Source organism: Ranitomeya variabilis, chromosome 5 (genome assembly GCF_051348905.1).
Source record: "Ranitomeya variabilis isolate aRanVar5 chromosome 5, aRanVar5.hap1, whole genome shotgun sequence".
In the NCBI taxonomy this organism is placed as follows: domain Eukaryota; kingdom Metazoa; phylum Chordata; class Amphibia; order Anura; family Dendrobatidae; genus Ranitomeya; species Ranitomeya variabilis.
Window position 1 is genome coordinate 267358884 of NC_135236.1, and position 576716 is coordinate 267935599.

The 576716-nt window shown below is 43.6% G+C and overlaps 2 protein-coding genes across 6 annotated transcripts; one reads left to right on the forward strand and one right to left on the reverse strand.

Moving 5' to 3' along the window:
- Positions 1-7447: 7447 nt before the first annotated feature.
- Positions 7448-377043, forward strand: SCAPER (S-phase cyclin A associated protein in the ER). Of its 4 annotated transcripts, none has more exons than XM_077264248.1 (31): positions 7448-7591; positions 32192-32309; positions 52503-52570; positions 65820-66005; positions 84485-84585; positions 94230-94346; positions 96626-96783; positions 98407-98672; positions 120490-120684; positions 125376-125537; positions 126296-126371; positions 127379-127496; positions 130099-130210; positions 132539-132679; positions 134191-134346; positions 134450-134592; positions 151223-151304; positions 158468-158620; positions 161205-161312; positions 193565-193701; positions 226119-226184; positions 227702-227828; positions 269932-270047; positions 278311-278434; positions 306116-306345; positions 308666-308821; positions 311405-311639; positions 312278-312427; positions 363986-364177; positions 366991-367042; positions 376595-377043. In XM_077264248.1, the coding sequence occupies exons 1-31, from the start codon at positions 7589-7591 to the stop codon at positions 376681-376683; spliced, it is 4137 nt and encodes a 1378-aa protein (XP_077120363.1). In that variant the 5' UTR covers positions 7448-7588; the 3' UTR covers positions 376684-377043. The 4 variants fall into 4 exon arrangements, with proteins under 4 accessions (XP_077120363.1, XP_077120362.1, XP_077120364.1 ...); XM_077264247.1 differs by having other exon boundaries at positions 7462-7591; positions 120490-120702; XM_077264250.1 differs by having other exon boundaries at positions 7585-7602; positions 120490-120702.
- A 150712-nt stretch (positions 377044-527755) lies between these two features.
- Positions 527756-543116, reverse strand: ISL2 (ISL LIM homeobox 2). 2 transcript variants are annotated; one of them, XM_077264252.1, is made up of 6 exons: positions 542920-543116; positions 541181-541424; positions 537198-537388; positions 532555-532832; positions 530456-530623; positions 527756-528356 (listed from the first exon to the last, which is right to left on the reverse strand). In XM_077264252.1, the coding sequence occupies exons 2-6, from the start codon at positions 541381-541383 to the stop codon at positions 528240-528242; spliced, it is 957 nt and encodes a 318-aa protein (XP_077120367.1). In that variant the 5' UTR covers positions 541384-541424; positions 542920-543116; the 3' UTR covers positions 527756-528239. The 2 variants fall into 2 exon arrangements, with proteins under 2 accessions (XP_077120367.1, XP_077120366.1); XM_077264251.1 differs by having other exon boundaries at positions 541181-541370; positions 542920-543110.
- Between the last annotated feature and the right edge of the window lie 33600 nt (positions 543117-576716).

The window sequence follows — 576716 nt, forward strand, 5'->3', positions numbered from 1 at the left end:
TATGGAATTACTTGCTGATCGCTGGGGGTCTGGCCATTATAGAATAAGTTACTTTTTTGGGGAATAACTTTATGAAGTTATTGCATATAAACCATTATGAAGATACACCATCTAAAAAATGTTAACGTGCCATTACTCCTTTCAAGCTTGTTTAAAATTTCCAATCCATTTATGTATTTTTGTTCTTAACTAAAAACATGCAGAAAAAAATTATTTTTACATTTATTTAAAGATGAGGAAGAAGTGGGGACAGAAGTTCTGTAAAACACTAAATACCCGTTACTCTCCAGTCTGATCTGACATCAGTCGTAGAGACAGGAAACAGCATGTCAGCGGTAAAGTTGTGAACCAGTGGTACGCCTGGTGGTGAGTAAATTGGACAAATCATATTTAAATGAATAAAACAGGCACGTGGTACTGCGCATTCATCTAAGGGGGCCTCTGGAACTATACCCCCAACTTCATTTTTTTGTTCCCAATGTCAGATCAGGCCGAAGAGTATACCTATAGATATTCTTTACCGGGAGGCTGACAGCTCCAAAACCTGAATCAAAGTAAGCTGAAAATATAAAATAATTATCACACAAATTGGTGTGGTACTAATCCCGGAGGAAGAATGAGATCAGGGTCTCTCCAGATCACATATTCTGGAGTCCCTAACAATGCTCCAATAGCAACCATAGACTCCAAAAGCCAGACAATGCACGTACTGTCTACACCTCTGACTACAATAGCAGGATCCAGACATCTTTTACTTTTTAGACTTTCTTCTTTACAATTAAAGTTACACATATCTGTATCCAACTTACCTTTTGTTCTGTATTGGGCCCAATTAAAAAATCTTGATTCGTGATGTTTAGGGTTAAAGGAGAGGACTGGTCCTACAGACCCAACTACTATTCAGTAAGTATTACAATCTAAAAGATACTGCAATGCTCTCTGCTCTCTTCTCTAGGGCTCTATACATTGACCAAATACTGGGCATTTTTTTTCTAATTTAGTTTTATTTTATACTAAAACTCATTATTGCTTATTGCCCCATGTATGACCAGCCTATAATGCGCCTGAAATACAACATTGAAATTGAATCACCAAGAAGGAAAAACAATGGAATTATGGAGATGACAAGAGCGATAGACATGTTAATGATGAAAAAATGGAAACAAAATTTTCCAAATATTTATCCAGTTATGAGCACCAGATGCAAAAATACTTTTACACGACTTGTCATGTCATCACTGAGGCTATTAATGGCTGTCAGAGAAATGTTCCCCCATGCTGAATGCACTTGGGTACGGAAATCACCAAGATCTGCTGCTGGCAGTTCCCTTTGCAATTGCTTAATGGAAACATGTCCGGTGATGCTGCAGGCGATGTAGCATGTTTAGGTCACACAGACTACTCACTGTAGCATGAGCAACATGGAGTCTGATGTCGTTGTGTTGAAAAACGGCTCCTGGCACACTTGGCAGAAATGACCGTACTACTTGTTCCATCACGAAATCAGTGTAACGCCGAGTGTATTTGGAATGAAAATTATCAACAACACCAAGCCACATAATGCTTGTGCTACTGTGAGCAGCCAATGTGGTCTAAATACGTGACCATAGGCTGCAGCATCTCAGGACTTGTCTCCCATCAAGAACATCTGGGATGTCATTGGTCGTCAATTGCAATGGAAGCTGCCAGCAGCAGATCTTGATGATTTGTATACAAATTAGAAAGGGAGGGCACCACCCAATAGCTGGGATCAACCTGTAGTATGTACACAACAGTGTAATGAACAAAGAAAAAGAAAAGAAACATGCTACAAACAAAGGGATCACCATAAAGAAATACATTTTAAATGAAACATACAGCAAACTTTTTTAAAACATTAAAAAATCAAACAATGAAATAGATGGACTGATGATTTGGGGGAATCATCAGTCCATCTAGTTGTTGGATAAGTTATGCTGAATCCTTGATGAAGGAACCTAGAGAAGAGACCAATGGTTGGAGGAAATTATCCAAACAGATACATGGCCGTTTGAAGAGTCCACCAATACCCAGGACGATTAGCCTACCTGAAGACCTAAGTTGGAACTATGGGGTGATGTGTTGTCAAAAAGCAGCTTCCTTCTTATTGAGAATGTTGTGCCGTACAACCATGCATATCAGTTTGTCCAGTTTACCCTTGAAGACAGAAGTGAGATCAGAAGGTAAGATATAGTAGCACCTAGTTGTTATCAGAGCATTGTAGTGTTTACTGGAGTAAAGGTACCTTCACACGAAGCGACGCTGCAGCGATAGCGACAACGATGTCGATCGCTGCAGCGTCGCTGTTTGATCGCTGGAGAGCTGTCACACAGACCGCTCTCCAGCGACCAACGATGCCGAGGTCCCCGGGTAACCAGGGTAAACATCGGGTTGCTAAGCGCAGGGCCGCGCTTAGTAACCCGATGTTTACCCTGGTTACCAGCGTAAAAGTAAAAAAAACAAACACTACATGCTCACCTGCGCGTCCCCCAGCGTCCGCTTCCTGACACTGACTGAGCTCCGGCCCTAACAGCACAGCGGTGACGTCACCGCTGTGCTTTCACTTTCACTTTAGGGCCGGATCTCAGTCAGAGCAGGAAGCAGAGGCTAGGGGACGCGCAGGTGAGCATGTACTGTTTGTTTTTTTTACTTTTACGCTGGTAACCAGGGTAAACATCGGGTTACTAAGCGCGGCCCTGCGCTTGGTAACCCGATGTTTACCCTGGTTACCAGTGTAAAACATCGCTGGTATCGTTGCTTTTGCTTTCAAACACAACGATACACAGCGATCGGACGACCAAATAAAGTTCTGGACTTTATTCAGCGACCAGCGACATCACAGCAGGATCCTGATCGCTGCTGCGTGTGAAACGAAACGATATCGCTAGCGAGGACGCTGCAACGTCACGGATCGCTAGCGATGTCGTTTCGTGTGAAGGTACCTTTACTCTTCTGTCACAAATTCACTGGAGTTCCACTCCATCACTCACTTACCTTTGTTGGGGCTTCCATAGACATAGTCCTCTTACTTTATTTTTGCACTTATATGTAGTGTTGTTTTTGTTAGTCGTTTTTGTTATGTACTCACACATAGTTTTTCTATAAATATTTTTAGTTATTTATTAATTATTCTTGCATGTATGGTCAACTATAGATTTGTTTGAATAAATTACTTACCATCATGTTTTTTTATGCACAATAATATTTCACACATTTTTTTTTACATGGTGTATATTATATTTCTGAAAAAGAGAGTGGACAGCACCACCAAAATTCATACATTCATCTACACTGTGTTCCAAATTATTATGCACAAAGAGTTTAGGAGTGATAAGGTTAGAATTTTTTTGTTTGTCATTTAAACTCATTGATGGTGATGTGTGTCAGGGCTCTTTATATCACTGAAAGCAATTGCAGATACCTGTGCAAATTAGTTTGGCAGGTGTGTCCAAATAAAGGCAAGACTACTTAAGAAGGCTGTTCCACATTATTAAGCAGCCTACATTTTTTGCCAAAATGGGAAAGAAAAAGGATGTGTCGGCTGCTGAGAAGCAACAAATTGTGGAGTATTTAGGTCAAGGCATGACTACAATCAACATTGCCAAGACACTTCATCGTGATCATCGCACAATCAAGAAGTATGTAGCCGATTCCCAGCACAAACATGTGCGTGCTGATAAGGAAAAATTGGGGACTCTTTCCAACAGGCAATTGCATAAGGTTAAAAGAGTAGCTGCAAAAATGCCTTGTCATAGCAGCAGACAAGTTTTTGAAGCTGCTGGTGCCTCCAACGTCCCCAGAACAACAAGATGCAGGGTCCTTCAGAGGTTTGCAGCTGTGCGTAAGCCATCCTGTCGACCACCTCTATCCACTGCACACAAGCAGAAACGGCTCCAGTGGGCCAAACGATACATGAAGACTGACTTCCAAACTGTTTTGTTCACCGATGAGTGCCGTGCAACGCTTGATGGTCCAGATGGATGGAGTGGAGGATGGATACCCCATGAAAACACGGCTAAGGCGCCAACAAGGAGGAGGTGGAGTAATGTTTTGGGCTGGAATCATGGGGAGAGAGATTGTTGGCCCCTTTATGATCCCTGAAGGGGTAAAGATGAACTCCATAATCTATGTGGAGTTTCTAAAACAACAGTTCCTGCCATGGTTCAAGAGGAAGAACCGTGCTTTCCGCAGCAAGATTATTTTCATGCATGATAATGCACCGTCTCATGCTGCAAAAAACACATCTGCATCTCTGGCTGCTATGGGCATAAAAGAGGACAAACTTATGGTGTGACCACCATCTTCCCCTGAACTCAGGCATTCATGCAGAGGAACAATTACACTGTTCTGGAATGGCCATCCCAGTCCCCAGACCTGAATATCATTGAACATCTGTGGGATCATTTGAAGAGGGCTGTCCATGCTCGGCGACCATCAAACTTAACTGAACTGGAACTGTTTTGTAAAGAGGAATGGTCAAAAATACCTTCATCCAGGAACTCATTAAAAGCTACAGGAAGCGACTAGAGGCTGTTATTTTTGCAAAATGAGGATCTAGTAAATATTAATGTCACTTTTCTGGTGAGGTGCCCATACTTATGCACCTGTCAAATTTTGTTTGAATGCAGATTGAACATTTTCTGTTAGTACAATAAACCTCATTTCAAGGCAGAAACATTAGTGTCCAACAGTTATTAGATATATGAAACTGAAATAGCTGTTGCAAAAAAAACAATTTTTATAAAACATTAAGCTTAAGATTAATAGGGGTGCCCAAACTTTTTCATATAACTGTACATAAGACTTTTGTGGTCCTGGAATTGTTGTTACCGGTATATTATATTGCATTACAATTTGTTATTCATTTGTTCGCTTGGTAGATGGGGGTTCAGACTTATTTTTGGCATTGTTTATTTATTTATGTGTTTATAGCATATTGATTTTCTTCTTTGTTCATTACAAAGCTTGATTTGCATTCATTGCTGCATAACATTCCTCAGACAACCATTATTAAACCCATTATTAACCTAAAACGTGTAAGATCAGGTATTCCTATATGTGGCGCTCATACTCATTAAATCGAAAGGGTTTGAAAAGTTCATTTTTTCATCATTTTCTATATCATCAACATGAAGACTGCAGATGTGATCGGTCTGCATCACCATGTGCTGTAAAAGTGCTATACTGCGCCTGGAAGAAAATCTGCCTATCGGATGTTATTTTATTCCTTGAAAACATTTTCAATTCTTAGGAGGTTGGATTACTTGGCTTGGATGCAATTACTAGCAATTATGTAAGATCTAGTTTTCATTCACAAAGTTGTTGCATGGCAACAGTTTATGTGACTTTGATCCAGAAAATGGGAGCAAAAAAGATAGAAAACTTAAAAAGTGGCATCAAACACGCAGAGAATAAGGCGAAAATACTAAAACTACTAATAAAAAGCAAATTACTTTAGAAAACTGGAGAAACAGCAATGATGAATCTGGGTCATTGTCTAAGTCTCTGACCTATCTATATCTCTGCATCGTCTGTCTCTGAGCCATCCATGTCATTATGCTATGTCTCTGCATTGTCTGTCTCTGATCAGTTTGTTTCTGCAATGTCTAGGTCTCTGTGCTCTCTAAGTCTCTGACTTGTATCTCTGCATTGCCTATGTCTCTGTGTGCTGTCTGTTTTATTTTACTAAACAAATTAAAACACTAACAACTGAGCCACCACACTGTCTACATCTCTGCATTATGTATTTGCGCCAAATGTGAGGTGTTGGTCTCTCCCGTGTCTGTGTCCCTCCCCAGTGTCCGTGTGTCCCTCCCCAGTGTCTGTGTGTCTCTCTAGTGTCCGTGTGCCCCTCCCTAATGTCCGTGGCCCTCTCCCCAGTGTCCGTGTGTCCCTCCCCAGTGTCTGTGTGTCTCTCTAGTGTCCGTGTGCCCCTCCCTAATGTCCGTGGCCCTCTCCCCAGTGTCCGGGTGCCCATCCCCAGTGTCCGTGCGGCTCTCTAGTGTCCATGTGTCCCTCTCCAGTGTCTGTGTGGCTCTCCAGTGTCTTTGTGTCCCTCTCTCCAGTGTTCGTGTGTCACTCTCCAGTGTCTCCGTTTGTCCCTTTCCAGTGTCCGTGTGTCCCTGTCCAGTGTCCGTGTGTCCCTGTCCAGTGTCCGTGTGTCCCTCTCCAGTGTCCGTGTGTCCTGCTCCAGTGTCTCCATGTGTTCCTCTCCAGTGTCTTCGTGTGTCCCTCTCTACATTGTCAGTGTGTCCCTCTCTAGTGTCCGTGTCTCTCTTTACAGTGTCAATGTGTCCCTCTCTACAGTGTCCGTGTGTCGCTCTCCAGTGTCCGTGTGTCCCTCTCCAGTGTCTTCGTGTGTCCCTCTCTACAGTGTCAATGTGTCCCTCTCTACAGTGTCCGTGTGTCTCTCTCTACAGTGTCTGTGTGTTGCTCTCCAGTGTCCGTGTGTCCCTTTCCAGTGTCCGTGTGTCCCTCTCCAGTGTCTCCATGTCGCTCTCCAGTGTCCGTGTGTCCCTCTCCAGTGTCTTCGTGTGTCCCTCTCTACAGTGTCCGTGTCTCTCTCTACAGTGTCAATGTGTCCCTCTCTACAGTGTCCGTGTGTCGCTCTCCAGTGTCCCTCTCCAGTGTCCGTGTGTCCCTTTCCAGTGTCCGTGTGTCCCTCTCCAGTGTCTCCATGTGTCCCTGTCTAGTGTCCATGTGTCCCTCTCTACAGTGTCCGTGTGTCCCTCTCTACAGTGTCCGTGTGTCTCTCCAGTGTCTCCGTGTGTCCCTCCCCAGTGTCTGTCTCTCTAGTGTCCGTGTGCCCCTCCCTAATGTCCGTGGCCCTCTCCCCAGTGTCCATGTGTCCCTCTCCAGCGTCTGTGCATCTCTCCAGAGTCCATGTGTCCCTCTCTCCAGTATTCGTGTGTCGCTCTCCAGTGTCTCCGTTTGTCCCTGTCCAGTGTCCGTGCGTCCCGCTCCAGTGCCCGTGTCCCTCTCCAGTGTCCGTGTGTCCCTCTCCAGTGTCTGTGTGTCCCTCTCCAGTGTCCGTGTGTCGCTCTCTAGTGTCCGTGTGTCTCTCTCCAGTGTCCGTGCCCCTCCCCAGTGTCCGTGTGTCCCTCTCCGGTGTCTCCGTGTGTCCCTCTTCAGTATCCGTGTGTCCCTCTCCGGTGTCCGTGTGTCCCTCTTCAGCGTCCGTGTGTCTCTGCATTGTCTCTCTCGCGTTTCTGCTCCGTCTGCGTCTCTCCATGAGAGAACAATGGCCGTGACCCAGAGGAATCAGCTGTGTGTCTGACGCTGTCACTTCCCAAGTCACGTGCTAGGCACTTCCGGCAGCGAACACGGTTTCCATGGCGCTCAGAGCTTACAAACAACTCACGAGTAAAGATTTCTAGAATGTGATTGGCTAAAAGCGGTCTCATATCAACGTAGTCTTGCACGGTTCGGCCAATCACATAGCGACTTCCGCCAATCAGCCCAGGCTTTGGGGTCGGAACACCACGCCCCTTGAGCACGGCGCCTGCGCTTCCCGCCTTTCCGGTCAGTTGCCGGTGACACCGGAGGGCGGAGGGAACGGTACGGCGGCCGGATGGTAAGAGCTGTGTATGTGACGGTCTCTTCCTCGGATTCTTCCACCTGTCACGTGGGGTCTCCGGATATGTGCTGGCCGGCGGTGCTGCCTGTGCTGTAGCCTCCTGTCCCCTCCAGTATTCTGCATTGCAGCCTGTGGTGGGCGCTGCCGGGGCTATGGGCTGTATTACAGGTCCTCCTGTGACAGAGCACCTGTGGGGAGGGGGCATACAAGCGGGTACCCCTGAGCAATATTAAGGGGGTCCCACAAGGTAACAATAGTGCCTGGCCCCTGTGTTAGAGTGGGGGTCTGTGCATCGCTAGCAGTGTTATGGGGTCACTGCCGCACAGTCCCGGTGCCAATGACCCAAGCTGGGGCCTGAGCGGCAGGGCCAGACAAGCTGCAAGCAGCGGGGGCTTCATTCTGCCCCTTACTGGGGGTCGGACCCTCACTCGTCTAATATTAGCGGCTTATAGGGTGTAGAAAGTCTCTGTGCCCGGCGCTGCCCGCAGATGGTAAACGGGGCCTCTCCTCATAGAGAACACCTGAAGGGTCAGTGTAATAGGGGGTCCTTCCCCGAACAGAGGGGAGATGTCACAGCCCCCTCCCAGCTGGGTAGGGGTTATAAGGAGAGACAAGTCACCGGTTTAGGCTGCGCTGCCGAAATGAAGATTCCGCATCCAATGATATCACTGGCGGGTTTTTTCCGCAACGTGTTTGACACCGGCCTGGTAATGTAACTTCATATCATTGGATGAAGAATCTTCGTGTTGGTAGCGCAGCTTCAGTCTGTGAATTGTCTCTTCTTGTCAGTCATCCTGGTGGAACGTATCCCCAGCCACGGGCAGCAGCTGCTGCTGGTGAGGCTTTTTGTACAGGTGCGGCCCTGCGGTCCGGTGCGGCCCTGCGGCCTGGTGCGGTCCTGCGGTCCGGTGCAGCCCTGCGGTCTGGTGCTCTGTTTCCCTACAGATTTTATCTGTCTTGAGACATTAACAGTTATATATACTGACACCACTACTAGAACATGTGCAGCGCCTGCATGCACTTTTCTATGGAGCTTGTAAGCAAACTTTCCAGGGTCACCGGAGCGCTGTGTTACCTCCTAATTAGGGATGAGCGAATAGCTTCATCGGATACCCGGAGCGCTCCCGATAATCAGCTGTATGTGCCGCGGCTGTGTGACAGTCATAATACATGCATGGAGAGTCTGTGTGCTGTAAGGCTACGTTCACATTTGCGTTGTGCGCCGCAGCGTCGGCGCCGCAACGCACAACGCAAATAAAAACGCAGCAAAACGCATGCACAATGCTGCGTTTTGCGCCGCATGCGTCGTTTTTTTCATTGAATTTGGACGCAGCAAAAATGCAACTTGCTGCGTCCTCTGCGCACCGACGCGGGCGCCGCAGCGACGCATGCGGCGCAAAACGCAAGTGCGCCGCATGTCCATGCGCCCCCATGTTAAATATAGGGGCGCATGACGCATGCGGCGCCCGACGCTGCGGCGAGGACCGCAAATGTGAACGTAGCCTAACTGTCACACAGCCGTGACACATGCAGCTGATTATCGGGAGCGCTCCGGGTATCCGGGTTACCGCTGCAGCCATTCAGGAGGAGCTATAGCTATTCACTCATCCCTACTCCTAATCCCAATTGGCTTCATTGCAGGGATTATATACTAGGCAGCAGCGGTGGTCGGTCTCCTAGACAATCAGCTGAAAGGAAAAGTACAATTTTTAATAAATCGTAAATTGCAAAAGTACCGGTACTTTTTTTTCGCAAGCACTCCAACAATACCCATCTATGAAGATGGGAATAACCTTTTCAGGGAGATACACAATGTAAGTGTATCAGCGCTGATATCTCATCCCTGAGATCTTGGTGCCGTGCCTCCCCCAGCAGCCATTTTCCCGGAGTTCACTGCATAGTAAACCATGTAAGGGTATGTGCACACGTTGCGGATTTCCTGCAGATCCGCAGCGTTTTTTACCGTGCAGAAAAGCTGCAGATCCGCAAGTGATTTACAGTACAATGTAAATCAATGAAAAAAAAAAAATGCTGTGCTAATGGTGCGGAAAATTCCATGCGGAAACGCGTTTTTGTACCCATTCCATTATAGAAATCCGCAGGGGTAAAAACGCAAGAAATCTGCAGCAAATCCGCACAAAAACCGCACCTGCGTTTTCCACCAAGAGATGCAGAATCCGCACAAAAAATTCCAGAGGCAAATCCGCGACGCGTGCACATAGCCTAAGTGTGGGGGCTCTGGGCTTTCACTAAATGTCGGCAGAGCCCCCTCTCCACCGAACACCGGCAGCGGCCATCGAAACACCCCCCTCATCCCAGCCTGCAGCATCGCTCCACTCCTGTCTCCTCCAGTAGCGACCCTGGGACCCTGCTCCACCGCAGCCACCACCCCGTAAGCAATAAGACTAAAGGATTATAAAAAGCACCATCATTTTATTAAAAACGTTTTTTTTTCCTGTTTTTCTCCTCAAAATTTGGGGTGCGTTTTATAATCTGCTGCGTCTTATAATCCACAAAATACGGTAAATTATTTCCTTTACCATTCATAATCTCCGATTAGATTTTGAGCCGAGTGTGATCCAATTCTCACACATGCAAAAATCTGAGCACACATACAGAGATGGAGAACTGAATTTCTTCACCTTTTCCATTGTCTGAGATCGTGGATGTCTGACTGCACTCAGATGACATCTAAGTGCAGTCCAATGTTTCACACGCACCCATTAACTTGTATGGGTGTTCATGATCTGAATTCTGGGGCTACTCGCTGCATGCAGCAGGTCTGCACTGCTCTGTAGTACAACATTAGTCCGAGTGTTATGTGATAAAACATTAGATAGCACCGGTCCGAGTTATACGCTCATGTGAGCGAGCCCTCAGGAGAGATCCTGTCCTCTTCCTCTCGGAAAAGGCTATTTGCATATTTAAATTCCCAGGAAAGAATTGCATGTCTCCCCAGGTCTGCTTGGTGTTCTCCACAAGTTGCAGTGTTAACCCTTAGGCTTTGTTCACACTGAGTTTTTAAAAACCATGCATTTTTCAAGCAGAAAAACTCAGCAAAAAACTCTTGTAGAGTTTTTGGGGAAGTCTTTGGGTATCTGCACACGGCATCTTTGAGATGTCGGAGTAACCGCATCTTTTTTGAAGCAGAAGACATGCAAGTGTTTTTTCTGAAGCTTTTACTTTGTTGTCTTTCCTCTCTTTTTGCGCTGGCTTTGCTGCTAACTTTTTTATTTTATATTTAACACAATGGCAGCTTTTAGGCGTAAGCCGCCCGAAGGACGATCCGGTCACTTCTTTTAGCGTCTTCACATTTTTGAAAGCCTGAAGTGGTTAAAAGAAGTTGCAGAAGATGGAAAATATGAACAGTAAGTGGCTTTGACAGTGCTGTGCATATGTTCATTATTTCTAACATTTATTAAGCGCTGTTTCATTCGGAATCCACCTAAAAATGACACGTACACAAAGCATTTCAGAAGAGATTTTGGAGGTATTTTCCTTGAATTGTTTTTTATTTGCAGCCTTTTGATCGGATAGTGTCTAATTTGGAGAGGCTTCCTTCAGACTCCACTTTAAAGAAGTGACGTGCTCTTTCTTTTTTTTTTCACCAGGCGTAATTGAAAACTTCAGGAAAAAAAAAGTATTTCTATAGCGCCAACATATTCCGCAGCACTTTACATTTTAGAGGGGACTTATTCCGACAAAAGACATTACAGCATAACAATAATCACATAAATCACAGATACCAGGAGGAGTGAGGGCCCTGGTAACAAGCTACAATCTATGGGGAAATAGGAGAGACACGAAAGGTGGATGGTAACAATTGCTTTCATTGTTCGGACCAGCCATAGTGTAAGGCACGGGTGTTCATGTAATGCTGCATGATCCGGTTATCAGCCAGGATATGTAACAGTACAGACACAGAGGACTATTAAATATATAAAGGGTGTGAGAACATGATACGAGGAACCTGGTTATGGTAAAAATTTTGAATGGGCCACACAGGGATAATTAGATAAGTATGGCGAGGCGGTAGGCCAGTCTGAAGAAATGCGTTTTTAGGGCACGCTTAAAACTTTGGGGATTACTTGGATTGTCCTGGGTAGTGCATTCCAAAGAATTGGTGCACCACGCGAGAAGTCTTGGAGACGGGAGTGGGAGGTTCTGATTATAGAGGATGTTAACCTCAGGTCATTAGCAGAGCGGAGGGCACAGGTTGGGTGGTAGACTGAGACCAGGGAGGAGATGTAGGGTGGTGCTGAGCCATGGACTGCTTTGTGGGTGAGGGTAATAAGTTTGGAGTGGATGGGTAACCAGTGTAATGACTGGCACAAGGTAGAGGCATCGGTGTAACGGCTGGTGAGGAATATGATCCTGGCAGCAGCATTCAGGACAGATTGGAGCGGGGAGAGTTTGGTAAGAGGGAGGCCGATTAGTAGAGAGTTACAATAGTCCAGACGAGAATGAATAAGAGAAACAGTAAGAGTTTTTGCAGAGTCAAATTCTACAAATGTTTTTGAAGTGTAGATGACAAGAGCGAGCCAGTGATCGGATGTGGGGGGTGAATGAAAGATCTGAATCAAGTATGACCCACAAGGCAGCAGGCATGTTGCTAGGGAGTAATGGTGGAACCACATTCGGAAATGGCAATGTTGGGCATAAGCAGGTTTGGGGTGGGAGGAAACGCAAGGAGTTCAGTTGAAAAAGCTTTAAACAACTCCTTTCATGAACAGCAAAGTGGATTTCGCATAGAAATGAATTGCATTTGTTGAGTTTCTGCTAAATAAAAAAACTCCTGAAAACAAACTCAGTATGAACATAACCTTAGATTTGCTATAAAATTATAGGCACACAAAAGTACAGTATAGGCCCCCATCAGGCCACCGATACCCATAAGAAGCCACTCCAGGAGATAATTTGCCATTTTTAAACAATATTAACTTTTATAAGGCCTTTAAGTATTTTGATTATAGAAATTTCAGACTGCAGCTAAGCTCACTCAACAGATAGTGGGATCGGGGCAGCACTGTGTCAGGTTCTGGCTATGCGGATATAACCATTGGGAACCCAGGAGTTAGCCAACATGTAAGCAGGGCAGCACACACTTGAATAGATGCCAAGACCCTGCAAATTCTACTTGCTAACAGCAACATTCCACTTTAACTTTTGGCTTGATAAAGAGCCAATATGTTGTGGGACCAGAGTGCTGGTGGGAGTGCTCCCCTTTTTTCCTCCTCACAGCAGCGCTCCGGCCACCTGCTGTGCAGCACAGCTCCAAGTGAGTGGGACCAGCTGTAGTCTCCAGCATCACTGCTGTGTAGGGAAAAGGCTGACGGGGACGCAGCACTAAGGCTACTTTCACACTAGCGTTTTTTTGCAATCCGTCGCAATGCGTCGTTTGGCCGAAAAAACGCATCCTGCAAAAGTGCTTGCAGGATGCGTTTTTTCCCCATAGACTAACATTAACCCCTTTCTGACATCTGACGTACTATCCCGTCGAGGTGGGGTGGGCCCGTATGACCACCGACGGGATAGTACGTCATACGCGATCGGCCGCGCTCACGGGGGGAGCGCGGCCGGGTGTCAGCTGCATATCGCAGCTGACATCCGGCACTATGTGTCAGGAGCGGTCACGGACCGCCCCCGGCACATTAACCCCCGGCACACCGCGATCAAACATGATCGCGGTGTACCGGCGGTATAGGGAAGCATCGCGCAGGGAGGGGGATCCCTGCGGGCTTCCCTGAGACCCCCGCAGCAACGCGATGTGATCGCGTTGCTCCGAGGGTCTCCTACCTCCCTCCTCGCCGCAGGTCCCGGATCCAAGATGGCCGCGGCATCCGGGTCCTGCAGGGAGGGAGGTGGCTTACCGAGTGCCTGCTCAGAGCAGGCGCTGGTAAGCCTGCAGCCCTGCACAGCAGATCGCCGATCTGACAGAGTGCTGTGCACACTGTCAGATCACCGATCTGTAATGTCCCCCCCTGGGACAAAGTAAAAAAGTTAAAAAAAAATTGTTTCCACATGTGTAAAAAAATAAATAAAAAATAAATTCCTAAATAAAAAAAAAAATATTCCCATAAATACATTTCTTTATCTAAATAAAAAAAAACAAACAATAAAAGTACACATATTTAGTATCGCCGCGTCCGTAACGACCCAACCTATAAAACTGTCCCACTAGTTAACCCCTTCAGTAAACACCGTGAGAAAAAAAAAAAACGAGGCAAAAAACAACGCTTTATTACCATACCGCCGAACAAAAAGTGGAATAACACGCGATCAAAAAGACAGATATAAATAACCATGGTACCGCTGAAAACGTCATCTTGTCCCGCAAAAAACGAGCCGCCATACAGCATCATCAGCAAAAAAAATAAAAATGTTATAGTCCTGAGAATAAAGCGATACCAAAATAATTATTTTTTCTATAAAATAGCTTTTATCGTATAAAAGCGCCAAAACATAAAAAAATGAGGTATCGCTGTAATCGTACTGACCCGAAGAATAAAACTGCTTTATCAATTTTACCAAACGCGGAACGGTATAAACGCCTCCCCCAAAAGAAATTCATGAATAGCTGGTTTTTGATCATTCTGCCTCACAAAAATCGGAATAAAAAGCGATCAAAAAATGTCATGTGCCCGAAAATGTTACCAATAAAAACGTCAAGTCGTCCCGCAAAAAACAAGACCTCACATGACTCTGTGGACTCAAATATGGAAAAATTATAGCTTTCAAAATGTGGTAACGCAAAAAATATTTTTTGCAATAAAAAGAGTCTTTCAGTGTGTGACGGCTGCCAATCATAAACATCCGCTAAATAACCCGCTATAAAAGTAAATCAAACCCCCCTTCATCACCCCCTTAGTTAGGGAAAAATAAAAAAATAAAAAAAATGTATTTATTTCCATTTTCCCATTAGGGTTAGGGCTAGGGTTAGGGCTAGGGTTAGGGCTAGGGTTAGGGCTAGGGTTAGGGCTAGGGTTAGGGCTAGGGTTAGGGCTAGGGTTATTGCTAGGGTTAGGGCTAGGGTTAGGGCTAGGGTTATTGCTAGGGTTAGGGTTAGGGCTAGGGTTATTGCTAGGGTTAGGGCTAGGGTTAGGGCTAGGGTTAGGGCTAGGGTTAGGGCTAGGGTTAGGGCTAGGGTTAGGGCTAGGGTTAGGGCTAGGGTTAAGGCTACAGTTAGGGTTGGGGCTAAAGTTAGGGTTAGGGTTTGGATTACATTTACGGTTGGGAATAGGGTTGGGATTAGGGTTAGGGGTGTGTCAGGGTTAGGGGTGTGGTTAGGGTTACCGTTTGGATTAGGGTAAGGGGTGTGTTTGGATTAGGGTTTCAGTTATAATTGGGGGGTTTCCACTGTTTAGGCACATCAGGGGCTCTCCAAACGGGACATGGCATCCGATCTCAATTCCAGACAATTCTGCGTTGAAAAAGTAAAACAGTGCTCCTTCCCTTCAGAGCTCTCCCGTGTACCCAAACAGGGGTTTACCCCAACATATGGGGTATCGGCGTACTCAGGACAAATTGGGCAACATCTTTTGGGGTCCAATTTCTCCTGTTACCCTTGGGAAAATACAAAACTGGGGGCTAAAAAATAAGTTTTGTGGGAAAAAAAAGATTTTTTATTTTCACGGCTCTGCGTTATAAACTGTAGTGAAACACTTGGGGGTTCAAAGTTTTCACAACACATCTAGATAAGTTCCTTGGGGGGTCTAATTTCCAATATGGGGTCACTTGTGGGGGGTTTCTACTGTTTAGGTACATCAGGGGCTCTGCAAATGCAACGTGACGCCTGCAGACCAATCCATCTAAGTCTGCATTCCAAACGGCGCTCCTTCCCTTCCGAGCCCTGCCATGCGCCCAAACAGTGGTTTACCCCCACATATGGGGTATCAGCGTACACAGGACAAATTGGACAACAACTTTTGGGGTCCAATTTATCCTGTTACCCTTGTGAAAATACAAAACTGGGGGCTAAAAAATCATTTTTGTGAAAAAAATAATAATTTTTATTTTCACGGCTCTGCGTTATAAACTGTAGTGAAACACTTGGGGGTTCAAAGCTCTCAAAACACATCTAGATAAGTTCCTTAGGGGGTCTACTTTCCAAAATGGTGTCACTTGTGGGGGGTTTTAATGTTTAGGCACATCAGGGGCTCTCCAAACGCAACATGGCGTCCCATCTTAATTCCAGTCAATTTTGCATTGAAAAGTCAAATGGCGCTCCTTCCCTTCCGAGCTCTGCCCTGCGCCCAAACAATGGTTTACACCCACATATGGGGTATCGTTGTACTCAGGACAAATTGCACAACAACTTTTGTGGTCTAATTTCTTCTCTTACCCTTGGGAAAATAAAAAAATGGGGGCGAAAAGATCATTTTTGTGAAAAAAATATGATTTTTTATTTTTACGGCTCTGCATTATAAACTTCTGTGAAGCACTTGTTGGGTCAAAGTGCTCACCACACATCTAGATAAGTTCCTTAGGGGGTCTACTTTCCAAAATGGTGTCAGTTGTGGGGGGTTTCAATGTTTAGGCACATCAGGGGCTCTCCAAACGCAACATGGCGTCCCATGTCAATTTTGCATTGAAAAGTCAAATGGCGCTCCTTTCCTTCCGAGCTCTGCCATGCGCCCAAACAGTGGTTTACCCCCACATATGGGGTATTAGCGTACTCAGGACAAATTGTACAACAACTTTTGGGGTCCATTTTCTCCTGTTACCCTTGGTAAAATAAAACAAATTGGAGCTGAAATAAATTTTGTGTAAATAAAAATGAACATTTAACTTTTTTTCAAACATTCCTGTGAAACACCTGAAGGGTTAATAAATTTCTTGAATGTGGTTTTGAGCACCTTGAGGGGTGCAGTTTTTAGAATGGTGTCACACTTGGGTATTTTCTGTCATATAGACCCCTCAAAATGACTTCAAATGAGATGTGGTCCCTGAAAAAAAATGGTGTTGTAAAAATGAGAAATTGCTGTTCAATTTTTAACCCTTATAACTCAATAACAAAAAAAAAATTTGGTTCCATAATTGTGCTGATGTAAAGTAGACATGTGGGAAATGTTACTTATTAAGTATTTTCCGTGACATACGTATGTCTGTGATTTAAGGGCATAAAAATTCAAAGTTGGAAAATTGCGAAATTTTCTAAATTTTCGCCAAATATCCATTTTTTTAACAAATAAACGCAAGTTATATAGAATAAATTTTACCACTATCATGAAGTACAATATGTCACGAGAAAACAGTGTCAGAATCGCCAAGATCCGTTGAAGCGTTCCTGAGTTATAACCTCATAAAGGGACAGTGGTCAGAATTGTAAAAATTGGCCTGGTCATTAACGTGCAAACCACCCTTGGGGGTGAAGGGGTTAAGCGACGTATTGCGACGGATTGACACACGTCGCAACCGTCGTGCGACGGTTGCGCCGTGTTGTGACAGACCGTCGGCACAAAAAAACGCTACATGTAACGTTTTTGCCGCCGACGGTCCGCTTTTTCCGACCGCGCATGCGCGGCCGGAACTCCGCCCCCACCTCTCCGCACCTCACAATGGGGCGGCGGATGCGCTGGAAAAATGCATCCACTGCCCCCGTTGTGCGGCGCAGAGAACGCTAGCGTCGGTAACCTCAGCCCGACGCACTGCGACGGGCCGAGCCCGACGCTAGTGTGAAAGTAGCCTAAGACTGATAGAAGCAGTTTTTTTTCCATATCGAGGAAAAACGGTCCTATTATTCTGATCATAGCAGCATTAGTTTATTCGGACTCCCATGACAGCACTACGAGAGAGGGGATCCGCCCTTCAGGAACAGGAAACCTACAGAGATACAAAAGGGCGGCACCTCTCCCTATGCATCAGTTGGTTTCCTGTTCCTGGAGGGACAGGATCCTACAGATGAAAATCTCCGTAGTGGATCCCAGGCCGGCCGGCCGAATCTGGTAGCGGGGGGGTCTCCTACCTCGGCCGGTGCGGATGTCCCTGGAGGCGCCACGGTGGTCCTGGCTGGACTGCACGTCGGTGGCGTATGGCAGCAGGGAGCAGGGTCCGGAGGATTGCCTGATCTCCATTCTATGCCGGCGTTGGTAAGTATATCCCCCCCTTGGTTCTTGCAGCGATGCGGTGCGGCGGTGGAGTGGGGTAGCGGTGACGGGAGAGCGGCGCCGACCGGAGCGCTGTCGCACATCTCCGGCGTCCTGCACCGCTCTCAGGAGCGTTTCCGGAGTGCTGTGACGCCGGGGGCGGAGTCGGCAGGCGCTTCCGGGTTACTGGATGGCTGCGCATGCGCAGTCTATCCAAGATGGCGGCGCCCATCGATCCTGGACACCGGATTCCCCACTAACTACCGCTGACCTCCCAGCTGCGGTCTGGTAAGCAGAAACCAATGGGATGACGCCAGGCAGCCTGCTGACCGGAACCCAGGGAGATTTAAGCAGGTGTCGGACTTAGAGCCCTGCTTTTGGTCACACTTCCATCATGGAGAGTGATGGTGAGCAGCCTCAGCTACTGGAGGTGCGACAGAAGCCCTTGGAGAAGGAGCATGTCAGGAGTGACCAGTCCAGCCGCAAAAGCTCGTCCAAGCAGGGATCGAGAGCGTCGACTGGGAAAGAACCCCCTCGTGTTCCGGTACCTTTCTTGGCGTACGCTGGTAAGTGATCTACGTGAATGTTCACTCAGTGACGCGGGCCCCCTTATACTTTGTCATTCTAGGGGAAGAAAAGTGCAAAGACGAAACATAAGGAGTGCGCCCTATGTGGAATCCCCTTACCAGATTCTTATCCCAAAAAGTTATGTGCCCCCTGTATACAGCAGACGGTGAGGTCTACAGGTGTGGTAGGGGTTAAGGGACATCAGGTCGGATAGATGGTATCACCTTATTGTCCTCCCCTAGGTAGCGGAAGAATCTGCAACTACGGCTAACTTAAAAGAGATGATCCGTCTGGAAGTAAGGGAATCCCTGCGGTCTCTATCCCAGGCGGGAAGTTCAAAACCTAGAACTCCCTTAATCTCTGAGTCTTCGGAGGAAGAAAGAGAGGAAGGTTCCTATGGCTCTATTCCCTCTTCCTCGTCATCGGAAGAGGACTCTGGCCGTTTTTGTCTGCCGCTGGACCGAGTTGATAAACTAGTTAAATCGGTCAGGGGTACGATGGGCCTGGAAGAGCCAAAAACTCAACCTTCCAGGCAGGAATTAATGTTCAGCGGATTAGACCATAAGAAACGCAGATCTTTTCCGGTGATAAATAAAGATGTTGTTCAAACACTGCTTTATGGTAGTTGTAGATCTTAAGGACGCATACTATCATGTTCCTATCCATGAGAACTTCCAGAGGTTCCTGAGGGTGGCGGTGTCTATAGAGGGAATTGTTCGTCATTTTCAATATCGAGCCCTTCCCTTCGGCATTTCTGCAGCTCCTAGGGTATTTACCAAGGTAGTCGCTGAGGTTATGGCATATTTGCGAGAATCCGATATCCTCATAATACCTTATCTGGATGATTTCCTTATTGTGGGGAATTCAGCAGATCATTGCCTTTCGCAAGCAATGACAGCCATAGCCAAACTAGAACATCTGGGCTGGATTATAAATTATGACAAATCCCGTTTACAGCCCCTAAAAATTCAGAGATTCCTCGGACTGTTATTAAATTCAGAGACCCAACAATGCTGTTTGCCGCCTGATAAATTACTCCACATTCAACAACAGGTGTTGAAGGCGATTAATAAACCATCCATGACCCTTAGACAGGCTATGTCACTGTTAGGATCCCTAACTTCGTGCATTCCTGCCGTCCGTTGGGCCCAATTCCATACCAGACCTTTACAGTTTGAGGTTCTGGACAATGATAGAGCCTTACAGGGGTCCTTGCAGGGTCAGGTGACGTTAAGTCCAGTAGTACTTACATCTCTCAGATGGTGGCTAGTAGAAGGCAATCTGTCGGCAGGAGTTCCCTGGGTGACACATGTGACTCGTGTAATAACAACTGACGCCAGCCCTACGGGATGGGGGGCGCACATGGGTGACATCGTAGTTCAAGGGCTATGGGACCCTCAAACATCAGCTTCCTCCAATCAGAGAGAGTTAATGGCTATTGAGCTAGCAGTTAAAAAACTCCTCGTGTATCTACAGGGTCACCATGTCAAGATCCTCTCCGACAACCAGGTGGCAGTAGCCTACGTAGACCACCAGGGTGGAACACACTCCGAATCTCTGATGGAAGTAGCAGACCGCCTTCTCCAGACAGCAGAGAGCAATTTACTATCTTTAACTGCTCTACATTTAAAAGGGAAAGAAAACATAAAAGCGGACTTTCTAAGCTGCAACACGTTAAAACAAGGGGAATGGTCCCTGAACAGAGACATCTTCGGTCAGATTGTCCACATGTCGGGTCATCCAGACGTGGACCTGTTTGCCACCAGGGACAACAGAAAAACAAAAAAATTCTGTTCTCTGACTCCCAGGGAGAATCCGTTGGCAGTGGACGCCTTCCTGATCAAATGGGACTTCCGTTTGGCTTATGCGTTTCCCCCGCTGGGCCTATTACCTCTTGTGGTCAGGAAAATAAGGGAGGACCGAGCAAGGGTCATACTGGTCGCCCCTTTCTGGCCCAAGAGAGCTTGGTTCGCGTGGCTCAGGACCATGTCGGTGGAAGACCCCTGGGTACTTCCGGACATTCCCAATTTACTCCATCAAGGTCCGATCACCCATCCGCAGGTGAAGGGGCTCCATTTGACGGCATGGTGTTTGAGAGGTCATTATTAAAAAACAGAGGTTTTTCCCCAAACTTAATTGATACCCTTATGAAGAGTAGAAAAAATATAACAACAAAGATCTACTCTAGAACCTGGAGGAAGTTCTTGGCCTCTTCAGATTTCAGAATTGAAGAAGGGTTACCAATTAACCAAATTTTAGAATTCCTGCAGAAAGGGTTAGAGTTAAACCTATCCACGAGTACACTAAAAGTACAAGTCTCAGCCCTGGGGGCCCTGTTTTCTTGTAACGTTGCTAATAACTATTGGGTATCAAGGTTTATAAAAGCTTCTAGTAGAGCTAGACCTATACACAAGAACAGGTCGGTACCTTGGGATCTCAACCTAGTCCTGTCAGCCTTGACTAGAGAACCGTTTGAGCCCTTACATTCTGCTTCAATTAAATTATTGTCCCTCAAGACAGCGTTCTTGGTAGCGATAACATCTGCTCGTAGAGTAGGGGACATTCAAGCACTCTCTAGACTCTCCCCATATACAGAGTTTTTACAGGACAGAGTAGTCCTAAAACCGGACCCCGCCTATTTGCCAAAAGTCGCCTCACATTTTCACAGATCACAGGAGATAGTGTTACCATCATTTCTCCCTAACCCCTCTAACGCCAAAGAAGAACTACTCCATACATTAGATGTTAGGAGATGCCTGTTAGAATACATCACAGTCACTAACGCTTGGAAGAGAGAGGATGCGTTATTTTTATCCTTCCAAGGTCCTAGGAAAGGGCTTAGAGTTTCGAAGTTCACACTAGCGAAGTGGATTAGGGAGGCTATCTCTCTGGCTTATACTGCAGGTGGAGGTCCGGCTCCGCAGAATCTGAGGGCGCATTCCACCAGGGCCATGGCTACATCCTGGGCGGAAAGATCTGGAGTATCAATCGACCAGATATGTAAGGCAGCTACGTGGTCGTCCCCTTCCACCTTTTTCAAGCACTATCGGTTGGACTTGGGGTGCTCCTCTGATCTCACCTTCGGGTTAAGGGTGCTGCAGGCTATAGTCCCTCCCTAAGGTAGTTTTACATCTCTGTAATTCTCTCGTAGTGCTGTCATGGGAGTCCGAATAAAGCATTAAGCTACTTACGGGTAGCTGCGTTTTTCGGAGGCCCATGACAGCACCCTTAGTTCCCTCCCTATTCACGGGGGGTTGCACTTCCTATAATGTATATAATGAGATATATATAGATCTCACGTGTGGTATTTGTATTGGATTAGTTTTGTATATAAACTGTATATAATATTTGTGTGCTACTAACCGCGGTAGTCCTCTCAGGCTCTAATATACAACTGATGCATAGGGAGAGGTGCCGCCCTTTTGTATCTCTGTAGGTTTCCTGTTCCTGAAGGGCGGATCCCCTCTCTCGTAGTGCTGTCATGGGCCTCCGAAAAACGCAGCTACCCGTAAGTAGCTTAATGCTTTTTCTCGGATGTAGAGAGAGGTAAAAAAAAAAGGTTCTCCAAAATTGGACATTTGAGGGGGGTCTGATTTTTTATTTTTTTAATTTATTTTCATGGACCCATATACTTACATTGCCAACTTAGATCTAGCACTTGGATCAAATTCAGACATTCCGCTGATTTTTTTCCTGGACCACTTGGTATGATATGACGGTTAGGCCGGGGTCACACTAGACCGTAATACGGACGAGTTGTATGCGATAAAAAATCGCATAGCACTCGGCCCAATGTTAATCTATGGTGCAGCTCCCATCATCCGATATTTTCTCCGCCGTATTCAGGATACGAGTGAAATCGCAGCATGCTGCGATTGTCAGCGTATCTCGGCCGAGACTCGCCAATGCAAGTCTATGGGTGCGAGAAAAAATCGGATTACACACGGACCATGCGTGTGCATTGCGAGAAATACGCACCGGTGTTAGAGAAGAGCCGGTAATTCAATTGCTGGCTTTTCATTTCTCCTTCACAAACCCGACATGATATGAGACATGGTTTACATACAGTAAACCATCTCATATCCCTTTTTTTTTTGCATATTCCACACTACTAATGTTAGTAGTGTGTATGTGCAAAATGTGGGCGCTGTAGCGTGTAAAATAAAGGGTTAAATGGCGGAAAAAATTGGCGTGGGCTCCCGCGCAATTTTCTCCACCAGAGTGGTAAAGCCAGTGACTGAGGGCAGATATTAATAGCCTAGAGAGGGTCCATGGTTATTGGCCCCCCTGGCTAAAAACATCTGCCCCCAGCCACCCCAGAAAAGGCACATCTGGAAGATGCGCCTATTCTGGCACTTGGCCACTCTCTTCCCGCTCCCGTGTAGCGGTGGGATATGGGGTAATGAAGGGTTAATGTCACCTTGCTATTGTAAGGTGACATTAAGCCAGATTAATAATGGAGAGGCGTCAATTATGTCACCTATCCATTAGTAATCCAATAGTACGAAATGGTTAAAAAAAAACACACACACAATATTGCAAAGTATTTTAATGAAATAAACACACAGGTTGTTGTAATAATTTATTGCTCTCTCAATCCACCTGAAGACCATCGATCTGTAACAAATTAAAAATAATAAACCAACAATATACATACCTTCTGTAGATCTGTGACGTCCCACGATGTAAATCCATCTGAAGGGGTTAAAATATTTTACAGGCAGGAGCTCTGCTATAATGCAGCTGTGCTCGTGCCTGTAAACCCCGGCGAATGAAGGTAATGTAGGTCAATAACCTATAGTTACCTTCAGTCGCGGTGATGCGCCCTCTGCTGGATGTCCTCATGAACTGCAGCCTGGGAACTTTTTCCCACGCTCGACGTCATATGAGGACATCCAGCAGAGAGCGCATCACCACGACTGAAGGTAACTATAGGTCATTGACCTACATTACCTTCATTCCCCGGGGTTTACAGGCACGAGCACAGCTGCATTATAGCAGAGCTCCTGCCTGTAAAATATTTTAACCCCTTCAGATGGATTTACATCGTGGGACGTCACAGATCTACAGAAGATATGTATATTGTTGGTTTATTATTTTTAATTTGTTACAGATCGATGGTCTTCAGGTGGATTGAGAGAGCAATAAAATATTACAACAACCTGTGTGTTTATTTCATTAAAATACTTTGCAATATTGTGTGTGTGTTTTTTTTTTAACCATTTCGTACTATTGGATTACTAATGGATAGGTGACATAATTGACGCCTCTCCATTATTAATCTGGCTTAATGTCACCTTACAATAGCAAGGTGACATTAACCCTTCATTACCCCATATCCCACCGCTACACGGGAGTGGGAAGAGAGTGGCCAAGTGCCAGAATAGGCGCATCTTCCAGATGTGCCTTTTCTGGGGTGGCTGGGGGCAGATGTTTGTAGCCAGGGGGGGCCAATAACCATGGACCCTCTCTAGGCTATTAATATCTGCCCTCAGTCACTGGCTTTACCACTCTGGCGGAGAAAATTGCGCGGGAGCCCACACCAATTTTTTCAGCCATTTAACCCTTTCTTTTAGCAGCTACAGCGCCCACATTTTGCACATACACACTACTAACAGTAGTGTGGAATATGCAAAAAAAAAAAAAGGGATATGAGATGGTTTACTGTATGTAAACTATGTCTCATATCCTGTCGGGTTTGCGAAGGAGAAATGAAAAGCCGGCAATTGAATTACCGGCTTTTCACATATCTCGTGCTGACTTAAATATAAATACAGAATATATATATATATATATATATATATATATATATATATATATATATATATATATATATATATATATATATATATATATATATATATATATATATATTGTAACGAACATTTGAGCACATAAATCCATTAGATGTCGGTTTTGCAAGCCTGCGAGAAAATCTCGGCATACGGATGTCACACGGATGTCAAAAGGATCATTTGATGCGAGGAAATCGCATCCTCGCACTGCACACGGATCACTGTTTTGGAAACATTTGTGCGATTCTCGACCTTGAAAAACGGACCTTTTTTATACGTTGTGTGTGTCCCCGGCCTTAGTGTTAAGCGCAAGTGCTCGCTACTCAAGTTTGCATTGGGTGCTCTGGTATCCACGGAGTATTGCGGATCCTCACATGTTTTTTATTTTGGGTGTCTAACATCCGTGAAACATGCGGGGCAGGGACTCAATCATGTCACTCGAGCACTCAACACTAATGAAGACACAGTCAATATGACAACCTGATGTTATCATATTCATTTAGAATGAATTCTGCAATTTTTGTGCACATGATGCGTTTTTTTCACGGTAAAAAAACACAGCATGTTCATTAATTTTGCGTTATTTTTGCGGATTTCTCACTATAAAATGCATTGGGAAATGTCCGGAAAAAAACGCACCAAAAACGCGACAAAACCGCGGCAAAAACGCATGCAGATTTCTTGCAGAAAATGTCAGGTTTTTCTCAGGAATTTTCTGCAAGAAATCCTGACGTGTGCACATAGCCTTAAGGGTATGTGTCCACGTTCAGGATTGCATCAGGATTTGGTCAGGATTTTTCATCAGTATTTGTAAGCCAAAACCAGGAGTGGAACAATTAGAGGAAAAGTATAATAGAAACATATGCTCCACTTCTGCATTTATCACCCACTCCTAGTTTTGGCTTACAAATACTGATGAAAAATCCTGACCAAATCCTGATGCAATCCTGAACGTGGACACATACCCTATAAGTCAAACGGTTCTTCTTCCCTTCCAAGTCCTACCGTGCACCAAAACAGTAGATTTCCCCTGAAGTAAGGTATCGGCATACTTAGGAGAAATTGCACAACACATTTTGGGGTCCATTTTCTCTTGTTACCCTTGGGAAAATATAAAGAAGTTTAGGTCTAAAGGAAATTTTTTGTGAAAAAGTTAAATGTTCATTTTTTCTTTCCACATTGCTTCAGTTCTCGTGAAGCACCTGAAGGGTTAATAAACTCCTTGAATGTGGTTTTGAGCCTCTGTCACCTCAAATGTGAGGTTGTCCTTATAAAATGGTTTTGTAAATTTTGTTTGACAAATGAGAAATCGATGGTCAACTATTAACCCTTCTAACTTCCTAACAAAAAAAAAATTGTTTCCAAATTTGTGCTGATGTGAAGTAGACATGTGGGAAATGTTAGTTATTAACTATTTTGTGTGACATACTCTCTAATTTAAAGGTACAAAAATTAAACATTTGAAAATTGCTAAATTTTCAAAATTTTTGCCAAATTTCCATTTTTTTCTTTTCATTCTTATTGAATAACTTTTACACCCATCATGAAGTACAATATGTCACAAAAAACAGTCTCAGAATTACTGGGATCCTGAAGCGTTCCCGAGTTATTACCACATAAAGTGACAGTGGTCAAAATTGTAAACTTTGCCTCGGTCATTAAGGTTAAAATTGGCTCGGTCACTAAGGAGTTAAAGGGATTGCCCAGTTGCAAAATATTGATGACCTATCCAGCAACTCAATCAGCTGTTAAAATCTTCGGCACCGATCAGATGTAAACATTGAATGGAGCTGCAGTGCTACGCTCAGTGTGTAGTGGCCACTGCCATGTGCTGCAGAACTAAGAAAAATAATTAAATCAATGAAGAACTGAAAATATAAAAATTAAAATCATCTCCTTTTTCCAAGAGCGTAAAAAACAAAATCTTAAAAAAAGAAAAACATATTTGGTATTTCCGCATGTGGAACTGTCATGATTAATTGTACATCGTAATATATATCTCATACTTGAGCACAAAAAACAGTGGTGGAATTACAGGTATTTTTTTAACATACAATTTTTGGTGCAGTTTCTCCTGATACCCTTTGTGAAAATAAAAAAAAAATGGGGTTAAAATAACATTTTTGTGGGGAATATATATATACACTCACCGGCCACTTTATTAGGTACACCATGCTAGTAACGGGTTGGACCCCCTTTTGCCTTCAGAACTGCCTCAATTCTTCATGGCATAGATTCAACAAGGTGCTGGAAGCATTCCTCAGAGATTTTGGTCCATATTGACATGATGGCATCACACAGTTGCCGCAGATTTGTCGGCTGCACATCCCAAAGATGCTCCATACAAGGCAGGATGGATCCATGCTTTCATGTTGTTTACGCCAAATTCTGACCCTACCATCCGAATGTCGCAGCAGAAATCGAGACTCATCAGACCAAGCAACGTTTTTCCAATCTTCTACTGTCCAATTTCGATGAGCTTGTACAAATTGTAGCCTCAGTTTCCTGTTCTTAGCTGAAAGGAGTGGTACCCGGTGTGGTCTTCTGCTGCTGTAGCCCATCTGCCTCAAAGTTCGACGCACTGTGCATTCAGAGATGCTCTTAGGCCTACCTTGGTTGTAACGGGTGGCGATTTGAGTCACTGTTGCCTTTCTATCAGCTCGAACCAGTCTGCCCATTCTCCTCTGACCTCTGGCATCAACAAGGCATTTCCGCCCACAGAACTGCCGCTCACTGGATTTTTTTTCTTTTTCGGACCATTCTCTGTAAACCCTAGAGATGGTTGTGCGTGAAAATCCCAGTAGATCAGCAGTTTCTGAAATACTCAGACCAGCCCTTCTGGCACCAACAACCATGCCACGTTCAAAGGCACTCAAATCACCTTTCTTCCCCATACTGATGCTCGGTTTGAACTGCAGGAGATTGTCTTGACCATGTCTACATGCCTAAATGCACTGAGTTGCCGCCATGTGATTGGCTGATTAGAAATTAAGTGTTAACAAGAAGTTGGACAGGTGTACCTAATAAAGTGGCCAGTGAGTGTGTGTGTGTATATATATATATATATATATATATATATATATATATATATATATATATATATATATATTTTTTTTTTTTAAATTTCCATAGCTCAGCATTATAAACTTTTGTGAAGCACCTGGGGGTTAAAGGTGCCCACCACACATCTACATAGATTAATTGAGGTGTCTAGTTTCCAAAATGGGCTCACTTATGTTTTTTTTTATGTTTAGGCACATCAGGGTCTCTCCAAAATTGTTCCAGCAAATCTTGCATTCAAAAAGTCAAATGGTGCTCCTTCCTTTCCCTTTGATATGTGCCCAAACAGAGGTTTTCCGACACATATGGGGTATCTGTATACAAAAAAAGGTTGCACTCTATCATGCTGAAGCATGTCAATGTGAAATATATGAAATATGAATAGCAATATGGCTTTTGCGTATTAGGAAGAAATGAATGAGACGCTTTGCACAAAATTTGGCCAAATAATGTCTGCCCATCAACCAACGTCAGGGTGGTCTCATAAGACTCGCACAACGATCCGCACTGCTGTCTCACCTATGACACAGTGTCCAATGTGCAAAAAACAAAAGCGCTGTAGGCATGTACACCTGGACTCTCGGGTGCCCACCCAGAAGAAATAACACTAAGGCCGGGATCACATATGCGAGAAATACGGCCGAGTCTTACATGTTAATACCCGGCACTGCCGCCGTCACTCAAGAGTGGAGCGTGCGGCTGCATGTATTGCTATGCGGCCGCACGCTCTGCTCCTGAGTGACGGCGGCAATGTCGGGTATTAGCATGCGAGACTCAGCCTTTTTTCTCGCATGTGTGATCCCGGCCTAATAGTCCATGAGTGAGAGAAAAGAAGGGTGGCACTCCACCTTCCACTTCCCTGCCGAAGATGTTTTAAGGATTTGCAATAAAGTTTGGATTTTACAGACCGGTGAGTGCCACCCTTCTTTTTTCTCACTCATGGTCTCATAGGACTGATGGGTCCCTATCCAATGTGAATACCTCTCTTAGGCTGGTGTATTGGCATACTCAGGAGAAATTGCACAACAAATTTTGGGGTCCATTTTTTCCAGTTACCCTTGCGAAAAAAAAAAAAGTGGATCTAAAGTAAAATTTTTGTGAAAAAAGTTAAATGTTCATTTTTTTCCCCCCAAAATTCCTATGAAGCATTGGAAGGGTAAATAAACTTCTTGTATGTGGTTTTGAGCACCTTGATTCATGCAGTTTTTAGAATAGTGTCACTTTTGGGTATTTTCTGTCATATTGACCCATCCCCCCCAAACTCACTTCAAATGTGATGTGGTCCCTAAAAAATGTTTATTTTGTAGGAAAAATGAGAAATCGCTGGTCAACTTTTAGGCTATGTGCACACATTGTGGATTTCCTGCGGATCCGCAGCGTTTTTTTACCATGCAGAAACGCTGCAGATCCACAAGTGATGTACAGTACAATGTAAATCAATGAAAAAAAAATGCTGTGCTAATGGTGCGGAAAATTCCACGCTGAAATGCTGCGGATGGACAGAAGTAGCATGTCACTTCTTTTGTGCGGATCTGTAGAGCTTCTGCACCCATTCCATAATAGAAATCCGCAGGGGTAAAAAACGCACGAAATCCACATAAAAAAGCGCATCAAATCCACACCTGCGTTTTCTGCCAAGAGATGCAGAATCCAGACAAAAAATTCCAGAGGCAAATCCGCAATGTGTGCACATAGCCTTTCCCCCTTAGTGACGGAGCCAAATATTTGAAATCTGACCAGTGTCACTTTTAACTCTGGAACGCTTCAACAAATCCCAGTGATTTTGAGAATGTTTTTTCGTGACACATTATACTTTATGATAATGGTAAATTTAGGTCGATATGTTTTGTGTTTATTTATAAAAAATATCAGAAATTTGAGAAAAATTTTAAAAAATTAGCAATATTCACACTTTGAATGATTATCCCTTTAACCCAGATGGTCATACCATAGCAAACCATTAATAAATAACATTTCCCACATGTCTGCTTTACATCAGCACCATTTGTAAAATGTTCTTTTATTTTGTTAGTATTTTAGGAGTTTTAAAAATGTAGCAGTAGTTTTTCATTTTTTCAAGGAAATTTGCAAAATTTACTTTCTTAGGGACGTATCCATGCTTGAAGTGACTTTAGGGGTCCCATATATTGGGAAACCCCAAAAGTTATACCATTTTAAAAACAGCACCTTCTGACATATTGAAAACTGCAGTCTTGTAGTTTATTAACCCTACAGATGCTTTACAGGAATTAATGCAAAGTGGCATGACAGAAATGAAAATATGTATTTTTACCACCTTAACGCCTCTAACTTCTGAACAAGTTACAACAGCCATCAGACTCTAAGGCTATGTGCACATGTAGGAAATGTGGTGCAGAATTTTCTGCACTAAATCTGCATCTCCTGGCAGAATCTGCAGGTGCAGATTTTGTGCAGTTTTTGTTGCAGATTTTGTGCAGTTTTTGTACAGATTTTACCACTGCAGATTTTTATCATGAAACGCTGCAGAACTGCACAAAAGAAGTGACATGCACTTCTTTGAAATCTGCAGCGTTTCTGCCCGGATTTTTCTGCACCATGTGCACAGCTTTTTTTTTTCACATTGATTTACATTGTACTGTAAATCACAGTGCAGTTCTGCAGCAGAAAAATCCGCTGCAGATCTGCATTAATTCTGCACTAAATCTGCATCGTGTGCACAGGCCCTAAGGCTACTTTCACAGTAGCGTTTTTGGCTGCAAGTCGCAATGCGTCGTTTAGGAGAAAAAACGCATACTGCAAAGTTGTCTGCAGGATGCGTTTTTTCCCCATAGACTAACATTACCGACGCATTGCGACGTATTGCCACACGTGCGACGGTTGCGTCGTGTTTTGGCGGACCGCCGCCACAAAAAAACATTACATGTAACGTTTTTTTGTGCGTCGAGTCCGCCATTTTCGACTGCGCATGCGTGGCTGAAACTCCGCCCCCTCCTCCCCGGACCTTGCAATGGGGCAGCGGAAGCGTCGTAAGACTGCATTTTTTTCACAGTATGCGTCGGGCCGACGCTAGTGTGAAAGCAGCCGCTATTTGTTCGTGAATTGCCATGGCAAACATCAGGACCACAAAATCATGATCTGAGGTCACCAATTTGGATAAAGAGGAAGCCCCCACGCTCTGTTAACCATTTATAATGATGTCACTATTGACAGAAGCATCTAAGGGGTTAAACAGATATGGATGGTGCAAACACTGATCATGGCTGATACAGCAAGTTGTCAGCTATAGTGTACAGCCGACAGCTACTGGATTGTCACCTGTATGGGGAGGCTATTCTCTTATATCTCAGGTCAGTTAAAAGACGTATTGGCGGTCATTAAGGGGTTAATCCATCTAGCTTCTGAACAAAAAAAAATTTCAAAAATTGTGCTGATGTAAAGTAGACATGTGGAACATGTTATTTATTAAGTATTTTGTGTGACATATCTCTGATTTAAGGGCATAAGAACTGAAAGTTTGAAAATTGCCAAATTTTCGCCAAATTTCCATTTTTTTCCCCACAAGTAAATGCAAGTCATTCCGAACAAATTGTACCACTATCATGAAGTGCAACATGTCACAAAAAAGCAGTCTCATAATCAGTGGGATTCGTTGAAGCGTTCCAGAGTTATTGCCTCGTAAAGTGACAATGGTGAGAATTGTAAAAATTGGTTTGGTCATTAACGTAAAAAAACACTTTGGGGGTTAAAGGGGTTAATCGTGATCCACCATGACCTCTATCTGAAATAACTTTTTTACTGATCACCTTGCTACCTGAAAGACGATAAATATAACATCTAAGTGTATATAGGAACAGGCGTCCAGATGTGGTGTGATGGACGCATGGACCTTTGTTCCTCTCATAGGTAATGTGTGATATGTTATTTGTAAGTGTTGAACGTGTTCACTTATTATTAAGTATGGTTCTTGAGCATACTCTATTGTAGGCGCTACTCTTGTCTGATATATTGCTGTTTGGGACTTTAATTTATTCACTTGCTCTATTGACCTTTATATGATTCCTCAAGCAGCGATATATCTAATAAATGTGCTGCCTAATGTGTATCTGTTTTGATTTATTTCTTGAACCATATCTTGATCAGTACTTTATGCAAATCTATTGGGAATATATCTACTAACATTTCATATCCATTGCCTGAGTACACTTGTATTTTTGCACAATTTGTTACCAGTCCAGGCTGTACCACCATTTTTTCTGTTATTTGTGCTGTTCTCATCAGTTTTTATAATACTGTTACCTTTTTGATGATTTTAATACATTTAATAAAAAATGTTTTTTATTATGAGTTGCCTTTAAATGGAGCTTTTGTCGCTTAGGTGTTTTTGTGAAAGTTGATAAATGTAGGATTGCTGGAGGTGATCACAAAAATGGTGTTTCCATGACCCCCAACACTGGACCCACCTTATTGTGATCAGTGGGACCCCCCCCGAGACCATACATTTATCTTCCATTCTGTTATCCGTCAACCACACCGGTTAAGCTGGCCATATATTTTCCGATCACTGTTGGAGTAGTGTCCCTCTGGTTGACATCTATTCTTTTCATCCCAGCTTACACACATGCATCTTTGGCTTTGCTGAGCATACGTATGTTGTTCTCCAACTCATATTGTTCTCCCTTGAGAATGAAATCATCTGGCATGTTGAAATTCCACAGTTTGATCCTTCTTTTGCCCTACATCAGTCATTGGGGCAAGATGAGACAGTCTCCCAACACATTAGGCGGTCAGTGGATTGGACCAACATTAATCTAATAAATATGTTGGCACTTACTCCTTACTGATAACAAACCTGTATGTGCATTGATAGCAGCAGAGATCTCTGTGTAATCAGTACATAGACCTTTGCTCCTGATTTCCTGACTGTTGGGCCTGCAGAATGAATTTGTCTTATCAGCCCAGTCTAAAGTTTGATATGCAAGAGCCAATAGTACCCGATGTGTACTGGCTATATATCTGTATCACAGGTAAAACACAAGTTGTGTTTTCAGCCTAGTTCTTGCTGTATCAACTTGTTATAAGCTTACTGTTTTTTGTTCACTCATTTTCAGGCTTCGTTTCAAAGGTCTAACAGCCATGACAAGGTTCGGAAGATTGTGGCTGAAGAAGGGCGGACCGCAAGAAACTTGATAGCCTGGAGTGTCCCTCTGGAGAGCAAAGAAAATGAAGGTGCTTACAAAATTGTACACATTGTTTTCTAGGGCGGCTGCTATCTTTATGGAAGTTTTTAGAATTTTAATAAATGGCCAAGCTTGCTTTCTTTATAGCAGGGAGGTCAAACTGAAATACACAGAGGGCCAAAATTAAAAGCTTGGACAAAGTTGCGGGCCAAGCTTGATATTTATTTAAAAAAAAATGTCTACAATTGAAGAAGTTTTTCCTTCTCATCAAATATAACGGTAAACTTTTTCATATGGAAACAAACTTAAAGGGGTTGTCCCACTAACAAAATACATTTCAATTATTATATCTTAGAATAAAATATTTGAAAACTATAATATGTTATGTAAGAGCAGTAAATAGCATATGGCCCAGTGGCCTAATTTAAGTATGAAATATCAAAGGGTAAAACACTTTGAATAATACAGATAATAAAGTATGATGCCAACAAATGTGCCCTCAAACACAGTATGATTCCACTACAGTGAATTCCTTCACATTACCCTGCACACGCATGGTATGATGACCATACTTTAGTGGGGTTCCTCAATCCGCCTATGAGAGAATGGGGACCCCCATCACAATATGATTCTCCAACTGTAATACCCACATAGCCCCCATACAGTATAAAGGCCACAAAAAGTGCACCATACAGTATAATGGGCACCCTATAGTCCTCTATACAGTATAACGGGGCACTGCATCCCCTTTAATACAGTATAATGGCCCCACATAGTGCTCCATACAGTATATTGGCCCCACATAGTGCTCCATGCAGTATACTGGCCCCACATAGTACTCCTTACAGTATAATGGCTACAAAAAGTGCTCCATACAATAAAATGGCCCACATAGTGCTCCATACAGTATAGTGGCCCCACATTATGCTCCATGCAGTATAATAGACTCACATAGTGCTCCATACAGTATAATGGCCCCACAGTGCTCCATACAGTATAATGTGCCCTATATAGTGTTCCATACAGTATAATGTACCCCACATAGTTCACCATACAGTATAATGTGCCCCACATAGTGTTCCATACAGTATAATGTGCTCCACTTAGTTCACCATACAGTATAATGTGCCCCACTTAGTTCACCATACAGTATAATGTGCCCCACATAGTACACCATACACTTTAATAGGCTCCACATAGTTTATCATATAGTGTAATGGCCCCACATAGTGCTCTATACAGTATAATGCGGCCTACATAGTGCTTCAATTAGTATAATGGCCCAACATAGTTCACCATACAGTATAATGTGCCCCACATAATGCATCATGCAGTATAATTCACCCTACATAGTGAACCATATAGTATAATCTGCTCGTTATAGTTCTCTATACAGTATAATAGCCCCACATACTTTAGTGATCCATGCAGTATACTGGCCCCATATAGTACTCCTTACAGTACAATGGTCACAAAAAGTGCTCCAAACAATTAAATGGCCCACATAGTGCTCCTTACAGTATAATTTGCCCCACATTATGCTCCATGCAGTATAATAGACTCACATAGTGCTCCATACAGTATAATAGACTCACATAGTGCTCCATACAGTATAATAGCCCCACAGTGCTCCATACAGTATAATGAGCCCTATATAATGTTCCATACAGTATAATGTGCCCCACTTAGTTCACCATACAGTATAATGTGCCCCACATAGTACTCCATACAGTGTAATGTGCACCTTATAATAGTGCTCCATTCAGTATAATGCACCCCACATAGTGCTCCATACAGTATAATGTGCCCCACATAGTTGTTCACCATACAGTATAATGTGCCCCACATAGTTGTTCACCATACAGTATAATGTGCCCCACATAGTTCACCATACAGTATAATGTGCCCCACATAGTGTTCCATACAGTATAATGTCCCCCACATCGTGTTCTATACAGTATAATGTGCCCCACTTAGTTCACCATACAGTATAATGTGCCCCACTTAGTTCACCATGCAGTATAATGTGCCCCACATAGTGTTCCAAACAATATAATGTGCTCTATACAGTGTAATGGGCACCTTATAATAGTGCTCCATTCAGTATAATGCACTCCACATTGTGCTCCATACAGTATAATGGGCACCACTTATTGCTACATACAGTGTAATGGGCCCAATATTGTGCTCCATACAATATAATGGCCTCTCGATGTGCTCCATGCAGTGTAATGCACCCCAAATAGTGCACCATCTAGTATAATGCATTCCACCTTAGTGCACCATACACTATAAAAGGCACCACATAGTGCACCATACAGTATAATGTGCCCCACATAGTACACCATACACTTTAATAGGCTCTAAATAGTTCATCATATAATGTAATGGCCCCACATAGTGCTCTATACAGTATAATGCGTCCTACATAGTGCTTCAATTAGTATAATGGCCCAACATAGTTCACCATACAGTATAATGTGCCCCACATAGTGCATCATGCAGTTTAATTCACCCTACATAGTGAACCATATAGTATAATAGGCTCGTTATAGTTCTCCATACAGTATAATGGGCCCCACATAGTGCTCCATACAGTTTATTGGGCCCCACATAGTGCTCCATACAGTATAATGACCCCACATAGTGCTCCATACAGTATAATGACCCCACATAGTGCTCCATACAGTATAATGGGCCCACATAGTGCTCCACACAGTATAGTGGCCCCACATAGTGCTCCACACAGCATAGTGGACCCCACATAGTTCTCCACACAGTATAGTGGGCCCCACATAGTGCTCCATACAGTATAATAAACCCCACATTAAAAACTTACCTCTGCCCGTTCCCTCGCTGCTCTGGTCTGTTCAGATCCTCTGCACACCTCGGTACAGCCGGAGCGTTGTAATGACGTCATCGCGTCCACTGCGCTGAGACGTCAGACGCAGTGGGGGAATGATGGGAGAGTGAGCATCAGCTTACGCTCCCTCCTCCATCATTGCTTTTAACTGAATCAACAGTTGAAAGTACAATGCGGCGTCATGGGCCAAGTATACTCGGGACTACGGTGGAGGGATCTGTTGTTTTTATTTAAGGAACTTTCTTAAGGACTGTCGCTGCTGGGTACATGGGCTTCGGTTGTGTTATTTGTCGTCTGGAGGAGCGTAGACTGAATGCAGACAATACTGGCGGGAGATGCGAAATCTGTGGGCCAACCCAAAATTGGGAGACAGTGAGTTTCACCTTGGATGGAGGGTAGTGGGGCTACCGACCCTGGGGAGGGGATCTTGCAGACTGTGGGCAATGTATTTTGGACAGCTCCCCGAGTTGTTGTAAAACCATGGATGTAAGGAATACAAAAATTGTAGTATCGTTAACCTGCCTAGGTGATTATTACAAACCACAACCTCAGATCTTCACACACATCTTTTATTTTCCCATGCAATTAGTATCATGTGTCGAGTTCTACATGAAAAATTTTATGAACGGTCCTCATTTAATCTTAAACTCAAAAGTACGAATATAAGATGTGGTTTGATTAATGCGTCTTACAACATTGCTCAACTTCAGAGGCATTTGGCTTGCTTGTCACAGGACATTTACTGTACTTTTGGCCTACAAGACCCAATTTTTAACAAGAAAAACTATTGTTAAAACGTGTGCGTCTAATTGACCAGAGGCAGGTTCCTCTGATGGAGGAGACCTCTGACGACACTTTGTCCTTCCCGATCACAGAGAGCGCTTCCCTCCCTCCTCCTGCACTGCATTGATCTATGTAATTGGTGCAGAGCAGGAGAGGAACCTTACCAGGACCTGAATGGAGGCTGCAGGAGCTGAAGAACCTTCCACAAGATTAATTCAAAGACCTTTCAGGTCATGTGACTGATCCAACTGACCTGAAAGGTCCTTGAGTTAATTGTGTGGAAGGTCCTACTGATGCTCAGCTTATGTAACCTCCGTTCAGGTCCCGATCCAGAACTGCTAGATGTGGTAATGTACAGTGTGTGTGTGTGTGTGTGTGTGTGTGTGTGTGTGTGTGTGTGTGTGTGTGTGTGTGTATACTTGGAAATACTAGGATTTAATCAGCTCACCCAACCAGACGTGTTTGAATCCAATTCTCAGTAGACATGTGCAGAGCACGGATCACCACCAAGTTCCTGCCGGCCGACTCCCAGGTGAAAATGCAAATCACTCACTTATGCAGCTCATGCAAATATTGAATGGAGGAGATGAAGATAGAATAAAAATCTTGTCCTTTATTAGTGCATCATAAAAACAAGCTGACGCGTTTCAGGCAGTACTGCCCTTAGTCATAGCATAATAAAAATACATTACAACACAATATATAGAGGCACATAACAAAAGGCTACAGCCAATCACAATATATGTCAATTAACCATATATCACACACCTGAGTGCCCATTAGACGAAGTCACACACCCTGCCCAACCTGAGTGTTAGGCTAGCTTCACACTAGCGTTCGGCAGCGCTGCGGATGGCAGCCTTCTTCCTACGTGTAGCCCCGCCCACTGCCGCACCTCTTCCTTCAGCTCCGCCTACGTCGGCATGTGTCCTGCGTACCCTATCTTTAACACTGGGTACGCAGGCCATGCAGATGCCTCCGCATGCAGCGTCTTGATGCTGCGCAACATGTTACATTTTGTTGCGGTCGGTGCAGCTTCAAAACGACGCATGCGGAGGCATCCGCATACATCCGCATGGCCTGCGTACCTAATGTTAAAGATAGGGTACGCAGGACGCATGCCGACGTAGGCAGAGCTGAAGGAAGAGACGCGGCAATGGGCAGGGCTTCACGGAGGAAGAAGGCTGCCATCCACAGCCCCGCCGAATGCTAGTGTGACACTAGCCTTAAACAGATGTTTTAACCACTAAATCTATATACAATATTGCAAATACAAATTGCAAAAATACAACAATACTCTTTATCCATCTATGTAAATACATTTAAATACCCCACATATATATACACTAACCACATATCTTTATTGCATTTATGCATGAAAGCATCACTTAATATAAATACATCAGATTTTTTTTATAATTCATTCCTTTGGGGAAACAAGTATCTACCGTATATACTCGAGTATAAGCCAAGACCCCCTAATTTTGCCACAAAAAACTGGGAAAACTTAATGACTCGAGTATAAGCCTAGGGTGGAAAATGCAGCAGCTACCGGTAAATGTCAAAAATAAAAATAGATACCAATAAAAGTAAAATTAATTGAGACATCAGTAGGTTGTGTTTTTGAATATCCATATTGAATCAGGAGCCCCATATAATGTTCCATACAGTTTATGATGGCCTCCATAAGATGCTCCATATTAAAATATGCCCCATATAATGCTGCACAAAAGTTGGTTATGACCCCATAAGATGCTCCATACAGACATTTGCCCCATATAATGCTGCACAAATGCTGATTATGGCCCTATAAGATGCTCCATACAGACATTTGCCCCATATAATGCTGCACAAATGCTGATTATGGCGCCTTAAGATGCTCCATAGAGACATTTGCCCCGTATAATGCTCCACAAATGCTGATTATGGCCCCATAAGATGCTCCATAGACTATTATGCCCCATATACTGTTGCTGCGATACAAAAAAAAATGACACTCACCTCTCGTTGCTCAGGCCCCCGGCACTTGCTATAGTCACCTTTCCCCGTTCCACCCCCGGGCTGTGTCTTCCCCGTCCTCCGCACTGACGCTCAGGCAGAGGGCGTGCACTAACCACGTCATCGCGATCTCTGACCTGAGCGTCACAGGCAGATGACGCGGAAGACGGCGCCCGGCGGTGGAACGAGGAGAGGTGAATATCTCCGTGCTCCCCCTCCCCATTATACTCACCTGCTTCCGGCGCGGTCCCTGGCAGCTTCCCTGATGGACTCTCTGGGCGCGGCAGCTCTTCCAGCGGTTGTGACGTGTGGCAATGCGTCGCTAATAAAAGTCAATGGAGAAAAAACGCATCCTGCAAGCACTTTTGCAGGATACGTTTTTTCTTCAAAACGACGCATAGCGACGTGCAGTGCATGACTCTAGTGTGAAAGTAGCCTAAGAGATGTAAAAAAGTGGGAATAGGAATATGCAAAAAAAAGCAAACCACCACAGCGGTAATAAATTGCAATGTTGTCAAATATGCAAAAATTAAACAGTAGATACCTATGGTAAGTATATATCATGCGCTGAATGTTTTATACTATAGAAAAAATGTACCGTATATACTCGAGTATAAGCCGAGATTTTCAGCCCATTTTTTTGGGCTGAAAGTCCCCCTCTCGGCTTATACTCGAGTCATACCCGGGGGTCGGCAGGTGAGGGGGGGGCGGGGGCTGTGTAATTATACTTACCTGCTCCCAGCGTGGTCCCTGGACGTCCCTGCTTCTTCCAGCGCTGCAGCTTCTTCCTGTACTGAGTGGTCACATGGTCCCGCTCATTACAGAAATGAATATGCGGCTCCACCACCCACAGAGGTGGAGCCGCTTATTCATTAATGTATGAGCGGTAACGGTGACCGCTCAATACAGGAAGAAGATGCAGCGCCGGGGAAGAAGCAGGGACACAGCGCCAGGAGCAGGTAAGTATACGGGGAGGGGGAGCGCAGCGCAGCGCGATATTTATCCCTCCTCGTTCCAGTGCGGCTCTGTCTTCATCGTCCTCTGGCAGTGACGCTCAGGTCAGAGGGCGCGGTGACATAGTCAGTGCGCGCCCTCTGCTGAACGTCAGTGCCGAAGACGGAGCCGCACGAGGAGCAGGTTAAAGTGCCGGGGTCCTGAGCGACGGAGAGGTGAGTATGTGATTTTTTTTTTTATGGCAGCAAAAGCAAATGGGACAAGTGGCTGTGCGGAGCATCTGTATGGGGCCATAACACTTGTGCAGCACTATAAGGAGCAAGTGGCTGTGCGGAGCATCTGTATGGGGCCATAACGCTTGTGCAGCACTATAAGGGGCAAGTGGCTGTATGGAGCATCTGTATGGGGCCATAACACTTGTGCAGCACTATAAGGGGCAAGTGGCTGTATGGAGCATCTGTATGGGGCCATAACACTTGTGCAGCACTATAAGGGGCAAGTGGCTGTGCGGAGCATCTGTATGGGGCCATAACACTTGTGCAGCACTATAAGGGGCAAGTGGCTGTGCGGAGCATCTGTATGGGGCCATAACACTTGTGCAGCACTATATGGGGCAAGTGACTGTACGGAGCATCTGTATGGGGCCATAACGCTTGTGCAGCACTATATAGGGCAAATATCTCTGGAGCATCTTATGGGGCCCTTATTACCCTTTATGCAGGATTATATGGGGCATATTTTAATATGGAGCATCTAATGGGGCCCATCAAACTTTATGGAGCATTATATGGGGCTCCTGATTCAATATGGATATTCAAAAACACTAACTACTGATGTCTCAATTAATTTTACTTTTATTGGTATCTATTTTTAGTTTTGAAATTTACCGGTAGCTGCTGCATTTTTCACCCTAGGCTTATACTCGAGTCATTAAGTTTTCCCAGTTTTTTGTGGCAAAATTAGGGGGGTCGGCTTACACTCTGGTCAGCTTATACTCGAGTATATACGGTAATTAGAAGAACCCAAAAAAGGGGCTTCTTTCTATATAGTCAGTGCCAAAAAGTGACAGGAAAAAATGAATAACAAAAAATTGATGTACGCATGAAAAATATCCCAGATATTCACCAGAAAATGCATATGTCCTTGAATAAATAGTACCCATGTAAAAAAATGCACAGTAAAGAGGCTTTTCAAATAATTATACAGGGATGGAAAAAAGTAATTCTTTATATTAAATAAACAAAACCCAGTGGCTCAAAGAAATATACCCTAAATAGTTGACAGCCTAAGTGTGAGATGGTGCACATATGGAAGTTGTTTTGGACAACATTAAAAGGGGAACATACTGCGTTATTACCTGCGGGCGGTAGCTGCAACCCGACGCGCGTTTCGCATGTAGCTTCGTCTGCGGGGATATAAAGAATTACTTTTTTCCATCCCTGTTTAATTGAAAAGCCTCTTTACTGTGCATTTTTTTTTTTTACATGGGTACTATTTATGGGTACTATTTATTCAAGGACATATGCATTTTCTGGTGAACATCTGGGATATTTTTCATGCGTACATCAATTTTTTGTTATTCATTTTTTTCCTGCCACTTTTTGGCACTGACTATATAGAAAGAAGCCCCTTTTTTGGGTTCTTCTAATTACATTTTTTCTATAGTATAAAACATTCAGCCCATGATATATACTTACCATAGGTATCTACTGTTTAATTTTTGCATATTTGACAGCATTGCAATTTATTACCTCTGTGGTGGTTTGCTTTTTTTGCATATTCCTGTCCCCACTTTTTTACATCTCTTACTGTATTTACTGTTTTTTTTTAAATGTTTCAATAAAATTTTGTAATTTTATGGCCATCTGCTTCTATGTTCTCTTTTTGATATAAGTATTGTTTTGAAGCTTTGCCATTAGTCTAGACTACATATTTGTTTTTTTGATGCAAATATATTACAGATCTGGAATAGCAATTAGCAAAAAATGTGATAATATAATAATGCTGTGCGTCTTTTGCTCTGAATTTGGTGTTTTTTTTTTGCATATATTGACACAATCCACATCTACTCATGCCGCATTTGTAGTTACCCGTACTTTCTAACCAGGAATAAGCTCTTTTTTTTTCTGAATTATTTGATCCGACATATAAACAGAACATGTTGGCTAAAGTCTACATACCTACTACCTGTAGCAGAGCTGTGTGTATGTAAATGTCCATGTAGCAGAGCTGTGTGTGTCTTTTTAGGGCAGCGGTGTTAACACTGTTCGGCAATGAGGCAGTGACCCAGTAAAGTTCAAAGCAAAATGTCTTTAATGTCCAAAAACGTACAAATGAAAAGCAAACAGTTGCTGTGGGCGACTGCACCACCATGTCACGCTAAGGAGGCACCAGGTGTTCGCTTCCCTTGGCTCTGTGTTGACTTCACACAGGCCGGATGCTGCAGAGACACCTGCTCTGCAGCTTACAAACCAACACTGACACACCCAAACCTTTGCTGCGGGGTTTTTAAATGGAAACTGTGGCCATGGGCCACTTGTAAGACCTGGCTGGAGGCAGTGAACTGCCCCACTACCATCCTGTAGTCCACTCTAAAAATAAAAGCCCTTAACGGGTTTTCCTAAACATTGCCTTGGCCAAATAATTTGACCAGGTCCACACTTACTTTTGTTTTGCACTGCAACCACAGCTATGCCTGTGACTGCAATGTACTCCAGCGGCCTCAGTGTGCATCCTGGGGGATACATATAGACCCTCGCATATGATCCTCCTCACTGCCTCACAGCATGTAGCAAAGCTGTGTGTTTCTATATGTGCATGTAACAGAGCTATGGGTTTCTCTATGTGCGTATATAGCTGAGCTGTGTGTGTCCATAAGTCCATACAGTGGGGAAAATAAGTAATTGATACACTGACCACTTTGCATGTTTTCCCACCTACAAAGAATGGAGAGGTCTGTAATTTTTATCGTAGGTACACTTCAACTGTGAGATACACAATCTACTGTAAATATAAAAAACAGAAAATCACGTTGTATTATTTTTACATAATTAGTTTGCATTTTATTGCATGAAATAAGTATTTGATACAATAGAAAAACAGAACAATTTGGTACAGAAACCTTTGTTTTGAAATTACAGAGGTCAGACGTTTCCTGTAGTTCTTGACCAAGTTTGCACACACTGCAGCAGGGATTTGACCCACTCCTTCATACAGATCTTCTCCAGTTCTTTCTGGTTTTGGAGCTGTTGCTGGGCAACATTGAGTTTCGGCTCCCTCCAAAGATTTTCTATTTGGTTCAGTTCTGGAGGCTGGCTAGACCACTCCAGGATCTTGAAATGCTTCTCACGGAGCCACTCCTTAGTTGCCCTGGCTGTATGTTTCGGGTCATTATCATGCTGGAAGACCAAGCCACGATCCATCTTCAATGGTCTTACTGAGGGAAGGAGTTTTTTGGTCAAAATCTCACGATACATGACACCTTCCATACTCCAAGACGGTGCAGTCGTGCTGTCCCCTTTGCAGAAAAGCACCCCAAAAGTATCATGTTTCCCTCACCATGCTTGACGATTGAGCTGGTGTTCTTAGGGTTGTACTCATCCTTCTTCTTCCTTGCGTGCCCTGCAGGATTTTAATCCATGACAGCGTAGTGTGTAACAAGCGGTAATGTTTGAGACTGTGGTCCCCGCTCACTTAAGGTCATTGGCCAGGTCCTCTTGTGTAGTTCTGGGCTGATTCCAGACATTTCTCAGAATCATCCTTATCCCTCGAGGCGAGATCTTGAATGGAGCCCAGACCAAGAAAAATTGACAGTCATCTTGTGTTTCTTCCATTTTGTAATAATTGTGCCAATAATTGTTGCCTTCTCACCAAGCTGCTTGCCTATTGTCCTGTAACCCATCCCAGCCATGTGCAGGTCTAGGTCTACAATTTTGAAGAGGTTGGGGTGTGATTGAGTGTGCGGACAGGTGTCTTATATACAGGTAACGAGTTCAAACAGGTGCAATTAATGCAGGTAATGAGTACAGAGCAGGAGAGTTTCTTAGGCTATGTGCACACGTTGCGGATTTTGCTGCGCATCCGCAGCGGATTGGCAGCAGTTTTCCATGAGTTTACAGTACCATGTAAACCTTTGGAAAACAAAATCCGCAGTGCACATGCCAATGTCAATTCTTTGTGCGGATTCTGCAGTGGTTTACACCTGCTCCATAGTAGGAATCCGCAGGTGTAAAACCGCAGGTGGAATCCGCACAAAAACCGCGGTAATTCCGCAGTGCGGATTTCCTGCGGATTTACCAAAATCAGTGCAGAAAAATCCGCACACCTTTCCGCAATGTGCGCACATACCCTTAAAGAAAAATAAACAGGACTGAAAGCCAAGTTCTTGCTGTTTCGTAGGTGATCAAATACTTATTTCACTCAATAAAATCAAATATAGACAAACGAATGGCACTCACCAGGCTAATTTTTCAGACTTCATTGCAGCATCTTCTACGGGAGAATTGGAACAGGGGTGCATGAATGACGACGAATGTTTTGCGCAAGTGCGCTTCAACGGGTTACACAATAAAATGCAATTTAATTATTTAAAAATCATACAAGGTGATTTTTTTTTTTTTAATTCTGTTTCTCACAGGTGAAGTGTACCTACGATAAAAATTACACCTCTCCATTTTATGTAGGTGGGAAAACTTGCAAAATCGCAGGGTATCAAATATTTATTTTCCTCACTGTATATAGCAGAGCTATGTGTCTATATGTGCTGTAGCAAAGCCAGGAAGGCAAGGGTTAAATCCTAGCTCTGCAGACTTTGTTTAGTACACCTAACTAGCTCTGCATATAAACAGGCTTGGTGTTCATATAAGATAGTCAGCTCAGGGTTGCTGATCAGACTGGATGAGTCTTGGAGCTGAAGGGAGCGACACAGGACAGAACCCCAGCTGAGAAGAGTCTGCACAGGCCGTGTGTAGAGAACCACAAGTATCAGTGACTGTCAGTGGACAGTAGTTGTTTTATTTGACCGAGCTGGGGTTAGCTCAGCCGTGTACGAGTAGCCAGGGTCAGTTCTGTTTAGTTAGCGCCTGGACAAGGTCAGGGACTAATGTTTGTTTTGGTTCTGTGCAATCTGTGGAAAGCAATAAAAACTGCATGTGTTTGGACCAAAACCGCATTTTCTGTGTGAACGCTACCTAATGCCTACCAGAGAAGATGAATCCCTACAGTACATATATAACAGAGTTGTGTGTTTTATATGTGAATGTAGCAGAGCTGTGTGTGTACAATATACACTGCAAAGAGACACTAACAATAGATTTCTTACCTCCCTTTTCTACCCTAGTACATTAAGATTAGTGATAATCACCCCTCCACTTTACCCTGCCAGGGAAATTTAACCCCTTCCTGACATCAGACGTACTATCCCGTCGAGGTGGGGTGGGCCCGTATGACCACCGACGGGATAGTACGTCATACGCGTTCGGCCGCGCTCACGGGGGGAGCGCGGCCGATCGCGGCTGGGTGTCAGCTGCATATCGCAGCTGACATCCGGCACTATGTGCCAGGAGCGGTCACGGACCGCCCCCGGCACATTAACCCCCGGCACACCGCGATCAAACATGATCGCGGTGTACCGGCGGTATAGGGAAGCATCGCGCATCGAGGGGGCTCCCTGCGGGCTTCCCTGAGACCCCCGGAGCAACGCGATGTGATCGCGTTGCTCCGAGGGTCTCCTACCTCCCTCCTCGCCGCAGGTCCCGGATCCAAGATGGCCGCGGCATCCGGGTCCTGCAGGGAGGGAGGTGGCTTACCGAGTGCCTGCTCAGAGCAGACACTTGGTAAGCCTGCAGCCCTGCACAGCAGATCGTCGATCTGACAGAGTGCTGTGCACACTGTCAGATCAATGATCTGTAATGTCCCCCCCTGGGACAAAGTAAAAAAGTAAAAAAAAAATTCCCCACATGTGTGTAAAAAAACAAAAAACAAAAATATCCTAAATAAAGAAAAAAAAAAAATGATTCCCATAAATACATTTCTTTAGCTAAATAAAATAAAAAAAACAATAAAAGTACACATATTTAGTATCGCCGCGTCCGTAACGACCCAACCTATAATACTGCCCCACTAGTTAACCCCTTCAGTAAACACCGTAAGGAAAAAAAAAAAAAAGAGGCAAAAAACAACGCTTTATTATCATACCGCCGAACAAAAAGTGGAATAACACGCGATCAAAAAGACGCATATAAATAACCATGGTACCGCTGAAACGTCATCTTGTCCCGCAAAAAACGAGCCGCAATACAGCATCATCAGCAAAAAAATAAAAAAGTTATAGTCCTGAGAATAAAGCGATACCAAAATAATTATTTTTTCTATAAAATAGTTTTTATCGTATAAAAGCGCCAAAACATAAAAATAATGATATAAATGAGATATCGCTGTAATCGTACTGACTTGACGAATAAAACTGCTTTATCAATTTTACCAAACGCGGAACGGTATAAACGCCTCCCCCAAAAGAAATTCATGAATAGCTGGTTTTTGATCACTGCCTCACAAAAATCGAAATAAAAAGCGATCAAAAAATGCCACGTGTCCAAAAATGTTACCAATAAAAACGTCAACTCGTCCCGCAAAAAACAAGATCTCACATGACTCTGTGGACTCAAATATGGAAAAATTACAGCTCTCAAAATGTGGTAACGCAAAAAATATTTTTTGCAATGAAAAGCGTCTTTCAGTGTGTGACGGCTGCCAATCATAAAAATCCGCTAAAAAAACTGCTATAAAAGTAAATCAAACCCCCCTTCATCACCCCCTTAGTTTGGGAAAAATAAAAAAATTAAAAAATGTATTTATTTCCATTTTCCCATTAGGGTTAGGGTTAGGGCTAGAGTTAGGACTAGAGTTAGGACTAGAGTTAGGGTTAGGGCAAGGGTTAGGGCTAGGGTTAGGGCTAGGGTTAGGGCTAGGGTTGGGGCTAGGGTTGGGGCTAGGGTTGGGGCTAGGGTTGGGGCTAGGGTTGGGGCTAGGGTTGGGGCTAGGGTTGGGGCTAGGGTTGGGGCTAGGGTTAGGGTTAGGGCTAGGGCTAGAGTTGGGGTTAGGGCTAGGGTTAGGGCTAGGGCTAGGGCTAGGGTTAGGGTTAGGGCTAGGGTTGGGGCTAGGGTTAGGGTTAGGGCTAGAGTTGGGGCTAGAGTTGGGGCTAGGGTTAGGGCTAGGGTTAGGGCTAGGGTTAGGGCTAGGGTTAGGGCTAGGGTTAGGGCTAGGGTTAGGGCTAGGGTTAGGGCTAGGGTTAGGGCTAGGGTTAGGGCTAGGGTTAGGGCTAGGGTTAGGGCTAGTGTTACGGCTAGTGTTAGGGCTAGTGATAGGGCTAGGGTTATTGCTAGGGTTAGGGTTGGGGCTAGGGTTGGGGCTACAGTTAGGGTTGGGGCTAAAGATAGGGTTAGGGTTTGGATTACATTTACGGTTGGGAATAGGGTTGGGTGTGTCTGGGTTAGAGGAGTGGTTAGGGTTACTGTTGGGATTAGGGTAAGGGGTGTGTTTGGATTAGGGTTTCAGTTATAATTGGGGGGTTTCCACTGTTTAGGCACATCAGGGGCTCTCCAAACGGGACATGGCATCCGATCTGAATTCCAGCCAATTCTGCGTTGAAAAAGGAAAACTGCTCCTTCCCTTCAGAGCTCTCCCGTGTGCCCAAACAGGGGTTTACCCCAACATATGGGGTATCGGCGTACTCAGGACAAATTGGACATCATCTTTTGGGGTCCAATTTCTCCTGCTACCCTTGGGAAAATACAAAACTGGGGGCCAAAAAATAAGTTTTGTGGGAAAAAAAAGATTTTTTATTTTCACGGCTCTGCGTTGTAAACTGTAGTGAAACACTTGGGGGTTCAAAGTTCTCACAACACATCTAGATAAGTTCCTTGGGGGGTCTAGTTTCCGATATGGGGTCACTTGTGGGGGGTTTGTACTGTTTGGGTACATCAGGGGCTCTGCAAATGCAACGTGACGCCTGCAGACCAATCCATTTAAGTCTGCATTCCAAATGGCGCTCCTTCCCTTCCGAGCTCTGTCATGCGTCCAAACAGTGGTTCCCCCCCACATATGGGGTATCAGCGTACTCAGGACAAATTGGACAACAACGTTTGGGGTCCAATTTATCCTGATACCCTTGTGAAAATACAAAACTGGGGGCTAAAAAATCATTTTTGTGGAAAAAAAAAAAAAAAAAAAAAAAAAAGAATTTTTATTTTCACGGCTCTGCGTTATAAACTGTAGTGAAACACTTGGGGGTTCAAAGCTCTCAAAACACATCTAGATAAGTTCCTTAGGGGGTCTACTTTCCAAAATGGTGTCACTTGTGGGGTTTTTTAATGTTTAGGCACATCAGGGGCTCTCCAAACGCAACATGGCATCCCATCTTAATTCCAGTCAATTTTGCATTGAAAAGTAAAATAGCACTCCTTCCCTTCCGAGCTCTGCTATGCGCCCAAACAGTGGTTTACCCCCACATATGGGGTATCGTCGTACTCAGGACAAATTGCACAACAACTTTTGTGGTCTAATTTCTTCTCTTACCCTTGGGGAAATAAAAAAATGGGGGCGAAAAGATCATTTTTGTGAAAAAATATGATTTTTTATTTTTACGGCTCTGCATTATAAACTTCTGTGAAGCACTTGTTGGGTCAAAGTGCTCAACACACATCTAGATAAGTTCCTTAAGGGGTCTACTTTCCAAAATGGTGTCACTTGTGGGGGGTTTCAATGTTTAGGCACATCAGGGGCTCTCCAAACGCAACATGGCGTCCCATCTCAATTCCAGTCAATTTTGCATTGAAAAGTCAAATGGCGCTCCTTCCCTTCCGAGCTCTGCCCTGCGCCCAAACAATGGTTTACACCCACATATGGGGTATCAGCGTACTCATGACAAATTGCACAACAATTTTTGGGGTCCAATTTCTTCTCTTACCCTTGGGAAAATAAAAAATTGGGGGCGAAAAGATCATTTTTGTGAAAAAATATGATTTTTTATTTTTACGGCTCTGCATTATAAACTTCTGTGAAGCACTTGTTGGGTCAAAGTGCTCACCACACATCTAGATAAGATCCTTAGGGGGTCTACTTTCCAAAATGGTGTCACTTGTGGGGGATTTCAATGTTTAGGCACATCAGGGGCTCTCCAAATGCAACATGGCGTCCCATGTCAATTCCAGTCAATTTTGCATTGAAAAGTCAAATGGCGCTCCTTTCCTTACGAGCTCTGCCATGCGCCCAAACAGTGGTTTACCCCCACATATGGAGTATCAGCGTACTCAGGACAAATTGTACAACAAATTTTGGGGTCTATTTTCTCCTGTTACCCTTGGTAAAATAAAACAAATTGGAGCTGAAATAAATTTTGTGTGAAAAAAAGTTAAATGTTCATTTTTATTTAAACATTCCAAAAATTCCTGTGAAACACCTAAAGGGTTAATCAACTTCTTGAAAGTGGTTTTGAGTACCTTGAGGGGTGCAGTTTTTAGAATGGTGTCACACTTGGGTATTTTCTATCATATAGACCCCTCAAAATGACTTCAAATGAGATGTGGTCTCTAAAAAAAAATGTTGTTGTAAAAATGAGAAATTGCTGGTCAACTTTTAACCCTTATAACTCAGTCACAAAAAAAAATTTTGGTTCCAAAATTGTGCTGATGTAAAGTAGACATGTGGGAAATGTTACTTATTAAGTATTTTGTGTGACATATGTCTGTGATTTAAGGGCATAAAAATTCAAAGTTGGAAAATTGCGAAATTTTCAAAATTTTCGCCAAATATTCATTTTTTTCCAAAATAAACGCAAGTTATATCGAAGAAATTTTACCACTATCATGAAGTACAATATGTCACGAGAAAACAATGTAAGAATCGCCAAGATCCGTTGAAGCGTTCCAGAGTTATAACCTCATAAAGGGACAGTGGTCAGAATTGTAAAAATTGGCCCGGTCATTAACGTGCAAACCACCCTTGGGGGTGAAGGGGTTAAATTAATAGGAAAAATGTTTTTCCTATTTTCTTCTGCCTTAACCTAGGGTCCATTTTATAGTTCGAAAAATATGTTTGTTTTTTGTTTTTTTCCGGTATGGAGCATGCTCAGTGATTACAATACATTTTTGGGAACCATCATTATGTTGCCTGCCCATATTATAAATGTAAAAGAAATATGATGGAGAGAAATAGTTTATAATAAAGCAACATAAGAAGGCAGTAAGGAGTCCTCTTCTATTTTGTGCTGTTACCTCAGCACTGGAAGTGCCCAAGATGTGGGTCACATATTGATTATGGGAAACACATCTCCTTCCAGGGGGCTGTCAGTGGTCAGGTTACACGGAAAGAGAATCCAAAATCAATGCACAAAATGGAATACATCTCTGGGCAATCGATATGCTTTGTACTGTACAGCCATGAATAAACCATCACAGGGGCTCTGCCTGCAGCTCCGCGCGCTTACCAGGGGACGGGAGGATGTAGAGCGCTGGAACCTGTTGTCATTGTACACGATTGTGTATTATGAGCAGATCAGTGTTTTGGTTTTTTTTCCGCTTCTCCATTTGGAACAGTAGAGCAATTTCATCCACAAAATGTGCCAAAACCAAGAGGTTAATGGAAATTATTATTATTATTATACATTTTTATAGCGCCATTTATTCCATGGCGCTTTACATGTGAATATGGGGCAAATACAGGGAATGTATGATCATATAATGACCTATTGTTCTAAGGCCAGCGTCACACTCAGCGTAAGACAATACGGTCTGTTTTTTACGGCCGTAATACGGCCGTAATATGGAGAAATGTTCCCAAAATAGTGGTCCGTATGTCATCCGTAGGCAGGGTGTCTCAGCGTATTTTGCGCATGGCATCCTCCGTATGTAATCCGTATGGCATCCGTACTGCGATATTTTCTCGCAGGCTTGCAAAACCGACATCTAATGGATTTATGTGCTCAAATGTTCGGTAAAACATATATACAGTGTATGTATATATATATATATATATATATATATATATATATATATATATATATATATATATATATATATATATATATATTCTGTATTTATATTTAATTCAGCGCGATATATGTGAAAAGCCAGTAAATCAATTGCCGGCTTCTCATTTCTCCTTCACAAACCCGACATGATATGAGACATGGTTTACATACAGTAAACCATCTCATATCCCCTTTTTTTTTGCATATTCCACACTACTAATGTTAGTAGTGTGTATGTGCAAAATTTGGGTGCTGTAGCTGCTAAAATAAAGGGTTAAATCGCGGAAAAAATTGGCGTGGGCTCCCGCGCAATTTTCTCCGCCAGAGTGGTAAAGCCAGTGACTGAGGGCAGATATTAATAGCCTAGAGAGGGTCCATGGTTATTGGCCCCCCCTGGCTACAAACATCTGCCCCCAGCCACCCCAGAAAAGGCACATCTGGAAGATGCGCCTATTCTGGCACTTGGCCACTCTCTTCCCACTCCCGTGTAGTGGTGGAATATGGGGTAATGAAGGGTTAATGTCACCTTGCTATTGTAAGGTGACATTAAGCCAGATTAATAATGGAGAGGTGTCAATTATGTCACCTATCCATTATTAATCCAATTGTCTGAAAGGTTTAAAAAAACACACACACACGTTATTAAAAAGTATTTTAATGAAATAAACAAACATGTTGTTTTAGTATTTTATTGCTCTCTCAATCCATCCGGAAGACCCTCGCTTGGCAAAATAATAAACCAACAATATACATACCTTCGGATAAACTGTCAGGTCCCACGAAGTAAATCCATCTGAAGGGGTTAAATCATTTTACAGCCAGGAGCTGCGCTAAAGCACTGCTCGTGGTTGTAAAAACCCCGGGTGCTGAAAGGAAAGCTGGGTGATCTGTACTTACATTGAGTCGTGGTGAGGCGCCCTCTGCTGGATGAACTCATATGAACTCGAGCGTGGGAACTTTTCCAAGGCTGCAGTTCATGAGAACATCCACCAGAGGGCGCCTCACCGCAACTCAATGTAAGTACAGATCACCCAGCTTTCCTTTCAGCACCCGGGGTTTACAGGCACGAGCGAGTGCTTTAGCGCAGCTCCTGGCTGTAAAATGATTTAACCCCTTCAGATGGATTTACTTCGTGGGACCTGACAGTTCATCCGAAGGTATGTATATTGTTGGTTTATTATTTTGCCAAGCGAGGGTCTTACGGATGGATTGAGAGAGCAATAAAATACTAAAACAACATGTTTGTTTATTTCATTAAAATACTTTTTAATAACGTGTGTGTGTTTTTTAACCCTTTCATACAATTGGATTAATACTGGATAGGTGTCATAATTGACGCCTCTCCATTATTAATCTGGCTTAATGTCACCTTACAATAGCAAGGTGACATTAACCCTTCATTACCCCATATCCCACTGCTACACGGGAGTGGGAAGAGAGTGGCCAAGTGCCAGAATAGGCGCATCTTCCAGATGTGCCTTTTCTGGGGTGGCTGGGGGCAGATGTTTGTAGCCAGGGGGGGCCAATAACCATGGACCCTCTCTAGGCTATTAATATCTGCCCTCAGTCACTGGCTTTACCGCTCTGGCGGAGAAAATTGCGCGGGAGCCCACCCCTATTTTTTCCGCCATTTAACCCTTTATTTTACAAGCTACAGCGCCCAAATTTTGCACATACACACTACTAACATTAGTTGTGTGGAATATGCAAAAAAAAAGGGGATATGAGATGGTTTACTGTATGTAAACCATGTCTCATATCCTGTCGGGTTTGGGAAGGAGAAATGAAAAGCCGGCAATTGAATTACCGGCTTTTCACTAACACCGCTGCGTATTTCTCGCAAGTCACACTGCTGGTCCGTGTGGAATCCGTATTTTTCTCGCCCCCAAAGACTTTCATTGGCGTATTATTTGCGCAATACGCTGACAAACGCAGCATGCTGCGATTTTGTACGGCCGTAGAAAGCCGTATAATACGGATCCGTAATATACGGCTGATAGGACCAGACCCATTGAGAATAATTGTGCCGTTTGTTTGGCGAGTTTTACGGACGTATTTTCTGCGCTCTTACGTCCGTAAAACTCGCTAGTGTGATGCCGGCCTAATACATTTTTATGTTAAAGATCTTTTTTTAAATGTTTTTGTTACACTTTCATCTCATCTTTATTTGAAAAGAATCCTGACGTCTTTAAATGTTCACCCTGACACCACCTCACAATACGCAGACACGTCCTGTTCTGTAGAGATCACTTCTCAACTCATCTCATTATCATCACAGGCAGGATTACAGTGAAAACAAGCACCTTTACATAGATAGCACAGGTCAGGTATCTGTACACTTGATGTGAGAAGTGAGTGGATCTGGATTACCCCTTTAAGTTACCAAAATGACGCTTACATTGCACAGGCTGGCACGGCTATATGGCCAAGTCCGTCTACGCTGAGAATTGACAGATCACAGAAACATTTTTCACTTGAAAGGTGACAAATTAGTTTTGATATAGAATATTAGGTATCTGAGGGTTCAAATGTGAGAAGTCTTCAAGGGCCGTTCTATATAATCCGTACTACGCTAAGTCAGATGTGAAAACGACTCACATGCTTTGTCTTCTTCACAGGGAAAGCCAAGTGGCCATGTGGAAAACCTAAGCGAGGAATCCATGGAGCGCATAAACCTCCAAAACCGGTAATTTTCGTATTGTATTTTATGCACGTCAGCTCAGGGGTGACATGGGATCTCCAGTGCTCAGCCTGTTCCCTTCACTGTTCAATATATAGTATTTCTGTAATAGAAAGAGGGCACGTGTGGATAACCACCATCTATTGGAGCCAAGGGCCACATCAGGGGCCCCTATTATATGGCAACTTTTTATATCAGTATGGAAAATATTATATGTTCACATTATACGTGTATGACCAGCTTTAGAGACATGCATAACTGCAATTACATTTCTTGTTAAATTTCCATCCAAATTGGGTCAACATCTGCACACATTAGTAACCGATACAAGCTGGGTAGAAATCATCCAGTGCCTCCTTTCACTTGTAGACAGATTTATTATCTCAGGATGGATCTACATACTCCTTATTGTATTACCACTGACAAATCCACCTTAAAAGCTGCTTTTGTTCCATATGGATTTTGTTGCTGATTCAGATGTGCATATTATATAGAAATGCTGCCGAATTGCAGCAAATTTCCCATTTTTTTTTTCTTGCAAAGAGTGAAAAATGAAGTACCGTATACTCTCGAGTATAAGCCGAGATTTTCAGCCCAAAAAAATTGGCTGAAAGTGCCCCTCTCAGCTTATACTCGAATCATGGAAGGCGGGTGAGGGGGAGCGATGACTGTCACATACTCACCTGCTCCTGACGTGGTCTCCGGTGCCGACACCTTCTTCCTCTGTTCAGCGGTCACATGGTACCGCTCATTAAAGTAATGAATATGGACTCCACTCCCATAGGGGTGGAGCCGCATATTCATTACTGTAATGAGCGGTACCAGTGACCGCTCAATACAGGAAGAAGCTGCGGGCGCTGGAGACCATCTGTCCGGGAGAAGCTGCCATGGACCGCGCCGGGAGCAGGTGAGTATTTCATATTCACCTTTCCTCATTCCACCACCGCCCCGTCTTCCGCGTCCTCTGCAGTGACTGTTCAGGTCAGAGGGCACAATGACGTATTAGTGTGCGCGCCGCACTCTGCCTAAACAGTCAGTGCGGAGAGACGGGACGCTGAGGAGCAGCGACGAGAGGTGAGTATGTCATTTTTTTTTTTTATTGCAGCAGCATTATATGTGGCACATTGTTATATGGAGCATCTATGGGGCCATACTGAACTGTATGGAGCATTATGTGGGGCATATTTGTATATGGAGCATCTATGGGGCCATAATGAACTGTATGGAGCATTATATGGAGCATATTGTATATGGAGCATCTTATGGGGCCATAATGAACTGTATGGAGCATTATATGGGGCATATTTGTATATGGAGCATCTTATGGGGCCATAATGAACTGTATGGAGCATTATATGTGGCACATTGTTATATGGAGCGTCTATGGGGCCATAATGAACTGTATGGAGCATTATATGTGGCACATTGTTATATGGAGCGTCTATGGGGCCATAATGAACTGCATGGAGCATTATATGTGGCACATTTGTATATGGAGCATTATGTGGGGCGTATTTTAATATGGAGCATCTTATGGGGCCCATCATGAACTGTATTGAGCATTATATAAGGCTCTTGATTCAATATGGATATTCAAAAACACTTAACCTACTGATGTCTCAATTAATTTTACTTTTATTGTTATCTATTTTTATTTTTGAAATTTATCAGTAGCTGCTGCATTTTCCACCCTAGGCTTATACTCGAGTCATTAAGTTTTCCCAGTTTTTTGTGGCAAAATTAGGGGGGTTGGCTTATACTCGAGTATATACGGTAATTCCATCAGAAATCTGCCTATGTCTGTGGGGCATATTTTTGAGTAACCAGTCTAAGGCTAGGTTCACATTGCGTTAATGTGTGCACGCTAACGGACAGCGTTGCACGGCGAAAATGTCGCAATTAACGCCGTGCAACGGGTCCGTTAGCGCACACATTGACATTTCCCTGTAGCGCATCGCTAGCGCGTGCCTTTTTCGGCTCGCGCTAGCGATGTGCCGTTCTTCTGTGGTGCGCCTCGGACGCTGCTTGCAGCGTCCGCGGCGCGCCCGAGGTCCGTTCCTCACTCTCGCAGATCGGGGATCTGCGAGAGCGGGGACGTTAACGCGACCCCTAACGTGGCCCCTAAAAGACCATTGCGTTAGCGCATCCGCTAGCGCTAAACGGATTGCCCTAACGCAATGTGAACCTAGCCTTAAACAGCCGGTGTGTGTCTAACAATATTGCTCAAATTTAGAGTTTCTGCTCATGCATCATTGGTAGTCCTGACTGATTACTGCTGGCTTCCTGCAGTTAGGCTACGGTGAGCCGGCTGTCAATCAGCATGATGTCGCCAGTCACTCGTCATCTACAGAGCAGGGTGGAAGAGAAGCTGCTGCTCTGTGGAAGTGATGTCTGCGGAAGCAGGGGTATCGCCGGCAGTGGCCGCTCTGTGTCGGCAGAGATCTGTGCTGGGCACAACAACAACTTCTTAGACCCGTAGTAAAAAATGTACTTAGTCCTGGATATCTCCTTTAATGAAAGAATTTGGGTTCCCACGATGAGTATTTGGTGCGTTTTTTTTCCTCTGCGTATATTTGTGCACAAAAAAAGCCAGTGTATTACAGTTCCAGTAATGTGTATTGGGTTTGTAATCTGTAACATGTTAATGGTTCTTGCGGTAAAATGCGTTTTATTTGCAGATTTTTCCCATAGACTTGAATGAGATGCGGAAAATAAGCCGGTACAAGTCATTTGCTTTATTAGTGCCTTTCTACAGTGGAGAAACCGTAAAAATACATGACTTTATTAATAACTAGATGGCAGCCCGATTCTAAAGAATCGGGAGTCTAGAATCCATATATACTTTATTTATTCAAATGTAAGAATAATACAATTAATAAATAATAGTAAGAAAGAACAAAAAATGGCTGCACTCACCAGCTCTTGACAATTCTTGACAGTACGGCACATTTCTGATTGGTCGCTCGCGGCAGGCGGCAACCAATCAGAAAAGTGCCGCGCACCACGAAGGCATATATCTTTGTCCACCCTGAGCGGGTGTAGGACGCTGGTGACGTCACTTATCTCCGGACATTATCTCCGGACAAAGCCACGGAAGTTGGCACAAATTGCCGGAAGTAGTATTCTAGGCAATTATATATTAGATTTTAATGTTATCAGTGTTTACCTTTGAACGTTTATATTGTATTGTCCTGTCACCAGCCATGTGTACGATTATCGGCCGAAAGCCTCTCTGGAACCAATAATCACCCCATGTAAAGCTATCTTTATAAGTTAAAGATTCAGAATACTATGACTTTTATCATATCCTGAACAGTCAAGTTTTTTATGAACCGTTAAGGTTTTCTGGTTGAAGTAAAAAAAACTCTGAGTGTTTACAGTTTGAAACCATAAAATGTTGAAAAATTATGTCATTCTTGAGTATATCACTCAATGGTGCTCATAAACGTGTCAAATTTGATCTATAATATACTTTAATATACGTTACTTTAATCTTTAATATACTTAAGAACAGGGCCCCAGACATCACACAGGGGGTCTGAAACACCGCACAGTGGTCCAAAATATCGCTGTGCTCTGCCTGGGGCCCCTGTGCTCTGCCTGGGGCCCCATATGCTGCCTGGGGCCCCTGTGCTCTGCCTGGGGCCCCTGTGCTCTGCCTGGGGCCCCATGTTCTGCCTGGGGCCCCTGTGCTCTGCCTGGGGCCACTGTGCTCTGCCTGGGGCCCCATATGCTGCCTGGGGCCCCTGTGCTCTGCCTGGGGCCCCATATGCTGCCTGGGGCCCCTGTGCTCTGCCTGGGGCCCCATATGCTGCCTGGGGCCCCTGTGCTCTGCCTGGGGCCCCATAGGCTGCCTGGGGCCCCTGTGCTCTACCTGGGACCCCATATGCTGCCTGGGGCCCCTGTGCTCTGCCTGTGGCCCCTGTGCTCTGCCTGGGGCCCCATGTTCTGCCTGGGGCCACGTGCTCTGCCTGGGGCCCCATAGGCTGCCTGGGGCCCCTGTGCTCTGCCTGGGACCACTGTGCTCTGCCTGGGGCCCCATATGCTGCCTGGGGCCACTGTGCTCTGCCTGGGGCCCCATATGCTGCCTGGGGCCCCTGTGCTCTGCCTGGGGCCCCATATGCTGCCTGGGGCCCCTGTGCTCTGCCTGGGGCCCCTGTGCTCTGCCTGGGGCCCCTGTGCTCTGCCTGGGGCCCCTGTGCTCTGCCTGGGGCCCCATGTTCTGCCTGGGGCCCCTGTGCTCTGCCTGGGGCCCCATGTTCTGCCTGGGGCCACTGTGCTCTGCCTGGGGCCCCATAAGCTGCCTGGGGCCCCTGTGCTCTGCCTGGGACCACTGTGCTCTGCCTGGGACCACTGTGCTCTGCCTGGGGCCCCATATGCTGCCTGGGGCCCCATATGCTGCCTGGGGCCCCTGTGCTCTGCCTGGGGCCACTGTGCTCTGCCTGGGGCCCCATATGCTGCCTGGGGCCACTGTGCTCTGCCTGGGGCCCCATATGCTGCCTGGGGCCCCTGTGCTCTGCCTGGGGCCCCATATGCTGCCTGGGGCCCCTGTGCTCTGCCTGGGGCCCCTGTGCTCTGCCTGGGGCCCCATGTTCTGCCTGGGGCCCCTGTGCTCTGCCTGGGGCCACTGTGCTCTGCCTGGGGCCCCATATGCTGCCTGGGGCCCCTGTGCTCTGCCTGGGGCCCCTGTGCTCTGCCTGGGGCCCCATATGCTGCCTGGGGCCCCTGTGCTCTGCCTGGGGCCCCTGTGCTCTGCCTGGGGCCCCTGTGCTCTGCCTGGGGCCCCTGTGCTCTGCCTGGGGCCCCATGTTCTGCCTGGGGCCCCTGTGCTCTGCCTGGGGCCCCTGTGCTCTGCCTGGGGCCCCTGTGCTCTGCCTGGGGCCCCTGTGCTCTGCCTGGGGCCACTGTGCTCTGCCTGGGGCCCCATATGCTGCCTGGGGCCCCTGTGCTCTGCCTGGGGCCCCATAGGCTGCCTGGGGCCCCTGTGCTCTGCCTGGGGCCCCATAGGCTGCCTGGGGCCCCTGTGCTCTACCTGGGACCACTGTGCTCTGCCTGGGGCCCCATATGCTGCCTGGGGTCCCTGTGCTCTGCCTGGGGCCCCATGTTCTGCCTGGGGCCACTGTGCTCTGCCTGGGGCCCCATAGGCTGCCTGGGGCGCCTGTGCTCTGCCTGGGACCACTGTGCTCTGCCTGGGGCCCCATATGCTGCCTGGGGCCACTGTGCTCTGCCTGGGGCCCCATATGCTGCCTGGGGCCCCTGTGCTCTGCCTGGGGCCCCATATGCTGCCTGGGGCCCCATATGCTGCCTGGGGCCCCTGTGCTCTGCCTGGGGCCCCTGTGCTCTGCCTGGGGCCCCATGTTCTGCCTGGGGCCCCTGTGCTCTGCCTGGGGCCACTGTGCTCTGCCTGGGGCCACTGTGCTCTGCCTGGGGCCCCATGTTCTGCCTGGGGCCACTGTGCTCTGCCTGGGGCCCCATAAGCTGCCTGAAGCCCCTGTGCTCTGCCTGGGGCCCCATATGCTGCCTGGGGCCCCTGTGCTCTGCCTGGGGCCACTGTGCTCTGCCTGGGGCCCCATATGCTGCCTGGGGCCACTGTGCTCTGCCTGGGGCCCCATATGCTGCCTGGGGCCCCTGTGCTCTGCCTGGGGCCACTGTGCTCTGCCTGGGGCCCCATATACTGCCTGGGGCCCCATGTTCTGCCTGGGGCCCCTGTGCTCTGCCTGGGGCCCCATATGCTGCCTGGGGCCCCTGTGCTCTGCCTGGGGCCCCATATGCTGCCTGGGGCCCCTGTGCTCTGCCTGGGGCCCCTGTGCTCTGCCTGGGGCACCATATGCTGCCTGGGGCCCCTGTGCTCTGCCTGGGGCCCCTGTGCTCTGCCTGGGACCCCATGCTCTGCCTGGGGCCCCTGTGCTCTGCCTGGGGCCCCTGTGCTCTGCCTGGGGCCACTGTGCTCTGCCTGGGGCCCCATAGGCTGCCTGGGGCCCCTGTGCTCTGCCTGGGGCCCCATAGGCTGCCTGGGGCCCCTGTGCTCTGCCTGGGGCCCCATAGGCTGCCTGGGGCCCCTGTGCTCTGCCTGGGACCACTGTGCTCTGCCTGGGGCCCAATATGCTGCCTGGGGCCCCTGTGCTCTGCCTGGGGCCCCTGTGCTCTGCCTGGGGCCACTGTGCTCTGCCTGGGTGTAGGACACTGGTGACGTCACTTATCTCCGGACATTAGCTCCGGACATTATCTCCGGAAATTAGCTCCGGACATTAGCTCCGGACAAAGCCACAGAAGTTGGCACAAATTGCAGGAAGTAGTATTCTAGGCAATTATATATTAGATGGGCATTTCCTGAAGGAAATACATGGTGCTTGAACAGCGCTACCAGCTTTACAGCAGCACTTTTCACACACGGGACTGGGGGGCGCGCTTACTTTTGCACCCGGTGCCGGGGGCGCGCTTACTTTTGTACCCAGGGGCGCACTTACTTTTGCACCCGGAGGCGCACTTACTTTTGCACCTGGGGGCGCACTTACTTTTGCACCCGGGGGCGCACTTACTTTTGCACCCGGGGGCGCACTTACTTTTGCACCCGGGGGCGCACTTACTTTTGCACCCGGGGGCGCACTTACTTTTGCACCCGGGGGCGCACTTACTTTTGCACCCGGGGGCGCACTTACTTTTGCACCCGGGGGCGCACTTACTTTTGCACCCGGGGGCGCACTTACTTTTGCACCCGGGGGCGCACTTACTTTTGCACCCGGGGGCGCACTTACTTTTGCACCCGGGGGCGCACTTACTTTTGCACCCGGGGGCGCACTTACTTTTGCACCCGGGGGCGCACTTACTTTTGCACCCGGTGGCGCACTTACTTTTGGGGCCGCACTTACTTTTGGTGGGCGGGGCTCCTCGGCCTCCGATTTGGTTGGTGGGGCCCCTCGTCCTCCGATTTGGTGGGTGGGGACCCTCGGCCTCCGATTTGGTGGGCGGGGACCGGCCTCCGATTTGGTGGGCGGGGTCCCTCTGCCTCCGATTTGGTGGGCGGGGACCCTCGGCCTCCGCTTTGGTTGGCGGAGCCCCACGGCCTCCGATTTGGTGGGCGGGGTCCCTCTGCCTCCGATGTGGTGGGCGGGGCCCCTCGGCCTCCGATGTGGTGGTCGGGGCCCCTCGGCCTCCGCTTTGGTGGGCGGGGCCGGGCCCCTCGGCCTCCGCTTTGGTGGGCGGGGCCGCTCGGCCTTCGATTTGTTGGGCAGGGCCGCTCGGCCTTCGATTTGTTGGGCGGGGCTCCTCGGCCTTCGATTTGGTTGGCGGGGCCCCTCAGCCTCCGATTTGGTTGGCGGGGCCCCTTATCCTCCGATTTGGTGGGCGGGGACTCTCGGCCTCCGATTTGGTGGGCGGGGACCCTCGGCCTCCGATTTGGTGGGCGGGGCCCCTCGGCCTCCGATTTGGTTGGCGGGGCCCCTCGGCCTCCGATTTGGTGGGCGGGGACCCTCGGCCTCCGATTTGGTGGGCGGGGCCCCTCGGCCTCCGATTTGGTGGGCGGGGCCCCTCGGCCTCCGATGTGGTGGTCGGGGCCCCTCGGCCTCCGCTTTGGTGGGCGGGGCCGGGCCCCTTCGGCCTCCGCTTTGGTGGGCGGGGCCGCTCGGCCTTCGATTTGGTGGGCGGGGCTCCTCGGCCTCCGATTTGGTTGGCGGGGCCCCTCGGCCTCCGATTTGGTGTGAGCTCTGCCTGGGGCCCCTGTGCTCTGCCTGGGGCCCCATATGCTGCCTGGGGCCCCTGTGCTCTGCCTGGGGCCCCTGTGCTCTGCCTGGGGCCCCTGTGCTCTGCCTGGGGCCCCTGTGCTCTGCCTGGGGCCCCTGTGCTCTGCCTGGGGCCCCTGTGCTCTGCCTGGGGCCCCTGTGCTCTGCCTGGGGCCCCTGTGCTCTGCCTGGGGCCCCTGTGCTCTGCCTGGGGCCCCTGTGCTCTGCCTGGGGCCCCTGTGCTCTGCCTGGGGCCCCATGTTCTGCCTGGGGCCCCTGTGCTCTGCCTGGGGCCACTGTGCTCTGCCTGGGTGTAGGACACTGGTGACGTCACTTATCTCCGGACATTAGCTCCGGACATTAGCTCCGGACATTAGCTCCGGACATTAGCTCCGGACATTAGCTCCGGACATTAGCTCCGGACATTAGCTCCGGACATTAGCTCCGGACATTAGCTCCGGACATTAGCTCCGGACATTAGCTCCGGACATTAGCTCCGGACATTGCCACGGAAGTTGGCACAAATTGCAGGAAGTAGTATTCTAGGCAATTATATATTAGAAGTGCTATAGATGCTAAGTAATGTGAAGTTTTCAAAATAAAGCAGCTTTGTTTAAGGACCAGGGGTATTTCCGTTTTTGCATCTCCATTTTTTGCTCCCCTTCTTTCCAGAGCCATAATTTTTTTTTATATTTCTGTCAATATGGCCATGTGAAAGCTTTTTTTTTTGCGGGACGAGATGGACTTTAGAACAACACCATTGGTTTTACCAAACAAATTCAGAGTGCGGTGAAATTGCAAAAAAGTGAAATTCTACAATGTTTTTTTGGGTTGGTTTTTTTTTTACCATGGTCACTAAATGCTAAAGCTGACCTGCCATTATAATTCTCCAGGTCATTCCGAATTCATAGACACCAAACTTGTTGTCTAGGTTCTTTTTTATTTAAATGGTGAAAAAAAATCCAAAGATTGTAAAAAATAATTTTTTTTTTGCCATTTTCCGAGACCTGTAGCGTCTTTATTTTTTGTGATTTGGGGTCAGGTGAGGGCCTATTTTTTGCGCGCAGAGCTGACGTTTTTATTGATGCCATTTGGGGGTAGATACAATATTTTCATCGCCCGTTATTGCATTTTAATGCAATGTTGCGACTACACCAAAAAAACGTAATTCTGGTGGTTTGATTTTTTTTTTTTTCCACGAACGCGGTGATGCCAGATGTGTATTTTATTTTTTTTTTATGGGGCAAATGGGGGTGATTTGAACTTTTATGTTTTTAAAAGCATATTTTTTTTCCACTTTTTACTGGCTTCAATAGTCTCCGTGGGAGACGAGAAGCTGCGATCATCCGATCGCTTGTGCTACATAGAGCAGGGCCGACGACACTCACAGCAGTCCTACTAGACGACCACAGATTAGCTGTCATTTGCCCAATAAACAGGGAGGTACCCAAAGACGGACACTGCACGTCATTGGGTGTTAAGGGGTTAAAACCCAAAAAAACGCATGTAAGTAAAAAAAGCGCACCTAAAAACGCAAGGAACCTAATTTTGCTAGTTGGTGCAGAAATTTGCAGCATCAAAACTCAGCAAAAACTCATTGTGGGAACTTGGCCTATCTGTTCCAATCTGCATTAAGCAAGTGGTGCTAGTGACCTTTTCTCCCTTCCATGCTGCTCGCGGAGGGTTAAATGGAGTCTCTAGTGCAGTAAACAGAAGGCAGCATTGCAGGCAGCAGTTATTTGCTGCGCCGGCATAACATGGCCCCGGCCTTACTTAGCGGTGCATTAGTGAGCTCATCACTCATTCTTCCAGCAGGAAGCCGACGCTGGGAGTTCTCGAGGTTGTTGATAGACCCATAATCTCCGGCAACGAAGATTAATTGAAATGAGAGAACTGTTTATGATATTTCATGGCTGCCCACGATAAGCAAGTTTATTTTACATTCATTAATCCAAAGGGGATAAATCATCACAACAGAAGTTTATTCCTCAATCTCTTTAGGAAATGTTGACTCTGTGGGACCGAGGGGGGGTTTTATGATAATTCTTCCCCTAAAGACAATTTTCTATTTCTGGAGGAATTGAAGTGTTAATAAAAAAAACAGAGCCTGACCGCCACCATATTTTAGCTTCTCCTGTGTAGTTTATGTGATTATAACAAATTATTATCATCCTGAATTTGGGGAAATTTAGTTGTATAGTTTTTCATTTTTTTAAGTTATAAATATTAGAGAACTTTGTGTGAAAATGTGTTTAATATTAACTTAAATAAGCACTCTTATCTATTTTTTGTTTATTAAATGTGTATATGTAGTGTGAGTGTATTAATGTGCTCTCCTACGGCCGCTTTCTCCGGGATCTAGCGCTGTTCTGCTCCTCTTCTCAGTGACATAATGGCCGGCTCACCCTATGCTCTATACGGGAGCTGGAAGTCTCTTTTTAAGGGTATGTGCACACATTCCGGATTATTCAAGGATTTTTCGCGTTTTTTGCGCGTTTTTCCGGCGGCTTTCGGCAGCAAAAACACATAAAAAAGCATACATTAAGCATCCCATCATTTTTAATGGTTTCCGCAAAAAACGCATGCGGAAAAATGCGCAGCATGTTCATTAATTTTGCGGATTTTAAGCGGTTTTCCCACTATATTATTGCATTGGGAACCTCCGGAAAAAAATTTCTGCATACTTTCCGGACGTGTGCACATACCCTCTGGAGCTTCCCAATGCATTAAATAGCGGGAAAAACGCGAAAAATCAGCAAAATTAATGGACATGCTGCGTTTTTTTACCGTGATGCGTTTTTTTCGCGGAAAAAAAAACCCACATCATGTGCACAAAAATTGCAGAATGCATTAAAAATGATGGGGTTCTTATGTATGCCTTTTTTGTAAGCGTTTTTCCAGCGGAAAACGGCCGAAAAAACGCAAACAAAAAGCTCGAAAAATCCTGAACGTGTGCACATAGCCTTACAATAAAAGCCTCTGGTTCCTTGTTCTCACTCTCCATAGGCTTACATTGTAAAAGCCATTTCCGGGTCACAGAGAGATCAACATGAGCCAGAGAGTCACTGAGAAGAGGAGCAGAGCAGCGGTAGGTGAGTATATTAATACACCTACACTAAATATAGTAATACACCTACACTAAATTACATGCACATATGCAAACATTTAATCAAAAATATATAGATGGGAGTACTTCACTAAGTTAATGTTCAAGCCAGATGTCCTGTTACATACATGAATATACGTGTGTGTGTGTATCAGCATGTGTCACATACAGTGGGAAAAATAAGTATTTGTTACACTGCCGATTTTGCAAGTTTTCCCATCTACAAAGAATGGAGAGGTGTGTTATTTTTATCGTAGGTACTCATGCATTTTATTGCATGAAATAAGTATTTGATACAATAGAAAAACAGAACTTAATATTTGGTGCGGAAACCTTTGTTTACAATTACAGAGGTCAGATGTTTCCTGTAGTTCTTGACCAAGTTTGCAGACACTGCAGCAGGGATTTTGGCCTACTCCTCCATACAGATCTTCCCCAGATCTTTCAGGTTTTGGGGCTGTCGATGGGCAACATTGAGTTTCGGCTCCCTCCAAAGATTTTCTATTGGGTTCATGTATGGAGACTGGCTCGGACACTCCAGGACCTTGAAATCCTTCTTATGGAGCCATTCCTTAGTTGCCCTGGCTGTGTGTTTCGGATCACTGTCCTTCTGGAAGACCCAACCACGACCCATCTTCAATGCTCTTACTGAAGGAAGGAGGTTGTTGGCTAAAATCTCACAATAGATGACCCCGTCCATCCTCCCTTCAATACGGTGCAGTGGTCCTGTCCCCTCTGCAGAAGTGCACTCCCAAAGTATGATGTTTCCCCCACTATGCTTCACGGTTGCGACTGTGTTCTTTAGCTGGTACTCATTCTTTTTCTTCCTCCAAACATGGCTAGAGCAGTTAGTACCAAAAAGTTCTCTTTTGGTCTCATCTGACCACATGACCTTCTCCCATGCCTCCACTGGATCATTCAGATGGTGATGGGTGAACTTCAAACGGGCCTGGACATGTGCTGGCGTGAGCAGGGGGACCTTGTGTGCCCTGTAGGATTTTAATCCATGACGTCTTAGGGTAAGTTCACACAGTGCATTTTTGTTGCTTTTTTTTGCTGCAGCAAAGCCTGATCTTCTTAGCAGGAAAGAAGCTGCGTAAAAAACGCAGGTTTAGGTGCATTTTTGTTGCGTTTTTTTTTTTCTCTTTGTCCATGCTAATGTCCTTGGATTTTCAGCAGCAAAAACGCAGCAAATGATACCTGCGTTTTTGCTGCGTTTTTTTCAACACCCATTCAAGTCAATGGGTAAAAAAAGCCGCAAAAACGCTGGAAGAAGTGACATGCTCTATGTCCAAAAAAACGCAGCAAAGCACAAAATACTGATCACACAAAAAACCAATGTGTGTGCATGAGATTTCTGAAATCTCATAGGCTTTGCTGGTACTGGAAAAAGCAGCTGAAAATTAGCATAAAAAAACGCAGCAAAAACGCCCTGTGTGAACTTACCCTTAGTGTGTTTCTAACAGTAATGTTTGAGACTGTGGTCCCATCTCTCTCTTCAGGTCATTGTCCAGGTCCTCCCGTGTAGTTCTGGGCTGATTTCTGACCTTTCTCAGAATCCTCCTTACCCCACAAGGTGAGTCCTTGCAATGAGACTCAGACCAAGGAAGATTTGACAGTCATCTAGTGTTTCTTCCATTTTCTAATAATTGGGCCAACAGTTGTTGCCTTCTCACCAATCTGCTTACCTGTTGTAGCCCGTCCTAGCCTTGTGCAGGTCTACAGTTTTGTCCCTGGCGTCCTTAGACAGCTCTTTGGTCTTGGCCATGGTGGAGGGTTGGAGTGTGATTGAGTGTGTGGCCAGGAGTCTTTTATACAGGTAACAAGTTCAAGCAGGTGCAATAATACAGGTAATGAGTGCAGAGTAGGAGGGCTTCTTAAAGAAAAACTAACAGGACTGTGAGAGCCAGAATTCTTGCTGGTTGGTAGGTGATCAAATACTTATTTCATACAATGAAATGCAATTTACATGTTTAAAAATCCACCAATGTGATTTTCTGGTTTTTTAGATTCTGTCTCTCACAGTTGAAGTGTACCTACTATAAAAATTACAGACCTCTCCATTCTTTGTAGGTGGGAAAGCTTGCAAAATCAGCAGTGTATCAAACACTTATTTTCCCCACTGTGTGTGTGTGTGTGTGTGTATGTATGTATGTATGTATGTATGTATATGTGTATATGTGTGTGTGTGATATATATATATATATATATCACACACAAATATAATATAGTGTGTGTCACTTACATATAATGTTATACAGTATATATCAAAATTTATGTTGCACTCAATGGCGGTTAATGTTTATTATGGGCTCTAGTTTTAGTTTCCCTAAAGAGGAACACAAAGGAAAGACTAGTAATGTAAAAGACAACTGATTAAAATTAAATACATATTTGCTCAACTGCACAACGATGTGTCTTTATTTCACAGAATATCTCCTTGCATTGCAAATTAAATATTAACTCTGCAAATGACAAAAATCCATGCAAGACCAGGCTGCCTCGGAAAGTGGATCTTCGGGCTCGATACTGGGCATTTCTCTTTGACAACCTCCGGAGAGCTGTGGATGAAATCTATGTAACTTGTGAATCCGACCAGAGTGTGGTGGAGTGCAAGGTAACCTCTAATTCTTAATGTGTCCTCACAGAACTGCAGGCAGGGTTGTGGTCCCGGGTTGGATTCACCTTCTCAAAGATATTTAGATGGAGACTGTAATTCTTTGTTGGTTTCATTAAAGGGGCTTCTGGGAATCGACACTTGTCACCAATCTGCAGGACTGGCTAAAGGCCCCGTCTCACATAGCGATTTACCAACGATCACGACCAGCGATACGACCTGGCCGTGATCGTTGGTAAGTCGCTGTGTGGTCGCTGGGGAGCTGTCACACAGACAGCTCTCTCCAGCGACCAACGATCAGGGGAACGACTTCGGCATCGTTGAAACTGTCTTCAACTATGCCGAAGTCCCCCTGCAGCACCCGGGTAACCAGGGTAAACATCAGGTTACTAAGCGCAGGGCCGCGCGTAGTAACCCGATGTTTACCCTGGTTACCAAAAAAAACAAACAGTACATACTCGCCTTTCGGTGTCCGTCAGGTCCCTTGCCGTCTGCTTCCTGCTCTGACTGAGCCGCCGTACAGTGAGAGCAGAGCGCAGCGGTGACGTCACTGCCGTGCTGTGCTCTCACTTTCCGGCCGGCAGTCAGAGCAGGAAGCAGACGGCAAGGGACCTGACGGACACCGAAAGGCGAGTATGTACTGTTTGTTTTTTTTGGTAACCAGGGTAAACATCGGGTTACTAAGCGCGGCCCTGCGCTTAGTAACCCGATGTTTACCCTGGTTACCAGTGAAGACATCGCTGAATCGGTGTCACACACACCGATTCAGCGATGTCAGCGGGACCTCAACGACCAAAAAAAGGTCCAGGCCATTCTGACACGACTAGCGATCTCACAGCAGGGGCCTGGTCGCTGCTACGTGTCACACATAGCGAGATCGCTACTGAGGTCGCTGTTGCATCACAAAACTAGTGACTCAGCAGCGATCTCGCTAGCGATCTCGCTATGTGTGACGGGGCCCTAAGGCCTTTTTCTGGCTGTGATTAAAGGGATTGTCCCCCTATCTCTATTTTAACAGATATATTGGGGCATGATGCTGGGGCACTTATTATTACTGGTGTACCTGCTCCTCACAGACGTCACAGCATTCCTGTTGATGGAGAAACATGCTACCAGATCTCTCCATCAGTCTCTAGTTATCAGCTATATTTCCCATGTGCAGTGTTTTCCAAATGACTTTTAGCTGACTCCTATTCCTCCCGCCTGGCATAGGTGTGCCATCATACATGACAGCTATATACATTTTTAGCAGCTCGGCCGATCTTTATTATGTATGGCTACACTTTATATGAACCTCCATGACATTGAGTGGGGCCTAAATCTTTACCCAGTGGACTTTATCCGCTTTAACCCCGTGCTTCCTTAATAAACTGGATAAAGAGCAAGCTCCTAGTTTCCTTAACCTCTGACGACCGGATCAGCGCGGCATACAGAATTATTCTTCCTGTAAAACAGAAGGGGCCCTGGTGGCCCCCACATACAGGCATAGTGGTGGGGTTTCTTTTATAAATGATGGCCACTGTGTGATGTGAACACAAAAGCATCATCTAAACATTAATTAGGGCATAACATTTAACCCTCTATTTGCTCATTTTCAGATAATCTCACATCCCGTTCATCCATGAAGCAGTCCGGGTATTTTGGACTGTTGGCAGGGTTCGTACATCGGAGAGAAACCTGTCAGTCAGCGTATCACCAGTGTGCGGGGTTATGGCAGTCAGACTGTATGCCCAGTACGTGATTCCTCTGCTCGTCTGTAGGTGGCACTGTTGTAGTTCGGGTGCCCCGTCTCCCTATTCCCTGGCTAGACAGCATCTTGGCGGTATCACTTACCTGAATCCTTTTTTAATTTGTCATTCGTGCTGTGAAATGTCCTATTTTGTGCCGGCCACTGTAGTAATACATATTTTCAGGATTCCTTTTCGCGGTTTGTGTGTGGAAGATCTGAAAGTGGCCTCGTCTTCTAATATATCTGATTTCACTGATTAGTTACCTTATGGGCACATTTTACATTGGATCACTGTTATCTTACAGTAAATGTTAGCATAGGACATTTTGCTCCTTGTCTCATTGCATCTTTATTACTCGTCTTTGTATCAGTCTGACAGATACAGTTTGACCTTCGGAGACACTTGGACCCTTGTCTGCTTCCTCTCCGGTCCCCGCTCTAGTGTATCCTATAGATAGAGCAGTTTCCACTGCTTCAGCACCAGCGTTTCATCCGCAGCGAGAAGCATTGTAGGTGAATAAGAGAGCTGTATTGATGTGCAGGGCCCTGGGGTCCTGGCGTCTTGGTATAGAGTGTCATCAGGACAAAGAGATGGCGCCAACCATCCTGCCGGGCGCGCCAGTGACTAGAATTAATTACAAACCAATCGAATCCGTTGCAGCCAATTGGTAAACTAATTGGTAACTTAATCTGGGTATCTAGCTGTGGTGATCCGGGATGGGGGAGGCCGAGTCCTGAGAGACACTTTTGTCCAGCTGCGGGGCGAGATGTCCGGAGAGAGATACGCCTGAGTGACGGACGGAGACCCTGCTGCTGCTTGTCCTGTTTGTATTCCCTTGTTCGGAAAACATGGCTTGTGTTACCGCTCTCCGGGCATGAAGCCTGATAGCCTGATAAGGGGAACAGAGCAAGTCCTTCAGTCAGGTATCTGCATGGGAGATGATCTCTCATTTACAAGCAGATGGGGCTATGCTACCGCAAATTAGGACTAATTGCAGGTCGGTGACAACCATGATAGGAGGCAGTGCATTTTAATATATCTCACTTGTGCCCGCTGAATTGGCATCTCTTTGCCCCTTTCTATATCTTGATTGTTAGCGCCCATTTGCCTATAGCACACTATACCTCAGCAGAATTATTCTGCAGAGATGTGCTTGCAAACCGAGCAGTAACCGTGCCTGCGCTAGTCTTTGGGTATATCTGCATAATGAGTGGCTGTAACAGAAAGGTCTAGGTGTGTTTGCATTGGCCTCTGCACTGTCAATGTACACGCACCGACCCCTGCACTGACAATGTACACGCAGTGGCTCCTGAATTATCAATGTGCACACACCAGCCCCTGCACTGACCATGTACACGCAGCAGCCCCTGCACTGACCATGTACACGCAGCAGCCCCTGCACTGACCATGTACACACACCAGCCCCTGCACTGACCATGTACACACAGCATCCTGTGCACTGGCAATGTACACGCAGCATCCCGTGCACTGACAATGTACACGCAGCATCCCGTGCACTGGCAATGTACACACATCAGCCCCTGCACTGACCATGTGCACACACCAGCCCCTGCACTGACCATGTGCACACATCAGCCCCTGCACTGACCATGTGCACACACCAGCCCCTGCACTGACCATGTGCACACACCAGCCCCTGCACTGACCATGTGCACACACCAGCCCCTGCACTGACCATGTGCACACACCAGCCCCTGCACTGACAATGTGCACACACCAGCCCCTGCACTGACCATGTGCACACACCAGCCCCTGCACTGACCATGTGCACACACCAGCCCCTGCACTGACCATGTGCACACACCAGCCCCTGCACTGACCATGTGCACACACCAGCCCCTGCACTGACCATGTGCACATGGCAATGTACATGGAGTAGCCCCTGCGCTGACAATGTACACGGAGTAGCCCCTGCGCTGACAATGTACACGGAGTAGCCCCTGCGCTGATAGTGTACACGGAGTAGCCCCTGCGCTGATAGTGTACACGGAGTAGCCCCTGCGCTGATAGTGTACACGGAGTAGCCCCTGCGCTGATAGTGTACACGGAGTAGCCCCTGCGCTGATAGTGTACACGGAGTAGCCCCTGCGCTGATAGTGTACACGGAGTAGCCCCTGCGCTGATAGTGTACACGGAGTAGCCCCTGCGCTGATAGTGTACACGGAGTAGCCCCTGCGCTGATAGTGTACACGGAGTAGCCCCTGCGCTGATAGTGTACACGGAGTAGCCCCTGCGCTGATAGTGTACACGGAGTAGCCCCTGCGCTGATAGTGTACACGGAGTAGCCCCTGCGCTGATAGTGTACACGGAGTAGCCCCTGCGCTGATAGTATACACGGAGTAGCCCCTGCGCTGACAGTGTACACGCAGCAGCCCATGCCCTGACAATGTACATGCAGCGGCTCCTGAACTATCAATGTGCACGCAGCAGCACCTGCACTGACAATGTACACGCAGCATCCCGTGCACTGACAATGTAAATGCAGCATCCCGTGCACTGACAATGTACCCACAGTAGCCCCTGTACTGACAATGTACGTGCAGCATCCGGTGCACTGGCAATGTACATGCAGCATCCCGTGCACTGACAATGTATACGCAGCAGCCTCTGCACTGACAAAGTTCAGGAGCCGCTGCGTGCACATTTTCAGTGCAGGGGCTGACTGGTGCACGCACATTGATTGTTCAGGAGTCATCTGTGTGACAGCGTGGAAAACACCGGCACAGAGATTCTTATCAGTGGTAACGCGACCGCCGGTCAGAACGCTGCGGGGTCATGCTGTCAGATGTCAGCGTACCCCCGCAGCTGCGACTGTGAGCCGCGGTAACGCTACCGCAGACTGTCGGTCAGAACGCTGCGGGGTCATGCTGTCAGATGTCAGCGTACCCCCGCAGCTGCGACTGTGAGCCGCGGTAACGCTACCGCAGACTGTCGGTCAGAACGCTGCGGGGTCATGCTGTCAGATGTCAGCATGACCCCGCATCTAGGACTGTCACCCGCAGCGGATACAGCTGATTACAGTGACAGCAGGTGCCGCTGATGGGAGACATAGTCTAATCAGCCGGCGCCTGTGCTCAGTTAACAAAAAAAAAAAGTAAAATAATTACATACATATTCACCACCAAATCCCTGATGCTCTCATATCCTAGAAAAAAATGTAAAATAATAAAACACCATATACTCACCTGTCCGCCATAGTCCACATAATCCCGAGTGTCCCATGGCGATCTTGCTTGTAGAACAGTCACATCGGTACATGTGACCGCTCTACCTGGCTGCCGGCGATATACTGACAGGAGGTACTCGCTCCTGCAATGTATCACTGAGCTGCCGTGAGAGAGTTCACCGGAGTTCATCAGCTGATCAGCTCCGGTGCTGTCACTTTCGGCACCGTTGTGTGAGAACTTTCTCACGGCATCTCAGTGATACACTGCAGAAACGATTACCTCCTGTCAGTGTATCGCCGGCTGTCTTTGAGATCAGTCACATCAGTGACTGCTCTCCAAGTCATCAGGATCGTCGTGGGACATTATGGATTATCTTCTTTGCTGAAAGGTGAGGAATATTGTGGTTTATTTTATTTTTGTGCCAAGAGACGTTGGCTTTGGTGGATTAGGCGTTCGGTGAGTATGGTGTAATTAAGATTATAAAAGGAGTCTGTCATTATTTCAATTAAAGGACTTTATTCTGGGTGTGTGTGTGTGTTTATGCAATGTGATTATGGGGTTACTAATGGATAGGTGTCTTATAGATGCCTCTCTATTACTAACCTGTGGACTTGATGTCTCCTGACAATACAAAGGTGACATCAACACCTCAAATATGAACCCCACTTGCCACCACTGCAGGGCAAGTGGGAAGAGTGAGGCCGGCGTCACACTCGGCGTAAGACAATACGGTCCGTATTTTACGGCCGTACTACGGCCGAAATACGGTGAGATGTTCCCAAAATAGTGATCCGTAGTCAGGGTGTGTCAGCGTATTTTGCGCATGGCATCCTCCGTATGTAATCCGTATGGCATCCGTACTGCGAGATTTTCGCGCAGGCTTGCAAAACCGACATCTAATGGATTTATGTGCTCAAATGTTCATTAAAACATATATACAGTATGTATATATATATATGTCATTGAGACACATATATATATATATATATATATATATATATTCTGTATTTATATTTCATTCAGCGCGATATCTGTGAACAGCCGGTAATTCAATTGCCAGCTTTTCATTTCTCCTGCACAAACCCGACAGGATATGAGACATGATTACATACAGTAAACCATCTCATATCCCCTTTTTTTTTGCATATTCCACACTACTAATGTTAGTAGTGTGTATGTGCAAAATTTCAGCGCTGTAGCTGCTAAAATAAAGGGTTAAATCGCGGAAAAAATTGGCGTGGGCTCCCGCGCAATTTTCTCCGCCAGAATGGTAAAGCCAGTGACTGAGGGCAGATATTAATAGCCAGGAGAGGGTCCATGGTTATTGGCCCCCCCGTGGCTAAAAACATCTGCCCCCAGCCACCCCAGAAAAGGCACATCTGGAAGATGCGCCTATTCTGGCACTTGGCCACTCTCTTCCCACTCCCTGTAGCGGTGGGATATGGGGTAATGAAGGGTTAATGCCACCTTGCTATTGTAAGGTGACATTAAGCCAGATTAATAATGGAGAGGCGTCAATTATGTCACCTATCCATTATTAATCCAATTGTAGGAAAGGGTTAAAAAACACACACACACGATTAAAAAGGATTTTAATGAAATAAACACAGCGGTTGTTGTAATAATTTATTGTTCTCGCAATCCATTTGCAGGCCCTCACTTGGCAAAATAATTAACGCACAATATACATACCTTCTGATGTCAGATCACGTCCCACGAAGTAATCCATCTGAAGGGGTTAACTAATATTACAGGCAGAGCTGCGATAAACCACTCGCTCGTGCCTGTAATCCCCGGGTGCTGAAAGGAAAGCAGTGATCTATACTTACATTGAGTCGCGGTGATGCGCCCCTGCTGGATGTTCTCATGAACTGCAGCCTGGGAACTTTTTCCCACACTCCAGGTCATATGAGGACATCCACCAGGGGGCGCATCACCGCGACTGAAGGAAATGTAGGTCAATGACCTACATTTCATTCATTCGCCGGGGATTACAGGCACGGAGCACCGCTGCATTTGCAGGGCTCCTGCCTGTAATATTAGTTAACCCCTTCAGATGGATTACCTCGTGGGACGAGACGGTTCACCAGAAGGTATGTATCTTGTGCGTTTATTATTTTTCCAAGCGAGGGTCTGCAAATGGATTGCGAGAACAATAAATTATTACAACAACCGCTGTGTTTATTTCATTAAAATCCTTTTTAATCATGTGTGTGTGTGTTTTTTAACCCTTTCCTACAATTGGATTAATAATGGATAGGTGACATAATTGACGCCTCTCCATTATTAATCTGGCTTAATGTCACCTTACAATAGCAAGGTGGCATTAACCCTTCATTACCCCATATCCCACCGCTACAGGGAGTGGGAAGAGAGAGGCCAAGTGCCAGAATTGGTGCATCTTCCAGATGTGCCTTTTCCGGGGTGGCTGGGGGCAGATGTTTTTAGCCACGGGGGGGCCAATAACCATGGACCCTCTCCTGGCTATTAATATCTGCCCTCAGTCACTGGCTTTACCACTCTGGCGGAGAAAATTGCGCGGGAGCCCACGCCAATTTTTTCCGCCATTTAACCCTTTATTTTAGCAGCTACAGCGCCCAAATTTTGCATACACACACTACTAACATTAGTAGTGTGGAATATGCAAAAAAAATGGGGATATGAGATGGTTTACTGTATGTAAACCATGTCTCATATCATGTCGGGTTTGTGAAGGAGAAGGAAAAAGCCGGCAATTGAATTCCCGACTTTTCACTAACACCGCTGCGTATTTCTCGCAAGTCACACTGCAGGTCCGTGTGGAATCCCTATTTTTCTCGCCCCCATAGACTTTCATTGGCGTATTATTTGCGCAATACGCTGACAAACGCAGCATGCTGCGATTTTGTACGGCCGTAGAAAGCCGTATAATACTGAACCGTAATATACGGCTAATAGGAGCAGCCCCATTGAGAATAATTGTGCCGTATGTAATGCGAGTTTTACGGACGTAGTTTCTGCGCTCTTACGTCCGTAAAACTCGCCAGTGTGACGCCGGCCTGAGGCTAAGCGCCAGATTTGATGCATCTTATGGATGCTCCTTTTCTGAGGAGGCTGAGAGCTGATATTTTTAATCTGGGAGGGGCCAATATACATGGCCCCTTCCTAGGCTATTAATATCAGCCTGCAGCTGTCTGCCTAGCCTTTGCTGGTTAGATTTTATAAAGTGACCCTTTGTCAATTTTTTTCTTACGTCCCTCTGTAAACTAGCCAGTAAAGGCTAAGCAAACAGCTGAGAGCTGACATTAATAGCCTGGGAAACTTTATGGCTATTGGCTCCTTTCCAGAATATTAACATCAGCCTTCAGCCATTTGCTTTCCCTCTGGTGGTTATTAAAATTATGCGGGAGCGTACGCAATTTTTTTTTTCCATTTTTTTTCTTTTCCCTTTAAAATTAACAGTTGCTGTTTGGTTACAGCCCATGTACGCTCGTTTAATTTACGCTCCTACATAGACTGATGACAACGTTTTGTAATGAGGGTGTCTGGCTGACACCTTTTGATTACTAAACCTAGGGCTAGGTATCAATGACCACTGCTGACCCGAAGCCCTAATCCCATTACCCTGATGCCACTGCATCAGCATGAAAAAGGTGGTGTTGAACCAAGAAATTACATCACAAAACTTTTTTTTAATATCTTGATTTAGCTCAAAAAAGCCTGCATTGCTGTACAAAAATGCATGCAAAAACCCAACAAAAACTTCAGTTTTTGCCGCAGCGTTTTTCCTGCCAAGAGATGTGGAAACCTTGCAGAAATTTCTGCAAAGCAAATACTCAACATGCTCACATAGCCTCAATGTGTATGATTGCACACAGGAGGGTTATGTTTAGGTAGCTCTTGCTCAAATAAGCGAGTGCTGTCACTTGAGATACATGATGGTGTTTGGGAGATGCTAATTCAGGGGCAAAACAGTGTGCTTTTTGTGGGTTTTCCCTTGTGTATAGTTCTGTAGGCTTTGAGGAAATTTCCTCTTATAGGGTATGTTCACACAGCATTTTTTCCTGGCAGATTCGATCCAGAATTCACCTGAAAACCGTAGCCAAAGTGCATATGTTGTGTCTTATGTCTATTCTTTTAACCATTCCAGAGTTTGAAAACCCTGAAGTGGTTAAAAGGAGTGACATGCTCATACAGAAGCCTCCTCTCCTTTTATACTTAACAGTATAGAGTAAAGTCACGGCAAGAATGACAGCAAAGCCGCCACAGGAAAGCGACCACCAGCGTTTTCCATAAGTGTACATACCATTTCAGGTCTTTGAAAGCTAAACCCATTCACACCTTTATATCTATCATCTGTTATTGCATCCCAGAGAAATCAGTGTGTCAATTTATGTGCAAAGTTCTCAGTTACACAGGCAATGAGCTATCAATCAAGCTAAAGAGTTATGCTGGATAGGGAGACCACCTCGAGAGGTAGTGACTCGAAAAGTGCTCTGTCACACCCAGAGCACTTAAAAAAAAAAAAAAAAGAAAAAAAAAGACGTGTGTTGTAAGTACGTTTACACCTCGCAAACACACCCAAAAAAAGCCATCTAAACAAACCTCATAAATTAAAAAAGAAACAACGTGTGGACCCCCATATTTGACAACCTGCAAAGGTAAAGCAGACAGCTGGGTGGCTCATATTATCAGGCTGGGAAGGTCCCTGGTTATTACCAGCCCGCTGCTGTCCCAGAATTGGCATGTCACTTGAGATCTGCCATTTCTGGTGTTTTGTCCGGCTCTTCCTGATTGATCTGGTGTGGTGGCAATAGGGGTAATGGTTGTTGTGGTTGAGTTGATGAAGGCTGTTATTGTCAAAACTCAGAGCTGCCATCAACCCCTAGACACCCCAATTACTAACTTGGTAATCGGAAATAAAAACACAGAAAAACCCCCACTTCATTTGAATATAGACTCCCTCGCACTATTCTTCGATCACCAATTTATTGAAAAAAATGTAAAAAAAAACAAAAAAAAACCCCTATGCAGCTCCAAAGTAATACACCAAATCCGAAGTAGTCCAGAAAAGGATACCTGAAAAGCATAAAAAGACAGAAATAGAAACAGTAGACACACTCTCGTTCACCAATTTATTATCCAAAATGTTCCCACGAAGCACAGTCGCAATCCACTTTCCTCGACTCTGGCAACTATGAATAGCAAAAGTGACTGCTATTCACAGGCTCCAGTTATTGACAACAGCACTCATATCATTGCCAGGTTTAGCTGAGTGTAGCGAGACCTGGCGGCTGTGATGAGAGTTGTACTCGGCGCCTTGGAATAGAGGTCACTTTACTGCAATTCACAGTCGCTGGAGCCAGAGTCACGGAATGTGGATTACGTCGGAGCTTCGTGTTAACATTTTTTCAATTAACTGGTGAACAAAGGATAGTGTGAGGGGGAGTCTTTATGCAAATAAAGTGTTGTTTTCTGTGTGTTTTTTTTATTTTTTTTATTGCCAGGTTAATAATGGGGATGTCTGATGGACACCTCTTAATTATTTACCCCAGGTCTTGATGCTAGCTGTGATTTTTGACAAATTACAGCTGCCATCAACCCCAACTGCCAATACCTCGATTGCATCTGTACCAGGGCAATTGGGAAGAGCCAAGGCAAAGCGCCACAACCGGCTCATCTAATGTATCATTACTAGGAGAACTTAGAGTCAAAAAACGTTGCCAATCGTATAAAATAATACCAATTTTTATTAAAGATACAATCAATGAGCATAAAATATTACCATTTACAATAAAGTGACAGTGACTGATCCATGAATACAGTAGTGACCTAGGAAAGTCGATACAAGACCCAAAAAATGCATGTAATATGTATATACAAAAAATCATATGTACACACTAACGAGTGTGTGAAGCAGCTTACTGCCAAAAACCGGCAGTCCATATAAGGTGCTATACGTGCCGTAAAAACCTGAAAGCTGCAATACACATAAATTAAGTAAAAAGTGTTATTTACCCATGTGGGATGATGTAGAGGTCCCGTCCGACACCCAGTCACAAACCCCAACGCGCGTTTCGCGTTTGAACGTTGCCGCTTCCTCAGGCCCCCTGAGGAAGCGGCAACGTTCAAACGCGAAACGCGCGTTGGGGTTTGTGACTGGGTGTCGGACGGGACCTCTACATCATCCCACATGGGTAAATAACACTTTTTACTTAATTTATGTGTATTGCAGCTTTCAGGTTTTTACGGCACGTATAGCACCTTATATGGACTGCCGGTTTTTGGCAGTAAGCTGCTTCACACACTCGTTAGTGTGTACATATGATTTTTTGTATATACATATTACATGCATTTTTTGGGTCTTGTATCGACTTTCCTAGGTCACTACTGTATTCATGGATCAGTCACTGTCACTTTATTGTAAATGGTAATATTTTATGCTCATTGATTGTATCTTTAATAAAAATTGGTATTATTTTTATACGATTGGCAACGTTTTTTGACTCTAAGTTCTCCTAGTAATGTTATAGTCATGATAGAGTCGCCTATCTTTTCGATTCAGTAACCTATGGCTGATGTTCCTATGCATAGGCTCATCTAATGTGTTGCACCACTTCTAGGGCAGTTGTGGGCTGCTATTTTTTTGGTTTGGGAAGGGCCCAATTATCAGGGACCTTCCCAGCCTGGTAATATCAGCCCGCAGCTGTCTGCTTAACCTTGGCTGGTTACCAAAAATAGGGGTGACCCACGTCATTTTTTTTTTTTTAAGTATTTATTAGGTTAATACAAGTACAGTAAACTGCACACTCAAAACACTAATCTCATGGATATCTATCTATATCTGGCTACCCTATATCTATCTATACTTTACAAAAATGCATGAAAAACCCCGCAAGTGAGCTAAGGTGTGGAAATTCAGCTGCTTGAAAACCTGAGCAAGCACTGATTGTGGGAACGTACCCTAAGGGAATGTCCACACATTCAGTATCAGGCAGCGCTTTGGACGCAGCACATGTCCGCTGCATTCAAAGCGCTGCCTGCTTTTGAACGCAGGTGATTCCGCATGTGTTCATTGAGCCGTGCAGAATCACCTCATCCTGTACATGGGACTGATGATATTTATCTTGTAGAGACTCGAGTCTTCGCAAGATAGACATGCTGCAGTCTGGAAAGATGTTCCTCATGTCCATCTCCGCAGGTAGGCTGTGGGCACCGGTGCACGCATAGTGGGCATGGGATTTCCTGAAATCTCATCCACTGTGCTGTAAAAGCTGGACGCTGCAGATGGACGCAGCTTTTACTGACCGTGGGAACATACCCTAACATTCCCTGTTTTCTGCAGCTCTCTTTTTAGCTTCAGGGTCATGATAATTAGAGAATAGAAATTGTAAAGTATTTCCAGCTCAGCTATTTATGTCATCCTCGAGATATGCCATAAATATCTGATCCATCTCCCACCTTTGGGAAAACTATGCAGTGTCTGCTCTGCCAGCACTTTCTATCCACACTTAGTTTTTCAAGATGGATCTACGGTACTTACTGTCTATCGCCTCGGTGCAGTCCTTTTGGATGAAAAGTTCAATGGATGGATTTTTGCTAGTCCCTGATAAAAAAAAAAGCAATATATCTAAAAGTTGTGATGAGGCACTATGGCTAAAAAAAAATCTCATAGGGGCAATGTGGCCGCAAAATATGTGGGGCATTCTGGCTGTCTTACATTTCTGTGTCTTGATTATTTATTATAGAAAATGTAGCAGTAAAAAAATCATTTTTTTTCCTCTTTTCTACTTGCAGCTATTGCTGAGTGTCTTAGCCTTGTGTTTTCTATTATAAGATAATTATAGGTTATTAATTGTTACAAACCAGCGATGTCAAGCCTAGGAGTATGCCACAACATATACCAACTGGGTAGTCTTTCCAGGAAAATATATTAATAAGGATTAAAGATGAAGGAAGTTGCATTGTGGCTGCAAGTGGATCATTTTAAAGCTGTTAATCCTGCTCACTAAATTAAGAAGAGAGGACCTGGAGGGTAGTCAGGACTCCATTGTGAAAACTAAGATATCTGGGTTTACGGATCAGTATGATGAAGAAACAATATCTAGGGCCTGTTTCACACCACATTATTGTAACTCTTGAAAATGACACGTTTTATATTGTAAATAAAAAAAAAAAAACCCTGATCATTTGTGAAACTGGTGCAGTGGGATGCTTTTATAACAAGCATCTTTTTTTATTTCTGTTTAGCATATGCGTTGCATTAGTTTCTATCCCTTTTTTTGTGACATTGGATATGGATCACGTGACGTTTTCTGGGGGAAAAAAACATGAATAAATGGATGCAAACATACAACAATGCATTTGCTTTTGTCATCCATAGATTGCAATATTATAAAAAATGGAAAGGTTTTTTATTTGTAAAAGATGAAAAAACGCAATACATTATGTTCTTTGCATCCTGTAATGAAGTGGTTGAAAACAGATATGTGCACAATCCGATGTCTAACAGATCCCCATTTCACATGTTTGTAACCTTTTACTACATTCTATGTAAATATAAACGTATTATTTTAGAGTGGGGAAATAAGTATTTGATCCCTTGCTGATTTTGTAAGTTTGCCCACTGACAAAGACATGAACAGTCTCTCATTTTAAGGGTATGTGTCCACGTTCAGGATTGCATCAGGATTTGGTCAGGATTTTTCATCAGTATTTGTAAGCCAAAACCAGGAGTGGAACAATTAGAGGAAAAGTATAATAGAAACATATGCACCACTTCTGCATTTATCACCCACTCCTGGTTTTGGCTTACAAATACTGATGAAAAATCCTGACCAAATCCTGATGCAATCCTGAACGTGGACACATACCCTTAAGGGTAGGTTAATTTTAACATTGAGAGACAGAATATCACAAATAAAATTCAGAAAGTCACATTGTTTTGGGTCGCCGCGACATTGCATTAAATGCAATAATGGGTGATCAAAAGATTGTATCCACACCAATATGGTATCAATAAAAACGTCAGCTCGGCACGCAAAAAATAAGCCCTCACCCAACCCCAGATCACGAAAAATGGAGACACTACTGGTCTCGGAAAATTACACCATTTTTTTTTTTTTTTTTTAACAAACTTTGGATTTTTGTTTCACCATTTGAATAAAAAATGCAATCTATACATGTTTGGTATCTATGAACTCATAATCCCTGGAGAATCATCATGGCAGGTCAGTTTTAGAATTTAGTGAACCTAGCAAAAAAGCCAAACAAAAAAACAAGTGTGGGATTGCACTTTTTTTGCAATTTCACTGCACTTGGAATTTTTTTCCTGTTTTCTAGTACACAACATGGTAAAACCAATGGTGTCGTTCATAAGTACAACTCGTCCTGCAAAAAACAAGCCCTCACATGGCCATATTGACGGAAAAATAAAAATGTTATGGCTCTGGGAAGAAACGCAAAAATGAAAAAAGAGCTGTGGTGTGAAGGGGTTAACATTTTGTCTCAATTTATATGTAGCTGTTGTATGTTATCCTGATCTTTTATGAACAGTTACTACACCTATTATAATCTGATATGTGCTAACCCCCAACTTACTCTGTGATATTTATGACCTTGTTTACTTAGTCTTGATTGTATGCATCTGGTCGACCCTTAATTCTCTGACCAAGATGAGCAGAGACCACTCCTCTCTGCTCCACACCTGAACGCACTTAGTTTTCCATATATTGCCTAGCACAAGTCTGCATGACTTCAGTCTGCAGTGTGATTTCTAGAAGTGTGTTCTAAAAGTGTGGATTACATTAGAATTAAAACCTGAATTGAACCTGAAGGGAACTGAAGGTAACTGGCCAGTCACTGCAAACAATGTTTCTGTTTGTTGTCACTTTTACCCCTATAATCTTTCACTTTCTGCAACCTCCCCCAATCCCCACACCAAGTAAGGAACTGTTCATCTCCTCTTCAATCCTCCCCATCCATCTCACCTCCTCCTCTGAACTGTTCCTCAACATACAATCCTCTGTCTCAAAGCACAGGCAGCCCCCTCACGCTCTCTCCTGCTCCCACCTGCTAACACTATCTCTGCTCCTTCTCACTGCTGGTGATATCTCTCCAAATCCTGGTCCTCCTCACCATATTCCCACAGTCATTTCTACCTCCCACCCACGCTCCATCACAAACTTCCGTAACCTCTCTAACCTTATACCCATTCGCCCAGCCCCCGCTTCCCCAGTCCCACTAACAGGAGCTCTGTGGAACGCTCGCTCTGTCTGTAACAAGCTTTCCTACATCCATGATCTTTTTGTTACTACCAAACTTTCCTTCCTCGCCATCACCGAAACCTGGCTCACCCCTTCTGACACGGCCTCCCCTGCTGCACTCTCTTACGGTGGCTTCCACCTTTCTCACACACCCCGCCCCAGCAGCAAGCATGGTGGAGGAGTTGGTTTTCTCCTGTCAGATAACTGCTCCTTCACCCCAATCCCACTGCCACCCTCTGTTACCCTCCCTTCCTTTGAGGTGCACTCTGTGCGCATCTACTCCCCCTCCAACCTCCAACTGGCTGTCATTTACCGCCCCCCAGGGCCAGCCACCACCTTCTTTGACCACTTCACCACCTGGCTACTTCATTTCCTTTCTGCGGACATCCCCACTATCATCATGGGCGATTTCAACATACCCATTGACACTTCCCTCTCAGCTGCCACTAAACTTCTATCTCTCTCTTCCTCCTTCGGCCTCACTCAATGGTCTTCTGCAGCCACTCACAAAGATGGTAACACACTGGACCTCATCTTCACCCGCCTCTGCTCCCTATCTAACCTCTCTAACTCGCCTCTTCCTCTCTCTGACCACAACCTTCTCACATTCTCATCTCTCCCCACTCCATGTCTAGAGTCCCCACCCCACAAACTTTCACACCCTCGCAGAAATCTTAAACATCTTGACCTACATTCATTCTCTGAATCCCTCCTCCCTCTCACAGACATAAGTTCCATACACAATGCGGATGACGCTGCCGCTCTATATAACACCACAATAGCTGTAGCTTTGGAATCTGCTGCCCCACTTACACATACCAAAGCTCGCAAAATCAACAGACAGCCCTGGCACACCAGCCTGACCAAAGAACTGAGGCAAGCTTCCAGGGCTGCTGAGCGCAGATGGAAAAGATCCCACTCCAACGACCACTTAATTGCATTCAAACAGTCCCTCACTACTTTCAAGACCGCACTCGCCACAGCTAAACAAACCTACTTCTCATCTCTCATATCCTCCCTGTCTCACAACCCTAAACAGTTATTCAACACCTTCAATTCTCTCCTCCGTCCCCCAGCACCTCCTCCCTCCTCACTTATCTCTGCTGAAGACTTTGCCTCATTCTTCAAGCAGAAGATTGATAACATCAGAGACAGTTTTGGTCAACAAGCCCCAGAGCCCTTCCTCCCAACTACCCAGCCCTCCACCTCCAAAACCAACTTCTCCACCATTACAGAAGATCAACTCTCCACTCTACTCTCAAGATCGCATCTCACCACCTGTGCACTTGACCCGCTCCCAACCCACCTCATCCCAAACCTCACCACAATCTTCATCCCAACCCTAACCCATCTCTTCAACCTATCACTAACAAATGGTGTTTTCCCCTCAAGCTTTAAACATGCCTCCATCACACCTATCCTCAAAAAGCCCTCTCTTGACCCATCCTCTGTATCTAGCTATCGCCCTATATCACTTCTCCCCTATGCCTCAAAACTACTGGAACAACACGTCTACCTCGAACTGTCCTCCCATCTCTCTTCTTGCTCCCTCTTTGACCGCTTACAATCTGGCTTCCGGTCACACCATTCCACTGAAACTGCCCTAACTAAGGTCACCACTGACCTTTTAACCGCCAAGAGCAAGCGACACTACTCTGTTCTCCTCCTCCTCGACCTGTCGGCTGCCTTTGACACAGTGGACCATTCCCTATTATTACAGACCCTCTCATCCCTTGGCATCACAGACTTGGCCCTATCCTGGATCTCATCATACCTAACAGACCGGACATTCAGCGTCTCCCACTCACACACCACCTCCTCACCTCGCCCCCTCTCTGTCGGAGTCCCACAAGGTTCAGTCCTTGGGCCCCTGCTCTTCTCCATTTACACCTTTGGCCTGGGACAGCTCATAGAATCTCATGGCTTTCAGTATCACCTCTATGCTGATGACACACAGATCTACATCTCTGGACCAGATATCACCTCCCTACTAACCAGAATCCCTCAATGTCTGTCCACTATTTCATCCTTCTTCTCCGCTAAATTTCTGAAACTTAACATGGACAAAACAGAATTCATCATCTTTCCCCCATCTCACGTGACCCCCTCAACGAACCTATCCATTACAGTAAATGGCTGCCCACTCTCCCCAGTCCCACAAGCTCGCTGCCTCGGGGTTATCCTTGACGCTGATCTCTCCTTCAAACCACATATCCATGCCCTTTCCACTTCCTGCCGACTTCAACTCAAAAATATTGCACGAATCCGTTCATTCCTCAACCAAGAATCTGCAAAAACCCTAGTCCATGCCCTCATCATCTCTCGTCTTGACTACTGCAACCTCCTGCTCTGTGGCCTCCCCTCAAACACTCTCGCACCCCTCCAATCTATTCTAAACTCTGCTGCCCGACTAATCCACCTGTCCCCCCGCTATTCTCCGGCCTCTCCCCTCTGTCAATCCCTTCACTGGCTCCCCATTGCCCAGAGACTCCAGTACAAAACCCTAACCATGACGTACAAAGCCATCCACAACCTGTCTCCTCCTTACATCTGTGACCTCATCTCCCGGTACTTTCCTACACGCAACCTCCGATCCTCACAAGATCTCCTTCTCTGCTCCCCTCTTATCTCCTCTTCCCACAATCGCATACAAGATTTCTCTCGCGTATCACCCCTACTCTGGAACCCTCTACCACAACATATCAGACTCTCGCCCACCATCGAAACCTTCAAAAAGAATCTGAAGACCCACCTCTTCCGACAAGCCTACAACCTGCAGTAACCACCGATCAACCAACCGCTGCACGATCAGCTCTATCCTCACCTACTGTATTCTCACCCATCCCTTGTAGATTGTGAGCCCTCGCGGGCAGGGTCCTCTCTCCTACTGTACCAGTTATGACTTGTATTGTTCAAGATTATTGTACTTGTTTTTATTATGTATACCCCTCCTCACTTGTAAAGCGCCATGGAATAAATGGCGCTATAACAATAAATAATAATAATAATAATAATATAGTGATAAGCGAACGTGCTCGGATAAGGTGTTATCTGAGCATGCTTGTATGCTAGCAGAGTGACTTCGGCGTGCTCCGATATATGTTCGAGTCCCCGCGGCTGCATGCAGGGACTGCCTAACAGACAGGCAGTGAGCAGATAACACCTTATCCGAGCACGTTCGCTCATCACTAGTGCTAAAATGTAGAATTATTTGTAATAAAGCATTTTTGCATCTCTTGTGTTTCCAGTTTTTATGTCACTCGTATTATTAGGCTGTGAGCTCACTAATCTGTTCTCTTATTCTATTCCTTACACAGGAAGTGCTAATGATGCTTGACAACTACGTGCGAGATTTTAAGGCTCTGATTGACTGGATCCAGCTACAGGAAAAGCTGGAGAAAACAGATGCACAAAGCCGGTAATACAAGTAGTTGTATGCATTCTATCTCTATAATCTACATTCCCTACCATTAAACATTAAAATGGTATTAAAAAGGCATTCTCAAGTTTGGTTAGGGCATAACCTCCTGAATGTTAGGGGTATGACCCCCATGGATCCCCGGAACTGATCCTAAGAACCAGGGTTCTGTGTGAATAGAACAGTGGTTGATCATGTGCACTTCTGCTCCATTCATTCTCTATGGGACCACCGGACGTAGTCAACTGCAGTGTTCGGCTGGGTTTCGGCACTCCCATTACGAATAAATGAGGTGTTGGAGGTGCACATGATCGACCACCGCTCTCTACACACAGTCCCTGAGCAGTCCGAAAGTAAGCCCCTGTCCTATAGATAGGGGATAGCTTCCAAACTTGAGAATCACACTTTAAGATGGAAATGCTTTTCCATAGTTTGAGTATATCTTCACACCTTCTGGACAGTTAGTAACATATGTCAAGCTCACTCGTGTCAGAAATCAGTCCTTGCTACCCCTTTATTGGACTTGTCCTATATCTGCGGTGTCCTACATAAGGGAAATGCAGCTGCACAAGTTTTGATAATGTCTTGGACTCCAGTGTGAGCTCTTTTCTCCAGTGTGCGATCCCAGCAGCTGTAAGAAAAGCTGTGTCTGTGCTCTGAAAGCTTGTGCAGCTCTTGAAACCTGTACGGTTGTGAAGCACAAAATATATTAGAAATAAATTAGGAATTAGAACTGCGACAAAATCAATATGTGACACATGCAGATTCACTGTGGATTTCTTACAATTTGGCTAAAAAAAAAAACAGCAGAAATTATCTGCCATGCCTGAAGTTCTCCTTAGCTTACAGTAATGAACTAGATGGGTATTTCCTGAAGGAACTACAGATAGTGCTTTGGAATGGTGCCCGGGCTGCCCCTGCAAGACTTTCACACTTGGGTGCCCCTCAGGCGGTCCGATTTGGTGGGTTGGGTCAATCTGGGTCTGATTTTGTGGGCGGGGTAAATCTAGGTCCGATTCGGTGGGCGGGGTCACTTTTGGTCCGATTCTGTGGGCGCGGCCACTCTGGGTCCAATTCGGTGGGCGGAGCCACTCTGGGTCCGATTTGGTGGGCGGGGCACCTTAGGGACCAATTTGGTGGGTGGGGTCACTCGGTCCGATTTGGTGGGCTGGGCACCTCAGGGTCTGATTTGGTGGGCTGGGCACCTCAGGGTCCGATTTGGTGGGTGGGGTCACTCTGGGTCCGATTTGGTGGGCGGGGTCACTCTGGGCCCGATTTGGTGGAAGGGGTCACTCTGGGTCCGATTTGGTGGAAGGGGTCACTCTGGGTCTGATTTGGTGGAAGGGGTCACTCTGGGTCCGATTTGGTGGGCGGAGCCACTCTGGGTCCGATTTGGTGGGCGGGGTCACTCTGGGTCTGATTTAGGGGGCGGGGTCACTCTGGGTCCGATTTGGTGGGCCGGGCCCCTCGGGGTCCGATTTGGTGGGCCGGGCCTCTCGGGTTCCGAATTGGTGAGCGGGGTAATCTACTATCTAATTATCTAAGGGCACTTCCGTCTTTCTGTCTCACAACACCGCTACGTCATCATCTCGTGAGACCGCAATGCACTCTTGGGACCGGAGCGCGCAACAAGCATCGGGTACCGGCCACTCCAGGTGCAACAAGCATCGTGTACCGGCCGCTCTAGGAGGTGCAACAACCATCAGATACCGGCCGCTCCAGGAGGTGAGTATGTAACTTTTTTATTTTAATTCTTTTTTTTTTTTAACAGGGATATGCAGTATACTATGTGACTGGACAATATACTACGTGACTGGGCAGTATAACTACGTGGCTCTGCGCTGTATACTGCGTGGCTCTGTGCTGTATACTGCGTGGCTCTGCGCTGTATACTACGCGGCTCTGCGCTGTATACTACGCGGCTCTGCGCTGTATACTGCGTGGCTCTGCGCTGTGTACTGCGCGGCTCTGCGCTGTGTACTGCACGGCTCTGCGCTGTGTACTGCGCGGCTCTGCACTGTGTACTGCGCGTTCTGCGCTGTATACTGCGCGGCTCTGCGCTGTATACTGCGCAGCTCTGCGCAGCTCTGCGCTTTGTACTGCGCGGCTCTGCGCTATATACTGCGTGGCTCTTCGCTGTATACTACGCGGCTCTGCGCTGTGTACTGCGCGGCTCTGCGCTGTGTACTGCGCGTGTCCGTGCTGTGTACTGCGCGTGTCTGCGCTGTATACTGCGGGGCTCTGCACTGTATACTGCGGGGCTCTGCGCTGTATACTACGCGGCTCAGCGCTGTATACTGCGCGGCTCTGCGCTGCGTACTGCGCGGCTCTGCGCTGTATACTGGGTGGCTCTGCGCTGTGTACTGCGCGGCTCTGTGCTTTGTACTGTGCGGCTCTGCACTGTGTACTGCGCGGCTCTGCGCTGTGTACTGCGCGGCTCTGCGCTGTGTACTGCGCGGCTCTGCGCTTTATACTGTGCGGCTCTGCGCTCTGTACTGCGCGGCTCTGCGCTGTGTACTGCGCAGCTCTGCGCTGTATACTGCGCGGCTCTGCGCTGTGTACTGCACGGCTCTGCGCTGTGTACTGCGCGGCTCTGCGCTGTGTACTGCTCGGCTCTGCGCTGTGTACTGCGTGGCTCTGCGCTGTGTACTGCGCGGCTCTGCGCTGTGTACTGCGCGGCTCTGCGCTGTGTACTGCGCGGCTCTGCGCTGTGTACTGCACGGCTCTGCGCGGTATACTGCGCGGCTCTGCGCTTTATACTGTGCGGCTCTGCGCTCTGTACTGCCCGGCTCTGCGCTGTCTACTGCGCGGCTCTGCGCTGTGTACTGCTCGGCTCTGCGCTGTGTACTGCGCGGCTCTCCGCTTTATACTGCGCGGCTCTGCGCTTTATACTGCGCGGCTTTGCGCTGTGTACTGCATGGCTCTGCGCTGTGTACTGCGCGGCTCTGCGCTGTGTACTGCACGGCTCTGCGCTGTGTACTGCACGGCTCTGCGCTTTATACTGCGCGGCTCTGCGCTGTGTACTGCACGGCTCTGCGCTGTGTACTGCGCGGCTCTGCGCTGTGTACTGCACGGCTTTGCGCTTTATACTGCTCGGCTCTGCGCTGTGTACTGCACGGCTCTGCGCTGTGTACTGCGCGGCTCTGCGCTGTGTACTGCGCGGCTCTGCGCTTTATACTGCGCGGCTCTGCGCTTTATACTGCGCGGCTCTGCGCTGTGTACTGCGCGGCTCTGCGCTGTGTACTGCGCGGCTCTGCGCTGTGTACTGCACGGCTCTGCGCTTTATACTGCGCGGCTCTGCGCTGTGTACTGCACGGCTCTGCGCTGTGTACTGCGCGGCTCTGCGCTGTGTACTGCACGGCTCTGCGCTTTAAACTGCGCGGCTCTGCGCTGTGTACTGCACGGCTCTGCGCTGTGTACTGCGCGGCTCTGCGCTGTGTACTGCGCGGCTCTGCGCTTTATACTGCGCGGCTCTGCGCTGTGTACTGCGCGGCTCTGCGCTGTGTACTGCGCGGCTCTGCGCTGTGTACTGCACGGCTCTGCGCTTTATACTGCGCGGCTCTGCGCTGTGTACTGCACGGCTCTGCGCTGTGTACTGCGCGGCTCTGCGCTGTGTACTGCACGGCTCTGCGCTTTATACTGCGCGGCTCTGCGCTGTGTACTGCACGGCTCTGCGCTGTGTACTGCACGGCTCTGCGCTGTGTACTGCGCGGCTCTGCGCTGTGTACTGCGCGGCTCTGCGCTTTATACTGCGCGGCTCTGCGCTGTGTACTGCGCGGCTCTGCGCTGTGTACTGCGCGGCTCTGCGCTGTGTACTGCACGGCTCTGCGCCTTATACTGCGCGGCTCTGCGCTGTGTACTGCACGGCTCTGCGCTGTGTACTGCGCGGCTCTGCGCTGTGTACTGCACGGCTCTGCGCTTTATACTGCGCGGCTCTGCGCTGTGTACTGCACGGCTCTGCGCTATGTACTGCGCGGCTCTGCGCTGTGTACTGCGCGGCTCTGCGCTTTATACTGCGCGGCTCTGCGCTGTGTACTGCGCGGCTCTGCGCTGTGTACTGCGCGGCTCTGCGCTGTGTACTGCACGGCTCTGCACTGTATACTGCGTGGCTGTGCAATATACTACGTGGACATGCATATTCTAGAATACCCGATGAGTTAGAATCGGGCCACAGTCTAATAATCATAAGACTACGGATAGTGGTTTGGAATTGTGCTGTACTGTCACTTTAAGAGCTGATATTATCTGACAAAACTTGTGACCTGGTGAGCTGATGTAGATTTCATAGGAGTTGGCATAGTAACTGTGTCTGACTGCGCATATCAATGAGCTAATCAGCCAGGTGGCAGTTATTTTTAGAAATTGCCTCAGAAACCAGCCCATTATAAACGTATGGGAAAATTTCTCCATTGAAACGCATTGAAAGACTTTTTTCAAACACAAATTGCGCAAAAACTACAAATCCAATCGACACGAAAAATACTTAGCACACCTCTCAGGAACGCTGGCTTCGAAATGACACCTCACTGGAGTCTGTGAGTTTAGCGGTTCGGGCCGCATTACGTGCGGACTGAATAATAAGAATAAGAAGAAGTTTACCACGGTGGAATAACAGTATAGTGCTTTGTTCCAAAGCACTATAATTATTACTTACTAGATGGTGGCCCGATTCTAACGCATCGGGTATTCTAGAATATGTATGCGTAGTGTATAGCACAGCCCACGTAGTATATTGCACAGCCACGCAGTACATTGCGCAGCCCACGCAGTACATTGCGCAGCCCACGCAGTACATTGCGCAGCCCACGCAGTACATTGCGCAGCCCACGCAGTACATTGCGCAGCCCACGCAGTACATTGCGCAGCCCACGCAGTACATTGCGCAGCCCACGCAGTACATTGCGCAGCCCACGCAGTACATTGCGCAGCCCACGCAGTACATTGCGCAGCCCACGCAGTACATTGCGCAGCCCACGCAGTACATTGCGCAGCCCACGCAGTACATTGCGCAGCCCACGCAGTACATTGCGCAGCCCACGCAGTACATTGCGCAGCCCACGCAGTACATTGCGCAGCTCACGCAGTACATTGCGCAGCCCACGCAGTACATTGCGCAGCCCACGCAGTACATTGCGCAGCCCACGCAGTACATTGCGCAGCCCACGTAGTACATTGCGCAGGCCACGTAGTACATTGCGCAGGCCACGTAGTACATTGCGCAGGCCACGTAGTACATTGCACAGGCCACATAGTACATTGCGCAGCCCACGTAGTACATTGCGCAGCCCACGTTGTACATTGCGCAGCCCATGTAGTATATTGCGCAACCCACGTTGCATATTGCGCAGCCCACGTTGCATATTGCGCAGCCCACGTTGCATATTGCGCAGCCCACGTTGCATATTGCGCAGCCCACGTAGTATATTGCGCAGCCCACGTAGTGTATTGCGCAACCCACGTTGCGTATTGCGCAGCCCACGTTGCATATTGCGCAGCCCACGTTGCATATTGCGCAGCGCCCACGTTGTATATTGCGCAGCCCACGTAGTATATTGCGCAGCCCACGTAGTATATTGCGCAGCCCACGTAGTATATTGCGCAGCCCACGTAGTATATTGCGCAGCGCCCACGTTGTATATTGTGCAGCCCACGTAGTATATTGCGCAGCCCACGTAGTATATTGAGCAGCCCACGTAGTATATTGCGCAGCCCACGTTGTATATTGCGCAGCCCACATTGTATATTGCGCAGCCCACGTAGTATATTGCGCAGCCCACGTAGTATATTGCGCAGCCCACGTTGTATAGTCACGTAGTATAAAGCACAGCCCATGTAGTATATTGCCCAGCCACGTAGTATATAGCACAGCCCATGTAGTATATTGCCCAGTCACGTAGTATATAGCACAGCCCATGTAGTATATTGCCCAGCCACGTAGTATATTGCACAGCCCATGTAGTATATTGCCCAGCCCACGCAGTATATAGCAATGTGGGCATCATATCCCTGTTAAAAAAAAAATAAATAAAAATAAAATAAAAAATGGTTATATACTCACCTTCCGGAGCCCCCGGATCCAAGCGAAGCGGTTACCGACGCTGCTCGTGCGCTCCGGTCTCAAGAGTGCATTGCGGTCTCGCGAGATGATGACGTAGCGGTCTCGCGAGACCACTACGTCATCATCTCGCGAGATCGCAGCATGGATCGGTTAACGGAGCGTCGCGAGCGGGAAAGGCCTGTTGTCGATCCGGGGGCCGACGGACGGTGAGTATATAACGATTTTTTATTTTTTTTAATTATTTTTAACATTAGATCGTTTTACTATTCATGAATAGTAAAAAGTTAGTCACACAGGGTTAAAAGCAGCGGTAACGGAGTGCATTACACCGCGGCATAACGCGGTCCGTTACCGCTGACATTAACCCTGTGTGAGGGCAGACTGTAGGGGAGTACGGAGCGGGCACTGACTGCGGGGAGGAAGGAGCGGCCATTTTTCCGCCGGACTGTGGCCGTCGCTGATTGGTCGTGGCTGTTTTGCCACGACCAATCAGCGACTTGGATTCCATGACAGACAGAGGCCGCGACCAATGAATATCCGTGACAGACAGAAAGACAGACAGACAGAAGGACAGACAGAAAGACGGAAGTGACCCTTAGACAATTATAGTAGATGTAAGACTATGGATACCTGATAAGGAGTTGTATAGTTAAGGAAAGAGGAAAGAAAAAAACTGCAAACTTTTTCAGTAAGGTTATACAACATCTTTAAATAGCTATGGATTAAAAAAAGTTAATAATATCCCCAGAACTAGAGACTTTTTATAAGTTCTAGAACAGTATTTCTTAACATTTCCAGGTCAAATACTTTAAATGTTATGATCTGAATTGCATATAACACAGTGTGCAGAATAATTAGGCAAGTGAGTATTTTTTTTTGAGCAGTGTATGTATAAAATGATGGTATGGTCAAAATAAAGGAAACACTTAAACAACAGAATATAACTTCAAGTAAATCAAACGTCTGTGAAATCAAACTGTTCACTTAGGAAGCAACACTGTTTGACAATCAATTTCACATTCTGTTGTGCAAATGGAATAGACAACAGATGGAAATTATTGGCAATTATCAAGACACACTCAATAAAGGAGTGGTTCTGCAGGTGGGGACCACATCTCTGTACCAATGCTTTCTGGCTGATGTTTTGGTCACTTTTGAATGTTGGTTGTGCTTCACACTCGCACACTCGTGGTAGCATGAGACGGACTCTACAACCCACACAAGTGGCTCAGGTAATGCAGCTCATCCAGCTTGGCACATCAATGCGAGCTGTGGCAAGAAGGTTTACTGTTTGTCAGTGTAGTGTCCAGAGGCTGGAGGTGCTACAGGAGATAGGCCAGTACACCAGGAGATGTGGAGGGGGCTGTAGGAGGGCAACAACCCAGCCAGCAGGACCACTACCTCAGCCTTTGTGCAAGGAGGAACAGGAGGAGCAATGCCAGAATCCTGCAAAATGACCTCCAGCAGGCCACAAATGTGCATGTGTCTGCACAAACTGTTAGACACCGACTTCATGAAGATGGTCTGAGTGCCCGACGTCCACAAATGGGGGTTTTGCTCACAGCCCAACACCGTGCAGGACACTTGGCATTTGTCACAGAACACCAGGATTGGCAAATTCGCCACTGACGCCCTGTGCTCTTCACATATTAAAGCAGGTTCACACTGAGCACATGTGACAGAGTCTGGAGACGCAGTGGAGATCGATCTGCCTGCAGCATCCTTCAGCATGACCGGTTTGGCAGTGGGTCAGTAATGGTGGGGGATGGTATTTCTTTGGAGGGCCGCACAGCCCTCCATGTGCTCGCGAGAGGTAGCCTGACTGCCATTAGGTACCGAGATGAGATCCTGAGACCCCTTGTGAGACCATATGCTGGTGCGGTTGGCCCTGGGTTCCTTCTAATGCAGGACAATGCTGGACCTTATGTGGCTGGAGTGTGTCAGCAGTTCCTGCAAGATGAAGGCATTGAAGCTATGGACTGGCCCACCCGTTCCCCAGACCTGAATCGGATTGAACACATCTGGGACATCATGTCTCGAACCATCCACCAACGTCACGTTGCACCACAGACTGTCCAGGTCTGGGAGGAGATCCCTCAAGAGACCATCCGCCGCCTCATCAGGAGCATGCCCAGGTGTTTTAGGGAGATCATACAGGCACGTTGAGGCCACACACTACTGAGCATCATTTCCTTGTCTTGAGGCATTTCCACTGAAGTTGGATCAGCCTGTAACTTCATTTTCCACTTTGATTTTGAGCATCATTCCAACTCCAGACCTCCGTGGGATATTAGTTGTGATTTACGTTGATCATTTTTAGGTTTTATTGTTCTCAACACATTCCACTATGTAATGAGTAAAGATTTACAACTGGAATATTTAATTCAGTGATATCTAGGATGTGGGATTTTAGTGTTCCCTTTATTTTTTTGAGCAGTGTATTTTCTAGATCCAAGCTGTGGGGGCAGCACTCTGGGTATTTTTCTTACAATGCACACTGACAATGCACTTTCTTGCTATGTTGTTACTTATGGTGAGAGCTGGTGAAAGAGCACACTGTCACTGTGCATATTGCACAGTGACAAGAATCTACTGAACACGGAATTGATAGGTTTATTAACCCTTTGGATTGTCAGACAGCACTGTTCCACCTGCAAATTCCATCCAACTTTGTCCAGGAATTTTTGGCTGCCAGATGGGGGGCAAGCTTCCCTTTATGCCCCTTAGGGTGGCATTCATATCAGCCTCCCAATCACTGTCACCACTGCTGCACTCTACTAAGCAAAAATAACTGATGAGCTTTATTGGCTGAAACCTCGCTAATAGTTCAGTATAGAAAAAATTTAGTACCTTCCAGACGAATCAAAATTTACCCAGAACCCCTCAGGACTTTTGTCTCGGAGATTGTGCTAATAAGTGGCTCCCACCACCACATTTAATGGACCTGTCTTATGCTCCATAGATTGTGGAGTCACATTGGCCGACTAATCTCCGCACTTATAGGCATTTCTGTCCGTGACTGACAGCTCTGATCCCTCACAGAGAGCAAGACTGAAATACTAAGTATGGCCTATTCATTACATAAGCTTTTTTTTCCATTGTGTTGTACATATTGTGCTATATTTTGTGTGCTCTGTACCCGTAATGTCAGTAGAAGAGGTTGACTATGTCTCTGAGGGACTTCATGTGCTCACCCTGACTAGAGATGGCACGCCCGTGTGACAGTATTAATGAATGACCACATGTATGACTTTCCACACCACGCTTGCCTCTGGGGTATAGTAATTTTCCTTCTGTCTGCTTACAAGGCCAATACAATAGTTCCTGGATTATTTATCATACAGCAATCAAAGGATGCAAGGCTTTATTATCTGAAGCGAAGAATGGCTAGATAATGCCAGTAATTAGCGAGGAATTACACCAATTAACATTTCACAATGCAATTGATTTCTGTTGGTCTTTGTTGTGGTTTCTATCATATTTGCCAAGTCTGCATGTGATCGGAGCCTTATTAATTACTGTATGTAAGTTGTTATTATCGTTCACTTGGGCCTTGCTTGTTACAATTCTAATCTTTATTCTATAGACCTACCTCTTTGGCATGGGAAGTGAAGAAAATGTCTCCTGGCCGTCATGTCTTGCCCAGTCCGTCATCTGATAGAGTGAGCTCCACCTCAAGTGCAAGGAGGGCTCTTAACTTTGGGTATGATCCGTGATATAACCGTGATAGAAGTGTTAACAAAGCAGTGACTAGTTTGTATGATTCACTAATGTCTGTGCTGGACTTTCTGATCAGTAAAGCGTCTCACTAGATCAGATATTTGGTGTAAAACATATATGTATAGCAAAGGTTTTAATGCATTTTAAGGGGTCAGTTTAACGGCTTCACGACACGGCCAGTTTATTATCTTGTCTTTTTCCCCTCCTTCTTCTCCGAGCCATAACTTTTTTACTGCACTGTGCATATGAAATATGAGGGCTTGTTTTTTTTGGGGGGGACAAGTTGTAATTTAGATTTTTTTTTACCAAATGGGAAATAAATCCATGTGGGGAGAAATTGTGAAAAAGAAAAAAAAACACCTCCAATTCTAACATTGTTTTTTGGGAATTGTTTTTATGGTGTACATTATGTGGTAAAAAATGACCCCACAATGTGATTCTGCTCGTCAGTACAATCACGGCGATACTAAACTTGTACAGGTTTTTTATTAATTTTGTGGTGAAAAAAAATCAGCAGTTTTCCACCAAAATTTTTTGGGATGAGTCGCCATTTTCTGAGACCCAAAATGTTTTCATTTTTCGGTCGATGGAGCTATGTGACAACTCATGTTTTGTGGGCAAGACTACACTTTTATTAATACCATTTTGGGATTGATATGATGTTTTGATCACTTGTTACATCATTTTTTGTGGTTTTGCAGCAGCCAAAAAAAACCCAAATATTGGCGTTCTTGAATTTTTTCAGCTTGAGGTTTACCAATCTTTTTAATTATTTTTATATTTTCATAGATCAGGCTTTTCTGAACTCTGTGATACCACATGTGTGTTTTTTTTATTTTCATTGTTTTTCATTTTTAATGGAGGGTAAAGAGGGGGGGGGGTTGAACTTTAAAAAAAAAAAAAAAAAACCTTTTTTTTTTAATTTATACTTTTCACTATTCTTATTAGTCCCTATAGCGGACTTGAAGCTGTGATTATATGAATGCTTGTGCAATATACAGAGATGCCATAGCGCCCGATAGCACCCTGGCATGCTCAGATAACATCTTATCCGAGCACATTCTCTCATCACTACGGGTTAACAATCATGGGTGGTCCTAGCTGTAACATACAGCCATCACCTGCTGAGTACGAGGCAGGCTCACCCCGTGAGCCTGATCCATACACCCGCTTCCAACTTGCGACATACATGTACAGCGGATGTCGTGAAGGGGTTAAAGGACCTTATTTGTCAAAGTGTTTATAAGGAGTAAGGGGGAACGTTTCTCCTTGAGTAGAGTGCCAAGCTGGCGTAAGAAGACTTAGAGTCCTGTAAATTTGACTTTTTTTTTTTTTTTTTTTTTGAGGAAGAGGTCTATAACTCTGGTGCCATCTATTGGGGTAGTAATCCTATAAGTCATTATTGAATTATCGACCCTTTAACGAGTCTCATCACGTGACTTAATATAATATTGTCAAACCAGAAACTTAATTTGCAGATACATTGTGGGGTATTTGCCTTTTATCAGTGGAAAGCTGGAGATCTGATTTGTCTAGGTGAGGGACCTCTGAGAGAGTGGCTAAAGGAGAACTTTTCTCCATGTGGAGAGTACCAAGTTCACATTAGCACACATATAGGCCGTGCAATGGTCGTTTGAAAATTTAAATATGCAAATTTCTTCTTCAGAGAGGAAGAAGGCTTGAACTCTAGTGCCACCTATGGGGTAACATTCCTAAAGGTTAATATCGACCTGTTAACCTTTTTAATGCTTTGCACTGATGAGGGGCAAGCACTCTGAAACACATGGTTACAAATACAATGTCTGGTGGCAAGGCTCGTTAAAGGGACGATGTTGACCTTGAGGATTACTACCCCTATAGGGGGTCCTAGTCTCTAGTCGTCTTCCTCTTTAGAGGATATTTGCATAAGTTATTATAAGGACATTTGAAACATCTTAGATTTGGATGTCTATGCAGCCCAGTTACCATATAACATTATAAAGAATAGCTGTAATATCATATTTGGCCGCGTTTACATGATGCCTTTTTTTTTTCCGGAAACTTTCCGAAAACATTGTAAAATAGTAGCAATTTTATTGCTTTTTCAGGAAATTGCTGCAAAAAAAGCACCCCTGCATTGCAGACCCATGGTGTGAACATGATCTTAGTTTGTAAGCGTGTATTTGGGTACCTAGTGCAGTAATTACTATTCTTGTAATGTATGCATAGTGTACACTGTGTGCATTTAGCATCGTTTCTTTCTCGTGCGATGTGCTTTTACAGAGGACCTACACTCGCTTTAGCTCCTGGACGTTTGACTTGTGGTGTTAGCTGGGCTGATAAAGTGAAAGCACATCATAGATCTTCTCCAAGGAGTCCAGCCACAGAGACTGTCCATTCCTGCACGTCAGCTCCCAAGCCGAGGCCTCTGCAGGAGAACGGTGAGCAACGGTTATTTGTCATTGCCGGTGGTGGCTGCGCTTATAGATCACCAGTAGATAAAAAGTAGAATAGATTTACTCATTTTCTGTTTATCTCTATTGTATACAATGATTTTGACTATATTTACATTGTAGGTACCCTAATGAAGCTCCATTACTTTGTGTGTGGGTGGTGGGTTTGTGAATGTAGCGGTTATGTTTTGCGTTACTGTTTCCACCGGTGTTGAGCAGTTATTACAGAGCACCTCCCTTTCTGCCTCTTAAACCTTCCACTTTATCCTAGTCATAAATCTATCAGCGAGGATCAGGAAGTGAAGTGGACAGGCTCCAGCAGGAAACACTAGTCCTGTGTCTTTGTTTTCCTACCAAATTGCTTTATGAATAGAAATGACAGGATATTCTGCAAAGTTAAGGAGAACAAGATTCAGAAGACCCAAAAGCGCTTTAATGCAGCGAAATACTACAAGACCGTCCTAAGAATCTGTTTAGAAACCTCAAACCCATTAAATCTCCAAACCGAAAGGCAGTTAACCCTTATTAAATCACGGGGTTGGCAGAAATTGTGAAAGTATGCGTGTATGGTAAATGCATCTAGCACGGCTGATCAAGAATACTGACCTGTCACCAGGTCAAAAGTCACTACTTTTTGCTTGTATTTTATTCTCTCTGCTCTCCCGAGTATTTTTTTTGTAAAGCCGTTATTCCGTTCCAGAGATACCGGACTTTTTCATTTACCGCTAATATTTATGATAATTTCCAAGTGGGCGTGGCTCACAGGATAATGCTGCAAAGCTGCCTAAAGACACACCCCTCAGAGAATTTTGTAAGCCACACCCAATTTTAAAGATCATAAAAAATTTGCACCAGATTTAAAAATAATAAAAATTAAAAATAGAATACTCATGGGAGCAATGGGAATAAAATAAAAACAAGAACTGGCCACTTTTGACAGTGACAGATCGTCTTTAAAGGGGTATTCCCATCACCTGGAAGTTATCCCAATATGTAGAAGGTGTAATATTATTAGCAAATACCTCCAATTAGAATTGTAGTCTAGTTCTTCTCATTCACTATGTCGCTTACACCATGGGCAGTGCATTGTAGTAGCTTGAGTGTCCATGGTTACGACCACTCATATATAGTGACAGTTAGTTACTGGTCGTATCCATGGACATGGATACCGAAGCGACTGCAATGCCCTGCACATGGGGAAAGCAACATAGCATATCCAAAGAACTATATCACATTTCTAATAAGGGATATTTGCTAATATTATTACGACTACTACATATTGATATGGGAATATTTCTTTAAGTTTTCCATTTAGTTATTTATTGCAACTTTTATTTAGAATTTTTATTAGATATGAATTGTGAAGTCTTACTAAACCAAATACTCATTTAGAAGCTGTTTACAGGGTAAACGGGGATTTATTCTGATGGCTGATTTTTTTTTTTTGTGTGTCCTACCTGCTACATTACTGTGAAGTGCATTTATACATGGACAGCAATTTTCCAAATATTCGTTCCTGATCCTCCTGTAAACATGGCAGCGATCAGCCTTTGTATGATGAATGATGAAGCTTCCTTTTACCCTATACACATTACCTTGTCGTGGCTGCAGATCAGATTGATGCTGAAGGATGGGAGACTGTACAGCGTGGCAGGCCTGTTCGGTCCAGATCCTCGGCTATGACTATCAAGTCTGATTCTCCATCGGTGACTGAGCATAAGCTGAGAGATGACAGCGACAAGGAAAATAACTGCACTAAAGCTCCAATTGAGGCTCCAGAAGAGACTGCAAAGTCCGAACTCCCTCCTGTACTTGTTGAACCACCCCCTAAGGAATTGCTTTGTCCATGTGAAATCCCTCTGACGGAAATCACCCAGGTAAATTGTGTGCCCATGTCCTTTGTGGTGGTTATTTCTGTAATCTTAGATGCCTCATTATACCTTGTGTAACTGCTCTATTTGGGTTTTGTGAAATGGAAAGTTATCTACATACACCACAATTTTTGCAAAATTGTATCAATGGATTTAACCCCTCATTGACATCCACCACATATGTACTTTGCTTGTCGGGTGCGGGTCTATGGAGCAAGTTCAGGCGCTGATCCCAAACCATACCCTGCAGATCCTGGCTGAGATACACAGCCAGCATCTACCTGTAATGGCAGCAAGCTCCATTCATTGCTGTAAACCCCTTAAATGCTGTTAACAATCTTTGACTGTTACACCCAAGGCGTGTGTAGTCAGGCGCCTTTTGACCCCTCTTTGTGTGGTATTTTTGAAAAATATGAAAATTCCAGCCCCCCCCCCAAGAATAGACATTTACAAAAAAATACAGTATCCACCTCCGTAAAAGTCTACTCAATCAAAATATAAAATGATCTAAGAAATAATCAAAATGACAGAATTGCTGTTTTTCAGTTTCCTCACATCCCACAAGAAATGCAATAAGAAGCACTCAAAACCTCTTATGGACCCTAAAATGTTACCAAGAAAAACTACAGCTTGATACACAAAACAAGCCATCACTTAGTTCCATCAACGAAAAAATAACACATTTAGGGGTTTCAGAAAATGGCAACACAAACATTTTTTATTTTTTTTAACTTTTTTTTTTTTTTCATGTCCAAATTTCTGAGTTTCATCATGCTAAAACTGTCCGAGTTTTAAAAATTGTCTGTGGTCGAAACGGATTAATTGACATCTATCGTATTTTTCAGATTATAAAATGCACTTCCCCCCCAAATTTGGGGGGATATGGAGGGTGTGTCTTATAGTCAGATTGTAGCTTACCAGGTGGGTTGTGGCGGTGGTGGAGTGGGATCACGGCAGGCAGGGTCCCTGCCTCAGGAAGCTGGCGGAGGCAGAAGCTTTGCGATGCTGTGGGCCCAGTGTCGTAGGTGAGGCAGAGCGGAGTATATTGCTTTCCTGGCGGCCATTTTCCTGAAGCCGTGGTCCGCCTATGGTGGCGCGTGTGCAGACTGGGATCTCGACCCGGCCGAGATCTCAAGTCTGATTAGGCTGCTTTCACACATCAGGTTTTTCGCCGCATGCCGGTTCCGGCGTCGTGCCGCAGCGTCGGATCCGGCGTATTTTGCAAAAACCTGATGGAACGGATCTGGTTTGTAGCCGGATCAGGCGTCCGGATCCGGCAAGAAACCGGATCCGTTCCATCAGGTTGTCATCCATTTCGTCCGGTTTTCCATCCGGTTTTTGACGGATCCGGTTTCTAGAAACTCCCCCTGAAAGGCTAAAAAGGTGATTGGCCCGCTGAAAACTATATATATAGTGTTCCTACAGCCCATCTGTGACAGGTTTGAGAGGAGCAAAATACAGAGCAAGATGGACGGCATTATTGCGAAGATTCTGCAGAACAACTTGGATTTCATCGTAGAGGCGAATCGATTGAAAGCGATTGTTATTGAGAAGGAGCGAGAGAGACAGCGTGTCATGCGTCTGCGCCGCCGCCGTTTGTGGATCCACCCCATCACGGCACAGAGAATGACGCGGGGAGTCTTTTCTACTTTATACATGGAGCTACGAGGAGACCCTGACAAGTTTTTCAGCTATGTGCGGATGAAAGCTGAGAACTTTGATGTATTGGTGGAGCGGGTTGAACATCTAATAAGAAGGAGTGATGCCTATTGCATATTCTCCATTACACCGGCTGAGCGTCTGATGGTCACTCTTCGGTAAGCATTCTTTTTGGATCTACTCTTGTAGCGCACTTTCATTGATTGATATTTTGAATTTGCAGTAATTTCTGCCTTGCTTTTGTTCACAGATTCCTAGCAACTGGTGAATCCCTGTCTTCACTACATTTTCAGTTCAGACTGGGCATTTCAACCATATCTGGAATAGTGAGGCACACTTGCCGTGTGCTGTGTGGGACTCTGCACGACGAGTTCATTCCACATCCCACAATGCAGACTTGGTTGGAAGTTGCTGACAGATTCCAGGAAGTGTGTCAGTTTCCCAATTGCTTGGGCACTGTGGATGGGAAACACATCCGTATCGTGAAACTGGCTGGTTCTGGATCTCAGTTTATAAACTACAAAAAGTACTTTTCCATCGTGCTGATGGCCATCGCCGATGCGGATTACAAATTTGAAGCGGTGGATATTGGGGCGTATGGCCGCTCTAATGATTCTCAAGTTTTCAAACTGTCTTCTATGGGATGGCATTTGTATGGACAAACCTTTCAATTCCCCCCCCCCCCCCAGACCACTGCCTCAAACCTCTGAGCCACCAATGCCTTTTGTTTGTGTTGGAGATGAAGCTTTTCAGCTTTCAGAACATCTTTTGAAACCCTACTCAGCCGTGGTTTAAACAATACTAAAAGAATTTTCAACTACAGACTCACACGTGCACGTAGAATGGTGGAGTGTGCGTTTGGGATCTTAACCGCCAAATGGAGAGTTCTCCTGACATCCATTAACTTGAAGACAGACACTGTGGATGAGGTAGTGAAAGCGTGTGTTGTCCTTCACAATTATGTTATATCCAAGGAACAGCTTTCCATTGAGGAACATTCTTCCGAAACCACCTTGGCTGATTATAGCAACCAGACATACAGAAGTTCTGCCACTGTTTCCAGAATACGGGATCACTTTGCAGAATATTTTATTTCACCCGAAGGAAGAATACACTGGCAGGATGAGAGAGTTTAAACAATTTGTCTTGAACCTAGTAACTTTTTCACCTTTTACCCATGTCGTGTACCTGTTTGGTTTTACCTTTTACCCAAGCTGTGTACCTGTTTGGTTTTACCTTTTACCCAAGTTGTGTACCCGTTTGGTTTTACCTTTTACCCAAGATGTGTACCTGTTTGGTTTTACCTTTTACCCAAGTTGTGTACCCGTTTGGTTTTACATTTTACCCAAGATGTGTACCTGTTTGGTTTTACCTTTTACACAAGTTGTGCATCAGTTTGGGTTGTACCCAAAGTATTTTACCTCTGACCAATAAACCTTGTTTATCCAAAGTGTGTTAATCTATACCTTATGAAGAATAAATACAAGATAGCTGTAAACAACAAACTTTTATTAAAAACATTTTTTTTCCAATATCCAAACCCAACTTTTATTTGGAAACAAAAATAAATAAATAAATTTCGCAGCGTACAAAACAAACTAAAGATTGGAATAAGGTGGAGATAGTGCTGGAGGGGCTGTCGGATAGGGACACTTCGACAGTGGGAGTGTGGAGAGAAGAATGTGTTGGTGGTGGGGAAGGATCAATAGGTAGTGGTGAAGGAGTGGAGAAGGCAATTGACCGGGTGGGCAAGAAAGTGGGATTGGGGTTAGGAATTTGGTAGGATGGAGGGGTGTAGGTGATGTTTTGGGAGGATTGGGAGGCAGAAGCAGTGATGGGTGGAGAAGAGGGTTGGGAAGGAGGTGAAACAGGCTGGTGGTAGTGGCCAGGGAGAGGAGGCGTGGATGAGAAGTGGTATGGGTCGGGATCATCATATTGGTGGGAAGGGGCACGGGCGGGACACTGGTAGTGTGGCTGGTGGGAAGGGGCACGGGAACGCTGGAAGTGTTATGGCTGGTGGAACGGGGCACGGGCACGATGTGGGTGATGGTGAGGTTGGTGGGATGGGGCACGGGCAGGTTGGTCGTACGGGTCAGGAGGATGGTAGTGGCTGTAGTGATGGACAGTGGAGGAAGGGGGGCAGTTGCAGCATGGGTGGCAAGAGTCTCAGCTCTTGATGCAATGAGCGCTAGAGTAGACTGGCAGGATTCTGCTGAGAAGCAGATAGCGTCTCCATTTGCTCAAGCACCGACTGGAAAAAAGTATTGTTCGGTGACTGTCTTGCCTCTGAACGCGTCGTTACCAGAAGTGTATGCATCTCGAGTATACTTTTATTTATAAAATTAAAACCTGCAGCCAATTGCTCGGACACAACTTTCAGACCGTTCTGGAATGATGCGTTCAGGTGTAAGAACTCGGGCGCATAACTCTGTACCTGACCCCTCTGCCGAAGGCGTCCCGATGCTACAGGTGTACTAGAGGTGGCTGCAGCAGAGGGGTGGGGTACAGGAAACGATATATCCTCACCAGCAGATTCATGCAATGGAACCGGCCAGGATGCTCCAGCGCTCGTGGATGGGACAGAGGGATCCGATGAGTGGGAAGGTGCAGAGGGTTCCTCACTGTCAAAGTGTCCCTCGGTGGCGGCCTCCTGAGGGATTGCCGCAGAAGGGTTCAACTGTGCTGCAGGCTCCCGAGTGCTCCCGACGGTGCTGTGGAACAAAAGAGAAAAACAAACAATTAATATACTGTCATACCATGGCCCTGGCTTAAAGAGCAAAAGAGGTTTAGACATTTGTTAGTGCACGTGGTGGGTAATATTTACCTTCGTGTCACCATCGTTGACCTGAGGAACGACAGGGCTCGGGCATACTTGTATTTGCTCCTGCGTCCTCCAGATCCACTCAGGGCCCGCATCTCTTTGTTGAACTCCTTCTTAAAGCGATCCCTGATCGACCGCCACCTTTTCACAATCCTCTCACCTGTTAAAAAAGGAGAAACACAACGTGGTTAGAAACAATACTTAGAATGCATCAACAAAACTGAACTGTGGATACTTACGTTCTTGATTCTGGGCCACAACATCAAGGTTCTCCCATCTCGATATAAGTTCTTTGCAGATTTGCTCCCAGAGTCGACAGGTCACTGTGATATCAGCATGGCGGCGATCACCCATATTCCACAGCGGCTCCCTGTCTCGGACAAGATTGATGAGGTCAATATCAAGGCCGACCTCCTCACCGTCAGAATCAGGAGCACGCTGTGAAACCTGTTATAAGAAAGGGAAAAATAAATTAACACAAAATTGTAAACATAGAAAACCTCCCCCCCAAAAAGTAAAATAAAATAAAATCTTACACGACGACGGCTGCCACGACTCTCACACCGACGACCCTGGGAGCCACTGGAAGGACCTCTCGATTGAGCACCAGAATCCGAACTCTAGAAGAAAAATAACAAAAATGTTGTGCTTGTAGGTAGGTAGCCTTTCTATGTGTTGTGTACCATGTGATATCTATAATAAGTTTTTTATGTGTTGTGTGATGTCTGAATGTATCAGTTTGTATGTGTTGTGTTCTATCTGTAAGTATCTAGTGTTATGTGTTGTGTGTAGTGTTAGGTTGTGGTTCCGCAATACATGAAAGAAACATACCAATTGTGAGCCCTCTCCATGTCTTTCTCCACCCCTTCCCTCTTCTTCGGGGAGCACCTCTTGGACTATGGCAGCAGCTTCAGCAGCTTCCTACAAAGATGCAAAATGACAAAATACATTAATATACACACACAGACACACGACAGCGAGGGAGCAAGAGAGAAAAATCATGTAACATATAACATATTTACCTCAGTGCGCTGCCGACGGGGAGGAGGGCTCCCAGAAGAAGACATGTCTGCTCTGGTACGGCTAGCTGGCAGGCCTCTGTGGCAGGAGAGCTGGCTGGGCTCTGGCAGGTAGCTGGCAGGCCTCTGTGGCAGGAGAGCTGGCTGGGCTCTGTGGCAGGTAGCTGGCAGGCCTCTGTGGCAGGTAGCTGGCAGGCCTCTGTGGCAGGTAGCTGGCAGGCCTCTGTGGCAGGAGAGCTGGCTGAGCTCTGTGGCAGGTAGCTGGCAGGCCTCTGTGGCAGGTAGCTGGCAGGCCTCTGTGGCAGGAGAGCTGGCTGGGCTCTGTGGCAGGTAGCTGGCAGGCCTCTGTGGCAGGTAGCTGGCAGGTCTCTGTGGCAGGAGAGCTGGCAGGCCTCTGTAGCAGGAGAGCTGGCTGGGCTCTGTGGCAGGTAGCTGGCAGGCCTCTGTGGCAGGTAGCTGGCAGGCCTCTGTGGCAGGTAGCTGGCAGGCCTCTGTGGCAGGAGAGCTGGCTGGGCTCTGTGGCAGGAGAGCTGGCAGGCCTCTGTGGCAGGAGAGCTGGCTGGGCTCTGTGGCAGGTAGCTGGCAGGCCTCTGTGGCAGGTAGCTGGCAGGCCTCTGTGGCAGGTAGCTGGCAGGCCTCTGTGGCAGGTAGCTGGCAGGCATCTGTGGCAGGTAGCTGGCAGGTCTTTGTGGCAGGAGAGCTGGCAGGCCTCTGTGGCAGGAGAGCTGGCAGGCCTCTGTGGCAGGAGAGCTGGCTGGGCTCTGTGGCAGGAGAGCTGGCTGGGCTCTGTGGCAGGTAGCTGGCAGGCCTCTGTGGCAGGAGAGCTGGCTGGGCTCTGTGGCAGGAGAGCTGGCTGGGCTCTGTGGCAGAAGAGCTGGCTGGGCTCTGTGGCAGGAGAGCTGGCTGGGCTCTGTGGCAGGAGAGCTGGCAGGCCTCTGTGGCAGGAGAGCTGGCTGGGCTCTGTGGCAGGAGAGCTGGCTGGGCTCTGTGGCAGGAGAGCTGGCTGGGCTCTGTGGCAGGAGAGCTGGCTAGGCTCTGTGGCAGGAGAGCTGGCTGGGCTCTGTGGCAGGAGAGCTGGCTGGGCTCTGTGGCAGGAGAGCTGGCTGGGCTCTGTGGCAGGAGAGCTGGCTGGGCTCTGTGGCAGGAGAGCTGGCTGGGCTCTGTGGCAGGAGAGCTGGCTGGGCTCTGTGGCAGGAGAGCTGGCTGGGCTCTGTGGCAGGAGAGCTGGCTGGGCTCTGTGGCAGGAGAGCTGGCTGGGCTCTGTGGCAGGAGAGCTGGCTGGGCTCTGTGGCAGGAGAGCTGGCTGGGCTCTGTGGCAGGAGAGCTGGCTGGGCTCTGTGGCAGGAGAGCTGGCTGGGCTCTGTGGCAGGAGAGCTGGCTGGGCTCTGTGGCAGGAGAGCTGGCTGGGCTCTGTGGCAGGAGAGCTGGCTGGGCTCTGTGGCAGGAGAGCTGGCTGGGCTCTGTGGCAGGAGAGCTGGCTGGGCTCTGTGGCAGGAGAGCTGGCTGGGCTCTGTGGCAGGAGAGCTGGCTGGGCTCTGTGGCAGGAGACCTGGCTGGGCTCTGTGGCAGGAGACCTGGCAGGCCTCTGTGGCAGGAGACCTGGCAGGCCTCTGTGGCAGGAGACCTGGCAGGCCTCTGTGGCAGGAGACCTGGCAGGCCTCTGTGGCAGGAGACCTGGCAGGCCTCTGTGGCAGGAGACCTGGCAGGCCTCTGTGGCAGGAGACCTGGCAGGCCTCTGTGGCAGGTTTATAGCTGGCTCCGCTCTCTCTGGCTGGCAGTATGGCTGGAAATGAGTGAAGGCCTCAATGGCATTGTTTTATATATAGTTCTGGGGGCAGGCCCATAGTTTCTGAGCATGCTCAGTGTAAAAAGCCGGATCAGGCCGCCGGATCCGCCATTTTCTGGATCCGGCGCTATCCGGCGTCCATAGACATGCATTGGCGAAAAAAGCCGGAAAGGCCGGATCCGGCCCTTCCGGCTTTTTCGCCGCAGACAAAAAACGCTACAGTAGACGTTTTTTTCAGACGCCGGAATCGATTGTCTGCCAGATCCGGCATCTAACCGGAAGGAACGCTGGGCCATCCAGCGCAATCCGGCGCTAATACAAGTCAGTGGGGGAAAAGCTGGATCCGGTTTTACACTATTCCGATTCCAGTTTTTCTCGGAAGAGCCGGAATTAGCCTGAAACAAAAAACCTGATGTGTGAAAGCAGCCTTAAACGCCTCCGAAAGTGGCCATTTTCCTTAAGTCATGGGCTTCAGGGAAATGGACGCCTCTGGTGATTACTGCGCAGATTGAGATCTTGGCTGGGCCGAAATCCCAGTCTGCGCATGCGCCACCTCAGGCGGCCCACGGCTTTAGGAAGATGGCTGCCGGGAAAGCAGTGCACTCTGTTCTGCCTCACTGCCGACACTGGTCCCGCAGTATCGCACTGATGGGTCACCCACTTCTACCACCCAAGGCCTGCAGCATCGCAGACTGCCTGACAGGTATGGAAGAGGAGAGGAACCTGCCCTCATGGGTTTACAATCTACAGGGAATTGGTTCATGAGGTTGTAGTGGGGTTATCACAGGCTGTAGTTGGTTTTGAGTAGATGAGGTTTCAGGTTACATCTGAAGGGCCCAAATGTGGGAGATAATTGGACGTGTTGAGGCACCAGAGGATGACAGATGCCTGGGAGAAATCTTGAAGGCGATTGGGTGCAGAACGTTAAAGAGAAGAAGACAGCAAGATGTCTTGGGAGGATCAGATATTACTTATGGGGAGGTATCGGGAAATTCGTTTGGAGATGTATCGGAGAGATAAATTATGGACATTCTTGTAAGTCATTGTTAGTAGTTTAAACTGGATTCGGTAGGGGATTGTAAACCAGTGAAGGGTTGGGCAGAGGAGTAGCAAGGGGGAGGTGGATTAATCGAGCAGTGGGGTTAAGGACGAACTGGAGATGTGTGAAAGGTGGGAGATGATGAAGGCATGAACTAACATTTTAGTAGATTCCGTGTTGAGGAAAGGATTAATTCTGGATGTAAATCCTTGGCCATCTTTATATCTTCTGTCTGTTGCTGTATTACGGAGAAAGCAGAAATGTAATTCATATGCAAATCCCAATCAGCGCTGGCGTCCCTGTCCCCGCCTTCGGATGTTTTGAACATCAACAGGAAGCCAGGGCTGTGGCTGGTCTTGGACTTTCTCTTGATGTTCGATTTGTCTGAAGGCAGTGACACCAGCAGGGATTGGGTGCCATGCTCATGTGTCATAGCAACTGCACGAGAGCCCAGGGAACACGAGTACCAGCACCGCTGAAAGGGAGTGTTTATTTTGACAAGGCCAAACATGAGGAATGACAAGGGGTTGTCCTAGTAGTGGACAACTGCTCTAAGTGCTCTGGACATGATAGAGCACTTCCTGAGCCTCTGCCTCCCGAGCTTGTTTCCCCACCCAGCACCAGTCTCTTTAGCTTCATTGAGTGTGACTGCAGGCGCCAGGTAGGGAGAGACAATGAGCTATCACACTAGAAAGGCTGGTTCTGGGATGGGAAACTACCTCTGCAGATGCTGATTTTATTCCCAATAATGCAGCAACAGATATAGGATAAAGGTGGCCATGGATTTAGCTTTCAAGAACCTGGATATCCATATATGTGGGATATCTAACAGATAAGAAAGCTCCTCAAAAATAAGTGTCAGATGCTGTTTTATAAAGAATTTATACTTTTACCATTCAGTATCCTCTATTTGGTGTACCATAGTTTAATGAATACTGGGTAAAAACAGTGAGAGATGGTTTATTTCTTATTTTCTACATTCATAAGAATAACTTTCAGCTCATGGAAAGCCATTCAGTGTTAAAAGAGTGAGTGGATATTAAAGGGTTAAGGATATTCTTGTCATTAGATGAGTGTGCTGCTGTGGTGGTCCAGGGATTAATTACTAAGAAATGCAGTTACTTTGGCCCAGTGTTGAGCCAAGCTTGTCATTTGCTCCACACAATGAAGCTTGCACTAGTCCGTGGCTGGAATGTCTGGGCCTGGCAAACACAAGATATTTGTGCAGAAGAGCTCCCAGCTGGAGGACAACAGCAGTGGAAATTTCGGGTATGAATGATGGACTATCAGTGCTCGGCCAAAATTTTGTTTTAATTTGGCAGCAAATTGCTAAAGAATAAACTGATAGGGAGCAAGCAATAAATTTTCCTGTAGCCGGCCTCTGACAGAGATTAAAGGGATACAGCATGCATTGTGTGGCAGTAACCTGGTAATGCATGGCGATACAGAGGGTTATGCAGGAGAATGAGTTGTGCGCCAGATCAGTGGCATAACGGCCATTCTGCAGGTTTAAAGTTCATGTGATGCTCTCATGTCAGCAGTGTTAAAATATCTTCCAAAAAGTGTCACTGATGCCCATTGCATCTAAGTTTTTTGCCTCTATTTCATGACCGCGTTGAAAATGAGACATGATATGATTGTCTGCTGCAAACATCACTGACCACGATTCTTGGAGCAGTTCTCTGTATGAAGACCACGTTGTTTCATAGATGACAGAGCTAATGATATGTCCCCAGAACACCATTGAACAGTACCTAGATTGTAAAGCAAATCCGTCACTACATTCGACTTATCTTAGCTATTGATATGGGCATACAGGCTATAGAATGCTGAAAACAGTCCTCCCTGTGTCTCCTATCAGATGTGTTGTTGCTGAGAAATCATCTTTCATCACTTTCTATAAGTGACCTCTCCCAGGCTCTGGGGAGGATGGTGCCTGGAGGATAACGCTGCTGTTTTTAGCATGCTATCGCCTGTATGCCCATATTGATAGTTTATATAGGTCAAACATGGTGACAGATTTCCTTTTTTTTTTTTTTTTAGGAGGTCACTTATTCGACCACAGCATTTAACTTGTGATGTTGGTACAGTCTGGTGTGAATGTGAATTAAATGGTTTGCCCAACTGGTTAAAATGTCTGCCAAACGTTTAGTATGTAAAACAATAACAGGCTAGTTATAGGTTAGCGATTCCATCTCTCATGTCCCGGTGATTTGCACCTTCTCCCTTGCGCCTGACATTACTGAGGTTATTACTGCAGCATACACTTGACTATATTGAAATGACTTAATAGGAGGCCAGGATAGAAAAAGTATTGGCATGCGAGGGATGGAGATGTAAAGCTTTGGATAATAATTAACCTACAATTTTATTCTCACAATCAAATATTTTTTCACAAAGCACAGTTAATGCATATTTATTGTTAATCCACAGACTAAGAACATAAAGATTCTTTATTGTACCTTTTGTGTCTTTTTTTCCATCTCTGTCTGTCCCTCTTTCTCAAAACAAAATGGGCTTTCCTTATCTCCTAAAACTACAGTTCCTAGCAGCACCTTGCTTTTCCACAGAAATGCAAACCCCTGTCCGGTGTGCTCCTAACTAGCCCCACAAATCTAAGCGTCACATTCACCGTATCCTTCTGTGCACTCTGCTCTTGTACAATACCCTGACTGATTATGTCTTCTGCCATCTATGTCCGTAGCTGCACAGAAGTTTTGCATCATTAGCTGTTTATAGCAGAGCTCATCTCCCTTCTGCAACAGCACTGCAGAGCTATGTATCTCCTAACTGATGAGGTTTGTGAAACTGCAAATCTTGGTTTGTTTATGCATATCACAAAAGATAATTCTTTGCAATATGCATCAATTGAGCATCATTTGCAGTTTCATATCACTGGTCTCGGCAGCAAGCAACAAACACAGCTCAGCTAATATCAGCCACTGTACATAGTCCCATTTTGCAGTATATCATCTCAGACCCTCTATATAAAGCCCAATCTTGCAGTGCATTATCTTTCCTAACAGCCCAATTTATAGAGCCCTGCTCCTGGAGTGTGTCCTCTGTACAGAGCACATCTTGCAGTACATCGCTCATTTCTGCCCCTTCTTGTACTCTCTCTCTGCTATTATCCCTCTACATAGAACCCCATCCTGCAGTATATCCTCTCAGTCATCTGTACAGAGCCCCATCCTGCAGCACATTGCTTCTTTCAGTCTCCTCTTGCAGTATATCTCTCCTCTGAGCCCTCTAAACAGAGACACATTTTGCAGTTTATCCTCTCACCCACTCTATACAGAGCCCCACTTGCAGTACATCACTTTTTAGTTAGCAGCACACCATTGCTTCCTAAAATGAACTCCTGCGCTATAATAAAGGAGGTTCTGCCCGTTTCAGTTACGTCATCCTTCACAGGACACACTCTATTCTAGACGGAGCACAGTTATGCTGGCATGATGCCAGCTGAGAGAGCCTGCACTGCACATAGTCCATCGACCATGAGCTGGAGCTACAGGACTGTTCCAGTGGCAACTGGAGGGTAGATAGATCTTGGAAGGATATCTTTAGGTGGGGAACATGTGTAGAATGGGGCAGACTTAAAAATGGGTTATATTGGCACATGTGAATAAATATATGTGTACGTTATTCTAAAACCACATTGAGTAGTTGGAGAGTTTTGATGTTGCAGATTTTCTGCAGCATTTCTACATCTATTATGCATATTAGGTTACTTGCATTATTTTTCACTGTTTTGAGTGTGTTTATATCACATTTTGGTACTACGGTATTTTGCCTCTCTATGATTTGTCATGCTTTAACAGACATTAAAGATTCCATAAATCTGATGCACCAGAGAGTATATTAGGGATAATACGTAGCTTTTATTCCATCCTTAAAATCACATAGCCAGGATGCCAAAATGGGATAGACGATGCAACATTTCGGCCATAATATTATTTATGGATTGATAAAAGGCCTATTATGGCCAAAACGTTGCATCGTCTACCTAATTTTTGATGAGAATTTGACAAAATTGATGACAAATGGAAGAGAAGGATAATACGAGTTGTAACCAAAGAGCGCAGAATAACTTGCAAAGAGATTAGAGGTGAAGTCCCAGGTACATCAGTGTCAAATCGCAACCTCTCTCGATATCTTGGCCAAAGTGGGCTTCATGGAAGACGACTGAGGAGGAAACCGCGTAGAAAGGAGGAGGGGAGGGGAAGTGTAGAAAGCTTACCATGTTGTCAATTTCAAGTCTATGTATCAGCCGGAGTCCATCCTGAGGGTGCCGCACCCATTGGTGATGACAAGCAAATGAAAAAGAAAAAGGGAAATCCACCGGCACGTCCAACAGGAAATAACTAAAATGACTTTTTATTAGAAAAACTTTAAAACATGCTAAAAGTGAAACCTCAGAAACCTGACGCGTTTCTGGCGTATACAATACCCTTATTCATAGGACGTAGTTCTTACATACAGTATGATTGCTCTTTGATGAGGCTGTCACAGTAGCTACAGGAAAATGATACTACTTGTCCTGTACTCTGTCCATGGTACTGACATGGATGATTTTAGAACAGAGGAAATGACCTCAGTTAATATATATTGCTATTTTATAAAAAAAAAAATTGTGGTAAAAATACAAATGTCATTATGATATAACACATGACACACCAGCTATGAATGTGCGTCAACTGTGTAGGGGTCCTAAGGGATAACATCTATATGTGGAGAGCACAAAGCGGCGTAGTGAGACTTATAGGCCATGCAATGCTTCCCTGGGAATTTAAGTAAATAGCCTCCGAGAAATAGAACAGAAAATCTAGTGTCACCTATTGGAAATAGCAGTCCGAATAGTCAGTATCGATTCTTTAAAGGGCTTTGCCACATGACTTAGGATAAGAAGGGGACGAAGGAACAGTGCGTCCGAAACACGCGTGAGCATAAACTCCATTTGCAGACATATGTTGGGGTATTTGCCCCTTATCAGTCTCTCACTGGGGGATACATTTTCTTTTTGAAAAGAATCACCAAGTTGGCTTAGGGAGACTTATAGGCCATGTCATTCTCCCCTTGGGAATTTAAATGTGTAAATAACATTCTTAGAAAGAAAAAGGACAGGAACTCTAGTGCCACCTAAATAGAAACTCCCCTGGATGAAGCTAATGAATGCTCCTACATAGTTCTGGTTTTGATTAGGTTCATTGATGGTGTTTTTGAAGTCAAAACCAGAAGTGGCTTAAAAAAAAATAAAATAAAAGAAAAAAAATAATGTAGCTTCTTTTTTTTTTCTTTTTTTTTAAATTATATTTCCCTTTTTTTGTTGGCTTCAAAATCTGCATCTAAAACCTGTGTGTGTTAGGCCTTATTCAAAAGTCAGAGTCTGTTGTGCGTGTGCTGTGTTTTTTTTAATGGACAGCACACGATATTCTAAGGCAGTGTTCCCCGACTCCAGTCCTTAAGATCCACCAGCAGCTCATGTTTTCAGGATTTCCTTAGTAGTTCCCAGGGAATATTTATTTGCATCACATACGCAGGCAATAGCTCCTTCACCTGTGCAATACTAAGGAGTTCCTGAAAACATGATCTATCGGTGGCCCTTGAGGACTGGAGGATGTCCTATGGCATTATTCACATGTCTGTGTTTTGTTTTGCTTTTTTTTCCTGAAAAACTCCAATTCAGTTTAATGGGGCACTGAAAAAAACTAACAGCACAAGTTTGCATCTGTGTACTGTCATTATTAACTGGCTGCTCTGAGAAGCCCCAATTTGATTTTTTTTCTTGTCGTATACGCAAACACGTAAGACGCACAGATGACAATTCAGACACATGAAAAATTGATCATATTATGGATGAAAACAATATATATATATATATTTTATGCAGACAAAGATGTGTGAATTGGACCTTGGGCTGCATTGACATATTCTGATGGTTGTATCTAGTATTTACATTAAATTGAATACAGCTGATCTGCAATACCACACACAGCCTGTAGACAGGTGTGGCGCTATTCCTGCCAGAAAGCAGCCATATTTTTCTATTCTTACTGTCTAAAATGAAAATGAAAAATGACTAAACCACTCCGGTGTTTTTGTTGTTTGTTTTAATTTCAGCACTGAAGTGGTATCACTATCGTCTGTTCTATATGTGTAGTAAAATACTTACCGGTGGTCATCTTTTGCTGATCCCTTCACTGCTTCAGTCCTTTTCTGCACCACATGACCGGAATTGGGACTGGCCGGATCGCTCAAGTGTTTGCTCAGTGAACCAGAAGTCACTTTTCAATGTGAGTCAACAAGAGCCATATCGAGGCCAGAACAGGGCTCTCATAGACTAATATTGAGTGCTAGTAACCGTTAGCCGGTCAGTCATAATGTGATTACAAGATGGCGGAGAGGGATCGAAGGGCTGCCGGCATCAGCTGAAGACGCCAATTGGTAAGTATTTTATTACACACAGGGAACAGACGTTGGTGGTACCACTGCAGTAATGAAAGGAAAAAAACAAAACAAAATATTACAATAGAACTTAAAGGGGTGTTCCAGTCTTAAACTACAAGCTTGCAGTCACTCTACTCGTATGTGAACGGGGCCGGCACATTTTTGAACATCCACCGTTTTTCACTGTAGGTACTGTGTTCTTTTCTTTGTAGGCCTCATTCTGTTTTCGGTAAACAGTAGAATGATGTGCTTTACCTAAAAGCTCTATCTTGGTCTCCTGTGTCCCCAAGACACTTTCCCAGAAGGATTTTGGCTTCTCCCCTACATTTTGGCAAATTAAATTCTAGCTTTTTTATGTCTGTGTGTCAGCAGTGAGGTCGTCATGGGTCTCCTGCCGTAGCGTTACATTTCATTCAAATATCGACGGATACTTTGCGCTGTCACCGATGCATCCTGTGTCTGCAGGCTGCTTGGGAACTTTATTTGGGGCTTCTTATCCACCATCCAGACTATCCTGCGTTGCAACCTTTCATTAATTTTTCTCTGCTGACCACATCCAGGGAGATTAGCTACAGGGATATGGGTCGTAAACCTCTTGATTACATTGCTCACCGTGGACAAAAGAACATCAAGATCTTTGAAGATGGACTTGTAACCTTGAGATCGTTGCTATTTTTCAACAACTTTGGTTCTCACATCCTCAGACAGTTCTCTTCTCCTCTTTCTGTTCTCCATGCTTAGTGTGGCACACACAGACAACGCGATGCAAGAATTGAGTCAACTTCTCCCCATTTTATCTGGTTTTATGTGTGATTTTCATATTGATCACACCTGTTACTTGCTACAGCTGAGTTTGAACGAGCATCACATGCTTGAAACAAAGATGTTTACCCACAATGTTGGAAAGGTGCCAATAATTAGGGGCAGCACGGTGGCTCAGTGGATAGCACTACAGCCTTGCAGCGCTGGGGTCCTGGGTTTACTGTTATATACAGTAAATATTCTACATTCGTAAACTACTTCTGAACAACTAAACCATTTTTATTGCCTAGTGTGCATGTGAAAATGCCTGTGTGTGTACATACCTATACGTAGGACTGAAGAATGAGGATTGATGCTTGATTTGCTGCTCCTGTAGGATTGAGAGCTGTTGTATGAGTCCATTCTAGGTGCATGGATGATCCTCTGGGGAGCACGTCCAGGAGATTATTCTGCAGAGATTAGCGTGACTCATATACGTGTCTAAGCTCTTTGACAGCCTGCCTTCTGGGATTTGCTCTCCATAGACTGCTTGTATAAATATTTCTTATTTGCTTACAAATCTTTTTTCTTTAGTCTGTCTTGATGACGAAATTGATAGATGATTTTTCCGCAATTTTCAGGATTTTTTTTATTTTTTGCCAGCGTTTTGATCTTGTTATCTCCGTGTTTGCTGTTCATTGAGTTACAAATGATGCGCTTCCTAGCACACAAACCGGTAGATAATTTATTTTCTCCAGACTAAACACTTGTATTGTGCCTCGCTCTGGTTTCCATCACTGGGGAAAGACCTATTTAATCTTATCTTACTGTTTACATGTTTATGCTCTTGTATATTCAGACTAAAGTGTCTTGCCAAGACTTTCAGCACAGGGAAAAAAAGGATGTAAATGCTGGTTTAACGAATGAATCTTCCTAGACAAGGGCAGAATTGTTGGCGCTCTTTCCTTTTGATGGTTTGTCAGAGATTTGCTTGCGCTGCTGGTGAGTTATGATGCATTTAATAGCGATGGTAAATAGTGAGACGGAGATGAATCTGGGGTGTCTTGCCAACTAAGAAAGAATGGTATACTAGGCTCTGAAAGGCTGCTGGCTGTTTCAGGCACGTTAGTAAGTGATGACAGATCGCCCGGACAGGTCTCATTACTCAGCACTAAGAGCTGGTGACTCGTTTGTATCAACATCCAAACAACTCCATATAATAGGTATTGATCTGTCAGAGAACTGGCAGTGATGCGATCTTCCCGAGAAGGCTGCCCCCTCCGCCCCCGTCATTAGTACGGCCAGTAACATTAATAACTATAATGGTGAATAATCACCTCTGATTTTCTTATTTGTTTGTATCAGCAAGACTGGGGTAGGGCAATCGTGTCCATTTAGAAAGACAACATCTGCATCTTCTAGGTAGACCGCTAAAATATTTTATCTGTGAGGTAGTGTATGCCATTTTTCCTTTTTAAAGAGAACATATCGCCTATTTTTTTCATTAACTGTAGCCTGTTGTTATTTTCTGATCAGTAAAATGTATTCTAGGAATACCCTATGACCTGTACTGGGAGGTGAGCTTGGACCATCAACTATTGCAAATGGTTTGATTCTTTATCGGTAGTTACTGTAAGTGTTGCCTTTCTTCTCCAACCTGTCAATGACGACGATGATGATGACACATGACTACTGTAAAGCACAGTTGTCATTTCTTTTAATCCCACTCATGACTTGACATACATGTACATCATTTGCTAGGTGTAAGTGTATGGAAGAGGTTCAGGAGATGATCTGAGCCTACTGTATAGCTGGGAGGGAGAACTTTTTCCTCCAATGGCCAGCTGGATATTTATTCCATCCTTCAAGTCCGTCCAAAATTATCAACTTGAAAATTACTCTGCTACGTTTGGTCAAACATTTAGTTAACTCGCCCCTAAGGTGATGGCTGGAACTGTTTTTTGGTGTGGCTGTGATGTTAGGTGGTATGGATGACACTCGTAACTTTTTCCTAGATTTGCGTCGGTCTGGAGCGCAGGTAATTATTTGTGATAAGTTTTGTAAAGCACTCAAAGCAGTAAGTTGTACCAAACACAAATGTATATTGTACTCCGGATCTCATCACAGTGGGAAATTCATCACTGCTCACATAATATTTTTTAAAACTCAAGCAGTGGGTGATCTGCAGAATACATCACATACGAGACACCAAGACTGCTGTATATACATCACATAGGAGAGACTGAGACTGCTGTATATGAATTATATGGGACATATCCATACTGTTATAAACATCAAATAGGAAATTCAGGGTGTGCTGAATACATCACATAGTAGACACCAAGACTGCTGTAATGCATCACAGGAGATATGGGACTGGGGCAGATACATCAAAGGAGACATGGGACTGTGGCATATCCATCACAAGAGACGCAAGACTGCTGCGTAAACATCACAGGAGATGCAGCGCCGTGGTATAGTCATCACAGAAGACATTGGGAGTTTGGCATAGTCATCACAGGAGACGCTGCGGCACAGTCATCACAGGAAATACTAGGGCTGTGGAGAATCATCACGGGACATATTGGTTTCAGAATAGTCATCACAGGACACGCTGGGGTTGCAGAATAGTCACCACCGGACACGCTGGGGTTGCAGAATAGTCATCACAGGACACGCTGGGGTTGCAGAATAGTCATCACAGGACACGCTGGGATTGCAGAATAGTCATCACAGGACACGCTGGGATTGCAGAATAGTCATCACAGGACACGCTGGGGTTGCAGAATAGTCATCACAGGACACGCTGGGGTTGCAGAATAGTCATCACAGGACACGCTGGGGTTGCAGAATAGTCATCACAGGACACGCTGGGGTTGCAGAATAGTCATCACAGGACACGCTGGGATTGCAGAATAGTCATCACAGGACACGCTGGGGTTGCAGAATAGTCATCACAGGACACGCTGGGGTTGCAGAATAGTCATCACAGGACACGCTGGGGTTGCAGAATAGTCATCACAGGACACGCTGGGGTTGCAGAATAGTCATCACAGGACACGCTGGTGCTGTGGTACAGTGAACACAGGAGACTCTGGGACTGTGGTATGGTCATCACAGGAGATATGGGGCTGTGGTATACACATCACAGGAGACAAGGGACTGCAATATATACATTACAGGAGACACGGGGTATGTGGTATAAGCCTCACAGGAAACATGGGGCTGCGGTATAGATGTCCAAAGGTGTGGTTGCCGCTTCTGTTTTCTCCTGCGGGACAGGAGTGTTTTGCCTGATCTCTCCACCCACAAAGTGTGTCCTGGCACTGCCCAGCATGAGGACGTGATCCTTCATGGCAGGCGATTCAGTAGTGAACACTGCATGTGCATGCTTACAGAGTAAGAAGAAATTAAAGGGCCTGCAGCCATGAAAACTCAGCTGCTGGCTCAAGCTCTGCGTTCCCCGGGAATCTGTTTGGGGACGGAGAAAACGTCATTGTGGGCCGTGGAAGAGAAATTGTTAAGGATCCGGCATGTCCAATTTCGTACTGCTGATCCATTTGATTGGCCGAACTAGTGTTCCTGTATATGAGAATTCTGGCTAAGATGGCTTCTAGCTGACGATCAGTCAGCCGTCTAATGTGTGTGGCACACTTACCAATCCATAGCCCGCCATAGCATGATCGTGTGCTGCCAATATTAAGGCATGCCTGTTTTGGGCCCAGTGAAGACCCTTATATGTTGGCTATTTTGGATTAATACATCAATTTGGACTAGGAATTCATCAGTTTTGTCATTTTTATTTACATGAGCTGTTATCATGTTATTTTTATGTTTAAGGTCAGAGGAAAATCAGGATACAGTGTTGTATGCGTTGAAATAGTTTTTTTCTTAAGCCTTTACGAAGCATGCTGCAAAAAACGAAAAAAATCACAGATGTAAACCCAGTCTTTAAAAAGGCCATATGTGCTTTTCACATAAATGCGTGAACCTTGTGTGTGTTATTTCTCCTGTGGGTCAGAAATTAGGCCTGTACTGGCAAGAGTCTGTGACCCAGTGTGACAGTGAATAAAAGAATTCAGGTGAATGATATCATTGTATAAAACATGTTTTTCAAGGAAGTCTTCACCAGCAGAGGCACAGAAGCAGAGAACATCCTAGGGATTACAGGGCACAATCTCTGGCAGAGTCTCAATGAGTAATAGGATTGAAAATCCTTCATGTCATTCCAAGGTTTGCTCCGGAAAACTTCCCAAACCGCTGAAGATATTTGTTGTAAGCAGGTTAAACCTTCAGTGAAGAAATAGGATTTGGCATAGGAACTGTTTTTTAAGGGTTATGTGCACTGTTCATTGTTTGCAGACATACAAAAAAGGAAATCCAAAATCTTTGTGGTTTTCTGATTTAATACTTCATCTACAGTATATAAGTCAGGACTAGCTGGATATACAATCAGTGCAGCATTTCACTGACTAGTAAGAAAAATGGCTGCAAAGATTTCAGTGTTATTGGCTCTGTTCACATCATGTTAGCGGCCTCGGTCTTTAGTAGTCTATGAACATGAGTGTTAAGAATGACACCAAGGACATCACACAGATCCCACTGCTGCCACCAGTTGTCATATGTATATTATATTATGCCAGGTTTGCTTTCCTCAGTATCAACTGGGCTGCTTAATATAGTTTTGATAACATTACTGTTTTATTAGCAGGAGATTATCACTTGAGGACTAGTATACCTGCTGCCATTAAGTCACCCATATTCTTGAGCTCTGTATAACCTCACCCCCGCCACTGATTGGCAGCTTTCTGTGTACACTGTTCATAGGCAGAAAGCTGTCATTCTGTGGTGTGGGCTCAGCTCAGCATTCTGAAGCTAGATCTGCAGCAAATAAAACAGTGATTTTATAAAAACCGCAGCAAGCAGTCCAGTAAGTGATATATCACTGGAATCAGTGTCTCAGTCCCTACATTATGCAGCTTTCAGACTACATAGCAAAATCCTGGTTTCAGATTCCCTTTAAGAGTTAGATTTCATGTGTTTGTCATGAGAAATCTAGTGCAGAAGCCATAGAGAAATCAGGCTGGAAATGCACTGGGGACGTCACTGCACTTGGACTCCTCCTTCCCAGTGCACTTCAAACCTGATTTCTTCCAGCCTGATTTGCATATGACTTGTACACTAGATCTCTGATGACTGGCACATCAAATCTACAAAAACGGTATCATTGTCACTGGAGGACAAGGCCTTGTACAGTCATACTTCTACTCCCAAACATAAACAACGGTTCTGACAGGTTCCCTTTAAAATAAATGTTACCAGTAGGATTGTGCCTCCTTTATTAAAAGTTTGATCATTAAACTTTTTTTATTAAGAATTTTGTAGTGAGCCATTTTTTTCCAGGTCTAGCTGCAAAACTGGTCTTTAGTTTCTGAGCTATTGAGGACCACAATTCCCTATCTGCCATTTGTTACAGAACATGATGTTCCCAATGTGTAAAATACATAACCGCATATTTCTGCCTCCTGTCTGGATCACAAAAGAAGCCACCAATGTCGTGTGTGTACAGGATGTCCCCTAAATGTCTGATAGATGGGGGCACACCTCGGGGGCTCCACCAGCCAGGAGAATGAAGGTCTGGTCCCCGCTCTTCCTGCCCATTTTTGGGGCTTTGTGTGACGCTCTGTCCAATTTGCTTTTTTTTCTCTTTTTCTTTGGTGTTGCTTCAATACACACAAAGGAAATAAACATGTATATAATAAAACGTGTGTAATTGCAATAATTTTCTGGGATAAATACTTCATTTTCTGGGACAATTTCAAGGGGGCCAACACTTTTGGGCCTGCCTGTATGTATGTTAGGCTACGTTCACATTTGCGTTGTGCGCCGCAGCATCGGGCGCCGCAGAGTCGCCGCATGCGTCATGCGCCCCTATATTTAACATGGGGGCGCATGGACATGCGTTGCACTTGCGTTTTGCGCCGCATGCGTCACTGCGGCGCACGCGTCCGTGGGCAGAGGACGCAGCAAGTTGCATTTTTGCTGCGTCCAAAATCAATGAAAAAAAGGACGCATGCGGCGCAAAACGCAGCGTTGTGCATGCGTTTTGCTGCGTTTTTGTTTGCGTTGTGCGTTGCGGCGCCGACGCTGCGGCGCACAACGCAAATGTGAACGTAGCCTAATTGAACCTAAATAATAAATGTATTATATGCAAAATGGAAAAAAATAAAAAATGCCAACAGTCTGCCATAAGAAAATAAGATGGGACTCCCGTAGCATTTGTGACTTGACACTGTTGCTTTTCCTTGCAGTTTACGGTCCACAGGGCCTTGGAGGAGTTGAAGAGCACAGGAACCTTTCCGCCACAGGCGACCCCGCCGCTGCCCTGCCTGGACATCCCTGTGGTGTTTCTGGACCCTTTGTCAAAGAGGCGAAAGGCTGAGGTCACTTGCACTGTAAACCCTGTGGGGGGCGCTAGGAGCAGCAGTGATCTGGACCTTTCAAACGTGAGTGCTGGAAAATTGGTAAGGACATTTCATCTTTTTCTTTTTTTTCTTTAAGGCAGTTGTAGCCGTGTGTGGGATCCGTCCATAAAACGTGATGTACTGAATGAAGGGCTGCTTGGGAAGAAGAGCTGCGATGTTAGAAAGTGCTGAGTGCACGGCGAGTGTCACCGATTCACGGCCTTTCTACAGAGCCGGCAGAAGTGTTATACTTTTTATGGAACTACAGTCGAGCGACTTTCAGAAATTGAGGGGAGCAATATTTTATATCCCTAGAGGGATAAGTCTCTGGCAGACATGACTGATGTGATTGTGTGGTCAGCTTTAGCCTCCAGGGACCCATCAGGGTGTCCAAGTAGTGGCCGGCTGGTCCCCGATTCCCTAGGGGTATTCTAAGCAGCAATTCTAAGCTGCATTTTTCCTGCGAACACTTTCAGTTTTGGTGCAGAAGACCCCCCGCTGTAGTTACGTAAGGTGTGAAGACCCCCTAAGCACCCTTCTACAATAGTAATGCCACTGGACTGTGGCTGATGTGTGAGTGCCTTGTGTAGGGGGAGTGTATGAGACTGGGGATTTCTGACTTCTGTCGCCTAACCTTGTCTTCTTCTTATGTTTCTTCTCGTGGTGTTCTTGTTCAGAGCAGGTAACGTCTTCTCCTCATTGTAGTTACAGATGTATAAAAGAGAGGCTAGCGACAAACTTAAAAACCTTCCTTGTTTTCGGTACATTGTGTCATCGTGTGTACATTTTTTGGTATATATATATATATATATATATATATATATATATATATATATATATATATATATATATATATATATATATATATATATACAGTACCTTATGCATTCCCAGGACTCTGGTCCAGGAGCCGCACTGGTGTCCTGTGGAACAAAGTATCCCAAACTTCCCACTACCTGCCGGACTTCAGGGCGCCTCTTCTGATCAGAACATTGTGCCAGGCCTACTAGTCAGAAACGGCACCCAGGAAGCCGGCAGGTAGTAGGAAGTTCGCAGTGCTCTGGCGTGACAGCCTTTGGCTACCGTCGTGGCAATTGTCTGGGATCCTGCAAATTGTTTTCTTCAACTCTGAATCATACAACTGAATCTGTTATTAGTTATCTAGTTTTGAGTCCTCATGACCAATTTTTTTTCATGCCGGTCTTGATGGGTTGTGCTGGAGTTGGACATTCCGGGTTGATGAACGAGTGGCGGGTGTCTCCATGCGCTACGCTAGATATCCCACTCCAGTCTTTGACTGCAGGGAGCCTTCACGCCATTCATCTGATGCTCCAGATTCATGAATCGGGAACGTCTGACTCCAGCACATCCCATCATCAAGACTGGAGTGTTATTTCTGGCCTATGGAACGCCACCGTTTGTCAGGCTTAGACGAGCAGAGATGTCACGCACACCCCTGACTTGTCCCAGCTACATTTTTGTGGAACTGGGAGAAACTGGCTTGAAGACACAAAAAGTTGAAAAATGTTGACGCAACTCCAAGTTGCTTTTACATTTTGTGAAGTTTCAAAGCTTTTCCGCAGAATTGTGGCGTGAGAGATGAATCGGGCCCACGGTATTTAGTAGGTGATCATTCTTCATTCCACATGATCACGGCCATATCTATCATTAGATAGCGCTGTGTGTCCTGTTACGTGCAGCCAGTATAAATTATGGCTGTGCCATCGAGACGCACTTTATTTTTTGTTATGAAGCTGGAAAGCATGGCTGTGGAGTTTGTAGCCAAACGTCCGACGACTCTATTTTTTAACACACTGGCTTCTTCTTAAGGCAAATCTGTCTTTAGATTTCACTATACACGCTTAGACCAGATGACTCTGGTGGTCTTACACTGAAAAATCTATGTAACAATGGCTTTATACTCCTGATATTGACTTGATTGATTTTATAGTAAAATCTGAAATCACAAAATTCTCATTTTAATATTAAGCAGGGTAACTTTCACAAAGTTACACCGCCATTCTTACATGGATTTCCAGAGTGAGTACACTATTCTCATCAGGTCTAAGAGGTATATTTATTAATGTATGCTGTTCCTGTTGGTAAATCTGGTGACAGGTCCACTTTGTAAAGCTCATGTATAATTGGTAATAATTTACTGTAGTCAGGCTTTTCTTTACCTTCATGGAAATATGTAACATGCCATACATTTAACAAAATAGTCATATACCAATAAATATTCCAAATTAACATATTAATTATATCTCTGTCGACTTGGACTCCACATCCCTGGTGGAAAAAAAAGAAATCTCCAGATTACATGTTTTAAACTGACGAGTAAAGTTAATTGTGAAATCTCTGGCATGTTTATAAAGAGAATCTGTCGCTAGGTTTTTGCTATACCCTCTGAGAGCAGTGATTTAGGGGCATAGACCCTTATTCCAGTGATGTATCACTTACTGGGCTTTTTACTGTAGTTTTGATAAAATCACAATTTTTTCTGCTGCAGATCTGAGTGCTGAGATCTGTATAACCCCATCCAAACCACTGATTAGCGACTTTGTGAGTACACTGTGCATAGGCAGAAAGCTACCAATCAGTGGTGGGGCTATACAGAGCCCAGTAATCTGGATGACTATATGGCAGCAGGTTTACTAGTTTTCTAATAATAATCTGCTGATAAAACAGTGATTTTAGTGAATCTTCAACAAACAGCACAATGCAGTGGTAAATTGCTGGAATCCAGGTCTCTGTCCCTACATTATGCTGCTCTCAGAATAGATGATAGATTGCCTTTAATAATTCTACCAAAATGTTTTTAAAAATAGAGGCGTTGTAAGGCATCATAAACTACGGTATGACCATGTTGTCTTCCTTTGTGTGTCCTAATAGGACAGTCCCTTACTGTATGGCACAGCATGGCGTCCATGTGGCATGTGTGGCTGCATCATTCTGCCCCTGCATGTGCTGTCGGGTGTTGCTTGTAGGTCATATGATATATATATGATATATATGATATGTCAGTAATATACCACTTTCATGGCGTCGTCGCAGTTTATCTGTGATTGTGTAATGGCTCTTGTACTATGTGCATACAGTGCAGGTGCCATTGTGATGATGTGACTTCTCTATAGGGAAGATGATGTGACTTCTCTATACGGGGGATGATGTGACTTCTCTATAGGGAAGATTATGTGACTTCTCTATACGGAAGATGATGTGACTTCTCTATACGGAAGATGATGTGACTTCTCTATACGGGGGATGATGTGACTTCTCTATAGGGAAGATTATGTGACTTCTCTATACGGAAGATGATGTGACTTCTCTATACGGAAGATGATGTGACTTCTCTATACGGAAGATGATGTGACTTCTCTATACGGAAGATGATGTGACTTCTCTATAGGGAAGATGATGTGACTTCTCTATAGGGAAGATGATGTGACTTCTCTATAGGGAAGATGATGTGACTTCTCTATAGGGAAGATGATGTGACTTCTCTATACGGAAGATGATGTGACTTCTCTATACGGAAGATGATGTGACTTCTCTATACGGAAGATGATGTGACTTCTCTATACGGAAGATGATGTGACTTCTCTATAGGGTAGATGATGTGACTTCTCTATAGGGAAGATGATGTGACTTCTCTATACGGAAGATGATGTGACTTCTCTATACGGAAGATGATGTGACTTCTCTATACGGAAGATGATGTGACTTCTCTATACGGAAGATGATGTGACTTCTCTATACGGAAGATGATGTGACTTCTCTATAGGGAAGATGATGTGACTTCTCTATAGGGAAGATGATGTGACTTCTCTATACGGAAGATGATGTGACTTCTCTATACGGAAGATGATGTGACTTCTCTATACGGAAGATGATGTGACTTCTCTATAGGGAAGATGATGTGACTTCTCTATAGGGAAGATGATGTGACTTCTCTATACGGAAGATGATGTGACTTCTCTATACGGAAGATGATGTGACTTCTCTATACGGAAGATGATGTGACTTCTCTATACGGAAGATGATGTGACTTCTCTATAGGGAAGATGATGTGACTTCTCTATAGGGAAGATGATGTGACCTCTCTATAGGGAAGATGATGTGACTTCTCTATGCGGAAGATGATGTGACTTCTCTATGCGGAAGATGATGTGACTTCTCTATAGGGAAGATGATGTGACTTCTCTATAGGGAAGATGATGTGACTTCTCTATACGGAAGATGATGTGACTTCTCTATAGGGAAGATGATGTGACTTCTCTATAGGGAAGATGATGTGACCTCTCTATAGGGAAGATGATGTGACTTCTCTATGCGGAAGATGATGTGACTTCTCTATAGGGTAGATGATGTGACTTCTCTATACGGAAGATGATGTGACTTCTCTATACGGAAGATGATGTGACTTCTCTATACGGAAGATGATGTGACTTCTCTATACGGAACGTGATGTGACTTCTATATAGGCGGCACATCACCAAAGCAGAATTGAATAGGAAAGGATGGTGGTAACCATTGTGCTCATTGATGGTAGGGAGGAAATCCAAGTCCTGGCACTGCCTTACTGCTGGAAGAGAGGATGCAACCCATAGCTTGTACATGTCTCCTTCCAATCAGAAAAGCTGTTTTTCTTACTTGCAGACGTGTACATTTCTTCCTTTCTTCTTTTTGACAGTTTTTATTTATTTCACTGTTTGTGCTATTTTTTTTCTCAGTCTATGGCAGAGGTTCTTGCTAAAAAAGAAGAGCTTGCTGACCGTCTGGAGAAAGCCAACGAGGAGGCCATAGCCAGTGCTATAGCAGAAGAGGAGCAATTAACCAGAGAGATTGCGGCAGAAGAGAATGACATTGAGATGGACAATGAGAGCGATTTCTCGGTGCGTGCTACTTTATCCTCCATCCATCGTATACTCCACCTTTGGGACCTCGTATCCTACTCGGCCGTGGGATCTCACTCATAAGTACAAGTGATGTGATTGATTAAATAAAATCCATTTGTGTTGCTAGTAGATGATCTTTGTGAGGGCATACTTCAGCCCGTACAAGCCGAATACAGGCTGTCCTACACATCTGCTCCCTGGATTAGATACATTCTGCTTGTAAAAGAAATACACTTATTGCCACCTGGCGCCAATATTTATTAAAGGTTGTCTGGTTTCACAAATGTAAAAACAAACACTACGCACCCCTTGTATACCCCCAATTGAACCTTGCTGCTCCAGTTGTCCATGCCAGTCTTTGTTGACAAGCCGCCAGCATGTGACCACTGCAGGCAGTCAGTGGCCAGGACTGACAGGTGCTGTACCGGATCAGCGGAATATTGTAGTATTTGCGGCTTATTTTATTTTGTTTTTCGCCTTTACTTCTGGAAAACCCTTTACGTTGTGTTCATTTGTCACATAGGAGATGGAGGCGGCTGGTAACTGTAATCCTGTATGACTTCCTTGCGAATGATAACCGTGACTCTATGGTGTGAACAGCGCTTTAATTACAAGGATTGAATGTTCTGTTTTAGTTGCATTTTGGGCACATGAACCATAACACAGAAGCCATTGCAGATAGTAATCCATTCATAAAAGACTATGTTTAGTGATGAAGCTGATTACATTCCTGTACATTTCTTCCTATGTTTTAGGCTAGTATGGGCAGTGGAAGCATGTCCTTCAGCGGTATGTCCATGGACTGGAATGAGGTTTTAGCAGATTATGAAGGTATGAAAAGAGTAAAACAGGGTAATGTGTGAATTGTGCTTGCTTTTTAGAGTCGGATTTTGTAGTTTTGAATTGTGGTGGATCAATGTGAAATTCATGCTCACGGCAAACGAAATAGTGGCCATCAGTCTGTATGGTTAAGGGTTCAAAAAGGGTTTCCTGCGAAAAGAAGACATTTAATAGTCAGCATAGGGGATTTGCTCTCATAGTCAGTTCCTATATGATGTAGGTATATATAAATGGGTATAGCTGATGGGGCCGGCGCTCCAAAGCATCCACAGGATCAGCGCAGAGGAAGACTAGGAAATCTGTGACCCTGTCAATCATTGAAAGGTAACTTCGCTCCCTTTAGTGATGTACTCGTTTCATTTTGTCCCAGTCCAATGCCTCGGTCAGAAATAACAGACAAGAAGCAGTGCCTGCACGACAACAAACGGTTACGTGACCCACGACAAGCTGCACTCTTAGAAGCAGCGCAGATGATGAAAGTATACTAGAAAAGCGACTTTGAAGAATAGTTAGTACAACTGACCAAGGGGACCAAATAGTAGTAGAAGGACAAGGCGTCCTGAAAGTGCTGATATGGCCCCAACAGAGCCCCGATCTCAACCTCACGAGTCTGTCAGGGAGTACATGAAGAGATAGAAACCTAAATCCATAGAAGATCTGTGGTTAGTACTCCAAGATGTTTGCAATAACCTCCCTGTCGAGCGTTCCTTCAAAGCTGTGTGCACGTGTACCTGGAAGAATTGATTTTTGATGCTGTTTTGAAGACAGTGGGCGGTCACAGCAAATATTGTTTTGTTTTAGGTTTCTGTTTTGTTTGTTCACTTTTTTGTTGATAAAAATAAACTTTTAAGATGTTTTTATGCATTTTTACTTTGATTTTGAGCATTTTTTCATATTTAAATCCCTTTGTTTGTTTTTTCATTTTGGGGGGAGGGTATTATTCAGATTTTGACATAAATGGGATGCAAATGTACTAATTAAATGGGATTATCTTGTAGCACGTGAGTCTTGGAGACAGAACACGTCTTGGGGTGACATAGTAGAGGAAGAACCCTCTAGGCCACCTGGCCATGGGATCCATATGCATGAAAAACTGTCTTCACCTTCCAGAAAAAGGTTAGCTTGCTATACAGTACCCCAGATGCGCTGAATTTGTTCTCTCGTTTGGGGTTACAAAATAAATAACATTGTAACCCCTTACTGGCATGCTGTATACATGTACACATGCCAGGTGCAGGACCTGGGGGCTGACCCCACGCCATATGCGGCATGTAAGAGCAGTGATCGGAGCCAAGTGATGCTCTGATCACTGCAGTTAACTCCTTTATACTATTTCTGGGGCGTTCCATGCCCCCATAGACTCCCCAATGGCTTGTCTGCGGGATGCCATTGGTTTGCCATGGCAGTTAGTGGCTTCCTGAAGGCCCACTTGACTGCCATATCAGTACTTCTCTGAAGGCCAGCCACTGAAAGGCAAAAGTCCTCATATTTGACTATTTGTTAGCGTGTGTGTGTGTGTGTGTGTGTGTATATATATATATATATATATATATATATATATATATATATATATATATACACGTGTATATACACACATATTGGGGATTCTGTCAGGTAGGCAACATTTTTAGTTCAGGAGGCAGGGTTTATTAGCTCCATAAGCCCCGATGGGTCTTTTACACAAAGCAGCCATGCTCGGGACAAAGGAAAACACCGCAGGAAAGTACAGCTCATATGGCAAGTCAGTACTCAGCCAGGTATACCTCCAATACCCCAGCAGGTACCATACACCCACACACAGGTCAGCACCAAACCTCTCCAGCCCCCACACTCTGGCAGACTGTCCACCTTTCAATTCTCCTTTTCCTCTCTAGGAGTACAGCTGACCCCCCAGTCACGCCATTCAGAGAGAGGCCCCCAGTTTTCAGCTATGTTTCACATCTTGGTTGGTCGCTCACAAGCCTTAACACACTCGCCTCTTCTTCAATGTCCAGCAGACTCGCTAGCTCACAAGCAGCACGCTGAACCCCTTTCTGGGTTCTCAGCAAAACGATTTGGTTGATTTGTATCTTCTTGGTCGGTTTTTCTTGCGAAGCCAGTAGGTTCCTTTGTTTTTTTTACTGGACATGCTATGCAGGCTCCAGGAGACCCCATCTTGCGTCACTGTAAAGAGAGAAATGGGACTTGCAATCTATTAGACATTTATAACATATTCCTTGGAAATGCTATAAATGTCTAAGATGGGAATACATCTTTCACCTCTTCACACCATGGCCAGTATTCGTTTTTACTTTTGCGGCAATTACGACTGCTAGTCACTTTGGATAAGTCTCTAAGTTTTCCACATCTTGCCACTCACATTTTTGCCCATTCCTCAAAGGAAAATTGCTGCAGCTCATTCAAGTTAGATGTTTCCTCTGGTGAACAGTAATCTTCTAGTCTGACCACAGATTCTCAGTTGGATTAAGGTCTGGGTTTTGACTAGGCCACTCCAAAACATTTACACGTTTCCCCTTAAACCACTCAAGTGTTGCTGTAGCAGTCGCTTTAGGTCATTGTCTTGTTGGAAGTGAACGTCTGTCCCAGTCTCATATCACTGATAGACTGAAACAGGTTTTGCACCTGTATTTTGCACCGTCCATCTTCCCCTCGACTCGGACCATTTTTCCTGTCCCTGCTACCACAAATGGTGTTATTGAGGTGATGATCTGTGTTGGTTTGGCACCAGACATAGCATTTACCTTGGTGACCAAAAACTTGGTCTCAACTGACCACAGCACTTTCCTCAATGCATTTGGGGGGTCTCCCACATGTTTTTTGGGAAACTCAAAACAAGCCTTACAATTTTTGTGTGTAAGTAAAGTTTTTTTTTCTTCTGCCAACTCTTCCATAAAGGCCACCTCTATGGAGTGTACGCCTTATTGTGGTCATATGTACAGATACTCCAGTCTCTGCTTGGAAATCTGCAGTTTCTTCAGGGTTACCTTTGGTCTCTGTGCTGCCTCTCTGATTAATGCCCTCCTTGCCCGGGCTGAAAGTTTTGTTGTGTTGGCCTCTCTTGGCTGGTTTGTTGTGGTACCATGTTCTTTCCATTTGATGATAATGCATGTGATAGTGCTCTGGGGAATTAGCAGAGATTAGGATATTTTTTATAACCCAACTCTGCCTTGTTCTTCTCAACAACTTTGTCCCTGACTTGTTTGGAGATCTCCTCGGTCTTCATGGTGGTATTTGGTTAGTGGGTGCCTCTTGCTTAATGGTGTTGCAGCCTCTGTGGCCTTTCAGAAAAGGTGTATATATACTGACAGACCATGGGACACTTAGATTGTACACAGGGGACTTCCTATCACTAACCATGTGATTTATGGAGGTAATTGCTGTCCCAGAAATTTTTAGGGGTTCATCGCAAAAGAGGTGAATACATGCTAATTTTTAGTTATGTGATTCCCATGCATTTAATTTATCCCTATATTTTTCTCACTTCACCAACTTAGACTATTTAGGGCTGATTTTGTTACAAATCAGATTATAAAAATATTAAAACTTGTAGTATAATAAAATAGGTAAAATGCCAAGGGGGTGAATACTTTCGCAACCGTGTGTGTATCTACCTGTCAGTGGTGGTTGTGCATTCTAGATGGGAATTTATTCTTTGTAGGGGGGCTTTTCGTCAGTCCGCTCCCAGGCTATAGATCACAATTGTCTTTACCTTTTGTAGGACAATTGCTGAATCCAAAAAGAAGCATGAAGAGAAACAACGAAAAGCACAACAGCTGAGAGAGAAGCTGCAGGAAGAGAAAGCTCTTAAGGTTCAGAAACTTCTGGAAAGGGTGAGTATAGATTTATTTTCCAGGTAAAAAAAAAGATAACTTTTTTTTTCAGAAGTGTGGCCCAGGGTGTAGACTAGAGTACAGTCTTTGTTTTGTGCAATCTGTCCTTTTGATGCCCTTTTTGCATGTGGACTAGAGGACCAAAGGTTTTATTACACTTGTCACTCCATCTGACCGCACCACCTATGCCGCAAATCATGTACCGTTTTGCCTCGTTTGTCCTTTTCCGGGGAGAAACACATGAGGTCCTTGAATCAAGAACTGTGTTTTGCTGTCACTTCCATAACACTTACCCATCATAAAACTAGCCATTCAGCAAGCAGACATTTGAGTTAGGCCAAACTGGTTTGCTTACATTGCTACCACAGTTTCACGGAATCATAACTTGGCATTTTGATTGCTTTCTCCATAGCTACATACTGTATTTTTTAAAAATATAAGACGCGCTTTTTAGTAAGAAAAAACCTTGGTAAAAGTGTCTGCATCTTTTAGTTCAGAGGCAGGTTCTTATGATGTACACACTGACACAGCGTCCTTCCCGATCACTCAGGGAACTATGCATCACTGATGAGTCTATCAGGTCACATGCCTGGAAGGAGCTGTAACCCCTTAATGACCGCCAATACGTCTATTTACTGACCTGAGATATAAGAGCATAGCCTCCCCCGACAGGTGACAATCCAGCAGCTGTCGGCTGGACACTATAGCTGACAACTTGCTGCATCAGCCACGGTCAGTGTCGGCACCGTCCATGTCTCTTTAACACCTTGATGCTGTTAATCATATAAGTGGTTAACAGAGTGTGGGGGCTTCCCATCGGCTCCCTGAGATCATGATTGTGTGGTCCTGATGTTCACCATGGCAATTCACGGCCAAATAACGGCCTTAGAGTCTTCCGGCTATAGCGGCCTACTCAGAACGACATTTAGCGACATTTAGGTGGTAAAAGTAAACTTTTTCATTCCTGGTAATGTCACTTTGCATTAATTCCTGAAAGGCACCTTTGGGTTTTTTCTAATGTCTAGGACCCCCAAAGTCACTTTAAATCTGGATAGGTCCCTAAAAAATAAATTTTATAAAATTGCTTTGAAAAAGTGAAAAATTACTACTCTATTTTTAAACCTCTTAAATGCTAACAAAATAAACAATTATTTTACAAATGGTGCTGATGTATAGCAGACATGAGGGAAATGTTATTTGCTATTGTTTTTGAATGATATAACTATGTGGATTAAAGGGATAATCATTCAAAGTTTGAAAATTGCTAATTTTTTAACATTTTTCTCAAATTTCTGATATTTTTTTTATAAATAAGCTTTGTGTTCATCTACCTAAATTTACCACTATCATGCATTTATAATGAGCCACGGACAAAACAATCTCCGAATCGGTAGAAATTGTTGAATCGTTCCAGAGTTATTACCACATATAGTGACACAGGTCAGATTTCTAAAATTTGGCGTGGTCATTAAGGGGTTAAATGAGGTAGTGTGTGTGCAGCCGAGGTGTGTCTGTATATGTTTTTGGATGTAGTTGAGCTTTGTGTGTTGATGTAGCTGTGCTGCATGAATGTGCGCATGTAGCATTCTTGTGTGTGTGCGCAATACTGTACAGCTATATGTATATAATACACATGCTAGAGAGAAACACTATCAGGAGAACTACAACCTCCCTATTCTACCCTGCTGCATTAAATTGGTGATACTGACTTCTTTACGGCAAGGAAGTTTTAATCGGTAGAAAAAATTATTTTCCTATTTTCTGCTGTCTAAACCTGGGTGCTGCTCATAGAAACAGGTTTCTTAGAGTCTAATAAATACAGTATTTAAAAATGATTTACCTCTTTGGATCTGTTATGTTATCAGTGATCATTTCTGCTTTCAATTCTTCGGGCGTAGGCAGAAGACGTTAGATCTTGTTCCGATCATGGAGCGCCATGCACGGACTGGCCGCTGGTCTCATGACCCGAGGTTGGCAGCCTCATAACAATACATGAAGCTGTCATATTCTGGTTGGGAGACCCCCCTGGCCAGTCAGTGCATTGTGGTCCGTGATCAGACCGAGATCCATGGACGTCTACATGAGCTTTCTCCTTATCTGCAGGAGACTTCTCCCCGGGCTTACCTGTATCAGTTCGGTAAATGATTTTGGTCCCAATACTCCCTCCTTTTTCTCTGGATATTCTCATTTTTCTGTATATTATTAAGTTTCCTTTTTCATCATTATTAACTACTTCCTGTGTAATTGTATCTGCTTTTTTTTTCCTAATTGAATATCAATTTTTGCATTTTTTTAAATTTTTTTCTGATGGAGATTTTTGTGTTCTAGGAAAAGGATGTGCGAAAGTGGAAGGAGGAATTACTGGAGCAGAGGCGCAAAATGATGGACGAGAAGCTGCTTCATGCAGAATTTAAGCGGGAAGTCCAGTTACAAGCCATAGTGAAGAAGGCTCAGGAGGAGGAGGCCAAGGTACACTTTTTGGACAGGATAGTAACGTGTCACAAAAAATAACTTGATAAACAGCCAAATGTAGCTTCCACTCTCCAAAAATAACAATCTCCACTACATAAGAGGCGTGGATAGTGACTGGTGTGCATGTTCATGCGGGGACCTAATGCCTCTACATCCGACATAAAACCACAAGATTCTGATGAGATCATTTAAAGCTGCTTTCGAACGCCTTTAGCCTCAAATCTGAACAGAGTATTCTCAATTTTAGCATGTCGACCATCCTAGCTACAGAGATCTGGGAGATCAGCTTTATTTAAACTTTATAAACAACCATAGGAATGGGAGGAGTTGATCAATCCTCTGAATGAATTTGGCAAACCTTAGGCTGCCTGGTTGCAAGCGTGAAAAAAAGCACTTTACTCATATAGTGTAAATTAAAGTAAATCTGTCGGACTGCACAAGGCCACACCTTTTTTTTGCTAAGCTCCACCCACTTAAACACCAAAAAATGGGCAGAAAAATGCTTATTGAATCTGCCGCTACGTTGTTTGAGCCTCCTCTATTTTAGTGGTTTAATTGCTTTCTTACCATCTATTCTGTAAAGTAATACATTGACTTCATTGTGATCTTATGGGTCAGTCGGTCTGAACAAGCAAGACTGCAGTGTAAAGCATGGGCGAGTGTAAAGCAATGGCAATATCGTGGCTGTATGGTGAAACATGAGATTGATTTCAGAATGCAGCTAAAAGGTTACTGATCACAGCTTATTGTAATAGTTAGTGAGCAGCCGTAACTGCCGAAAATGCAGAGCAGATCAGTCCTATCCATAAAGGAGCGCTTGTGTAGCAATTAAAGGGAACCTGTCACCCCCAAAATCGAAGGTGAGCGAAGGCCACCGGCATCAGGAGCTTATCTACAGCATTCTGTAATGCTGTAGATAAGCCCCCGATGTATCCTGAAAGATGAGAAAAAGAGGATAGATTATACTCACCCAGGGGCGGTCCCGCTGCGGTCCAGTCCGATAGGCGTCGCGGTCCGGGGCCTCCCATCTTCTTACGATGACATCCTCTTCTTGTCTTCACGTTGCGGCTCCGGCGCAGGCGTACTTTGTGTGCTCTGTTGAGGGTAGAGCAAAGTACTGCAGTGCGCAGGCGCCGAGAAAGGTCAGAGAGGCCCGGCGCCTGCGCACTGCAGTACTTTGCTCTGCCCTCAACAGGGAGATAAAGTATGCGGGAGCCTGAAGACAAGAAGAGGACGTCATCGTAAGAAGATGGGAGGCGCCGGACCGCAGCGGGAATGCCCCTGGGTGAGTATAACCTAATCTCTTTTTCTCATCTTCCAGAATGCTGTAGATAAGCCCCTGATGCTGGTGGGCTTAGCTCACCTTCGATTTTGGGGGTGACAGGTTCCCTTTAAAGACATTGAATATTTTCTTATAAGTCAAGATACCGTTAATTTATAGGGTTTTTTTGTGCTTTTTAGGCTGTTTAGAGGTTAAGTATCACTTCTGAATTTGCTTAAATTTACAGGTAAATGAAATTGCCTTCATCAATACATTAGAAGCTCAAAACAAGCGCCATGATGTCCTAGCTAAGCTGAAGGAGTATGAGCAGAGACTCAATGAGCTGCAGGAAGAACGGCAGCGTCGACAGGAGGAGAAGCAAGCTCGTGATGAAGCTGTGCAGGTAAAAATGGTCTTAACATCAGAAAACTCCGATCCTTAGATTACAGTTGGCCAGGTTTGCCGTGGTTGATTTTTGGCACAAAATTCCTGCCTTTTATGCTCAGGAACGTAAACGAGTGCTAGAAGCTGAACGCCAGGCTCGTGTTGAGGAGCTGTTGATGAAGAGGAAAGAGCAAGAAGCTCGAATAGAGATGCAAAGGCAAGAAAAGGAGCGAGCACGAGAGGATGCAGCCAGAGAAAGAGCCAGGTAGGTTCAATGGAGCTGTGTGTTCTTACCCTAAACATTGCTCTTCATCTTCATTCCCTGGAGAAAGCTTATAAATCACCACTGCACATTCTCTGACATACAGTTTTTATAATTCATGATTATTTTATATCTTTAGGTTTTATTTTACATAAGTAGTAACTATTGTTTTTATATGGATGCATTTAAATATGCTGCTCATACTGTGCAGTAGATTAGTCCAGTGACCTAACTAAATAGATCTAAACTTTAGGATCCACTCTTAAGTATTACGAAGCATCTCAAGTGTAGTCGTGTGTCATTAGTACAGACAGACTGGGGTGCCATAGTGTCCACAGCTAGAAATTACTTTAGGGGCCCACACTGCAACTAGAAACAAATATTTTTTCAGCATTATTCCCCTTAGAGCGGAGTGTTGACGGGTAAAGTACAGATGGCTTCCGCACATCCTTGGTGCCCACACCATAACTGTGGTGTACAATTACGGTAGTTGTATTAAAGGGTTTCACGGGTGAAAACATGTTATTGTTTGATGGGTGTCTGACCACATGGACACACCAGTTGGAAAAATGGGGAACTTTTATCCCCTGACATGTTGGATCCCTGACTGCAGCACCACTCATTCTCTATGGGGCTGTCGAAAAAAGCCTAGCGAGGTGCTCAGCAACGTCATAGGGAATAAATGGAGTGGTGGTCATACAGTAATATCACATACAAGGGACAAGTACTATCTGAACATGACAGGACCGCATATTAGCGTCACTGCATTACCAATGCTGATCATTAACTAAAGCCACAGTTCTAACACTAATATTACTACCAGTGACAGTTATACATAGGAGCTCTGTAGACAATATATAAGGCACAGTGTAAGTGTTCATGTAAATTCAGTGATCACCATTGACAGTCATACATAGGAGCTCTCTAGACAATTTATAAGGCATAGTGTAAGTGTTCATGTAAATCCAGTGATCACCAGTGGCAGTTATACATAGGAGCTCTGTTGACAGTATATAAGGCATAGTGTAAGTGTTCATGTAAATCCAGTGATCACCAGTGACTGTTGTACATAGGAGCTCTGTAGACCATTTATAACGCATAGTATAAGTGTTCATGTAAATCCAGTGATCAGCAGTGACAGTTATACATAGGAGCTCTGTAGACAGTATATAAGCCAATATTGTAGGTGTTCATGTAAATCCAGTGATCACCAGTGACAGTTATACATAGGACAGTATATAGTGAAAGTGTTTTGCTAAATCCAGTGACTCATCTATGAGGTCTCTAATTGAAGTAATTAATTTTTGCCTTTTTTTAACATCCAGTGCAGATTGCTATCACTTCTTGCAGGCATTACTTGTCTCTACAGAATGTAGTGCATACACATCTATGGCTATTCGCTTCTAGGGCACCCTCCCAATTATTTTTTTCCCACTTCTACACTGCGCCAGGTGAAGAAGGAAAGTGCCACAGTGCTGCCCTGTACAATAAGCGTACCTCTTTTGTTTTCCCCACAGTAACAATATCCACAAAAATAAAATACTTTACATTAGTGATGTTCCTCTTTGTGATCCCCTCACGGTATCAATGTTCTTTTCTGTGGCCCCTTACAATAGTAAAATTCCTCTTTGTGCCCCCATACAGTAATAATGTTTGTCTTTTTGCTCTAACACATCAGTAGTCCCGTTCCTAAGTAGCACCCAAACAGTAGTAATGTACAGCTTTTGGCCCCATATATTTATTAATTAATGTATGAGGAAACAAGGTTGGCATTGTTAATGAATAGGGCCACAATGGTGACATTATAAATGTTCCCGTTGTAGCACCATGCATTAATAAAGTCCTCCCTTGTGGCCCTGTACAGTAATAATGTTCCCCAATAGTCACCATACAGTAATAATGTCCCTCATTCTGGCCTCCATACAGAATAATGTCCCCCATTCTGTTCCCAGTATAGTGATATGTTCCTCAATCTATCCCCAATATAATAATAATGTCACCCTCTGTGGCCCCCATACAATAATAATATCCCTCAATTTGATCCCAATATAGTAATGATGTCCCTCATAAACTATAATGTCTCCCTGTGTGGCCCTCATACAGTATATTGTTCCCCTCTGTGGCCCCCATAAAGTATGATTTTCCCCTTCTGTGTCTTTGCTCTCTGTAGTATAATGTCCCTTTTTGTGGCTTCTATACATTATAATGTGCCCCATTCTAACCCCTTACTGTATATACAGTGATATGTCGTCCTCTGTGGTAACCATGCAGTATAATACCCCCATTTTGGACCTTATTCAGTATAATATACCCCTTTGTGGCTTCCTTACATTATAATGTCCCACTCTGTGGCACACTTTACATGGCAAAAAACAAAACCATTTCTCTCACCTGTTCCCATGTGTCGGCCCCTGTTGCTGGTCTCTGATAGGCTAATGGCATGTACAGGTATTGCGGCACATTGAGCTGTTTGTTTTCTGCTATAGTTTTCAGATTAAAATAGAGCTGACACCAGCAGGTTGCCCGATACTCTGGCTTAGGAGACCATCAGGTCCCCCAGTGAGCCCATCTGAACCCTTAGATTAGTGATATTTGCACTATATCAACTTCCATCAACTTCCCTTTAATTGTAGTGATGCATATCTCATTGGGTGAGTTTCAGTAAGCGAGATTATACTCCCTATAAAGTTTCCTGTTGTAAGGGGGACATGACTTCAACATAAAGGACCAGTGGGTTAATGCTCAATTGGTAGTGAGTAGTGATGAGCGAGTATACTCGTTGCTTGAGATTTTCCGAGCATGCTCGGGGGGTCTCCCGAGTATTTGTAAGTGCTTGGAGATTTTGTTTTTGTTGATGCAGCTGCATGATTTACAGCTGCTAGCCAGGCTGAGTACATGTGGGGGTTGCCTGGTTGCTAGGGAATCCCCACATGTAACTAAATCTCCGAGCACTAAAAAATACTCGGAGGACACCTGAGCGTGCTCAGGAAATCTCGAGTAACGAGTATACTCTCTCATCACTAGTAGTGAGATGAGGGAGGGAGGAAGAGGCCCATAAGTAAAGAAAGAAGCAGGTTTTTCTGATAAGACGTATTACAAAGATTTTTTTGACTTTGTAATATATCTTGATTATGTACTGTTGATTTATGCAAAGTTTCATGAAAGTGCAGGGCCCCAATTCATCAAAGTGAAAGTCAAATTTCTGGTATAACATGCTTTGAAAAGTTGCAAAGGACAGACAAGCTGCTTTTTAGTTCAAACAGGCAACCATTGGGCACTGGCAGTCAGGCACCCATTGGACACTGGGAGGCAGGCAACCATTGGACACTGGGAGGCAGGCAACCATTGGACACTGGGAGGCAGGCAACCATTGGACACTGGGAGGCAGGCAACCATTGGACACTGGCAGGCAGGCAGCCATTGGACACTGGCAGGCAGCCATTGGACACAGGCAGGTAGCCATTGGACACTGGCAGGCAGGCAGCCATTGGACACTGGCAGGCAGGCAGCCATTGGACACTGGCAGGCAGGCAGCCATTGGACACTGGCAGGCAGGCAGCCATTGGACACTGGCAGGCAGGCAGCCATTGGACACTGGCAGGCAGGCAGCCATTGGACACTGGCAGGCAGGCAGCCATTGGACACTGGCAGGCAACCATTGAACACTGGCAGGCAACCATTGAACACTGGCAGGCAACCATTGAACACTGGCAGGCAACCATTGAACACTGGCAGGCAACCATTGAACACTGGCAGGCAACCATTGAACACTGGCAGGCAACCATTGAACACTGGCAGGCAACCATTGAACACTGGCAGGCAACCATTGAACACTGGCAGGCAACCATTGAACACTGGCAGGCAACCATTGAACACTGGCAGGCAACCATTGAACACTGGCAGGCAACCATTGAACACTGGCAGGCAACCATTGAACACTGGCAGGCAACCATTGAACACTGGCAGGCAACCATTGAACACTGGCAGGCAACCATTGAACACTGGCAGGCAACCATTGAACACTGGCAGGCAACCATTGAACACTGGCAGGCAACCATTGGACACTGGCAGGCAACCATTGGACACTGGCAGGCAGGCAGCCATTGGACACTGGTAGGCAGGCAACCATTGGACACTGGCAGGCAGGCAACCATTGGACACTGGCAGGCAGGCAGCCATTGGACACTGGCAGGCAGGTAGCCATTGGACACTGGCAGGAAGGCAGCCATTGGACACTGGCAGGCAGGCAACCATTGGACACTGGCAGGCAGGCAACCATTGGACACTGGCAGGCAAGCAACCATTGGACACTGGCAGGCAGGTAGCCATTGGACACTGGCAGGCAGGCAGCCATTGGACACAGGCAGGCAGCCATTGGACACTGGCAGGCAGGCACCCATTGGACACTGGCAGGCAGGCACCCATTGGACACTGGCAGGCAGGCAACCATTGGACACTGGTAGGCAGGCAATCATTGGACACTGGCAGGCAAGCAACCATTGGACACTGGCAGGCAGGTAGCCATTGGACACTGGCAGGCAGGCAACCATTGGACACTGGCAGGCAGGCAGCCATTGGACACTAGCAGGCAGGCATCCATTGGACAATAGCAAGTGCAATGTACACTGAAAAGTGAGGGAGAGGTAGTTCCAGCTCCTGTAGTACTAACAGAATGCTGATGAGGACCCAACCACTCAAAAAAGTGGATGATGAGTTACAAAGTATGAAAATCTGGACAGCTGCTTGATTTACTACATTAATATGTACTCTAGAAGTAGATTTAACTTGTGAGACATAAAAGCCACAGAACCATGCTTTTACATAGGTTTTGTGTAAAAAGGACAACTATGCTATAAGTGCTTGCATGGCTCCCAATGTATGTCTGCTGGCAATGAAGTGTCACTACAAGGTGACAGCGCACTGAAGTATTGTGTGGAGCGCTTTGGTATCCAGATTACTACTAGGACTCAGACCTTCAGAGCGATGTTTGGATTGTGTGGAAAATGTGACGTCTTCTAGCAATAAATATAATATTAGATCACTGATTTACAAGCTCATAAATCATTTTGCAGGCAGTGTAGATAATTTATAAATTGTAGAATAATTGTTGAACTGTTTCTGATGACTGCGATATTGATTTATTACATTAGCAGCATTTTTAGTGGTTTTCCATGTGCACAGTTTAACTTTAGTGTATATTTTTGTTTGGCGAAGTCAAGATGAAAAGTGCTTCATTGGAGATTTAGGTATAAGAGCTTTAGAGTTATGGATTAATAACTTACCCATCACTCAATAGACACATGATGCAATCTGTTTGCTCGCAGTGTACTCGCCAGGGAATTTCTACTGCTAAGGATTTGCCTGTTTTCTCTACAAGAAACATGGCTTCTTTGCTTAGAAGAGCACACAATTAGTTCTGTCAAGCGTGTATTAGCATAAAACAATACATCATATCTAATATGGCACCATGGGAGGTACCTGACCCATGCCCGTCTTTGTATTATAATGTCATGTGCCTGAACCATTCATATTGTGAAAATCCAAGGTTTTGTGTGATAAAGCCTCACCTTTAATATAATCTACTAGCTGAAGAGCCCAGCGTTGCCTGGGTATAGTAAGTATCTGGTTAGTTATAGCACCTCATTTCTCTTATTTTCCCATCACGCCTCTCATTTTCCCCCTCACATCTCTCATTTTCTCTCTCACATCTCTCATTATCTTCCTCACACCTCTCATTTTGCCAATCACTCCTCTTTGTTTCCCCCTCACTCCTCTCATTCCCCCCTCACTCCTCTTATTCCCCCCTAACACTTGTCATTTCGACCTCACATCTGTCATTTTCCGATCACTACACTATTTTCCCTCACTCCTCTCATTTTACACTCACACCTTTTCATTTTCTCCTCACACCTTTAATTTTCACCTCACACCTTTCATTTTCGCCTCACACCTCTCATTTTCATCTCACACCTCTCATTTTCCCCTCAGTATATACATGTTTGTCATCTCTCTTATATATAGTATACACCTGTATGTCATCTCCTGTATATACCTGTATGTCATCTCCCCTGTATATAGTATATACCTGTATGTCATCTCCCCTGTAAATAGTATATACCTGCTGTATGTCATCTCCTCCTGTATATTGTATATACCTATGTGTCATCTCCTCCTGTATATAGTATATACCTGTATGTCATCTCTTCTGTATATAGTATATACCTGTATGTCATCTCCTCCTATATATAGTATATACCTGTATGTCATCTCCTGTATATAGTATATACCTGTATGTCATCTCCCCTGTATATAGTATATACCTGCTGTATATCATCTCCTCTTTATACCTATGTGTCATCTCCTCTTTTATATAGTATATACCTGTATGTCATCTCCTGTATATAGTATATACCTGTATGTCATCTCCCCTGTATATAGTATATACCTGCTGTATATCATCTCCTCCTCTTTATACCTATGTGTCATCTCTTTTATATAGTATATACCTGTATGTCATCTCCTCCTTTATATAGTATATACATGTGTCATCTCCTCCTGTATATAGTATATACCTGTATGTCATCTCCTATATATAGTATATACCTGTATGTCATCTCCTCCTGTATATAGTATATACCTGTAAGTCATCTCCTCCTGTATATAGTATATTCATGTGTGTCATCTGCTCCTGTATATAGTATATACCTGTGTGTCATCTCCTCCTATATATAGTATATACCTGTATGTCATCTCCTGTATACAGTATATATCTGTAAGTCATCTCCTCCTGTATATAGTATATTCCTGTGTCATCTGCTCCTGTATATAGTATATACCTGTATGTCATTTCCTCCTGTATATAGTATATATCAAAAAAACACCAAAGAACAAAGAGGCAGCAAGCAGTCCAATCATTGTAAATGTACAAACATACTTTATTAGCTAAAAAGACCAGGAACGAACATGACAGGGGGATTCGTCCCCATACAATCAACACCATGTATCCATATGGACAGGGTAAAGGTGACTATAGTGCATACAAAAAATCATCATTTACTATCCGATATCAATAATATACACAACAAATCATTATGCCAGACTATTAATATAGAGATGCTGTGGACCCTAGTCCTATATTAATGAAAGAAAAAGTCTGACATATAAAGAATCTAAAGTATACATACCGAGTAGATATATCAAGACAGGTTAGCACCTCACCCTAGTCCGCCCCGACGTACGTTTCGGCGGGTGCCTTTATCAAGGGGTACCCCTTGATAAAGGCACCCGCCGAAACGTACGTCGGGGCGGACTAGGGTGAGGTGCTAACCTGTCTTGATATATCTACTCGGTATGTATACTTTAGATTCTTTATATGTCAGACTTTTTCTTTCATTAATATAGGACTAGGGTCCACAGCATCTCTATATTAATAGTCTGGCATAATGATTTGTTGTGTATATTATTGATATCGGATAGTAAATGATGATTTTTTGTATGCACTATAGTCACCTTTACCCTGTCCATATGGATACATGGTGTTGATTGTATGGGGACGAATCCCCCTGTCATGTTCGTTCCTGGTCTTTTTAGCTAATAAAGTATGTTTGTACATTTACAATGATTGGACTGCTTGCTGCCTCTTTGTTCTTTGGTGTTTTTTTGATGTATTGCCTGGCAGTTGGTCCAGTATGATCCTATTTCTTTGGTCCCAGTATATAAGTAGATATACAAACCTAATCTAGGTAGATAATTAATATGGTGGTGACTTCATATTATTCCACGCTTTTGTTCTGTTTGTATATAGTATATACCGTAAGTCATCTCCTATATATAGTATATACCTGTGTGTCATCTCCCCTGTATATAGTATATACCCGTGTGTCATCTCCTCTGTATATAGTATGTACCTGTGTGTCATCTCCTGTATTAGACCTCGTTCACACGTTATTTGGTCAGTATTTTTACCTCCGTATTTGTAAGCTAAATTGGCAGCCTGATAAATCACCAGCCAACAGGAAGCCCTCCCCCCTGGCAGTATACATTAGCTCACACATACACATAATAGACAGGTCATGTGACTGACAGCTGCCGTATTTCCTATATGGTACATTTGTTGCTCTTGTAGTTTGTCCGCTTATTAATCAGATTTTTATTTTTGAAGGGTAATACCAGACTTGTGTGTGTGTTAGGGCGAGTTTCATGTGTCAAGTTGTGTGTGTTGAGTTGCGTGTGACGACATGCGTGTAGCGACTTTTGTGAGATGAGTTTTGTGTGGTGACATGCGTGTAGCAACTTTTTGTGTGTCGAGTTGCATGTGACAGGTTAGTGTAGCAAGTTGTGTGCAGCAAGTTTTGCACATGGCGAGTTTTGCGCGTGGCGAGTTTTATGTGTGGTGCGTTTTGAGTAGGTGCAAGTTTTGTGTGAGGCAACTTTTGCATATGTTGCAACTTTTGTGCATGTGGCAATTTTTCCACTTGTGCAAGTTTTGCGTGTGGTGCGTTTTCCATGAGGTGAGTTTTGCATTGTGAACATCAATTTTCAAGTCAAGGGGATTTAGGTCTGGACTTTGACTGAGCCATTCAAGTACATGAATATGCCTTGATCTAAACCATTCCATTGTAGCTCTGGCAGTATGTTTAGAGTTGATGTCCTGCTGAAAGATGACCTTACGTCCCAGTCTCAAGTCTTTGGCAGCCTCTAACAAGTTTTCCTCCAAGGTTGCCCTATATTTAGCTCCACCCATCTTCCCATCAACTCTCACCAGCTGTTCTGTCTGTGCTGAAGAAAAATATCCCCACAGCATGATGCTGCCACCACCATGTTTGATGATGGGGATGGTGTTTTCAGGGTGATGTGCAGTGTTCGTTTTCTGCTACACATGGTATTTTGCATTTAGCTTAAAAAGTTCTCCTTTGATCTCATTTGACCAGAACAAATTCCTCCACATGTTAACTGTGTCCCTTACATGGCTTTTTTCAAACTGCAAATGGGACTTTTTGTGACGTGCTTTCAAAAATGTCTTTCTTCTTACCACTCTTCCATAAAGTCCAGAACTGTGGAGCATACAAGTAGTTGTCCTGTGGACAGGGTCTCCCACCTGATCTGTGGATTTCTGCAGCTCCTCCAGAGTGACTATGGGCCTCTTTTCTGCTCTTCTAATTCGTCCTCTCCTTGCTTTGGATGTCGGTTTACAGTAGGTGGACGTCCATGTCTTGGTAGATTTGTAGTTGTGCCAAACTCCTATTTTTGGCTGCTTGATTGAACAGTGCTCCCTGAAATGTTCAGAAGTTTAGCTGTCTTTTTTTTTTTTTTTTTAAATCTAACCCTGCTTTACTCTTCTCGGCTTTATCCCTGACCTGTCTTGTGTGTTCCTTGGTTTTCATGATGCTGTTTGATCCCTAATGTTCTCAAACCTCTGAGGCCTTTACAGAACAGCTGTAGTTATACTGAAAATAAATTACACACAGGTAGATTCAATTTACTAATTATGTGACTTCTGGAGGCAACTCTGGATTTTATTTAGTGGTATCACACTACAAGGAGGCCGAATACAAATGCAAGTCACAATTTTCAGATTTGTATTTTTAAAATATTTAGAAAACCATGTATCATTTCCTTTATACTTCATAAATACTTGTTACTTAGTGTTGGTATATAACATAAAATCACAATAAAATACACTTAAGTTTTAGTGTAACGTGCAAAAATGTGGAAAAGTTCACGGGGTATGGAGACTTTTTTAAGGCACTGTATGTTTTTTGCAAGAAAATATCACTTTCAGCAGAAACACTCTGTAATTCTTTAGAGTAGGTTTTATTCACTATCTGTTATATTCATTGTCTCATTGTAGCAACTTTCATAAAGTCCATGTGGATATTTTGACAGCATGGCGCCAAGGTAATCCGCATTACTGCTTTGTGGTCTGTTCACATCGCGCTTTTTGTTTGCACACGAAGGAAGCTCCTGAAATACTTTGTGCATAGAGCTCCATTAGTCAGAGACCAAATTAGTGTCCTGGTAGATTGCAGAAATGGTATATCAGAGTAGTTATACTATTCCGTCCCATGAGTCCAGTAAAAACGCACAGTGTACTTTTTCTTTTAGCATGGCAACCTATAGGTTTTGGATGTCACAATATGGAATCCATCACAGGCATTTGTTACATGACATGAGTCTGTGTGTAACATATACACTAAGAGCTTTTCCCTGTATGGAATAGAAAAAAGAACATCACGTTCGGGCAGATTTATCAAAACTGTCTCACTCTTGGTGCAAGCATAGACTAGATACTATTAATTGTGCCACCATTAAAAAGTGTCTCATGTTTGATTAACTAATTTAAAGCTGTATAGTCTGATTATACCGCCTATTACTTGGCTTACTTTGTGCCAGAGACATGCGCAACAATTTTGGCATACTGTGTTGCATATATGGCCACACCCCATCAGAAAAGTCATGAAAAGTCTCTAAAACACATAGTAAATATTGCACAAGTCATGAAATACATTTTTGGGGATAAATTACACCAGTATTCTGACATGTCTGGCTTGGTAAATGTCCAATTAGCAACTCTGATAGCAGTCCTCATGGAATTGTATGTTCTCACCCATGTTGGACACACAATGATGGGCAAATTGCTGTAGAAATCTCTGTACATTTGTAAGATTTTTTTTATTATTTTGTAGCCAGGAAATTAAAACTTTTATAAATATTGAAGGGAGTATGTCACTGCACAAAATGCTATGTAGGGGACTAAACCCCTTTAAAGATCATACTTGGGGCTCTCGTGCTGGACATGGGGAGGCTATGGGCCTCTACTGTTGGACATGGGGAGGCTTGTGGGGGTCTCATGCTGGACGTGGGGAGGCTATGGGGTTTTCATGCTAGACATGGGGTGTCATGCTGGTTGAGAAGATATGGGGCTCTCATTCTGGACATGGGGAGGCTTACAGGTGATCTCATGCTGGACATTGAGAGACTTTGTGGCTCTCATCCTAGACATTGAGAGGCATGGAGCTCTCATGCTGGACATGGGAAGGCTGTGGGGCCTCATGCTGGACGAGAGGAGGCTATAGGGTTCTTTTGCTGGACATGGGGAGGCTATGAGGCTCTCATGCTGGACATTGGGAGGCTGTGGGTTCTAATGCTGGATGAAAGGAGGCTATGGGGGTCTCATGCTAGACATGGGGTCTCATGCCTGACATGGAGAGGCTATGGGGTGCTCATGCTCCATGAGAGGAGGCTGTAGGGTTCTCATGCTGCACATGGGAGGATATGGAGGGTCTCATGCTGGTGTGAGTGAGCCCTCACTGTGCGCTCTTATCTCCGGCTCATGACTGCAATGCAGTACCAAGCAGTGGGCACACACAGAAGCCAGCGATGAAAGCACACGCACAACGAGCACGGCTGAGCTGCGGTGGCGTCACTGAGGAGGAGCAGAGCCGCTCATTGAGTTCAGGCAGTGATCGATTGAGTGCGGTCAGTCAAGATATGACAGTGTTCAAAATGCAAATTGATGAGGAATAATGGTGCACCGAAGGCCCCTCATTTGCATTCAAAATAAACCTGGGTTGTTTTTCTGGCAATTAAACAAATAAAATATATGCAACAGGTATAATTTTTATAGGGGCTTGTACTTGTGTAAGTTGTTTAACCCCTTAACGACCGCCAATACGCATTAAAACCGGCAGCTGCTAAGGGTACTTATTCTCTCATTGCTGGCTGTAGCACCCCCAGAGTCTGAAAATCTCCAGGGTTTCGGCTACCGTGAGTAGCGGAAGACCCTGGAGAACATGATCAAAGCCGAATTTTCTGGTCCCTGATCACAAAAAAAAGTGAGCCCGCCGTTACAATGATTTCAACCTCTTCCGACATGTTCACATTGCATTAAAGCAGCCCTTTCAACACATGCATTAAACGGGCTGCGTTATTGCAAGTGACGACATGCCATCACGCTAGCGCAGATAGAGGTAGCAGATGCTCTATCTGCGCTAGCGGTGGCGGACCCGTAAACGCTGCAGCCCGTGTCCCATTGTGGGCGTGCGCTAGCGATGCATTTGACATAGGGCTTAATGGCGGCGTTAACGACTGCGTTACACCGCGTTATGCAGACTGCTAAAACGTAATGTGAACCCAGCCTTATGCATGTAAGAGGATAGAGAAATGATGCCCCCTGATATCTTCGCCATCCTTGGGCCCTCCTGATCTGTCCCCTGGCCCTCCGCGTCCTCTTCCTTAAAAAAAATAAAAAAATGGCGGGCAAATGCACAGTACACCCACCAAGATCTGCCTGGCGGTACCCGGCAACAATAGGGAATTTTTCCTATTGGTTCTTTTTGATCACTGATAGACACTATCACAGTGATCAAAAGCAAAAAAAAATAGTAAATCAAATCCCCCTCTTTTTTACCCCTTAGTTAGATAAAAATGAAAAAATTAAAAACAAACAAACATGTTTTTCCATTCTGTGTGGTTGAGGTTGTTAGGTTTGGGGTTAGGGTTGTTGTTGTTTTTTTCTTTTCAAAAGTAAAAGAAAGAAAATTACGATATGATGGCTAGTGTTTAGCGCAAGTGCTCGCCATGTGAGTTTGCATCGTGGATCCCCGCATTTTTTTGGGGGGTGTTTTAGCAGCAGCAGAACATGCAGTGCCTTGAGCATGTCACTCGAGCGCTCGCGATATTTGGTGCATATCCGAGCACCCGATACAAGCTGAAGTAGCAAGCACTCATGCTCAACACTAAAATCCTTAAGGGGTGTGGTTTCCAAAATGGGGTCACTTGTTGGGGGTTTCCACTGTTTAAGGCACATCAGGAGCTCTCCAAATGCGACATGGCAACCGCTAATTATTCCGCCAAATTTTACATTCAAAAAGTCAAACGCTGCACTTTCTCTTCCGAGCCCTGCCGTGCACCCAAACAGTAGATTTCCCCCACAAATAAGGTATCGGTGTACAGGAGAAATTGCACAACAAATTTTGGGGTCCATTTTCTCCTGTTACCATTATGAAAATGACGTCGTTCAAAAGTACAACTTGTCCCACGAAAAATAAGCCCTCACATGGCAATATTGACGGAAAAATAAAAAAGTTATGGCTCTGGGAAGGAGGGGAGCGAAAAACAGAAACACAAATCCAAAAAAAGCTGGGGTCATGAAGGGATTAAAGAAAATTACCAAAGTGCCTAAGAGCCCCCAGAAAGTTCCTAGTCACAAGAGCTACCTAACTTGTATTTGCCCAGCTATGCAGTAGTATACCATTGTGTTTTGGGGAATAAATACAGTTGTAGGGTTACATGACTGTTAAAAGAAATGTCTTTAATATTTTCATCTATGTTCCTAGTTCTGATGCCACCTGTTGCTCCAATTTGCTTGCTGTTTCCCCCTTGTATTATGGGCCCCATATATTACTGAGATCCTCAGTCTTATGCTTGCTCGCATGGCAATCCGTCCCATGAGGATCCTTACAGCAGTATTGATGCTGATGTTTCACAAAGACATAGTATTGAGGTGAACGTGACCAGTCCAGCTGTAGCGGTGCAGCCATGTGAGATATATAGTTTGCTACATTGTGACTGATCCCTGTGCATAGTATCGTGATACAGCCGTGAACACCACTTCCAATAAATGCTTAGATATTACATGCAGACAATATTGTCTTCCAGAGTTCATTCATTATCTGTCAGTACCGTGCGCTGATGGTTTGTATTGTGGGAAGTACGGTCTTTATATAAAACGCTGCAGTAACCTGACTTGGAAAGATGAACCCTCCAATGGACCGAGCTATGATACATGCTTTATATGCAAACATTGGGTAATGGCTGGTAGTTCCTAAGCTAGTTAAGCATAAAGCCTACAAACATCCTTGCATTTTTTGTTTGTTTGCTTGCACCGTGCAAACTGATGCAGCTTTGTAATGTCTTCCTTTAAGGGAACCTGTTATGAGATTCATGCTGAGTGAGCCCCAGGCAGCATGAATAGGAGCCCAGCGGTGCGATTGTAGCCACATATCCCGTCCCCAGCCCATTTAGCCTATGTACACACAGAGACCTGTCCATCAACTGGATCGGTGCAAGAGAAGCCAGCTGGGGACCACATCAGTCAGGTCAACCCCTTGGAGTAATCGTTGGCTTTTTAAAATATGTTTTCAGTGCAACTCAATCACACCTCCGTGTTTAAACCCATATGTGAAAAAATGGTGATCAGTGTTTTGGATCAGTGTGTGGTCCGTGCGCACATTGTTACGATCAGTGTCATCAGTGTTTTTCATGGATTAATATATTACAAAGTTTCTATCCACCGCAATGTGGTTGCTACTGCACCCCCGGCCTACTGTCTCCTTCCCCACCATCCTGTAGAATGTAAGCCCACAAGGGCAGGGTCCTTACCCCTCTGTACCAGTCTGTCATTGTTAGTTTTGTCTACTGTAAGTGATATTTTGATGTAATCCCGCCATGTACAGCACCATGGAATCAATGGTGCTATATAAATAAATAATAATAATAATAATAAATATGGACAGCACATGGATGATACAGTGTGTGCTGTAGACTTGTATTGGCACTTTTCATCCCTGATACCAGAGAAAAACTGGCATCTCCGTGAAAAATCACAAACGTGAAGAGCACCCTAGCTTACAATGCAATGCGTACATGTTCTATCCGTGACAAAAACTCGTATGTGCAACACAGACGTCTGAATGAGGTCCAACTTGTAGTTTCTTCATTGAGATCCCTGGTATTTATATACATATCCAGCTATGTCTACAGGCTCAGTCGTACAGGGCAGACTGTCAGTCACTGAGTAGGACCGCCCACTGGACCCATGCACACATACACCAGGGATTTCAGTGAATAAAATGCAAGTTTTACTGAACCTTTTCCCACAGATCTGCTCCGCTTCTGCTCCATAGCATCCTGTCTGCAGGTCCGATACCATTTACAACCTATCGCTCTGTGATTCCGTTAGGCAAAACATGCGTCGGCGTTTCACAGCCTTAGTGTCTATATAAATATTCTATTATTTTGCAGCTTTGATTTTTTTTCCGGCACGGTCCGGACTGTCTCCAGTATTGGGTGTCTGGTAGAGCCCGCTTCTTAGGGTGCTTTGCAGAGCATTAGGCCAGTTGCTTGTGTATGTCAGTCTTTCCCTCCAGGATTCATACTCTCCTTCTTTAGTGCTGATACATGCATTGTGTTGTCATTTAGTTTTCTGTACATGGAATCCTACACAACTTTTTAGTGGCTTCGTTTTGTGATTCTCCCAAATTTTATAGAATAGTTTTATTCTTATTATCCGGCAATATAGGATCCCGAGGAATTACTCTTTGTCTTATTTGCATATATGGAAATTGCATCCTATGGTATAGGAAGATACTCTTTAGGCTATGTTCACACGATCCTTTTTTTGATCCTTTTTTTTTCAGGTCCTTTTTCCATGCAGGGTACAGTCCAATGTTACTCTATGGAAAACAAAAACCGCTGTGCCCACTATCCTTTTTTTCTCAGGCAAATCCGCGAGGATTTGCCTGCAGAAAAAAAGAAGTACCATGTCACTCCTTTCTGCGGATTCAGCTCCTGTTTTCAACAGGCACCAATAGGAAAGTGCTGTTGAAAACCCGCAGAGGAATCTGCAGAAGAAACTGCAGGAAAATCAGCAGTGCAGTTTTGCACTGCGGGTTTTCCAAATCAGGACCTGAAAAAAAAAGGATCAAAAAAAGGATCGTGTGAACATGGCCTTAATCTTCCTGTATAAAAAACAGTCCCAGGACTTGTGTTTTAGAAGGGGGGTGTTGGCACCTTTTCTGTTTTTGTATGTGATATATTAGGGGAGATGTTCCACGTGTTTCTAATTATTTGAAAAAATGTTTAATAAAAAGAATCTGATTTAAAAATATATAAATACAGAAAGATAGGATCAATTTTGCATACGTTCCGTTTTCCGGATTTTTTTTTTTTTAAGTAAAGAATAATAGTCTTGAGTTAGCCATTGACTGTCTCCCCTATAGGGGCTTAGATATGTCTGGGGGGTCACGTTTGAAACTAGGAACAGGCTGCAAACTGCACATCCGGGGGTCTGAGAATGAATGAAATGACAGAAATAACAACCTGAACTACTTTTCAACTTTTTTATTTCCCCACTCCAGGTGACCATTGACATATGTAAAAAAAAAAAAAAAAGTAATTTTTTGTCGTTGGACATGAATCTGTGTTGTGACCCCATTGCCCTACGTCATTTCATATAGGATTTTTGGGTTACTCTTAGTAACTATAGAAATATGATATACTGCTATATACATATGATAATTAATAATGCCCCATTCCCTTGTCTGTGTAGGGACCATGTACATATACAAGCCATTAGTACACATTGCAGAGAGGCATTTTGTTCCACCCCATCATACTGGAGAGCCATTATGTCTCATTTCTAATACTATTTTGCCAATCAGTGTAATTACTGACATGACCCATCTTTAGAACATCATAACTCACATTGAAAGCTCATAATTCATAGACCAGAATGCAAATCCAGTGTTTGCTCCTCATCACGTCCTGTCCCACCCTTTGCTGTATCACCTTTTATTCAGTGCTGTCGTTTTGCGTTCATTAATCACTTATCAGTGTCCTATCTTAATTAAAGGGACAGGGAAGAACGGTTGGCCGCTCTGACCGCAGCGCAGCAAGAGGCTATGGAGGAGCTACAAAAGAAGATCCAGCTCAAGGTCGGTAATAAGAATCTAAGGACCTGCTAGAACGCCATAATGATAGCCCGTGTGGCGGGGTAGTTGGAATTAAATTAGGCTACCTATGTTTTCGATTTAGTCAGAAATTAAGGCCTGGGGTTCTTTCTTTTTTTTGTATATGTTGTGGCAGGATGGACCATTCAAAGCATTCCCTTACCTAATTTCGGAGCTTTAAAAGCTAGATATTGGGAGCAGATAAGCTGCCTGTAGCCCACCTAGTTTGTGCAGGGAGGAGAGGACATGTCATTTAGTGTATGGGAGTAAACCACCCCCGAGACGTGAAGCTTTCAGGCAGCACCCCGTGCCCTGCGGCCAGTCTCCCCCTCTAGATGTTATCTGTGTGTGTCTGTGAGCAGAGCGCTCTCCAGCAGACTCCTGTGTTACTGCTTCACCGCATCCTGGCTTTGGAGCCAATTAGCATTGTTAGGCTGCAGATTAGCGCGTGACCTCTCTAATATCCTCACTCCTGTGAGCCACAAGCCCTCTTTATGCCATCAGAAGAGCATTCTGGATGTGATTAGCGGCAGCGGGATGGTATGGAGGCAGCCTGTCTGTTGGGAAGCTCATTCCTACTGCTCCTGGGTTTTCTGGCAGAGCTCGTATATCTCCCTGCTACAAGATAGTGATAGCGATGATTTCCATTGTATCTAGGTTATTACAACAGAATCCTAATTGGTAAATGTGTCATCACCAGGTGTACGCTCATGTAGTTGCTGGAAACAGCTGTATGATCCAATTATTAAAGGGTTGGCTCCTGTTCATCAAAGGAGTTTTGTAACAGACCTCACCCTTATGCAGTTTGTAAAAAAAAAAAACTCTTTGGGTCCAGCAGTCTGTGACGCTGCTCCTGGGTGTTTGTTATTGTCTGCGGTGCTGATTGCATGTCAGCAGCGCTGCAGCTAATCAATATCGATAAGCTGAATTATCAGCCGCAGCGCTGCACACAATAACAGACAAGGACTCAGTGCTGGACCAGGCGAAGGTGAGAAAGCAGAATAAAAAAAAAAAACTTTCTGAAACCTGAAAATCCCTTTGTGTTTGTAAAACTATCAACTTTGCTATTTACTTCCTGTTAAAAATCCACTCTTGTCTCAAGAACAGAGGGATGTTTCTCTAGTTTACTGCTCATTGCCAAGGTTACCAGCCACCTAGAGCTGGCTTCCAAGCGCCGCTCTGAAGCTAGCCGGATGACTGAGTGCTGCCAGTCTCCGTTCCCCTTCATTTCTCCCAAGCTGAAGAGGCAAAGCTGCCTTCACTAGCGGCATGAGAGACCGCTCAGTTCATACCGGTGGCGTGAGCATGCCGCCCATCTGAGCCGTCACTCTTCAGGAGTGCACTGGGAGCGGGAAACCTGAAGACAGAGGAGCACGCCCCTTTAAGGAACAAAACGCAACAAATTGAATGGGAAAAATAAAGGCTAACTTTTGAATCTGCAACAGAAAAGTCTTGCTATAGGGCAGCAATCTTCATACTGCACATTCAACTCAAGTAATGTAAATAATAATACATTGTAAAAGCAAAATATGTAAGAAAAAGGGAGAAGGAAAAACAACTAAGGCTATGTGCACACGTTACGGATTAGGCTTAGGAATTTCATGTGCAGATTCTGCAACTCTTGGCATAAAATGCAGGTGCGAATTTGACGCGTTTTTTGTGCGGATTGGACCCTTTTTTGTGTGGCTTTGCTGCAGACTTACTGCGTTTTTTACCCCTGCGGATTTCTATAATGGAATGGGTACAAAAACGCTGCAGATCCGCAAAAAAGAAGTGACATGCACTTCATTTAATCCGCAGGGTTTCCGCATGGAATTTTCCACACCATTAGCACAGCATTTTTTTTTACCATTGATTTACATTGTACTGTAAATCACTTGCGGATCTGCAGCGTTTCTGCACCGCAAAAAACGCTGCGGATCCGCAGGAAATCCGCAACGTGTGCACGTAGCCTTAATCTGACACGTGACACAAATGTCTCTGGTGTGAATTGGCTGCTAACAGGACACTTACCTGGGAGCTGGATTTCCACACTCCGATTCCTGGGCGCTCAGCCTGATTGTGCAGATGATGATATTGGCCCCAGATGATTGTTCAGATCCACAGATAATTAGCGAGGCCTCGTTCTCCGCTTCTGCATAGTCATCACCATCATTGTGATTGGCGGACAGATCTGTGAGCATGAGCAATAGTTTGTGGCAGATGTGTTAGATTTCCATCAGATCAGTTCCCTATTTACGCACAAGTTGACACATTACAGTGGTCAGAGCCCATCTGCCATGTGTGGGCTCCCAAGTGTTCCCCAATAACCGATGTCCTTATGTCCTCCCAGGAGGTAGACTGCCAGCAGAGGTGTTTAATAAAAGCTCTTCTCTCTTCATGTAAAAAAGATAAATGCTGGTCCAAACATTTGTGTATGCCGAGAGACAGGAAAGATACCTTATCTGTCAGCTGACAGCCATCAACTGTGCTTGAGTAACGGAAATTAGGTTTACACGCAGATTTCTGATCAGACTGTTCTTATAGATTCTGTAGTTGGTCTGAGTTGTCTATTTAGACCAATTCTCATCTTATGATCATCCTAAAATACCTTCCGGATATCTTTCAGATGCCGTTTACACAATACAATCGTTGAGATTGGCAGACAGATTTCTAAGCGCTTCCAAACAGTTTTCTAGTTAGTGAGATAGATCTTAATCAAATCAGTTCACTACTCGCACCAATTTAGATTATTATTAATCTGATTGGAAAGAGATTGGTCAGCTATTTGTATGTGTAAATGCAGTTTTGGGGTCCTTGTATATTGGCAGATTTCCTCCCATAACAAATACAGAAGAGCGATAGAACAAGTTACTCAGCACTTAAAGACCCTTATACGTGGGCCATTCCAAACTACATAGGAGTGATCATTCAGTCCGCATTTAGATTGTATTTTGTCGGCAGCACTCCCCCAGTTTACACAGAGAGATATATTACTGACAGTGAATACATTATTAGGCTTCATAACAAAACGAGCATTTGCCCGTCTGTCACCTGACTGCTGCCATGTGCACAGAGCAGTGTTGGTAATTGAGCGCTCTTATGACCCAGTTATCTCTCGGTGTTATAAGGCCTTTATTTATAAGCTGGCATAACTGAAACATTGTGAAATAGTTTAAGAACCTACTGTATGCAAATTGGCTACTTAAACATCTATATAAGCGACTTGGCCCCCATAGAAATCATACTAGTAGCATAGATTTTTGTGGTGTAGGAGGAGATGAAGCCTAGCATTCCCGATTCCAGACTATAAAAACTTGCATGAAGTAAAACAGCAATCCCCAGCCTTCCAATGTATTAATAATAGCAATATATATTATATTACACAAAAAAGACCTTTCTACGTACTATACGCACCCCACACTGGCATGAGACACTTAGTGAAAATGGCACACATTAGAACATTCGTATATTCAGCATCAACACAAAGAATGCAAACATTGCAAAGACATACCAAAGGAAGGAATATATAACTATATGGACATAATTTATAAAATGATAATCAATTAACGATGATATACCAGATTATGAACAGCTGCTTTCTGTCTCCACCTCTGCTGCACCACATAGTGCTCCATACAGTATAATGAGCCCCATATATTGTTCCATACAGTATAATGAGCCCCATATGTTGCTCCATACAGTATTATGGGCACCACATAGTGCTCTATACAGAATAATGAGCCCCATATATTGCTCCATACAGAATAATGGATCCCATATAATGCTCCATACAGTATAATGAGCCACCTTTATTGCTCCATAGAGAATAATGAGCCCCATATAATGCTCCATACAGTATAATGATCCCCATATATTGCTCCTTGCAGTATAGTGAACCCCATATATTTCTCCATACAGTATAATGAGCCCCATATATTGCTCCATACAGTATAATGAGCTCCATATAATGCTCCATACAGTATAATGGGCCCCATATAATGCTCCATAATGTAATGAGCCCCATATATTGCTACATACAATATATTGAACCCCATATATTGCTCCATACAGTATAATGAGCCCCATATATTGCTCCATACAGTATAATGCGCCCCATATATTGCTCCATACAGTATAATGCGCCCCATATATTGCTCCATACAGTATGAGCCCGAATTAATTCTACATACGGTATAATGGCCCCCATACAATGCTCCATAAAGAATGAGCCCCATATATTGCTACATACAATATATTGAGCCCCATATATTGCTCCATACTGTATAATGAGCCCATATAATGTTCCATACTGTATAATGAGCCCCAATTACTGCTACATACAGTATAATGGGCCCCATATAATGCTCCATAACGAATGAGCCCCATATATTGCTACATACAATATAATGAGCCCCATATATTGCTCCATACATAATGGGTCCCATATAATGTTCCATACACTATATAATGGGCCCCATATAATGCTCCATAAAGAATGGGCTCCATATAATGCTCCAGTATATGATGGGCCCCATATATTGCCTCATATAATGCTTAATACAGTATAGGATGGGTCCTATACAGTATATTGAGCCCCATATATTGTTCCATATAGAATAGGCCCCATATAATGCTCCATATATAATGGGCTCCATATATAATGGACCCCATATATGATGTTCCGGTGTATAATGGGCCCAATATATTGCTCCAAACATTAAAAAAAATGAAATCCTCACCTCTCCTCGCTGGCCGCTGCTCTGCTTCGGACTCCTCAGGATCTGCGTCTTCTGACTCTCTGCACTGACTGTTCATGGTGAGGAATCGGAAGACACCCCAGCGGTGGAGCCGGGAGAGGTAAGTATTGCACAGGCACTGGGTCCCCATAATGCACCTGTGTCCTCGACAGCGAGTGAGCCCCTCCGCCTGCTCAGGGCCTGGGTACACCGGGTGCTGATGCCGGCCCTGCGGACATCAGAGCGTTTCCACACCCGCACTTAGGCTGTGAGCTCGCACCTGGGCTCCTCCAGTGTCAGTCCTGTAGCGTGGACACTGGCATTTGATTTTAGGGAGCGCTGTGAGAAAGCAATCACTGTCAATCAAGCTCAAAAATGGTAAGAGATGTGCAAATCCGAGTGTGTGACTGGGCATCAAAACACTGGCCGTGCTAAGGGTGCACCAAAGTGCCTTCATTTGCATATCAATTAAAAGTGAATTTTTCTGCAGCTATGCCACTAAAAGGTATTTTTGGGTATAATTTATATTGGGCTCAGACCCCTATATAGATGTTTAATTAGCTGAATTTGCACTTTGGTGATGAGACTTCCTTTAAAATCATTTACATGTAGATATAGTAAGTTTTTATCTTGGGGTAATAAATCTGGAAGCTGTAGCATTGGGCTAGCCATTCTCTCTGTGTGTCCATAGTTGTGGAGGGTATTGGATGTTTGGAATCCTTTCTTACCATAATGATAACAAATATTATGAATTGGAAAAGTTTAGCTGTTGGTGAAGGTCATCGGGGGGGGGGGGGGGGGGGGTTCTGGTTCTTAAAGAGGAGTTACTGCTTTAATTCAGTGGTTAGAGATGGCAGGAGAAGTGTTGTATGATTGACCCCCATAGCTTGTAGTGTTCTCCAGTGCAATTCCTGCTGTAGGAAAACATGTATACCTATGATGTTGGCCCAAATCTTCAGAACCATTTGGTCCCGATTCAGCATAGAGGCTATTGTTGTCAGATAGTGGACTGGCCGATCGGCAGGGATTAGGCTATCCGTAGAGATTCAGAACTGTTTGTACAGTATATAGAATTGTGGCCAAATGTTTTGAGACTTAAAGGAAACCTGTCACCCCCAAAATCGATGGTGAAGTAAGCTCACCGTCATCAGGGGCTTATCTACAGCATTCTGTAATGCTGTAGATAAGCCCCCGATGTTACCTGAAAGATGAGAAAAAGAGGTTAGATTATACTCACCTGGGCGGTCCCGCTGCGGTCCGCGGTCAAATGGGTGTCTCAGGTCCGGTCCGGCGCCTCCTATCTTTATTCCATGACGTCCTCTTCTGGTCTTCACGCCGCGGCTCCGGCGCAGGCGTACTTTCTGTCCTATTGAGGGCAGAGCAAAGTACTGCAGTGCGTAGGTGCCGGGCCTCTCTGACCTTACCGGCACCTGCACACTGCAGTACTTTGCTCTGCCCTCAACAGGGCAGACAAAGTACGTCTGCGCCTGAGCCGCAGCGTGAAGACAAGAAGAGGACGTCATGGAATAAAGATAGGAGGCCCCGGACCGGACCACGACGCCCATCGGATCGGACCGCCCCTGGGTGAGTACAATCTAACCTCTTTTTCTCCTCTTTCAGGTAACATCGGCGGCTTATCTACAGCATTACAGAATGCTGTAGATAAGCCCCTGATGACTGTGAGCTTACCTCACCATCGATTTTGAGGGTGACAGGTTCCCTTTAAACAAATTTTGGTTTTCACAAAGTTTGCTGCTTCAGTTCCTATAGTGTCAGTTTGCAATAGCTGCAGATTATTATGAAGAGTGATCAGATACATTGCAAAAAATTACAAAGTCAATCCTTGCCATGAAAAGTATCTTAAAGGGGTTGTCCGGTCTGAAATGAAAAGACGGCAGTCACTCCGTATGACTGCAGACTTGTGAATTCTCCCAGTGTACACTGCAAGGATTCGCCGTTATCTGCCCCGGGAGCGGCGGTCAGGTATGTAATATGTGGGCATACCAGCGTCTAGAGGGCTCAATATTGGATATGTGATAACTTGTTGATTGGTGGGTGTCTGACCGCTGATCTGTAGAACCTTTGGAATGGAGCAGCAGTGAGCACGTTCAACCGCTAATCTATTCATTCCTAATATGGCTGCTGAGCGCTGCGCCGGCATTTCTCTGGCAGCCCCATAGACAAGAAATGGAATGGTGTTAGGTCACCTGACTCTCTGCCCCATTTTGTTTTGATGGTAAAATTGGCCTATCATGGATAAAAATGAATTGCCCTGCGGAGCGGTGCAGGCTCCTGCCATCGGGCACTCCCTGATCAGTAAGTTATCGCCTATCCTGTGGAGAGCGGATATAACCTTTTTCACCGGACAACCCTTTAATTCCCCGAGCTCTGTAATGTTGTGTCATAAGCTCTTGTTTGTGTGACATTCAGCATGATGAGGGAGTCCGGAGACACCTGGAACAGATTGAGCAACGCAAAGAAAAAGCCGCAGAGTTGAGCAGTGGAAGACATGCAAACACTGACGATGCCCCGAAGCTCACCCCGTTTGAGCGGAAGAAGCAGTGCACGCTCTGTGGAATAATGGTAAGTCTTGTCGGGCTCGCTCTGTACCCAGTATTTCTGATAACCGGGTACCTTCTTCCTTTTTTGCTTAGATATATTACCATAAAGACATAATTTTCCCACTCTACTGCAGATTTTAATTCAGCTTTGGAGACAAAACCAAACATAATCCCAAAAGAAATATTTTTTTTTTTACAAAAACTTGTATGTGAAGCCCCTTAGACCTCTCTTATTTTCCCTTTTCCTATATTTCGTTCTGAACAATAGCGATTTTCTGTTTTCTCTTTAAATGTCCTTTTTAAAGGGATAATACCAATTGAAAATTGGCTTTGTGTTTCACATCAAAATCCAGTTTAATGTTAAGAATTTATTTTTAAGATTTTGTTTTCCCTTTTCATTTTCCATGTCCGTATTAGTATTAAAAACATGAATTCATGTGATTTCCACACTGGCCACTAAGGCCCCTTTCACGCATCAGTTTTTTGCCGTCAGTTGCAATCCGTCAAATTTTGAGGAAAAAAAAACGGATCCGGCGTCTGATGCCACTGGATCTGTTTTTTTCTCTTAGATTTGTATTGGTGATGGATGGTCTCACGTTTCATCCGTCGTTCACCGGATCCGTCGAAAATTGTCAGGCGGCCGAGACAACGGACAAAGTAACTTTTTTTGTGTACGTCGAAAAAATGGACAGATCCATCGCCGTCCGTCGTTTTCTAGAATGGAAGGCTATGGCGCCGGATCCATCAAATGACGGAATCCGGCAACTGATTCCGTTTTTTTTAACTGAGCATGCTCTGATTTATTTTGGATCCAATTAGCCTGATCCGCTAGTCGGATCCGTAGAAAAAACAAATCTGTCGCATCAGTTTTTCACTATCTGCGATGGATCCGTCAAGCCAACGGATTGTGACTGATGGTAAAAAACTGATGTGTGAAAGGGGCCTTAGCCAAACATTAGGCTGACACTTCCTGTTCTCTAGAGATCACCTCTCGCCAACTATAGGCAGGATTGTGAGGAAAGATAACTCCTACGTACAGATAAAACAGGCTCACACCATTCACAGCGGTCCATTTACAGAAACTGACCGGTGGCACTAAACAACTACCGTTTGGTAAATATTTGCCAATCTGTGGTTGTTTAGTAGCCTATTAACAGGCAAACCACTCTAAACAATACACACGGAACAATCAGTAATCGATTGTTCAGATCGTATCAGCTGTCCTTTTTTCTCAGCAGCGCAAGTCCTATTTACAAAGGGCAATATGCTGTCGAGAATAATGATTTTAAAGCTAGCTTAAAAGTCATTTCACTCAACAAACGAGCATGTTTCTTGTTCACCAGGTGGTCAGCCACCTGTTTGCACTGACTGATTATTGTAAAATGAGTGTTCCTAGAAACGCTTATTCTCAGTAATCTTTCAGTATAAATGCATCTTATGTGACGGTCACAGTCCACTGCACGATTCCTTAGAGCACTCCTCCGTAAAACTGAATGAATCATCTTGATGATTGCTTGTTTCCAATGGTGTAGCTAGATTCTGACGGGCTGTTCCCTATCCTGGGCCCCATCCTGGTATATATATTCCCTGTTCTGCCGCTGTTCTTTAATATACAGAAAAAAAGAAACCATGTTACTCACCAGGGACGTACATACAAGTCATGGGGCCCCAATTGCAGAAGTATAATGCACTCCTCTTAGTCCTCCATATAGTATAATGCAAAGCCTATAGTCCTTCATATGGTGTAATGTACCCCCTTAGTCCTCCATATGGTATAATGCACCTCATAATCCTCAAACTAATATTGTGTACCCTCCATTGACCTCCATATAGTATAATTAACAGCCTACAGTCCTCCATATAGTATAATGCACAGCCCACAGTCTTCCACATGGTATAATGCACCCTCCATAGTCCTCCATATAGTATAATGCACAGCCCACAGTCCTTCATATGGTATAATGCACCCCATAGTCCTCCATATTGTATAATGCACCCTCCGTAGTCCTCCATATAGTATAATGCACAGCTCAGTCCTCCATATAGTATAATGCACTCCCCATAGTCCTCCATATAGTATAATGCACCTCATTAATAATAATATATAATGAGTCATTATATAATGCACAGCCATTAGTCCTCCATATTAGTATAACTCACAACCAATATCCTTCATATAATATAATGCACAGTCCATATTCCATCATGTAGTATAATGCACATCCAGCTGAAGTATTTGCTGGTGTCAACGGACCCCTACCCGAGGTAGTTACACCCTTGCTGGTTGCCATGATCCATGTTTTGCTATAAAGCACATCTCTGAGTACTCTTAATAGCTGCTTAGACAGGATAGCTACCCTAATTATGTATAGAGAAAATAATCTACACTCATAAAAATAGATGAGAAAAATATGTATATGTTTCAGTGGTTTTATTTTATTTATTTTTTTTTTTACATATAGGCTCTACATTGACAAATTCCCGTTAACATTCCGCATCCTCTAGTCACCCTTTCTTCTGTGTGCTAATTTACATAAATGGGTGTATAATGGACTCTAACATTCTGATGGCATGTTATATTCATGTTGTCTTCACTTCTTTTCCAGATTTCTTCTGAGGTTTATCTCTTCAGTCATATTAAAGGAAAGAAACATCAGTTAACTGTGCGAGAAAACAGCAGCATCCAGGGCCGGGAATTATCAGATGAAGAAGTGGTAAGTAGGAAACTTAGCCCGTCACTGCATACATGTCAATTTGTAAGTGTAAAAACAAGATGAGGTACATTACTCAAGGCATTGTAGTGATTGCAATTGTGTATCATTGAAAACACAACTGTAAGGAAATTTATCACCAGAGTTCATCTGAGAGCAGAATGATGTAGGGCAGAGGTGTCAAACTGCATTCCTCGAGGGCCGCCAACAGGTCATGTTTTCAGGATTTCTTTAGCATTCCACAAGGTGCTGGAATCATTCTGTGCAGGTGATTAAATTATCACCTGTGCAATACAAGGAAATCCTGAAAACATGACCTTTTGGCGGCCCTCGAGAAATGCAGTTTGACACCTCTGATGTAGGGGAAGAGACCCTGATTCCAGCGATGTGTCACTTACTGGGCTACATTCTGTCATTTTGATCCATCGCTGGAATCAGGGTGCTTTACAATATGCTGCTCTCAGACTAGGTGACAGATTCTCTAACTTTTTCATGACCAATGGTGTTTTGGGCCTCTGTGCCCTGAGCAAGATTTCAACATTTGGAATGCTGCATTGTAAAGGGGAACTGTTATGAGCGAGGGCGCAAAAACAGATAGGACAGGAGTAGAATCCGCAAACATTGGTGGCAAGGGGGATGGTTAAAGGGAATCTGTCACCAGGTTTGTTCCTCCCAATCTGAGGGCAGAATAAAATAACTAGAGAAACTATGATCCCAGTGGGGTGTCACTTACTGGTCTCCTCAATGTTTTAGCTGCTGCAAATCTGCTAGTCCTCTCAATGAAGAGCTCAGTATAACCCTGCCCCCACCATTTTTGACCGCTTTCTGTCTAACCTGTGCATAGGCTGAAAGTTGACAGTCAGTGGTGGGGGCAGGAAAAGCTCATGAATGCTACACATACAATATATAATGAACGGGAGTGCACCTCTCACATTTTTTGTAAATATTTTATTCTATCTTTTCATGGAACAACACTGCAGATATGACACTTTGATACAATGTAAGTAGTCGGTGTACAGCTTGTATAACAGTGTAAATTCGGTGTGCTCTCTAAATAACTTAACACAGCTATTAATGTCTAAACCGCTGACAACAAAAGTGAGCACACCCCTAAATGAAAATGGCCAAATTGTGACCAAAGTGTCAATATTTGTGTGGCCACCATTATTTTCAAGCACTGCCTTAACTTTCTTGGGCATGGAGTTCACTAGAGCTTCACAGGTTGCCACTAGAATCCTCTTCCACTCCTACATGATGGCATCAGCTGGTGGATGTTAGAGACCTTGCGCTCCTCCACCTTCCGTTTGAGGATGCCCCAATGATCCCCAATAGGGTTTAGGTCTGGAGACATGCTTGGCCAGTCCAGCACCTTTACCATCACTTTATTTAGCAAGGCAGTTGTTGTCTTGGAGGTGTGTTTTTAGTCGTTATCATGTGGGCCTACTGCACTGCAGCCCAGTTTCCAAAAGGGATGGGATCATGCTCTGCTTCAGTTCATCACAGGAGATGATGGCATTCATGGTTCACTCAATTAACTGCAATTTCCCATAGTCGGCAACAGTCGTGCAGCCTCAAACCATGACACTCCCACCACCATGCTTTACTGTAGGCTAGACATACTTAACTTTGTACTCCTCACCTGGTTGTCGTCACACACTCTTGACACCATCTGAACCAAATATGTTTATCTTGGTTTCATCAGCCCTCAGGGCTTGGTTCCTGTAAGCCAGGCTCTTAGGCTGCTTGTCTTCAGCAAACTGCAGGTTTTCTTGTGCATAATCTTTAGAAAGGGCTTCTTTCTGGGATGACAGCCATGCTCACAAATTTGATGCAGCGTGTGGCGTATGGTCTGATCACTGACAGGCCGCCCCCACCCCTTTAAACCAATGGTGGCAGTACTCACGTCTATTCTGACAAGACAACCTCTGGACATGATGCTGATCACGTGCACTCACTTCTTTGGTAGACCATGGCGAGGCCAGCTCTGAATGGAACCTGTCTTGTTAAACTGCTGTATGGTCTTGACCACCGGGCTGCGGATCAGTGTCAGGGTGTTGGCAATCTTCTTATAGCCTCGGCCATCTTTATGTAGAACAACGATTCTATTTTCCAGATTCTCAGAGTGTTCTTTGCCATGAGGTGCCATGCTGAACGTCCAGTGACCAATATGAGGGAGTGTGAGAGCGAGAACACCATATTTAACACACCTGCTCCACATTCACACCTGAGACCTGGTAACACTAATAAGTCACATGACACTGGGGAGGGAAAATAGCGAATTTGGGATTAATTTGACCATTTTTACTTAGGGGTGTAACTCACTTTTGTTGCCAACGGTCTAGACAAGAATGGTTGTGTTGAGTAATTTAGAGGGCACACCGAATTTACACTGTTAAGCTGTACACTGACTACTTACATTGTATCAGTGTCAAATCTTCAGTGTTGTCCCATGAAAAGATAGAATAAAATATTTACAAAAATGAGGGGTGTACTCACTTTTGTGATACACTGTTGCAAGAGCTTATCACTGAGAGGACTCGCAGAACTGCAGGAGAGGAGTCATGTATCAGGACTATTGCAAGCAGTAAAGGTTAATTTACATGATCCAACCCGTGACATTGAATGATCAGCGATCAGGAAATATTTATTATTTTCAGTCTTTTTTTTTAACTATGTGCAGTGAACCGTCTGTCCTAGATCTCTCAGGGCACACTGGCTGCCTGTCCTTGTTCTCACCGGATGATGTGCTGGAGAGAGCGGTGATCTTCGTGCAGTACTAAAGATAATTTCATCCTATGAACGATCCTTTTGCTCGTTCGTCAAGTGATCGGCAGCCTGTTTACACTGCAAGAATCTTGTGAAAGAGCGTTCCTGTTCCCAAACTCCTTTTAGTTTAATTTGCAGACAGTGCACTAGTTTAGGGCTCGGGCTTCCCTGCACAGTGTCCATGCAGTCAGCGAGACTGATACCAGCCATGTTACTCCGCAGCGTGCCAGCCAGTCTATGGATACGTCTGGAACTGTGTTAGTGGATAAATAAGAGTTCATGAACTAAATGTGAATAATAAGGCCGCAGTTCATCTGATGTCCTTGTTCGCGTGTAGGTGAAGCTTCCGTCTGACTTGCTGTCATTGTAGTATGCCTTCCCACCAGCATACAAATAACCTCAGCCAATTGCCATATAAACATTTAAGATGTCAGTAGGGGTTTAAACTTCATTTATGATTCTAAGATTAAACAGCAGCGCATGCTATAAAAGATAATTGGAAAATAGAAAAAATGGGAGTCTTTTCCAAATGAGCTTAAAAATATGCTGAAACATGCAGAGCGCTGAAGACGACTGCCCTGCAGGTAGAAGAGCTAATGCAGACACTGATGAAGCCTCCAGCCCTGCGATCAGCCCCTCCAAGCATTAAATAAACAATTCTCTTCTTCAGAGCTGTCTGTTACCTCTTCTGGTTAATCTGTATTTGACATCTGACATATGCTGTGTTTACTTTTTCAATTTTTTCAGGTTACAATATTTTTGATTTACAATTGTTGTTCCTGTCTCATCATAACTCAACACCACATTCAAACTGCAATGCCGCAGGCATTGCAAGTCTGTAAGGAAAATGCAATTTACTGAAAGATTAAAGGGAATCTGTCACCAGGTTTTTGCTACCCCATTGGAGAGCAGCATAGTGTAGGGGCGGAGACCCTGATTCCAGTGACATATTACTTACTCTGCTTGTTACAGCTTTGATAAAATCATTGTTTTATCTGCTGCAGATCTCTGAATACTAAGCTCGGTATAACCCCGTCCACGTCACTGATTGTCTACTTTCTGTTTAAGCGGAAAAAGCTGCCTATCAGTGGCGGGGGCAGGGTTTAAAAAAAGTTCCTGAATATGGAGAACTACATGGCAGCAGATTTACTAATGTTCTAATGATAGTCTTCTGGTGATAACATTTGATTATATCAAAACTACAGCAAGAAGCTCAGTAAGTGATACATCGCTGGATTCAGGGTTTCTGACTGTACATTATGCTGCTTTCGGATTAGGCCACAAAAACCTGGTGACCGATTCCCTTCGCGTCAATCAGTTTTTACATCTCACTGGTAAAGTGCCCATGAGTTAGCTTATTCCAAGTACAGTACTACTAGTAAGCGGGAGCTGTTACTTTACATCGTCCGATGACAATATTAACCTGTAGATATAGGATTGATATACAGCTTAATAGCGTTACGAAGATGCTTGGCCACCATACTGAAAGTGTGGCATGTGGGATGAAATTAATTTTACTCCTCCTGGGAGCCACCGTTTTTCAGTCATAGCTGTGTGCCAGTGCGGCTGTAAGCACACACCAGCGCTGTGACTGACAGCCAGCTCTGCCCTGATGCAATGCAGACTGTAGCTGCTCCGACACGAATGTATGACTGAAAGCCGGCTGCTCACAGTAGCATCAGCAACATGTGATCTGGCATTGTGCCATGGCCATTATTCTGTACAACAATCGAGCAAATGGTCATACCACTAGTGCCACTACAACATCAATGCAACGCCGAGCTGCTAATGTACCTGGAATGAAACAAAGGCTATGTTCACAAGCAACATTTTTTATGTCAATAAGAATCTACATTTTACAGCCACAGCTATTAGCTGTCAGAATTCTCATGCACACACTTGTTTTGTTTCCTGACTCAATTTGAGCACTTGCAGCATTTTTTAAAATCTGCAGCAGCATTTTTCACCTGCAGAAAGCAACTGGAGAGTACAAAAACACTGCAAAAAACAGGTTTTGCATTTTTTTTTTTTTTGCAACGTTTTTGGTGAATAAAAGTTTATTAAGCGTGTACTGTAAAATAATTACACATGGAATCCGCATAAAAAAACGCACATTAAAACCTGCCAAGAGAGCAAGTTTTCACTGCAAAAATGCTGCATGTGAACATAGTCTACCATTCATTATGCTACCCTAAATGATAATTCCAGGAGTAGTACCGGTTTTTCAGTCACTCATGAAGGCATCTTCATGGCATTGTTCACATGTTGTTATCAGATTAAAACAATGGTATGATGTTGTTTGGCTGGAACACCTCCCCCTCTCCGACATCCCTTCCTATTATCACTGTAACACTGAGCAATATGAGCAAGGCAGGTCACTGAATTTCTGAATTTACGTCTCTGATGGTCAATGAAGCCGTTCTGTTTTTTTTCCATCTGTGGCCGTGGTCCCCTAAGCTGACATCCTGTAGAGTCTCTTGGAACAGAGGAAAAAGTATACTTATATATTTCACAACTGTCCTTCAAGCTAGCATCCATAGGTCAAGAGAAAGATGTGAATGAGGTTAACTTACATTGGCTTCATTGTTTATTATAGTTTATCATTCAATGTTTGCAAGTCAGTTAACTGTATGGCAATGTGTAATCAACATATCAGCAAGCATCATTTGTCATTGTCCTTGCATCCGTGTTTTGCAAAGATAACAGTACAATAAACTGTAGGAGCTGAAATAGGAAATAAATAACCATTCATCCATTTGCAAATATCAATTCAACCTAGTTAATACTTCAGACAACAGTTTATGATTATGTGCCTACTGAATTTACATGAGGCATAATTAAGAAGAAATGCTGTGTTGTCACAGTGTTGCATTACGGTGATATATATAAAACGCAAAAACATTCAAAAACATTTTTGGATGCAATTAGTCATCCATACAGTTTAATGTGGTTAGTATTAGATTATGGTAGTATTAAAAACTCCCCCAAAAAAAGTTAACTTTTTTTTTATGGATTCAATTAGTCATCCATAGAGTTTAACGTGCTCTGTGTAAAATTACGGTGATTTTAAATTAAAAAAAAACCGCTTGGCCTGCTACAGCTGACCAAATTTTTGGGTTCATTAAAAAATTTAGTTTCAATTACTGAATGAAACTTGGTTCCAGTGACATAGCAATTAGAAAATGCGTAAGGGACGGGGAAGTGTAAATGCTGGTGATGATGGTGCATGCAGACACCGAGGACGTGGGGCAGGTGCGACTATACCTGTTGCTGGAGCACGCCCATCCACGACACATAGCTTTCTGTCCCACTTTGCAGGGAGGCATGGAGCACCACGTCTGAAGCCACACCAGTGCAAACTGGTGGTCTGTTGGATAGCAGAATATGCTTCCAGCATGCCTGCGTGCACCACCACACAGTCCAGTCCCACCAGCCAACAGTCTAGATCACTTAATCCTCACCCTGATCATCCTACGTCCCACCACGTTGAGTCCAAGGAGACCAGTGATCCCACACTAGGACACTCAAAGCGCTCTTTACAACATGATTTCTTGATTGTGGCCTCCCTGCATGTTCCAAGAGGGACAGGTGGAGATGCTGTGTACTGATGTACAAAACTTTGAGCAGATACAATCACAAGAAGATGACTGTGGGGAAAGACCAATTTTGTCTAATGATGACACACAGTTGCTGATATGTCAGGTTGTTGCTAAGTGACCAAGTCAGGAGGACTAGGGTGCAGATGTGGAAGACAAGGTAGTGGATGACGAACCCACCGACCCAACCTGGGAAGCTGGCATATAGAGCGAGGCCAGCAGCGCTGAGGGAGTGGGATCAGCAGCACCGAAACAGGCAGGAAGAGGTGGAGCTTAGCAAGCCCACACACGTACCATGCTTGGCCCGTTGCTAGACTTGGTGGTTCAGCGGTTTCTGAAAACCTACCCAGATTTGCCATTTTCGCTAGTCTGCTACAGCTGGCAGTGCTGCATCAGCACATGCAAGTGCCAGCACCGAATGGTGTGCAACAACACCACGCCCTGGAACGCCACACTGCACATGCTGGCTTGTGAGCAGTAGTGGCCAGTTGTCGAATACCAGCTCCAACATACCCGTCAGCTTTCTGGGCAACGTCCGCACATAGTAACTGAGGAGTGGGCATGGATGTCTGACATTTGTGCGGTTCTTCCAAGATTTTGAAGATTGCACAAAGATGGCGAGAGACGATGATGCCATAATCAGCACAACAATCCTTCTTCTGTGCCTACTTGGCATCTGTTTTGATCTATGTGTTTATTGTTATGCTGTAATGTCCTTTGTCTGTACAAGCCCCCTCTAAAATGTAAAGTGCTGTGGAATATGTTGGCGCTATAGAAATAAAATTATTATTACCTATACAGTCTCTGCTCACTATTAAAGCTAAAGCTTTGCATGCGTGCCAGGTGGAGATTAGGAAGACAGGAGACAGGGAGATACTACCCTGCCCGGCCTCATCTCATCTTTCTGTGCCTCCAAATTCCCTAGATCTTGATACAATTGCGCTTTGGTGGGATATAGTTTTAAAGAAAAAGGCTGATCCTTGTAGGCCCCTCTTAGCAATTTACCAGACTTAAAAGATCTGATGCTGCTAATACTGCGGTTCCAGATACCATAGGGCGCCTACGCATGTCTTCTTGACTGATTGTTGCACATGGTTTATCCAGTCCTTCAGTTTACCTTCTCTTCCTGTGTGCATGATGGCAGTCAACATTTTCCAGGCTTTTTTTTTGTTTTGTTCTGCTGTGAACAACATTTAGTTGGCAAGAACGGCTATGTCATCTCCTAAAGTAATCTAATTTATCTTTGTTTAATAATGAAACTGTAACAGCTGATTTCATTATATACTTTGATGTTAAATTCCTTTTTTTCATACTGTATTAAAGAACTTAAAATGTGATATATGTAGAGAGATTAAAATGTGGCATTATTAGAATTCTTACACTTTAGGGAAATCTGATAAGGCTATTGCATTTTGGAATCTTAACATGCAGCTTTTTACCCCTCAGAGGTACAATGTAAAACTCCTATTCTTGCATGCGCTAGAACAAGATTGTGATGAAATAGTGGAATTATGTGATAAATATGTTGCAAAGGTTAACAATGCTAAACTTCTGCACAGTGTAGTGTGTGGATGGAAACAGCTTTTATGACTATTATTATTAAATAAATGTAATAAAAGGGCAAATATATTAGGTAAACTAATCTAGATGAGTTCATGGAGGCCTTTTTGGTGCTATTTTTTCATGCATTTTTAAATAATGAAGGTCAGGAGTGCTATCCTGTTTCCCACCTCTCCTGGATCCAGTGCAAGGCTCTCCGAAATCAGGTAGTTGGCATCCACCCCACTATTTAGGAATATAACCTTCACTTTATGTTCAGTGCCCCCTTACATACCCAGCAGCAATTCTGTCCCACTGAGTTTTTGTAAATTGCTACAAGAGGCTTTCTTGACATATCCACCTCTGCTTTTCCTCTGTGATTTGCGGCATCGCTATAAGAGAGTCAATTGACACATTCAGCTCTGCTATTCCACTGGACTCTGCTACATTGCTACAAGAGAGTCGCTTGACATATTCTGTTCTGCTATATCACAACAAGATAGGCTTCCAACATATCCAGCTCTGCTACCTTACTTCAAAATAATCTCCTGAAATACCCAGGTTCTGGGATTTGGTACTTCGCTAAGTCTCTTAACGTACCCTGCTCTACTATTCCACTGGACTCTGCTATTCTACTGTACTCTGCTGGGATTTGGTACATCGCTAAGTCTCTTAACGTACCCAGCTCTGCTATTCCACTGGCCTCTGATACATCATTCAACTCTGCTTTTTCACTGGGCTTTGCTTCATATACAAGTCTTCTTTACTTTGCTGTTTTGACTCTGATTTTTTGAGTATTCGACTTCCCGATGGTGCACTACAACCTCCGGTCACTACAGCTCCCGTTTTCCAGTTGCCGTTCAGCCTCTAAGACCTCTTGATCTTTTACCGGTTCACCTTGCTGCACTAATGTCATCTTTTTGTGCAGCATTATGACTTTTCTTCTGGAGTAAAAGCTTTGAGAGTCGACCTTGCCAGGTGAGATATGACTTATGTAGGTTTCCATAAAATTGTGAGTTACCATTGATACACTGCAGATTGGCAGATTGAGTGTATGCCAAAAGCCATTTGACCGTATGCTGATAGGACTGTGTCTTATTCAAAACCTACTTCCACCTCTGCAGCTCGGAATATGCTGAGGTTCCTGACAGAGAGTAAATGCACAACCACAGTATTTTAAGTCTGCCAGGCAAAAATGCTAGATGGATCATTGTTGATCACTGAAAGTACCTTTCCACGTACACTAAATGGCCACTGAATAAAGGTTTTATAGTTATGGATTGGATCTAGGAACATGACTGTGACTTTTATTTCCTGCTCTTGTATTCAGTCACTGAGTCTTAATCCTATATCTGGTAATATCTCTTGGATGAGAGAGAACATTCTGATTACATCATGCTAGTGCTGTAATTATGAGAAGTTTAAATGTCTGCATAGGCCACTATTTCTGTAGAACAGTTTTAAAATCTAGTGGAAGCTATGCCACAACACATTGCTGCACTTCTGAAGGCCAAAGGAGGTCCAACTGGATGGGCAACATTATGGATGCCTCTAATAAAGTGGCTCTACAGACCAAACTTTGATTGCTTTGTAAAATAAAGCACCAAGCCAATCATGATGAATATTTGTCAGAAGTACTAGGAAGCTGACACTGCTGAGGCCTATACAAATCTCAGTTTTGGCTACAGAATCTGAGTGCTGCAAAAAAGAGAGCTGTTCCTTGAAATTAAAATATGTCCAGCGCTGATGTCCGCTTTGGAGCAAGGTCAAATCTCTAGACCCGAGAAGTCATGTCAGAAGTTGATGCAAAAAAAGTGCCACAAATTGAACAGGAAAGGCAAAAGGCTCTGTTGCACCAAAATAACATAAAGATTAGATAACCAAGCACTGTTTTCAAGTGTTTTTTGTTTCCTAAAGTGTGGAGCATTTAGGCAAGGGTTACAGTGAGTTTGACCCTGACAAGGGTTCTGCGGTCAAAGATCGCAGCGTACTGCAGGTGAATGAGATAACATTGTGACCCCATTCATCTGCAATGTGGCAGCTCCACCAAGCAGTATTTTGCCCCATGTCTGGTGTCACAGCCTACAGCACCGTCTAGCCTCATCCTTAATGTTTTGCCTCCAACCACAAAGGCTCTCTGCCCATCGAAGATCTGGAAAGTGCACTTTATGGAAATGCTGGCATACAACAGTGAAACACAGTGGAGGTTTCCTGCAGGTTTGGACAAACAGACTTGGTGATTTGGTTAATATTAATAGAATTCTCAACACTGAAGAGTACAAATTCGAAGCCACCAGCCAATGCCATATGGACACATCATCAGTAGCAACTGTTTTATGTATGATACCCAAAGAATGAAAATGGAAGGAGATGTGACTTCACATAAATATATAATCGTTAATCTTTATTGAAGAAATTATTATTCATAAAATCATTCAAAGACGTTTTTTGTATGGAAAAAGTTCCACACCACTCCAGAGAGCATATGAAATACAGAATAGATATAACAGTCCAATGGGATAAATTACATTCAGAATTGCACAGAAAAACTAATATCTGGGGCCCATTAGTGGGTATAAAGTGTCGTGTGTGGAATCAACATGTACAGTACAGCCATAGTAAAGTCTCAAAAACATCACATGTAGAATCACAAAGAAGCTGTAAGAACAGCGGTCCAATAAGATGAAATGGCGTTATAAACTACTTAAAAATGATGTTCCACATTATTAAGCAGGCCACAGTGTTCAAGTAACATGGGAAAGAAAAAGGATCTCTCTGCTGCCGAAAAGCATCAAATAGTGCAATGCCTTGGTCAAGGGATGAAAACATGAGATATTTCCCGAAAACTTAAGCGTGATCATCGTACTGTTAAGAGATATGTGGCTGAATCTGAGCACAGACGTGTTCATGCTGATAAAGGCATAATGAGGAAGGTTTCTGCAAGGCAAGTTCATCGGATTAAGAGAGCGGCTGCTAAAAAGCCATTACAAAGCAGCAAACAGATATTTGAAGCTGCTGGTGCCTCTGGACTCCCTCGAACCTCATGGTGTAGGTGTAGGATCCCTCAAAGGCTTGCTTTGGTTCATAAACCTACTATTCAGCCACCCCTAAACAGTGTTGCAGAAACGGTTGCAGTGGGCCCAGACATACATGAAGACTAATTTTCAAACTTGTTTACTGATGAGTGTCGAGCAACCCTGGATGGTCCAGATGGATGGAGTAGTGGATGGTTGGTGGATGGCCACCATGTCCCAACAAGGCTGCGACGTCAGCAAGGAGGTGGAGGAGTCATGTTTTGGGCCGAAATCATGGGGAAACAGTTGGTAGGGCCCTTTAAGGTTCTTGAAGGTGTGAAAATGACCTCTGCAAAGAATGTAGAGTTTCTGACTGTCATCTTTCTTCCATGGTATAAAAAGCAGAAATGTGCCTTCAGGAGCAAAATCATCTTCATGCATGACAATGCACCATCTCATGCTACAAAGAATACCTCTTAGTGATTGGCTGCTGTGGGCATAAAAGGAGATAAACTCATGGTGTGGCCACCATCTTCCCCTGACCTCAACCCTATAGAGAACCTTTGGAGTATCATCAAGCAAAAGATCTATGAGGGTGGGAGGCAGTTCACATCAAAACGGCAGCCTCTGGGAGGCTATTCTGACTTCATGCAAAGAAATACAAGCAGAAACTCTCCAAAAACTCACAAGCTCAATGGATGCAAGAATTGTGAAGGTGATATCAAAGAAGGGGTCCTATGTTAACATGTAACTTGGCCTGTTAGGATGTTTTGGAGTTAAATAGCTTTTTTGTTCAGTGAATGTGACCTCCTAATGATGCAAATTCCACAAATGAGCATTTTCAGTTCTTTAAAACATATCAAATGTTTAGAAATTCTACTGTGCCTAATAATTTGGAACAGTGCATTTTGAGGTTTTATTCATTTTGGAGATTATACTGTTATCATTGGGAGGTTTCTTCAATAAAATTCGATGTATACTCTAACGGGTGATGACTTTTATTACACTGGCTGTCATTTGCACCGACCATTTAGGAAAATCTGAGAAAAATGTCATTTGCATAATAATTTGGAACATTGTGTATTTATCCGTGCAGTTCTGAATGTAATTTATCCTATTGCGCTGTTATATCTGTTCTGTATTTCTTATGCTCTCTGGAGTGGTGTGACACACTTTGTCAGTTTTTCTATATAAAAATAGTTATTTCTTCAATAGAGATTACCCTAACTCTCATATATTTACGTGAAATCTCATCTGCTTCCGTTTTCTTTCTTTGGGTATTATATCTACATGGAAGTGAGTATATTATTGAACCGTTTTTTTCTTGGGTACCTGTTTTCTGTATGATGGCTATGACATCAAAGCTTATAAAGAAAAACAAAATATTCAGCAAAAAGAAGTATGAGAAGTTCTGCTGAAGCCTGTACTCACCGTCATCAAGGCTGTCCGGGATTACCTACAAAAACCTTATCAAGTGAAACAGCCAGTGTTTTTAGAAAACGGCAAAGAAAGTTTTAGTGCCTGTATATGAAACCATATATTTTACTAATATTGCAATTATTGTGTTTTGTTCATTCAGTTATTATTCAATTAATTACTATAGGTTATGGTTCATGTAGTCCAGTTAATGGGCCCAAATCATCAAAGCTTTTATGCTAGAATTCTGCAAAAAAGGCTGCTTAAAGTTTGTAATTTTTGGCGTTCTCACGCCGTTTTCACTCAGCTCTGACAAAGCTATCTCCCCATCAAGACCGACATCAACAACACCTTTTTTTGATAAATCGGGCCCTTAGAATTTGATATTTTCAATGATCAGAACGTGACGATTTTCTGTGCTGCTGAATCATACTTCTATTCTGTCAGGTAAGTATTAGTAATCTAATCATAGCCGAGAATAGTGATCACTAGAGTTGTTCTAAATCGATTCCTACTACCTGGTCCATCAGCCACGTCCGTAATCTGTGACCCCTGGAGGAAGGCTTTAGCACTGCCTCTTACTTAACAGCATCTGCTGCTCTTTTTTTGATTGCCGGCATAGCAGCACGTCATGAGTACATCAAGCCTCAATAATAACATCATGAAAGGTCAGCTTATTAAAAGAGGAACCACGGATACTGTCAGGTAAGAGGCCGTTCTGAGGCCTCCCATCCAGTGACCATAGATTACTGATATGGCCGATGAGCCAGGTCTGGCTAATTGATTTACACCACCTCCACTGCTCGCATATGTACCGGTAATTATTGTGTTACTAGGATTGATGAACCATACTATTACCACTATGGAATGTCATCCTTGTTTTAGTCAAGAGTAAGTTCAACACTAATAGAGATGGTCCAACTTTTGTAAGCAATCACTATATAATACATAATTACATTTACGGCAATCCCTTAATATGTATGTTTTGGCTGTGTGACTAATGGTTGAGAATGTTGGGCAACAGGTATAGGGAATTTCATTTATCCATGCCAGCTCTTTCTTCTTCACTGTTGGCCAAATAACCTTCCAGCTAGGTTACATTCCTCTTGACAGCTCTTCCTCGGCCGTGACTGTGGACACAGATGACTTCATTGTCCCTGTGGACTGACTACAGGCTCATCTGTAAGGTATATAGGTATTGTACTTTTTCTTGGGCTGTAGAAGTTTGGGAAACACTGTCCCAAATTTAGAAATTAAACCACCACCATAATTTATTTTAACTTTAAGTTTAACTCTAGGACGACTTTTGGGCTCCTTCGGCACCTTGACCTTGCTGCCACCTTCATTCTATGCAGACATTACTTTCTACTGTAAGAACCTGTTGCTTTCCTTCTCGCTATTACTTTTGTTATCTTTATATTCTCGTTGCTGAATAATTGTTCAGCTCATACAACTACATCACAATAGGTAAAAATCACACTCATATAAATGAGAAAAATAATTGATGATCGAGGCAACAATGGCAAATGTAGATGTAAGAAGTAGACACCACCGTTGTGTAGTCCGCCATAGTGTGGATTTACTAGTTATAGTCGGAACGTAACCAGCAGTGTTGCCTGTTATTTGTTCCAGTCTCAATCAGTGAATGCAAGTACTCAGGGTTATTAGATGCCAGGCGGCATGTGGCATGTGTAATATATCCGTCTCTGGTGGCCTCACACGTTCGTTGCCTCCTCGATAATAAACACCTCTCCTGTGAGCTCCCCACAGCTGCCTCTCTGACCTCACTCACTTGACTTATATATTGCATTGACCCCACACATTTGACATATTTTGTATTGATGCCTAAACGGTAAGGCTGGTCACATGAGCGGGCGCGCTTTTCTGCTGTTTAACCCCTGGGCTCCCACTGTAAGTAATCTGGATGGTTGCTGTATGAGAAGCTATGGGAGATACGTCTAGCATAGTAAGTCTGCAGCTAGCTTGCACTTTTATGTAGACCAGGGGTCTCAAACTGGAGCAGGTAAATGGGCCACTCAAAACTTTTTAAGTTGACGGACTTAATTTCTTGATGATGTTTTCAGCGATAACATTTTTTTTTCTATACAACTTATTGATCACTTTTTATTCATTTTTTTTGTGTCTCAGTATAATGAGGTTGCTATATTTTTTGCATGTTTTTTTTGTCAATCGTTTTCATCGTATGTGTTATGGTATAGTTTTATAGCTTGGGTCGTTCCTGATTCCAAACGTGTACTTTTTTTTGTTTATTTTCATGTATGCATATCTTTACTTTAGTTTTTAAGTTTTTTTTTTTAAATTGTACAATTTTTTTTTCTACTTAGTTCCCTATATGGAACTTTAACTTTTTCTTGCTTTATCGTTGATCTAATATTTTTCAGTACTTCTGTACTGTAGGATTATTAGATCTGTCAGTTTTCACTGGCATTTTGCCTGGTGGACCATGCTTATTGCACAGCCTTACAGGCCACTGTAGCTTTCTGACCTGTAGGCCAGTTTCGTGGTACCAGAAGGCTTAATGAGGAAATTTCCAACCTCAAATAACCATCTAAATACTGCTGTCAACATTGACAAGTGGTATTTAAGACATTAAACGGCTGTGCTAATACTGATAGTGGTCATTGTAGCAAGGTGTCAGCTAAGATCTACATCTGACACTCGCTGATGATGGTGCCAGCTCTACTTGTGATTCAGCGCCACTATTGCGCTGTACATGTATGGCGGTTTACAGATGCCTTCACTCTGACTTAGTGTCATTAAGGTGCCCCAGTGCTTTCCTCCTTTAGCCTGCTGTCCCAGTGATGCCTCGTGAGCTCTAGTGCCCCACGGGCTGCAAATGACAGCTCTAAGGACTAAATGCGGCCCCCAGGCCGTGTGTTTGAGACCCCTAATATAAAATAAAGAGGTACAGTTAGGTCCATATATATTTGGACAGAGACAACATTTTTCTGATTTTGATTATAGATATTACCACAATGAATTTTAGACAAAACAATTCAGATGCAGTTGAAGTTCAGACTTTCATCTTTCATTTGAGGGTATCCACATTAAAATTGGATGAAGGGTTTAGGAGTTTCAGCTCCTTAACATGTGCCACCCTGTTTTTAAAGGGACCAAAAGTAATTGGACAGATTAAATAATTTTAAATAAAATGCCCATTTTTAGTACTTGGTTGAAAACCCTTTGTTGGCAATGACTGCCTGAAGTCTTGAACTCATGGACATCACCAGACGCTGTGTTACCTCCTTTTTGATGCTCTGCCAGGCCTTCACTGCGGTGGTTTTCAGTTGCTGTTTGTTTGTGGGCCTTTCTGTCTGAAGTTTAGTCTTTTAACAAGTGAAATGCATGCTCAATTGGGTTGAGATCAGGTAACTGTCTTGGCCATTCAAGAATATTCCACTTCTTTGCTTTAATAAACTCCTGGGTTGCTTTGGCTTTATGTTTTGGGTCATTGTCCATCTGTAGTATGAAACGACGACCAATCAGTTTGGCTGCATTTGGCTGGATCTGAGCACACAGTATGGCTCTGAATACCTCAGAATTCATTCGGCTGCTTCTGTCCTGTGTCACATCATCAATAAACACTAGTGACCCAGTACCACTGGCAGCCATGCATGCCCAAGCCATCACACTGCCTCCGCCGTGTTTTACAGATGAGGTGGTATGCTTTGGATCATGAGCTGTACCACGCCTTCGCCATACTTTTCTCTTTCCATCATTCTGGTAGAAGTTGATCTTGGTTTCATCTGTCCAAAGAATGTTCTTCCAGAACTGTGCTGGCTTTTTTAGATGTTTTTTAGCAAAGTCCAGTATAGCCTTTTTATTCTTGATGCTTATGAGTGGCTTGCACCGTGCAGTGAACCCTCTGTATTTACTTTCATGCAGTCTTCTCTTTATGGTAGATTTGGATATTGATACGCCGACCTCCTGGAGAGTGTTGTTCACTTGGTTGGCTGTTGTGAAGGGGTTTCTCTTCACCATGGAGATTATTCTGCGATCATCCACCACTGTTGTCTTCCGTGGGCGCCCAGGTCTTTTTGCATTGATGAGTTCACCAGTGCTTTCTTTCTTTCTCAGGATGTACCAAACTGTAGATTTTGCCACTCCTAATATTGTAGCAATTTCTCGGATGGGTTTTTTCTGTTTTCGCAGCTTAAGGATGGCTTGTTTCACCTGCATGGAGAGCTCCTTTAAACTAATGTTTACTTCAGAGCAAAACCTTCCAAATGCAAGCACCACACCTCAAATCAACTCCAGGCCTTTTATCTACTTAAAGGGCCACTGTCACCACCCCCCAGGCGTTATAAACTAAAAGAGCCACCTTGTGCAGCAGTAATGCTGCAGTCTAACAAGGTGGCTCTTTTAGTTTTTGATTAAGTTATTACCGCAATAAAACGTTTTAAAAATTGGCCAAACGTACCAGCGATTGTACCGGGAGGCGGTCCGAAGCGTCCTCTATGAATCTTCAAACTGCCGTCACTCTTCTCTTCAGGGCCGATGGTACCCGCCCCCTTCGCGTTGTTGCTTCAAATCCGGCGCCTGCGCTGTGCGTGCCTGCCTGGGGCCTGCGCAGTCTTCTTTGGCCGTCATCACTCACACGCAGGGTGCCTGACTGCGTCTGTGCGGGCAGTGCGGCCGCCCTGTTACTGAATCCCCGCCCCGCACTGTGTTATTCATTATGCACACTGCGGGGCTGGCATTCCTGGGCATGCGCACTGCACTGCGCTGTTCAGGCCCTCCCCCAGCTTGGACGTTCTCCCTTGTCTGACGTTGCCCCTGCTCCCCCGCCTTCCGGCATTATTTTCGGCTGCCAGATTCCAAAATCTGGTGAGGATTAGTGTATATTGCGGCAAGCTGCTGTGTGCTTTGTCTCTCTCTATGTGTTTGTATGTTTTAATGCAAATGCATATTTACACCAGCAGCAATGTAAATTAGGTACTTGTGTGGGTGGCCATAAATTACAAAGCACTGATGATCAATACTGTTTTTTTGGGGAGCATTATAGGTTTACATTGCGTTCGGGCAATACGTTTTGCGAATATAGCTAGCGTATTGCACCAGCGCAATGTCTTTAGCGGGATTGCTTTTGCCGATCCCGCTATCGCAGATCCACAATCTGCGCTAGCGAGGAACGGAGCTGGGACGCTGAAAGCAGCATCTGAGGTCCGACTGAAAATAACGGCACATCGCAAGGGCGTGCCTAAAAAATGGCATGCGCTAGCGATGCGATCCAGATCCTAAACACATTGCCGTCAATGGGTGCGCTAACGGACCCGTTGCATGGCGTAACTTGCGACAATCACGCCATGCAGCGTACTCCTTTAGCGTTAACCCATTAACGCTTAGTGAACCTATTCGTAACGCATTGAACATCAGTAAAGGAGGAGGGGTCTGCATTATACCACATCAAAGAACAATAAACGTTGAGGGGTGACCATTATTACACCGTACTGCAGATCAATGCACGGTCAGGGGTCTGCATTATTATACCGCACTGATCATCAATAAACGGTGAGGGGGATCATTATTCCGCACTATAGATCTATAAACGGTCATGGTGGAGCATTGAGTGGAGCACTTAAATACGTGGCACTGAAATACGTGGCACTGAAATACGTGACACGTGGCACTGAAATACGTGGCACGTGGCACTGAAATACGTGGCACGTGGCATTGAAATACGTGGCACTGAAATACGTGGCACTGAAATACGTGGCACGTGGCACTGAAATACGTGGCACTGAAATACGTGGCACTGAAATACGTGACACGTGGCACTGAAATACGTGGCACTGAAATACGTGGCACTGAAATACGTGGCACGTGGCACTGAAATACGTGGCACGTGGCACAGAAATACGTGGCACGTGGCACTGAAATACGTGGCACTGAAATACGTGACACGTGGCACTGAAATACGTGGCACTGAAATACGTGGCACAGAAATACGTGGCACGTGGCACTGAAATACGTGGCACGTGGCACTGAAATACGTGGCACTGAAATACGTGGCACGTGGCACTGAAATACGTGGCACGTGGCACAGAAATACGTGGCACGTGGCACTGAAATACGTGGCACTGAAATACGTGACACGTGGCACTGAAATACGTGGCACGTGGCACTGAAATACGTGGCACGTGGCACTGAAATACGTGGCACGTGGCACAGAAATACGTGGCACAGAAATACGTGGCACGTGGCACTGAAATACGTGGCACTGAAATACGTGACACGTGGCACTGAAATACGTGGCACGTGGCACTGAAATACGTGGCACTGAAATACGTGGCACGTGGCACTGAAATACGTGGCACGTGGCACTGAAATACGTGGCACGTGGCACTGAAATACGTGGCACTGAAATACGTGACACGTGGCACTGAAATACGTGGCACGTGGCACTGAAATACGTGGCACAGAAATACGTGGCACGTGGCACTGAAATACGTGGCACGTGGCACTGAAATACGTGGCACTGAAATACGTGGCACTGAAATACGTGGCACGTGGCACTGAAATACGTGGCACGTGGCACTGAAATACGTGGCACTGAAATACGTGGCACGTGGCACTGAAATACGTGGCACGTGGCACTGAAATACGTGGCACGTGGCACTGAAATACGTGGCACGTGGCACTGAAATACGTGACACGTGGCACTGAAATACGTGGCACTGAAATACGTGACACGTGGCACTGAAATACGTGGCACTGAAATACGTGGCACGTGGCACTGAAATACGTGGCACTGAAATACGTGGCACGTGGCACTCAGTGCCACGTATTTCAGTGCCACGTGTCACGTATTTCAGTGCCACGTATTTCAGTGCCACGTGCCACGTATTTCAGTGCCACGTGCCACGTATTTCAGTGCCACGTATTTCAGTGCCACGTATTTCAGTGCCACGTGCCACGTATTTCAGTGCCACGTATTTCAGTGCCACGTATTTCAATGCCACGTGCCACGTATTTCAGTGCCACGTGCCACGTATTTCAGTGCCACGTGTCACGTATTTCAGTGCCACGTATTTCAGTGCCACGTATTTAAGTGCTCCACTCAATGCTCCACCATGACCGTTTATAGATCTATAGTGCGGAATAATGATCCCCCTCACCGTTTATTGATGATCAGTGCGGTATAATAATGCAGACCCCTGACCGTGCATTGATCTGCAGTACGGTGTAATAATGGTCACCCCTCAACGTTTATTGTTCTTTGATGTGGTATAATGCAGACCCCTCCTCCTTTACTGATGTTCAATGCGTTACGAATAGGTTCACTAAGCGTTAATGGGTTAACGCTAAAGGAGTACGCTGCATGGCGTGATTGTCGCAAGTTACGCCATGCAACGGGTCCGTTAGCGCACCCATTGGCGGCAATGTGTTTAGGATCTGGATCGCATCGCTAGCGCATGCCATTTTTTAGGCACGCCCTTGCGATGTGCCGTTATTTTCAGTCGGACCTCAGATGCTGCTTTCAGCGTCCCAGCTCCGTTCCTCGCTAGCGCAGATTGTGGATCTGCGATAGCGGGATCGGCAAAAGCAATCCCGCTAAAGACATTGCGCTGGTGCAATACGCTAGCTATATTCGCAAAACGTATTGCCCGAACGCAATGTAAACCTATAATGCTCCCCAAAAAAACAGTATTGATCATCAGTGCTTTGTAATTTATGGCCACCCACACAAGTACCTAATTTTCATTGCTGCTGGTGTAAATATGCATTTGCATTAAAACATACAAACACATAGAGAGAGACAAAGCACACAGCAGCTTGCCGCCATATACACTAATCCTCACCAGATTTTGGAATCTGGCAGCCGAAAATAATGCCGGAAGGCGGGGGAGCAGGGGCAACGTCAGACAAGGGAGAACGTCCGAGCTGGGGGAGGGCCTGAACAGCGCAGTGCAGTGCGCATGCCCAGGAATGCCAGCCCCGCAGTGTGCATAATGAATAACACAGTGCGGGGCGGGGATTCAGTAACAGGGCGGCCGCACTGCCCGCACAGACGCAGTCAGGCACCCTGCGTGTGAGTGATGACGGCCAAAGAAGACTGCGCAGGCCCCAGGCAGGCACGCACAGCGCAGGCGCCGGATTTGAAGCAACAACGCGAAGGGGGCGGGTACCATCGGCCCTGAAGAGAAGAGTGACGGCAGTTTGAAGATTCATAGAGGACGCTTCGGACCGCCTCCCGGTACAATCGCTGGTACGTTTGGCCAATTTTTAAAACGTTTTATTGCGGTAATAACTTAATCAAAAACTAAAAGAGCCACCTTGTTAGACTGCAGCATTACTGCTGCACAAGGTGGCTCTTTTAGTTTATAACGCCTGGGGGGGGGGTGACAGTGGCCCTTTAATTGAGAATGACATAACAAAGGGATTGCCCACACCTGTCCATGAAATAGCCTTGGAGTCAATTGTCCAATTACTTTTGGTCCCTTTAAAAAACAGGGTGGCACATGTTAAGGAGCTGAAACTCCTAAACCCTTCATCCAATTTTAATGTGGATACCCTCAAATGGAAGCTGAAAGTCTGAACTTCAACTGCATCTGAATTGTTTTGTTTAAAATTCATTGTGGTAATGTCTATAACCAAAATTAGAAAAATGTTGTCTCTGTCCAAATATATATGGACCTAACTGTATATACTAAGCTAGGTATTGATTTTCTTATATGTGACCATTTACTTGATGGTCCCACAACTAATCCAAGCTGAATAGTCAAAATTGGCATCTATCACCAAAATACATTCTGTGACTTGAAGTTATCATTCTAGAACGTTGACAGACATACACTGCTCCATCACTGGGTCTGTCTCCTGTAACTTGTAGTTTTCCTGAGGATATGTCATCAATGGCAGATCGATAGGAGATTCCTGACATCTCCACTATAATCTAATTATTGGGGCCCCACTGCGCCAGTGAGAGCTCCGACCTCTTGTTTGGTTTCTAGGCATAGCTCTTTACATTTTGTTGAGGCTGTGCCTGGTATTTCTGCTCTCTGCAGTTCTTTCCTATTTGGATTAAAGTACCACTCCAGCGTTGTTGTTTTTTCAGCACTGGGGTGGCGCTTTACATTTAAGCCCCTGTCCCCATTCTTATACTTGCCTTCCGGCGGCTTCACGTTTTACTGACGCCGCTCCAGTCCTGTGGCACCATCTTGTGCCCGTCATTTGTAACTGGCTGCAAGTCAGAAGCTATGTCACAATAGCTCAATGCAACTCTACGAGAGCCAGAATGAGGCTCTCAAAGATATATTGAAAAATGACCTCCGGCGCTCCATGAAACAGTGGCATATCTGGTAGGTCACTTTTCGCCGGAGATCGATAGGAGTTATGCTGGAAAAGGATGAAGGTGGCAGCAGGTGAGTATGAGACAGGGGGCAGGGGAATCGCATTTAAGGTGCCACTCCAGCGGTGCAAAAACACCCAAAAAGCTGGAGTGGTGCTTTAATGCGTCTGAGCTACAATCCCAGGCAAAACCACTACAAAATGTACACAACTGTGCTTTGTAATGAAGGGAAAATGTGGCACTTGCCAGAGTTCTGGATTTCCTATAATCACCTGATCGATGGGGGATGCCAGTAGTCAGACTCCAACCCATCGTAAAATCTGTTGAAAAGCATGGCTGACAAAACCACAAAAAGAGGACTTGACAATCCTCCAAAAATCTATAAAAACTACCAAGAAAAAGGCAGAGATGCTTACCTGCCCAGGCCTCAAAACAAATGCACTAACAGGGCGCAGTGGACCCAATTAAAGATGGCGGCTACACAGGTGCAGTAATACCGATGAGACAACCAGCCTACAATCAGGGGGTGGCCGTTTGGTACACCAGTGCACAAAAAGATACAGTCTGTATGCGGCAATGTTCACACCAGAGGCGTAGCTAGGGTTTTGGTTCAGGAGGGGCAAAGCTTCTGAGTGGGCCCCTAACCAGGTAACCTTGATTACAACTTGGTGACGTGCCCTAATAGTGGAGGAGAACCTCAGCAGATGACTGCGCTATTACTGAAGATAATCTCTATATAAAGACCAACATGGATATTACCGCCATATGGTCAGTGGTAGATACCAGTCCTACGGAACATATAAGAGATCACAGCACAGTTACAGATAATGTCTTACCGCTGACGTCCTTTCTGATGGAGTCGTTCACTTTTCCTGTCTTTTCCATCTGGCCCAGACCGACATGACAACTTCTTCCAGCTACAACTCGTCTGCAGAGAATACAACAAAGACACATTTAACTTCTCATATTCCAACCCCATCACATCTATTCCCAACCTGCACAAACTCCTCATCCTACTGATACCCCAATGCTGAGCCGCTGCTGCGTATGTGACCCTATTACTGCCCCTGATACCCCAATACTGAGCCGCTGCTGCCATATGTGTCCCTATTACTGCACCTGATACCCCAATACTGACCCACTGCTGTCCTATGTGACCCTGTTACTGCACCTGATACCCCAATACTGAGCCGCTGCTGCTGTATGTGTCCCTATTACTGCCCCTGATACCCCAATACTGACCCACTGCTGCCCTATGTGACCCTATTACTGCCCGATACCCCAATACTGAGCCGCTGCTGCCCTATGTGACCCTATTACTGCACCTGATACCCCAATACTGAGCCGCTGCTGCCCTATGTGACCCTATTACTGCACCTGATACCCCAATACTGAGCTGCTGCTGCTGTATCTGTCCCTATTACTGCGCCTGATACCCCAATACTGAGCCGCAGCTGCCGTATGTGTCACTATTACTGCCCCTGATACCCCAATACTGAGCTGCTGATGCCGTATGTGTCCTTATTACTGCACCTGCTGTGTGGTTCTCTGCACCTGTTGTGTGGTTCTCTGTGCCCTCTAAATTCTAAAGCAACTCTCTACAATATAGTAATGCCAGGTGCAAGTGCCCATATTTTGCCTTGCCCCTAGAAATTAATAATGCCCTGTGTGCCCCTTTGATAGCCACAGTAACTTGAGTTCCCCTATAACAATAAGTGCCCACTTTACATGTAATAAAGTCCCGAGTCTCCCCCTGTACAGCTCCACTATACACAGCATGATGCTCTCTTATACACATTATAATGCGCCCACACAGTATACTGACTCCTTAGTAGCCCCCAGACTGTTTGATGGCTCCAACAATGTATAATGACCCCCACACTGTATGATGGCCCCCTAGATAGCCTCCATATACAGTAGCATAATGCACCAAATAGTCCACAATGTAGTATAATGCACTCCCCATAGGCAGACTCTATAGCATACGGCAGCCCCCATAGGCAGACACTGTAATAAGGCAGCACCCCCATGTAGGCAGACCCTGTAATAAGGCAGCACCCCCATAGGCAGACTCTGTAGTATAAGGCAGCACCCCCATAGGCAGACCCTGTAATAAGGCAGCACCCTCATAGTCAGACCCTGTAATAAGGCAGCACCCCCATAGTCAGACCCTGTAATAAGGCATCCCCCCCATAGTCACCCTGTAATAAGGCAGCACCCCCATAGTCAGACCCTGTAATAAGGCAGCACCCCCATAGTCAGACCCTGTAAAAAGGCAGCACCCCCATAGTCAGACCCTGTAATGAGGCAGCACCCCCATAGGCAGACCCTGTAATAAGGCAGCACCCCTATATTCAGACCCTGTAATAAAGCAGCCCTCCCCATAGGTAGACCCTGTAATGAGGCAGCATCCCCATAGGCAGCCCCTGTAATAAGGCAGCCACCCCATAGGCAGCCCCTGTAATAAGGCAGCCACCCCATAGGCAGACCCTGTAATAAGGCAGCACCCCCATAGTCAGGCCTTGTAAAAAGGCAGCACCCCCATAGTCAGACCCTGTAATGAGGGAGCACCCCCATAGGCAGACCCTGTAATAAGGCAGCACCCCTATATTCAGACCCTGTAATTTAGCAGCCCCCCCATAGGTAGACCCTGTAATGAGGCAGCACCCCCATAGGCAGCCCCTGTAATAAGGCAGCACCCCCATTGTCAGACCCTGTAATAAGGCAGCACCCCCATAGTCAGACCCTGTAATGAGGCAGCACCCCCATAGGCAGCCCCTGTAATAAGGCAGCACCCCCATAGTCAGACCCTGTAATAAGGCAGCACCCCTATATTCAGACCCTGTAATAAGGCAGACCCTGTAATAAGGCAGCAGCACCCATAAAAAAAAATACTCACCTCTCTTCTTCCTGGTTCCTGCGCTGCTTCCGTTGATCTCCTGACAGCGGGCGCTGGGCAGTGACATCATCGTGTCAGTGTCGGCGACATCAGACGCCGACACTGACGGGGTTGATGGGAGAAGGAGCGCAGCACTCCTTCAACCCATCAATGCGATCAGCTGTATCCGCTAAATACTCGGTACAGCTGATCTTCCGATGACGGCGGGGGGCCCACTGCTGGCACCGGGTCCCCCACCTGCACAGGGGCCCCATAGCGGCCGGGCGGCTAGCAGGGAGATCGATTCTCCCTGCTCTGCCGCAGAATGTAACTATCGGCGCGCTGCGTACCGATACAGTTAGTAGCGTAGTTCCGGGTGGGCCCCCTCAGAGCATCGGGCCTGGGTTGCCCGCACCCTCTGCCCCCCCGGTATCTACGCTACTGGTTCACACACACAGGAGATACAGAGCATCTGGCTCACAGCCTATTAATGACACCCATACTCTTACATCAGGTGGGCTGCCCAGAGTTACGGTAACTAAAATGCATCCTGTGTGAACAGAGGCCACAGTTTTACAGAGCCTCTGGGCCCAACTGCACCCCTTTTTATGGGTAAGTGACGAGTACTTTTCAGAACTCCTGTACAAATCAATGACGAGAACCAGATATACACTGCAGTAGCTCCTGGCATGGCACTATTCGCAGGTTAGATGCGGGTGCCAATGTTCCAGATGGGACAGCCTACCTAATAGAATTCTGCCTACATTTCTCTCTTAACCCAAAGCTATAAACTGTAGAAATATCCACTGACCGCAAAGTGTCTTTACATTACAATGGAGTTTGTATGTTCTCCCCATGTTTGTGTGGGTTTCCTCCGGGTTCTCCAGTTTCCTCCCACACTCCATAGACATACTGATGGTGATTTAGATTGTGAGCCCCGATGAGGACAGTAACGAGAGTGTAAGCGCTGTAGAATATGTTCGGTCTATAGAAGCTAGTATACTAATACTTAGGTTAACAATGGTATTAGTTTCAGCACATTTTAATAACAAGTCCTTCCCACTTCATGTCCACAGCAATAAAAATGTCTTATTTATGAATCCTCAGGAAGATATTTTGATTTTCATTACTCCAGGAATAAAATGTGAATGTCAGTACAAGGGGTCAAGTTTTATGGTTGACGGCTCAACTCAAATCTGTTTACATAAGCTGTTTACAGTGGCACATTCTGCATTAATTGGCCGGCCACAAATTAATTCTCCTGTGCATCTGGCTCCTGATCCTCTTGTTTAATGTAATGAAGTCATGAGAGGTGCCTAAAATGTAATGCCAGCGCTGTACAGATTCCAGAAGTCAGGGCACTGTGCTATCGTCTGTTGGTATAAATTTCAAAGTATTCTGACCGCGTGGCACCATGATTTGTGTGGCGGTATAGATGTCGATGTGACATTTTATGGAGATGGAACTATAGAAATGATCTCTTCTATATATAACTATGGAAATGACCCCAAATATCAATGGACTAGATGAAAAATGTCTCTAGTTTTCCCTCATAATTAATGCACACTTATTCCAATGTTCTAAGGCGATTTCCATTCTCTATGAGCAGTATAATATCTGTAAGCTGATATAATCATGTAGGTGGCTAGTACTAAACAAATCAAAGACAGCCTGTGTCTGATGGAGCAATCCCTCAATGAGTACTGGATATAATAGCACGTAAAGTGGACGGCGTTTTCGTCCTTCTTGTGTTAGCACCATCCTGACTACTGGATGTTGTCTAGCTGGAAATGAAGAATTGAGCTTCTGCCTAATAATGTTCTTTTGGTTTCTAACCATAAGTGGAAGGAACTACCCCTTATTTGTCTGACCGCAGCCTGATAAGTCATTCCTTGCATGGCCACTTTACTCAGACGTCTTCCATGTTTGAGTGGCAACTGGAGATGTCCTTTAGAATGGAAGTCGGCTGAATACTCTGGATCCACGATGTTTCAAAATTCTGCAGACTTTGATGGTTTTTACTTAATTTACCACTAATAATTAGGACTTTGCTGTCCCTGTCTCCTGTCTTTTTCTCGCCTTCCTCTTTTTTCTTTACTTTGTTTCGTGCAGCATCTATGGGCTTCAGAATGACTCCTGCTCCTTCTTGATCGACTTTTATAATTTTTGAAGTATACACTTAATCTGCAGAGAGGAACACCTTGAAACTAAGAGGGTGGAACATTTTGTATGACCCATATGAATAAACCTTCTTACAGCTGCTCCTTTTGCTTCTGCCTGCTGTATTTCGGTTTTTAGGAATCAGGAGGGGATATTATATTAACTTGTGAAAATGCAATGGATTTTCAGGATGAGAATGACTTTGCATGTTACAGTATCAACAGTGTGTTTGAGATGTAAGAACACCCCCTGAGGAAGCTACTGTTAGTGGCGATACACATGGGCACTCTATCTCTTCACTCCCGCTTCTTTCCTTAATCCAATCCGCCTTGTAGCACTTGCGCTCACTATGCTATTATACTTTGGACAAGGTTAGAAGGTAATTATGTGTATGAGATTGTAATACAATAACTACTGTTTGGGTATTTAGCACATATAGTGTGGTATACTTGTATACAATGTGAGTAGTGACCTGGGTTTTAGGGTCCATTATCATGGGAGGCGTCTTAGTGTGTTGAGCATTTTCATAATTCTTAAATGTTTTTATTCTGTCTGTATATATGTGTTTTGGGTTATAATAAAGAATTGGAGCAATACACCAAAAAGGAGTTGAAATCCAAAAATTGCAGAAAAGTGGCCAACTAAGTCTAGCCCCCCTCATCAGTGGTCAGCGTGTGAGTGGTCATTCATCGGTGTTTTACACCTCTGCCTTTTGTCACTGGGGCCTGTCTGCATCTTACAGTTCAGTGTATTAACATTCTGATCAGGAATTCGTAAATTTGACCTTTTTTTTCTCTGATGTGTTTTGCCTTGATGTCCTTTTCAGTAAATTAATTAAAATTTTAGTGTGAGGAATAGCAAGACCATGAGAACCCTTGATGCGGTTGTGAGCTTGTGTATTTTTGCCAAAATATTTACTAAAACGTCATTTATTTTAACATCTTTGTAGGATTAGGTAAGCCTTGTTGTGTTTAGTGGGGGACATAGGGTTTTTGTGGGGTGCACTTGCATAGCCACCTGACTTAATAATAGTAATTTTATATATTATAGCACCATGGATTATAGAGGATATTTATGTTAGGTTATTAGGGAAATGGAGGGCACAGGTAGGGTGGTATAGGCATGCCCAGTAGGCTGTTAGCCATGATGATACACTATATATCACCCCGTGACTGGTGCCGTATACAGGACTTATCTGGGTGCACTTATAACCCTAAGCAACCATACCCCTTATGTTTGATAAGTGTGTGAGTGGGTGCTCTTCAGTGTGTGTAACATGTCATGGCAAGTATGGCTAAGAATTGGGTAGCTTTTATAGCTTTTTTGGTGTGCCACCTTGTTGTCGTTCAATAGCTAATTTTCTTTGTTGTTGTTGTTTTTTCTTTCTTTTTTTTTTACAAGCAACGTAACATCCATTTTGTGCAGATCTCATGCACATCTATAGAAAAAATATGCAGATTAATTTGTCAAAGTGGATGTCAGTTTATGCTGTGGATGGTAGTGCGTGTTTCGCCATTAGCTTTTCAGGGGGTGAAATGTGCAGCTTACCAACATATTGCAGTGATAAATAACACTGCACCATCTCTTCTATGAGAAGTCCATCGCTGCAATGCCCGTGTGAATGTACTCTTAGATTTCTTTTTTTGTCTTTATTTGTTTTTGTTTTTTTACCAAGTTTAATTTAGTAAAGGCTATAAATATAGGATATGTTTTATTATTTATTTTTATTGAACTGGGCTTCTGTTCAACACTGTGTGGTGTAAGGAATCTTGAGTTTCACATTATCCTCATCTCAATCCAGTATACTTGAGCTCCTTGGCATACAATTACTTTGTCCCTTTTTCTTACCAAGCTATTACCTGGCGAGGCACCTGACTAAGCAGAGAGGCAGATATACCACTGAGAAACTTTATAACACTTCTTTTAACTCTTGGCTCATTTAGTCCAATGTCTATAATGCACCTTTTTTTCTCCTTTTTCTATTATTTTTAATGAAAAGGTAGTCATTAAAGGGAACCTGTCACCCACAAAATCAAGGTTGAGCTAATCCCACCGGCATCAGGAGCTTATCTACAGCATTCTGTAATGCTGTAGATAAGCCCCCGATGCATCCTAAAAGATGAGAAAAAGAGGTTAGATTATACTCACCCAGGGGCGGTGGTGGTCCCGTACCGGTCCGATGGGTGTCGCGGTCCGGCGTCTCCCATCTTCATCAGATGACGTCCTCTTCTGGTCTTCATGCTGCGGTGCAGGCGTACTTTGTCTGCCCTGTTGAGGGCAGAGCAAAGTACTGCAGTGTGCAGGCGCCGGGAAAGGTCAGAGAGGCCCAGCACCTGCGCACTGCAGTACTTTGATCTGCCCACAACAGAGCAGACAAAGTACGCCTGCGCCGGAGCCGCAGCGTGAAGACCAGAAGAGGATGTCATCGTAAGAAGATGGGAGGCCCCGGACCGGACCGCGACGCCCATCGGACCGGACCGCACCGGGGCCGCCCCTGGGTGAGCATAATCTAACCTCTTTTTCTCATCTTTCAGGTAACATCGGGGGCTTATCTACAGCATTACAGAATGCTGTAGATAAGCCCCTGATGCCGGTGGGCTTAGCTCACCCTCGATTTTGGGGGTGACGGGTTCCCTTTAAATGTAAACGTTTAGTCTTATTGATGTCACAAAACTCAAATTAGTTCACCAGAGGTCACAGTATTACCAGCTCTCAGTCTCAGTTTTCACTGCCCCTTTCGTCCGTACACCAGACTTTCCTCTGTAAGAATGGACTTCATCCTTTGATTATACGTTTTATTAATAGCGTGAATATTTTATATAGTTTGATTACATGGACAATTAAGGTGTAATGTCCCTTAAACAATGAGGTTATTTAATATGTCGTTTTACTTCATTTATTTTGGAGACCTCACTAATCTTTCTTTTTGATGTGCATTGGGTATATATGACACTCCAACCTGGGCATTTTGGATATTCCTATTGCTGTCTTTTGATGAGTTTTTTGAATGTAAAGTTTTGACTAATCCAATCATCCCTCTTGTGAAAGATGAGAAGGCTGAGAAAGCTGTGAAACGCCCTAGAAAGCAGACCGTCAATTAGAATAAAGAAGCAGGATCCTGACTATGACCAGTGTATACTGTCCCAGGTTTTATATCAAGCGAGACACGAGACATTATAGCTTGAAATATGTGGTTACAAGCCATTATTATTTATAAGAATAATCTCCTATAGCAGATCTTGTTAAGGCTATGGGTGAGACAAAAGGGCACAAAGCGCAGTATGCCAGTCTATCTAGTTACTGGTTAGAGTTGGACATTTCCTTTTCAATAATTTTTTTTATTTTACTGTTAAAAGGTGTTCATTACAATATATGTACTGATTGCCTATGTACAATCTCTGCTGGTATTGATTTTCAATTTTTTTTTTGCTTTATCACACACACATACTTCTGTTAAATGATAAAAATGAATCAATACAAAATATGCAAAATTATTTTTAAGAATGAAAAACTGTTGAAGTCAGTTAAGCTTGGTGCAAACGTCTGTTGTTTTTAGCTCAAAAAGCATTATCCACCTTAATCATCTCTGAATTAAATGCCCTGCTGTAGCTTATTGTATTCTGTCTTTTTTTTTTTTTTTTTCATTTTTATTGAAATTTTACCGGACTAATAAAAAATAAAAAAAAATCATGTTAATGTTCAGTGTTCTGAACGCTCAATAATATGTACAATACAGTGTTTAATAAGAAGAGAAAAAGAAAAGATGAAAGTCGATCAATCAATTGCTCATATAGATCTAAACGAGATAGGGGCTGTGTGTTTTCAGGCTCTTGCTATGAGAGATTTAGCGGCTATGGAAATGCTTAGGAACAGCCTGGCTGACTTCTTTCTCAATCCCCTGGGGGTGGGAGAGAGGGGGGGCACATTTAGTAAGTAATTTGTGGGGTCCAGGCAAGGGCTGTGGAGTTGGTAAGCCAAATCACCAACTCCTCAATTTCCCTGACTCCCGACTTCGACTTTCCGACTCCACAGCACTATTCGCTACTAAGCATGTACATAAAGTGCAGCACAGATTCATCTCATCTATGACCCCACAGCACTGACTCACTACTGAGCATGTACATAAAGTGCAGCACAGATTTATCTCATCTACGACTCCACAGCACTGGTCGCTACTAAGCATGTACATAAAGTGCAGCACAGATTCATCTCATCTATGACTCCACAGCACTGACTCACTACTGAGCAGGTACATAAAGTGCAGCACAGATTCATCTCATCTGTGACTCCACAGCACTGACTCACTACTGAGCATGTACATAAAGTGCAGCACAGATTCATCTCATCTGTGACTCCACAGCACTGACTCACTACTGAGCATGTACATAAAGTGCAGCACAGATTCATCTTATCTATGGCTCCACAGCACTGCCTCACTACTGAGCATGTACATAAAGTGCAGCACAGATTCATCTCATCTATGGCTCCACAGCACTGCCTCACTACTGAGCAGGTACATAAAGTGCAGCACAGATTCATCTCATCTGTGACTCCACAGCACTGACTCACTACTGAGCATGTACATAAAGTGCAGCACAGATTCATCTCATCTGTGATTCCACAGCACTGACTCACTACTGAGCATGTACATAAAGTGCAGCACAGATTTATCTCATCTACGACTCCACAGCACTGGTCGCTACTAAGCATGTACATGAAGTGCAGCACAGATTCATCTCAACTAAAATCCGAGATACTTAGATTGGGAACAGAACAGACACTTATTGGACATTTCATAACTTTCCCAACTTATTATGGAAGCATTTACAGCACATCCTGCACACTGTACTACTGTACCCCATTTATTCTATATTTCAGGAGTCTGAGGCAGTCCATTTTATACAGACTTTGTCTCCACCAAAATGGACACCAACTCAGACAGCCAGGCGAATGTGAGTTGAGAAGATGCCCTCCACCTGTTCCCCCACCATACCCTTAATAGTGGTCATAAAACTACAATCTCATAAGATATGAATGAGGGAGCCAGTATACACCAAGCACCTCCAGCAGGTGGACAGCACTGATGGGGTTAGAGGATTCTATCTTTTGTAGATCAAAATTTTGAAATATTTGTAAAATAGTCTTATGAATGTCATGCATGGAGAAAAATCTTAAGTTATAGATGGGGCTGAGAAATCATATATTTTAATGTATGGCTCCTTTGGGCTAGGATGTAACTATGCAGCTCACATACTAGAGGACTTGACACAACCACGTTTGTCACTTATTTATATGAAAGGGGTGCTTTGTGTTACTACATTATTACTACTTTTGCAAAAGAAACATCTCCATGTCTGCTTTTGGATCTAACGTGGCCACAAATGAGTTTACTGGTGTCACGACGGGGCCACCCCTTTTAAAACACTGCAGCATAACAGCCTTTGAAGATCCGTGAAGCTATGTTGCATGCTCATGGATTAGACTTGGCTCAAAACGGTTTCTAACATTAAAATATATTTGATATAGAAATGGATTAACTCTGTTTTTCCTAATTGGATAAATTTTTCTTCCAGGAGCATCTCTCTCTGAAAAAATATATTGTGGATATTTTGGTTGAGACACCGGTTCCTGTAGAACCTGTAAAGGATGTCGAAGAGAAGCAAAAGAATAGAAAGAAAGTTAAAAAGCTGAAGACTCGAATTAACTCAAAGTATGTTTCCTAATTCTGATCTCCCTGTCTACATGTTGTGCAATTCCCATCACTGTTCGTCCGATTGTAAATTCTTCTCTAAAACCAGCATAGCATAACTTTCCTTTAGCTAAACCAGTTGGATTTTTCATATATATTTATGATTTTTAAACATGTGTCTGCCTATGAAGATTAGTGATAGTATATATATGTAATTTTATATATATATACACAGTACAGACCAAAAGTTTGGACACACCTTCTAATTTAATGATTTTTCTGTATTTTCATGACTGTGAAAATTGTAAATTCACACCGAAGGCATCAAAACTATGAATTAACACATGTGGAATTATATACTTAACAAAAAAGTGTGAAACAACTGAAAATATGTCTTATATTCTAGGTTATTCAAAGTAGCCACCTTTTGCTTTGATGACTGCTTTGCACACTCTTGGCATTCTCTTGATGAGCTTCAAGAGGTAGTCACCGGGAATGGTTTTCACTTCACAGGTGTACCCTTGTCAGGTTTAATAAGTGGGATTTCTTGCCTTATAAATGGGGTTGGGACCATCAGTTGTGTTGTGCAGAAGTCTGGTGGATACACAGCTGATAGTCCTACTGAATAGACTGTTAGAATTTGTATTATGGCAAGAAAAAAGCAGCTAAGTTAAGAAAAATGAGTGGCCATTATTACTTAATGAAATGAAGGTCAGTCAGTCCGAAAAATTGGGAAAACTTTGAAAGTGTCCCCAAGTGCAGTTGCAAAAACCATCAAGCGCTACAAAGAAACTGGCTCACATGAGGACCGCCCCAGGAAAGGAAGACCAAGAGTCACCTCTGCTTCTGAGGATAAGTTTATCCGAGTCACCAGCCTCCGAAATCGCAGGTTAACAGCAGCTCAGATTAGAGACCAGGTCAATGCCACACAGAGTTCTAGCAGCAGACACATCTCTACAACAACTGTTAAAAGGGGATTTTGTGCAGCAGGCCTTCATGGTAAAATAGCTGCTAGGAAACCACTGCTAAGAACAGGCAACAATCAGAAGAGACTTGTTTGGGCTAAAGAACACAAGGAATGGACATTAGACCAGTGGAAAACTGTGCTTTGGTCTGATGAGTCCAAATTTGAGATCTTTGGTTCCAACCACCATGTCTTTGTGCGACACAGAAAAGGTGAACGGATGAACTCTACATGCCTGGTTCCCACCGTGAAGCATGGAGGAGGAGGTGTGATGGTGTGGAAGTGCTTTGCTGTTGGCGATTTATTTAAAATTGAAGGCACACTGAACCAGCATGGCAACCACAGCATCTTGCAGCGGCATGCTATTCAATCCGGTTTGCGTTTAGTTGGACCATCATTTATTTATTTTTTTTAATTAGTTTATTTTCAAATACAAAATAAAATATAGCATACATATTTGTCCTTGTCATTAGTCTGCATGGTTACATTTACAAAGGTTGGTAAGGACAGCACATACATATGCCAATCATTTCACAGAAGGAAAACATACTGTATGTGTATAATTATGAAACAATCAAAACATAAAATTATAAACATAAAATTCTTAAACTACAACCAAACTAAGCCTCTGAAACTATTAAGCCGCCATTTAACGATAGCGGAATATTATTTTCCCCCTCCATTGCGCAGTACTTGCAGAACAAAAGTCAGATAAACCACGTCTTTGTCTATTAATCATGTCACAGGGTGAGATGAGAGGTGTTCCATCTATCCCAGATTTTGTTGAACTTACCCGGGCAACCCCTGTTTTGATAAAGAGTGCGCTCATAAGGAACACCTGCATTCACCAACTCGACCCAGGACCTAATGAAGGGGGGTGAGTTCCCCATCCATCGCAGGGCTAACAACTTCCGTGCCAAAAACAGGGTTTCATGTAGAAAAATCCCCACATAATGGTCCCAAGCCTCCTCGTCCCACACTCCAAACAGGCAGACAAAAGGCTCAAGAGGTATCGGAATTGACAGTATAGAAGCTAATAGTGACGTTACCTCCCTCCAATAGTGAAAAACAATGGGGCACTGTCATACCATATGTATAAAGTCAGCGTCTGGTGAGTGGCAACGCAAACATTCCGACGTCGAGAATCGACCCATCCGAAAGAGTCTCAGTGGAGTCAGATATGACTGGTGGATTATATATAGCTGGGTCATCTTATTATTGACCGACGGGGAGACTTTGAGGGGGGAGTCTAAAATATCCTCCCATTCCTCACTCTGCACATTAGTGATAAGCCCCTCCCATTTGCCTCTCACCGAGTCTATAACAGAATTCGCTCCCGTTGATAGCAGATATGTGTATAGGGACGAGATAAGGCCCTGAGGTCCCTGTGACTTAAGAATACTATCAGGGGTAAAGATGAAATGTTACGGTTTGTTCCCACACTCCACCATCATTTATTTTTCAACAGCACAATGACCCCAAACACACATCCAGGCTGTGTAAGGGCTATTTGACTAAGAAGGAGAGTGATGGGGTGCTATGCCAGATCACCTGGCCAGACCTGAACCCAATCGAGATATTTTGGGGTGAGCTGGACCACAGAGTGAAGGCAAAAGGGCCGACAAGTGCTAAGCATCTGTGGGAACTCCTTCAAGATTGTTGGAAGACCATTCCCGGTGTCTACCTCTTGAAGCTCATCAAGAGAATGCCAAGAGTGTGCAAAGCAGTCATCAAAGCAAAAGGTGGCTACTTTGAAGAACCTAGAATATAAGACATATTTTCAGTTGTTTCACACTTTTTTGTTAAGTATATAATTCCACATGTGTTAGTTCTGATGCCTTCAGTGTGAATTTACAATTTTCATAGTCATGAAAATACAGAAAAATCTTTAAATGAGAAGGTGTGCCCAAACTTTTGGTCTGTACTGTGTGTGTGCATATGTGTATGTATATATATATATATATATATATATATATATATATATATATATATATATATATATATATATATATATATATATATATATATATATATAATATGTGTGTGTGTACAACCCACACACAAATACTCAGTGTGGAAAATAAGTATTTGATACACTGCTGATTGTACAAGTTTTTACAAAGAATGGGGATTTATTTAATTTTTATCTTAGGTACACTTCCATTGTGAGAGACAGAATCTAAATAAAAAAAAAAAACAGAAAATCACATTGTATAATTTTTAATTAAATTGCATTTTATAGCATGAAATAAGTATTTGATCACATACAAACCAGCAATAATTCTGACTCACAGACCTGTTAGTTTTTCTTTAAGAAGCCCTCTTACTCTGCACTCATTACCTGTATTAATTGCAGCTGTTTGAACTCGTTACGTGTGTAAAAGACACCTGTCTGCACACTCAATCAATCACACTACAACATCTCCACCATAGCCAAGACCAAAGAGCTGTCTAAAGACACCAGGGTCAAAATTGTAGACTTGCACAAGGCTAGGATGGGCTATAGGACAATAAGCAAGCAGCTTGGTGAGAAGGCAACAACTGTTGGCACAATTATTAGAAAATGGAAGAAACACAAGATGACTGTCAATCTTCATTGGTCTGGGACTACATGAAAATCTCGCCTTGTGGCGTAAGGATGATTCTGAGAAAGGTCAGGAATCCGCACAGAGCTACACAAGAGGACCTGGACAATGACCTGAAGAGAGTCTCAAATATTACCGTTAGTAACACACTATGCTTTCATTGTTTAAAATCCTACAGGGCACGCAATGTCCCCCTGCTGATGCCAGAACATGTCCGGGCCCATTTGTAGTTCACCAATGACAATCTGGGTGAACCAGAGGAGGCATGGGAGAAGGTTATGTGGTCATATGAGACCAAAGTAGAACTTTTTGGTATCAACTGCACTTGCTGTGTTTGGCGGAAGAAGGATCTGTACAACCCCAAGAACACTATCCCAACCATGAAGCATGGTGGGGGAAACAGCATACTTTGGGGGTGCAGGATGACTCCAACGTATTGAAGGGAGGGTGGATGGGGTCATGTATCGTGAGATTTTGGCCACCAACCTCCTTCTCTCAGTAAGAGCTTTGAAGATGGGAATTCCAGCATGACAATGACCTGAAACACACAGCCAGGGCAACTAAGGAGTGGCTCCGTAATAAATATTTCAAATGTTCAAGCGTGACCTAGCCAGCCTCCAGACCTAAACCCAATAGAAAATCTTTGGAGAACGCTGAAACTCAATGTTGTCCGTCTACAGCCCTGAAACCTGAAAGATCTGTATGGAGTAGTGGGACAAAATCCTTGCTGCAGTGTGTGCAAACTTGGTAAAGAACTAAAGGAAACATATGACTTCTGGAGCTGCAGACAAAGGTTTTTGTGCCAAATATTACGTTCTGTTTTTCTATTGTATCAAATACTTATTTCATGCAATAAAATTCAAATTAATTATGTAAAAAATCATACAATGTGATTGTCTAGATTTTTATTTATTTTTTTAAGATTCTGTGTCTCACAGTTGAAGTGTACAATAAAAAATACAGACCTCTCCATTCTTTGTAGATGGGAAAACTTTTAAAATCGGCAGTGTATCAAATACTTATTTTCCCCACTGTTGTATGTGTATATACAGTTGTGCTCAAAAGTTTACATACCCCGGCACAATTTTTGCTTTTTTGGCCTTTTTTCAGAGAATATGAATGATAACACCAAAACGTTTTCTCCTCTCATGGTTAGTGGTTGGTTGAAGCCATTCATTGTCAAACTACTGTTTACATGGACCTCTCCAACAATTAAGGTGTAATGTCCATTAAGCCATCTCAGTCTCCTGACCTCAATATCATTGAGCCACTCTGGGGAGATCTCAAGCGCGCAGTTCATGCTAGACAGCCCAGGAATTTACAGGAACTGGAGGCTTTTTGCCAAGAAGAGTGGGCAGCTTTTCCATCTGAGAAAATAAAGAACCTCATCCACCACTGCCACAAAGACTTCAAGCTGTCATTGATGTTAGAAGGAGCAATACATGATATTAAGAAATGGGGTACGTGAACCTTTGATCAGGGTCATTTGGATGCTGTGGGTTGCCATTATGATTTAAAAAGAGAAAACACAGTAGTTTGACAATAAATGGTTTCCCCCAAGCACTAACCATGAGTGGAGAAAACGTCTTGGTGTTATCATTCATATTCTCTGAAAAAATTCCAAGAAAGCAAAAATTTTGCCAGGGTATGTAAACTTTTGAGTACAGCTGCTTCTGTGTAAATAATCATTTAGTATACTATCTATCTCTCAGTTTAAATACACAGCAAAAATGTCTTAAAGTAAACAAATTGGGCACTTCAATTTATCTTAACAACCCAATAGGTCTGGACTGAAATTAACCAGCCGACCAAAAGGAGACAATCAAAATACACTTAAAATGTCACATTTATTAATAATTATTAAAATTGATAAAAGACATAATACATCATCACACAGAAATACCCATAGAGGGGACCAAGTAAACCACCTCCAAGAATAATTAATTAAATATATAATGGCTCCCTACAATGTAAACATATATGGACCTGGTGCCTAACAAAAAACAGTATTGCATGAAGCTATATTGCACATGTAAACAGTCATACAGGGTATTATATATTAGTATAATAAACTAGTGCCTATGTCGTCCTTGAATAATAACATTCCTTAGTGAAGACGCTGTATAACAATATTGCACATCAGGTATACATTATATTACCTCTTGCTGAGGAGCCACCAGTAAATCAGATGGTTAACAGCAACGTTATGGGTGGTTAAGCTGTCCCCTCTCGCCCCGACGCGTGTTTCTCCCTTGGCTTCTTCCGGGCGTATCTCTCAGTTTAACAAACTTTGCATAAATCAGTGGTACAGGTGAATATAATGGATTTTATACTGTTTCTTAGCAGAGAAATGTGCTTCTTTCTCCGCTATGAGCAACTTCTTCCCCTCCCTGTGTGAAGTATATTATAGAAATCACTAGATGGTAGCCCGGTTCTAACGCATCGGGTATTCTAGAATATGTATGTAGTTTATTTATGAAGATTTTAGAATAATACATTGAATACACAGGATTCGGCCGGTCGCGACCAATTAGCGAAGCGTGGTTCAAATCCCAGGTCAATTCGCGGCCGGACTGCGCCTGTCGCTGATTGTTCGCGGCCGGCCATGTAGTATATAACAGCCCACGTAGTAAATAGCACAGCCACGTAGTATATAGCACAGCCACGTAGTATATAGCACAGCCACGTAGTATATAGCACAGCCACGTAGTATATAGCACAGCCACGTAGTATATAGCACAGCCCACGGACTATATAGCACAGCCACGTAGTTTATAACACAGCCCACGGAGTATATAGCACAGTCACGTAGCATATAGCACAGCCCACGGAGTGTATAACAGCCCACGTAGCATATAACACAGCTCGCGTAGTATACAACAGCCCATGCACGCAGCATATAACACAGCCCATGTAGTGTATAACACAGCCCATGTAGTGTATAACACAGGCCTCGTAGTGTATAACACAGCCCACGTAGTGTATAACACAGCCCACGTAGTGTATAACACAGTCCACGTAGTGTATAACACAGTCCACGTAGTGTATAACACAGGCCACGTAGTGTATAACACAGGCCACATAGTGTATAACACAGGCCACGTAGTACATTGCACAGCCCACGCAGTACATTGCACAGCCCACGCAGTATATTGCACAGCCCACGTAGTATATTGCACAGCCCACGTATTATATTGCACAGCCCACGTAGTATATTGCCCAGCCCATGTAATATATTGCACAACCACGTAGTATATTGCCAAGCCCACGTAGTATATTACACAGCCACGTAGTATATTGCACAGCCCATGTAGTATATTGCACAGCCCACGCAGTATATAGCAATGTGGGCATCATATCCTTGTTAAAAAAAAAAAAAAAAGCGGTTACTGACGCTCCTCGTGCGCTCTGGTCCCAAGAGTGTATTGCGGTCTCGCGAGATGATGACGTAGCGGTTTCGCGAGACCGCTACGTCATCATCCCGCAAGACCGCAAAGCATGGAGCGGTCACCGGAGTGTCGGGAGGAGAGGGAAGGGCCGGTTCTGGATCCGAGGGACCGACGGACGGTGAGTATATAACGATTTTCTATTTTTTTTAATTATTTTTAACATTAGATCTTTTAACATAGGCAGCATCAATAGTAAAAAAGTTGGCCACACAGGGTTAATAGCAGCGGTAACGGAGTGCGTTACACCGCTGCATAACGCGGTCCGTTACCGCTGCCATTAACCCTGTGTGAGCGCTGAGTGAAGGGGATTATGGAGCGTGCACTGACTGCAGGGAGGAAGGAGCGGACATTTTGCCGCCGGACTGTGCCCGTCGCTGATTGGTCGTGACCGTTTTGCCGCGACCAATCAGCGACTTGGATTTCCATGACAGACAGAGGCCGCAACCAATGAATATCCGTGACAGACAGACAGAAAGACAGAAGGACAGACAGAAAGACGGAAGTGACCCTTAGACAATTATATAGTAGATAGCAGTTATCTTCACCAACCAGCTCAGTATACATGTCATAATGTCCAGAAATACAGGAGAATTATTGATGTACACACAAATTAGATTATTCTGAGATGTTACCTGAAACAAGAGGTAGCTTTAAGGTTTATTCACACAAATTCGCACGGTTGAGGTTTTTTTATGCGATTTGTTCACAAAACCACTGAGTTTTGGCTCCCGCCTGTCTGTATAATGCATGGATGACCTTTAATAGAGTTTTGAGCAGTTGTAGTAACTTTTCTGTACCTGGCTGCAATTATTTGACATTATACACTGCTCAAAAAAAATAAAGGGAACACTTAAACAATAGAATATAACTCCAAGTAAATGTGAAAATCAAACTGTGCACTTAGGAAGCCACACTGTTTGACAATCAATTTCACATGCTGTTCTCTTACCGTCTATGACGCTGGCCAGTACCAGCATGAGGACGTTAGTGTGTCCAGTACAATGTATATGCACAAGCCGCAGTGTGTCCCATATTAATGTATATGCACAAGCCGCAGTGTGTCCCATATAATGTATATGCAACAGTCGCAGTGTGTCCCATATAATGTACAGTTGTGGCCAAAAGTATTGACACCCCTGCAATTCTGTCAGATAATACTCAGTTTCTTCCTGAAAATGATAGCAAACACAAATTCTTTGTTATTATTATCTTCATTTAATTTGTCTTAAATGAAAAAGCACAAAAAGAATTGTCCTAAAGCCAAATTGGATATGCTTGCACACCAAACATAAAAAAGGGGGTGGACAAAAGTATTGGCACTGTTCGAAAAATCATGTGATGCTTCTCTAATTTGTGTAATTAACAGCACCTGTAACTTACCTGTGGCACCTAACAGGTGTTGGCAATAACTAAATCACACTTGCAGCCAGTTGACATGGATTAAAGTTGACCCAACCTCTGTCCCGTGTCCTTGTGTGTACCACATTGAGCATGGAGAAAAGAAAGAAGACCAAAGAACTGTCTGAGGACTTGAGAAACCAAATTGTGAGGAAGCATGATCAATCTCAAGGCTACAAGTCCATCTCCAAAGACCTGAATGTTCCTGTGTCTACCATGCGCAGTGTCATCAAGAAGTTTAAAGCCCATGGCACTGTGGCTAACCTCCCTAGATGTGGAAGGAAAAGAAAAATTGACAAGAGATTTCAACGCAAGATTGTGCGGATGTTGGATAAAGAACCTCGACTAACATCCAAACAAGTTCAAGCTGCCTTGCAGTCCGAGGGTACAACAGTGTCAACCCGTACTATCCGTCGGCGTCTAAATGAAAAGGGACTGTATGGTAGGAGACCCAGGAAGACCCCACTTCTTACCCCGAGACATAAAAAAGCCAGGCTGGAGTTTGCCAAAACTTACCTGAAAAAGCCTAAAACGTTTTGGAAGAATGTTCTCTGGTCAGATGAGACAAAAGTAGAGCTTTTTGGGCAAAGGCATTAACATAAGAGTTTACAGGAGAAAAAAAGAGGCATTCAAAGAAAAGAACACGGTCCCTAAAGTCAAACATGGCAGAGGTTCCCTGATGTTTGGGGTTGCTTTGCTGCCTCTGGCACTGGACTGCTTGACCGTGTGCATGGCATTATGAAGTCTGAAGACTACCAACAAATTTTGCAGCATAATGTAGGGCCCAGTGTGAGAAAGCTGGGTTTCCCTCAGAGGTCATGGGTCTTCCAGCAGGACAGTGACCCAAAACACACTTCAAAAAGCACTAGAAAATGGTTTGAGAAAAAGCACTGGAGACTTCTAAGGTGGCCAGCAATGAGTCCAGACCTGAATCCCATAGAACACCTGTGGAGAGATCTAAAAATGGCAGTTTGGAGAAGGCACCCTTCAAATATCAGTGGACCTGGAGCAGTTTGCCAAAGAAGAATGGTCTAAAATTCCAGCAGAGCATTGTAAGAAACTCATTGATGGTTACCGGAAGCGGTTGGTCGCAGTTATTTTGGCTAAAGGTTGTGCAACCAAGTATTAGGCTGAGGGTGCCAATACTTTTGTCTGACCCATTTTTGGAGTTTTGTGTGAAACGATCAATGTTTTGCTTCATTCTCTTTTGTGTTTTTTCATTTAAGACAAATTAAATGAAGATAATAATACCAAAGAATTTGTGATTGCAATCATTTTCAGGAAGAAACTGAGTATTATCTGACAGATTTGCAGGGGTGTCAATACTTTTGGCCACAACTGTATATGCAGCAATCACAGTGTGTCTCATATCATGTACAGTACAGACCAAAAGTTTGGACACACCTTCTCATTTAAAATTTTTTCTGTATTTTCATGACTGAAAATTGTACATTCACACTGAAGGCATCAAAACTATGAATTAACACATGTGGAATTATTTACTTAACAAAAAAGTGTGAAACAACTGAAAATATGTCTTATATTTTAGGTTCTTCAAAGTAGCCACCTTTTGCTTTGATAACTGCTTTGCACACTCTTGGCATTCTCTTGATGAGCTTCAAGAGGTAGTCCCTGGAAATGGTCTTCCAACAATCTTGAAGGAGTTCCCAGAGATGCTTAGTAGTGAGAAGAGAAAATACTCATTACTCGAGATTTCCCGAGCACACTCGGGTGTCCTCCCGAGTATTTTTTAGTGCTCAGAGATTTAAGGTATGTGCACACGTTGCGGATTTAACTGCGGTTTTGACTGCAGGTTTTGACGCTGCGGATTCACAGCTGTTTTCCATGAGTTTACAGTACCATGTAAACCTATGGAAAACAAAATCTGCAGTGCACATGGCGCGGAAACGCTGCGTTCTTTATTCCGCAGCTTGTTCATTCTTTGTGCAGATTCCGCAGTGGTTTACACCTGCTCCATAATAGGAATCCACGGGTGGAAAACCACAGGTGGAATCCGCACAAAACCCACAAAACATCTGTGGTAAATCCGCAGGTAAAACCCAGTGCTTTTTACCTGTGGATTTCTCAAAACAGGTGTGGAAAAATCCACAGAGATTCCAACTACGTGTGCACATACCCTTAGTTTTCTTCGCCGCAGCTGAATGATTTACATCTGTTAGCCAGCATAAGTACTAAGTACATGTGGGGGTTGCCTGATTGCTAGGAAATCCCCACATGTAATTAAGCTGGCTAACAGATGTAAATCATTCAGCTGCGGCGAAGAAAACTAAATCTCCGAGCACTAATAAATACTCGGAGGACACTCGAGCGTGCTCGGTAAATCTCGAGTAACGAGTATATTCGCTCATCACTAATGCTTAGCACTTGTTGGCCCTTTTGCCTTCACTCTGCGGTCCAGCTCACTCCAAACCATCTCGATTGGGTTCAGGTCTGGTGACTGTGGAGGCCAGGTCATCTGGCGTAGCACCCCATCACTCTCCTTCTTGGTCAAATAGCCCTTACACAGCCTGGAGGTGTGTTTGGGGTCATTGTCCTGTTGAAAAATAAATGATGGTCCAACTAAACGCAAACCGGATGGAATAGCATGCCGCTGCAAGATGCTGTGGTAGCCATGCTGGTTCAGTATGCCTTCAATCTAATATATAAAGCTGAATGTGTGTGTATGTGTGTGTGTATGTCTGGGATTGGCATCTGCACCGTCGCAGCTACAGCTACAAAATTTTGCACAGTCACACGTCTGGACCCCGAGAGCATCATAGGCTATGTTGTGAGGCGAAATTTTAACCCCGCTCTTTCCAGTTCACCAAACAATTTTGCCCCTATCTACATAATGGGGAAAAAGTGAAAGGAAAAGTGTTGGAGGCAAATTGACAGCTGCCAGATGTAAACGAGAGGGACTTAAAGAGTGAGAGCGATGGCGCCAAAGAGTATATATCATACAGTTGCTAAGGTGGGGCTCCGACATGGGATACTCACCACACACGGGGATATGAACACACACACAAAATGCGCCACACACTACCACGTGCTTGAACACATATACCACCCTCAGCACACATTTAACCACACATACACTAACCTCGCCACATAAAAGTCGAAACACAAAAGTCACCCCTCAAAACTCGCCACACGCAAAATTCGCCACACGCAAAATTCGCCACATGCAAAACTCGCCACATGCAATACTAGGCTCACGCAAAACTCGCCACACGTGCAATACTCACCTCATGGAAAACTCGCAACACGCAAAACTTGCACACGCGGAAAAATTGCCACATGCACAAAAGTTGCCTCACACAAAACTTGCACATACTCAAAACGCACCACACATAAAAGTCGCCACTCGCAAAACTTGCTGCACACAACTTGCTACACTAACATGTCACATGCAACTCGACACATAAAAAGTTGCTACATGCATGTAGCCACACGCAACTCAACACACACAACTTGACACATGAAACTCGCCCTAAAACACACACAAGTCTGTTGTTATCCTTCAAAAATAAAAATCTGATTAATAAGCCGACAAACTACAAGAGCAACAAATGTACCATATAGGAAATACGGCCGCTGTCAGTCACATGACCTGTCTATTATGTGTATGTGTGAGCTAATATATACTCTGCCAGGGGGGAGGGCTTCCTGTTGGCTGGGGATTTATCAGGCTGCCAATTTAACTTACAAATACTGAGGTAAAAATACTGACCAAATAATGTGTGAACGAGGTCTAATACAGGAGTAGATGACATATAGGTACATACTATATACAGGGGAGATGACACACAGGTATATACTATATACAGGAGGAGATGACACACAGGTATGTACTATATACAGGAGGAGATGACACACATATATACTATATACAGGAAGAGAAGACATACAGGTATTTACTATATACAGGAGGAGATGACACACAGATATATACTATATACAGGAGGAGAAGACACATGTATATATTATATACAGGAGGAGATGACACACAGGTATATACTATATACAGGAGGGAGATGACATACAGGTATATACTATATACAGGGGAGATGACACACAGGTATATACTATATACAGGATCAGATGACACAGGTACATACTATATACTGGAGGAGATGACACACATATATACTATATACAGGAGGAGATGACATACAGGTATATACTGTATACAGGAGGAGATGGCATACAGGTATATACTATATTCAGGAGGAGATGACATACAGGTATATACTATATACAGGAGGAGATGACATACAGGTATATACTATATACAGGAGCAGATGACATACAGGTATATACTATATACAGGAGGAGATGACATACAGGTATATACTATATACAGGAGTAGATGACATACAGATATATACTATATACAGGAGGAGATGACATACAGGTATATACTATATACAGGAGCAGATGACATACAGGTATATACTATATACAGGAGGAGATGACATACAGGTTTATACTATATATAGGAGCAAATGACATACAGGTATATACTATATACAGGAGGAGATTATACACAGGTACACTCACCGGCCACTTTATTAGGTACACCATGCTAGTAACGGGTTGGACCCCCTTTTGCCTTCAGAACTGCCTCAATTCTTCGTGGCATAGATTCAACAAGGTGCTGGAAGCATTCCTCAGAGATTTTGGTCCATATTGACATGATGGCATCACACAGTTGCCGCAGATTTGTCGGCTGCACATCCCAAAGATGCTCCATACAAGGCAGGATGGATCCATGCTTTCATGTTGTTTACGCCAAATTCTGACCCTACCATCCGAATGTCGCAGCAGAAATCGAGACTCATCAGACCAAGCAACGTTTTTCCAATCTTCTACTGTCCAATTTCGATGAGCTTGTACAAATTGTAGCCTCAGTTTCCTGTTCTTAGCTGAAAGGAGTGGTACCCGGTGTGGTCTTCTGCTGCTGTAGCCCATCTGCCTCAAAGTTCGATGCACTGTGCGTTCAGAGATGCTCTTAGGCCTACCTTGGTTGTAACGGGTGGCGATTTGAGTCACTGTTGCCTTTCTATCAGCTCGAACCAGTCTGCCCATTCTCCTCTGACCTCTGGCATCAACAAGGCATTTCCGCCCACAGAACTGCCGCTCACTGGATTTTTTTTCTTTTTCGGACCATTCTCTGTAAACCCTAGAGATGGTTGTGCGTGAAAATCCCAGTAGATCAGCAGTTTCTGAAATACTCAGACCAGCCCTTCTGGCACCAACAACCATTCCACGTTCAAAGGCACTCAAATCACCTTTCTTCCCCATACTGATGCTCGGTTTGAACTGCAGGAGATTGTCTTGACCATGTCTACATGCCTAAATGCACTGAGTTGCCGCCATGTGATTGGCTGATTAGAAATTAAGTGTTAACAAGAAGTTGGACAGGTGTACATAATAAAGTGGCCGGTGAGTGTATATACTATGTACAGGAGGAGATGACATACAGATATATACTATATAAAAGAGGAGATGACACATAGGTATATAGAGGAGGAGATGACATACAGCAGGTATATACTATATACAGGGGAGATGAGATACAGGTATATACTATATATAGGAGGAGATGACAAACATGTATATGCTATATGCAGAAGAGATGACATACAGGTATATACTATATGCAGAAGAGATGACATACAGGTATATAATATATACAGGAGGAGATGACACATAGGTATATACAATATACAGGAGGAGATGACATACAGCAGGTATATACTATTTACAGAGGAGATGACACAGGTATATACTATATACATGGGAGATGACATACAGGTATATACTATATACAGGAGATGACATACTGGTGTATACTATATATAAGGGAGATGACATACAGGTATATACTGAGGGGAAAATGAGAGGTGTGAGGTGAAAATGAAAAGGTGTGAGTGCAAAATGAGAGGAGTGAGGGAAAATAGTGGAGTGATCTGAAAATGACATATGTGAGGTCGAAATGATAAGTGTTAGGGGGGAATAAGAGGAGTGAAGGGAAAATGAGAGGTGTGAAGGGGAAAACTAAAGATGTGAGGGGGAAAATGAGAGTCGTGATGGCAAAGTAAGAGAAGTGAGGTGCTATAACTAACCACAGATATTTACTATGCCCAGGCAAAGCCGGGCTCTTCAGCTAGTTTTGAATAAATCTCCAACAGTGTCACCAGCAAAGCACCCCCACACCATGGCACCTCCTCCTCCATGCTTCACGGTGGGAACCAGGCATGTAGATTCCATACGTTCACCTTTTCTGCATCGCACAAAGACACGGTGGTTGGAACCAAAGATCTCAAATTTGGACTCATCAGACCAAAGCACAGATTTCCACTGGTCTAATGTCCATTCCTTGTGTTCTTTAGCTCGAACAAGTCTCTTCTGCTTGTTGCCTGTCCTTAGCAGTGGTTTTCTAGCAGCTATTTTACCATGAAGGCCTGCTGCACAAAGTATCCTCTTAACAGTTGTTGTAGAGATGTGTCTGCTGCTAGAACTCTGTGTGGCATTGACCTGGTCTCTAATCTGAGCTGCTGTTAACCTGCGATTTCTGAGGCTGGTGACTTGGATAAACTTATCCTCAGAAGCAGAGGTGACTCTTGGTCTTCCTTTCCTGGGGCTGTCCTCATGTGAGCCAGTTTCTTTGTAGCGCTTGATGGTTTTTGCCACTGCACTTGGGGACACTTTCAAAGTTTTCCCAATTTTTCGGACTGACTGACCTTCATTTCTTAAAGTAATGATGGCCACTCGTTTTTCTTAACTTAGCTGCTTTTTTCCTGCCATAATACAAATTCTAACCGTCTATTCAGTATGACGATCAGCTGTGTATCCACCAGACTTCTGCACATCACAACTGATGGTCCCAACCCCATTTATAAGGCAAGAAATTCCGCTTATTAAACCTGACAGGGCACACCTGTGAAGTGAAAACCATTCCCGGTGACTACCTCTTGAAGCTCATCAAGAGAATGCAAAGAGTGTGCACAGCAGTCATCAAAGCAAAAGGTGGCTACTTTGAAGAACCTAGAATATAAGACATATTTTCAGTTGTTTCACACTTTTTTGTTAAGTATATAATTCCACATGTGTTAATTCATAGTTTCGATGCCTTCAGTGTGAATATACAATTTTCATAGTCATGAAAATACAGAAAAATCTTTAAATCAGAAGGTGTGTCCAAACTTTTGGTCTGTACTGTATATGCTGCAGTCGCATTGTGTCCCATATAATGTATATGCAGCAGTCGCAGTGTGTCCCATATAAATTACGGTATATGCAGCAGTCGCAGTGTGTCCCATATAATGTATATGCAGCAGTCGCAGTGTGTCCCATATAATGTATATGCAGCAGTCGCAGTGTGTCCCATATAATGTATATGCAGCAGTCGCAGTGTGTCCCATATAATGTATATGCAGCAGTCGCAGTGTGTCCCATATAATGTATATGCAGCAGTCGCAGTGTGTCCCATATAATGTATATGCAGCAGTCGCAGTGTGTCCCATATAATGTATATGCAGCAGTCGCAGTGTGTCCCATATAATGTATATGCAGCAGTCGCAGTGTGTCCCATATAATGTATATGCAGCAGTCGCAGTGTGTCCCATATAATGTATATGCAGCAGTCGCAGTGTGTCTCATATAATGTACGGTATATGCAGCAGTCACAGTGCGTCCCATATAATTTATATGCAGCAGTCGCATTGTCTCATATAATGTACGGTATATGCAGCAGTCGCAGTGTGTCCCATTTAATGCATATGCAGCAGTGGCCAAGTGGCTCCGTACACTGTTCCGTCCACTGGTATCGCTTGGCCTGCCTTTCCCATTGGTGATTGACAGCACTGGCTTCTCTGTAGCATGCACTGACTGCAGGGAAAGGTCAGGTAAGCCAGCTCTTCAGTTTCTGCAGAAAAAAGGCAGAATGCTAAGTGTGTATATATCTCGTAAAAGCAGGGCTAAATTGGGTCCTAAAAGCAGCCGTTGCCCACAAACCCCACCAGCCCATATACTGTAACACCTATCACCTCGATCAGTGAATTTTGCTCTTACTTAGTAGCGCCCCTCATCGCTGTCTTGCAGGAGTTACGTGAAGAATCACAAGCGAAGGGCTCGGCAGTGTGCATGATCAACAACAGCACCATGTACATGGTGCTCTGCAGCTCTCCGATTCTTGGGATCGTGGGAGTCCCAGCAGACAAGAAGATGGGGGATAACTTACAAACTTGGGATAGCCCACTTAAACAGGTTTTTCAAAATGTATTTGTATTTGCTCATAGGAATGTAGATAATAGTAAACTAATAATGACCCTACCGAAATCCAATCCCACTTCTCTGACCACAGGACAGGAGAAGCGGTACTGTGCAATGTGTATATTCAGAATAATACAGATACCGAGACTGACACTGGTATACAGGACTGTAGAACTGGTACTGTGCAGTGTTTCTATACACAATAAGGGCTCGCACTCATCTGCGTAAAAAAATCGTTTCGATGTTGATCCTGAAAATCTGGGCGAGTACAATACGATTTTTCTCAAGTAGCTTCTGCATGACATCCATATGCAATGCGTTTTTAACATCCGCTTTTACATACCGTAAGGCTACTTTCACATTAGCGTTGTGCACTGCACGTCGCTATGCATCGTTCTGTAGAAAAAACTCATCCTGCAAAAGTGCTTGCAGGATGCGTTTTTTCTCCATAGACTTGAATTAGCAACGCAGTACGACGCATTGCCACATGTCGCAACCGTCGTGCGACGGTTGCGTCGGACCGTCGGCACAAAAAAATGTTGCATTCCATAATGCTGTAGATAAGCCCTTGATGCTGGTGGGCTTAGCTCACCTTCGATTTTGGGGGTGTCAGGTTCCCTTTAAACCTATTAAATAAAAAAATGTTGTGGGGATACCCTTATTTTTCATAATCAGCGATGGGAAAGCAGACAGCTTAGATCTGATGGTATTATGCTAGGAAAGGTCCAATCTCCATGGAGCTTCCCAGCCTATTAATAACAATAATCCACAAGGTCCGCTGTAAATGCATAATATGGAGGTCCCACGACGATCCCTGACTTTGCTACATCAGGAGCAGTGACATCAGTAAACTTTACTGCTCACCACGGCCGCCGTAACACACACAGTATCACAAGAACCATCAGCAGTGATTAACAGTGACGTAATTAAGGTTACTACAGGTCACTGCGGGCGGTGTATATACAGAATCATACAGATAGAGAGAATTGTCACCAGTATACAGGATGGGAGAAGTGGTACTGTGCAGTGTACAGTATATACAGAATCATACATATAAACATATAAAGAGAGTTATCACCAGTATACAGGATGGGAGAAGTGGTACTGTGCAGTGTACAGTATATACAGAATCATACATATAAACATATAAAGAGAGTTATCACCAGTATACAGGATGGGAGAAGTGGTACTGTGCAGTGTATATATAGAATCATACATATAAAGAGAGCTATCACCAGTATACAGGACAGGAGAAGTGGTACTGTGCAGTGTACAGTATATACAGAATCATACATATAAAGAGAGCTATCACCAGTATACAGGATGGGAGAAGTGGTACTGTGCAGTGTATATACAGAATCATACAGATAGAGAGAATTGTCACCAGTATACAGGACGGGAGAAGTGGTACTGTGCAGTGTACAGTATATACAGAATCATACATATAAAGAGAGCTATCACCAGTATACAGGATGGGAGAAGTGGTACTGTGCAGTGTATATACAGAATCATACATATAAAGAGAGCTATCACCAGTATACAGGATGGGAGAAGTGGTACTGTGCAGTGTATATACAGAATCATACAGATAGAGAGAATTGTCACCAGTATACAGGACGGGAGAAGTGGTACTGTGCAGTGTATATACAGAATAATACAGATAGAGAGAATTGTCACCAGTATAGAGGACGGGAGAAGTGGTACTGTGCAGTGTGTGTGTATGTAGAATGGTGGGAGTACAAGGGTGGGCACTACGCCACCAATACTTCTCGGTGGTTTAATCACAAGATCAGGAAAAAACTTGTAACGGATATAATGGCGTTGCCTGTTCCAAATATGTGTCAGGAAATTTCCTGGGATGCACATCATTTAGCCACCATCCATCACACAGACCAAATGAGTGTCCTTTAGTTTTCTTTTGTGCTCATATACAGTACAGACCAAAAGTTTGGACACACCTTCTCATTTAAAGATTTTTCTGTATTTTCATGACTATGAAAATTGTACATTCACACTGAAGGCATCAAAACTATGAATTAACACATGTGGAATTATATACTTAACAAAAAAGTGTGAAACAACTGAAAATATGTTTTATATTCTAGGTTCTTCAAAGTAGCCACCTTTTGCTTTGATGACTGCTTCGCCCACTCTTGGCATTCTCTTGATGAGCTTCAAGAGGTAGTCACCGGGAATGGTTTTCACTTCACAGGTGCGCCCCGTCAGGTTTAATAAGTGGGATTTCTTGCTTTATAAATGGGGTTGGGACCATCGGTTGTGTTGTGCAGAAGTCTGGTGGATACACAGCTGATAGTCCTACTGAATAGACTGTAAGAATTTGTATTATGGCAAGAAAAAAGTAGATAAGAAAAACGAGTGACCATCATTACTTTAAGAAATGAAGGTCAGTCAGTCCGAAAAATTGGGAAAACTTTGAAAGTGTCCCCAAGTGCAGTGGCAAAAACCATCAAGCGCTACAAAGAAACTGGCTCACGTGAGGACCGCCCCAGAAAAGGAAGACCAAGAGTCACCTCTGCTTCTGAGGATAAGTTTATCAGAGTCACCAGCCTCAGAAATCGCAGGTTAACAGCAGCTCAGATTAGAGACCAGGTCAATGCCACACAGAGTTCTAGCAGCAGACACACCTCTACAACAACTGTTAAGAGGAGGAGACTTTGTGCAGCAGGCCTTCATGGTAAAATAGCTGCTAGGAAACCACTGCTAAGGGCAGGCAACAAGCAGAAGAGACTTGTTTGGGCTAAAGAACAGAAGGAATGGACATTAGACCAGTGGAAATCTGTGCTTTGGTCTGATGAGTCCAAATTTGAGATCTTTGGTTCCAACCACCGTGTCTTTGTGCGACGCAGAAAAGGTGAACGGATGGACTCTACATGCCTGGTTCCCACTGTGAAGCATCGAGGAGGAGGTGTGAGGGTGCTTTGCTGGTGACACTGTTGGGGATTTATTCAAAATTGAAGGCATACTGAACCAGCATGGCTACCACAGCATCTTGCAGTGGCATGCTATTCCATCCGGTTTGCGTTTAGTTGGACCATCATTTATTTTTCAACTGGACAATGACCCCAAGAACACCTCCAGGATGTGCAAGGGTTGTTTGACCGAGAAGAAGAGTGATGGGGTGCTACACCAGATGACCTGGCCTCCACAGTCACCAGACCGGAACCCAATCGAGATGGTTTGGGGTGAGCTGGACCGCAGAGTGAAGGCAAAAGGGCCATCAAGTGCTAAGCATCTCTGGGAACTCCTTCAAGATTGGAAGATCATTCCCGGGGACTACCTCTTGAAGCTCATCAAGAGAATGCCAAGAGTGTGCAAAGCAGTCATCAAAGCAAAAGGTGGCTACTTTGAAGAACCTAGAATATAAGACGTAATTTCAGTTGTTTCACACTTTTTTGTTAAGTATATAATTCCACGTGTTAATTCATAGTTTTGATGTCTTCAGTGTGAATGTACAATTTTCATAGTCATGAAAATACAGAAAAATCTTTAAATGAGAAGGTGGGTCCAAACTTTTGGTCCGTACTGTATGTCAGAATTTTTTTTAATGTATGTTTTACTAAATAGAATTGCATAGAGTGCTTCACCATCCTATGTAAAAGCATTCACAAATATGTGCCACATGGAATACTTTTTTTTTTTTACAAATATTGAGGACATATTCACTTTAACACATTCAATGGCGTGTGTAGGTCAGGAAATCCATCATAAGTATACCTCTGATGTACACTGAAGCTGTAAGCTTAACCCCTTCATGACCTTGGGATTTTCCATTTTTCCGTGTTCGTTTTTCACTCCCCTCCTTCCCAGAGCCATAACTTTTTTATTTTTCCGTCAATTTGGCCATGGGAGGGCTGATTTTTTGCTGGACGAGTTGTACTTTTGAACGACATCATTGGTTTTAGCATGTCGTGTACTAGAAAACGGGAAAAAAATTCCAAGTGCGGTGAAATTGCAAAAAAAGTGCAGTCCCACACTGTTTTGTTTGGCTTTTTTGCTAGGTTCACTAAATGCTAAAACTGACCTGCCATTATGATTCTTCAGGTCATTACGAGTTCATGGACACCTAACATGACTAGGTTATTTTTTACCTAAGTGGTGAAAAAAAATTCCAAACTTTGCTAAAAAAAAAAAAATTGCACCATTTTCCGATACTCTTAGCGTCTCCATTTTTCATGATCTGGGGTCGGTTGAGGGCTTATTTTTTACGTGCCGAGCTGGCGTTTTTAATGATTCCAATTCGGTGCAGATACGTTCTTTTGATCGCCCGTTACTGCATTTTAATGCAATGTCGCGGCGACCAAAAAAAATGTAATTCTGGCGTTTTAAATTTTTTTCTCGCTACGCCGTTTAGTGATCAGGTTAATGCTTTTTTTTATTGATAGATCGGGCGATTCTGAACGCGGCGATACCAAATATGTGTAGGTTTGATTATTTTTTTATTGATTTATTTTAAATGGGGCGAAATGGGGGTGATTTAAACTTTTATATTTTTTTAATTTTTTTCACATTTTTTTAATTTTTTTTTTTACTTTTGCCATGCTTCAATAGCCTCCATGGGAGGCTAGAAGCAGGCACAACCCGATCGGCTCTGCTACATAGCAGCGATCTGCTGTTCGCTGCTATGTAGCAGAAAATCAGGTGTGCTGTGAGCGCCGACCACAGGGTGGCGCTCACAGCTGCCGGGGATAAGTAACCATAGAGGTCTCAAGGACCTCTATGGTTACTATTCTGCAGCATCGCCGACCTCCGATCATGTGACGGGGGTCGGCGATGACATCATTTCCGGCCGCCCGGCCGGATGCGGTAGTTAAATGCCGCTGTCTTCGTTTGACAGCGACATTTAACTAGTTAATAGGCGCAGGCAGATCGCGATTCTGCCCGCGCCTATTACAGGCACATGTCAACTGTTCAAAACAGCTGACATGTCCCGGCTTTGATGCGGGCTCACCGCCGGAGCCCGCATCAAAGCGGGGCTTCTGACCTCGGACGTACTATCCCGTCCGAGGTCAGAAAGGGGTTAAAGGGATATTCCCATTTCCAAGATCCTATCCCAACATGTAGTAGGTGTAATAATAATAATAGCAAATACCTCCAATTAGAAATGTTCTTCTGATTCACTTTGTCGCTTACACCATGTGCAGGGCTTTGCAGTAGCTTAGGTATCCATGGTGATAACCACTAACATCTAACTGTCACTATTTGAATGGTTGTAACCATGGATACCTAAGCTACTGCAATGCCCTGTACATGAGGTAAGCAACATAGCAAATCAGGAGAACTATACTACACTTCTAATTGGAGGCATTTGCTAATGTTATCATTATTATTCATACTACATATTGAGAGAGGATCTTGAAGATGGAAATACCCCTTTTATTCTTTACAGTTTCTATGCCAGTACTCAGGAACTCCCATTTGTGAGCCCAATCAAAATTGTGTAACCTCACTTTAGATCTTTCAGATATCTATTTCCTTTGCGTTCAGTATCATAGCCAATTATTTTTTGTGTTTATTGACTGTGCGGTACAGTCGGTGCATGCTGTGCTGTAAATGATAAGTTTTCTTGTGTTTGTATCTCACTGTGTGAAAATAATGTACAGAATATTTGCTATGCACTTGTCTGGAGATTCCCAGAGATGAGCCTAATTTATGGCCACTTTCTCTGATTGAGCGAGAAAACGGAGTATTGATTTTTAAGATGATGTTTCACCTGTTAAGAGCTTTTCCATAATTGGAAGGCCCTGTCGTGTGAGTCTATGGCACTCGTCCAGTTCACAATACACTGGGTAAACCAGGCCGATTCTTCCACACGTTTATTGATTTTTAAATGAAGTATCAAAGAAAATCAATAATAATCAACAAATAGAAGGCGTCCGCTGCTGGTGTCAAATCTCAGGGCTGGTTTAATCAATTTAGTGTTCTGTCACAACACGGGACAAGCTAAAATATCATCCGAAGCCCGGCGAGTGGTCAGGCCTGCCATTTGTCAATGTTGTGTAAGGATGCAAGATCAAAATGGATAAGTATGGCATCATTCTGTCCGGGTCCTTGCAGACCCTTGGTATTTTACACCATTTTTCTAGAAACAGATGTCTTCTGTTACTATAACCTTGATTGCATCACTTTGTACAAGTGCGTGCACATACCGATTCTTCATTACTTTTATTTACAGGCTAGACCTTTGTAATTCTTTTCACCCAAACATCCTGATTTTCACCAACCTTGCTTGGACAGTGCGCATTGGAAAGGCCAAGTTTTCTAGGGAGTGGGATTACCCTTTTAGCTACGGTTAATAGATGAGAATCCAAAATAGGGCACCCCTCCCTATTAAAGGAGGGGTAATAACATCATATCAAAATAAATGTGGGTCTTTTTGGGGAATCTTAGGCTGCGTGTGCACTATCAGGAATGCTAACGTTCTAGACGCAGCATATTTTAGCTGTATCCAAAACGCTGCATTGTGGCTTGTACAGTACAAGCACATTGGATGGGATTAACAGAAATCCCATTGTGCTTCTTTTTTACACTGCGTAGACTCACCTGCGGTGCTGGTTTCGAGTTGCAGCATGTCAATTTCTCTTGCGGAAGCGCTTAGTTTTTTGTGCTGAATTTCCCCATAGACTTGCATTAGATGAGGATAATCCGCAGTTAAAAAAATGGACATGTGTTGTAAAGTGCACAACGCAAAGAATGCATCTATAAAATAGCCTGAAGACCCACCTCTTCCGACAAGCCTACAACCTGCAGTAACCACCGATCCACCAAACCGCTGCATGACCAGCTCTATCCTCACCTACTGTATTCTTACCCATCCCTTGTAGATTGTGAGCCCTCAGGGCAGGGTCCTCTCTCCTCCTGTACCAGTTATGACTTGTATTGTTCAAGATTATTGTATTTGTTTTTATTATGTATACCCCTCCTCACATGTAAAGCCATGGAATAAATGGCGCTATAACAATAAATAATAATAATAATCTATATCATTAATAAATTTAAAAAAACACATGGCGTCCCACCCTATTTTTGATAACCAGCCCAGGGAAAGCAGGGAGTTGCGGCCTTGTATTATCAGGCTGGGAAGTTCCATGGTTATTTGGCTTTTCCCAGCCTAAAAATACAAGTCCGCAGCCACCCCAGAATTGGTGCACATTAGATCACTTAGATGCACCAATTCTGGCACTGCATTTTTCAGGATCCCAAAGTTCCACCATACAAGCATGAACAATGCAAGGTGTTAAGCCACCAGTGCAAGAGATATGTGAAGCCATAGAACATTTTTTGAAAAATGGGCAATTTGATCAAGTTATTTTTGTTATAGCTGAAAAAATAGTGACTATTCTGAACAAAAAGGTTCATATGAGTTCATGAAAAAAATACACAATTGTACATGTTAAAATAGTGGAGGGAGTTGAATTGGTCGGGCATAGTTTACCTAACACATTGGCAGCGCATTGAGTTGGTCAGGCATTGTTCAATGTCACACAATGGTCAGGCAATCTTTACTTTTACTCATTGCTCGGCATTGAGTTGATCAAGCATTACTTACGTTAATGCAAAAAACCGATGGCAACATTTTTTGCACTTACTCATTGCTTTCCATGGGTGAAAAAAAAACGCTGAATGTGACATGCTGCAGATTTAAAAAAAGCAGCAGTTCTCTAGTTCAGTCAGGAAAAAAAAAACAAGTATAGCTTTTGCTTGTACTGTAAAAAGCAGCTTTTCATTTGCATAAAAACCGCAGCAAAAATACAACGTGTGAACATAGCCTTACTCTAGACCAGGGGTGGAGAATCTTTTTTTCTGCCAAGGGCCATTTGGATATTGATACCATCCTTCGGGGGCCGTACAAACTCCACCCACAGAGTACAATCTGACTCCGGCACTGGTTTCAGGACGTAATCTTTCATTGCCTGCCCTTCAGTGTTCAGTAGTGAACACTGCATGTGTGTGCTAACAGCGCAAGAAGAAATTAATGAGCGGGTGGCAATCAAAATACAGCTCCCTGCCCAAGAATGCGGTCCCTGAGAATCTGCTCGGGGGCCTGATAAAAGATCATCGAGGGCCGTAAATGGCCCGGGGGCCTGAGGTTCCCACCCCTGCTCTAGACCCTTGTCTCGCCTAAGGCAGGCTCTGTGAATGGACACTTTTTTGGCAGTTCATGCTTGCTCAAACAGAACCATGCCTGTGTGGCCACCACTAATTTCAGAGCGTCTGCCTCATGAGAGGGAACTTACCTACAGTGCTGCGAAATAGCATTTGCCGTCACCCGATTTTTTTTTTTCAGCTTGTGCTAAATTGTCCCAACTTTTTTGTATCGTCCAATGAATTCAATATAAAATAAAGACAACATACGGTCAGTAAGCACAAAATGCAGGTTTCATATGATCGTTCCATTTTCCGAAGATGAAGATTTAATCAAAACCTATATTACCAATGTGAAACAGTAATTGACCCTCCCTAAACCTGATCACCGGCGGTGCACTGCAGATGTTTGCGTCTTTACATTGCTGTGGAGAAGTTTTACACCACTTTTTCTTCTTCAGAATCGTGTACTTCTCCATGAGTGAGTTGCTATCTGATAACCTCCACTTGGACTTAACAAAAGTTAACTCAACTGAAAGGTGAAACTGAAATCTTTTTTTTTAATTTCACCTTGCAGCCACTATTACATTATGTTTCCAGTTCAGATTTGTTGGAAGGTCCTCTTCACAGGGAACACGACAGCAGGTTGTTCCCCCATAACTAATTGCAGCGCTGTATTTGTCATGTAGCATTGATTTCTAGCAACCCCAATGGTAAGGGAAAGTTGTCAGCATGATTGTAAAATCAGAAGTGTAATCTTGTGGTGCCGCATTTTCTTATTGACTTGACTAAATGGGCAGGCATGTAATCATTGCTAAGCAGTCCAGCCAGCTAATATGACGTCCATAGAGGTGCGATTATAGTCTCTACAGCCCCTGCACCTCCTTCGTGCTTTCTAAATCACATATGGTGACTTTGGGCATGTATAGTGATCTGCCTATGTGCCACTGCCCTGGTGTCACACTTTGCAGGCCCAATGTCTGACCAGCCGAGTGCTTCCTTCTGCGACCCTCCTGCACATGTGCTGTGCTGCTATGTATAGAGCTGAGCCATGAGGTAGTGGCATGTACAGTGACATACTGACTATGTGCCACTACTTCACAGCTCAGCACTGTGCACAGGTTATAGACTGCTGAAAACAGTCCTACCTCTGTGCTTCATAGATGATGCCTTGTTATTGAGAAATCAACTTTTATCACTTTATATAAATGACCTCTTCCAGGCTCTGGGACAGATGGTGCCTGAAAGCTAAATCTGCCTCCAGAGCTTATTACACATGAAGAGGGAGTTACCAATGTGATGTGTAATTGATAGTGTGAATTGTAATGGCCGCTCTCTGCTCTCCTGAAAACTGACAAGTCTGCAGGTTCGTCTCCGCTCCAGCTCACAGGCAGATAGGGCTGTAATATTGTTGCAATACAGCAGCACTCTGGGAGAAGCAAGGAATGTGTTTGCAAGGAGACAAATTTCACTTCTCCTGTTCTGTGTTGGTTACTTGTATCACACTGGTAACTCTCCCTTCATGTAAAATAAGCTCTGGAGGCAGAGTTATCTTCCAGGCACCCTCCACCCCGGAACCTGGATGAGGTCATTTGTATTTAGGAAAAACATGGATTTCTCTGGAATAAGACATCAGATCGCAGATATCAAGGTATCATGTTGTTCAGTTTACTATGGCCCTCATGCCAATATAGGGTTGATCTGACAGATACTCTTTAAGTAATAGAATTAAATTCTGCTGTTAAGTTCACTTTAAGTGATTTTCATATGCAACAGATTCGTCAGTCATCGTGGATGGTGAATTGTGGCATATTTGTCCGTTAGGTTAACTGGTTAATGTAGTAGCCAAAGAGGCAATTGCTTTCTCACTAGGACCAGATAAGACTTTCCTCAAATAAAATAAATCAGAATTTAAGAACTGGATTTTGTATTTATCTGGGTTCTCTTTGTTTAATATTAATGCTAGTTTGATTATCTGAAACATTAAAGTGTGCCAAATATGCAAAAACGGAAAAATTAGAAAGAATGCAAAATACATTTTTCCCAGCACTGTATGTTAGACATTTATGAAATCTCTTGTAGAGGTGCAATAAATATCAAGTATGGTAATGCCCCTCTAAAAGCGACCTCAAAATGCATTTTCAATGACTAAGGCTACTTTCACACTAGCGTCGGGAACAACCCGTCGCTGCGCGTCGGGCCGACGTTCCCGACGCTAGTGTGGTCTCCGCCGCACAACGGGGGCAGCGGATGCATATTTCCCACGCATCCGCTGCCCCATTGTGATGTGCGGGGAAGTGCGGGGAGGTGGGGGCGGAGTTCCGACTGCGCATGCGCGGTCGGAAAAAGCGGACCGTCGGGAGCAAAAAACGTTACATGTAACGTTTTTTTCTCCCGACGGACCGCTACCATACGCCCAAACGCCGCCAAACGCATTCACCGTTTGGAAATGCGTCGCAAATGCGTCGCAAATGCGTCGCTAATGTTACTCTATGACGAAACAACGTATCCAGCAAAAACTTTTGCTGGATGCGGCGTTTCGCAAAAACGACGCATTTGCGACGTATTGCAGTTAACGCTAGTGTGAAACTAGCCTAATACAGTGATAGAGATGATTTAGTCCCTGTAAATATCATATTAGCACTGCTGAATGTCTGAGAAAATAACTTTTAATTCATATGTAACTTAGGGGGCTTTAGTGCGCTCTAGGCATGTTGGTGGCTTCACTAACTGCTGTTTGTCAGCACTCGTTACCTAGAGTGAGCGCTGCCTAAAGTCAGCCTTTTTGTGTATGCGTATTCACTGGCAATGTTAGGCAGTGTCAGTGCGCATATGTACACACAAGGTGTGAAAAAGGAGCAATCGGCTCACCTGTCCGGGTGCACGGTAATAATACTCCCGCAATAGCAACAGTCCAAACAAAGGACCGTGCAGGTCTGAAGCATGTTGCCCGGGAGCGCAGCAAATATTTCTTTTTTACCTTTTTAATTTTTGTGCTGTTGTGTTCAAATATTTTTTGTGCCTTTTCAACTACCGGATCAATAAAGCAATTCTTGAAGAAGATGTAAGTGCCGACTATCGTTTGGACTGTTGTGTACACACCAAGGCTGACTTTAGGCTGGAGTTTTTGTGGGAAACAAACGCTTTTAATCCAAAGCTAGGAAAGCCTCTAACTTTCAAAGTGAGGGAACATAGTTGTGCACCGAAGCCCCCTTATTTGCATAAAAAATGAGTTATTTTCTCAGGCTCGGTACCATCAGTAAGTACATTGCTGGTATGACTTTATAGAGGCTAAGTTCCCTATATCACTATATAGCTCATTTCAAATGCATTTTGGGGGGTGACAAACTCCCTTTACGTCTGAACTCCCTAATAGGGTATTTAAAAATGGCGTTTCTACACCAGACAGCCGTCTAATAAAACAATTCCTGAAATATTAATGTTCTGTATTCTTCAGTCGGAATAAAAAAAAAACAATGTATATAGTGCGATTGTGCTGGTTCATTGTATAGAAAGGGTTTACAACCTGCTCCTCTTCAAAATCTGTACATTACAGGGGGCAGAGGCGAGCAGCTGGAAAGAGGGTGATAAATGGCTTATTATTTCTCCGTAGAAGTTTTGTTGGTCTTATTAATATTATTTATATCCTTAGGTTATTAAATGAGGTTGTAGGAACCGTGGTGATTTATGTGCAGGCGTATGAACTGTGTAACATGTGAGGAGGGCCTGTCACAGAAACACTTTAATCTGTCAGAGCGGAGGGATGTGTATATGACAGTCACAGGAGAAACTATCTACTGAGCAGCGGACTCGCTGATGAATGGATTAGCAAAAAATGTCCAAAATACATGTGAAGCTGGCACTTCAAATCAGTATTGTAACCACCATTCTGATGTCGTTATCATCACCAGAAATATGTAGAGATTCAGATTTTATAAAATATACAATTTTTATTAACAATAGATTAAAACAACATCAAGGGGAAATTAAAAAAAACAAAAAAACAGAAATGTCTCACCATGAGAGACGCCACAAAATCCCTTAAAAGAATTAACAGTAAATCAGTATGAATATCTGAATATAGTCAGATATAACAGACGCCCCCGGAAGAAGCCAGCGGTGAAACGCGCGTCGGGGTGGAGAGTTGCCACTTATACCTCCAGATAGCTATATTACATATACCCTATTTCTGATTGCAGTTTGTTTCCCCCTTCACTGCTAAGTATATTTTTGCTCAGTACCAGTTGGGGATTGTCCTGTGTCATATGGGTTCTACTATTTGCATAGTTATAGCACTGATGCTTATTGGCTGTTATACCTGACTATATTCAGATATTCATACTGATTTATTGTTAATTCCTTTTAGGGATTTTGTGGCATCTCTCATGGTGAGACATTTTTATTTCCCCTTGATGATGTTGTTTTAATCTATTGTTAATAAAAATGGGATATTTTATATACTCTGGATCTCTTCATATTTCTAGTGATGATAGTCATCAGAGTGGTGGTTACATCGCTGATGAATGGGACTGGCTGCTTGACTTATCTTATGGTCACAAATGCTTAAGTGGCTGTCTGGGACAATGGCTTGAGACTTTTCTAGATAGGAGATTTATGAAGAATGATTTAAGAATGAAACACCGGCCATTGATAGAAAAATAGTGACCTGTTAGTTGGACGGGTAAATATTTCTACCTGGCTTAGGCTACGTTCACATTAGCGTCTTTGGGCGCAGCGTCGTCGACGCAACCCAAAACGCAATACACAACGCAGCGTTTTTTGACGCATGCGGTCAACGCAGAACAACCCAATAAAAATTAAATAAACCACCATAAATTGCAAGAAAAAATAAATAATGTCACACACAAAAAAAACAAACAACAAACATTGCAAAGAATAAACAAAAATGGGCAGAGAAATTATATACTTGCATCTCTTGAAGGCAGAGCTGTGTCTCGTGTACTCTCTGTTTCCAGACGTGTAGGCAAGTGAAATACAATGCAATCACCCTTTTTTTATATCTATGGGGTGGTCTTGTCACTGTCTAGACACTTCATCACTTGTTTTTTTACTCAAAAGGCGCATGCGTCGAACAACGCGGGTAAACGCAGGCACCTGCGCCCTATGCGTTGTACATAGACAGTAATGTGGTTTTTTGGCGCATTTACGACGCAAGTGCGTTGCATGCGTTGTTTACCGGAAATTGGGCGCAGGAAAAATGCAACATGTAGCGTCGGCCGCGCCCTGTCTGGTGCGCCCAAATGACGCATGCGTCGTACAACGCTTGACAACGCATACCGGCGCATGTTCATGCACCCCACATGTTAAAGATAGGGGCGCATGACGCATGCGTCGGTATCCGTCGACGACGCTGCGCCCAAAGACGCTAATGTGAACGTAGCCTTATGTGCAGAATGTTGATCTTAACATTATGGAGAGATATGATAAGGTAACACAACCTTTTCTCCACTCACCACTTTTTTTTTTTTTAATTCTTCCCATTAAAAAGATTTTATTAAAAACAAACTGAATCTTTTTTAAACCCTTAGGCTACACTTACAGAACGGAAACCCTGCAGTTTTTCCATTCAAGATTTTAAGATTTTACCATTTCATCTTCACATTATGAATCTATAAATCTGCTGCATGTAAATTCTTTGTGGATCTTGGCTTTTGCAATGCAATGGGTGAAATTCGTGCCAAAAGCCGCATGCAAAACATGAATATTTTTCCTTGGAATTTGAAGCAAAATCTACATCAAATTTTTCCTTCCCAGTTTTGGACATGTTTAAAGGGATTGCCCACTGCTTGGATAACCCACACTTAAATTCACCAGTTCCCCATGTAAAATAAAACACTGTATACTCACTCACCTCCCTGACTAGAGCTATACCAGCATTGTTAGTGCTGTATCTGCCAGCACTCTCATGACATGGGCTGCAGTGCTCAAATTTCCTGGTCCGAAACCGCATTGTCTTTGGGAAGTGTGGGCACTGTCTACAGCCCATCAGCAGCCACCGATGTGATCGCTGGAACGGCGCCATTCTGGAAGGTGACTGTTTTTATATTTCATGAGCCACAGTTGCATTTAAGAAGAGAGTGTCCAAGTATAATGGTTCCTTTTCCTTCAGTCTGTACAAATAAAGTTTCTCCTGATGAGTTTCATATTTGAAGCTTCCTTCATGATTTTTGCAGCTAAGCTTTGGACCCGTTCTATCTCATCAGTGCTGAGGTCTCCAGAACTGGACATAAAATTCACACAGCTACCTATTCACTACTAAGACTTTCCGAAGTGAGCATCTTACATTTGGAATCCTTGAACAGCAGTTTTTTGTTGTGTTGACCACTTTGCCAGTAAAACAATCACTTTCAATGATGCAGTCACATTTTTGGGAACTTCAGTCTTAATGCAACCTCTGTATGCAGAGTTCGGCTACCTGGTGATCTTACCCTATGTGCCTTCTGAAATAGGATCATACTCCAGTCATTTCAGCCTAAGTCGAGCAAGACGTTAAAAGGCAGCATAGTGAACCTTGGATCTCCTGTAAGCAACATGTTGGTATCTTTTACATTTATGTGCAAAGTAACTTAGAACAGCCAAACAATGAGAGCTTTCAAGGAAAGTTGGTACCTTCCTTATCTGCATCTAAAGCATCTTTTTTTTTTTTAACCAAACAGTACCTTGTTTTATACTGATGAGGGGCAAAAACACTGAAACAGTACTGTCTACAGATGGGTCACTGGTTTGACCCATATGAGTTACTTTTCAGATTCTTTCCCCATAGAGCATTGCCTTAAAAAATTAGACTCCTTCAATTTTTGGTTCTCTTTAGTGAGATACTGTACTCCCCATGAGTTAGACTGGGTTGACACCGATATTTTGAAAACAATCAAGTCACTTCCACAAATTACGGACGAGTGCCAGAGCTGCCTTTATATTGCATGCATTGTTCTGGTCTGTACAATGGACCAGAATAGTGCATGCTGTTATTTTTCCTATGCAGACCATCGGTCTGCTTTGAAATCATCTATGTGCGTCTGTACCCTAGCTATAATGTGCCCATGTGTGGTCCATGGCACACGTAACTGCATATGGACCAACTAGATGCCTGTCTTAAAGGGGATATGTCAGCAGGTATTTGTTATTTAATTTGAGGACAGCATGAGATAGGGGCTGAGACAGTGATTTCATTGATGTGTCACTTTTTAAGCTTCAGTACAGTGAGTGTTTTATCAGCAAGAGATTATCACTACAGAACTACATCTCCAATACTCCCTGGTCTAACCACACCCCCAGCACTGATTAGCAGCTTACTGTCAATATACAATGTGCACAGAAGGCTGTGGTGTGGGCTGGGTTAGCTTTCTCAGCTCTGCTTTATGCTATATCTAAGAACTCTGATTGTGTCACAACTATTACGCCCAGTAAACTAAGTGATGCATCACTGGAATCAGAGATTATTTCCCTACATTATGGTGCGCTCAGACGAGGTACCAAAAACCTTGTGAACTGATTCCCTTTAATAAATGCTTACATGATGTATTTTTTGTCATCTGTGAATAAATGTCTATGAGAGCCCTAGTTATAAGCTGTATTACCATGGATGTCTGGAAGAAGTGTGACGTTCATTGGTTTCACACTGTGCTGTATGTCTTCTTTCAGAGTGAAGGAATACGAGAGTGTTCTGGAAATGAAAACTCCTGTGTCTGATTCTCCATACAAAGCAAAGTGAGTATAAGTGTTGTGATATCCGTGCAATGCACTTGACTGCAGATAGTTTGGACATTTCACTGGAAGAGAGTGGAAAAGCTGATAATTAGTCTGTGTGTTGTACAGTACAGATTATTATAGTTGTTTTTTAAATTCCACAGTGTTTCAATGTTATATGATTGAAAATAATTTTGCAGAACTTTAAGTATACCTATAGTTTACATATTATCTTATAAATTGTATGTACTGTATGTCACTTTGCAATATATACAGTATATCCAATATATGTCTGTGCACTTTTTAGCTGCTCCTTTACCCCATTTGCATGCCGCTGGATATCTGCACAGTATTTATAAGAGAATGCTGCGGATTTTAACATTTCCAACATTTTCTATTCTTCCTTGGATTTGCTCCATATCTTACTGCAGGTTTCAAATGGCTCACTGTGCGAAGGATGATGAGTGGTGAAATCTGCTTAATATCTGCCCACAAGCCCAGCTTAATGCTTTGTTTTCTGGTTTCCGTCTTTTCCTATAAACTCTTAGTCACTTGGAGGTTATACTTTTGGTCTGCCGAAACTAACAAATTAGGAAGATTGTTGCTCCTGGCAATTTAGTTACCAGGGTCAATGCATTCGTCAGGTATATTGACCAATTAGGAGCAATCATCTAGATTATGAGAAGAATATTGTCAGGCAGATCCCACCGCTGCTACCAATTTACCAGGAGACGCAACTCCGCTGCCTTCAATCGTCAGGACAATTACTTAATTGACTGACGGGTGATGGCCGAGGCTGTTTCCACTACTAGGCCGGAAACAGGGCAACTCAAAGAGAGTATATGGTATATACATCTCTGATTCCAACTCATGTCGTGCAGATTCTGAATGACAAATATAATACTAAGGTTTAGACCTTAACAACCATATGTGTTTTAATATACTACTAGTATTAATCTAGAGCAGACCTAATAGCGCCAAACGGGTACAAGCTTCCATCTCTGACTCTGGTGGACACAGGAACGTTAAGGATCACCTGGCAGGCTTCTTTTTAATAAGACCAACTCCATTAGTAACAGGACTATTTACTCACTCCATTGCTTGGTCCATAACATTTGCATAAGGTCATCTGGTGTCCAGCATCTCCAGGTCTAGAAGACAATGACGGGACAAGCAATCAAGATTATACCATTTGGCCCAATCTAACCATCTACACGGAGCTCACCAAAGCACCCCTTTGTATTTACCTTTCTTAGCCAGAATTTATTGGCTTCATGCATACATGCACATAGCCATCACCCCTCCATCACTGCTTACAGGGCCAGCGCGCTACGCTCATTGGTACACCAAACTTACAACATTAAACTCCCCAGTCTAGCTGGAAAAAATCCACATTCCTAATATCTATTTGGGCTATTAGTGGGCCGCACCTTTCCCCTTACTATGCTATCCTCAAACAAAGCAGCAGAGTTTAATGCCAAATCTGCTGTACATTTTCAGTTAGTCTTAACATTGGGGTTTTTACTCCTGTTTTTTAGGCTACAACGGCTTACCAAAGATCTCCAGAAACAATTGCAAACGCAAGATAATGGAGCCTGGGCCACCAATAAAGTGTCTGCGCTTGATCGGGCTTTGGGAGAAATTTCTCGGATCCTAGAAAAGCAGGTAAGGGAATGAGAAATTTAATTTAAAAAAAAAGTGTGAATTGTATGTTTTTCACTCTGTAGCAAGTGTATGTTTTTCAGTCTGCTCATCTATTATCAGTGGATGGTATCCTTGTTATAGGAATGTATTCCTCAGTGATAGCGTTTGTTTGGGCACCCATCGACCTCCCGCGAAACAATCACAGGGTGCCAATGGGTCATCATGGCAGACGGCTGCTTGATTAATATCTCCATAGCTGTCACTGAGGAATACATACATACAACAGGATATCATCCATCGATAATAAATGAACAGAGCTACAAGAATTTCAATAAGCAGCCTCCTGGATTACAGACAGAGGGAGGACAACAATAGGGTGCATCTTGTGGCCACATACAACACACACATGAGGACATATTGGTGCTGATCTCCATCCCATATTCCACAAAAACCACAGACTGAAAGTAATATTCCCAGATCTACCACTTTTCTTCTACAAGCAGCCCCCTAACTTAAAGGGGTTGTCCACTACTAGAACAACCACTTCTTGATCAAAATGTTTGGCCTCCATAAAATAATAAAGCTTCTACTTAGGTGCCGTGCCAGCGATGCTCCCACGGTGTGTGCAGTCATTCTCCCCGGGCTCTTGAGCTGTGTTGTGACACGTGACCCCAGCGCCAAATCGTCGCTGGCGTCAGTGTCCCTGCCTTCGGACAAATCGAACATGGAGAGGAAGTATGGGAAGTAGATGCTCTCTGTTTTTCTTCATGCTCAATTCGACAGGAGGCAGGGACAGTGATGCCAGTACTGATTGGGTTCCGGTGTCACAACAACAGAATGGGAGCCCTGGGGAGAGCGAATGCTGACACCATGGGAACGTCGCCAGCACGGGAGGTGAGTATAAGCTTTAGTATTTCATGGGGGCCAAGCAAGGGGTATGACAAGAAGTTGTCCAAGTAGTGGACAACATCATTAAGGAACCTCCTTGTCAAATGTGTCCTCTCATCACCATCAGAGACTGGCACATTTCCCCTGTAACAATAAAAAATACAGGACTTGTACCCACATATTACCAACGAATACAGTCCGCATACCCAACACAAATCAGGAGTATAACATCTTGGATTTCTTCTCCTGTCCATCCTCCAATGTGGTGTACATGATACAATGTACAAGGAGCCCTGGAGAAGCCTATATTGGGGCAACCATGCCAAACTACAAACTAGGATGAATCTACACCGATACAATCAGGAAAGAACTGGACGCATTTGTGGGAAAACTTTTCTTTGGACCTGAACACTGTGTGACAGATTTAAGTATTAATACTAAAAGGTCATATTAAGGACGATAGAGAGAAATTTGGGAACTCAAGCTAAGGATTTTCTCCTCTTTGACAATAGGATTCAATTTAACATCTGGATTTATGAGTAACTATATGGACATCGTTCATACATCAGCTGGTCTTACGGCAGATCACTAAGCCAACATTTCTCCATTTGTATCAAAAACCCTAATTTGATTTCCTTGGCTTATCTGTAGGAGGCATTGTAATATCTCTTAAATGTTGTGCTTTTGTCTCAGTAATTAATTTGTAATCATGCCTGAAGAAGGAGTCCCTGCTCTGAAAGCTTGCAAATATATATTTTATCCAATAGAAGTATCACTCCGAGAATGCTTTTTGTCATTTTTGGCCATAAAAGTATTCACATCGATTTTTCTGGCCAACACGGTGCCACAAAAATAATTTTTTATTGTACATCATAATACCTAGCAAACAAATTGTTAAGATATATTTTAAGAGAAGACTAAGAACAGATATAATGCTCAACGCCACGTGCGTAGGCTGTAATCGGGGTCTCTGTGTCAGTGCAACATAAGCCGAAAATGTCTGTTTGTATAGACATGTATTCCGTGGTCTCGGCTCTCCCTTTCAATGGCTCTAGTTAAATGCAGCCATTTTCGGGGCAGTGAATTGTTGGAAACCTTCACATCAAGCTCTGGATCGACTTACAAAGTGTGCTGTATTTGGATGATAACATTCCAGAGAGGGCTGTATTTTGTAGCCTTACCCAGTCAGATCCTGACCGTAACTGTTTGTTATCAGATATCGGATATACCAGCACTGCCATAGAGAGTTATTCCCATTAAAAGCCACAATTGAGGGATTACTTGGATAAGGCTCCTTTGCTTTCTCCGCCGCACGGACTTTGCTGCCAATCAGATAGCAAAATAGCTTTCTATTCTACAGACTTACCCATTAACTTTAAATCATGTTCTTAAAATTGAAGCCATTAGTGAGGCCCTAACAGAATAATTTCACTTCCTACATTAATATCATATCAGGTATATTCCTATCCAAGAATATATTACCAAATAACAGGTGAAATCTGCAGTTTTCACATGCAGTTTCCATTATACACAATCGTCACATCTATACATATCATTAGAAGTGCCGTAATACCATTTCTACAGCAGACATAGCATCATATACTTATATGAATCGCTATTATGGTGTTTTATGCTCTACTGGAGTGACTACTTTTAATCCTGGTCTATACTGATTAGTTTTACTTTAAATTAGTCATTTGCCTTTATGTGGGTTTGTTTTTTAACTACCAAGAATGCATAAATTAATATACAGTATACTCGCCTTACTGATCCACGACACTCATCTTTTCATGCTGCGCAAGTCCCACGCCAGTCTCTCTTCTTTGTTTTCAATCTGCTGATGCCACTCACTGGCCACAGAAGTGGGAAGTTGATCAATACTGTGGATATTGATTGGCTGCAGAAGTCACTTCTGTGAACCAAGCCAAAAGTGAAGAGACCGTTTCCTGCCTTATGGACATGTGACTTCGGCAACCAATCACTGGTGGCAAAGGTGTCACGTGACAGTGATGGACGTTGTGATTACATGTGCAACCAGGAAGTACAGAAAGCAGCAGGGGGTCCAGAGAGCTTAAGACGTGGACTGCATAATGCTCCAAGATGGATATATACATAATATTGCGAGGCTTGTGTGGAGCAGGCTGAGGAGCATTGCCTACTCCACACAGGCAGACACTGGCCATATTACACAGCCGGCATTTCCCTCTAACAGTAGAGATCGTCTGAAAATGTTAACCCCTCAAATTCCACTGTCAATCACTGACAGCATCTGATCACTACATTCTGGCCTGGGCATTTGTTCAGGCACCCATCAACCAACACCTCCCTTTCCCAAAGTGATCGCATGGTGCCAATGGGTTACCATGGCAGATGGGGGCCCGATGAAGAACCCCATCACTGTCACTCTGGTTTTCCTGTGAAATCCCTCCCAGGCTGGGCTTGATAGGAGACCTTGATTTTTGAGCTTTCAAAAATATAAATAAAAGTAACAGAACTTAAAAGTTCGAATCAACACCCCCTCTTTCCCCAGTTAAAAATAAAGAAATGTAACAATAAAAAAATTATATATTTGCTATTACCATATCCATAATTGTTTTAAAGAAAAAAAATGGAAACCCTAAAATTGTTGTTTCTTTGTCACCAAGCCTCCCGCAAAAAATAGCATTAAAAACAATCAAATGTCTGTACCCCAAAATTGTATCAATATAAGTGCTAGCTCACTTTGCATAAAAAACAAAAAACAAAATCCTCACACAGCTCCGTTGATGAAAAAATAAAGGAAGTTATGGGTCTTGGAAAATGTCATCCCAAACTTTTTTTTTTTTCAGTAAAAAAAAATTATGCCGCTAAAATATTTGTAAAGTATTTGGTATCGCTGTAATTGTACTGACCTGGAGAATCATGTTACTGGATGATCGTTACTGCATATTCAATGTTGTAAAAATGAAACTCAAAATAACAATTGTGGAATTGCGTTTTTTCCCCTTAGGCTACTTTCACACTAGCGTTAACTGCATTACGTCGCAAATCCGTTTTTTGCCGAAAAAACGGATGCGTCAAAAAAAGTGAAAAACGTATGCAACGCATACAGCATTTCGACGGATCCGTCGCAAATCCGCTAAACGTTTCCGTCGAAAATACTGGATGCGTTGCATACGTTGCATCCGTTTTTACCATCCGTTGCATCCGTTTTTACGACGGATCCGTTTTTAAAATGGGAGGCTCCCAAATTTCATTGGCTACTGGAAAATATGGAAAACTATATAGTTCTTGTTTTTACAGCCCATCTTTGTGGGTTTTAGTTTTGTGGCAGCGATGGAAGGTGTTCTTGGGAGGATTGCTAGTTTGGTTACCGACGTTATCTTTGAGACGAATCGCCTGGATATCATAGTGTGGGAGAAGGAGGCGGCAGCGGAAAGACGTAGGATGCTTCTGCAGCAACGGAGACGACTGTGGATTCATCCGATTAATGAACTACGGATGATGATAAAGGGATCCAAACCCTAACCCTACCCCTAACCTCACACCTAACCGTTTAATGAACATTTTCTGACAGTCATAGTGCCACGTATTTCAGTGCCACGTACTATAAATACTATAACTACGTGGTTATACGTGGCACTGAAAAATCGTGGCATTTTCGTGAAATACGTGGCACTTATATACGTGGCACTTATATACGTGGCACTTATATACGTGGCACTGATGTACGTGGCACTTATGTACGTGGCACTTATGTACGTGGCACTTATGTACGTGGCACTTATGTACGTGGCACTTATGTACGTGGCACTTATGTACGTGGCACTTATGTACGTGGCACTTATGTACGTGGCACTTATGTACGTGGCACTTATGTACGTGGCACTTATGTACGTGGCACTGATGTACGTGGCACTGATGTACGTGGCACTGATGTACGTGGCACTTATGTACGTGGCACTTATGTACGTGGCACTTAAGTGCCACGTACATCAGTGCCACGTACATCAGTGCCACGTACATAAGTGCCACGTACATAAGTGCCACGTACATAAGTGCCACGTACATAAGTGCCACGTACATAAGTGCCACGTACATAAGTGCCACGTACATAAGTGCCACGTACATACGTGGCCATATATGTGGGGTTGAAGGCCCAGGCCAGGTTTATATAGATTTGGGGGTGTCTGGCCAATTGGCAACAAAATCCAGCTTCTGAGCATGCTCACTGTAAAAAAACGTATTGCAGCGCTGCATTGCGTCGTACGACGTGTCCCGACGCATCCGTCGCTCATAGGCTTCCATTATAGCCAACGACGCATGCCGCAGGATGCGTCGCGACACGTTTTTTAGGCGGAGACAAAAAACGCTACAAGCAACGTTTTTTGCCGACGACGTATCGTCAAATTTCGACGCATCCGTCGTACGACGTACACGACGTATGCCAATCCGTCGCAATACGTCGCCAATACAAGTCTATGGGGAAAAAACGCATCCAGCAAAAACTTTTGCAGGATGCGTTTTTTCTGAAAAAAGACGTTTTGAGACGGAATGCAGTTAACGCTAGTGTGAAAGTAGCCTTATTTCCCTTGCAATATGTGATTAAATGAATACAGTCATGTCTCTTTGTAAAAGGGGAGGTGGGGTGGAGAGTGCAAAAACTAAAAATTGCATCCTTAAGTGGTTAAAGAAGTAATAAAAAGAGAAAAAACAACTGTTCTTAATCCAGTTTATTGGAGAATTGGGGGATTTTGAGTAGCAGCTATGAAATCCTATCTCAGTAATAGGAAAATCTGTCTTTATTGAAAACATATTTTAACCACTTCCCAACATTTGATGTACGCCGTATGTCATGGAAGGGAATGACACCTCACCCCCACCCCACTCGACCTTGGAAGTACTGGGTACTTCATGGCTTAAATGCGGCACTGCGACTGCAGTCGCAGTGATCACATTAAGGTGCCTGCTGATTCTAACAGCAGGGCACCTGGGCTTGTTGTCACAGCTAGTTTTTTTTTGTTCATTCTACCCCCAAAAATTGTAATAGCAATCAAAAAATGTCATCTGCCTGAAAATGGTACCAATAAAACATGATTTCGGCCCGCAAAAAAATAAGCCGTCACATGACTCTGTCAGCAGAAATATGGAAAAATTATAGCTCTCAAAATATGGCGATGCTTTGCAAAAAAAAAAAGTTTCCTTTAATGTGTGACAGCAGCCAAACCTAAAAATGTAATAAATCTGGTATCGGTGTAATCACACTGACCCGAAGCCACAGAATAAAGTCATCTAATTACTTATACCGCACGAGGAATGACGTAAAAAATAAATAAAACCAATTATTTTCTTGCTGTTGATTTGTTCATTCTGCCTCCCAAAAGATCGCAAGACTCAACGCACATCTATCCTGCACTCTATGCTAAGCGCTTATACCTGAGTTTCTGTGTAAATCTCTGAAATACATGATTCAGACGGAACTGCCAAAGGAAGATTTCCTGTAATGAGGCAGATGGAGTAACTGTGGACACTGTCTGGCCTATGATCCAGAGGTGTCCATCTTTTTAGGAGTGCATAAAAGTGCCTGCCGGCCACAGTTTTGTGCACCTCTGAAAAGGACAACGCTGAACAGAGGCAGGCAGAGTCCAGAGTAACTCTGCTGCCTCATTAAAGTGAATGGATCCCTCGGGGGTTTCATCTGAATTACGTCACTCAGGATTTAGATAGAAACCCCAATGTAAGAGCTCAACATAGAGGGCCAATAAATGTGGTCCAAAATGTTATGTAAAATGCTCCTAATAAAAACTTCAAATCAATCCACAAAAAAAAAAAACAAGTCCCCACACAGGTCCATTATCAGTTAATGTAAATATAGGGAGCTTCCACATTACTAGTAGTACATAGGATCTGGAGATGCAAAATGGCTCCTTAACCCCAAAAGAAATCAAGCAAATTCTGCGCTCCTAAATTCACATGCCCCTCTTCCTTCTGAGCCCCACAGTGTGCCCAAAACGCACTTCGCATCCACATATTTATCATTTCTGTGGCAATAAGAGCCCGCCTGATTTATGGGTGCCTGTCTCTAGAAGCACAAGCTAGGCATAACGTGCTGGTCACTACAACGAGCAGGTCACTTAAATGTGCTGGTCACTACAACTTCAGTTTGCAATTTTCATTCAACAACTTCCACTGCTGCTTGTTTCTGGAAAACACCCATGGAGTCAAAATCGTCACTACACTTGTAGATAAATTCTCAAAGGGGTATAATTTCCAAAATGGGGTATTTTGAAGGGGGATTCTGCTCTTCTAGCACTTAGGGGCTTTGTATATGAAGTCCGCAAACTATTCAATAAAAATCCAGCGCTCCAGGAGGCAAATAGCTCTCAGTTCCTCCTGAGGCTCACCGCATAGCTAAGCAGCACTGTACAGCCACTTATGGGGTATTTCTACATTCAGCAGAAATTGTGGGACAGATTTTGGTGCCATTTTTACCCACTTTCCCTTGTGAAAATTTAAAATCTGGGGCTAAAACTAAATTTTGGTGTAAAGATGTAATTATTTTTTCTTCAGTACTAAATGGTATAAAATTCTGTGACACACCTGTGGTGTCAATATGATTACTGCACCGCTAGATTAATTGAGAAGTGTAGTTTATAGAATTAGGTCTTTTATGGGGGGTTCTACTGTTCTGGCACTTCAAGGGTTCTGCAAATGTGACATGGCACCCTCAAATAAGTCCAGAAAAATCTCAACTCCAATATGGCGCTTCTTCCCTTTTGACCTTCACACTGTACCTCAAAAGTAGTTTTCGACCACATATGGGGCATCTGTATACTCAAATGAAGTTGCACGACACTTTTTGTGGTCCATTTTGTCCTGCTACCCCCGTGAAAATAAAAAAAAAATCTAATTTTTCCCACAATTTTTTTTTTCACGGCTGTTACAACCTTCTGTAAAGTATCTAGGAGTTCTACGTGCGCACCACACATCTAGATACATTCCCTGAGAGGTCTAGCTTTGAAAATGGGGTCACTTGTGGGGGATTTCCACTGTTTAGGCACATCGGTGGCTCTCCAAGCGCAACATGACACCCGCAGACCATTCCATTAAATTCTATTTTCCAAAATGTTACTCCTTCCTTTCTTAAATCCTGCCATGCGCCCAAACAGTAGTTCCCTGTTCTGGTTACACTTCTGAAAATGCAAAATTTGGTACTAATAGAACATTCTTGTAGGAAAAATGTGATTGTTTTATTTTTATTTTCATGGCTCCAAGTTCTAAACTTCTGTGAAGCACCTGGTGGTTCAAGGTGCTCTCCACACATCTAGATAAGTTCCCTGAGGGGTATAGTTTCCAAAATAGTGTCACTTCTGGGGTGTTTCCACTGTTTAGGCACAACAGGGGCACTTCATGGTGTCCGCTAATTATTCCAGCAAATTTTGCATTCAAAAAGTCAGAATGTGCTCCTTCCCTTCCAAGTCCTATTGTGTGCGCAAACAGTAGTTTTCCTCCACATACAGGGTATCGGCGTACTCAGGAGAATTTGTATACAATTTGTTGTGCAATTTCTCCTATTAGGCTACTTTCACACTAGCGTTAACTGCATTCCGTCACAATGCGTCGTTTTGCCGAAAAAACGCATCCTACAAAAGTGTTTGCAGGATGCGTTTTTTCACCATTGATTTACATTAAGCGACGCATTGTGACGGATTGCCACACGTCGCACCCGTCGTGCGACGGATGCGTCGTGCAGTGGTGGACCGTCGGGAGCAAAAAACGCTACATGTAACGTTTTTTGCTCACGACGGTCCGCTTTTTCCGACCGCACATGCGCGGCCGGAACTCCGCCCCCACCTCCCCGCACTTCCCCGCACCTCACAATGGGGCAGCGGATGCGCTGGAAAAATGCATCCGCTGCCCCCGTTGTGCGGCGGAGACAACTCTAGCGACGGGAACGTCGGCCCGACGCACAGCGACGGGCCGAGCCCGACGCTAGTGTGAAAGTAGCCTTACCTGTCACGACACAGCTGTCGTGTGACCCGGGACAGGGGCTCCTTCCCTGTTTCTAACACTAGGGGCGCCTTAGCTCACCCTACTCCCTGGGATACTTCTGAAGGTGCCAGGGCCTTCACCCTTGCCTTATCTCCTGAGTTAGCCTTCGGTCTGTTCTCTTCCCTTACCCAGGGAAGAAGGACGCTACCATGCACCAGAGTAGACCAACCCAACAAACAAGGCAACACAAACAAGGGTTACCAGAAAACTCCAGACATACAAAATATTCACTCACATATAACAGAGGAATGCACCTGGGCATGTAGGTAGGAGTATAAACTAAAATAGAGAAGGATGGGGAGTTACCACACATACCAACCAAGCAACAGTCACAGATCACTCCTCCAACTCTCCCTTTCCAACTCCTGTCCCTCCATTACCTATGCAGCAAATGCTTGCTCTGACAAGGATTTGTAACAGAGCCCAGATTATAAAGGGGAAAGGAGTGGTAACCGAGCTCAGCTGAGAGCACAGACATTTCCAACATGGCTGATTAAGCCCTGTTCTGCCAGAAGAAATAAACACATTTAAAATGAAGAACTGCTTCTTCTAAGCGCCGGAGTAGGAGCAATCAGACGCTGCGGTGTTCTGGCTACACACTGTCACGGTAACCCTGTGACATTGCTCTTGTGAAATTGCAAAATTTGTGGCTAAAACCATTTTTGGGGAAATTATTATTTTTTTTATTTTTCAGGTTCAACGTTATAAACACCTTATCTAGATGATTTCCAAAATGGTGTCATTTGTGGACGGTTTCCATTGTTTAGGCTCCTTCCGTTCCGAGCCCTGACGTGCTCTCAAACTGTTGTATTCTCCCACATATGGAGTGTCGGCATGCTTAGAAGAAATTGCACCACAAATTTTGCAGTCCATTTTTTCCTGTTACCTTTACGAAAATAAAAAAATATGGGTCTAAAGTAAAAATGGGAGGAAAAAGTTAAATGTTCATTTTTTTCCTTCCACATTCCAAAAATTCCTGTGAAACTCCTGAAGGGTTAATAAATATCTTTAATAATGATTTTGAGCACCTAGATGGGTGAAGTTTGTAGAATGGTGACACTTTGGGGTATTTTCTGTCATTTAGGCCCCTCAAAGTCACTTCAAATGTAATGTGGTCCCTAAAAAAAAATAGTTTTGTAAATTTTGTTGGAAAAATTAAAAATTGTTGGTCAACTTTTAACCCTTCTAACTTCCTAACAAAAATATTTTTGAAAAATTGAAAAGTAAACATGTGGGAAATGTTATTTATTAACTATTTTTTATTCGCCACGACAGCACCCACTGAGAGAGGGGATCCGCCCCTGGGAACAGGAAACCTACAGAGAGATAAAAGGGGCGGCCCCCCCTCACTCCTCAGTTGGTTTCCTGTTCCTAGACGGGAACCCACAGAGAAGACTCTATGAGTATCTATGAAGAGGAAAGCCCGCCTGGACTGCCGCCTGTACGACTCTGCTGAGCGGCAGGGGCTCCAGAGCGGGTAGACAGAGACGGGAATGGTCCGGAGGGCCACCCCTCATCTGCTGATGCGGCTGGAATGCCGGCTATTTATCAACAGTCTCCCTGCTGGGACACCGTTGTATGACGCGACCGACCTTCTCGTCCGGCCGGACCTGGGTCAGGTAATATACTCCGGGGGTATGTGGAGCGTCTCCCCGGGGGGTTTTTCCCCTCCTGGTCCCTCCGGAGTGGAGATATTATATTGCTGGTAGCTGCAGGTGCAGCACTTACCATAGCGTCTTCCAGCGTGCAGCAGAGACGCGGGCGCATGCGCAGTAGCATCGGCGTCCCGGAAGTGCTGGGTTGAACTTCCGGGATCGCGGGGGCAGCCTGGGCTCAACTATAGGCACCATTGTACCGATAATTAGTGCAAAGCGTCTGCGGCTGGAGAAGAAGACTGCGGACCACACACCAGGGCTGATTGCTAATCTCCCCCGATAATCAGGTTTCAAAAAAAAAAAGGGAGGGAGTGTTTTCTCAGCTGTGGGCAAACGGTGCTATATAAGGCAGTTCAGAGCACTCCTGGTTGCGCAACATGTCGTCCCAGGAGGATATCGAGCGCCCACTGGAGGATTCAATCCTGCCTAGTGGTGATGCCCAAAAAGGCAGTGGACACTCAAAGAGGAGTGACTCCACTGAGAAATCAGGGAAAAAGTCAGGCCGCTCTGCACCGAAGGCTGATCGTACAACCCGGCAGACGGTATTTAACCTTACTCCTGGGCGAATGTGTAGCTGGCTTTATGGGGGCTAATGGTAGTTTCTCCTACTTCTATCTTATAGGGTAAGCGGACGGAGAAATCTAGGCACAAGCAGTGTGCGATGTGTAATGAGCCCCTGCCGGACTCCTATATTAAGAAATTGTGTCAGAGTTGCATAGATTACACCTTACAGCAGGAAAGTTCTGTCAGGATGAAAGAAATTCGTCTCATGATTAGGGAAGAACTTCAGTCCTTGGGAGGTACTCCGGCGGTGATTGTTGAGAAAAGAGCCAGGAAAGCGCCTTCACCTGCAGCAGACACGTCAGCAGAAAGTGGGGAGGTCAGCTCAGACGTTTCTCAGAAATCGGGCTCCTCGGATGACGAGGATTACGTCTGTTTCCCTACAGACAGTGTAAATAATTTGATTAAGTCAGTGAGAGGTACTATGGGGGTATCAGAGTCTAAAGAACCTCAGACACCTCAGGACGCTATGTTTGCTGGTCTTTCACAGAAGAAAGGCCATGTGTTTCCAGTGAATCAGGCCATCAAGGACCTGGTTAAACGGGAATGGAGTAAAGGACAAAAGGGGTTTGTGCCAGTCTCGTGTAAAAGGCGGTACCCCTTTGATGATGAGGACTTGACCACTTGGTCCAAAGTACCTAAAGTGGATGCGGCAGTGGCATCCACCTCCCGCCGTTCCTCCCTGCCAGTTGAAGATGCAGGTTCCTTATCAGATCCTATGGACAGGAAATCTGACACAATACTTAAAAAGTCATGGGAGGCCTGTGTAACTGCCTTTAAACCTGCAATTGCAGCCACATCTACTAGCAGGTCTATGCTAGTTTGGCTGGACCAGCTGGACCAAAACATTAAAACTGGTGTATCCAGGGAAAGATTGCGCTCTGCTATTCCTTTAATTAAAGGGGCTGCGGCATTTATTTCTGATGCCTCTATTGACTCACTCCGTCTAGCGGCCAGAACGGCCAGTCTTACTAACACGGCTCGTAGAGCCTTATGGCTAAAAAACTGGAAAGGAGATGCCCAGTCCAGGTCCAAATTGTGTGCCATACCCTGTCAGGAAGGGCGTTCAGGAAGCCACCATTCGGCAAGAAGGGAGGCTATAAAGACCGGTGGAATAATAATAAAGAATTTAAACAAAAAGGAAATTTGTTCAATAAACGTCCCTTTAAGCCAGCGGATAAATTCCGTTGACCCGGTTCTGCCAGTGGGAGCTAGACTTCTACAGTTTGCAGAGCAATGGAAGGAAATAACGGTCAATCCATGGGCCATCAATTTAGTATCTTCAGGCCTCGTTTTAGACTTCATCCAAACACCTCCGGATTCCTTCCTTCTTACATCCTTAAAATCTAGGCCTCAGCAGGAGGCCCTGGAAACGGAAATTAAATCCCTCATATCCAAACACGTATTAATAAAAGTGCCACCATCCCAGATAGGGAAGGGCTTCTACTCCCCCCTATTTCTAATTTCTAAGCCCGATGGCTCTTTCAGAACCATAATCAATCTGAAAAAATTAAATTCCTTTATAAAACCCAGAACATTTAAAATGGAATCTATTTGTTCAGCTATTAAAAATTTGTTTCCAAATTGTTACATGGTAGTATTGGATCTTAAGGATGCTTACTACCATCTCCCCATACACCAGTTACACCAACAATTTCTCCGGGTAGCAGTGGTTATAGATGGGCAGGTCTGTCATCTACAATACCGGGCTATGCCATTTGGTTTATCCATGGCTCCAAGGGTTTTTACCAAGTTACTATCAGAGGTAATGTCCTTCCTACGAGTAAGGGACACACTAGTAATTCCGTATCTAGATGACCTGTTGATTGTAGGTAGAGATTCCCTACAGTGTGAGAAGAGGTTGGGGGAAGTAGTTTTTTCTTTGCAAAAACTGGGCTGGATTATAAACTGGGAAAAATCCAGGCTCCAGCCTGTGACATGTCAGAAATTTCTGGGGCTCCTATTGGACTCAGTTGACCAGATATGTAGGCTTCCTGATGAGAAAAAGACCACCATAATACATAAAGTGAGTATAGCCATCAGTAAGCGTAGTATGTCATTGAGGAATGCCATGTCTTTATTAGGTTCCCTGACTTCCTGTCTTCCCGCTGTCCAATGGGCGCAATTCCACACTAGACAGCTACAGAAATTTGTATTACAAGAGGACATTAGGAGGGAAGGAAGGCTGGATGACACAGTCGTTATAACGTCAGATGTAGTACACTCCCTGGCATGGTGGTTAGATTGGGACAATCTATCTAAGGGAGTTTTATGGGTTATCACTCCATCCACTAACATTACCACGGATGCTAGTCCCGATGGCTGGGGGGCACACTTTCAGGATCAGGTAGCCCAGGGTCTCTGGTCTTATGCAGAGCTTGAGAATTCCTCTAATGTAAAAGAGTTGAAAGCTATATTTTATTCCCTGCTCCACTTTCTCCCTCAGCTGAGAGGCTCTCACACAAGGGTCTTCTCCGACAACACAACCGCAGTGGCCTATCTGAACCGTCAAGGAGGTACTCGGTCAGAAAATCTTATGGGAGTTGCTTCAGACATCATGGAGCTAGCCGAAGGTCACCTACTATCCTTGTCGGCAGTTCATATCAGAGGCATAGACAACCTTCGTGCAGACTTCCTCAGCCGCCACACTCTGCATCAGGGGGAATGGATGCTCAACAGGGAAGTGTTCAAGTTAATAACAGCCAAATGGGGTGTACCCCAGATAGACTTGTTCTCCACACGAGCAAACCGTCAGGTGAGGATGTTCGCCTCTCTATGCAGAGAGGACAATCCGGACATATTCGATGCCCTCCATATAACATGGGCATTCGACCTAGCCTATGCATTCCCTCCATGGAATCTACTGCCGGTGGTCATAAGAAAGATAAGGGAAGAAGGGGCAAGAGTTCTACTGATAGCCCCATTCTGGCCCAAGAGGCCATGGTTTTCGTGGCTCAGAGCGATGTCAATTTCAGACCCCTGGATTCTGCCTCAGACCAAAGACCTTCTATCTCAGGGGCCGTTCCTACATCCTCAAGTAAAGGGAATGAACTTGACTGTCTGGAATTTGAGAGGCAATTACTAGAGCTTAGAGGGTTCTCTAGGGGGTTAATAAATACCCTCATGAGGAGTAGAAAGCCTTCCACTACCAGAATTTATGTTAGGATTTGGAAGAAATTTCTTGAATTCCATACTGCACAACTCTCTTCGGAAGTTCCTATATTCTCAATATTAGAATTTCTACAGAAGGGTCTGGACTTGGGACTCTCGGTTAGCACATTAAAGGTCCAAATTTCGGCTCTAGGAGCTCTGTTTAATTCTGATGTTGCAGGCAATAGATGGATATCTAGGTTTATTTCCGCTTGCGAGAGATCAAAACCTATTAAGGTACCACAGATTCCTCAGTGGGATCTGACGTTAGTCCTGGATGCATTGACACAAAGCCCTTTTGAGCCTCTTCAGACAGCCTCTCTGAAGCATGTCTCATTAAAAACGATATTACTAGTGGCATTAGTATCTGCCAGAAGGGTGAGTGATCTCCATGCCTTATCAGTAGATCCTCCATTCCTATTAGTGACTTCTGACAGAATAGTTTTAAAAACAGATCCATGTTATCTCCCTAAGGTAGCCACTAGTTTTCATAGGTCTCAGGAGATCTTGTTACCTACCTTTTATGAGAACCACTCGACTCCAGAAGAAGCTAGGCTTCATACCCTAGACGTTAAAAGAGCTATTCTAACCTATATTGAAAGAACTAGGGACTGGAGGGAGAGTAGGGCTCTCTTTGTGTCTTTCCAGGGGAAAAACAAAGGATCCAGAGTCACAAAGTGCACACTGTCGCGCTGGATCCGGGATGCTATAATCTTGGCGTACAGATCTAAGGGAAGAGATCCTCCTCTGCATATCGGAGCACACTCCACTAGGGCCGTATCGACTTCCTGGGCAGAAAGAGCGAACGTGCCAATACACCTTATATGTAAGGCTGCAACTTGGTCTTCGCCTAATACCTTTTATAAGCACTATAGACTAGACCTATCTGCTGCTTCTGATCTAACCTTTGGGGTGTCGGTTCTCGGCTCAGTTAACCCACCCAATCTATAATCTCTGTAAATCTCTCAGTGGGTGCTGTCGTGGCGAATAAAAAATACCGGATTACTCACCGGTAATGCTCTTTTATAGAGCCCACGACAGCACCCATTCGATTCCCTCCCTTTTCTTTATTTAGTTGCACGTGGTGTCTTGTAGGGAGATGTATATAATAGAGTAAGATGATATGAAGTTGTAAATATGTGTATATATAACTAAACCTGTTAAACTAAAACACCTGGCGGCGGTTCCTCCTTATTCTCTGTAAAACAACTGAGGAGTGAGGGGGGGCCGCCCCTTTTATCTCTCTGTAGGTTTCCTGTTCCCAGGGGCGGATCCCCTCTCTCAGTGGGTGCTGTCGTGGGCTCTATAAAAGAGCATTACCGGTGAGTAATCCGGTATTTTGTGTCACTTAACTCTCTGATTTAAAGGCATCAAAATTAAGTTTAAAAATTGCAAAATTTTCTAAATTATCGCCAAATTTCCGTTTTTTTTCCACAAATTAGCACAAGTCATATAGAATACATTTTACAACTATCATGAAGTACAATATGTCACAAAAAATCACTCTCAGAATCAGTGGGATCTGTTGAAGTGTTCCAGAATTATTACCACATAAAGTGACACTGGTCAGAATTGTAAAATTTGGCCTGGTCATGAAGGTGCAAGCAGGCTTGCGGAATAAAGGTGATATGAGAATAAATTTTTTTAGTCATGTTAGTTACAGCCGCTAATGATGGGCGCACCCGAACGGTAATGTTCAGAGTCTGTGCACAAACCCCTAACACGGACTTCTCAAAGTATTGGCATGGTTGTGATTGGCCGGCGCAGTATGTTAAAAAAAGAAATAGACGTGGGATCCCCTCTTTCTGAACATAAGTGCAGGTAAAGCAGACAGCTGCTGGCCGCAGCCCTCAGCTGTCTGCTTTATCTTGGATGGTTATTAAAAGCAGAGGGGGCTCTGTACCATTTTTGAAAATGATTTTAAATAAATAATTTTAAAAAAATGGCCCAGGGTCCCCCTATTTTTGATAAAGAGCCAAGGTGAAGCAGACAGCTGGGTTGCCTGTATGCTCAGGCTGGGATAGTCCATGGATATTTTTCTCCCCCAGCCTAAAAATAGCTGCCTGCATTCGCCCCAGAAAAGGCACATCCATTAGATACGCTAATTCTGGCACTTTGCCTGGCTCTTTCCGCTTGCCCTGGTGCATTGGCAATCTGGATAATATTTTACGTTTGATGTCAGCTATGTAATGTCCGCTGACATCAAGCCCTGGGGTTAGTAATGGAGAGCAGTCTATAAGACACCCCCATTACTAATCCTGTAGTCAAAAGCCATAAACTCACACACACAGAGAAAAGTCCTTTAATTGTAAAAAGCACTCCCCGACCCTCTTTTACCCATTTATTGCCTTGAAAAATAAAATAATTTAAAGAGGTTCACCGTAAATCCATCCCACCATGATCCCCAACTCTGCTACATCCGGATGCATTGCTGAGCATTGACATCAGCAATGTGACCGCTCAGCACGGCAGCCGGAACATAATGATAGTAGCACGTGAATCCGGCTGCTGCCACGAGCACTGATGTCAGTATGCTTATTTCAGTTTATAGCCGATGAACTGCGGTAACCATACTAACATCACCGCTCAACCGCTGCGAAGGGTGACTTTAGTTAGGTTACCGCAGTTCGACTGTGCACTGCCATAAACTTACTGACGTCACTGCTCGCAGCGTGAGAAATTTCTCACACTGCGAGCGGTGACATCAGGAAGGTTATCGCAGATCATCGGCTGTGAACTGCGATAAGCTTACTTACGGGCTCTTCGCAGTAACCAAATTCGCACGCTACTGTCATTGTGTTCTGGCTGCCATGCCATGCTGTCACATAACTGATGTCACTGCTCAGCACTGCATCCGGATGTAGCAGAGTCGAGAATCGATGTGGGATGAATTTATGGCGGACCCCTTTGGATTATTTTATTTTTTAAAGATAAAAAAGGGTCATTGTCGGGGAGTGTTTTTTTTACAATTAAAGGACTTTTCTGTGTGTGGTTATTGCTTCTGACAATTGGGTTAATAATGGGGGTGTCTGATAGAAACCTCTCCATTACTAACCCCTGGGCTTGATGTCAGCGGACATTACACAGCTGATATCAACCCAAAAACCATTAACCTGCTTGCCAGGGCAAGCGGGATGAGCCGAGGCTAAGTGCCAGAATTGGCGCAACTAATGGATGTGCAATTTCTGGGGCGGCTGATTGCTGGTGTTATTTGTCTAGGAGGGGGCCAATATCCATGGCATCTACCCAGCCTAGTAATATCAATCCTTTACTGTCTTCTTGGCCTTTTCAGGTTATTAAAAATAGGGGGAACCCCACTTTATTTTTTTTAAATAACCAGCAAAGCCAACGCAGACAGGTGTGAGCTGATATTAATAACCTGGGAAGCTTCAAGGATATTGACCCCCTTCCCAAAATAATAACGCCAGTCCCCAGCTGTCTGCTTTCCCTCAGCTGGGTATTAAAAATAAAGGGGACCCCATGCCATGTTTTCTTTTATTTCTTTGTTTATTAGCGAAATACATCTAAAGTAAGCTACACACGCACTGCACTAATTATATAACGTATCTTACTGACATACACTGTGTTCCAAATTATTATGCAAATAATATTTTCTCATATTTTCTCTAATTACCTATTTGAATTGCAGTCATTGTTATTTTCCAGTCATCTACTATTCTAGTATAATTGCAATGTTTTGGAACAAACTGCCTATGAAAACAGTATCTTTTAATAAAAAAATAAACACTCAAAATGCATGTTCCAAATTATCATGCACAGCAGAGTTTTCAACCTTTTTTATTTTATTTTGAACAAAAAAATGGTCAATTGTGAAGTTATAAGCATTATCAGCTTATTACAAAATGAAATCAAACAGTTTTCAAGTGAAAAAGTTATTCTAGGTGATGTTACATTTGCACATAGGACCCCTTGTTCGAAAGAAGCTTCTGAACTCTCTCGTCCATTGAATTTGTCAGTTTTTGGATGGTTTCTGCTTCAATTGTTTTGCATGTGGACAGAATACTCTCCCAGAGCTGTTGCTTAGATGTGAACTGCCTCCCGCCATCATAGACACTCCTTTTGATGATGCTCCAGAGGTTCTCAATGGGGTTGAGGTCAGGGGAAGATGGTGGCCACCCCATAAGTTTGTCCTCTTTTATGCCCATAGCAGCCAGAGATGCAGATGTGTTTTTTGCAGCATGAGACGGTGCATTATCATGCATGAAAATGATCTTGCTGCGGAAAGCACGGTTCTTCCTCTTGAACCATGGCAGGAAGTGTTGTTTTAGAAACTCCACATAGATTATGGAGTTCATCTTTACCCCTTCAGGGATCATAAAGGGGTTGACAATCTCCCTCCCCATGATTCCAGCCCAAAACATTACTCCACCTCCTCCTTGTTGGCGCCTTAGCCATGTTTTCATGGGGTGTCCATCAACCAGCCATCCTCCACTCCATCCATCTGGACCATAGAGCGTTGCACGGCACTCATCGGTGAACAAAACAGTTTGGAAGTCAGTCTTCATGTATCGTTTGGCCCACTGGAGCCGTTTCTGCTTGTGTGCAGTGGATAGAGGTGGTCGACAGGATGGCTTACGCACAGCTGCAAACCTCTGAAGGACCCTGCATCTTGTTATTCTGGGGACGTTGGAGGCACCAGCAGCTTCCTAAACTTGTCTGCTGCTATGACAAGGCATTTTTGCAGCTGCTCTTTTAACCTTACGCAATTGCCTGTTGGAAAGAGTCCTCAATTTTTCCTTATCAGCACGCACACGTGTGTGCTGGGAATCCGCTACATACTTCTTGATTGTGCGATGATCACGATGAAGTGTCTTGGAAATGTTTATTGTAGTCATGCCTTGACCTAAATACTCCACAATTTGTTGCTTTTCAGCAGCCGACACATCCTTCTTCTTTCCCATTTTGGCAAAAAATGTAGGCTGCTCAATAATGTGGAACAGCCTTTTTAAGTAGTCTTGCCTTTATTTGGGCACACCTGCCAAACTAATTTGCACAGGTATCTGCAATTGCTTTCAGAGATATAAAGAGCCCTGACACACATCACCATCAATGAGTTTAAATGACAAACAAAAAAATTCTAACCTTATCACTCCTAAACTCTTTGTGCATAATCATTTGGAACACAGTGTATTTCTTACCATGAACAGGCGCTGGCTGGTAAATAGTCTCATCAGCATTACCTGTTTTGCTGCTATCAGTGAGAGTAGGCGACGCTAATGACAGGAGTAGTCATCAGCTGACACCTAAGGCTATGTGCATACGTTGCGGATTTTCCCGCTGATCCGCAGCGTTTTTGACGCTGCAAATCTGCAGCAGTTTTCTATGTGTTTAACAGTAGCATGTTAACCTATGGAAAACCAAATCCACTGTGCACATGCTGCGGAAAAAAAAACGCACGGGAACGCAGCGTTGTTTTTTCCGCAGCATGTCAATTGTTTGTGCGGATCTGCAGCGTTTCTGCACCCATAGACTTGCATTCAGTCAGGCACATCTGCAGCAAAACCGCTGATGTAAAAAAGATCTGCTGTTTAGCTGCCGGGGAAACTCTGCAGATCAGGAGGAGGGAAGTGTGTAGGCAGAGTGTGGGCGGTGACTGTGTGCATGTATGTGTGTGCGGGCGGGGTCTGCGGGTTGTCAGTGGGTCTGCCGGGGCATCTGCGGGTTGTCCGCGAGAAGGGTCTGTGGGCTGTCCGGGTGTGTGTGTGGCGCTGTCCGGGTGTGTGCGGTACTGTCCGGGGGTGTTTGTGTTTGTGTGTGTGTGTGTGTGTGTGTGTGTGTGTGTGTGTGTGTGTGTGTGTGCAGGCATCGTCCGATGGGACTATACAAGTCCCATCGGGCTATGCCTGCTACAGTGACAGTGATTGACACATTAGCCAATGATGGGACAGTAGTAGTCCCATCATCCGGCTAATGTGTTGAAAGTAAAGAAAAAAAAACACATACATACAATATACAGTACATACAACATACAGTAAATACAGAACATACTGTTCATACAACGGAACATATAACATACAGTACATACAATATACAACAGTACATACAACATACAGTACATGCAACATATGACATACAGAACATACTACATACAACAGTACATACAACATTGTTGTGAACTGTGTTTCTGGGCTCCCTCTGGTGGTCACTAACGGTATTGTGTTAGGCATGCCTTGTTGCAGGCCTGAGCTCCAGCTGTGTCGTTAAGCAGCGGGTGTTCCCTATTTAAGTCTCCTCCGGACTCAGTCTCTTGCCTGGCATCGTTGTATCCAGACCTATATGGTCTCCTCCGGATTCCTTTCAGTCTGTCTCATGCAAGAAAAGCTAAGTCCGTTTTGTATAATTTGGATCGTTTGCATTTTTCAGTGTCTTTGTCCAGCTTGCTTAATATTTGATTTTCTGGCTCGCTGGAAGCTCTAGGGGGCTGATATTCTCCCTCCGCACCGTCAGTCGGTGTGGGGGTTCTTGAATGTTCAGCGTGGATGTTTTTGTAGGGTTTTCTGCTGACCGCATAGTCCACTATCTATTTTCTGTCTATCTAGACTAGTGGGCCTCACTTTGCTGAATCTAGTTCATCTCTACGTTTGTGTTTTCCTCTTGCCTCACCGTTATTATTTGTTGGGGGCTTTCTATATCTTTGGGGTTCAATTTCTCTGGAGGCAAGTGAGGTCTTATTTTCCCTCTAGGGGTAGTCAGTTCTCCGGCTGGCTAGAGACGTCTAGAACCAACGTAGGCACGTTCACCGGCTGCTTCTAGTTGTGTTTGTTAGGATCAGGTATGCGGTTAGCCCAGTTTCCACCTCCCTAGAGCAGTATTTATGTTTTTGCTATCTTGCCGGAATATCAGAGATCCTCTACCACTGGGATCATAACACAACATATGACATACAGAACATACTACATACAGCAGTACATACAACTTATGACATACAGAACATACTACATACAACATACAGTACATACAACATGACATACAGAACATGCAACAGTACATACAACATACAGTACATACAACACATACATATAGACATACAGTACATATACACAACACATACAACATAGAGTACATACACACCATCACCCTGTTCCCCAAAGCCATTGCTCACCCTTAAAAAAAATATTAAAATAATAAACAAACAATATACTCCCTGTGTCCGCAGATATCCAATTAAAACGAGTGTCCCACGATGATCTCCCATGGAGAGCAGCCACATCAGCTGATGCGACCGCTCTCCAGGGGCTCCGGCAATACAATGACGGAAGGTATCCTTCTGCACTGTATCCCTCCACCGCTGTGAGAAATAGTTCCTACTCTCACTTGTGGCACTGCTGTGTGGGAAAATTCCCACGCAGCTTTGCCATAAAGTGAGACCAATGAACTCAGGTAACCTCTTCAGTGATGCACTGCAGGAGCCATTGTCTCCTGTCAGTGTGTCACTGGAGGCCTGTAGAGCAGTGACATCACCCAATGTCACTGTTCTATTGGGGAGATCGTCGTGGGACACTCGTTATTAATTGGACTACAGCGGAAAGGGAGTATATGGTTGGTTTATTATTTTTAATTTTTGCAGGCGATCGAGTATGGTAAGTATGGTGAAATTAAGAATATTAACCTCTTTCTGACCTCGGACGGGATAGTACGTCCGAGGTCAGATACCGCGCTTTGATGCAGGGCTCCGGCAGTGAGCCCGCATCAAAGCCGGGACATGTCAGCTGTTTTGAACAGCTGACATGTGCCCGCAATATCGGCAGGTGAAATCGCGATTCACCCGCCGCTGTTAACTAGTTAAATGCCACTGTCAAACGCAGACAGCGGCATTTAATCGGCGCTTCCGGCCGGGCGGCCGGAAATGAGCGCATCGCTGACCCCCGTCACATGATCGGGGTTCATTGATGCTTCTGCATTGTAACCATAGAGGTCCTTGAGACCTCTATGGTTACTGATCGCCGGCAGCTGTGAGCGCCACCCTGTGGTCAGCGCTCACAGCACACCTGCATTTCTGCTGCATAGCAGCTGTCTGATGATCGCTGCTATGTAGCAGACCGATCGCGTTGTGCCAGCTTCTAGCCTCCCATGAAGGCTATTGAAGCATGGCAAAAGTAAAAAAAAAAAAAAAATGTGAAAAAAATATAAAAGTTTAAATCACCCCCCTTTCGCCCCAATCAAAATAAATCGATAAAAAAAAAAAATCAAATCTACACATATTTGGTATCGCTGCGTTCAGAATCGCCCGATCTATCAATAAAAAAAGCATTAACCTGATCGCTAAACATCGTAGCGAGAAAAAAATTTAAAACGCCAGAATTACGGTTTTTTGGTCGCCACGACATTGCATTAAAATGCAATAACGGGCGATCATAAGAACGTATCTGCACCGAAATGGTATCATTGAAAACGCCAGCTCGGCACGCAAAAAATAAGCCCTCAACCTACCCCAGATCATGAAAAATGGAGACTTTACGAGTATTGGAAAATGGCGCAATTTTTTATTTATTTTTTTTTTAAATAAACCATGTTCATTAATCAATATCGGCCTTGCTATTATATATCTATGGATATATCTATAGGTGTATCTATATATCTATAGATGGATATCTATGGATATATCTATAGATATAACTATGGATATATCTATTATCTATAGATATATTTATAGATAGATATATCTATCCATATATCTATCTAACTATCCATATATCTATCTACATCTGTCCATAGATATATCTATCCATAGATATATGAATAGATAGATCTATGTATCTCTAGATCTATCTATATGTAGATCTATCTATCTCATTCCTTCCATCTATCTAACTATAGGTAGATAGATAATAGATATAAATATAGATAGAAAATAGATAGAAGAAATGAGATAGACAGATGGATAGATAGATACAGAAATATGATAGATAATAGATTTAAATATAGATAGAAAATAGATAGAAGGAATGCGATAGATAGATAGATAGATAGATAGAAGACAAAGAGAATTAGAGCAGCACAAAGAAAGAGTCCGGGTGCAGAGCCCCCCCAGGCAAATACCAAACCTCAATTATAAAAATCCAGAAAAATTGGAGGCAGAACACCGTTTTGTAGTGAAAAGGCGCTATTTAATCAGCCCAGAAAGCGACGTTTCGGTCCCAACAGGAACAGCTTTCTTTTTTGAATTTATAGATAGATGACAGATAGATCTATAGATAGATAATATCTATTGATCTATGTATAGATCTATCTGTCATCTATCTATCTATAAATTCAATAAGAAGGCAGCACTCCATTTTCTTAGTGTTAAACGTGCAGGATTTTGTCATCCCACATGTTTGGGTTGATTAAATCCTGCACTTTCAACACTAAGAAAATGGAGTGCTGCCTTCTTATTGAATTTATGTGAAGTTTGGACAATCGTTGAACAGATTGCCTGGGGGCCTTGCACCCGAAGATAAGTAGAGTATTGTGCTGTTCCTGTTTTTTATTACGATCCATCTATCTATTCTATCCATCTATCTATTCTATCTATCTATCTATTCTATCTATCTATCTCATTCCTTCTATCTATAATTATATCTATTACACTGGTCAACAGCATTTTTGGTGCCAAAGATATTTCATCGAATTTAGGGTATTTTTGGGGTGCTGATTCTGAATATGTCATCAGTTTTGCCAGATTGGCTCAAGTTTTTGAGATTTTTGGTATCTTATTTATAGCACTTGTTGGTAAATGCGACGCATCATCTCATTAATTTCTTTGGATTAGTACTTGAACTGAGCAGTTCTCAATATAGTTTTGTGTTAATTAGTGTTCTAAAAGTTTGTTCATAGCTTGATTTTTGCACTAACTTTATGTTGTTGTCTGCTTTTCACTGGAAAACAGACAACAACTCATCAAGAAGAAGTTGTCTTAACGATCCAGACTCATTCTGTTACATTTGTGGTGAATACACACTGCCAAAACATAGAAGAAACATAACAGACTTCGTAAAAAAAGTGTATTTTGCCTATTTTGGGGTTATGCTTGGGGACCAAGACAAGTTTTGGGCACCACACATAGTGTGCAAAGCATGTATCGAATTATTACGAAAATGGAGCAAAGGACAAAGAAAAAGCTTCAAATTTGGTGTTCCAATGGTGTGGAGAGAGCCAAAAAATCATCATGATGACTGTTATTTATGGTAAACACAGGTACAGGCACATCTTCACAATGAGGGACAGGCCTTCTTGCAGATTCCATGTTACTCCCATTTTCGTTTCTTATGCTTATTGAATCCTTGCACTTGCACTGCACAGAAATAACAGTCATCATGATGATTTTTTGGCTCTCTCCACACCATTGGAACACCAAATTTGAAGCTTTTTCTTTGTCCTTTGCTCCATTTTCGTAATAATTCGATACATGCTTTGCACACTATGTGTGGTGCCCAAAACTTGTCTTGGTCCCCAAGCATAACCCCAAAATAGGCAAAATACACTTTTTTTACGAAGTCTGTTATGTTTCTTCTATGTTTTGGCAGTGTGTATTCACCACAAATGTAACAGAATGAGTCTGGATCGTTAAGACAACTTCTTCTTGATGAGTTCATGCTTTTCACTGGAAAACAGACAACAACATAAAGTTAGTGCAAAAATCAAGCTATGAACAAACTTTTAGAACACTAATTAACACAAAACTATATTGAGAACTGCTCAGTTCAAGTAATAATCCAAAGAAATTAATGAGATGATGCGTCGCATTTACCAACAAGTGCTATAAATAAGATACCAAAAATCTCAAAAACTTGAGCCAATCTGGCAAAACTGATAGCATATTCAGAATCAGCACCCCAAAAATACCCCAAATTCATTAAAATATTTTGGACACCAGAAAAAAAAAATTTTTTTGTTGACCTGTGTTATCCATCTATCTGTGTGTAATGGAGTGTGGGTTGGACAAATGTAAAAGAGGAGGTTGGACAAGAAATGACATCACAAATCTTTTTTTTTTTTTTGTTCAGTAATACATCTTTATTTAGCTTCTAAAACGCAGCAAAAACGCACCTGCGTTTTCTGCCAAGAGATGCAGATTCAGAGCAGAAAAATGCGCAGGCAAATCTGCAACGTGTGGACATACCCTAACCGGTGGTAACTTGTTCACCATCGGTCTCAGCTGCTGGCTATCACGCTGTCCTCTGTAAGACAGCATGGCAGCCCACAGCGATCCGTGATACCCAGAGGCTGTGACTGGCGGTGACTTCAGTAAGGTTATCACTGGTCACAGCTGGTGTTTTCCACGTGGTCACACAGAGGACATCGAGGGAACAGTCGGATGTTTGGGACCCCCATTCACTTGAATCGGGTTCGAGATCAAGTTACAGTAGTTTGTTTTTTTTTTTTATAAATTTTGGCCGAACAGCCACGGGTCTGCCCATCCCTAACAGCCACCATTACCTGATGTTCAGTATATAAAACTTTTAGCAGTTAAGTTTCTTTATTCATTCTTGTAATATATATATATCGGAATTAATCATTTCCGCTATCCTATAAATGTGATAATACCACGTTATATCATATTACACATGCACACCCAGACTGATACATTCATTTTCGTAGTCATTGACATTCTAAAAAATGACACTACTACAGGCTACTAATATATACCCCTTCTGCAGAGTTGTTCTGTGTACGTGTTGTGAAATATCTCTTTACCATCCCCAGAGGACCATCCATTTGTAGAGTGGAAGAATATCCTTTCAGCCTCCATAAGATCATTTATAAACTCGGCCTGTAATTCTATTGTATAGTGGGCGGTGGGAAGAGCCCCGATGGTGTGAGCTATTGACTAGAGGGAGTAGGGTTGACACTGTTAATTGAATTTCCCTGGAGAGTTATTCTGTAGGCAGAGGCTTGCTGCCGCTGCTCGGCACATGGGCCGGATGCATTATATACCATTGCTAATCACAGAGATCAGATAGAGAATGTTCTCGGGGGAGATAAGAGTGCAGGACAATAGCTTTTCACTTACTAAATGGACTGCTTTATGAGCTGCATCATAATGACGGTACTCAGGGGATTCTCCCCAGCGCTTTACAATCAACGTGTTAAAACTTCCATAGCCTCAGAATCCCAAACTACAGGCACCAAGATGACGTGAAAGCAGGAACCTGCTTTTATATAAGAACATATGCTTGCTTCCATATTACTGTAGTCAAGCCTAGCGTAACATCTGTATCAGTTCTTAGGTCCGTTGTAATACTGTTACGCTGTTAAATTTAGATGACATGCACCTTTGTGTTGTGAACGATAGAAATAAGTTATGCATGAGTGGAAATAAGAAGCATTGAATGATGTGCGGGGATACAGTTCTGGCGGCTTAGGCAGGTTTGGTAGCGAAAATAGATTAGTACAGATTGGATAACAGAGTTTAAGTTGCAAAAGAAGATTAAAGCAGTTTTTGATAATCGGATCTGATCTGAGATGTTCATGTCAAGGTAAAGCCACTTGCGTTTCGGCATCTGACAGTAAAGTTTACCAGCACGTCTAAAGCGGCCACACTGATATTTGCTGCAATATTAACATAAAACAGGAAAAATCCTTGATACTGTGACCACAGACTATGTGCTTGGTACATCTGAGATGCTCGTTTCCTAGAGAAATTGATGAATCTCTGAAAAGCTCTTCGCACCTGATAAAGACAGCCCATGCAGCTTAAGATCTGCTTGTACCCCTTTCATTAAAGGCTAGTGATACCATTGATGTTACCTAAAAAAAAATGATTTTTATGTATGTTAGTGATCACTAGTAGTCAATAAAACTTTGTCTGCCATCTTTACTACTTCATGCATTTCCAAGCATGATTGAAGGTTCCATTTTTTTCTTTTGTGGGAGTGTCTCTCCCTGTAATACATGCTGGATGTGAATCGTTTTTATATTGCACTTATTTCCTCTTCATGCACTTTCCTCCTTTTCTGTAGCCTGTTTTCTTAGCTCTTCCTGAAGCTGTTGATTCTTTTCCCTCTCTAAATTCTTGAAACCTCTGTACAACCTCCTCCCCCTCCATATGGCTCTCTCTCTAAGGGCTCATGGTCACAACCGATTTTCCCTTACGAGTGCTATCTGTGATAGCACTTGTACCTATGATATTCTATAGGGCTGTGCACATCTCTGATCTTTTAACTTAGACCGAGGGGTCCATGGAAAAAATTGTAGACTTGTCCGATTTGAATACGTGTTGGATCAATATCAACAATGCAAGGGGTCCATGGAAAAAATTGGCATGCGGTCGAATTTTCACAGGCAGACAGATTGGAGAAGGTGGTGAATGATGTCTCTCGGATCAAAATCTCATCACAATAAGTGGTCATTTTTCTCAGATGTGGAGAAATCGGCAATGTGCCCGACTCATAACATTGAGAGAAGTGAGGGGGAGCAGGAGGAGCCATCAGAACCGGGAACTATGACAGGTTTGTATCAGTCTTAAAAAGCTCGCTTAGAGATGAAGGACATACAGATACTCTGCAACAGCAAAATGGTAGAAAATGTGCAATGGAGACAATCTGGAAAGTTCCTAACTTTGTATTTAGGAAGCAAATGAACAGCAGAGAAAAATCAAATTGGTGCCAAGGATGCATAGCCTTTAAATGCTGTGCATTGCCCAATAACGCCATAGAAGCAGTATAGGCCCTGGCAGCTTCCCTGGAGAGGAGGTGTAGTCAAAGAAATAATCCAAATATGGAAAATTATTTTGCAGTAAACCAAAGCAGATATACATGAGTTGCATGTAATTACACTTCAATAAAAAAGTCCAAGATCAGTTAACCCAATAAATAAAAACTACATCTTCTTTAACCTTTTAGAAACCAATGATGGATATGTCCATCTGGTGTGGGCTGCTATTTCCACACTGTGGCAGATGTGTCTGTCATGATGATCTCATGAGTACTTGCCACCGTACTCACAGCTGAAGACAAGTTGTAATTCACAGCTAGGTTCCAAGCAGGGCTGTGGAGCCGGTGTCCATTTTGATGGTGTTGGAGTCATTATAAAATGGACCGACTCCTAAAATATATAATATATTGGGTACAGTAGTACAACGCAGGATGTGCTGTAAATGTCTTCATAAGAATTTGGGAAAGTTATGAAAGGTCCTATAAATGTCTGTTCTGTTCCTGATCTCGGCGTCTAGTTGAGATGAATCTGTGCTGCACTTTATATACATGATCAGTAGTGTTGTGGGGTCGGGAGTCAGAGGTTTGGCTTACCGCCTCCACAGCCCTGGTTCCAAGCTCAACTTTTTTTCTCCGCCACTAAAAGTTAGTCAATAAATTATATGTATCCTAGAATGGCATCAATAAAAATTAGAACTCATACAAGTGAAAAGACAAGCCCTCATGTAGTTAAGGAAGTTATGCTACTTGAAATACAGTAGCATAAAAATCTCCACTTTATTTCCATAAAACAAGTTTAAATTTTGAAAAATAAAAAAAAACACTTGTGTTAAGTGTCGCTGCATTCATACTGACCCATAGAATAATGTTAACCCCTTTCTGCCAGCTGACGGGATAGTACGTCAGCTGGCAGAACACCCGCTTTGAGGAGGGCTCCGGCGGTGAGCCCACCTCAAAGCCACAACATGTACGCTGTTATCAACAGCTGACATGTGTCCGCAATGGGCGCGAGCGGAATCGCGATCTGCCCGCGCCCATTAACTAGTTAAATGCCGCTGTCAAAGTCTGACAGCGGCATTTAACAAGCGCCGCGCGACCGAAAGCGCTCGCTCCGCTGACCCCCGTCACATGATCGGGGGTCAGCAGTGCATTGCCATAACAACCTGAGGTCTCCTTGAGACCTCTATGGTTGTTGATGGCGGATTTCTTTGAGCGCCACCCTGTGGTCGGCGCTCAAATCAATGCTGCATTTCTGCTACATAGAGGTGATCTGTGCTTCACCTCTGTGTAGCAGAGGCGATCGAGTAGTGCATGCTTCTAGCCTCCTATATGGGCTATTGAAGCTTGCGAAAAAAAAATGTGTTTAAAAATATAAAAAAGGAAAAAATATATAAAAGTTCAAATCACCCCCCTTTCGCCCCAATCAAAATAAAACAATAAAAAAAAATAGCAAATAGCAAAGTTTGGATTTTTTTTTTCACCACTTAGATAAAAAAAGAACCTAGACATGTTTGGTGTCTATGAATTCGTAATGACCTGGTGAATCATAATGGCAGATCAGTTTTAGCATTTAGTAAACCTGGAAAAAAAAGCCAAACAAAAAACTAGTGTGGGATTGCACTTTTTTTTGCAATTTCATTGCACTTGGAATTTTTTCCCCCGTTTTCTGTTAAAACCAATGATATCGTTCAAAAGTACAACTCGTCCCACAAAAAATAAGCCCTCACATGGCCAGATTGATGGAAAAATAAAAAAGTAATGGCTTTGGAAAGAAGGGGCGCAAAAAACGAAAACAAAAAAAAAGCTCCATGGGTTAATATTATATTTTTACTGCTCGGTAGACATTGTGAGATTTAAAAAAAAAAAAATCAAAGAACACTAGTTGAATCTGTTAAGAGAAGCTATCATCAGTTTGTTTGTTTTTTATCTTAAGCTAATGCATAAGGCACTATAATGCTGATTACAGCCATACCTTGATTTTACAAATTTGTGTTTAGAGATATTTATTGCTGCAGATGCAGAGGGCGGGCATTTCACTGACCGCTCCACTACCTCTTCCATATTGTTCACCTTCCTTCTGTCTCCTGTCAGCGATTAAAAGGTCATTCTTCTTTCGGTGACCTTGACCTATGTGTTGCCTTTCCATATGAATATTGTGATTCATTCACATCATCCGCACTTGGTGTAGACAACTTGTGACTTAAAGAAGCACTCCTTCCATCAAAATTGTTATATAGCACTGTGTGCTTACACTTGCTCATTTTACCTTTCTACCCAGATAATTCTTCTGTTCTCCATTGGGTCTATGACATCACATCATTAAAAACTGACTAGCTGAATCTTTTTAAACTTTATGTAGAAACAGGAGGTCAGTTTTCCGTGTATGAGTCATTGCAAAAGTAAATGCACTGGGGGGATGAGGGAGCAGCTGGGTCAGGAGTTGAAGAGGGGAATGATAAATGCAGGGACAAGGAACTTCCTATTTCTACATAGAGCAGAGAAAAGAGAAACATTTCTTGGGTAGAAAGGCAAAATGAGCAATTGTCAGTACACAGTGCTTTATAATATGATGATTGCAATACATTAAAAGCATAAAGACTTTGATGGGAGGAGTGCTTCTTTAATAGAACTAAAACTTTATACAGATTACTTTTTGACCTGGAGGAAAATATAATTGATGTTCCATTTCAGGGTAAAAACTTCACATTCAATATCCATTAAAAATGTAATTAATGAAAGACACGTAGAAAAAAAGCAACATGTTTGGAATGACCCCTGGCATTTTTTCTCTAAGCACGAAGAATTATTATGTCAGTATTATTTTTTATGAATATAATCTTTCTCATAAATTGTTTTTATATGTATGATATAGCTGAATTTTTTTTCTGTTGTCCTTGCCTTTTTATCTACTTGTAATGGCCTTTGTGTTGTGTGTTTGTACATGCCCTCGGACTTCACTCGGTCGTTCTGTCTGTTTGCGCTAAGTATTAATAAATGATGTTAAGAGCTCCAGGATTTGGCTGTGTAAGTTATAGTAACCTGATTTGCTTTAAAATATTTATGCCTGTCTGCACTTTTTCAGGAAATTGATCAGAACTACATAAGAATGAATCAGTTTGTTGCGGACGTTCAGGAGCTTTCCATGTTGCTGGTGCAAGTCCGACTGCTTCATTTGGCAAACTCCATTATTTTTGGACTGATCTTTTTCACAGTCGGATCACACCTGCTGCCAGATCTGTGCTCTGTGGCCATCTTGATCAAGCTATCTTTTTGCTTGTAAAGTATAGCACAGGGGTCAGTCTTCTAATTTATCTCTGAATCTAGGATGTGATAAATGTCTGCTTGGAATGTTGTATCTATGGAATATCTATTACTGGTTTTCTGCCCATAAAAGGGTAAATACGTTGTAAAAAGTCACAACGTATCAAAAAGTTGGCAGTGGTTACAAGCGAGCATCTAATTAAATGGAAACTGCCGGCTGGACTGTAATGAAGTTCAGGTTCTGATGCTGCCTTATTAGAGAGTCATGAGGTGACCGGCTTGTTACTTCACCATGATCCTATTAAGCAGAAATGAGACAATTTGATTTAAACATTAACACAACGCTTATAAAACATATTGGGGTGAGATTTCCTGTAATCAAAATGACCTCTCATGAAATATCACAGATGCAAACCTGATCCGTGATTAGCTGTACCAGGTTTCTTCCCGGAATCCAACACTTTTCTCCATCGTTTATTTCATTAGTCGTAGCAGTATACAAGATGGTTAGGTCATATAGGAATTGATGGATATATGCAGGTAAATGGACATGTACACACAGTGCATCAAGGAATGACATTTCCGACATTGTTACTTTGTTCACATGACCTTAAAAACAAAAGTGATGCTGCGTTTTTAGCCATAGTTTTATATCTATCTATTGCCATCTCGGTGTGTGGTTCCACCATTACTCCCAAGCAACATGCCCGCTGCCTTGGGGTCATCCTTGATTCCGAGCTTTCATTCATCCCCCACATCCGATCACTGGCTCGCTCTTCTTATCTGCATCTCAAAAATATTTCTAGAATTCGCCCTTTTCTTACTTTCGACTCTGCAAAAACTCTTACTGTCTCACTTATTCATTCTCGTCTGGACTATTGTAACTCTCCACTAATCGGCCTCCCTCTTACCAAACTCTCCCCGCTCCAATCTGTCCTGAATGCTGCTGCCAGGATCATATTCCTCACCAACCGTTACACCGATGCCTCTACATTGTGCCAGTCATTACACTGGCTACCCATCCACTCCAGAATCCAGTACAAAACTACTACCCTCATCCACAAAGCACTCCATGGCTCAGCACCACCCTACATCTCCTCTCTGGTCTCAGTCTACCACCCTACCCGTGCCCTCCGCTCCGCTAATGACCTCAGGTTAGCATCCTCAATAATCAGAACCTCCCATTCCCGTCTCCAAGACTTTACACGTGCAGCGCCGATTCTTTGGAATGCACTACCTAGGTTAATACGATTAATCCCCAATCCCCACAGTTTTAAGCGTGCCCTAAAAACGCATTTGTTCAGACTGGCCTACCGCCAAATACTTACTTTCCCCACTGTATATACTATATGGGGGCTTCAATATGCTACATGGGGGCTGCATTATACTCTATCAAAGACTATAGGCTGTGTATTATACTGTATGTATTATATGGGGCTACATTAAACTTTGCATTATATATGTACTATATGGGGGCTGCATTATATTCTTATCAAGGATTGTGGAGTATGCATTATACTATGTGTGCTATATGGGGCTGCATTGTACTGGATCAAGGACTATGAGAAGTGCATTGTAATATATGGAGGACTATGGGGGTGCATTGTCCAATATGGAGGACTATGGGGCACATTATACTATAGGGAGGATTATGGGGCTCATTATACTATATGGAGGACTATGGGGTGTGCATTATACTGTGTGGAGAAGTATGGAGTGTTATACTAAGTGAGTAATTGGATTGTTTATGCCTGGACAAAAATCATTGTTCTCAGCAGCACATCGTCCGGTGTAAGCTGCAGATGTGCTGCTGATAACATGATACTGTATGGGGACACATTGATCGACTAGTGATCGCTCTGTGCCCATTATTCTTCCTCAGCCAGTGTAAAGAGGTTGGGAAACTAGCGGCGAATGACTTCAATATTGTCTATCACGTTTATTCAACGACCTAAACTCAGCGCAGGTAAATTATTATTATACATTTTTATAACGCCATTTATTCCATGGCGCTTTACATGTGAAAAGGGAGCAAATATAGACAAATACATTAAACATGAGCAAAAAACAAGGCACTAGGTACAGAAGGAGGGAGGACACTGCCTGCGAGGGCTCACAGTCTGCAGAGGATGGGTGGGGATACAGTAGGAGGGGGTAGAGCTGGTCGTGTGGCGGTTCAGTAGGTTGAGGATCACTGCAGGCTGTAGGCTTGTCGGAAGAGGGGAGTCTTCAGGTTCTTTTTGAAGATTTCTATGGTAGGCGAGAGTCTGATGTGTTGTGGTTGAGAGTTCCAGAGTATGGGGGAAGCATGGGAGAAGTCTTACATGCGGTTGTAGGAAGAAGAGATGAGAGGGGAGTAGAGAAGGAGATCTTGAGAGGATCGGAGGTTTCGTGTAGGTAAGTGCCGGGAGACCATGTCGCAGCTGTATGGAGGAGACAGGTTGTGGATGGCTTTGTATGTCATAGTAAGGGTTTTGAACTGGAGTCTCTGGGCGATAGGAAACCAGTGAAGGGCTTGGCATAGGGGAGAGGCTGGGGAATAGCGGTAGACAGGTAGATTAGTCGGGCAGCAGAGTGTAGGATGGATTGGAGTGGTGCTATAGGGGAGGCCAGAGAGTAGGAGGTTGCAGTAGTCAAGGCAGGAGATAAGGGCGTGCACTAGTGTTTTTGTGGTGTTGTGGTCAAGGAATGCGCGGATGCGGGAAATATTTTTGAGTTAGAGACAGCAGGAGGAGGCAAAGGCTTGGATATGTGGCTTGACAGAGAGGGCAGAGTCGAGGATCACCCCGAGGCACCAAGCATGTGGGACTGGTGAAAGTGAGCAGCCATTGACATTGATGGATAGGTCTGGTGGAGGGGTAGAGTGAGATGGGAAAAGATGATGAATTCTGTTTTGTCCATGTTCAGTTTTGGAAAGCGAGCAGAAAAAAGGCTAGGTAGCAGACAGACAGTGTGGGATTTTGTTGAGTAAGGAGGTGAGGTCAGGTTCGGATAGGTAGATCTGTGTGTCATCGGCATAGAGATAATACTGCGTACTGTGGGATTCTATAAACTGTCCCAGGCCAAAGGTGTAGATGGAGAAGAGTAGGGGTCCTAGAGCAGAGCCTTGAGGAACACCGACAGACAAGTGGCGAAGTGAGGAGGTGGTGTGGGAGAGGGAGACACTGAATGTTCATTCTGTTAGATATGACGTGATCCAGGATAGGGCCAAGTGTGTGATGCCAAGAGATAAGAGGATCTGTAGCAGAAGGGAGTGGTCCACAGTGTCAAAGGCAGAAGACAGGTCCAGAAGAAGGAGGACAGAGTAGTGTCTCTTGCTCTTGGCAGTTAGTAGGTCATTGGTGACTTTAGTTAGGGCAGTTTTAGTTGAGTGATGGGGTCGGAAGCCAGATTGTAACCGGTCAAAGAGGGACCAGGAGGAGAGGTGGGAGGACAGTTCAAGATGGACATGTTGTTCCAGTAGTTTTGAGGCGTAAGGGAGAAGAGATATCGGGCGATAGCTAGACACAAAGGATGGGTCGAGGGAGGTCTTTTTGAGGATGCGTGTGATCTTGGCATGTTTGAAGGATGAGGGGAAGACACCTGTTGTGAGTGAGAGATTGAAGAGGTGTGTTAGGGTTGGGATGAAGACCGTGGCAAGGTTAGGGATCAGGTGGGACGGGAGCGGGTCAAGCGTGCAAGCAGTGAGGTGTGATCTTGACACCGAAATGTTTCTGTGTGATGGCACAATATGTGAGTAATTGGAGCCCCACTTTGTCTAAAACCGTCCCAAGTAGTACTACATGGCTCTTATTGAAAAAAAATGGCTGACCTTGTAATATACGCAAGACCTTGTCCATGAAAACAGGATTCACTTCTGCTCATATCTGTAGAATCTTGAGAAGACGTGTTGTATTGGGGAGACAACCACTTTAATGGGGAGTATGTTCCAGATAGTATATTTAATTTATAAATAGAGGTTTAAATAGGGTAAAATTAATTATTTTGTACTCTAAATTATCTGACCTTAGAATAGGCAATCAATGTTAGATTGGTCATTGACTCTTAGACTACAATTTCATGAAACACCACTACTAAAGTTATGGTATTGTGCAGTATAAAGCGTTGCAAATGTTAAAGGGAACCTGTCACTAGGAATTACGCTGTTATTCTGCAGGTTAACAGCATTATAATGCTGTCCGGCACCTGCACGTAGCCAAATGCAGAGGGGAGAATACAGAGTGGCCGCTGTAACCGAGCCCCCTGCCCTGACTGACAGATGGCCTCAATATAGAGCCAGTGTCAGTCAGGGGCGCGGGTACGGCGGCTGTATAGTGGCTGAATCGGCTGCACCCCCCACCTCCATGACTGAATGCTGGCAGGGAGAATAAAGATAATTTTCTCCATGCTGCATTCCGCTGTGTGCAGGCATCGGACGGCATCATAACGCTGTTAACCTGCAGGTTAGCCACATATCTGCAGGTTAACAGTGTTATTCCTGGTGACAGGTTCCCTTTAAAGACTACTACTATGAGGCAGCCCCCTCTAACAATCATGTACCCTCCTATCTAATATTTCTGGCCTATCTTAGAGATTGGTCATCAGTTTTGAAGCAGATCTGTCATGAGATTTCACAAGGAAAACTTTATACAGTATTAAATAGATTTCTTACTTTGGTAAGAAAAACTATGTAATTACGGTACTTTGATAATCCATGTGACAATAGCTGTATGATCCTGATATTAAAATGAATATTTTCGCTAATCCAGTTATCACTTCCTGTCTGGCTCACTACATTGGATTACATGTGGCTACAGGTGCTGAAGTGGCCATAAAAATGGTTTGTCCTCTGTAATTGTACTTTGCAGCTCCATAGTACTAGAGTCTACAACATACATACTACTACTACATATTAATCGGGTATCCTAAGGGTAGGCCATAAGTTTTAAAGCAATTCTATCACCATATTTCACAACGCTAACTGCATCTATTATTGCAAAATGCTCAGTCGTTGGTTGATAGGATTGTTTGTGTAGACCTAAAAATCATCGTTGTTGATGTCACATCACCCCACGTCAGGAGTGGATGGGCTTCCGACAATATGCATGCTCTGTGAGGACAGAATATTCGTTTTAATAATTGTTCTGTTCCGATACTATGTTTATTTACCTATGTGAACCGGTCTTTAAACGAGCTCCAATCAACTTATATGTAATTGACCTGTGCACATTGATGACTGTCAATAACCTTTACAGAGCAGTTATTGGCTCCCTTGTGGGACCATCACATGACCAGGACAGATTTTTATCTACTGGGTGTCCTTCAGGTGCTCATAATACCATTTCAAATCACCAATCGCTTATCAGTGTTTTGAAATGTCATCAAGGCCCCATACACATTAGATAGCATCTATCTCTCCTGACTCCAAATGCATAGCAATGTTCTCCTCGGCTGAGCGCTCCTCTGTTCATTATGGGAGAGTCACTACCGTACTCCTGGCAGTGGCTGACCTCCTCCCTGAATATAAGAATCGCACACTGAAATTCAACAGGGTTGACCGTTTGGCCCTCAAACACTTTAGACTGACAGCTGATTTGGCGATACAGGTGGTATTGGCTTACCTTAGTCTGATGTGTATTGGGGCCTTTACTCTGCATAAAAGCAGCTTGGTAAGCTTTACAATCTTTTGTTAATTTTGTATCGATCCACTTGTGACTCCCTCTCGGGGTGTCCTTCAGGCTATGATCCTTCAGGTTATGTAGCTACCTCTTCCTGCCTGTGTGACGACATTGGCCTACAGGTACTAATGTGATCTGCTATGATACATTGCACCTCTATGGTCCTCAGGTTTGCCTTGGGTCCTTCCCCTCTTAGGCAGCAGGAGGCATGAGAAGCCTGCTCAAGGATGTAGTGTCTGGATGAAACCATGCATGAAGCGTGCAGCAACAAGACAGGTAGTACTGGCTATGTGCTTTCTCTTTACTGAGAGGATAGCTGGAGGGTACAGTAGTCTTCATCTACCTAGACTGTCTAAGAAAAAAAAATGGCCAATGTTCAATTTTTGTGTGCAGTTTAGACAAAAGTAGCCACCATCCACTGTATATGAAGTAGATCACATCATCTATATATGTTTTTTTAAAGGAATATATGTTTTGGCAAAAAAAAAAATAAAATGGCTCAGTAGTTATTATTATTATTATTATTATTATTCATTTTTATAGCGCCATTTATTCCATGGCGCTTTCCATGTGAAATACGGGGCAAATATAGACAAATACATTAAACATGAGCAAAAACAAGGCACACGGGTACATAAGGAGGGAGGACCCTGCCCGCGAGGGCTCACAGTCTGCAGTAGTTAGCATTGTTATGCTGCAGCGCTGGGGTATTGGGTCCCAATCCAAGGACAATACCTGTATGTGGTTTGTATGTTCTCCCCCATTTTATGGCTTTCTTCCAGGATTTCCAGTTACCTCCCATATTCCAAAAATGTACTTGTGGTTTAATTGACTTCCTTTTTACCTAGTTAGCTGGACCGCCAAAAAATCATGTTTTAAATCATCCAGTTAGGATGCTCTTGTTTTCTTTGTCAAGGGATACATTGTCCAATCCTTGTCTGTTCTTAATAAGCCAAGTACAAAGTTGTTTTGACCCCTCACCCAGGATAACCCCCTCCACATTAACAGCTGTTGTTCCTTTCATTTGCTGAGGTAATTGTAACTTGTAGTCAAAATTGGAAGGTTCCCCATGCAGTGTAATTCAGGTCGTCTCCCTGTTATCCCCCTCCTGGCGGTGTTACTGGAAGGCAGCCGCTAAGCTTATTAGTCTGCTGTCACTCACATTGCCAGCCCTGGAGACTGACGACCATTTAGCTGTTTAAACAGGTCTCTGGGGTTGCCACACACAGAGGAGATTCCAGGACATTGCTGATCATTGAGCGGCACGTGTAGATGTGTACACGTAGTATTTCTCTACAGAGAAGACCTTACTCATCTCCACAGCAGTGCGAAGTGTGAGGCATGTGTACATGAAGATGTCATAATTGCTCTAGGCCAGGGGTGGACAATTAATTTTCCCAAGAGGCCACATGAGATATCATGACTATTGTGGAGGGCCGAACTAAGCTGAAATTAATTCTCGTCAATATTAACATATTAATTATAATAATTTAATATTAATTGTATCACTTAATTTTGATCAGAATTATGTATGCTAACTTGCTGCTGCTAATAAATGTTGCAATAGGGCTGATTGTAACATGTATCTTACCAGTAGCAGCGAATCAATACCATATGATTTACTTCTTTTTGTAAAGTTTATAAATCTTATTGCTTGTTATTCAGCCCTTGAACATTGATCAACAGCTCCCTCCACATAGTATGATGTTCACACAGCCCTACCACACTTAAGGTACCGTTACACTAAGCGATGCTCCAGCGATATAGACAACGATCCGACCTAAACTAGATCGCTGGAGCATCGCTGTTAGGTCGCTGTAGAGACGTCAAACACAGCAGTTCCAGAACGATGCAGGAGCGATCCAGTGACGTAACGGCGACTCACTTATCGTTCACGCTCCATGAAGAAACATTGCTGACATCGTTGCTTTTGCTGTCAAACATGACGATACACGCCGATCTAGCGACCAAATAAAGTTCTGGACTTCTAGCTCCGACCAGCGATATAACAGCGGGATCCAGATCGCTGCTGCGTGTCAAACTCAACGAGATCGCTATCCAGGACGCTGCAACATCACGGATCGTTGTCGTTCTCGTTGGAAAGTTGTTTTGTGTGAAGGTACCTTTAGTACGATGTCCCCCACAGCCCTCCTACACAGTATGATGTCCCCACAGCCCTCACACACACATTATAATGTCCCCACAGCTGTCCCACACACATTATAATGTCCCCACAGCCCTCCCACACACAGTATAATGTCCCCACAGCCCTCCCACACACAGTATAATATCCCCACAGTCCTGCCACACACAGTATAATTTCCCCACACACAGTATAATATCCCCGCAGTCCTCCCACATACAGTATATCCCCACAGTCCTCCCACACACAGAATAATCTCCACGGAGCCATCCCATACACAATATAATATCCCCACAGTCCTCACACACACAGTATAATATCCCCACAGTCCTCCCACACACAGTATAATATCCCCAGAGCTATCCCATACACAATATAATATCCCCACTGCCCTCCCACACACAGTATAATATCCCCACAGGCCTCCCATACACAGTATAATATCCCTAGAGCCATCCCATACACAATGTAATATCCCCACAGTCCTCACACAACAAGTATAATATCCCCGCAGTCCTCCCACATACAGTATATCCCCACAGTCCTCCCACACACAGAATAATCTCCACGGAGCCATCCCATACACAATATAATATCCCCACAGTCCTCACACACACAGTATAATATCCCCACAGTCCTCCCACACACAGTATAATATCCCCAGAGCTATCCCATACACAATATAATATCCCCACTGCCCTCCCACACACAGTATAATATCCCCACAGGCTTCCCGCACACAGTATAATCTCCCCAGAGCCATCCCACACACAGTATAATGTCCCCACAGCACTCACACACAGTATGATGTTCCCATAGCCCTCCAGCACATAGTATGATGTCCCCCACAGCCCTCCTACACAGTATGATGTCCCCACCGCCCTCCCTCACACAGTATAATGTCCACACAGCCTTCCCACACACAATATGATGCCCCCACGCACAATGTGATTGTCTAACAGCTCTTCAATATAGTATGACCATGCCTGGCCAGGTCTGCTCTAAGCTTATTTTATGTATTTTATACCTATTTAATACAAAGCATTCCTATGGGTTAAAATTTATGATGGCGCAAAAGACTTTTGCTCAGGTTTACAGTTTCGTTTGGTGCTTAAGTAGTCATTTGTGGATATCACAATTATTAAAGGAATAATAATTGATTACTCTGTGTGCATATATGGGCAACATACCCCATTAAATAACGCCAGTTAATAACTGACAGTCCACTGGTAAAACTGTTTTTATTTAAAGCGGACATGTGGTTTGTAAGAAGGATAGGTGTAGCAATATGGAGAATGTGCAGTATTTCCAGATAGGAGGAGAATGTACATTACTATATAGAGACGTGACTAATTATCTAGTCCATTTGATTATTCTTAAGAGGAACCAAAGTTTGCTATAGTAGCCGAGTATGTTAACTTTGCTCATGTGTTAGTCTCTAGAACTTATCGGGATGCAATTTGTATAGGACATACCTTCTGATCACTAAGTTGGGCAATGTCTATCTAGCCCTTTAAGCTGGCTATTTGTGTGAGATAGTTGATGGCAGATAACCATCTCTGTTGACTCCTTCATACTCAACTCAGCTGAGTGTTCATGTATTTTCAATGGGGAGAGAGAGTCAGCTAGACATTTCTGGCAAAAGCTCATCTCCCTGTAATACCAAAGTATCTGGTGCTGAAGCTAGAACTGCTTGATCCTTCTGTACCCTGACCACATCAGATGTATGGGCCTTTCCGTTTCATCCAGTGAGTGTGAAGGGACTTTAGATTCCTTAGCCAGGTAAGACAGATAACATAGATGTGTCGCTCGGAACCAATTCATTTGTCAATGCTCCCGTGTGCTTTTATGAATTTAGGTTAGCATTATCTCTTTTTTTCTAGAGATGGCTACTTTCAGCCCATTCATAGGGCCTAAATTTGCATAAGATCATGAATGTTTTTCTTACCCAGTAAATGAATAACAAACTCTGTGTAGTTATGTAGGTCAAAGCTTCTGCAGTTATCCGACTGCTCCCTTTTTGGTCCCGCTTTTAAACTCTTATAGAACAAAGTTTTTCATGGCTATTGGTAATGTTAAGATTGCTGAGAATCAGCCCCTTTTTTATAAAATTAAAAGTGGTGTCAGTGATGAGCGAATGTACTCTAATAAGGTGTTATCTGAGCATGCTCGTGTGCTAACAGAGTGTCTTCTTTGAGCTGGAAAAATATGTTTGAGTCCCCGCTGCTGTTCGACAGCCCCAACACATGCATGAAGTTCCTGTTTGTTAGGCGATCCCTGCATGTGTTGCTGCTGTCGAACAGCCTCGAAACATGCAGGCGTTGGGACTCGAACATATTATTCGAGCACAAAGAAGACACTCGGTTAACACACGAGCATGCTCGGATAACACCTTATCTGAGCAAGTTCGCTCATCACTAGTGTCTATATGTTCCTATGACAGGATTTGAGGGTATCTTTTGTTTCTGTGTGAGCCATTTTGTAAATGTGTGGAAAAAAAATAAGGCTCCAGTAATTTCTCATTATTTTCATACATTCGATTCATATGTTGGCAATGTCTTCTGATGCTATGTGAATGTAAAAGTGTGCAACAAGACATAACCAACCTATACAATGAAGTCTCTGCAGAACACCACCTCTTTGAGAAGACCATCCCTCTAAAAGACTACTTCCATGCAATTCTGGGTGGTCATCTCAAAGAGGGTGCACTTGTACCTACATATGTGGAGTGTGTTATTCTATACTGTTATCATATTCAGTTTATCAGGTTCATTTCAGGCTATGAATATGTGCAAACACACTTTAAGTATGTGTCTTCATCTTTTATCCAATTTTGTAAAACCAGTCAATCCCTAAATTTACTGATGTGTTTGAGACTTTTGGCAACAGCTGAAGAACCAAGTCTCTGGACATGTCCCCTTGCATGGCCCTTTTAATATCTTGATTATTAGCATACTGTCAGTAAAGTTGGGTGGTTTCAATGTATTTTATGTTAGCGCTTGAATTAAACACAGCAATTTGTAACCTATTAGAATTGAAACTTCATTTTTATTTCCTTTTCGTGTTTTTATTTTTTGTTTCCCGTTTTTGTTGGACTCAATGATTATTTTTCTTTCTCTAAAGAATTCCTCTGACCAGATATCGTTTCGGGCTGCTGGTGGGCTGTCAGTTGTGGAGCAGATCCTACAAATGGTTACACCTCTAAGTAACTCCAGCACATCATTCCGCATCCCTTTCAAGTAAGAGTCCATTGTTTTTTTTTACAACAGGGGCACATCATAAGAGTGTGCACATATTTATGCTGAAAGTTAAAGAACTAGATAGGACTTGTATTTGCTAATGCACAGTTAATCACTGTATGCCGCCTGCACAAAAGTAGAGGCTGGCTTGGCTGCTGTCGAAGTGGTCACGTGGATGATTCAAATGACTGCCGCTGTCTTAGATCATGTGAATGTGAACACTGCCGGTCACTAGTGTTTACACAGTGGTTACATGGACATGAGATTATTTGCACAAATTTGGTGTAAAATAACAATAGTCATACGTTTATACTATATCTTTTGTTCTTATTTTTACCTGAATGTCACAAAAGGTGATCATGGATTCTCTGATCCCAAGGTCCAGGTGGGCACATGGGCATCAGTGCTGCAGATGGGTGAGGCACACAGGAAACGGATAACAGACAAGAGACCATTAGCAGGGTTACTGAATGCTTCAGGAAGATCAGTAACTGAGGATATGAAAGCCACAGGCAGACGGTAGACAAGTAGCAGTGGTACTGAAAGCCACATATAGGTGACGTCCTGAAGACTGCAGACAGATAGCAGTGGTACTGAAGGTCACAGATAGGTAACTTGGGGACTGGAAGCTGCAGACAGACAGGTGACATCCTGAAAACCGCAGACAGGTTGCAGAAAGAGCTCCGCAGTAACTAGAAAGTCTTAATACCATGGAAGCCTCAGGCAGATAGGAGGTGTCCTGGAAGTCGCCAACAAACACATAGCAGAGATCCTAGATGACCATGAACAGGTAGCAGATAGAACCCCAGAGTAACCAGAAAGTCTGAATATAATGGAAGTTGCAGACAGCCAGGAGATGTTCTGCAAACTGTAGAAAGGAACTGGGCACAGACAAACTAAAAGTCTTAATACCAAGACCCAGGTGTGGGAGCATGCCGGGCTACTAGCAAAGCCCGAAGTAGATAACAAGAAAATATAGTAGACAAGGATGTAGGGGCAGAGCCCAGACCTGGGACAGGTGTGTAACGCTGAAATTATATGACAGAGCTCAAATACTATTTTAAGGGTCTCATTTCAGTCATTATGGCATCAATGTCTGATAAATGGACGTCCTACTTCATGGATCCATAGCTGTCTCCAGAACAGAGGGCCAAAGATCCTATCCTATAGCGGGTGAAGTTGTGACTGGAGAGGTGGTTGTGACTGGAGAGGTGGTTGCGCCTGCGTGAATTCCACTATTTACCTTTATGGGAGTTCCCAAAAATGCTCTCGTCTGTAGATATGAATAGAAAAAGCTACACATTCACTGTCATCTCTATAATCAGAGTATATGTTGCACCAGGTGGAATAGGGAATGAGGGGAACCCTGTTTTGAAATGAAGTGTGGATCCTAGATATATTACTCACAATTTCCAATACTAATTTCAGAATTTTACCACAATCTAAATAAACTTTATGTATAATTATACATACAATACTTTATAGTAATTTCAGTATTTTACCACAATCTAAATGGGAAGTGAAGTTGTTCTTAGAGAGACTCTCATCTCACTGGTAGTAGCTGGTGTTAGCTACCCTCAAAGTTCTTATGACAAAAGCCAAGAACAGGTGGTTCCTGATTCTTTTCGTAATAGGATTAATATATTGGTGGCTTCCAATCTGCCCTCCTACAACATAAAGCTGTCTGGCCAGCCTCTGTTTGAGGTGTACAACTAATCCCTATAAATAGTTCCTAAAATAAGGTCAAACTTCGACTGGATTTCTGAGAGGACTAGTATTAATTCATGCATGATTAGAGGATAAAAGGATGCTTGGTTCACTTAGTATGGCACAAAGCAGGAAACTCAGCAATATGCTGTAAAAGTTGTGCACATATAGAATTTCCATATTTTCTTTAATCTATTAATGTTTGGAAATTAGAAACCAAGATTAATAGATGCTGAGGAAATGCTATAACAGTCATGGTATAACCAGCAAGTTAGGAATATGACATGGTTACACCATGATATTAGCCTGGTGTGAATTTTACTTGCAAAGCTTTTAATCCCTAATTTAAAAAAATAGCTGATGGTTTCTAAAAAGTTTTTTCACCCTCCTCCAGGGCACTTCCAGATTAAATTACACATTTAGTTCTGTTTAGTATGTGTTGTATGACAGAGTGTATGGTACAGAAATTAATAAACAATAAAATATTTTCCCTCACTCGACTGTTTGTCATATAACAAGTTGTCTAGTAAGCAATGATGCACAACTAATAAATTATATCGCTATATTATCAGTTTGTGAATCTAGGACACCTGGTTGACAACTCTCATGCAAATTTTTAGCTAGAAACTGGCCAAAGCTCTATTCACACCAGCATTTATTTAATTCCTCTGTTCCTTTCTAGGAACTAAGAAACTGAATTCATGCACAGTACAGTTGTGTTGCATAACAGATGCAAACAGCGCCAGATGGGTCCAATTGACTATGATGGAGTCTGCCTAGTTTCAATTATGGCAGCATAATGTATTCTAAGTGTCTTTTCTTACTACCGTATTTTTATGACTATAAGACGCACCAGACCATAAGACACACTTAGGTTTTAGAGGAGGAAATTAGAAATAAAAATTTAAGCAAAAAATGTCCCCCATCCTGGTATGCATGCCTTTCTTATCTCTATCCTGGTATGCATGGCCCCCATCTCTGTCCTGGTATGCATGGCCCCCATCTCTGTCCTGTTATGCATAGCCCCCATCTCTGTCCTGGTATGCATGGCCCCCATCTCTGTCCTGGTATGCATGGCCCCATCCTTATCCTGGTATGCCGGGCCCCCATCTCTTTCCTCGTATGCATGGCTCCATCCTTATCCTTTATCCTGGTCTGATTGGCCCCGATCCCCATCCTGGTATGCAGGGCTTCCATCTGCGTCCTGATATGCATGGCCCCAATCCCTATCCTGGTATGCAGGGACCCCATCTCCATCCTGGTATGCAGGGACCCCATCCCCATCCTGGTATGATTGGCCGCAAACCCTATCGTGTTATGCATGGCGCCAGCTCACTGTTCTCCATGCCGGGACTATATTCGTGGAGCGCAGTGAGTATTCATTGCTCTTTAGCGAGCACAGTGTCAGCCACAGCCGCCGGGTTTCTGCAGCTGACGGGCTTTCACGTGTGCCGCTACTAAAAGGAGGGAATATTCATTGCATTGCACGCCTATGGGAGTGGAATACAGTGAATATTCATTGCCTTAAGTAGCCGGCACACTGGAACGCCGGGCAGCTGCAAAAACCCGGCTTCTGTGGATAACACTGTGCTCGCTATTAAAGAGAAATTAATATTCACTCCTTTCCACGCCCTTGGGCGTAGAATGGAGTAAATATTAATTTCTCTTTAGCAGCGGGCACAGGAGTTAGCCGCAGCAGCCAGCTCCTGCCTCCAGTGACCCGCTGCCGCTCCCCCACCTCCCCACCACAGCCAGATTAGGAACATCTGGACTATAAGACGCACCCCCCATTTTCCTCGACATTTTTGGAGGAAAAAAGTGCGTCTTATAATCTGAAAAATACGGTACTCTGTTGTGCCGTTCTGCTGGTATACTAGACCTTTATAAATTGCCAACTGGGTGTCAAGGAGGTTTGTTACAGGGTCAAAACTTCTTGTCAAAAGGTGTGTCCACTCACACAACACTGATTGGAAAGTGTCATGGTGGTGAGAAACACAATGCCGACTGGAAACACCAAGTTATAAACTTATTTATAAATTTCTAGGAGGCATAGCAGTGAAATGTGTAGTACTGTGCAGTATATAAAAGCTGCTCCAGAATGGTTTGTTTATGAGGAGTGCACGTACAGCATTTTCTAAACCACATACTGAACATCAGAAGAGGTGACTGGCACTTTTTAAGTGGGACTGTACTTTCAACAAACTGCATAAATCAATAGTACAGGTGATTGTTAGAAAAATTATAATATATCATATTAGAGAATTCTGCTTTTTAATATATAAGCCACTTCTTAATCTCCCCTCTGAGCTCACCATCCTCCATGAACCCCCCCCCCCCCCCAAAAAAAAAAAAAACAAAACTCAAGTTTGTCCTGCTTAAGACAAGAGGGTCTGCAAGATCAGTGAGGTGTCTGTTTACACCTCCTGTTGCACTCTATGGAGAGGTAAGAGCATTGAGGAGCAGAATGCGAAAATACTGGGATACTCCAAAAGATTGTGCTGAGCTTTCTAACAAGTCTTTTTCCTCAACTCAGAGCTGCATTGACAGCTATGCAACTGAGTACTTCTGTAAGATTTCCTCCATTCCACTATGTGCTAACTAAGGGATGGAGAGGAAGAATCCAACCACATGTGTTCCCATGTGTGTGGGAAACATTACGAGCTAGTCTCTTGCTCAGTCAATTGCACGTCAGAGAATGAGCCTAGAGAGAGGATGGGGCTGGTGGACAAGGTTCTTCTAGTTCCTTTCACGTCGACATCGTACATGAGCATGGCAATTATTTTAAAAATAATTAACAAAATTGTGTCATACCAGAGATTTATACAACCATAAAATTATATGTGTAGGTTAGTTTTAAGACATTGAATTGGAGTAATAATTCAAAATAAAATTCTGAATAAAGATTCTCACCAACCAAACGAATATGCTTGTGAGCTAAAAGCAGTCTCTTTCATGTAGATGCGCAGTCGCGAGGTAAACTATTGCCTTAAATTACAGTTAACTACAAATGTGTCAAAAGAGCCCATACCATATCAAATAGTCTTTCTGCCGTCCATGTAATCATGCTGACTTTTTTCACTGGTTTTTGGGTAGAAGTCTAGGACCTGATGACTATGATCTCTGTGTTTTGTGTCCGGGGCAGATGGCGATCTGGCTGCTCTGCCAGATGTACAGGAGGAGTCAGGCTCCCAGGTCATGCACTTCTCCACTGTTTTGACTGTCAGATTGATAATACCATTTATCCCCCTAGGTTTTTTTGTTTCTTTAAATGTAGATACGATTTCTATTGCTTTTATGATTTTTTTTATAGTTTGTTATTTAGTAAATTATACTTTGAATCTTAAATTTTTAGACTATATAGGGCACATGTGTTTCTTCTGTATTCAGGATGCAGTAGAGTTTCACTTGTATTGGACAATCATTTGGTTCAAGGAAGACATTTTCATTATATTTTCATAATATCCTGTTTCTTAAAGTGGTTGCTCCTTTTAGAAGATCCCGCTCCCCGGGTGCAGTTTATTACTAATTAAAAAAACAAACATACTTACTTGCATTGTCTGGGTTTAGCGCTGTGCCTCCCATTCTGCTCCCATCGTCTGATACTGGCAGCAGCGCTGACATCATGCTGACAGCACTGCAGCCAATCACTGAGCTCAGCGGCTTTTTCTGAGTTGCCGTAACGCCCCTATCAGTGATTGGCTGTTGATGTAACCTCAGCGCTGCACTCATCCTCAGACACTAGGGGCAGCAGCGGACACTCAGTGGTTGTGCAGGACAATGAGTGAAGTGCAGTTTGGTTTTTATAATGCCCTGCACCCAGTGATAGGGATTTTCTGAATGGGGACAACCTTTTTAAGAAACCTAAGAAATATTTCTTAGCACCTAAAAACATTTGTTATATCTAGTGAAACTAAGCAACAAAATCATGTCTTGTTCAGCATACTGTGAAAATAATAACAAAATAACTCCCCTGCTGATAAGATCATCGACCAGAGCCCTGCCGACGTCTTCCTACCTGCTGACGGTCATATGTTCGTCACACTGCAACAATAATGTTGCACTGCAAAAAAGGCATCAGGGATGTTGGCAGGTAGAGGAGGTTCGGGGGTTTCTGGTCTAACAATCACGGATCACCAACGTAGCTGCTGGAGCAGTGTCTTGTAAATTATTATTATTATTGTAGCTCTGTTTACAATAGTACAATAATCTTGAACAAAACAAATCACCGACTGGTACATGAGAACCCCAGTAGGGCTCACAGTCAATCTTTTTGCTCAACTCTGTTATTTATTAATGAAGTTTCACAGGCTTAATTTTTTTTAATATTCATAATTAGGGTGTCCGTACACATACCCCCTCCCACCCTAATTTTTCCCACTTTTTCGGAGGTGGTAAAAAATTGCATGAACAGAAAGTGATAGGTGGCTAATTTCTTGCACTTCCTCGCGTTGCTCAAAACTTTTGCAATTTTTCAAAGCTTTTTACGCCAGTTTTCTGACGTGTTAAAACTTTGGTGAATCAATCTTAAAGGGAACCTGTCACCACGTTTTTGGAAGATGGGATAAAAATAGCGTTAAATAGGGGCAGAGGTGGGCGTTACATTAATGTGTTTGTTATGCGTTTATTACCCACCTAAGTTGCCGAAATACCTTTGCAAAGTCTCTGTTTTCGCCTGTCCATCAGGCTGGTCTGGTCAAAAGGGCGTTGTCTTCCCCCAGATTTTGCGTAGTTTTCCGTTGGTGGCGTAGTGGTGTGCGCATGCCCAAGGTCCCGAATCCTCTGCCAGGGGATTTAAAAGAGCGCGCTGTTCGTTATTTCATTGGTGATCGGTGGGCGCGGCCATCTTCCTTTGGCCGCGCGTGCGCAGAAGCGGCGCTCTGCTGGCTGCGGCTTCAGGAAAATGGCCGCGGGATGCCGCGCGTGCGCAGATGGAGATCGCGGCGGCCATTTTCCTGAAGCCGCGGCCAGCAGAGCGCCGCTTCTGCGCACGCGCGGCCAAAGGAAGATGGCCGCGCCCACCGATCACCAGTGAAAACGAACAGCGCGCTCTTTTAAATCCCCTGGCAGAGGATTCGGGACCTTGGGCATGCGCACACCACTACGCCACCAACGGAAAACTACGCAAAATCTGGGGGAAGACAACGCCCTTTTGACCAGACCAGCCTGATTGACAGGCGAAAACGGAGACTTTGCAAAGGTATTTCGGCAACTTAGGTGGGTAATAAACGCATAACAAACACACTAATGTAACGCCCACCTCTGCCCCTATTTAACGCTATTTTTATCCCATCTTCCAAAAACGTGGTGACAGGTTCCCTTTAAGGGACCTTCACACGAAACGACATCGCTAGCGATCCGTGACGTTGCAGCGTCCTCGCTAGCGATATCGTTTAGTTTGACATGCAGCAGCGATCAGGATCCTGCTGTGATGTCGCTGGTCGCTGAATAAAGTCCAGAACTTTATTTGGTCGTCCGATCGCTGTGTATCGTTGTGTTTGAAAGCAAAAGCAACGATACCAGCGATGTTTTACACTGGTAACCAGGGTAAACATCGGGTTACCAAGCGCAGGGCCGCGCTTAGTAACCTGATGTTTACCCTGGTTACCAGCGTAAAAGTAAAAAAAACAAACAGCACATACTTACATGCGTCCCCCGGTGTCCACTTCCTGACACTTACTGAGCGCCGGCCCTAAAGTGAAAGTGAAAGCACAGCGGTGACGTCACCGCTGTGCTGTTAGGGCCGGAGCTCAATCAGTGTCAGGAAGCAGACGCTGGGGGACGCATGTAAGTATGTGCTGTTTGTTTTTTTTACTTTTACGCTGGTAACCAGGGTAAACATCGGGTTACTAAGCGCGGCCCTGCGCTTAGCAACCCGATGTTTACCCTGGTTACCCGGGGACCTCGGCATCGTTGGTCGCTGGAGAGCGGTCTGTGTGACAGTTCTCCAGCGATCAAACAGCGACGCTGCAGCGATCGGCATCGTTGTCGCTATCGCTGCAGCGTCGCTTCGTGTGAAGGTACCTTTAGTTTCAGTGTACTTTGCTAGTCCAAAGCATGCAATTGTGAGCCACATGTCAATAAAATACTTGTTATACAGGCCACTTTCCAGATTTACCATTGTTAACAATTAAAGTGAATCTGTCAGCATGTTTTTACAACCCAAACAGTTTTGTATGCACATGTAGCCCTTTCAAAGACAAATCCAGCAGTACCTTTACATGGTCAGTCCAATCAGCATTTGAATTGATATGCAAACGAGGCTGAAGATCTGTGTTCTCAGTCACTCCAGCTCTATTCCTCATCTAGTGTCACCTCCTATTGCTTGACTGACAAGGCTGTGAGGCAGGAGGGGAAGTTGCTGGGAGGGGAGTAGAGTTGGAGTGACACAGGCTTTGAATCTACCATAGTACTTCATCCTCATTTGCCCTTTCAATATAAACCCTGATTTCTCTGAATTGAAAGAATGGACTGGCCATTCAAAGGTATTACTGGAGTTGTCTTTGAAAGCGCTGCATGCACATATGTATATGTCTGATAACTGTTTTTGTATTTGCAGGACTGCCTGCAGTGCTGTAAATATCTACATATTAACCTGCAGTGACTGTCCAGAGAATTGCACTTATGTCCTTATGAGCAGTAAAATCACCTTCCTTCTTGAACTCCTCATACAGCAGTTGTCGGTAAGTTGACTCTTCTCTTTGGATTGAAGTTCTAATGCTATTGAACTTCTGGTTGCGTTTAAACGTATCAAGACTTCTGCCTCATTTTCTTTTTGGCATTGAAAATATTGTTAATAATCATGGTCCGTACAAGTACCATGTTTCACAGACATCTGAATTTGCAGTAAGAGGAATATTTCAATACAGAATGACCTATTGTTTAAATCAGGTTTTTATGTTAAATGTATTTTATGTAGTCAATATTAACATTTACAAATCTTGCAATTTCCACGCAGGTCATAAAGTCTTATTTCAGACTAAGGGTACCGTCACACATTGAAATTTTCATCGCTGCGACGGCACGATTCGTGACATCGCAGCGTCGTATAATCATCGCTCCAGCGTCGTAGACTGCGGTCACACGTTGCAATCACGGCGCTGGAGCGATGCCGAAGTCCCCGGGTAACCAGGGTAAACATCGGGTAACTAAGCGCAGGGCCGCGCTTAGTAACCCGATGTTTACCCTGGTGACCAGCGTAAACGTAAAAAAACAAACCGTACATACTCACCCGTCGGTGTCCTTCAGGTCCCTTGCCGTCTGCTTCCTGCTCTGAGTGCAGCCGTACAGTGAGAGCAGAGCGCAGCACCGCTGTGATCTGCTCTCACTTTCCGGCCGGCACTCAGAGCAGGAAGCAGACGGCAAGGGACCTGAAGGACACCGACGGGTGAGTATGTACGGTTTGTTTTTTTACGTTTACCCTGGTTACAAGCGAAGACATCGCTGGATCGCTGTCACACACAACGATCCAGCGATGTCAGCGGGTGATCAAGCGACGAAAGAAAGTTCCAAACGATCTGCTACGACGTACGATTCTCAGCAGGGTGTCTGATCGCAGTAGCGTGTCAGACACAGCGATATCGTAACGATATCGCTAGAACGTCACGAATCGTAACGTCGTAGCGATGGAAATTTCAATGTGTGACGGTACCCTTATCCTTCTTATTCTTTACAGAAGATAGGAGCCACTAGTCACAATAGGGGATGGTGACAGCTCACCTTCTCCTCTTCACAATGACTTTTGCCCAGATCAAAGCATGCCTAGAAAACTCTCCTATTTTAGACAATGAGTCAGAGCCAGTGTAGCGCTGCCTATGTCATTGTGGCTGCCGAAAAGAACAGAAAGTGTGAGACCTAGCCTAGTAGCCAGTGTGAAAATTGCACAAATTCCGTTATTTTTATTTATCTTTTTCAATATAGATAGTAAGTAATTGAAGAGAAAAAAAATCTAATAAAAAATGCATTTAAAGGGAACCTGTCACCCCCAAAATCGAAGGTGAGCTAAGCCCACCGGCATCAGGGTTATCTACAGCATTCTGTAATGCTGTAGATAAGCCCCCGATGTAACCTGAAAGATGAGAAAAAGAGGTTAGATTATACTCACCCAGGGGCGGTCCCTCTGCGGTCTGGTCCGGGGCCTCCTTCTCTTCTTGTACGGCGCAGGCGTAGTTTGTCTGCCCTGTTGAGGGCAGAGCAAAGTACTGCAGTGCGCAGGCGCTGGGCCTCTCTGACCTTTCCCGGCGCCTGCGCACTGCAGTACTTTGCTCTGCCCTCAACAGGGAAGACAAAGTACGCCTGCAACGGAGCAGCAGCGTGAATACAAGAAGAGGACGTCATCGTAAGATGGGAGGCTCCGGACTGGACCGCGACACCCATCGGACCGGACCGCCCCTGGGTGAGTATAATCTAACCTCTTTTTCTCATCTTTCAGGTTACATCGGGGGCTTATCTACAGCATTACAGAATGCTGTAGATAACCCTGATGCCGGTGGGCTTAGCTCACCTTCGATTTTGGGGGTGACAGGTTCCCTTTAAATGCATTTTTTATTAGATTTTTTTTCTCTTATGGTGGGCTTATCTACAGCATTCTTCGATTTTGGGGGTGACAGGTTCCCTTTAACATAAAAATCTGATTTTCAAGCAGCACTCCAGCATTTTCTCTTTTTTTTTAATATTGTGTGCTCTAAGGCTAAGTTCACATTAGCGTATTTGTGCGCACCGTATCATTTAAATGCATGCTTACGCTGCATTTTTTATCCGCATCAGCTTACGCATGACGCCAAAAAAAGCTGCGTGTGCATGCGTTTGCGTTATTTATGCCCTGCGTTCGATATTTCCATGGGGAAAATGGGTATGCGGACAATGCTTTTCCTGTAGAATTTCCTTGACACAAGACACACACAATGGGCGTGTCTCATGGGATTTCTATATATAGACCCTGCACAGATGAAAGCCTCATCTTTTGATGCTGTATCCAGCTACAAGATGGATCTTAACGTGGAGAGCTTCAATCTTAATCTTGATTTCTCATTGAAATTGCTGTGGCTTGTGAGAAGGCGTCGTCGTCGCTATTGGCAACACCCCATCGTTGAACACTGAGAGAGCCGTGGAGCCTACCACTCGTTGTACACCGAGCTTCTTAAAAACACTAAGTTTTTTGACTACACTAGGATGTCGGAACAGAGCTTCAATGACTTGCTGCTACGTGTCCGAGGATCCATCACCAGGCAGGACACACAACTACTTCAAGCAATTCCTGCTGAGGAACGTCTCTTGGTGACCCTGAGGTACGTAATTTTGAAAAAGAAACACATGTAATTAGTATTATTGTTATAAAAGCCATGTACTGATCTTTTTTTGTCCATTTTCTGTTTGGCAGATTCCTGGCTACCGGAGAGACCTTAAGATCTCTACATTTTCAATTCCGGATTGGAGTGTCCACCCCTTCTGGGATAGTTGCAGTCACCTGCCGTACTTTGTGACTTCCTGCGTGAATAATTCCTCCCCAACCCACAACTGAACTCTGGCTGGAAAATGCTGCAAAATTCAAGGACATTTGTAATTTTCCAAACTGTTTGGGCGCTGTGGACGACAAACATATTCGGATTATGAAACCTGCTAGAAGTGGATCCAAGTATTTAAATTACAAAAAATATTTTTCGATTGCCCTCATGGAGATTGCAGATTCTGACTGTCGATTTGTTGACGTTGGCTCAATTGGACGAGGAAATGACTCTCAGACTTTCAAAGACTCTGACATGGGCCAGCGTTTGTATGGTGATAATTTCAATTTTCCAACACCACATCCTCTTCCGAACACTGATGGGCCGCTAATGCCGTTTGTGTTGTTGGGGATGAGGCGTTTCAAATGTGTGCCAACCTCATAAAACCATACTCAAGTCAGGACTTGAATCACACCAAAAAGATTTACAACTACAGACTGACAAGGGCACGAAGAACTGTGGAGTGTGCCTTTGGTTTGCTGGCATCTAAGTGGCGCATTTTGGGAACAGCCATCTATCTAAAAACTGAGACAATTGATGAGGTTGTCAAAGCGTGTGTTGTTCTGCTCATTTACATCCTGGCAAAAGAGCGACACCACTTGAGGAACCTGTTATTAGGACATTGCGGGATTACAAAGATCACCCTCTGAGGACTACAGTGGAAGTTCTCCAAATGAGGGATAACTTTGCTGCTTACTTTGTTTCTGATATTGGACGTGTGACATAGCAAGATGAAATGGTTTAATCCGCTTGTAAATGTACCTGTATTGTTTGCTGACTTTAATAATAACACCTCCACTATAACACCCGTGATACAATACACACATGTGTGCGTTTTCAAATAAAGAGATAAACACAGTGATTGTGAAAACAAAAGATTTTTTATTAACAAAAATAAAAACAATTTTTAGTTTAACAAACATTAATTTGAAAACAATAAATAAAAATGGGGTTTAGGTTCGGGGTCTGTTCGATGGTGTGACATTGTGGACCAGGGGGATGTCGGGCTGGGATGATTGGGTAGGAGTGGATGAGGGAGTGGTTACAGGGAAACTGGCAACAAAATGGATGATTGGGTCATTGAGGGAAGAAGACCCATTAAGAATGGAAAATAAATTGGAAGGGATAGACACAAGGGAAGGTGTAGACAGATTGGATAACAGAGACACATTGGGAGGTGAGGGTTGAGGTGGTGGGTAATTTTTTTTGCCAAGCTTTCTTCTCCCTGGAATTTGTTTTTGGTGTGTACAGGGCGCCTTTTTTTTTTTTTTTGCTGCTCCCTCAGCGTTTTTTTCTTTTTTGTTCAGGGGTTGCTGCACTCGGCGGCGTGGTGGAAGCAGCATGCTGCAGTGGTGCTACACTTGGCTGTGTGGTGGGAGCTGCATGCTGCAGGGGTATTGCACTCGGCTGTGTGGTGGGAGCTGCATGGGGTGCTGCACTCGGCTGCGTGGTGGGAGCTGCATGCTGCAGGGGAGCTGCATGCTGCAGGGGTGCTGCATTCGGCTGCGTGGTGGGAGCTGCAGGGGTGCTGCACTCGGCTGTGTGGTGGGACCTGCATGCTGCAGGGGTGCTGCAGTCGGCTGTGTGGTGTAGCTGGGAACTGTAGGAACTGCCGTAATGTCCAGCGGTGGTGGTGGAGGATAGATCACTTGTGTTGAAGACAGTTGTTGATATCGGGTCATTCCATGTCAAGTGAACCAATGATTTTTACCACTATATTTTTAATTCTTTTGAGATTTTGTTATTTGGTAATAGTGTGTCAGAGAATGCAAAATGTGAAGAAAAAAAAATTCTAGATATTTTTTTTTTATTGATTTTCAAAGTTCGGAAAAAGTGCGAATTTCGGTGTTGCCTGCCTTTACATTTCTCCCCATAACTCAGGCTAGAAAAGAGATAGAGAAACAAAATAAACACCATTCTACTCAGAACTGTACAGGCTGTCACAAGAGTATCTTTAATAATATTTTACCTATGCGAACGCAAGGCCAAAACTTTAAAACGCATTTCCGAAAAAAAACGTTTAATTAAAAAATTTCAAAAACAGCACATGTCCCTGTTATGCTCCTAGCCACATCTGTACCAAAATACAAGCTGGGATCGTGATGGGATCATATTTTAAAAAATAAAACTATTACAGTGTCAGTTCAAAAATCTTGATTTCAGGTCTGTTCAGTCTGTCGTGTAGAAGTGTGGGGTCCATATTTACCAAATAATCCATGATTGCTAGATATTCCTGTATTATTTTATTATGTTAGAGCTTAGAAGCAGGAGAGGACAGAGGAGAAAGCTTTGTTAGGGCCCAACCTGAGATTGAACAGGGGTAGACAGTGACTGCAGAGCAGATGACAGGCCGGCAGCTCGGGCCTCCACAGACCGTATTCGCAACAAATCTGAACACCCAGACAACTCCTCAAATGGAGGGAGAAAAATATTCTTAACATCCAGTTCATGTATTGTACAAACCAGGACTATGAAGAGGAGGAGGAGAGTTTGTTATATTGGTTACAGGAAGCAGAACCCATCGCAGGGACTCAGCAATACCGGACTGTCATCTGTAGTGGAAATAAAGACAGTGACGTCCATGAAGTGGTAGAAGGCGGCACAAGATCGGCTGTGGATGACACTACTGGTTACGTGACCTGTGAATATGATCGGCGCTGGTGGCTACTGGACTCTCCAAAGATTGTGAAAATGAAGAGGTAGAAAGGACTTTTCTGCACCTTCTGGTCCAGCGCCGTCCTTTGTGTATCCAAGAAAATCAGACATTGTAAAAGTGAACAAAAAACAGATATTAACTCAGGTGGAGCCGAGCACCATGACAGCCGCATATGCTTTGACACAAAAGGAAACGGCCATTACTAGTAAGCGCTTACGGACAAGATTACATTTCAGCCACTAGAAGGGACACATTGATGATAGAAGGCCAGTGTAACAACCTACCATTAATTGTTTGATTAGTTCATATTTTATAGTACGAGGATTTAACTACTGGACTATTCTTCTTAAACACTTCAGAAATGACATGTTTAGTGATATAGTAGAAAAAAAATTGTTCCATGTATAAATACTTGGTAAAAATATTGGTTCTTTTAATCTTGTTTTTAACATATAATTAGAATCAGACTGTATTTAGAAAATCACACTTGAGGATATGATCACGTTTTTTCTTTTGGCTTGTTCAATGAATTCAGGTTGAAAATGCTGAGCAAGTTGTGTTATGATGATTAAGATGTATTTATTCTGGCACGCTTTGGTATTTGTTTTTTGCGTTTCTTTATTGTTACATATAAATGTTGAATGCAATAAGTTGTAATTTGAAAAGAAAAAAGGAAGAAACTCACACAAACATAAAATCAGATGATTCAAGGCTTAAAAAAAATACAAATTTGATAGATCCCAAGTTGAATCCCTGTACAAATATAAACAAGGACACAAGTAACACACATGCATGTTTTCACAATTTTAAAACATACGTTTTATTCAGAATTGCGCATCAAAATGTTTAATTTGATTTCACCAAAACAAAATATAAAGAAACATAGTCTTGTGACATATCAAATGAAAGCCGGTACCGTTCTGAGAAAAATGATGCCTCTCCCACCTCTATATCTTAATTCTAGCCCGAGATATGATAAAAAATGTAAAGCCATACCAGGCCAAAATCTGCGCTTTTTTAAAACTTTAAAAATCTGTAAAAAATTAACTGATGAAGAAAAAAATTCTAAACTTTTAATTTGTAACTAACTAAAGTTGTACTTCATAAAAACAAAAAATAAAAAAAATCTAAAGACGTCAGGTAAAAAAAATATTCATATTTGGATCACTTGATATGGAATGACCCTATCCAAGTCCTTGTGGAGCTGACGTATTCTGCCACTGGTGCTGTGCTGGCCCTTGTTGCTGTGTAGGAAGCAAAATGTGTGGCAGCTGGTGATATCTTGACTGCATTTGGGACTGCTGCATGGCCTCTCTGTAAGCAGCCTGACAGGCCTTCATTACATAGAGCTGGAGATAAGGCGGAATGTTTTCCGATACGCCCCGCTCTATTGCGGGAAAAAAATGTTGCGCCGGTCTCTGAAGGTCAGCTTCCAGGCGGTCAAGGCATCTGTGGACTTCCTGGAAAAGTGTGTTCACCTGAGTGAACCCACTATCCAGTCTTTCTACAACCGCCCTCATCCCATCCTGGAAGATCGAGCTTAAGTGACTAAACTCGGGTATGATTGACTTCTCCAAGGCCCTCTGCTGCTGGCAAGAAGACCCAACAAAACCAGTGGCAGAGGGCTGGGAGAGGGGAAAACCTGATGGACTGTCTGCCTGTTCCCCAGCCTGTGAAGCCTGCCTGGTTGCTTCATCGCTGGTGGATGATTAAGACTGTTCGTTGGCTGGTCGATGAGGGGCCACTCCAACTGAGGACGATCCAGCTTGTGTTGTGCTGCTCCAGGTTCTGTGTGGAAAATAAATGAAAAAATTACATAAATACTTTATACAATAGTAAGACGACACAAAAGATACTCCGTTCGCTGAGCAACCAACCGCAGGCCTCAGAAAAAACAGCATACGATGGTATTTATATTTTGTGAGCTTTGGAGCAGCACCACTTCGAACCAGAATCTCCACTCTTACATCCTTATTGAAGCGATCCTTCATCGAACTCCAACGGACTTTTACTCTCTTCACTGTGAAGGGGGAAGAAACATTTTTTTTAAATAAATTGTAAAAAAAAAAGGCACCTACATTTACAGGAAAACAGACGCTTCAGACCACATTGCAATGCTTACGAAAATCCTTTCTGTCTTATGGGGTGGCATGGTCCCAATCCGCCAACAGCAATCTGGCCACTTCTTCCCAGAGTCATCGAATCAATCCTGAGTCAGAATGCTGACGATCACGGGTGTCCCACAACGCTACTCGCTCTTGCCCAAGAGGAACGAGTTTGTCATTGTGAATCTCGAGTTTACCTTTCTCACGTTGTGGAACCTCTATAGATCAAATAAAATTAAAAAAATATATATGGCATATAGTTTTAAAGATACAAAACTGAAAACAAATTCATTTGCAACTCTGATAATGAAAAGACTACTTACATGCAGTCTTTCCTCAGGAACTTGAGCACGACAACCCTGGGAAGATTGATTTCCACTCGACTGCTCCTGCTCTTCCGCACTGGAAGGATCCTGTAAAGAAAATACATCATTTACCACATGTGTAGTATTGACAGTCAATACATACCAATCAGTAAATCAAATGTGATTACATAATCAGTGTCATGTCCACTCTTGGAAGCAGAGTCTTCACTGGAGGACATGTTGGAATAGCAGGCAGCAGTCAAGTGACACACTACAGAAAAGAACAGATAAAAGAAATTGAAGTTGTTAAAAGAGCCAACAACAATGTAGCCAAAAAAAATTTAAAAAAGCCAAAATTAAAAACACAATGGACGCCATACTTACATTACAGGCAGTAGTCCAACGGCACAGCAGTCAGGCAGCGCAGCACCATGACAGCAGCACAGCACCGGGACAGCAGCACAACATCGGGACAGCAACGCAGCATCGGGACAGCAGCACAACACCGTGACAGCAGCACAGCACCAGGACAGCAGCACTACACCGTGACAGCAGCACAGGACCGGGACAGCAGCACAACACCGTAACAGCAGCACAGCACCAGGACAGCAGCACCGCACCAGGACAGCAGCACTACACCAGGACAGCAGCACAGGACCAGGACTGCAGCACAACACCGTGACAGCGGCACAGCACCAGGATAGCAGCACTACACCGGGACAGCAGCACAACATCGGGACGGCAGCACAACACAGTCTACAAGGAAAAAAAGCAAAACATAAGACACTAAGTGATGAAGAGTGTGAAACTGGGCAGAGTGTGAGACTGGGCAGAGCAACAGTAATATAAAAGTACAGACACTCATACTTGCATTAAGTAGCAGCTGAGAGGGCCAGAACCACACCAATGGACACGAGAAATACGGGACAGGAGCAATCCAAGACAGTCTACAAGGAACAAAAAGCAAAACATAAGTACAGAGTACAGACTGCAGTGAGAGAGACAGACAGACGTTTTCAAAGCTTCTATACTTACATACAGAGTCTTGAGAGTACTGGACTTCCAGTATCCACAACCCCTTTTATACAGCTGGGAATTTGGAGGTGGTGAAATCATTTCCTGGACATGCACAGTCTAAGTACGCAAGCGCATCGAATGCATGCGTATTCATGTCCTTGCGTACCAATGCGTCCCCATAGACAGTGATACGTTGTTTTGACGCACTCATGCCTGCGCATATTTGACACAACAAAAAATGCAACATGTTGCATTCGGCGGGCACGGCAAAAACAACGCATGCAGACGGATCCACATCCAAACTGATGCAAACGCATGTCCCCGCATACACAATGTTAGGCTGGTTTCACACTTGCATTTTTGTCCGCTGCGTTTTAGCGCTAAAAAACGCAAGCGTTTTTTTTCTATACTTAACATTAAAAACGCATGCGTTTTTTAGCGTGCGTTTTGACGCGTTTTCGGCAACGCATGCGTTTTTTTGACGCATGCGTTCATTTGCAGAAATGCAACCTGTAGTAATTTCTAGCGGCGCTTTTTTGCCGCAAAAAAACGCATGCGTTTATTCGCGGCAAAAAAATGTATTGCTGTCTATGTAAACGCATGCGTTTTAAGCACATGCGTTTGCTTGCGTTAAAAACGCATGCGTTTTTATAGAAAAACACAAGAAAAAACAAGAAAACCCTAACCCTAAACACAAGAAAAAACAAGAAAACCCTAACCCTAACCCTGACAAGCCACCCCCACCATCAAGGTGATAAAGGGATCCAAACCCTACCCCTAACCCTATATGACAGTCAATACTCTACGAGTTTATATTTTTAGTACTCTATAGCAATACCGTATATCTTGGGGTGTCCACATTGAACAAAGCTTTTTATTAGAAGAATGTCCTGGTCACCAGGTCAACATCATAGCCAATTTCTATGGATCCCTAGGGGTAGGGGTAGGGTTAGGATCCCTTTATCACCTTGATGGTGGGGGTTGGCTTGTCAGGGGTAGGGTTAGGATCCCTTTATCACCTTGATGGTGGGGGTTGGCTTGTCAGGGTTAGGGTTTGGATCCCTTTATCACCTTGATGGTGGGGGTTGGCTTGTCAGGGTTAGGGGTAGGGTTAGGGTTAGGATCCCTTTATCACCTTGATGGTGGGGGTTGGCTTGTCAGGGTTAGGGGTAGGGTTAGGGTTTGGATCCCTTTATCACCTTGATGGTGGGGGGTGGCTTGTCAGGGTTAGGGTTAGGGTTTGGATCCCTTTATCACCTTGATGGTGGGGGGTGGCTTCTCAGGGTTAGGGTTAGGGTTTGGATCCCTTTATCACCTTGATGGTGGGGGGTGGCTTGTCAGGGTTAGGGTTAAGGTACCTTCACACGAAACGACATCGCTAGTGATCCGTGACGTTGCAGCGTCCTCGCTAGCGATATCGTTTCGTTTGACACGCGGCAGCGATCAGGATCCTGCTGTGATGTCGCTGGTCGCTGAATAAAGTCCAGAACTTTATTTGGTCGTCCGATCGCTGTGTATCGTTGTGTTTGAAAGCAAAAGCAACGATACCAGCGATGTTTTACACTGGTAACCAGGGTAAACATCGGGTTACCAAGCGCAGGGCCGCGCTTAGTAACCCGATGTTTACCCTGGTTACCAGCGTAAAAGTAAAAAAAACAAACAGTACTGAGCGCGGGCCCTAAAGTGAAAGTGAAAGCTGTGCTGTTAGGGCCGGAGCTCAGTCAGTGTCAGGAAGCAGACGCTGGAGGACGAGCAGGTGAGCATGTACTGTTTGTTTTTTTTACTTTTACGCTGGTAACCAGGGTAAACATCGGGTTACTAAGCGCGGCCCTGCGCTTAGCAACCCGATGTTTACCCTGGTTACCCGGGGACCTCGGCATCGTTGGTCGCTGGAGAGCGGTCTGTGTGACAGCTCTCCAGCGATCAAACAGCGATGCTGCAGCGATCGGCATCGTTGTCGCTATCGCTGCAGCGTCGCTTCGTGTGAAGGTACCTTTAGGGTTTGGATCCCTTTATCACCTTGATGGTGGGGGGTGGCTTATCAGTGACCTGGTGACCAGGACATTCTTCTAATAAAAAGCTACCCCTATCCCTAACCCTAGGGATCCTAACCCTATCCATAACCCTAATCCTAGCTATTTCTGTTTATAGTCCAGCGATCAAACAGCGACGCTGCAGCGATCGGCATCGTTGTTGCTATCGCTGCAGCGTCGCTTCGTGTGAAGGTACCTTTAGGGTTTGGATCCCTTTATCACCTTGATGGTGGGGGGTGGCTTATCAGTGACCTGGTGACCAGGACATTCTTCTAATAAAAAGCTACCCCTATCCCTAACCCTAGGGATCCTAACCCTATCCATAACTCTAATCCTAGCTATTTCTGTTTATAGTGGGTTTTAAAAAACACAAACGCTGGAAAAAACGCATGTAATCGCGGCAAAATGCCACGTTTTTTTTTCTGCATGCAAAAACGCATGCGTCTAAAAAAACGCGGCGTTTTGCCGCGTTTACATGCGTTTTTTCACCACATGCGTTTTATTTAAAAACGCTGCAGATTAAAACGCAAGTGTGAAACCAGCCTTAAAGATAGGTATGCAAGACACATGCAGATCTGTACGCAGGCATACACTGCGCACAGATACGCTAATGTGACCCCGGCCTAAGTCTTATATTTGCCAGCCGGCATCTTCTACTGTTATAGGCACCCCTTCGGTTGGTCTCCATTAGTTTCTGACTTAGGCTACTTTCACACTAGCGTCGTGCACTGCACGTCGCTATGCGTCGTTTTGTAGAAAAAACGCATCCTGCAAAAGTGCTTGCAGGATGCGTTTTTTCTCCATAGACTTGCGTTAGCGACGCATTGACACACGTCGCAACCGTCGTGCGACGGTTGCGTCGTGTTGCGTCGGTCCGTCGCCACCAAAAAACGTTGCATGTAACGTTTTTTGGTACGTCGTGTCCAGCATTTCCGGCCCCGCCTCCCCGCACTTCACAATGGGGCAGCGGATGCGTTGAAAAACTGCATCCGCTGCCCCCGTTGTGCGGCACTTGCACAGTATGCGTCGGTGCATCGCAACGTCGCATTGCGACGTGCGTCGTACGACGCTAGTGTGAAAGTAGCCTTACACTGAGAACTTACACTGAGAGTTCAACCGCTAGATCTGACTTCCGATCAGTCACAAGATGGCGGCAAACAATAGATTTCTGGTGACTTGCACTGACTGTTGCCAATCTACATTTCTGCCTATCTCTAGCCATTACAGATTTACTGCCTTACATCTATACGCAGCTCTCCCACTGCATCCATAAATCAGTTAGCATAGATTTTTAGCTTTTTAAGTTGGCTAAATTGCGTCTTCCCTTATTTATTAGTATGTTTGTGTCCTGTTCTCTGTGTATTTTACTTTTGGGACTAGTGGTTCTTTTTCAGTCTTCAGTACTTTTTTTGGTATGTTCTTCCTTTGCTACCAGCTTTGGCAGTTACAAATTATCATAAAGCTTTAGTCTCTTGTTTTTTAAAATATGTAAAATTGTCACAATTCCTCCTTTAGCAAAGCGATAATGATTATTTCAACTCTTTCAATGCATAGAAACTAGAGAAATTCAGAGTAGTTTGTGGAGCCGATGTCTCCGCAGTAGGGGAGCACACTTAATATTTAATTAAAAATGTCATTTCTAATTCATTCCTACTCAGAATTGTATGATATTTAGTAACTGTGTTCATAAGAAGACTTTGGTGTGCAAATCTGTCCTCGAGCCAAGTCATTCGGTAATTGAAAATCTATGTATGTGACTTAAATAATTTACTCGACTTCTTTTGAATCGGACAAAAATGTGATTGTTTAGGGACATTTAATGGGAGACCTTGTTTGCTTGTCTGTGAAACATTCATTACGTACAATACCTTTAATTTTGCAGTGCAATAACTGTCATTCCATTCTTCAGTCCATCAGTGCATCCATCCGAATATGTATGGTATGCTAAAAGGACAGCGTGTATGGGTCTAGTACTAGACTGCCATGCAATTGTGAAAAAGTTATGAAATTTAATAATGTAATTGTTACTTACTAGTGATGAGAGTGTGTGCCCGGATAAGGTGTTATAGGATAAGGTGTTATCTGAGCATGCTCTTGTGCTAATAGAGTATCTTCGGCGTGCTCAGAGCACCAGACCATGCTCAGATAACACCTTATCCCAGCACGCCTGCTCATCACTATTACTTAAATATTTTACTTTATTCCCATCTTTAAAAAGCTTCCCATGAAGTAAGATAAATATCAGCCATTTACTGTTTTCCACAACTTTTGCTGTTAGACAACCGTCAGCTACTACAAAATCTCATATCTGTGACTCTCCTTAGGGCAAATCCATATATAGTGGGTTCAGTATTTCTGTTGTTTACCCAATATTGAGACAAAGCATAGCAATTCTGCCAACCTCAACCTTAGGGTGCATCCACACAATGGATGCGCTGTTGAAAACTTTCATATCAGCAGTGGACCAGACAGAAATTGCTCTTTTAGCAATCTAAGCAAGTATCCGCACCTGCAAAGTTCGCTATGTAGCCACATGTAATTCAAAGAGCAATCCGCAGCATTAGATTTAGTTTGCCAATTTATTTTTTCTCATTCAATTAAATTGGGATAATCCGAAACATATTTTTGCTCATTCCACATGAGAAATGTATATTAAAGGGAATCTGTCGCCCCATTTTTGGCCTATAAGCTGCCGCCACCGGCATCAGGGGCTTATCTACAGCATTCTGTAATGCTGTAGATAAGCCCCCAATGTATCCTGAAAGATAAGAAATACAAGTTAGATTATACTCGCCTGGGGGGCGGTCCGGTCCGATGGGCGTTACTATGCGGGTCCAGCGCCTCTCATCTTCATGCGATGTCGTCCTCTTCTTTGCTTCCTGTCGCGGCTCCGGCGCAAAGTACTACAGTGCACAGGCGCGGGCCTGTCTGACCTTTCCCAGCACCTGCGCACTGCAGTACTTTGCTCTGCCCTCAACAGGGAAGATAAAGTACATCTGCGCCAGAGCCGCGGCAGGAAGCAAAGAAGAGGACGACATCGCATGAAGATGGGAGGCACTGGACCGCCCCTGGGTGAGTATAATCTAACGTCTTTTTATTATCTTTCAGGTTACATCGGGGGCTTATCTACAGCATTACAGAATGTTGTAGATAAATTCCTGATGGCGGTGGCCACAGCTTATAAGCCAAAAATGGGGTGACAGATTCCCTTTAATAAATCTGTACTGCTGGTCAATTTTCATGAAAACTTTCTGCAGTATTTGGATGAGATCTGGAAAAATATTCTGCTATGGAAGGTCAACAGTATTTCTTTTTTGGGTAAATTCACCCAAAGGGGTATGTCCACAAGGGTCGGACCCACACTGCAAATTTTCTAAGGTTGTGGAGGAAAAAATTTGCAGCATAAATGGACCGTCACTGTGGTTTTCATATTCACAGCCTGCCTAATAATGTTGCCAGTTTGCACAACAAATTTCATTCTATGTGTGATAAATCTGCATTTCCACTGAGAAATCGCGTCTGTTACAATACAGATTTTAGCTATGAAAATGTCTGTGGATGTCCCCTCGAAGTAACCTCTACGGCAACTATGCAACAAAATCCTCATGTAAGAAGACAATTAGATTTTGCTGCAGATTTACTGCTAAAAATTCTATAGCAAATCTGTTGCATGTGCATTCATCCTTATGTCGTTTTAACACATCCATGAAACCTGGACGGACCGTTCTTACACTGGAATACTCGGCCAATGTCTGGATCTCCTGAGCTGAGCTAACTGCTTCATATATGCCTATAAGGTTGTGCCAGGCCTTCTGATGTAAGCACTTCCCATGAACATGGACCGTATGAAACTGGCCTTATCATTTACGCGATCATTCTATAAGGTGTGGTTGATCGGCTCACTTGGCTAAACACGAAGGTAGACACAGGTACACTGTTTCTTTAAATCCTGTGCTGGTTTATTATACATAGGGCATAAACCAACACAAGTGAAAAATAAACACGACCTTTAGAGCAAAACAGGAAAACAAAATAGTATACAGTCGCCAAGATCAGTACACAAAACCACTTCTCTGCAGCTGCCGGCTCCAGACCCACTGAACACTGAATGTTTCTGGAGGCCAATTATTTAAAGCCCAGACCACACCCTGGGATGCAGATAAGGTGGACACCCTCCCACCCGCTCTATGGTTGTGCACAAAAATCCAGCCCTTAAAATGGCCGATTAACCCCTCTCAACCCATAGTGTGCTGGAGCAAACTTCTGGATTTCAAAAGCTAAAGCTAATAAATCTCCTCAGTGAAACGTATCTCCCCTCCAGCACTTTGCCAGTGACTTTGTCACAAAGGGTTTAACCAACTCTCTTTCATTGACCGTTAATTGTTAAATCCTTTTTGTAATAAAACACTTCACTGCCGAAATTCAGTATTCTGCCTTTTCTTTTTCCTTTATATTTGTCTTGTGTAAATCTTAGGATTGAACTGTGTGTATCCCCGACTTTGTTACTCAATTGCTATCTGTTTTCCCAGAATATTCCTGGGACTCATTATTATTTTTATTTTTTTTTTACCAAGGTGCTAATGTGCTGTAAGAAATAAATGTCTCCCTATATATGTTGTAATAAACAAATATATATTTTTTCGATAGGTGAATTAAGTGCTCCTATCTTTTCACTTTTAAAGTTCGATTCCTTCCATCTCTTGCGTTTACTATTGAGAGGAAAATGAGTCAATTTCCTGGGACTTGCAGCCATATTACTGGCAGAGTGCTGCATTGATCTCTCTATTTTTTGTGTGTCGCTATCTGTATGAAAAATCTGTTACCTTCTCTCCTTTATTTTTAATTTTTTAATTATTCCCCTTTATTCTTGCCTTCTAAATACTGCCAGTTTACAACTGTCTCCATCATCCTGCCAAGACAATCTTTAGATTGAATTCATAGAGTTTTCAAAAATACTTAAAATACATGACATTCTTTTTTCAAGAGTTTAAAAAGCTGAAAAACTAGTGTTTGTGAAGGAGATCTAAGATAAGGAATAGCAGTTTAGCATGTCCTCATGGTCTAAACACAATGGACAATATTTATCAATTTGATTAAATTAAAAAACTGATTTACAGTGGAGGGAATTTACTAGATTTAAGGTACCGTCACACTAAGCGACGCTGCAGCGATACAGACAACGATGGCGATCGCTGCAGCGTCGCTGTTTGGTCGCTGGAGAGCTGTCACACAGACCGCTCTCCAGCGACCAACGATGCCGAGGTCCCTGGGTAACCAGGGTAAACATCGGGTTGCTAATCGCAGGACCGCACTTAGTAACCCGATGTTTACCCTGGTTACCAGTGTAAAATGTAAAAAAACAAACACTACATACTCACCTTCGCGTCCCCCGGCGTCCGCTTCCTGACACTGACTGAGCGCCGGCCCTAACAGCAGAGCGGTGACGTCACCGCTGTGCTGTACTTTCACTTACGGCCAGCGCTCATTCAGTGAAGGAAGCGGATGGCGAGGGACGTGTGACAGACATCAGAGGGTGAGTATGTACTATTTGTTTTTTTTACATTTTACACTGGTAACCAGGGTAAACATCGGGTTACTAAGCGCGGCCCTGCGCTTAGTAACCCGATATTTACCCTGGTTACCATTGTAAAACATCGCTGGCATCGTTGCTTTTGCTGTCAAACACAACGATACACGGCGATCTGACGACCAAATAAAGTTCTGAACTTTAATCAACGACCAGCGATATCACAGCAGGATCCTGATCGCTGCTGCGTGTCAAACACAGCGATATCGCTAGCCAGGACGCTGCAACGTCACGGATTGCTAGCGATATCGTTTAGTGTGACGGTACCTTTATTTGTGCCCCCCAAAAAGTTTTAATTGGATTGCACCACATTCATTATGTGTTTTAGACCCTTTTTCTAACTCCTTAGACAACAGTTGTAGCTTTGCAGGAAAGAGTGTGGATTTGTCAGAAAAGGCTCATGACATTACATGAGACACAATGTGCCAAAATTGTCCTAAAATATTGGAGTAAATTTCTGTCTCAAAGTGAACCAACTAATAAGTGGTGTAAACTTAGACTTGACAGTCAAACAGCAATTAAGCCCTAAATATGAGTGAATCCGAACTGTAAAGTCTGTGGACTAAAGTTCGGTGAAAGACGACAAACTTCCACGGGTGCTCCTGTCCCTATTAGGCACTATTAAATCTAGGGTATTCTAAGATTAAATACCTACAAATATGGTAAGCAACCAAGTAGATAGTACAAATAGATTACATTTTATTAAAAAATATATAAATGACAGGTTAAAGCAGATCAATCACACTGAATAAAGAAGCGGCAGACACAGCAGGAAGAGACACAAAGATCAGAACACCCCAAGAGAATGAAATTTATTGGGTGTCAAACGGGTGAGAATGAGAACTGTTCAGGGAAGTCAAATAGTTGTGAATAATGACAAGAATACAAACTGATGGAAAATTCTCATAAGTGCAAACATACCATAGGTGACTTGCAATAAGGGGTCTGAGTAGCCCAATAGTTAATAAATGGGAACCTGTCAGCAGGATTGTGCACAGTAACCTACAGACACTGTCCGGTCGGCGCTGTTATACTGAATAAAATGATATCTTGGTTGATGAAATCCGTCTTGTGGCTGTTTCTTAATCTTTATTTTCAGTTTTGTGATAATGATATGCCCGTGTCCTAAGGCGGGGCTGGTGTATGTGGTGCTCTGATTATATATTCATAATGCAGACTGCTGACAGGTCACTGCTCTCAGTGACCTGCCCCCTAGATTACATAATGAGTAACTGTACATACTGAATAAAAAACCGCTTCTGCAGGCAGGTGCCAGCCGTGGCAGAGCATAATCACAAGTTTACTGTGCACTTAATCCCTTTTGCCTATTTAATTGAGCGTGGGAAAAAAAGATTTCCTCCTCCAAGGGCTGTCCCACACGTCCAGATAATTCCGGTACCGGAATAAATCGGTACCGGAGTTATCCGTGTCCGTGTGCCTGGGAACTCACGTAGGCCATACGTGCGGCACACGTGTGCCGCCCGTATGGCGAGTGGGTACCACACGGAGCGTGTGGTACCCACGCGTGTGGTACCCTGCATCGTGCTGAAGCCGCGATTCATATGTTCCCTGCAGCAGCGTTTGCTGCAGAGAAAATATGAATAATAGTGTTTAAAATAAAGATCTATCTGTCCGCAAACGCTGCTGCAGGGAACATATGAATCGCGGCTTCAGCACCATGTGGGGGGGACAGCGCTTACTGTAGCGCTGTCTCCTGCACGCACACGGACCCCAGACGGAGAATGTCCGTGTGAGGTCCGTGTTTTACACGGACCCATTGACTTTAATGGGTCCGTGTAATACGTGCGCTCCCACGAACACTGACATGTCTCCGTGTTTGGCACACGGAGACACGGTCCGCAAAAAATCAATGACATCTGCACAGATGCATTGATTTTTATGGGTCTACATGTGTCAGTGTCTCCGGTACGTGAGGAAACTGTCACCTCACGTACCGGAGCCACTGACGTGTGAAACCGGCCCAAGATGGAGCTGCCTGCGCAATAGCAGCTATCGGCGATCTCCAAGAGCTACTGCGTAGGCACGGGTGGCGCCATCTTGGAGGAGGAGGTTTTTTTTCTTCTCTAGCAAGATGGTGCCGCCTGCGCAATATAAGCTATCAGATCGCTATACACACCTATAGCTGCTACTGCGCAGGCGCCATTTTCAAATTGACTTTTTTTTATTCAATATGTGATGGTATTCATTATGTAAACTAGGGGGCAGGTCAGTGAGGGATCAGTGACCTGTCAGCAGTCTGCATTATGAATATATAATCAGAGCACCACATACACCAGCCCCACCTTAGGGCACAAGAATCTCATTAACACAAAACTGAAAATAAAGATTAAACAACCACAAGACAGATTTCACCAACCCAGGTATCATTTTAATCAGTATAACGGCGCCGACCTGACACTCTGTCGGTTACTATGCATAACCCTGCTGACAGGTTCCCTTTAAAGAATTATGTAGTCGCCATAGAATAAGAATAGTGATCAAAATGAGTGCTTATGATGCAATGGCACCAGTCCCAAAGTGCGTATCGGTCCTAATCTTTAACCCCTAACGAAATGTACAGTTATGCTCATGGTCATTAATAATATGCGGAAAACATATGTTCTAGGCTGAGTAAAACTAGCAGAGTCATTAGTAGAGAAGGATCTAGATGCACTTGCAGATCACAGACTAACAACATGCAGTGTGCAAAAACGGTTTTGGTACTATTCTCTTTTGGTCCAGAGGATGAACAAGTGGAATCATGAGAGAAAGGTTAGCTCTCTATTAGTGGACTGGATCGTGCAATATGGCTGTGCATGTGTCCGTTACCTTTATCATTTCCCATCCCTCGGTTGACCTTGTTGTCTTTTCTTTCAATCGTATTGTTTATATAGCTTTATGTACTATGTGTATAAAAACTCAGCAGCATATTCAGGGCCGAATCATTAAAGGGAACCTGTCACCACTTTTTTGCTCTATCAGCTAAAAATATCATTTAATTGCTTGTCAGGTATGCATTCCACATCTACATTTGAAACCCCCGACACCCCATGCATCACCCATAAAAACCTTTTTAATTTGTCCCTCGCTATATGTTAATCTGTTCAGTCCGGTCCAATGGGTGTTGCCTCTGCTCCCTCACTCCACCCCTCCTCGACTTGCTGTACGTATTCTTCGCTGTGAATCTCCCAGAGCGCGTACAGACTTTGCGCATTGCAATGTGACCCGGCGTGTGCGCAGTATGCTTGCCCAATTGCGGGCAAAGCCGAAAAGCAGTATGGCGCATACGTCAGTACTGCGCCATACTGCTTTTCGGCTTTGCCCGCCTTTGGGCAAGCATACTGCGCACGCGCCAGGTCACATTGCAATGCGCACGTGCAAATTCTGCAAGCGCTCTGCGAGATTCACGGCATACAGCAAGCTGAGGAGGGGTGGAGTGAGGGAACAGAGGCAACACCCATCGGACCGGACTGAATGCCTGAGAAGTCCTTGTTGGCATACTTTAGAGATCCAGACATGGGTGAGAGTAGGGCCATTTCTGGAGAAAGCTCTACAGAATTGAGACTGACAAGATTTGTAAAAAAAAAAAAAATACTGATATCTAGAATTTATGACTTAGAAGACAAGCCCACCAGATATGTAAATAGGAGTTCATGAATTTTTGATACTCCCTAAACAATCTCTTAAATCATGGGTACATTTTGTGAATAAATCAAGCACAATCCCAGTGAGAACATTAATAGCTGCTGCTAGTTCACGTTACTTATGGTAATCCAAAATCCATTAGGTCAAAATAACTCAAAAATGGCTGATTTTGTCACTAAGATACTTGCATCTCTCGGAAACTTTAGTAGCAAGTGAAGATGGGTTTTCGTGTGTGTGTGTCTCTGTGCGTTACTGCATAAATCTATTACACCATGTGGCAAAGTTTATATTATTTTTAAGCATTCTTTTTGTGTGCATGTTTGCCTTTAAACTAAGAGTGTATCTTTGACCTATGTGTCACCTGAATACAGAATATAAGAAATACCTCTATTAAACTAACATGACAGCGAGTAAGTCTTTTTCCTGGTTACTCAGTCTTTAGCAAGTGATTTTTTGATGAGCTGCAGAAAGATTTCCTTCTGCTCTGCGGATGTCTTAAAGCTTTTGTTTTTATATAAACTATCCCCCAGGCTATAGCCACAGACAATCTTCTAATAGAAATACATATATATTTTCTTGCAAGAGAAAACTAAACTGAAACTGTATCCATCCATTCTTAACCCATTCTTTTCCTTTTACATATTCCCCTATGGAAAAAGTGAACTTTCATTTTTTTTTTCCATTTTTGTAAATCTGATGCACAATTTTGTATAAATAAGGCTACAAAAATAATATGACTCGTTTAGTGTTTTGTTCTAAATAGGTTTAACATTTTGTGGTAATCCATTGTTTTAATTCATCTTTAAAAACTTTTTCATCCTGCTCACTGACAGTAAATGAGCTCTAGTATCATTAAAAAAAAATTGAAATTCTGATCTTTAATATGAAGCTAAGCTCTCGCCCTTATAGTCTAGCTGCAGAAGTCATGTAAAGTTACAGATATGGTCTTGGTCAGTGAACAGATACACAGTGAATACAGCTGACCTGCAATACCAGATAGACACCATGGACAAATGGACTGCTGCTTCTGAGACCCTCATAAAGAAATGAATAAAAGACAGATCGGGGAGAGTTAGAAATGCCTTTCACCAGGCAATTTTTTTTCGGTCATCATAGTTTAACAGGTTTACATTTTTTTTATTGTTATTTTATTTTACTAATATATTTTTGCCCTAACCTGCAGAACGCAGAGAAGTTGGATTGTCTTCTGTCACAGTCTTGGCCAGTGGTGTAGCTGCGGGTTCAGTAACCCTGTTTAGGTATCCCTGTTCACAACTACAGTGGTGAACCCTAATCGTAGTGGGTGAAGTTGAACTTTAGCAGATAACCATGCTGTTACTGAGAAGAAAAAAATCACTATACCAAGACCGACATTATCGCCATATGGTGACCATATAGTGGTAGATACCAGTTCTGCAAAACATATTGCGAGATTAGAGTTATAGTGATTGTATAGCTGGCATTCTTTTTGATGAGGTCTTTCATTTTTCTCATCTTTCCATCTGGCTCAGACCACAGTGACGACTTTTTCGAGTTAAGACCCGTCTGAAGAGTTTGCAACAAAGGCACATTTGGCTTCTTACAATTCCAGTATCATTCCCATCTATTCTCAACCTGCTCTAAGTCTCCATGCTAAGCCTGCTGCTGCCATATTTGTCCCTATTACGGGATCTGCTGTGCTGCATGGTAACGATATTCCTTTTAGTGCCTATTAAAGTAATAATTGTGGCTTTGGCCCTTTAGATGGTAAAAAAGGTTGCGTTAGACATAACGGAGAGTGGTTGGGAGCCAATGGCTTCCTGCTCTACCATAGAGTTTAGCTAGAATGATTGGCGTGTTATGCACATAGGGAGGGTTAAGAGTGACAGTCGCCCCTACTGTAGTCTATCAGTGGGAACGGGCCACCACCCTCTCCCCAAGTAGCTATGCTACTAGACAGGACTCTAGTCCATTACTGACTCTCTAATAAATTTGGTGGGATAATCCTGACAATCCTCTTTACATTTGCCGGTACTGTATACTTGGACTTAAAGACAATGTCATCTCAATCTCTCCGACATAGCCTTAACCAAGGCTACTGACCGCTGTCATGAGGGCGCTTATTTAGAACTTGCCACAGAGGTTTGGTTACTTTACCGCAGTGCCGTAAAAATATCAGCCAGAGACAGTTGGGGAAAAAAGGACCTAGAGGTAGAGGTTTGAAGAACATAGTCTTTGGTTCTTGTTCTACTCATTATTGCTTCTTGGCATAAAACACATCAATAGGTATTAATAAATGCAATAAGCCAAGCGCCTGTTGTGTGCACTGCCTTTGTATATAACTATGGGCAGAATACATTGATCACATTTTCTCTAGTAGCCTTTGCTTCACTTATATTATCTTGTGATCACTGTTTACAGTATATAAATCCTTTTGTATGAAAATTAATAACTCCATATGTTACATCGTCTTCAGTGCAGGACCAGGGCAGTATGGTTTTGTGATTACATCCCTGTGTTTTGGCAATAATAATGCTCCAAGCCATGAAAAACCTTCAGAGAACCTGAAAGGACAAGACGTGTCTGTATGTGCCTTAAGCATCTCGCTCTAACGTGTTCCCTCACGCTGACATATGTTTCAGCAATATGGGGTACCGCAGACAATAGTGTCATTGTGCAGGTCCCTGCCTTACGCTGCTAACCTTTTACTCACTTTATGGGAGACATTGCTTCTCTCTCCGGTTTACCACCAAGTCTCTGCTTTTATAGGAAAAACTTATGATGTGACTTATTTTTATTGTTAAAAATTGATTGAAAATATTTGGTAATAGAGCTATAGGATTAATACTTTGAGGCGTGAACGTGTGAGGCGGCTGTGCCGTCTGGGGTAAGTTGTAGGTAAATGGATAATGTTCTTGTTAATGGCCAATTAGTTTTACCAATTTACAATCAAATAGCAATCGGTAATGATCATTAAAATATCGGGGTGGTCGTCCAATGTGTTTGTGCTATTACAATTTGCCTTTTGCCACTTTTAGCTAATTATTTGAATAAAGAAAATATTTTTATTTTTTGCTAGCCAGAAATACAAACTATGTTATTACTAAGAACATTATTATTATTAATAATAAGGCTTTATTCAGACATCCTTGATTTTTCACATACACATTTGATTTTGAACAGTTTTGGTAATTTTTTACCATCACAATTTCACCAGCGATTTTCACATCTGAAATAAACAAATCTACATTGCAAAGCTTCTCCTACCCATTGCAGTATTACCATAATCACGAACAGAACATGGATACAACATCCAAGATTTTCACTGACTCAGTCTTTTATGGGTACGGTAATTTTGACCCATAGCTGTGATCGAAAAACGAACATACCTATGTGATTTTTTTTTGCAGGCACACGGTCCATAAAACACACGGAGATGGGAATAGCACCATAGATTTTAATGAATTCTATCCGTGATACACATGAATGAGAAGCTTTTTTTTTGCAAACCAGAAAACAGATGCTACATTAAAAATGGCTAAATATTGGATCCAACACTTTTTTTTCCCCATCTACACTGAGGCCTAATAAAATTTTCTGGAGACTGAGTTTTACTGATAAAATTTAGCCTGGATCTTTATGAGTTAAACTATCTAACATGGTAGTCACATTTTTAAAGTAGTCACTTTCTTAAAGGTTTACAGAAGAAACATTTTAAAATGACAAACTCCATTTTTCTTGACTTCAGTTGGAATCCAATTCTTCATTAATCTGTCATTAAAAGCCTTACAGCAGCCTCGGTCTGGCCAGTCTTCCTTTTATTCCCGGTGTTCACAGGCAGACAAGAAATCATTTTTCATTCCAACTACTTGTGTGAAGCTCTGAAGTGGCCTGACTCTTTTTATTGTGAATTAAGATTCATGTGACTCAACTTTTAGTACATTTAGAATGGTGTGGAAAGAATGGTATATAATCGGAATGTTTTTATTTCTATGTTATTTGTTCATTTCTACATTTGTTTTTTATTAAATAATCAATGGAAAAATGTATAAAAACAATTTAGTATAAAATATACAAATATATTTAAAATATGCAAGGAATAGTCAAGAAATATAACAAAACTATACAGTATAAAATATTTAAATATATTTTTTTAAATTTACACATCTGAGTATGAAGTGAACTGTCTATTTGATTGGTATATACTTTTAAGTTGCTTTCATTAATTAAAAATATGAAAAAATATTACGTTTTTAGTTGAATTTAGAGCAAAAAAAAGAAACCTTGTTTGACATTTTTTTAATGTAGCGATTTATAGCAATCATCATAAATCAGTATCATATTGTTCCATGTACTACTTTTTATCAATAGATGAGTGTAGGTAAAAGTCAAATAGTGGAGAAACTCTAGACTTTTACATTTGAATTGAGATACCCTCAATGCAATTGAGATGCCCTCTATCTGAAACTCAACCTCTCCAAAACTGAACTTCTTCTGCTCCCACCGTCTACTAACCTCCCTACACGTAGCATATTTTTTGCGTGTTTTTCGCTATAAAAACGCTATAAAACCACGAAAAAAACGCTTATATTAAGCATCCTATGTAATAGAATGCATTCCGCATTTTTTGTGCACATGCTGCATTTTTTTCCTGAGCGGAATCGCATTCCAGAAAAAAACGCAGCATGTTCATTAAAATTGCGGAATCGCGGCGTTTCTGCACCCATAGGAGTGCATTGATCTGCTTACTTCCCGCACGGGGCTGTGCACACCATGCGGGAAGTAAGCAGATTATGTGCGGTTGGTACCCAGGGTGGAGGAGAGGAGACTCTCCTCCACGGACTGGGCACCATATAATTGGTAAAAAATAAAGAATTAAAATAAAAAATAGTCCTATACTCACCGTCTGATGGCCCCCGAAGTGTTCCCGCCTCTCCGGTGCATGATCTCTCTTCCGTTCCTATAGATGATGTGGTTCAGGACCTGTGATGACGTCACTGTCTTGTGATTGGTCGCGTGACCGCTCATGTGACTCACGCGACCAATCACAAGACAGTGACGTCATCGCAGGCCCTTCACTGCACTCCAGCTATAGGAACGGACGCCGCTGAGGTCTGCAGGTGAGTATAACCATGTTTTTTATTTTTTTAATTATTTTTAAACATTCGATCTTTTACTATAGATGCGGCATAGGCTGCATCTATAGTAAAAAGTTGGTCACACTTGTCAAACTCTATGTTTGACAAGTGTGACCAACCTGTCAGTCAGTTTTCCAAGCGATGCTACAGATCGCTTGGAAAACTCTAGCATTCTGCAAGCTAATTATGCTTGCAAAACGCTAGTTTTCTGCGGGTATATGCATGCTAATTCTGCATGCGATATACCCGCGGCAGGAGGCGCAGAATTGCCGCGGAAATTTCCGCGGCAATTCTGCAACATGTGAACTTAGCCTAAATCTGACATTTCCCTCTCCATTGGTGGCACCATAATAGCACCCTGGCAGCAGGCACGCTGTCTTGGTGTTACGTTTGACACCAATCTCTCCTTCACTTCCCATATACAATCTCTTGCCCGCTCGTGCCGCTTAAACCCAAAGAACATCTCTAGAATCCGCACTTTTCTCACCATGGAAACAACAAAAACCCTCACCGTTGCCCTGATCCACTCCCTCCTGGACTACTGTAACGCTCTATTAATTGGCCTCCCCTCACTCTACTTTCCCCTCTCCAGTCCATCCTTAATGCAGCAGCCAGGGTCATCTACCTGGCTAATCAGTATACAGATGCAGCCGCTCTTCGCCATTCATTACACTGGCTGCCCATTCATTATAGGATCCAATTCAAAGTACTTGCTCTCACCCACAAAGCTCTCCACAGTGTGGCACCCCCTTACATCTCCTCCCTCATTTCTGTCTATTGGCTTAACCGACCGCTGCTCTCTGCAAATGACTTTTGACTAACCTCTGCACTAACCCGTACCTCCCGACTCCAAGACTTCTCCCGTGCTGCGCCAATCCTCTGGAATGCTCTACCCCAAGATATTAGGACCATCCACAAATTGCATAGTTTTAGGCACGCCCTCAAAACACATTTGTTAAGAGCAGCCTACCACGTTCCCTAATCAAAGTCATTTTATGAGTAAGGGCGCGTGTGTAGCCCAATTCACTACTTCCATCTAACCCCCACCCGCTGAAGATGGCTGGACCATCATTGTAAATACATCATTGTAAATACACACCTGTACTTTGTATCTCCCCCACCTCATTGTAGATTGTAAGCTCTCACGAGCAGGGTCATCTTATTTTGCTTTAATTATTGTATTGGTAACGTTGTTACTTATGACTTGCGTTTGAAACTGTAAAGTGCTGCGGAATATGTTGGCGCTATATAAATAAAGATTATTATTAGATACCATAGGACTAGACTTCATTTCTTTTGTCAGTGAAAACATTTACACTAGAAGTTCTAAACCTTCTTCTGTGAGTCCCAAAATAATGTTTCACGTCCATTTGTGAGCTAAAAGACTGGATAAGAAATGATGGTTAAGGTCAGAGCTGTGGTCCGTGACTATAATGTAGCTACTGCAGTGTCTACAGGGAGCCTAATGAGATCAGAAGCACACCTTTTTCCTCAGTAGTTTTTCAATATGCTGCTTTCTGTCTCTTTAAATTCTATACAAACATATTAGGAAATCGATGTACTAAGAACTGATTTCAGTTCCCTCCAGAGCAGAATGACACAAGATAGAAAGATATGTATATTTTCCACATGTGTACAGAAGCACATGAGCCTAGAGAGCCACCTATCTGTTTTAGTTATTTGTATTGTGTTGCCTTGTATTGCAGTAAAACATATTCTAAAAATTCAAAATGTGAGCATAAAGTGGATTTATATTGCAGGATTGGCATTTTACAGATGATTACATTCTTGTTAAATTTCCACCACCCTACTTGTGTTCTCTCTTTCACTAATGGCCTAATACTAACATCCTCTATAATTCGCACCTCCCATATCAGGACTTCTCTCGTGTTGCAACAGTTTTCTGGAAAGCACTACCCCGGACAATCCGGTTAATTCCTAGTATCCACAGTGTTAAGCATGCTCCAAAAACACATTTCTAGAGACTGGCTTATCACCTCACCTCACTAATCCAACTATTCTCCATTCTCCCTTGCTAAATTTGTCCAAGGAATCTGGTCCCTCTCATCTGTTTCTACACCCTCCATGCACTCATGGTAACTGCTTATACACATACTGGCTGGTGATTGGCTCGTGCAGCGTTATTTGAATACCCTATTTATTATATTGATGGCTGGACCACACATGACAAGCAGTTTTGTTTTTGTTTGTTTTTTACCTTTTTGTGTAATTTTGATACCCTCTTTGACATTGATAGGTGTTGAACTATTGTATGTTACTCTGTAGTGTCTTACTTCGCTTGTATATGCCCCTCTGCATTGTCAAGTGTTGCAGAACAAAAATTATTATTATCTTTATAAAGGTGACATCCAAGATGTTTCTGTTTTGCCTGTTAGTTGGTTGTCCCCGATGACGAAAAGTCTACCATCATGAGAAGTCTCAACAAGCAGATCTTCGATAGTTTGACTACAGGTCTCCTCCAACTCCTCTCTAAAATATTTGCTTGCCTAACAACTAGTGTTCCAGTAGGGACTGGACAGACAGACACCATAAAAATAAAACCAGATGCCAAAACGAAATTGTCCCCTGCTGATGTTTTCAATGGTCGTATCCAAGATATCATCAGGTACATTTGCCTTTTCATCAGGTTTGATGATGTTTTTCTGCTGATTCTTGTTTATATAACTATTGGTATGTATTTTTCAGTGTAAGTGATGTAGGTTATGATCTCTCTTATTTTGATCTCCTTCTTAGAGAAATAAACTTTGTATGGTTTAGTCATTTCAATACCTTATTTTTTTTTATCAATCAAGTGGAACTAAGCTAAACTGAAAATCTAATGAATGCATTGTACACATTTGCACTTATTATTAAGGTTCTATCCGCTTCATAAATGCAAAATTAAGCTACTGTCCATGTAGTCTTCAATTACAAGTATCCTGCTATTTTGTTTTTGTACATCTGGCAATGCTGCTGCTTCTAGCTTAGATGCCAACAGTAGGCAGGTCCTGGTGGTTACCAGCTTGTGACTTATGTCTGGCTGCTTTTCTGAGAGCCTGCTCTTTCTACTCCCTCCTCTGAGTTAATAATAATAATTTTATTTATATAGCGCCAACATATTCCGCAGCGCTTTACAACTTATAGAGGGGACTTATACAGACAACAGACATTACAGCATAACAGAAATCACAGTTCAAAACAGAGTTGCGCAGAGTTAGAGATACGAGGAGACAGGGAAGAGGGTTATGCACAATAACTAAATCCGTGTATAGAGGCCTAGGAGAGCACCCCTAGCGGAGTGCGAAAATGAAAGTGGAACCACACAGGCTGTGTCAGTATACAGGGAGGAGAAACCCCACATCAGTACCTGGAGTAGAGAAGACACACACACTAGAGGGGAGAAGACAGTGCACATCAGTTGTACTATCTACAGAATGGAAAGCAGGAGATGGAATATTCTGTACTGAAAACAGATGCAATCTAGAATAGAAATAACACATGGCCAGCATGTATTACTGGGAATACTACTCTAAAATTTGAAGCTTGAAGCTGGTTGAAAACTATATTCAAAGTGGTTTTGTCAGCTTAATATGGTTTTTTGTGTATGGACAGCATAATACAGCTACAGATTAGTGTATCTAGTAGTAAAAATGGCACAAAAATGTTTAAAGGATATCTACCTCTTGAAGCTCATTAAGAGAATGCCAAGAGTGTGCAAAGCAGTCATCAAGACAAAAGGTGGCTACGTTGAAGAACCTAGACTATAAGACATTTTCAGTTGTTTCACACTTTTTTGTTACGTATATAATTCTACATGTGTTAATTCATAGTTTTGATGCCTTGAGTGTAAATTTACAATTTTCATAGTAATGAAAATACAGAAAAATCTTTAAATGAGAAGGTGTGTCCAAACTTTTGGTCTGTACTGTATACCTGAAAGGAGTGGCCAACACAGAACAGCTGAGACAATTCAGGATAAGACCTCTAGCAAATCAACTTAACTGATTAATCCTTAAAATAACAGAGCAAGGAAGACCCACACTACTAGGGTCTGCATTTTTAATGCAAATTTTCAGCTGATTTTTACAGTACCAGCAAAGCCTATGAGATTTCAGAAATCTCATGCACACACATTGGTTTTTTGTGTCATCAGGATTTTGTGCGTTGCTGCGTTTTTTGGACATAGAGCATGTCACTTCTTTCAGCGTTTTTGCAGCGTTTTTGACCCGTTGACTTTGAATGATTGTTAAAAAAAAATACATAAAAAACGCAGGTTTCATTATTTGCTGCGTTTTTGCTGCTGAAAAGTCAAGGACATTAGCATGGACAAAGAGAAAAAAAACGCACCTAAACCTGCATTTTTGCCGCAGCTTCTTTCCTGCCAAGAAGATCAGGTTTTGCTGCAGAAAAAAAAGCAGCAAAAATGCCCTGTGTGAGCTTACCCCTAAAAGGAAGGTGAAGCAGATCTTCTAGGTGCAGGGGTTTGTATAACCAGACGCTACGATCTTCTGGCCCCTCTCTGTCTCTGTATCCCCATGACACAAAGGATGCACAGTGTCACTGAGTTGCATTCAGATCTGCCACTGTTTTTATACCATAGATTACTAAAGCGTGAAATCCGTTTTGAAAAGTCACACAGATTCTGGACAGATTTCGAATTAGATTTTTTTACGCAACTATCAGATGGTAAAATCTTGTGAACCGTTTCTGTTTTATTTATTTTTTGCTAGTTCCAGAAGCAAGCTGGGAGCTGTATCACATTGTACATTCACAGAGAAAGTGTAGAAACAAAACTATAGAAATCTGAAAAAAATAAATAAAAAGGGGTCTGAAAGAAGTTGGGCATATATAGTTAGCACTCTATTGATATGTGATATACGGTATGTGCCAAATTATGCATGCATTTTCAAGAACTAATTTCTCTGATTTCTTTTTTTCCCTCTCAGTTATACAATTAATATTGGTCTCATTGACAAGCTGTATGGTTGCTTCATCTCTATGCAAGGTCCTCTTGATGAGAGTCCCAAAGTTGCAGTGTTCCTCCAAGCTGCTACGACTCTTCTACATGAACTGTGCAGACTTTGCATTTCTGTAACTCCGAGGTGAGCAGCTTCTCCAGTGGATTTCTTTACTGTGTAAATTACATTAAAAGGGATTGTGACCCATTACTGCTCTACTTTGTTGTTTTGACTCTAATATACATCAGTAACCGGAAGACACATACATTGAATTGTAAAGCGCTGTGGACTATGTTGGCGCTATATAAATAAAGATTATTATTATATTGCACACATGTACTTGTCCCTCATAGCTTCGGTTCAGTGCTGCCTAAGCCTGTTTTTATTATTATTATTACGGTAGTTCAATTATTTTACTGAATATTGTATTTCACACTTATTGTGGCAAGTCTTCTAGTCCATGTGAATCGATTTGCTATAAATACTATGTCCATTAGACACGCAAACCCCTTTCTTCAATACAAAGAAAAAGGAAGCAGGGCTTTATGGCCCATATAGACAAGCTAATAATCGTGTTCGCAGGAACTCTCATTCCCAATTATCGGCCCGTCTAAACAAGCCAGCTATTTCCCAACCAGCGATCAAAAAACTATGGCCCTGTATAAATTGAGGATTGCTGCTGATAACCTGATCCAGTCCGAGGACAGAACAATTGTATTATTGATCTTTTGCCCGATCATTGTTTCGTGACCTGTGTAATCAGTCCAACAAACGTGTGTCATCAGACAGGCCTATTGTTCTATATGAACAATGTCAGCACCATAATGGTTTAGTCCCATGGATGTACTAGGGAAACTGATTGCATCACATTCGACAGTTGTTTTGTGTGGCCACAAATATGCAATAACTAAAACCTCACGTAGGTAACTGTACTTCTGTATGTTACCTTATATTGTTTACAGCACACTTTGAGTGGTTCCCGCAATGATATATCAACCAAGTAGTCAATATTAAACTATAACACATCACATCATCTGATTAGATCGGCTCACCTTTCTTGTAATATCTTGTTTTCTGGGCTGCTGAATAGACCCTTTTTATTTTGCATACCAAATTTCAAGAGAGCACATGATTGATCTTGACGTCGTTAACCAACTGGAGACATTGGGAGCCTCCTAAATATACTATCAGCGCTCAGATGTAAACAAGGAACCCAACCACTAGCAGTGAGCTTGAGTGTTTTGGATGTGTGGTTAAAGCATTTTTGTAGGCTGTCATTGCATGTGGTAACGCTTCTGGACTAGGTTATCAGATGTTATGTAGATTGAAGCCGCTGAAATGCTAGAATAAAATAGTCATAGATCAGCCTTGCTGAAACTTAAATTATAACATGAAAAGTCCTACTAATGAAACATTGGCCTTTCAGCGTATAGGGAAAGTCGCGCTGTGTTATAAATCCTACATTTCTAAGTGTCAATCGCTCAGTTCCGTTTATACTTACATGTCCTTGTCACTTGTGAAACGTATGGATAATGTATGTATGCATTCATCTGTAGCCAGTAATACTGATAAGGTTAAAAAACAGGACTGGAAATCAGGTTGATGACAAAAGTAATAATATACCATATAGAATCAATTAAGGCCAAAACTGATATATATAAAATTACCTTTATTCATTTTTTGGCAAATGGCACTATAAAATGTGCCTGTACTTGGAACATTTAAAAATATATAAATACTTTAACAATAAGTAAATAGCAGGACGGACAAAATTGAAGGTTAATGTAGGACTTGGAATAGAAAGCATGGAATGCCCTCAAAAAAATAATAATAACTACGTCTCTAAGTACACAATCTTGTAGAAAAAACGATGTGCAAATGTGCAAAAAAAGGGGATGTAAACATACAACAAATAAATATAAATGTGTATGTATAAGAACCACTAAAGGATTATGTGAATACTGAATAAAAGATTAGTTCATAATACAATTGAGGTGTGAATAAGGCCAAAGAAAAACCACAATATTCAGACTAAAAGCTATCCAATGAAGATGAAAAAATGTAGGTCATATACCTATATACTACATTTATTGTGCACAAAAATTATAAAGTGTGAAGTATATCATATATAATAAAGTGCTAGGTAAAAAATCAAGTCATAATACAATTCAAATGTGAATAAAACCAAGGAAAAAAACCCTTTCAAGCTGGAAGCTGTCCAATGGAGGTGAAGTAATGTAGGTCATATGCCTATATCCTACATATATTTTGAGCGCCAGAGGCAAAGTACATAAAGGGAATGTGATGTGTATCTTATATAGTCAAGGCTAAAAGCCAATTGAGGTAAAGATGATAAAAACATACATACCAAAGTCCTATATGTAAAATATACCGAAGAGGGGAATAAAAAATAAAAGCTATATACCTTAAAGCGTCCGTCCCTCCAAGTACAGTAATACTGACCGCTACGACGTACCTGGACCCTGCAAGACTCTCGCTCCAATTCACGTTGTCCTCCTATCTTTATAGAAATCCCCTATCTCTCCCCACACAATGTTCTTCGGAACTGTCTTCTGCTACCCTTTCTCTTCCAGATCTGGTAGCCAATAAATAATACCAGCCTTATCTGTAAAACTAAGCTTTGTGCCACAGAGAAAATAATATCCAGGGTACCCTAGCTGGTTACGTGGTCAGTTGGTCATGACATTTGTTTCTGTTTTATGTCAGCTCTTGGGACATATTTGAAAGCCATCAGGATCCCACCGGATTGTCAGCAGTCTTTCAAAGCTCGGACCTCGTTGGAGTTCTACATATGTTGTATTGTGCACTATTCCACAATTCGTCCTCTGAGCCTAATGTTTCCAGCTCTAAGGAGAGCTATGAGCAGAACACCATTCAAGTGGCAATTCAGAGCCTGAGGTTCCTTAACAGTTTTGCTACACTTCATCTCCAGTCATTTCAAGTAAGCAGCACAGCTTCCTCTTTAATGGGATCCTGAGGACATGTGTCTTGGGTTCAGGGTTTTTCTACTGTCCCTTTCCTTTCCAGTACATACCAGTGTTTGTGTTGCCAAGTTTACACGCTGTTTGTACCTTTCATAGTTGATTGTGGTTGTAGTGCCATTATCTTTTGGTGTGGTGGACTTATCTGCTCCACTTCCAGACTCAAGGCTCGTTTACACAGGCAAAATTTTGATCACTGATCTACTATATAACAATTCAATTGGCGCTCTTTAAAGGTCCCCTTACAGAGGTTTATTCAAATAGTATTGGCCGTACATTATCTGATCGATCAACTGCATGTGTCAGTGAGACAATGATTAGTGGCCCCAATTATTTTCTACTTACACCGATGACTTTATTAGAAACTATAGTGTAGTAAGGTACTTAAGTTTGCAAAATTTTTAGACACAGACCACATTTTTAGATACAGACCAAAAACTAACACTTCAATGTAAAATGGGGGGCAAAAATGATACTACACACCATACGGCACGTGGCTTGTGCCATTTTCTATACTATGATGGTCCAAAATATTGCATACCTTTTTCATATAACCCATTATGATGCCCTCTAAGCATCTCCTCTGATTCTCTCCCAGTCTGTTGTAGGTGCGGAGGGCCTGTCTCTTGCATTTCGACATGTGATCAGTTCCCTGATTTGGTTTTGCACCCAATACACCTGTGAGGATCTCCTCCATGAGATCATTGTATGTGTTGGGTACTTCACAGTGAATCATGCAGATAATCAGGTGAGTGATAGTATTAGAAGGCAGTATGTAATGAGACAGGCGTTCTTCATGTTTTCCATTAAATCAGAAGTTATTTTAAAGACATCCAGCAAAGGAAATTATTAATGATCATCTTCATAGGCTCCTGTTTTTGTGAACATGTGCTCATACATGCTATAAAAAAGAACGCCTCTAATAAATAGGACACGATGGTGTCCAAGGTAGGCCATTATGATATGTGATAGATGCATTTGTGAAGTCTGAACTCCAACCACTTATGTTGCTGTGAATGTACCACAGATGGCTATTTCACTGTCTTATGTATTTCCATAGGGTGTTACTTGAATCGTATAATTTCTAGGGTGTCACATGACTGATGCCAGATATAATGAATGAAGCAAGCAGACAGCACAGGTAGCGTTGGCTTCTCCTCACCTAGGATGCACGGTGACCCCTCTGACCTTCAAACCAATAGGAAAATAAAAAGTTTTGCCAGCATCAAGTAGTCCATGTCTTTATTTAGCACCAATACATACAATACTTATTGGCTTAGGGTACCGTCACACATTGAAATTTCCATCGCTACGACGTTACGATTCGTGACGTTCTAGCGATATCGTTACGATATCGCTGTGTCTGACACGCTACTGCGATCAGACACCCTGCTGAGAATCGTACGTCGTAGCAGATCGTTTGGAACTTTCTTTCGTCGCTTGATCACCCGCTGACATCGCTGGATCGTTGTGTGTGACAGCGATCCAGCGATGTCTTCGCTTGTAACCAGGGTAAACATCGGGTAACTAAGCGCAGGGCCGCGCTTAGTAACCCGATGTTTACCCTGGTTACAAGCGTAAACGTAAAAAAACAAACCGTACATACTCACCCGTCGGTGTCCTTCAGGTCCCTTGCCGTCTGCTTCCTGCTCTGAGTGCCGGCCGGAAAGTGAGAGCAGATCACAGCGGTGCTGCGCTCTGCTCTCACTGTACGGCTGCACTCAGAGCAGGAAGCAGACGGCAAGGGACCTGAAGGACACCGACGGGTGAGTATGTACGGTTTGTTTTTTTACGTTTACGCTGGTAACCAGGGTAAACATCGGGTTACTAAGCGCGGCCCTGCGCTTAGTTACCCGATGTTTACCCTGGTTACCCGGGGACTTCGGCATCGTTCCAGCGCCGTGATTGCAACGTGTGACCGCAGTCTACGACGCTGGAGCGATGCTTATACGACGCTGCGACGTCACGAATCGTGCCGTCGCAGCGATGAAAATTTCAATGTGTGACTGTACCCTTACACAGGATCTGGTACCCGTGTGTCATCTGATATGTTGTGTACTTATCAGTAGTAATAAAGACATATAATACTTCATGCTGAAGTAAGTTTTCATTTTCTGATGGCTTTCTAACAAATCTTTTACCTCACAGAGCTGGATTCTCGGCCACACTGGCCAGTGGTGCTCTATGATTTCCTCCATGCTTTTGCTTCTGCCTGTGTACTGACTAAAAAATGAAGAGCAGAAACCCCACTCTTTATGCTGGGCTGGCTATGGGAAACATCATTGCAGCAATTTCTTCCCATCAGCTCAGAACTAGTTTCAAAACAAGGCTATGTTCACACTAGAGACACAAGATATATCCACAGGATCAAACACTATTAAGTTTAAACTCCAAATATTATAGCACAACCAAGGAAACTAAATATAAACAGAAACCCAAGGAGTATATTCCAAAATATTTATTAAATAAAATACAGAGCAGAGTAATTACTAACCAAGCAGGACTGAAGGATAATGACAGGTAAACCGCATGAAAATTTCAAATACCCCGTATTGTGAAATGAATAACACAACACTATGCTAGCAAAAAAATAGCATTGTACCAATAATATAATAGAAGTGCAATACATATAATACTAGGATATGGTTCTACTGCACTGAAACGAGCCATCAGGCTCCCTTATTGAAAAACCCACCATAGTATCTATGAAGATACAATGCAAACCAAAATTGTTTGCAAAAGTGCAAAGTGTGCCAGGTAGGGGAAAATCAAAGATTAAAGTGCATACTACCAATTAAAGCAGGGATATTAAAATGCTGCATGGGGGAAAAGGATTACCTATATGCGGTATTCAGCCTGAAGTCCAAAGCCTGCCGCCTCAACGCGCGTTTCGCCGATCTTCGTCAGGCCTCCTGACGAAGATCGGCGAAACGCGCGTTGAGGCGGCAGGCTTTGGACTTCAGGCTGAATACCGCATATAGGTAATCCTTTTCCCCCATGCAGCATTTTAATATCCCTGCTTTAATTGGTAGTATGCACTTTAATCTTTGATTTTCCCCTACCTGGCACACTTTGCACTTTTGCAAACAATTTTGGTTTGCATTGTATCTTCATAGATACTATGGTGGGTTTTTCAATAAGGGAGCCTGATGGCTCGTTTCAGTGCAGTAGAACCATATCCTAGTATTATATGTATTGCACTTCTATTATATTATTGGTACAATGCTATTTTTTTGCTAGCATAGTGTTGTGTTATTCATTTCACAATACGGGGTATTTGAAATTTTCATGCGGTTTACCTGTCATTATCCTTCAGTCCTGCTTGGTTAGTAATTACTCTGCTCTGTATTTTATTTAATAAATATTTTGGAATATACTCCTTGGGTTTCTGTTTATATTTAGTTTCCTTGGTTGTGCTATGTTCACACTAGCAGTATTTGGTCAGTATTTTACCTCAGTATTTGTAAGCCAAAACCAGGAGTGGGTGATAATGCAGAAGTGGTGCATATGTTTCTGTTATACTTTTCCTCTATTTGTTCCACTCCTGGTTTTGGCTTACAAATACTGATGTAAAATACTGAACAAATAGTGAATGTGTGAATATGGCCTTAGGCTTCTTTCACACTAGCGTCGGGCTCGGCCCGTCGCCGTGCGTCGGGCCGAGGTCCCCGACGCTAGCGTTGTCCCCGCCGCACAACGGGGGCAGCGGATGCATTTTTCCAGCGCATCCGCTGCCCCATTGTGAGGTGGGGGCGGAGTTCCGGCGGAGTTCCGGCCGCGCATGCGCGGTCGGAAAAAGCGGACCGTCGTGAGCAAAAAACGTTACATGTAGCGTTTTTTGCTCCCGACGGTCCGCCACTGCACGACGCATTCGTCGAACGACGGGTGCGACGTGTGGCAATCCGTCACAATGCGTCGCTTCATGTTAATCATTGGCGAAAAACCGCATCCTGCAAACACTTTTGCAGGATGCGTTTTTTCGGCAAAACGACGCATTGTGACGGAATGCAGTTAACGCTAGTGTGAAAGTAGCCTAAGAGAGAGACCATGCAGTGAGGAAAACTGGCAAAAATGCAGGATACAAGTCTTATAAAGGCCAGATATAGGTGTTATTCCTCATGTACACACACAAGAGAGCTTACACTGAAAAGTTATTTGAAAGTTACCCTTTAAGCTACATGTCTTAACTTCGGAATGTTGCAGTCCACAGACATTCAGTAGGTCACTCGGTGTTTTATACTTATTCTTTTGCATTGTTGCAAAGATACTTACGTTGTAGGGTTGTGACCATGACAAGCAAAATCATAAGGTGGTTCACCAATATTAGTTGCCAAACCCCACTGACTTGGCAAAAGATGATTGAAATCTCTGTAACCAAAACCGACACTTTCTGTCACAGTTCCCGCAGTCTCAGCTCATTTACAGTTACTGGTGCATGGTTTAAGACAGGGGTGGGAAACCTTTTTTTCTGCCAAGGGCCATTTGGATATTTATATCATAATTCGGGGGCTGTGCAAAATTATCAACTTGAAAATTATCCCTTCTATATTTGGTCAAACATTTAATTAACTTACCCCAAATGTGACAGCCAAAACTGCTATTCTTTTGTGCGGCTGTGATGATTTGCATCGGTTTGGAGAACGAGCTACTCTTTTCGCTGATGAGATTTGTAAAGAACTCACAGTAGTAAGTCGTACCAAACACAGGTGTGTGTTTGTGTGTGTGTGTATATATATATATATATATATATATATATATATATATATATATATATGTGTGTGTGTGTACTAGATTGTGGCCCGATTCTAACGCACCAGGTATTCTAGAATATGCATGCCCACGTAGTATATTGCCCAGCCACGTGCTATATTGCCCAGCCACGTAGTATATTGCCCAGCCACGTAGTATATTGCCCAGTTACGTAGTATATTGCCCAGCCACGTAGTATATTGCCCAGCCACGTAGTATATTGCCCAGTTACATAGTATATTGCCCAGTGACGTAGTATACAGCACAGAGCCACATAGTATATTGCACAGCGACGTAGTATATTGGCCAGTCACGTAGTATATTGCCCAGCTATGTAGTATATTGCCCAGCCACGTAGTATATTGCCCAGCCACGTAGTATATTGCCCAGCCACGTAGTATATTGCCCAGCCACGTAGTATATTGCCCAGCCACGCAGTATATTGCCCAGCCACGTATGTCACAGGTTAAAAAATAAACATATACTCACCTTCCGAGGGCCCCTTGTAGTTCTGTCGCCTGTGTGCGGTGCAGGCGGCAGCTTCCGGTCCCAGGGTGTGATGACGTCGCGGTCACATGACCGTGACGTCATGGCAGGTCCTTCTCGCATACAATCCTTGCCACCGGAACCTGCTGCTTGCATGGAGCGGTCACCGGAGCGTCGCGAGGAGCGGGAAAGGCGGCGGAAGGTGAGTATATAATGATATTTTAATTTTTTTATTATTTTTAACATTAGATGTTTTTACTATTGACGCTGCATAGGCTGCATCAATAGTAAAAAACTTGGTCACACAGGGTTAATAGCGGCGGTCCGTTACCGCTGGCATTAACCCTGTGTGAGCGGTGACTGCGGGGAGTATGGAGCGGGCGCCAGGCACTGACTGCAGGGGAGTAGGGAGGGACTAATCGGACTGTGGCCGTCGCTGATTGGTCGCGGCAGCCATGACAGGCAGCTGGCGAGACCAATCAGTGACTTGGATTCCATGACAGACAGAGGCCGCGGCCAATGAATATCCGTGACAGACAGACAGAAGGACAGACGGAAGTGACCCTTAGACAATTATATAGTAAATACAGCACTTAAGGCAAAGAATACGTAAGTATTACAAATACAATGAAATAAAGAAACATATATATATCAAATATCATATGTACCGTATTTTCCGGCGTATAAGACGACTGGGCGTATAAGACGACCCCCCAACTTTACCAGTTAAAATATAAAATCTTCTTAACCCCTTAATCCCGTTTGACGTACTATCCCGTCAAGGTGACCTGGGACTTAATTCCGGGTGACGGGATAGTACGTCATACGCGATCGGCCGCGCTCACGGGGGGAGCGCGGCCGATCGCGGCCGGGTGTCAGCTGCCTATCGCAGCTGACATCCGGCACTATGTGCCAGGAGCGGTCACGGACCGCCCCCGGCACATTAACCCCCGGCACACCGCGATCAAACATGATCGCGATGTGCCGGCGGTGCAGGGAAGCATCGCGCAGGGAGGGGGCTCCCTGCGGGCTTCCCTGAGACCCCCGGAGCAACGCGATGTGATCGCGTTGCTGCGAGGGTCTCCTACCTCCCTCCTGGCTGCAGGTCCCGGATCCAAGATGGCCGCGGCATCCGGGTCCTGCAGGGAAGGAGGTGGCTTACCGAGTGTCTGCTCAGTGCAGACACTTGGTAAGCCTGCAGCCCTGCACAGCAGATCGCAGATCTGGCAGAGTGCTGTGCACACTGCCAGATCAATGATCTGTGATGTCCCCCCCTGGGACAAAGTAAAAAAGTAAAAAAAAACATTTTCCACATGTGTAAAAAAAAAAGAAAAAAATTCCTAAATAAATAATAAAAAAAATATATATATTATAACCATAAATACATTTCTTTATCTAAATAAAAAAAAAAAAACAATAAAAGTACACATATTTAGTATCGCCGCGTCCGTAACGACCCAACCTATAAAACTGCCCCACTAGTTAACCCCTTCAGTAAACACCGTAAGAAAAAAAAAAAAAAAAACGAGGCAAAAAACAACGCTTTATTACCATACCGGCGAACAAAAAGTGGAATAACACGCGATCAAAAAGACTGATATAAATATCCATGGTACCGCTGAAAACATCATCTTGTCCCGCAAAAAACAAGCCGCCATACAGCATCATCAGCAAAAAAATAAAAAAGTTATAGTCCTGAGAATAAAGCGATACCAAAATAATTATTTTTTCTATAAAATAGTTTTTATCATATAAAAGCGCCAAAACATAAAAAAATGATATAAATGAGGTATCGCTGTAATCGTACTGACCCGTCGAATAAAACCGCTTTATCAATTTTACCAAACGCGGAACGGTATAAACGCCTCTCCCAAAAGAAATTCATGAATAGCAGGTTTTTGGTAATTCTGCCTCACAAAAATCGGAATAAAAAGCGATCAAAAGCGGTCACGTGTCCGAAAATGTTACCAATAAAAACGTCAACTCGTCCCGCAAAAAACAAGACCTCACATGACTCTGTGGAGCAAAATGTGGAAAAATTATAGGTCTCAAAATGTGGAGACGCAAAAACTTTTTTGCTATAAAAAGCGTCGCTGGTTTCACACTTGCGTTTTTGTCTGCAGCGTTTTTTGCACAAAAAAACGCATGCGTTTTTTCCCTATATTTAACATTGAAAACGCATGCGTTTTTTGTACGCGTTTGGTCGCGTTTTCAAACGCATGCGTTTTTTTTCTGCATGCGTTCATTTTCAGAAATACAACCTGCAGTATTTTCTTGCGTTTTTAAGCACATGCGTTTGCGTTAAAAACGCATGCGTTTTTATTGGAAAAAAACAGAAAACACACTGAAAAGCCACCCACCACCATCAAGGTGATAAAGGGATCCAAACCCTAACCCTAACTCTACCCCTAACCGTTTAATGAACATTTTCTGACAGTCATAGTGCCACGTATTTAAGTGCCACGTATTTAAGTGCCACGTATTTCAGTGCCACGTATTTCAGTGCCACGTATTTCAGTGCCACGTATCACGTATTTCAGTGCCACGTGTTTCAGTGCCACGTATTTAAGTGCCACGTATCACGTATTTCAGTGCCACGTATCACGTATTTCAGTGCCACGTATCACGTATTTCAGTGTCACATATTTTAGTACCACGTATTTCAGTGCCACGTATTTCAGTGCCACGTATTTCAGTGCCACGTATTTCAGTGCCACGTATCACGTATTTCAGTGCCACGTGTTTCAGTGCCACGTATTTAAGTGCCACGTATCACGTATTTAAGTGCCACGTATTTCAGTGCCACGTATTTCAGTGCCACGTATTTCAGTGCCACGTATCACGTATTTCAGTGCCACGTGTTTCAGTGCCACGTATTTAAGTGCCACGTGCCACGTATTTCAGTGCCACGTATTTCAGTGCCACATATTTCAGTCACGTTTAGGGTTAGGGTTAGGGGTAGGGTTAGGGTTAGGGCTAGGGTTGGAGGTAAAGTTAGGGTTGGGGCTAAAGTTAGGGTTAGGGTTTGGATTACATTTACGGTTTGGATTAGGGTTGGGACTAGAATTATGGGTGTGTCAGGGCTAGGGGTGTGGTTAGGGTTACCGTTGGGATTAGGGTTAGGGGTGTGTTTGGGTTAGGGTTTCAGGTAGAATTGGGGAGTTTCCACTGTCCAGGCACATCAGGGGCTCTCCAAGCGCGACATGGCGTCCAATCTCAATTCCAGCCAATTCTGCGTTGAAAAAGTAAAACAGTGCTCCTTCCCTTCCGAGCTCTCCCGTGCGCCCAAAAAGGGGTTTACCCCAACATATGTGTTATCAGCGTACTCGGGACAAATTGAACAACAACTTCTGGGGTCCAAGTTCTCTTGTTATCCTTAGGAAAATAAAAATTTGGGGGGCTAAAAATCATTTTTGTGGGAAAAAAAAGATGTTTTATTTTCACGGCTCTGCGTTATAAACTGTAGTGAAACACTTGGGGGTTCAAAGTTCTCACAACACATCTAGATAAGTTCCTTGGGAGGTCTAGTTTCCAATATGGGGTCACTTGTGGGGGGTTTGTACTGTTTGGGTACATCAGGGGCTCTGCAAATGCAACGTGACGCCTGCAGACCAATCCATTTAAGGCTGCATTCCAAATGGCGCTCCTTCCCTTCCGAGCTCTGTCATGCACCCAAACAGTGGTTCCCCCCCACATATGGGGTATCAGCGTACTCAGGACAAATTGGACAACAACTTTTGGGGTCTAATTTATCCTGTTACCCTTGTGAAAATACAAAACTGGGGGCTAAAAAATCATTTTTGTGAAAAAAAAAAAGGAATTTTTATTTTCACGGCTTTGCGCTATAAACTTTAGTGAAACACTTGGGGGTTCAAAGTTCTCAAAACACATCTAGATAAGTTCCTTGGGAGGTCTAGTTTCCAATATGGGGTCACTTGTGGGGGGTTTGTACTGTTTGGGTACATCAGGGGCTCTGCAAATGCAACGTGACGGCTGCTGACCAATCCATTTAAGTCTGCATTCCAAATGGCGCTCCTTCCCTTCCGAGCTCTGTCATGCGCCCAAACAGTGGTTCCCCCCCACATATGGGGTATCAGCGTACTCAGGACAAATTGAAAAACAAATTTTGGGGTCCAATTTATTCTGTTACCCTTGTAAAAATACAAAGCTGGGGGCTAAAAAATCATTTTTGAGAAAAAAAAAAAATTATTTTCACGGCTCTGCGTTATAATCTGTAGTGAAACACTTGGGGGTTCAAAGCTCTCAAAACACATCTAGATAAGTTCCTTAGGGGGTCTACTTTCCAAAATGGTGTCAATTGTGGGGGGTTTCAATGTTTAGGCACATCAGGGGCTCTCCAAACGCAACATGGCGTCCCATCTCAATTCCAGTCAATTTTGCATTGAAAAGTCAAATGGCGCTCCTTCCCTTCCAAGCTCTGCCATGCGCCCAAACAATGGTTTACACCCACATATGGGGTATCAGCGTACTCAGGACAAATTGCACAACATTTTTTGATGTCCAATTTCTTCTCTTACCCTTGGGAAAATAAAAAATTGGGGGCAAAAAGATCATTTTTGTGAAAAAATATGATTTTTTATTTTTACGGCTCTGCATTATAAACTTCTGTGAAGCACTTGGTGGGTCAAAGTGCTCACCACACATCTAGATAAGTTCCTTAGGGGGTCTACTTTCCAAAATGGTGTCACTTGTAGGGAGTTTCAATGTTTAGGCACATCAGGGGCTCTCCAAACGCAACATGGCGTCCCATCTCAATTCCAGTCAATTTTGCATTGAAAAGTCAAATGGCGCTCCTTCCCTTCCAAGCTCTGCCATGCGCCCAAACAATGGTTTACACCCACATATGGGGTATCAGCGTACTCAGGACAAATTGCACAACATTTTTTGTGGTCCAATTTCTTCTCTTACCCTTGAGAAAATAAAAAATTGGGGGCAAAAAGATCATTTTTGTGAAAAAATATGATTTTTTATTTTTACGGCTCTGCATTATAAACTTCTGTAAAGCACTTGGTGGATCAAAGTGCTCACCACACATCTAGATAAGTTCCTTAGGGGGTCTACTTTCCAAAATGGTGTCACTTGTAGGGAGTTTTAATGTTTAGGCACATCAGGGGCTCTCCAAACGCAACATGGCGTCCCATCTCAATTCCAGTCAATTTTGCATTGAAAAGTCAAATGGCGCTCCTTCCCTTCCAAGCTCTGCCATGCGCCCAAACAATGGTTTACACCCATATATGGGGTATCAGCGTACTCAGGACAAATTGCACAACATTTTTTGGGGTCCAATTTCTTCTCTTACCCTTGGGAAAATAAAAAATTGGGGGCGAAAAGATCATTTTTGTGAAAAAATATGATTTTTTATTTTTACGGCTCTGCATTATAAACTTCTGTGAAGCACTTGGTGGGTCAAAGTGCTCACCACACATCAAGATAAGTTCCTTAGGGGGTCTACTTTCCAAAATGGTGTCACTTGTAGGGGGTTTCAGTGTTTAGGCACATCAGGGGCTCTCCAAACGCAACATGGCGTCCCATCTCAATTCCAGTCAATTTTGCATTGAAAAGTCAAATGGCGCTCCTTTCCTTCCGAGCTCTGCCATACGCCTAAACAGTGGTTTACCCCCACATATGGGGTATCAGCGTACTCAGGACAAATTGCACAACATTTTTTGCGGTCCAATTTCTTCTCTTACCCTTGGGAAAATAAAAAATTGGGGGCGAAAAGATCATTTTTGTGAAAAAATATGATTTTTTATTTTTACGGCTCTGCATTATAAACTTCTGTGAAGCACTTGGTGGGTCAAAGTGCTCACCACACATCAAGATAAGTTCCTTAGGGGGTCTACTTTCCAAAATGGTGTCACTTGTAGGGGGTTTCAGTGTTTAGGCACATCAGGGGCTCTCCAAACGCAACATGGCGTCCCATCTCAATTCCAGTCAATTTTGCATTGAAAAGTCAAATGGCGCTCCTTTCCTTCCGAGCTCTGCCATACGCCCAAACAGTGGTTTACCCCCACATATGGGGTATCAGCGTACTCAGGACAAATTGTACAACAACTTTGGGGGTCCATTTTCTCCTGTTACCCTTGGTAAAATAAAACAAATTGGAGCTGAAATAAATTTTGTGTGAAAAAAAGTTAAATGTTCATTTTTATTTAAACATTCCAAAAATTCCTGTGAAACACCTGAAGGGTTAATAAACTTCTTGAATGTGGTTTTGAGCACCTTGAGGGGTGCAGTTTTTAGAATGGTGTCACACTTGGGTATTTTCTATCATATAGACCCCTCAAAATGACTTCAAATAAGATGTGGTCCCTAAAAAAAAATGGTGTTGTAAAAATGAGAAATTGCTGGTCAACTTTTAACCCTTATAACTCCGTCACAAAAAAAAATTTTGGTTCCAAAATTGTACTGATGTAAAGTAGACATGTGGGAAATGTTACTTATTAAGTATTTTGCATGACATATGTCTGTGATTTAAGGGCATAAAAATTCAAAGTTGGAAAATTGCAAAATTTTCAAAATTTTCGCCAAATTTCCATTTTTTTCACAAATAAACGCAAGTTATATCGAATAAATTTTACGACTAACATGAAGTACAATATGTCACAAGAAAACAATGTCAGAATCGCCAAGATCCGTCAAAGCGTTCCAGAGTTATAGCCTCATAAAGGGACAGTGGTCAGAATTGTAAAAATTGGCCCGGTCATTAACGTGCAAACCACCCTCGGGGCTTAAGGGGTTAAAAGTCGGGGGTCTTCTTATACACCCTATGTCGTCTTATAGGGCCGGTGAATATGTGCCTTTTGGGGGGGGAGGGAGTGATCCTGATGACGAGGGGGCGTCTCACAGGAAAGTGAGTATCCCCCATTACCTTATCGTAGCGGTGCAGCGTGGGGGTCTCAGTGCTGGGAGTGGCGGCGGCGGCTGCTGTGCTCTGGTGCGGCGGCTGCTGTGCTCTGGTGCGGCGGCTCCTCTTCTGTGTGGGGCCTCTGTGCTGTGGGGTGGCGGTGGCGGCGGCATATCTTTATCCAGTTGGGGCTCCTCCGGCATCTCCTTAGCCCTGGAGGCACCGCCGCAACTCCATCGGTGCAATGCAGCGGCCATTTTCCCGGAGGCAGCTCAATAGGTGCGATGCGGTGGCCTCCGGGAAAATGGCCGCTGCTCAGATTCAGATCTCGTCCCGAAATCTCGGGACACGAGATCTGAATCTGAGCAGCGGCCATTTTCCCGGAGGCCACCACATTGCACCGATGGAGTTGCGGCGGGGCCTCCAGGGCTAAGGAGATGCCGGAGGAGCCCCAACTGGATAAAGATACGCCGCTGCCGCCGCCACCCCACAGCACAGAGGCCCCACACAGAAGAGGAGCCGCCGCACCAGAACACAGCCGCTCCCAGCACTGACACCCCCACGCTGCACCGCTAGGATAAGGTAATGGGGATTACTCACTTTCCTGTGAGACGCCCCCTCGTCATCAGGATCACTCCCCCTCCCCACCCACCATATACACCGGCGTACAAGACGATTCCCGGCGTATAAGACGACCCCCGACTTTTAAGAAGATTTTCGGGGATTAAAAAGTCGTCTTATACGCCGGAAAATACGGTACTCTAAGATGGACATGATAATGGACGACTCGGAATGAATACAGAGACAAAAAGAACAAAAAAACCGAACTAATGCCCAAATAATAAATATAATTAGTTTATTTGTGGAGAAAATACACCAATTGGTAGGGGGGAAAAAGAAACCAACAAAACGGCACAACACCATGGAGACAGAGCAATATTATGGACACAGTCCTGAGATGTTTAGAATAGTGGCGAGATGTAAACACAAAAATAATAATAATAATTATTTGTCATCAGCCACAGAACTGAAATATATACACATATATACATGCACACTAAACTGGGTATAGTAGAAAAAAATACGGCCTATATCAGGATATATACCCACAAAATGGCCTAAAATAATTTTTAGCTAAAGTGCATATAATACTGCAAATGCAGTGGGTGGCGTGTATATACATAAATATATCCAGCAAAAAGTGACAAAGAATATATAGTGCGGGGAAAATATATATATATATATATATATATATATATATATATATATATATATATATATATATATATATATATATATATATATATATATATATATATATATATAGTGGGGCAAAAAAGTATTTAGTCATTCAGCAATAGTGCAAGTTCCACCACTTAAAAAGATGAGAGGCGTCTGTAATTTACATCATAGGTAGACCTCAACTATGGGAGACAAGCTGAGAAAAAAAAATCCAGAAAATCACATTGTCTGTTTTTTTATCATTTTATTTGCATATTATGGTGGAAAATAAGTATTTGGTCAGAACCAAAATTTCATCTCAATACTTTGTAATATATCCTTTGTTGGCAATGACAGAGGTCAAACGTTTTCTGTAAGTCTTCACAAGGTTGCCACACACTGTTGTTGGTATGTTGGCCCATTCCTCCATGCAGATCTCCTCTAGAGCAGTGATGTTTTTGGCTTTTCGCTTGGCAACACGGACTTTCAACTCCCTCCAAAGGTTTTCTATAGGGTTGAGATCTGGAGACTGGCTAGGCCACTCCAGGATCTTGAAATGCTTCTTACGAAGCCACTCCTTCGTTGCCCTGGCGGTGTGCTTTGGATCATTGTCATGTTGAAAGACCCAGCCACGTTTCATCTTCAATGCCCTTGCTGATGGAAGGAGGTTTGCACTCAAAATCTCACGATACATGGCCCCATTCATTCTTTCATGTACCCGGATCAGTCGTCCTGGCCCCTTTGCAGAGAAACAGCCCCAAAGCATGATGTTTCCACCACCATGCTTTACAGTAGGTATGGTGTTTGATGGATGCAACTCAGTATTCTTTTTCCTCCAAACACGACAAGTTGTGTTTCTACCAAACAGTTCCAGTTTGGTTTCATCAGACCATAGGACATTCTCCCAAAACTCCTCTGGATCATCCAAATGCTCTCTAGCAAACTTCAGACGGGCCCGGACATGTACTGGCTTAAGCAGTGGGACACGTCTGGCACTGCAGGATCTGAGTCCATGGTGGCGTAGTGTGTTACTTATGGTAGGCCTTGTTACATTGGTCCCAGATCTCTGCAGTTCATTCACTAGGTCCCCCCGCGTGGTTCTGGGATTTTTGCTCACCATTCTTGTGATCATTCTGACCCCACGGGGTGGGATTTTGCGTGGAGCCCCAGATCGAGGGAGATTATCAGTGGTCTTGAATGTCTTCCATTTTCTAATTATTGCTCCCACTGTTGATTTCTTCACTCCAAGCTGGTTGGCTATTGCAGATTCAGTCTTCCCAGCCTGGTGCAGGGCTACAATTTTGTTTCTGGTGTCCTTTGACAGCTCTTTGGTCTTCACCATAGTGGAGTTTGGAGTCAGACTGTTTGAGGGTGTGCACAGGTGTCTTTTTATACTGATAACAAGTTTAAACAGGTGTCATTACTACAGGTAATGAGTGGAGGAAAGAGGAGACTCTTAAAGAAGAAGTTACAGGTCTGTGAGAGCCAGAAATCTTGATTGTTTGTTTCTGACCAAATACTTATTTTCCACCATAATATGCAAATAAAATGATAAAAATACAGACAAAGTGATTTTCTGGATTTTTATTTCTCAGTTTGTCTCCCATAGTTGAGGTCTACCTATGATGTAAATTACAGACGCCTCTCATCTTTTTAAGTGGTGGAACTTGCACTATTGCTGACTGACTAAATACTTTTTTGCCCCACTGTGTATATATATATATATAATGTGTATATACACTCACCGGCCACTTTATTAGGTACACCATGCTAGTAACGGGTTGGACCCCCTTTTGCCTTCAGAACTGCCTCAATTCTTCGTGGCATAGATTCAACAAGGTGCTGGAAGCATTCCTCAGAGATTTTGGTCCATATTGACATGATGGCATCACACAGTTGCCGCAGATTTGTCGGCTGCACATCCCAAAGATGCTCCATACAAGGCAGGATGGATCCATGCTTTCATGTTGTTTACGCCAAATTCTGACCCTACCATCCGAATGTCGCAGCAGAAATCGAGACTCATCAGACCAAGCAACGTTTTTCCAATCTTCTACTGTCCAATTTCGATGAGCTTGTACAAATTGTAGCCTCAGTTTCCTGTTCTTAGCTGAAAGGAGTGGTACCCGGTGTGGTCTTCTGCTGCTGTAGCCCATCTGCCTCAAAGTTCGACGCACTGTGCGTTCAGAGATGCTCTTAGGCCTACCTTGGTTGTAACGGGTGGCGATTTGAGTCACTGTTGCCTTTCTATCAGCTCGAACCAGTCTGCCCATTCTCCTCTGACCTCTGGCATCAACAAGGCATTTCCGCCCACAGAACTGCCGCTCACTGGATTTTTTTTCTTTTTCGGACCATTCTCTGTAAACCCTAGAGATGGTTGTGCGTGAAAATCCCAGTAGATCAGCAGTTTCTGAAATACTCAGACCAGCCCTTCTGGCACCAACAACCATGCCACGTTCAAAGGCACTCAAATCACCTTTCTTCCCCATACTGATGCTCGGTTTGAACTGCAGGAGATTGTCTTGACCATGTCTACATGCCTAAATGCACTGAGTTGCCGCCATGTGATTGGCTGATTAGAAATTAAGTGTTAACAAGAAGTTGGACAGGTGTACCTAATAAAGTGGCCGGTGAGTGTGTATATATATATATATATATATATATATATATATATATAGTCAGATATACACAAGTATATAGAGGTACTAGCTCAAAAGGTCACAGGCACCAATAACAAGTACACCCCTTAGTAAGTTGTGCATGTTAGAAATAATGAATATAGTTAATATAATCAAGGTAATAAAGGTGCCTGGAGCAGAGGTTTACCTGAATTGCTACCGTCTCCTGGATGTGCCAGTCCCCGACGCGCGTTTCGGCATCAGCCTTCGTCAGGGGGGGTCAGAGACGCGGGATTTCCAGGACAGACAGACAGACAGAAAAACCCTTAGACAATTATATATATAGATATATTGCAGGTCTCCTCGTAGTTGGGAATTTCCATATCTGCTCACATGACATTTATAGAACTCAAGCAGTGGGAGAGCTGCAGTATACATCACATAGGAGACACCGAGACTGCTGTATATACATCACAGAAGACATGGGGCTGCAGTATATACATAACAGGAGACACGGGGCTGTAGTATACTGTATACATCGCAGGAGACATGGGGCTGTGGTAAATACTTTATAGAAATCTTGAGGCTGGATCATAGACACCACAGGAGACATGGGGCCAGAGCATAGACACCACCGGGGACATGGGTCCGGAGCATAGACACCACCGGAGACATGGGGCCGGAGCATAGACACCACAGGAGACATGGGGCCGGAGCATAGACACCACAGAAGACATGGGGCCGGAACATAGACACCACAGGAGACATGGGGCCAGAGCATAGACACCACAGAAGACATGGGGCCGGAGCATAGACACCACAGGAGTCATGGAGCTGGAGCATAGACACCACAGGAGACATGGGGCCGGAACATAGACACCACAGGAGACATGGGGCTGGAGCATAGACACCACAAGAGACATGGGGCTGGAGCGTAGACACCACAGGGGACATGGGGCCGGAGATTTGACACCACAGGAGACATGGGACTGGAGCATAGATACCAGCAGACATAGGGCTGGAGCATAGACACCACAAGAGACATGGGGCTGGAGCGTAGACACCACAGGGGACATGGGGCCGGAGATTTGACACCACAGGAGACATGGTGCTGGAGCATAGACACCAGCAGACATAGGGCTGGAGCATAGACACCACAGGAGACATGGGGCTGGAGCATAGACACCACAGGAGACATGGGGCTGGAGCATAGACACCACAGGAGATATGGGGCTGTGGTATATACTTTATAGAAGTCATGAGGCTGGAGCATAGGCACCACAGGAGACATGGGGCTATGGTAAATACTTTATGGAAGTCATGAGGCTGCAGCACAGACACCACACAAGACATGGGGCTGGAGCGTAGACGCCACAGAAGACATGGGGCTGGAGCATAGACGCTAAAGGAGACATGGGGCCAGAGCATAGACACCACAGGAGACATGGTGCTGGAGCATAGACACCACAGGAGACATGGGGCTGGAGTATAGACACCACAGGAGACCTGGGGCCTTAGCATAGACACCACAGGAGACCTGGGGCCGGAGCATAGACACCACAGGAGACCTGGGGCCGGAGTATAGACACGACAGGATGCCTGGGGCCGGAGCATAGACACCACAGGAGACCTGGGGCCAGAGCATAGACACCACAGGAGACCTTGGGCCAGAGCATAGACAGCACAGGAGACCTGGGGCCAAAGCATAGACACCACAGGAGACCTGGAGCCGGAGCATAGACACCACAGGAAACATGGGGATAGAGCACAGACACCACAGGAGACATGGGGCTGGAGCATAGACACCACAGGAGACCTGGAGCCGGAGCATTGACACCACAGGAAACATGCGGATAGAGCACAGACACCACAGGAGACATGGGGCTGGAGCATAGACACCAAAGGAGACATGGGGCTGGAGCATAGACACCACAGGATATTGAGGGGTTCCCCCACCCCTGGTTTTAGATACAGTAAAATTGCTGTGAGATCACCTTCTTTGTTCTTTGTTTGCATTTCTATTTCGTTTGCATTTTCCTTTCCTACAGAAGGACAGCTTGTGACAGTATATGGACATCTTATTAATGCTATTGCTCTGTATTATCATATGTGTCTAAAATATGTAAAGGCTGTAACCTTTCCTCTGCCCTGGGCTTGCTGCAGCTGATCCCATTTAGTAGAGCTGTCTGACCATTGTCAGGGTGAGAGCAGACTTCTAATCCTATCCCGCTGAAGTGAAGGCTCTCTGGCAGGGGTTCTGTGCCATACAGAGGTCATATCCCGGCACATTTACCCAGTCATGATGGCTTGGTACTGAAATCACTATTTGCAACAAAACTCTTGCTGGTTCTGTGATCATGTCCCAATATATTCGTAATTACAAGACTGCTGCATCCCTCTATAAGACTTGTAACATTTTGTCTGAAGAAAACAAGCTGCCTAATAATTCTGCTCACATTGATAGAGGGTGTTGATATCCCTAGGACACCCCCCCTCATTACACAAATACACATCACCTGATCAGCTTCATCTAATAAGCATTCAAGTTTATACAGCTCGGAGTTGGGAAATATGCAGAAAAATGACGATGTGGTCAAAATACTCACTTGGCTAAAAATGCTGCACACAGTGCGGTACCATATGCTGTTTCTGTTGGTTTGTGTGTATTTTGTTTTAATGTCTTGAGACCTCATGAATCTCATGAATGAAACAGTGAATGTTCTGACCAGTTGACTCTCTGAATAGTTAGTTAAATCACTTTCTTGTCCATAGTCACTGCTAGTCACCTGCTGTGCACAAATCTGTGCCTAGTGTCCGCCTGGCAGGCAATTTATTAGCAAGCAATCTATTAGATGCCTCTTCCACGGAGAATTGGACCCAGAGCTGCTTACATTAGGGGAGACATGGTGAAAGATCCCCAATGTAAAACCTGCTTTCTTATTAATTAACGCATGTGTTTATGGTGCGACGGAATGGAATGGTTTATAATTAACATAATTTACTTAATTGGACAATGTCTAACTTGCATTTCCTAAGATCTAAACAAAGACCCATCATTTCAGGTAGATGGATTTGTCAGGAAATTAAATGTAATTGGTTATTGTTTTAAGCTAGAACTTGACTTTTAAAAAGGTCACTGATGTTCATTTTCTCTGACCTATGTTCAGCACCTTTATGCTGATGATCGGCTATTCTTTTTTATGTGCTCTTTGTTAACTGGGATATTTCACCATTACATACTGTGACTAACACTTTCTACATGAGCCCCATCTGTCGCCGCATCAGCCTTCATCCACATACATGTACTGCTATAAATTATACAAATATTCTGTGCCACCAAGAACTTCAGTGACCATATCTGGGCCTAGTTCTTTCATCCACGTTATGGGACTCTTTCGTTACCATATAAAAATAAAGATTATTATTATCTCATAAACCCACAAATCCTCTGCTGAGTATGGGGACCTTCTGCCTATTTTGAAATGGAATATACCCCAAAACTGCTGCAGAAACTCTTTTTTAAAGGTAAACAGGGGCTTCATGTTGATCACTGATTAATCACGGGAATTGCCTTCAACATTTGAGTTCCTGGTCAGCAGTAGTGCTCCCCATACAGCGCCAGACACTATACCCAAAAATCGCAGGAATTCTCTTCACCATCCGAGTTCGGCGCCAACAATAGTGCTCCCCATACAGTGCCAGACACAATAGCTATAAATTGCACAAATTTCCTTCACTATCTGAGTTTGGGGCCAGCAATAGTGCTCCCCTTACAGCGCCAGACACAATACCCATAAATCGCACGAATTCCCTTCACTATTAGAGTTTGGGGCCAGCATTAGTGCTCCCCATACAGTGCCAGACACCATACCCATAAATCGCATGAATTTCCTACACTATCCGAGTTTTGGGCCAGCATTAGTGCTCCCCATACAGTGCCAGACACAATACCCATAGATCGCATGAATTTCCTACACTATCCGAGTTTGGGGCCAGCATTAGTGCTCCCCTTACAGTGCCAGACACAATACCCATAGATCGCATGAATTTCCTACACTATCCGAGTTTGGGGCCAGCATTAGTGCTCCCCATACAGTGCCAGACACAATACCCATAAATCGCACGAATTCCCTTTACTATCCGAGTTTGGGGCCAGCATTAGTGCTCCCCATACAGTGCCAGACACCATACCCATAGATCGCATGAATTTCCTACACTATCCGAGTTTGGGGCCAGCATTAGTGCTCCCCTTACAGTGCCAGACACAATACCCATAGATCGCATGAATTCCCTTCACTATCCGAGTTTGGGGCCAGCATTAGTGCTCCCCATACAGTGCCAGACACAATACCCATAAATCGCACGAATTCCCTTTACTATCCGAGTTTGGGGCCAGCATTAGTGCTCCCCATACAGTGCCAGACACCATACCCATAGATCGCATGAATTTCCTACACTATCCGAGTTTTGGGCCAGCATTAGTACTTCCCATACAGTGCCAGACACCATACCGATAAATCGCATGAATTTCCTACACTATCCGAGTTTGGGCCAGCATTAGTGCTCCCCATACAGTGCCAGACACCATACCGATAAATCGCATGAATTTCCTACACTATCCGAGTTTGGGGCCAGCATTAGTGCTCCCCTTACAGTGCCAGACACCATACCGATAAATCGCATGAATTTCCTACACTATCCGAGTTTGGGGCCAGCATTAGTGCTCCCCATACAGTGCCAGACACAATACCCATAAGTCGCATGAATTCCCTACACTATCGAAGTTTTGGGCCAGCATTAGTGCTCCCCATACAGTGCCAGACACAATACCCATAGATCGCATGAATTCCCTTCACTATCCGAGTTTGGGGCCAGCATTAGTGCTCCCCATACAGTGCCAGACACAATACCCATAGATCGCATGAATTCCCTTCACTATCCGAGTTTGGGGCCAGCATTAGTGCTCCCCATACAGTGCCAGACACCATACCCATAGATCGCATGAATTTCCTACACTATCCGAGTTTGGGGCCAGCATTAGTGCTCCCCATACAGTGCCAGACACAATACCCATAAATCGCACGAATTCCCTTTACTATCCGAGTTTGGGGCCAGCATTAGTGCTCCCCATACAGTGCCAGACACCATACCCATAGATCGCATGAATTTCCTACACTATCCGAGTTTGGGGCCAGCATTAGTGCTCCCCTTACAGTGCCAGACACAATACCCATAGATCGCATGAATTCCCTTCACTATCCGAGTTTGGGGCCAGCATTAGTGCTCCCCATACAGTGCCAGACACAATACCCATAAATCGCACGAATTCCCTTTACTATCCGAGTTTGGGGCCAGCATTAGTGCTCCCCATACAGTGCCAGACACCATACCCATAGATCGCATGAATTTCCTACACTATCCGAGTTTTGGGCCAGCATTAGTACTTCCCATACAGTGCCAGACACCATACCGATAAATCGCATGAATTTCCTACACTATCCGAGTTTGGGCCAGCATTAGTGCTCCCCATACAGTGCCAGACACCATACCGATAAATCGCATGAATTTCCTACACTATCCGAGTTTGGGCCAGCATTAGTGCTCCCCATACAGTGCCAGACACCATACCGATAAATCGCATGAATTTCCTACACTATCCGAGTTTGGGGCCAGCATTAGTGCTCCCCTTACAGTGCCAGACACCATACCGATAAATCGCATGAATTTCCTACACTATCCGAGTTTGGGGCCAGCATTAGTGCTCCCCATACAGTGCCAGACACCATACCCATAGATCGCATGAATTTCCTACACTATCCGAGTTTTGGGCCAGCATTAGTACTTCCCATATAGTGCCAGACACCATACCGATAAATCACATGAATTCCCTACACTATCGAAGTTTTGGGCCAGCATTAGTGCTCCCCATACAGTGCCAGACACAATACCCATAAATCGCAGGAATTTCCTACATTATCCGAGTTTGGGGCCAGCATTAGTACTCCCCATACAGTGCCAGACACAATACCCATAAATCGCAGGAATTTCCTACACTATCCGAGTTTGGAGCCAGCATTAGTGCTCCCCATACAGTGCCAGACACCATACCCATAGATCGCATGAATTTCCTACACTATCCGAGTTTTGGGCCAGCATTAGTACTTCCCATACAGTGCCAGACACCATACCGATAAATCGCATGAATTCCCTACACTATTGAAGTTTTGGGCCAGCATTAGTGCTCCCCATACAGTGCCAGACACAATACCCATAAATCGCAGGAATTTCCTACATTATCCGAGTTTGGGGCCAGCATTAGTACTCCCCATACAGTGCCAGACACAATACCCATAAATCGCACGAATTCCCTTTACTATCTGAGTTTGGAGCCAGCATTAGTGCTCCCCATACAGTGCCACACACCATACCCATAAATCGCACGAATTCCCTTTACTATCTGAGTTTGGGGCCAGCACTAGTGCTCCCCTTACAGTGCCAGACACCATACCCATTAATAACTTTTGGGAACATTTCCGTGAAAGTTCTGTTTAGTGATCGATACTACAGTTTTGTAAATTATTATTCCTTTTTAGTTCCCCGTACTTTAGTGGTCTGAACCCATTTTTCTTACCACAAATTTCTCCCATCTTCACTCCTTTATAGCTAAATGATAACATTTTGCGTACGTGCCCTCTCTGCGTTTTTCCCTTTAGTTTTTCATGCACAAAACGCATCATTTTATTGTCCCAGCAAAGTGAATGAGATTCCTGAAATTTTATGCACACGTTGCTTATTTACTCTTGTGATTTCTATCAGCGTTTTTACAGCTTTTTTTTTCACCTTTCCTAATGAATTCGAAAAAAGTAGTAAAAAAAAAAACACACAACAAAAATGTGTTGTTTTTATCCAACTTTTTTCCTGCCAAGAGACATGGTTTTGATGCAGAAGCAAAAACATAATTTGTGCACATACCTGGGGGCGGCACACAGCCACCATTGGCAGCTCCCCCTAGTACTGACTGCAGGCGGCCTAAAGTTTATCATTCGTTTCATGAGTATGTAAAGAGGAATAGGGAATTTTCAGATCTGTAAATGGACTATATAAAATTCATCATTCACCAGGAGAGAGAAGACCTGCTTAATTCAATCCTGCACGTCAAAGGGTTAAAGATCTTTGGAACTGGCTTGCCTGAAACCTCCCCATAGTGTGACCTCCATATGCCGAGTCCTAGCTGTGACACTTCGCTGATTGAACACACCAGATTGTTTATATACAGGCAGAGAATTCACAGACTACTTTCAAGAGGGAGCACAACCGTCAAGAGTCATTTTTTCAGCCCTCTTGTAAATAATCTGACAGAAATGCATCTGATAAACAGTTCCAGTCTCAGGCTGCAGCTTACATAGAAGAGTCTAGGCCCGAAGTATGTGAAAATCAAAGAAACTGTCTGCTGTGCCGTCACCGAGGCACTTTTACCCACAGAAAATTAAGAAATAAAAAACAAACATATTTCTCTGCTTTTTAGTAAACTCTGGTTTCCAAGACAATTACTCCATTTGAATTGACCCCCTAAGTAGCTCCCAGTTGAATGAGAATTTAATTTAAAGGGGTTGTCCACTTATAAGGGCTTTTTTTTTAATAAAAAGTAACTGCAGTTTTAAGTTTTATTTCAGACATCTTTAGTACACATGAAAATAACAACGTTGTATAATATATTTTAAGAGAAATTGCTCCTTTAACCTCCTGAACTGATCTTTTATTCTTAATTCATAGGTAAAATTTGTCTTCAGTGCATGCACATTTTCCCATTCCTGACAAAGGAGATGACCGTTAGTGCCTTTAAAATTCTATGGAGGGGAAGGAGGTAGAGGCAGAATCACACAAGTTCTCCTGAGGCAACAGTTACAGTTTGGCATGATGAAACCTGTATGTGTGCTGTTAGAAAACAACCTCACTCACCACTATGGCCTTTAGGGCCAAGTCATCAAGACTGGTGTAGCTCAAGCTCGTGTTATGACTGTCTTGACTGAGTACACAACGCCGGATTCATTGAGAATTGCACGCCACTTAATGATTTTGGCGCCTCTACTAAGTGGTATGCACTGCACTAGAAATGTTATTCCAGTCAGGGACTGGAGTAGCATTACTGGCATAGAAAATACCAGCAGATTTGACTGGGTGCCACACCCCTGATCCCATTATTTCAACAGAACTGATCCAAAGTGGTCACAAAAGTTTTGCAAAACTCCACATTGCACAAAAATAATTACAATTTTCAAAGCTTTTGCGCCACTTTTGTGATGTAAAAGTTTTAGTGTATCATCCCTAATATCTCTTCTTCCTCACTTCCATTATAGCCTCTGAGGCACAGAAACAGCTGAGATAGTACGTCATCAGAGATATGTATACAGATGGTATAGGTCGCTCTCTTCTGTCAGGCTGATGGGTGTTCACTCCCTGATGACTGACAGAGCAGGAGGAGGCCTTAGGCCATGTTCACACGTTGCGGTTTTTACCGCGGAACCGCAGCGATTTTGCCGCTGCGGGTCCGCTGCAGTTTCCATTGCGTTTACAATAACATGTAAACCTATGGAAACCGCAAACCGCTGTGCACATGCTGCGGAAAAAAACGTGCAGAAACGCAGCGGTTTACATTCCGCAGCATGTCACTTCTTTGGGCGGAACTTTAGCAGTTCTGCACCCATAGACCTCCATTGTGAGGGTCAAACCCGCAGTAAAACCCGCAGAAGAAAAAATATCTGCGGGTTTTCTGCAGATTTGGTATAGAAACCGCTGCAGCAGGAAGTGCGGGGAAGCGGGAGGAAGTGTGTGGGCGGAGTGTGACCGTCAGCATGGAGGCATATCGTCGCATGGGGATCGATGTTTGTCGTTTGATTGATCTGGTATGTATGTGTGTGTGTCTGTCTGTGTATGTGTGTGTGTGTATCTGTCTGTGTGTGTGTGTCCCCATGCGACCATAGTGCCACCCAATTGTGCTGTCGCCGTATGGGATTACTACTCCCATCCGATATTAGGATGGGAGAGTAGTTCCTGTGTCCGGCGACTTAGCACAATTGTCAGTAAAACACATACACATACAATACACATACAATAAACGTAACATACATGACAGACATTACATACACCATATAACATAGAGTATATACTCACCATACAGCACACTGGTACGCGAAGCCCTCGGTCCCCTAGGAAAAAATCCCAAAAAAATAAACAAAATCCATACTCCCTGTCCGCAGATATCCCAACGAGTGTCCCACGCCGATCGCTTGCTCTCTGGCGATACACTGCCAGGAGCGAAGCTCCTAGCAGTGTATCGTGTACTTTACCGGAGTTCAGCGGCTCCGGCGTCTCTATTTAAGGCATTAGAGCTGCGTGTGAACTTTCCCGCGCAGCACTGCCGTAAAGCGAGAGTACCGGGGTCAATGAACGCCGGTAAACTCTCGCGCATGCGCAGTTACACACCGACAGGAGCCATAGCTCCTGTCAGTGTGTTGCTGCAGCCGTGGAGAGCAGACACATCTCCGGATGTGTCTGTTCCCCATGGCAGATCGTCATGGGACCCTCGTTGGATTTCTACGGACAGGGCCAGGGAGTATGAATTTGGTTTGTTTTTTTATTTCTTTTTCAGGTCGAGGGTCTTCAGGTGGATTGAGCGTATAATAAAGGGTTTGTCAAAAAGTGGGTGTTTATTTCATTAAAATATTTTTTTCTAGTGTCTGTTTTTTTTAACCCTTTAATAGGATTAATAATGGATAGGCGTCTTATTGACGCCTCTCCATTATTAACCGTGCTTAATGCCACCTTACAATAGCAAGGTGGCATTAACCCCTCATTACCCCATATCCCACCGCTACACGGGAGTGGGAAGAGAGGGGCTAAGTGCCAGAATTGGCGCATCTTTTTGATGCGCCTTTTCTGGGGCAGCTGTGGGCTTCTATTTATAGCCGGGGGGGGGGGCAAATATCCATGGCCCCTTTCCTAGGCTATGAATATAAGCCCACAGCTGTCTGCGTAGCCTTTATGGCCTAAAAATATAGGGGGCCCCAACACTTTTTTTGAGGGGCTCTCCCTATATTAGAGAGCCAGAAAGGCTTCGCAGACAGCTATGGGCTTAATATTCATGGCCTGGGAACAGCCAGGGGTATTTTAACCCCTTCCCAGGCCACAAATATTGTCCCACAGCTGTCTGCGTAGCCTTTCTGGCCTAAAAATATAGGGGGACCCTACGCAATTTTTTTTCGGGCCCCCATATATTTTACAGCCAGAAAGGCTACGCAGACAGCTGTGGGCTAATTCCTAGCCTGGGAATAGCCAGGGGTATTTCAACCCCTTCCCAGGCCACAAATATTGGCCCACAGCTGTCTGCCTAGCTTTTCTGGTCTAAAAATATAGGGGGACCCTACGCAATTTTTTTTCGGGCCCCCCTATATTTTACAGCCAGAAAGGCTACGCAGACAGCTGTGGGCTAATATTCCTAGCCTGGGAACAGCCAGGGGTATGTTAACCAAATTTGGAGGATGGAAGAAGAAGGGGTTGGACAAGGAAATGACATCATGTGTGTTTTTTTTTTTTTTTTCCCCACTGCAGTTCAAGCTTTTATTTGTGTCAAAAACACAGACAATCTGCAGGGAAAAACGCATTAAAAACCGCATCCAAAAACCGCACCTGCGTTTTCTGCCAAGATCTGCGGTTTTTAGTGCAGAAAAATCAGCAGGAAAATCTGCAACGTGTGCACATAGCCTTACACTGGTCTCCAGCTCTGTCCTGACACAGCCTCCATTGTAGGATAGGCTTTATGTTTAATAACTTCGTGGTGACCATTTTAATTAATGTTCCATGACCATTAATAAATAATTGAGGGTATTTGTACATATACATAGTAATGTATTTTTTGTATTATTTTTGTTTGTTTTTATTTATTTGACAACTTCTTTAAAGGGAATGTCATCCGAAAATAACATTTAATAATAATTTTATTCATATAGCGTCAACATATTCCGCAGCGCTTTACAAATTATAGAGGGGTCTTGTACAGACAATAGACATTACAGCATAACAGAAATCACAATTCAAAACAGATACCAGGAGGAATGAAGGCCCTGCTCGCAAGCTTACAAACTATGAGGAAAAGTGGAGACACGAGAGGTGGATGGTAACAATTCCTTAAGTTATTTGGACCAGCCATAGTGTAAGGCTCGGGTGTTCATGTAAAGCTGCATGAACCAGTTAACAGCCCAAGTATGTAGCAGTACAGACACAGAGTGCTATTAACTGCATAAAGTGTATGAGAACATGATACGAGGAACCGGATTATGGTTTGTTTGTTTTTTTTTTAAATAGGCCACACAGGGATAGTTAGGTTAATGCGTTGAGGCGGTAGGCCAATATGAACAAATGAGTTTTTAGGGCACGCTTAAAACTGGGGATTGGGGATTAATCGTATTAACCTAGGTAGTGCATTCCAAAGAATTGGCACAGCACGTGAAAAGTCTTGGAGACGGGAGTGGGAGGTTCTGATTATTGAGGATGCTAACCTCAGGTCATTAGAGCAGAGAGCACGGGTAGGGTGGTAGGCTGAGACCAGGGAGGAAATGTAGGGTGGTGCTGAGCCATGGAGTTCTTTGTGGATGAGGGAAATAGTTTTGTACTGGATTCTGGAGTGGATGGGTAGCCAGTGTAATGACTGGCACAAGGTAGAGGCATCGGTGTAACGATTGGTGAGGAATATGATCCTGGCTGCCGCATTCAGGACAGATTGGAGAGTGGAGAGTTTGGTAAGAGGGAGGCCGATTAGTAGAGAGTTACAATAGTCCAGACGAGAATGAATGAGAGAAACAGTAAGAGTTTTTGCAGAGTCGAAAGTAAAAAAAAAAAAGGGCGAACATATCATTTAAATCAAGTTTTTGTGTTAAATAAATAAATAAATAAATAATTTTTTTTTCATGTTAGTAGTGTGTTTGTATTTTTTTTTTCATAATACAGTCACTATTAAAAATATAAGTCTTTTTTCAGTTTTCTCATTGGCCACTGGGGCGTTTCTAGACACCTGCATAATACTTTCATGTTTTTTCAGGAAATTGACATGTACGTTAGTAATAACACACCCTTTTGAATTGAAGCATCTAGTAAGTGTGTTCAAAGGTTATTGTGAAGGAGCTGTGGTTGTGGGATCCAGCATTGTGTATGGAAGTGTTACCTGTCATTGTAATCCTGTCCCATATGATAATCTGACTTCTGAAAACTGTGCATGAAAAAAAACAAACAGATAAAGCACAGTCAGACGGCCGTATCACTCGTGCAAGGATCGTATTGCAATCCTCGGACTGGCCGTCAGCTCTCCTGACCTTGCGCGAGTAACACGGCCGTCAGACTGCACCCTAAGGGTATGTGTCCACGTTCAGGAAACGCTGCGTGTTTGACGCTGCGCAGAGCCGCAGCGTCAAACACGCTGCGTCCAGATGTTACAGCATAGTGGAGGGGATTTTATCAAATCCCGTCTCCACTATGCGTGGTAACACGCACCCGGCGGCCCTGCGATTCTGGACATGCTGCACGTCTTTTAAGATCGCAGCATGTCCGTGTACCTTGCGGCGACGTTGCGCCGCCGCAAGGTAAATCACAGGGCCCTATGTGTGGGGTGCGATGATGCCGGATGTGTGCAATGAACCCATCTGGCATCATCGCGTCACAGAAGGGGGCGGGGCTTAGGGCGGAGCGGGTTTGACGCTCCGTCCAAACCGCCGGCCATCCTGAAGGTGGACACATACCTTAAGGCTGAGGTCACACTAGCAGTATTTGGTCAGTATTTTACCTCAGTATTTGTAAGCCAAAACCAGGAGTGGAACAAATAGAGGAAAAGTATAATAGAAACATATGCACCACTTCTGCATTTATCACCCACTCCTGGTTTTGCCTTACAAATACTGAGGTAAAATACTGACCAAATACTGCTAGTGTGACGGCAGCCTAAGTGTGTTGTCTAATATAGCCCCAGTGGCCAGTGTTATAATTGCAACATTTTTATAATTTTATTTTTAATATGGATCGTTATGTGAAACTAAACAATTACTATATATCGTAAACCGGGGTGTGGCCTCCCTGTTTTTGAGCTAGAGATTATGTATAAGGCTTCCCCAGTCTGGTGTTTCACTGGTTGGGCCCAGTCCTTTTGTCTGCCCTTATTCACACTGAGGTCAACATTGACACATGGTAAGGTTTTAATATTAGACAGTGTAGGACTGTCCCTATCAGAGTTACCTTGACGCGGTGAGATGGCTTTTGTGCTATTTTTGGTGACTTGTATATTCCCAAGAATGAGCCAAGTTCCTTGTCGGTGAGCAGGCTTGTCAGCCATACCCCCATGTCGCTTTACTACTGCTCTGGTTTGATTGGTGGGTTACCTTCACCTTAGCTCTTGTTGATGAGTTAGGACGTTGCGCCATACTTTTACATCCACTGGTTGCCCATGCCTCATTGCTCTTCATTTTGCTTTTCAATACAGAGTGGGGAACTTTTCAGACACTAAGATTAACTCATTATCTGTCAAAAACTTTTCACAAGTTGCTTTGTGCTGGGATTTAGGATTGAAGAGGGGGATTTAGAAAGTCCAGAGGCATATCAGGCAAGCTATTCTGAATGCAGTATTTAGCAAGGAATGTGCCATACAAGACCTCATGCACAATCCTGAACATCTCTTAACAGCAGCTAATGATGTGTATAATTACAGTGACATCAGCATCTGTCTCTTGTGGGATTTAGGGCCACATAGATCCCCCCATCTACCTCTGAGTGATGTCGTACCTTCAGTAACGCTCGCGACCTGTGCTTGTCCCTTATAACATCACAATTGTAAGAATTGGAATCAGATCTGGGTAATTGTGGATGATTCAATGTTCTCTGCAGCAACTTCTACATTTCCTTGCTTCTCCTCCTAGTTTTAGCCGGACTGTTTCTGTAATTGTTTTCTCTTCTTTTATTCAAGTACTTACCTTATTGTACTATTAATACATTCTGTTTCTTCTATTTAAATGCTTCTTTATTAGTACTATGTATTAAAAATGCGCAAAGTATGCTGTATACAGGTGGATCATAGCTTCTTACGTATTTTTTTTATTTTTACATTTTATATGCGCTTTCTAGTTATGATATCTATTGTCACAATTTATTTTATATAACTTTTAGGACGCTGTGCATATTAGGGTTACAATACTTAACATGAATAATCAATAAAAACAAGCAGGACCAATAAACGGAAGTTTACGGAGTGACAGAATGGTACAAGAGGAGCAAGTGCCCTGGCTGCCAAGACTTAGGTTAGAGGTTGGGGGAAAAGACTGTAGGTGAAATCAGAAACTGAGTTTCATGCTAAATACATAATATTGAGATTGAAATGTTTGTGATTTTTTTTTATATGCATAATATGTGACTAGTAACATAGTTATTAAGGTTGAAGGAAGACTATAAGTACATTTAGTTCAACCCATAGCCTAACCTAACATGCCCTAACATGTTGATCCAGAGGAAGGTAAAAAAAAACATGTGGCAAAGAGTAAGCTCCACATTGGGGAAAAAAATTCCTTCCCGACTCCACATACGGCAATCAGACTAGTTCCCTGGATCAACACCCTAACAAGGAATCTAGTGTATATACCCTGTAACATTATACTTTTCCAGAAAGGCATCCAGTCCCCTCTTAAATTTTAGTAATGAATCACTCATTACAACATCATACGGCAGAGAGTTCCATAGTCTCACTGCTCTTACATACAGTGTGTGTATATTTTATTTATTTTACTCACTTATATAGCGCCATTAATTGCACAGCACTTTACAGACGTTACTGGCACTGTCCCCATTGGGGCTCACAATCTACATACCCTATTAGTATGTCTTTATAGTTTTGAGAGGAAGTCGGAGAACCCGGTCCTCAAACTCATTGCAGATATTGTCCTTTGAACCCAGGACCTTAGAGCTACAAGGCTGCAGTGCTAACCACCGAGCCACCTTGCTGATAGAAAGATATAGCAAAGTGTGTATATGCATCTATTTTTTGTTTTTCACGCACGCAGGTGGCGCACATGGTTTGTGGACCAACTGTGCCACAGGTCCATGATTACCTAGGAGGGGCGTAGTTAAGCGACTACCTGGTGTTCACTGGAGCTCCTGATGGTGGTCAGGCTTGAGCTGCAGGTAGCCGCCATGCACCACTCCTAGGCAGTCCCGGGTACTGCACCTGGGGTCAGGTACACAGACTCTAGCTCCGTTCAGACTACTCCTCGGGCAGGATGGATACTGACACGGAGTCACAAACAGGAAAGATTCGGAGACTGGTATAACAGTCTGGACAACGCAGAATGCAGGGATAGGTACATGTTCAGACACATGGGTCTCGGGAACTGGGTTAGGTACCACCGATGCAGTTTCAGGTTCGTGTACCGTCGGATGTGATGTTAGGATTCAGGCCCTTGCCACACAAGACCCTGGGGTTCGGGTTCACGCGCTGGCTGCAGAGTACAGAGGGACCAGGGATTCGGGTTCAGGCACTGGCCACACTAGGACCAAGGAAAATAGTAAATGTAAAATGTAACTAGTAAATAAGTTGCTTATATATGAGGTTGAATTAGATGTGAGTATAAAAAGTGCTTTCTGTAATTCTGCAAAAAAAGTGAAAATAGACTTTATTCCTATGTTATGATAATTATTTTCCTTTGCTTTATTTTGTGCCACAAATATTGTAGGCTATGTCTTTGACATAAACCAATAGCGCGACTGCCGCCGGAAATAATCCCAGTATCATGTGTTCAATAATGTGATTTCACCTGTAATAGATAAATTTCGGACTAATTGAATGCTTTATTTTCTATACTTCTTGCTATCTTGACTTGCCAGTCGTTAACTTCCCCCATTGCCCAAGATGTAATGGATCATGTCACAAGCTCTTGTCTCCCTCAATTACCTGCTGCTGTAGCTGTGTACTGGCGTGCAGAGTTACCAAGAGGTGTTAACAATTTAATCCTTATTACCTGGCCTTTGTCACTTGCCAGAGGGGACAAGTGATCTGGAGCCAGTGGTATCACGTACCCAATATTATGTTTCCAGCTCGGATGCTTTCAATATGTTTTATTTATAATTATGAACCATTCAGATGTGTCCAGAAGCCTTTCTGACATCCCTATGAGATGCAGTGCATAGCTGTGTCTGCCAGATACTTCCACATAGATTAGGCTATTAATAGGTTTGTGGGGAGAAAAGTCTGAAAATTATATAGTCAAACCCAAATTTGTCTAATTTGAAATAAAACCTATTTCTCCTGAGTGTAGTATTATTGGAGTGGTTGGCACTGCGGTAGATGAAGTAGGCAACATGAGTTGCTACTGCTAATAGGCACAGGCACTTCAGTTGCACAAAGTGCTGCATATCGATGTCTTATTCTTCTCTGCTGGAATGCCAGAGCCTAGTGGTGGGTAGTGATTTTGACATTTTTACACAGACAAAATATGGATTATTATTGCACATACAGCAGAGATAGAGAAAAGACGCTTGTTATCATTCGAGCACTGCTCTTCTGCGCCTGCACTATAAGGCCTCCTTCAGACATTAATGATTGTACACACATGCAAACAAACAGTCTGAGTGTCATCAGTGTTTTTGATCTGATTTTAATCAGTGTTTGGTCCATATGTCATCAGTAATTTTTAAATAATTTGCGTGATTTTCACGGACCCAAAGACTTCTTTCGGTGATTTTCATACATGACGCTGATAAAAAAAAAAAAAAACATGTATCAGTGAAAAAGGGACTTCTGAATGAGACCTTAATCAGATTTTCAGAATTTAAAGGCAGAATATCTATAAAAAATACCCTGGAGTTCATCTTTAAAATGGATGCATATAGATCCGTGCCTGACGTTTACGTAATGATCATACTTGTATCATGCTGCTATGAGATTTGTCCTTCACTTCAATGGTTTGCATGCCTACAAATGTGTGAAAAAGTGTTTGCCCCCTTCCTGATTTTTTATTCTTTTGCATGTTTGTCACACTTAAATGTTTCAGATCACCAAACAAATTTAAATATTAGACAAAGATAACACAAGTAAACACAAAATGCAGTTCTTAAATGAAGGCTTTTATTATTAAGGGGAAAAAAATCCACACCTACAGGGCGCTGTGTGAAAAGTGATTGCCCCCTAAACCTAATAACTGGTTGGACCACCTTTAGCAGCAACAACTGCAATAAAGCGTTTGCGATAACTGGCAATGAGTCTTTTACAACACTCTGGAGGAATTTTTGTAATTCAGCCACATTGGTGGGTTTTCAGGCATGAACAGCCTTTTTAAGGTCATGCCACAGCATCTCAATCAGGCAAAGGTTAGGATTTTGACTAGGCCACTCCAAAGTCTTAATTTTGTGATACAGAAGCCATTCAGAGGTGGACTTACTGGTGTGTTTTTAATCATTGTCCTGTTACATAACCCAAGTGCGGTTGAGCTTGAGGTCATGAACAGATAGCAGGACATTCCTCTTCAGGATTTTTTGGTAGGCCACAGAATTCATGGTTCCATTTACCGAAACAAGTCTTCGAGGTCCTGAAGCAGCAAACCAGCCCCAGACCATCACACACTACCTCTATTATATTTTACATTTAGTATGATGTTCCTTTTCTGAAATGCTGTGTTACTTCTACGCCAGATTAATGTGACATACACTTTCCAAAAAGTTAAACTTTTGTCTTGTCAGTCCACAGAGTAGTCTCCCAAAAGTCATGGGGATCATCAAGATGTTTTCTGGCAAAACTGAGACAAGCCTTTATGTTCTTATTTTTCAGCAGTGGTTTTCATCTTGGAACTTTGCCATGCAAGCCTTTTTGCCCAGTCTATTTCTTATGATAAAATCATGAACATTGACCTTAACTGAGGCCTGCCGTTCTTTTGATGTTGTGGGGTCTTTTGTGACTAGTGATGGGCAAACCCGAACAATAAAGTTCGGCGTCCATACCGTCATTAGCGGAACGCAGGGCACAGGTAAGGTGGTAGACTGAGACAAGGGAGGAGATGTGGGGTGGGGCTGAACTGTGGAGAGCTGTGTGGCTGCGAGTAATAACTATATATTGGACTCTATAGCGGATAGGCAGCCAGTACTGGCACAGGGTAGAGGCATTGGTGTAGCGGTTGTAAAGGAATATAATCTTGGCAACTGCAGTCAGCTAGTAAATATCTACAGTGAACCCCATACTGACTGTATATATGATTGAGGTTTTCCAGCAATAAAATTACTCCACCCTCCTATCAACTGAAAAATGCCAACTATTAGTTTGTTGATCTTGTCCCTGATTAAGGTGCATTATGAACTCCGAGTGTGTTCTTAGCGTATTGTTCAAAAGCTTTGAAACCTTGTAAATCTCTCGGAATGATGTTGCTTTCACTCCTTCTTGTTTCAATTGGACTTTTTTCTGCTCAGGGCGTATACCAGGGATACTTCTTCCCAAAGTATATTGTCTTGACCTTCTGCATTACAAGGTAGCCTTGTTAACTCTTGTTTTCATTCTACTTCTTTTTTTGTGTTGCATGTTTTATTTCACTTGAATATGTTTTAAGCATACACAAAGTGTAATTATGTGAATAATTAGTTGTAAAGTATCTTTTATAGGGGTTTTCCAGGATCATTAAGTTAAAGGGGAATAATTGGCAGCACAATAAGGGCTCATTCAAACGTCGGGTTTCTTTCATGCACGAGAAAACTGTCCTAGTTCCATCAGTGATTTTGTTTAGCAGTTCATAAGATTTTCATTCAAGTTTGCCCCAAATTTTAATCGGCCTTTCTCTGATGAGAAAAAAAGGTTTCTCTAAATTCTCCCACATAGCAGTCCATGAAAAATGAATAGCACTTGCGGTCAGATTTTATTTCACAGACCTATATTGCATTGCCAATTTTGACCACTGGGTCCACAAAAAAGATCTGACATGAACAGTCCCATAGACTATCATAGATACGAGTTCTATCCCCAAAAATGGACGTCTGAATGAGCCCTATCAAAAGCACACAGAGAGGAGGTAACGGCAAGCGTAGGAAGATGACAGACCATTTCATTACAAGGCCAGTTGGCCCAAGGGTCACAACCTGGCTTCATCTTCCAGGGTTGATTAACCTTGCCTGTGGCACGCACTCAGAGAGGGTAAGAATGGAGATGAGATCAATTAGCATTACTTGATTATTTAATTTATTTGCATAGTTTTTCGTCCTCTGCTTTCAAAGTCACCAAACAATCTGGAATATACAATGCATAATTAGCATATCGGTAAACTTCACTAGTCATCAAGGATAAGAGCACAATATGTTATATAAAATATTACAGGCTTACACAAGCAAAAGTCTGTTTTCTTGACCAACACATAAATTCAAAAGTCAATATACAGAATACGGTCTATTCTTCTTGGTTTGCTAAAAATATTCATCTGTTTAATTAAGATACAATGCGGTGTCTCAACACACAGTATCACTGTAAAGATCATTAGGGTATATGCATATGATGTCTTTTTTCTGAGGCAGAGCTGCTGAGTTGTTTTTTTTTTTAGGTGGAGTTGCTTCAGGAAAACACTGGTTGTCTTTTTCCTGAAGTAACTTCGTTGGCGACGTTGCCATCATTTTTTGTTCCGCCTTTTATCTATACTTTCCACTAGGGTTGAGCGAAACGGGTCGTTAATTTTCATAAGTCGCCGACTTTTGGCAAAGTCGGCGTCTCATGAAACCCGATCCGATCCCAGTGTGGGTCGGCCACGTGGAACGCGAACTTGGCGCCAAAGTCGCGTTTCGAATGACGCCTTCCCCGCCATTTTTTTGAGCCAATTAATTGTGGGCAGCGTGATGACATAGGTTCCGGCTCCTGCGGCATCATAGTGCTATGTTACGTTTTACATATGCCTTGCATAAGAGAGAGAGAGAGAGAGAGAGAACGAGAACGAGAGAACGAACCGGCCGAGTTTCACAAAACCCACCTCGTTCCTAAAAAAGCTAAGGTCGCTCAACCCTACCTGTCATCTCTCCTTAGATGTCAGATTTAGTAGATACTAATATTCCTCATGAAATACAATAACTGGACAGGACACAGCTGTCAGGACATGCTGGAAGCTGTAGTTTTGGTTATAAATGTCCTGCACAGTCTGATATTGTTAGTACTGAGTTGTGTGCGGACAAACCACAGCACAGCAAAGAGTGATAATATTCTTTAGAATTATGTCACATACAATACAACTATGCAAAAAAAGACAGAACTGCACTAAGACATGTAATCTTCTAATAAAGCAAAAGAGGTCATGTAAATCCAGCTGTAATCTAAAAAGTGCGCTGCTATCAAGGAGGAATATTGTGGTCTCAGAGTATAAGAGTAATCATGTGCCTTTGACAGCACATTGGTCGTTAAATTGCTGGCGTCTACATACTTTACAGAACGCCGCGCAGTAATCTGTGGGAAATAAGTGCTTGCAGTAACTTGCTTTTACTTTATCATGGGTAGAAACATAAGAAGTGCAGGTGAATACATTTCTTGATCTCGGTTCAAGTACCAAACTTTGCTTTTTTGTGGTTTCCAGATACATGCAGATTAACCCCTTTCTGCCATCGGACGGAATAGTACGTCCGATGGCAGAACCCCCGCTTTGATGCGGGCTCCGGCGGTGAGCCTGCATCAAAACCGGGACATGTCATCTGTATTTAACCAAACATGTCTAGGTTCTTTTTTATCTAAGTGGTAAAAAAAAATTCCAAAGTTTGGTAAAATAAAAAAAAAAAGGGAAATTTTCCGAGACACGTAGCGTCTCCAATTTTCGTGATCTCGGGTTGGGTGAGGGCTTATTTTTTGCGTGCCGAGCTGTCGTTATTAATTATACCATTTTTGTGCAGATACGATCTTTTGATCACCCGTTATTGCATTTTAAAGCAATGTCGTGGCGACCAAAAAACGCAATTCTGACGTTTTTAATTTTTTTTATCGTTACGCCGTTTAGCGATCAGGTTAATCCCTTTTTCTTTTAATTGCTAGATCGGGTGATCCTGAACGCGGCGATACCAAATATGTACAGTACAGACCAAAAGTTTGGACACACCTTCTCATGTAAAGATTTTTCTGTATTTTCATGACTATGAAAACTGTACATTCACACTGAAGGTATCAAAACTATGAATTAACACATGTGGAATTACAGTATATACTTAAAGGGAACCTGTCACCCCGTTTTTTCAAGATGAGATAAAAATAGCGTTAAATAGGGGCAGAGCTGTGCTTTACATTAGTGTATTTTTTGTGCCTTTATTCCCCACCTATGCTGCCGAAATACCTTTGTAAAGTCGCCGTTTTGGGCTGTCACTCACGCTGGTCTGGGGCTTCAGGAAAATGGCCGCGGGATGCCGCGCGTGCGCAGATGGAGATCGCGGCAGCCATTCTCCTGAAGCCGTGTTCGCATCTCGGCGGCCATTTTCCTGAAGCCCCGGGCAGCAGAGCGCTCCATCTGCGCACGCGCGGCCACAGGAAGATGGCCGCCCCCACCGATCACCAGGGCAATAGCGCAGATCGTGCTCTTTTTCCTCACCTGTGCAGTGGATTCGGCACTTGGGCATGTGCAAACCACTACGCCACCAACGGAAAAAGATCTGGGGGAAGAATCAGCGATGTCACCACGCCCATCCGACCAGACCAGCCTGATTGACAGGCGAAAACGGCGACTTTGGTAATGTATTTCGGCAGCATAGGTGGGGAATCAGGGTCCACAAAATACACTATTGTAATGCACAGCTCAGGCCCTATTTAACGGTATTTTTAACTCATACGGAAAAAACGGGGTGACAGGTTCCCTTTAACAAAAAAAGTGTGAAACAACTGAAATTATGTCTTATATTCTAGGTTCTTCAAAGTAGCCACCTTTTGCTTTGATGACTGCTTTGCACACTCTTGGCATTCTCTTGATAAGCTTCAAGAGGTAGTCACTGGGAATGGTTTTCACTTCACAGGTGTTCCCTGTCAGGTTTAATAAATAGGATTTCTTGCCTTATAAATGATGTTGGGACCATCAGTTGTGTTGTGCAGAAGTCTGGTGGATACACAGCTGAAAGTCATACTTAATAGACTGTAATAATTTGTATTATGGCAAGAAAAAAGCAGCTAAGTAAAGAAAAACGAGTGGCCATCATTACTTTAAGAAATAAAGGTCAGTCAGTCCGAAAAATTGGGAAAATTTTGAAAGTGTCCCCAAGTGCAGTGGCAAAAACCATCAAGTGCTACAAAGAAACTGGCTCACATGAGGACCGCCCCAGGAACGGAAGACCAAGAGTCACCTCTGCTTCTGAGGATAAGTTTATCCGAGTCACTAGCCTCAGAAATCGCAGGTTACAGCAGCTCAGATTAGAGACCAGGTCAATGCCACACAGAGTTCTAGCAGTAGACACATCTCTACAACAACTGTTAAGAAGAGACTTTGTGCAGCAGGCCTTCATGGTAAAATAGCTGCTAGGAAAACACTAAGGACAGGAAACAAGCAGAAGAGACTTGTTTGGGCTAAAGAACACAAGGAATGGACATTAGACCAGTGGACCACCACCGTGTCTTTGTGCGACGCAGAAAAGGTGAACGGATGGACTCTACATGCCTGGTTCCCACCGTGAAGCATGGAGGAGGAGGTGTGATGGTGCTTTGCTGGTGACACTGTTGGGGATTTATTCAAAATTGAAGGCATATGAACCAGCATGGCTACCACAGCATCTTGCAGTGGCATTCTATTCCATCCGGTTTGCGTTTAGTTGGACCATTATTTATTTTTCAACAGGACAATGACACCAAACACACCTCCAGGCTATGTAAGGGCTATTTGACCAAGAAGGAGAGTGATGGGGTGCTACGCCAGATGACCTGGCCTCCACAGTCACCAGAGCTGAACCCAATCGAGATGGTTTGGGGTGAGCTGGACCACAGAGTGAAGGCAAAAGGGCCAACAAGTGCTAAGCATCTCTGGGAACTCCTTCAAGATTGTTGGAAGACCATTCCCGGTGACTACCTCTTGAAGCTCATCAAGAGAATGCCAAGAGTGTGCAAAGCAGTCATCAAAGCAAAAGGTGGCTACTTTGAAGAACCTAGCATATAAGACATAATTTCAGTTGTTTCACACTTTTTTGTTAAGTATATAATTCCACATGTGTTAAATCATAGTTGTGATGCCTTCAGTGTGAATGTACAATTTTCATAGTCATGAAAATACAGAAAAATCTTTAAATGAGAAGGTGTGTCCAAACTTTTGGTCTGTACTGTATATGTTTGATTTTTTTTTTATTGTTTTATTTTGAAAGAGGCGAAAGGGGGGTGATTTGAACTTTTATATATTTTTTCATATTTTTAAACACTTTTTTTTTTTTTTTAACTTTTGGCATGCTTTAATGGCCTCCAAGGGAGGCTAGAAGCTGCCACAACTTGATCAGCTCTGCTACATAGAGGCGATTCTCAGATTGCCTCTACATAGCAGAATTACAGTCTTGCCATGAGCGCCGACCACAGGGTGGCGCTTATAGCAATCCGGCATCAACAACCATAGAGGTTTCAAGGAGACCTCTGGTTGTCATGCCGCTGCACCCCAATCACGTGACGGGGGTCAGCGGTGCGCGTATTTCCGGCCAGATGGCTGCAAGCGAGCGCTAAATGCCACTGTCAGAGTTTGACAGAGGCATTTAACTAGCTAATAGGCACAGGTGGATGGCGATTCCACCCGCGCCTACTGCGGGCACATGTCAGCTGTTGAAAACAGAGGACATGTCCCGGCTTTGAGGTGGGCTCACCGCCGGAGCCCACCGTCCGACGTCAGAAAAGGGTTAAATACTTTGGAAATGGTGAAGCGGTCAAAAATATAAGCATGTTCATCTTTTGGACAGCATCTGGGAGGAAGTCGCTTGCCACTATAGTGGAAAGTAGGGTTGAGCGACCTTAGCTTTTTTAGGATCGAGGTGGGTTTTGTGAAAACCGACCTTCTCGGATGTCGGATCGTATGGAATCGGCCGATTGTACTGTAAAGTCGGGTTCCGGACTTCCAAAATTATTTTTTTTATTCTCTCTCTCTCTCTCTCTCTCTCTCTCTCTCTCTCTCTCTCTCTCTCTCTCTCTCTCTCGCTCTCTCTCGCTCTCTCTCGCTCTCTCTCTCTCTCTCGCTCTCTCTCTCTCTCTCTCTCTCAAGATGGATATAAAAATATGTACAGTGGCATGTAAAAGTTTGTGCACCCCTGATCAAAATTGCTGTTATTGTGAACAATTAAGCAAGTTGAATATGAAATGATCTCTAAAAGGCCTATCGCTAAAGATGACAGATTTCCTTTGTATTTTAGAAAAATATATTTTTTTTAATTTTTACATTTTAAAAATTACAAAAAGGAAAATGGGCCTGTGGAAAAGTTTGAGCAACCTTGGAAATTTGTGTTCTCAGATTACCTTGACCAACGTTTCAGAGCCTAATTAGCCTGTTATGGCTTGTTCACTATCATCATTAGGAAAGGCCAGGTGATGCAAATTTACCAGCTTTATAAAAACCCAGCCTCCTCTAATTTTGTGCCAAAAAATAGCAGCCATGGGTCCTACTAAGCAGCTGCCTAGCTCTCTGAAAATGGTGGAGGCCTAAAAAGCAGGAGAAGTCTATAAAAAGATAGCAAAGCATTTTATTATTATTATTATTATTATTATGTATTTATTTATTGTTATAGCACCATTTATTCCATGGCGCTTTACATGTGAGGAGGGGTATACATAATAAAAACAAGTACAATAATCTTAAACAATACAAGTCATAACTGGTACAGGAGGAGAGAGGACCCTGCCCGCGAAGGCTCACAATCTACAAGGGATGGGTGAGAATACAGTAGGTGAGGATAGAGCTGGTCATGCAGCGGTTTGGTCGATCGGTGGTTACTGCAGGTTGTAGGCTTGTCGGAAGAGGTGGGTCTTCAGGTTCTTTTATTTTCATGTTGCCCTTACCTCAGTTTGAAATGTAATTGAGAAATAGGTAAGTTCTGGAAGACCAAGCAAAATTTCAGTGAGAGCTGCTCGTAGGATTGCTCGAGATGCAAATCAGAACCCCCTACTTGACTGCAAAAGACCTTCAGAACGATTTAGCAGACTCTGTAGTTGTGGTACATTGTTCTACTGTTCAGAGACACCTGCACAAATATGGCCTTCATGGCAGAGTACCTCTCCTGTGTCCTCACCTTAAAATTCAGCACCAGAAGTATGCAAAAGAACATCTCAACAAGCCTGATGTACTTTGAATACAAGTCCTGTGCACTAATGAGATTAAAAGTCCACAATGATCAAAGGTATGTGTGTAGAGAAAAGGGCACAGAATTTTAATAAAAGACCATCTCGCTAACAATTAAGCAGGGAAGTGTGTCAGCCATGCTTTGGGGATATGTTGCAGCCAGTGATATGGGGAACATTTCACAGGTAGAGGAAAGAAGGTTTTCAATCAAATTTCAGCAAATTCTTGATGCAAACATAACACCATTGGTAAAAAAGCTGAAGTTGACAAGAGCATGGCTTCTGCAAATGGATAATGATCCTAAATGCATGTCAAAATCCACAATAGACTACCTCAAAAGGTGCAATCTGAAGGTTTTACAATGGCCCTCGCAGTCCCCTGATATGAACATCATTGAAAATCTGTGACTATATCTCAAAATATCAGTGCATGCAAGATGACCTAGGAATCTCACAGAACTGGGCGATTGTTTCCGAGGAAGAATGGATTAAAATCTCTCAAACAAGAATTGAAATACTCTTGGCTGCCTGCAAAAAGCGTTTACAAGCTGTGATACTTTCAAAAGGTTCTACTAGGTACTAACCATTCAGGGTGCCCAAACTTTTGCATCGGCCCATTTTCCTTTTTGTAATTTTTAAAATGTAAAAGATGAAAATATAACTTACAGAAATCGTTTGACCTCAGTCATTACCAACAAAGGATATATAACAAAATATTGAGATGAACTTTTGTTAATGACCAAACACTTATTTTCCTCCATAATTTGCAAAATAAATCTTGCCAAATTAGACAAGGTGAATTTCTGGATTTGTTTTCTCATCTTGACTCTCCTAGTTGTTGTCTACCTATGATGTCAATTACAGGCCTCTCATCTTTTTAAGTGGGAGAACTTGCACAATTGGTGGCTGACTAAATACTTTTTTTATATATATATATATATATATATATATATATATATATATATATATATATATATATATATATATATATATACCGTATATACTCGAGTATAAACCGACCCGAGTATAAGCTGAGACCCCTAATTTTGCCACAAAAAATGGGTAAGCTTAATGACTCTAAGTAGAAGCCTAGGGTGGAAAATGCAGCAGCTACCAGTAAATGTCAAAAATACAAATAGATGCCAATAAAAGTAAAATTAATTGAGACATCAGTAGGTTGTGTTTTTAAATATCCATATTGAATCAGGAGCCCCATATAATGCTCCATAAAGTTCATGATAGGCCCCATAAGATGCTCCATATTAAAATATGCCCCATATAATGCTGCACAAATGCGGATTATGGCCCCATAAGATGCTCCATACAGACATTTGCCCCATATAATGCTGTACAAATGCGGATTATGGCCACATAAGATGCTCCATAGACACATTTGCCCCATATAATGCACAAACGTTGATTATGGCCCCATAAGATGCTCTATAAAGATATTTGCCCCATATAATGCTCCACAAACGTTGATAATGGCCCCATAAGGTGCTCTATAAAGAAATTTGCCCCATATAAAGCTGCAGAAACATTGATTATGCCCCATAAGATGCTCCATAAAGACATTTGCCCCATATAAAGCTGCACAAACATTGATTATGCCCCATAAGATGCTCCATAAAGACATTTGGAGCAGGTGAATATCACGCACTGCGTAATACTCACCTGCTCCTGGTGCGGTCCCTGGTTCCCCAGTGCCGGCAGCTTCTTCCTGTATTGAGCGGTCACATGGTACCGCTCATTACAGTAATGAATATGCAGCTCCACCGATATGGGAGTGGAGTCGCGTCCATATTCATTGCTGTAATGAGCGATACCATATGACCGCTCACTACAGGAAGAAGCTGTCGGCGCCGGGTAATCAGGGACTGCTCCAGGAGCAGGTGAGTATGATTACACAGATGCCACTCCCCCTCCCCTGCCGACCCCTGGGTATGACTCAAGTATAAGCCGAGAGGGGCAATTTCAGCCTAAAAAATGGGCTGAAATTCTCTGCTTATACTCAAGTATATACGGTGCATACACACATATATATATATATATATATATATATATATATATATATATATATATATATATATATATATATATATATATATATATATATACAAAGAAATTGTGTCATCTTTAACTTTAAGCCTTTTAGAGATCATTTCATCTTCAGCTTGCTTAACTGTTCACAATAATTCAGACCAGGGGTGCCCAAACCTTTACATGCCACTGTATATACAAGTGCTTCTCACTAAATTGGAATATCATCAAAAAGTTAATTTATTTCAGTTCTTCAATTCAAAAAGTGAAACTCATATATTATATAGTCATTACAGAGTGATGTATTTCAAGTGTTTATTTCTGTTAATGTTGATGATTATGGTGTACAGCCAATGAAAACCCAAAAGTCATTATTTCAATAAATTACAATAATTGACAAAAAACATCTGCCAAGGCTTCATAAGCATTTGAAAAAGTTCCTTAGTCTGTTTCAGTAGGCTCCACAATCATGGGGAAGACTGCTGATTTGACAGATGTCCAGAAGGCAGTCATTGACACACCACAAGGAGGATAAACCACAAAAGGTCATTGCTAAAGAAGCTGGCTGTTTGTAGAGTGCTATATCCAAACATATTAATGGAAAGTTGAGTGGAAGGAAAAAGTGTGGTAGAATAAGGTGCACAAGCAACCAGGATAACCACAGCCTTGAAAGGATTGTTAAGACAAGGCCATTCAGAAATTTGGGGGAGATTCACAAGGAGTGAACTGCTGCTGGAGTCATTGCTTCGAGAGCCACCACACACAGACGTATCCAGGACATGGGCTACAAGTGTCACATTCCTTGTGTCAAACCACTCATGACCAATAGAAAACGCCAGAAGCATCTTACCTGGGCCAAGGAGAAAAAGAACTGGACTGTTGCTCAGTGGTCCAAGGTGGTGTTTTCAGATGAAAGTAAATTTTGCATTTCATTTGGAAATCAAGCTCCCAGAGTCTGGAGGAAGAGTGGAGAGGCACATAATCCAAGCTGCTTGAAGTCTAGTGTGAAGTTTCCGCAATCAGTGATGGTTTGGGGAGCTATGTCATCTGCTGGTGTAGGTCAGCTGTGTTTTATCAAGACCAGTGCAGCCGTCTACCAGGAAATTTTAGAGTACTTAATGCTTCCAGCTGCCAACAAGCTTTTTGAAGATGGAAATTTCATTCTACAGCAGGACTTGGCACCTGTCCACACTGCCAAAAGTATGAGTACCTAGTTTAAAACAACAGTATCACTGTGCTTGATTGGCCAGCAAACTCGTCTGACCTTAACCCCATAGAAAATCTATGGGGTATTGTCAAGAGGAAGATGAGACACCAGACCCAACAATGCAGATGAGCTGAAGGCTGCTATCAAAGCAACGTAGGATTCCCTAACACCTCAGCAGTGCCACAGGCTGAACGCCTCCATGCCATGCCCACTGATGCAGTAATTGATGCAAAAGGAGCCGCGACCAAGTATTGAGTGCATTTACTGAACATACATTTCAGTAGGCCAACATTTCAGATTTTAAATTCATTTTTCAAGCTGGTGTTATAAAGTAATCTAATTTACTGAGATAATGACTTTTGGGTTTTTATTGGCTGTAAGCCATAATCATCAACATCAACAGAAATAAACATCAGAAATATATCACTCTGTTTGTGATGACTCTATCTAATATACGAGTTCCACTTTTTGTATTGAATAAATTAACTTTTTGAAGATATTCTAATTTATCGAGAAGCGTGTGTGTATGTGTGTATATATATATATATATATATATATATATATATATATATATATATATATATATATATATATATATATACAGTTGTGGCCAAAAGAATTGACACCCCTGCAATTCTGTCAGATAATACTCAGTTTCTTCCTGAAAATGATTGCAAACACAAATTCTTTGGTTTTATTATCTTCATTTAATTTGTCTTAATGAAAAAACACAAAGGAGAATGAAGCAAAAAACAAAACATTGATCAATGTTGTGAATTCTGTTCTCGAACTCCCTCCGGTGGTTATGAATGGTACTTCGGCAAGTTCTGTCCATGGACTCCCTCTGGTGGCTGTGAGTGGAGCTGCTGGTTCTGAGGTTCCTTCCTCAGCTGACCTCGTTTAGTCCTAGGCTGGCTGCTCTATTGAACTCCACTTAGATTGTTACCTGATGCCAGCTGTCAATGTCCTAGTACTGGTTCAGTTCTCTCTTGGATCTTTCAGATGACCTGTCTACTCCAGCAAAAGCTAAGTCCCTGCTAGCTTATTTGTTTACCACTGTTTTCTTGTCCAGCTTGCTATCATGATTCTGCCTGGCTAGCTGGAAGCTCTGGGATGCAGAGTGGCACCTCCACGCCGTGAGTCGGTGTGGGGTCTCTTTTGCACACTCTGCGTGGTTTTTTGGTAGTTTTTTATGCTGACCGCAAAGATACCTTTTCTATCCTCAAGTCTGTTTAGTTAAGTCTGGCCTCCTTTGCTGAAACCTATTTCATTCCTGTGTTTGTGACTTCCATCTTAACTCACAGTCAATATGTATGGGGGGCTGCCTTTTTCTTTGGGGAATTTCTCTGAGGCAAGTTAGGCTTTATTTTCTATCTTTAGGGGTAGTTAGCTCTTAGGCTGTGAAGAGGCGTCTAGGCAGAGTCAGGTACGCTCCACGGCTATTTCTAGTTGTTGTGATAGGATTAGGGGTTGCGGTCAGCAGAGCTCCCACTTCCCAGAGCTTGTCCTGTATTACTAGTTTGCTCATCAGGTCATTCCTAGTGCTCCTAACCACCAGGTCATCATAACAGATCAATTCACACAAAACTCCAAAAATGGCCAGACAAAAGTATTGGCACCCTCAGCCTAATACTTGGTTGCACAACCTTTAGCCAAAATAACTGCGACCAACCGCTTCTGGTAACCATCAATGAGTTTCTTACAATGCTCTGCTGGAATTTTAGACCATTCTTCTTTGGCAAACTGCTCCAGGTCCCTGATATTTGAAGGGTGCCTTCTCCAAACTGCCATTTTTAGATCTCTCCACAGGTGTTCTATGGGATTCAGGTCTGGACTCATTGCTGGCCACCTTAGAAGTCTCCAGTGCTTTCTCTCAAACCATTTTCTAGTGCTTTTTGAAGTGTGTTTTGGGTCATTGTCCTGCTGGAAGACCCATGACCTCTGAGGGAAACCCAGCTTTCTCACACTGGGCGCTACATTATGCTGCAAAATTTCTTGGTAGTCTTCAGACTTCATAATGCCATGTGTTGTGAATTCTGCTCTTGGGCTCCCTCTGGTGGTTGTAAGTGGTAGCGCTGCTGTCTCTGAATCACAGCATGTATCAGGTGTTTTCACTTTTTGCAATTTGGACAGGGCTATTTAGTCTTGCTTCACCCTTTAGTCAGTGCCAGTTGTCCATTGTTCCTGGAGGATTCACATCCCTGCCTGGTCTCTTCTGCTTTGCAGTTCTTTTCAACAAAGATAAGTTCTGGCCTTGATTTTGCTGTCCACATGCTGTGGTCTTATTGTTCAGTTATTCTCCATGTTTTGTCTTGTCCAGCTTGGTCTGTATAAGGATTTGTTTAGCCAAGCTGGTATCTCTGGAGATGCAGATATACCCTCCATGTCTTTAGTTAGCTGTGGAGTTTTTGTATTTTCTGTGGTGGATATTTTCTAGTATTTTAATACTGACCGCATAGTACTCTGTCCTGTCCTTTCTATTTAGCTAGAAGTGGCCTCCTTTGCTAAATTCTCATTTCAGTCTGTGTATGTTTTTTCCCTCTCCTCTCACAGTCAACATTTGTGGGGGGCTGCCTGTTCTTTGGGGATTTTCTCTGAGGCAAGATAGTTTTCCCTTTTCTATCTCTAGGGGTAATTAGTCCTCCGGCTGTGTGGAGATGTCTAGGGAGCGCTAGGTACATTCCACGGCTACTTCTAGTTGCGGTGTTAGGTTCAGGGTCTGCGGTCAGTACAGGTACCACCTTCTCCAGAGTACGTCCCATGCTGCTCTTAGGCCACCAGATCATAACAGCCATGCACCCGGTCAAGCAGTCCAGTGCCAGAGGCAGCAAAGCAACCCCAAAACATCAAGGAACCTCCGCCATGTTTGGCTGTAGGGACTGTGTTCTTTTCTTTGAATGCCTCTTTTTTTTCTCCTGTAAGCTCTATGTTGATGCCTTTGCCCAAAACGCTCTACTTTTGTCTCATCTGACCAGAGAACATTCTTCCAAAACGTTTTAGGCTTTTTCAGGTAAGTTTTGGCAAACTCCATCCTGGCTTTTTTATGTCTCGGGGTAAGAAGTGGGGTCTTCCTGGGTCTTCTACCATACAGTCCCTTTTCATTCAGACGCCGACGGATAGTACGGGTTGACACTGTTGTACCCTCGGACTGCAGGGCAGCTTGAACTTGTTTGGATGTTAGTTGAGGTTCTTTATCCAACATCCGCACAATCTTGCGTTGAAATCTCTTGTCAATTTTTCTTTTCTGTCCACATCTAGGGAGTTTAACCACAGTGCCATGGGCTTTAAACTTATTGATGACACTGCGCACGGTAGACCCAGGAACATTCAGGTCTTTGGCGATGGACTTGTAGCCTTGAGATTGCTCATGCTTCCTCACAATTTGGTTTGTCAAGTCCTCAGACAGTTCTTTGGTCTTCTTTCTTTTCTCCATACTCAATGTGGTACACACAAGGACACAGGACAGAGGTTGAGTCAACTTTAATCCATGTCAACTGGCTGCAAGTGTGATTTAGTTATTGCCAACACCTGTTAGGTGCCACAGGCAAGTTACAGGTGCTGGTAATTACACAAATTAGAGAAGCATCACATGATTTTTCGAACAGTGCCAATACTTTTGTCCACCCCCTTTTTTATGTTTGGTGTGGAATTATATCCAATTTGGCTTTAGGACAATTCTTTTTGTGTTTTTTAATTTAAGACAAATTAAATGAAGATAATAATACCAAAGAATTTGTGTTTGCAATCATTTTCAGGAAGAAACTGAGTATTACCTGACAGAATTGCAGGGGTGTCAATACTTTTGGCCACGACTGTATATCTATATATGTATGTGTATATATTTATATATATATATATATATATATATATATATATATATATATGATTATATATACATATATAATCCTTTTTGCCTCCTCATAATCTGCAACATAGCTGTATAAAGACTTGTTCATGGCAGGTCGAGTTGTATTTTTCAATGACACCATTTAGACGCACAAACAACTTATTGATTTTAATCTTTTTTTACGGGAATGGGAAAATAGCGCAAGTTTGACCATTGGTTTGTGAAATTTTTAATGTTTTCTCATTCAGTCTGCAGGATAACGACTATGCTACTTTTATTTTATTGGTTGTCATTTTTTGTGTAGAGTTTTATGTTTATCTCTTACTACTTTTGCACGCTAAAAAAAAAATATATAATTTTCATAATCTTAGAGACATATTTTTTTTTTCCCTGTAGACAGCTTTGTGTGAGGGTTTGTTTTGTAGGATGATTTGACAAATTTTTGTTCACATCACCGGAAAAAAAAATTGCATGAATAAGTAGCGTTTATTAATATTATTATTATCATGGCAAATTCCAAATGAAAAAGATGGCTGATTATCCTCATTAAATGGAGTTACTGCTTGTATAGGTATGTGTCGCATTGTGGATGTGGTTGGATTTTGTTTTTCACAGTTTATGAGATTAGAAACTGCTACAAGGTTTTGTAAAGATGAATTTTTACAATTTTTGGGAAGTTTTTGCCTTTTCTGTTTCTATGTAATTGAATAGACAATGCACAAAATAAGTTTCCGGGTTCAGTTCATGGGTTTTGAAGTTGGTTTCTTTTATCATCTAGAATGTAGTATTAACATCTACAAACACTGGGTTAACAGATCCACTTTGCTTAGAAGCTGATCTGGCGCCAATGATAAAACTTGGGTGTCCCACCTCACAGACCCAGTGCCTACACCTAAAAGCCTGCCCCTCCCTCCATCAATGTTAATGGGAGATATTTATCGTGGGCTGATGAAAAGGTTTTCACAAAGCTTGACTAAGTGGCAATGAAATGTTAGGGATTTTGGATGAACTGTTCACTAATGCTGGGTATAGAAAGCCCCTTGACATTTACTAGTTTAACCCTTTCGCTCTAAACACTCTGGAGGGGTCTCTGAGGCTAAACAAAAGAAGTCCTCCCATGTCGCATGTCATTGCTGTGGAGAAAAGGACCTTTATGAGAAGCTTTCATGTACACACACTTCTGTCTTATCTGATCCTCCCCTTGCTCTTAGGCTTTATGACAGACACTTTAAGTTTGTTCTGCCGCACTTTCCATTATATCACTTTACTGAGCTCTATCGGAATCTGATCTAAGATCCCAATATTTTCTATGGCGAAAAATGTCTACTTTAATTTATAGAAATGTATGATCTTTAAAGCTGGTCAGCTTTTCCTCTGCCATATAAGTCACTATAGATGGAAAAGAATATTCGGATCAATAAATATTTCTTTCTATTTGTTTAAGTAGACTCTGGGGAGTTAGTCATTAATATTATATTTAGAGATTTAGCTCAACTATACATTGTCTTTGCCACCAAAATTTGGAAGGCATCGTAAAAAAAAAAAAAGTTAGAAGCCATCTGTTCCCTTTTTGGGTTAAGTAAAACGTCATGCAGGGCAACAGGGTGGCTCAGTGGTTAATACAGTTTTTTTGCAGCGCTGGAGTCCTGGGTTCTAATCCCATCAAGGAACACATTTGCAAGGAGTTTGTATGTTCTCTCTACGTGTTTGCGTGGGTTTCCCCCCACACGCCAGACATCCTGATATAAAACCCCGATGGGGACGGTGATGATGATGACTGTAAAGTCCTGTGGAGTGAATGACTATATATAAGCAAGTAGAAATAATGGAGTCTAGACATTATAATGCTGTACAGTGAGTGCTGTAAATAGTTCCTGATGGTCAGACTTTTACTTCAGTAAAGGATCTGAATGAAATGAAAAAAGGACACACAAATGTTTCTTGTGTTGATAATATGCAACTTACAGATTTGTATTTGTTTTTGTATCACTATTATAATAAAATTCTAAATGAAAAAAGATTAAACTGCAATTTTCTGACAGTTTTCACTCTCTTCATAATAATTTCAAAAATAAAAAAAGTTTAATTGTAATATTGTGCTAAATAAATAATAAAATCAAAAATAGAAAAAAATGTGCCAGGACATAATTCAATCTAAATTATATAAATCTTTATTGATCATTTTTCTTTTAAATTAAAAAGAGGAATAAATATCCAACATGACAGACACAGAGTTGAAAGGTGGGTGAGCTGAAAATGAGGAAATTTACCCTGAAAATAGGGACATTGCAAAGTGATAGCTAAGAATGGACTGTGATGACCGTCACAGAGAAATAAATAGAGGCTAATGGAGGGTATAAGTGACCTGCATACAAGGTCTCTTCAAAAGATAAGCAAGCACATAAATAATACAAGTGTAGGGGGAATAAAGACGTACGGTTTAAGGTGCCAACATTATTATAAAGTCCCGCAAATAGTGCATACAATAATCGGGACATATTAGGGCTCCCCCAGCAAATGCCCAACGTGCTACCTGCGGTACATTCTGCACAATATTATGAAGCAAAAAAGATGTCTACATAATCAGCCCCTAGCTAAAGAAAAATAACGTATTGTAATTGCTACAAAGTAACAAGAAACTTTTGCCACATTTCTGTTAATCCTGTAGTGCACCATGTTATACTTTGTGCTGGTCCTTTCTGAATAAATGAGTTAATCAACAGATGACATAAGAATAAAATATTTAGATATGATTATTTTAGAAGGATTCCAACCCATGTTGTCTAACATTAATAAAAATGCAAACACCTTTGTGGATTTGATGACGTTCTGACTATTTGTGTGTAATAGAGGTAATCGAATATGTTCATCAATATCTGGCACCGATACAGGACGTGTCGATCATTGCAGTGTCAGTTGTACAATGATTGATCTGTCCGGACAGAAATAGACATCAGATGATCTCCGTATGCACGATGCTCCTTTCCAGTTAATGTCGCCCTCTTCATTCTCCATGTATGTACTGGCCTTTTACTCTCCATAATATCGACAATATGAGGAAATGGCTGTGATTATGGTTTTTATTGCTCTTATTTCCATGCTTTTTTTTTCCTAATATATTTGTTGTTAACGCGTTCTCCTTGGATGTGTATGGAGGCTTGTAAAGGTGAAGAGCACAGGAAGGGTAGTCTTATCAAGATCCCACAATCTATTGTATCTGTGATAGTTACACTTGTGCATCGCTCTCCTGGGGGCAATAGAAAACCCGCAGCTAATGTTTTATAAGTCTCATTGTACCCCCGCCTCATGGTCCATGTTACCAGCTACCGGCCGGTTCTTCTTCATTACACAGGCCCCATGTAAATGGATGTATCTGTATCAGAGTAGAGTGTGATTCTGAGATATCACTTTGTGCCCGGTGATAGCCTGAGTTTTCTGCAGTTTGTTTTTAATGTCATGTACATACAGACTTCCGGAAAAACGAACTACATTAATGACAAACTCCCCTCTGTTACCTCGATCATCGGAATTGTTGGGTTCACCCTGTTGGATGAAGCAAGCTATGAAATGCTTTGTTAAGTAATCAGTAACATCTTTATTACTCATTACTATGGAAATGTGCCATCAGGAAGCCAAACTGTGTGTACAATATGTTAATAATTTGCTGATTACAAGAATGTCGGCCGGAATGGCAAATTTTAGTGCCAGTCTTGATACAGTCGGCTTGAATTCTTCCCAAAAAATGCAGCCGATGCATTCTTACTATATAGCTGATTGAATAAATGAGTTAAAGCAAAACATAAAAAGGGAAATCAAGTAGAAGGAGTTTTCTTTACGAAGATCAGATATTGGATTTATGAAATTATGTTGTTTTTCACAGATTTGTTCCAGATGCTGAAAGGTTTTCGCAGTGTTGAGCTGGATGTGCCTGCACTATGGATGCCATGCTGACTTGTTTTCCCTTTCTCTGCAGGTCATTGTCCAGTCTGGCCGTCAACCTACTGTCCTTCAGAAACTCTGCCAGCTCCCCTTCCAGTATTTTAGTGACTCCCGGCTGGTCCGGCTCCTCTTTCCCACACTGATCTCCGCCTGTTATAACAACCCACAGAACAAACTGATTCTGGAGCAGGAGTTAAGCTGTCAGCTTCTCGCCACTTTTATTCAGGTACGAAGCTGGAAAAGTGAGCAGGGACCTGGGTGGCTGTGAAAGGGCTCAAGGAGTGCTGGGATGTCTATAGGGGGTGTTCAAGAGAGGGACACTGTAAATTAAAGGATTTAAAATCTGCCAAATAAACTAAAGCCATTGAAGGACACATGGCGGTGAGTATACTATGTAAGTGATAATGATACGCCAAGCCTCGCTAACCTCATTACTGTATAGATATAGACTAATTCACTTATCTTTAGCTTGTACCTCACAGCTATTCATTTATTAGATTAGTTATATTAATATCCCTGGTTTCATAAAATCCATAAGCGACAAGTAAAAACAGAAGTTTAGTTTTCTCTTTAATGAAATGCTCATGACCACTTTATTGAGGTCTATCATAAAGTGACCACAGACGGGTCGGTTCCTCTATTTTCGTACACATTTCGGGATAAGACATTGCCCCTGTTTGGTGTTTAGTTGGCAATGATACAATTATTAATATGTGTTTGTTAATGATCAGATTTTGGTTGTAGCTTGTTAACAAAAAAAATTACAGCTGACAATATGGAATTTATTTCCATCTTCTATTTTCCTCTTTTTATCCATTTATATTTTAAAATTAGTGTCTGAATTGTTCCAGAAGCCATTAGAAAAGGATAAGCTTTTATTTTCCTGTCCCTAAAGTCTGGACACATTCTCATTAACTATAATTTGAAATTAATTTAATTAACTATAATAGAATTTTGCAAAGCGCAATAACCTTTGCATTGCAAATGGTGGAAATCATATTGAAAAGTTGTTTAATATTCCAATTGAATAAAATGTTAGTAAATTTCATTTCTTGAAAATATGTATTTTTCCCTATGTGTCCAGACTTTAGGGACACCCTGTAGAATGTGGTTGGAGAAAGTTCCTCCTTAATATAGTATCAAGTGTGTATTATTTGTACAGTTGCAAAATGATGCAGAAAATGTAGACATTTTTACGCTGGGATTTACTAAGGATGACTTAAACTTTACAGTTTGTTTTTTTTAATACAATGTATCTTTTTTTTCCATCTTATTTATTACATATACTTAATTAACATGACAATTACATGTAACATAATTACATATACATTAGTGGAGCAAATGTATATCCGGTAAGAAAAATATAATGAATAGCGCTATTCCTTGTTGCCTTGATGTCATTATAGGAACACTTCTATTTCTTACGGTGTCACCGCGGGAGAGATGCCATGCGGAGAATATCATTGTTATTGTCTCGGGACTCTTCACTTTTAGGAACAGTTATTTTATCATGACACGTTGTGTATCTTTGGAGGGGGTTTAGAAAAGGACCGTGTTGGATCTCATTCCTTTCCCTAGAAAATGAGCTTGTCTGCTTGTATTTAACATATGATTAACTCTTTGAAACATAATTAACCTGTTTTTCTAATCTTCTCTCTGTGCTATATCTATCAGACCACAAAAGGTGACCAAAGGCCAAATTTAATTAAATTTCAGACAGCGCATTAAGTCTGTTAAACATATGTGTTTTTTTTTATCACTAGAAACACCCTGATATATGAGAAGAAAATGGCTGCGAGTTCTAGGAATTTGAGTTTTGTGTATGATATATCAGAGAGCAGCTGCTTTTGATATGGGAGAATTAACTCACTATGATTTTTTTTTTGTGCAATTAGTAGTGAAAGCATTTAACTACTGAATGCCATTATTTTTAGCATTTATTTCACAGGGAACGGCCGGAGATATTCTGTAAATGTCCATAATCAGAATCAATTTTCCAAACTCATTTCTTGTCATGCCAGCTGACATATATGATACAGTAAATGCTTCCGACCATCTCTTCAGGGCTTTTATCTTGTATATGACTATAAGGAGTTGAAAAAAAGACATCAGAGCATATTCTGTAAAATGTGTAATTTATTCTTCAGTGCTGTTGAATAGTTGGGACTCAATGTCTGAAATGATCTGTGGTTGTCCTGAAGAAGGAGTCAGATGGACTCTGAAACGCGTTGGAATACAACCACTTATTCCAGAGATCAGTTGGATTGTGTTATATCAGTAGTGCATTTCAAGAATCCACTTTACCCTGAATGTTTGATAAATGACTTATTTACTTGTTTTGTGTAGAATACATCATATTAATATATATAAATGGATAAAGGACTAAGATCTGATGCACTCTTGCAGCCATTGGTAGTGTATGAGTTAAGTGCAGACGGGAGCTGTGTAATTTTCTGCTCTGCTCAGTTACTTTCTGGCCTCTAATCTTATAACCTATAAACACCATGTCACATTTGCTTATTTTTCATGGTACGGAGGAAGCGGGAGCTTGGATGCGCGTTGCTCCACAGGGGCTGCCGCTGGAGAGATGATGGCTGCGTGTCTGTCTCTCTCCTAGGATCTTAATATAGCTACACATTTATTTTATTATTTTTTTAAAATTCATTCAACCAAACTTTTTTTTAACCGTTTTTGAAGTAGTGAAAATATAAGCTATTCCTTTTCCCGGAGACACATGACCGTTGTTTGGCTACAGCACCGTAGTTGTGTAAAGTTCTAAAGCATAACCTAAATTTTGTATATGGGAAAACGCCTATTAATGGAAGGAAGCTTAGTGTGCCATGTGGGCTGGCTATTTGGTTAGGGGTTTTAGTCTTTCTTGATCATACAGTATAAACAAAAAGATTATGGGATAGAAGCCTTTCAGCTCTTATATCAACCAATGGTGCCCAGTTCACTGTAAATTGAGAATTGTACCAGCGTGTAAGGATTGTAGCTGTTTGCCGCTCTGCTAACCACTACATTGTCCTATTGTCTTAGGACTGTTTGCAAGGATCAAGTCATCCCGACAGCAAGACGTCTCTGCACAAAGGTAATGTAACCATGGCTGGGTGATTGCAGCCATTGAGACATACAACTGTCTATCCCCCTGACCTTCAGACCAAGGAAATGGCTTGTTTTCAGAAGAAGTCTTTGACAGCCCAAGCAGCATAATGAGCATGGTGCTAATTCATTGTACATAATGACACAGAACAACTCCACAACAAAAGCCTATTGAGAGCAAGCTTGTCCTTTTATTAGCAACAAAAGCCAGTTTACTCAAAGGCTCTGCCCGCTGTTGGAAATAGTTACTTACTAAATAAACTAGCATTACTGGAGCAGGTTAAATTACCTCCACATTACACACTCCCCGCAGGACACTGCACTTCATAGAGGCTGCGAACCCGGCTATTAAAAGCGCTTCTTACACCCTCTGCGGGTGGTCCCTCAGCCTTACTACCATTGCCCTCGTGAACTCTGGACAAATGTGACAAATCGAGAAAGTCACTTATAAGAAGTCAAGAAAAAACTGAAAAGTGTACTATTAGCACAAAATAGGACTTGGCACCGCACTTCGTGTTTCAGGCAAAATCTTGTCCAATGCCGAAGTGTTCGTGAATGAAATCCTCTTCCCAAATAGCCCAAATTTTTATTACAGTGGAGGACTTTGTAGAACTGGAAGATTAATTGAGTTGTATATTCCCAAATATATTCATAGCAAAAAACTGTGATAAAATAATTTGCGGTAAGTCACTAAATTGTCAAGATTGCCATTTTATCCAAATTTTACTCAAAATAAATGTTTAATAAAATATCTAATATTTTGGAGCCCTTAAATTGAGACCTCCATACAGATGTGCCCAGTGTATGATCACTGTAGAGCTCTTGTGTTTTCATTATTTGTCATTATGTAAATACTTTTATGCCCAAAGGTATTCTCGAAGTGATACCTTTATTTTTTTTTTTACATTTTTGGGCATATGTATTTACATCGATTTTTCTGGCTAACACGGTACCACAATATAATTTTTTATTGTACATCATTTGTCATTATGAAATTTATCCCATGAGACAAACTCTGCTTAGTCTTATAAAAGGGGTTGTCTAATGAGTAAAAGTTGTTTCTTTTGTCTAAGTAGCAATACTCGCCTCACTGATCCGCACCTACTCCTGTTCCAATGCTGCCCAGTTGCTCACCAGTCTCCGCTTCCTGACATCATGGGACATATGACCTCTGCAGGCATTCACTGGCCGCAGTGGTGACCTTCTACAACCATTGATTGGCCAGAAATAATGGTAGACCCACAATTAAGTAATTCTCTCTTTTAATTGCAATATATACATTATGTTATAAAGCGGTTCCCAGAATCAGATCTTATGAGATCTGGCTAGGGCTAGGTTCATAATTTTGAATAAATTAAGTAAGTTTTTATTTTATCAGAATGTATCAGTGCCGCATAGCTTTTTTTTAAAAATGCAATGGATCCTTGTTAAATGGTCGCACCTTATCTTCGGGGCGGATCTAGTTAGTCTTTAAAGGTACCGTCACACTAAACGATATCGCTAGCGATCCGTGACGTTGCAGCGTCCTCGCTAGCGATATCGTTTAGTTTGACACGCAGCAGCGATCAGGATCCTGCTGTGATGTCGCTGGTCGCTGAATAAAGTCCAGAACTTTATTTGGTCGTCCGATCGCCGTGTATCGTTGTGTTTGACACCAAAAGCAACGATACCAGCGATATTTTACACTGGTAACCAGGGTAAACATCGGGTTACTAAGCGCAGGGCCGCGCTTAGTAACCCGATGTTTACCCTGGTTACCAGCGTAAAAGTAAAAAAAACAAACAGTACATGCTCACCTGCGCGTCCCCTGCCGTCCGCTTCCTGCTCTGACTGATCGCCGGCCCTAAAGTGAAAGTGAAAGCAGAGCGGTGACGTCACCGCTCTGCTAAGGGCCGGAGCTCAGTCAGTGTCAGGAAGCGGACGCTGGGGGACGCGCAGGTGAGCATGTACTGTTTGTTTTTTTTACTTTTACGCTGGTAACCAGGGTAAACATCGGGTTACTAAGCGCGGCCCTGCGCTTAGCAACCCGATGTTTACCCTGGTTACCCGGGGACCTCGGCATCGTTGGTCGCTGGAGAGCGGTCTGTGTGACAGCTCTCCAGCGATCAAACAGCGACGCTGCAGCGATCGCCATCGTTGTCGCTATCGCTGCAGCGTCGCTTAATGTGACGGTACCTTAAGTCTTTGCTTAAGTTTTAGTGTATATATGTGAATGTGAACATGAACATACATATTATGAAACCTGATGAAAGTGCAAGATCTGAGCTGAAATGTGTTCTTTCCTTTACCTTTAATAAAGTCACCATGTCTGTAAAGAGGCTCTTCTGTGACCTTCTTTCTTTGGGCCGCACATGATTTCCAGAAGTTTGATACTAAGACTTCAGTTAAGCTTTCTGCAGAGATGATGTCGCTACATGAATATGTGACTTCTGCAGGCAATCACTGGCCGCAGCATGATGCACTACTATTGATTGGCCAGTATAATAGTACACCCAGAATTAACTAGTTCTCTCTTTATTACAATAACTAGATGGAGGCCCGAAGGTACCTCATCGGAAGGGCAGTAATGTCATGATGGGGGCAGGCTTTGCAGCATTCAGAATCTATTTCCCCATGTGCTGACTTCTCCCGTTTGTGCTCTCTTCTTTGACCTGTCTATCCCATGTGCTATGCGCTCCTCCTGTACACAGATGGTGGCGGTCAGTGAATCATTCGGCTGATCCCGGCGGCGGCGTGTTTGCGATGGTGTTCCGCTGGTGGTACCACGCAAGAGGCTGCGTACGGCGTATACAGTGTGTGGTGCGTACGGCATATACAGTGTGTGTGTGTGGTGCGTACGGCGTATACAGTGTGTGTTTGTGGTGCGTACGGCGTATACAGTGTGTGGTGCGTACGGTGTATAGTGTGTGTGTGGTGCGTACGGCGTATACAGTGTGTGTGGTGCGTACGGTGTATACAGTGTGTGTGTGGTGCGTACGGTGTATACAGTGTGTGTGGCGCGCACGGCGTATACAGTGTGTGTTTGTGGTGCGTACGACGTATACAGTGTGTGGTGCGTACGGTGTATACAGTGTGTGTGGTGCGCACGGCGTATACAGTGTGTGTGTGTGTGTGTGGTGGGTACAGCGTATACAGTGTGTGTGTGTGTGTGTGTGGTGGGTACGGCATATACAGTGTGTGTTTGTGTGTGTGGTGGGTACAGCGTATACAGTGTGTGTGTGGTGGGTACGGCATAGACAGTGTGTGTGTGTGTGTGTGTGTGGTGCGTACGGCATATACAGTGTGTGTGGTGTGACGGTGTTCCGCTTGTGGTACCACCAGCAGTTTCCATATTGAGACACCTATCACTTGGGTGTCCCAATATGGAGGTCAGTGAACTTCCGCCACTTGGAATTCTGGGATCCGGACACATCTGGACGGAACAGGATGTGAAGACATTACAAGGTAAGTATATATTAAGATTTGCACTTTGTTATAAAGCACTTCCCAATATGATATTCAACGAAATCTGGGTTCACACTTGCGTTCGATATTCCATTGCAAGCTCCATCAGTTTTTGCCAGAAGAAGTGGTGCAGTGTGTGTGCTTTTTATGTTAAATGATGGCCTCCTCGACAGAAACCAAATAGTCCCAATTAAAGTGCATAGGGTCGATCTGGCTCCTTTTGTATCTGTTATAAGACAAATACATATTTTGCAGGAGTTGCATTAATGGAACAAAAAAAACAATGTTGAATGTACTGTAAGTGTTACTATACACTGTAGGCTATATACACTGCAGGGGAAGCAGATAAGTGCAGCGCAAATCTGGATTCCCCGTCATTGATCTTTGCTGTTATGCCCCCTTTGTTTATGTATAGCAGGTGATATAAGCGATTGTATCCCTTATGAGGTTATCCTGTGGTTTTGTCTATCTTTTTGGCCAATATGTCCCACTTGACTAATATCCTGAAGTGTTCCTATATGACCTGGTCTGGATTCAGCCTTCAGAATTTGACTACTTTATTGTGAGACCTTTATATTGAAGCATTGAAGTGTTCCTACATGGTTGGTCTGCTAAGTAAGGCTAGCAATTCATAGGACCTGTTAGTCAGCCGTCGGTGAGCGGGGGCACCATTTGCGTTTATTTTCTGGTGCCATCCTCCGTGGCTAGGAACATATAGAATGAGATAATTAAACAATAATATTTATCAATTTAATTGGGGCATACATTATTCTATTTGTCTGCTATTGTGGGATTTGTACAGAGTGGGCAGCACGGTGGCTCAGTGGTTAGCACTGCAGCCTTGCAGCTCTGGGGTCCTGGGTTCTAATCCCACCCAGGACAACATCTGCAAAGAGTTTGTATGTTCTCCCCGTGTTTGCGTGGGTTTCCCCAGGGTTCTCCGGTTTCCTCCCACATTCCAAAGACATACTGATAGGGAATCTAGATTGTGAGCCCCATCGGGGACAGCGATAATGTGTGCAAACTGTAAAGCGCTGCGGAATATGTTAGCGCTATATAAAAAAAATAAAGATTATTAGAGTTAATCACAAGAAACATTGTTGCCTTTATTATGGGGTTTTCTTTCTAGTGTGCACTATATTTATTATAAGTAACATTGTATTTAATTCCCTATATTATTAGGGGTACTTTTTTCTCATTTTATATTTATGAGTTTTAAATAATATATTGAAAGTTAAATTTTAGCTGGTATTTTTTCTTGTAAGTCCGAACACAAATGTTTCCTTATCTTTACAGAGAGTTTTGCTTGTTTTGACTGATTCCAGAGTAGAATATATTGCAGTGGCTTCCAGAAATACACCGTTTACCTAGACAGCCACGCTAATGCAAAGTTACATCAGTAAAACTCTCTGTTCGGTGTATGTTCTGTTTTGGAAAAATTAGAGCAGTGAATTTCTGGGTGGTGGAGAGATAATGTATCTTGGTTGCTTGTATTCTGTAATTCCTGACCTCATGCCCAAAATATTATTCAGGATTGCTGTCACTGTCCTGGAAGGACAACCCATCTGTAATTCTTCCTTCTCAACTTCAGCTCGGTATCTTGGCACAGTGAGAAATAGTGACACTCAAATGGCTGCTGGTGGTTGCTCCAATGGCTAGAGGAATGGACAGACATACATGTGTTGTATTGTACAGGCACTGTGGTTGCCACATTGAGAAATCTGCTGCTGTGTCATTCGGGTTCTTGATCTTGCTCTTTGCACACTGGTCACAGGACAATAATCATGGTGTGGGTCTGTTACATGATCTATAAGGGTTGTCTGGGCTCTTGAAAAAAATCTGCAATCATTTGGTGACTTCAGACTTCTGAATCTTCACTCTTCACAGCGTACCCACTGCAACTCGACATGCATGCCCTCACTCAGTTCACTGGTATTGAGCGAGGCCGTGCATATCAAGTCAGAAAGTGGCTAGAAATATGCAAGTCACATGTGACAACTCGCTCTCGCCGCAAACACTGGGAAATCCTGCGACACACACACTGTGAGGATTTAGAAGTCTGCAATCATATAGATCAGTGATGGCGGACCTTTTAGAAACCAAGTGCCCAAACTGCAACTGAAGACCCACTTATTTATCACAAAGTGCCAACACGGCAATTTAGTCTGAAAATTGTGGTTTTAGTTTAGAAAAAACAACTCCTACAAGAGCAGGCAGGAGCAGTGGAGAACAGCCACAGACAGGAGCAGAGGTACCAGACTGCAATATGCTCCCCCCATCCTGGTATGTATACAGTGCCTTGCAAACGTATTCGGCTCCCTGGAACTTTTCAACCTTTTCCCACATATCATGCTTCAAACATAAAGATACCAAATGTAAATTTTTGGTGAAGAGTCAACAACAAGTGGAACACAATTGTGAAGTTGAACGAAATTTATTGGTTATTTAAAATTTTTGAGCAAATTCAAAAACTGAAAAGTGGGGCGTGCAATATTATTCGGCCCCTTTAACTTAATACTTTGTTGCGCCACCTTTTGCTGCGCTTACAGCTGCAAGTTGCTTGGGGTATGTCTCTATCAGTTTTGTACATCGAGAGACTAAAATTCTTGCCCATTCTTCCTTGGCAAACAGCTCGAGCTCAGTGAGGTTTGATGGAGATCGTTTGTGAACAGCAGTTTTCAGTTCTTTCCACAGATTCTCGATTGGATTGAGGTCTGGACTTTGACTTTGCCATTCTAGCACCTGGATACGTTTATTTGTGAATCATTCCATTGTAGATTTTGCTTTATGTTTGGGATCATTGTCTTGTTGGAACACAAATCTCCGTCCCAGTCTCAGGTCTTTTGCAGACTCTTAACAGGTTTTCTTCAAGAATGGTCCTGTATTTGGCTCCATCCATTTTAACCATCTTCCCTGTCCCTTTTGAAGAAAAGCGGGCCCAAACCATGATGCTGCTACCACCATGTTTGACAGTGGGGATGGTGTTCAGGGTGATGAGCTGTGTTGCCTTTACATATCGTTTGGCATTGTTGCCAAAAAGTTCGATTTTGGTTTCATCTGACCAGAGCACCTTCTTCCACGTGTATGGTGTGTCTCCCAGGTGGCTTGTTGCAAACTTTAAACAACACTTTTTATGGATATCTTTGAGAAATGGCTTTCTTCTTGCCACTCTTCCATAAAGGCCAGGTTTGTGAAGTGTATGACTGATTGTTGTCCTATGGACAGACTGTCCCACCTCATCCAGAGTGATCATGGGCCTCTTGGCTGCATCTCTGATCAGTCTTCTCCTTGCTTGAGATGAAAGTTTAGAGGGACGGTCGGGTCTTGGTAGATTTGCAGTGGTATGATTCTCCTTCCATTTCAATATGATTGCTTGCACAGTGCTCCTTGGGATGTTTAAAGTTTTGGAAATCATTTTGTATCCAAATCCGGCTTTAAACTTCTCCACAACAGTATCACGGACCTGCCTGTTGTGTTCCTTGGTCTTCATGATGCTCTCTGTGCTTCAAACAGAACCATGAGACTATCACAGAGCAGGTGCGTTTATACGGAGACTTGATTACACACAGGTGAATTATTTTTATCATCATTAGGCATTTATGACAACATTGGATCATTCAGGGATCCACAATGAACTTCTGGAGTGAGTTTGCTGCACTGAAAGTAAAGGGCCGAATAATATTGCATGCCCCACTTTTCAGTTTTTGAATTTCCACAAAAATGTAAAATAACCAATAAATTTCATTCAACTTCACAAGTGTGTTCCACTTGTTGATTCTTCACCAAAAATTTACATTTGATATCTTTGTTTGAAGCATGATATGTGGGAAAAGGTTGAAAAGTTCCAGGGAGCCGAATACTTTTGCAAGGCACTGTACACTCCCTGACAGAAGATGTGTCACTTATCCATGTTATGTGAATAAAAGCTTATAACTCTCTGCAGTGGATCTGGTCTTCAACCTCTTGATAATCCAGGCTTTGGTCGCAGGGTGAATTTTTGGCATGTTATCAGAGCTCAAGTTGCAGGTCAAGTGAAGGTCTGGGGTGCTGGGTTTCTTTTTATACACACACTAATTAACCGATCATTTACTGAGCACAGGTGAGGATGTAAACTATGATTGGATGCATTATATGACTAGGCGACAAAACTTTTGTCTTGCCAAAATCTGACCATTCTGTGTCCATTAACTGATCAATATTTCTGCATTGATGCCAATTAATTTTCTTAACCTAAACCACATTTTGCAGGGTTTCAGCTTTCATAAGAATAATTTATACAACCAGTGGATGAATTTAACGTCAGGTTATAAGCTTTTATTTACATAACATGGATAAGCGACATAACTTCTGTCAGGGAGTGTATATGACCCCACATCCTCGTATATATAACATATATTCCCCGTCCTAGTATACATGCCCCTATATCCTGCTATATGCAGTATATATACTCCGACATTAGCTGCTGGCCTCTGATTGGCCAGCAGCGTGTATTATGGTGCACTGACCTGGCAAGTTCATGTGCTGCAACACACTTCAGCTGGATGTGCATCCGAGAAAGAAAATCTTGCTGAAGTAGAGGTCGGCATCACTGGGCTCCTCACACTCATGGCCTTGTCCACTGTTGCGGAAAAGCACTAGTGCTGAGGTGATGGCGCAGGGAAAGTTCTGTGTACCCTTTCTGGCACGCGTGCCATAGGTTCGCCACCACTGATACTTTAATATCACTTTAATAAAAAGGCCAGACAACCACTTTAAGATTCTGTCTACCATAGTCCTTTAAGACTTAGTTAACGTTTTTGACATTTCTAGGGCAAGTGTATGTTTGATGCTGCCAATGTAGCGCTGAGCGCTTACGTGGACAGAACCACTTCATGGGAAATAGAATTGTGGGTACTGTGCAGCCCAATTGTGGCAGTAGTTAGTAGCTATTTGGAATAATAGAGGAGCGTAATTTGTGTTCCTTACTCTGGGCAGCCAGGCCAACAAGGATTATTGTCATGATAGAAGTTCTATCTAGGTTTAGTTTAGGAGGTGAGGCCAGGATGATAATGCTAGTGTCTGACATACACTTTCTGTGGCTGTCGTCATTGACGCTATTGGCAGCCTGACATAGTGGTTCCTAAAAAAGGGAGTTAGCTGACCACGTGGGATGTGTTGTTTCACTGCCAGAAGAGAGGGACTTGTCTCTGCAGCTTTCTAAAATAACTCAAATTGACTACCTAAGAAACGGAGAACATGAATATCAATGTATGTAGAATGCTCTTATATGGGTTTCCCTGGATTTTTAAAATGGTCTCACATCGGAAATTGTGTTGAAATAATAAAATAACAATTAATTTACTTTTTCAGTCCTTTCTTGCTCCAGTGATCTTCTTTGGTCCTACAGCAATTATGTCACGTCCATCATTCATGTGACCTCTGCAGGCAATCACTGGCCTCAGCAGTGATATCTGCATGTACAGTATGTGATGCTTGAAGTCAGTAAATAGTTGAATAATGGACATGACTGCAGGATACGTTGATTACACCCAAGTGGCAGCGTCAGAATGGTGGGGATTTATTAAGTAGATTATTTTATTATTTTAAAACATTTCCAACTGTTAGGCCACTTATAAAAAAAATTGTTAAAATTCCCGAAATCTCTTCAGTGATCGCTAGATGTTTCATCATACAGTATAGAACTGTGTTTCCCTTTAGATGACCACTTAAAGAGAAAAAAAATAAGACCCTGGACAGATGATAGCATTCTATGCAAAGGGCAATGACACTGACTGTGAACTAGAAGAGCCTGTCTTCAATCCTTTGTAAACTTTGGGTGACCCCAAACATGGCCTCTATATATCTCTGTGTTCCCCTGACTAGAGCCCTTGAGTGGATGGCAGAGAAAAACAAATAAAGCAATAAATGACTACCAGTCTCCAGCAGAGTTTGTCTCATGAGATGAATCCCTCACGGTTCCTAAGCAGGAGGTCGTGTAAACACTGATGAATAATTACAGCCCGCCTCACGTATATCCTGATCACACACTATCTGATGACTGTATGTATTCATATCATCGTGATATAATAAAATAATGCATTTTTTCTCTTGTTTTCAGATTACATGCAGCAATATTTGGAATTTTCCTGCCGATTTCCACGTCATTGCTGGGAGCCCTCACAACAGTTTTTCTTGAAAAAAGATTAAGTGTCTAATAAGTTTGTTTTAAGCATTTTAATATGTAAGAAGTTCTGATGGATTGTGGCCTCTCACAATGCTCACGAGATTGTGCTCCCATGTAATTATATGCTGCATGTAATGCTCCCTAAGCTCAATGTGCACTATTTATATGTCCAGTGTGTAGATACTGTGTGCTGTGAGATTTGCTGGCATGTTAGGCTTGATTTGGCAAATTTTTATTCATTGCGCACTGCCAAATGATTCTCATCTTGCAGTATTAAGCTGTTGGTTGTGGATCATTTGGCAGTGACTAATAACTGTATTAAAATTAATATGTATGTTATAAATATTTATATATCTTGCAATAAAATAACTTATTTTCTTCAATTCAGTTATTTTCTTTATTTCAGTTCATAAGCCAAATTATATATCACTAGATGGTAGCCCCGATTCTAACACATCGGGTATTCTAGAATATGTATGTGTATATAGCAGCCACATAGTATATAGCACAGGCCACGTAGTATACAGGAGTACTACGTGGCATGTGGTATACACCATGTGGCTGCTATATACATACATATTGTAGAATACCCGATGCATTAATATAGGCCACGCAGTAAATAACACAGCCCACGTAGTATATAACACAGCCCACACAGTATATAGCAGCCACGCAGTATATAACAGCCACACAGTATGTAACACTGGCCACGTAATATATAACACAGCCCACGTAATATATAGCACAGCCCACATAGTATCTAACAGTGGCCATGTAGTATATAGCACGCAGTATAGAACACAGCCACGTAGTATATAACACTGCCCACGTAGTATATAGCAGCCATGTAGTATATAACGCAGCCCACGCAGTATAGAACACAGCCCACATAGTATCTAACACTGGACAGGTAGTATATAGCAGCCACGCGGTATCTAACACAGCCCACGTAGTATTTAGCAGTGTGGGCACCATATCCCTGTTCAAAAAATAAAATAGTTATATACTCACCCGCCGTGATCCAGCGTAGATCCAGCGAACCTCTGGCGATGCGTGCGTGGCTGCCGCCATCTTTCGTTCCCAGGATGCATTGCGAAATTACCCAGATCACTTAGCGGTCTCGCGAGACTGCTAAGTCTTCTGGGTAATTTCGCAATGCATCTCTGGGAACGGAAGATGGTGGCAGACGCGAGCGAATCCTCGGACTACGGAAGGTGAGAATAGCAGGTGTTTTTTTTATTTTTAACATTAGGTCTTTTTACTATTGATGCTGCATAGGCAACATCAATAGTAAAAACTTGGTCACACAGGGTTAATAGCGGCGGTAACGGGATGAGTTACCCGCGGCATAACGCGGTCCGTTACCGCTGGCATTAACCCTGTGTTAGCGGTGGCTGGAGGCGAGTATGGAGCGGGCACTGACTGCGGGAAGTATGGAGCGGGCGCCGGGCACTGACTGCAGGGGAGTAGGGAGAGACTAATCGGACTGTGGCCGTCGCTGATTGGTCACGGCAGCCATGACAGGCGGCTGGCGAGACTAATCAGCGACTTGGATTTCCATGACAGACAGAGGCCGCGACCAATGAATATCCATGACAGACAGAAGGACAGACAGACGGAAGTGACCCCTAGACAATTATATAGTAGATAAGTCAAAATATGCATAGAAATCTAAGACATAGCACATGTTCATCTTCGGGATTCACATGTTAGTAAAAAAGAACATACAACCAAAAGTTATGGTTGACAAGCGCAGAATAAATTACTGACTCGCTGTTACAACCCAATACACGTCCTGGCAAATAGAAATTTCTCCACTGTTCCAAATTATTATAATACTGATAAGATCTGGACACCGTCTGAGTTTAATTTCAATGTACATGGACTTATTAGAATATTAAAAGGGTATTCGTGTTATTACATTGCTTTAATTAGCAAGATTGCAAGCAACTTGCCTTTTCTATCTGCTTTCATTCTCCTGCTGTGAGCGATTTTATCTTACATAGTGTACAGCTAGTTTCCAAGGAGATTGTCCACAAGAGTCTGTCTGACTATGCACAGAAGGTACATTCCAGGAGGTGAGTTATAGGGGTATTCCCATCTCCAAGATCCTATCCCAATATCTAGTAGGTATAAGGATAATATTAGCATATACCTCTAATTAGAAATGTAGTATAGTTCTTCTGATTTGCTGTTGCTTACCCCATGTGCAGGGCATTGCAGTAGCTTAGGAATCCATGGTTACGACTACTAACAACTAACTCACTTTGAGTAGTCATAACCATGTGCAATGCCTTGAACATGGGGTAAGTGGCATAGCGTATCAGAAGAGCTATACTACATTTCCAATTGGAGCTATTTGCTTAGATTATTATTATTACACCTTTTGCATATTGGGATATGATCTTGGAGATGGAAATACCTCTTTAACTCCTAAGATCTCAGTCAGCTCTCTCTCCAGCCCACTGATTTTTATACAGTAGTTAGCTGCATGAGTACAATCCCCCCAAATAGTAACCCTAAAGAATAAAGTTGTCTTATTACTTTTTCTCTTCGCCACGACAGCACCCACTGAGAGAGGGGATCCGCCCCTAGGAACAGGAAACCCTATGGAGAGATAAAAAGGGGCGGTCCCCTCGCTCCCACAGTTTGGTTTCCTGTTCCTACGGGAATCCATGGAGAGAAGAGGATACCTAGCCTGGATGCCGCCTGCGCAGTTTACCTTAGAGGACGGCAGGGGCTCCAGAGCTGGAAGCAGCGTCGGGGGTCCTGACTCAGTTTCCCCCCTCTGCTGGCAGACGCCGTGAGGCCAGGACGGGTGGTTGCTGGCTCTCGGGATACCAGCCGGATTCGTCTGCGGGAGCAACGCTGTGGTGCGGTCAGCGTCGCGCCGTCCTCGGCGGACGCATACACAGCATGGAGCCCCAGTGTATTCCCCCGGAAGTACAGGTAAACTTCCGGGGTGATGGAGGAGGAGGACAGCGCCTGCGCTGACACCGGCGGCAGCGCAGGCCCATACAGTATGGCCGCGACCCGGAAGTGACTAGCGCTTCCGGGTACAACCGGAAGAAGATGGCGGCCCCCATATGAAAGGACGCCGGCGATGTCGCTCCGATGTCGCACCCTATTTAGGCTGATTACTGTTCCCTCTCCCTCACACCCTAGGCCAAAAGAACTGAAAAAACGAAACACAGACAGTGTGCGTTATGTCTCCAGCCCCTTCCGGATAGTCATAAAAAGAGGCTGTGTAAACCGTGTATTGACTCTACCCTGCGGGAAGAAGCCTCGGTTAGATCTGAGGATATTAGGGTCATGATCAGGGAAGAATTACGGGCCGTACATAGTTCTGACAAAGAGCCGCGTACTAAAGTGAAAAAAGGGTACGTTTCCCCTATGTCTGACCAGTCGTCTGACAGAGAAAATGCAGACTCGGACATTTCCCGTGAATACGTTTCCTCTGATGAGGATCAAGATACATGCTTTCCCACCGATAGCATTGATAACCTGGTAAAATCAGTCTGCAACACCATGGGTATTGAAGATTCTAAGGTCCCTAAAACGCAGCAGGATATCATGTTCGCTGGTCTGTCAGAAAAGAAAAGGCCCTCCTTTCCTGTAATATCAGCGGTAAAAGATTTAATCAAGAAAGAGTGGGAAAACCAGGGGCAAAGGGGTTTACCACCAACCTCAAAAAGACGTTATCCCTTCAATGATGACGAGTTCTTATTATGGTCAAAAGCCCCGAAGGTGGATGCGGCAGTGGCATCCACATCCAAAAAATCCTCACTGCCCGTGGAGGATTCGGGTTCATTACAAGACCCATTAGACCGCAAAACCGACTCTCTTTTAAAAAGAGCTTGGGAGTCATGTACGGGAGCCTTTAGGCCGGCAATATCGGCTACATGCACCGCTAGGTCCATGCTAGTCTGGTTAAATGACTTGGAGGAGGGACTAAAAAGCGGTCTCTCTAGAGACAGATTAATGTCCTCTATACCCCTGATCAGAGGGGCTACAGCCTTCCTGGCGGACTCATCTGCTGACTCCATACGCTTAGCGGCTAAGTCAGCGGGACTCACGAATGCAGCACGTAGAGCCCTGTGGCTTAAAGGATGGAAGGGTGATCCCCAAACAAAATCTAAATTGTGTGGCCTCCCGTGTCAGGGTGAGTACCTGTTTGGTACTAAACTAGACGAAATCTTAACTAAAGCGGGAGAGAGGAAGAAGGGCTTCCCTAACGTTAATTACCTTCCATCCTATAGGAGAGCATTCCGGAAGCCCGTGTTTAATAAAAGGAAAGATTTTAAGAACCAAGACCGATGGGCCACTAGAGACACCAAACAAAGGGGTGCATTCTTTGGGAAGCGCCCTTTCAAACCTGAGGACAAACCCCGTTAGAGCGGATCTACCTGTGGGAGGTAGATTATCCTCCTTCTCAGATAAATGGCGGCTGATAACATCAAATAGTTGGGCAAATGATCTTGTCACCTCCGGCTTAAAATTAAAATTTTCCCGAGTCCCTCCGGACTCATTTCTATTGACTTCATTAAAATCTCAATCACAACAGGACGCATTGGAGCAGGAAGTAATGAGTCTTCTGTCCAAGGGGGTTCTGGTGGAAGTTCCACTTCTTCAGGAGAGCAAAGGGTTTTACTCCCCTTTATTTCTAATACCAAAACCGGATGGATCATTCAGAACCATTATAAACCTTAAAAAATTAAACACCTTCTTAGAAAATCAAACCTTTAAAATGGAGTCTATCCGATCCACCATAAAACTCCTGTTTCCCCATTGCTTTATGACGGTTCTGGACTTGAAAGATGCGTATTACCATCTCCCAATCTTTAAAAAACATCAACAATATCTCCGCGTTGCGGTTATCATAAAAGGATGTATACGACACTTTCAGTATGCAGCAATGCCCTTTGGACTATCAATTGCTCCAAGGGTATTCACTAAACTAATGTCAGAGGTCATGTCATATCTAAGATTAAAAGACACCCTCATAATCCCATACCTAGACGACCTTTTAGTGGTAGGAAAATCCCCCTCACAATGTCAACAAAGATTAAGTCACATGATTTCATCCTTGCAGAACTTAGGATGGATAATAAATTGGGAAAAATCTCGGCTGATCCCAACGACTCGGCAAGTATTTTTGGGGATTATATTAGATTCTATAACTCAAAGATGTTTTCTCCCAGAATCTAAACAAATAACGGTGGGGAAGAAAGTTCAGGCTATACTAGATAAACCTATAATTTCCCTTCGGGAAGGTATGTCCTTACTTGGCTCCTTCACGTCATGTATCCCGGCGGTTCCATGGGCCCAATTCCACTCGAGATGCTTACAGTATGCAATTTTACATGAGGAGATAAAATTACAAGGACGGTTAGACGGTAAAATTTCCCTTTCTAATGACGTAATCCAATCCCTAACCTGGTGGCTACAACCAGATCATCTAATTAGCGGGGTTCCCTGGGATATTAAACCCTCAAAAATAATATTTACGGATGCCAGCCCTCATGGTTGGGGAGCACACTTGGGGGACCAGGTTGTCCAAGGGTTGTGGTCGGTTTCGGAGTTAGACGATTCGTCTAATAAAAAAGAACTAAAAGCCATCTATCATGCCCTATGTGAATTCCTCCCACAGTTGCACGGAACACATACCAGGGTACTCTCAGACAATATGACATCGGTGGCTTACGTCAACCATCAAGGCGGAACGAGATCAGGCACTCTCATGTCTATAGCCGAAAACATCTTGACTATAGCCGAAAACCATCTTCTGTCCTTATCAGCGCTACATGTCCGAGGGATAGACAACGCAAAAGCAGACTTTCTCAGTCGTCATACCCTCCATCAAGGGGAGTGGGTGTTAAATCGTCGGATATTCAATATGATAACTATAAAATGGGGTATACCCGACATAGATCTCTTTGCCACAAGAGACAACAGGCAAGTAAAAACATTCGCCTCAATGTTCCGAGCAGACAACCCCGATGTTCTCAACGCCCTCCAGATTCCATGGACATTTCAGAAAGCATATGCCTTTCCCCCGATGATTCTTCTTCCAACAGTCATCAGGAAGATAAGAGAGGACAGAGCGAATGTAATCTTGATCGCTCCATTCTGGCCAAAGAGACCATGGTTTTCCCTGCTCAGAGCCATGTCCATCTCGGATCCATGGATTCTCCCAGAGAATCAAGATCTGCTTTTCCAGGGGCCCTTCAACCACCCTCATGTGAAGGGTCTACGGTTGACAGCCTGGGATTTGAGAGGCAGCTGTTAAAACTAAGGGGCTTCTCTGATAAAGTAATCGATACCCTATTGCTGAGTAGGAAGAGATCCACTACATCGATCTATGTAAAAATATGGAAAAAATTTTTAAGCCTCTATCCCTCAGCCCTCTCAAATGAAATTCCAGTCCCTATAATTCTTGAATTTCTCCAAAGAGGACGTGATTTAGGCCTTTCAGTTAACACCTTAAGAGTGCAAGTTTCTGCGTTGGGGGCTTTGTATAGTCACAACATTGCGGGGAATAGGTGGATATCCAGATTCATCTCAGCCTGCCAGAGAGCAGAACCAGTCCATATTCCCAACTCACCTCCTTGGGATGTTAATCTGGTCCTTGAAGCCTTAACAGATCACCCGTTTGAGCCTCTACATTCTGCTCACATTAAACATGTCTCCCTCAAGACTGCTCTTCTTGTCGCCTTAGTATCGGCAAGAAGGGTAAGTGACATACAGGCACTATCAGTAGATCCTCCATTTATGTCAATATTGCCAGATAGGATTGTCCTAAAAACAGACCCTTCCTACTTACCTAAAATGTGTACTAAATTCCATAGGTCTCAAGAAATTCTTCTTCCTACCTTCTATAATAACCCTACTAATCAGGAGGAAGAAAAGTACCATACTTTAGATGTGAGAAGGGCTGTGATAACCTATCTAGACAGGACTAGTCCCTGGAGGAAGAGCAGGGCTCTCTTTGTTTCCTTCCAGGGTCAAAGGAAAGGAGCTGGTGTTACTAAGGGCACATTATCCCGATGGATTCGGGAGGCGATATACCTGGCCTATTCAGCTAATGGGGAAGATCCACCTGAGACTGTGAAGGCACATTCCACCCGGGCGATAGCATCATCCTGGGCAGAGCGAGCAGAGGTTCCGATAGAACTCATATGTAAGGCCGCAACCTGGTCGTCCCCTACTACCTTCTATAGTCACTATAGACTAGATTTATCTGCCTCCACTGACCTGTGTTTCGGTAGATCAGTTCTTAACACAATAATCCCCCCCAAATGACTATCTCTGAAAGTCTCTCAGTGGGTGCTGTCGTGGCGAAGAGAAAACACCGGATTACGTACCGGTAATGCTCTTTTATAGAGCCACGACAGCACCCCTTCACTTCCCTCCCTTATATATTAGTTTGCATATGAGCACGGATAAGGGTGATTGGTTCTTGTAAATAGTAGTCTAAGAAAAAATGATAAATAAAATTGCCTACTAATACTGGTGGGCGGTTCCTCGCAATCTCTGTAACCCAAACTGTGGGAGCGAGGGGACCGCCCCTTTTTATCTCTCCATAGGGTTTCCTGTTCCTAGGGGCGGATCCCCTCTCTCAGTGGGTGCTGTCGTGGCTCTATAAAAGAGCATTACCGGTACGTAATCCGGTGTTTCTGCATGGTGAGCCTGTAAAATGATATGAAAAGGAAAGACAATTCCTGAACTGTTGTTTATTCTGTTAGCAAAATTAAAAACTTCAACATAGTCCTCAAAAAACAGGTGCGCACTTAGGTATATATATGGTTGTACTGAGGTGTCTGGGGCCCTCAGGAGGAATTGACCCTAGGGACCCACCCTACAGCTATATGCAAATAGCTTTTAGCCATTATAAGATTATAGTGGAGCATTGACTGTAAAATACAGGCGACTCCTGCACATTTACTGTGCGCATACTATAACTGGGATGTACAATTAAGGTAGTTTGAATTTAAAGTCTTCTTTGGTTAAAATAAGTTATAATATAATATACAAGGGAGACATACCGCCACACCATGATTGGACTACATATTCCACCACAAAGTGACCGAATAATATCACAATAAGGGACAAGCGCCGCCACACCATGAACAGATTATTTATTTATAAAGCACCATTAATTCCATGGTGCTGTACATGAGAAATGGGTTACATACAGGGTTATAGATATCATTTACAGTACACAAATTTATGATGACAGACTGGTACAGAGAGGAGAGGACCCTGTCCTTGCGGACTTACATTCTACGGGATACTGGAGAAGAGACAGAAGGTCCGGGATGCGGCAGCTCTGGTGGTGGTGACACGGCAGCTCAGGCGGTTGGTTAGGCGGCAGCTCGGGTGGTTGGTGATGCGGCAGAATGGTTATTGCAGGCTGTAGGCTTTCCTGAAGAGATGGGTTTTCAGGTTCCGTCTGAAGGATCCAAGGGTGGTGGATAATCGGATGTGTTGAGGAGTGGAATTCCAGAGGATGGGGGATATTCGGGAGAAATCTTGGAGGCGGTTGTGTGAGGAACGAATAAGTGTGGAGGAGAGTGGGAGGTCTTGGGAGGATCGAAGATTGCGTGAGGGAAGATAGTGGGAGATTAGTACAGAGTTATAGAGAGGGGACAGGTTGTGGATGGCTTTGTAGATCAGTGTTAGTAGTTTGAACTGGATTCGTTGCAGAATTGAGAGCCAGTGGAGGGATTTGCAGAGGGGAGTAGCGAGGAGAGAGGTGGATTAGCCGGGCAGCAGAGTTGAGGACAGACTGGAGTGGTGCAAGGGAGTTAGCGGGGGGGCCACAGAGGAGGGTGTTGCAGTAATCGAGGCGGGAGATGATGAGGGCATGCACAAGAGTTTTAGTAGATTGTGGGGCGAGGAAGGGACAGAAGAGGCAATATTTTTGAGTTGGAGGCGACAGGAGGTGGCAAGAGTTGGGACGTGCGGTTTGAAGGACAGGGCAGAGTCGAGAGTTACCCCGAGGCAGCAGATTTCAGGTGCAGGAGAGCGTGATGCCATTTACCATAATAGATAGATCAGGTAGGGGGATACGCGAGATGGGGGAAAGATGATGAGTTCGGTTTTCTCTACATTGAGTTTTAGGAAGCGAGAGTTGAAGAAGGAGTATATGGCTGATAGACACTCCAGGATTCTGGACAGCAAAGAGGTGACATCTGGGCCAGAGAGGTAGATCTGAGTGTCGTCCGCATACAGGTGGTACTGGAAGCCATGGGACTTTATGAGTTGTCCTAGGCCAAGGGTATAGATGGAAAAAAAGTAGGGGCCCTAGGACAGCCTTGAGGGACTCCAACAGAGAGAGGGCGGGATGAGGAGGCAGTGTGGGAGTGGGAAACGCTAAATATGCGGTCGGAAAGGTATGAGGCGTTCCAGGACAGGGCAAGGCCTTTGATGCGAAGGGAAGAAAGAATCTGTAGCAGTAGGCAGTGGTCGATTGTGTCGAAAGCAGAGGACAGGTCGAGGAGGATGGAAAACTGTTAGCTTTGGCTGTGAGTAAGTCATTAGTAATTTTGGTCAGAGCAGTTTCGGTGGAGTGGTGGGGGCGGAAGCCAGATTGGAGGTTGTCAGAGAGATGGGAGGAAAGTTGAGCATGGACATGCTGCTCAAGGAGTTTTGAAGCAAACGGGAGCAGTGATATGGGGCGATAGCTGGGCATGGCAGTTGGGTCAAGGTTAGCTTTTTTGAGGATGGGTGTGATGGTGACATGCTTGAAGGCAGAGGGGAAGGTACCAGAAGATAACGATAGGTTGAAGAGATGGGTTAGGGCTGGAATTAGCATGTTATTGAGGTTGGGCAGCAGGTTGGAAGGGATGAGGTCAAGTGCACAGGTGGTGAGGTGTGATTTGGAAAGGAGGTAAGTTCTTCAGTGATGTTGGAGAGGGAAGTTATTAGGGAAGGGTAGAGGTATGGTATATGGGGTGGTGGAACAGTAAAGGTTTGCATTGTTTGGTCGATCTTGCTGGCAAAGTCCTCAGAAGAGATGAGGGGAGTTGGAGGTGGCAGTGGTGGGGGGAGGAGAGAGTTAAATGTGCTGAACAGTTGTTTTGGGTTGTAGGATAGTGAGGATACAAGGTTAGTGAAATAGGGTCTGTTTAGAAGAAGTCAGGGCTAGTCTATGGCTGATGTGAGGGTGGAGTTATAGAAAGCGTTGGCGCTGTCTGTGTCGTGGAGTAAAGATATGGAGGACAGGGATAGAAGAGAGTCTGTGAATGTCTAGGTGTGCAAGATTTCTGCGAGGATGTGGTAATGGCTGGAGATGGGGGGCAGGTGAGGAGGACAAGGATGAGAAGGTGAGTAGATGGTGGTCAGATAGGGGGAACGGAGAGGTTGTGAGATTAGATAAGGAACAGAGGCAGGTGAAGATGAGGTCTAGAGTATGTCCATCCCCGTGGGTGGCTGTGGAGGACCACTGAGTGAGTCCAAAGGATGAGGTAAGGACCAGGAGCTTTGTGGCTTCTGGAGGGTGTCAGTAGGGATATTAAAGTCACCCATTATGGTGGGGATGTGAGCAGAGAGAAAGTGAAGAAGCCAGGTGGAGAATTGGTCAATGAAGTCAGTGGCTGAGCCCGGTATATGACAGCCAGATTAGAGGGAGAGTAGATACAGACAGAGTGAACCTCAAAAGAAGGGAGGATAAGGGAGGGTGGGGGTTGGATAGGGTTGAAGTAGCAGTTTTTAGAAAGAAGGAAACCCACTCCTCCGCCATGTCTGTTGCCAAAGCGAGTAGTGTGGGTAAAGTGGAGGCCACCGTAACTCAGTGCAGCAGGGGAGGCAGTGTCAGGGCGTCAGCCAGGTCTCAGTGAGAGCCAGGAAGGAATGGTTGCGGGTTGTATATGCAGCCAATGTAAAGCAAAAATTTTAGTTTTTTACATTTACACTTCGTAGCCACTTTGGCACATTCAGCAACTCGTCAGCCACTTTGGCAACTTGGTAGCCATTTTGGCCACTTGGTAGACACTTTGGCCATTTGGTAGCCACTTTGGCACATTCGCCACTTGTAGCCACTTTGGCCACTTGGTAGCCACATTGGCACATTCGGCACCTTGGTAGCCACTTTGGCCACTTGGCAGCCACTTTGGCACATTCGGCACCTCTGTAGCCACTTGGTAGCCTCTTTGGCACATTCGGCACCTTGGTAGCCACTTTGGCCACTTGGTAGCCACTTTGGCACATTCGCCACTTGTAGCCACTTTGGCCACTTGGTAACCACATTGGCCACTTGGTAGCCACGTTGGCACATTCGGCCCCTTGGGAGTCAGAGTCACATTATTCTGATGTATGACTTAGATCATACCTCCCGACTTTTGAAGATGGGAAAGAGGGACAAAGTTTGCGGCGCGCAACGCGGCAAATTTTAGGCCACGCCTCTGACCACACCCATTCATAATTAGTCACACCCATATCCATGTCCCAACCACACCTATTTAGCACTGCTGATCACACTGTTTTATATACAATAATTATAAACAAAAAAAAATATGGCCACAGTGCTCCATACTGTATAATGACCCCACATGATCCTCCATACTGTAAAATGGCCACACAGTGCTCCATACTTAAATATGAAAAAATGGAGCAGAAACATCCATGACCACATTGTTATTTATATAAAATTTGAACTTTATTAGATAATTACAACTCAATAGTATCACAGTAATGACATAAATACTGCGGTGAGTGCTGTACGCACTCCGCAAGAACAAGGAGGCAACAAACAAAGGGACGTGATGATAGCCAAGTACAGTAGGGGGAAGCACACGTCACGAGGGGGAACCCTTTTCAAGCATCCATTATGGGTAAGCCTGATTTAATGTTTGGTGCCTGTTTGGCATCAGAGCCCTGCATTAGATGTGATTAGGATACCGTAAGGACCTTGCTTGTCATACCGTATGGGCTGGGCACTCTAATGGGCAAGAGAGTTTAGGGGCACAGTTATTTATATGTGCTTCCCCCTACTGTACTTGGCTATCATCACGTCCCTTTGTTTGTTGCCTCCTTGTTCTTGCGGAGTGCGTACAGCACTCACCGCAGTATTTATGTCATTATTGTGATACTATTGAGTTGTAATTATCTAATAAAGTTCAAATTTTATATAAATAACAATGTGGTCATGGATGTTTCTGCTCCATTTTTTCATATTTATCTTTGCTTGGAGCTATTCCTTTTTGCATACGCCCGGTGGGTGTGTAGAGGGAGCTTATGAGGTTCGCTCCCCAGTACTATCTATAGTAGTGTTTCAGTATTTTTCAATTAAACAGTGCTCCATACTGTATAATGGCCACACAGTGCTCAATACTGTATAATGGCCACACATGATGCTCAATACTGTATAATGGCCACACATGATGCTCAATACTGTATAATGGCCACACATGATGCTCCATAGTGTATAATGGCTGCACATGATGCTCAATACTGTATAATGGCCACACATGATGCTCCATAGTGTATAACGGCCACACATGATGCTCCATACTGTATAATGGCCACACATGATGCTCAATACTGTATAATGGCCACACATGATGCTCAATACTGTATAATGGCCATACATGATGCTCAATACTGTATAATGACCACACATGATGCTCCATACTGTATAATGGCCATTGGCCACACAAGATGCTCCATACTGTATAAAGGCCACACATGATGCTCCATACTGTATAACGACCACACATGATGCTCAATACTGTATAATGGCCACACAGTTCTCCATACTGTATAATGATCCCCCTCACTCCTGTATGCATGGCTCATATTCCCCCCCATCCAATATGCATGGCTCATAATCCCCCCCTGTATGCATGGCTCATATTCCCCCCCATCCCATATACCAGGCTCATATCCCCCCTCCTGTATGCATGGCTCATATTCCCCCTCCTGTATGCATGGCTCATATCCCCCCCTCCCCGAATGCATGGCTCATATTCCCCCCCGAATGCATGGCTCATATTCCCCCCCCCCTGAATGCATGGCTCATATTCCCCCCCCCTGAATGCATGGCTCATATTCCCCCCCCCCTGAATGCATGGCTCATATTCCCCCCCCTGTATGCATGGCTCATATTCCCCCCCCCTGAATGCATGGCTCATATTCCCCCCCCCCCTGTATGCATGGCTCATTCTCCCCCCTGTAAGCATGGCTCATATTCCCCCTCCTGTATGCATGGCTCATATTCCCCCCCCCTGAATGCATGGCTCTTTTCCCCCCTCCTGTATGCATGGCTCATATTCCCCCCTGTATGCATGGCTCATATTCCCCCCCCCCCGAATGCATGGCTCATATTTCCCCCCCCCTGAATGCATGGCTCATATTCCCCCCAGAATGCATGGCTCATATTCTCCCCTGAATACATGGCTTATCTCTCCACCCCCCTGTTCCCGCTCCTGCTCCCATCTTGCATGGCGCGCCGGCTTATGTCCTCCATCCCACCGTCCCTCATACTCACCTGTCCCTCATACTCACCTGTCTCACATCGCGTGGCCGCGCCGACATCCCCCTCGCTCTGTCCCGACTCCCGGCGCAGCACCTGCTTCCTGTGTGAGCGGTCACATGATACCGCTCATTAAGGTCATGAATATGCGCATATTCATGACCTTAATGAGCGGTACCACGTGACCGCTCATTCAGGACGAGCTGTGTACGCCGAGACCAGGCATCGCTGGAGCAAGGTGAGGTGAGTATCGTCTTCAAGCAGGGAGGGGGGCGGGATCAGAGCATCCCGTGCTGGACAGCGGGGCGAAGCAACAAAACCGGGACAGTCCCGCACAATGAGGGACGGTTGGGAGCTATGCTTAGATAAATGATTGTGTCCTAAAATGGACACCATACATTTGCATAGCTGCCATCTTTGTAAGGTTAGTGCACCTGCGCTCTGGCTTCAATCCATGTCAGTTGGGGGTCATGGAAAGGTCGCCATTAATTCCTATGGGAAAATTTTTCCTTAAAATGCGATTTTTAAAAAAAAAAAACTACAAATCGGATCGACTCCAAAAATACATAGCACACCTGTCCCCACCGAGGGCTTCGAAACGCTGCCTGAACAGGGTCTCTGCGCCGAGCGGTTCGGGCCGCATTAACATACCTCCCAACCATCCCGGATCCAGCGGGACTGTCCCGATTTTGACAGTAAGCCCCGCGATCCCAGGCGGGACATTAGTTGTCCCGTACTGGTTAGGAGGTGTGTAATATCACCCGGTCAGCTCCCTGAGTCCCTGCACCCGCAGAGCAGCACACCACATAATGGCTGCTCTGTGCGCACAGGACCTGTGATGAAGTCACATGATGGGAGGAGTCAGGGGGTCACATGATCGGGAGGACCACCGTGTACAGGACTTTGCTGGTTGTCATGGCGCTGGAGGAAGGTAAACGTATGTGTGAGGTCAGGAGGTGTTTCCAGTGTGGATGTAGCAGAGCCTTGTGTGTAAGAGGTGTACGGAGCGGAGCGTGTGAAAGGTGTATGGAGCGGAGTCGTGTGTGTAAGAGGTGTACGGAGCTGTGTGTACGAGGTGTACGGAGCATAGCCGCGTGTGTACGGAGCGGAGCAGCGTGTGCGGAGTGGAGCAGCGTGTGCAATGTGTATGGAGCGGAGCGGTGTGTGTACGAGGTGTATGGAGCAGAGCTGTGTGTGTACGAGATGTATGGAGCAGAGCCGTGTGTGTACGAGGTGTATGGAGTGGAGCCGTGTGTGTACGAGATGAATGGAGCGGAGCCGTGTGTGTATGAGGTGTACGGAGCGGAGCCGTGTGTGTATGAGGTGTACGGAGCGGAGCCGTGTGTGTACGAGGTGTACGGAGCGGAGCCGTGTGTGTAAGGTGTACGGAGCGGAGCCGGGTGTGTACGAGGTGTATGGCGCAGAGCCATGTGTGTATGAGGTGTACGGAGCGGAGCCATGTGTGTGCAAGGTATACGGAGCGGAGCAGCGTCTGCAATGTCTATGGAGCAGAGCTGTGTGTGTATGAGGTGTACGGAGCGGAGCTATGTGTGTATGAGGTGTACGGAGCGGAGCCGTGTGTGTACGAGGTGTACAGAGCGGAGCCGTGTGTGTACGAGATGTATGGAGTGGAGCCGTGTGTGTACGAGGTGTATGGAGAGGAGCCGTGTGTGTATGAGGTGTATGGAGCGGATCCGTGTGTGTACTAGGTGTACGGAGCGGATCCACATGTGCAAGATGTATGGAGCGGAGTCGTGTGTGTACAAGGTGTATAGAGCGGAGTCGCATGAGTACAAGGTGTACGGAGCGGACGCTGGCTGTGTCGGATCGGAGCAGATATTGCTCCTCGCTCTGACACTGACTGGCACAGGAGGTCTTTATCAGTGGCGTATCACAGCTGCAGCGACGTGAGCAGTCAGTGGCGCAGCTGGATGACACCATTCAGCACCGTGGGAGTGGAGGCTGCCGGCTGCTGCGAGGGAGCACGGTGAAAGGTGTGTGTATGTAGTGATGGAGAAGGCAATGATGGGGGTGGGGTAACCATGTGTGGCCATTATACTGCACCCAGCATTGTGTGGGGCCATTATACTGTATGGAGCATCGTGAGGGGCCATTATACTGTACCCAGCATTATGTGTGGCCATTATACTGTACCCAGCATCGTGTGGGGCCATTATACTGTACAAAGCATCATGTGGGGCCATTATACTGTATGAACCATCACGTGGGGCAAGTATACTGTACGCAGCATCATGTGGGGCCATTATACATTATGGAGCATAATGTGGCCATTATACAGTATGGAGCATTATATGTGGCCATTATACAGTATGGACCATCATGTGGAGCCATTATACAGTAAGGAGCATCATGTGTGGCCATTATACAGTACGCAGCATCATGTGGCCATTATACAGTACAAAGCATCATGTGGGGCTATTATACAGTATGGAGCATAATGTGGCCATTATACAGTATGGAGCATCATGTGTGGCCATTATACAGTATGGAGCATCATGTGGCCATTATACAGTATGGAGCATCATGTGGCCATTATACAGTATGGGGCATCATGTGTGGCCATTATACAGTATGGAGCATCATGTGTGGCCATTATACAGTATGGAGCATCATGTGTGGCCATTATACAGTATGGAGCACTGTGTGGCCATTATACAGTATGGAGCACTGTGTGGCCAATATACAGTAGGGAGCATCATGTGGAGCCATTATACAGTATGGAGCATCATGTGTGGCCATTATACAGTATGGGGAACTGTGGTCAATATACAGTATGGGGCACTGTGTGGCCAATATACAGTATGGAGCATCATGTGTGGCCATTATACAGTATGGAGCATAATGTGGCCATTATACAGTGTGGAGCATTATGTGTGGCCATTATACAGTATGGGGCACTGTGTGGTCATTATACAGTATGGAGCATCATGTGGAGCCATTATACAGTAAGGAGCATCATGTGTGGCCATTATACAGTATGGAGCATCATGTGTGGCCATTATACAGTACGCAGCATCGTGTGGCCATTATACTGTACGAAGCATCATGTGGGGCTATTATACAGTATGGAGCATAATGTGGCCAATGGCCATTATGGAGCGTCATGTGTGGCCATTATACAGTATGGAGCATCATGTGGTCATTAAACAGTATGGAGCATCATGTGTGGCCTTATACAGTATGGAGCATTGTGTGTGGCCATTATACAGTATGGAGCACTGTGGCCAATATACAGTATGGAGCATCATGTGCGGCCATTATACAGTATGGGGCATCATGTGGAGCCATTATACAGTATGGAGCATCATGTGTGGCCATTATACAGTATGGAGCAACATGTGTGGCCATTATACAGTATGGAGCATCATGTGTAGCCATTATACAGTATGGAGCATCATGTGTGGCCATTATACAGTATGGGGCACTGTGTGGCCATTATACAGTATGGAGCACTGTGTGGCCAATATACAGTATGGAGCATCATGTGGAGCCATTATACAGTATGGAGCATCATGTGTGGCCATTATACAGTATGCAGCATCATGTGGGCCCATTATACTGTATGGAGCATCACGTGGGGCCAGTACACTACGCATCATCATTTGGGGCCATTATACAGTATGGAGCGTCATGTGTGGCCATTATAAAGTATGGAGCGTCATGTGTGGCCATTATACAGTATGGAGCGTCATGTGTGGCCATTATACAGTATGGAGCGTCATGTGTGGCCTTTTTTTTGTTTAGAATTATTGTTTACGAAACATTGTGATCAGAAGTGCTAAATGGGTGTGGTTGGGGCATGACTAGTTGTAAAATGGGTGTGGTCAGAGGTGTGGCCTAAAATTTGCAGCACTGCGCACGCCGCTGACTTTCTCCCTCTTTCCCTTCCTCGAAAGTTGGGAGGTATGCATTAATTGGGGAAAACGCTGAGAAGAAGTAGAATAATAATAAAATATAAGAAATCGGATTACAATATGTTGCTTGAACCTAGAGGGTTCAAGCACCATAATAAATAACATTACCCACATGTCTACTTTATATCAGCACAATTTTGGAAACAAATTTTTTTTTTGTTAGGAAGTTAGAAGGGTTAAAAGTTGACCAGCGATTTCTCATTTTTACAATAAAATTTACAAAACCATTTTTTTAGGGACCACCTCACATTTGAAGTCAGTTTGAGGGTTCTATATGGCTGAAAATACCCGAAAGTGACACCATTCTAAAAACTGCACCCCTTAAGGTGCTCAAAACCACATTCAATAAGTTTATTAACCCTTCAGGTGTTTCACGGCAGCAGAAGCAACATCGAAGAAAAAAATGAACATTTTAACTTTTTAGTCACAAAAATGATCTTTTAGCAACAATTTATTTATTTTCCCAAGTGTAAAAGGAGAAAGTGGACCCCAAAAGTTGTTGTCCAGTTTGTCCTGAGTACTCCGATACCCCATATGTGGGGGTAAACCACTGTTTGGGCACATGTCGGAGCTCAGAAGAGAAGTAGTGACGTTTTGGAATGCAGACTTTGATGGAATGGTCTGCGGGCGTTATGTTGCGTTTGCAAAGCCCCTGATGTGCCTAAACAGTAGAAACCCCCCACAAGTGACCCCATTTTGGAAACTAGACCCCCAAAGAAACTTATCTAGATGTGTGGTGAGAACTTTGAACCCAAAAAACCATGTTTGATAAATCTCCCCCTTCATAACCCTATTACACATACTGTCCATCTACTTTTGGACCACCCTGTATTTATTAATGACCTTGTAGGGGGCATACAGAGTAGAATTTCAATATTTGCAGATGACACTAAACTCTGCAGGGTAATCGATACAGAGGAGGACAATTTTATATTACAGGAGGATTTATGTAATTTAGAAGCTTGGGCTGATAAATGGCAAATGAGCTTTAATGGGGATAAATGTAAGGTCATGCACTTGGGTAGAAGTAATAAGATGTATAACTATGTGCGTAATTGGAAAAAACTGGGCAAAACCGTCAATGAAAAAGACCTGGGTGTATGGGTGGATGACAAACTCACATTTAGTGCCCAGTGTCAGGCAGCTGCTACAAAGGCAAATAAAATAATGGGATGCTTTAAAAGAGGCATAGATGCTCATGAGGAGAACATAATTTTACCTCTATACAAGTCACTAGTTCAACCACACTTAGAATACTGTGCACAGTTCTGGTCTCCGGTGTACAAGAAAGACATAGCTGAACTGGAGCGGGTGAAGAGAAGAGCGACCAAGGTTATTAGAGGACTGGGGGGTCTGCAATACCAAGATAGGTTATTGCAATGGGGTTATTTAGTTTGGAAAAACGAAGGCTAAGGGGTGATCTCATTTTAATGTATAAATATATGAGGGGACAGTACAAAGACCTTTCTGCTGATCTTTTTAATCATAGACCTGAGACATGGACAAGGGGGCATCCTCTACGTATGGAGGAAAGAAGGTTTAAGCATAATCACAGACGCGGATTCTTTACTGTAAGAGCAGTGAGACTATGGAACTCTCTGCCGTATGATGTTGTAATGAGTGATTCATTGCTAAAATTTAAGAGGGGACTGGATGCCTTTCTTGAAAAGTATAATGTTACAGGTTATATATACTAGTTTCCTTGATAGGGCGTTGATCCAGGGAACCAGTCTGATTGCCGTATGTGGAGTCAGGAAGGAATTTTTTTCCCCCAGTGTGGAGCTTACTGTTTGCCACATGGGTTTTTTTTGCCTTCCTCTGGATCAACATGTTAGGGCATGTTAGGTTAGGCTATGGGTTGAACTAGATGGACTTAAAGTCTTCCTTTAACCTCAATAACTATGTTACTATGTAACTACATAGCAATGGGCACACCTGAAAATTCATAAAAATTTTAAAACATTTTAACCCCTTTACGACATCGGGTGTAATAGTACGCCGATGTCGGACTCCCCATTCTGGGCACATGACAGCTGATTATATACAACTGACATGTGCCCGCAACAGCCGCTGGTGGAATCGCGATCCACTTGCGGCTGTTAAATGCTGCTGTCAATCTCTTGACAGCGGCATTTAACTTGCGCTTCCTGCAAGCGTGCCGGAAATTTCACCCGTCGGTGACCCCATCACATGATCGCGAGTCATGGATGGGTTGGCATGACAACCAGAGGTTTCCAGCACAATCTATAGTTGTCATATCCGGATTGCTATGAGCGCTGCCCGGTGGTCGGTATATAGAGTATTTAAAAATCATACAATGTGATTTACTGTTTTTTATTTTTAGATTTTGTCTCTCACAGTTGAAGTGTACCTATGATAACAATTACAGACCTATCAATTTTTTGAAGGTGGGAACATTTGCAAAATCGGCAGTGTATCAAATACTTATTTTCCCCACTGTATCTGGTGATCACTGGGGGTCCGACAGTTGGGACTCTCATCGATCGGCAGAACATAGAATGTTTATCCCCAACAGCGCACTTTTATTCCTGTTACAAAATAAAGCCGCAGGTCGAATGCTTGATCACTGTTACATTCATTTTTTATGGAGTTGCCAAAAAAAGCCAAGCATAGCTCTCGGCAGTCTTATAGGGAATGGATGGGGCAGTGTGGCTAATGAGGATAAAAGTGCTTTGTTCTGTTGATCTGTGCAGGGCCCAGCAGTTGGACCTCCACCAATCAACAAGTGATCACCTATGCATAGATGTAACGCCATGCCCGGAGCCCTTGTATGGTGTACCATTCTGCCACAATACAGGGACGAAGGCTTTCTGCCCTAGCCCGCGTTGTGATTCCCAGCGAACTTCTGTTCCAGTTACTGTCCTCTGTGCATGCCGCACTGTAGCTGGGAGACATCTTGTATAAAAGGCACCCTCCCCTATTGGGAGATTCCTGAGCAACCCATATAGTTCTGTTTGGTAGTATCTGTATGTTGCCAGGCCCCCCTTCCCTAGTCTGTTAGTGTCCCGTATCTTGCGTGCCTGTTAGTCCACCATAGTTTATCCTTGTTTTCTGTGACTGCTTCGACAGTGTTCGAATTCCTAAACCACATCAGCTGTACTTTTCTGCCACCCTAGGGGCTGAATACCCAGGCCAGAACTGTGAACTTATCCCTGTGGCCGTCCCGTCTGCACCATGTGAATCTGTCCCTGTGGCCGCCCTGTCTGCACAGGGAGACCCTATCCAAGTGGCCATCCTGTTCACACAGTGTGAACTTGTCCCAAGTGGCCATCCTGTCTGAACTTGTCCCAAGTGGTCGTCCTGCTATGCCTGAGTATTACAAGTCATGTCTCTGCCCATTGGGGTCAGAAGCTACTACCAGATGTCACCCTGGAGTGGCACCTGGGAGCCACCTGCCGCACAAGTCTGACCTCACCACTAGAGGCTCCAGCGAACACCAAGGTAGCTGTTTAGTTAAGCCTCTCCAGGGCAAGTCTGGTCTGTGGCACAGTGGGTCCAGAACTACGTGTGCCACCTAGGAGCGTCACAATAGCGTGGGTGATAACTGGTTTTAACTGTAAACCAAAATCTGATTGAAAGAAGGTAGACAGACTACCATGGACTTATAGATGTAGGGGCTCCTTTCTGGTGCTAGTTATCAGTGCCATGGTTTACATGATTTTGGTTTAATTCCTGACAACCTTTTGTTTAACAACCTAAAGTTGTGTGTCATGTGCCGCTATGTTACATACACTGTGCAAAAGAAATGGAGTCCAAGTCTAAAAGCCCAGGACCAGAAACCTGTGCGACTCTAGCTGCTGTGGAACTATAGTTCCCAACATCGCCTGACAATTCTGGTTCTAGTTTCACTAGAGCAGAAGGTTGCTGAGCCCTGGTCTAAGCTATATGATCAATACATGAGTTCTAGAAAATATATTGGTTTGATAAACCTATGTTTTAAGGAGTCTTTCTAGAACTAAAACATTTGTTCCGTATTAAGGATTTGATCAGTGGTAGATGAAAGAAGACTGGTGACCTGTGTGTCGTCAACAGTGCCTTCCCCACCCTCCCTCCAATCCCGTAATGAAACACACAGGCCTAGGTGGGTTGAACAGGATGGTCACAGTTTATTAATTACATAAGCAGAGAAAAGGCAATTACATTTCGTAATGTGCGGCTCATCACCGAGCTCCTGTCCACGATCGACAGGCAAGTTGGCCAATGAGCGGTTATGAACCTTTGCCCACCTCCGCTTCTTCCGCTGTGACTTAGTAACGTTAACAATGGTTAGTCATATATACATAATCGTTAAGTCTTTTTTTTTTAATTTACACGTTTACATTTGTCCGCTAGTTAGTATGGCAATTCACACCCCATTGACATCTATAAGGGAGGGACAAAAGCTTCCAGATGTCCGCCGGGGGAAAGAGGAAGTTAATGGCCCCGACACCTGTATTTAACTCCTGTAGATGTTGCCATAGGAACCTTCACCTTTAGGAACCATTGGGTGGCAGGGCATCCCAATTAGTGCATCACCAAGCGGAGTGGTGCGAGGGGGGAACTGGCCACTGACAGTATTTCATTGGCGTTTCTCATACGGGCTCCACAGTCAGAGACACGTTCCTTATGCAGTACCGTGTCTGCCAGACTGTGGAGACCTGTGTGTCCTCAACAGTGCCTCCCCCACTCCCTCCAATTCCATAATGAAAACACACAGGCCTAGGTGGGTTGAACAGGCCGGTCACAGTTTATTAATTACATAAGCAAAGAAAAGGCAATTACATTTTGTAACGGGCGACTCATCGCCGAGCTCCCGTCCACGATCGACAGGCCAGTTGGCCAACGAGCTGTTACGAACCTTTGCCCTCCTCCGCTTCTTCCACCACGGAGGATCCCGTGTATAACCTACACGGGACTCTGACCCCCCACCCATCAACATTTGGGCCTGTTCAATTCCATCCTGTAAGCCGGACAAAAAAATATCGAGGACAATGTCAGTCAGGTGAACTCGGTCCGGTCTTAACAGTGCTGTGTTATCCCTTTCCAGCTGGCGGTGACTAATTACAATACCGCATTTTCCTGTCAAATTTTCCCATCCAAGCATTGAATTTCTTCCTTGTGCGCTCTGTCTTTTGTATCCTTTGCGCCATGCCAGACTGCATGTATCATCTCTGACCACACCAGTGCCATATTCGCGAATAAACAGTTGAAACTTCCAATGTCTGTTGTCATCCATTTATAAAGATCAGCGACCTTTCACTTGCCTAGATCGTTGCCACCCACGTGTAACACTATTATCACCGGGCATTTTGTCCTCCTTGAGATGTTAACTATCTCTTTGAACACCTATTGCCATTGAAGGTCTCTGATACCTCTCCAGTTGACTTCTAGTCCCGGGAAACCTAGATTTTTTCCTCCCTACCACAGTTTGGCCCTTTTTTCCACCCAATAGACATAGGAATGTCCTACTCCTGTAAAAGATAACATAGATAATGGCTGCACTCAATTTTATTGTGCTAAGGCAAGGAAATGTGCAATATATGAAATGTGAACAGCATAATGGCTTGTGAAATTTATGAAAAAACACATGAGATTTTTAGCACAAGATTTGGCCAAAAGTTGTGAGTTGTGCAGCCATTATCTATTTGCTATGTAAGACTTTTTGGTTATGCACCAGTTCAGACTAGATGGCTGTTCAGTCAGTTTTTCTATATTTACTAGATATTGAAATAATGTCGTGTAATAGTCTCAGTGAAATGGAGCGACGGCATTCTTGGCTCGGTTGGATGCCTTTTCCAGCCTTTAATAGCTTGCTTAATGAAAAAGAGCTTTGTTACATCGGCCTACCCCATTAGTTGAAAGAAAAAGGCTAACCCCGATAATTTTCGTTGCGCCGACGGAAAATAACAGCTTTGTCAACTGATTATATTATATCTCAACAACTGCCAATGGGAAAATTTCCCATAGGACTGGATCGCGCCCCCAGTTTGATGTTGTCCATAGCGATAGCTCCGGCCAATCGCTTTTGCACCATTGGTTTTTGTAGATTGCTGCAAAACCCTCATTTTTGCTCCACTTTATTGCCAGCCCTAGGTCCTTGCTTGCAGTTTCTCTAGCCATGACACATGTCCGTTGTAGGATTTCAGGAACATCTTCCATATTAACAAATCTGCCTTTAACGCACGAGTGATCCTAATTGTATGGCCTTTGGTTGCTAACGATAGTCGGCGTGAGAATGCTCTGCCGACCGGCATTTGCTGGAGGGTTACTTTTTTAACTTCGCAGTAGCCTTCCAACATCTGCTGTGTTTTTTGTAATTGATCCGCCAGTAAGCAAAAAAACATCGAATTGGTGTCTATTTCGATGCCCAAGAAAGGCAATAAATTGCATGGTCTCTCTGTTTTTTTCGGGCGATAGCGGTACGCCGAAATGCCGTAATATAAATTAAAAAATTTTCTAGTAGGAAGGAGCATAGTTAAGAATTTCTGGGACCGATGAACAAAAAATCGTCAAGGTAGTGAATCAGGAATTGCTGCCCATTTCGTACCGAACTACCCAGTCCAAGAAGGTACTGAATAGCTTAAAATAGTGACACAAAATGGAACATACAATAGGTAAGCACATATCAAAATAATAGTGCTGATCCACTTTGAATCCCAGTAGGTGGAAACATTCGGAGTGACCGGGTAATAGGCGGAATGCCAATTCAATGTCGGATTTAGCTAGCAGGGGGCCGGGTCCGGCAGCCCAGACTAATTCTACCGCCTTATCGAAAGACGCATATGTGATGGAAGTTTCTTCTGGGTATATAGCATTGTTAACTGATTTGACCTTTGGGTGTGACAGATGATGGATCAGACGATATTTACCGCTTTTCCCTTCCCCATGACAGCACCGTTACGTGAGAGATGGCTCCCGCCCCCAAGAACAGGAAACCTGCAGAGGAGATAAAAGATGGGGGTGGCACCTCTCTCCTCAGTTTGGTTTCCTGTTCCTGCGGGGAGTCTGCGGTGCTGCATACGGAGGGATGTCCCTCTGGCAGATTCTGGTCCGGAGACCAAGGCCCGCAGCGGGGGTCAGCGCACGCGCACCACTTACGGGCCCTGGAGCTGCGGAGAAGCGTCCTGCCTGCTGCGGGCTCCCCGGTGTTTGCTCCTGGCCAGAGGCTGAGCCAGGGTAAGGGGGCGTGCCCATCACGACGCCGGCCGCTGAGTCAATGGTGGACCTTCCGGTATCAAACCGGAAGTGACATCACACGCCGAGTGAGAGCGGTGTGCTGACACTCCCAGAGGGGAGAAGCTTCAGGGACGCACACACCGCTCTAAAATCATTTAAGGAGGGAGCGACAATTCTGACGCCAGCTACAGCCTCCTGCAGAATGGCGGATCTGGTGGAATCGGCCGTTCCAGCAGAGAACCCACAGCCTGCCGTGGTATTAAGGTAAAGGGGGTGAGTGCCTTTTTAAGGCAAAAACGGATCTATAACACTATATTTTTGTGTCACGTATACAGGGAAAGAAAGGGACATTCAAACAAAAGAATAAAGTATGTGCACTCTGTGAGAAAGCCCTCCCTAGAGCCTATTAAAAACGGATCTGTCGTCCGTGTATAGAGAAAACGGTGACTGAGGAGTCTTCATCATTTCTCCAGAACATTAAAGCGATTGTTAGAGACTAGGTCCAGAGCACAGTAAAAGAGAAATTAAAACAACATAGATTGCATAGTTCTGTAAATACATCTTCTGCCCCTGCACAAATCTCTGACATAGAATCTGAGGGGGTACCAGGGGAATTACTGCCTGGGGGTGACTCAGACTTGGACTCTTCAGAAGAAGAGTGTGGTCACCCGTATGTCTTATCTGTTGATATTGGGAAATTGTTGAAACTTGTTTGTTCTACCCTAGGAGTTGAAACCCCAAAAAGAACAGCAATCAATCCATGATTCAATGTTTAGTAATCTGGAGAGAAGGAAACGGAGGGTATTTCCGTTTCATGATAAAATCTGATTAAAAAGGAATGGAAAAAGCCGAATAAGAAAATGGCAGTCCCCCAGGCATTAAAACGTAAACATCCCTTTGATGAGGAGATATGTGATAAATGGGAGAAAGCTCCTAAGCTTGATGCAGCCTTTGCAAGTACCTCCAGAGGTATTGCTCTTCCCTTTGAGGACATGGACGCCTTGAAGGACGCCCTTGACAAAAAGGCAGATGCCTTTTTAAAATCAGCTTGGGAGGCGTCAACCTGGGCGTTCAAACCAGCAGTAGCCGCCACCTGCACAGCTTGGGCCATGGTAAAATGGTTAGAAGAACTAGGGGAACAAATAAGAGACAAATGCCCAAGGGATAGACTCCTGGAAGTAATAACATCATTACAAAATGCGGCGGGGTTCATAGCAGACGCTGCCATTGACTCGGTACGTTTTTCTGCCCAGGCAAGCGCCCTTTCCAATTCAGGTAGAAGAGCACTATGGCTAAAGAATTGGAATGCTGACTTCCAATCAAAGGTAAAACTTTGTGCAGTACCTTGTGAAGGACAGTACCTATTTGGGAAAGTGCTAGATGAAATTTTGGAGAAGGCGGCAGATAAGAAGCAGCATTTCCCTCCGCCCCCCTTCTTCAGACGCCATTGGGGTGACACGCGTCGATCCTTTCGGGGGTCAGGTAAAGCAGGCCGTGGCCGGCCAGCAGATAGATCCACTCGGGGGAGGGCTTGGAATGATAGAAGAGACAGAGGCTTCCTCTTCAATAAGCCCCCTCATAAACCAGACCCTAAACAACAATGACGCTAGAGTCCGGGTGGGAGGAAGGCTTCGGTTTTTCCTCCATCAATGGGAGACCTTACAGCCCTCACAATGGGTAATCGACCTGTTATCCAAAGGCCTACGTTTGAACTTTGTTACCCAGCCTCCTCATCGGATAAAAGTCACCCACGTAGCACTAAGAAACCAAAAGTTGCTAGAAAGGGAAATCCTCCTGCTTCTGGAAAAAGAAGTCCTTATAAGGGTACAACCACAGGAGATAGGGAAGGGGTTTTACAGCACCCTATTCCTCAAGCCAAAACCGGATGGGTCACTAAGAACAATTTTCAATTTAAAGGCCCTAAACCAATACATCAGTGTAGAAAAATTCAAAATGGAAACACTAAAATCAGCAATAAAATTACTGTATCCGGTTTGTTACATGGCAGTGATAGATCTTACAGATGCATACTACCATGTACCAATCTGCATAGAACATCAACAGTATCTGAGGATGGTGGTACGGCTGGATCAGGTGTATACCCATCTTCAATATCAATGCCTCCCCTTTGGGGTGTCAATAGCCCCTCATATCTTCACAAAAATAATCTCAGAGATTACATCCTACGTAAGGAAAGAAAATATTCTTCTAGTACCCTACTTAGATGATTTTTTCCTTATAGCAGACAGCCAGGAGGACTGCATGGAGACAGTAGCGAAAGTACGTGAGATACTGTCCAGGCTAGGATGGGTAATACATTTAAAAAAGTAAAAAATGATTACAGCCCAGATACAAGAGTTCCTGGGGATTCAGATAAACTCAAACAAACAAGTCTGTGTCCTTCCGGACAGGAAGGTCGAGGCTATAAAACAAAGGATAAGGCAAGTACAGAGTATCCGGTCTATCTCAGTGAGGGTGGCCATGTCTCTACTGGGTATGCTGACGGTAACGATCCCGGCGGTCCAATGGGCACAACTACATTCCAGAGAGTTACAGTGGCAGATACTATCAGAACAAGTAAAAAACCCTTACAACTTGAACCGAAAAATCACATTAGCACCACAAAAAGGGGTTTCATGGTCAATACGCAATCCCCTGGTTCTAACAACGGATGCGAGTCCATTAGGCTGGGGGGGCGCACCTCGAAGATCATATCCTGCAAGGCCTTTGGGATCCCCAAATGGAATCGGCCTCTTCAAACCTAAAGGAACTGACGATAGTAAGGCTGGCAATTCTTCAAGCAGAGGAACACATAAAAGGAAGACATCTAGTGGTGTTGTCCGACAACAGCACAACAGTTTCATACATAAACCGTCAAGGGGGAACAAGATCGAGACTGTTGTTGGAAGAGGCAAAAATACTGTTTTACGGGGGGGTAAACCATCTCCTGTCACTAACAAGCACACACCTAAGAGGAGCGGACAACCTTGTCACAGACTTCTTAAGTCGACATGTGCTACATTAAGGCGAATAATCCTTAGATCAAAGCGTCTTTGGAGAAATCTGTGCCGCCTGGGGGGTTCCCCAAGTAGACCTGTTTTCCACAAAACAAAACAAAACCGGAAAGTGGAAAGGTTCCACTCCTTGAACCCAAGGGAAAATCCAGAGGGTGTGGATGCGTTGCTTCACCCGTGGAAATTTCGACTTGCATACACTTTTCCACCAATCCCACTAATTCCTACAGTCCTAAGGAAAATCCGGGAGGACAAAACACGCATAATCCTAATCGCACCCTTCTGGCCGAAGAGAGCATGGTTCACTTGGCTCAGGCGTATGTCCTTCTCGGACCCTTGGATACTTCCAGATGTCCCAAATCTCTTACACCAGGGTCCGGTAACGCATCCTCAAGTACAGAACCTGCACCTCACTGTGTGGAACTTGAGAGGGGACTTCTGCTAGCAAAGGGATTCTCTGACCCGTTAGTCACTACCCTGCTATCCAGTAGGAAAAAGGTCACATCTGATAAATATCAAAAGGTGTGGGAAAAATTTCTAGAAATTTCGAGACACCTGTCAAATACCATCCAAAAAGTTCCAATGGCCGAGCTTCTAGAATTCCTCAAGAAAGGGTTGGAAAGGGGGTTGTCTACCAGCACTTTAAAAGTGCAGGTCTCAGAGCTTAGCGCCCTGTTTTACCAGAAATTGGCTTATCACCCCTGTGTGTATAGATTCATCCAAGCCTCCTTTACGGCCAGACCATTTAAACCTCGTCCAAAGGTCGCTCCTTGGGATCTAAATTTTGTATTGAATGCCTTAACCTCCTCTCCTTTTGAGCCTCTTTCTGCCATCTACGTAAAAGCCTAAACCTTGGAAACGGTTCTCCTGATTGCCCTTACGCCTGCTCGACGTATTAGTGAGCTCCAAGCCATATCTGTAGATCCTCCATATACTGTGTTTATGGATGACAGAGTAATTATAGAAACTGACCCTGCCTTCTTCCCAAAAATCAACTCTAAATTTCACAGGGATCAGGAGATAGTGCTGCCCTCATTTTGTGCTTCCCCGAAATCCCAGGGAGAAGAAACCTTCCATTGCCTAGACGTCAGACGTTGTCTACTTCAATATCTAGAAGTGTCAAAACCATGGCGTCAGTTGTCAGCCCTTTTTGTCTCCTTCCAGAGGGCAAACGGGGAAAAAGGCCACAAAATCAACCATTGCACCGTGGCTTCGTAAAGCTATATCACTTTCTTACTCCTCTTCGGGGCAAAGCCCTCCACTAGGTGTAACGGCTCACTCTACAAGGGCTATCACCACATCCTGGGCCGAGAGAGCGAACGCATCTATAGAACAGATCTGTAACGCAGCAGTATGGTCTTCACCTTCTACTTTCTTCCGCCACTACAGGCTAGATCTGGGGTTATCAAGTCTTGCCTTTGGGAGAAAGGTGTAATCTGCTGTTGTCCCACCCTAGGAGTCTTTTCTATTTCTTCCTCTCACGTAACGGTGCTGTCATGGGGAAGGGAAAAAATGATAATTACTTACGGGTAATTTGATTTTCCAGATCCATGACAGCACCACACTAATTCCCGCCCTATCTTGGTGATGGTAGTGTGATTCACAAAAAAAAAAGCAAAAGTAATATATATATATATATATATATATATATATATATATATATATATATATATAATACATACATAGAATAGCAGAATAATATCCACGGATGCAAAGCCAGTGATTAAATAGTCTTGGAGGTGAATGTAATGTACATATTTCCTGACTAACATAGCGGTTACCTTCCATACTCTATAAACAAACTGAGGAGAATGGTGCCGCCCCCATCTTTTATCTCCTCTGCAGGTTTCCTGTTTTTGGGAGCGGGAGCCATCTCTCACGTAACGGTGCTGTCATGGATCTGGAAAATCAAATTACCCGTAAGTAATTATCATTTTTCCTTTTTTTGAATAATTCCTAATGACGATATTTTGAAGGGCAGCGACTGAAAGGGGCCTGCTGTTCCACCTAATTCAACCTCCTTTGGTATTTTTTGTTTTAGAATTTCCAGAAATTCATGAGCAGACTTTAGGTTATCAGATAGGGTTGGTGTTCTCGTAAACTTGAAAGGAATAAAAACCCATCCATAAAGCCAGAGTGTAGTTGCCATGCTGCTTCTTTTTTGGGGTAGCGGTCTAGCCAGGGCCATCGCGGTTACGCTCACTGGGGTTCTGCCTTGTAGGCGCTTTGTTTAACTGCCGAATGCACCTTGAAGCTGGGTGTCCCCCCCCCCCCGCAAACTGAGCAGTCTTGTCTGAATTTGCATAATGCGTGGAAACGGCAGTTTTCCTCGTTAAATAGCCAGCAGGCCCCGGGTTTTCGTACGACCACTGAGTTTTGACCTGCAACTGTGGAGTAGCTAGTGGTCACAGATGAAAAGGGGGGCTGCTTCTGCGACAGCATTAGTAGCAAGCAATGTCTGTTGCTTCCACTCCCCAGCCTAGATGGGGCTGCAGGGCTAGCCGCCTGCAGAACTCCTTGTTATAACGCAGCCAGGCGGAACCGCCATGCTATTTGTATGAACTATATATCAGATCCTGATATATAAATAATTCGGAGCAGCGTTCCGGATGCTTCTGGCCCATAATACAGCCCAATACTGCGAAGGCCTGAAGCCAATTATTCATTGTTAATGCTATTCTTGATCTATTTCTATCATATCCCTGTTTGTTTGCTTTATCAACCGTTTGTTGGTCGACTGATAATAATGACCATATGTCAACATAATCGTTGTTCCAGATTTTTTGTCTAGTCTCCTGATCTATGTGAGCGCCTAGCGTGCTGATCCCACAGCAAAACGCATCTTTGTGTAAACTCGTAGACTGTAGTGTTGTATTGTTTTCCGCTGTACTGCTCGGTTGAATTAGCTGTTTATGTTAATCCCGTTACACATCGATTCATCGTTAACTTTGGAACACTCACCGCTGTGTCTCTGGAGGAGTGTAAACCGATACTGGAGGAACCCCGGCTCACGCTGACGCAGAAGGGGTGATGTCACAGGATGGAGAAACTCTGGCTCCGGCTACAGCAATGAACTGGCCAATGCGTTGACTGGAAAGCAGGGAAGATTGAGAGGCGTATTCCCGGCTGTTAGCCAACGTTGGAGCACGTAACTGACTGTTGTGCTCTCAAGCCTGAGTACAACCATGGGATGGCAGAATTATGGCTCTGTCTTATGCAACTACTTGGTAGCTGACTTGGCTGGAAGCCCTAGGGGATGGACATGGGTCTCCCCGGCTGATAGCTTTGGAGGGTGCACATGACTTTTGTCGTGTGCACAATATCGCCTATCTGGACTCTGCGACGAGTCGGACCCTTCTGATGTGGCTGATGAAAGCCAAACTGAGGCCTGCAATCTGTGGTGGCTCGTATGTGAGCTGCGCCTGCGTTGGTAACGGGTGGGGCATTTAGAGGGGTAGCAAGAATGGTGGAAGGAGTTGCTAGAGGAAGATTGGGAGGACGTGTGGCGTCTATGCCTGCATCCACCGTTACTATGCGGCATGTTGCTATTTGACGTGTTGGGGGTAATTATATCGGTCGCAAGGAGGGGTTACTGGCCATAATCATTAACGTCGTACTGTTTAGCACGGGGGGTTTAAAAAGTTACTGTAAGCAATACTATTGCTGGGACGTGACGGGGCGCGGGTTAATGGGAAATCTTTATTAGGTAAAGCTTCCAGGTGTCCAGGCCAGTAACTTCCTCTTTCCCCTGGCGGACACCTGGATTTAACCCCTATAGGTGTGGCCGTAGGAACCTTCCCCTTTAAGAACCATTGGCCGGCTGGGCATCCCAATTAGTGCATCACCAAGGGGAGTGGTGCGAGGGGAGAACTGGGCACTGACAGTATTTTATTGGCGTTTGTCATATGGGCTCCACAGTCAGAGGCACGTTCCTTATGCAGTACCGTGCCTGCCATAAAAATAAGAGCACCAGGCACAGCTGAATACACTGACAAGCTACTGGAACCAGAGCCACCATGTTTTTCTGCTAATTGCTGAGGAGTCATCCTAAGTCTTCACTTACCAGTCAAGTGTTGATGGCCCATTAGAAGCTGTCCATTGCGGGGCCTGCCAGCCGTCATATATAATCTGTGCTAATCTAGATATAAGTGTCACACAGTTCCCATTAAAAACACATCAATGTAATGTGCAACTATGTCAGGTCACTTTTGCCAATAAATAAGGGTCATGAGAAGTGGACCCCCTATATAAACTTAAAACCCTGAGGCTACGTTCCCATAATGAGCTTTTGGTGAGCTTTTGACGCTGCAGAATTTCTGCACCTATTTAAATTAGGTTTCTTACGTTTTTTTATTGCGTCTTATTAACGTGTTTTTATCACGTTTTGACTTCATTTTTCGTCGTTTTGGTGTGTGTCATGTTTTAAATAAAGCTCCTTTGGTTTCGATGCTTCCTGGTATTTGGCATTGACAAAACTTTATTGACATACTCGTGCAGACTACATGCTTTTTTTATGTGTATGCATCACGGAAACACACTTAAAATGTATATGTGTTTTTTACCTGCAGAATTTCCACACCTAATGCAAGTCTATGGAGAAAATCTGCTCAGAAACCTCAGTGTGCCCATAGGAGAAATGGACATGCTACAGATTTGAAACACACACCTTAGGTCAGTTTACGCTGAGTAAAAATAAAGCGCAGTGGGCAGGAGATTTCTATAAATCCCGTCCACTTTGCTGGAACTGTAAGACGCTGTGATTTTGATACAGCAAACATACGCGGCGTAAAAAAAAAACGCACAAAAAGCTCATTGTGAGAACATAGCCTAATAGTATTTTTGAAAATGGGTTCTCTAAATCTGAAAATCCTTTTTAGATGAATAACAAGAATATGTCCTATTTAAAATGTTTTTAAACAAATATTTGGGGATCAGTGTAAGTGCGTATTTGGTACGGCTATGCATATCGAACATTTATAGTGTAACATAGTACTAGCTAAATTAATGAGATATAAAAAATCTCATCTACACATTTCATACATTTTATTCATTTAAATTGACCTGTGTTGCAGATATTAAAATCCGCAGCGTGTAAATTCTTTGTGAGGAATTCATTAAAACCTTAACCCTTTTCAATGCATGTAACACATGTGGATTTTGATGGATTATACTGCACGTTTCAGATATGCTGGGGAAAATTTGCATCAAATCTGTAACATGCAGTTAGAGTAAAATCGACAGTGTAATACAGTACCAGCTAAGTTACTCATAGTTTAAAAACCGCATCTATATGTGTGCACTTTCGGCCTGTAAATTGTCCTGCGGTGCAGATTTTAACCCCTTAGCACATATCAACATTCCAGCATGTCCACACTGGAGATCACAGCAGCGGAGGGAGCTGAAGAGCTGAGCTCTCTCTACATGGTGAATGTCGGCTGTTACATAGCCGCCTGTTTCTAACATCAGAGGCCAGTGCCAGGTACGGACTGGGGCTGAAATTCAGCCCTAGCATTTGAAATCACACAGGCCCATGTTGTCCCCGTCCACATGAACCAGATGGATATATTACTAATATTACCCTGGATGGAGGAAAGGAAGATTTTCTACCAGACCAATATTTCTAATGATACCGGTGGCGGCTGGGGTAAGTGACGGAGTCAGCGACTTTGTGCTCCATTACAACTCTTAACAGTATGGGTGTCTTGAGAACACCGATTCTGTTAACAACATAGCAGACAAGGCAGCCCATGACCAGACAGGCCCTTCTGGCATTTGCCAGAATTGCCAGATGGCCAGTCCGGCCCTGGCCAGAGCTAAGTTCTCATTTCGGCTACTAACCATTTAGTTGATGCTGTCAATCTGATAGTGGCACTTAAAATAGGGTGCATGCATCAGCTCTCATCAGTCCTCACACAACGTGATTGTGGAGTATTAATGGGTTATCATGGCGGCTTGAGGTTCGCTGAAGGCCTCCACAATTGCAGTTTTGATATTCATGTAATGTCCCGCTGTTGGCAGTACTTCATAGGAGATTGTGACGTAGGGCTCCTTCTCACTTGCGAGAAATACGTCTGAGTCTCGCAGGATAAAACCCTGCTCTGGCGCCAGCACTCCAGAGCGGAGCGTGCGGCCGCATAGCAATACATGGTGCTGCACGCTCCACTCTGGAGTGCCGACGCGAGAGCAGGGTTTTATCCTGCGAGACTCAGACGTATTTCTCGCAAGTGAGAAGGAGCCCTTACACTATATACAGCAATACCGTTGTATAACTGAATGCAATTAGCTCTGGTGAGAGATATTGTGTTCATGTCTCTTATTTTCTTTGCCTTCCCGATACTAAACAGTTTGTACTGTAATGTATATGGCTTTCAAAGTGCTACCTCATCTGCAGTAATATCTATCTATTTGGTACTAACTCCCTAATACATACCATAAGTGTAAAGGTGAACTGATCTTCAAAGCCTGGCAGCTTTTAAAATGACTTCCATGGGCATACTTTGTGTAAGCCGTTCAGCTTAGCCTGTCCCACAGGTACTCTGGCCTTCACCCTTTCACACCTAAACATTGATCTGGATTTACAACAGTGACCCATGGGGCACATCCACAAAGTAGATGCTGCCAAGTGAAGCGAGCTGCAGAAGAAAGTTTACTAGCCAGGTCTAAACTAGAAAGGGCAGGTAATTAACAAAATCAGGAAGAAGGGATGAGGACAGTAGAACAGCCAAGGTCAGAAACAGGAAGGTGGAGAGTACAGTCAGTCGAGAAGTAGCAATGGGTACCACATTAGCTGGGTCAGATCACAAGGCTACTGCCCCCTTAGCCACAGAAGGGAGCTGATTACCCCTGCTAAGCTGGACAGTAACGCAGGTCACACCATTATCTCTTTCTGACCATTGCAATTGACTAGGGTTGAGCGAAACGGGTCGATCATTTTCAAAAGTCGCCGACTTTTGGCTAAGTCGGCGTCTCATGAAACCCGATCCGACCCCTGTGCTTGTCGGCCATGCGGTACGCGACTTTCGCGCCAAAGTCGCGTTTCAATGACGCGAAAAGCGCCATTTCTCAGCCAATGAAGGTGAACGCAGAGTGTGGGCAGCGTGATGACATAGGTCCTGGTCCCCACCATCTTAGAGAAGGGCATTGCAGTGATTGGCTTGCTGTCTGCGGCGTCACAGGGGCTATAAAGGGGCGTTCCCGCCGACCGCCATCTCACTGCTGCTGATCTGAGCTTAGGGAGAGGTTGCTGCCGCTTCGTCAGAAGCAGGGAGAGCGTTAGGCAGGGTCCACTAACCACCAAACCGCTTGTGCTGTAGCGATTTCCACTGTCCAACACCACCTTCGGTGTGCAGGAACAGTGGAAGCTATTTTTTTTTTTTTTTCCTCAGCGCTGTAGCTCATTGGGCTGCCCTAGAAGGCTCCGTGATAGCTGTATTGCTGTGTGTACGCCACTGTGGAAACCAACTGCTTTTTTCAAAGCACATATCCTCTTGTTCCTTTCTGCACAGCTATCTTTTTTGTTTGTCCACACTTTTTATTTAATTTGTGCATCAGTCCACTCCTATTGCTGCCTGCCATACCTGGCTTAGATTACTGCAGGGAGATAGTAATTGTAGGACAGTCCCTGTTTTTTTTTTTTTTGTTTTTTTTTTGTGGGAGATTAAGATTGGCATTTCTGCTACAGTGCCATCCCTGTGTGTGCCATCTCTCACTGAGTGGGCCATAGAAAGCCTATTTATTTTTTCCGTGATTTGTGTTCTAAATTCTACCTCAACACAAAAACACTACATCAATCAGTGGTAGAAAAATATTGGCCTCAGTCAGGGCTTGTGTGCCACTGCTGTGTGTGCTATCTCTCATTCAGTGGGCTATAGAAAGCCTATTTATTTATTTATTTATTTTTCTTATTATTTGGTTTCTAAAGTCTCCCTGAAAAAAAAAAAAAAAAAAAAAAACAGTGGGAGAGTAATATTGCCCTTTCAGCTTGTGTGCCAGTCTTGACTCCTGGGTGTGCCACCTCTCTCTCATTCAGTGGGCCATAGAAAGGCTATTTATTTTTTTGGTTTTTTTAATATTATTTGGTTTCTAAAGTCTCCCTGAAAATAAAAGAAAAAAAACTTAAGAAAACAGTGGGAGAGTAATATTGCCCTTTCAGCTTGTGCGCCAGTCTTGACTCCTGGGTGTGCCACCTCTCTCTCTCTAATTGTGGGCCATAGAAAGCCTTTTTTTGTTTGTTTTTTTTTAAATATTATTTGGTTTCTAAAATCTCCCTTAAAAAACAAAAAATACATAAAAAAACAGTGGGAGAGTAATATTGCCCTTTCAGCTTGTGTGCCAGTCTTGACTCCTGGGTGTGCCACCTCTCTCTCTCATTCAGTGGGCCATAGAAAGGCTATTTATTTTTTTGGTTTTTTTAATATTATTTGGTTTCTAAAGTCTCCCTGAAAAAAAAAAAAACATAAAAAAACAGTGGGAGAGTAATATTGCCCTTTCAGCTTGTGTGCCAGTCTTGACTCCTGGGTGTGCCACCTCTCTCTCTCATTCAGTGGGCCATAGAAAGGCTATTTATTTTTTTGGTTTTTTTAATATTATTTGGTTTCTAAAGTCTCCCTTAAAAAACAAAAAATACATAAAAAAACAGTGGGAGAGTAATATTGCCCTTTCAGCTTGTGTGCCAGTCTTGACTCCTGGGTGTGCCACCTCTCTCATTCAGTGGGCCATAGAAAGCATTTTTTTTTTTTCCTTGATTTGTGTTCTAAAATCTACCTCAACACAAAAACACTACATCAATCAGTGGGAGAAAAATATTGGCCTCAGTCAGGGCTTGTGTGCCACTGCTGTGTGTGCTATCTCTCATTCAGTGGGCTATAGAAAGCCTATTTATTTATTTATTTTTTTTCTTATTATTTGGTTTCTAAAGTCTCCCTGAAAAAAAAAAAAAAAAAAAACAGTGGGAGAGTAATATTGCCCTTTCAGCTTGTGTGCCAGTCTTGACTCCTGGGTGTGCCACCTCTCTCTCTCATTCAGTGGGCCATAGAAAGCCTATTTATTTTTTTGGTTTTTTTAATATTATTTGGTTTCTAAAGTCTCCCTGAAAAAAAAAAAAACATAAAAAAACAGTGGGAGAGTAATATTGCCCTTTCAGCTTGTGTGCCAGTCTTGACTCCTGGGTGTGCCACCTCTCTCATTCAGTGGGCCATAGAAAGCCTATTTATTTATTTTTTTAAATATTATTGGGTTTCTAAAGTCTCCCTTAAAAAACAAAAAATACATAAAAAAACAGTGGGAGAGTAATATTGCCCTTTCAGCTTGTGTGCCAGTCTTGACTCCTGGGTGTGCCACCTCTCTCATTCAGTGGGCCATAGAAAGCCTATTTATTTATTTTTTTAAAATATTATTGGGTTTCTAAAGTCTCCCTTAAAAAACAAAAAATACATAAAAAAACAGTGGGAGAGTAATATTGCCCTTTCAGCTTGTGTGCCAGTCTTGACTCCTGGGTGTGCCACCTCTCTCTCTCATTCAGTGGGCCATAGAAAGCCTATTTATTTTTTTGGTTTTTTTAATATTATTTGGTTTCTAAAGTCTCCCTTAAAAAAACAAAAAAAACATAAAAAAACAGTGGGAGAGTAATATTGCCCTTTCAGCTTGTGTGCCAGTCTTGACTCCTGGGTGTGCCACCTCTCTCATTCAGTGGGCCATAGAAAGCCTATTTATTTTTTTAAAAAAATATTATTGGGTTTCTAAAGTCTCCCTTAAAAAACAAAAAATACATAAAAAAACAGTGGGAGAGTAATATTGCCCTTTCAGCTTGTGTGCCAGTCTTGACTCCTGGGTGTGCCACCTCTCTCTCTCATTCAGTGGGCCATAGAAAGCCTATTTATTTTTTTGGTTTTTTTAATATTATTTGGTTTCTAAAGTCTCCCTTAAAAAACAAAAAAAACATAAAAAAACAGTGGGAGAGTAATATTGCCCTTTCAGCTTGTGTGCCAGTCTTGACTCCTGGGTGTGCCACCTCTCTCATTCAGTGGGCCATAGAAAGCCTATTTATTTTTTTTATTAAATATTATTGGGTTTCTAAAGTCTCCCTTAAAAAACAAAAAATACATAAAAAAACAGTGGGAGAGTAATATTGCCCTTTCAGCTTGTGTGCCAGTCTTGACTCCTGGGTGTGCCACCTCTCTCTCTCATTCAGTGGGCCATAGAAAGGCTATTTATTTTTTTGGTTTTTTTAATATTATTTGGTTTCTAAAGTCTCCCTGAAAAAAAAAAAACATAAAAAAACAGTGGGAGAGTAATATTGCCCTTTCAGCTTGTGTGCCAGTCTTGACTCCTGGGTGTGCCACCTCTCTCTCTCATTCAGTGGGCCATAGAAAGGCTATTTATTTTTTTGTTTTTTTTAATATTATTTGGTTTCTAAAGTCTCCCTTAAAAAACAAAAAATACATAAAAAAACAGTGGGAGAGTAATATTGCCCTTTCAGCTTGTGTGCCAGTCTTGACTCCTGGGTGTGCCACCTCTCTCTCTCATTCAGTGGGCCATAGAAAGCCTATTTATTTTTTTGGTTTTTTTAATATTATTTGGTTTCTAAAGTCTCCCTGAGAAAAAAAAATAAATAAATTAGGTGGGAGATTAATATTGACATTAGTGCTTGAGTGACAGTCCTGCGTGTGTGTCATCTCTGTGATTTTGTGCCACAGAAAACAGAGTGTGTAACATTGTGCCTGATTTTCCTTGTGGTCTCACCAACCTGTTAAGGGATATTGAAATCATACTGAAGTTATAGCTCACCGTGTAAGTTGTTTGACAGCAACAAATAAAGTTACTTTGGTTAAGATTTTAAAACAATGAGGAAGTCTGGTGCAAGAGGTCGTCGTGGGCGTTCATTGTCAGCTGGTAATGATGGTAGTGGTAGTGGAGCATCAGGTGGTCGTGGGGATAAAAATATTCCACCTAAGTCTGGAGCTGTGGAGCCAGTTTCGTCGTCAGGCTACACAAGGCCTCGAACGCTCTCTTTTCTGGGAGTAGGAAAACCGCTTTTAAAGGCGGAGCAGCAACAGCAAGTTTTGGCTTACATTGCAGACTCAGCCTCTAGCTCTTTTGCCTCCTCTTCCGAAACTGGTAAATGTAAAAGCAGCGCGTCGCTTGTGGATGTTCACGGTCCGGGACAAGTCGCTTCCTTGTCCTCCTCAGCAAAAACTACAACAAGAGAGAAGGATGCAGCAGGCGACACAACGGGTCTCTCCATGGAGCTCTTTACACATACCGTCCCTGGCTTAGAAAGTGAAACATTTAACAGGCCATGCCCATTACAAGTAGATTCTGACATGGAGTGCACTGATGCACAGCCACAGCCAGAGTACTATGCTGCTCCTTTGACTCAGACCACCACATTGCCCTCTCAGGGTACAGATCCACAATCAGACCCTGATGAGACTATGTTGCCCCGCCACGAACGCTATACCACCGACCGACACAGTGACACAGACGAAGTTGCACACGAGCTCGAAGAGGAGGTAATAGATGACCCAGTTATTGACCCCGATTGGCAGCCATTGGGGGAACAGGGTGCAGGCGGCAGTAGTTCAGAAGCGGAGGTGGAGGAGGGGCCGCAGCAGGCATCAACATCGCAACAGGTTCCATCTGCCGGGCCCGTATCTGGCCCAAAACGCGTGTCAAAGCCAAAACCTGTTGGAGGACAGCGTGGCCATCCGGTTAAAGCTCAGTCTGCAATCCCTGAAAAGGGATCCGAGTCTAGGAAGAGTGCAGTCTGGCATTTTTTTAAACAACATCCAACTGATCAGCGCAAAGTCATCTGTCAAAAATGTTCAACTAGCTTAAGCAGAGGTCAGAATCTGAAAAGTCTAAATACTAGTTGCATGCATAGACACTTAACCACCATGCATTTTCAAGCCTGGACTAACTACCAAACGTCCCTTAAGGTTGTAGCACCCTCGGCCAATGAAGCTAGTCAGCAACGCAACATCCCTTCCGTCACTGTAAGGCCACCATTTTCCGCACCACCGGCAGTATCTGTGCAGATTTCTTTGCCAGCCAAAAGCAGTCAGGGTCAGGGAACCACCAGTTTTGTAGGAGGAAATATTGCATCTAGGGCACCGGCGGAAACAATACCGTCTCCAACCGTCTCTCAGTCTGCCATGTACACCGGCACACCCGAAAGTTCCACGATCTCCAGCTCTCCAGTCCAGCTCACCCTACATGAGACTCTGGTTAGAAAAAGGAAGTACTTATCCTCGCATCCGCGTACACAGGGTTTTAACGCCCACATAGCTAGACTAATCTCATTAGAGATGATGCCCTACCGGTTAGTTGAAAGCGAAGCTTTCAAAGCCCTGATGGAGTACGCTGAACCACGATACGAGCTACCCAGTCGACACTTTTTTTCCAGAAAAGCCATCCCAGCCCTGCACCAGCATGTTAAACAGCGCATCGTCCATGCACTCAGGCAATCTGTGAGTACAAAGGTGCACCTGACTACAGATGCATGGACCAGTAGGCATGGCCAGGGACGTTATGTGTCCATCGGCACACTGGGTGAATGTGGTGGATGCAGGGTCCACAGGCGACATCAATTTAGGGACAGTTGTGCCTAGCCCACGGTCTAGGAAACAGTTGGCTGTAGGCGTTCGCTCCCCCTCCTCCTCCTCCTCCTCGTCCTCCTGCAGAAGCTACAGCTCTTCCACAGAACGCAGTCTGCCAACCACTCCATCGGCAGATGACACTGTTGCACACCAGTTGTCCCATTATGGGCCAGCTACTGCCAAGCGTCAGCAGGCTGTATTGGCTATGAAGTGTTTGGGCGACAACAGACACACCGCGGAAGTTCTATCCGAGTTCTTGCAACAAGAAACGCAGTCGTGGCTGGGCACAGTAGATCTTGAGGCAGGCAAGGTAGTGAGTGATAACGGAAGGAATTTCATGGCTGCCATCTCCCTTTCCCAACTGAAACACATTCCTTGCCTGGCTCACACCTTAAACCTGGTGGTGCAGTGCTTATTGAAAACTTATCCTGGGTTCTCCGACCTGCTCCTCAAAGTGCGTGCACTTTGCTCACATATCCGACGTTCGCCTGTACACGCCAGCCGTATGCAGACCTATCAGCGGTCTTTGAACCTTCCCCAGCATCGCCTAATCATAGACGTTGCAACAAGGTGGAACTCAACACTGCACATGCTTCAGAGACTGTGCGAACAGAGGCGTGCTGTTATTTATTTGTGGGAGGATACACGGGCAGGCAGTAGGATGGCAGACATGGAGTTGTCAGGTGTGCAGTGGTCTAAGATACAAGACATGTGTCAAGTCCTTCAGTGTTTTGAGGAATGCACACGGCTGGTTAGTGCAGACAACGCCGTAATAAGCATGAGCATCCCCCTAATGCGTCTGCTGATGCAAAGTTTGACGCACATAAAGGAGCAGGCGTCTGCACCAGAGGAAGAGGAAAGCCTTGATGACAGTCAGCCATTGTCTGGTCAGGGCAGTGTACAGGACGAGGTAGCAGGCGAAGAGGAGGTGGAGGATGAGGAGGATGATGGGGATGAGTATATTTTTAATGCCGAACCTTTCCCGGGGGCACAGGAAATTGGTTGCGTGTCACGGCCGGGTTCTGGTTTTTTGAGGGACACAAGTGACGTAGATTTGCCTGCAACTGCCCCTCAACCAATCACAACCGGAGATTTGACAACTGGAACTTTGGCCCACATGGCGGATTATGCCTTACGTATCCTAAAAAGGGACACACGCATTACGAAAATGATGAACGATGACGATTACTGGTTGGCCTGCCTCCTTGATCCACGCTATAAAGGCAAATTGCAAAATATTATGCCACATGAGAACTTGGAACTAATATTAGCAACCAAACAATCAACTCTTGTTGACCGTTTGCTTCAGGCATTCCCAGCACACAGCGCACGTGATCGTTCTCACACGAGCTCCAGGGGGCAGCAGACTAGGAGTGTTAGGGGTGCACACATCAGAAGTGGCGTTGGACAGAGGGGTTTTCTGACCAGGTTGTGGAGTGATTTTGCTATGACCGCAGACAGGACAGGTACTGCTGCATCAATTGAAAGTGACAGGAGACAACATTTGTCCAGTATGGTTACTAACTATTTTTCATCCCTTATCGATGTTCTCCCTCAACCGTCATTCCCATTTGATTACTGGGCCTCCAAATTAGACACCTGGCCAGAATTGGCAGAATATGCATTGCAGGAGCTTGCTTGCCCGGCAGCAAGTGTCCTATCAGAAAGAGTATTCAGTGCTGCAGGTTCAATATTAACCGAAAAAAGGACTCGTCTGGCTACCCAAAATGTTGACGATCTAACATTCATTAAAATGAACCACAACTGGATTTCGAAATCTTTTGCCCCACCTTGCCCGGCCGACACCTAGCTTTCCTATGAAAAGCTCTTGCCTGTGAATTACTTTTCTAATGTCTAATTTGCTGCAGCTGATTGTACAGCATACGACATGTTTACACCTCCCTAAATGGCAAAACTCCCCACACGGGGCCGTGGTATCGCGACTTGGCGCAAGCACCCGTGAGACTGCTGTTTGTCTGAAGAGGTGGGTGTGCTCGCTTTTGGTTGACGGCATTGCTACTGGGTCCCTCATAGTACAATGTAGTGTCTCTGGCGGTGGTGGTGCGCACCCAACGTCAGACACACCGTTGTAACATGAGGGGCCCTGGGGCGGTCCCGCCGGCCTCAAGAGAGTTCCCCCCTACCCCAGCTCAAAATGTGCTCTACCACGTGCAAAATTATGTCGCACAGCTCCACCAATCTTTAGTCTATTCGCTGACATCATTCAATGTCTGGCACTGACAATACAAATTTGTAGACATCTATGATGCAACTTAAAGTAGTCTGTGTCTGTGTCCTATATTGGCACCATTAAATAGTTACTGCCAAATTACTATGTCAGAAACTCAGTAGATGAGCCCACCCCTGTACCTAAGTATGCCACCTTTTTTTTTGTTTTGGTTGTTTTGCGAGACATTAACATCTATTTATATTTTGGGAGTACTGGGACAGACACTCCTTGCACTACTCCTCCACTCACCACCAAGCTGCCTGTGTATCCATGTAACCGCTGTAAAGCTGCCATGAGCCTATTGTTTGTTATTTTAGGCCTTTGATAGCCTGTCTGCGGTCCCTACTTTAAATACTCCTCCACTGACCACCAAGCTGCCTGTGTATCCATGTAACCGATGTAAAACTGCCATGAGCCTATTGTTTGTTATTTTAGGCCTTTGATAGCCTGTCTGCGGTCCCTACTTTAAATACTCCTCCACTCATCACCAGCTGCCTGCCCGTGTATCCATGTAACCGCTGTAAAACTGCCATGAGCCTATTGTTTGTTATTTTAGGCCTTTGATAGCCTGTCTGCGGTCCCTACTTTAAATACTCCTCCACTCACCACCAAGCTGCCTGTGTATCCATGTAACCGCTGTAAAGCTGCCATGAGCCTATTGTTTGTTATTTTAGGCCTTTGATAGCCTGTCTGCGGTCCCTACTTTAAATACTCCTCCACTCACCACCAAGCTGCCTGTGTATCCATGTAACCACTGTAAAGCTGCCATGAGCCTATTGTTTGTTATTTTAGGCCTTTGATAGCCTGTCTGCGGTCCCTACTTTAAATACTCCTCCACTCATCACCAGCTGCCTGCCCGTGTATCCATGTAACCGCTGTAAAACTGCCATGAGCCTATTGTTTGTTATTTTAGGCCTTTGATAGCCTGTCTGCGGTCCCTACTTTAAATACTCCTCCACTCACCACCAAGCTGCCTGCCCGTGTATCCATGTAACCGCTGTAAAGCTGCCATGAGCCTATTGTTTGTTATTTTAGGCCTTTGATAGCCTGTCTGCGGTCCCTACTTTAAATACTCCTCCACTCACCACCAAGCTGCCTGTGTATCCATGTAACCGATGTAAAACTGCAGTATTTTGCTTATAAAAAAGAAAATACTGGAGAGATATCAAATGCAGACATTTTAACATTAAAAACAAAAACACATACAACAAAAAACTGGTACAGTACAAAAATTGGCCACCAGCTACAAAAACTTGCTCCTGCAAGTAGTTAACTGAAAGGTTTTTTTCCATTGAAAACACAGATATGGCATCCACCGAGTGTTGTCCTGTCGCGTCTTCTTTATATTATTGCCAAGAAGCTGCAACTGAATAAAGCTGAGCTTCTACCTTCTGCCTCTTATTAACTGCTTTTTTTTAAAAAAAATTGTCCACCAGCTACAAAAACTTGCTCCTGCAAGTAGTTAACTGAAAGGTTTTTTTCCATTGAAAACACAGATATGGCATCCACCGAGTGTTGTCCTGTCGCGTCTTCTTTATATTATTGCCAAGAAGCTGCAACTGAATAAAGCTGAGCTTCTACCTTCTGCCTCTTATTAACTGCTTTTTTAAAAAAAAATTGTCCACCAGCTACAAAAACTTGCTCCTGCAAGTAGTTAACTGAAAGGTTTTTTTCCATTGAAAACACAGATATGGCATCCACCGAGTGTTGTCCTGTCGCGTCTTCTTTATATTATTGCCAAGAAGCTGCAACTGAATAAAGCTGAGCTTCTACCTTCTGCCTCTTATTAACTGCTTTTTTTTAAAAAAAATTGTCCACCAGCTACAAAAACTTGCTCCTGCAAGTAGTTAACTGAAAGGTTTTTTTCCATTGAAAACACAGATATGGCATCCACCGAGTGTTGTCCTGTCGCGTCTTCTTTATATTATTGCCAAGAAGCTGCAACTGAATAAAGCTGAGCTTCTACCTTCTGCCTCTTACTAACTGCTGTTTTTTTAAAAAATTGGCTGTTCCGGCCTACTAAAGGTGTCTGTCTGCCCCTGCCTGGTGTTGTCCTCAACTGAATAAAGCTGAGCTTCAACCTTCAGTTCCAAATTACCATTTTTAAAAATGCAATTGGCTGTTCCGGCCTACTAAAGGTGTCTGTCTGCCCCTGCCTGGTGTTGTCCTCAACTGAATAAAGCTGAGCTTCAACCTTCAGTTCCAAATTACCATTTTTAAAAATGCAATTGGCTGTTCCGGCCTACTAAAGGTGTCTGTCTGCCCCTGCCTGGTGTTGTCCTCAACTGAATAAAGCTGAGCTTCTACCTTCTGCCTCTTACTAACTGCTGTTTTTTTAAAAAATTGGCTGTTCCGGCCTACTAAAGGTGAATGTCTGCCCCTGCCTGGTGTTGTCCTCAACTGAATAAAGCTGAGCTTCTACCTTCTGCCTCTTACTAACTGCTGTTTTTTTAAAAAATTGGCTGTTCCGGCCTACTAAAGGTGTCTGTCTGCCCCTGCCTGGTGTTGTCCTCAACTGAATAAAGCTGAGCTTCAACCTTCAGTTCCAAATTACCATTTTTAAAAATGCAATTGGCTGTTCCGGCCTACTAAAGGTGTCTGTCTGCCCCTGCCTGGTGTTGTCCTCAACTGAATAAAGCTGAGCTTCTACCTTCTGCCTCTTACTAACTGCTGTTTTTTTAAAAAATTGGCTGTTCCGGCCTACTAAAGGTGAATGTCTGCCCCTGCCTGGTGTTGTCCTCAACTGAATAAAGCTGAGCTTCTACCTTCTGCCTCTTACTAACTGCTGTTTTTTTAAAAAATTGGCTGTTCCGGCCTACTAAAGGTGTCTGTCTGCCCCTGCCTGGTGTTGTCCTCAACTGAATAAAGCTGAGCTTCAACCTTCAGTTCCAAATTACCATTTTTAAAAATGCAATTGGCTGTTCCGGCCTACTAAAGGTGTCTGTCTGCCCCTGCCTGGTGTTGTCCTCAACTGAATAAAGCTGAGCTTCTACCTTCTGCCTCTTACTAACTGCTGTTTTTTTAAAAAATTGGCTGTTCCGGCCTACTAAAGGTGAATGTCTGCCCCTGCCTGGTGTTGTCCTCAACTGAATAAAGCTGAGCTTCTACCTTCTGCCTCTTACTAACTGCTGTTTTTTTAAAAAATTGGCTGTTCCGGCCTACTAAAGGTGTCTGTCTGCCCCTGCCTGGTGTTGTCCTCAACTGAATAAAGCTGAGCTTCAACCTTCAGTTCCAAATTACCATTTTTAAAAATGCAATTGGCTGTTCCGGCCTACTAAAGGTGTCTGTCTGCCCCTGCCTGGTGTTGTCCTCAACTGAATAAAGCTGAGCTTCTACCTTCTGCCTCTTACTAACTGCTGTTTTTTTAAAAAATTGGCTGTTCCGGCCTACTAAAGGTGAATGTCTGCCCCTGCCTGGTGTTGTCCTCAACTGAATAAAGCTGAGCTTCTACCTTCTGCCTCTTACTAACTGCTGTTTTTTTAAAAAATTGGCTGTTCCGGCCTACTAAAGGTGTCTGTCTGCCCCTGCCTGGTGTTGTCCTCAACTGAATAAAGCTGAGCTTCTACCTTCTGCCTCTTACTAACTGCTGTTTTTTTTAAAAATTGGCTGTTCCGGCCTACTAAAGGTGTCTGTCTGCCCCTGCCTGGTGTTGTCCTCAACTGAATAAAGCTGAGCTTCAACCTTCAGTTCCAAATTACCATTTTTAAAAATGCAATTGGCTGTTCCGGCCTACTAAAGGTGTCTGTCTGCCCCTGCCTGGTGTTGTCCTCAACTGAATAAAGCTGAGCTTCAACCTTCAGTTCCAAATTACCATTTTTAAAAATGCAATTGGCTGTTCCGGCCTACTAAAGGTGAATGTCTGCCCCTGCCTGGTGTTGTCCTCAACTGAATAAAGCTGAGCTTCTACCTTCTGTTCCAAATTACCATTTTTAAAAATGCAATTGGCTGTTCCGGCCTACTAAAGGTGAATGTCTGCCCCTGCCTGGTGTTGTCCTCAACTGAATAAAGCTGAGCTTCTACCTTCTGTTCCAAATTACCATTTTTAAAAATGCCATTGGCTGTTCCGGCCTACTAAAGGTGTCTGTCTGCCCCTGCCTGGTGTTGTCCTCAACTGAATAAAGCTGAGCTTCAACCTTCAGTTCCAAATTACCATTTTTAAAAATGCAATTGGCTGTTCCGGCCTACTAAAGGTGTCTGTCTGCCCCTGCCTGGTGTTGTCCTCAACTGAATAAAGCTGAGCTTCTACCTTCTGCCTCTTACTAACTGCTGTTTTTTTAAAAAATTGGCTGTTCCGGCCTACTAAAGGTGAATGTCTGCCCCTGCCTGGTGTTGTCCTCAACTGAATAAAGCTGAGCTTCTACCTTCTGCCTCTTACTAACTGCTGTTTTTTTAAAAAATTGGCTGTTCCGGCCTACTAAAGGTGTCTGTCTGCCCCTGCCTGGTGTTGTCCTCAACTGAATAAAGCTGAGCTTCTACCTTCTGCCTCTTACTAACTGCTGTTTTTTTAAAAAATTGGCTGTTCCGGCCTACTAAAGGTGTCTGTCTGCCCCTGCCTGGTGTTGTCCTCAACTGAATAAAGCTGAGCTTCAACCTTCAGTTCCAAATTACCATTTTTAAAAATGCAATTGGCTGTTCCGGCCTACTAAAGGTGTCTGTCTGCCCCTGCCTGGTGTTGTCCTCAACTGAATAAAGCTGAGCTTCAACCTTCAGTTCCAAATTACCATTTTTAAAAATGCAATTGGCTGTTCCGGCCTACTAAAGGTGAATGTCTGCCCCTGCCTGGTGTTGTCCTCAACTGAATAAAGCTGAGCTTCTACCTTCTGTTCCAAATTACCATTTTTAAAAATGCAATTGGCTGTTCCGGCCTACTAAAGGTGAATGTCTGCCCCTGCCTGGTGTTGTCCTCAACTGAATAAAGCTGAGCTTCTACCTTCTGTTCCAAATTACCATTTTTAAAAATGCCATTGGCTGTTCCGGCCTACTAAAGGTGTCTGTCTGCCCCTGCCTGGTGTTGTCCTCAACTGAATAAAGCTGAGCTTCAACCTTCAGTTCCAAATTACCATTTTTAAAAATGCAATTGGCTGTTCCGGCCTACTAAAGGTGTCTGTCTGCCCCTGCCTGGTGTTGTCCTCAACTGAATAAAGCTGAGCTTCTACCTTCTGCCTATTACTAACTGCTGTTTTTTTAAAAAATTGGCTGTTCCGGCCTACTAAAGGTGAATGTCTGCCCCTGCCTGGTGTTGTCCTCAACTGAATAAAGCTGAGCTTCTACCTTCTGCCTCTTACTAACTGCTGTTTTTTTTAAAAATTGGCTGTTCCGGCCTACTAAAGGTGTCTGTCTGCCCCTGCCTGGTGTTGTCCTCAACTGAATAAAGCTGAGCTTCTACCTTCTGCCTCTTACTAACTGCTGTTTTTTTAAAAAATTGGCTGTTCCGGCCTACTAAAGGTGAATGTCTGCCCCTGCCTGGTGTTGTCCTCAACTGAATAAAGCTGAGCTTCAACCTTCAGTTCCAAATTACCATTTTTAAAAATGCAATTGGCTGTTCCGGCCTACTAAAGGTGTCTGTCTGCCCCTGCCTGGTGTTGTCCTCAACTGAATAAAGCTGAGCTTCTACCTTCTGCCTCTTACTAACTGCTGTTTTTTTAAAAAATTGGCTGTTCCGGCCTACTAAAGGTGAATGTCTGCCCCTGCCTGGTGTTGTCCTCAACTGAATAAAGCTGAGCTTCTACCTTCTGCCTCTTACTAACTGCTGTTTTTTTTAAAAATTGGCTGTTCCGGCCTACTAAAGGTGTCTGTCTGCCCCTGCCTGGTGTTGTCCTCAACTGAATAAAGCTGAGCTTCTACCTTCTGCCTCTTACTAACTGCTGTTTTTTTAAAAAATTGGCTGTTCCGGCCTACTAAAGGTGAATGTCTGCCCCTGCCTGGTGTTGTCCTCAACTGAATAAAGCTGAGCTTCAACCTTCAGTTCCAAATTACCATTTTTAAAAATGCAATTGGCTGTTCCGGCCTACTAAAGGTGTCTGTCTGCCCCTGCCTGGTGTTGTCCTCAACTGAATAAAGCTGAGCTTCTACCTTCTGCCTTTTACTAACTGCTGTTTTTTTTAAAAATTGGCTGTTCCGGCCTACTAAAGGTGAATGTCTGCCCCTGCCTGGTGTTGTCCTCAACTGAATAAAGCTGAGCTTCTACCTTCTGCCTCTTACTAACTGCTGTTTTTTTAAAAAATTGGCTGTTCCGGCCTACTAAAGGTGTCTGTCTGCCCCTGCCTGGTGTTGTCCTCAACTGAATAAAGCTGAGCTTCTACCTTCTGCCTCTTACTAACTGCTGTTTTTTTTAAAAATTGGCTGTTCCGGCCTACTAAAGGTGAATGTCTGCCCCTGCCTGGTGTTGTCCTCAACTGAATAAAGCTGAGCTTCAACCTTCAGTTCCAAATTACCATTTTTAAAAATGCAATTGGCTGTTCCGGCCTACTAAAGGTGTCTGTCTGCCCCTGCCTGGTGTTGTCCTCAACTGAATAAAGCTGAGCTTCAACCTTCAGTTCCAAATTACCATTTTTAAAAATGCAATTGGCTGTTCCGGCCTACTAAAGGTGAATGTCTGCCCCTGCCTGGTGTTTTCCTCAACTGAATAAAGCTGAGCTTCTACCTTCTGCCTCTTACTAACTGCTGTTTTTTTAAAAAAATTGGCTGTTCCGGCCTACTAAAGGTGTCTGTCTGCCCCTGCCTGGTGTTGTCCTCAACTGAATAAAGCTGAGCTTCTACCTTCTGCCTCTTACTAACTGCTGTTTTTTTAAAAAATTGGCTGTTCCGGCCTACTAAAGGTGTCTGTCTGCCCCTGCCTGGTGTTGTCCTCAACTGAATAAAGCTGAGCTTCAACCTTCAGTTCCAAATTACCATTTTTAAAAATGCAATTGGCTGTTCCGGCCTACTAAAGGTGTCTGTCTGCCCCTGCCTGGTGTTGTCCTCAACTGAATAAAGCTGAGCTTCAACCTTCAGTTCCAAATTACCATTTTTAAAAATGCAATTGGCTGTTCCGGCCTACTAAAGGTGAATGTCTGCCCCTGCCTGGTGTTGTCCTCAACTGAATAAAGCTGAGCTTCTACCTTCTGTTCCAAATTACCATTTTTAAAAATGCAATTGGCTGTTCCGGCCTACTAAAGGTGAATGTCTGCCCCTGCCTGGTGTTGTCCTCAACTGAATAAAGCTGAGCTTCTACCTTCTGTTCCAAATTACCATTTTTAAAAATGCCATTGGCTGTTCCGGCCTACTAAAGGTGTCTGTCTGCCCCTGCCTGGTGTTGTCCTCAACTGAATAAAGCTGAGCTTCAACCTTCAGTTCCAAATTACCATTTTTAAAAATGCAATTGGCTGTTCCGGCCTACTAAAGGTGTCTGTCTGCCCCTGCCTGGTGTTGTCCTCAACTGAATAAAGCTGAGCTTCTACCTTCTGCCTCTTACTAACTGCTGTTTTTTTAAAAAATTGGCTGTTCCGGCCTACTAAAGGTGAATGTCTGCCCCTGCCTGGTGTTGTCCTCAACTGAATAAAGCTGAGCTTCTACCTTCTGCCTCTTACTAACTGCTGTTTTTTTAAAAAATTGGCTGTTCCGGCCTACTAAAGGTGTCTGTCTGCCCCTGCCTGGTGTTGTCCTCAACTGAATAAAGCTGAGCTTCTACCTTCTGCCTCTTACTAACTGCTGTTTTTTTAAAAAATTGGCTGTTCCGGCCTACTAAAGGTGAATGTCTGCCCCTGCCTGGTGTTGTCCTCAACTGAATAAAGCTGAGCTTCAACCTTCAGTTCCAAATTACCATTTTTAAAAATGCAATTGGCTGTTCCGGCCTACTAAAGGTGTCTGTCTGCCCCTGCCTGGTGTTGTCCTCAACTGAATAAAGCTGAGCTTCTACCTTCTGCCTCTTACTAACTGCTGTTTTTTTAAAAAATTGGCTGTTCCGGCCTACTAAAGGTGAATGTCTGCCCCTGCCTGGTGTTGTCCTCAACTGAATAAAGCTGAGCTTCTACCTTCTGCCTCTTACTAACTGCTGTTTTTTTTAAAAATTGGCTGTTCCGGCCTACTAAAGGTGTCTGTCTGCCCCTGCCTGGTGTTGTCCTCAACTGAATAAAGCTGAGCTTCTACCTTCTGCCTCTTACTAACTGCTGTTTTTTTAAAAAATTGGCTGTTCCAGCCTACTAAAGGTGAATGTCTGCCCCTGCCTGGTGTTGTCCTCAACTGAATAAAGCTGAGCTTCAACCTTCAGTTCCAAATTACCATTTTTAAAAATGCAATTGGCTGTTCCGGCCTACTAAAGGTGTCTGTCTGCCCCTGCCTGGTGTTGTCCTCAACTGAATAAAGCTGAGCTTCTACCTTCTGCCTCTTACTAACTGCTGTTTTTTTAAAAAATTGGCTGTTCCGGCCTACTAAAGGTGAATGTCTGCCCCTGCCTGGTGTTGTCCTCAACTGAATAAAGCTGAGCTTCTACCTTCTGCCTCTTAGTAACTGCTGTTTTTTAAAAAAATTGGCTGTTCCGGCCTACTAAAGGTGTCTGTCTGCCCCTGCCTGGTGTTGTCCTCAACTGAATAAAGCTGAGCTTCAACCTTCAGTTCCAAATTACCATTTTTAAAAATGCAATTGGCTGTTCCGGCCTACTAAAGGTGTCTGTCTGCCCCTGCCTGGTGTTGTCCTCAACTGAATAAAGCTGAGCTTCTACCTTCTGCCTCTTACTAACTGCTGTTTTTTTTAAAAATTGGCTGTTCCGGCCTACTAAAGGTGTCTGTCTGCCCCTGCCTGGTGTTGTCCTCAACTGAATAAAGCTGAGCTTCAACCTTCAGTTCCAAATTACCATTTTTAAAAATGCAATTGGCTGTTCCGGCCTACTAAAGGTGTCTGTCTGCCCCTGCCTGGTGTTGTCCTCAACTGAATAAAGCTGAGCTTCAACCTTCAGTTCCAAATTACCATTTTTAAAAATGCAATTGGCTGTTCCGGCCTACTAAAGGTGAATGTCTGCCCCTGCCTGGTGTTGTCCTCAACTGAATAAAGCTGAGCTTCTACCTTCTGTTCCAAATTACCATTTTTAAAAATGCAATTGGCTGTTCCGGCCTACTAAAGGTGAATGTCTGCCCCTGCCTGGTGTTGTCCTCAACTGAATAAAGCTGAGCTTCTACCTTCTGTTCCAAATTACCATTTTTAAAAATGCCATTGGCTGTTCCGGCCTACTAAAGGTGTCTGTCTGCCCCTGCCTGGTGTTGTCCTCAACTGAATAAAGCTGAGCTTCAACCTTCAGTTCCAAATTACCATTTTTAAAAATGCAATTGGCTGTTCCGGCCTACTAAAGGTGTCTGTCTGCCCCTGCCTGGTGTTGTCCTCAACTGAATAAAGCTGAGCTTCTACCTTCTGCCTCTTACTAACTGCTGTTTTTTTAAAAAATTGGCTGTTCCGGCCTACTAAAGGTGAATGTCTGCCCCTGCCTGGTGTTGTCCTCAACTGAATAAAGCTGAGCTTCTACCTTCTGCCTCTTACTAACTGCTGTTTTTTTAAAAAATTGGCTGTTCCGGCCTACTAAAGGTGTCTGTCTGCCCCTGCCTGGTGTTGTCCTCAACTGAATAAAGCTGAGCTTCTACCTTCTGCCTCTTACTAACTGCTGTTTTTTTAAAAAATTGGCTGTTCCGGCCTACTAAAGGTGTCTGTCTGCCCCTGCCTGGTGTTGTCCTCAACTGAATAAAGCTGAGCTTCAACCTTCAGTTCCAAATTACCATTTTTAAAAATGCAATTGGCTGTTCCGGCCTACTAAAGGTGTCTGTCTGCCCCTGCCTGGTGTTGTCCTCAACTGAATAAAGCTGAGCTTCAACCTTCAGTTCCAAATTACCATTTTTAAAAATGCAATTGGCTGTTCCGGCCTACTAAAGGTGAATGTCTGCCCCTGCCTGGTGTTGTCCTCAACTGAATAAAGCTGAGCTTCTACCTTCTGTTCCAAATTACCATTTTTAAAAATGCAATTGGCTGTTCCGGCCTACTAAAGGTGAATGTCTGCCCCTGCCTGGTGTTGTCCTCAACTGAATAAAGCTGAGCTTCTACCTTCTGTTCCAAATTACCATTTTTAAAAATGCCATTGGCTGTTCCGGCCTACTAAAGGTGTCTGTCTGCCCCTGCCTGGTGTTGTCCTCAACTGAATAAAGCTGAGCTTCAACCTTCAGTTCCAAATTACCATTTTTAAAAATGCAATTGGCTGTTCCGGCCTACTAAAGGTGTCTGTCTGCCCCTGCCTGGTGTTGTCCTCAACTGAATAAAGCTGAGCTTCTACCTTCTGCCTATTACTAACTGCTGTTTTTTTAAAAAATTGGCTGTTCCGGCCTACTAAAGGTGAATGTCTGCCCCTGCCTGGTGTTGTCCTCAACTGAATAAAGCTGAGCTTCTACCTTCTGCCTCTTACTAACTGCTGTTTTTTTAAAAAATTGGCTGTTCCGGCCTACTAAAGGTGTCTGTCTGCCCCTGCCTGGTGTTGTCCTCAACTGAATAAAGCTGAGCTTCTACCTTCTGCCTCTTACTAACTGCTGTTTTTTTAAAAAATTGGCTGTTCCGGCCTACTAAAGGTGAATGTCTGCCCCTGCCTGGTGTTGTCCTCAACTGAATAAAGCTGAGCTTCAACCTTCAGTTCCAAATTACCATTTTTAAAAATGCAATTGGCTGTTCCGGCCTACTAAAGGTGTCTGTCTGCCCCTGCCTGGTGTTGTCCTCAACTGAATAAAGCTGAGCTTCTACCTTCTGCCTCTTACTAACTGCTGTTTTTTTAAAAAATTGGCTGTTCCGGCCTACTAAAGGTGAATGTCTGCCCCTGCCTGGTGTTGTCCTCAACTGAATAAAGCTGAGCTTCTACCTTCTGCCTCTTACTAACTGCTGTTTTTTTTAAAAATTGGCTGTTCCGGCCTACTAAAGGTGTCTGTCTGCCCCTGCCTGGTGTTGTCCTCAACTGAATAAAGCTGAGCTTCTACCTTCTGCCTCTTACTAACTGCTGTTTTTTTAAAAAATTGGCTGTTCCGGCCTACTAAAGGTGAATGTCTGCCCCTGCCTGGTGTTGTCCTCAACTGAATAAAGCTGAGCTTCAACCTTCAGTTCCAAATTACCATTTTTAAAAATGCAATTGGCTGTTCCGGCCTACTAAAGGTGTCTGTCTGCCCCTGCCTGGTGTTGTCCTCAACTGAATAAAGCTGAGCTTCTACCTTCTGCCTTTTACTAACTGCTGTTTTTTTTAAAAATTGGCTGTTCCGGCCTACTAAAGGTGAATGTCTGCCCCTGCCTGGTGTTGTCCTCAACTGAATAAAGCTGAGCTTCTACCTTCTGCCTCTTACTAACTGCTGTTTTTTTAAAAAATTGGCTGTTCCGGCCTACTAAAGGTGTCTGTCTGCCCCTGCCTGGTGTTGTCCTCAACTGAATAAAGCTGAGCTTCTACCTTCTGCCTCTTACTAACTGCTGTTTTTTTTAAAAATTGGCTGTTCCGGCCTACTAAAGGTGAATGTCTGCCCCTGCCTGGTGTTGTCCTCAACTGAATAAAGCTGAGCTTCAACCTTCAGTTCCAAATTACCATTTTTAAAAATGCAATTGGCTGTTCCGGCCTACTAAAGGTGTCTGTCTGCCCCTGCCTGGTGTTGTCCTCAACTGAATAAAGCTGAGCTTCAACCTTCAGTTCCAAATTACCATTTTTAAAAATGCAATTGGCTGTTCCGGCCTACTAAAGGTGAATGTCTGCCCCTGCCTGGTGTTGTCCTCAACTGAATAAAGCTGAGCTTCTACCTTCTGCCTCTTACTAACTGCTGTTTTTTTAAAAAAATTGGCTGTTCCGGCCTACTAAAGGTGTCTGTCTGCCCCTGCCTGGTGTTGTCCTCAACTGAATAAAGCTGAGCTTCTACCTTCTGCCTCTTACTAACTGCTGTTTTTTTAAAAAATTGGCTGTTCCGGCCTACTAAAGGTGTCTGTCTGCCCCTGCCTGGTGTTGTCCTCAACTGAATAAAGCTGAGCTTCAACCTTCAGTTCCAAATTACCATTTTTAAAAATGCAATTGGCTGTTCCGGCCTACTAAAGGTGTCTGTCTGCCCCTGCCTGGTGTTGTCCTCAACTGAATAAAGCTGAGCTTCAACCTTCAGTTCCAAATTACCATTTTTAAAAATGCAATTGGCTGTTCCGGCCTACTAAAGGTGAATGTCTGCCCCTGCCTGGTGTTGTCCTCAACTGAATAAAGCTGAGCTTCTACCTTCTGTTCCAAATTACCATTTTTAAAAATGCAATTGGCTGTTCCGGCCTACTAAAGGTGAATGTCTGCCCCTGCCTGGTGTTGTCCTCAACTGAATAAAGCTGAGCTTCTACCTTCTGTTCCAAATTACCATTTTTAAAAATGCCATTGGCTGTTCCGGCCTACTAAAGGTGTCTGTCTGCCCCTGCCTGGTGTTGTCCTCAACTGAATAAAGCTGAGCTTCTACCTTCTGCCTCTTACTAACTGCTGTTTTTTTAAAAAATTGGCTGTTCCGGCCTACTAAAGGTGAATGTCTGCCCCTGCCTGGTGTTGTCCTCAACTGAATAAAGCTGAGCTTCTACCTTCTGCCTCTTACTAACTGCTGTTTTTTTAAAAAATTGGCTGTTCCGGCCTACTAAAGGTGTCTGTCTGCCCCTGCCTGGTGTTGTCCTCAACTGAATAAAGCTGAGCTTCTACCTTCTGCCTCTTACTAACTGCTGTTTTTTTAAAAAATTGGCTGTTCCGGCCTACTAAAGGTGAATGTCTGCCCCTGCCTGGTGTTGTCCTCAACTGAATAAAGCTGAGCTTCAACCTTCAGTTCCAAATTACCATTTTTAAAAATGCAATTGGCTGTTCCGGCCTACTAAAGGTGTCTGTCTGCCCCTGCCTGGTGTTGTCCTCAACTGAATAAAGCTGAGCTTCTACCTTCTGCCTCTTACTAACTGCTGTTTTTTTAAAAAATTGGCTGTTCCGGCCTACTAAAGGTGAATGTCTGCCCCTGCCTGGTGTTGTCCTCAACTGAATAAAGCTGAGCTTCTACCTTCTGCCTCTTACTAACTGCTGTTTTTTTAAAAAATTGGCTGTTCCGGCCTACTAAAGGTGTCTGTCTGCCCCTGCCTGGTGTTGTCCTCAACTGAATAAAGCTGAGCTTCTACCTTCTGCCTCTTACTAACTGCTGTTTTTTTTAAAAATTGGCTGTTCCGGCCTACTAAAGGTGAATGTCTGCCCCTGCCTGGTGTTGTCCTCAACTGAATAAAGCTGAGCTTCAACCTTCAGTTCCAAATTACCATTTTTAAAAATGCAATTGGCTGTTCCGGCCTACTAAAGGTGTCTGTCTGCCCCTGCCTGGTGTTGTCCTCAACTGAATAAAGCTGAGCTTCTACCTTCTGCCTCTTACTAACTGCTGTTTTTTTAAAAAATTGGCTGTTCCGGCCTACTAAAGGTGAATGTCTGCCCCTGCCTGGTGTTGTCCTCAACTGAATAAAGCTGAGCTTCTACCTTCTGCCTCTTAGTAACTGCTGTTTTTTAAAAAAATTGGCTGTTCCGGCCTACTAAAGGTGTCTGTCTGCCCCTGCCTGGTGTTGTCCTCAACTGAATAAAGCTGAGCTTCAACCTTCAGTTCCAAATTACCATTTTTAAAAATGCAATTGGCTGTTCCGGCCTACTAAAGGTGTCTGTCTGCCCCTGCCTGGTGTTGTCCTCAACTGAATAAAGCTGAGCTTCTACCTTCTGCCTCTTACTAACTGCTGTTTTTTTTAAAAATTGGCTGTTCCGGCCTACTAAAGGTGAATGTCTGCCCCTGCCTGGTGTTGTCCTCAACTGAATAAAGCTGAGCTTCAACCTTCAGTTCCAAATTACCATTTTTAAAAATGCAATTGGCTGTTCCGGCCTACTAAAGGTGAATGTCTGCCCCTGCCTGGTGTTGTCCTCAACTGAATAAAGCTGAGCTTCTACCTTCTGTTCCAAATTACCATTTTTAAAAATGCAATTGGCTGTTCCGGCCTACTAAAGGTGAATGTCTGCCCCTGCCTGGTGTTGTCCTCAACTGAATAAAGCTGAGCTTCTACCTTCTGTTCCAAATTACCATTTTTAAAAATGCCATTGGCTGTTCCGGCCTACTAAAGGTGTCTGTCTGCCCCTGCCTGGTGTTGTCCTCAACTGAATAAAGCTGAGCTTCAACCTTCAGTTCCAAATTACCATTTTTAAAAATGCAATTGGCTGTTGCGGCCTACTAAAGGTGTCTGTCTGCCCCTGCCTGGTGTTGTCCTCAACTGAATAAAGCTGAGCTTCTACCTTCTGCCTCTTACTAACTGCTGTTTTTTTTAAAAATTGGCTGTTCCGGCCTACTAAAGGTGTCTGTCTGCCCCTGCCTGGTGTTGTCCTCAACTGAACAAAGCTGAGCTTCCACATTCTGGCTTTCGCCCTATACTATCAGATATTAAACTGCATTTGGCCTACTAGTGTGGTTAGGCCCTTGAAACAGTGTCTGCTGCTCTTGGGTTTGCTACTCCACTGAACAAAGCAATGCCGCCTGTTTAGTCCTGTTACCAATTTTGAACTGCATTTAGCCTACTTTATTCTTTGGCCCTATATCTGTTTCCTCCTCATCCTGCCCATTGCCCAGCCACTGCTAGATGAGTCTGCTGGTACATTGACCTAGACCACTACATTCCCCTTATACTCTACACAGCCAGAATCTGACCCTGCTGAAAGTAAGGTTCCCCTTCCCGCATGTTATACCACCTTACACAGGGACAGAGAGGAAGGTGCAGATGAAAGTGCAGGTTCCTTCATCAGGTGGGGGGGCATACTCGTTGGCGACGTCACTGGCACAGGGCCCCTCAGAGTACGCAAAAGTGTCGCTGCTGGTGGGAGGCGCCCCCGCCATGCAAACACACATCGCTGTACTTTGAGGGGCCCTGTGCCAGTGCCAATGCGAACGAGTGGGCCCCCCCTGCTTGCTCAGGATCACAGCACTTGCAACGTTGAAATACTTACCTTTCCCTGCAACACCGCCGTGACGTAGTCCGCATTTCCTGGGCCCACGAAAAACTTGAGCCGGCCCTACTCCCCCCACAACTTTTGCCAAATGACCCCCAATTCCCTATGCCCAACTATTATTATAAAGTTAATTAAGATTGACAAGCTTCAGAAACAAGAATGGATGTTTTTGGCATTAAAATGGGCACTGTAGGTGTTTTCCTGGCCTCCACTCACTGCCGACTATGCTTCCCCATTGACTTGCATTGGGTTTCGTGTTTCGGTCGATCCCCGACTTTTAGCGATAATCGGCCGACTGCACTCGACTCGACTCTGGACAAAATCGGGTTTCACAAAACCCGACTCGATCTTAAAAAAATGAAAGTCGCTCAACTCTACAATTGACCATGACGTCTCTTCCATTACCAGTATTGGCTGGTGACAGAATCAGATGACACTGGATAAGGTCACAGTACCTGCTCTCTTTAAAGAGGCCTTCAGACCCATTGGTCCTGATTTACTCAGAAAAGATCCATGACCTTTCTTGATCAGGTTTTTGTTATTGATGTTAACAGTCTTTCATATAGATCAAAATGTCTCCGGTGGACCATATATTGTAAGGACCCTCTCACCATACAGTGATGTTTTTGCACTTTATATTCAAAGTTAGTGCTGAAGATAGCAGGATCTCTGACAAGGTGATCAGGCTATCAATGTATTTTGCGCAGAGATTTATGAAATACCGTACATTTGGAACCCAAAATTACAGAGGAAGTTTCAGATGGAAATTCATATGTAGATTCCACATTTTGCCTACAGTCCCTAGACATGGTTGGCCCACGAAAAGGTTTGGCTACAAGTTGAAGTGTGTTATCTACCCGAGGGTGATCTGTAAGTAGTAAATCATAGGACTCCTGCCGGACTTCACAGCTGAACCTGAGGAGAAAGAAAAGTATTTTTTTGGGACCGTTATCGAGAGCTAAATTCTTAGATGTTTGGATTTCTTCAGTCAGATCTAGAAATACAGAGGAAACAACTATAACCTCAGCAAGAAAAGTAACCAGTTGAGTCATAAGTCGGAGACTTACAAACTTCAGGAGATTGTATCTGGTTTTAAGCTTTGAGGCCATGTGCACACGTTCAGTATTTTTCGCTATAAAAACGCGAAAAAAACGCTAACATATGCCTCCTATTATTTACAGTGTATTCCGCATTTTTTGTGCAAATGTTGCATTTTTTTCCGTGAAAAAATCGCATTGCGGAAAAAAAAGCAACATGTTCATTAAAAATGCGGAATTGTGGGGATTCCGCACACCTAGGAGTGCATTGATCTGCTTACTTCCCGCACGGGGCTGTGCACACCATGCGGGAAGTAAGCAGATTATGTGCGGATGGTACCCAGGGTGGAGGAGAGGAGACTCTCCTCCACGGACTGGGCACCATATAATTGGTCAAAAAAAAAGAATTAAAATAAAAAATAGTCATATACTCTCCTTCGATGGCCCCCGGAGTGTTCCCGCCTCTCACCGCTGCATGCTGCCGCTTCGGTTCCTATAGATGGTATGGTTCAGGACCTGCGATGACGTCGCTGTCTTGTGATTGGTCGCGAGACCGGTCATGTGATCGCTCACGTGACCGCGACGTCATTGAAGGTCCTGAACCACACCATCTAGGAACGGACGACGCTGAGGATATCGGCTGTCTGCAGAGGGTGAGTATAACCATTTTTTTTTTTTTATTATTATTTTTAAACATTCTATCTTTTACTATAGATGCTGCATAAGCAGCATCTATAGTAAAAAGTTGGTCACACTTGTCAAGCACTATGTTTGACAAGTGTGACCAACCTGTCAGTCAGTTTTCCAAGCGATGCTACAGATCGCTTGGAAAACTTTAGCATTCTGCAAGCTAATTACGCTTGCAAAATGCTAAAAAAGACGGGAAAAAAACGGACAAAAAAAAATGCGGATTTCTTGCAGAAAATTTCCGGTTTTCTTCAGGAAATTTCTGCAAGAAATCCTGAAAATGCTAAAAAAGACGCGAAAAAAAGGGGAAAAAAACGCACAAAAAAAAATGCGGATTTCTTGCAGAAAATTTCCGGTTTTCTTCAGGAAATTTCTGCAAGAAATCCTGACGTGTGCACATACCCTTAGTATTAGGTCTGAATGATACCACAAAATCAAATCTGGAAAAGAACAAAAGCTCAGCTAGCTTGCCTAGGATTTAGTCTCTTGACTAATTCTAAAGAAAAACAAAGAAATTAGCCAAATAACATGTTGGTATAAGTGCAATTTGTAGGAGCATATTCACACTGGCCGTTTAACAGGGAGAACCTAGGATAAAAACAAAGTGCTCGAATACCCTGCAGTAAGTAAATAAATAGTAATAGTGCATGTCAATAACGTAGGGTACTTAAGGTACCTTCACACTAAGCGACGCTGCAGCGATACAGACAACGATGCCGATCGCTGCAGCGTCGCTGTTTAGTCGCTGTGTGGTCGCTGGAGAGCTGTCACACAGACAGCTCTCCAGCGACCAACGATGCCGAAGTCCCCTGGTAACCAGGGTAAACATCGGGTTACTAAGCGCAGGGCCGCGCTTAGTAACCCGATGTTTACCCTGGTTACCATTGTAAAAGTAAAAAAAAAAACCACATACTCACATTCTGGTGCCCGGCGTCCGCTTCCCTGCACTCCTCCTGCATCCTGTGTCAGCGCCGAACATCTCCGGCATCTCCCACAGAGCAGAGCGGTGACGTCACCGCTCTGCTTTACGGCCGGCACTTACACAGGATGCAGGAGGAGTGCAGGGAAGCGGACGCCGGGCACCGGAATGTGAGTATGTGTTTTTTTTTTTACATTTACAATGGTAACCAGGGTAAACATCGGGTTACTAAGCGCGGCCCTGCGCTTAGTAACCCGATGTTTACCCTGGTTACCAGTGAAGACATCGCTGGATCGGTGTCACACACACCGATCCAGCGATGTCAGCAGGAGATCCAGCGACGAAATAAAGTTCTGGACTTTCAGCAACGACCAGCGATCTCACAGCGGGATCCTGATCGCTGCTGCGTGTCAAACACAACGAGATCGCTAGCCAGGACGATGCAACGTCACGGATCGCTAGCGATATCGTTGTAAAGTCGCTTAGTGTGAAGGTACCCTTAGTTGAGGCTATTTTGATCAAAAGAGCATAAAATCTGTCCAACTGCAACAAGATGTAGCCAATCAGGATAGTCCCTAACTTTTGTAATTCACCTCAGTAGTGTCTTACCAGATCTCTAAATAGACGAGGGCAGAACAAGACCCAGACCTGACTGTTTTTCACCTGCCCATTGAATGCTAGACAAAATGCATAGCCCAAAAAGGGGGAACAACGCCCCTGTATGTATGAGAAGTTGTACATTTGAACAGCACAATTCATTTTACCATTGAATGTACTGAAAAAAATTCCAAATGAGGTGAATTGGGAAAAAAAAATGTCCTTCCAGCATTTTTCTTGTATTTTGTTATTACAGCATACATTCTGTGTGAAAAGTTACTCTGAATTATGATTTTCCACATCAGTACAATTACGGCGATAAACATATATAGATTTTTTTCAATCTAAGTTAAGAAAAATAAATCAGAAGTTTGTAAAAATATATACAGTCATCGCCGAAAGTATTGGCACCCTTGAAATTGTTCCAGAAAATGAAGTATTTCTCACAGAAAATTATTGCAATTACACTTGTTTTGTTATACACATGTTTATTTCCTTTGTGTGTTTTGGAACAACACAAAAAAAAACTAATAAAAAAGGAAAATTGGACATAATTTTACAGAAAACCCCCAAAATGGGCTTGACAAAATTGTTGTCACTCTCAAATTAATATTTTGGTTGCACACCCTTTGGGATAAATAACTGCAATCAGGCTTGGACTGGCCCACAGGGTGACAGCGGAATCCCCCGGTGGGCCCCTGTGTAGATCTGGGCCCCCAACCCCACTGTATGGGCAGTACTTGGCATAATTCACTTGATTCACTCTGTACAGAAAAAAGCAGAATCTCATCATTCATTAACCACGCTACCCAGTTTATGATTATATAGAGACTAGATGGTGGCCCGATTCTAACGCATCGGGTATTCTAGAATATGTATGTAGTTTATTTATGAAGATTTCAGAATAATGCAATGAATACACAGGATTCGGCCGGCTGGGCGCGACTAATTAGCGAAGCGTGGTTCAAATCCCGCGCCAATTCACGGCTGGACTGTGTCTGTCGCTGATTGTTCGCGGCTGGCCGGGCGTGACCAAGCAGTGAAGCCAGGGCGAGCTCCAGGTTTTTGAGGTCCCCAGGCGAACAGAAACACAGGTCGCTCCAAAATTTGGCAGTTTTCTATTTGGGCAGATGCCCTTATGTCTTTAGCGAAACAGACAAGAGAACTCCTGAACGTATCGAAGTTGAACAGGGAGGATGCTGCAGTACCGGTCGAGACGGGACAAACCGGGTACAACCTAAAGGACATAGGGAAGAGCACAGGTAAAGTGAAGGATGTGAACTGTGTTGATCCTGTAACTGGTGTGGACATGCTGCGATTGGAAACAAGCAAAGTTCTACGTTTTAAGTTGGAATTGGACTCTGTCTCTTTATGTGAAGAAGTGTCCCTGCATCTAAGAGAGGCCTCTGAGAACCAGGCAAGTGAGACAATGGGATTGTATATATGTGATGCGGGTAGCCAGGGTACGCTAAAGCAGACACCTATGTGGGCCATGACTACGGCCCTGGCTGCCACTCACAATACAGCGCTTATTCATATCCATGGATTGTCAGTTACTGCAGGGTATAATAGCCGTCCGGAGGCAGGAGCAAGACATGTTCTATGTAACCACACTGACCACAAGGATCACAGACAAAGGACACCCCTATATTCCTTAGTATTCTTCAGGATACCATATCAACATGTTTTGTTTTGGGGTTTTTTGTGCACTTTTTTCTTAACTAGACAATCTCATAATTTAGGCCACAAATTCTCTCCCATTGGCAGCAGACTTGTCTCTCATCTCCCGTCTCACAATCAGTGAAATTACCCTCTAAGGCTATGTTTCTACGTTGAGTATTTGGTGAGATTTTCACGCTGTAGATTTCCTGCAGAATTTCATTCTTCAACTTGCCAGATTAGGTTATTTGTGTTTCTTCGTTGCCTTTTGAGTGTTTTTACATGCTTTTATAGCATTTTTTTCAGCTTTGATCCTGCTTCTTTTTGAACATAATTTTTTTGTAAACTTCCTGTTTGCTGTGAGCTTTGATAATGCTTTAGTGATAATGTTATGTATGCATGTAGATTACATCCATTTTTTTGCTGCTGAAATGTAATAAAAACCCATATAAATTTTTTATATGTGAATATTTGGCATCTCATTAAAGTGTATGGGGAAATCCCGCAAATAAAACACATATAATTCGCAAGATTTAAAAAATTCAACACACCTCAATTTTTGTATTAAAAAACGTAAACAAGTCCAAGAATGGTAAAGGATCCAGCTTCCAGAATATAATTTTTTAATTTAATCCATTAAAAAAGTGAAAAAATATACAAACTTTGCAAAAGGTTGAAGTGAACACTTTCCATAAGAACCAATGCGTTTCAAACGTTACAACGGTCTTAGTCCTGGTTCGAAATGCGTCGGTTTTTATGAAGGGTATTCAGAAAGTGCAATCTCTGTTCCCCTGTACTTTACACACACTCCCCTGCTCCAGGGCTGAATCTCGTGCTACCCATGGCATCTGTTATTGTCTGCAGCGCTGACTTCACATTGACAGCGCTGCAGACAATTAGTGAGTTCAGCAGCTTATGATGTCAACTCAAGCAGAGTCACAGAGCTAAGTTACTGACTGCAGCGCTGTCATGAATGTAATGGTGAAGTCAGTAAGGATTTACAGCACTTTTGCATGGCGATATTTTGCATCAGTATTTGTTAACAGACTCCAGGAGTGGATCCAAAACACAGAAGAGGTGAAAGTCATTCAGTTATTATTTTTCTCAGTGTTTGCTCCTGTCTGTTTTTTTTTAGCTGATAAATACTAATGTAAAATACAGGCCAAAATACTCACTGTGTGAATGAGGTGAGGAAGCTGCTTGTAATCCTGCTGTAAGTCCTTATTCCAATGATGAGTGCACACTTGCTTGTCTTCTCTGCTCCATGATATTCAGCAGAGCAGGAGCAACACTTGGGGCAAAACTGTGGCTGGCAGATGTCCGGCCCTATGACGCAGTGACATGTGATGGACCCTGACTCCCAAACAAAATGAATCACACAGACGCACACAAAATAAATACACGAAGCATTGTAATTAGGTGTCAAACGTTCTCAATTTTATTTACATTCCCATGACACCAAAAATGGCACAACCCCCGACTCACGAAGAGTCACCCTCCAGCACTCAGGAGAGGAAAAAAACCCTGTGGTGGAAACCTCTAGGAAACCATGGCTGGAGGATCACCTTTCCCTTGGGCTTAGAGAGTTAGTGCTGATATATAACAGATGCAAAAAGTTTTAACATTTGTACATTTTACCAGATTTACAGAGAACGACATAACAAATATACACTATATATGTGATAAACTGGATGTGGGAGAGATCTGGCTGCGATATCGGTCACCACATTGGTTGTTAGACCCAATTTAGTTTATCTGATTGCCCAGATGGATGAACCATTTCTTCCTTACAGATCCAGGTCCACCTCTCATAAATTTAGACTTTTAGTTACAGGGATTGTTCATAATGGATAACCCCTATTAGGAGAAATACCCCCTCTCCCCTTCTCCCAACTCAATTTATCACCCATTAAAGTCATAGGTGCTTCTATGAACTCCCAAAGGAGAGCAGCTCTTTGTAGAGGTTAACAGAAGGGGATCCTGTGCTTGGGACCCTCCTCGGTTACATTCCCATGCCCTGGGGGTGTCTAAAGCAGACAACCCCTTTTTCTGCTAGAACGTCCAAATTTCACCAAGGTTGGCACATTATGTGGGGTGGTCAAGCTCAACGTCCTCAGGCGCATCAGTAATGGCACTGACTGTGGCAGCGCGGCCTTCTATTATGGAATCTTCTTTATCACACTTGTTTATGACTTCATAACAGTTGTTATGGTTACTATAGGGGCTATTACTGATGCAGGACCCAAGCATTAACCCTTTCATCATTGGTAATTCACTTCATTATAGAAGCAAATAACTGCACTTGTAACCAAGCAGGCGCCTATCATTATGGCTTTCCTTAGGCACCATAAGAAATACAGATTAAAAGTGCAAGTGTTTCAGGAGTGTTTTGCACTTTTTAAATCCAGAGATTGGATTTATAACTAGCACTTTACACAGAAAAAAATAAGGGGAAATTACTTGTAAAATAATATTATAGGGAATTACATTTCAAGCATTTTCCTAATGTACAGTTCACATAATTACATAGGTTGAAAAAACCTAGGACCGTCAAGGTCAAACTATCTTCAAAGTTATATATTTTATATTGCTAGATAATTTATAACTCACAATGTCATGTTTTGTTAAAAAAGCATCCAGACCTTTTTAACCCCTTCAAGACCTTGCCCTTTTCCATTTTTGCGCTCTCGTTTTTCACTCCCCTCCTTCCCAGAGCCATAACTTTTTTATTTTTCTGTCAATATGGCCATATGAGGGCTTATTTTTTTGTGGGACAAGTTCTACTTTTGAACGACATCATTGGTTTTAGCAAGTCGTGTACTAGAAAACTGGAAAAAAATTCCAAGTGCGGCAAAATTGCAAAAAAGGGCAATCCCACACATTTTTTGTTTGGCTTTTTTGCTAGGTACACTAAATGCTAAAACTGACCTGCCATTTTGATTCTCCAGGTCATTACGAGTTCGTAGACACCAAACATGTCTAGGTTAGGTTTAATCTAAGTGGTAAAAAAAATCCAAACTTTGCTAAAAAAAAAAAAAAAAAAGAAATTGTGCAATTTTCCAATACCCGTAGCGTCTCCATTTTTCATGATCTGGGGTCAGGTGAGGGCTTATTTTTTGCATGCCGAGGTGACATTTTTAATGATATTTTTGTGCAGATATGTTCTTTTGATTGCCCGTTATTGCATTTTAATGCAATGTCGCGGCTACAAAAAAAAACGTAATTCTGGCTTTTTTAATTCTTTTCTTGCTACGCTGTTTAGCGATCAGGTTAATTCTTTTTTATTGATAGATCGTGCGATTCTGAACGCGGCGATACCAAATATGTGTAGGTTTGATTTTTTTGATTGTTTTATTTTGAATGGGGCTAAAGGGGGGTGATTTAAACTTTTATTTATTTATTTTTTTTATATATTTTTTTAAACTTTTTTTTTTTTTACTTTTGCCATGCTTCAATAGCCTCCATGGGAGGCTAGAAGCTGGCACAACTCAATCGGCTCTGCTACATAGGAGCTTGCTATGAGCGCCGACCACAGAGTGGCGCTCACAGCAAGCCGGCATCAACAACCATAGAGGTCTCAAGGAGGCCTCTGGTTGTAATGCCGACGCATCGCTGACCCCCGGTCATGTGACGGGGATCAGCGATGCGCTCATTTCCGGCCCGATGGCCGGAAGCGGTAGTTAAATGCTGCTGTCAGCGTTTGACAGTGGCATTTAACTAGTTAATAGCGGTGGGTGAATCGTGATTTCACCCGTCGCTATTGTGGGCACATGTCAGCTGTTCAAAACAGCTGACAAATCCCGGCTTTGATGCGGGCTCAGCGCCGGAGCCCACATCAAAGCGGGGGTACCGACCTCCTCTTTACTAGTTCGGCGGAGGTCGGGAAGGGGTTAAATGTTGTTATAGTAACTGCCATTACTAGCTCTTGTGGTCGGCATTCCAGTCTGATTGTTCTTACTTAATCCCATAGTCCTATATATAGTGTGGCAGGGGTCACTTCATCATAGAATTCAAACACATTTTCAACATGGTAATTACCATCCGAAAAAAAGAAGTGAGGAAAAAGTAGTAATAAAAATAATACATTTATTAATGAAATTTGTTCTAAAAAGTATATAGACATAACATAATAAACAATGTTTTAGACAGAAAAACGGGGAACGGAAACCCTCCAAGTACCAAGGGAGGCTTATCCAGCACTATGCCACATCTCATTAAAGCACAATAGTGTGCGGTGCGCCAAGAAGACTACCACTATTGCGGTGTATGTGTTTATGGGGAGAAAGTATATATATCTCCTATCTATATTATAGTGCCAGACCGGATGTATCCAGGGAAGTGGCAGCAATTTGCCCTAAACCCTGGAGAGTGACAAGGGCACTATGTATACCGGTAAAAGTGTGGCAGTCAAAGTTACCATAAAATCAATTACCTGCAATGTGAGTCTTTGTTCTGTGCGCTCCGGTCTTAGTGCTGTAAGGGCCTCCCGCGCCCGACTAGCGCCGTTTCGCAGTAATGCTTCTTCAAAATGGGGCGTGGATGGTTCTGAAAGGTGTCAGAATTACTTATGTAGTGTGTGGGAAATGCAGGGGGAGGTCCGTGAATTGATGATTAGCGCGCGTCAGCAGAGCCGTCCCCCATACCAAGGGGACTTCCGGATCGGCGCACCGTGACCCGCAGTGGAACGCACTGCTGTCGCGTGTATTGGCGCCTCCGGAAGTCAGAGGGGGCAATCGGACTCCGCGCGTGCGCAGTCAACTCACAGACCTGAGTAGGTTTTTACCGGCGATTGAGCAAGCGCAATCAGCCTCAGAGCAGAGCGGACGCGGAGCATGCGCAGTGAGCTGCTGGGCTATAGAGGAGGGACAGCAACAGCAAAGAGGGGCGGTTTTAAGACAATTAGTTTTATGGGGAGGGACATTTTCTACTCATATAGAGGTATATTGGGAATAAGGGGGCCGGGGAGTAGATACAGGCAAGGGTGTGGGGGGAGGGGGGGGAAGGGGAAAAGAGGGAGTGGTGAGAGGAAAAGGAGGTGTATGTGGAATGGTGTAGGTTGGTAATGGGAGTTAAAGAGCAAATTGAAGTGGATATACCCATACGTTCTCATGTGGGAGATGAAAAGGCGCCGTGTACTTGGCCCAATTGTACGTGTGTGTAAACAACACACACAATCAATGAATAAATATATATACGCCAATTAGTTGTTTAAGGTTCAGTGTGCTCACCGTTTGCGTGTCGTGTTGGTGCTCCGTGAAAGTGTGTAGTATATGTGACCCCACCGACTTTCCGCAACAGGTCATTATGTTTTTATCCTCTATCATGCCTATAATTAGTATACTTGTCCATATATCTGCAGTTATTCACTTGCAGACGTATAAACAAATGGACATGTGGACATTTGAGGGCTAGAAGTGCAAAAGGCTTATAGGGGGTGTCCTGTTAATGCTTGCTGAAAGGCTGCAACATGTGCAGCGAAGCTCTTTAAAAGTCATAAAAAACATCTTGTGGGACTATAAATTTAGAAAGCATATAGGACTATAAAGACTAAAAATGAGCCGATTAGGATAAAGTGACAAGTGCTGGGAAAACCGGTTGAAATAAAGTGACATGTGCCAGGGAGAGAATTCTACCCACCCACCCACAAATTAGTGCCTTTGTCTATATGTCTGCACCTGCATAGATATGTGCATATATAGTGTACATACCACATGTGCATATTTATACATATCTACCATGTTTATACCACCCCTGGCCACCATAAAACCCATTATCATCCCTATTCCCCCCACATATTGGGACCCCTCAAAATTTCCATTGAAAAAAGGTCCATATGGCAAATAGTATTTTTCCTCCCTGCAGTAGTAGTATCGCAGTCCTAGTTCGTTCATAGATAGGCCGAGATCCAGATCCCTGGGAAGACGATGCCCCTTCTTGCAGAAAATGTCCGTGATATTTCCACTATTCCCACTTATTCATGCCGTCCTAAAGGCTAAGGTATGAGGCCTTCATGAAGCGCTTATCACCGGTACGGGGATATAATCTACAGAGAGTGAGAACTGATTAGTAAAATCATTGAATAAGAATTTAAAAACAATTGACAATATAAAAACACCTGCCACACTTTTACCGGTATACATAGTGCCCTTGTCACTCTCCAGGGTTTAGGGCAAATTGCTGCCACTTCCCTGGATACATCCGGTCTGGCACTATAATATAGATAGGAGATATATATACTTTCTCCCCATAAACACATACACCGCAATAGTGGTAGTCTTCTTGGCGCACCGCACACTATTGTGCTTTAATGAGATGTGGCATAGTGCTGGATAAGCCTCCCTTGGTACTTGGAGGGTTTCCGTTCCCCGTTTTTCTGTCTAAAACATTGTTTATTATGTTATGTCTATATACTTTTTAGAACAAATTTCATTAATAAATGTATTATTTTTATTACTACTTTTTCCTCACTTCTTTTTTTCGGATGGTAATTACCATGTTGAAAATGTGTTTGAATTCTATGATGAAGTGACCCCTGCCACACTATATATAGGACTATGGGATTAATTATTCTTTCTGTGTTCTACAAACAGATTGTCCGTCTCCAATTTAAAATGGACTTTAAAGCCAGGGAAAAAACCTGGCAGAATAAGGCATCCAATTTATTTAGACAGGGGGCCTCCAATACCACTGGGGAAGCAGTTATACCCAATAAAGATTTGATCAGAATATACAGGAATGCTTTATACAAAAAAACAAGACTCTGGTGGAACAGAGCAACCCTGGAAAATTATATGGACAAACAAATAATCCCAAGAGGACTAAGAGTCCAGCTATATCCATCCTTTGAATTAGAGGATGATGTTCTTATTAAGAGATGGACCTCAGCTGCCACTACCTGTTCTCTGGATTTCATCCAGATCATTATTGACAAAAACACTATGTCATTACAAGCAATTGACTCTGAGATCGAAGACTACGAAAAACAGCTTGTGAAAGATATTCCGGTGGATAATCTTGATAAGATCATGACGGAAATTAATAAAGATGTTGACAAATGGGAAAACGAAATTTGTCAAAGTAAAATCAAAAAATTTCAGAGGGATACCAATGACTACGATACCGATAAAATTTACCGATGGCAAATTAAAAGACAAAATCTCCCCACAATGAATAAAGGGAGTGATCGGAAGAAGAAAAAAACTAAACCCACTCATGAGAGAAGTCCGTCCGCAAGCTCAGCTATATCCAGCTCGGACATCAATACGTCTCTGAGTGAAGGAGAACACACAGCTGGCGAAACCTCAAGGAAACTACCGGATATCTTTACCAGGTCCAAATCACTCCGCACACAGGGGGACCAATTAAAGGTAATCAACCTGTCAAAGCACAAATTATCCTTAGCGGAGGTGAGCCTCCTGGAGAGGGGTCTAACCTTCTCGCCCACTTGCAGACTTGATACCTTCACCGCAGTGAAGGATCTGCACCTCTTCTCCAGGAAGCTCATCCTCAAAAAATTACATTATAAAAATGATACAAGTGATACCTTCTCTACAGTGGAAGAGAGGGAAACATTAAGAAATCTGGAAGAACTCTTGGAGGAAAACGCACAACCACAAGTAAGTGATTTTCCACATAATCTATTTAACAAATCCAAGAAATTCCCTTCAATGAACACATGTTCCGCTATAGAAATTTTCACCAAGGTTCTCACCACGGAAATTGAGGGCCTGGCACAAAAACCCTCATGGACTTCTAACCTTAATAAAGAGGAAAAACAGGCCCTAACTCATTTACAATCTCTCAAAGATATAGTCTTTAAACCAGCGGATAAGGGGGGAAACCTGGTAATCTGGCCATGCCAGATGTATGAAAAACAAGCACACAAATTATTAAATGCCCCCCTCTGCTATAAAAAATTGTCATTTAACCCTCTTAGCAAATATCAGTCAGATCTCCTTGATATAATAGAAAAAGCCTTTGAAAAGGGCATTATCACCAAACAAATGGTGGAATCAATACAGAAACTGCATCCAAAACTCCCTACTCTATATCTAATTCCCAAACTCCACAAAGATCCATTGGATCCACCTGGAAGACCAATAATTTCCGGCAATGGCAGCTTATGTGAGATCATCTCCGATTTCATTGATTTCTATTTAAAACCACTAGTCTGCACTTTACCTTCCTACATTCAGGATACAACATCGGCTCTCCAAAAATTAAATAATTTATGTCTGGAAAACCACATGCTAATGGTGACCGCCGATGTAGAGGCTCTGTACACCTCTATTCGTCATGAGGATGGCCTGAAAGCAGTGGCATGGTACCTGCAAACCAGCAATCTAGACTCTGACCTCGCCAATCTAATTCTGACCCTATTGAAATTTGTTCTCACGCACAATATCTTCACGTTCAATAAACACATCTATTTACAAACGCAGGGTACAGCCATGGGGGCCTCATGTGCCCCCTCATATGCTAACCTTTTTCTAGGCTTATGGGAAAGAGAAATCTTCCAGGGGGATACCATCCCAGAAATACAGGGAATACAGGATTGGATGAGGTACATCGACGATGTTTGGTTTGTATGGGAGGGAACTGTAGAAAACCTTCACAGACTAATGTCCAAACTAAATGATAACAACTATAATATCCTTCTAACATATAAATATGGAAGAGAGCTTGATTTTCTGGACATTAACATCAAAGTCTCAATGGAGGGTATAATTAACACCAATCTGTATAGAAAACCCACTGCTACAAACTCCGTGCTTCACGCCGCTTCCTCACACCCACCGGCCACCATAAAAGGCATACCAGTAGGTCAATTTCTTAGAGCCAAAAGAATATGCTCCGAAACCTCTAATTTTGAGGATCAAGCAGCTGATCTTACTAAAAGATTCTTAAACCGTGGGTACAGTAAACGGAGCATAAAAAATGGCTACAGAAGAGCTAAAAATACATCTAGGGAACAACTCCTTTATTCCTCCAAAAAATCTAGGGATAATAGCAATCAAGTGAGATACATTTCCACATATAATAACCGCTGGAATGATATAAAATCAGCCTTCCACAAACATTGGAACATCTTAATGACGGACCCAATACTACGGAAAATACTCCCCCCCTCACCCTCCATGGTAGCAAAAAGGAGTCGCAACTTAAGAGATCTATTAGTACACAGTCATTATGACCCTACCTCAAAACCCACAATCCAGGGGGCAAGAAATGGTTTTTTCCCCTGTGGAGGCTGTAAAGGGTGTCTCAATATGAGAAAGGCACACTCCTTCTGGAACTCTGATGGTTCAAAAAATTTTGAAATAAGAAAAAATCTTAATTGTTCTTCTCAGGGGGTAATATACCACGCCACATGCCCATGCAAGTTAATATACATTGGACTAACAACAAGAGAAATCAAAATCCGAGTCCGGGAACATATCCGGGATATTGAGAAGGCAAAAACCATCACGGATATGTCCCTTTTAAAAACAATACCTCGGCATTTCAAAACGCACCATGATTGTAATCCTAAAAACTTTATTTTCAAAGCCATTGATCAAATCTGCCTAGGCACACGTGGTGGGGATCTGGCCAAATCTTTGGCGCAGCTAGAAAGCAAGTGGATATACCGCCTTAATACGATAACCCCCCACGGCCTCAATGAAAACTTTGGTTTCATTTCCTTCTTATAACTGCTCCCCCATCTTCATTGGATTGTTTTTAAGGTGTTTTTATATTGTCAATTGTTTTTAAATTCTTATTCAATGATTTTACTAATCAGTTCTCACTCTCTGTAGATTATATCCCCGTACCGGTGATAAGCGCTTCATGAAGGCCTCATACCTTAGCCTTTAGGACGGCATGAATAAGTGGGAATAGTGGAAATATCACGGACATTTTCTGCAAGAAGGGGCATCGTCTTCCCAGGGATCTGGATCTCGGCCTATCTATGAACGAACTAGGACTGCGATACTACTACTGCAGGGAGGAAAAATACTATTTGCCATATGGACCTTTTTTCAATGGAAATTTTGAGGGGTCCCAATATGTGGGGGGAATAGGGATGATAATGGGTTTTATGGTGGCCAGGGGTGGTATAAACATGGTAGATATGTATAAATATGCACATGTGGTATGTACACTATATATGCACATATCTATGCAGGTGCAGACATATAGACAAAGGCACTAATTTGTGGGTGGGTGGGTAGAATTCTCTCCCTGGCACATGTCACTTTATTTCAACCGGTTTTCCCAGCACTTGTCACTTTATCCTAATCGGCTCATTTTTAGTCTTTATAGTCCTATATGCTTTCTAAATTTATAGTCCCACAAGATGTTTTTTATGACTTTTAAAGAGCTTCGCTGCACATGTTGCAGCCTTTCAGCAAGCATTAACAGGACACCCCCTATAAGCCTTTTGCACTTCTAGCCCTCAAATGTCCACATGTCCATTTGTTTATACGTCTGCAAGTGAATAACTGCAGATATATGGACAAGTATACTAATTATAGGCATGATAGAGGATAAAAACATAATGACCTGTTGCGGAAAGTCGGTGGGGTCACATATACTACACACTTTCACGGAGCACCAACACGACACGCAAACGGTGAGCACACTGAACCTTAAACAACTAATTGGCGTATATATATTTATTCATTGATTGTGTGTGTTGTTTACACACACGTACAATTGGGCCAAGTACACGGCGCCTTTTCATCTCCCACATGAGAACGTATGGGTATATCCACTTCAATTTGCTCTTTAACTCCCATTACCAACCTACACCATTCCACATACACCTCCTTTTCCTCTCACCACTCCCTCTTTTCCCCTTCCCCCCCCTCCCCCCACACCCTTGCCTGTATCTACTCCCCGGCCCCCTTATTCCCAATATACCTCTATATGAGTAGAAAATGTCCCTCCCCATAAAACTAATTGTCTTAAAACCGCCCCTCTTTGCTGTTGCTGTCCCTCCTCTATAGCCCAGCAGCTCACTGCGCATGCTCCGCGTCCGCTCTGCTCTGAGGCTGATTGCGCTTGCTCAATCGCCGGTAAAAACCTACTCAGGTCTGTGAGTTGACTGCGCACGCGCGGAGTCCGATTGCCCCCTCTGACTTCCGGAGGCGCCAATACACGCGACAGCAGTGCGTTCCACTGCGGGTCACGGTGCGCCGATCCGGAAGTCCCCTTGGTATGGGGGACGGCTCTGCTGACGCGCGCTAATCATCAATTCACGGACCTCCCCCTGCATTTCCCACACACTACATAAGTAATTCTGACACCTTTCAGAACCATCCACGCCCCATTTTGAAGAAGCATTACTGCGAAACGGCGCTAGTCGGGCGCGGGAGGCCCTTACAGCACTAAGACCGGAGCGCACAGAACAAAGACTCACATTGCAGGTAATTGATTTTATGGTAACTTTGACTGCCACACTTTTACCGGTATACATAGTGCCCTTGTCACTCTCCAGGGTTTAGGGCAAATTGCTGCCACTTCCCTGGATACATCCGGTCTGGCACTATAATATAGATAGGAGATATATATACTTTCTCCCCATAAACACATACACCGCAATAGTGGTAGTCTTCTTGGCGCACCGCACACTATTGTGCTTTAATGAGATGTGGCATAGTGCTGGATAAGCCTCCCTTGGTACTTGGAGGGTTTCCGTTCCCCGTTTTTCTGTCTAAAACATTGTTTATTATGTTATGTCTATATACTTTTTAGAACAAATTTCATTAATAAATGTATTATTTTTATTACTACTTTTTCCTCACTTCTTTTTTTCGGATGGTAATTACCATGTTGAAAATGTGTTTGAATTGATTGTTCTTACTGTAAAGAACCCTTTCCTATTTAGCTGCCATAACTGTCTTTCCTCCACGTGTAACAAGTCTGCAATTAATCGCTTTCTATAACCATCAACAAGCTTCTTACAACTCTCAACGAAAATTTTTGACCACTCTTCCTTTGTAAACTGCTCCAGGTCTCTCATATTTAAGGGGTGCCTTCAGCAACAGCAATTTTAAGGTCTCTCCATAGGTGTTTAATGGGATTTTGATCCACACTCATTGCTGGCCACTTCAGAACTCTCAAGCGCTTCATTTACATCCATTTCTGCGTGCTTTTTAATGTATATTTGGGGTCATTGCCTTGCTGGAAGATAGGTGACCTAGGATGCAAACCCAACTTTCTGACACTGGGCACTACATTGCAACCCAAAGTCTGTTGGTAATCTTCAGGGTCAAGGCATTCAGTGCCAGAGACAGCAAAATAACCCCAAAACATCTTTGAACCTCCACCATATTTGACTGTAGGTACTGTGTTCTTTTATTTGTAAGCATCATTCCGTTTTTTTTGGTAAACTATAGAATGATGTGCTGTATCAAACAGCTCTATCTTGGCCTAATCTGTCCACAAGACACTTTCCCAGAAGGAGTCTGGCTTACTCATGTACATTTTGCCAAACTGCAGTCTAGCTTTTTTATGTATCTGTGTCAGCAGAGGAGTCCTCCTGGGTCCCCTGCTTTAGCGTTTTATTTAATTCAAATATCGACAGATAGTTCACACTGACACTGATGCACCCTGTGCCTGCAGGACAGCTTGAATTTCTTTGGAACTTGATTGGGGATACTTATCCACCATCTAGACTATCCTACATTGAAACCTTTTCATCATTTTTTCTCTATGGTGCACGTCCAGTGAGATTATTGTGTTTTTCGGACCATAAGATGCACTTTTTTCCCAAAAATTTGTGTTTCTTATGGTCGCAATATACTTACAAATCCTGGCGGCGGTCCTGATGCAGCTGGTGCGGCTATAGCTGTGGTCTGTGGTGTGGTGGTGTTGGGGCTCTGTGGTGTGGCAGCAGCGGGGCTCTGTGCTGCGTGGGGGGCTTTGCCGGCATTTTGTCAAAGCCCAGAAGCCCCCGCAGCTCCGTTGCTGCGATGCGGTGGCCTCCGGAAAGATGGTCACCCAGGGCAGTGCATACTCAGATTCAAATCTCGGCAACAAGATCTCCTTGCCGAGATCTGAGTCTGAGAATGCGATGTCCCCGGCGGCCATCTTTCCAGGGGCCTCTAGCGGTCATCTTTCTGGAGGCCTCTGCATCGCAGCAACGGAGCTGCGGGGGCTTCCGGGCTTAGACGAAATGCCGGCGGAGCTTCCCACGCAGCACAAAGAGCCGCTTCCACCCCAGCACAGAGCCCCGACACAACCGCCCCGCAGAGCACCGCAGCACCATAGAGCACCACAGCCCCACAGAGCAGCAGCACCACCACACCAGCCTGGGATGGGATTTCCCGGAGGCCACCTCACCAGCCTGGACCACCGAACAACCTCTGTGTCTACGCCTCCACCAGTGCTGAAACCCCTCCCCGGTAAGCTGAATTTGGACTGTAAGATGGACCCCCATTTGACACATTTTTTTCCTCTATTTTCCTTCTGAAAATTTGGGGTACGTCTTATTGTTCGGTGCGTCTTATAGTCCAAAAAATACGGTAGTTATAGTGCCATGGGTTGTAAACGTCTTGATTATGTTGTGCACCATGGACAAAGGAATATAAAGATCTCTCGTGATGGACTTTTAACCCTGAGATTTTTGGTATTTTTTAACAATTTTGGTTCTCAAGTCCTCAGACAGCAATCTTCTCCTCTTTATGTTCTCCATGCTTAGTGTGACAAATACAGACACACAATGCAAAGATTGAGTCACTTTCTCCCCTTTCTCTCAGATTTTAGGTGTGATTTTCATACTATCCACACCTGTTACTTGCCAATTTTGGAATACACACAAAGAAAAAAAACCGTGTATAACAAAACGTATAATTGGAATAATTTTCTAGGCAAAATACATCGTGTTATACATACCCGTGGCTAGTGGGCGTAGCTTTGCTCCATGCACTTGTATAGAGCCGAGGCCGTGTCCTGTCTAGTGATGCGGCTGTCTAGTAGGCATGGCTGACTATAGGGCCGGCCTCTCCCCATACGTGTATGGAGAACAAAGTCGCGCCCACAGGCCAGAGGTATGTATAACTCATACATACCCTCCGGGTCCTGGGTTTTGTTTCGAATCAAGGATGGATTCAAAATGAATGAGAAATATGAAGGATGGTCTCATACACACCAAAAACTGCTTCACAAACTCCATTTGTGATTCCTTTCATAAAAGGTATGTACACCCTTGCACATATTTTGTTATTCATTTGCATGTAAATATAAAGGTAAATTGTCACCAAGTATTTCCTTTGTAATCTGAAAACAGCGCCATATAAGGAATGACACCCTGATTCCATCGATGTGTCACTTACAGGGCTGCTTATGGTTATGTAGATAAAGTCACTGTTTTCTTTACTGCAGATCTAGCAGTTAGCTGACTCCTGTTCATAGGCAGAAATCTGCCAATCAGTGGTGGGGGCGGGGTTATGCACAGCTCATGAATATGGAGGTCTACATGGAAGCAGGTTTACTAGTCCTGTAGTTGTAATCTCCTACTAATTAAACTTTGATTTTATCAAAACTACAACAAGCAGCTCTGTAAGACTGTGTGCCCATGGTGAGTTTTTGGTGAGGTTTTTGATGCAGCATCTTACAGTTCCAGCTAAGTGGATGGATTTATAGAAATCTCATGCCCAATGTGCTTTTTTCCTTAAACACAGCCTAAATTGACCTACGTGCTTCAAATCTACAACATGTCAATTTCTTTTGCATGTATGCTAAATTTCATGTGCAGATATTTGTCATAGACTTGCAGTAAATGTGGAAAATCTGCAGGTAAAAAACGTTTTACGTGGGTTTCTGCAGCGGAAATGCATAAAAGACGCATGTTAAGGTACCGTCACACTTAGCGACGCTGCAGCGATATAGACAACGAGCCGATCGCTGCAGCGTCGCTGTTTATGTCGCTGTAGAGACGTCAAACACAGCAGCTCCAGAACGATGCAGGAGCGATCCAGTGACGTAACGGCGACTCACTTCTCGTTCTCACAGGTCGTTAGCTCCATGTAAAACATTGCTGACATCGTTGCTTTTGCTGTCAAACACGACGATACACACCGACCTGACGATGAAATAAAGTTCTGGACTTCTAGCTCTGACCAGCGATATCACAGCGGGATCCAGATCGCTGCTGCGGGTCAAACACAACAAGATCGCTATCCAGGACGCTGCAACGTCACGGATTGATGTCGTTCTCGTTGCAAAGTTGCTGAGTGTGAAGGTACCTTTATCCACACATGACTTTGTCAATAAAGTTTTTTCAAAAACAAATACCAGGAAGTAAGTATCAAAAACAAAGCAGGTTTGCTAAAAGCAAGACACAACACAAAAAACAACAGAAAAGCAGCGTTATAAATATGATAAAAAGTACTTAAAAATACAATTAAATGATGCATGTAATCTAATTTTCTTTACAGCTGCAAAATTGGTGCAGCATTAAAAACTCACCAAAAGCTCATCGTAGGAATGTAGCCTAAGTGACAAATCACTGGAATCAGGGTCTCTTTTTTCCCCACAAAAGAAAAATCTGAAATTTGAATCAGACTCAAAATGCATATCAGGGGCTCTGAAAATTAAAGGAACCTGTCATCAGGTTTTTGCCATCTAATCCATACCTCCCAAGCGTCCCGGATCTCGCGGGACTGTCCTGATTTTGACAGTCAGCCCCGCGATCCCGGGAGGGACATTAGTTGTCCCGCACTACGCAAGGTTTGTTGCTGTTTTTTTAATTTTTTTTTTATAAAAGCTGGGCCACCAACCCCCCACCCCGCCCGCCTCCCCACCCACCTCCCGCCCGCCTCCCCATTATACAGTATTAAGCATCATGTGTGGCCATTATACAGTATGGAGCATTATGTGTGGCCATTATACAGTATGGGGCACTGTGTGGCTATTATACAGTATGGAGCATCATGTGTGGTCATTATACAGTATGGAGAATCATGTGGGGCCATTATACAGTATGGAGCATTATGTGCGGTCATTATACAGTATTGAGCATCATGTGCAGTCATTATACAGTATGCAGCATCATGTGCGGTCATTATACAGTATGGAGCATCATGTGTGGTCATTATACAGTATGGAGCATCATGTGTGGCCATTATACAGTATGGGGCACTGTGTGGCCATATTTTTTTGTTTATAATTATTGTATATGAAACAGTGTGATCAGCAGTGCTAAATGGGTGTGGTTGGGACGTGGATATGGGTGTGACTAATTATGAATGGGTGTGGTCAGAGGCGTGGCCTACAATTTGCCGCTTCGCGCGCCGCAAACTTTGTCCCTCTTTCCCATCTTCAAAAGTTGGGAGGTATCCAGTGATCTGTCATGACTGATTGAAAGTGGACTGGGATTGAAAATGGTTGTTTCATCTGTATTTTTGCATCTGTGTTGTTGCCATCATTAATCGGGTCCGATGCACCCTGTTGGTGCATTTGTTTGTAGGCTTCAGCAGGTAACCATCTCTGCTTTTTTCTCTGTGATTTTTTTGATCATGACACTTATGTGGCTGCTTGCTGTAATTTTAATAAAATCATTGTATGATCATCAGGAAACTGTTACTAGAGGAAAAGTAAACCTGCTGCCAGATAGTCCTCCATATTCATGAGTTCTATATAACCCTGCCCTGCCACTGATTGGCAGCCTTCTGCCTATGCACAGTGTACACAGAAAGCTGGAATCGGGGTCTCTGTCCTATATCATGCTGCACTCAGATGGGAGAGCAAAAACCTGGTGACAGATTCTCTTTAAGATTGCTGACTGAAACTTAGTGCAATTTTAATAACCACTAACACATGGAAACATCTTTTTTCCGTGTAAACTGTGTCCTTACCCTTAAGGTTGGGCAAATATCTCTTTGGACCAAGATCCATTTCCCAATACTCAATCATGTTGCACGTGGAGTAATTAGATACTTTCATGATACAAAGTCCATCAAGCTGTTCTTCTACAAATTATAAGCAGTTTTCTTTTTGTATTTATGACTTTTTTGCCACATGAGATTGGCTCCTTCGAGTACCGAAAAGGAAATGTAGAAGTATCTGAGTGTCTGTTACCACGGCTGTATTCTCCGAGCTCTGGCTATTTACAGCTTTGGGAAATCTGCCAACTTGGTCATAAATAATGGAGGCAGCACGTCATTAACCCCAAATAGGAGCGGGTTTGTATTTCAATTAAACATCTAATTGAAAAATCCAAGTCACTGTTTCAAATCTTAAACACGACTTTGCACCATGACCATTGTGTCATCTGTGCCTTTGTATTTAACCCTGTAATAGGTAAAAAGAGAGATACCTGGCGAAAGAATTCCTATACATGGGAAATCCAGTTGGCTGCTACATAAGTGCTTGTGTTATTGTGGCGCCTACTGGCTGAGGAGCCTGTTATGTTTATTTAGAAACTGCCAATCTATATTGGGGGACCTTAAGGGCTACTGTCCTAAATATGCTTTTCGTCACATATAATGGAGCCCTCCAGTGTTTAGTATCCCAGGTTTGGCATATTCTTAAAGATCAGGGTGTATGAGAACAGTATTTCAAGGACATCATAGCTCGTGAGCTGCACAAATGTCACGTAGCATGATTTAAAGATTAATATTAATATATGTCACTTTATATTAAGTACATAATCAGGAAGATGACAGGTTTGATGAGCCCGTGATTTAGTATGAGCTAGTCAGTATGATAAGTACCATTTTATACACTGGCAGCTGTAGAATTAAAAAAAAAGTCTTTGTTGGAATGTAATTGTAAAAATATTAAATTCTAGCTACCGGTAAGTGGACTATGCGGGAGAGGCTGAAATGCCGTGCGTGAACATACAGGTGCTACCTTTCCATACATACAGCCAAAGATGACTGTGATATATATAATATCTGGCATATAGTAAGACGCATATTTTCTGTGAATGCGGAATAATTCTTCTGTAAATAATTCTGTAAACGAGGTATAGAAAATGATGGATCTTCTTATGTAATCACTAATTTGGATGGCAGAGACATAGATAAAGGAGGTGCACAGTTTCCTGTTGTACCTGGGCTCCGATGCCTGAGGGGTCCCAAAGGTCACTCTTCCACAGAGTGTATTACAGCCATGTTTTGAGTTCCATGGACAGGAACAGATGCTATCCAACGAGGTCGACAATACTATTTTGTAGTAGAACAGTGAAAAATAAAAATAATGGTCTTGCTACACCAGTGAAAAGTAACTCATCCACTTGGAGTAAAAGCAGGTTATGGAGAAGAGTGACCTGTCAATCACTGGCAGCAGACCGGAGCTGGGAGGAGAAAGCTCATTTGCATTAGAATTCACTGAAGTTTTATGAGACAACTGAGACACAGATTTAGAATATAAAGATATGAAGGTAATCCTTGATACAGGTATTTTACTGTGATAATATTACTTTGCGGTCTAAAAACCTACTGACACATTCCCTTTAAGTCATATGTAGTAGCGACATTATCTTACCTTTAAAGCTTTTCCAGTCATGGCGAGCGCACTGGGCCCGACTCCCTTCTCCTCTGACCACCTTCTTTTACTGTAGTCCACACTGGATTTCTCAGGTCCTCTGACATCATCATTCTAGGCCTTAGGCCGGCGTAGGCAGAGCTCAGGGGCTTGGATATTACATAGCATTATGTCAATTGACTCAAGCTTGTCAGGAGATTGCTTCTAGCTCACTTGATCCAGCACCAACCGGGTGTCTGTCATCTCAGCTTCCCCGGACTTCTATTTCATACCCTAAGGGTATGTGCACATGTTCAGGATTGCCTCAGGATTTGGTCAGGATTTTATGCAGGTAAAATCCTGACCAAATCTGCACCTGAGGTCACTGGCAGGTCACTTGCGTTGTCCTTGCGTTGTTTCTGCATTGTAAGGACATGCTGCATTCTTAAAAGACGCGCCGCATGTCTGTTTCCGCGGGTCTGCTGCATGCGTCTTTTACTGCATAGTGGAGACGGGATTTCATGAAATCCCCTCCACTATGCTGTAACATCTGGACGCTGCGTTTTTGATGCTGCGGCTCTACGCAGCGTCAAAAACGCAGCGTTTCCTGAACGTGGAAACATACCCTTAGAGCTCAGTCTAGTTTTAGAGCTCAGTCTAGTTTACTTAGGTGTGGTCCAAACCAACCTCTCAGCTAGTTATCTACTTCTCACAAGTGTTCACGCCTGGCCTCTGCAATGTAGCTTTTACATCTCTTTAAGTTAATGTCCAGTTTGTTTATATTTTATTGTATTCCTGCAACAAACCATTGACTTGCTCGAAAATACCAAACTTGCTTCTATGTTACGCTTATGCTATTAACTGTTGCCATGGTGGTAGATACTAGGCTGCATTTTCCTCTGGCTACCCCTGCGTTTAACCATTGCCTTGCTGCAAGATACCAGACTGCATTCCTGCGATTAACTGTTTTCCTAATGGAAGATACCAGTTTCCTATACTGTTACTGTTCCTGTGTGTATCCACACACCTGGCTCTGCTTCATCCGTGCTACTTGCTTTGCTTGCTTGTCTGCCTACATATGTCTTCTGCCTTTCTGTTCTGGTTCTCACTGATCCACATGCTGTCTGTCAAGACATCCTGCTGTGCTCTGTCACCTCTTGTTCCCCGCTGCTCGCCTACAATTTGAAGAATCCTCCTCACCTGGGGAGCTCATAACAGTAGCTTTGTATTCACCTGAAAAGACGCTTTTCAAGAAAAGTATAAAGAAGGCAGTTATAGTATTTAGTCCCACATTGATTAATCAGTTAAATACAATTCTTGATATAAACTGAGCCCCCTAAAAAATTGCAAATTGCGCAAAAACTGGAAAAATTTGAAAAAGCGGACATGGAAAACAAGGACAGGGCTGGGCCAACACCTTTTAGACAGATTTATTAAGCTTTACACGAGATGGTGTTACAGCGCAAACCTGCCCCTGCTCATAAGGAGTGTTGATTTCATTTTTGGACAGTTTATAACTTCGCACAATTTATTCTGTGATTTGTGCCTCTCTTTAGACTGGCAGATAAAAGTCCAATCTTGAAAAATTTGCCACATAGCCTCCACTTTTAAATAAGTCATTTGCTTGTAAAATTGTAATTGCAGACACATAGGAGTACATTAAACAACTAAAGCACCATTCCAGCATATTTTTTTCAGCACTGGAGTTGTGCTACTTATCTAAGGTCCGAGCCCATAGTGTCTTATACTTACCCGCCTCCATCTTCACCTTTTATAAACTCTGTGCCAACTTGTGACCACAACTTCTGACTGTCTGGAAGTCAGAAGTAAAGGTCACAACCACTCAATGGAAGTCTATGAAAGTCAGAACGAGGCTCTCATTTACGGTCATGGCCAAAAGTGTTGGCACCCTTGAAATTGTTCCAGAAAATTAAGCATTTCTCCCAGAAAATTATAGCAATGACACATTTTGTTATACACATGTTTATTTCCTTTGTGTATATTGTAACTACACAAAAAAACGGAGAAAAAAAGGCAAATCGGCCATAATTTCACACAGAACCCCAAAAATGGGCCAAACAAGATCGTTGGCACCCTTAACTTAATGTCTGGTTGCACACCCTTTGGAATAAATAACAGCAATCAATCATTCCTATAACCACCAACAAGCTTCTTACACCTCTTATCTGGAATTTTGGACCACTCTACTTTTGCAAACTGCTCCAGGTCTCTGAAATTTGAAGGGTAACTTTTTCCTGCAGCAATTTTAAGATCTCTCCACACAGATGATAAATGGGATTTAAATCCAGACTCATTGCTAGCCACTTGAGAACTCTCCAGCGTTTTTTTCAATCAATTTCTGTGTCCTTCTTGAAGTGTGTTGGGGTTCATTTGCCTGCTGAAAGACTCATGACCCATGGTAATCTTCAGATTTCATGATGTTTTGCACATAGTCAAGGTACTCATTGCCAGAGGCAGCAGAATAACCTTAACCCCTTAATCCCATCTGACGTACTATCCCGTCTAGGTGGGGTGGGCCTTAATTCCCACCGACGGGATAGTACGTCATAGCGATCGGCCGCGCTTACGGGGGGAGCGCGGCCGATCGCGGCCGGGTGTCAGCTGCCTATCGCAGCTGACATCCGGCACTATGTGCCAGGAGCGGTCACGGACCGCCCCCGGCACATTAACCCCCGGCACACCGCGATCAAACATGATCGCGGTGTGCCGGCGGTACAGGGAAGCGTCGCGCAGGGAGGGGGCTCCCTGCGGGCTTCCCTGAGACGATCGGTACAAGGTGATGTACTCACCTTGTACCGAGCGTCTTCTCCCTGCAGGGCCCGGATCCAAAATGGCCGCGGGGCTGCATCCGGGTCCTGCAGGGAGGACTTCCGGGTCAGGAGCAGGCTGCAGATGAAAGCTGCAGCCTGCTCCGATGAAAGTATGATCGCCGATTTCACAGAGTGCTGTGCACACTGTCAAATCGGCGATCTGTGATGTCCCCCCCTGGGACAAAGTAAAAAAGTAAAAAAAAAAAATTCCCCATGTGTAAAAAAAAAAAATAAAAAAAAATTCCTAAATAAAGGAAAAAAAAAAATATTATTCCCATAAATACATTTCTTTATCTAAAAAAAACAAACAAAAACAATAAAAGTACACATATTTAGTATCGCCGCGTCCGTAACGATCTAACCTATAAAACTGCCCCACTAGTTAACCCCTTCAGTGAACACCGTAGGGGAAAAAAAAAAAAAACGAGCCAAAAAACAACGCTTTATTATCATACCGCCAAACAAAAAGTGGAATAACACGCGATCAAAAAGACGGATATAAATAACCATGGTACCGCTGAAAACGTCATCTTGTCCCGCAAAATATGAGCCGCCACAAAGCATCATAAGCAAAAAATAAAAAAGTTATAGTCCTGAGAATAAAGCGATACCAAAATAATTATTTTTTCTATAAAATAGTTTTTATCGTATAAAAGCGCCAAAACATGATATAAATGAGATATCGTTGTAATTGTACTGACCCGACGAATAAAACTGCTTTATCAATTTTACCAAACGCGGAACGGTATAAACACCTCCCCCAAAAGAAATTCATGAATAGCTGGTTTTTGATCACTCTGCCTCACAAAAATCGGAATAAAAAGCGATCAAAAAATGTCACGTGTCCGAAAATGTTACCAAAAAAAACGTCAACTCGTCCCGCAAAAAACAAGATCTCACATGACTCTGTGGACTCAAATATGGAAAAATTACAGCTCTCAAAATGTGGTAACGCAAAAAATATTTTTTGCAATGAAAAGCGTCTTTCAGTGTGTGACGGCTGCCAATCATAAAAATCCGCTAAAAAACCCGCTATAAAAGTAAATAAAATCCCCCTTCATCACCCCCTTAGTTAGGGAAAAATAAAAAAATAAAAAAAATGTATTTATTTCCATTTTCCCATTAGGGTTAGGGTTAGGGCTAGAGTTAGGGCTAGAGTTAGGGCTAGAGTTAGGACTAGAGTTAGGACTAGAGTTAGGGCTAGGGTTAGGGTTAGGGTTAAGGCAAGGGTTAGGGCTAGGGTTAGGGTTAGGGTTAGGGCTAGGGTTGGGGCTAGGGTTAGGGTTAGGGCTAGGGTTAGGGCTAGGGTTGGGGCTAGGGTTAGGGCTAGGGTTAGGGCTAGGGTTGGGGCTAGGGTTGGGGCTAGGGTTAGGGCTAGTGTTACGGCTAGTGTTAGGGCTAGTGATAGGGCTAGTGTTATTGCTAGGGTTGGGGCTAGGGTTGGGGCTACAGTTAGGGTTGGGGCTAAAGATAGGGTTAGGGTTTGGATTACATTTACGGTTGGGAATAGGGTTGGGTGTGTCTGGGTTAGAGGAGTGGTTAGGGTTACGGTTGGGATTAGGGTAAGGGGTGTGTTTGGATTAGGGTTTCAGTTATAATTGGGGGGTTTCCACTGTTTAGGCACATCAGGGGCTCTCCAAACGGGACATGGCATCCGATCTGAATTCCAGCCAATTCTGCGTTGAAAAAGGAAAACAGTGCTCCTTCCCTTCAGAGCTCTCCCGTGTGCCCAAACAGGGGTTTACCCCAACATATGAGGTATCAGCGTACTCAGGACAAATTAGATATCATCTTTTTGGGTCCAATTTCTCCTGCTACCCTTGGGAAAATACAAAACTGGGGGCCAAAAAATAAGTTTTGTGGGAAAAAAAATATTTTTTATTTTCACGGCTCTGCATTGTAAACTGTAGTGAAACACTTGGGGGTTCAAAGTTCTCACAACACATCTAGATAAGTTCCTTGGGGGGTCTAGTTTCCAATATGGGGTCACTTGTGGGGGGTTTGTACTGTTTGGGTACAACAGGGGCTCTGCAAATGCAACGTGACGCCTGCAGACCAATCCATTTAAGTCTGCATTCCAAATGGCGCTCCTTCCATTCCGAGCTCTGTCATGCGCCCAAACAGTGTTTCCCCCCCACATATGGGGTATCAGCGTACTCAGGACAAATTGGACAACAACATTTGGGGTCCAATTTATCCTGATACCCTTGTGAAAATACAAAACTGGGGGCTAAAAAATCATTTTTGTGAAAAAAAAAGAATTTTTATTTTCACGGCTCTGCGTTATAAACTGTAGTGAAACACTTGGGGGTTCAAAGTTCTCACAACACATCTAGATAAGTTCCTTGGGGGGTCTAGTTTCCAATATGGGGTCACTTGTGGGGGGTTTGTACTGTTTGGGTACAACAGGGGCTCTGCAAATGCAACGTGACGCCTGCAGACCAATCCATTTAAGTCTGCATTCCAAATGGCGCTCCTTCCCTTCCGAGCTCTGTCATGCGCCCAAACAGTGGTTCCCCCCCACATATGGGGTATTAGCGTACTCAGGACAAATTGGACAACAACATTTGGGGTCCAATTTATCCTGATACCCTTGTAAAAATACAAAACTGGGGGCTAAAAAATCATTTTTGTGAAAAAAAAAGAATTTTTATTTTCACGGCTCTGCGTTATAAACTGTAGTGAAACACTTGGGGGTTCAAAGCTCTCAAAACACATCTAGATAAGTTCCTTAGGGGGTCTACTTTCCAAAATGGTGTCACTTGTGGGGGGTTTTAATGTTTAGGCACATCAGGGGCTCTCCAAACGCAACATGGCATCCCATCTTAATTCCAGTCAATTTTGCATTGAAAAGTAAAATAGCGCTCCTTCCCTTCCGAGCTCTGCTATGCGCCCAAACAGTGGTTTACCCCCACATATGGGGTATCGTCGTACTCAGGACAAATTGCACAACAACTTTTGTGGTCTAATTTCTTCTCTTACCCTTGGGGAAATAAAAAAATTGGGGGCGAAAAGATCATTTTTGTGAAAAAATATGATTTTTTATTTTTACGGCTCTGCATTATAAACTTCTGTGAAGCACTTGTTGGGTCAAAGTGCTCACCACACATCTAGATAAGTTCCTTAAGGGGTCTACTTTCCAAAATGGTGTCACTTGTGGGGGGTTTCAATGTTTAGGCACACCAGGGGCTCTCCAAACGCAACATGGCGTCCCATCTCAATTCCAGTCAATTTTGCATTGAAAAGTCAAATGGCGCTCCTTCCCTTCCGAGCTCTGCCCTGCGCCCAAACAATGGTTTACACCCACATATGGGGTATCAGCGTACTCAGGACAAATTGCACAACAATTTTTGGGGTCCAATTTCTTCTCTTACCCTTGGGAAAATAAAAAATTGGGGGCGAAAAGATCATTTTTGTGAAAAAATATGATTTTTTATTTTTACGGCTCTGCATTATAAACTTCTGTGAAGCACTTGTTGGGTCAAAGTGCTCACCACACATCTAGATAAGTTCCTTAGGGGGTCTACTTTCCAAAATGGTGTCACTTGTGGGGGGTTTCAATGTTTAGGCACATCAGGGGCTCTCCAAATGCAACATGGCGTCCCATCTCAATTCCAGTCAATTTTGCATTGAAAAGTCAAATGGCGCTCCTTCCCTTCCGAGCTCTGCCCTGCGCCCAAACAATGGTTTACACCCACATATGGGGTATCAGCATACTCAGGACAAATTGCACAACAATTTTTGGGGTCCAATTTCTTCTCTTACACTTGGGAAAATAAAAAATTGGGGGCGAAAAGATCATTTTTGTGAAAAAATATGATTTTTTATTTTTACGGCTCTGCATTATAAACTTCTGTGAAGCACTTGTTGGGTCAAAGTGCTCACCACACATCTAGATAAGATCCTTAGGGGGTCTACTTTCCAAAATAGTGTCACTTGTGGGGGGTTTCAATGTTTAGGCACATCAGGGGCTCTCCAAATGCAACATGGCGTCCCATCTCAATTCCAGTCAATTTTGCATTGAAAAGTCAAATGGCGCTCCTTTCCTTCCGAGCTTTGCCATGCGCCCAAACAGTGGTTTACCCCCACATATGGGGTATCAGCATACTCAGGACAAATTGGACAACAAATTTTGGGGTCTATTTTCTCCTGTTACCCTTGGTAAAATAAAACAAATTGGAGCTGAAATAAATTTTGTGTGAAAAAAAGTTAAATGTTTATTTTTATTTAAACATTCCAAAAATTCCTGTGAAACACCTGAAGGGTTAATAAACTTCTTGAAAGTGGTTTTGAGTACCTTGAGGGGTGCAGTTTTTAGAATGGTGTCACACTTGGGTATTTTCTATCATATATACCCCTCAAAATGACTTCAAATGAGATGTGGTCCCTTAAAAAAAATGGTGTTGTAAAAATGAGAAATTGCTGGTCAACTTTTAACCCTTATAACTCCGTCACAAAAAAAATGTTTGGTTCCAATATTGTGCTGATGTAAAGTAGACATGTGGGAAATGTTACTTATTAAGTATTTTGCGTGACATATGTCTGTGATTTAAGGGCATAAAAATTCAAAGTTGGAAAATTGCAAAATTTTCAAAATTTTCACCAAATATTCGTTTTTTTCACACATAAACGCAAGTTATATCGAAGAAATGTTACCACTATCATGAAGTACAATATGTCACGAGAAAACAGTGTCAGAATCGCCAAGATCCTTTGAAGCGTTCCAGAGTTATAACCTCATAAAGGGACAGTGGTCAGAATTGTAAAAATTGGCCCGGTCATTAACGTGCAAACCACCCTCGGGGCTTAAGGGGTTAATATTTTTTAACCTCAAGCATATTTGACTGTAGGTACTGTGTTCTTTTCTTTGTAGGCCTCATTCTGTTTTCAGTAAACAGTAGAATGATGTGTTTTACCAAAAAAGCTCTATTTTGGTCTCATCTATCCACAAGGTGCTTCCCCAGAAGGACTTTGGCTTACTGACATACATTTTGGCAAACTGCAGTCCAGCTTTTGTATGTTTCTAAGTCAGCAGTGGGGTACATTTTGGCAAACTGCAGTCCAGCTTTTGTATGTTTCTAAGTCAGCAGTGGGGTCCTCCTGGGTTCCTTCAATAGCGTTTAATTTCCTTCAAATGTTGACAGATAGTTCACTGATGCATCCTGTGCCTACAGGACATCTTGAATTTCTTTGGTACTTGATTTGGGCTGCTTATCCACCATCTGGACTATACTGCTTTGTAACCTTTCTTAAATTTTTCTCTGCTGGCTACGTCCAGGGATATTAGCTACAGTGCCATGGGTTGTAAATGTCTTGATCATGTAGCCCACCTTGGACAAAGGAACATCAAGATCTCTAGAAATGAACGTGTATTTTTAAACTATTTTGGTTCTCTGGCCCTCAGACAGTTTTCTTCTCCTCTTTCTGTTCTCCATGCTTAGTGTGGCACACAGACACACAGTGCAAAGATTGTGCCAACTTCTTTTTTTTTTCCTTTTTTTGTGAAATTATATCCGATTTGCCTTTTTACCTCTGCTTTTTTGTGTTGTTCCAATACACACAAAGGAAATAAACGTGTATAATAAAACGTGTAATTGTATTAATTTTCTGGGATAAATACTTCATTTTTTGGAACAACTTCAAGGGAGCCAACACTTTTGGCCACGACTGTACATTAAAAAGTGACCTCCAGCTTACCCAGCAAACACTGGCAATAAAAACAAGAAAAAAGCTGAATGGCACTAAGATACGAAGCCTGTACTCACTGGTGCGGCGAATTCAGCTGGATCGAAGACTCCACCCGCAAATGTGCATGGAACTTGGCATGCTGGCTTGAAAAAACATAAGTTGTAATCCAGTGAAAAAGAAATATAGCCGCACTGCTCAATTCTTCCAGTAAAATAACCTTTGTCCTTTATTTCAACAATAAACTGTGGACATGGTTAAGAGGGCAGGGCGATAGCAGTACAAATTGGTGTTGTTAATGGACTACGGCCGTTTCGCGTATAACACGCTTCAATGGGTCCAGATACCATATACCCTTTTATGGTACGGAAAAGACGTTAGCAGAAGCCTACATATGAGAAGTAGTCCATTGTCATTCAGTATGAGATTTCCTAATTTTGACACGGCAATGTAGAGACACAATCAGTTTATGAATTCTGCACAGTGACTTCATTGATTGCTATAATTGTTGTATAACTGATCATATTTAACCTCAGCAATCTACTACATGCCCAAAATTGCAAATTCAAGCAAAACAATGGATCATCAAGCTGCAACATTTTTACAAAAGATGATGGTGTGTAACTGTGCTGGGACTTTTGGCATTCCCTGGCAATTTTGCCCAGTTCCGCCAAAATGGTTGGAGCTGGAGTGGGATCGGGGCACGACAGCAGCGTGATACCATCTCGTCTATTTTATGATGATTTGTGATATACCTTACACCAGGAATTTTACTTCAGTCCCTTAGGCAGGTAGGCGCACACCTCTATGAATCCAACATGCCCTCTCATCAATATTGTTGGTCTTGATTAATCTTTCTTAGTTTATTGGTAATATCCAAGCCTTATTGTGAGGATATATGTCCTCCTATTTTCTACCTGTTTCTAACGAAGCCATATAATAGTATTCATCCAAACAGGTGAAGGACCATTCCTTCCTATACAAAGTGTTTGTAGTATAGAGTAGTGATAGCTTTTAATCCCCAGGTCTACTAAGCATAATCTACTTACACCAAATCCAGAAACATAGACATGCCACAGATGCCATTCAAGAAAGCCATACACCTGGGTACTGGCATAACATGTCTACTAGCCCAGTAGGTAGTGGGGCAGAAGAACGCCTGTTTCCCTGCAATGGGTATTGATGGCAGAGGGTTGTTCTGCTTCTTTGCACTGTGTGGCAAATTCCTTTCTGGGTTCTTAAAAGGAATCTGTTTAAATAGGAATTAGTTTCTGTGCATTTGATAGATGTGTAGATAGACTTGGATTTGTCTCAGTATTTTTCCATCCAGCCATAATACTGCATCCTCTGGCCACTGCTCTAGACAAACTGAAACCACACAAACCTTTCAGGGCCCTTGTGAAAGCGAGACGTTTTTATGCTCACCTGGAGTCAGGAGACCTGAGGAATGTTAAAAAGCTGTAAAGCCGTGTTTAGGAGCCTTAAATCAAATGGCAACTTGAGACTAGAAGAACTTGGGATATATTCTCCTAGAACAGCTAGGAAACAGATGAAAGGAAACTGTTTCTAGTGGCATAATGTATATATCAATGCACACAACGTTATTTATCTGCCAATGAAGAACGAGGGACTCATAAATAAAACAAAATGTTACCATGTATCACAATACCACAGAACAGCACTGACATGTAATGCCATGAACTGAATGTACAGCACCTAGAATAGTCAGCGACTATAAATCACAAACAAGTCCATATATGTGTGTATATATATATATATATATATATATATATATATATATATATATATATATATATATATATATATATATATTTGTGTCAAGAGAATGAACATGGCATATTGCTGCTTTATATGCTGCACTCCTTAGAACAAAAAGCAGTTATCCAATTTTTATTAAATTAAATGAACATCCCTCTTCCTCTTCTTTCCCATGTGGATCCAGTGCTGATGCTTTGGTTTTGGTGTCTTGTTTACAAAGGACCAGTATGTAACTGTTGTACCCATCACTGGCAACAGTGGCCATGTGCGGTAATGCCAGTGTCACTGCTTTGCAATGGAAAGCATGATAACAATAGCACAGCACATGACCATTGAGTCACATACTGACAGCTTTGACACATTTAGGTGCATGTACTGAAATCACCAAGACAGAGAGACAAGGTGCTGAATGTTAAGGGGCAAGGTAAGGAGAGGGGAAACAAATAAAAAATAGATATATACAGTCATGGCTGAAGGTGTTGGCACCCTTGAAATTGTTCCAGAAAATGATTGTAATTACACATGTTTATTTCCTTTGTGTGTATTGGAGTAACACAAAAAAAAAACTGCAAAAAAGGTAAATTGGACAAAATTTCGCAGAAAAAAACCCAAAATGGTCCGGACACAATTGTTGACACCTTTTCAAAAGCTCAAACTTACCTAATGCAATTAACAGGTGTGGGCAATATGAAAATCACACCTGAAACCAGATAAAAAAGGGAAGAAGTTGACTCAATCTTTGCGTTGGGGGTTTATGTGAAATTATTTCCAGTTAGCCTTTTTTTCTCTGTTTCTTTTAGTGTAGGTCCAAAGCACACAAAGGAAAAAAAAACGTGTATAACAAAACGTGTAATTGCAATCATTTTTCCTGGAAAAATACTTAATTTTCTGAAGAAATTTTTATATATATACAGTGGGGAAAAAAGTATTTTGGCTATGTGCACACGATGCGGATTTAGTGCGGATCCGCAGCGGATTTTTCCGCGCAGAAACGCTGCAGATGCGCACTGTGATTTACAGTACAATGTAAATCAATGTGAAAAAAAAAAAGCTGTGCAGAAAAATCCATGCGGAAACGCTGCGGATTTAAAAGAAGTGCATGTCATTTCTTTTGTGCGGATCTGTATGTGTCCACGTTCAGGTTTGCTTCAGGCTTTGGTCAGGATTTTATGCAGGTACAATCCTGACCAAAAATGCACCTGAGGTCACTGGCAGGTCACCTGCGGTGTTCCTGCGTGTTTTGCTCATTGTAGCAACATGCTGCGTTCTGAAAAAACGCACCGCATGTGCGTTTTTGCGGGAAAAACGCATGCGTTTTTTAATGCACAGTGGAGACAGGATTTCATTAAATCCCCTCCACTATGCTGTAACATCTGTACGCTGCGTTTTTGACGCTGCGGCTCAGTGGTGCGTCAAAAATGCAGCGTTTCCTGAACATGGACACATACCCTTAGTCAGCCACCAATTGTGCAAGTTCTCCCACTTAAAAAGATGAGAGAGGCCTGTAATTGACATCATAGGTAGACCACAACTAGGAGAGTCAAAATGAGAAAACAAATCCAGAAAATCACCTTGTCTGATTTGCCAAGATTTATTTTGCAAATTATGGTGGAAAATAAGTATTTGGTCACCTAAAAATGTGCAAGATTTCTGGCTCTCACAGACCTGTAACTTCTTCTTTAAAAGGCTCCTCTGTCCTCCACGTATTAGCTGTAGTAATGGCACCTGTTTGAACTTGTTATCAGTATAAAAGACACATGTCCACAACCGCAAACAGTCACACTCCAAACTCCACTATGGTGAAGACCAAAGAGCTGTCGAAGGACACGAAAGACACGAAGGACACCAGAAACAAAATTGTACTGCCGAAATTCTGTTGTAACCTTGTCCAGATCTGTGCCTTGCTACAATTCTGTCTCTGAGCTCCTTGGCCAGTTCCTTTGACCTCATGATTCTCATTTTGTCTGACATGCACTGTGAGCTATGAGGTCTTAGGCTTCTTTCACACTAGCGTCGGGCTCGGCCCGTCGCAGTGCGTCGGGCCGAGGTTACCGACGCTAGAGTATACGCCGCACAACGGGGGCAGCAGATGCATTTTTCCAGCGCATCCACCGCCCCATTGTGAGGTGTGGGGAGGTGGGGGCGGAGTTCCGTCCGCGCATGCGCGGTCGGAAAAAGCAGACACGTCGCACAAAAAAACGTTACATGTAGCGTTTTTTTCTGCCAACGGTCCGCCAAAGCACGACGCATCCGTCGCACAACGGTTGCGACGTGTGTCAATGCGTCGCAATGCCTTGCTAATGTTAGTCAAAGGGGAAAAAACGCATCCTGCAGACAACTTTGCAGGATGCGTTTTTTCGCCAAAACGACGCATTGCGACGTATTGCAAAAAACGCTAGTGTGAAAATAGCCTAATATAGACAGGTGTGTGCCTTTCCAAATCAAGGCCTAGCAGTTTAATTAAACACAGCTGGACTCCAATGAAGGAGTAGAACCATCTCAAGGAGGATCACAAGGAAATGGACAGTATGTAACTTAAATATGAGTGTCTGAGCAAAGGGTCTGAATACTTATGACCATGTGATATTTCAGTTTTTCTTTTTTATTAAATTTGCAAAAATTTCTACATTTCTATTTTTTTTTCAGTCAAGATGGGGTGCAGTGTGTACATTAATGTAAAGAATGTACTTTTTTGAATTTACCAAATGGCTGCAATGAAACAAAGAGTGAAAACTTTAAAGGTGTCTGAATACTTTCCGTCCCCACTGTATACAGTATATGTTCTTCAATGGAATGTAGAAGAGAAGCCACCGGGGACCCCTGTGTCCGAATAGTCTCCAGCACAGTATGGTCACTGGAGGTTATTAAACTATGTTTTAAACATAGATGGCTGGAGTCGTGCCGCCACTGTCTGACACATGCTGTCCGTGGATCATGCAGCATGTATCAGCTGTCAGGTTCTCTTTAAAATTACCCATATAAGTCTATGTGAAAAATTACAGAAAACATACGGATGGTGTCTTGTGCAGTCCATATGTTGTCTGTGTTTAAAGGGAACCTGTTTGAAAATTAAAAGTGAAAGCTTCTCTAATTCATTACAATGTTAACCCCTTTCTGACCTCGGACGGGATAGTACGTCCGAGGTCAGAAGCCCCGCTTTGATGCGGGCTCCGGCGGTGAGCCCGCATCAAAGCTGGGACATGTCAGCTGTTTTGAACAGCTGACGTGCCCGTAATAGGCGCGGGCAGAATCGCGATCTGCCCACGCCTATTAACTAGTTAAATGCCTCTGTCAAACGCAGACAGCGGCATTTAACTACCGCTTCCGGCCGGGCGGCCTGAAATGATCGCATCGCCACATGATCGGAGGTCGGCGATGCTTCAGAATAGTAACCATAGAGGTCCTTGAGACCTCTATGGTTACTGATCCCCGGCAGCTGTGAGCGCCACCCTGTGGTTGGCGCTCACAGCACACCTGCAATTCTGCTACATAGCAGGGAACATCAGATCGCTGCTATGTAGCAGAGCCGATCGAGTGGTGCCTGCTTCTAGCCTCCTATGGAGGCTATTGAAGCATGGCAAAAGTAAAAAAAAAAAGTTTTAAAAAAATGTGAAAAAAATGAAAAAAAATATAAAAGTTTAAATCACCCCCCTTTCGCCCCAATCAAAATAAATCAATAAAAAAATAATCAAACCTACACATATTTGGTATCGCCGCGTTCAGAATCGCCCGATCTATCAATAAAAAAAGCATTAACCTGATCGCTAAACGGCGTAGCGGGAAAAAAATTAGAAATGCCAGAACTAAGTTTTTTTTGGTCGCCGCGACATTGCATTAAAATGCAATAACGGGCGATCAAAAGAATGTATCTGCACCAAAATGCTATCATTAAAAAACGCCAGCTCGGCACGCAAAAAATAAGCCCTCAACCGACCCCAGATCATGAAAAATGGAGACGCTACGAGTATTGGAAAATGGCGCATTTTTTTTTTTTTTTTGCAAAGTTTGGAATTTGTTTTCACCACTTAGATAAAAAATAACCTAGTCATGTTAGGTGTCTATGAACTCGTACTGACCTTAAGAATCATAATGGCAGGTCAGTTTTAGCATTTAGTGAACCTAGCAAAAAAGCCAATCAAAATACAAGTGTGGGATTGCACTTTTTTTGCAATTTCACCGCACTTGGAATTTTTTTCCCGTTTTCTAGTACATGACATGCTAAAACCAATGATGTCGTTCAAAAGTGCAACTCATCCTGCAAAAATTAAGCCCTCACATGGCCAAATTGATGGAAAAATAAAAAAGTTATGGCTCTGGGAAGGAGGGGAGCGAAAAACGAACACGGAAAAACGGAAAATCCCAAGGTCATGAAGGGGTTAAAGGGAACCTGTCAGTAGGAATGTGCACAGTAACAGTAAGCATGTTTCATGTCCCAATAATATATTTTCTTGATGTTATTCAGCCTGGAAAAAAAAATCAATTTGAAAATGGCACCCACCGCTCCTGCGCAGTAGCAGCAATTGGTGTACAGGGTCGCCATCAGGGCATTACTGCCCTTACTGCTGTATGGGGCCCGATGAGCAGCGGCACACAGGGGGGCCTGCAGGGCCCCACCTCTTGTGCTTCTGCTCACCTGGACTCATTGTGCACTAATGTGCTGTGCGCTGCGGGCCTGCAGCGCACACGTCAGTGCCGGGGGCCCGGGAGCTTTCTCGGAGCTGTGCACAGCCGTCTTATCTTGACGGCTGCGCAGCTCCGACTCCCGCCGCCCTCCCTGGACTTCTGGTCAGGTGTCTGTGCATACGCGATGACGTCATCAAGCACACGCCGACATGTACGAGGATACTGTGACCAGAAGTGGAGCTGCGCCTGCCGGGGATCGCTTATGAGATAAGTATGTAAAACTTTTTTTTTCTTTATAAAATGAATTAAATGGGTGAGGAGATGATGAAAGGGAAGCTGAACATGATGAAAGGGGGGCTGCACATGATGAAGGGGAGCTGCACATGATGGAGGGGGGCTGCAAATGGTGAACGGAGCTGCAAATGGTGAAGGGATGAAAACACACCCACAGAAACAACACGGATCCCACACACTAAGTGTGCAGGTGTAGATAGATAATTACCTCTACCCATGTATGTATAAGAGGACAATAGCGTATACTCCGGAAATTCAATACCAAACAAAAAAAGGAGTTCTATACGAAATTTAAAATATATATTTTATTACCATAACTTGTATAAAAGACATAAAATAGTCCAAAAATTACAAAAAGTACAATCGAAGAAAAAAGGAGACCCTAGTACAAAAACATCCGAGTCACAGGCGAAAAAGGTAAAGAACACCATGGTATAAATATATGCATAAAAAAGCACCCATACTGGCACATAAGGTATGGTGTAAATAATTAGTTGTATTGTGCTAGTGTCCAAGTGGACATATATCTACCATATACATTGAAAAGGGCCAATTATGGTGCAGTTATAATACAGATGTAGTCCAAAATTCCTTACCCATGGTGAAAACGGTGGTTGCCTGGGACCCTGAGTACCCCCTAACGCGCGTTTCGCGTTGCTTTCTCAAAGAGGGAATGAAGGAGCTTAACAGAAACGTGGCGTTTTTATAATGGTGCCCATAGACCGGCGTTTTAAGTGCGCAGGCGCACCACAGCCCAAACAGGAGGAAGTCCTCAATCCCCAGCATTCACTGGGAGCGCACGTCAAGGGGAAATCCCCTGCTGACGTCACAGACATGCGCTCTCAGATCACAGAAGCCGGAGATCCAGGGACTCCCTACCAAGCGTGGAGCGCGTGCGCACACCAACAGACGGGCTCAAGATGAATAAGGGACTCGCTGCAGCGGTACGAAGTGACATCCGCAATATGTAAGTATGAGACCGCAATAGTAAATGCGTGCAAGACGCTAATGGAATATATAAACCCAGAAAATAAAATAAATAAATAAAAAAAACAGCTCATAAATAAATGCACATCGCAATTGCCACTATATAACCCCAAGTATCATACTTAAAGGCAAAAAAGGGGAATCAGAAAAAGAAACAGAAAAAACACAGATTACCGCCGCATCAGTGCATATTGCAATACAGTAATATAATAAATGTAATGTGCTAAGGAGTGCATATAACTATTATTCATATAATTAATAAATATATATTAAAAAAGTGCAATACAGCACGGTTTACATATGAAACAGGCATACATATACAGAAATAAAATGAAAATAAACAATAAAAGTGCAATACAACACTAATTACAAATGTAACAAATATACATATACAATAATAAAAGTGAAAATAAATAAGGAACATTATTGAATCGTGAACAATCTTCCAGTGATAGTTATTGATGCGGTTTTATCGATGCTCTTATCCTACTTCAATATTCTTTATGTACCGCTGGCTAATGGCCACACAAAACCACGTGCTGAAAAACGATTAATTCTAGGGATGTTTCTTCTATTGTACTTTTTGTAATTTTTGGACTAATTTATGTCTTTTATACAAGTTATGGTAATAAAATATATATTTTAAATTTCGTATAGAACTCCTTTTTTTGTTTGGAAATGGTGAAGGGAGCTGCACATGATAGGGGGCTACAAATGGTGAAGGGGGCTACAAATGGTGAAGGCGGGCTGCACATGATGGAAGGGGGCTGCAAATGATGGAGGGGGGCTGCAAATGATGAAAGGGGTCTGCACATGATGAAGGGGGGCTGCAAATGATGAAGGGGCTGCAAATAATGAAGGGAGGCTGCAAATGATGGAGGGAGCTGAAAACGATAACGGGGTGCTGCAAATGATGAAGGGGCTGCAAATTATGGAGGGGGCTGCAAATGATGAAGGGGCTTCAAATGATGGAGGGAGGCTGCAAATGATGGAGGGGGCTGCATATGATGGAAGAGGGGCTGAAAATGATGGAGGGGGCTGGAAATGATGTGAGGGATGGGACAGGGGCTGCACACGATGAAGTGGGGGAGGGGGACTGCACATGAACGGAAGGGGACTGCACATGATGAACAGAGGGGGACAGCTCATGATGAAATGGGTGGAGAATGGAGGACTGCAAATGATGGAGTGAGGGGGATAGGGACAGCGAATAATGAAGAGAAGGGAAGGGGGACTGCAAATGATGAAATGAGGGGGATAGGGATAACTAATGATGAAGAGAGGGGATGGGGGACTGCAAATGATAAAGTGAGGGGAAGATTGGGAACTGCAAATGATGAACTAAGGGCGAGGGACAGGAACAGCAATTGAATTGAAGGTGGGGGATGGGAAGAGCAAATGAGGACCTGGGGAGAGCAAATAATGAGGAATTTTGAGGGTGGTAGGAGTAAATGATGTATTGAATGTAGGGGGAGAGCAGTTGATAATGAATAGAGGCTGGGGGTGGGAGAGAGAGAAGAAATGACAATGAACTGGAGTGGAAGAGGCATGTAAATATAATAAATCGGTGGAGCGGAAGGCACATAGTGGGGGCGTTGAGGATGCAGTGTCTGGTAATGAATTGGGAGACAAAGTACAGGGGCTAATTAATGTATATATTTATTAGGTGGGGAAAATGGCTATTTATAGTTGGTGGGGGAGCAGTGGTGGATTATAATTTATATTTGGAATGGTGGATTGCATAATAACTATATATTAATGATGGGTGCACGTCTGTATTCAGCTGTGTAGTGTAGAAGAAATAAAAAAGTGGGGGATGTGCTCTGGAAGCAGTGCTCTAGGTAACTATGTGTTATTTTATGCAGAGATTAGTCCTGGCTGGAAGAAATGATGGTGATCTACGCTGCATGAAAAAGAAAAGCAAAGATAAGGGACTTCAGCTAGAGATGTGACTGGTGAGTCAGTGTGTTACCTGTACACTGACACTGTACTCTGTAAACTATATACAGAGCTCCTGTGTATAATTTCACTGGTGATCACTGTATTACCTGTACGCTAAACACTATATACAGAGCTCCTGTGTATATTGGCACTGGTGATCACTGTATTACCTGTACACTATACAGAGCTCCTGTATATATTGACACTGGGGATCCCTGTATTACCTGTACACTGACACTATATACAGTGGGGCAAAAAAGTATTTAGTCAGTCAGCAATAGTGCAAGTTCCACCACTTAAAAAAATGAGAGGCGTCTGTAATTTACATCATAGGTAGACCTCAACTATGGGAGACAAACTGAGAAAAAAAATCCAGAAAATCACATTGTCTGTTTTTTTTATCATTTTATTTGCATTTTATGGTGGAAAATAAGTATTTGGTCAGAAACAAACAATCAAGATTTCTGGCTCTCACAGACCTGTAACTTCTTCTTTAAGAGTCTCCTCTTTCCTCCACACATTACCTGTAGTAATGGCACCTGTTTAAACTTGTTATCAGTATAAAAAGACACCTGTGCACACACTCAAACAGTCTGACTCCAAACTCCACTCTGGTGAAGACCAAAGAGCTGTCAAAGGACACCAGAAACAAAATTGTAGCCCTGCACCAGGCTGGGAAGACTGAATCTGCAATAGCCAACCAGCTTGGAGTGAAGAAATCAACAGTGGGAGCAATAATTAGAAAATGGAAGACATACAAGACCACTGATAATCTCCCTCGATCTGGGGCTCCACGCAAAATCCCACCCTGTGGGGTCAGAATGATCACAAGAACGGTGAGCAAAAATCCCAGAACCACGCGGGGGGACCTAGTGAATGAACTGCAGAGAGCTGGGACCAATGTAACAAGGCCTACCATAAGTAACACACTACGCCACCATGGACTCAGATCCTGCAGTGCCAGACGTGTCCCACTGCTTAAGCCAGTACATGTCCGGGCCCGTCTGAAGTTTGCTAGAGAGCATTTGGATGATCCAGAGGAGTTTTCGGAGAATGTCCTATGGTCTGATGAAACCAAACTGGAACTGTTTGGTAGAAACACAACTTGTCGTGTTTGGAGGAAAAAGAATACTGAGTTGCATCCATCAAACACCATACCTACTGTAAAGCATGGTGGTGGAAACATCATGCTTTGGGGCTGTTTCTCTGCAAAGGGGCCAGGACGACTGATCCGGGTACATGAAAGAATGAATGGGGCCATGTATCGTGAGATTTTGAGTGCAAACCTCCTTCCATCAGCAAGGGCATTGAAGATGAAACGTGGCTGGGTCTTTCAACATGACAATGATCCAAAGCACACCGCCAGGGCAACGAAGGAGTGGCTTCGTAAGAAGCATTTCAAGGTCCTGGAGTGGCCTAGCCAGTCTCCAGATCTCAACCCTATAGAAAACCTTTGGAGGGAGTTGAAAGTCCGTGTTGCCAAGCGAAAAGCCAAAAACATCACTGCTCTAGAGGAGATCTGCATGGAGGAATGGGCCAACATACCAACAACAGTGTGTGGCAACCTTGTGAAGACTTACAGAAAACGTTTGACCTCTGTCATTGCCAACAAAGGATATATTACAAAGTATTGAGATGAAATTTTGTTTCTGACCAAATACTTATTTTCCACCATAAAATGCAAATAAAATGATAAAAAAACAGACAATGTGATTTTCTGGATTTTTTTTTCTCAGTTTGTCTCCCATAGTTGAGGTCTACCTATGATGTAAATTACAGACGTCTCTCATCTTTTTAAGTGGTGGAACTTGCACTATTGCTGACTGACTAAATACTTTTTTGCCCCACTGTATAGAGATCCTGTGTATGATGTCACTGATGATCACTGTATTACCTGTACATACACTGACCCTTATATACAGTGCTCCTGTCACTGGTGATCACTGTATTATCTGTACACTAAACACTATATACAGAGCTCCTGTGTATAATGTCACTGGTGATCACTGTATTATCTGTACATTGACACTATATACAGAGCTCCTGTGCATAATGGCATTAGTTTTGTTTTTTTATTAATGATAAGTATTGTAGTATTTGGTCACTATGTGGTGCTACTATATCGTCTGGTCATGGTGTGTGGTATTTGTTCTCTGTATGTGGTATTGTTAGGTCACTATGCCATGATCATATGTGGTCTCGTCATGATGTGGAGGTATTTCTTCCTTGCATGTGGTAGTATTCGGTCACTATGCCATGGTAATATGTGGTCTGGTCATGGTGTGACGGTATTTGTCCCTTGCATGTGGTATTAATAGTCATTCTAAAATATATATGTGACTCATTCCCCTTAAGGAAAAATAAATAAAAATATACCTAAAAAGAGTATTGGATATTTTAAGAAATGTTTAATAGGTTAGAGTAGGGCCCGGCCAAAAGAGTCTATCTTGTCGTGGTTGCGGCTTAAAAATTCTTTAGGCCAAAACAAAAGCTGCTGGCTATGTATGTGATCTGGTGTTTGATGGGAACTGTTAATATCAGATTGGTGAGGACGTGGTAAAGAAGATGAGTTTTTTTTCCAAGAGTGGACGGTGGGACTGTGGAAGGTTCGAGGTGTGAAGGCAAAGCTGGGGTGGAGCCTGGGCGGAGTCTCAAGGGGGCCCAAAAATTTTGCCAGTATGGGGCCCTGAAATTCCTAGTGGCAGCCCTGTCGGTGTGTATAGGAGATAGCTGAGAGCTGCTACTGTGCAGGTGCGGCGAGCAGAATTTTCAAATTGATTTTTTTTCCTAGCTGAATAACATCAAGAAAATGTATTATTGGGACATGAAACATGCTATTATGCTGCAGAGCAGGTGCCACGGCTGACACCTGCCTGCAGAAGTTTTTTATTATTATTATTCAGTATGTACTGATATTCATTATGCAAACTAGGGGGCAGGTCACTGAGGGATCAGTGACCTGTCAGCAGTCTGCATTATGAATATCTAAGCAGAGCACCACATACACCAGCCCGCCTTAGGACACGGGCATATCATTAACACAAAACTGAAAATAAAGATTAAGAAACAGCCACAAGACGGATTTCAACAACCAAAATATCATTTTAATTAGTATAACGGCGCCAACCTGACACTGTAGGTTACTGTGCACAATCCTTCTGACAGGTTCCCTTTAACTTTGCAATGAAGCTTTGCACTTTTATTTTTCAAACATGAAAAATCAGTGGTGGTAAAACTAAAACACTGACTGAACCAGGGGTGAACCTAGCCACACTGCTGCCTGAGGCGAACTTCAAAACGGCACCACCCCCAAGCACATATACAGTACAGCCCTCTATAGGGCTCCCATCTTATATACAGTCCCCCCATACATTACATGAGTGATAACTAGTGTACATTCTACAATAGGTCATAAATCAGACAGTATAGTCCTCCATACAGTATTCTGGGCACCACAGTGCTCCTTACAGAATAATGAGCCCCGTATATTGCTCCATACAGTATAATGAGCCCCACATATTGCTCCATACAGTATAATGAGCCTCACATGATGCTCCATACTGTATAATGGCCACACAGTGCTCCATACTGTATAATGGCCACACATGATGCTCCATACTGTATAATGGCCACACATGATGCTCCATACTGTATAATGGCCACACATGATGCTCCATACTGTATAATGGTCACACATGATGCTCCATACTGTATAATGGCCACACGATGCTCCATACTGTATAATGGCCACACAGTGCTCCATACCGTATAATGGCCACACATGATGCTCCATACTGTATAATGGCCACACATGATGCTCCATACTGTATAATGGCCACACAGTGCTCCATACTGTATAATGGCCACACATGATGCTCCATACTGTATAATGGTCACACATGATGCTCCATACTGTATAATGGCCACACATTGCTCCATACTGTATAATGGCCCCACATGATGCTCCTTACTGTATAATGGCCACACAGTTCTCCGTACTGTATAATGGCCACACATGATGCTTGATGCTCCATACTGTATGATGGCCACACATGATGCTCCATACTGTATAATGGCCACACAGTGCTCCATACTGTATAATGGCCACACATGATGCTCCATACTGTATAATGGCCACACAGTGCTCCATACTGTATAATGGGCACACATAATGCTCCATACTGTATAATGGCCACACATAGTTACTCCTACACACGCGGCTGCGCTCCATACATCTTGCACACACGGCTCCACTCCGTACTCACGCGGCTCTGCTCCATACACCTCTCACACACCCAGCTCTGTTACATACACCTCATACACCCGGCTCCACTCCGTACACCTCATACACACCCGGCTCCGCTCCGTACACCTCATACACACACTGCTCCGCTCCATTCTCATACACATTCAGCTCCGCTCCATACACCTCATACACATACGGCTCAGCTCCATACACCTCAAACACACACGGCTCCACTCCATACACCTCATACACACACGGCTCCACTTCATACACCTCATACACACCCGGCTCCGCTCCATACACCTTGTACACATTCAGCTCCGCTCCATACACCTCATACACACACGGCTCCGCTCCATACACCTCGCACACATTCAGCTCCGCTCCATACATCTCATACACATACGGCTCCACTCCATACACCTCATACACACTCTTACCATGGCAACCAGCACAGCAGAGTCCTGCAATCCATGGAGGTCCCGATCATGTGACCCCTGACTCCTCCCCTCCTGTGACCTCATCACAGGTCCTGTTTGCACAGAGCAGCCAATATGTGGTGTGCTGCTCTGCGGGTGCAGGGATGACAGGCTGATATTGCACACCGTGGGTTGTGAGCAGGGGCACGCGCACCGCACTAATGACAGCAAATGTCAGGGATTATGGAGAGTCGGCACCAGGTGTTCTGACCGCTGCTCTGCCTCCCTCTGTCTTTCAGTGACGACTGCCGCCTGAAGCAAAGGGCTCAACTTGCCTCATGATAGCGGCGCCCCTGGGCTGAACAGTGATGAAGCTTGAATCCATAAGGGTATGTTCCTACAGTCAGTAAACGCTGCGGGTTGGACGCTACTTACATCTGCAGCGTCCAACCCACAGCGTCCAGATGTTACAGAAAAGAGGATGGGATTTCAAGAAATCCCATCTCCACTATGCGTGCACGGACGCCTCCGGCTTCCCTGCAGAGAAGGACATGCGGCTCATCTTTCCAGACTGCAGCATGCCTATTTATCTTGTGGAGATGCTCAGTCTCTGCAAGATAAATATCACATGTCCAATATATTGGGTGCGGTGATTCTGCACAGTTCAATGAACACATGCGGAATCACCTGCGTACAAAACCGTCAGCACTTTGGACACAGCGGACATGTGCTGCATCCAAAGCGCTGCCGATTACTGACCGTGGGGACGCAGCCTAACAATGACGAAATTGGGAACATTTTTTTGCATGTGTCTAAGTGGAGCGCCCCCACGTTAAGGGCAATGGGGTACTCGGTACCGGGTCTTTCGGTTCGGGGGATGTCACGGTGGCCTGACCCGGTCCGTGGCCCTTTGAGGGGCATCCAATTAATAGGTCTTGTTTGTCTAGTGTTCGTGACGCCACCTGTGGTATTCGGTCAGGGTGACCGACGCTGCTAGGGGTCCGCTGGGGTGATGGAATGGCAGCTAGATGTTGTAACTTCCCACAGGTGAAGTGTGTCCCCAGGGCTTCCCTTGATGAGTAGATGGTAATGGTGTAGGTCGCAGTAAATGACGAAGACACAGGGTTGCAGTCTCTTTACCTCTTTACTGAAGGCTTCGGCATCCGCAATCCAGAGCACTGCTAACAGGGCTGGCTGAGACCGGCCGGTCCGAAGGCACATCCAGAGTTCCCTTTGCAGGTGGAAATCAGTAGCCTTCCTACTAGCGCCTGTGTGTTGTAGTACCTCCCTGCTGAGCACCACGGGATAGTCCTCACAACTGTCGTGTATGTTTCTGTTCTTTCTCTCCGTCCCCCAGATGGTTTGGATAGGACGCACCCGTATTACGGGGTAGGCCTGGAGTTATTTTATAGGGACCCTAGAGACGCCCCTCTCCCACAATTGCCTCCGTTGTCTTCATTAGGTGTAAAGGTGAGACAGCCAACCTAGAGTTAACTGCCCTGCCGTAGTTCAAAGTAATGCGTAGAGTCTATTACTTCCTCGGCGTTCCGGCCGCCGGCTACGCGCCTCAGAAGGATGTTGCTGATCTTGGGGCACGACTCCTTCTGGTTCTATCTCCTTTGTGCTGTGATTTCGTTTCTCACTTCTCCACAATATACTTCGCTTCGTGTCCTTTCTTAGGATGCCGCCGCAATAAGGTGCAGGCACGGCTCCGTAACGATCTGTCTTGTGCTAGGCCACTGCCAGGATCCCACCCCTGACAGGGACCTCCCTGAATCTTCCCAAGCAACGCTCTCTCTCACTAGATGTTACCTGGGCAAAACCCAGTCAGCTTCTTTCTAACTTCCTATCCGACTCCCAGTTTTACCAGAGTGTGAGGAGTGGCCTAATACATAGAACCTTTTGCTCCCCCTGGTGGCCGGAGTGTGAAGTGTAGTGTGTGACTGTGATACCTGGTCAGGTGAACTCCTTCAGTGCCATCAGACGTACCATCACACCCCTTAGCGGCAGAGCGACAATACTGCAACGACCAGGACTCTGGGGCGCTGCACAAGTATGCTACTTTACTTCAGTCTTAAAGAAAAGCGCACCAGTGTACAATGTGAATGATTTATGAAAACGTACGCTCCTCTTAATAATTTATATGCATTGCATGCTGTGCCTGTGCCAAATATACATCTACAACATGCTTAACCCTTTTGCATTGCATGGGCATGGAGAGCCTAAGTCCATGTTTTAAACTAATTTATTAAAGAAGATGTCTAGTGATGAGCGAATATACTCGTTAGTCGAGATTTCTCGAGCATGCTCGGGGGTACTCCGAGTATTTTTTAGTGCTCGGAGATTTAGTTTTTCTTTCCACAGCTGAATGATTTACATTTGTTAGCCAGCATAAGTACATGTAGGGATTCCCTAGCAACCAGGCATGTATTTATGCTGGCTAACAGATGTAAATCATTCAGCTGCGGCAAGAAAAACTAAATCCCTGAGCACTAAAAAATACTCGGAGGACCTCCGAGCATGCTCGAGTAACGAGTATATTCGCCCATCACTAAAGATGTCCCAAGAAAATATTTTTCTCTAATTACTCCTAATTTTGGAATAGTGTAGTAATGTATTAAAATCCTTACCAATCGCCGTCATTCTTATTTTTCTGCAGTTCCTCTTGTCCGTAATATATTATATGTATGAAATACAACTTCCAAAGGTCAGGAATGGTGATGGTTACTTCCACTGACCAGGCCCAGTGTCCTCATGAACTTTAAAGGGAGTCTGTCACACCCTAGCCATACTTGATGTAGGGAACATTACTGGTATAAAAATCATACTTCCAACATACATTTTAGAGGTACAGTACTTGAGAATATTACGTGCAACGTTGGTGCTGCTGAGGGCTTACTGCGCCACTACACACCCTAAATTTGCATTTTGGGGAGATCACTCAGTTTTTGATTAAACTGAACATGCGCACTGACATTGCCTGAATGCGGCCATGCATACACCACATTAGTGCTAACATGCACACAGAGTGAGTGGGAGCATTCTCCTCCATGGTTCACACTATGCCAGCTGCTCTCTACGCTGATACACACAGAAGTGTGACAAGTGACCACAGAGTCGAGGACAGGGAGGAGAAGAAATTCTGTATGTGCGGCTAGTTCATTAGATCTGCTCGCTACAGTTCTGGGTACATTGGTGTAGAAAGTGGCAGTCGCAGAGAGAAGCCAGAGAGTAGAATATATGGCATTGAAGCTATGTGCATGCAGCCGGGCTCAGGCAGTGTCAGTGTGCATACAAAAACATGTGGGCTTAGTTCAGCCAGCACTCTCCCTTGGCAAGGGAAGGTTGTCAATCAGAAGTAGGGGGAAGTCCACAAAATGCAAACTGGCTATGCCAACGGTGCACCAAAACCCCCTCATTTGCATTCAAATTTATAGTAATTTTCTCAAACACTGTACCACTAAAACATACAGAGCTACTATGATTTTTGGGAGACTAAGTTTCCGATATCACAGTATAGCTAGCTTAACCTCTTCCTGACATGCACCGTACATGTACTGCTCTTCTGCGGGAGATGCAAGGAAGGTGGCTTGTGAGCGCCTGCAGTGCAGAGTATCAGATCAGCAATCTGACACCATACAGTGATATCCCAGGTTGGGACAATGTAAAAAAGTTTTTTCAAAAATATGAAAAAGTTAAAAAATAAAAATAAAATGTAAATCTCCAAATAAAGGAAAAAAATAAACAAATGTTTTTCCTATAAATACATTTATTTATGTGATTAATAAAATAAACAATAAAAGTACACGTATTTGGTATCGTCACGTCCGTAACGACCCGCTCTTTAAAACTGTCCCAGTAGTTAACCCCTTCAGTGAACACCGTAAAAAAAAGAAAACAGGGAAAAAACAATACTTTATCATACCAGCGAACAAAAAGTGCAATAAAACGTGATCAAAAAGATGGATATAAATAAACAAGGTACCACAGTAAACGTCATCTTGTCCTGCAAAAAAACAAGACACCATACAGCTCTATCAGCTGAAAAATAAAAAAGTTATAGGTCTCAGCATAAAGTGATGCAAAAATAATTATTTTTTCTATAAAATAGTTTTTATTGTGTAAAAGCGCCAAAACATAAAAAAACTATATAAATTAGGTATCACTGTAATTGTACTGACCCGAACAATAAATCTGCATTACCAATTTTACCATATGCGAAACGATATAAAAAAAAAGACAAAAAGCAATTCCTGAATTGCTGTTTTTTGTTCATTCTGTCTCCCAAAAATCAGAATAGAAAGTGATCAAAAAAGTCTTGTACCCAAAAATTGTACCAATAAAACCGTCAGCTCGTCCCGCAAAAAACAAGCCATAGCATGACTCAGTCGGCCAAAATATGGAAAAATTATAGCTCTCAAAATGAGGTGATGCAAAAAATAGTTTTCATGAAAGCATCTTTTAGTGTGTGACAGAAGCCAAACATAGAAATCCAATATAAATCTGGTATTGCTGTAATCGCACCGACCCGAAGAATAAAGTCCCCTAATCACTTATATCGCATGAGGAATGGCATAAGAAATAAAAACAATTCTTCACATGCTATTGATTTTTTCATCTGCCTTCCAAAGATCGCAGTAAGGCTCAGCGCACATTTACTCTGCGCTGAGTGCTGTAGCATGGCTAAAGGGTGTGTAGTCGATGGGAGGTATGTGCCACATAAGTGCCTTGCTGCTGTAATGTAGCCCGGACTATTTCTTTGTTGTATATAACCATGTATATATGTGTGTTCAGGACCTGTGGTGATGTCAGACCACATGGCTAATCATGTGATGGGTTACTGGGTGTGGTTAGCTTTATATAAGACAGGCTAATGCTTAACACAGGGGGATATGTGTGGAGGTGAAACCCTCCTGAGTGTGTTAAGGCTATAGGACTGAGCCTGAAGGACTGGACACGTCGTTTTTCTTTTCCTGAACTAAAGGCTATATTGTTTGCTGTTATTTTTGCCATGTGGTTTATGAGGTAATAAACCTTTGAACTTTTGTTGGAACCTGCCTCCACGTGTCAGCCGTCGCACCTGAGTGAGTGAAATCCCTACAATTGGTGGTAGACGTGCGGGCAGCGTTCCCAGCGGAGACGAAAGTCTGTTATTGAATGTCCTGGGTCAAGTCTGTTGTAAGCCAGCCGGGGAAAATGGAGGACCTGCTGAAACACTTGGTCCAGTTGCAGTCACAGCAGGAGCAACGGCAGCAAGAGACCAACAGGCTGTTGATGCAGCAGATACAACAGAGCCAGCAGCAGATACAAAAGAGCCAGCAGGAGCAACGGCAGAGCCAGCAGGAGCAACGGCAGCAGATGCAACAGAGCCAGCAGGAGCAACGGGAGCAGATGCAGCTTCTGGCAACCGCCATCCAGGGCAAGATGAGTGCCCCAACCCCAGGTCTGGCTGATGACACCCACGTCCGGAAGACGGTAAGATGCGCATTGCAGAAAATGACCCCCGGGGATGATGTTGAGGCCTTCCTGACGGTATTTGAGAGGGTCGCTGAGAGGGAAAAACTCCCGCCAGAGCAGTGGGCAGAGGTACTGGCGCCATACCTGACGGGAGAACCCCAGAAGGCGTACTATGATTTGACCTTGCAGGATGCCAAAGAGTATCACAAATTGAAAGTCGAGATTCTCGCACATTTGGGGGTGACACTGACTGTCAGGGCACAGCGAGTTCACAGCTGGGCCTATCACCGGGACAAACCGCCTCGCTCTCAAATGTTTGATCTGTTGCACCTGGTCCAGAAATGGCTGCAGCCAGAGTCATGTACACCTGCACAGATGGTGGAACGAGTGATGATGGATCGGTTTGTGCATTCCCTCCCGAGGTCCATACAGACTTGGGTTGCCCAGGGTGATCCACAGAATGCCGACGAACTGATCGGACTGGTCGAGAGATACCAAGGGATGGAAGGCTCCTTTGGGAGGCAGCCCGTGCCGTACTGGGGGTCCCAGAAAGCTGCTGAGTCCCAAAAAGGGGTGGCGCGTCCAAGGTCACAAAGGGTGGGGGAGGTGGTGCCCAAGGTCCCTACGGGTGATATTATTTGCTGGAGGTGCCACGGGCCAGGACATATAGCTGCCCGTTGTTCCCAGACCACTGAGCAGATGGACTGCAGCATGGGACGCCGTTGTTCATACTATGCGTATCCAGCCTGCAGTGTGAACTCTCTGCCCAACGAGGGACCTCAAGCGTGTCCCGTAAGGGTGAACGGTCGAGCAGCAACGGCGCTGTTAGACTCAGGGAGCTTAGTGACCCTGGTGAGGGCCACTTTCCCTCTTAACCTGCTACCGGGAAAGAAGGTCGGCGTGCGGTGCATACATGGTGATGCCAAGGACTACCCTTTGGCCAGGGTGGACATTGAAACGGCATGTGGCACTGAGTCCCACATAGTCGGCGTCATGCAGGACTTGTTGCACCCTATAATTATTGGCCGGGATTTCTGTCTGTTTTGGGATTTGTGGGGAAAAGGTTCTGAGCTCCCTAGCAAGAGTAGGGAACCAGTGAACCCTGGAAGGGTGTCACCACACCCAGAGACAGACAGTTTTCCTTTTTGTGTGCTGGTTGGGGATGAGGAGGAAGTATCCCCTGCATCTGACATTCTGGAGTTAGAGGTAACCGGTGAAAATTTTGGGACTGCCCAACAACAATAATGTCACAGTTATTGACGGGGTCGTACAGGAGCTGGGGGCAGACACAAGATTTCCCCATTTTCTGATGAGGGGGGAGTTGTTGTACCGGGTCACGAAAATAAGGGAGGAGTTGGTAGAGCAGTTGTTAGTGCCGGGTCCATATAGACGGAAGGTGTTGGACATGGCCCATTCACACATCTTGGGTGGACACCTAGGGGTGGAAAAAACGCAGGAACGGGTTGTGCAGAGGTTCTATTGGCCTGGGTGTCACCGGGAAATAGTGAACTACTGCAGGTCCTGCCCTACATGTCAGCTAACTGCTCCCACTCCTCATTTCCAGAACCCCCTTGTGCCCCTGCCCATTATTGAGGTGCCGTTCGAGAGAATTGCCATGGACTTGGTCGGTCCCTTAGTTAAATCAGCCCGGGGCCATCAGTATATATTAGTCATCCTGGACTATGCCACACGCTATCCTGAGGCAATTCCTCTGAGAAATTCCTCCTCGAAGAGTATAGCCCGCGAGTTGGTCCATGTCTTTTCCCGGACAGGTCTGCCGAAGGAGATCCTGACTGACCAGGGGACACCTTTCATGAGCAAAGTGATGAGGGAGTTGTGCAAAGCCCTGAAAATCTCCCAGTTGAGGACCTCGGTGTACCATCCCCAGTCAGATGGCCTTGTTGAGAGATTTAACAAGACACTGAAGAGCATGCTGAGAAAAGCTATAGAGAAAGATGGTAGAGACTGGGATTGTCTCTTACCCTACCTGATGTTTTCCATTCGTGAAGTTCCACAGGCCTCCACAGGATTCTCACCGTTTGAGCTTCTATATGGCCGACATCCGCGAGGACTCCTGGATATAGCCAAGGAAACCTGGGAAGCCGAAGTCACGCCCCACAGAAGCGTCATTGAGCATGTGGCCCTGATGCAGCAGAGGATTGCAAAGGTGATGCCTATTGTGAAAGAACACCTACTCCAGGCACAAGAAGCTCAGGCCAGAGTCTACAACCGGTCTGCAAGAGTGAGGCAGTTCAATCCGGGAGACCGAGTTCTTGTGTTAGTTCCGACGGTGGAGAGCAAGTTCTTGGCCAAATGGCAAGGGCCATATGAGGTTGTCGAGAAACTTGGTGAAGTAAATTATAAAATTCACCAACCAGGAAGACGGAAACCATTCCAAGTATACCATGTCAACCTTATCAAGCCGTGGCAAGATAGAGAGCCGACAGTATCTCCATCGTTGTTAAGCAACCCAGAAGGTGAGGTTGGAGCGGTTACTATAGCGGAGACGCTATCGAAGTCCCAGAAACAGCAGTGCCGGGAGTTACTCCAGAAAAACAGGGACCTGTTTTCAGAGTTGCCAGGACACACGAAGGTCATAGAGCACGAGGTCCTAACAGAGCCACATGTGCGGGTGAATGTGAAGCCCTATCGTATGCCTGAGGCTCGTCGAGAAGTTATCTCCAAGGAAGTGGAGCGTATGTTGAAGCTTGGAGTCATCGAGGAATCCAAGAGCGGTTGGTCGAGCCCAATTGTCCTGGTCCCAAAACCTGATGGAGAATGGAGGTTTTGCAACGACTATCGGAAGTTGAATGAGGTCTCCAAGTTTGACGCTTATCCCATGCCCCGCGTTGATGAGCTCATCGAAAGGCTTGGGCACGCCAGATATATATCCACCTTGGACTTGACAAAGGGGTATTGGCAGATCCCCATGGCACAGGAAGCCAAGGAGAAGACGGCCTTTTCGACACCTGATGGATGCTTCCAGTATGTCCGGATGCCGTTTGGCCTACAGGGAGCTCCAGCGACCTTCCAGAGGGCTATGGATAGAGTCCTTGCACCCCATAAGGCCTACGCTGCTGCGTACCTAGATGATATCGTCATCTTTAGCCCGGACTGGGAGAGTCATCTGGAGAAAGTCCAAGTGGTGTTTGATGCTCTAAGAGAGGCGGGGTTTATAATAAACCCGAAGAAGTGTGCCTTGGGTAAGGAAGAAGCTAAATACCTAGGCTATATAGTGGGTCGTGGAGAAATAAAGCCCCAAATCACGAAAGTGGAGGCAATCCAAACATGGCCGAAACCACTCTCCAAGAAGCAAGTTAAAGCCTTTCTGGGAATCGTGGGATATTACAGGAGGTTCATCCCGAACTTCGCCACAGTGGCTGCGCCTCTGACTGATCTGCTAAAGGGGACAAAATCGGTGATGGTTAAATGGTCCGAAGAGACAGACGCAGCCTTCCAAGAGTTGAAAGGGGCTCTATGTAAGCAGCCCGTTCTGATGGCTCCAGACTTTAATAAGGAATTTATTCTTCAGACAGATGCCTCAGATGTTGGGGTAGGAGCAGTTCTTTCCCAAGAGCTACATGGGGAGGAGCATCCTGTGCTCTATCTGAGTAGAAAGCTGTCCTCATCTGAGAAGAACTACTCAGTCGTGGAAAAAGAGTGTTTGGCCATAAAGTGGGCGGTGGACACGTTACGGTACTATCTGCTGGGTCGTAAATTCAGACTGATATCTGACCATGCCCCACTAAGATGGATGAGGGAAACAAAGGGTAGAAATGCTAGGGTCACCCGTTGGTTCTTAGCCCTGCTAATCATGTGATGGGTTACTGGGTGTGGTTAGCTTTATATAAGACAGGCTAATGCTTAACACAGGGGGATATGTGTGGAGGTGAAACCCTCCTGAGTGTGTTAAGGCTATAGGACTGAGCCTGAAGGACTGGACACGTCGTTTTTCTTTTCCTGAACTAAAGGCTATTTTGTTTGCTGTTATTTTTGCCATGTGGTTTATGAGGTAATAAACCTTTGAACTTTTGTTGGAACCTGCCTCCACGTGTCAGCCGTCGCACCTGAGTGAGTGAAATCCCTACAGTGCGTACACCGCGGTTTTCATGTAAATTTCTGAAATAAATCCACAAAAAAAGCAAGTCCCCACTCAGGTCTGTCATCTGTTAATCTGAAATATAGGGGGCTTCCATGTTACTGGTAGCACAAAGGCTCTTTAAAAGTGAAATGACTCTTCACCCCCCAAAAGAAATTCAGCAAATTCTCCTTTCTCAAATACAAATGCCCCCCCTCTCTTCTGAGCCCCAGTGTGCCTAAACCACATTTAGCGCCCACATGTTCGGTATTTCCGCCTAATTTACAGGTGCATGCCTCCAGAAGCATGAGCTGGGCATAATATACTAGTGACTGCAATGTATTGGTCACTACAGTGTACTGGTCACTACAATGGCAGTTTGCAATTTTCACTCAGCAACATCCACTGCGGAGTCTCTCCGTATGGCTAACTAGTAGTGTTGAGCGATACCGTCCGATACTTGAAAGTATCGGTATCGGATAGTATCGGCCGATACCCGAAAAGTATCGGATATCGCCGATACCGATACCCGATACCAATACAAGTCAATGGGACACCAAGTATCGGAAGGTATCCTGATGGTTCCCAGGGTCTGAAGGAGAGGAAACTCCCCTTCAGGCCCTGGGATCCATATTAATGTGTAAAATAAAGAATAAAAATAAAAAATATTGATATACTCACCCTCTGACGCGCCCTGGTTGTAACCGCCAGCTTCCGTTCCTAAGAATGAGCGCTTGAAAGTCCTTAGATGACGTCGCGGCCTGTGATTGGTCGCGGAGCGGTCACGTGACCGCAACGCGACCAATCACAAGCCGTGACGTCATCTAAGGTCTTTCAAGCGTTTGAAAGACCTTAGATGACGTCACGGCTTGTGATTGGTCGCGTTGCGGTCACGTGACCGCTCCGCGACCAATCACAGGCCGCGACGTCATCTAAGGACTTTCTAGCGCTTATTCTTAGGAACGGAAGCTGGCGGTTACATCGGTAAGGTCCAGGCTGAGTCGGAGAGGTGAGTATATCAATATTTTTTATTTTTATTCTTTATTTTACACATTAATATCGATCCCGATACCGATTCCCGATACCACAAAAGTATCGGATCTCGGTATCGGAATTCCGATACAGCAAATATCGGCCGATACTTGCGGTATCGGAATGCTCAACACTACTAACTAGTACTGTAGAGCCACATTAGGGGTATTTCTACACATGAAAATTTTCTCTATCTGAAATTCAAACTTTCCAAAACTGAACTTCTGCTCCTGTCTACTTACCTCCCTAACTCTGACATCTCCCACTCCATGTATGCTAGGCAGCAGGCACACTGTCTGGGTGTTATATTTGACACCAAGCTGTCCTTCACTTCCTATTTGTAATCTCTTGCCTGCTCTTGTCACTGGCAACTAAAGAACAGCTCTAGAATCCACCCCTTAATCACCATGAAGGCAACAAAAACCCTCACAGTTGCCCTGATCCACTCCGACCTTAACTACTGTAAGGCTCTATTAATTTCCCCCCCCCCCCCATCACTCAAGTTTACCCTCTCCAGTCCATTTTTAATGCAGCACCAGGGTCATCTATCTGGCTAAACGTTACTCGGATGCTTCTGCTCTGTGCCAGTCATTGCACTGGCTGCCTATGCATTATAGGATCCAATTTAAATTGCTTGTTCTCTCCCACAAAGCTCTCCACAGTGCGGCACCCACCTACATAACCTCCTTTCTCATTTCTATTTATTGGTATACTTGTTCTCTATGCTCTGCAAGCGGCTTTCAACTAACATCCGCCATCATCTGTACCTCCCACTCCCGGGTCCAAGGCTTCTCCCGAGTTACACCAATTCTTTTGAATGCTCTACTCCAAGACATTAGGACTAGCCACAACTTACACAGTTTTGGGCACTCCCTAAAAACACATCTGTTTAGGGCAGCCTATCAAGTTCCCTGATCAAAGTCCTTTTTATATATAGCCCTTTCACTATTTCTCTGACCATAATTCTCCATAAAACTCCACTGCACCCCAAAGCACTACAAATATTGGCTGGTGACTAGCTAATGCAGCCTTTCCTGTCATTTTGCCAATTCCTTATCCATCTGTATATAGTTCCCTCCAGTCTCTGCTTATGTAGCTTCAGTATAAGGCTGTTATGTGGTACAGTATCAATTGCCTTTGCAAAATCCAGGTAAATGACATCAGCTGCATTATCAATATCCAGATTTGCACTTACCTCCTCGTAGAAACCCAACATGTTGGTAAGAGAGGACTTGTCTTTCATGAATCCACGCTGGTTGTCATATATTATATTATTCTCTGCAATATATTCCTGCAGATAATCTCTTATTATTTCCTCAAAAACTTTGCATACTACTGATGTCAGACTTACCGAACGATAATTGCCTGGATCCACCTTCTTACTTTTCTTAAATATCGGTACCACAACAGCCATCCTCCAATCCTGTGTCACCAACCCTGTTACAAGAGACTCTATGAAGATGAGATACAGCAGTCTGTCATTTACTGAGCTCAATTCCCTCAATATCCGTGGATGAATGCCATTTGGGCAGGAGATTTGTCAATGTTTAATTTGTTCAGACACAGGCGTACTTATTCTTGTGTTATACTAGTTACGTCAGGTGGTGAAATTTGATTTTTGCCTTGACTATCTTGTTATTATCATCTTTTAAGGGGCCGATACCATCCCTTTTTTTCTTTCTGGCATTCATGCATTTATAACTTTTTGGGGAATTTATTTTAATTTTGCTGGTGTTTTGTGTTTCAGTAGATAACTTTGCTAGCTTGATTTCTTTTTTACATTTCTTATTGCACTTTTTATACTCCTGAAATGCTATTTCTGTATTATTAGCTTTCAAGATTTTGAATTTCCTTTCTTTCTGTTTTATTAAACTTTGTACTGTCTTATTTATCCAGGACCACAACCAGGAGATTATATGCCCCATTGAATGTCTGGATTGTTAAAATCCCCCATAATTATTACCCTATTATTATTTGCTGGCTTTTTAAAGAAGCAGGCATCGAAACACGCGTTGGGTGAGGGGACGCCAGGAGCATCCACACTGTAGGTAAATATTACTTTCTACACCAATTTCTAGGTGCTTATTTTACCCACATTATGCCATATCTTTGAATCCCAGAAACATTCACTAGGCAAAAGAATAAGTGTATATTTAGTGGAGACTGTATGATTGTTTGGAAGGATATATCCTCCACGTCTCCATGTGATGGTGTAATACATGATCGATTAAGGATTTTTTTATATCTGATGATTAATTATCTATTGTGACTAGGCATAATAGTTTGAGGAAATATTATTTCTTAGCAACGTCTTCATATTTAACAATCATGTCAAATTTGGTATTATATACCACCAATTTGTGGATATAAGAAGCATTTAAATTTAATCCTATTATGTGTGTGGGTTTTTTTTTCTGGCGTCCCCTAAACGGCATTTTGCTTTTATTACTATATTTTATTGTTGTCTATTGTCTTTTGGATTGGATTAATAAAAATGTATTTATATTATATATGGTTGGGATCTCTTCTTTGTCTCATACATTTATTGATGTGGGAGATGTTGATACTTTTTAATTTGTCGTAGCATTTCATCTTCTACCTGATCAGCTATGTTAGGAGGCTTGTAGCAAACTCCAATTAGCAACTTTCCATTATTGCCATCCCCATGTACCCATACTGACCCTACATTGTTGCAACTCCCCCTAATATCATCATTGAGCACAGGTCTTATGTTGGATTTAATTAAAATACACACCCTTTCATCTTTGTTGTCTATTCTGTTCTGAATGTAGGGTAACCGTCTACGTTTGTAACCCAGGTATGGCTTTCATCGAGCCAGGTTTCTGTAAAAAAGACCACCACATCATATTCTGTGGCTGGCATAGAGTCTCCAATTCATTAATTTTGTTTGCAAGACTACTTGAAATTGATCTCAGACATTTAATACTATTAGAACATGTATTTCTCCTACTCACCTACCTACTTTCTTTGCTTGTCCCAGTTCCCTCTAAATCTTCACTCACCCCTACTGCCTCACTCTCTCTGTCTACTCTATCTAACCTCTTGTTTGCACAACTACCTCCCCAGATGCTAATTTCAAAGCTCCTCCATCTGTCTGTCCATTTTACCCCTATTGAGGTGAAGCCCGTCCCTACCGTAGGTCCAGTTCTCCATGAACCCAAACCCTTCCTGCACCAATTTCTAAGCCACTTATTTATCTCTCTAAGCTCCCACTGTCTTTCAGTGACACTCCTGGTACCAGCAGTATTTCTGAAAACACCACCTTGGAGGTCCTGGACTTCAGCTTATCTCCTAGTTGCCTGTAATCATTTTTAAGGACCTTCCACCTCACTCTAATGGTACCTTCACACTAAACGATATCGCTAGCGATCCATGACGTTGCAGCGTCCTGGATAGCGATATCGTTGTGTTTGACACGCAGCAGCGATCAGGATCCCGCTGTGAGATCGCTGGTCGTTGCTGAAAGTCCAGAACTTTATTTCGTCGCTGGATCGGTGTGTGTGACACCGATCCAGCGATGTCTTCACTGGTAACCAGGGTAAACATCGGGTTGCAGGGCCGCGCTTAGTAACCCGATGTTTACCCTGGTTACCATTGTATAAGTAAAAAAAAAAACCACATACTCACATTCCGGTGCCCGGCGTCCGCTTCCCTGCACTCCTCCTGCATCCTGTGTAAGTGCCGGCTGTAAAGCAGAGCGGTGACGTCACCGCTCTGCTCTGTGGGAGATGCCGGAGATGTTCAGCGCTGACACAGGATGCAGGAGGAATGCAGGGAAGCGGACGCCGGGCACCGGAATGTGAGTATGTGGTTTTTTTTTTTACTTTTACAATGGTAACCAGGGTAAACATCGGGTTACTAAGCGCGGCCCTGCGCTTAGTAACCCGATGTTTACCCTGGTTACCAGGGGACTTCGGCATCGTTGGTCGCTGGAGAGCCGTCTGTGTGACCGCTCTCCAGCGACCACACAACGACAAAACAGCGACGCTGCAGCGATCGGCATCGTTGTCTGTATCGCTGCAGCGTCGCTTAGTGTGAAGGTACCTTAACTTTGTCAATTGTATCAATGTGTACCATTGTAGGGGACGGGGACCTGGCGAGCCGTACAGATGGGTGGAACCATTGTTGCTGGGAATCGGGGTTCCGGGGGACGGATTTGAAGGGCGGAGGAGAAGCCAGGCGGAGGTGACAGGAGACAGAGTGACGCAGGGGAAGGGGAGGATAAAAGGGAAAGCGCGCGAAAGCAGGGGCAGAGAAGCGCGGGAGAACTCTGAGGAGAGGGAACTGCAGCGCAGTTGTCGTGTGTGTGCAGGCCGCAGTGAGACTTGCTGGAAACAGGGGGAGAACGTGCAGCAGACGCTGCGGGCAATTACCAGAGCCCCCAGAAAGCGGCGCATTCGTCGTCAGCGACCCCCAAAGCAGAGGGGTAGCGCTGATCATCTCAGGGACAGTATTACCGCGCTCCCCGGGAGTATCTTGCCAGAAAGTGCTCCGGTCCCTCCTGGGTTTGTCTCAGCTGTCACTGATACGGATTACTCCGCTAATTCTCCTCGAAAAGACTCCTCTTTGGACTTGGAAACTGTTACCCCGGATCAACGTCCGCCTGCAGGGGGTGACGCAGCACCGCAACAGACATTCTGGTCTCGAATTTACACCTGGGCCCGTCGACGGAGGACACCTCCTTCCCCCGCCATCAGGACTACGTCGCTGACGGAGCTTCACCATCAGGACTGCATCGCTGAAACAGCGCTGATAAGTGAACTTTGTTGATTTTTCTCGTTTGGGGGTCACTAGTGAGGCGCTGTCGCGTTCCGCGGGTATAGTTCAGGGCGTCTATATAGTAGATAGGATTTACTGTGAAATTGTGATCTTGTACTTAAGTTCCCTGCGTGGAAAACTGTTGTTATCTTTGTTGGGTTGGAAGTTAAAGGAAAGTTAAAAACGTTACTTGCTTTCTGGCTCCTTTTTGTCCCTGCATCCTTCTTTACCTGCGGTTCCTTCACCATGATAGCTGGATTTCCACCAGCCCCACCCATCAATCTGTCCATCCAATCCACAATATGCTGACACACTGTTTGGCATTCTCGGAGGCAGATGATCCTGTTGGCCTAATTATAGAGTCACCTACCACCATCTGTCTGGCCTATGCTGCACTCCTATTTCCGTCAGTTCTACAACAGTCATTTTTCTGGTTACTAGGAGCAAGTTATACTGTTATCAGGGGTGGGAAGAAAGATAAACCGTCAAAACAAAGAGACTTTAACAAGGGAAATGCAATACATAAGCAGATTCAATTAAGGTACTGAATGTACACCTAAAGAGTATCCATATGATTAGGAGTGGACAGTTTAAAGGGAACCTATCACCCCCAAAATCGAAGATGAGCTAAGCCCACCGGCATCAGGGGCTTATCTACAGCATTCTGGAATGCTGTAGATAAGCTCCCGATGTATCCTGAAAGATGAGAAAAACAGGTTAGATTATACTCACCTGGGGGGCGTTCCAGTCCGATGGGCGTCGCGGTCCGGTTTGGGGCCTCCCATCTTCTTACGATGACGTCCTCTTCTTGTATTCACACTACGGCTCCAGCGCAAGTGTACTTTGCTCTGCCCTGTTGAGGTGCTGGGAAAGGTCAGAGAGGCCCGGCGCCTGCACACTGCAGTACTTTGCTGACAAGTACACCTGCGCCGGAGCCACAGCATGAATACAAGAGGACATCATCATAAGATGGGAGGCCCCAGACCGAGACGTCCATCGGACTGGACCGCCCCCCCCAGGTGAGTATAATCTAACCTCTTTTTCTCATCTTTCAGGATACAACGGGGGCTTATCTACAGCATTACAGAATGCTGTAGATAAGCCCCTGATGCTGGTGGGCTTAGCTCACCTTCGATTTTGGGGGTGACAGGTTCCCTTTAAATTCCAGTGTACATTGTCTATGGCTGACTGATTAGAATACGTGGAAATAGTCCACTGGTGAAGTTTTATACAGAAAAAGGCAGCAGACCATAAATACAGGGTCCTGAGTAAGAAATCTGGGTTGGTGCAATTAATAAATAAGGTTCTCACAGAAGAGAGGTAAGTATTCATGTCTGTTCGCAATCCGTGAGGTCACTGGTAGACAGGTTACTATTAGAAAATGATATTAAGGGATCACACTGGCGCACACCCTAAAAGACAATAATCCTCAGCTGCTGGAACCGGTCAAAGTAGTGCCAACCTGTGTCTATAGATAACCAGTAATACCAAATCGATGCCGCGCTTGAGGATAAATCAAGAGGAATTACTGCGGGATAGCCAAAGTACAAATAACCTAAGAAGACCCCGATTCCACTCAGGTTAATGAAGTGACCATATAAATAGTTAAAAAATATAATTACAGAATAAGATAGTCCTTCTACTGACCAGAACTACTAAAATGCCTGCATAATGTACTTGTGTATCTGTCAACAAGCATGTAGCTGCCAGCTTACCTGTGTATATATATTGGGTGCTGCAGCATGAGATGCAATGCTGGATGACGGCTCACTTCACTTGCTTGGTGCAGATGACTGAGGCTGCGGCGCTGCCTGATTCAGATGGTGGGATGCGATGTAGAGCCAGGGAAGCTCCAGCCAGTAGCGTCCCTGGATACCACACGGAGAAAAAAGATGTCCGATAGGCTCCGCCTACTTGTGACGTCATGTTCAGGATGGAGCGCTAAGGCGCTCAAAAAGGAAAAGGAACCTAACCAACACGTTTCAAAGAGCTGCGCTCTTCTTCATCAGGGTTACCGCTCCCTAGAATCTCCCTGCCATATATACTCTCCAGCTATGTTTGTGTGCCGCCCATCATTTTAACCCCGAACTGCCCGGCAAGTGTCCATGTATCCATGCATTCCTCCTATATGTTTAACATAAGGCTAGGGTTTTTACCCAAAAGTGTAGATGATATGTATTAAACATGCATACTGTACCATAATTAATTCCAATGGTCTATGATATGAGTGGGTGCATATATGTGTGTTTTAGAACCGAGGTTTATTTATAAAAAATTTGAATGCCTCTCTTAAGTCAGCCATAGTTACAGCTACAGGGAGGGACAGCTAGAGTCCTTGAACCTGAAGATTTGAAACAGTGTAAAAAAAATACACAGTACAGACCAAAAGTTTGGACACACCTTAAAGATTAAAGATTTTTCTGTATTTTCATGATTATGAAAATTGTACATTCACACTGAAGGTATCAAAACTATGAATTAACACATGTGGAATTATATACTTAACAAAAAAGTGTGAAACAACTGAAATTATGTCTTATATTCTAGGTTCTTCAAAGTAGCCACCTTTTGCTTTGATGACTGCTTTGCACAACACTCTTGGCATTCTCTTGATGAGCTTCAAGAGGTAGTCACTGGGAATGGTCTTCCAACAATCTTGAAGGAGTTCCCAGAGATGCTTAGCACTTGTTGGCCCTTTTGCCTTCACTCTGCGGTCCAGCTCATCCCAAACCATCTCGATTGGGTTCAGGTCTGGTGACTGTGGAGGCCAGGTCATCTGGCGTAGCACCCCATCACTCACCTTCTTGGTCAAATAGCCCTTACACAGCTTGGATGTGTGTTTTGGTCATTGTCCTGTGAAAAATAAATGATGATCCAAATAAACGCAAACCGGATGGAATAGCATGGCGCTGCAAGATGCTGTGATAGCCATGCTGGTTCAGTGTGCCTTCAATTTTGAATAAATCCCCAACAGTGTCACCAGCAAAGCACCCCCACACCATCACACCTCCTCCTCCATGCTTCATGGTGGGAACCAGGCATGTAGAGTCCATCCGTTCACCTTTTCTGCATCGCACAAAGACACGGTGGTTGGAACCAAAGATCTCAAATTTGGACTCATCAGACCAAAGCACAGATTTCCACTGGTCTATTCCTTGTGTTCTTTAGCCCAAACAAGTCTCTTCTGCTTGTTGCCTGTGCTTAGCAGTGGTTTCCTAGCAGCTATTTTACCATGGAGGCCTGCTGCATAAAGTCTCCTCTTAACAGTTGTTGTAGAGATGTGTCTGCTGCTAGAACTCTGTGTGGCATTGACCTGGTCTCTAATCTGAGCTGCTGTTAACCTGCAATTTCTGAGGATGATGACTCAATTAAACTTATCCTCAGAAGCAGAGGTGAGTCTTCGTCTTCCTTTCCTGGGGCGGTCCTCATGTGAGCCAGTTTCTTTGTAGCGCTTGGTGGTTTTTGCCACTGCATTTGGGGACTCTTTCAAAGTTTGCTGACCTTCAAATCTCAAAGTAATGATGGCCACATGTTTTTCTTTACTTAGCTGCTTTTTTCTTGCCATTATACAAATTCTAACAGTCAGTAGGACTATCAGCTGTGAATCCACCAGACTTCTGCACAACACAACTGATGGTCCCAACCCCATTTATAAGGCAAGAAATCCCACTTATTAAACCTGACAGGGCACACCTGTGAAGTGAAAACCATTCCCGGTGACTACCTCTTGAAGCTCATCAAGAGAATGCCAAGAGTGTGCAAAGCAGTCATCAAAGCAAAAGGTGGCTACTTTGAAGAACCTAGAATGTAAGACATAATTTCAGTTGTTTCACACTTTTTTGTTAAGTATATAATTCCACATGTGTTAATTCATAGTTTTGATGCCTTCAGTGTGAATGTACAATTTTCATAGTCATGAAAATACAGAAAAATCTTTAAATGAGAAGGGGTGTCCAAACTTTTGGTCTGTACTGTATATATATACTTTATTAATAATAAAATAATTTTGATAAGTTAAAAAAATTTTGGGAATAAAAATCATTTTTAATAAAGAGAATTTTTAATAAAAACCTTAAGTGTCCAACCTATTAATCTGGGAACCCAGACAGGACCTGTACATAAATTTTATTTTGTATATTATATAAAAAATATAAATATCTATATACCAATATTTTCCCTCACTAATACCTAACAAACAATATATTGGTAAATGATCCTTAATGTGCTTAAAATGCAAATAATTCCAACTCCTGGTTTAAACCCTTTGGGGCCAGGCTGTGAAGAGTTAATATCCATTGTGTTTCCGCCCTCGACATACTCCTAATAAAGTCACCCCCTCTTGGGTTCTGATGGACCGTTTGGATGCCAGTAAAATACACCCCTTTGGTTGATCTATTGTGTTTATCTAAAAAATTACTGTACGTGATAAAGGGCGTCCTGCATGGCCCTTTTGGATGTTTTTCAGATGTTCCTTGATCCGTGTCATGAGACATCGCTTCGTGCTTCCGACATAGAGTTTATTGCAGGGGCATTTCATCAACTATATAACCCCTGTTGAGAAACAAGTGATATTTTCCCTTATGGTAAATTCCTTTTTTCCACTTGAATCCTTAAATGTGAACCGCCGTATTTTTCTAAAATTAGTGTTTATGCAGCAGTAGCAACTTCCACATGGCACAAAACCTGCATTAGATTGTGAGGGTGGTCTGGACCCCCTCGCCCTATCACCTATGGCTAGCTTGGTAGTGGGGGCTATAATGTGGCCCAAAGATAGGGCATTTCTGTATATAAACTTTGGAAAAATTGGTAAATGTTACCCCACCATTTTGTCCACTCGTAGGACTGCCCAGTGTTTCCCAATAATTCTTCTAAATTGTTTGTGTCTTGCATGAAACTGGGCTATGAATGATAGTTGACCTATTTGGTCCCTGATATTAACTGATTCTGTAGTGGTTAATTTAACGGGATGTACTAGTTCGTTCCTCGGTATAATTTCCATATCAAGTTTCACCTGTTCCAATAGGGATTCTGGATAGCCCTTACCTAGGAATTGCTGTGTTAAGAGTTCTGATTCTCTAAGATAGTCATCATTTTTGGTACAGTTGCGTTTTATGCATGTCAACTTGCTCTTAGGTATATTAGTGAGCCAATCTGGGAGATGGCAACTAGTTATGTGGATGAAACTGTTTGCATCCACTTCTTTACGGTAACACCTAGTATGCAGTTGGCTTCCCTCCGCATAGATGTTGAGGTAAAAAAAAATTGACATTCGTATCACTCGTCATTGGGGTGAATTCAAGACCATACTTGTTCACATTTAGGCTGGATATAAACACTTCAAGATCGTTTTGTGTACCTTCCCAAATGAATAGGACGTCGCCAATGAACCGACGTAAAAAAAAACAGACTTTTATGGAGTTTCCCGGCTACATATATTCGTGACTCCTCTCATTTGGCTACATATAGATTTGCATAGCTCGGGGCGAACCTTGTCCCCATAGCCGTGCCCCACTTTTGCAAAAAGAATTGTTCCTCATATAGGAAATATTTATGCTGTAAAATAAACTGTATACATTCCTGAATAAATTGGACCTGGGTTGATGTGTAGATGCCCAACAGTTCAAGATAATGGCCTGCCACTCTTATTATTCATTAACCTGAGTGGAGTCAGGGTCTTCTTAGGTTATTTGTACTTTGGCTATCCCGCAGTAATTCCTCTTGATCTATCCTCAAGTTAGGTTACTATTAGAGTCATAAGGTTGCTGTTAAATTATCATTATTGATGTCAATTATCTATTCAACATTATACAAAAAACTTTTAGGGTATGTGCACATGATGTCTTTTTCAGGGGTCTCTGCTCCATAACCTGCCTGAAAAAGCGCTAAAGAAACTCTAAAAAGAATAAACATATGCACTGGAATGTAAAAACTACTTGCTGTTCAGGATTTTGAACTTCTTTTAACCACTTCACATTTCCAAAAATGTGAAATGTTTAAAAAAAAGTAAAAAATTCATTCTTCAGGACGTCACATAGTAGTAAAAACAAATACTGGTGGGAACGCTGCCATAAAAAGTGACCACAATGACACCTCAGAAAAATACATGGTCACTGTTTACCTACTTCATGTACACATACTCTCATATAACAATATACTGTACATGGCAATGCTGATCTCTCAGGTGGGTGAAAGCGTAGAACTAAGTTATATAGTAGTGATATGACATAGACTTACGGTACATTAAGTAACTGATGTACGGTATTTTTGTAGTGGATTTTATGCTGATGAGCCACCGTGCACTAATGCAGCGGAGAAGAATATGCGATAATATTTCTACCATTTCTACCACCACAGTGCAATTGGTATTAGATTATTTTGGTGAAATAGAGTTATTGAAGGAAAATCTAAAGCATTATCTTTTGCTTGTGTATCATATTGTTCTAAAAGTCTTGGTATTTACCTAGGTGTTATAGTCCTGCCTGATGTTCCTTCTATGCAGTAGATACATTTGTACAATTTGTTTTTATCATTAGACTGATGCTCTTGGTCATCAATAACCCTATATTTCTGGGGTTCATAGAAGATTCTTTCAACATTCTGAATTCTATGAATTTTATTATGAAAGTCTATGGATTTAGGCATGTTGATACGTATATATACACATAGTAACTAAAGAGCAAACAATACTAAAGGTGGCTATACACATTAGATGAGTGTTGGGCGGGACAGGACAATTTTCTAGTTTATATGGTGGTGTCCTGTTGCTTCTCTCTATCAATAGGTATTGGGGGAAAAAAATGATTAGGCATGTTGTATTTTTACATGCCCATCCTGGAAATAAGCCATCTCCAGAGAAGTCTAACAGCGGCTAACTTCCCTCTCCACTTTGAGAACACTGTCATTTGGCTTATCTGAGCACCCATGTTTACAGCTGCCTGTTTGGCCCACCACTATCTGCAGTGTATGTCCAACTTGGTACCTGAGTTTTTCAGCCTAGAGATACACATACCTTGTAATGACATTTTCCAATTTTACCTATCATGTGACATTCTACAGTTGCAGCTTCAGTTACATAACTTTTGCCTTTGTAATTTTTTTGAATGAAGATGAAATATTGATGTGTCCATATGTAAGTTGTACATAAATGGACAGAATAAAATTGCCCAGTAGATACAATGCTCTGCAGATTTGTCTTAATAATTTTTTCTATACTTACATAATGTAATTATTGGTTCATTATCCACAAACCAATGTTGAAGCTTATTGTAAAGTCCACATGTGATGGCTTTATCTTTTGCCAATGGGACATATTTATCAATACTATCTAATTCTTAGGATATGTTCTCACGTTGCGTTTTTGCTGCTTTTTATTATGCAAATTAAAAGCTGCTTTTTACAGTACCAGCAAACGCGATGAGATGTTAGAAATCTCATGCACACGCTTGTTAAATTTTCCTGAATGAATTGAAAACCTGCGTTTTTGAAAAGTGCAGCATGTCAATTCTTTCAGAGAATTTGCAACATTTTTGCAGCATTTTTTCACTCATAGAAAGCAATGAGTAACGACAAAAAGGAAGCATTAAAAACGTTTTGGGTGAAAAAATCAGAGGTACAGCAGGATGTGAAACCTATTTATTTTTGTGATTTTCTCAAATTTAAAATGTCTAAAAGTATCCTCACATGCAGGGCTGGTTTAAGACAAATTGGGGCCCTAGGCAAAATTCAAAGTGGGGACCCCCAAACCTGAAATATTCCACCAACAACACTGTTAGGCCCCCTTCACATGTCCATATAAAACACATACGTGTTATACCGATATCGGTGCACTAGTAATTTCAATCAGTGTGCCGTCTATGTGCCATCCGTGTTTTTCTGGTATAGATACTGGAAATGAAATTACAAAGCCTCTCATATACTTTCCATGTTAAACATGGACGGCACACGTACAGCACACAGACGGCACAAGGACGGCATGTTTACACGGACCCATAGACTTGTATTGGCCCTTGTCATCTGTGCAGCTAGGAAAATACGGACATGAGGGCAGCACCATAGGGTACACGTGGCATCCGTGACGAACATTATACACGGTTGTGTGACGGGGGCGTATAGTCACATAATAGAAAACATTAGCAGAATTGCCATCTTTTTCTACATCCTACCGCACAAACAGCAGAATAAAAACAATTTAAAAAAGTCCCACATGTCCCCCAAACTACTCTGCTAAATGCCCTCTGTCAATGTGGCCAATGGTTCAGGGTCCCTGATGGTTATTATTCACTTTGCAGCTATACCATAAGGTGCAGCCACAAGACCACTGCAGCCCAGTGCAAAGACTGGCGGAGCCCCCAGAGCATTGGTGCTGGAGCAACAGGGGATTTATCATTTCATGCTGATTATTTTTACAGTCTCCGAAAACCCCTGTAGAAACTGCTCACATTTTTTGCTGCAGATTGATCTACAGTGTTGGCAGGAAATATTCTGTTTTTTTGCAGCCTTTTCACTTGCATTTTGTGTCCCATTCAATTGAATAGGGAAAAAAACACTGCTGAAAGATGACAGCAACAGATTTATTAAAAAAAAAGTGTCTTCTGGCTGGTGTCCGTGTCTGGCTGCTGTACTGGGACAGCGCGGAATAGTATAGTAGACTGCACTATTTTCTACAATAGTATATTAGGCCCTGTTCACTCAGCGCTTCTGCAGTGCGTTATTCACTGTAAGTAATGCTGTACACCCTCTTTGCATTTCATAAAGGGGCTGCAGACACAGGGGGCCCCCTTTGTGGGTGGGGGTCCCAGGTGTCTGTTTTGTTTGACTGCCCCAAACGTCGGCCCTGCTCACATGAGGATGGCTGTTAGTACAGTTTAATTAAATTAGTGATTTGTGTGAAAGCAAACAATGACTGACCAGTAGAGATGAGTGAATCCGATCTTGAAAGTTAGTGTCTGGTGCTAAACACGGACTTTCCTGGACGTCCGTTGCAATGTTCAGAGGTCTGGGGAAGTCCGCTGCAGAGAGAGAGGTTTTTTTTTCTTATCCAGACCCAAAGTTTGGGTTTCTATTGTTTCCAATGGGGTTTGGGTCCTGGTGTAAATTTGGGTATAGTACTGGTACCCAAACTGAACTTTGGAATAAAGTTCAGGTCGAGTACCCGAACCTGAACTTCCACAGGTCCACTCATCGACTGACGAATTCAATACCTGACAAATATGAGAAAGTAAACCATGCCCTACCAATGTGTGAGAGTAAACAATTCCCTACCAACTCAATGCCCTACCAATGTTTTTACATTTGCCATTGTTTATTTTTTCATGAACTCATGTAAACTTAGTTCATGGCTGCACTTCATCCATGAATTCCGCAATTTTGTTCAGAATAGTCCCTATTTTTTCTGACATAAATGTATTTTTCCCCTAAATAATTTGATCAAATTGCCCTTTTTTCAAAAATGTTTTATGGTATCACATGCGTCTTGCATTGGTGGCCTAACACCTCAGCACCACCATCAGGGCTTTACTACCCTTACTGGTGTATGGGGCTTGGTGAGCAGAAGCAAGGAGGGGGTACCCAAACCGGGCACCACCGTTTTTTTTGCTTGCACTCACCGGACTCCAGGTGCAGGATTTCGCTAATTCAGTAGTTGAATTTGCATCCTTGGACTCAGTTGAAATCTATTGACGTGCAGGAAGCTGGGGGGTTCATGCATGGCAATAGTTAACAGCCACCAGCCAATCAGAGGCTGGCAGCTGACGTCACCGCACACCTTCCTTTAAGAACTACACATCCCATGCCGAACCGCTGCTAATACTTTATGTGTAAGCGTGGCATGACTTGCTAGGAGCAGGTTGGTGATGGCGTCCTTGACCAGCAGGGTCTGGACATCAACGGGGTCCTGTATGACAGTGAGGGGGTGCCGCCATAACAGTCTCTACCAAGGCTGTCACTAAGTGAGCAGCCTGCACTGCAGGGAGAAGAGGGGGCGTGATGTGTAAGTGACTGGGCGGAGCAGGAGAGGCGTGGCTTACCCTGTCATATAGATTGTGCAATCAAGTTCTTACAATTTAGTCGTTACAAGAACGGCATAAATGTAATTCCACAGCAATAGAACCTCTGCACTTCTCACTTAGCTGAACTTTATCCATAATCATGATCCATGAAACACCAGAGAACAGATGGTTTCCTATTACTATTCTTTAGGGCTGTCCCACACGTCCAGATAATTCCGGTACCGGAATAAATCGGTACCGGAGTTATCCGTGTCCGTGTGCCTGGGAACTCACGGAGGCCATACGTGCGGCACACGTGTGCCGCCCGTATGGCGAGTGGGTACCACACGGAGCGTGTGGTACCCACTCTGCATGGTGCTGAAGCTGCGATTCATATCTTCCCTGCAGCAACGTTTGCTGTAGAGAAAATATGAAGAATAGTGTTTAAAATAAAGATCCATGTGTCCGCCGCCCCCCCCACCCCCTGTGCACCCCCCCGCTGGTCAGAAAATACTTACCCGCTCCCTCGCTGCTTCCTGGTCTGGCCGCGGCTTCTCCTGCATGCGGTCACGTGGGCCCGATCATTTACAGTCATGAATATGTGGCTCCACCTCCCATAGGGGCGGAGCCGACTATTCATGATTGTAAATGATCGGCCCCACGTGACCGCATACAGTAGGAGGCGCGGCCAGACCAGGAAGGAGCGAGGGAGCGGGTAAGTATTTTCTGACCAGCGGGGGGGCGCACAGGGGGTGGGGGGGCGGCGGACACCTAAATCTTTATTTTTAACACTATTCTTCATATTTTCTCTACAGCAAACGCTGCTACAGGGAAGATATGAATACCGGCTTCAGCACCATGTGGGGGGGACAGCGCTTCGCTGTCTCCTGCACGCACACGGACCCCAGACGGAGAATGTCCGTGTGAGGTCCGTGTTTTACGCGGACCCATTGACTCTATTGGGTCCGTGTAAAACGTGCGCTCCCACGAACACTGACATGTCTCCGTGTTTGGCACACGGAGACACGGTCCGCAAAAAATCAATGACATCTGAACAGATGCATTGATTTTTATGTGTCTACGTGTGTCAGTGTCTCCGGTACGTGAGGAAACTGTCACCTCACGTACCGGAGCCACTGACGTGTGAAACCGGCCTTATAGTCAGTGATGTATTCACAGTGTTTACTTTTATTACTGATCCACAGCCTCCATTCTCCCTGACCCCTACAGTTGCATCTGCCGCCATCTAACACTCAATCTAAGTGCCCTACGGCCTCCCCCATTCACATTTGTCCCCCGGTGACCCCGATTGCCCACCGAGACTGCCCGCTACCACTGCACCATCATAGCTGGCTGACACATGGGCATTGGTAAGCAGCACCATTACCCCTCCCTAACAATACCAGCAGAAAACTAGGGTCAAATGGACAGATTCCCTTATGCCTCCCCCTTATCAATAATTTACCAGCAGATTTCATCCCTTCCAGTGCAGAAGGTGAAACCTCCAGTAACTTCCATAAAAAAAACTGCAGCAAAACTTGCATTCTCATTAAAAAAAAAAAAAAAAAAAGTTTTTACTTTTTATCAAAAAATTATGCCCCAAAATACTAAGTTATCGCCTTTCCACTGGATAGAGCGTAACTTACTGATACCTGGGGGTCCAACTGTTGGGACCCCCACTGATCCCGAGAGCATGCTTCACCTCTGCCTCATTCATTGTTTATGGGACGCCAAGAGAAAGTACTGAAGCCAAGCATGTGCAACTCCCCCCAGTCAAAGCAGGGCTCTGCTGAGCCGTTCTCAGGATCAATGGGGGTCTCAGCAGTCAGATCCCCAGTAATCAATAAAATAATACTTTAAAGAGGACCTGCTACCCAATCAGAAGTGGTCACCTCAAATGGATGAGGAAGAGGATGTCACTGACCTCGACCATATAAGGAGAAACTTATATTTTTTTGTATGGGGCTAGGATGGGAGATCATATGGGGCCTGGGGGCAGTATGGAGACATATGGAAGGGAGAACATATGGAGGAAGGATGGAGACACATGGGACCAGGATGGGAGAACATATGGGGGCAGGATGGGAGATCATATGGGGACTGGATTGGAGGACATATGGGTGCAGTGTGGAGACATATGGGGGCAGGATGGGAGAAAATATGGGGGCAGGATGGGAGAACATGTGGGTCCAGGATGGGAGGACATATGGGGACAGGAGGAAGACATGTGGGCCAGAATAGGAGGACACATGGGGGCAGGATGGAGACACATGGGGTGAGAATGGGAGGATATATGACGACAGGATGGGAATAAATATGGAGGCAGGATGGAGACATATGGAATCAGGATGGGAGAACATATGGGGGCAGGATGAAGACACATGAGGCCAGGAATGAGACACTTGGGGCCAGGAATGAGAAATATGGGGCCAGGATGGGGTAAATTACTACATGAAGGGGCCAGGATGTGGGAAATTATTACTGTGTGGCTAATTAAGTGATAGTATTATATTTTTAGTATACTGTTTTCCGTGGGGGATCCTGTTACTGTGCAGGGCAACACTTGCTTTTTTTTCTTCATCTGGCATAGTGTAGAAATTGTGGAAAAATTGGGGATTGTGCACTGGAAGCGGTGCTCTAGATAACTGTGTGTTATTTTCTGCAGAGATGAGTCCTGGCTGGAAGAATTGATGGCGGTATGAGCAAGATGAAGAAAAGAGTGGGCTGTCGGACTGTGCAGAGTCTCAAGGGGGCATAAAATTTTTGCTAGTATGGGGCCCTGAAAAAAAACATGACAAAAAAGCAGAAAAAAGGCAGCAAAACCTGCTTTTTGTAAGCAGCTTCTTTACCACCAATAGAGTAGGTTTCGCCTGCAGAAAAAAGCAGCAAAAAAGCAACATGTGAACATTACCTTAAAGGGAACCTGTCACCCCCAAAATCCAACATGAGCTAAGCTCACCAGCATCAGGGGCTTATCTACAGCATTCTGGAATGCAGTCAATAAGCCCCCGATGTATTCTAAAAGATGAGAAAAAGAGGTTAGATTATACTCACCCAGGGGCCGTCCCGCTGCGGTCTGGTCCGATGGGCGTCATTGTAAGAAGATGGGAGGCCCCGGACCGGACCGCGACGCCCATCGGATCGGACCGCACACCCGGGTGAGTATAATCTAACCTCTTTTTCTCATCTTTCAGGATACATCGGGGATTATCTACAGCATTCCAGAATGCTGTAGATGAGCCCCTGATGCTGGTGGGCTTAGCTCATGTTCGATTTTGGGGGTGACAGGTTCCCTTTAAACAGTACAAGCTTAAACTGGACAATCTTAAAATGCCCCATATTTATCAAGGTGTTTAATTCTGTTTAATAAATCTGTTACACAAGAAATATATATTTGTACCATGTTAGCCAGTAAATGGAAAAATATTTAAACTTGAGAGTCCTCAGTGGTTGATACCTTGTAATGGGTGACTGAAAAGATGTTAACAAATAGCAGCTTTCCAGACTACTCACATCTCTCCCCTATGCCTGCTGAAGAGACCTGAGGAGTCTCGATAGCTATTTTGTTACAATCTTTTCTGTTGGCCATTGAAAGGTATCAACCACTGAGAACTCTCAAATATAAATATTTTTCTAATAAATCTAATTTTAACATTTTCTTCTGTAACTTTCCAACACTTTTAGTTGGCTTACTTTGTGTCAGAAATGTGCACCACAATTTTGGCATATTTTGGGTACATTGAGCTGATGTTAGACCATGTTCATTTCCTGGAAAGTGTCTAAAACACATAAATATGATACAGGTAATAACTTACAGGTTTTTTTTTTTTGCTCTAATTGCATCAGAACTCTGTTACATTTACCTTGATAAACCTCCACCAATGTGCATGAATGATCTCTTGATGTAGTGTCCAAATTTTGTCATAAGCAGAGAAGTTGGTTGTGTTAATGGTGTAGGCACAATATATCTTCTGTAACTATTATCCTCCTATTTCCATTGGGAATTCTGATTGTTAGCAGTTTTTGAACACCTGGAAATTATGCATGCTATATTTTTATTATAAAAAGGGGCTGTAGTGCATATGTGAATATAGCATAAAGTAAACCACATGAATGTTTTGTATCATTATTCAACTGAAACAATCTTACAATTTTGTGTGTCGCTATGAACATTCATAAAGCAACAACCTGTTACAGTTCCCTCTGAAATGTCACTTCTCAGCTGACGTAGTTTCCTGGTAGGTGTAAGATCAGCTCTGATGTTTTCAGTTTTACACCACCTTTGAACCTTATCTGACCCAAGTACATTAGCCATATATTCATCCACTATGAATATGATACTGACACCAATGAGCCACACTCTAGAATCTGTGAGCAGAAACCCCACTGCATTACGGAGGTATTCTTTCTGGGGCAGACATTTAACTTCAGATCCAGTTATGAGAAATTGAAGTGAATCTAAAGTTTAAGAAAATCTTTGACGTGTCAGTAGTTTTGATTTTTTGGGCTTTATCCCAAGACCCTTACTGATTGCTTAGCTTAGTGTGGTGCCCCTTAGTGATGTTCTGCTGAGAACAATGATTTTTAAATAAGTTAAAAAATCACTTCACCTGACAGATGAGTGTTTTGTTCTACCATCAGGGGATTGACAGCCTGCTTATACTGGCTGATTGGGAAATGAGCACTCCCAACAGGTAATAGAGGTGCGCCGACCATTCTTCAGACATTTTCTGCTTGGAAGACACGCCTTACTTTACAAAAGAAGTCAATGGGAATGCGAAAAAAAATCTTGGAAGCATAATGATAACTAGGGGACCTACAGGGGGTACGGAGAGTATTCAGACTCCTTTAAATTTTTCACTCTTTGTTTCATTGCAGCCATTTGGTAATTTCAAAAAAGTTAATTTTTTTCTCATTAATGTACACTCTGCACCCCATCTTGACTGAAAAAAAAAACAGAAATGTAGAAATTTTTGCAAATTTATGAAAAAAGAGAAACGGAAATATCACATGGTCATAAGTATTCAGACCCTTTTCTCAGTTTTGAGTAGAAGCACCCTTTTGAGCTAGTACAGCCATGAGTCTTCTTGGGAATGATGCAACAAGTTTTTCCACACCTGGATTTTGGGATCCTCTCCAGATCTGTCAGTTTGGATGGTGAACGTTGGTGGACAGACATTTTTGGGTCTTTCCAGAGATGCTCAATTGGGTTTATGTCAGGGCTCTGGCTGGGCCAGTTAAGAATGGTCATAGTGTTGTTCTGAAGCCATTCATTTGTTATTTTAGCTGTGTGCTTAGGGTCTTGTTGGAAGGCGAACCTTCTGCCAAGTCTGAGGTCCAAAGCACTCTGGAAGAGGTTTTCATCCAGGATATCTGTATACTTGGCCGCATTCATGTTTCCTTCAATGACAACCAGTCGTCCTGTCCCTGTAGCTGAAAAACACCCCCATAGCATGATGCTGCCACCACCATGTTTCACTGTTGGGATTGTATTGGGCAGGTGATGAGCAGTGCCTGGTTTTCTCCACACATACCGCTTAGAATTATCACCAAAAAGGTCTATTTTCATCTCATCAGACCAGAGAATCTTATTTCTCATAGTCTGAGAGTCCTTCATGCTTTTTCTAGCAAACTCTATGCGGGCTTTCATATGTTTTTCACTGAGGAGAGGCTTCCGTTGGGCCACTCTACCATAAAGGCCTGACTGGTGGAGGGCTGCAGTGATAGTTGACTTTGTGGAACCTTCTCCCATCTCCCTACTGCATCTCTGGAGCTCAGTGACAGTGATCTTGGGGTTCTTCTTTACCTCTCTCACCAAGGCTCTTCTCCCTTGATTGTGGGAGGATAATGGGGGCCACTGTGCTCTTAGAAGCCTTGAGTACTGCAGAAATTCTGTTGTAACCTTGGCTAGATCTGTGCCTTGCTACAATTCTGTCTCTGAGCTCCTTGGCCAGTTCCTTTGACCTCATGATTCTAATTTGATCTGACATGCACTGTGAGATCTTATATAGACAGGTGTGTGCCTTTCCAAATCAAGTCCTATCAGTTTAATTAAACACAGCTGGCCTCCAATGAAGGAGTAGAACCATCTCAAGGAGGATCACAAGGAAATGGACAGCATGTGACTTAAATATGAGTAGCTGAGCAAAGGGTCTGAATACTTATGACCATGTGATATTTAAGTTTTTCTTTTTTATTAAATTTGCAAAAATTTCTATGGCTGCAAAGAAACAAAGTTTAAAAAATGTAAAGGGGTCTGAATACTTTATGTACCCACTGTATTAGAGATTTTGCAATGTGGACCACAAGCTTCAAGTTACGCCACTGGCTACAGGACATTGTATGAAAGTGTCACTTATTTATTTTGGCCTTCTGAAATATAAATTCTATTTTAGAGTATGGTTGAATAGCTAAAAAATGGTATGAATTAGAGAAACTGTAAGATCTGAATTTTTTTCATGTACTAAATAACAGGGCTGCAACTTGATTTTTTTATTCTTTTTGAACAGCTTATTAAAAAATCACAAACAGCCCACACTTTTTGCTGATACCTTGGAAAATCATAATAATCATGAAGATTTTCAGTGATATATGCCTACAGCCCATAATTCTGATATGGAGATGTTAGCTGAATTCATTGTGAACTGGAAAATGATAATAATTACAGTTATAATCCATAAAAGTTTCTCCAGTTTCAAAAGAAAAATCACAGACACGTGAGATTTTTTATGGACAGTAGAAAAAGGTGCTGTATTTCTAATGACTGTCCAGTAACTTCCGGATGGCTGGCAGCCTTGCAAAATAGTAGATTGTCTGCTCAGTTTTTCTAGATAAAACACTAAAAATCTGCACTTCAGCTAAATCGCAAGGCTTCGTTTAAAAGTCTATTTTTTGGTTCTCACAGGCAATAAAAAGGGCAACAATTTTCATAATTGTGCTGGATTTGATTTCTTCCGTTTATTGCCTGCGAGTCTCTTTTTAACATTCTTGTCATCCGTTTTTCTTATATGAGCCAAAAAGCTGATGGAGGTTTCCCAAGCTTCTCCTAGCATCAGTCAGTGCAAAACAGACAACATATGGATACAACACTGATGACATTCATGACCATTTTTGTTTATGGAGCCATTCACTTCAAAGGGTGAGTTTGATCTGCAAATCGGCCCAAAATTAACTAGAGAACAAACTCCACTTTTTCCAGGAAGAGCTCCAGTTTTGTCCACAGGCTAGAGTTCAGTGCTATGCGTGTTAGTTGTACTGTATAGCAATATCAAATGCAACCCATGGCTTACAGTGGCGGTGTTAAAAAACATTTTTGTTGGCAATTGCAGGGATGAACATAGGATTCACAGAATAGATGATGAGTGTATAATTGCTGAGGAATCCGACTGCTGAGACCTCCATTGATCGTGAGAATAGGGCTCCCAATCTCACCTTTGTGAAAGAGACGTTACAGATATTTCAATTAGGAGCCCTTTGCAGTTCAATACTTCATTATAATGCACCCTTTATGTGTCTGATCGGCAGCGTGCATCACCGCTGTAACAAATCACTGAGCAGCTTATTTCAGGTATTTTAGTTTTGAATCCAAATTTCCTTTAAGTTGAAAATCCATTTAACCATTTTATACATAAAAGAGTGCATTGAAATAAATGTAGTTCTAGGTTATCTATTTATTCTAAAAAAAATATCGAGAAACTTGGCACTCAAAAGTGTAGATAAATCAGATTTTTATTTGGCAAGGCAGGAATGAATAGTAAGGTTTAGGTTACAGACCATGGAACATTATCAGACACGGTTTACTATGTGATGCAGAGAGACAGAAAAGATAAAGGCAGTGCTGAAGTGAAGAGACTGTGGTCACTGGGTACAGGGCGCTGAACTGTCTGCTCTGCACCTAGCGACCATGATCGCTACTCTTCAGCGCTGCCTTTATCTTTTCTGCCTCCGTGCATCACGTGTCTGATGATGGTCCATGCTTTGGCACCGAAACCTAGCTATTCATTTCTGGACTGCCAAAAATTTTCAAAAATCTGATTTATGATTTTACATTTTTGAGTGCCAAGTATCTCAATATTTTTAGTCTAACAGAGAGGAACCCTTCTTGAGGACCTGATCTTCCTCACAGAAGTGGGTATATCTATAATATATCCTGTTATTCTGTTTGGTAAATCTGAAATTAGATAGAATGCCCTGGTATTTTCATATTCACTTGGCAATGGTCTTAAAAAAAATCCCTAGGGAGCATAGCAGCACCCATGATGTGGTAAATTCTGCCCTGTGCAGAAAAGACCATAAAGACATAGTGTAATGCGCCATACAAAGAAGAATGCAAACGTTAACTGCACTGAAAGCTCGGTAAAGCTGGAACGTGTAAGGTGAACTCTAGAGGAAGAGCCTGTGAGCAGGGGGTTAGGAGTCTTAGGTTTCCTCTACATTCAGTATCTGTCTTTATTTCCTGAAACCTCATTCATTCCGAGGGCTACAAATGTCCCAGCAGCTGACCTGGGCATTTTCTAACCTGGGGCCAAGATCCCTTCCCCCTTACACAACACTGTTATTACTCTTGGGAAAGGAAAATAAACCAGGACACGCCAGACTGGTTTTGGGAGATGGGCTGGACCCCAGAGCAGGCCATAGCGGGGACTTGCAGTGTATCATTTCCAGGTGATGCCAGAGGGAGATAACAAGCTGCCGGCTGTCTAGACAAGTAATAGGCCCAAGCTCAATGTTAGAGGACACAGACTGGGGTATCCATAGTACGAGGGCTATAGCGCTCACTTGTGCCGGGGACACGCTCGCTAGGGCTATGCTCGACCTAATTGTGTTACATTGCTACATTTGTATAAAATCATGAACAAAGTATTCTGTTTGTGTTTCCTATAATTTGATTTAAAGTTACCTTTCCAAAATGATTTGGTATCCGAAAAGCCACAATTATCTTTCTCAGTAAAAAAAATCTGCTCTTGCCGCATGGGACGTGGCATTTAACCCAATAAACATGTCATTTCTATTAGGTATTAACCCTTTAATCAGCATTTCAGTGTGGAATTAATTACACAGTTGTGTGCATCGAATTACACCTCTGTTAAGAATATTTGGAGGCCTATTACTTAACCCTGTGTAATTCATGTAAATGATAGATCTTGTAAATTAGATCCTTAATAATATTGCTTAGGAACACAGATGTAAGATTAGATTCCTCGTAGTACCACATAAGCTTCTAATACTAGACAAGGAATGAGTTTGGTTATTTTCCAGATATTTTGAATACATTTATTTTAAGGTCTCCATAGATTATCTCGCTGCTCAGCAACAGAAAGATGAAACAATATAACGTATAGATTTATAATATTAGCCGGAAGAGTAGTCATTATAGGATGCTAATTGAGGGTAATTACATTTATAGTGTTAAAAAAATGTTTATTAGCCAAACCGTCCTAGTTTGTAGTAAAACACTTGGTTTCTGCAGTTTTATCTACAGCTTTGTGGCCTTGGAGCTTTCAGCTTTTGATAAAAGGCTATTTGGATTTCACCCACCACACCATTTATATGCGTATGAAGCTCTTTCAAAGACAAGTCCAGTAATACCTTTACATGGCCAGTCGTTCCTCCAATACTGAGACATCAGGGTTTGAATTGATATGGAAATGAGGTTGTAGATCTGAAGCCTGTCACTCCAGCTCTATTCCCTTCCCAAAGCCACACCCTCCTACTTGACTAACACAGTATGGAAACTGTCAGTCAAGTAGGAGAAAGCGGTACTTGGTGGGGAGTAGAGCTGGAGTGCCAGAAGTTTCAGATCTACAGCCTCATTTGCATATCGATTCAAATGCTGATTTCTCAATAATGGAGGAACAGACTGGCCATCTGAAGTGATTGCTGGGCATGACTTTGAAAGAGCTACATGAACTTATAAATAGTTTTGTGGGTGAAATCTAGTTGACAGATTCCCTTTAAGCTCTTAAGGTACCTTCACACGAAACGACTTTACAACGAGAACGACAACGATCCGTGACGTTGCAGCGTCCTGGATAGCGATATCGTTGTGTTTGACACGCAGCAGCGATCTGGATCCTGCTGTGATATCGCTGGTCGGAGCTAGAAGTCCAGAACTTTATTTGGTCGTCAGATCGGCGTGTATCGTCGTGTTTGACAGCAAAAGCAACGATGCCAGCAATGTTAAACATGGAGCTAACGACCTGTGAGAACGATAAGTGCGTCACCGCTACGTCACAGGATCGCTCCTGCGTCGTTCTGGAGCTGCTGTGTTTGACATCTCTACAGCGATGTAAACAGCGACGCTGCAGCGATCAGATCGTTGTCGTTCTCGTTGTAGAGTCGTTTCGTGTGAAGGTACCTTTAAGAGATTTGGAAAACTTCGTGCAGCGTAATAATGGAACTTTTTTTTTTAAGAAAAAATAAATCCAAAATCGGACTCTTTAATTCAATAATAAGTTAAAATACTCTTTAGCACATGAAAAAGAGCAAAAACACCAAAATCACAGATCGAACATATTGTAGATACAAGTGAAGAAGAGGCAATATCCAAGACAAAAAAAAAAAAAAAAAAAAAAAGAGGGTGTGCTTTGGAAGGCACTATACAAACATTTTTAGAAGGGCTGATTTTTACAGCGCTAAGTGGTAAAAAAAAATTCCGTTACTCCTTGTATATTCGTTCATTATTACATTTATATTTTAAGTCAAGCTGAATTTTCAAACAAATCGCTGCACGTGAACCCAGTCGGAGTGTTAAATCTGCTGAGATATTGCTGTGTCACATAGTAGTGACTAAGAAGCTACACCCACCACACCTGATAAAACGTGTTCACAAGGAATGCTACGGCTGCCTTACAAATGTGAGACATAAGGATGGAATGGGCGAAAGACAGAGCGACAGAGGTGGAGAAAGAGGGAGACAGGGTGAAAGACACAGAGAGATAGAAGGGAGAGAGATTTGTTTCTGTAGTTTTTCATGGTGTTTTTAAGGCTGCAGCCAAATTTTCGGCTGGTGAGCAGAGCCCTTACGTCTCTTGGTTGAATAATGTATTACACTGTCTGATATTCTTTGTACATTTTACCCTCTGAAATATAAAGTGCTGCAAAACATGCTGACAGCATATAAACATTAATATTTTTATTAGTTTTTTGCAGTGTGTCAAAAAGGGAAATTTAAAACATACTGCAAAGAGAGCATTGTTGTGCTCTTTTCACTCAATGGTGGTGCATAGTTTGGGTCAGTTTGTTCATTTTGAAGCATGCTCTAAACATCTTTTTTCATGTGTCTTTCCATACTCTTATATGACGTAAAATAAAAAAAATAAAAAACACATGAAAAATCTTCAATAAAAAAACCTACAAAAACACTTTCACATGTTACACCACTAGAGCAAAAGAGCTACGATTACAACACTGAAAAGTAAAATGCAAACAAAAGGAGGGGAAAACGTATCATTGTGTATATACTGGTTTATCATTTATCGCTGGTGCAAATACAGAAATACTGTCACAAGGCATAAAGAAAGAGAAAGTGTCTAGCGATTTGCCAACATACTGATAAATGTTGTTCCGTATAATGCCACATTTACTAACACTCTCCATCATACATCCTCCAATATTATTAATCTCTCCCAAAGTACAAGTGATAGCGAAATGCCTCAGCCCGAGGTCCAGCTTGTTTAGGTTGAATAAGGCCACGTGCACACATTGAGTATTTGGTGAGTTTTGTTACCTCAGTATTTGTAAAGAAAAAGCAGCAATGCAACAGTCAGAGGAAAAGTATAATAGAAACATATGCACCACTTCAGTATTTTTCACCCACTCCTGGTTTTGGCTTACAAATAACTGAGGTAAAAAACTCACCAAATACTCGACGTGTGCACGTGGTCTAAGATAGCCTGGATACAACTTTAGTAAGGCTGTATTCACACATCTGTGTGAGTGAGGTGACACGTTCAGTATTTTGTCAGTATTTTACCTCAGTATGTGTAAGCCAAAATCAGGAGTGGTAGAATCAGAGGAAAAGTATAATAGAAACACGTCACCACTTCTTCATCTTTCACCCACTCCTAGTTTTGGCTTACAAATACTGTTGTAAAATACTGACCAAATACTGAACGTGTGAACAAGGCCTTACCATTGCAGAGAAACAGACTGATTTTTTCTCCGGTATTATTGTTATATTACTAGTTGCTTCCAATTTTTTACTGAAGAGGTGTGATCGCTTCCAAGTCAATAAAAAGACCCCTGGTCAATTTTTTTCAAATAAAATTTATCATCAAGCAACAGATCCATGGGACATGGAAGCAAATCTGAAACCTGATCCACAAACACAGAGTAGAACAGGATATGGTCTGAGTCTTAGGCCAGTCTCACACGTCCAGATATTTCTGGAAAAGGTCCCGGAGCTATCCGTGTGTGCACGTAGGCCATCCGTGTGCTGTCCGTGTTTCTCATCCGTGTGCTATCCGTGTGTCCGTGTTTTGAAACAATTTTTTTCAATTTTAACCCTATGACTTAAAAAAAAAAAAAAAAAAGCACACGGACGGCATCTGTGTGCGGTACGTGTTTACACGCACCCATTGACTTTAATGGGTCCGTGTGATCCATGCGCTCCCACGAACACTGACATGTCTCCGTGTTTTGCACACGGACATACGGTCTGTGAAAACTCGCTGACATCTGCAGAGACACATTTATTTTAATGTGTCTACGTGTGTCAATGTCTCTGGTACATGAGGAAACTGTCACCACACGTACCGGAGCCACTGACATGTGAAACCGGCCTTACAGGTCTCACCCTAAGGCCGGCGTCACACTTGGCGTAAGACAATACGGAACGTATTATACGTCCGTACTACGGCCGTAATACGGAGAAATGTTCCCAAAATATTGATCCGTAGGCAGGGTGTGTCAGCGTATTTTGCGCATGGCATCCTCCGTATGTAATCCGTATGGCATCCGTACTGCGAGATTTTCTCCCAGGCTTGCAAAACCGACATCTAATGGATTTATGTGCTCAAATGTTCAGGAAAACATATACTCTATATCTCTATATCATTGAGACACATATATATATTCTGTATTTATATTTACTTCAGCGCGATATCTGTGACAAGCCGGTAATTCAATTGCCGGCTTCTCATTTCTCCTTCCCCAACCCGACAGGATATGAGACATGATTACATACAGTAAACCATCTCATATCCCCATTTTTTTTTGCATATTCCACACTACTAATGTTAGTAGTGTGTGTATGCAAAATTTGGGCGCTGGCGCAATTTTCTCCGCCAGAGCGGTAAAGCCAGTGACTGAGGGCAGATATTAATAGCCAGGAGAGGGTCCATGGTTATTGGCCCCCCCATGGCTAAAAACATCTGCCCCCAGCCACCCCAGAAAAGGCACATCTGGAAGATGCGCCTATTCTGGCACTTGGCCACTCTCTTCCCACTCCCTGTAGCGGTGGGATATGGGGTAATGAAGGGTTAATGCCACCTTGCTATTGTAAGGTGACATTAAACCAGATTAATAATGGAGAGGTGTCAATTATGACACCTATCCATTATTAATCCAATTGTTTGAAAGGGTTAAAAAAAACACATGATTTAAAAGTATTTTAATGAAATAAACACAGCGGTTGTTTTAATATTTTATAGCTCTCTCAATCCATTTGCAGACCCTCGCTTGGCAAAACAATAAATGCACAAGATACATACCCTCTTTTGAACCGTCACGTCCCACGAGGTAATCCATCTGAAGGGGTTAAAATAATTTACAAGCAGGAGCCCTGCAAATGCAGCTGTGCTCGTAATTCCCCGGCGAATGAAGGAAATGTAGGTCATTGACCTACATTTCCTTCAGTCGCGGTGATGCGCCCCCTGGTGGATGTCCTCATATGACCTGGAGCGTGGGAAAAAGTTCCCAGGCTGCAGTTCATGAGAACATCCAGCAGGGGCGCATCACCGCGACTGAATGTAAGTATAGATCACTCTGCTTTCCTTTCAGCACCCAGGGATTACAGGCACGAGCGAGTGGTTTAGCGCAGCTCATGCCTGTAATATTAGTTAACCCCTTCAGATGGATTACCTCGTGGGACGTGATAGGACATCAGAAGGTATGTATATTGTGTGTTTATTATTTTGCCAAGCGAGGGTGTTGCTGATGGATTGAGAGAGCAATAAATTATTAAAACAACCTGTTTGTTTCTTTCATTAAAATACTTGTTAATCATGTGTGTGTGTTTTAACCCTTTCAGACAAATGGATTATTAATGGATAGGTGTCATAATTGACGCCTCTCCATTATTAACCTGGCTTAATGTCACCTTACAATAGCAAGGTGACATTAACCATTCATTACCCCTTATCCCACCGCTACAAGAGAGTGGCCAAGTGCCAGAATAGGCGCATCTTCCAGATGTGCCTTTTCTGGGGTGGCTGGGGGCAGATGTTTGTAGCCAGGGGGGGCCAATAACCATGGACCCTCTCTAGGCTATTAATATCTGCCCTCTGTCACTGGCTTTACCACTCTGGCGGAGAAAATTGCGCGGGAGCCCACGCCAATTTTTTCTGCCATTTAACCCTTTAATTTCATAGCTAGAGCCCCCAAATTTGACACACAGACACTTCTTACATTAGTGAAGAGGAATATGTAATAAAAGAAGGGATATGAGATGGTTTACTGTATGTAAACCATGTCTCATATCCTGTCGGGTTTGGGAAGGAGATAGCAAAAGCCGGCAATTGAATTAGCGGCTTTTATGCTCTCTAGCGCTGCATTAAATATAAATATACATATATAGGTGTCTCACTGACATAGAATGTGTATATATACATATATATATATATATATATGTGTATATATCTATTCTATTCTAACCTGTCAGTGTGATTTTACTGTACACAGCACTGATTTGCCGGCTTTTCAAAGGACACCGGTGCGTAAAAATCGGACAGTAATACGGATGTCATACGGATGATGCGATTACAAAAAACGGATGATGTGATTAAAAATCGCATTGCACTCGCATGACAATTGCATACGTTACATCTGTATTTTCGGTCCAGATTACGGACCGTTTTTTCTCTCGCAAGTGGAAAGGGACCCTAAGGGCTTGTTTCCATTTGCGAGAAACACATCCGTGTCTCGCATGTGGAAACCAAGCTCTGGCGCCGGCACTCCAGAGCGGAGCGTGCTGCTCCATGTGTTGCTATGCGGCCGCACGCTCCTCTCCCAAGTGCCGGCACCAGAGCTTGGTTTCCACATGCGAGACACGGACGTGTTTCTCGCAAATGGAAACAAGCCCTAAGGGCTCCTTTTCACTAGCGTGAAATATGGCCGAGTCTCGCAGGTTAAAACCCGGCTCTGGCGCCGGCACTCCAGAGAGGAGCGTGCGGCCGCACAGCAATACATGGAGCTGCACACTCCGCTCTGGAGTGCCGGCGGCAGAGCCGGGTTTTAACCTGCGAGACTCGGCCGTATTTCACACAAGTGAAAAGGAGCCCTCAGATCTGTGATTTTCACGGACCTGTGAACACATAATTCAACTCTATGGGTATATGCACACGTAGGTTGGATCTCTGAATTTTTCCGCACCTGTTTTTGTAAATACGCAGGTAAACCGCACTGCGGATTTACGGCGGATTTACCACATTTTTTGTGCGGATTCCACCTGCAGTTTTACACCTGTGGATTGGAGCAGGTGTAAACCGCTGCGGAATCCGCACAAAGAATTGACATGCTGCGGAATAAACAACGCAGCGTTTCCGCGCATTTTTTCCACAGCATGTGCACTGCGGATTTTGTTTTCCATAGGTTTACATGGTACTGTAAACTCATGGAAAACTGCTGCGAACCCAGCGGATTCGCAGCAAAATCTGCAGCGTGTGCAAAGTAGCCTATAGGTGCATGTGCTGTCCAATAAAAAAAAATCAAACAGCACACAGACATTTCACATAAATAAGTGAATGCAGACTAAGCCCAGGTTCACATTAGAGTTTCAGTCCGCAGTGTGGACCTAGACTTGCGGTGCTGCGCCCCCTGCTGGCATAAACTCGTATGAACTCGAGCATGGGAATTTTTCTGAATATTTTCTCACGCTCGAGTTCATATGAGTTTATGTCAGCAGGGGGCGCAGCACCGCAAGTCTAGGTAGCTGTGTTCCCCTGCTTTCCATTCATTCCCCAGTTTTTACAGGCAGGGGCGGCTGCATTAGCAGGCTCCTGCTTGTAAAATTATTTAACCCCTTCAGATGGATTTACAACATGGGACAAGACTAACAGCTGAAAGGTATGGGATAGTTTTTTTATTTTTCCTTTTTTACAGAACGAGGGTCATCATTTGGATTGAGCGTTTAATAAACTGTTACAACACCCTGTGTCTTTATTTCAATAAAGTGTGTGTGTGTGTGTGTGTGTGTGTGTGTGTGTGTGTGTGTGTGTGTGTGTGTGTGTGTGTGTGTGTGTGTGTGTGTGTGTGTGTGTGTGTGTTATTAACCATTTACTACTATTGGATTAATAATGGATAGGTGTCTTATTGACACCTCTCCATTATTACCCTGGCTTAATGTCACCTTACAATAGCAGGTGACATTAACCCTTTATTACCCCATATCCCACCGCTACACGGGAGTGGGAAGAGAGAGGCTAAGTGCCAGAATAGGCGCATCTTACAGATGTGCCTTTTCTGGGGTGGCTGGGGGCAGATGTTTTTAGCCAGGGGGGGCCAATAACCATGGTCCCTCTCTAGGCTATTAATATCTGCCCTCAGTCACTGGCTTTCCCACTCTGGCGGAGAAAATTGCGCGGGAGCCCACGCCAATTTTTTTCGTGATTTAACCCTTTATTTTAACAGCTAGAGCCCCCAAAGTTTGCACACAGACACTTGGAACATTATTAGTAAGGTATATGAAAAAAAAATGAAGGGATATGAAATGGTTTACTATATGTAAACTATGTCCCATATCCTGTCGGGTTTGGGAAGCAGATAGCAAAAGCCGGCAATTGAATTATGTGTAATCCGTATTTTTCTCGCCCCCACTGACTTTCATTGGCGGATTTTTTGCGCAATACGCTGACAAACGCAGCATGCTGCGATTTTCTAAGCCCGTAAAATACGGCAGAGAAATATACGGCAGATAGGAGCTGCCCCTTAGGAAATCATTGGTCAGTGTGCAATGCGTAGTTTTTGCGCCTCTCATACGTCTGTAAAACTCGCTAGTGTGACCCTGGCCTTAAAGCATGTGGACAGAAAATAGCTGACTGACAGATTCTCAGTTAAATCACTTAGGCTTCTTTCACATTTCCGTCTTCTGGGGGCCGTCGCAATCCGTGGTTATGGCAAAAAAACGGATCCTGCAAATGTGCCCGCAGGATCCGTTTTTTTGCCATTGACTTGAACTAATGACGGATTGCGACGGATGGACACACGTCACATCCGTCGTGCGACAGATGCGTCGTGTTTTTGTGGTCCGTCGAGACGAAAAAACGTTCAATGTAACGTTTTTTCATCCGTCGAATCCGCCAGTTCTGACCGCGCATGCGCGGCCGGAACTCCGCCCCCTCCTCCCCAGAACTCACAATGGGCAGCGGAAGCGTCGTAAGACAACGTCCGTCGATACATCGGGCTTACTGTTTGTGACGGCCCCGTACCGACGGAAATGTGAAAGAAGCCTGAGGCTACGTTCACACGATCCTTTTTTTGCTGCGGATCCGCAGCGGATTTTGCACTGCGGATCCGCAGCCGTTTTCCATGCAGGGTACAGTACAATGTAACCCTATGGAAAACTCCAACTGCTGTGCCCACTATCCTTTTTTCCGCTGGAAAATCCGCGCTGATTTTCTGCGGAAAAAAAGAAGTACCATGTCAATTCTTGCTGCGGATTCCGCTCCTGTTTTCAACATGCACCAATAGGAAAGTGCTGTTGAAAACCCGCAGAGGAATCCGCAGAAGAAACAGTCGGAAAATCAGCAGTGCAGTTTTGCACTGCGGATTTTCCAAAACAGGACCTGAAAAAAAAAAAAGGACCAAAAAAGGATCGTGTGAACGTAGCCTTAGCAGCAAGGAATGTGCAGAGAATCATAGAACTTGTAAAAGCCAAACAATGCAAACATTTTTAATGAAACACAATTGCAAAGATAACTTTAACCCCCTGCCCGCCCCCCCCCCCCCACCCCCACCCCCCCCACACACACACACACACACACACACACACCTACCTCCCTTCATACACAATAAGGGTATATTCACACTGGGCATTTTTGCTGCAGCAAAACCTGATTTCTTGGCAGGAAAGCAGCTGCGGCAAAAAACGCAGGTTTAGGTGCGTTTTTTGGGGCTCTCTTTTGTCTCTTTGTCCATGCTAATGTCCAGACTTTTCTGCAGCAAAAAGGCTGCAAATAATGATTCCTACTTTTTTTGCTGCAAAAACGCTGAAAGAAGTGCATGCTCTATGTTCAAAAAAAGCAGCAAAGCACTAAATACTGATGACAAAAAAAAAACAATGTGTGGGCATGAGATTTCTGAAATATCATAGGCTTTGCTGGTACTGGAAAAAGCAGCTGAAAATTAGCATAAAAAAGCAGCAAAAAAAAAAAAAAAAAAAAAACAGCAAAAATGCCCAGTGTGAACATACCCTAAAAGGTTTAGAAAAAAAAAAAAAGAGGCTTTTTTTCTGACAAACAGCGACACCCCTGACTATGGGTTGTGTCTGGTATTGCAACTCAGCCTCAGGCTACGGTCACACTATCAGTATTTGTTAGCCAAAACCAGGAGTGGATGAAAAATACAGACTTGGTGACGTGTTTCTATTATAGCTTTCCCCTCTGTTTGTTCCATTCCTGGTTTTGGCTTACAAATACTGATGTAAAATGCTGACCACATACTGATAGTGTGACCGTAGCCTCACTGCAATGGAACTGAGTTGCAATTCCATGCAAAAACCATGTCAGTGTTTCTGAGAAAAATCAGTCATCATTTTTCTAGTCCTGGACAACCCCTTTAACTTAGGGAACTGCATAATACCATAATCTAATGCACAGGTGAGCCGGGCAACATAACAGATCTGAAGCTTTAGTCATGCGAGCCTAGTGGTAGAAAGCAGTAAAAGGCTTTACTCTGAAGGTTTGCAGAGACTCAAAGGAAACATACTTTGAAAAGCTAACCAGGCCATAGAACAGATCCTCAGTGGCTTCTCTCCACCCTGCACCTCTAGACTAAGTTGCCTACACACGCACATAGGGAGAGACCTGTCAGTACAGGTAAGCGGGGTGTAGAGAGGCTGCTGAGGGCCTACCTCTTGGACTAGTCATCCACGACACATAGTCCCCAGCTGACTAGGTTTCCTCTGAAATGATGCAACGTTTGAGTAAAATGTACTGAACAAAAATAAATGTATAAATATCAAATAGGCCTCATGTAAAAAAAAAGCACCAGCCTTAGATACACTTTCATATTCTGCAGGCAACCCTTCCAGCATCATCCTTCATTGTTACAGTATAGGTGCCCATTCATACTAGTCTAAGGCTACATTCAGATGAGTGACAAACTTTGCTGAAGTTACTGTCTCCTCGTACAGCTCTCTCTGCTCATCTGCATAGCGGATGGGTGCAGGGGCTGACGACTATGGATATACAGTAGTCTGGTATGTGAATTGGACCAGACTAGCACATGCAATTGTTGATAAAATTAGACAATTTCAACCTATTGAAAGCCAATTGTACTTTGTGTGACATTTGAATGGGTTGTCCGGTCTTAAACTAGAAGTCTGAAGTCACTCTTTGTGACCGCAGACTTGTGAATCCTCACACTGCGCACACTGTGTGCTGTAAGGATTCTCCAGAGCCAGCGCAGGGAACAATGGTCAAGTGACCACGAGTAAGTGATATGCATTCTCCTGGCCACATTTCGACTAGGCTCAATACATCGCCAACCTAGTGACCGGGAGAATATATTTCACATATTTGCGGTAACATGACCATCGTTCTGGGCACCGGCACTGGAAAATCCTTACAGATCGCATCGTGTGAAATGTGAGCATTCACAAGTCTGCAGTCATGTACAGTGACTGAAAACTTATAGTTTCAGATAGGACAATCCCTTTAACAAACAATATTTTTTGCAGTCTGATTACAGATCATTGTCTGAAAATAGGTCAGCCAAGTTTAAATTTTGTATCTAATAGTCGCTTGTCTACAAATGATACTTTCATGAAATATTATTCCTAGAATGTTCCCAGAAATCTTATTTTCCTTCTGCTGGTGTCAGTTGAACACGTATGGCCAGTCTGAATGACCATAACTACCAACATAGACTACATTGTGATGCGTGTTACACCATCAATCTGATTCTACTCCTTTTATCTCACATGCACGGCCACTTTATGGGTATTGATGTTTACAAAGAAATCATATAAGCATTTTCCCTCACAGTTATTCACCATAACATAGCTGCAAGGACTCATTACCAGCAAAAGTGTAATACATAATAGATTAGAAGGTTAACCTTCACACTCCTGACAAATTACTAACATATACTAGTAGATGTCATCTGTGGGCTTATAGAGAACCTGTCAGTAGGATCAAACCTCCTATGCCGTTTACATAGGCATGCAGACCAAAGAAAGTAGATTAAAATGGTACCTTCATATCTGTAATTGGATGTCTTATTCCCGAGAAACCCACATTTTTCTTAGTAAGTAATTGAGCTGTTAAGATCTATGGGCCGGACATAGATCTCCCTGAGAATCTGCCCTAAGAGCTTATTGTACAGGGGTGTTGCTAGTCTAAGGGCTCATACTCACTTGTGAGAGACTCAGATGCGTCTCGCACGGCAATACGCGGCCCTGCACCCGGCACTCAGGAGCGGAGCGTGCGACTGCATGTATTGCTATGCGGCCGCACGCTCCGATCTGAGTGCCGGGTATTAACATGCGAGACTCATCCGAGTTTCTCGCAAGTGACTATGAGCCCTAAGGAAGGTTCTCAGGGAGATCTATGTTTTACCAATAGATCTAAACAGGTCATTTACATATAAGAAAAATGTGGATTACTCTGGAATAAGACATCAGATCGCAGATATCAAGGTATCATTATATTCAACTTTCTATAACCTGCATGCACATGTAGACGACTTACAAGGGTTGATCCTACAGATAAATTCAATATAAGTGAGCCGAGACCCTTAGAAACAGCCAAAACAAAATATACATAGAACTCTTCTGAGCACTATGCTGATTTTCACATAACTATATGTGTACTATATCAATGGGGCACATTTACTAATACTGACATACTGGTACGGTAATTGGCAGAACATTTTTGTTAATAGATACACTCAGTGCAACTTGAAGAGCAATGCTAAATTTCCCCAACATAATGAAACTTTACTTGATGTAGAGAAATTGTGCCCTAGAGTCTAGATCACATGAAGTAATTATCCCCCTCTACTCCTCCTTCGTCAGGTCTCATCTGGTATACTGAGTCCAGTTCTGGGCACCACATTTTAAAAAAGACATTGAAAAACTGGAGCAAGTTCAGAGAATAGCTACCAGGATGGTGAGTGGACTGCAAAGTATGTCCTACAAGGAATGGTTAAAGGATCTGGGAATGTTTAGCTTGCAAGAAGGCTAAGAGGAGACTTAATAGCTGTCTACAAATATCTGAAGGGATGTCACAGTGTAGAGGGATCACTATTATTCTCATTTACACATAGAAACGCAAGAAGCAATGGGATGAAACTAAAAAGAAGATACAGATTAGAAAAAACTTTTTGACAGTGACGGTGATCAATGAGTGAAACAGGTTGCCACGAGAGGTGGTGAGTTCTCCTTCAATGGAAGTCTTCAAACAGAGACTGGACATGAGATGGTTTAGTGAGTCCTGCATTGAGCAGGGGGCTGGACACGGTGACCCTGGAGGTCCCTTCCAATCCTAACATTCTATGATTCTATGAAAAGGCAGTAGGTGCTTGACAAATGTCCTACAGGTCCTTAGTAATATTTGGCTATTGTGCACATGAAATCTTCTGTCAGAAGATATATACAAGTGAGCCTTCATTAGTTAGAACCCTTCATTTCTCAAGATTTCACCAACATAGTTTTGTGCACTTTATATATTTTGTTCATTCACGTAACTAATTTATAGGTAATATAAAGTGACTATCTCTAGCCAAGTTCATGTTATAATAGGAGACATCAGAGCTTCTGAATATTTTTTATTAACATTTCATTACTGTGTTTTTGACAATAAATATTAATAACTTACTTTTGTTCGATAATAAAGTCCTCGATCCACAAGATAAATTACCAAGTTCACCAAATGTCTCAACATTTGATATGTATAAATATTTCTAAGTCCCATGAGTTTAGGTAAGAAGACAGGGTCTCAGCCAGTTGAACACTGCAAGGCAGACGATTCTTTCCCTAGTGGAAGATCAGCTACCAGATTAGAGTCATCCTCCTCTGAGATGAGTTGTGGGTGAGACCAGTTCAAAAAAGAACCATAAATTCCTGTTTTCTTCCCAAATCCTTGTAAAAAGTTGGAAATGTGCAGGTTCCAGACTGATGCACAGCCCTGAAGATAAGGAGGAGGTTCCTGCAGTATGAGTGCTTGGGGTTTGTTCTCTGGAGTGTCAGGGGGTATCATGCAGGGTCCATGCTGCTCAGTCCCAGTGTGAAGATTTCACGTTTCCACAGGGCTGGGGACCATGCTGTTGGGGGTGTCAGGAAGCTGAGAGGACAAGGAGGTGACATCACTCCCCGAAGAGTTACCAAGAGAACCTGATTCTGAGAACGATACCTGGAATATGGTAGAATAACAGCAATGAGTAGCAATCCAAGACAATTGAGAAATTTGTTGGACTGTAGAGCAACACTATACAAAAAGTGGTGGGGAACAGTAAGGGTATGTGCACACAACGTCCTTCAGGTGTTTATCCTGAAGCTTCGTTGGCGTTTATCTGTCGCCAGTGTCTTCTTTTGCAATTTAAACTTTAATTAGCAAGCAGATTCCAAGCCTAAAGAAAGACGACATTACTTCTTGTAACAAATACTTGGCTTTTGAAGCCTCAAGCGGTTAAACGTAGTGATAAAATAAGGAACACGTTCATTATGTTGATACTTAGTAGTGTTTTTTTAGCTCTTATAAAAAAAAGAAGTGTGCACATACCCCTGTATGGGTTCTGTATGGCAGGTGCTGAATAGTATTAGCGATGTAAAAGCTATACAAACATCCTGCTCCCTACGCTGATCGTGTGGCCATTGGTTAACGCAGACTCCTACACTGAAAATGCAATACATAGTGTTACCTCTTCATACACTAACATACATTTACCTTATTACGAAGCCTTGCCTTATTGTAACAAATAAGTTACAAATTAATACAGAAAAATAAATAAACAATAATAGTAACAACTTGTTAAAAAAATAATAAAAATATTGTCTAAATTAACAGTAAATTGTATAAATTACTTAAAAAATAATCCCCTAATGGTACTAAAGTTATGAATGAAGGTCTCACTGAATTTTTAAAACTCGGCTAAGAAAAAAAAGGTAAAGCCTGAGTTTTTCCAGTAGGGAACACCAATGTTTTTTCCATAATTATTTCTACAGTTGTGATATAAACCAATCCACAGACTAGCTACTTCCAGACGCAGCATGAATTTTGTCTACTGTTTCCTATTTATTTTCTTTTGCTTATTCCACAGCACTGCACACAGACTGCAATCACTGATCTATTCACAGACATTAATCCGGGACCTGGCAGGATATATAACCTACAAAATCACCTATCAGTGTAACTTTGTAATATGACCGATTACCAGGAAGGCCAAAAGAAATGCAAAAAAATGTGACACATACAATTATTATATTATATGTGTCATATATGGTCACAGCCCCAAATATCGGCTAAAATGCTCCATACTTGAGGCAAAGGGACTGTGGCAATCACTTACTGCTACTATTACTATAAAGTAGCTTTACATTGACTTATTGATTAAAGAATTACATACCCTATGTACCGTATAGTAGGACATATCTACGGTGCATTAAGAACACATGTTATCATGGCACATGATGCATATAAACACATGGTCCACGCTACTGTATAGGTCCTAGTTAGATTCTAAAATCAAGTTTTAAAACAGTTGTCCACCTTGGGCACATTTTTTGTTACTTAAATGCATATAAAAATAATTCTTGCAATTGGGTTTCGTTAAAACTTGCACTGCTTGCATCTTTTAGCCTCTGTTGCACTGGCTATTGCTGGCTGTAGAATTAAAGGAAACCTGTCAGGTCGGATAACGCTATAAACCTGCATATAAGGGGTTAATCTGCAAGTTAATAGGATTGTGAAGGTGAGCGGCAGAAGTGCGCAACCTGGGTCAAAATTAACTTTATTTGTCCTACCGGTTTTCAGTCATATATGTGTGCTGCAGTGGGTACAGTCACCACTAGCACTTTGAGTGACAGTTCGCTCTGCACTGATACACTGCAAATTGTCTCCAAAGGTGAACAACCCCGTTAATATATTGTCCAAGCAAATAAATGTGGAGCAGTGATAGATCCCATAACTATACAGACTGCATCTTGTACTAATCTGTATAACTTATCTGCCATGAGCTGTAAAAAGCTGCACATATATCACATGCTACAAATGGTTATTTGTGTGACTGGAGCCTTGTACGTATGGCGCACCTGTCAATTGTCCAATCAAAAACAGAATAATTTCTTTCATAAATTTCCACTTCTGCATGATCTGAAACGTGACCAGTAATAAATAATGTGCATGAGTGCGCAGGGACACGATTGGGGTCCCATTATATCCGTACGTCCCTGTCTTCTTTCTGTCACGGTGTACATACTTATCGTTTCCTATACTATGCCAGCTTTCCTTACCAGCTGTTGAAATGCAGGTTGGTCCAAGTCGCTCTGCAATGCAAAATCGCTGAGTGCTTTCCATGGAGGTTGATAGGTCTGTACTTCCACTGCAGTGCCCTGGACGGCACTGTCATGGCGGATGGGGCTTCCTGCTACTAGTGGTGTGCCAGTTAACCCTTGAAGGCTCTGCAGAAATTAGTACATCATTAGCAGGGAACATTTTTCAAGATTTTGGTCCAAGTTTAAAAAAGGGAAAAACAGAAATATCATATTAAAAATCCTTTTATGATAAATATGAAAACATATTTAAATAGTATGTACACTATTGTTACATAAGACGTCTTATCTGTCTGAAAGTTACAATATGCTGTGACATTCTTAAAAATTCTTGCAAATTTTGCCTCATCTTGAGCTTCTGTCCCTGACAGTAGCTGCTGTGACAAATTTGACTTGTTGCATAGGGACACTTTTTTCATACAAAATTGGCATTCTGTGTTTGTTGAAGATTAATGGAATCTCCTCAGAAGCAGCGCTACCTGTTCATACACATTTGTTGGATTCATTACCCTACAACTTGTTTAAACTCTACTTTTTAGGACATGGAGCAATTTTCCTAAATTTTTAATGCACTTAAAGAAAAATAAGGGCCAGAAGATTATGTCTATGTTTGGAAGTTTTCCACTATATTTTCTCATACAGCTATTGAAACATTTCCTTTTCTCAAAGTTGACCTATCATTTTTGTCTGCTTTATTAAATATTTCTTTTGGGGAAAATATTTATTTTCCCAAAGAAACAACTATTTCTGAGCATGTTTTCTCCAAAATCTGCATTGTGCTGTTCTTCTGTTGATGTAGTTAGAAATGTAAGAATAAATTGACTACTGCCCTTTACTATGACCCTTTCAGGGTGTTTCCCTGCAGAATTTGAAATTTTCAATTAGTGTAAGGGCTCGTACAGACGACTGTAGATGCTCTCATCCAAGAGAATTGGGTTGATTATGCTATTGACACTCAGCTCAAACTCTGATCCGAGTTTTCTCAGAGTATCAGCTTAGTGTGATCTGATTCTCTCAGATAAGAGAACCATAGCATGCTGTGAGGAGAAGATGGAGAACAAACTTTCTCCATCTTCTCCATTGTGTGAGTCCGCGAAATCAGACTTCACTCAGATGGCAGTGCAGTCCGCCCAATATCGGATCACACTTGGGCATGCATCAATTCGGACGTGTGTACTGACATTAGTCCGGGCATGCTCTGATGTTTTGTTGGATCACACTCGGACCGATAATACGGTTGTGTGCACAAACCCGAAGACTATAAAGACACATTTGATTGACATTGAGCACAGTAATGACCAGTTTTCAATGTATTGGTACATTTCCAGCAGGAATCGCCAAGGATTGCTACAATACAGAGTTGAGCAAAGAATTTTGCTGGACTGTGGATAAGTGCCACGTCAGTAGTCCACAGACGCTGGACCACAGCCTTGCAGACCTCAGGCTATCTGCTGGTATCCTTGATTGATTAACAGTGTAATTAATCAATGCACACATAATGTCGCCCCAGGCCTACTAATCAGAAGAGGCGCCGGGGATGTCGGCAGGTAGGAGAAGGTTGGTAGTACTCTGCTCCTGCAGCCACGGACTAGGGTCCTGTGAATCTTTCTTCCCAACATTGGTACAACAAACATTTTGACAAAAAAAAAAAAAAAAAAAGAGACTGGGGAATACTAAGATTTACTCAGGAAAACTGGCACGACAAAATGCATCAATAACACAAGTACAATATTTAAGTGACAATGATGAGGATCCCAAGGGACCTGCACCATTCTCACCATTATAAACTATGTGTAACTAGTATACTAATGCAGTTCACTATTTAACAGACCTGAAGACAGTACTTCATTTTGGTCAGATGAGTGAAATAAAAACAAAAAAAAAAAAACCTGTGTTTTCATTATTCATGGAATCATGGATCTTATTTGGTTAAGTAGTTATCAACATCTCAAGGAGAAGGAAGTCCACTTAGAAAGCTAAACTGGCCCTGACACTTCATGGATGACATGACTCCTCACTCTAGCACTAGTCTTACCAATCAATTCGCAGACTTCACTTACAGTTTTGTCACTGAGTTGCTGTTGCTGTTGAATTTGTTTCATGAGAATAGATTTCTTCTTGTCTTTACAGCGCTTATTCTGAAACCAGACACGGATCACCCTAGGGCTGAGACCCGTCATCTCAACAAGCTGTTCCTTCATCAAGGCATCTGGTCTGGGGTTGGCTGCGTAGCATGTCCGTAGTGTGTGTAGCTGCTTCTCATTCAGAACTGTCCGTACTCTTGTGGTCTTTTCTGCCTGCTTGTGGATATGGGACCTAAGTGACGACCTGCCATTGTCTAGCACAAAGATAAAGAAAAACCGTGACTATAGCATACTGATATAATATGAACATGATGATAAATGCCCAGGGGAAATTCTCTATATTACATTGATGGCCCTGCTTACTAGGAAACCATACCCACACAGGATCCAATTAATTTACCAGAAAATAAAATGTGAAAAAAAATATGCAGTTTAATATTAAAAAGAGCCTTGTGACACTGGTTACATATGTGTATTCCCGTAATATAGGGCTAATCCAAATACGCAACTTGGGCTATGTTCACACATTGCTTTCTTTCGGCGTTTTTTTTTCTGCTTTCCTTTATGCAAACTATATACTGCTTTCTACTGTACCAGCAAAAGATATGAGATTTAAGAAATTTCATCAGCATGATTGTTTTTTATACTTGATTGAAATGGAAAATTGCTGCATTTTTTAAAACTGCAACTTGTCAATGCTTTCAGCGTTTTTGCTGCTTTTTGGGTGAATAAAACTAAAAAATCTTTACTGCCGGCAGAGCAGGTTTTGCCTGCAGGAGAAAAAAAAAAACACTGCAAAAATGCAATGTATGAACATAGCCTTATTGTGTTAGGAAAATAATCCAGTAGAGTGCACAAATATATTCTTGACTATTATACAATTAATGCTTGGCTATTTAATACGATGGCATGAGCGACTGCTAGATACATGTACATGTATGTATAACTCAAAACTCATGAGCTGACCCATCTAGGGAATGAGAAGATCATGGATAATTAGTGAATGGAGTAATCTGGGTGGGTAAACGATCTATTGTGATTCTTGTCTCTCCTCTGGGCAGTGTTAGTTTATGATTTACGAATATAACGAATAGGATGGATACAGTATTTGTAATGAGAAGTCATCAGGGACATCAGTGTCATGTAAGATACACTTGTGGGAGAACATAATACCCCGAGTACGGATGGAGATGTGATCATTTGTTCCGATATTTCTTTCTCTGCATAGGTTAAACATACTGATCATTAGGAAAAATCTGTGGTCATAGACATTTGTGTATATTATCAGAAATAAGGTGCAGAAGAAATTGTTGTGCTGATGTTAACCTGATACAAGCGGTCCTGTATTTAGTGGAACTGACAATTACACTTTTCATGGTGTGGTCCATTTCAATATTAAGGAATATTCTAGGCATCTCAGATACATGTTTGTGTCTAATGCCTGGAAGACTGGGGGAAAGAAGCTCAACATAATTATTTGCCCTCTTAGGCGCAGATCAGCCACCACATGCCGCATTAGACTTATAAAACCTTTTTCAATACCCCTCAGACTTGCCAGTTTATTTAGTATTTAAACCACAGAGCTAAGAAATACAACAAAAAGATCCAAAAGGGCTATCCTACCCATGGCAAGAGTGTACCCCCTGCTGCTTTGTGCTATGGGATATAATACATATACATGCATAATATATTAAAATTATATTATATATATATATATATATATATATATATATATATATATATATATATATATATATATATATATATATATATATATATATATATATATATATATATATATATATATTTTTTTTTTTTTTTTTTTTTTTTGGACAATCAGCAGCTTCATTCCATATCAAGATGGAGCAACACTGCCAGAGGCTATCTATTGGGTTTTTATTAAAAACATTTCCAGGTCACAAAGTTGCCCTTTATATATTATTATCCAGTAAGGAAATGTTTGAAGGAGTATTTACAGCTTAGACAATGTCCAGAAATATTTAATAGTTGTAGGTCTCATTTCTGACACACGCTCCAGAACAAAAGACCCCCAACCCCCCTCTTGCATGATACCACGACCACTGTAAATGAAAAGGTGGCCATGCGTGGACTGACTTCAATGGGCATTATGGACTCATCAAGCAGACATCTTGATTATTTCTCTGGGATATTTACATCACACAAACTATCTGCCCCCATATAGTTTTACTAAACATTGGATTGTAAAAATAAAATACTATAAAAAGTAGACAGGAGTGAACTGCATTTATTTAAATTATTATATACATTAGTTTTATAACAATTATGCCCATTATGCGTGACCCATTATTGGTCAGCTTGGTACAAATATTACATAAATGCAGACCAACAAATGGATAAATAATTATTGAAAATTTTCATTCCATGTATATTATTTGTAGGCATTACTTAAAGGTGAAATTTAGAAACAATGCCTTGTTTATGGGAAGAGCCTGGCTTTTCATCTTAGTACCATTCAAGCATGTGAGTGCAGCTATTTCTTTAAAAAAAAAAAAAAAAACACCATATACTCTATTAACAAATCTCATAAAATCCTTCAACATAAAAAAAATCCAGTAGACTAATTTACATCACCAAAATATGCAAAAACAGTAATGTTTTTAACTTCTCCCTAACATCCAATTTACATGTATGTCACATATCTGGAGAGGGTGTACACAGCGGCCTCAGGAGCAGATGCTGGTTCTATTATACAGCTGACACTTGTTGCCATCACAGTTATCTCAGATAATGGCAGTTTAACCCCATTTTGTCATGGAATAATTAAATGTGATTTAAATCCCCCAATGATCCTTAAAAAAAAAAAAAAAAATCATCTAGATTGTGAGCCCCAATGGGGACAGTGCCAAAAATGTCTGTAAAGTGCTGTGGAATTAATGGTGCTATATAAGTGAATAAAATAAATACATAAATAAATAAAGAACCCCCAAAAAATATAAAATTAAAATCTTCCTTTTTTTCCCCCCATTTGTTAAATTAAAAAAATAAATAAATCTAAAAAAATGTAATAGGTATTGTAATTTACATAAAAGCCTAAACTATGAAATTATTGTTGATTATCCCACACTGTAAACGTCATAAAACAAATGCTAGAATTGGAATTATAAGACTAACTCGCCTTATTAAAAAATAAACGAACACAAAATGTTTATAAAGTTGTACATACCACTAAATTGTAATAAGTAAAACTAAGGTTCATTCTGCAAAAAAAATAAAAGTAATTGCAAAGCTGCATCAAAAGAAAAAAATAATATATTTTTTTAAGTCAGTAAAAACAAAACAACAACAATATGGAAACTTGATATCAATGTAATTGCACCACCACATACTACATTATCATCAAATAGTGAAGACTGTAAAACAAATATTTTTGTTGCTGTTTTTAAGTACAGTGTATCATTATATGGTAAATTGAAAAGTGGAATTTCAAAATGCAATTAGTCCTTAAAAAAACAAACAAAAAAAAACAACATTTGGTTATGAAAATGGCAAATTAAAAAAAAAAAAAAAAAGTTATGGCTCTTGTTGATGAAACTAAATTAAACAAACAAGGGCTGATAGGATTTAGATATTAGAATGTAAACCCGCAAGGGCAGGGACCTCGCCCCTCTGTATCAGTCTGTATAATTGGTAGTTTGTTTACTGTAACTTGTATGTAACCCCTTCTCATGTACAGCACCATGGAATCAATGGTGCTATATAAATAATAATAATAATAATAATAATATTCTTGCATCCAACAGAATGAAAGGCTGTACAGGCAGCTGCTGCAGGCACACTGGCTCATGGGGCAGGAGATGGGGACATGTGGGCTGTACAGTCCTGATTATTGAGGCATGGAGGAAATGGATAACTTATTACATGCATCTTAAAACTGCAGCCAAAGTTTAGTTGTTACACAGCAGGTTACATGTCGCCATGGTAACAAGAATGCCAGACCTGTTTTATTCTTCCCAGCTATCAGCACTGGTGTAAAGTCTTGCACATATACAAATACATGAAATAAACAATCTGCTCAGTGAAACAGTAGATTATTTACTACATTTTCGTTTGCACATAATGCAAAACTATTGAGAAAACCAACTATGGGGTAAGAGGTTCAGAGACAGACAATGGAAATCCAGTGATCGCCCGGTTCCTGATCCTTATATGCCTGAAGAGCGGTCTGCAGTGCACGCTTCCCTACAGCGGCCGCTGCTGGAGAGAGGTAGTATTACACCGCGACCATTCCTATGGATGATACAGGGACAGCTGCGGCAGTCGCTTGCAGAGCAGCCACACTGGGTGCCCCCCATGTGATATCTGCCATATATAACACCCTAGTACCAGTTCATAAATAGTTGTCCCATCAACCCATGTAGATCCAGCATTCTGCACAGACGTGTAGCCAACACTTTCTATAATGGAATTCACATACAGAGAAATGACACATTATATAACTGACAATGGACGATGGTGGGAGAATGCTCCATGTTCTCAAAAGGGGGTAATAAAATAAATAAAAGGGGCAATACTGAAATCACACGTGATCCCCGTCTCATAAGGTATACATAGTGTCCTGGGTATACAGCCATCCATACCTGCAATGTTATGGTCTGCCCCACACAATAGCTCCTGGTCTCTAAGGCTGATTTCTTCTCCTGGAAGGAGTCGCCGACTACAGATCGAACATCGGAAGCAATCGGTGTGATAGACTCGTTCTCCGACCCTCATCACCAGCTCAGAGCGGGGCAGAGTGCCCTGGCACCGGGGGCACCGGGTGCTAAACAACCTGGACAGGAACAACAAACCACCTGTAAGGTGTCTGGCCAGAGGGCAGGATGCAAAGGGGATGGGGTCTCAGGTGTGTGAGCAGTACTCCCCATCATCAGCACTATTCTCCAGATTGGGGAAAGAAAAAAATTATATTATATATACATATATATATACACATATATATATACATATATATTGCAAATAAACGTTGTATAATATGGTGTCATATTTCTATTAGTCAGAATATATATCGGTAAGAACATATATTTACCAGTTATATGAATTTTATTGCAGCAACTCTTAATTCATGGTTTAATTGGCAGAATTATCTTCTTGTCTATGACCACCTTTCACCTTTATGTAATCTGCTTCTGACGACTAAAAAAAAGGATCATCACATGTCTGTGCTAACTCTATAGATACACACAGCTCTCAGATTGGTAACATGATCACTGGGAAAATCTATCATCTGATTAGTGGCTATGTTAGAATTGGAGGCTCCTAGCCCGGCTGCCCAGTGATGGCCTCGGGAGCACTGCCCTATGGGTACATTTATGCATTCATACTATACAGTTAGAGACAGATGCAAGAAAAGGAGATTCTGCATCAGCGGACGTATAATATTTATTTTTTACATATATTTTTGCATTGGTTGTGATTTGCTTATTATTTTTCTATGTTTTAGCTTGATCACTTTCCTGTGCTTATGTCACAATCATTAAAAATTATGTCAATTAAATGCAACTGATGACATCAATTGTTAAATTATAATAATAATAATAATAATAATAATAATAATAATAATACATCCTATTTGCCCTTGTACAAAAAAAAATAATAAAGGGGGAAAAAAAAAGCAAACATCACAAATAGCGCAGCATTGTTCAGCACATACAGAAAGGAGGAATGCTGGCTTATATAACAACATGGCATTCTGTCATCAGTTTACAAGTCTACTAAAAAAAAAAAAAAAAAAAAATCAATGGGATCGATCGATCTGCAGATCAGTTCCGAAATAGTTAAATGAAAAACACGTAGTAGAAATAAAGCCTTACCTATAAGATAATACATTACATCATTATCTTTTATTGTTCGAAAAGTATAACCAAATGAGAAGATCAATCAGTAACAGAGAGAAACTTGGAGGTTACAGTAGAATGTGCAGGGAGGGAATGATCTGTGGCTGCAGATTTATCTGATCCTGTGTCCATCAGGATCCAACATGAAAAGGATCGCACGACAAATATGTTGCAAACTTCTCATCTACAGACGATATTCCTATGGGTTCCACTCCTTGCGGCTCACATTACTCCCAACATTTACCTTGCAGGGGATTTTATCTGTCCTCAGCCTGACTTCTAGCGTTAGATACATCGAATATTTAGTAATTAACGTTAAAAATACCAAAATGATAGCTTGTTAATGTGCCAGACTCAGATCTCCAGCCCTCACCCAAGCGTCTCTGTAATATCACAGTCTCTCACAAGAGACAAACCACTGACACAGCAAGTTGTGCCAGAACATTCATTCTATGTTACCCACGGCACGGGAGCAATTGTACGAGAAATCAAAAAGAATGAAATAGGTGATCTATGAAAACTATAACAATAATGGTAATAGTAGGTGTATTCCGTGTCTATTATTTCTGGGAAACATTAAATAGTCTCAAATGTACATAGTAAACGTGTGCAGTGTGTGTGTGTACATATATATGGGTGGGTATAATAAATATATATATATATATATATATATATATATATATATATATATATATATATATATATATATATCTAGAAAGTATACATATGTATGTGTGTGAAATTATATATATATATATATATATATATATATATATATATATATATATATATATATATATATATATATATATATATATATATATATATATATATATATATTACTGTGGACATAGTGGGCGTGGGTATGATGGCTCTAACTGCTTGCCCCAAACAGTATGTACAAGGATCATGGAGTTCAAAGGTTATAATAATGATCCTACATGGTGCGTTCAGTTAACTGTTAAGTGCAAATAAGTTGTCAAAATTGACGATTTTACTAATAATCCTGCTCTTCTATTTCTGTGATTTCACCATACATAGAATCCTAAATGCCATACAAGGGAGCACACTAGCTGCCATCAGGGTAAGTTTTTTTTTTTTTTTTTTGTTCAACATATTTAATATCTATTACATTTGTTATAATTTAAGTTTTGAAGACAGTAAATTACTTCAAACAGGAATCGTTCGTTTTCTCTTCAAATTTAAAATATGTGATTTTTTTTTTAATTTCTCCCCTCACATTCTTAATTATTATCTTATTACTATGCTGGGCACATGGCATCCATTTATTAAGGAAATCGTGGATAAATAGTACACTAGCTTCTATAGCTATGCTTTTGATTTTGATAAACAGCAGAAAATGATCAAGCTATCGAGACACTAATCTCCAACATGTGTCCAATGCAAAAAGAATGATCATATACGAATAACTACTAAAACGCAGCAAAAACATGTGCAAAAACAGCCAAAGTATGCGATTAGTGATATAGATATGGAAAATTATATTATAAAATTATACATACATACATACATACATATACATACACACACACGTGTCTGTAGATATGCGTATTTTTGTGTGTGTATATATATTATATGAACAAAAGTGCATTTTGCCTTTATGTTCACTGTTACATTTACTCAGATAAATTCAGGTGATTTCGAGTGAGTCCTACATGAGAGTGAAACGTTAGTAATACAATAAAATTATAACATTTTTGCTTTTTACATTATGTTCAGAATTTCCAGATTATTTTTCCTAATTGTTTGTACATTTAGAGAACGCTGTATTTAAGATGAAATAAAACATAATATCCCGGCCACAGGAATAGTAAAAAAAAAATAAAATACATGAATTAGAGAAGAAAGCAATGTAAGGACAGGACCGGAGCCCCGGCTGCTGATATTCTCCAGCCAGCTCCGTGTATATAGTGTTACAGGCACCGTGTGGGGTTACAGAGATCCTGCCTCCACGGTCACTAGTGGAGAATAACAAGCCGTGTCACAGCACCATAAATTATTCCAATCACTGGTTTTACGCCGGGATAGAATTTTCTGCACAGTTAATATATAGGAAAATATGATTGATCCGCACAATGCAAAGCCAACTGGACCAGACAACAGCTACATCACAGTGATATCACAGCCAGCAGCGCACATAGCAGTAATCACACTATACAGAGAAGCTGTCTATGATACTATGTAACACGGAATATAGCATATTAATGTCTTTGGAAACTTATAATATTTAATATCTATCGAATTAAATATTGTATATTTACTATATATGTACCCATCCATTTAAATATCATCTAACCTGTCACACAAATGCACCTATAATGCTGATGTATACAGTTCATATACTACATATAGTAGACATCTTCTCAGCCTACACTGATCTGATAGTCAGGCATTTTGTATCCCTGAGTCATGTTCCCTCCCTGAAGCTATTCTTTATGATGGCTCTTTCTGGCATTAGGTAGCCCATAATCACAATACATGGCTACCAGCCCCCATAGGTGGAACGCTCCCAGGACTCGATGGGGGTCTTATTAATATAAGACATCACTAGTAATATCCTATAGACCCCCATCAGAAACTGTGACAACATAAGCATAGAATGGGACTGTAGCTCCCATCATAGACCTGGGCAGGGTGCTGGGGCAGGGTGCTCGGGGCAGGGTGCTCGGGGCAGGGTGCTCGGGGCAGGGTGCTGTAGGGCCACTCACCTGATGTAGTCCCTCTTGCAGTAAGTCTTGCCATCCCTCACAAAGCAGGTGCAGTTCTCGTCCAGGTACTGGCTGCACTCGGCGCACTTCAGGCAGGCGGCATGCCACTCCAGGTCTGGGGACACCCGCAGGATGTACTGGTCCAGGATGTGACTCCCGCAGCCCACACACACCGCCAGGCCTGGCTTCTCTGCCGGGGACATCACAGAGCACAGGACAGCTATCAGTTATCTGCCGGCTGTAACTGGAGAGCAGCAGGACGGTCACCATATAATGTGCAGGGCTCATGTATCTGCTCACACCGTGCACAGCACTCCATGCACCTCAGCTGTCACACACTGTATGGCCTGTCATACATGTGTCACCCAACCGGAAAACTGAAGTGCCTCCACACATCACACCTGCCCACTATGTACAGCCATACACAAGTGTCACCCCACACATCACCCATCATAATGTGCCTCCATTCATCAATACCACACACTATGTACAGCCATACACAAGTGTCACCCCACACATCACCCATGTGCCTCTACTCATCACAGCTACACACTGTATGTACAGCCATACACAAGTGTCACCCCACACATCACCCACCATACTGTGCCTCCATTCATCACACCTGCCCACTATGTACAGCCGTACACAAGTGTCACCCCACACATCACCCATGTGCCTCTACTCATCAATACCACACACTGTATGTACAGCCATACACAAGTGTCACCCCACACATCACCCATGTGCCTCTACTCATCAATACCACACACTGTATGTACAGCCATACACAAGTGTCACCCCACACATCACCCATGTGCCTCTACTCATCACAGCTACACACTGTATGTACAGCCATACACAAGTGTCACCCCACACATCACCCACCATACTGTGCCTCCATTCATCACACCTGCCCACTATGTACAGCCGTACACAAGTGTCACCCCACACATCACCCACCATACTGTGCCTCCATTCATCACACCTGCCCACTATGTACAGCCATACACAAGTGTCACCCCACACATCACCCACCATACTGTGCCTCCATTCATCACATTCACAACTACACAATGTGGGAAGACCTTTCTGGCCTAACACTACTACAGTACCACTCTACCAGCTATCATTGTACACACACCACTGATCCATCCCCTCTATTAATCCATCTATTCTGGAAGTAATGTGGTATCATATTAATATATGACAAATCATCCCGTAATTATCCGGTATCCATTAAAAAAATAAAATAAATAAGGTAAAAAAATGATGTATAGATAGAGATCGATATATTGATTAGCGAATACCTGATTACTTGATAATAAAGGTAATAATTAAGTAATTGGTAGTAATTAGATAATTGATAACACATTACCTACAGGATAGATGGATTAATAGATGGGATGGATGATGGATGTGTTTGATGACTGGCACATGGATAGCATCTGTTCATTATAACAAAGTCTGATGTAATCTATTGTGTATTCTATCCGTTCATCTCCTCTGTGTATACAAAGCCAATATGTGTAAATTACAGACCTTTCTCTTATGTAGCGCTGAGGCCGAAGCACAAGTGTCTGTCTGTCTGTCTGTCTAGTGTGTATGATGACAGAGATGAGAGTGATGGCAGAAAGTGACAGACCTGCTGATGATGATGGTGGTGGTGACATGGCCGTGGACCCCTCTCTCACCCACTCTGCATTCCTAAAGTAAACTTTGTGCCGGGCAGGAGCACTTACTCTTGGGCTGATCCCCCATGGCAGCCAGGAGCGGGTAGGGCAGGATGAGATCCACCATACAGCTGCAGGGTGATGAGGAGGAGGAGGAGGAGGATGATGATGCTGGAGGCGGCAGGACAGGGAGCCAGAGCTGCAGGATCCTGCTCCCAGCTGCCAGCACTGGAGACTGGAGTGTCCCACGCGCGCTGCATGACGTCACGGAGCACTGCCCCGAGCTGGGGATGACTCTGGCGGAGGCGGGCACTGGGCGGGGCAGTGGGCGGGGCCTCACTTGTGTGGACGGAGTGAGTGTTAATGAACATTGCTCATTAGGATGACTGTCCATCAGTGCGCAGTACAGGACCGGCCTGCACTCCATAGACAGTACTGCTCCGCTGTAAGTGCTGCACTGTGTATAGGGGATGAGTCACTGGGCACACTGTATACACAGGCACTGTCTATAGATATGGACAGGAGAATGACAGCTACAGGACATAGACATGAATAGGAAAATCTTTCTATGTAGTCATTTACTATATAGACATTTATAGGAGGAGGGGCACACACTGTTCAGCATAAATGAGTACACCCTATCTGAGAAGTAAGATTTGAATCAATATTTCACTGAACAGGATCAATTTCCAAATTTTTGACAAGATTGAATTTTATATAATGTTTTATACAACTCTAATTACAAAATCTTCAGTTTGAGGCTGCCGTCACACTAGCAGTATTTGGTCAGTATTTTACCTCAGTATTTGTAAGCCAAAACCAGGAGTGGGTGATAAATGCAGAAGTGGTGCATATGTTTCTATTATACTTTTCCTCTAATTGTTCCACTCCTGGTTTTGGCTTACAAATACTGATGTAAAATACTGACCAAATCCTGCTAGTGTGACGGCAGCCTCACTCAAATTAGTTGGTTCAAAAATGAATCTAGTTGAGGTGCACTCATTTTTTCCAACAGGGTCTTCGATTAAAAATAGCAAATTTTGTTTGCAATCAATGGGCCACACTTATGGGAATATTTCGTTGTGTGGTATCCCATAGAAAATGTTGATTCTGAAAGTCAACTACAAGTTTTATGACAATTCTGTTGGGGCGTACTCATTTATGCTGAGCATATGTGAATATATATATATATATATATATATATATATATATATATATATATATATATATATATATATATATATATATATATATATATATATATATATATATATATATAGTGTAAAGAAAAAAGAAAATGACCGGCACTGAAAAAGCTGTGTACTGATTGAAACGCTACAAGTGTGATCTATGCAGGCTGGACGAGCTTAGTTTCCAAAGAGACTAGGGTGGTGCTCTGCATATACAGTCCGTGATCCAAATGCGTAAAAGAAGAAAAAATGCAGCACTCACCCAAGGTCTTCAACAACATTTATGTCCTTTATTTAGCACAATGAGCCATTTTCTTCTTTTACGCATATATATATATAGGTATATACACTGCTCAAAAAAATAAAGGGAACACTAAAATACCACATCCTAGATATCACTGAATGAAATATTGCAGTTGTAAATCTTTAGGCAAAGTGCCCACGTTGCGGATTTCTGTGCGGATTTTTCCGCTCAGTTTTTGAAAAATCCGCAGGTAAAACGCACTGTGTTTTACCTGTGGATTATCCGTGGATTTACCGCAGATTTCCAGCGTTTTTTGTGTGGATTTCACCTGTGTTTTAACACCTGCGGTTTCCTATCGAGGAGCAGGTGTAAAATGCTGCAGAATCCGCACAAAGAATTGACATGCTGCGGAAAATACACCGCAGCGTGTCCGCGCAGTATTTTCCGCAGCATGGGCACTGCGGATTTTGTTTTCCATAGGTTTACATGGTACTGTAAACCGGATGGAAAACTGCTGAGAATCCGCAGCGTCAAATCCGCAATGTGTGCACAGACCCTTATTCATTACATAGTGGAATGTGTTGAGAACAATAAGGGTATGTGCACATGTTGCGGATTTCCTGCGGATCCGCAGCATTTTTTGCAATGCAGAAACGCTGCAGATCTGCAAGTGATTTACAGTACAATGTAAATCAATGGTAGAAAAAAATGCTGTGCTAATGGTGCGGAAAATTCCGTGCGGAAACGCTGCGGATTAAAAGAAGTAGCATGTCACTTCTTTTTTGTGGATCTGCAGCGTTTTTGTACCCATTCCATTGTAGAAATCCGCAGGGTTAAAAAAAACGCAGTAAATCCGCAAAAAAACACAGCAAATACGTACAAAAAACATGTCAAATCCGCACCTGCGTTTTCTGCCAAGAGATGCAGAATCTGCACCAAAAATTCCTAAGCCTTATCCGCAACGTGTGCACATAGCCTAAAACAAAAAAAATGTTCAATGTAAATCTAAATTAATATCCCATGGAGGTCTGGAGTTGGAATGATGCTCAAAATCAAAGTGGAAAATCAAATTACAGGCTGGTCCAACTTCAGTGGAAATGCCTCAAGACAAGGAAATGATGCTCAGTAGTGTGTGTGGCCTCCACGTGCCTGTATGACCTCCGTACAATGTCTGGGGCATGCTCCTGATGAGGTGGCGGATGGTTTCCTGAGGGATCTCCTCCCAGACCTGGACTAAAGCATCCGCCAACTCCTGGACAGTCTGTAGTGCAAAGTGACGTTGGTGGATGGTGCGAGGCATGATGTCCCAGATGTGTTCAATCGGATTCAGGTCTGGGGAACGGACGGGCCAGTCCATACCTTGTTAAGACTGGCGGAACGCACCAAACTATAAGAGAAATGTTATAGGTGCGTTCGCAGCCCGGGGTCCACCGTGCAGAGATGGAACCTGCTGCTGAGCAATGACAGGCTATATGGCGGTATAATGTGGATACACACACGGGTTAACTTCACCCAGTGTGAAGGAAGCAAACCCTGTTGCGTCACAGGGCCACGGTACCGCACCAAGAGCGCAAGCAAGGAGTCTCAGGACTCTATCCCAAGACACAGGACTAGAGTACTTTCAGACCACTTGCGCTCAACGTTGCACCTGGGCTGTCAGAGTAACTGAAAATGTAACTTAACTGCACAAGAGTGCGTGCTGTGCCACTCTGGCGGACGCCACTAACCACCCAGACTTGGGATAGGAAAGCGCTCTAATAGCGCACGGCGCCGCACTGGCGGTCACAGCAATTAGACTCTGTTTCGTGTGTTTAATGCTGATAGCTCAGCCGGGCGCTAGATAGCAGACATCCACCTTACGCGAGCAGTCATACACAAGGGAAGGGATGATTAAAGAACGACTTGCACTCATCAACACACACACATTTTCAAATGTACACTAGTGCATGGCCGAGCAGCCATGCGAACCTTTTATAGCAGAAGTGGTACAAGACCTTCCAGATGGACCAATAGGAGCCGCAACAGGACCTGAGCATGTGACCCCCGACCTCCAATGGGAGGTCGTCCCGTGGGCATGCTCAGTATGGGAAAAGCAGGACTTCGTCCCAGAAAGACCTGCTCACTGCTGAACATTGCTGGCTACAAGAACAGAGCCTGGAAGGGCAATAGTAACCAGTTGTCCAGTATCAGCCTGAGCTAGACGCTGGGACTGATGTCTCTGCTGAGCAGATTCCACTGCAGCTGGAGAAGAATGGGAGACCGCAGTGGAGATGGTTCTAGATTCCCCTTGTGCAGAGGTGGTAACTCAACATCTAACATTACCCCCTTCTCCTTGGACCTCGCTACGCTTGAAGGCTGTAATGAGCTGTGGAGCTCGAATGTGCTCAGCAAGCTCCCAAGACCTGTCCTCTGGGCCATAACCCTTCCAGTCCACCAAATAAAATTTCTTGCCACGTACCACCTTGCACCCCAAAATAGTGTTCACCTCGTAATCGTCCGTAGACGAACCCAATGTCCAGGCAGATGACTCAGAAAACCGGGACATGTATACGGGCTTCAAGAGGGACACATGAAAGGTGTCAGTAATACCTAGGTGTGGAGGAAGGGCCAGACGGTAGACCACAGGGTTAACCTGTTCGAGGACCATGAAGGGACCCAAGTAGCAAAGTGCAAACTTCGTGGACTCAACATGCAGCCTGATGTTACAGGCGGAGAGCCACACTAAGTCGCCAGGAGCAAAGGTCGGAGCGGGGTGCCGATGAGCTTTGGCGGAGGACCTCATTCTCTCCTTGGAGGCCCAAATGGCATCCTGAGTGTGGTCCCAAATGTCCCGTGCCTCCACAGCCCAGTCTGCCACCCTGGAGTCGGCGGAAGACACGGGCATGGGCACAGGGACATGCGGATGCTGGCCGGAATTAAGGAGGAATGGAGTCTGACCCGTGGAGTCGGCTACGGCGTTGTTAAGCGCAAACTCCACCCACGGTAGCAAGGATGCCCAGTCATCCTGCCTGGCAGAGACAAAATGACATAGATATGTGACCAGAGTCTGGTTGGCCCTCTCTACCAACCCATTTGTCTCGGGATGATATGCCGAAGAGAGATTCAACTCAATACTGAGTAGATGACAAAGCTCTCTCCAGAATCGAGACGCAAACTGGGGCTCCGGGTCACTGACAATTTTGTCCAGCATACCGTGTAGGCGAAAGATATGTTTGATGAACAACGCAGCCAGAGCCCGTGCAGAAGGTAGCCGTGGAAGAGGCACCAAGTGCACCATTTTGGAAAAATGGTGCAGCTATGAGACTTGGCTAAGCCCACCACAAAGTCCATCCCGACCATCTCCCAGGGCCTGTCCGCCACCGGCAGGGGGTAAAGCAACCCAGCTGGCCGTTGCTGAGGAGACTTGTTCTTGGCGCAGGAGACACACCCCCGAACATAGTCTGCGACGTCACGAGCCATATGTGCCACCAGTACGTCCTCGCCAAGAGCTCAGATGTCCTCTTGGTCCCAAAATGTCCACCCACCCTGGACGAGTGAGCCCAAGAGAGAACCTCCGGTCGCAAATTAGATGGAACGAAAGTCTTGTCTGGGGGCACAGACTCTAGCGAAACCGGAGCCACAGTTCTCAGGCTCTCTGAAGGGACAATAAGCCGAGGCTCCTCCTCCTCTGATGACACTACAGAGCGAGAGAGAGCGTCGGCACGAACGTTCTTCTCCCCGGAAAGAAAATGGAGGGTGAAATGGAACCGGGAGAAAAACAGGGACCATCTAGCCTGACAAGAATTTAGCCGCTGGGCTGTCTGTAAATACACCAAGTTCTTGTGGTCTGTGAACACCTGGAAGGGAAAGCGAGCTCCCTCAAGAAGATGTCTCCACTCTGAGAAAGCCAACTTCATAGCTAGCAACTCCCTGTCCCCGATGGAATAATTCCTCTCTGCTGGTGAAAAGGTCTTAGAGAAGAAGAAGCAAGGAAGCTTCTGACCTTGAGCATCCTTTTGGAAGAGGACTGCTCCAGCACCAATGGATGAGGCATCCACCTCCATAATAAATGGCTTATCTACATCGGGGCGATGTAGGATGGGAGCGCTAGTGAAGTGTGACTTAATCGAGCGAAAGGCCTTGGAGACCTCCTCCGACCACAACTTGGGATTTGCCCCCTTCTTGGTGAGGGCAACCAAGGGAGCTACCAAAGTTGAGAAGTGGGGAATGAACTGGCGATAGTAATTAATGAACCCCATAAAGCGATGCACCGCTTTGAGAGAATGGGGTTCCTGCCAGTCCATCACAGCCTGCAGCTTGGAAGGATCCATAGCCAATTCCTGGGCAGAGATGATATAGCCAAGGAAAGGCAAGGACTTCTGCTCAAACACACACTTCTCCAACTTGGCATAGAGGGAGTTTGCCCGTAGGAGGTCGAAGACCTTGTAAACATCTCTCCGGTGGGAGTATATATCTGGAGAGTAGATGAGAATATCATCCAGATAAACTACGACCGAGGTGGAAAGCATATCCCAGAAGATGTCGTTTACAAAGTCTTGGAAAACGGCTGGGGCATTACAGAGCCCGAAGGGCATCACCAGATATTCATAGTGCCCATCCCTGGTGTTAAAAGCTGTCTTCCATTCGTCCCCCTCACGGATGCGAATCAGGTTGTAAGCACCCCGCAGATCTAATTTAGTGTTGTGAATTCCGTTCTCGGACTCCCTCCTGTGGTCATGAATGGTACTTTGGTTAGTTCTGCTCTTGGACTCCCTCTGGTGGCTTTGAGCGGAACTGCTGGTCACTGAGGTTGGTTTTGTCAGCTGCTCTCGTTTATTGCTATGCTGGCTTCCCTATTTAACTCCACTCAGATCGTTACTTCATGCCAGCTGTCAATGTTTCAGTATTGGTTCAGATCTCTCTTGGACTTCTCTGAGGACCTGTCTACTCCAGCAGAAGCTAAGTCTTTGCTAGTTCATTTGTTACTGCTTCCTGAATATATTTCTTAGTACTGCTAATTTCTAGTCCAGCTTGCTATCATGATATTCCCTTGCTAGCTGGAAGCTCTGGGGTGCAGAGTGGCACCTCCACACCGTGAGTCGGTGTGGGGAGTCTTTTTGCTTGCTCTGAGTGGTTTTTTGTAGTCTTTTGTGCTGACCGCATAGTTCCCTTTTCTATCCTCTGACTATTTAGTGAAGTCTGGCCTCCTTTGCTGAAACCTGTTTCATTCCTGTGTTTGTGACTTTCCTCTTAACTCACAGTCAATATATGTGGGGGGCTGCTTTTACCTTTGGGGAATTTCTCTGAGGCAAGGTTAGGCTTCTATTTCTATCTTTAGGGGTAGTTAGCTCTTAGGCTGTGAAGAGGCGTCTAGGGAGAGTTAGGTATGCTCCACGGCTATTTCTAGTGTGTGTGATAGGAGTAGATTTTGCGGTCAGCAGAGTTCCCACTTTCCCAGAGCTTGTTCCGATTACTAGTTTACTCATCAGGTCATTCCGGGTGCTCCTAACCACCAGGTCCATAACAATTTAGTAAATACCCTTGCTCCCCGTAGCCTATCAAAAAGCACAGATATCAGGGGTAGTGGGTACTTATTCTTAATGGTGATGGCGTTAAGATTACTCTAGTCTACGCATGGACGCAGTTCTCCACTCTTCTTCTGTACGAAGAAGAACCCAGCCCCTGCAGGTGACACTGACTTCCTAATGAATCCTCTTGTCAGATTCTCTTGGATATACTGTGACATTGCCTCCATCTCCAGGAGAGACAACGGTTAGACTTGACCCCGGGGAGGCTCAGCACCAGGCAAGAGGTCAATAGGACAGTCATAGGGGCTGTGAGGCGGAAGGGTCTCCGCAGCCCTTTTGGAGAACACATCCGCAAAGGGCCAATATTGCTTGGAGAGAGAGGATAAATCTGCGGGTACCTCAGTAGTAGCAACCTGAACGCTTTCCCTCTGACATCTACCCCCACAAGATTCACCCCATCCTAAAATTCTGCCTGTGGACCACTCGATATGAGGAGAGTGATACCGTAGCCAAGGCATCCCTAACAGGATCTCATCATTTCCCTCAGGAATGACGAGCAGAGATATAATCTCCTGGTGAGATGGCGACAAGGTCAGAGTGAAAGGGATGGTCTGGTGTGTTATCTGTGAGGGCAGTGTCGACCTATTCACCACTCGTACAGTTACTGGTTGAGCTAGCATTACCAGGGGTATTGCGTGACGTTGGGCGAAGGCAGAAGACATAAAGTTGCCCTCCACCCCAGAATCCACGCAGAGCTCTACCGAGTGGGAGGATGAGCCTATAATAATTGTCCCCTTAAAGGACAATTTGGACAAGATGTCCTGACTGCTGGCAAACATGATAAACCTGGAGTGCAAGAGCAGTCCGGGACTTAGATCCCGCTCGTGACACTTCCATGGCCTCATGTGACTCTAGGGTCTGGACTGGAGATTCCAAAGGTTTGGCGAAGGTGGGAGCCAGCCGAAATCTCTGCCTACACTGGGCTCGCTCTAACCTCCGCTCGTGAAAACGGAGGTCAATACGAGTGGACACTGCTATTAACTCCTCCAGTGTGGCGGGAATCTCCATAGCGACCAGGGCGTTCTTCACGTGGTCAGCCAGCCCCCTCCAAAATATCGGAATAAGGGTTTTATCCGACCACTCCAGCTCAGATGCTAGGGTGCAAAAGTGGACGGCAAAATGGCTGACCAAGGACGAGCCCTGAGTCAATGCCAACAGTTAGAGCACCATATCATGGGTGACATGAGGTCCTAAAAATACCTGTTTCAGAGTGCTCAGGAACAATGAAGCACTCTGCACCACATGATCGCCACGCTCCCACAACGGCATAGCCCACTCCAACGCCCTGTCCGACAGGAGAGACACAATAAACCCCACCTTAGCCCGCTCTATGGGGAAACGAGAGGCCAGAAGCTCGAGATGTATAGAGCACTAACTCACGAAACCCCTACAAGACTTACTATCACCAGAAAATTTTTCTGGCAGCGGGAGGCGAGAGAGAGTCGGAACAGTGGTGGCAGTGGACAAAGTTGCTGCAGCCACGCTAGCAGCCTGAACAGCAACTGTGGTTACATCCACAGCTGCGGTTGTGCGCTTGAGAGCCGCCAATCTACCCTCCAGCTGCTGGAAGCACCCCATCTTGACTGAAAAAAAAACAGAAATGTAGTAATTTTTGCAAATTTATAAAAAAAAAACCCTGAAATATCACATGGTCATAAGTATTCAGACCATTTGCCCAAAATTGAGTAGAAGCATCCTTTTGAGCTAGTACAGCCATGAGTCTCCTTGGGAATGATGCAACATGTTTTTCACACCTTGATTTGGGGATTCTCTGCCATTCTTCCTTGCAGATCCCCTCCAGATCTGTCAGGTTGGATGGTGAACGTTGGTGGACAGCCATTTTCAGGTCTCTCCAGAGATGCTCAATTGGGTTTAGGTCAGGACTCTGGCTGGGCCAGTCATGAATGATCACAGAGTTGTTCTGAAGCCACTCCTTTGTTATTTTAGCTGTGTGCTTAGGGTCATTGTCTTGTTGGAAGGTGAACCTTCGGCCAAGTCTGAGGTCCATAGCACTCTGGAAGAGGTATTCATCCAGAATACCTCTGTACTTGGCCGCATTCATGTTTCCTTCAATGACAACCTGTCGTCCTGTCCCTGCAGCTGGAAAACACCCCCATAGCATGATGCTGCCACCACCATGTTTCACTGTTGGGATTGTATTGGGCAGGTGATGAGCAGTGCCTGGTTTTCTCCACACATACCGCTTATAATTATTACCAAAAAGGTCTATCTTCTTCTTATCAGACCAGAGAATCTTATTTTTGCAAATTTAATAAAAAAGAAAAACTGAATATCCCATGGTCATAAGTATTCAAACCCTTTGTTCAGACTCTCATATTTAAGTAACATGCTGTCCATTTCCTTGTGATCCTCCTTGAGATGGTTCTACTCCTTCATTGGAGTCCAGCTGTATTTAATTAAACTGATAGGACTTGATTTGGAAAGGCACACACCTGTCTATATAAGACCTCACAGCTCACAGTGCATGTCAGACCAAGTGAGAATCAGGAGGTTAAAGGAACTGGCCAACGAGCTCAGAGACAGAATTGTGGCAAGGCACAGATCTGGCCAAGGTTACAACAGAATTTCTGCAGTACTCAAGGTTCCTAAGAGCACAGTGGCCTCCATAATCCTTAAATGGAAGAAGTTTGGGACCACCAGAAGTCTTGCTAGACCTGGCCAACCAGCTAAACTGAGCAATCCTGGGAGAAGAGCCTTGGTGAGAGAGGTAAAGAAGTACCCCAAGATCACTGTGGCTGAGCTTCAGAGATGCAGTAGGGAGATCGGAGAAAGTCAACTATCACTGCAGCCCTCCACCAGTCGGGCCTTTATGGCAGAGTGGCGTGACGGAAGCCTCTCCTCAGTGCAAGACATATGAAAGCCCAGATAGAGTTTGCTAAAATAACACATGAAGGACTCCCAAACTATGAGAAATAAGATCCTCTGGTCTGATGAGATGAAGATAGACCTTTTTGGTGATAATTATAAGCGGTACGTGTGGAGAAAATAAGGCACTGCTCATCACCTGCCCAATACAATACCAACAGTGAAACATGGTGGTGGCAGCATTATGCTATGGGGGTGTTTTCCAGCTGCAGGGACAGGGCTACTTATTGTAATTGATGGAAACATGAATGTGGCCAAGTATTATTATTATTATTTATTTATATAGCACCATTGATTCCATGGTGGTGTACATGAGGAGAGGTTACATACAAATTACAGATATCACTTATAGTAAGCAAACTAACAATTACAGACTGATACAGAGGGGCGAGGACCCTGCCCTTGCGGGCTTACATTCTACAGGATGGTGGGAAGGAGACAATAGGTTGAGGGTTGCAGGAGCTCCAGTGTTGGTGAGGCGGTAGCTTCAGTAGTGGTGAGGAGGCAGCGGGGTCAGTGCAGGCTCTAGGCTTTCCTGAAGAGGTGGGTTTTCAGGTTCTGTCTGAAGGATCCGAATGTGGTTGATAGTCGGACGTGTTGGGGCAAAGAATTACAGAGGATGGGGGATATTCGGGAGGTCTTGGAGGCGGTTGGGTGAGGAGCGAATTAGTGTGGAGGAGAGAGGGAGGTCTTGGGAGGACCGGAGATTACGTGAGGGAAGATATCGGGAGATTAGTTCAGAGATATATGGAGGAGATAGGTTATGGATGGCTTTGTAGGTTAGTATTAGTAATTTGAACTGGATACGCTGAGGGAATGGGAGCCAGTGAAGCGGCTTGCAGAGGGGGAAAGCGGAGGAATAGCGAGGAGAGAGATTAATTAGTCGGGCAGCAGAGTTAAAGATGGACTGGAGAGGTGCAAGGGTGTTAGCAGGGAGGCCACAGAAAAGGATGTTGCTGTAGTCAAGGCGGGAGATGATGAGGGCATGCACAAGCATTTTAATAGATTGACGGTTGAGGAAAGGATGGATTCGGGAGATATTTTTGAGCAGGAGGCGACAGGCGGTGGAAAGAGCTTGGATGTGAGGTTTGAAGGACAGGGCAGAGTCAAGGGTTACTCTGAGGCAGCGAACTTCCAGTACGGGGGAAAGCGTGATGTCGTTAATTGCGATAGATAGGTCAGGTAAGGAAGATCTATAAGATGGAGGAAAGATGATGAATTCAGATTTGTGCACATTGGGTTTGAGGAAGCGAGAGGAGAAGGAGGAGGATATGGCTGATAGACACTCCGGGATTCTGGACAGTAGAGAGGAGATGCCTGGGCCAGAAAGGTAGATCTGAGTGTCATCAGCATAAAGGTGGTACTTGAATCCATGAGACTATCTGAGTTGTCCCAGGCCGAGTGTATAGATTGAGAAGAGTAGGGTTCCTAGAACAGAGCCTTGGGGGACTCCAACAGAGAGAGGGTGGGATGAAGAGGTAGTGTGGGAGTGGGAGACGCTGAATGTGTGGTTGGAAAGGTATGGGGTCATCCAGGATAGGGCGAGGTCTTTGATGCCAAAGGAGGAGAGGATCTGTAGTAGGAGACAGTGGTCAACTGTGTCGAAAGCAGAGGACAGATCTAGAAGGAGGAGTACAGAGTATTGTCCGTTAGCTTTGGCTGTAAGTAGGTCGTTACTGATTTTGGTCAGGGTTGTCTCAGTTGAGTGATGGGGCGGAAACCAGATTGTAGATTGTCAAAGAGCAAGTTATATGAGAGGTAGGAGGAAAGTTCAGCGTGGACATAGTACAGAGATATCCTGGATGAAAACCTCTTCCAGAGTGATCTGAACCTCAGACTTGGCCGAAGGTTCACCTTCCAACAAGACAATGGACAATGACCCTAAGAAAACAGCTAAAATAATAAAGTGGCTTCAGAACAACTCTGTGACCATTCTTGACTGGCCCAGCCAGGGTCCTGACCTAAACCCAATTGACCATCTCTGGAGAGACCTGAAAATGGCTGTCCACCAACGCTCACCATCCAACCTGACGGAACTGGAGGGGATCTGCAAGGAAGAATGGCAGAGGGTCCCCAAATCCAGGTGTGCAAAACTTGTTGCATCATTCCCAAGAAGACTCATGGCTGTGTTAGCTCAAAAGAGTGCTTCTACTCAATACTGGCCAAAGGGTCTGAATACTTATGACCATGTGATATTTCAGTTTTTCTTTTTTAATAAATTTGCAAAAATGTCTACAGTTCTGTTTTTTTTTCAGTCAAGATGGGGTGCAGACTGTACATTAATGAGAAAAAAAATGAACTTTTTTGAATTTACCAAATGGCTACAATGAAACAAAGAGTGGAAAATTTAAAGGGGTCTGAATACTTTCCGTACCCATTGTATGCTGGCATGAGCAGGAGCACTTTGCCCTGCAGGATTTTAATTCATGACAGCGTAGTGTGTTACTAACGATAATGTTTGAGACTGTGGTCCCAGCTATCTTTAAGTCATGGACGAAGTCCTCCCGTGTAGTTCTGGGCTGATTCCTGACTTTTCTCAGAATCATCCTTACCCCACGAGGCAAGGCCCTGCATGGAACTCCAGACTGAGGAAGACTGACAGTCATCTTGTGTTTCTTCCATTTTCTAATAATTGGGCCAACAGTTGTTGTCTTCTCACCAAGCTGCTTGCCTACTGTCCTGAAACCCATCCCAGCCTTGTTTCAGGTCTACAATTTTTTCCTGGTGTCCTTAGACAGCTCTTTGGTCTTGGCCATGGTGGAGATGTTGGAGTGTGATTGAGTGTGTGGACAGGTGTCTTTTATATGGGTAACGAGTTCAAACAGGTGCAATTACTACAGGTAATGAGTGCAGAGTAGGAGGGCTTCTTAAAAAACTAACAGGTCTGTCAGAGCCAGAATTCTTGCTGGTTGGTAGGCGATCAATTACTTATTTCATGCAATAAAATGCAATTTAATAATCATACATTATTATTTTCTGTTTTTTTTTTTTTATTTAAGATTCTGTGGTGTACCTACAATAAAAATTACAGACCTCTCCATTCTTTGTAGGTGGGAAAACTTGCAAAATCAGCAGAGTATCAAATACTTATTTTTCCCCACTTGGCAATTACAGTAACTTGAGTTCCCCTATAACAATAAGTGCCCACTTAACATTTAATAATGTCCTGAGTCTTCCCCCTGTACAGCTCTCCATACACAGTATGATGCGCTATTATACACAGTATAATGGTCCCTCACTGTACAGTACCACCCACACAGTATAATGACCCCTTAGTAGCCCCCAAACTGTTTAATGGCTCCAGCACTGTATGATGGCCCCATCACTGTAATCCCCACACTGTATAATGATCCCCTAGATAGCCTCCATATAGTATAATGCACCAGATAGTCCTCAATATAGTCATGGGCGGACATACCGCCGGTTCAACCGGTGCAGCTGCACCGGGGCCCGGAGGCTCTGGGGGGCCCCTGCAGGGCGGCTAATATAGAGGGCAATCTGGCCAGTCTTTCCGGCCCCGAGGCTCCGGGGGCCCCCTGGCCAGATTGCCCTCATGTGGGGCAGGCAGGGAGCAATCCCTGCAGCTCCGCTGCCTGCAAGAGAAGATGGCAACGGATCTGCAGGGAATGAATCCATCCTGCTTCCTTTCTCACACACAGACAGCAGCGGCTGAATGACATCATCATTCCGCGCTGCGGCTGTGCGAGACAGGAAGCTGCCGGCGTGCGGCTTCAGGATAGGATCCGTGCGCAGAGGTGAGACATCTCCTGTCTTCTTCACAGCTGCTCCTCCTGTCTGGTGCTTGTTGTTAGATCCCCCCCCTTCTCCCTGCACACACTTCCAGCCTGTGCAGAACGGCGTCTGCACACTCATGCCTGGAAGGAAGCTGCAGCTGTGTGCAGGACCTCAATCACCCCCTGAACAGGAGGTAAAGAACGGTCTGAATGTGACGGATTGTTTGCAGCGTAAAGAGGGGAGGCAGGGGCTGCAGTCAGACTAGAAGCAGTGATTTACTGACTATGACCCCCGGAGCTTTGTGTGCTCTGGTCAGTGCAGGATTTTCAGCCACACACAGCAGGGACCAGAGAGCTCAGAGCTGGGAACACAGTCACTAAATCACTGGGTCTATTCTCTGACGGGACCCCAGTCATCACTGCAGTGTCAGATCCAGGCTGGGACTCACTGACCCCTGAGTCCATCCCCCAGTGAAGACTTTTTCACATATACTGTATCTGTTGCATTAAACACACAGGTACAATACATAGACACATATAAGGGTATGTTTCCACGGTCAGTAAACTCTGCGGATTGGACGCTGTGTACATCCGCAGCATCCAATCCGCAGCAGCCGGATGTTACAGCATAGTGCATGAGATTTCAAGGAATCCAATGTCCACTATGTATGCAGCGGCACCCGCAGCTTCCCTACGGAGACGGACATGCGGCGCATCTTTCTAGACCGTAGCATGTCTATCTTGCGGAGACGCTCAGTCTCCGCAAGATAAATATCACAGTCCAATGTATAGGATGCGGTGATTCCGCATGGTTCAATGAACACATGCGGAATCATCACTCGTACAAAAGCCGGCAGCGCTTTGGACCGAGCGGACATGTGCTGCATCCAAAGTGCTGCCGATTCCTGACCGTGGAACTATACCCTTATACATTAATGTATAGTATGTCACATATGCAGTAGACACAGGTGTTTTTTTTATACATGGGCATATTCTACAGTATATGTATGCATTTTATATAGGTATGTACTATGAGTGCACTTCATTTATATAGTTATACACTGATGCATTGATATACTGTAGGCAGCTACATCATTTTGCCTACTACTAGTTTTGAAAAGTCTCCCCAGACTGTATAAGCCCTTAACGAAATATGACATACTGCATACATCATATGTTGTCTTCCTGCCTTCATGCAGGAAGGGTTGATGGAGAAGGCAATGATGGGGCAGAAGGCAATGATTGGGTTGACGGAGAGGGCAATGATAGGGGTGGTGGGGGAGAAAGCAATTATGGGGGTGGTAGAAAGGGCAATAATGGGATGGTGGGGAGGAGGAAATGATGGAGGTCGTGGAATGGGTAATGATAGGGTGGTGGGGAGAAGGCAATGATGGTGGCAGTGGAAAAGACAATGATGGGGTGGTGGGGAGGAGGCAATGATGGAGGTGGTGGAATGGGCAATAATGGGGTGGTGGGGAGAAAGCAATGATGGAGGTGGTGAAGAGGGCAATTAAGGAGGTGAGGAAGAGGGCAATAATGGGATGCGTGGGGAGGAGGACAATGAGGGATGTGGGGGACTGGGATGAGAGGAAGGGGGATTTGGATGGGAGGAAGGGGGATTTATAATGGATTTAGGATCAGGGGGAGGTGGAGGAAGACGTTATTATCGATTATTATGTCTAACACAGTCCCTTAGTATAAAGTGTACTCACTTATTATGTATAGCACAGTCCCTTAGTATATAGTGTACTCATTATGTATAAAACCATCCTTAGTTACATAGTTTCCTCTTCTGTTATGTATAACACCGTCCCTTATTATGTACCATCCTCTCTAGCTATGTATGATGCCCTCCTTTATTATATAGCTTCCTCTGCTGTTATGTACAGTGCAGTCTCTTACATAGTGTATTCTTGATATTTTTGCTATTCACAGCGCCTTCTTTTACTACATGGTCCCCTCTCTTGTTAGATATAAAATGACTACTGATGGAGGAGCCGGTGACCAGACTACCAATCCATCAGCTCCTCCTTTAGAAAAGAAGCTTTCTTATGCTCCATCAGCCATCATTGCATTTTACAGCTAACAAGACAGGACGGTATGTAATAAAAACACAGGGCTCTATAAAATCCAACATGTAAGGGACGGTGCAGTACATAATAGGAGAGGGCACTGTATAATAAGGGACGGCAATATACATAATAAAGGAGACTATTTAATATATATACATGTATGTGTGTGGAGCTATATATATATATATATATATATATATATATATATATATATATATATATATATATATATATATATATATATATTGTAGCTTTGTCGCCTTTATAAGAGGGGGGCCCAGACACATTTCCTGCACAGGGGCCCCAAGCTGTCTGTGTCCGCCCCTGAATATAGTATAATGTCTCCTCCATACATCTGTGACCTCATCTCCCGGTACTTACCTGCACGCAACCTCCGATCCTCACAAGATCTCCTTCTCTACTCACCTGTTATCTCCTCTTCCCACAATCGCATACAAGATTTCTCTCGCTCATCACCTCTACTCTGGAACTCTCTACCACAACATATCAGACTCTCGCCTACCATCGAAACCTTCAAAAAGAACCTGAAGACCTACCTCTTCCGACAAGCCTACAACTTGCAGTAACCACCGATCGACCTAACTGCCGCATGACTAGCTCTACCCTCACCTATTGTTTCCTCACCCATCCCTTGTAGATTGTGAGCCCTCGCGGGCAGGCGGACAGGGTCCTCTCTCCTACTGTACCAGTCGTGACTTGTATTGTTTAAGATTATTGTACTTATTTTTATTATGTATACCCCTCCTCACATGTAAAGCGCCATGGAATAAATGGCGCTATAATATTAAATAATAATAATAGCATAAGCAGCCCCATAGTCAGACTCTAGTATAATGCAGCCCCCATAGGCAGACTGTAAGGTATAATGTACCCCCCATAGGCAGACTCTATATTGTATTGCATTGTATAATGCACCCTCATAGGCAGACTCTATATTGTATAATGCACCCACCATAGGCAGACTCTATATTATAATGCACCCCCATAAGGAGACTCTATATAGTATAATGCACCCCCATAGGCAGACTCTAGTATAATGCTCTTCCCATTTGCATATTCTATAATGTATAATGCACCCCCATAGGCAGGCACTGTATAGTATAATGCACTACCATAGGCCAATATAGTATAATGCACTCCCCATAGGCAGACTCTATATAGTATAATGCACCCCCATAATCAGACTCTATATTGCATAATGTATTCCCCATAGGCAGACTCTATATTGCAAAATGCAGTCCCCATAGGCAGACTCTATATAGTGTAATGCACCCCCATAGGCAGGCTCTATATAGTATAATGCACCTCCATAGGCCACTATAGTATAATGCACTCTCCATAGGTAGACTCTATATAGTATAATGCAATGCACCCCCATATGCAGACTCTATATAGTAAAATGCATTCCCCATAGGCAGATTCTAGAACCCCCATAGGCAGACTCTATATAGTATAATGCACTCCCCATAGACAGACTCTATGTAATATAATGCACTCCCCATAGGCAAATTCTATATAGTAAAATGCACTCATCATAGGCAGACTCTTTATAGTATAATACTCTCCCCATAAGCAGATTCTTTATAGTATAATGCACTCCCCATAGGCAGACTCTATAGTATAATGCACTCCCTATAGGCAGACTCTATATTGCATAATGCACTCCATAACATTTTTTTACAATACTTACATCTCCTCCTTGTTCCCCCGCTGCTCCGAGCACTCGCTCATCTCCAGACAGCGGGCGCCAGGTAATGACATCATCGTGCCCGCTGTCAGGGTCTGCATCAGTGACGTCAGTTGCTGAGAGGGAGAATGATGGGAGAGGTAGCGTAATGCTCCCTCTCTCATCAATGTGGTCAACTGTATTAGCATCTAACCGATACAGTTGAACTTGCAATGACGGGTCAGGGGGGCACTGCTAGCACTGGGCCCCACTCCTGCTCAGGGGCCTCATAGCGGCCAGGTGGCACAGAGTGTAACTGTATCGGCGTGCTGAGCACGTCGATACAGTTACAGTAGCATAGCTCCAGGTGGGTCCCCTCAGAGCGCGGGGCCCAGGGCGACCACCCCCTCTGCCCTCAGTAGCTACATTATTGCACTCACTGTTAGTTCTCAATAACCAACCTAGTAGTGTAAGCAGCCGCGGTCTAATCCATCACTTGTCAGTCAATTGCATAATTGCCCTGACGATTGAAGGCAGCAAAGTCGCATTTAAGTGACAAAGTGGTAACAGTGGTGGGTGTAGCATGCCCCCCCATGTCTGTGTATCCTTGATACCTAATTTAAATAATACCTGAAAGAAAATGTGGTCACACCTGTTGTGTTTCTTGTAATTCCGCTCAGAAATGCATTTTTCATTCTTATAGTAATGAACGTAGTTTTCCTATTAAGGATTTTATTAAGTGCAACACATAAAATGTCATATATCTAATAGAATGTGAGGTGTGCAAAATACAATACCACAGGCCCCTTTAAAAAATGTATCTGTAGGCATACGTCCGATGCCGCCAATCCAGCTGCGGTTAGTATTTCGGCAGTATCCAGACACTTTTCCAGTGTGCACAAAGACAACACTTCTTCCCTTAACTTTGCTGGTGTTGAAAGAGTGTCTAGACCTAGTAGAGGAGATTGGTAAATGAAAATAATTTTTTCTAGTATTCAGAAGCCATATAGCTATTCATATTTGATATACAGATTTCACATTGACATGCTTTAGCACGATAGAGTGCAACTTTTTTTGTATTTTTTTTTATATTGTACATATATTTGATATGACTTGAGTTTATTTATGAAAGAAATGGAAATTTAGCAAAAATGTTGCAATTTTCAAACTTTGAATTTTTGTGCCCTTAAATCAGAGAAGTTATGTTACACAATATAGTAATTAAATAAAATTTCCCACATATCTACTTTACATCAGCACAATTTTGGAAACATATTTTGTTATGAAGTTGTAAGGGTTAAAAGTTGATCAGCGATTTCTCATTTTTCCAACAAAATTTACTAAAACATTTTTTAGGGACCACATCACATGTGAAGTGACTTTGGGGGCCTATATGACATAAAATACCAATATCGTACACCATTCTAAAAAATTGCACCCCTCAAGGTGCTCAAAATCACATTCAAGACATTTATTATCCCTTCAGTTACTTCACGAGAACTGAAGCAATGTGGAAAGAAAATTGAACATTTAATTTTTGTCACAAAAATTTCTAATTTAGACCCAAATTTAGTTATTTTTACAAGTGTAACAGTAGAAATTGGACACCAAAATTTGTTGTGCAGTTTCTCCTGAGTACACCGATACCCCATATGTGGGGGAAATCCACTGTTTGGGCGCACTGCAGGGCTCAGAAGGGAAGGAGTGTCAGCCATTTGACTTTTTGAAAGCAAAATTGTCTGTAATCGAGAGTGGATGACATATTGAGTTTGGAAAGCCCCTAATGTGCCTAAACAGTGAAAAAAATCAATAGTGACCTCATTTTGGAAATCACACCCCTCAAAGATTTTATCCAGGGATATAGTGAGTATTTTGAACCCACAGGTACGACACAGAACTTGATAACATTAGGTCGTCATATTGAATATGTCATCATTGGTGTTGAGTTCAAATGCTCGCTACTCCAGTTTGCATAGGGTGCTCATGTATGCACCAAATATCGCGAATGCTCGAGTGACATTCCGAGTCCCTGCCCCGGATGTTTTGCAGCTGTTAGACACCCAAAAAAACACATGGGGCAGATTCATGATACTCCACGCATACCAGAGCACCCGATGCAAACTCGAGTAGCGAGCACTTGCACTGAACACTAGCTGCCGTATCGTTTTGAAAAAACCCAATTGTAACTCCAACCCTAACATAACCCAAACCCAACCTTAACCCTAACACAACCTCTACTCCCCTCTTATCTCCTCTTCCCACAATCGCATACAAGACAAGATTTTTTTCACGCATCACCCCTACTCTGGAACTCTCTACCACAACATATCAGACTCTCGCCTACCGTGGAAACCTTCAAAAATAACCTGAAGACCTACCTCTTCCGGCAAGCCTACAACCTGTAGTAACCACCGGTCGACTAAGCCACTGCATGACTAGCTCTACCCTCACCTACTGTATCCTCACCCATCCCTTGTAGATTGTGAGCCCTCGCAGGCCGGGTCCTCTCTCCTCCTGTACCATTGTGACTTGTATTATTTAAGATTACTGTACTTGTTTTTATTATGTATACCCCTCTTCACATGTAAAGCGACATGGAATAAATGGCGCTATAATAATAATGATAATGATAATAATAACCCTACTGCCAATTCTAACCCTAACACAACCCTAACCCTAACTGCAAAGAATGTACAAAAAAATTAGATTTTTTTTTCTAACTAAGGGGGTGACAAAAAGGGATTTGCTTTACTATTTTTTTTATTTTGATCACCGTGATAGTTTCTACTACAGTGATCAAAAAGGAACCAGTAGGAAAAATTCCCTATTGTTGCCCGGTACTGGACGACAGATCTCGGGGGCGCACTCTGCATGCGACCGCCATATTTTTTACAAGATGACACGGAGGGTCGGGGACAGATCAGGAGGGTCCGGGGATGGCGGAGTTATCGGGAAGGAGTTCAGGGGACACCATTTCCCTCTTCTCTGATATGCTAGATCATATCAGAGAAGAGAGAAATACATTTTAAATTAGTTTTTTTTTTTGGGATCGCTGTTATTCCGTGAATAACGGCGATCACCATTAAAAAGCGGCGCCAAGGAATAAGCACCCTTAACTACCACCGTTAAAAGGCATATCGGTGGTTGCTAAGGTGTTAATCGAGAATCCTATTGGATCTTTATGCTGGAAACCAGAGTTCATTTAGGTTTAAACATCAGACATGAGCTGATGTTACAATATAACTGAAAATCCTCATATTCACTAATGCTTCATTAATATCATTTTAGTGTTTTTTACTTTTTTATCCAGTTTAGTATTTACATTGTTATCTGGTAGGATGCTAATAACATATGATTGGAAATAGAGGGTATATAATGCCGCTGTCCAGAGTATTTTTAGTGTGCAGTAATACACAATTTGTGCAATAATAAACTAAATTTTGTGCAGCAATAAAAGTTAAAAGACAACTACAGATACCAAGTAAAAAGCAATAGCCTTGTATTCATGGAAACTTGCAGTACTATTTCCCGAGGATTCCATTCAGCCATGTTATAGTGAACAAATAAAGGTTCTCGGTTTCAGTACTCATTCTGACATATTTTGTGTTCTTCAAGAAGGGATTTGAGCTTATGAGCCGCTCCACATCAGCACTGTGAGGCTTAGATACAACCAAAAAGTTGCTAGATTTTTGTAGTTCGCTGAAGAGGCAAAATAGTTCCCTTTTTCTGCAAATGTATTGCAGTGGAGAATGTCTATATTTTTCAAACCCTTAAAGAGAATTTGTCACCCCAAAATTCGCCTATAAGCTAAGGCCACCGGCCCCAGGAGCTTATCTACAGCATTCTGTAATGCTGTAGATAAGCCCCCTATGTAACCTGAAAGATAAGACAACTAGGTTACATTAAGGTACCGTTACACTAAACGACTTACCAACGATCACGACCAGCGATACGACCTGGCCTTGATCGTTGGTAAGTCGTTGTGTGGTCGCTGGGGAGCTGTCACACAGACAGCTCTCTCCAGCGACCAACGATCAGGGGAACGACTTCGGCATCGTTGAAACTGTCTTCAACGATGCCGAAGTCCCCGGGTAACCAGGGTAAACATTGGGTTACTAAGTGCAGGGCCGTGCTTAGTAACCCGATATTTACCCTGGTTACCATTCTAAAAGTTAAAAAAAAAAACCACTACGTACTCACATTCCGATGTCTGTCACGTCCCCCGCCGTCAGCTTCCCGCACTGACTGTGTCAGCGCCGGCCGTAAAGCAGAGCACAGCGGTGACGTCACCGCTGTTGCTCTGCTTTACGGCAGGCGCTGACACAGTCAGTGCGGGAAGCTGACGGCGGGGGACGTGACAGACATCAGAATGTGAGTATGTAGTGTTTTTTTTTTTTTTACTTTTACTATGGTAACCAGGGTAAATATCAGGTTACTAAGCGCGGCCCTGCGCTTAGTAACCCGATATTTACCCTGGTTACAAGTGAACACATCGCTGGATCGGCGTCACACACGCCGATCCAGCGATGACAGCGGGTGATCAGCGACCAAATAAAGGTCCTGATCATTCCCTACGACCAACGATCTCCCAGCAGGGGCCTGATCGTTGGTCGCTGTCACACTATAACGAGATCGTTAGCGGGATTGTTGCTACGTCACAAAAAGCGTGACGTTGCAACGATATCGTTAACGAAATCGTTATGTGTGAAGGTACCTTTATACTCACCCAGGGGCGGTCCCGCTGTGGTCCGGTCGGCGTCGTGGTCCGGGTCCAGCGCCTCCCATCTTCATACAATGACGTCCGCTTTTCTTCCTGCCGTGGCTCCGGCACAGGCGTACTTTGTTTGCCCTGTTCAGGGCAGAGCAAAGTACTGCAGTGTGCAGGTGCCGGGAAAGGTCAGAGAGGCCCAGCACCTGCACACTGTAGTACTTTGCTCTGCCCTCAACAGGGCAAACAAAGTACGCCTGTGCCGGAGCTGCGGCAGGAAGAAAAGAAGAAGACATCATTGTATGAAGATGGGAGGCGCTGGACCAGGACCGCGATGCCCATCGGGCTGGATGGCACCGGGACCGCTCCTGGGTGAGCATAATCTAACTTGTTTTTCTTATCTTTCAGGTTACATCGGGGGCTTATCTACAGCATTACAGAATGCTGTAGATAAACCCCTGATGCCGGTGGCGTTAACTTATAGGCGAATTTTGAGGTGACAGATTCCCTTTAAGATTTCGATACTCAAGGTCTATTTCTGATTGATCAAGATCACTGCCAATGGTAATAAATACAGCCTTTATATCTGCATCCTTGGACAGATTGCAAAATGGCTTCACAATGTCAATCATCTATTCATCTAGATTGAAACAGTTGCTTAAGAAAGACATGAGACCCTCCTTCACCTCCATGAATATGGCAGTTAAGTCCCCCTTATCAGTAACATAGAGATCATGTCCCTTCTTTTTGGTGGTTATGACCTGGAGCCACAACCAGATCCGGAAGTCAGATCAACACCCTTCAGCTGTCTCAAACCACATGAGAGTACAATAATGCTTCCTGCAAAGTGTCGATGTCCAACCTCCCAAGATGGATCTTCGAGCAAAAATGGTATTTTTGACTTCTCAGATTCAATCAATCTAGCCATGTCAACAATGTTGGCAGAATTTGACTGAAGTGCTTTCTGATACCTGCTGAAGACTGACAGTACATTGGCCAGAAATGCCAAGAATTTCAAGTTCTCCACACAGAGAGATTACAGGCGAACATAGCAAGAGCTATTAGCATTTTTTTGTGAAGCACAAAACTAAAGCCTGCCAAGACCATAGCATGGCCACCACCAGTACATATGGAAATTCAGTCCAGCGAACATTTCACGACGACCAACTAAATTAATCTTATTCTCCTTAGCTATCATGCGCAGTTCCCTGTTATGATCCCAGTGGTAGAGGATCTCTGATACTCCGGCAAGATAGCAAAAACATAAATACTGCTCTAGGGAGGTGGAAACTGGGCTAACCGCATACCTGATCCTAACACACACAACTAGAAGCAGCCGGTGAACGTGCCTACGTTGGTTCTAGACGTCTCGAGCCAGCCGGAGAACTGACTACCCCTAGAGGGAAAATAAGACCTCACTTGCCTCCAGAGAAATTGAACCCCAAAGATAAAGAAAGCCCCCAACAAATAATAACAGTGAGGCAAGAGGAAAACACAAACGTAGAGATGAACTAGATTCAGCAAAGTGAGGCCCACTAGTCTAGATAGGCAGAAAATAGATAGTGAACTATGCGGTCAGCAGAAAACCCTACAAAAACATCCACGCTGAACATTCAAGAACCCCCACACCGACTGACGGTGCGGAGGGAGAATATCAGCCCCCTAGAGCTTCCAGCGAGCCAGAAAATCCAATATTAAGCAAGCTGGACAAAAACACAGAAAAATGCAAACGATCCAAATTATTCAAAACGGACTTAGCTTTTCTTGCATGAGACAGACTGAAAGGAATCCGGAGGAGACCATATAGGTCTGGATACAACGATGCCAGGCAAGAGACTGAGTCCAGAGGAGACTTAAATAGGGAACACCCGCTGCTTAACGACACAGCTGGAGCTCAGGCCTGCAACAAGACATGCCTAACACAATACCGTTAGTGACCACCAGAGGGAGCCCAGAAACACAGTTCACAACCGAACCCTCACCAAGACCCCCAGGGCGATCAGGATGAGCAGCGTGAAAGGCATGAACCAAATCAGCCGCATGAACATCAGAGGCGACAATCCAGGAATTATCCTCCTGACCATAGCCTTTCCACTTAACTAAATACTGGAGTCTCCGTCTAGAGATACGAGAATCCAGAATCTTCTCCACCACGTACTCCAACTCGCCCTCAACCAAAACCGGGGCAGGAGGCTCAACAGCAGGAACCATAGGCACCACGTACCGCCGCAACAAGGACCTATGGAACACATTATGAATAGCAAATGACGCTGGAAGGTCCAAGCGAAAAGACACCGGGTTAAGGATTTCCAAAATCTTATAAGGACCGATAAAGCGAGGCTTGAACTTAGGAGAGGAGACTTTCAAAGGAATATGCCGAGAAGACAACCAAACCAAATCCCCAACACGAAGTCGGGGACCCACACCGCGGCGGCGGTTGGCAAAACGCTGGGCCTTGTCTTGTGACAATTTCAAATTGTCCACCACATGGTTCCAAATCCGCTGTAACCTATCCACCACAGAATCAACCCCAGGACAGTCAGAAGATTCAACCTGACCCGAGGAGAAACGAGGATGGAAACCAGAGTTGCAGAAAAAGGGTGAAACCAAGGTGGCAGAACTAGCCCGATTATTAAGGGCAAACTCGGCCAGTGGCAAAAAGGTAACCCAGTCGTCCTGATCAGCAGAAACAAAACATCTCAAATAAGTCTCCAACGTCTGATTAGTTCGCTCGGTCTGGCCATTAGTCTGAGGATGAAAAGCCGACGAAAAAGACAAATCAATACCCATCTTAGCACAAAAGGATCGCCAGAATCTGGACACAAACTGGGATCCTCTGTCAGACACAATATTCTCAGGGATGCCGTGCAAACGAACCACATTCTGAAAGAACAAAGGAACCAAATCAGAGGAGGAAGGCAATTTAGGCAAGGGCACCAAATGGACCATTTTAGAAAAACGATCGCACACCACCCAGATGACAGACATCTTCCGAGATACCGGAAGATCCGAAATGAAATCCATGGAAATGTGCGTCCAAGGCCTCTTCGGGATAGGCAAGGGCAAAAGCAACCCGCTGGCACGAGAACAGCAAGGCTTAGCCCGAGCACAAATCCCACAGGACTGCACAAAAGAATGCACATCCCGCGACAAGGAAGGCCACCAAAAGGACCTAGCCACCAAATCTCTGGTACCGAAAATCCCAGGATATCCCGCCAACACCGAAGAATGAACCTCAGAAATAACTCTGCTGGTCCATCTGTCAGGGACAAACAGTCTCTCTGGTGGGCAACGATCAGGCCTATCAGCCTGAAATTTCTGCAGCACTCGTCGCAAATCTGGGGAAATGGCAGACAAAATCACTCCCTCTCTGAGAATACCAGCCGGCTCCGAGACTCTCGGAGAGTCAGGCACAAAACTCCTAGAAAGTGCATCAGCCTTCACGTTCTTCGAACCAGGCAGGTACGAGACCACAAAGTCAAAACGGGAGAAAAACAACGACCAACGAGCCTGTCTAGGATTCAGGCGCTTGGCAGACTCGAGGTAAATCAGATTTTTATGATCAGTCAAGACCACCACACGATGTCTAGCTCCCTCGAGCCAATGTCGCCACTCCTCAAATGCCCACTTCATAGCCAACAACTCCCGATTACCAACATCGTAGTTCCGCTCAGCAGGCGAAAATTTTCTAGAAAAGAAGGCGCATGGCTTCATCACGGAGCCATCAGAACTTTTTTGCGACAAAACGGCCCCTGCACCAATCTCAGAAGCATCAACTTCAACCTGGAAGGGAAGAGAGACATCCGGCTGGCACAAGACTGGCGCTGAAGTAAACCGACGCTTCAGCTCCCGAAAGGCCTCCAAGGCCGCAGGAGACCAATTAGCAACATCAGAACCCTTCTTGGTCATATCCGTCAAAGGTTTAACCACGCTGGAAAAAGTAGCGATAAACCGACGGTAAAAATTAGCAAAGCCCAAGAACTTCTGCAGGCTCTTAACAGACGTGGGCTGAGTCCAGTCATGAATGGCACGGACCTTGACTGGGTCCATCTCCACAGTAGAAGGGGAAAAAATAAAACCCAAAAAAGAAACCTTCTGTACCCCAAAGATACATTTTGAGCCCTTCACAAATAGAGCATTCTCCCGCAGAACCTGAAACACCATCCTGACCTGGTTCACATGGGACTCCCAATCATCAGAAAAAGACAAAATATCATCCAGATAAATAATCATAAATTTATCCAGATATTTCCGGAAGATGTCATGCATGAAGGACTGAAACACAGAAAGGGCATTAGATAATCCAAAAGGCATCACCAGGTACTCAAAATGACCCTCGGGCGTATTAAATGCCGTTTTCCATTCATCTCCCTGCTTTATGCGCACAAGGTTATACGCACCACGAAGATCTATCTTGGTGAACCAACTGGATCCCTTAATCCGAGCAAACAAATCAGACAACAATGGCAAAGGATACTGAAATTTAACCGTGATCTTATTCAGAAGACGATAATCTATACAAGGTCTCAAAGACCCGTCTTTCTTGCCCACAAAAAAGAATCCTGCACCAAGAGGAGAAGAGGATGGGCGAATATGTCCCTTCTCCAAAGACTCCTTTATATAACTCCGCATCGCGGCATGCTCTGGCACAGATAAATTAAAGAGTCGTCCCTTAGGAAATTTACTACCAGGAATCAAATCTATAGCACAATCACAGTCCCTATGAGGAGGAAGGGCACTGGACCTGGCCTCATTAAATACATCCTGAAAGTCTGACAAAAACTCAGGGATCTCAGAAGGAGTAGAAGAAGCAATAGACACCAATGGAGAATCGCCATGAATCCCCTGACACCCCCAACTAGACACAGTCATAGCTTTCCAATCTAAAACTGGATTATGGGCCTGTAACCATGGCAGACCCAAAACGACAACATCATGCATTTTATGCAGTACCAGAAAACGAATCACCTCCTGATGTACAGGAGTCATGCACATGCTCACTTGCGTCCAATACTGAGGTTTATTCTCTGCCAATGGCGTAGAATCAATTCCTCTAAGAGGAATAGGATTTTCCAAAGGCTCCAGGACAAAACCGCAGCGCTTGGCAAATGACAAATCCATCAGACTTAAAGCAGCACCAGAATCCACATAAGCCATAACTGAGTAAGAAGATAATGAACAAATTAAAGTCACAGACAAAATAAACTTAGGCTGAAAAGTACCAATGGCGACAGGATTAACATTTTTTTGTAAGCGTTTAGAGCATGCTGAGATAACATGTGTTGAATCACCGCAGTAGAAACACAACCCATTTTGACGTCTATGATTTTGTCGCTCGGCTCTGGTCAGAATTCTGTCACATTGCATAGAATCAGGTGACCGTTCAGACAGCACCGCCAAAGGATTAACAGATTTGCGCTCCCGCAAACGTCGATCAATTTGAATGGCCAGAGCCATTGAATCATTTAGACCTGTAGGGATAGGAAACCCCACCATCACATCTTTAATGGCTTCAGAAAGACCATTTCTGAAATTTGCGGCCAGTGCACACTCATTCCATTGAGTAAGCACGGACCATTTCCGAAATTTTTGACAATATACCTCAGCTTCGTCCTGACCCTGAGAGATAGCCAGCAACATCTTTTCAGCCTGATTTTCAAGATTAGGCTCCTCATAAAGCAAACCAAGTGCCAGGAAAAACGCATCAACATTCACCAATGCAGGATCTCCTGGCGCCAGAGAGAAGGCCCAATCTTGAGGGTCGCCGCGCAAGAAGGAAATAACAATCTTAACTTGCTGAGCGGAATCACCAGAGGAACGAGGTTTCAGAGACAGAAACAATTTGCAATTATTCCTAAAATTCAGGAACTTAGATCTATCTCCAAAAAACGGCTCAGGAATAGGTATTTTTGATTCAGACATAGGGTTATGGATAACAAAATCCTGAATGCTTTGCACCCTAGCAGCAAGCTGATCCACACTAGAAGTCAGAGTCTGGACATTCATATCTGCAGCAGAGCTCTGTTGTGGATTCTGTTTGCGGGCTCCCTCTGGTGGTTACTGCTGGTACTGGGTGACTTTGGTGGGTTGCGGCCTTTGGTTTCCATCTGTCCATCAGAGGCTGGGTGTTTCCTATTTTACCTGGCCTCTCTGTCATTTCCCTTGCCGGCTATCAATGTGTTCAGATGTGCTCTGTTTGGTTCCTGCCTACCTGCTCCCAGATCTTTCAGGATAAGCTAAGTGCTGATTTTCAGTTGTTTGTTTTTTTGTCCAGCTTGCTTAGAATGTCTCTTTGTTAGCTGGTTGCTCTAGTGGACTGAGGTTCTCCCCATGTGCCATGAGTTGGCACATGGGTTCTTGTAATCTCAGGATGGTTTTTTTGATTAGGGTTTTTTGCTGACCGCTCAGTCCCCTTTTGTGTCATTCTGCTTTCTAGTTTTCAGCGGGTCTCTATTTGCTAAAGCTATATACATCATCTCTATGTATGTGCCTTCCTCTCATTTCACCGTCAATACATGTGGGGGGCAACTATATCTTTGGGGTTAATTCCTCTGGAGGCAAGTGAGGTCTTTGTTTTCTCTGCAGTACTAGTTAGCTCTTAGGCTGGTGCGTGGCGTCTAGAACCAACGTAGGCACGCTCCCTGGCTATCTCTAGTTGCGTTTGTCAGGCGTAGGGCAGCGGTCAGCCCAGGTTCCATCACCCTAGAGCTCGTCCGATATTTATTATACTTTGCTTATCCTGTGCTATCCCTAGCCATTGGGGATTCATGACAGTATAGCCGGCCCACAAAGTGTTAATTGTTTGGGCTGAAGCAGGAGAAAAAGAAGTGTTCAAGGAAAAATTTTTATTTTTTTTTTTCCTTCAGAGTTTTGCTGCCTAGCCCTTAATTGCTGTCTAGCTGCTTCTTACCTCCTCTTAACCCTTGAATGGCTCTGATCTTAGCTGTTTATCATGGATGTCCAGAGTTTGGCTTCCAGCCTGAGTAATCTCGCGGCAAAGGTTCGTTGTTCACACTCCCATGTCTGAACCTAGAATTCCTATTCCAGAGTTTTTTTCTGGAGATAGATCTACCTTCCTGAATTTCAGGAACAATTGTAAATTGTTTCTCTCTTTGAAATCTCGCTCCTCTGGAGACCCTGCTCAACAGGTCAAGATTGTTATATCGTTCCTACGGGGCGACCCTCAGAATTGGGCATTTGCATTGGCACCAGGGGATCCTGCATTGCTCAGTGTGGATGCGTTTTTTCTGGCATTGGGATTGCTCTATGAGGAACCTAACCTAGAGATTCAGGCTGAAAAGGCTTTATTGGCCCTCTCTCAGGGGCATGATGAAGCGGAAATATATTGTCAGAAATTTCGGAAATGGTCGGTGCTTACTCAGTGGAATGAGTGCGCCCTGGCTGCAAACTTCAGAAATGGTCTTTCTGAGGCCATTAACCCCTTCCCGACATGTGACGGTATAGTACGTCACATGTCGGGACCCCCGCTTTGATGTGCGCTCCGGCGGTGAGCGCACATCAAAGTCGCGACATGTCAGCTGTTTCTTACAGCTGACATGTGCGCGCAATAGCGGCGGGTGAAATCGCGATCACCCGCCGCTATTAACTAGTTAAATGCCGCTGTCAAACACAGACAGCGGCATTTAACTACCGCATCCGGCCGTGCGGCCGGATATGAGCGCATCGCCGACCCCCGTCACATGATCGGGGGTCGGCGATGCATCAGGACAGTAACCATAGAGGTCCTTGAGACCTCTATGGTTACTGATTGCCGGTGGCTGTGAGCGCCCCCCTGTGGTCGGCGCTCACAGCACACCTGCAATTCTGCTGTGTAGCAGCGATCTTATGATCGGTGCTGCATAGCAGAGCCGATCGGGCTGTGCCTGCTTCTAGCCTCCCATGGAGGCTATTGAAGCATGGCAAAAGTAAAAAAAAAAAGTTTTTAAAAATGTGAAAAAAAAAAAAAAAACATAAAAGTTTAAATCACCCCCCTTTCGCCCCAATCAAAATAAATCAATAAAAAAAGCGCCCAACCTACACATATTTGGTATCGCCGCGTTCAGAATCGCCCGATCTATCAATAAAAAAAAAGCATTAACCTGATCGCAAAACGGCGTAACGAGAAAAAAAATCGGAACGCCAGAATTACGTTTTTTTGGTCGCCACGGCATTGCATTAAAATGCAATAACGGGCGATCAAAAGAACGTGTCTGCACCAAAATGCTATCATTAAAAACGCCAGCTCGGCATGCAAAAAATAAGCCCTCACCTGACCCCAGATCACGAAAAATGGAGACGCTACGAGTATCGGAAAATGGCGCAATTTTGTTTTGTTTTGTTTTTTGCAAAGTTTGGAATTTTTTTTCACCACTTAGGTGAAAAATAACCTAGTCATGTTAGGTGTCTATGAACTCGTACTGACCTGGAGAATCATAATGGCAGGTCAGTTTTAGCATTTAGTGAACCTAGCAAAATAGGCAAGCAAAAAACAAGTGTGCGATTGCACTTTTTTTGCAATTTCACTGCACTTGGAATTTTTTTCCCGTTTTCTAGTACACGACATGCTAAAACCAATGATGTCGTTGAAAAGTACAACTCGTCCCGCAAAAAATAAGCCCTCACATGGCCATATTGACGGAAAAATAAAAAAGTTATGGCTCTGGGAAGGAGGGGAGCGAAAAACGAAAACGGAAAAACGGAAAAAGCTCCGGGGGTGAAGGGGTTAAGGATATTATGGTGGGGTTCCCTGCGCCTACAGGTCTGAATGAGTCTATGGCTATGGCCATTCAGATTGATCGGCGTTTACGGGAGCGCAAACCCGTGCACCAGTTGGCGGTGTCTTCTGAACAGGCACCTGAGACTATGCAATGTGATAGAATTCAGTCCAGAAGTGAACGGCAAAATTATAGGCGGAAAAATGGTTTGTGTTTTTATTGTGGTGATTCAGCTCATGTTATATCAGCATGCTCTAAACGCACAAAAAGGGTTGATAAATCTTTTGCCATTGATACTCTGCAGTCTAAGTTCATTTTGTCTGTGACTCTGATTTTTTCACTGTCTTCCATTTCCGTCGATGCCTATGTGGATTCAGGCGCTGCCCTGAGTCTTATGGATTGGTCATTTGCTTAACGCTGCGGTTTTAGTCTAGAGCCTCTGGAAGTTCCTATTCCTCTGAAAGGAATTGATTCTACACCATTGGCTATGAATAAACCGCAGTATTGGACACAAGTGACCATGCGCATGACTCCCGTTCATCAGGAGGTGATTCGCTTCCTTGTACTGTATAATTTACTTGATGTACTAGTGCTTGGTCTGCCATGGTTACAAACTCATAATCCTGTCCTGGACTGGAAAACAATGTCTGTGCTAAGCTGGGGATGTCACGGGGTTCATGATGATGCACCTCCGATTTCTATAGCTTCATCTACTCCTTCGGAGATCCCTGCGTTTTTGTCGGATTATAGGGATGTTTTTGAGGAGCCTAAGCTCAATTCGCTCCCTCCCCATAGAGAGTGTGACTGTGCTATAGAATTGATTCCTGGCAGTAAGTTCCCTAAGGGTCGTTTATTTAATCTGTCACTGCCAGAGCATACTGCTATGCGGAATTATATTAAGGAGTCCTTGGAAAAGGGACATTCGTCCATCTTCGTCCCCTCTGGGAGCAGGTTTTTTTTTCGTGGCAAAAAAAGATGGTTCCCTGAGGCCTTGTATAGATTATCGCCTTCTGAATAAGATTACAGTCAAATACCAGTATCCATTGCCATTATTTACTGATTTGTTTGCTCGCATTAAGGGGGCTAGGTGGTTCACTAAAATAGATCTTCGTGGTGCGTATAATCTGGTGCGGATAAAACAGGGTGATGAGTGGAAAACCGCATTTAATACGCCTGAGGGCCATTTTGAGTATTTGGTAATGCCTTTTGGACTCTCTAATGCTCCGTCAGTCTTTCAGTCCTTTATGCACAATATTTTCCGTGAATATCTGGATAAGTTTATGATTGTGTATTTGGATGATATTTTGGTGTTTTCTGATGACTGGGAGTCTCATGTTCTACAGGTCAGGAAGGTGTTTCAGGTTTTGCGGGCCAATTCTCTGTTTGTGAAGGGCTCAAAGTGTCTCTTCGGAGTCCAGAAGATTTCTTTTTTGGGGTACATTTTTTCTCCTTCTACTATTGAGATGGATCCCGTTAAGGTTCAGGCTATTTGTGACTGGACACAACCTACATCTGTTAAGAGCCTTCAGAAGTTCTTGGGGTTTGCTAATTTTTATCGTCGGTTCATTGCTAATTTTTCCAGTATTGTTAAACCTTTGACTGATTTGACTAAAAAGGGTGCTGATGTTGCTGATTGGTCTCCTGCGGCCGTGGAGGCCTTTCGGGAACTTAAGCGCCGGTTTTCTTCTGCTCCTGTGTTGTGTCAACCAGATGTTTCACTTCCTTTCCAGGTGGAGGTTGATGCTTCCGAGATTGGAGCGGGGGCGGTTTTGTCACAGAGAAGTTCTAATGGCTCGGTGATGAAGCCATGTGCTTTCTTCTCTAGAAAATTCTCGCCCGCCGAGCGCAATTATGATGTGGGTAATCGGGAGCTTTTGGCCATGAAGTGGGCATTTGAGGAGTGGCGTCATTGGCTTGAGGGTGCTAAACATCGCGTGGTGGTCTTGACTGATCACAAGAATCTCATTTACCTTGAGTCTGCCAGGCGTTTGAATCCTAGACAGGCTCGTTGGTCGTTATTTTTTTCTCGTTTCAATTTCGTGGTTTCATACCTGCCAGGTTCAAAGAATGTGAAGGCAGATGCTCTTTCCAGGAGTTTTGTGCCTGACTCTCCTGGAGACACTGGGCCTGCTGGTATCCTTAGGGATGGGGTAATATTGTCCGCCGTATTCCCAGACTTGCGACGCGCATTGCAGGAGTTTCCGGTGGATAAACCGGATCGATGTCCACCAGAAAGACTGTTTGTTCCGGATGATTGGACCAGTAGAGTCATCTCCGAGGTCCATTCTTCTGTGTTGGCTGGTCATCCTGGAATATTTGGTACAAGAGACTTGGTGGCCAGGTCTTTTTGGTGGCCTTCCTTGTCTAGGGATGTGCGTACCTTTGTGCAGTCTTGTGAAGTGTGTGCTCGAGCTAAGCCTTGCTGTTCACGGGCTAGTGGGTTGTTGTTATCCTTGCCCATCCCGAAGAGGCCTTGGACGCACATTTCCATGGATTTTATTTCTGATCTCCCGGTTTCACAGAAAATGTCCGTTATCTGGGTTGTGTGTGACCGCTTTTCTAAGATGGTTCATTTGGTGCCCTTGCCTAAGTTGCCCTCCTCCTCTGAGTTGGTTCCTTTGTTTTTTCAGAACGTGGTTCGTTTGCATGGGATTCCGGAGAATATCGTTTCTGACAGGGGATCCCAGTTTGTGTCTAGATTTTGGCGGACGTTTTGTGCCAAGATGGGCATTGATTTGTCTTTCTCGTCTGCATTCCATCCTCAGACGAATGGCCAGACGGAGCGAACTAATCAGACCTTGGAAACTTATTTGAGGTGTTTTGTTTCTGCTGATCAGGATGACTGGGTTGCTTTTTTGCCACTGGCCGAATTTGCTCTTAATAATCGGGCTAGTTCGGCCACGTTGGTCTCTCCTTTTTTTTGTAATTCGGGGTTTCATCCTCGTTTTTCCTCTGGTCAGGTGGAGTCTTCGGATTGTCCGGGAGTGGACGTGGTGGTGGACAGGCTACATCACATTTGGAATCAGGTGGTGGACAATTTGAAGTTATCTCAGGAGAAGACTCA

Bases quoted from the DNA above. Each gene is read 5' to 3' on its own strand.
- SCAPER (XM_077264247.1), top strand. The intron at 227,829-269,931 runs GTAAGGGAATGA...CTTTCTCTAAAG, and splicing joins CTCGGATCCTAGAAAAGCAG to AATTCCTCTGACCAGATATC. The intron at 364,178-366,990 runs GTACGAAGCTGG...CTATTGTCTTAG, and splicing joins TTCTCGCCACTTTTATTCAG to GACTGTTTGCAAGGATCAAG.
- ISL2 (XM_077264251.1), bottom strand. From the start codon at position 542,977: ATGGTGGATCTCATCCTGCCCTACCCGCTCCTGGCTGCCATGGGGGAT. The intron at 541,371-542,919 runs GTAAGTGCTCCT...TGTCCCCGGCAG, and splicing joins CATGGGGGATCAGCCCAAGA to AGAAGCCAGGCCTGGCGGTG. The intron at 532,833-537,197 runs GTATGGATGGCT...TCTTTGTGCTAG, and splicing joins GGCAGACCATAACATTGCAG to ACAATGGCAGGTCGTCACTT.